The sequence below is a fragment of the Diabrotica virgifera genome, chromosome 6, assembly GCF_917563875.1.
Source record: "Diabrotica virgifera virgifera chromosome 6, PGI_DIABVI_V3a".
In the NCBI taxonomy this organism is placed as follows: Eukaryota; Metazoa; Arthropoda; class Insecta; order Coleoptera; family Chrysomelidae; genus Diabrotica; species Diabrotica virgifera.
In genome coordinates, this window is record NC_065448.1 from 144,138,736 (window position 1) to 144,637,694 (window position 498,959).

The following is a 498,959-nucleotide window of genomic DNA, read 5'->3' on the forward strand; positions in this document are numbered from 1 at the left end:
CAATATGGTCCAATGTCCACCAGTCCATTGTCCGTCCAGTCCATCTTGTATTATTTTAACACCTTTTTGCTATTACATAGTAGAAGGCACTTTGAACTGTGATTTCTGTGTAAAGTCCGGCATTGCAGACCTTGATAATTATGTTGTTCTTATGAAACCGTCGCGATTCTCAGCTCCGCAAACTTTTCCAGCGGCTTCTGTTACGAGTTTTACACATCGTTCTACTGCCTGTGTATGAACAGGAAATGACTTTAATATTACATCCCAGTTAGAGGCTGAATCACTCTGAATAATTGATGTTATTTCGGGTTGTTGTTAATATTTCGTCAACAGGGTTGTTGACCCTGTTATTGAGCGCAATTCTTTTTTCGCCCATCCAGAACATTTGATGTTGGCCATGACACAAGATAACAGAAAACATATAAGAGAGCTTGGACTTCGCAGAATTCTGAAAGCTAGACAGCTAGATAAAACAAGATCTAACATTAGAATACTCAAACTGCCAAAATTACATTTTGAATGTCGAGACTATTCAGAAATAATTCATTGGTTAGACTGTGAGTTATCTCCTCCTCCATTATTAAAAGATATAAATGATGATGAAATAACATTAATTATTCAGAGTGACTCAGCCCCTAACTGGGATGTAATATTAAAGTCATTTCCTGTTCATACACATGCAGTAGAACGATGTGTAAAACTCGTAACAGAAGCCGCTGGAAAAGTTTGCGGAGCTGAGAATCGCGACGGCTTCATAAGAACAACATTGTTATCAAGGTCTGCAATGCCGGACTTTACACAGAAATCACAGTTCAAAGTGCCTTCTCCTATGTAATAGCAAAAAGGTGTTAAAATAATACAAGATGGACTGGACGGACAATGGACTGGTGGACATTGGACCATATTGTTGAATTGAAAACTTGTATCTCGTAAAAAATTTGGTTTTTTCTAAATTCACAAACAATATTTTTAAATAATAGCCTACTAAAGTTTTGAAAATGATGTGTTTAAAGTGTGTGTTTTTTGTTTTTTTTTTGGAGGTCGTCTGACATATGCCTCCGATGGCACTGCAGCCTCATGGGCTTATTGTGCCAACCATCCTACCTTTTATGTCACCCAATCCACAAGCTTGGTTCCACGTACCAAATTGTACATCCCTAGCATGAGTTGGGTGGCATATTCTGCTGGACTTAATTTTGGTTTTCCATGAATAGCCTGCCTTTTGTGATCCAAAGCCTCACACTCGTACAGTACATGATATGCTGTTTCAGTTCCCCTATTGCACAGTCTGCAGTTAAGGTTCCCTTCGTACAGCCCAATTCTATTCAGGTGTCCTTTCAGGGCACAGTGACCCGTGAGAAGACCTGTAATTATGCGGAGCTGACTCCTATGTAATTTTATTAGTTCCTCAGCTCTCCGTTTTGAGGGTTCCCTTATTAAGGGCCTCCCGTGTCGCTGACCAGGTACGTTCCCCCAGTATTCTTTGTGTTTGTTTTTGACCCATTCCCTGACTTGTCCCCTAATTATTGTTTTAGGTACTCCTAGAGTAGGTTCTGGGCCAAAATATAAAGTTGATGAACCGTTCCTTGCCAGCTCATCTGCTTTCTCATTACCGTCTATCCCGGTGTGTCCTGGCACCCAGAATAGAGTTACACTATTTCTTTCGGCCAGTTCTTCCAGTTCTTCCAGTTCTTGCCGGCATTCCCATACCAGCTTTGACGTCACTTTCGGGCTCAGTAGTGCCTTCAGTGATGCTTGGCTGTCTGTGAGCATATTGATCCGTCTATTTTCATAGGCCCTCAAGTTGTTCATTGCGACACACTACAGAATTGCGTACATTTCCGCTTGAAACACAGTTGTGTATGTTCCTAGTGAGAAACTGAGTCCTACATTCTCTGTTTCACTAAAAATACCGGCTCCAGTGCCTTCATCGGTATTTGATCCGTCTGTATACCAGATCGTTCCCCTGATTTTGCTACTGATGCTGTTCCATTCTCTTCGGTCATTGATTTCTATTCCGAAGTTCCTATTAAATGTGTATTTTGGTACCATGTGGTCAGTGTATGTGTCAGATATAGTTACACCACCATGGTTCCAAATCTGATTATGCCCAAGGTTCTCGTAAAGTGTGTTTATTTTAAGTGTTCTCAATACAAGTTCAACAAAATGTATATGTGAGTATTATTTTCATTCAACTAAACTCTTAATTACGAAAAATTAAATTTGTATGAAATACGCAATTTTGTCACATTTTGGCTATTTTTATGCCTTTTGCGCGAAGGGACAATGTTAAGAGATTTTAATAACATGGTTAAATTTAGTTAGTATGGTCATTAAGAATGAGAAAATGAGCTATTACAAACGTATCCACGCTAAATTTAATCTGTTAAAAATTATCGCAAAAATCAGTTTTTTACCAATTTCGGCAAACTTTATGGCTCATGCGCGAACGGAAGATATAAACCGATATCTTCTAAATTCTTACCCCTTTTTAGTCTCATACATTCGCAACTTTTCCGCAGTATTACGACTTAAAAAAAATAATTTTAGTTTTTTCGGCCCACCCTACTATACAGCTTCGCAATTCTCTCCGTAGCGGAGATTTAATACACAGTCATAAAGAATGTTCCACAGCGTGGGCCCAAGGACTGACCCCTGTGGAACGCCGGCCGTGAGTTTACTTCTTCCGTTTTTGTTCACGCCCCACACCTAAACCTTTAGCTCTAGCGCGCTTAAGTTTTGTGATTGCAAAACTATAATTTTTAATTTTAATTAAAAAATTATGCGTTAGAATAAAATCAATTATTTTTGTGGGACAAAAAAGAGGGCGCCATCGTCGAGTCCGATACCCGCAAGATTTCGCTCTAGCGCGATAGAGTTTTTTTATTACAAAACTCTTAATTTTCAATTGAAAGTATTGATAATTAATTACTAATGATTGTCGATCTCTTGTCCGACAAATTTCTACCTCGTTTCTTTAGTTGGACAACGTAAATATTTTTTATCGCAGGTTATGTTTTGCGATTACAAAAGTCAGTTTTTAATTTTTTTTAACGTTCAAATAATGCATGTTTTTTAAAAAAGTAGTTGTCCGACAAAAAAAAAGATGCAAACTTATAAAAAACGAAATGTCTTTTACAGTGGTTGTCTACTTGTACTTTGTCGGTTTCGTCACAAATCATCTACCTATAGTCTAGATCCCTCATGACAACGCTTTGTTTGGATATGAAACGTCTTAATTAGTCTATGTTTACATTCGGTTTCTAGGGGGGCACGGAAGGAGCCTCCAGGAGATCAATAGTGCCACATCAACTATAAAACAGTAAACACTATGGACGGCGTCCCCTGGAAACGTCTACTAGTAGACGGCTAATCTTTCCAACACCGGACCAAACCAAACCAAATCAGATGGCAAACATCAAGCCACAACGGTTCTTCTCAGAGCCAACACTGACGGTAGCGAGCATAAATATCGAGGGCATCACCACAGCAAAACAAGGCATATTATCAGAATTCTGCAAAAACACTAAATGTGAGGTATTGTGCATCCAGGAAACCCACAGAGACCTAACTGCAGCGAGACCGAAAATCTCAGGTATGAAACTGTTTGCGGAGATACCACACAATAAGCATGGAAGCGGGATATTTGTGAGAAGTCAAACCATAGTCTCATCTGTGGGAACAATAAATGTAAACGGTATAGAAGTAATAACCATTGAGATCGGAAAATGCACAATAACCTCGGTATACAAGCCCCCAAACGAGCCTTTTAAATTTTCACCCCCAACTAACTTCAAATCACAACCGGATCAGCTTATACTGGAAAACTTTAACAGTCACAGTTTACTCTGGGGCTATGCAAATTCGGATGCGAATGGTGACGCAGTAGAAGCATGGGCTAAAATGAGTGGCCTCGCGCTAATCCATGATCCTAAACTTCCACCATCTTTTCAGAGCACAGTTTGGAAAAGGGGATATAACCCGGATATCTGTTTTTCAAGTAATAACCTCGAAGACCGATCTACCAAAGTAGTATATGGCCCCATACCCAAAACTCAGCATAGACCAATTGGCATAAACATCTTTCCAATTGCAAGACCTCAAACTATTCCATTCAGAAGGAGATTTAACTTCAAAAAGGCAAACTGGCAAAAGTATGCAGAAATACTAGATTCTGAGCTGCTACGTCTTGAGCCAAAAGTAGAAAACTACGAAAAATTTGTAGAGGTAATAAAATATGTGTCTAGAAAAGCCATCCCCAGAGGATGTAGGCAACAATATATTCCCGAGATGTCCAGTGAGTCCAAAGAACTAATGAGAACATATGAAACCCTCTTTTCCACTGACCTTTTTAGCCAAGAAACGGTTGACTGCGGAGCAGTCCTACTCCAACAGCTGAGTCAAGCCAGAAAGGAAAAGTGGATTGAAACCCTGGAAAAATGGACATGACATATAGTAGCAAAATAGCATGGAACCTTGTAAAAAAACTTAGCGGTAACTCAAAAGAACATAAACCACCTTGCAAAGTTACAGCTAACGAAGTTGCTACTCAACTCCTTATGAATGGAAGAACTAAGAATACATATAAAGACCCATATACTAGAAGATGATTGAATCAGGAGACAAACCACCTAGGAACTCCTTTTACACTAAATGAACTCCACGACGGTATAAACAGGTTAAAAAACGGGAAAGCTGCAGGTGTGGATGATATATGCAGTGAACAAATAAAGCATCTAGGCCAAGGAGCAAAAAACTGGATCTTGCAACTTTACAACACGTGCTGCAAAGACTGCAAAATTCCAAAATCATGGAGAAAATCTAAAGTGATTGCTTTGTTAAAACCAGGAAAGGACCCAGAGGATCCCAGTAGCTACAGACCTATTTCGCTGTTATGTCACTTTTTCAAACTATATGAGAGGCTCATTCTCGCCAGAATAGAAAAAAATATCGACAAGCACCTCATCTAAACAAGGCGGATTCAGACCCGGCAAATCTTGCACCGGTCAAGTCCTTGCACTTATAGAACACATTGAAAAGGGCTTTGAAGAACAACTTATAACAGGGGCTGCTTTCGTAGATTTGACAGCAGCCTATGACACAGTAAGGCACAAAATATTGCTCCGTAAATTATACGACACTCTCAATAACCACCATCTGGGTAAGGTCGTATATACCTTACTGCAAAACAGAGGTTTTTTCGTAGTACTAGAGGGCAAAGTAAGTACGTGGAGAGTCCAAAAGAACGGCTTCCCACAGGGATGTGTTTTAGCACCAATGCTTTTCAATATATATACAAACGACCAACCTACGCCGACTGAAACCAAGCATTTCCTCTATGCTGACACGATCTCGCAATGTGTGCTCAAGGAAATAGCTTTGAAGAAGTGGATGAGAGGCTCAAAGATACCTTAAAAACAATGACAGAATACTGCAGAATTCCCTGAGACCCGTCTGCGACTTCCATCTTCGCGCAAAGGAAGCCAAGCGAAAACTCCAAATTGTGTGGAATGGTAATATAGTAGAGCACACAGACCAACCTATATATCTTGGAGTAACTCTAAACCAGTTCGAGTTTGGCAAGCGAGGCGAGAGGTCGTGTGGCAGGTGTATTGGCGATAAGGTAATTTCGAATTCGAAACCTATCACAATAAAAACACCGGTTTTTTAAAAGACCTATCGTTATCGATAATCGTTAAACTTAAAAAGCGTTCTTGTGCGAAATAAAAATAAACTTCTAAGTGTATAATAATAATATTTATATTAGTGCTGAGGTTAACATTTAATTTAAAATGGCCAGTGGCGGAACAGGAACAATCCGAAAGGAAACCTATAGAAAGAATGAAGAACTATCTGATAGTGGCGACGAAGAATCTAAGAAGAAAAAATATAAAGAAGATAAATTATATTTTGAAAAGAGTAACCTGACGAGACGAACACCGAATAAAAGCAACGACACAAATGAAGAGATGATAAAAATGATGCGGGAAGTTATGTGGAAAAATGATGAAATGATGGCAGAAATAAGAACCATACGGAAAGACCAAAAAGAAACGATGGAATATATTAAGGAGCTGAAAGAAAAAAACGAAAAATTGGAAGAAGGTTTAAAAATGGCAAACAATAGAATAGAACAATTGGAAAAAGATAGACGGAGAAATAATATAGTATTAAAAGGCCTAACACTAGATGCTACCGACGGAAAGCCTGTAAAGGAGTCAGTAGAACACTTCATAGGAAGAAATCTGAAATTAGAGGTCAGACTGAGAGGAGCGGTGAAGATCGGCGACCAAATCTTTGTAGCAGAAATGGAAAACCTAACGGATAAGATGAGTGCACTAAAAAACAAAGGAAAACTGAAAAATCTACAGGGACAAAAGGTGTATATAGAATCAGATTTAACAAGAAAGGAAAGGGAAATACAAGCAAAAATTAGGAAAATGGCAAAAGAAGAAAAAGACAAAGGTAATACTACGAAGATAGGATATATGAAACTGGAGATTAATGGAAAGGAGTGGAAATGGGACCATAATAAAGAGAAACTTATACTAACTCACAGAAATATCGGGGAAGGGACTTCAAAAAACTAAAAGAAAATAATGAGACCGGACCCACAACAATGACAACCAAGGCAATGAATGGGAAAAGCGATAGGGAAAAAGATGATGCAAAGGTAAACAAGGATGAAAATAGGAAAAAGGGGAAAGCTAGATTGCAGAAAAAAGGAGAGATAAAAATGGGAACATGGAATGTGAGAAGCATCAATGGAAAAGAGGAAGAACTGGTAGAAGATATGATAAGACAAAAAATAGAAATACTAGGAATAACAGAAACGAAGATGAAAGGAAAAGGTCTTAAGAAAATACACAAAGGATATTGGTTACTTTGGGTAGGAGCGGATACAAAAGAGAGAGCAAAAGAAGGAGTCGGGATAATAATTGCACCGAATAGACTACAACACGTTATAGAAGAAACATATGTTAACCAGAGAATATTATCGGTGAAAATTAAACTGATGGACGAAGAAATATGGACAATAATAACAGCCTACGGAGTAAATGAAGATGCAAGAAAGGAAGAGAAAGATAAATTTTTCGAGGAGCTCCAAATGCAAATTGATAATGGGGAAGAAAACATAATTGTAATGGGAGATCTAAACGGTAGAGTCGGAAACAACAACAGCGGAATAGAGGAGTGCATGGGAAAAGAAGGAGAAGAAATGCTAAACAGAAATGGTGAAAGAATAATAGAAATATGTATGGAGAATAAACTAGTTATAACAAATACAAAATTTAAACATAAAGAAGTACACAAATACACGAGAGTACAAGACAGCAGAAACGAAAAATCAATCATAGATTACTTTTTGGTAAGCAGCAACAAATGGAAAAGAGTACAGGATACGAAAGTGAAAAGAGGCTCGGAGATTGGCAGTGACCACCATCTAGTAATAATGAGAATGAGAACAACAGAGGAAAAAGAAGAAAAGAGAAGAAAGGTAGTAAATGAAAAAATAAAAAGTTACAAATTAAAAGAGGAAATATATAAGAAGAAATTCCAAGAAAAATTAGATAATACTTTGAAAGGTAGGGCAAAAAATACAAATATAGAAAAAAAATGGGAATATCTAAAAACCAGCATAATCAAAGCAGCTGAGGAAACTTGCGGGAAAGCAAAAATAGCAAACACTAACATGAGGAGAACAGAATGGTGGACGGAAGAAATACGAGAGAAAATAAAGAACAAAAAAGACAAATGGAAAAGATACCTAAGCAAAAAACACCCGGAATATTACGAAGCATATAAAGAAAAAAGGAAAGAGGTTAAAATAGCGGTGAAAGCAGGAAAGGAAAGGTCATGGGAGATATTTGGACAAAAAATGACAAAAAATTATAGGGAAAACCAAAAATTCTTCTACGGCGCATTAAAACAACTCAGACAAAAGAAAGAGCACACGATGCCGAATATAAAAGACAAGAATGGAAACGTACTAACAGAAGAAAAACAAATAATGGAAAGATGGAGAGAACATTTCAAAGAGCTAACTCATGTAGACAAGGACAACATAGGGGAGATACAAGAAAGGAATGAAGAACAACAAGTGGAATCCATAACAAGAGAGGAATTAGAGAAAGCAATAGAAAGATTAAAACTGGGCAAAGCACCAGGCAAGGATCATATCACCCCGGAAATGATAAAATTCATGGGGACAGAGGGAATGGATAGCATGAAAGAACTAATGAATGATATCATAAATAGAGCAGAATTACCAAAGGACTGGAAGAAAGACATTATATTACCAATACACAAAAAGGGAGACAAGAGAAACTGTAATAATTACCGAGGTATCACCATATCAAGTATCCCTGGGAAGGTATTAGCAAGAATACTAGAGACAAGAATAAAAACACAAATAGAAACAACTATGGAAGACACACAGTGTGGATTCAGGAAGGACAGAAGCACGCAAGACCTAATATTCACATTAAGACAAGTAAGTGAGAAGGTAATCAAGAAAAATAGAGAGATACATATGTGCTTCATTGACCTGGAAAAGGCGTTTGACAGAATCCGAAGAAAGGACGTTTGGAAGACACTAACAGAAAGGGGAGTCGACAGACACATAATAGAAGTAATAAAGGATATGTACAAAAATAATACAAATACAGTAAGAACCAATAACGAGGAATCCAGAGAATTTTCTACAAGTCAAGGCGTCAAACAGGGATGCGTGCTGAGTCCACTGCTATTCTCAGTGGTACTGGATGAAGCGATAAAGAAAGCCAAGAGAAGAATGAGAAAACTAACATTAGGATACTGGCAAATGAAACAGACTCAACTATCGGAGCTACTATTTGCAGACGACATGGTATTGATAGCAGAAAACAGAGAAGACTTACAGAACAATCTTGAAATCCTAGAAGAAGAACTATCAAACATAAATATGAAAATTAATACAGAGAAAACAAAAACAATGATAATTTCAAATACGAGGAAGACACACGCAATAGAATTAGACGGGAAACAACTAGAGCAAGTGGAATATTTTAAATACCTAGGAGTAATAATCGAATCAAATGGTAAACAAGACATGGAAATAAACGAGAGAATGGGACGAACAGGAAGCTTATTTAACACTATGAAAACAACATTTTTTGGGAAAAAAGGGATACCGGAAAAAGTAAAAACGGCAGTCGTTAAATCAGTAGTTAGACCAACAATCATGTATAGCAGCGAGACATGGACATTGACGGGGAGACAAAAATCCAGAGTCAATGCTATGGAAATGAGGTTCCTGAGGAAAATAGCAAACAGAAAAAGGACAGACAAAATACGAAACGAAACAATTAGACAAAACCTAAAACTAGAACCAATCAATGAAAAAATAGTAGAAGGACAACTTAGATGGTTCGGGCACGTGTGTAGAATGTCGAACGAGAGGCTAACAAAACGAGTGTTCGAAACGAGAGTGCAGGGGAAAAACAAAAGAGGGAGACCAAGAGTTATGTGGGTAGATGAAATCAGGAAAGAAGTCGAGAAGAAGGGATTGACATTGGAAAGTGCAAGAAACCTAGCGCAAGATCGGAAAGCATGGAGACTACAATGCCAAACTCAACTCCACCAGCCTTACACCTAAAGGTAGAAAGGCTTAGGACTAAGTAAGTAAGTAAAGTAACTCTAAACCAGTGCCTTACCTACAGACAACATTGCATAAAAACGAGAGGGAAAGTAACAACTAAAAACAGCATACTCAGAAAGCTAACGGGAAGTAAATGGGGTGCATGTCCTGGCGTCTTAAGAACAACGGCCACGAATTGTGTTTCTCAACTGCTGAATATGCGTGCCCAGTTTGGGGCAGATCTACTCACGCTTAACAAGTCAATACTGCGCTAAATGAAACATGCAGGATAGTAACGGGGTGCATGAAACCAACACCACTCTCAAACCTATATAAAGCAGCGGGTTTTGCAGAAACCTCAAAACGCAGAGGCGTTGCAGAGCACATAGAGGAGATTAAACAGATTGCGGACGAGCGGCATGCCTTATACAAAGCTCGAACACCACTAAAGCGACTAAAATCCAGGAAAAGGTTCCTTGGAACAGTGCAGGATGAACCGCCTTAGTAGTTTCGTCTTCCTCAGGTTCAATGGACCGGCCAGTCTCTAGACTTTAAAACTTGGAAAACTATGAATAAAATAGGAACGGGGGTCGCTCTAGTGAAATCAAACATGGTAAAATGGAGGAGAATAGACCAAGATGATGTGAACTGTGACTGTGGAGAAACGCAGAATATGGAACATCTTTTACATGCAGAAACTGTCCTTATCGGTGTACCCTCGAAGATTTGTGGCTCGCCAGCGAACATGGAACCGACGTAGCCCGATACTGGGCCGAAATTTTATAAATGACATGTCCGGACACGATAAAGTAAAGTAAATTATTCGGTTTCTATACATTTTCTGACGTTCTAGACGTCATTATATATAAAAGTAAACAGTGCAACAAGTGAAGGGTCCAAGGGTGTATTAGCTCAATATGTATAGAAGTGTGGCATTTATGTTATAAAAAGATTTGAAATTAACTTGTCGAACTGGCTATCTGATCCCCAATTTTGGTCGGACAGTGCTATATTTGAATAAAGGACCCTCCAAGCTATCACTTGTTATTCCTGTCCAAAATTTTGTAATCGCAAAACTTAACCTGCCGTAATTAACATATTTACGTTGTACGACTAAAGAAACGAGGCTATAAATTTGTCGGACAAGAGATAGACAATTTTTAGTAATTAATTATCAATACTTTCAATTGACAATTGTTTTGTAATAAAAACACTGATATCTTGACGATCTCTTTTTTGTCCGACAAAAATAATTTATTTTTTCTTCGACCGTTTAATAATATGCTTATTATTTTTGAATATTGTATAATAACACCCATTACTTTACCAGTGAGTAATAGTTCATTACTGACGAGCTGAAGTTACTCACAGGTCATTACTCACGGGTTGAAGTTAAATTCAAGTAGTGCATGGCACTTTTAATATACTTTTTTTTACTACATATTATTAGCAGGTACTTAAAATTTGTTTAAAAAATAATCATTGTAATTTATATCAACAATTAACGTCGAAAAATGTTTAAAGCATTTTTAACTGTAACAATGGATCAGCATATATTTACGTTTAAATTTCAGCATTTGACATTTTAAGATTGATGTTATTAAAAGCTAAACATAAACAACAAGTACTAATTCCGTAAAAGGGTTTACGAATATGAAATTTATATCAATAAATTCTGTTTTACTTACTGTAGTTTGTACAATAGATTTTTATTGGGAGCAAACGTTATTTTTCATGTAATTGCCTTAAAATATCTTATTTTTAAAAGTCACCGCCATTATACACTATGATACTAATGACATTTCTATGATTCTAACAGTGTTGCCATAGTTATATAAAATATATTTTCTTATGAAAAATAAAATCTATTTTAAATAATGTTAGTAGTTGATAATTATATTTTCCTACTAATTGAAAAAAAAACGGTCGTAAAAAAGTATAGTATTTTACTCGCATGTAATGGCTATTACCCACTCTGATGAATTACGACACCCACCTACGCCTCGTGTCGCAAACTTCATCATCGTGAGTAATAGCTCATCATGCTCGTTGAATAATATACTAATTATTTTTCGAATTTTTCAGAACTAAATCGATTTTTAGAGGTTCAGATGAAGGATTTAAAAGCAAATAATAGCCAAAGAAATTCCTTTGGAAGCTTATAATATATTTATGTAAAAAACTATCTTCAAATATTTTTTTGCACATCTAAGTTGGCAGGAAAAAGTTCCACGTCTTTGAAAATGCGAAAAACCGCGTTTTTTGTAAAAAGAGCACTTTTTAAACGACCGTAGCTTAAAAATATGTGAAGCACGAAAAAAACTTTATAAAAAATTGTAGAGGTTTTTTAGATCTTTCGATTCGTTACTACCTAAATATAGCTGCTTTACTTAAAAGCTGTTTTATAGCTGCTTGAATATGGTCATTTTTGCTAAAAAGTGGGTCTACTTTAATTTTTACCAAAATGGTGCCTTGTCGTTTGACAAGAGTTGAAAACACTCAAGTTAAAAGTAGACATGAGTAGCTAAAATATGTCGTTTTCAAAATCATTTTCTGTGAAGAGGGACCCTAAGAAAAGATTCTTAAAAAAGCGATAAAAATGGCTATTTTTGGTTTTTAAGGCTCACAAAATGGGCGCCTGAACTCAAAAAAATCTGAAAAAATTCAGAGAGCCATTTTTGTTGTAGTACCACAACATACTAAAATTTGGGGAAAATCGGTAGACTTCCCCACACAAGTATAGAAAAAGGAAAAATATTGCTCATTGACTCGGGTGCAAAAAACCGATCCACTGAAAATTTGGTCATTTTTGATATGTCGAATTTCCTAAACCTGTTGTCCGATTTAAGTGATTTTTATACCATATTATATCCTTATTCATTAACAATATCGCTGTGATAATATTGTTGCTAGACAGGTAAACTGTCATTGTATACCGGGTTTATAGGCTATTGATTATGTACTATAGAAAGGAACTACAACGTTAACGGGGTTTTATTATTTCATATGGTCAATAAATCTCTATATATGAAAAAACCGCGGAGTGCTACTATTTAAAGGGGTGCGTTTTTGAGAAATGGGTGAATTAGTCCCTGGGCACAGGTTACATTAGGGTGAGTTCTATGCACTTTTGGTACAAACACGTCTACATAAAAATTGTTCCTGGTTAAATGTCCTATCTAAATATAACTTTTTAAAATAAAAGATACTTTTTTTTACAAAAATATATTCAAAATAAAAAGCACAAAGAAACCCAAAAGAAAGAAATTTTGTTTTTTGTCCCATAACTTTTGTCTACAGGGATATAGGTATAGACATTGCCTCACAGAAAAAAAACTTACATCTTTTCTCTTTAAAATGTTGTTTGGCAGAGGTCATTAGGATTTACAGTTTTTGAAATATGATTTTTCAAAATTCGCCACTCACAGCAATTTTGGGCAATTTTCCTTGTTATTTCCCAAATATTGTTCTGTAACTTTTTTCTACGTAACTTTAGGTGTATGCAATGGTACATGTAAGAGGAATAGAAATCAATTACCTTTAAAATGGTCTACTGTATAATGTTGTACGACGTCTTTTAAAGAGGTTACCTTTTTCAAGACTTTATACTTTTAACGAGTTTTTATATTTTTTACTATTATTTTTTAAATTTCCCATTATAACTTTTTTTCTAGATGGTATATATTATATAATAAAAAAGAAAGCTTAGTCTGTTTACTTTAAAATGGTGTATTATAAAAAATTCTAGGGTTATTTTTGAATAAGATATGCTTTTTCAAATTGTAATAAGTACTTACAACGATTTTTGATTTTTGGATTATTTTTTAAATTCCTCATTACAACTTTTTTATGTAATTGTGTGTTATGATTGAATCTTATTTTTTATAGGTAATACTTTGGATCCAGTTGACTCGGCGGGGCAAACTTCAAAATGTGGATTAATTCCAATATTTACTGTCAAAGCTCCTGCACCACAAGCTTTACTTGAAAAAATTGCATGTAAATATACCAAAGGATGTACAAAGAACTGCGGTTGTAGGAAGATAGGAATAAGTTGTTCAATATTCTGCAAAGGGTGCATGTGCATGGGTACTAATTGTGGGAACTCTAAGATAACTGAGGTGTCAGAGGAAGATATTGAAGCTAATGCTAACGAAGAGATGGATTTTGATTTTGAAAATTTTTTAAAAGTTCAACGTTTAAATAATTTTAACTAAAGTGACGTTTTTTAAGAATAATGTTTATGAAATTTTTGGAAAAGAAATAATTTTAAATAATACAGGTAAAAAAATATCAAAGAATCACTCGGTTTCCATTATGTATTTAAATGTAGATGACACACCATTTTAAAGAACAGAAAGTAAGTCCTCTTTGTTAGATATATAGATATATATAGAAATATATAGATAGTATATTCATGTACAAGAAAAAAAAGTTATAATGAGAAATTTCAAAAATAATCGTAAAAAAATGTAAAAAATAATATTTTTTTATATCAGGTATTATATAGTATATTATATAATAATTTTATTTTATTTTTATATTATATTAAACCGTTAAAATCGTTAAAATTAGTATAAAACCGATTAAATCGTTAAAAGTATAAAACCTTGAAAAACCATAATCTCTTTAAAAAAAGTCGTACAACGTTATACAGTAGACCATTTTAAAGGTAATTGATTTCTATTCCTATTACGTGTACCATTGCATATACCTAAAGTTACGTAGAAAAAAGTTACAGAACAATATTTGCGAAATAACAAGGAAAATTGCCCAAAATTGCTGTGAGTGGCGAATTTTAAAAAATCATATTTCGAAAACTGTAAATCCTAATGACCTCTACCAGACATCATTTTAAAGAAAAAATATGTAAGTTTTTTTTCTATGAAGCAATGTCTATACCTATATCCCCGTGGACAAAAGTTATGGGACAAAAAACAAAATTTCTTTCTTTTGGGTTTCTTTGTGCTTTTTCTTTTGAATGTATTTTTGTAAAAAAAGGTAACTTTGACTTTAAAAAGTTAGATTTTGATAGGAAATTTAACCAGGAACAATTTTTATGTAGATGTATTTGTACCAAAAGTGCATAGAACTCACCCTAATGTAACCTGTGCCCAGGGACCAATTCACCCATTTCTCAAAAACGCACCCCTTTAAATGGTAGCACTCCGCGGTTTTTTCATATATAGATGTCCATTGACCATATCAAATAATAAAACCCCGTTAACGTTGTAGTTCCTTTTAGCTATCTTATTTTGAATATAATCAATAGCCTATTACGAATAAAACTCTGTTTTTTTTTCTCAAAGTTCGCATCACCCTGTGGACTATTCTAGCGTTTATAAAATACTGAAATTAAAAACCAACTATAGCCTCAGGTTTTCTTAACGTTCTGTTTTTAGATTCATTCGCTTATGTTGGATAATAAAAAAGTTGGGTACTTTAACAACTAGCCATGTTCTTCGTCAGTACAGGGTGTTTCTAAATAAGTGCGACAAACTTTAAGTGGTAATTTTACATGAGAGAATAATGACAGTTTGCTTTATAATCAATGTCCGCAAACGCTTCGTTTTCGAGATACGGGATGTTTAATTTTTTTTACAAACTGGCTATTTATTTATTGCTTTAAAACCAATTAAGTGAGTTAAGATATGCAAATCAAATTTGGTGGGTTTTAAGACGTAGTTATTGCACATTTTTTGACATAAGATTAAGAATTTTATATTCACCATTGGCGTGCATACGGGTAATATGATCGGTCATAATATATCGTGTGGGTGTCGTAGCGACATCTTCTAGAGGCAAGTGTAAGTTTTACTTTTAATAAAATTAAAAATAATATCAAAAATGAAATAAAAGTATTGGAACCAATCTTCTGGCAACACCTTCGTGGATGCTAAAATTTGCAACGTAGTTTCTCTGAACTAATCAAAAATAAGACGGCTCTTGTTTTCGTTTTACAACGAAAAAATTTTATTATTTATTTATATTAGTTTTACTCCTATTCTAAGTATGGGGACTAATAGTCTAGTAAAATAAAATTACACTACATGTAAATCAAAATGTAAATTCGTACATATTGAAACAAATTTTATACCAAAGTTTAGGTGGGTACAAAAGATATTTTCAAGAAAGTATCCAAATCATACAAGGGGATCATTGTTTAAATAATTAAAAAGGGGTCATTTTTGTATAAAAATTACTTTTTTAACTGCTGAGGTCATCCAATTACTAATGAAGGTCTATAGGATTGTTTTCTTTAAAGTTAAAGGGTGAATCTTTCATATAAGAATTACTAAATTAAATTTGGCCCCCTATTTATTTAAATAATTATACATAAAACTTTAAAAACAAATTTACAAAAAATTATTTTTAGTGTTTTAAATAAGCACTATAAAATATTTTATTTTACAGGATAAGTTGCGCTATGTTATCAGTATTAACAAAAAAAAATTGGTGAAGAAATATTTAATATTTTTTGAGATATTGAATTTGTTTATTAAATATTACTCTATTTTCAATTGCAAAAACGCGGTTGTTGCCAAAGAAATATTAACCTGTATTAAATCTTCTTATTTTTATTTTTATGTATATATTTGATAAATGTATTGATAAATTCAAATTTCAATTAAACTTCCCCCTAAAATGGCATTTGAAAATTATTCAAATTTGTTTATAATTTGTTTTTTTAATAGCGTCGCGGGGATTAAATATTTTGAAATGCAGTTTCGATAATTGGATTCCTGGGAATTTTTCACTAATTAACAAATTTTTTTGTCTTTTTTTCCTCTTCTTTTTTTTTCGTGGAATTATATAACTACGGGCCCTTTTTGGGTTAAGTTTCATTAAGAATGTTGAATCTCTAAGTTGTAGATTCTAGACCTAAAAATATTAAGATTGGTCTAAAATCACTTAAATAAAATGTGACTACTTACTGAGTTACAGGGTGTTTTATTTAAAAATTTAAAAATTATTTTTACCAAGTACTTTCAAACTATTTGACGTATCCTTATCATACTTGACAGAAAGTGTGAGTACTATACAGTCTACTAAATTGTGATAAATAAAAGTTTCTGGCTACCACCAGAGGCGTACGACAGGGGACAGTTAATGGTTGACCCTTCCCAAATTCTACGCCACTGAAGAAATTACTATTTTAGCGAAATTTTTCGATTCTCCAATACTTTCTATGTAAATAATATACTCCTTACTGGTAACGATTAAGTCATTAGTTTTCGAGATATTGGACGTTAAAAATGAAACGGCATAGTTATATTGATTCATCCATTCATTCATTTTAAACTTCCAATATCTCTCAAACTGATGACTTTATCGATACCAATAAAGTTATTTACATACAAAGTATTGGAGAATCGAAAATTTTTCCTATAATAGCAATTCACTCAGTGGCGTAGAATTTGGAAAGGGTCAATCATTCACTATCCCCTGTCGCACGCCTCTGGCACTAGCTAGAAACGTTTATTAATCACAATTTGGTAGGGTGTATAATAGCGACACTTTTTGCCAAGTATGATAAGGATACGTCAAATAGTTTTAAAGTACTTGGTAACAATAGTTTTTAAATTTTTAAATAAAACACCCTGTAACTCAGTAAGTAGCCACATTTTATTTAAGAGATTTTAGTTAAATCTTAATATTTTTAGGTCTAGAATCTACAACTCAAAAATTCGACATTCCTAATAAAATTTAACCCTACAAGGGCCCGTAGTAATATAACTCCAAGAAAAAAAGAAGAAGAAAAAACGACAAAAAAAATTTGTTAATTAGTAAAAAATTCCCAGGAACCCAATTATCGAAACGGCATTTCAAAATACTTAATCCTTGCGACGTTATTAAAAAAACAAATTATAAACAAATTTGAATAATTTTCAAATGCCATCTTAGGGGGGAGTTTAATTGAAATATGAATTTATCAATACATTTATCAAAAATTTACATAAAAATAAAAATAATGAGATCTTAAGCAGGTGAATGTTTCTTTGGCAACAACCGCGTTTTTGCAATTGAAAATATAGTAACATTTAATAAACAAATTCAATATCTCAAAAAATATTAAATATTTTTTGACCAATTTTTTTTTCCTTAATACTGGTAACATATTGCAATTTAGTCTGTAAAATGAGATATTTTATAGTGCTTACTTAAAACGGTAAAAATAATTTTTTGCAAATTTGTTTTTAAAGTTTTATATACAATTATTTAAATAAATAGGGGGTCAACTTTAATTTAGTAAGTCTTATGTGAAAGATTTATCCTTCAGCTTTGCAGAAAAGATCCCATAAATCTTCATTATTAGGTGAATTACCTCAGCAGTTATAAAAGTATTTTTTTTGCAAAAATGACCCCTTTTTAATTATTTAAACAATGATCCCCTTGTATGATTTGGATACTTTCTTGAAAATATCTTTTGTACCCACCTAAACTTTGATATAAAATTTGTTTTAAGCTGTACGAATTTACATTTTGACTTTTTTTATTTTATTAGGCTATAATCTTTGCTGGAATTTTACTAGCTGGACAGGCGGGAAGTGAGATACAATTATTTAGATCTCTCTCGGCCTTCTTTGCTCCGGGAATTTGTTGGTTTTCAAATTTTAGAAACCACAAAAGTGTTACCAGAAGATTGGTCCCAATAGTTTTATTTTATTTTTGATATTATTCTTAATTTTATTAAAAGTAAAACTTACACTTGTCTTTAGTAGATGTTGCTACGACACCCACACCTCAGGTAATTTCGATGTGAATTGATGCTGGCCGTGTGAAGTTTGGTTGTTCAGAGAGAATCAAATATGCGCTCTCTGAGGAAATCCTAACAAGAATTGAAACCGGTCAGATTTATTTATGTTTTAGGGTTGTGCTGGATTACTCATATTAGTAAAAGTTATGTACAAACTCGACGATATGCTATATACTTTAGTGAGAAACAACAATACACTTCGAATTTGTAATGCGTCATTTGAGGAAAATTGTAAACAACAAGTCAAAAGTGTGAAATTTGTAACTTTTGGAGTCATTATTTTAAGTTTGTTTGCTCATTTGCTATATGCTTTTCCCGCATTCTTTAACGATCATGATATAAATGCTTTTTATTGGTTCACGGAAGAATATTATGTGACACCATATAGGCAAGTTACACAATGGACATTTTGCTTAACTTTGCCTTTAGGTAAGTAGAATTCATATTTTATTTTTGTCTGTTAGTTACAGATGCTTACAGTACTTTAATTTATGAATATAGTAAATTTCTCTTAAGAGACAACACCGGAAAACGCGTTCAAAGATTGTAGCTTTAATTTTGAATATTTTGCCGAGATATTTGGCACACATCTTGTGCTCATATATGCAGCAGTGTACAAGAGAGCAGTGGGAGATATGCAGCAGTGTATAAAATACAGGGCTATAAAACTGCTTAGCCACACCATGAAAATATGAAAGAGAGTAATTGATAGACGGATACGTGAAGAGACCGACATATCCGAGAATCAATTTGGCTTTATGCAGGGCAGATCAACAACAGACGCATTTTCATTATAAGACAGTTGATGGAAAAATACAGGAGTAAAGAAACAAACGCTCTTATGGTATTCATTGATCTTGAGAAAGCATACGATAGAGTTCCTCGAGAGATTCTGTGGTGGGCACTCAATAAGAAAGGAGTCCCTGGTGCATATGTAAAGATTGTGAGGGATATGTATGAGGGAGTAACGACTAGTGTTAGGAGAGGTGTGGGAGAGACTGATAAATTTCATGTGAAAGTAGGATTGCACCAAGGCTCGGTGCTTAGTCCGTATTTATTCTCATTAGTTTTGGACCAGATAACAGCGAAACTACAGGGTAACATTCCATGGTGCTTAATGTATGCTGATGATGTCGTGTTAGTAGGAAATAGTGAAAGAGACTTAGAACAAAAATTGGAACAGTGAACACGAGCTCTGGAGGAAAAAGGTTTAAAACCTAGTAGGACAAAGATAGAGTAGTTGGAATGTTCATTTAAAGATGGAGTTACTACAAATAAAATGGTATCTTTGGATGGTGAACTGATTGTAAAAAGCAATAGTTTTAAGTACCTGGGATAGGTATTACAGAGTAATGGAGAAATAGATGGAGATGCATGCAGTAGAATTAGGGCTGGATGGATGAAGTGGAAAGAAGCGAGTGGTGTGTTGTGTGACAGAAAAGTTCCAATGAAGCTGAAAGGAAAATTGTATAAAACAGCCATAAGACCGGCTATGATGTACGGAACTGAATGTTGGGCAGTGAAAAAGAAAGAGGAACAACGAATCCATGTGGCGGAGATGAGAATGCTTAGATGGATGAGTGGAGTGACAAGAAAGGATAAAATTAAAAATTAGTATATTAGGGGAAGTCTAGGTGTGGCACCAATTGATGCCAAAATGAGAGAGCATAGGTTGAGATGGTTTGGTCATGAACATCTTCGAGACGTTAATCATCCAATACGAAGAGTAGCTGAAGTGCATATTCCTGGAAGGAGTAGGAGAGGAAGACCAAAGAAGACGTGGGGGGAGACGATTAGGCAGGACATGTTGGTAAAGGGGATTAATATTGGTATGACCCAGGATAGAATTGTGTGGAGAAATGCAATTAGGGAAGCCGACCCCGCATAGGGATAAGGCAAGGAGAATGAAATGAAATGAATGTTGTGGTCATATAACCATTGTGTTATGGTTTTTAGGCTTTATAAGACATTAACCCAATGTTTAGTATCCTGATAGGCCAATAATTAATACAACATATCGATACCTAAACTCCAAAACCTCTCAATTGTTTCTGTTCGTTTTTCATATTTTGGTCTCTTTTTATATAGTGTATAAAGACCAAAATTGTGTAACCGAACAAAACCAGTTGAGAGGCTTTGGAGTTAAGGTCCATCGATATGATGCATCTAACCGAAATCAGCAAAATCTTAACGTACAGATTGTCGAAGATGGCTTAAACCCAATTTTTCCATAGAGAGTTGTAATTAATATTTAGCGTTTACTGACTATCAGGTACTTAGTTTTTTTTTGTATTGAGATCAATCCATTTTCTCTACTTGTCTTATATCTAATATGCGGAACCAGTTTCATATCATCTAATGTATTTTTTTGTTTCAACAATTTTTTCTTTGGTTGTGGATCTTGTTATGGGGGGAATTCCTCCATTCCCCCTCTAGATCCGCTATTGTTCAGTAGTTTTCTAAAGATAAGGTGGAACTGCAGCTTTGCTGGTATTACATAACTGTGATGCATTCATGAAAACATGATAATTCTTATCGCTCTAGCAGCACATTTTATATCGCACTTCTTTAGTTTTATGAGGAATTTTTTGAGGTTTTCTGAAGACTATAATACGATGCATCTATTTTTGACCACGAATTCATATACGACACGCAAGTATGCATAAAGAAAATGACTATCTTCTTCCAATAATAAATATTTTCGTTCACTTGACCGTGAATTAATGCACTTAGCGTAAACCGAGCACTCGAATCCAATAATTTCAGAAGGCTGTGACTCGAGAATAGTAGTTATTCAGACCAAGGTCCCATGGACTTTTTTAATCTACACATCGAGAAGTATTATTGACCAAACTTTCGTTAAATTTGACCGGGATCAATTTTCCATAAGGAGTGTTGCGGTCATTTCTTCGAAATTTCTATAAGGCAGCTAAATCCACCTTTTGGATATTTGCTAACCCGGGATTTCCATGGTATAAATTTTCGGTGGGTAAAAACAGCTTTTGAATACAATCTGCCAGGGATTTATTGGGAATTTCATCGGGAAAGTTAATAGGTAGGTTTTATAAAAGTAGAAAATATTTGCTACCAGTGACGTAGCAACACTGGCGTAGCAACGTCTATACATTTCGTACAGAAATTTATCCAATACAGTTTTTTCCAGATTTCCACAAAAATGGTTTTCATGACTTAGAACGTTTTGTATATACCGATTAAATTTTTTCATTTATTTAACACAATCAAAATAATAATTTGTTTTTCAGCATCATTCGCTATTGCTTACCCGATGATATTTGTCGCATTCCTTAAACATAATATTTGTCTCCAATTTCGTTGCATTGCCCATTATATTGAAGATAATTTTAGCATCAGTTCAAACCACGACACTTGTATCCACAATACTGACTACCAAGAAATGATTTACACCAAATTGAAGACAATTGTTAAATATTATTTAAGCATCAAAAGGAAAGTATAAGCAGTATATTATAGACTTTTACATAAATACAAGAAGGAGAAAATATTTCTTTTGGGGTAAAAAATTATTTTGTTTTATTGCTAAAATACTCAAAGGGTACCCCTCATTAAGATAAGCAAAATGCTCTCATTCTCAGAATTCAATTTTTTTCTTTTTTTTTTACTTTCTATGTGATTAAAAAATAGGTCTGGTGTGGTATAACTAGATCCAAACCCAGACATCCAAAGTGAAAGTTATCCTCCAACACCAAATTGTTCTATATGGTCCACCTAATGTTCAGAAAAAAGTCACACCATTTTGAGCGTCGGGTTTAAAAACCCGACGCTCAAAACAAATTTAAAACAAGAAAGGTCCTACCCATATTCCTTCTAAAATGAACGGTTCCAAAGTTACGGAGGTAGTATAGTATAATTGGTCCAAAAAAGGCCTAACCCAGACATTAAAAGTAAAAGTTTTCCTCCAACACCAAATTATTCTATATGGTCCAGATATTGTTCAGTAAAAAGTTAGACCATTTTGAGGTCCGGTTTGGGGGGAGATGGGGGAGAAATCAGTGAATTAGTAGTTTTTTTGTTTTTCGTCAATGTTTCTAAAAATATGCTTTAGCGTAAACGGGTAATGTTCTATACAAAAATATTTTACATCAAATTTACAATAAAAAGGTCCTATACATAATTGTTATAAAATCCACGATTCCAGAGTTACGGAGGGTGAAAAGTGGAGGTTTTCGATACTTCTTATATTTTTTGGGCAATTTATAATATTTTAACGGATTGAAAGAAATTTTCTTTAACAGGATTTGCTATTTCAATGGCCGATGGTATGTTAGTGATAATCCCTTGAAGAAACGTCAACCTGACCAGGGCCGTCTTAACCATACACGGCGCCGGGGTGCAAGACTCATCTTTGCGCCCCTTTTGTCAGAAGATTATATAGAATTAAAACTAATTATGCTTGTTTTCTTTATTTTTATATATTAAAAAACGTGGTTTCAGTATTCAAAAAAGATCAATCTTATAACACTATCACTATACCATACTTTTTAAAGTACATATATCAAAGTCAACTTTTCTAAGTTGACTTGCTAAGTCTAAGCAGTCTAGTTGACTAAGCTTTTAAGTTGCCAAAAGGTTTTATTGCTTCGGTGATATCTATTTTTACTTGCTTTTCTATACTTATTAAAGTCAGGTTTGTTAATCTGTCTTGGTCCATTTTTGAGCTCAGATAATTTTTGATCAATAATTTAAGTTTAGAAAAAGAACTTTCTCCTTCAGCTATTGTTACTGGAAGTTGGAAATGTTAAATATATCCTTAGACTTTAGACATGTAGAAAGATTTGGGAAAACGTAGAGTTAATTATGAGAATATAGGTAACCTAATATAACTTAAAATATTGAGTGGAGTTGTGTCTGTATTTATAAAAGGATATTGGTAACAATTCTAACTCATTAAATAGATCTTCACCATCTATATCAGATCTAATTCCAAGCGCTAGTTTTTTTTTCTAAATTTAAACATTTTGTTTCTTTTTTAAGTTTTCTTCGGAGTTTCTTCAACTCGATGTACTTTCCAAGAACGAAAAATTATAAAATTATGTTCCCTCACTTAATTTTGCCATGGCAATGTCCAATAAATAATAATAGAAGTTAACTTTGAAATTTTGTTTTGGGTCTAAAAGAGGTTAGTCTGCAGCCTCGTAATTGAAATGTCTTTTTCGGGATGTAGTTCTTTAGCAATTGATACCGAGTCAATTAATATCTTCTCAAACGCAGTGTCAGTGCGGTTGTTGGTTCAATCTTTACTCTTTACTAACTTGATCAAGCATCTTAACAGCTTCCGAAATAATAATATCGCTCGTATGCAAAGTTTTGCTGACAACATTAACCTTTACTAAAATATTGTACCATGTCACGATAGAGCAGATAAACTTAAAGTTCTTTAATTTTGTCATCAATGAGCTTGCGATGTTTCTTGTGTCATTGTTGTACTTGTCAAAGATTGAGTATAATGCATTGTAAATGTTCCCCATATCAAAACGAAGTATTTTTAATGAGTCAATTCTACTCTCCCATCGTGGACGGCCGTAGCTCAGCGGTATGATACCTGGCTTCATAAGCCAGAGCGCACGGTTTCGAGCCCCAGCAACAACAATCCATTTTCATTTCTAAAAATGATACGAGCCGTTCACCGTGCCTCGGAGATTACGTTAAGCCGTCGGTCCCCCTGGGCTAGTGTATATCGACACTAGTTACTTGAAACAGGGAAAGATATACATGGTCCGGAACAATCTGAAAGGATCTCCCCGGCAAAAATGCCATACGATATTATTATTATTATTACTCTCCCATCGCATATTTGAAAGCGGTTTTAATGTGTGGGTACAATATCTGCTCATTAATTATGGCATTCCACCGTAATGTTGAAGCGAATAAAAACATAAATTTCTTTAACAATTAAAATTTGTTATTTCCATTGAGCATTTAGCGGCATCATTTAGCACTAAATTAAGGCTGTGAGCCGCACAAGGAACATAAAACGCACGAGGATTTATGTCTAAAAATTCTTTTTTTTTAAGCCAAAATTTTTTTTGCTCTCATATTTGCCCCATTACCATACCCTTTACCTCGTAAATCATCTAAATCAATATTCATTAATTTCAAAAACTCTAACAAATAATTTGCTAATCCTTGTCCGGTAGTATTAGTAACCGGTAGATAAAGACCCTAGAAAATGCTCCCTAAATTCGGCAAGCTTTGTTGACGAATTGAAATAAACGAACCTAACAACAATAGTAAGTTATTCCTTAATAATTGTGCATTTAATTTTTTCACCAATTACACTTATCAATTCATTTTTTGACTGGTTCCTCCTAATGGTAAATTTTGTCGTGCTAAAAACCGTCTTTCACCTTCTTCTTTCGCGTTCAACTGCTGCTTAATTGATAGAGTCTGCGGTATGACTTTCTAGTAAGTCTTTTTTTAGATCTACATAATTATATTTTTTAATAGAAATTAAGTGACTACAACTTTTCTCGTGTCTTTCTAAAAACGTAATGAACGTCTTTCATGTCGCAAAAGTACTTGTAATGAAAAAAGTTAGGTTTTTGAAAATCAGCATTTATATTTTCCTATCATAAAAGATTATACCGCCACCTTTAAAAAATACCGACTATATGCGTCGCAGCGTCGCTTTTATATTATAATACATACCATACATAGCTCCCCAAACGGCAATTATACTTTTGTCAGCAGAATCGGATACATTGATAATTTTAAAAGATAATGATTCATTGTCACTCGACATTCAATATTGGTCAAAATAGTCTTTTCGAAATTATTTTTGTAATAATCTAAATGGGTTTCTTATTTCATTTGCATATCGTAGGTGTAGTAAGCATTATTAACCTTTGTAGAAAAAAACGAAAGTGCACTTATATGTTTTTGTTATTTGTACTTTCTTTAAGGAGCCTAGCAAGTGTTCGGCTTGCGCCCCTTGGACTTGGCGCCCGGGTGCCTCGCACCCCTTGCACCCCCGGGTTAAGACGGCCCTGAACCTGACCACCCAAAAACATCATCAATTGTCCAAAAAATTTAAAAAGTATCGAAAACCTCCACATTTCACCCTCCGTAACTCTGGAACCGTTAATTTTATAACAATTATGGATAGGACCATTTTTGTTTTAAATTTTATGTAGAACATTTTTCTATAGAACATTGTTTACGCTTAAACATAGTTTTAGAAATATTGACGAAAAACGTAAAGAAACTACTACTTTACCGATTTCTCCCCCGTCTCCCCCCCCCCCCCAAACCGGACGCTCAAAATAGTGTAACTTTATACTGAACAATGGCTGGACCATATAGAACAATTTGGTGTTGGAGGGAAACTTTTACTTTGGATGTCTGGGTTAGGCCTTTTTTGGACCAATTATACTATATAGTCCAGAAAGCCACTGCGAATCCTCTAGGAAAAATATTGTAATTCGGATTTTTTGCACAATCTTACTCAAAAAGGACTCCTTTTAACAAATTTGCATGTTGCCAGGACCAAAAGGTGGTCAAAAATTTTTTAAACGTTTTTTTTTTGTTTTTTTCCTAAAATTATTTGTTTTTGCATGGAAAAAGGTTTTTTTAGGTTTTTTGGATCATTCCAAACAGAAAAGGTCTTTAGTGACTTTTCTCTAAAAATTATAGTTTTTGACATATAAGAGATTAAAAATTGAAAAATTGCGAAATCGGCCATTTTTAACCCTCAAATAATATGTGAAAAACTAAAAATTTGAATGTTGCCAAGATATTCTTTAAACATCGATTTATGAAATCCCGAAGAGTTTTTTGCAATACATTATTCAAAACTCCTTTGTTTTTTAATTGCTAATCAAGCGTGCGCGACACTATTTTCCATCGACAGTATGGTGCAAGTGAAAGGAATAAATTCGTTATATCGCAAACCGGCGACTTTAAGGAAAAATCCCGAAACCGGTCGATTTTTATTTTTAAGTTATGATATTGTGGCATATATGGTATACTAGTGACGTCATCCGTCTGGGCGTGATGACGTAATCGATGATTTTTTTAAATGAGAACAGGGATCGTGTGGTAGCTCATTTGAAAGGTCCTTCAATTCTCTATTCAGTAATGTAAACATTTACATAATTATGTATACAGGATGTCCTTCTACTTCTTTTTTTGTCAAATAATTTAATTTAATAAAATTTTTTTGGACACCCCGTATAAATAATTATGGAAATGTTTATATTACTAAATAGAGAATTGAAGAACCTTTCAAATGAGCTAGCACACGACCCCTATTCTCATTTAAAAAAATCATCGATTACGTCATCAAGTCCAGATGGATGACGTCACTAGTATACCATATATGCCACAATATCTTAACTTAAAAAAAATCGACCTGTTTCGGGATTTTTCCTTAAAGTCGCCGGTTTACGAAATAACGAATTTATTTATTTCATTTGCACCATACTGTCGGTGGAAAATAGTGTCGAGCACGCTTGATTAGCAATTAAAAAACAAAGGAGTTTTGAATATTGTATTGCAAAAAACTGTTCGGGATTTCATCAATCGATGTTTAAAGAATATCTACCTACCTTGGTATCATTCAAATTTTCAGTTTTCCACATAGTTTTTGAGGGTCAAAAATGGCCGATTTCGCAATTTTTCAATTTTTAATCGTTTATATGTCAAAAACTATCATTTTTAGAGAAGTGTCACTAAAGACCTGTTCTCTTTGGAATGATCCAAAAAACCTAAAAAAACTTTTTTCCATGCAAAAAAAATAATTTTAGGAAAAAAACAAAAAAAATCGTTTAAAAAATTTTTGACCACCTTTTGGTCCTGGCAACTGGCAAATTTGTTAAAAGGAGTCCTTTTTGAGTAAGATTGTGCAAAAAATCCGAATTAGAATATTTTTCCTAGCGGATGCGCAGTGGCTTTCTGGACTAATACTGCCTCCGTAACTTTGTAACCGTTCATTTTAGAAGGATTATGTATAGGGCCTTTTTTATTTCAAATTTAATGTAGAACATTTTTGTATAGAAGGTTGTTCATGCTAAACCTCATAGTTTTAGAAATATTGACGAAAAATATAAAAAACTACGAATTTACCTTCTCCCCCCTCTGGGGGAGCATTATATGGACCATAAACCATTTCGTGTTGGAGGATAACTTTCACTTTGGATGACTGGATTATGTCATTTTTTGAATCAATTCTATCATACTAATAAGGTTCAGCTGAATTTTAATCCTCCACCCCCTTCTGCCTCCTCCACCACCAAAACCGTACATTTTTAATTTTTATGTTTTTTAGGTGGGTTGTAATTAATTTAAAAATTTCAAAAAATTTAGACATAGTTGAAGCTTCTAGAAAACATATCTATTTTTATAAACCCTAGGTTGAGTGACCTACATATCTTCAAAATGCATTATTATTTTATTTTTTTTAAGTGAAAACTTCTTTAGGGACGTTGTGCACTTCTTGGATGGGGAAAAAACCCAAACAGAACGAACTTAGACAATGGTGCGGGAAGATTAGAAAGTACATTTTGTTTAGCTTTGGAATCGACAATAGGACATTTGTAAATGATTCGTAGAAGGAGAGAAAGTAAACAAATTTATTGAGTTTAGAATTTAAAGGTTTTTGTTTAGCATTTTGAAACAACGAAAGTAATTTGGTATCTCCTAGAATTTAACAAAACGGAAGAAAAGTTGTATACAAAATAAATTGGTTCTTAAGAAATGAAAATATGGATGTAGTGGGTAGAGAGGATGGTTGTGATTGGCGGGGAAAGATGGATTAAAGGGATGAGAGTGTCGAGTCTGAGTTTGACTAGAGAAAAAATGGGCACTGTGTAATGAATATCTGGAGAGTACAGTCCAGTTTTTAAAAAGTGAGAAGTCGGTGTAAAGTGGTGAAATTGGCCTTTACGAGCATAATCGTGGTGAAACGAAATCGTTGACCGAGTTGAGAAGTTAATTTTCCTTGTGTCCGAGGAGATTCCTTTTTTCTGTCTAGAACGAGTAGCCGGTGGGTATCAAATTGCACAAGATATCGAGCAGATAGAAAACTTAATAGAGACTTCTAGCGAGTCCCGTTGTTTGTTTGTTTGTGAAGCAGTTTGGACGAGAAGGACCTTTAGCTACATTCGAGGAGCACGTGTGGGAGAATCGAGGACTACGCAATCCATAATATTAAGAAGAAGTAAAGGAGAAACAAAAAGGTTAGTCAGCTTTTTTGTGAAACGGAGAGAGTTTGTTTTATATCCACACCATATTTGTTTTTTTGTATTGAACAGTTCTATAGCATAATTTAGTCATTCCAAAATTTAAAGAAGAAATAAATAATCAGTTCCAAAGGAGAAAATAAATTTTATTAATTTTTGTAACAATAGTCTAACGAATTATTTAAATAAATTTTTTGTTAAAACAAAGGAGATATCAGAATTAAAGCTTAATTTATTAGATGAGAAGTAGTTGCAACATAATTGAATTATAGTATAATTTTTAAATCTTATATTTATGGTATATTGGATAAATAAAAAATATTTATAACGTTTATATGACATCGAGTGTGTTTAATTTCCCTGTTTTGTCCCTGGATGAAGTAAGAAACTAGAGATACTAGAAGCCACAAACCGAAGGTAATGCATTAAAATTAAAATAGCCCTGAGAATAAAATTTATTAAAAAATTTAATTTAATTTTGGTGTTGTTTTACATAAGAAATAATTGAAATAATTAAGTAATTAATCAAAATAAGAATTTGCTGATCAATCTCATAACAGAGAGAAGCATTTTAACTGAATAAAAATGGTATTGTTCGTCCACTCTAACTTTTCCCATGCGTCACGATTAATTTTCAAACAAATTAAGTCAAAACATAAAGTGAAACGAACGTCGATGTGTATATAGGTACATTTTGTATGCTGTATTCTATACTATACACATTGACGTACGTTTCACTTTATGTATTGATTTAATTTATTTGAAACTACTATATACATTTTTATCTCTTACGATACTTTAAAGTATGATCACTTCGTTATCTGCATGTCTAATATTGTTAATGGTTTCTCCTCCAATTCTAATGATTTATGATTTTCAAATCGTATTAATATTCAATGGGTTTTTGACAAAACATCGTAACTGACAAAACGCACATTTTACAGGAGACGACTTTTTCTTCTACCGACTTTTTGGTTAATAAAATTAAAATTTTGAAATTGTGATAAATTAGTACATAAAAAAATGTTAATTTAGGAAAAAAAACTGTAATATAACATTCTTTTATTAAATTATATAACATACCATACTTTGTCAGAACTTGTCTGTGTAAATTTTAGTTGAAGCTTGTCGCTTAAGATAAACATACGACAGTTTCAAGGTATCAATCTATAAATGAATATTTATAAATAACGTAAGTATCTTATCAGAAAGAATATTATTAATAATAAAAATCGACAAAGAAAAATAAAATTTAATACGCATATTAATTTGTGACACTGTACTAAATGATGTACTATTAAAAAAAATCTCAAAAATTTAATTTAAATGATACGACACGTCCCAAAAAATGTGATTTTTGAGAACTTCGTAGTTTTACAGAATTACTACCACCTTAAGAGGGTATTACTCAAGTTTGAACAGATATTACAATTTTATATGTGTTTTTTAAAGCTTAAGATATAATCTTTAAAATGCACTAAACTATTTTGCTTTAGACATGAAATAAACAATTATCTTTTTTATAAAATTAAGAAAGATGAAAAAAATGTAATGCAGTAACCCAAAAATCTCAGTTAAAAAACTGTACAAAGTCGTCGCAACCTTTTTCTGTACAACTTGCCTAAAATACATTTAATTACAAGCTTTTTTTGAGCTCTTATACAGTATGTCTGCGTAACTTGGAACCTATTGATAACTTTTTATTATCAGTTTAAAAAAAACTATCAGATATTAAATTTTATTATTTCATACGCGGTAGGTAGGTCAAAAAATATGAATCTTGTTCAAAAGTAAAGTAGCTTTATCAATATCAAAAATTGTTAATAAAAAAAGTTGTTTGGGATTAAAAACTATGTTTCAATATTCGTTCTATATTGACTTCCCTACGTTTGTTTCAGGTTTCAGTGAACTTATTGCAAGTTGATATATTTTTGTTGCAAATATAATATTTATGATATTTGCACAAGAACAACTAAAAAACATAGGTTATTTCATTACCAAATTAGTAAAATTGACTTAAAATTCTAATAAAAAGACAACAAACCATAAAAACAAGTATTGAAAACTTACCGCATCTATTGAATAAGAGGATTGATCAAAACTACCACTATTTTCGTTTTAAATTATTCTATCGAAATAAAAAATTTGCACTGACTGAGTTCTAACACATTTAAGATAACACTGAGTAATCCTCCTAAACGGTCATTTTGGTCATTTAATGTTATCGTAAGCGGCAAAACATGCAAACGTAACGAACAAGATTTATGGCGCTTACTATAATCTGTCGGTACTACCTTCCCGTTTACGATACCAAAGGCACAAAATGAGCTTGAAATGCGGTGGTTACGATAAAAATTTAATTTAATTTTAGACAATTAGGATGTTATTATGGAAAAAATAATTTTGAATTAGCTGTAAACTATCGTCCGGAACCATTTAAGATGAAAATCCCATTTTCGGAAAATTGATGCTTACGATGTTTTGTCAAAAACCCCGTCGAATCTTCATATATCTGGCAGGTATATAATATAGGTACCTACTTGCTGATGACTCGATGCTCCAATTTTTAAACTCATTTTTTTAAAGCTTACTAGTACTGGGACTGGGAATCAACATTCGTTTGATCCTTTTTCTTGATAAATTGACGTGTTGTGGGATGCAAATTTTAGATCCCCCATGTATATCCATTTATCACTCTTTTTCCTTGAAAATTGTACAAGGATAGGGTATAGGTGAAAGTGAGAATTTGTTTGCGACCTAAGAAATTTTTGAGATTTTGTTTTTAAATATTAGGTATTTTTTTGTAAATAGAGTCTCTTAGGTTTCGCCTATCTTTTGTTAGGTGACGCTATAGCGTCTTTTTTTGTAAATATTAATTTGCTTACTGTAGAGATTAAGAGGTGGATATGTATGTAGGTACATAAACAGATGGTGGTGGTCTTTGAAACAAATAAAATCTTAACTAGCTTTATTATTTTTTTACCTTCATACTTCATGAGTATGAAGTTACCTTCATACTCGTAATGACCAAAAGTTTAATGTTTTTTTTTTATTTGAATTTATTTCATTTAGTTAAAATCCTCCTTTAAACGTTTGAGTGCTTTTTGTAGGCATGAGCATTATTTTATTTAAAAATTTTTAGGGCTCCTTAATCTCTCGTATGCGTAGTCTTATTGTAAATTTTATTTCTTATACCAATTTCTTTTAAACATTTTCTAACCCTGAATACTATTTGCAGGTCATTTAGTGTTATCTTGTCGATCCAGGATTATGCTATAATATTACTGACAACAACTGGAGCAGTAGCAGCAGTCTCATTATTATTTTTCATTATTGCAGTAAGTATAAAAGCTGGTTTAGACGCTGCGATGTACCGTTTACACAAGACGATAAATTGAAACAACTCGATCGTTACGATAAACTGCTCACATTTTTCGCAACGTCTAAACGTGCTTTAAGTCAACAATACTTAAAGCTACGTCCCGACCAATAGACACTTTGCGCGATTTTGGTCTAAGCAACGTGTCTCAGGATGTCTCAGTAGACATGTTGCGAGACCATACTCCGTTGCGAGGCCGTTGCGAGACCAAAATCGCATGTCTAAAGTCTCCCGATTGAAATGGGAGACTTGATGCAACGACCTGCAACGTTGATTATTTTTGGCAAACATCATCATCATCATCATCATTTGGCTCTACAACTCTATGTGAGTCTTGGCCGCGTTTACTATTTCCCTCCATTGTTGTCGGTCCTGAGCAGCTATTTCCCATTGCTGTAGTCCCATTTTGCGTAGATCGCTGGCTACTGCGTCCTTCCATCTCTTTCTTGGGCGACCAACTGACCTTTTTCCATCGGGCCTTTCTCAGAATGTGGCGTTTAGAAGTCTTTCGTCACTTGATCTTAGTACGTGATCCGCTCATCGTATTCTGTTTGATTTAATGTAGCGTACTATGTTTTCATCTCCGTATATTGTCTGGGGTTCATCATTGTGTCTTCTTCTCCATTCTCCTGTTGTCTCTTCTCTGCAAGACCCATAGATAGTCCGCAGTATCTTTCTTTCAAGTACCAGTAATTTTGTTGTTTCCCGCTGATTCAGAGTCCAGGTTTCGCTTCCATACGTTATTGTGGGACGAATTATTGTCTTATATACTCTTATTTTTGCTGGTCTTGAGAGTATTTTTTATTTAAGTAGGGTCCTTAACGAGTAATATGCCCTGTTTCCTGCAATAATCCTGGCTGCCACGTCTTTTTCATAGTTATTTTCAGATGTTATGATCGCTCCCAAGTACTTAAATTGTTTGACGACTTCAAAATTGTATTCATTAATTGTTACGTTTTGTGTAACCCTTGGTCTTGGGCTCTTCGTAACCACCATGTACTTGGTCTTGTCCTCGTTGACATTAAGACCAACTTCCTTGGCTCCGTTCTCGAATAGGGTGAAAACTTCTTTTGCATCTCTGGTGGATTGTGCAATTGTCTCCACGTCATCCGCAAAGGCTAATAGTATTTTTGATCCTTGGGCGGCAAATCCGTTTGTCAGTTGTGGCTGAGCTTTCCTTACTGCATGTTCCAGTGCGAAGTTAAACAGCTGGGGGGCGAGAGGTTAAGTCCGGTGTCAATGAGGAATTCCTCCGACGTGTTGCTGCCAACTTTGGTTCGTGCGGAAGCGTTCTCCGTGCTCACCTTTGCTAATCGTACCAGTTTTCCAGGTACTCCCATTTCTACCATAGTCTCCCACAATGCTTCTCTGCTAACAGAATCGTAAGCTTGTTTGAAGTCCACGAAGATTTGGTGTACATCGCGGTTGAATTCCCAGTTTTTTTTCCAACACCTGGCGTAGGACGAAGATCTGGTCTATAGTCGACCTTCCCGGTCTGAATCCGCTTTGGTAGTCGCCTATTATTTCCTCTGCGTATGGAGTTAATCTTCTAAACAGTATTATGGATATAACCTTGTATGTTGTATTAATTAACGATATTCCTCTATAGTTCCGACATATTTGTTTGTCTCCCTTCTTGTGAATAGGTATTATATGGCTTTCATGCCAGTGTTTCGGTATTTCTTCTCTTTCCCAGACTTCTCTTATAAGATGATATATCTCAAGATGTAGTTTGTCTCCCCCTTTTTTTTAGTAGTTCCGCCTGTATGCCGTCTGGGCCTGGCTTTATGATTTTTTAGGGACGAAATTGCGGACTTTACTTCAGCTAGTGTGGGCCCTGGTATTTCAGGTTCGGCTAACTGGTACTGTCTTTGTTGCCCTGTCGTTGTGCGGTTTTCTGTATTTAAGAGTTGATCAAAATACTTTCTCCATTGGCGGCTTATCTCTTCGTCGTCCAGGCATTTTTGGCAAACCCAGGAATTAAAATGTTTCTTTTTATAGAAAATATTATTATTAATCTTATTTTCAACGAAAGCTTTTCGTTTATAAATTCGCAAAGTCTGTGTGTTATTGCGTTGCCGCTCCTGCAATACTTAGATCAGGTTTATCGATGGATTCTTATGTAGTTTTTTCTTTTGAATCCAAATATGAAAACGGTATTTCGATATCTCTAACCGTCTTCGAGATAATCGACCTCAAAGTCTAAAATGTGACGTCACAATCCATTTATTTTCTGCCGACACACTAAACGTCAGCTGAAATCGTTGCTAGTAAGAAGGCTAGTTTTTTAATCTCGATTTGTTAAGCAAAGCATAGGTTATTTACATTTGAATTTGACACTTCATGAATGTCAAACTAAATTTTAAATTAAGTATTAATAAAATATCAATGACATGTGAATTTAATTATTATATAAAATACATAAGATGTTCAAAAATAGAATTTGAGTATATTTTAAAAGCAATAATTTATTAACAGCTTTAAAAAGGTTTATACGAGTATACGGTCTCCCCTTTAATGATAAATGGATAAATGGACTGTTCTATTTGTTTTGAAATGAAAATTGTTATTATAGTCGGTTCACTAAACTCGACACAACTGGCTAGTGATTTTAGTAGGTAATTTTGCCAAAATTGGCAAAATTACTAATTATTTTTTTGCCACATTGGCAAAATTATTGACTAAAATCACTAACCAGGTGTGTCTGAGTTTATCGAACCGACTATACGACATAATATTGTTTGGAAGAAAAAAATATGGTCTGATATATGCAATTACATCTTTCTAATGGAAAAAAATATTTGAAGATTTTTCTCAAATTATGAATACCAACAACATTTTCATTTATAGCTCTTTTATTTTTAATTTGACGAAGAAAAGTTATTCTTCATAAAAAGCTCTTCATGTTCTAAGATTTATGATGGAGCGAACAGGATGGAAAACATATTAGGTTGTGAGATAAAAAGAAATGAACCTAGAAGAGGTGTTAAATTTAGCGATAGTAACTTTAAACTGACATTATATTGATTGTTTCTCACCTTTAGACGTATCGGGCGAGTTTGAGAAATGCCACTGTCATAGTGACAGTTTTAGTTGACATACTTCTCTGATACGTCTAAAGTTGGGAAACAATCAATGTAATGTCAACTGATATGTTACTATCACTAAATTTAACACCTCTACTAGTTTTATTTCTTTCTATCTCACAATTTAATATGTTTTCCATCTTTTGCGCTATTTTGCCGGATATTACATAGTATATAAAACTGCACTGTATAAAATTTTATTAATTTTATAGAAGGTATAAAAAATATGAATTTCGATCAAGAGGAAAGTATCTTTATAGTTCATAACATTTAAATTCGAATGATATAAGTTAATTAAACCAGTTATATAAAGTAATTAAAACATACTTATTAATTCTAAACAACTTTTCATAATAGCAGTTTTCCATATTATGAATTAAAATACGTAAATAAACAAAAGTTTTCGTTATGATAATGCTTGAATTTTCAGCTTGTTTATTATTAATCTTATTCACCGCCAATAAATAAAAAACAATAAAACTGGGGCTTATTATCTGAATATTCAAGCTTTCGGAAACGTTTATTTCCTCTTTCAAGGAATTCTACAATGCAATAAGAGAAAAAAAAATTAAAAAATATGTAGAAAAGTCATACCAAAAAATAATGAAAATCACCTTTTTCTTCTTCTTTTGGTACCTAATCTTTTCGAATATTGGCGATCATTCGGGCTATAATAATTATTTTATTAACCGATGCTTTAAATAGATAGTTGTTGGGGAGTTTCCTCAGGTTCGTTAACCATGATATTCTTCTTTTACCAATTCTTCGCTTTCCGAATACTTTTCGATTATTACGAGATGTACAACAGTCTATTACTATTTTAAATTTTATGTATATTATTTAACATTTTTTTTAAATCTAAATTTTGTTAAGTTTTGGTACAGATTATTACCAAATTAATTATTTTGGAACAAACCAATGTCCGCCCAGGTTGTTGGCGAAGATGAGACTCAAAAATGAACATCACAGTGTGGGCGCTAGACGAGACAAAAATCTGTGTCTCTAGACCATGTATATGTCAATATGTGTCAAGTTTAGCCCGTCGCGAGACCGTTGGGAGACGGTCGCGCAACATAGTCTACAAGTGAATACGAGGCTGTTCATGGAATACCGCATTGCAGGAATCTTTTTTAGGTGCCGTTTTCGAATTTAGACTTTGGCCGTCATCATGTTTACAACTTTCTGAAATCATTCTCTATCGGCTGTTGCGCAAAATAATTCGTCTTATGGTGATTGTTGGTGTGGTTAACCCTTACGTGGGGTTGGTTATTAGGAATACACTTAAATACCCATATCTTGTTTATCCATTGAATTAAATACAATAAAATGTGTACTCAGTTGATGTATGACATCTGCCTCGCTTGACAATTAAACAATTATTAATTGATCATCTCGTGTTATTTTGTATAACTTCTAACTTCTAACTCCTTAACTAAAAATTTTGTGGAAAAATTGAGGGCTAGTTTTGTTACATACTCATTTTGCATTATCCTTGAGGTATCCCTTAGATTTTGTTTTTTGAATTATCCGAATATCTCTTTTCTTGTAAAAGTTGTAAATAAAAACATTGATTTGAAGGTTTATTTAATTAAAAATATCAAAGGTACTAAAATAAACAACACAAAACAAAATTAACAACAAAACAATTCAATAGCGGGTACGTCCACTTCTCACAGCAACAACTGCTTGCAATCTGTTTGGCATCGAATAAAGATGTGTTATCTGCCTGGGGAATAGCCCGATATTCCTGTATCAAATTTTCTGGAGGCCCAGGATGACGGCAAATAGCTATTTTTAATTCATCCCATAAATACTCTATAGGGTTGAGATCTGGGCGGCATACGGGCCGTTCTAAGCTTATCAATCCAACCTCTATTTAAGATATTTACCTATGTTTATGAGTCATCAATGTTTTCGTTTATAAACGTACAGCTCTTACAATGAAAAATATATTCCGATAATTCAGAAAACAAAATTTTAGAGATACCTCCAGGATAATACAAAAGGCATATGCTACAAAATTAGCCCTCCAATGTCTCCACATAATTGTTTAAAGTTAGGAGAAAATACAACGTTTCCATTCACCCCCGTATAATGCCATCTATCAAAAATTGTTTGTTACCGAAAAAATAACACACGACATCAATACATGTCTGTACCTACATACTAACGCAAGAATCTTGCAAATCGGAGTACACATAATAAATTTATAATTTGTCAATCTCAAAAATTTTGGGTAGCGGAATTTGGTGCCGGTGAGTGTATATTTGCACCTTCAATAACATACCTAGTTTGTAAATACATTGTGTCAGCTAAAGGGGAAAACTGACGGAGCGTGGACCTACATTCTGAGTGAAATAAAAAAATGTAACAGAAAAAGGTAAATACTGAAGACGGGATTCAACCCAACGTGAAAAAGATTAAACGCAACCAGAGATAGAAAAATTTCTCTCAAAATTTTGTGATTTACGATCCTTGAACGAATACAGATCCCTTATTTATGGTTATTTATGGTAAGAGTGGAGTGACATGGGTTGACGGTACAGTGATACACTTCAAAGATCCTTCAACTGGGCAACCGAGGGAAACCATCAGTGTCGTCGTAATTGTGTGGTCAAACCACGTTGTGTTTTAATTTTTATCATTGTGTGAATTAACCAACCTGCTATTTTTAACGCCAACACTGGCGGGGTGTAATAAATAGTATCGTTCGCGGTAACGATCCTGTACTTGTCCAGGATTACTTCGCATGCGCACTTTAAAGAAGAGCGTTCGCGGTAATCGAGTTCTGGACTCCTAGTCCGGGATTTTGTCAGATTTGTCGTTCGCGGTAACCGAACTGCGAGTTCGGAACCAGTCACCAGTCCAACCGATCCTTGGGATCTGAAGCGAACTCGGAGTCCGAATATGCGCAGTAGGAATTTCAAAATACTTACAAACATTTCTATCATGTTTTGTGCTTTAAACAGCTGATTTGTAGCGGTGTTTGCTTTTCATTATTTGCTTATTTCATTTGTTTTTATTAGCGTGGTTTAACTCAAAAGTTTAGAACTAATTTTCAATAAAATCTTTTTTAATTTCTTTGATGTATAATTTTTACAGTAATCATCATTCTCTTTGCCTTATCCCTATGCGGGGTCGGCTTCCCTAATTGCATTTTTCCACACAACTCTATCTTGGGTCATAGCAATGTTAATCCCCTTTACCAGCATGTCCTGCCTTATCGTCTCCCCCCAGGTCTTCTTTGGTCTTCCTCTCCTACTCCTTCCAGGAATTTGCACTTCAGCTATTCTTCGTATTGGGTGATTAACGTCTCGACGTTGAACATGACCAAACCATCTTTACCTATGCTCTCTCATTTTGGCATCAATTGGTGCCGCAGCTGTACTTCCCCTAATATACTCATTTCTAATTTTATCCTTCTTTGTCACTCCACTCATCCATCTAAGCATTCTCATTTCCGCCACATGCATCCGTTGTCCCTCTTTCTTTTTCGCTGCCCAACATTCAGTTCCGTGCATCATAGCTGCTGTTTTATAGAATTTTCCCTTCAGATTCATTGGAATTTTTCTGTCACACAACACACCACTCGCTTCTTTCCACTTCATCCATCCAGCCCTAATTCTACTGCATGCATCTTCATCTATTTCTCCATTACTCTGTAATACCGATCCTAGGTACTTAAAACTATTGCTTTTCACGATCATTTCACCATCCAAAAATACCATTTTATTTGTAGTAACTCCATTTTTAAATGAACATTCCAAATACTCTGTTTTGTTCTACTAAGTTTTAAACCTCTTTCCTCCAGAGCTTGTCTCCACTGTTCCAGTTTTTGTTCTAAGTATCTTTCACTATTTCCTATTAACACTACATTATCAGCATACATTAGGCAGCATGGAATACTAACTTGTAGTTTCGCTGTTATCTGGTCCAAAACTAATGAGAATAAATAAGGACTAAGCACCTAGCCTTGGTGCAATCGTACTTTCACCTGAAATTTATCAGACTCTCCCACACCTGTCCTAACACTAGTCGTTACTCCCTCAAACATATCTCTCACAATCTTTACATATTCGCCAGGGACTCCTTTCTTATTGAGTGCCCACCAGAGAATCTCTCGAGGAACTCTATCATATGCTTTCTCAAGATCAATGAATACCATATGAGCGTTGGTCTCTTTATTCCTGTATTTTTCCATCAATTGCCTTACAATGAAAATTGCAGCTGTTGTTGATCTGCCCTGCAGAAAGCCAAATTGATTATCAGATATTTCGGTTTCTTTACGTATCCGGTCTATCAATTACTCTCTCCCATATTTTCATGGTGTGGCTAAGTAGTTTTATAGCCCTGTAGTTTGTGCATTGTTATATGTCTCCCTTGTTTTTGTAGACAGGTACTAATATACTGCTTCTCCATTCGTCTGGCATTTGTCCAACTTCCATAATTCTATTAAATAGACCGGCTAGCCAACTTATTCCTGTCTCCCCCAATGCTCTCCATACTTCCCCAGGAATATCATCTGGTCCGACTGCTTTTCCTTTTTTTATTTTTTGAAGCGCTTGAGCCACTTCCTCGTTTATTATTCTGGTAACCATTGCTGTTACTGTCTCCGTAAACACCACAGGCTGTCTGTCAAATTCTTCATTTAATAAACTGTCAAAATACTTTCTTCATCTCTTTTTGACATCCTTTTCGTGAATTAGTATTTTATTATTTTCCTCTCGGACACATCTAATCTGATTAAAATCTCTTGCTTTCTTTGCTCTCTGTTTGGCTATTTTATATATCTTTGCTTCGTCTTCCCTGGTATCAAATTGATCGTATAGATTTGAATACGCTTCTGCTTTAGCTTTTGCTACTGCTACTTTCGCTTCCTTTTTGGCGACCATATAGTTTTGAAGATCTATGTCCGATCTGGTTTCTTTCCACTTTTTATATAATTTTCCCTTCCCTTTTTTTTCCTTGTACTTCATTTGACCACCACCAAGTCTCTTTATCCTCAAACTCCTTTCCTGACGTTTTCACAAGTATTTCAATAGCCGTCTCTCTAATAATATTGGCCATTTTTCTCCAAATTGTGTTCGGGCTTCCTTTCATGTTCCAACATATTTTTTCTACTATTCTTTCCCTGAATAGACCTCCCTTCTCATCTTTTAGCATCCACCACTTGATTTTTTGTGGTCCTCTCCGATATTTTTGTTTAGTTTTGCTTTTTACTTCGATGTCCAGAACATGCAGCTTATGTTGTTGGCTTACTGTCTCACTAATTATTACCTTGCAGTCCTTGCATTCACGTATGTCTTCTTTCCTTATCATGAAGTAGTGTATTTGGGATTGATGTTGTCCACTTTTGTAGGTAATAAGTTGAGTTTCTCTCTTTTTAAAGAATGTGTTAACAATCGCCATATCCAATGCTGTTGCTAATCCTAGCATGTCATCTCCAGCTTCATTTCTAGTTCCAAAGCCTAATCCCCCATATATTGTTTCATATCTTGTCTTGGCTTGGTCCACATGTGCATTGAAATCACCTCAACTTTCTTCTCTGCTGGAATATCACTCAGTACGTCTCCTAATTGGTCATAGAAAGCTCTTCTTTCATTCTCACCCAGACCTGTTTGAGGAGCATACGCACACAACATTCAATACCTCTTTATCAATTACAAATGTCACTGACATCATTCTATCACTCGTTCGTACAACTTCTACTACGTTATCTTTCATTTCACTATCAGCAATTATACCAACTCCCTTTCTAGTGTTACTACTCCCTACATACCCCAATTTATATCCATCACCTAGTTCTTTCGCCCTTTGTCCTTTCCACCTAGTTTCTTGAATACAAGCAATTTGAACTCTCCTTCGTTTGAGCGCATCCACTAACTCCAAACTCTTACCTGTAAGACTACCAAGATTCCAATACCCGATCCTTTTCTAACCTGTAATGGTGTTCCCCCTGAGATAGTCCTCACCCGGAGATCCGAACGGAGGCTCATTTTACTTCCGGAACATTTTACCTCAGGAGATGCCATCATTTCAGTATAAGTTTTTATTGCGTTTGGAGAAGGTCTTTTCATTATTATGGCCTGAAAAGATTTTTGGATATTTGATGCCTGAATGCCTTTTCTATCAGCACCATACCCTGCCCTGCACGTTTAGCCAATACACCACCAATGCAACCAAAGTGCAGTATAACAAAGGCCAGGATCCCTACTGTAAGAACTGCCCTATAAGCCAATGTATTGTTGCCCGTATCCCGCCACTAGGAGGCACGTACTTTATTCGGGATACATCATTTTTACAGTAATATGATCATAAAACAATTAATCATATTTTTAATATGAAGGAACTGGATACTGTGTGTATCTTTAAAGTTAAATATTTATTATATTTGTGATACAAAAATAACCAATATATATAATGTAAAATGTACTACCTAAAATCTTTATTAGCCGAGGATATCCTAATATTTTATTGATAAACAATACATAATATGGACGTTGATATTAAAATATGTATGTATGTATTAGAAATATTAAAAATACTCCATATACCTAATTAATAAAAATTTTCCAATACGAGTAACCAGAATAAGAGAACAAATTTTTTTCTTAGAAAAAATATTTGGAGAATGTTTTAATATGGTACCCTAGCTTATTAAAGTCACTATGGCCCGGTCTTTTCACCTCCGAATAAATATGCTCTTATCTGGCAGTTAGCTATCTGGAGGATAAATATTTATTCTCGAGATAAAATGTACCCGTCTTTTCACGTCAATTTATGTTCCAGTTAGCTATTCGGTAGATAACCTTAAAAGTAAGTTTGGATTTGGAACACACTACACATTTATTTTTATAATTTCAGCTTTAACCTAACCTAACATAATTAGATTCACATAATCAAGATGATTTTATTTCCATTTTGGAAGAAGGAAATGTAAGTACCTAAATCAAAGAATTACAATTTAAAAAAATAAGTATATAAAGTCATAAGGTTTAGAAATACATTTCCATATTCTAATCAGACAACAATATTGTTTTATAAAGAAAACATTGATTATGGTGAAAAAATTTACTGGAGAGCTTGAACAAGAGGTAGGGCAGACCGGGGTTGGTTGTTACAGGGGCCGGTTGTTACTGACGCTTTTATTACTTACGAATAGTCGTTGACTCCATGACAAGTCTGAAGAATTTCGCGCATGTCTGTTGCCTATAATATATCCAAACGACACAGCGCCAGTCCATCGTATAATCCCGTAGAGTGTGGTTATGTGTTTTCATGCCTCCGAATAAAATTGAATGTGCCGAAGTAAGTATTAACATCGCTGGTAATACATAATGATATTAAATAATCTTGTGACGTGGAAATGCATCAGTATATTATGTTTCTTTTTTATTATACAGTTCCTCAATAAATATAGTTTTGTTAAAGTTATTCAGCATTTTTTACAAACCATGCTTTTGGAGTTGGTTGTAACATCCAGCCCCATAACGGGGTTGCTTGTTACGTTTGTCGTCAGCATATATTTTACACTTTTTATCTAACTCAATAGTGTTTAAGTTTTATTTAATTTCTTTAATAAGTAAAAGAAGTGTTAAACTTTTGTTTGATTTATTTGAAATACATTTCTTAAAAATAGTTTTTGTTATATTATTCTTCTAGCCAAATCTGTAACAACCAACCCCAAGACAAAGACAAGTTTACATTTTTACATAAAAACAAGCTAGCTAATGAAACAGATGCAGTGGTAATTTTGTTTACATAATTATATGTACATATACATACAGAGAGGGGCTAAATTATGGAATAAATTAATTTTATCTAAAATGGACCACTTTGGAGAAAAATCGCGAAACAGGTCGATTTTTATTTTTAAATTACAATTTTTTTGCATATATTTCATACTAGTGACGTCATCCATCTGGGCGTGATGACGTAATAAATGATTTTTTTAAATGGGAGTAGGGGTCGTGTGGCACCTCATTTGAAACGGTGTTCAATTCTCTATTCAGTAATATAAATAATAATATCATTATTTATAGAGGGTGACCAAAAAAATAATTTTTGAATTAAATTAATTGACGCAAAAAGAAGAATGTATGTAATTTATTTAACTAAAAATACATTGTATTGCTGTCAGTAAATAGAAAAAAATGCTTATTTCACAAATAAACATTTCTTTTCGCTTAAATTAAATCACAAACAGCCTCCCACCTACCACTTGGCAGTTTGAACATTTAATTTAAGCGAAAAGCAATGTTTATTTGCCAAATAAACATTATTTCCTATTTTCTGACAGTGATAGAATGTATTTTGAGTTAAATAAATTGCATACATTCTTCTTTTTTCGTCAATTAATTTAATTCAAAAATTTATTTTTTGGCCACCCTGTATAAATAATGATATTAATGTTTATATTATTGAATAGAGAATTGAACACCCTTTCAAATGAGGTGCCACACGGCACCTATTCTCATTTAAAAAAATAATCGATTACGTCATCACGCCCAGATGAATGACGTCACTAGTATGAAATATATGCCAAAAAATTTTAATTTAAAAATCAAAATCGACCTGTTTCGGGATTTTTCTCCAAAGTCGTCCATTTTAGAGAAAATTAATTTATTCCATAATTTAGCCCTTCTCTATATATGATTATTAATATCTATTAAGTGTTCAATGATATAAAAATTTGTGAATGTGGGGAAAATTTTTATTTAAATTCAATACTCTATTTTTGTAGTGGTATGGCAAAACTTGATAGTATGTCCGATTTTAGCCAGAATGAGATTATTTGCTTGATATGCTATTTAGTAACATTTCTTCAAGTTGGTAGTTTGGTATGTGTATGATGAAAGTAAAACCCCCTCTGTCCCACATATCTTTTGTATAAAAGATATGTCCCCTTTTAACTTAAAGCAGAACCCCGATTATCCGGGTGCGGATTATCCGTGCTATGATTTTCTATTACTCAAGTTGCATTTTTGAGGTTTTATCAAAATAGCGTCATCGTAAATCACTTGAGGGAAACTCTATATGACGAAAGAGAGACTCATAATGAAATATTTATTTTTTCTGTTATCTTTTTATGGTAGGTACATATATGTGTATACGTATGGGCCATTCCACGAACATACGCCTATTTTGGATTACTTCGACAACGAATATTTTACTGTGCAACATAAGAAGTACGAAAGTAAATGGCGCTAATAATTATTCCAATAAACAACAATGTAATTTTCAATTTACTTTCGTTCTTCTTATTTTGCACAGTAAAATATTCGTTGTCGAAGTAATCCAAAACAGGCGTATGTTCGTGGAATAGGGTATACATATGTATTATACATAAGAAATACATGTTCGGATTATCTGTGCTTTTCAATTATCCGTGCCACCTTCGGTCCCGAGGAGCACGATAATCGGGGTTTTACTGTATTGGGCAGGGCAGAACTTGATATATTACTTGCTTTCTTATCTTGATTACTTTTCGTTTTTGGGTTGGCAAAACATGATTCAAACTTTCAAAATGCTCTCCTAAAAAAATCGGCTAGATGGACATTGTCAAAATGCTACAGATTTATAATCCATCCAACTGGTATATTGAACAGTAAACTAGGGCTAAACCAACTATGTATATCAAAACACAATAGTTTTAAAGATTGGATAATTTACATGGTAAATTGAAGAATCCCAATAACAAGAATAAAACCTAATTTGTTAGTAGATATTTTTCACTTTTCTAAATAAAAAAATTAGTTACAGATAGGACAAACATCTAGAAGATGGAATCCTGCGTTCTTAAAGAAAAAAGCTAGTTCCAGAAGTAAGCTACCAATAATAAACTAGAGAATGTTTTACAAGAAAGAACAATGCTAATACTCAACATAGCTCAATTGCTTCTGATAGAAAAAGAGGAGGAAAGGGTACAACACAAGCATGCCAGAGAAAATTAAAGGGCAGAAGAGAGACACAAAATTCATTGATTTATTAAATTTAAAAATTATATTATACACAGGACAATAAACTAAAGAACTAAAAAATAATACATGTATGTTAATGATCCTTCTATTTACCCATAAAGGTTGTTACTGACCACGAGGTATACTAAAATAGATAATATTATATATCATATCGCTCACTATAGATATGAGATATATTATAGTATAACTCTCCGTGAGTTGGTTGTAGCTTAACACAAAAATTTTTATAAGCTTATCAAACGTCTTAACTTCACTAAATTCAATAATTTAACTTATTCCTGGTCTACAATTAGCAATTCATTTTCAAAATTGTCTTTATTTTCATCTCTCTCTATGCTATAAATATATTTCTTCATTATAAGATAGGACAATTGAATCAATTTAATTGTTTTGTTTCCTGCCGTATACAAAAAGGGATGTATTTGTGGACTCGTTAAAAATAGCTTCAGTGGACAATCAGAATCTCCAAGTAACAACCCATTGCTATGATCTGAATTTAAACAGCAATAATACAAAATTATTTATATTTGGCACAAAAAATATTAGTAAGAAGGTACCTATTTAAAACATATCCAGGGAATATTACGAAATTGTCAGAATATAGAATCAGTCTTCCATCTTCCAATCAGAGAATTTCATGAGACACACAGTATGTTTTGGATATTGAATTCTGCAGCTTTTTTTTTCAAGGTAGGTATCATTGTTTTTGAGAACCATGTGCATAGGTACATAATTCTAGCTACTATATCAATAACTTTCATTTTGGAATCGTAAAATATTTGGCAATTCAAAAAAACCATTATTTTAAAAATGAGAAAACCAAACAATTTTTTACAAAACTAGAGGTAAAACTGTTAGCAGTTTCCTGTTTAACAGATTATTCTGGTGGGTAACTTTAAGATAGGTACTTATGCAAGATGGGATAAAAACCTATTCTATTTTTATTTTTTACAACTTGTTTTCCTTTGTAAATGAATATAGTTGGGTAGGTACACAATAATATAATAAGGGAGCAAAGTATGCTAAATGTGCAGTCACTCGAGCGTTATGGGGACCTATTGGGTTGTGAAGAGTAGGTCCTAAAACCAAAAAAAGTTAAGTAAAGTTTTCCATTTTAGTGTGCGCTTGCCATTTTTTAAATTAATTTTCCATTTCCAACAATCGTTTTTTCCGATTATATCGCCATCTATCCATAACTCGAAAAAATATTTCGAATAAAAGTTACCTATTTTTACGTAAGGAATCCAAATCTGTAATAAAAAATGGGGGCTCCTATTTAAGATTTTAAATTAACCCCCCACCCCACCTCCATGGGGAGTCGCGTTTGGTGCCATTCGATAGATTTTTCAAAAATATTGTATAAATGTATTTTACAGTTATTCGATCTGATGTTCATTTCGCGAAATATGGCGGAATTCGTAATTAAAATATTAAATTTACCCCCCACCCCTTTCCGTGGGAAGTCGTTTTTGGTGTCCTTCGAAAGCTTTTCAAAAATATTTATCAGATATTTTTTATTTTTTCGATCTGTCATTCATTTCGCGAAATATTCGCTTTTTTGTTGTGAAACTTTGGGACTCACCCTTTCCTTACGCCCGGCTAAAATCGTCAGATTTTTGAAATATATACCTACAATTTTGCACGTGCTTAACTTACCTGATATTAATCTGACAATTTCGAGTTTTTTTAACGATAGATTTTTTTTTCGGGCCCCCCTTAACGAACTCCCCTATGTTAAGAGCCAATATATGGTAGAGGTACATCTGCAGGGTATCAGGTTTCTCCCCATATGATAATCTGACGCGCTCGAGTAACTGCAAATATCCCTGCTTGGGCTTCCCTACAATCCAATATTATAATTTTAATCAATATTAAAATCCCATACAATATTATAATTTTTCTCAAATAATAACTAATCTTTAATTTGATATCAAATAACTGCTCAAAAAATTCAGTAGGTATGTATAAAAACAAAACAACATAAAATTTGTGATTGAGAATTTTTAGAAAGAACAAAATTTTACATGAATTTTACTTTTGCAATAAATTCAATCAGACCAGACCTAGAAGATTTTAGGTTATATTTTTTGTTTCGCGGTAATCAGAAGCCATGAAATACACAAAAAGCGAAGTCTATCTTCCAGATAACTTCTTATTCGGTACTTTATTCAGCAGTTAGATATTTGACATTTAACGTCAATTTATCTGCCGGATAACTTTATTCCAGACTGAAAAGACGCTACTTTTTTTATCTGTCAAATAAAATTGCCGTTAACTATTTATTCGGAGGTGAAAAGACCGGGCCTAAAACTTATAACAATAAAAGATTTCATTAAACCCTGCCTATTCATACTATAAACATATATCTGGTTGATATATCTGGCTGATCTAGTAAAATGTTATGCAAATCTGAATTAGGCCCGGTCTTTTCACCTCCGAATAAATAGTTATTTATTCTGAGTTTATCTGACAGATAAAAAAAATGCGTCTTTTCAGTAAGGAATAAAGTTATCCAGCAGATAAATTACGTTAAATGTCAAAGATTTAACTGCCGAATAAAGTACCGAATAAGAAGTTATCTGGAAGATAAACTTTGCTTTTTGTATATTCCATGGTTTCTGGTTACCGCGAAACTAAAAATATAACCTAAAATATTGTATGTCTGCTGATTGAATTTATTGCAAAAGTAAAATTTCGTTCTTTCTAAAAATTCTCAATCACAAATTTTATATTTTGTTTTTATACATATAGGGCAGTCAATGAGGGTATGTGGCTCCGAATTCCATCCTACTATATCGATTTACGTGATATTTTCACAGTAAGTAGGGAATAGCCCAAGAAACAAAGTCTACCCTATGCCGATGTGTGCTTTTGTCTTGGGGGTGGTTCCCACCCCTTCTCGGGGGTGGAAAATTTTTGGCTTAAATAACTACGGAAGTTGCTAGAGAACCTAATACCATAGCACAACCACACATAGCAATGTAACAGGGATATTCAAAGTCAACACACGTTTGCTAGTTCGCTCCCTTGCACAGGATGGCACTACTAGTCTCATTTCTGCAGGTTTCTGCACGTTGTTCGTTCGCTTGTTCTGTCACTTTCGTTGTCAGTTTTCATTTCCTTAAGAAAAATACGACGCCATATTTATTTGTTTTATTTTTTCATAAATAGCGTTTAAATGGTGCATCCAACAACAAAAAGTGTAAAGCGAATTACAGCAGTTGTGTTTTATTCCAAATGTATACAATTTTGTTGTGGTTTAAACTGATGAATAAATAAGATTGTGTAAATATATATTATGTGTAATAAGTAAAGACCGGATTATATGTTCCTGTTTTGACTGAAATATGTGCATATATGTCTGAAATATGAGTAAAATATGTTGAAAATATTCCCTAAAAGCTTAAAATGTATTCCAAATATGTGTAATACGTGAAAAACATTTTAAAGTAACAAGAAAATATGCATTAAAAAATGTATAAAAGTTTTATTAAATAACGGTAAGTAAATATATTGACAAAATTAACCTAAATATACCAATGTATACCTATCTAGTACCTATTACTATTTCCTACGTTTCTACATTTTATTCCTTCTTATAAAACAATTCACAATAAAATGTTTTTCAATAGTAAAATTTAGTCGCCTATCCGTTAGTAGTAATTTGTATGTTGAAAAGCTTTGTTCAACATCAACTGATGTGATTGGTGCAAATTTTAAAACATTGACAATCTCCGCATTTAAATTCGTATTAACATCAAAATCGCCATAAATAATTTGGTTTGCTTCCTGTAATAATAATTTTAAATCACTATTTTTTTGTAAAGTTTCAATACATTTTTTATTTATTGATTGTCCAAATTTTCCAGAAACTTCTTCAGCGTTTTCCTTAAATTTATGAATTTAAGAGACTCTTGTAGTGGAAACGACTCAGTTTCAAGATTGAGGATGGTTTTATAAACAAATTTATAATTCGATTTAATAAAACAAAGCTCATTGTGCAGTGATCTGTTTTCTAAAATTGATTTGCATTTTGAAATCGCACCAATATTTGTTTCTTTAAAACATAAAATTAGTTCTTTTATAGGGAGAAAATGTTCCGCATAAAAACAGGCAGCTTTTAAATATGATCCCTAACTTGTGATTATAGGCTCCGGTGGCAAAGGAGTATTTGGTAATTTCTCTTTATATATCTGAATCTTTAAAGGCGATTTTAAAAATATTTTCTTCACGTTGCTAATTAAACTATTGACTGTAGGAAATGAATTTCGAATTTCTTCCGCCACTCTGTTTAAACAATGTGCCAAACACGTCACATGAAATATATTGGGATATAAAACTTTTAGTTGTTGGCCAGCTTTGACCATGTATGACGCAGCATCGGAAACCATAAGCAAGATTTTGTTAATTGGAACAATGTCGGGAAGGAAAAAGTTCATGAAAGCATCATTTATAAACCTAACCATTGTTACATGGTTAACTGTGTCAAGCTGTTTAGAGCCAAAAATATGTCAAAATATGCCAAAATATGTTAAAAATATGCCAAAATATGTTAAAAATATGCTAAAATATGTCGAACGGTCGAAAATATGTTCAAACCATCAAAATATGTTAAGAAAACGAAAATATTCTAAATATGTAACATTAAATTAGTGTCAAACGCCTTTAATTATCATAATTCGTCCACATCCTGAAGCCTTTGATTGTATCTTTGATGGTTATGGATATGCAAAAAACATATAATCCGGTCTTTAGTAATAAGGTAGTTGTGTTTTAAGTTTTTACATTGATAATTGATAACAAACATATTTTATGAACATACATATAAATATTTTTATAAATAAAGATTGTATTCTATGTTTTATTCTTTAATTTTTTAACCACTTTGGCATTTTAATGTAATGGAAAATAAATATAACCTCAAATAACACAAGAAAATCCAAATAGTATACGAATTAAAAACGTTGATTGATAAATACATACAGGTATATTTTTATCAATCAACGATATAAATATTATCGTATAGGATAAGGATTTTGTTTTCTTTTGTTATTTTAAGGTTATATTGATTATCCTTTACATTAAAATGAGTTTTCAATCCCAGTTAATTTTACAGGTCTTTTGAATACACCGCCATATGGCATATAGTTACGCTCCCGACCACTGGCTGATGCGACAATCGTCGTTTCACTCGTTAACACGGAACTTGCATTGCTAGGTGGGGGTGTGCTGTGACCTAATACTAAGCAAAAACTGTTCTATAATTTTTTTCGAAAACTCAATACTTTTTGAGTTATTCCTGGTTGAAAATTGGCCATTTTCATTGAAACATAACACCTTTTCAAACGGTTTTTTGCGAATAACTTATAAACTATGCATCTAACTAAAAAACCATATAAAACGTTTTTGTAGCTTATAAAATAACAAAGATATTCTTTCCTTTATGAATCTTCTAGTTATAACACAAAAAGAGATATGGTAAGTGAAAAAAACTTGTTTTCTTGGTGCATGCTCAAATCAGTGTATTTAACTTGAAATAACAGAGAAACGGTCAATTTTAGGTGTATAATGCTCCAATAACTTTTGTTGTGCTTGAAAAGACCTTTAAAATAACCAATATTAAATGTCGATTACATTCAAGCTATGCGAGACAAACTGTAAAAAATTTGATGACTAACGTATTTTAAGAAAAAAATGAGAAGTTTATTTAACCCCTCATCCCCAAGAATTTAAATGCATCGTTTTCCTTCTACAATACATTTTACTATAGTGTTCTCTTTATGTCCAAAAAGTTGGGCGGGTTTAAAATGAATGGTTTTTGAAAAAAATAAGATCAAATTATTGAGCGCATTTTTAAATTTTCTTAAAAATCTTCCTATTTCTCCATGTAACTCGAAAATGATAAGAGATGCCAAAAGAGATGCCATGCAAAATTGTAGGTTTCTTTCGGATAAACATTTTGATTTTTTTTTATAACAGTATCTCTTATCATTTTCAAGTTTCATTAAGAAAAAAGAAGATTTTTAAGAAAATTTAAATATGCGCTCTATAATTTGATCTTATTTTTTCAAAAACCATTCATTTTAAACCCGCTCAACTTTTTGAACATAAAAATAACACTATAGTAAAATGTATTGTAGAAGGAAAACGATGCATTTAAATTCTTGTGGATGAGGTGTTAAATATACTTCTCAATTTTTTTCTTAAAATTCGTTAGTCATCAATTTTTTGCAGCATATCTCGCTTAGTTTGAATGTAATCAACATTTAATATTGCTTATTTGAAAGGACTTTTCAAGCACAATAAAACGTATTGGTAGCATTATACACCTAAAATCGACCGTTTTTTTATTATTTCAAGTTGAATACACTGATTTGAGCATGCACCAAAAAAACAAACTATTTTTACCTACCATATCTCTTTTTGTGTTATAACTAGAAGATTGAAGAAGTAACGAATCTCTTTGTTTTTTGTATCAGCTACAAAAATGTTTTATATAATTTTTTTAGTTAGATGTACTGCTTTTAGGGTATTCGCAAAAAACCGTTTGAAAAGGTGTTATATTTCAATGAAAATGGCCAATTTTCAACCACGAATAACTCAAAAGTATTGAGTTTTCCAAAAAAAAATTATTGAACAGTTTTTGTTTAGAATTAGGTTCTCTAGCATCTTCCGTAGTTGTTTAACCAAAAAATTTTCCACCCCCGAGAAGGGGTGGGAACCGCCCCCAAGACAAAAGCACACATCGGCATAGGGTAGACTTTGAATAAGGAGATATTTTCAGGCTATTCCTAAAATTTCATTAAAATCCATGCAGTAGGATAGAATTCGGAGATAATAACCTGTTCTTGCTCTCATTGACTGCCCTAATAACTACTGTAATGTTTTGAGCAGAGTTATTAGATATTAAATTAAAGATGGGTTATAATTTGAAGAAAATTATAATAGGTATTATTGTGCACCTACCCAACTATATTCATTTACAAAGGAAAACAAGTTGTAAAAATAAAAATAGAATAGTTTTTTATCCCATCTTGCATAAGTACCTATCTTAAAGTTACCAACCAGAATAATCTGTGAAACATGAAATTGATAAAAGTTTTACCTCTAGTTTTGTTAAAAAATTGTTTAGTTTGCTCATTTTTAAAATATAATTATTTCCTTGAATTGCCAAATATTTTACGATCTCAAAATGAAAGGTATTGATATAGTAGATAGTAGCTAGATGTATGCACATGGTTTTTAAAAACAGTAGAGTAGATACCTACCTTGAAAAAAAAAAGCTGTAGAATTAAGTATCCAAAACATACTGTGTGTATCATGAAATTCTCAATAAATTTATAGAATATAGGAAGACTCATTTTATATTCTGACAATTTCGTAATATTCCCTGGATATATTTTAAATAGGATAGGTACCTTCCTACTAATATTTTTTGTGCCAAATATAAATAATTCTGTATTATTGCTGTTTAAATTTAGATCATAGCAGCGGGTTGTTACTTGGAGATTGTCCACTGAAGCCATTTTTAATGAGTCCACAAATACATCCCTTTTTGTATCTGGCACAAAACAAAACAATTACCTAAATTGATTCAATTGTCCTATTAGTGGAGCCACTGAAGGTGGATATGAGCTAGTACCTTCGATTTCATTCAACCTCCATCGATTTGCATGAAAATTGGTGAGTTGTGAGAGGATATCTCAAGAAACAAAGGTGACATGGTGCCAACTTGCTCTTTTACCCTGGGGGTGGATGCCACCCCTTCTCGGGGTGAAAATTATTTTATTAAAAACAACCCCATTATTAAATAAGGGACAAATTCTAAGCAAAATTTGTTATATAAAGTTATTAAAATAAGTCAAAACTTTTTGAGTTATTAAAGATCAAAATATTAATTTTTCGTAATGCATGTTTTTAACCGATTTTTCATAGATAACTCAAAAACTATAAGTTTTTACAAAAAAGTTATTATTACCAAAATTTAAGCTAATAAAAAACTAAATAAACTCCTTACTAAAAAAACTCTTTAGTATTAATTAAGAGTCAGTTATAGGTAATTGAATGCATATTTTTTCGGCGAGTACCTAAATCTAAGTATTCAAGCTTAAATTACGGGAAAATGATGCATTTTATAATATAAACTTATTAAACATTTGTGAAAATAGGTACTTAGAAATATCTATCAAATCAGATACCCAACAAGTTAATAGCATTAAAATTTATGGACCAAAAGTTAATAGCATTAAAATTTATGGACCAAAAATTTTTCAAACTTTATCTCTTAAAATTTTTTCCAAAGGATGTTACCGTTTTTTTTTTTATTAACTCCGTTAATTTTTAAGATATCAGGTTCACCTAAAAACGGTTTCAAAGTTAATTCCAAATCTACTGAAACGTGTTGAATTTGATCTTTTAAACCCCTTACTTTTTTAAAAATCAAAAATTAAATGGCCACGGTTGCATGGTTCTCGCAGTAAAATTTAAGATTTAAACGTTCCTATCTCGGGTATTTTTCACCCTACAGAAATGATAAAAAAGGTAAATTATTTTATATGGAAAAAAAATTGGTTATTTACCATTTTTTACGCATATTGAGTGTTTTTATAGTTATTATCAAAAGAAAATGAAAATGACGATATTTTAAAAATTCTGATTTTTTAAATTATATCTTTTTTCAAAAATATGCATTCTAAACCGGTGAAAATTGTTAAAAGCATTACTTATGCTAATACAAAGAAATTTTTGTAAGGATTACTGTAAATTTTAATTTTTGTGGAAATGGCGTATGTTTTGTTTTTCACTATTTCCTAAAAAAAATCGAAAGGGTTCTCTTGTTTCATCATAACTTGCTTAATTTTGATGCTATTAACTTCTTCTGGAGCTCATTTGTAGGTATGTATTCTAAAGTATTTTGTTAAGTGTTTAGCAGATATATTTTATAAAATTCATCGTTTTCCCGTTATTTAAGCTTGAATATATAGATTTGAATACTCATCGAAAAAAATATACATTCAATTACCCATAACTCATTTTGAATTAACATTAGTTTAGTATTATTTTTCTCATGATCATCTTTCAATGCGTCACAGTTTTTCGATTTCTTTCTAACGCATGAAACTGTATGTGACAGAAAAAAGCACTTCGGTAATTACATTTCTTCGGTGACATTTATAACATTTATTCTATTTATTCTAGTTGTCGATAGATGGCGCCATAATAAAAAAAAAATTAATTAGATAATAATATTACAAATATAATCTGTATAATTTATAAGACTATACAAATCAAAGGAAATACCATTTTATAAATGCAAGAAACACATTTGATTTGTTTTTATTCCAAATTGAAAATAAAATGTGACAACTGTCAGATTTAACTAAAATGTCATGTTAGAATAAATGTTATAAATGTGTATTATCACGGACTTACCCTTTTTCCTATCATTTGTTACGCACTGAAGGATGCTCATGAAAAGGACAATACTTTGAGTGAATAGTGTATTCAGTTTTTTATTGTCTTCAATTTTGGTAATAAGAATAACTTTTTTGTAAAAGCTAATAGGTTTTGAGTTAGACGTGAAAAACAGCTTTAAAACATACATTTTTTTTACGAAAAAATAAAATCTTTGATCTTTAATGACTCAAAAAGTAATGATTTATGTTAATAACTTAATATAACAAATTTTGTTTAGAATTTGTCCCTGTATCCATTTGTGGTATTACTTTTAATACAATAATTTTCACCCAAGAAAAAGGGTGGCATCCACCCCCAGGGTAAAAGCGCAAGTTGGCATCATGTCACCTTTGTTTCTTAAGGTATCCTCAAACTGCTTACCAATTTTCATTAAAATCGATGGAGGTTCAACGAAATCGGAGGTGAAAACCTTCAGTGACTGCACTATATCTTTACAGTGAAGCAATATATTTATAACATAGACAGAGATGAAACCGAAGATATTTTTGAAAATGAATTGCTAAGTATGGACCAGAAATAAGCTAAATTATTGAATTTACTGAAGTTAGGATGTTTGATAACCTTATAAAATTTTTTGTGTTAGGCTTGTCAGGCAGGGGGAGCTATACTCTAACAAACACACTATAATATATCTCATATCACTCACTATAGTAATGAGTGAGGCTGCATACACGGAACTATAATGTATATTATGGTTCCATTTATGCAGGCTCACTCAATACGATATGAGAACGATATGAGATATAATATAGTATACCTCCTGGTCAGTAACAAGCTTTATGGGGAAATAAAAGGATGATTAATATACATGCATCATTCTTTTTATTTTTTATTTAATTGTCCTTTGTATAATTTAATTTTTAAATTTAATAATTCAATGGATTTTGTGTCTCTCTTCTGCCCTTTCAGTTTCTCTGGCACGCTTGTGTTGTACCCTTTCCTCCTCTTTTTCTGTCTGAAGCAATAATTGAGCTATGTTGAGTATTAGCGTTGTTCTTTCTTGTAATACATTCTCTAGTTTATTATTGGTAGCTTATTATCTGTAACTAATTTTTTTATTTAGAAAAGTGAAAGGTATCTACTAACAAATATTAAAATTAGGTTTTATTCCTGTTATTGGGATTCTTCAATTTACCATGTAAATTATCCAATCTTTAAAAATGTTGTGTTTTGATATTATACATAGTTGGTTTAGCCCTAGTTTACTATTCAATATACCAGTTGGATGGATTGTAAATCTGTAGTGTTTTGACAATTATTGATATCGCACACCTAGTACAATTGTGCCACAACTGCAAAAAATTCGAATTTTGGGTTAGGGCTGTAAAATATTGCCTATATAATGGCCCATCTAATGCAGTACAGCCTGGACTAAAATATTGTTTTGGATAGGTATAAAGTAAGTTACTTCGGTATTTCACTGTAGGGTTTTTGGAGGTTTGAAAATGCAATATTGCCATAACTGGGAGATGTGGCGATAATATACACTGCCACAATACAACTGATGTAATTCAATACGTTCAATACGGCCACAACTGCAAAAATCAAGAGAGATGTGGCGATAATATACACTGCCACAATACAACCGGAATAATTCAATACGGCCACAACTGCAAAAATCAATTGATTTTTTCATTATATTGCCGCCGTATCTCCTAGGTATCGTTTTATAAATGACTTTCTTCACAATGCAATATCGCCATAACTATCAAAATAATAATAACGTTTTATTTTTAATAAATTTTATTAAGATCCAGCCAATAAGTGTATAATTTACTACCTAAATTGTAATTTTGAAGCCAGTCACTCTCAAAATAAATTATTTACAGGGCATAACGCGTTTACTACAGAACGATTTGCTCATTTCTCGAGAATATTGTGTTTTGCACTTGTGGCACTATTGAACTAGGTGTGCGATATGTGTATCTAGCCTAAATTTCAGGAGAGAATTTGGAAAATTTGAATCATGTTTTGCTAACCCAAAAACGAAAAGTAATCAACATAAGGAATCAAATAATATATCAAGTTCTGCCATACCTAATACAGTAGAACACCGATTATCTGTGCTCCTCGGGACCGGAGGTGACACGGATAATTGGAAAGCAAGGATAATCCGAACATGTATTTCTTATGTATAATACATATGTACATATATACACATACATATGTACCTACCATAAAAAGACAACAGAAAAAATAAATCTTTCATTATGAGTCTCTTTTTCGTCATATAGAGTTTCCGTTAAGTGATTTACGATGACGCTATTTTGATAAAACCTCAAAAATGCAACTTGAGTATGTAATAGAAAATCATAGCACGGATAATCCGCAGCACGGATAATCAGGGTTCTACTGTAAGTTAAAAGGGGTCATATCTTTTATACCAAAGATATGTGGGACAAAGGGGGTTTTACCTTCATCATACACATACCAAACCCTACTACCTTGAAGAAATGTTATTAACAGCATAATATCAAACAAATAATCTCATTCTGGCTACATAATATTCAGTTTTGCCATACCAGTACAGAAATATAATATTGAATTTAAATAAAAGTTTTCCCCACAGTAACAAATGTTTACATCAATTAACAGTTAATAGATATTAATAATCATATAATATGTACATATAATTATGTTAACAAAATTACCACTGCATCTGTTTCATTAGCTAGCTTGTCTTTATTAATTAAACTTGTCTGTCTTCTTTACACACAAATCAACAGTTTTCCCCTAATTTAAAATTGATTTACCTCGTGTTCAAGCTCTCCAGTATTTTTTTTCAGCATAATCAATGTTTTCTTTCTAAAACAATATTGTATTCTAATTAAAATAGACAATAATATTGTTAAGAAACTTCTACCAGGAGGCGAAAAGGAGCAGTGGCCAATGTGCAAGGAAACAGAACTACTACAAGAGCAAGGAAGGGCACCTAATATAAGATAAGCAGGGGAAGCTAAGTAGATGGGAGGAGCATTTTAGAGAGCTACTTAATGAAGAACCTGATGGAAGTGATGAGGAGCAAGTTGAAATAGTAGAGGAAGTCAGAGGCCCGGTGGAAACAGCAGAGACTCCAACCGTGGAAGAAATAAGAGAAATCATACATAGTATGAAAACCAACAAAAGTGCAGGCGGCAATGGTATTACTGCAGAATTAATCAAGCATTGGGGAGAAGCACTTATAACGCGAATATGTAGCCTGTTGACGAAAATCTGGGCAAGAGGAAATGCCGGAAGTATGGAGAGAGGCCATAGTATGTCCCATTCATAAGAAGGGAGATAGAGCAGTGTGTGAAAACTATAGGGGTATCACTCTCCTAGACATAACATATAAGGTACTCGCCAGAATCGTAAGAAGCAGACTGGAAAGGCACTTAAACGAGCAGGTTGGTGAATACCAGGGAGGATTCAAAAAGGGCAGATCCACCATAGATCAAATATTCGTGTTGAAAATGTTTCAGAGCAGTACATACGAGCAACAGTTAAAGTTAAACCTCCTCTTTATAGATTTCAAACAAGCTTACGATTCTGTGATAAGAAGACGTTTGTACCAGGCCCTAAGAGTACTTGGAATTCCGGAAAAGACGATCAGACTCGTAAAAATGGCCTTAGTGAAGGCCAGGAAAATTTGAAGTTAAAAGGGGATTAAAGCAGGGAGATCCGCTGTCCACAGTACTTTTCAATTTCTTGTTGGAGGCAATATTGAGAGAGAGTGGAATACGAACGAAAGGTATGATCTTTGACAACAGAAACCAGGTTCTGGCCTTTGCGGACGATGTAGTGCTAATGGTAAGAACGGAAAGGGAACTGCTGAGGAGTTCCAAACTCTTTGAAGTAAAGGCTAAGCAATATGGACTGGGAATTAATGACCAAAAAACAAAGTAGATGGACATAGGACAGACCTCAGATGAAGACACACAACTGAAAACTACCACAAACAACGAGAATAAAGAGTATTGCTTCAAAAAGGTGACGGAATTTGAGTATCTAGGAGTAACGCTAACAAGTAAAGGGGAAGAAAGCCAGGAAATTGAAAAAAGGATCTCGAGAGGAAGGATCAGAGAGGCAAAATTAAGACTCTATCGAACAGTGATCCAGCCCACAGTTCTTTACGGGAGCGAAACATGGGTCATGAACAAAAACCAAGAAAATATGCTGAACATCTGGGAGCGGAGTGTCCTAAGAAAGATATTTGGGGGAGGAAAAAACGATGAAGACGTTTGGAGGAGACGAACAAATGCAGAGATTAGAGAGCTGTACCGGAAACCAGAAATAAGCCAGATGGTCAGAGCAAAGATACTAAGTTGGTTAGGTCATCTTGCGAGAATGGCTGACGGAAGGTGAGCAAAGGACTCGCTGCTGAGAGGGGAAGGAAAGAGGAGAAGAGGATGACCCAGGAAAAAGTGGCTAGAAGCATGTAAGGAAGACCTGCAAACAATCAGGATATCAAATTAGAGAACTGCGCCCATGGACAGGAGAAAATGTAGAAAAACCGTGGAGAACTTTCAAGCCATGGGCCTTTAAGGCCCGTTGAGCTATAATATATATATATATATATATATATATATATATATATATATATATATATATATATATTCCATATCCTACTCTGTCAGACAGCAGCATCAGAACCAAAATAGAGCGTAAGGGAAATGATCCTGGATCGGTCTATTATTGGATACTGGAGCTGTTAGAATAACCGAACGATTGCCGGTATAAGTAATCACCCACTTGTTGGTCAACAGCTATGGGTGGAAGAACCGATACGTGGTAGGGCACTTCATTGCCCTGGAGTCGAGAAATTAACTCCGAAGGCGGAAGAGCTAAATTAGTCAACGGCATTGAGATGTGGAAAGCCACGGGATGACTACCACATTAAAAATCCGCGTGGATATCCATAGTAAAAATCATCATGGACCCACAAATTGATAATTTACTTAATGATCATGGAGCTCGGAATCCAAGATCCGGCAGGGGAGGACGATCAGATTTAGACGACAGGGCCTCTCAGGTCGTCATCAAGGTAAATCCCTGTCAAAGAAATAAGAATAACTCTATAGCATTGAAAATTGGAACATGGGACGTAAGAAGTTTATACCAATCAAGCAAACTCGATAACGCTGTGTCGGAAATGTGCAGACTGAAGATTAACATACTGGGCCTTAGCGATATACAATGGCCCGGATCAGGAAAATGTAACACCAGAAATGGAACACTGTATTATTCCGGAAACAACGACCCCAATCACAAACAGGGAGTTGGAATTATAGTTGACAACAATTCTCGGAAAGCCGTTTGTAACTTTGTTCCTTACTCTGATCGAGTATTAATGCTGTCTCTAAACTCTCATTTAAATCGTAAAATAAATATAATCCAAGTATATGCACCCACTGCAGACAAGGATGAAGACATCATAGAGGCCTTCTATGAACAAATTGGCAATGTCTTAAAGCTAACTAAAAGACATGACATAAATATTATAATGGGCGATTTGAACGCTAAAGTCGGTCAAGGAGAAGTGGAGAATTGTGTGGGGCGATATGGACTCGGGGAAAAAATGAACGTGGCGATAGGCTTGTTGATTTCTGTATCAATGAGGAACTCATAATTGCAAATACCTTGTTCAAACTTCCTAAACGGAGACTATATACATGGAAGTCACCAGCTGACAATAAAAACAAAATAGTCAGAAATCAAATAGATTATATTATCGTCAACAGAAGATATAGAAATTCTATAATATCATCTAAAACTTATCCAGGAGCGGACATATCCTCCTATCACAACCCGGTTGTTTTGTCTATGAGAGTGAAACTAAAGACGATAAAGAGCCCTAGCTCCAATAAAATCATGGATACAAGGCGGCTCAAACAAGACAAGACCTATGCGGAAACGAAATTTAAAATAAACGAGAACTTAAGAAAAGTCAAAGAAGATAGTGCGGAAACTCTGACTGTTGACCAAAAATAGGGAAAAATTCAACATGCCTTAGTATCAGTTGGAAAAGAAACCCTCAAACCACTTGGAGAAAAAACAAAATCTTGGATGACAGTAGAAATTCTTGAACTTGTGGAAGAACGAAGAAAACATAAAACAAAAGACCCGAATAAATACAAAGAAATTCAGAGAAACATCAGAAAGAAAATTCGAGAGGCAAAAGAGAGGTGGCTCTCCGACAGATGCAAAGAAATAGAAGACCTGGATAAAAAGTATGACAGCTTTAATTTACACAAAAAAATCAAAGAAATGACAGGTTCTAGAAAAAGCACAAGAACGAATACCCTTAAAAATGATAAAGGGGATATTATTACTGACGTGAAGGAGAGATTGTGTCAATGGACCAATTACATCCAACAACTCTTTAATGATGAAAGAGGAGAACTGTCATTAGAAATCACAGAGGATACCGGACCACCAATATTAAGAGACGAAGTCATCTATGCCATCAAAAACACGAAAGACGGTAAAGCTACTGGACCAGATGATGTGCCCATCGAATTATTAAAACTGATTGATGAAGATGGTATTGATGTAGTGGTTGAACTCTTTAATCTAATATATCAGACTGCCACAATCCCCAAACAATGGCTGCAATCGACCTTTGTAGCAATTGCCAAAAAGTCAAGTGCAACAACCTGCTCGGATCACAGAACAATATCTTTAATGAGTCACACACTTAAAACATTTTTGAAAATAATACACAGTAGAATTGTTAAAACTCTCGAATATGAAATCAGTGACACACAATTTGGCTTTAGAAATGGTATGAGCACGCGAGATGCTTTGTTCGACTTGAATGTGCTGGCCCAGAGATGCATGGACATGAATCAGGATATGTACTTATGTTTTGTAGACTTTGAAAAGGCATTTGATAAAGTTCAACATAAAAAGCTTGTAGATATATTAAAAAGCAAAAATATTGACAGTCGTGACATGAAAATTATATCTAATATATACTGGAATCAAACTGCCAAGGTAAGAGTTGACAACCAGGACACCCAAGATATCAAAATACAGAGAGGAGTCCGTCAGGGTTGCGTGCTGTCTCCACTACTTTTCAATGACTACAGTGAAGCGGTATTTCAAGAAGCGCTCTCAAATTCAATAGAAGGTATATCTATCAATGGAGAAGTTTTGAACAACTTACGTTTTGCATACGATACAGCAATAATGACAGATAACAACAATGATTTACAGAACGTTATGCAACGCCTTAATGAACGCTGCGCTGTCATGAGTACGGACTGAAGATGAATTTAAAGAAAACTAAATGCATGATCATAACTAAATCAGCACAAGTAAACATCCAATTAACTATTGAAGATACTGTGATTGAGAGTGTGGATAACTACAAATACTTAGGAACATGGATAACATCAAATGTAGACCAAACCAAAGAAATTAAGACACGTATTGAAATAGCACGTGCATCATTCATTAAACTTAAAAAGTTTCTTTGTTGTCGGGATATAAGGTTAGAACTACGTCTAAGGATGCTTCGATGTTACGTGTTCTCTACTCTTCTTTACGGCTTGGAAGCGTGGACGTTGAAACAAGTCCATTTGAATAAGTTGGCCGCCTTTGAATTTTGGTGTTACAGAAGAATCCTACGAATATCATGGATTCAAAGAATGTCGAACGTGGAAGTAACTAGAAGGATAGGAAATCAACCGGAAATAATACTAACTATCAAAAGATGAAAACTTGAGTACTTAAGACATGTGATGAGAGGGCAAAAATACTCATTATTACAACTTGTTATGAAAGGCAAAATCCGAGGAAAGCGAAATGTGGGAAGACGAAGAACATCCTGGCTTAAGAACTTACGGGAATGGTTCGAATGCAGTAGTGCAGAGCTATTTAGAGCGGCAGTCAACAGGGTCCGCATTGCTATGATGATTTCCAACCTTCGATAGAAGATGAAACTTAAAGAAGAAGAAGATATATATATATATATATAATTAAAATATGGAAATGTATTTCTAAACCAAGCAAGCAAGCATAGTGATTTAACCCAGCCTGAGAGACTTGCTCACCTCTAGAGAATGACATTCGGGTGATAAAATTCATTGGGGCGAGGAGGATTAACTCCCGTAAGCAGGAATCACTCCATCCCGCTTCAATGCTCCAGACCATCCACTTACCCCCCGATAGCACTCTGATGCGCTCTAGGGTCTCTCAATCAGCAAAGTGCTTATCATATGGGAGTCTTGGGTACACGGACTCCCATATGAAATCCTACCCCGGTCAATGCAGGCCAGCGTGAGGCGCTCTATTCCCGCTATCTCTAGTGACTTATCTTCGATCTATTCTACTTGCTCGGGCGCTGAGTCCCCGCTCTGGGCTATGTCCAGTTCGGTGACTCGGCGCTCGAGGATGTGGGCCCCTCATGCCCGTTTTTTGGGTTTTGTTACTAATATTTTTTTGTGGCTTTCGCCTATTGTTAATATTTTATTGGTTTAGTAGCTGAAGTCGTTTTGAAGTTTTTGTATATTTTTTTTTTGAGGGATGTCTGAAACGTATAAAAATCAACATTAATAAATATAATGAGATGCCAAAGGTGAGCAAGTTGTTTTCTTTTGATAGAGCTACGATTATCTAGCCTTTATTATATATTTACTGCTGTTTGGGTCTCCTGTGTTTCCATCTATGGTACACATCATACCTTAATATCTCTTGCAGGATCCGGTTTGGGTGGTCTTCTAGCTCAGCAAATTTTGTTCTGGCTTTTTCCTCCATAATATCCAGTACTCTTATTTGTTTTAGGTCTCTAAATAAGAACCGTTTGGCGACATATCTGAGCACGTGTGCAAGCTTCTCTCAGGCAGTTGTTGTGTGCTGCTTGTATCTTCTTTTTGTTACTTTGACACGTGTGACCCCATGCAAGAGATGCGTATGTAATTATTGGCAGTATAATGCTATTTATAAGTTTTAATTTTGTTTTCATAGCTCATTTGCTTCTTCTTCCTGTGAGTTCTCTTATTGCCGCTCTGGCCGCTGCTGTTTTCTGGACTGTTGCGTTGACATGTGATGTGAATGTTAGACCTTGGTCCATTGTGACTCCTAAATATTTAGCTTTGTTTTGCCATTCGATGGGTCTGTCTTGCAATGTTAGCTGTTCTTCTGGGTTATCTCTTCTCTTTTTGAAGATAACCGCTTGGGTCTTATCTGGATTTATTGCTATTTTCCATTGGATACTCCTTTCTTCTATTGTATCCAATGTCGTCTGTATATTTCTTACAGCTATATCTAGGTTCATGTGTTTTGCAGAAATTGCAGTGTCGTCTGCATAAAGGCTGATCAATGTCCCGGGTGTTCTTGGAACATCTGCTGTATATATGCTATACAGAAGGGGTGATAAAACTGCCCCCTGTGGTTCTCCAGCTTCCGGCATTCCGTGTTCTGACAGAACTGGTCCTATCCGGAACCTGAACTTCCGGTCGCTTAGGTACGAGGAGATGAGTTTCGTCATGGCCCCGCTGTATCCATAATCTCTCATTTTGTATGTCAGTCCTTCATGCCACACTCTAACAAAGGCTTTGCTTACATCCAGAAAGGCTGCTCCCGTATATTGTTGGTCATTGAATCCAGCTACTATATATTCGGTAACTCTTAATATTTGATGCTCGCTGGAATGTCGAGCTCTGAATCCAAATTGTGCTTCTGGGATTATGCCTAGCCTGTCTGTCTCTGATTGGAGCCTGGTTTGGATGACTCGCTCCACTATCTTACTGACTGCTGGAAGTAAGCTAATCGGCCTGTAATTTTTCGGAAATATGTGGTTCTTTCCTGGCTTGGGTATCATAATTACATGGGCTTCCTTCCATCGATTTGGGAAGAACCTGTATCTTAGTATTGCGTTTGTTATATCTGTCAAATACACAACTGTTTTCGAGGGAAGATACTTCAGAGCTCTGTTAGTGATTTCGTCTGAACCAGGTGCTTTGTTTGGTGAACTTTTTCGAATCAGTTCACTTATTTCTCTTGGTGATGTGGGATTTAATATTTCTTCTTGTTCTTAGGGCGTTTCTAGTTCTGTTTCTTCGACTTCTTCGATAAAGTCTATATCTTCGTCTTGGTGATAATTCAGTGTGCACTCTTTTTCAAGTGTCCTTCTCATCACCTCGGCTTTATCTTCTTCTGTGTAGACGATCCCGTTTTCTCCATGTAGTGGGGGAAAGGGTTTTCTATCATTTCTTAAAGTTCTCTGGAGGCTCCATATTTCTTGCATATTTTGGCTCCTTTCCTTCATTTCTTTTTTGTAGTTTTCCCACTTTTGGCTTCTATGGTCTATTAGTGCCTGTTTGACTTGTCGATTCAGTCGATTTGCCCTATTTTTATCTTCCTGGTTTCTTGTTCTTCTGGCCCTCTTTTTGGCTCTGTTCTTTTCCTTTATCATTTCTTTTATTTCCTGATTTATGTCTCTAAATCTTCCTATATGAATTTCACATTCATCTTCAGTAGTGCTATTTCTTAGTGCTTCTTTTATGATGTTTTCGAGCTCTAGGACTTTTTCCTCTATTTCTTGTGGATTGTCAATTGTAGGAATGTTTCCAATTCCTATGCTCACTAGGCGTTTGAAGTTAGACCACTTGGTTTTCTTTCTTTTCTTTGTTGTTTTGTTATCTTCTTCCCATGTACCTATTTCTATGAGTATGGGGTTGTGGTCTGCTGATCATTCGTTTAAGGTTCGGGTGTCTGTTTGTAGTCCTAGGCTTTTGGCCACTACTATATCTAAATGGGTTGGTAGAGCATTTCCAGGAAAGTATGTTGGTTCGATGGGCCCAATCACCATAGTGTCTTCGTTGTTCACTAGATAATTATACAGTATTCTACCGTTTCTGTTTGTAGCTCTATCGTTCCAGTTAGGGGATCGGGCATTAAGTCTCCTATTATTATGGACAGTTCTTCGGCGTTCAGGAACTCATTCAGGTCGTCGTCGTTTAAAGGATCTGTTGGCCTTACATATGCTGAAGTGATCCTTATTTCACTTTGTCTCATCTGGACTTTTATTGTTGTTGCTTCCATAGTGTTTAGTGGTGGCGTATTATATAGGACAGCAGGTCCTTCTGAGTTTGCTCTATGGTCGTTCCTGTAGATGTCGTATCCTGGAAACTTGATATTGATGGTATGAGTTAGTTTAATTTCTTGCAATGCTACGACATCCATTTCATATCTGTTTATTAGTTCGTCCAGCACGTTTGTATTAGTTCTTATGCCGCCTGAATTCCAGGAGCCTATCTTCAGGTATCCCCTAGTTTCGTGCCTTAGTTCAGTGCTATTTTTATATTTTTAATCGCTTCACTTACCGTTTTTATGACTAGCTCTTCTATCATCGTGGCCAGTCCTTTTTGTTGTTCTTTTGAAATTAATATGGTCGAATCTGTTGTTGGGTTTTGTGTTGGTTTGGTGATTTGGGCGTACGATTGACCATTGTCTCTTTTAGGTTGTTGTGTTCTGTTTTCTGTTGTTATTTGTCTGGGTCTTCCCCAGGCAGGTATGTTTGGGCATCCCCTATAACTTGCCGGGTGTTGCCCTTGGCAATTAGCACATTTTGCTTTTTGTTCTGCTGGAATTTGGCAGAATTTACTTTTGTGATTTTCTCCGCACTTTACGCACCTAGCGTCTTTGAAACATGCATTTTGGGCGTGGTGGAAGCCCTGGAAATTAAAACATTGAGTTGGTCCGTTGCTCTTTCTTAGATCTACTATTACTACTCTCATGTACATAAGGTTGGTAATTTTCTTGGCTTTGGGTACGTCTTCTTTTTCCACTGTAATTATAAACATTGGCAGAAATGTTTTGTCTGCCTTTCTAGACTTCATGTTTGTTACGTTAATTGTATTTATTTCATGTTTATTTGTTAGTTCCGTTTGTATGTCTAAGGGCCGGTTGTTCGAAAGCTAATCAACAATGATCATTATCAAATATTTAATTACTGTAACGAACTGTCAAGGTCAACTTTGTTTGGGTTGCTGAAAACATAATATGAAATTACTTAATCAATTATGTTAATAATTGTTATGTTAATTGAATAACTAATCTCATAATTTTAATCAATTATGTTTTCAGCAACTAAATAAAAGTTGACATTGACAGTTTTGGTGGCAGTAATTAAATATTTGATAGTGATCATTGTTGATTAGCGTTCGAACAACCGGCCCTAAAGGTTTTGTATTTGAGGGAAGTCCTCTTATAACCATTTTGGGCTTGATATCTTCGTCTAATAGGAAGGCGATCCACTGAATTTTGATTTCTTTGTTATAATCTTCCAAGATATGGGTAAATTCTCTATAATCTTCAGGGCATTTTGTTTGAATGAGTGTTTCTCTTCCTTTTTTTGGAGATTTTATTGTCTGTGTATATCTTTTGAGTTTCAGCAATTTTCAATATTGTTCCTGTTTCGTTTACTGTTTGTAGTTTTATGACGGGTGGTTTTGGTTTGGATCTTTTTATAGTGCTTTCTTCATTGTTTTGTTCAGTGATTAGGATATTATCAATTTCGCTTTTTTCTATTGTCTCTTCCCTGCCCTTATTCGGTAGGGAAGGAAATAGTTCTTGTACCTTAGATGTTGATGGCACACTGTTTTCTTTTCCGACCTTTTTGGCAGGGAAGGGAAATATTTAAAGTTTTGGGAGGAACTTTTTAAATACGTCTTTATACTTTGACAGTACTTTGACAATGTATTTCTAAACCTTATGACTTTATAATATACTTATTTTTTTAAGTTGTAATTCTTTGATTTACTTACATTTCCTTCTACCAAAATAGAAATAAAATGGATAAAATCATCTTGATTACATATAAAATCTAAAATCTCATTATGGTAGGGGAGGCCAAGCGGGGATTTTTTCAGTTACTCGAGCGCGTCAGATTATCATATGGGGAGAAACCTGGTACCCTGCAAATGTATCTCTACCATATATTGGCTCTTAACACAGGGGAGTTCGTTAAGGGGGGCTCGAAACAAAAATTTATCTTTAAAAAAACTCGAAATTGTCAGATTAAGATAAGGTAAGTTAAGTACATGCAAAAGAGTTTATATTTCAAAAATCTGACGATTTGAGCCGGGCGTAAGGAAATATGTGAGTCCCAAAATTTCACAAGAAAAAAGCGAATATTTCGCGAAATGAATGACAGATCGAAAAACTAAAAAATACGTACTCAATATTTTTCAAAAATCTATCGAATGGCACCAAATACAACCCCCCACGGAGGTGGGCTGCGGGGTTACTTTAAAATCTTAAATGGGAGCCCCCATTTTTTATTGCAGATTTGGATTTCTTACGTAAAATAAGTAACTTTTATTCGAGATATTTTTTTCGAATTATGGATAGATGGCGCTATAATCCAAAAAAGCGATTGTTGGAAATGGAAAATTAAATTAAAAATGGCAAGCGCCCACTAAAATGGAAAACTTTACTTAACTTTTTTTGGTTTTAGGATCTACTCTTCACAACCGAATAGGTCCCCAAAGCGCTCGAGTAACTCCACATTTAGCATAATTTGCTTCCCTACCATTATGTTAGGTTAGGTTAAAGCTAAAATTATAAAAATAAACACAAAAATCAGGTATGTTCGGAATCCAAACTTACTTTTAAGCTTATTTACCGGATAACTAACTGAAACATAAATTGACGTGAAAAGACGGGTACATTTTATCTGGTGAATAAATATTTATCCTCCAGATAGCTAACTGCCAGATAAGAGCATATTTATTCGAAGGTGAAAAGACCGGCCCTTAAAATAACAGATTCATCAACATAAGACCCGTTTGCCATTATACTAATTTCAGTACTGATTTCAGTACTAAAAATATTGGTTAGTTGCGCGAGTCGATTTAGTATGAAAAAGTCAGTTTGTGCCAAGTTTGTGTTTGCAACTATCCGAATTGTAATCAGCATATAGGCATGCGCTCTACCTACTAAATTTACATGAGCTTTACTCAAGGTTCATAGATAGGAGCTTTACTAATTGAGATTGCAAGTTGCAAGCCATTAACTTATTAACAATAAAAGATGGGAAGAAGTATTTTTGCAAAACTGGCAAACTTGGCTTTTATTTCTGCTATTAGAGATATATCCACACCTAGTTTGGCTAATTCTGCCTTTATTTCTTCCAAAACTTTAATTCGTGCGTTCCTATTCTATAGAGAGGGTGCTTTGGCACATACAAACATTGATCATTGATTCGATTTGTAAAACTCTATTAATGTTTCAATCTGCCTTTTTCTCCACATGTTGAAAGTTGAAATCACTATTATTAATATGTACCTATAAAAAAAAACAAAAGTACCTAATATACAATACAACCTCACTTTTTAATATTGTGTCAATTTCAGTAGGTACAAGAAATTAGAACATGTTTTAATTTTTAGTACTAAATCGGCGCGCGCATCTAATTTGTAGATACAATAATTTAGTACTAATTTCAGTACTAAATTTAGCATAGTGGCAAGCGGACCTAAGATGGACACATAAAAACTATTTTATAATAGTGTTATGGACTAGTTCTAAATTCGTTCGCAGTGTAAATCAATCCTGAACTGAACCTGAACCGTGCCTGCGTACAACCCGAGTCCTAAGAATGCTCGTAACTAATCCTGGAAAAGTACAGGATCGTTACCGCGAACGAAGCTAATATTCTTTTGGATAGGATGTCCAACCCATGGGTCTGACCCATCTTATCACAAAGTAAATATCACTAATTTTACAGTTAACTGTATGCCATTGTCTAATATTGCAGAAATTTATTGGTTCAAAGAAGACAAGCATTATAAAAGAGTTATTTTTGTACCATATTGTGAATTAAAATATCTAACATTATTAAATGTTTATTTATTGATTACCAACTTAATTACATAACCCGTCAGGTTCCCCTTTTGCACACTAAAACAAATAAACAACGTGCATTATGGTAGGGGAGCCCAAGCGGTGATTTTTTAAGTCATACTCGAGCGCGTCAGATTATCACATGGGAAAAACCTGGTACCCTGTAAGTGTACGTCTACCATATTATTGGCTCTTAATACAGGGGAGTTCGAAAAAAAATCTATCCTTAGAAAAACTCGAAATCGTCAGATGATAAGTTAGGTACATGCGAAACAGTGTATATTTCAAAAATCTGACGATTTGATCGGGCCGGTCGTAAGGAAATGGGTGAGTTGCAAAGTCTCATAAAAAGCGAATATTTCGCGAAATGAACGTCAGATCCAAAAATTAAAAAATACGTGTTCAATATTTTTCAAAAATCTATCGAATGGCATCAAACACGAACCCCACGGAGGTGGTGTGGGGGGCTAGTTTAAAATCTTAAATATTAGCCCCTTGTAATAAATAGTGTGATGTTAATGTCTTTTTTGGTCCCAATTAATTAAAACTCTATTGTTTGGATAACTTTATATTTACATCGTATAAACGGTGATTCAACCATAATTGTTTACAAATACAAATCATTACCTATACCACACATTTGTACATATCAAGTACCTAATTATAACCACTCTTGAATTTACCTACACTGCATTTTTATACACGACATAATATGTAAACCTCACGTATTAATTCACAGTCAGGAGTCATTGTCTTCGAGCATGGCTAATACACTACATTATATTTTGATAAAGATATTTACAACTTAATTTATATAGGTTGTCCGCACTATATTACATCTCCCTGTTTTAAAATGAGATATATTTCTCTTTCCCTTTTACAAAATGTTTATGGTTACCTAATACTATTTTCAAAAATTAAATTTCCTAACTATGCTAACTAACTGTAACATGGTACATTTCAGATCAATCAATTTTTCCCTAAACATGTATATTCTTTTTCCTATTTTACACAAAAGTTCATATTTTCTCTATTCTAAAACTGGTATTTTATAACCTATTACTAGTTCACGTACTTTCACGTCGTGTCTTTTCGTCCTTTTTTTTTTCGTTCACTAATTCACTTCATCAAAACAGTGTCCACAGTGAATGAAATTGATCCTAACTTTTAAATAGTCTTTTAGTGCCTATAAGCCGTAACTAATCTAATTGTAATAAAATCTCGACTTTAATACTTCCTAAGCTAAGCTAAATATTACCTAAACTTCTATTAAATGGTATATAAAAAAAGAATTTAACGTTACTTTACTATTTCATCTTATTATTTCAGTCTTATTTTGATTTATTTATATACGCCTTACTAACTTTAAAATATTGTACCTATAATAGAAATGTAATCTCTCTAAAACTTTTAATATGTGTCTCTAAAAAAACTTCTAATAACTCTCTTGTACCTATAATAAAGATTTAATCTCTCTAAGAACTTCACTTTTTGTGTCCCTTTGCTTACTATCTACTAACACTATTGTAAGATATTGTCTATCCTTAACTCAAACACTTCCATTTTCCGCGAAAATTTAACCTGAATTCATTATATACATTTAAAAATATGTTATTTATAATTTACGTTACTTTAGAGAAAAAAAAATTACAACTTTAATTCTTAGACATAATTCAATGATTAGCTACTTATTTGATATTATTCTTAATTCTGCTTGTTTATTTTGACATTTCTGACAAGTTTTATGTCTCTTCTTTCATTTTTCCCACATATTTTCCTCTTCTTCTTCTTGTCTGGTACTACAACTCATATAATTCTTCAATTTTCTCCACATACTAACACTTCTACAGTGTACATAATTCATCTTCATATACATATTTCATATATCATTTATCTCATACATCATTTCATATAACATCATAATCATCACTTCATATACTAGCTCCGATACCTTCGTTTTACCTTAATAAAAGAGGTTTCACTCGGATGTCTTAGTTCTCCGCCAATATTAACCCGAATCTTCGCCCTGATCTGTACGCACCATTAAGGTGGTATAGTTAACTCAAAACACGAAATAGGTATTTTATGCGGTTCAAATTCTTCTAAAAATATCACAACCTCAATCCCTTGCTTTGAGGCCGTTGTTTATTCACGAATAATCATGAATAAAATAGGTACTCTCAAAACACAGAGTGGGTCTCTAATAAGCTTTCAAGCTTCTATAAATCATTAGTACCTTCCTAATTTGACAAGAGCAGTGGGTTTCTTATTGTCTCTAGTTGCCTCATAATATTTAGCTTATAATATTGTTAGTTCTTCTTATCTATATAGTCCTTCTCCAAATTCCTTATCTCGACGCATCAGGTCGGTTCGTTAAAAATAAATCTCTTGCTTATAGCAATGTTTATCAACGTATGTCATCACTAATCATTATTCATTAAAAAATCATTTATATATCATTAGTCACACAAAAGTTATTAATTCAAGTTCATATCATACAAAATTTAACACAAAATCGATGAAAATGTACTAAATATACTCAATAAATATCAATATGTAATAAGATAACTGGCTAATAAAAATTCAAGAATAGTATACATATTCGACAAAAATTCGATAAAAATTCAAAAAAGCATATGCAAAAGTTAGATAAAAAAAATAAGTTTATATCTCAAAATTCGATAGAAATTTTTGAAAAAAAATTCGATATTCCATAAAATATTCAAAAATAACCGTACTAAAAATCGAAATCGGATAGAGATTTTTCAAATAAATTCAATAAAGATTCAAAATTCAATAAAAATTCAATAATAGCATATATAATAAACTTTGATAAAAATATTCAATTCAAAAATCACTTCATATTTCAAAATTCATAGATAAAAAAATAGATACTTCATAAATTATTCAAAAATCAGCAAAGATAAATATTCAATGTTCAATAATAATATAAAAACGAGGGAAGCATTTTTAATAAAGATAGACATTCTTACTTACATTTTATCACTTTGTCTTTGTTCACTGGGTTCTCTGCATCTTCGTCCTGGTCCATCTTCGCCGTCTCCGTTTCCAATTTTTGTCGCCCATTGTCAGAAGATTCTCCCAATTCATTTACAGGAGCGCCATGTAATAAATAGTGTGATGTTAATGTCTTTTTTGGTCCCAATTAATTAAAACTCTATTGTTTGGATAACTTTATATTTACATCGTATAAACGGTGATTCAACCATAATTGTTTACAAATACAAATCATTACCTATACCACACATTTGTACATATCAAGTACCTAATTATAACCACTCTTGAATTTACCTACACTGCATTTTTATACACGACATAATATGTAACCCTCACGTATTAATTCACGGTCAGGAGTCATTGTCTTCGAGCATGGCTAATACACTACATTATATTTTGATAAAGATATTTACAACTTAATTTATATAGGTTGTCCGCACTATATTACACCCTATTTTTTATTGCATATTTGGATTCTTTACGTAAAAATAAGTAACCTTTATTCGACTAATTTTTTCAAATTATGGATAGATGGCGCTATAATCAGAAAAAAGGTTGTTGGAAATGGAAAATAAATTTAAAAAAGGGAAAGTCCCCCACTTTATGAAAACCTTTACTTAACCTTTTTTTGGTTTTAAGACGTAATCTTCGCAACCCAATAGGTCCCCATAACGCTCGAGGAACTGCAGATTTAGCATACTTTTCCTCCCCTACTATTAGGTTAAATGGGTCTACCCCAAAATCCCGACAGCCACAATCCCGACGGCCAAAATCCCGACGGCTAAAATCCCGACACGCCAGAATCCCGACAGGTTTGATAAGTTTCTTTTTAACATATAATTACATTTAATTTTAGACGTTCGGAAACAATTAGCATCTCTTTGCAAAGACAATGACGTCGACTTTGCAAAGTAACAAGACACTTACTCAACCACACACTACACATTACTCCCCTGACTTAGTAATAAGTTATACAATTACGTGGCTAAAGGTTCTAGTTCTAAACCAAAGCCAGAATCAGAGAAAAAAAAAACATTTAATTTTGTTTTTTGTTTATGGCCATCTGTTTTTTATTTTTTGTTACTAAACAAAAGTATTTTGTAATAAAATTATTAAACAAAAGTCGGAATTTTTACTTATGCGAGGATTGTTGCATGTCGGGATTTGGGCCTGTCGGGATTTTGGCTATCGGGATTTTGGGCGGCACCGAAGTTAAATAATAATCATCGTTTTTCCTATAGTATTTCATAATTTTAATTTGTTTTAGAACATTCGTCCGGATGCTAATTACAGAATGATTATTACTTTTTTAGAAATTGTCGTAATTTTTTTAGCGCTCAGTATACTTGGTCAAAACATATATGATGAGGTTTGTATTGTACCTATATAGACCAGGGCGCAATTGTAAAAATATTAGTACAATTTGGATGTTGACCGCTGGATATTTTTTGCAAGAATTGCTTAAAAATAAGTCATAAAATAATATTTGAGTTATCCTTTCACACTAATAAGTCCGGAACATTGTTTAAATAATCAAAATGTCAAAAAATGAAGGAAAACTTCGATTTTTTTCTACGTTTTTGGATTACAACTTTAAAAGAATTTATTTTGGAGAAAAGTTGCACTGACATGAAAGTTGCGTAATAAATAAATCCTACAATATAGGATTGGATAAAAATTTTAAAAATTGTCACCCTTGTTGCAAAGTAGCAATAATTGCGAAAAAACAATAAAAAACCAAGTATTATCATTTTACGTTTTTCAACCATTTATGCTACACTTAGGACTATCAAGTTTCAACCAGAAAAACTATGATATAATAAAATAATTCTGTAACTTTCATTAAGATCGATTTAATAGATTTTGCAAAATAAATGTTGCAATCCAGCTTACGCAAAAAAAATTCATTTTTTCAAAAGGTTGCAGGACTGAAAATAAAGCATCCAGCAAGATAAATATTTTTACACATGTAAAAGAATACTGTACCTTTCATTTGCAATTTGCAAAATTAAAATAGGTTAACTACTTAAGAATTTTTTTAAATAAACATTAATTTTTGGTGCTACTTTCAGGACAGCGGATACGTTTGCTCTGATTGGGCATTCCAATGACCTTTGATAATGATTGATAAATTTTAATTTTTACTAAATTTCGATATAAATAAATAAATTTGTTTATTGCAAAATAAAAACACATCCTTTGAAATAACACTTTTTTTAGCAAAAATTTTATTTGTTCATATATTTTAATTTATAGAATAAAAGTTTATTATTTTTTAACATATGCAATTGTTTAAACAATATTTCACAAACAATAATCAAATTAGTTTGATTTTTGTGGAATTAAAATATTAAAATAAAACAAAATAGAGAGTAAGAAAATAATGTATTAGATAAACATTGGAAGAAATTTTGGTGGAAATCAACTTGTGTGAATCGAACACCGCTGTCCTGCGCGTAGCACTAAAAATTAATGTTTACTTAAAAAAATTCCTGACACCGTCTTAGTTAACCGATTTTAATTATGAAAATTTCAAATGAAAGGTACCATATTCCTCTATATGTAAAAAAAAATTCAAATTGCTATCTGCTTTATTTTCAGTCCTGTAATATTTTGAAAAAATAAAGTTTTGTTGCTAAAGCTGGATTGCAAAATCTAATAAATAGATCTTAATGAAATTGACTGTATTATTTTATTATATTATACAGTGAGCACGTAAAGGTTGGAATATATTCATTTTCTCGAGAATGGATGATTTTGGAAAAAAATCCTGAAACAGGTCAATTTTTATTTTTAAATTACGACTTTTTGGCATATATATCATACTAGTGACGTCACCCATTTGGACGTGATGACGTCATCGATGATTTTTTGAAATGAGTATAGGGGTCGTGTGATAGCTCATTTGAAAGGTAATTCAATTCTCTATTCAGTAGTATAAACATTAATTTAATTATTTATACAGAGGGTCGAAAAAAAATTTTTTTGAATTAAATTTATTGACATAAAAAGAAGAATATGTGTAAATTGTTTAAATGAAAATACATTTTCCTGCTCTCAGCGAACAGAAAAAAATGTTTATTTGAAAAAAATATTGCTTTTCGCTTAAATTAAATGTTCAAATTGTCAAGAGGCAGGTGAGTGGCTGCTTTAATATTGAATTTGCAAAAAACAATATTTTTATTTGTCTAATTAACATTTTTTCCTGTTTTCTGATAGCAGTAAAAGATATTTTGAATTAAATAAATTACACAGATTCTTCTTTTTATGTCAATAAATTTAAATCAAAAAAAATTTTTTTGGACACCCTGTATAAATAATTATGATAATGTTTATATTACTGAATAGGCAATTGAATTACCTTTCAAATGAGCCATGACACGACCCCTATTCTCATTTTAAAAAATCATCTATGACGTCATCACGCCCAAAGGGTGACGTCACTAGTATGATATATATGCCAAAAGGTCGTAATTTACAAATAAAAATCGACCCATTTTGGTATTTTTTTCCAAAATTGTCCATTCTCGAGAAAATGAATTTATTCCAACCTTTACGTGCTCACTGTATAGTTTTTCTGGGTAAAATATGAAGGTCCTATGTGTAGCAGAAATGGTTGAAAAACGTAAAATGCGAATACTTGTTTTTTATGTTTTTTTCGCAATTATTGCTATTTTGCAACAAGGGTGACAATTTTTAAAATTTTTAATTAACTCTCTATTTTAGTAAATTCAATTACGCAACTTTAATGTTAGTGCAACTTTTCTCGTAAGTGAATACTTTAAAAGTTATAATCAAAAAACGAAGAAAAAATCGAATTTTTCGTGGGAGGATAACTCAATTATTATTATATGAGTTAATTCCAAGCCATTTTTGAAAAAAAAATATAAGTCACCTCTCAACGTCCATCTCAAAACAGATGCGCCATGGACTAATATAGTATTAAACAACATGTATGTTTAAAACATAACAAAACTTAAATAGACCAGGGCATTGAGCACTAAAAACACCGTAATAAATCGATTTTTAAATACAGCACCTAGAGACTTGTAACTTCTTGTATTGTGTTCAAGATGACGCATGACGTCAGGAAAAAAGTCTACTATAGAAAAATGGGTGGAAATGCATAATTGCACTTTAAAGTGCATAAGATGCATCCAAAAGTGCATAAACATGTCAAAATAAGCAAATTAAGAGCCATATTTTGTTACTAGGGGGGGTTTTGGATCCGCTGAACACCACTAAGTTATCAGAACCGATCTCAGAAGGACCTGGTTCCCAGGGTCACTGCTAAGATACGTCATCTGAAGATTCGACGGTTATCGGCACTAAATTGATACAAACAGATTACTTGGAGATTTTTGGAGTTATTGAACACGACTACGTCATCAGAACTGATTCTCAGAGCAGAGCACCTGATGAACAATATCACTTGGGGGTACGTTATCATCTGGAATTTCGGGGGTTTTCGGCATTAAATTGATGCAAATAAATTACTTGGATGGTTTTTGCGGTTGCTGAACCCCAGGGCACCTGGTGTCTAGAGTCACGTCATCTTCTGGAGTTTCGGGCGATTTCGCCACTAAATTGATGTAAACAGATTACATGAGAAGTTTTAGGGGTTATTGAATACGAATACGCCATCAGAACTGACCCCCGGGGCATCTGCTGCCCACGGTCACTGCTCACACTCATCTTCAGGCGTTTCGAAGATTTTAGGCCTTGAATGCATGCAAATAGATTATTAGGTAGTTTTGGGGTCGCTTAATACGAATACGCCATCAGAGCCGACCCCCCGTACCACCTGGTGCGCAAGGTCACCGCTAAGGTATGTTATCTTCTGATGTTTCCCATGTATCCGAGGGACTTCCCACTAAGACTGAAGATCTACGGCGAATTCTGATGGAATTTAACAATGCCTATGGGATTGGTCCAGATGAGGTGGAAGCTGATTTGATGCTTATAGGTCCTTTCTCACTTCTGAAAGAATTATACACCTGCAAAAATCAAGGGAATGTCACAGAAATTACTATTCCGCTGCCTCTCCAAAATGAAATTTTTAAATATCACGACGTGTTCCGAGGGACTAGAATCTTTAAATTGTTTTAGTGATAAAAACTTTAGCATGGTTCTGATTAATATTCGTTCTATAAGATACAAAACTGATGAATTATTTTTGTTCCTAGAGGAATTAGGATTCCCCCGGTAGTTACGGTTACACAGCACTGGCTTGAAGTTAACGAGCCTTTTTTTGTAGAAAAATACACCACAATTGCTAGGTATGATCGTCCAAGCTCAGCTTATGGAGGCACCCTAATTCTATCTGCGAGCAATGATTTTTCTTTGGTAACAAAATATGACTTTCTGTTAAGTGAAGCCTTCTTTGAATTTTCCTTAGTTTACAATAAGAATCTTAATCTTTATATTATTTGCATTTATAGATCATCTAACTCTTCTGTGGAACTGTTTTTTCAGAACCTGCTAAATTTGTTAGATGACCTGCCCCATAAAAGTAGAAAAATTTTATGCGGGGACTTTAACATTGATTACGCTGCTGCTAGTGCTACACAAATATCCTTGTTCAACATATTTGAATCGTATGTTCTAACAATGCACGTTAATTCTCCTACAAAGATTGCAAACACTTCATCTACCATAATTGATTATACTGTCTCAGATTTCTCATCCCTTGATGTCCACTCTACAATTATTAATGCTGGACTATCTGATCATGAAGCAGTTTATACGAAGTTTAATATCTTAAGCAAACCCTCCTCGAAAACCGGACGTTTAGGCAGGATTTTTTCCACCCGGAACTTTCGTAATTTCCAAGATTTATGCTTAACCTCTGAGTGGCGCTTTCCTGCTATGGACTTGGATAATAAGTTCAGTGCTTTTTTAGATAAGCTTGTCTGTGTCTTCATTAAAGCATTTCCTTTAATTTCAATTAAGCCAAAACATCGCAAACCCTGGACTACTAAAGGTATCCGAATATCTTCCAAGAATATGCGTTCTCTTCTCTATATCAAGAAATTTACTACCAACGTCTCTATCACTGAATATATCACCAAGAAAAGGGCAACCTATCTTCAACTTATAAAATTAGCTAAAAAGACTACTACCATAACCGTCTGGGAAGCTCAAAAAGTGTTGCAAAAGAAAGTTGGTCCATAATAAACAATCTTGTTTCACACTGCTCAAACAATTTCCCTTCCAGATCCTGAAAATCTAAATGAATACTTTGTTAATGTGAATAAAAATATTACGTCAACTATTTTGTCATAATAAGATCCCATTGCCTATCTCCCTAATTCAAGAAAGGTCTCGAATTCATTCTTTATAAAACCAGTCGATAAATCTGAACTGATCCAAACAATCAATAGTATCAAAAGCAAATCTTCCTGTAAAGTAGTACTGATGGTCTATCGATAAAAATTTTTTCTAATCTCCCAGAAAATGTGTTAGAAGTCCTGATCTCACTAATTACTGATTCCTTTAAGAAAGGTAAATTTCCAAAGTGCCTGAAGACAGCCATCATTATTCCTCTTCATAAGGGTGGTGAAACATCTAATACCTGCAATTATAGACCTATTGCACTACTACCGGTACTCTCCAAAATTATTGAGAGACTCATAAAAGCCCGACTTATGTCCTTTCTAGTTGAAAACAACATTTTATCACAAAATCAGTTCGGCATTTTAAATAATAAATGCACCACTGATGCCATGTTTTCTGTACTACATGAGGTTTATCAAGCACTGAACAATAATCTTCACACTGCCACCGTTTTTTGTGACTACGCCAAAGCTTTTGATTGTGTAAATCACAACATTTTGATAAAAAAACTAAATTTCTACGGAATTCGATGTATTTCTTTAGATTGGTTCCAATCTTACTTGGATGATAGGAAACAACTGGTTAGAGCAAATGGTACAGACTCTAGTCTCAGAAACATTGTATGTGGGGTACCTCAAGGTTCAGTATTGGGTCCTCTACTTTTCGTTGTCTTTATTAATGGCATCGCTAGTTTAAAAATCGATGGAAAAATCTTTCTTCTTGCTGATGATATCAGTATGACTGGGAGCAACTCAAATATTGCAACTCTTCGTGCTACTATAACTTCTGATCTACTTACAATAAAAACCTGGTCTGACTCTAATTTACTCCCGTTTAGCGTAGATAAAACAGTAGCATAGTCTTATAAAGGAGCTCTTCAACCCTTACTTCTTAATAACAGCCAGATTAGTATACCGTTGATTCTGTAAAATTTCTTGGTATTTTTTTAGACAGCAACCTTAAATGGTCACACCATATCGATTTGTTAAGGAAGAAACTATCCTCAGCTTGCTATGCCATAAGATCTGTTTCGAATGAACTCAATTAAGCATCTTCCAAAATAACATATTTTTCTTTGTTCGAGTCACATCTTCATTATGGTTTTCTTTTTGGGGTTCTGGTACAGCTGCCCAATTCGATGGTATTTTCAAATTACAAAAAAGAGCAATAAGATATGTGTTTGGCCTCAGAACAACAATACATTTCAGAAGTTACTTCAAAGATCACGGAATTTTAGCCCTTCCATCTTTGTATATCTTAGAAACTGTTTGCTTAATTCGTAAACATCTACATGTCTTTCCTTCAAGACCTAATCATGACTACTTCACGAGAAATTCTACGTTTGACGTCTATTTGCCGACCCCGTCCTCTGAGTTAGTAAAGAAATCTATATTATATTCCGCAAAAAAACTTTACAACCATCTCCCTCTACAACTTAAATCTGCAGCATCTTTCCCCAAATTCCGTAAACTGACAAATAGTCCAGGGTAATAAGGTTTTTTCCATGACACTCGAGCAGCCAGGGTACTGAAGCGTTTTTTTGACAGGTAATATCTATGAGAACAAATTGTAACTATTTCTTGCGTAGGATCTGGCGGCCATTTTTATTTATAAACAATATAATGTCGAAAAACGGCATTTTTTCCGTTTTTTTCAAATCAATGGAAAACAGTGAACCTTGTGGTTAAATTAGTACAAAAATCTTCGAGAGCATAGAAAAACCTTTAAAATGACTTATCACAAAGATTGATACACTTATTTATTGTTAATATAATTGAGAAAAAAGTCTAAATTTCAAAAAAATTAATTTTGCAATAACTATTGTAAAAATTAGTGTACAACTTTGAAATTTTTGTCAAATGAGGGTTCATTAGTGCTTAACACGTGACAAAAATTTCGAAGCGATTCATTCAATTTTTTATACTTTATTCAAATTGTTTATCCCAAAGAGCTTCTTTTGCAATAACATAAGTCAGAAAAACAGAATGTTAGAACCACTCTGCAGGTGTCAAATATAAGAGCATAAGCTAAACTTTCAAACCTGTTTAAAAAATGTTGATAAAGAGTGCATTTATTAGTAATAAATATTTATGCAAAAGTCTCGTCAATTTTTCCTTATAAACAATTTGAATAACTTTCTTGTTATGGCCGGTACAAACATTTTTTTTACACATTCTAAAAGATGGCATTTTTATACAAACTGATAAAAAAATAAGTTAGCCTATGTCAATTACGGCCAAAGTTAGCAACATTTTTTTAAAAATCCACAGCTAATTTGTTTATGATAAATAAGAATCGAAAATAGCGCTTTTCCACTTTCAAAGACACGAAGTATTCAGAAAAAATTTTGGATTAATTTGCCCTTTAAGAGAGTCGTCAATAAAGCTTCAAAAATGAAGTACAAACGCGACCCGCTGGCTACCGAAGAAGTAGAAGCATAAAATCCGTGCGTCCTAAAATTGAAATATCAACTTCAAAATCCTACAATTTTTTGTAACTTTGGAACCAACCAATGGGTTTTAATGTTTTTTTAAATTCGTATGTACTTTTAGCGTACTTTACAAATATGGAGTCTGTTGATTTATAAATTATTTAATAAACAATTTAATTTGTTTAAAAATTTTTTTTTTAAAAAAAAATTTTTTTTACCGTATTTTAGGTGAACAACTACAATATTGTGTATCTAATAATTGATAAAAAATTGTAATAAATATATTATTACTACACTCATCGGCACAAAATTCGGCCACCCAAAATTTTTGATTAAGTTTAATAGTTTATAACTTTATTATTTGTGCTCCGATTTTTAAGATTCTTGCACCAATTTGTAGATACATATATTGATATCGTTTGTTATTTTTGCGGTAACAAAAAAAATTTGCTTGCGTGCCATTATACAGGGGTGAATGGAAGCGTTGTATTTTCTACTAACTTTAAAAAATTCTGTGGAAAAACGGAAGGGCACATTTTGTGTCATCTCTTTTTTTGTAAGAGTTGTATCATTTTTATAAGTAAAACACTGGTTGACTCATAAAATAGAGGTTGAATTGATAAGATTAGAATGGCCCGCATGCAGCCCAGATCTCAATCCTGTTAAGCATTTATGGGATGAATTAAAAAGAGCTATTCGCCGTTATCCCAGGCCTCCAGAAAATTTGATACAGTTATGGCGTTGGTAGAGGAATATCGGACTATTCCCCAGGCAATATTAAAACGTCTTTATTCGATGCCAAATAGATTGCGAGAAGTCGTTGCTGCAAGAGATGGACATACTCACTATTGAATTGTTTCGTTTTGTTGTTAATTTTCTTTTGTTTTTTTTTATTTTACTGCGCTTGATATTTTTAATTAAATAAACCTTCAAAGCAGTGTTTTTATTTACAGCTCTTGCAAGAAAAGAGATATTCGGATACTTCAAAAATTATCTTACAAATAGATGTTTACATGTACTTTTTACAAAAAAGTAAAAAATGTTTCCACTTAATAGTAGCTGTTGTATTGTACATACTTTCCAAATGAGTTCTTCTCACAGGGAATGTTTTTAATAGAAAATTCGTATAAATAGTTACTCTATAGGTACATTTTAAAAAATCTTCTTAAATTTGTAATTGAAAAAAACTTTATATTTTTTATTCATATAAATATAAAATCTAAGACATAAAAATGATTTGATAAACAATGAATCACAAAATTCAAATTACTACAGCTGTAAGCAAACTTATAGAGTAAAAGTCGCACTCTTATAGAAATTTTTCTTTTATTATATAAATACCGGGTGTCCACTTATATTTTCCCCCATTTAACTGCCTATAACTTCTAAACGGCTCAAGATAGAAATATGCGGTTTTCGCTGAAATGTTTTATTTTAGCAAAAGTTTTGTCTGAATGGATTAAATTTTTTATATCGCTTTCAAATACGAAAAAAAAATGGCGGATTTTTGAAAAAAACGTGGTTGCCTTTTTTTAAAGGAACACCCAGTATATTTTTTGTAAATTGAAAGAAAGGTCATTCACCTATCCAGTGATATAAAGTTTTTCAAAATCGGTTGTCAAATCACTGAGTAATTAATTTTTAAAATGAGAGGTGCAACGTGGATGTGACATACCTAAATAACATGACTAAACAAATTGATATTATGTTATGTGATTTCCACATTGCATCTCTCATTTTAAAACTTAATTGCTCAGTCATTTGACAACCGATTTTAAAAATTTTTATATCGCTGGATAGGTAAATGACCATTTTTTCAAGTTACAAACAAGTATACTGGGTGTTCTAATAAAAAAAGTCAACAACGTTTTTTTTTCAAAAATCCGCCATTTTTTATTTAAAAGCGTTATAAAAAATGGTCATTTACCTAAAAACCTGAAAAAACGTTCATCTACCTATTCAGCGATATAAAAATTTTTAAAATCGGTTGTCAAATGACTGAGCGATTAATTTTTAAAATGAGAGATGCAATGTGGAAATCACATAAATTGATATTATGTTATGTGATATCCATGCTGCACCTCTCATTTTAAAAATTAATTACTCAATGATTTGACAACCGATTTTGAAAAACTTTATATCGCTGGATAGGTGAAGGACCTTTCTTTCAATTTACAGAAAAATATGCTGGGTGTTCCATTAAAAAAAAATCAACAAAGTTTTTTTCAAAAATCCGCCATTTTTGTTTTCGTATTTGAAAACTATATAAAAAGTTCAATCCATTCAGACAAAACTTTTACTAAAATAAAACATTTCAGCGAAAACCGAATATTTCTATCTTGAGCCGTTTAGAAGTTATAGGCAGTTAAAATGGGGGAAAATATAGGTGGACACCCGGTATATACAGAGAGGGGCTAAATTATGGAATAAATTCATTTTCTCTAAAATCGACGACTTTGAAGAAAAATGCCGAAACAGGTCGATTTTTATTTTTAAATTACAATTTTTTTGGCATATAGTTTATACTAGTGTCATCGTCCATCTGAGCGTGATGACGTAATCGATGATTTTTTAAATGGGAATAGGGGTCATGTGGCACCTCATTTGAAAGGGTGTTCAATTGTCTATTCAGTAATATAAACAATAATATCCTTATTTATACAGAGTGACCAAAATAATAATTTTTGAATTAAATTAATTGATGCAAAAAGAAGAATGTATGTAATTTATTTAACTGTTTATTGTATGTTTATTGTACTGCTGTCAGTAAATAAAAAAAATTTTTCACAAATAAACATTTCTTTTCGCTTAAATTAAATCACAAACAACCTCTTTGCAGTTTTAACATTTAATTTGAGCGAAAATCAATGTTTATTTGCCAAATAAACATTTTTTTCAATTTTCTGACAGCGATACAAAGTATTTTGAGATAAATAAACTGTATAAATTCTTCTTTTTGCGTCAAGTAATTTAATTCAAAAATTATTTTTTGGCCACCCTGTATAAATAATGATATTAATGTTTATATTACTGAATAGAGAATTGAACACCCTTTCAAATGGGGTATCACACGACCCCTATTCCTATTTAAAAAATCATCAATTACGTCATCACGCTCTGGTGGATGACGTCACTAATATGAAATATATGCCAAAACATTGTTATTTAAAAATAAAAATCGACCTGTTTCGGGATTTCCCCACAATCCTCCATTTTAGAGAAAATTAATTTTTTCCATAATTTAGCCCCTCCCTGTATATATTATATATATTCATAACAATTTTTTATCGATTATATTATACAGGGTGTTTCATTAATAATTGTCCATATAGTAACTGGAGAAACCTTAGCACAAAATACGAAGATTTAACCTAAAACACTTAAATAAAATGTGGTTCCTTACTGAGTTACAGGGTGTTTTATCTAAAAATTTAAAAATTATTTTTGCTCAGCAATTTAAAACTATTCGACGTATCCTTTTCATACTTGGAAGGAAGTATACGTACTATACAAGCTACTAAATTATGTTAAACAAACGTTTTGGCTATTACCAGAGGCGTACGACGGGGGAAATTGAATGGTTGACCCTTTCCAAATTCTACGCCACTGGCAAAATTGCTATTTTAGTTCAATTTTTGGATTCTCCAATACTTTCCAGGAAAATAATGTACTCTTCATTCGTAACGATAAAGTCATTAGTTTTCGAGATATTTGAAGTTAAAAATGAAATGACACGGTTATTTTGATCAGTGTATTGTGTCGCTTTATTTTTAATTTCAAATATCTCGAAAACGAATCATTTTATCGTTACGAATGAAGAGTAAATTATTTACATAAAAACTATTGCAAAATCAAAAAATTACACTAAAATAACAATTTCGTCAGCGGCGTAGAATTTGGTAAGGGTCAACCAGCCACTATCCCCTGTCGTACGCCTCTGGTAGTAGCTATAAACGTTTATTTATCTTAATTTAGTAGGGTGTACAGTATCTACACTTTCTGACAAGTATGAGAAGGATATGCCAAATAGTTTTAAAGTACTGGGTACAAATAATTTTTATATTTTAATCATATGAATCATATCATAAATTAATCAAAATAACTGTGCCGTTTCATATTTAACTTCAAATATCTCGAAAACTAATGACTTTATCGTTACCAATGAAGAGTATATTATTTACGTAGAAAGTATTGTAGAATCTAAAAATGGCAATAAAATAGTAATTTTTCTCCAGTGGTGTAGAATTTGAGAAGGGCCAACCATTCACTATCCCCTATCGTACGCCTCTGGTAGTAGTTAGAAACGTTTGTTTATCATAATTTCGTAGAGTGTCTAGTAGTTGCACTTTCTGCCAAGTATGAAAAGGATACGTCGAATAGTTTTAAAATGCTGAGCAAAAATAGTTTTTAAATTTTTAGATAAAACACCCTGTAACTCAGTAAGGAACCACATTTTATTTAAGTGTTTTCGGTTAAATCTTCGTATTTTGTGATAAGGTTTCTCCAGTTACTATATGGATAATTATTAATGAAACACCCTGTATACATAACATTACTTGGTTGTTGTGTACCTAAAACACGATAAAAAATTAAATAAATTGTTTTCTTTTTTTTTTTTTAAATAAAGTAAATTGGTTATTATAATTTATGAATCAACTGACTTCATACTTGTAAAGTACGCTAAAAGTATATACAAATTAAAAAAAAACATTAAAATTCATTGGTTGGTTCCCAAGATACAAAAACTGTAGGATTTTGAAGTTAATATTTCAATTTTAGGTCGCATGGATTTACATACTTCATTTCTGAAGCTTTATTGACGACTCACTTGAAAAGCAAATAGAGCCAAAAAATTTTTATGAATAGGTACTTCGTGTCTTTAAAAGTGAAAAAGCGCTATTTTCGATCCTTATTTATTACCAAATTAGCTGTAATTTTTTTAATAAATGTTGCTAACTTTGGCCCTAATTGACCTAGGCTAAATTATTTTTTTTAAAGTTCGTGTAAAAATACTATCTTTTCGAATATGTAAAAAAATGTTTGTACCGGCCATAACAAAAAAGCTATTCAAATTGTTTATAAGGAAAAATTGACGAGACTTTTGCATAATTATTTATTACTAATAAATACACTTTTTATTAACTTTTTTTAAACAGGTTTGAAAGTTTAGCTTATGCTCTTTTATTTGACACCTGCAGAATGGTTCTAACATTCTGTTTTTCTGACTTATTTTATGGCAAAAAAAAGCTCTCTGGGAAAAGCAATTTGAATAAAATATAAACAATTGAATAAATCGCCTCGAAATTTTTGTCACATATTACTCACTAAAGAACCCTCATTTGACAAAAATTTCAAAGCTGTACACTAATTTTTACAATCGTTATTGCAAAATTAATTTTTTTTTTAAATTTACACCTATTTTCTCAATTATATTAACAATAAATAAGTATATCAATCTATGTAATACGTCATTTTAAAGCTTTTTTTATGCTCACGAAGATGTTTGTACTAATGTAACCACAAAGTAACTGTTTTCCATTGATTTGAGAAAAAACGGGAAAAATGCCGTTTTTCGACATTAAATTGTTTATAAATAAAAATGGCCGCCAGATCCTACGCAGGAAATAGTTACAATTTGTTCTCATAGGTATTACCTGTCGAAAAAACGCTTCAGTACCTTGGCTGCTCGAGTGTCACAAACAGGGTGTATTTTTGCCTTATTACCCTGGCCTAAAAAGCCTACCTATCTGAAAGACCATATTATTCAGTAGAAGATTTTCTTAATCAATAACTAAGAAATTACAGTACCCCTTGCACAAGAAGTATTTTTATTATTATCTTTTGCCTATATTTGGGTGTCATATGCAGCAGCTTAACTTTTAAACTTATTAATTACTAGGTAGACTATGCAATTTATTTAAATTTTGCAATTGATTATTTCTGTTTAACTTCATTATTATTATTATTATTGTAAATATTTTGACCATTTATGTAATTTTAGTAAATTGGATTGTTATTGTTTTGTTTTCTTGATTTTTTATAAGCTTTGTCGATAAAATTGTACAATTTTTCATGACAATAAAGCATATTTCTATTCTATTCTATTGTTTTTAGGGTGTTTGGACACCAAGTGCACCGGGGTCAGTTCTGATGGCACATTCTTATTCAGCAACGTCAAAAACCTCGAGTAACAAAATCGGGCCCTTAACCCTTAAATGCCCAAGGGTGGGTAAAAAATGTCCACCTAATGCGTATTCCCTTGTAACTTATTTATTACATGTGTAAAAATTTTTCAAAAATTATTTATTGTTGCAAATACAGCCCTTTATCTAATGTTAATTTGGTTTTACCGATATTTTTGAAAATAAAAGTAATATCTTGAGTTAAATATGGGTGGTCATAAAAAGTACACCTTTTGTAAAACTTGTTACTAAAGGTTTTTCTATAATTTCTCGTTAGTAGGAACATAATCCATATAATTATAGACGTATAATTACATTATCGACATAATTATCCGCCAATGAGGAGGCTGAAAGGAAGAATGTGGAGAAAATCGACAAATTTGAATTAATGGCAGTTACTGGTATGTTAATTTTTATTTATATTGTAATTTTGTTTTAAGGTTTGTAAATTGTTTATATTAATATTTTAGAAGATCCTGTGTTTCTTAAGCATCAAATTCTTAAGTTTAATCCATTTCCAACAACTCTCAATAAATATAATCCATTTCCAAAAACTCTCAATAAATATAGTAGCTATTTTCAAGGTGGACATTTTTTACCCACCCTTGGGCGTACATGGGACCTAAAAAAGGTTGGGCGTTTAAGGGTTTATTACACTTATTTTGACATGTTTATAAAATTTTGGATGTATTATATATACTTTGGAATTTGGAATGCAACTTTGCATATTCACCCGTTTTTCTATAGTAAACTGTTTTCCTGACTCCATCCTGAAAACATTGCACAAAGTTGCAGGTCTCTAGGTGCTGCATTTAACAATCGATTTATTTTGTGCTAAATGTCCTGGTCTGTTACACATACTTACATGTATACACAATTTGTTTTAATATTTGTCTTGTAGTCTATCAAATTAAATGATATATTGTATGAGTGCCCCTGGATATACTGGAACACTAAAAATAGGAAGATGCTAATAATAATTCTACTTTGTACAAAGCCACTCGAAGTTTCGTGTTATAATTTAGTAATTATTAATCACCCACTCATAACAAAGGTAAGTTAAAATTAATAAAAGCAGTGGCGACGCGTGACTTTTTCTAAAGTGTTACCAAAACCAGATGCAAAAAATCTTAAAAAAATTAAGATATGGCTAAATGTATACAGGGTGAGACAGATAAAGGGCCTATTAGAAATATCTCGAGAACTAAATGAAAGAAAATCATGAAAATTGGAATACAGGGGTTTTTAGGTGTGAACTATTGAATGAAAATATTTTGGTCTCTTTGCTACTTCCGGTTATACCGGAAGTTGATTGTAACTTCGTTTTTTTAAATGGGACACCCTGTATATTTTTACATTTTTTGATTCACCTCGATTTAGGTTAAAAGATAATTACGTTTTCTTATTAATTTCGTAGCAAAAATCATACCCTGTAGGATTGTAGTAGTTTGACATAATAAACTCTATTTATATTCAAATGATTTTTGGTATAGTTTACTATTGTTAAGAATGATTGGTATAGTTAATTTTTTCATTTTAGTGTACAGGGTTGGTCGAAATTCGGAATGAGTATTTTCTGAGTTTTCTTAAATAGAACACTCTGTATTTTAGTATTGTAATGAAATTTTATTTTATGGTACTTTTTAATTTCTTAAGCATTCTCTATACCTAATTGCTTTAATTTGTGAGTTAGTGGTGATTCAAGCCAAACATTAATTGCAACACAAAATACGTGAAATTTTATTAGGTTGGCCGTAAAAATATTCAATCAAAAATAATTTTTTGGAAATAAATACATATTAATCTAGATTAGTACTTAAAATTGCCAATAATGGTTGATCTATCAAAATACCCTCGAAGTTAAGATTGTTGGTGCGATTAACAATTAAGCACAAATTAAAGCAGTTAGGTATAGAGAATGCTTAAGACGTAAAAAAGTACCATAAAATATCATTTCATTACAATAATAAAATATAGGGTGTTCCATTTAAGAAAACTCAGAAAATACTCATTCCTAGTTTCGACCCACCCTGTATACTAAAATTAAAAATTGAGCTATAATAATAATTGTTAACAATATTAGACTATATTAAAAATCATTTGAACATAAATAGAGTTTATTATGTCAAACTACGACAATCCTACAGGGAGTGAATTTTGCTACGAAATTAATAAGAAAACGTAATTATCTTTTAACCTACCCTGTATAATGTTACAAAACCTCATATTTTAAGAACGAATAAATCGAGGAGAATCCAAAAATGTAAGAATATACAGGGTGTCCTATTTAAAAAAAAACGAAGCTATAGGCAACTTCCAGTATAACCGGAAGTAACAAATAGATGAAAATATTTTCATTAAATAGATTAATCTTTAAAACCCCCTTATTCCAATTTTCGTAATTCAGTTGCCTTTAATAGTTCTCGAGATAATTCTAATAGGCCGTTTATCTGCCTCACCCTATATATAGCTGAATAATATCATTTTGTATATCACTTGAAACTCTCGAAAAAACAGTTAATGTTTCTAGATGTTGACAAAATGTTTGATCTTTTTTGGCAATTAATGTTAACAATTCCCTGTATTTGCCTCGATTGTCAGAGCCGTCGCCCTCAAAATGACCATGAAACGCTAATTCTTGTTTGGCCAAAAAACATACGGTATCTATTATAAATATGCTAAGGATATACCTATCTACTTTTTTAACAAACTCTATTTTTTTAACAAACTCGTTATGATTCGCAATATTTGCTTTAAAAGATTGGTTTAGAAAACTTTCGATTCTTGTTTTGCCAATCTGAATCAAATTGGGTATACATCTTACATGTAGGTAACGGAGAAATGTCATATCTCCTTTTTAAAACTCTAAAACTATTTAAACCGTGAACCTGGTCCACCCATTTTTCTGTAGAAACCAGAAGACATGGCCAAAAATACAGTCTATTTTTCTTGCAACCACATAACCAAAGATTTTCACTGTACCAACTAAATTTAAAATATCGAACTACTTTTTTTATTCCTTTTTTAAATTGTTTAAAATAGGTCTTTCATTGTCAATAATCTCATTTTTTTCTTAAAAATTATACAAGGAGAATTACTTTTCAAGTCGTTGATCGATTACACAGCGACATTCATCCATGGTTACCTGCACGCACACCAGTGGTGTCATGGCAAAATTAGCAGTGCGGGAACGCAGTGCCGGAACGCATTGCTAATTTTTGTTTACAAAACCTAAATTCTCTATTATTTTTTTTTCTTTTCTTAACCAGTGTGGGAACGGCGTTCCCACGCGTTCCCACACCATGACACCACTGACGCACACTTTTTATAGGTACTGTAACCAAATTTAAATCTGGTAACAGGCCTACTGACATACACAGCGCGCTCACACCGTTGCTTCCTTCAAAATTTTGAGACACTAGCAGGTCCTGAGCGACAGCGATAGTGTAACCATTGTAACCACAAATGAGAGTGGTAACAGAGTATAATAAAGTTCAACGGAGTCACATATACTCGCCAATCTTTTCGTGTGTCTACGAGTAGTTGCCTATTTACTGAATTAGGTACTATTAACACATAATATAATAATATATTTCTATTGGTAAAAATATAGGTAAATGGAATTATTCATCGTCATAAAATATTTATTTTCAAGATTTTTAACTGTTACCAATGGTAACAGTGGTTACATGGACGCTTCGCCAGTGAATAATAGTTCTTTAGCTTTCGCCGTTATTACATCATCATCATCATCATCATCAATGGCGTTACAACTCTTCGTGAGTCTTTGCCGCGTTTACTATGACCTTCTATGTTTGTCGGTCCTGTGCCACTAATTCCCATTGTGTCACTCCCGTTTTCTCCAGATCTTCTTTGACTGCATCTTTCCACCTTTTTCTACATCAGACCGCCCAACAGACCTTCCATCTGGCATTTCCCAGAACACATTGTTTATAAGGCGATTGTCGTTACTGCGTATCACATGCTCTGCTCATCAGAGTGTATTGGAATACACTGCATCTCTTAGTAATCATCTTATTAAGTACAAGATAAATTCTTTAATATTTAAATGTCCTTGGTAAAACAAATACGTTTGTTTATAATAAACATGATTGACCCATATTACCACATCAGTGTATCAGTTTTTGATACAAGGTCAGCTTGCAATAGCAAATATTATCCTTTATTTATAATCAAGTCGACACAGCATTTTTAATACAAACACTCTCACTTTATATATACAAAAACAGTAAACAGGGGAATCCACATTCTTAGTTCTAATTTCATTGCGTAAAGATTAGTCATTTGGTATTTGGGATCCCAACGCGTAAACATCACAGCGGATAAATATTATACCACCAGCTCTTTACCGTAGTTACTTCAACGTACAAATAAATGCATTTACAATGAGTAGTGTTACTTCATCAACCCTTATGGTAGGGGGTAACCACCCCTCAATCATCTGAGATGGTTCAGGTAAACAGGAACCATCATATGGCGATCCGAGACCAGGGAAGAACACAGGACTGGTAAACGGGACGAGCATGGAAAAAACGTATATGGCTGAGGATCTTGCACCTCGACCACCCTAGAAAACTGAGTGGTATGTAGAAAAGGACGAAGACATCAGGCATGACATGGAGCTGAATGGAACATGGTATGGAGATGGAACATCGTGTAAAAATGGACAATGGTATGGGACGTGCAGCGAGGACTTTTGGTGATACGAACATTGACGTGTAAAAGTGCTAAGTCGATATTGTTTATTGTTATGGTATTTCCACGATATTAGTCCTGATTCGTATAATCATATAATAAAGTAATATAACTGTAATGTAAAATACACATAATCTAAGGTTTACCTATTTACCTATTCTATTTTTATTACCTCATTGGCATTATAGGGATTTTTTTTTTCTTTTCAAGTATTATGGTTATCTATAGGACGTATTGATACATTTTTTTACGATTTTTATATATTTACTAGCATATATTTTTATAATTTATTTTTAGCGTTTATTATATATGATGATTTTTATTGCAATTTACTATATTTTTACTATTTTTACTACTTTTACGCAAATAAAATGTTTAAATTTACTCCTGCATTTTCCCCGAATATCGCGTGGTGTAGTGAAATTTAAATACAAAGCAAGTGCGAAACGTAAATTATAAAAGTGAAGACGTTCTATTGGGACAAAAAAAGTGGAAATAGACAAACACAACAGAACAGCGTTATTTATAAGGTAACTATTGTGGTTGATAAATAATAAACATTGGAACACTACAAAAAGCTAAGTGGTCAAGCAGATAAGAAAACCAGTATACCAGAGGCGAAGTTCTGCTTGAATTTTAAGCAGTGTTGCCGGATTTAAAATAAAAAGAACAATCTACAGAAAATAAAAATAAGAATAATTTCGAAAAATAAGAATATTTTTGGTGCGTGGATAAGTGGACACACCTCCGCGTGGTTGAAACGGTTGTGGCTCATTTTAAGCTACGTAACAAAATAGTAAAATTCTAATCTCTGAAATTGGATAAAAGCAAAGTCTTACGAACCGTCGAAGTGAGAAAGATTCTAACGCTAGCCTAGAGATTTAGAAAAATAATCCATAGTCGAAACAAGATGGAGGAAATGATGAAAAAGGTGAGTGAAAAATTAGATTGTATGGATAATAGAGGCATACGAATAGAACAAAAACTAAATGAAGTGCAAAATGATTTACAGCTCATGAAACTGGAAATCGCAGAATTAAATGCTGAAAATATATCATTAAAATCAGAAAATAAAGTACACGAAAAAAGAATAGAAGATCTAGAAAAAGAGGTAAGAAAGAAAAATATTATAGTATACGGTATAACAGAGAAAGAAGGTGAACAAGAAAATGATATGATAAAAAGTATACAAAATATGGCAATTAAAATCCAAGTTCCACTAAATAAACACACAGACATAATAGACATAAAACGCGTTGGTTTACAAAGAGATCCCCTAAGATAGTTACCGAGACCTATACTACTGGAATTTAAAAGCGGTTCCAAAATAACTGAAATACTGAACCAATCGAAAAGACTAAAAGGAACAGACATTTACCTAAGTGAAGATTATTCCAAGGAGATAAAAGACCAGAGAAAAATACTGAAACAACACTTAAAGGAAGCAAGAGAAAGGGGTTAGAAGGTATCGCTTAAATTATAATAAGCTAAAAATAAACGACAAAACATATACTGTGGAAAGCTTAGGATACAAGAGGACACAAAGCGAAACGATGAATACTAAAACACCTCAAGGAAAACCCAGAGAACATATACTGAAAGATCACCAGGAGATGACTAAAATGAATCAGAAGATATGGCGAAAATAACCAAGACTGCAAATAATTCCGGCACAAAGCCAAAAAACTGAGATTGTATGTAAAAGTAGCATATAGTAAAGAACAAACGACTAGTATCACTAAAACATACCGGCAAACGAATATGGAAAACGAATTGATGGAATATAAAGAGACTGTAAAGAAAATGGATGAAAACCTGAAGACGAAACTAGCACGGAAAAAAAATAACGAATCAAACATAAGAAAAAGAGATAGAAAAAGAAAAACCAAGAAGAAAAATAGAGTAAAAGTAGGAACCTGGAACGTTCAAACATTATTGAGACCAGGAAAAATGCAAGAGGTAGCAAGAGAAATGCAAAGATACAGAATAGACATACTAGCACTACAAGAAGTACGATGGAAAGGAGAAGGAAATTTCAAAAAGAAAAACTACACAATATACTACTCGGGAGAAAAAAAGCAAGGGAAAAACGGTAGAGCATTCATGGTTAACAGTACGATTAGGGACAAAGTTATAGAATTTAAAGCGATAAATGGACGAATGTCGTATATAAAAGTAGAAAACAAACAAGCCAATATGACAATCATAAACATATATGCACCCACAGAAAATGCACCAGAAAATGATAAAATTGAATTGTATGAACAACTGGAAGAATTATATGAAAGATTACCCAGAAATGATATAGTACTAATGGTTGCTGACTTCAACGCAAAAGTAGGCAAAGAAAACCAGTATAAGGAAGTAGCAGGGAAAGAAACTATTCATGACGAGACAAACGATAACGGAAGAAAATTATGCCAACTAGCAGCAATAACAAACAGTTACATTATAAGTACAAACTTCATGCACAGAAGAGAGCATAAAGTAACATGGTTGATACCTGGCACAACAGATGACAATCAGATAGATCACATACTAATATCCAAAAAATGGAAAGCAATAATGCACGATGTCAGATCATATAGAGGAGCAAACGCGGACACACACCATTTTCTAGTAATAGGAGAAATAAAAAAGAAGATAATTAAAGCAGAGAGAACAAGAAAAAACAAAAAGAAGATGGAATCTGGAGAAGCTTAAAGTACCGGAACTAAGAGAACAATATGAGACAACCCTAAAGGAAAACCTAACACAAGCAAATAACACAGAGGACATATGGAAAAATATAAAAGAATCCATTTTGAATTAAGCTAAAGAGGTGCTAGGACAGAGGAAAATAAAAAGAAGGAAAGAGTGGTTTGATGCAGAATGCGAAAACAAAATCAAATAGAAAAACCAAGCAAGAGATAAATGGATATCAACTAAAGAAGTGCATCATCGAAACGAATATAAAGAAAAAAAGAAAGCAGCCGATAATTGTTGCAAGAACAAAAAAAACTGTGGATCGAAGAGCTGTTAAAGGAACTAGAAATGAATAGTAAAGACAGCGCCAAACTATTTGGATACCTAAAAGCTCAACAAAGGAAAGGCAGACCAGTAGTTAAAATTGACAATAGATCATGGGAAACACACTTCACAGAACTATATAGATGCAAAGAAAGCCCGGAAGAGGAGGTAGGCGCAATGGAAGACATTAGAGATAATGAAATAGGGATGCCAACACATGATGAATATTTAGCCATCATTCAAAAAATGAAACAGAAAAGAACACCAGGCCCAGATGAAATTCCCAATCAGCTCATTAAAAACGGAGGGGAAAAGTTATTAACAAGCATCTATAACCTAATAGTTAGAATATGGGAAGCTGAAGAAATGCCCGAGGATTGGAAAGAAGGCAGAATTATACCAATATTTAAGAAAGGAGAAGTAACAAACTGTAACAATTATAGAGCAATATCTCTACTGAGTACAACATATAAAATTCTAACAGCCCTCATCAAACAAAAACTCAATCAATTCATAGAGAAAAAAATTGGGGACTACCAGCAAGGATTCAGAGAAGGCAGATCCACTACAGATGCGATCCACATAGTTACACAAACAATCTAAAAATGCTACGAACGCAAAATAGAACTCCACATCCTAAAGTTCCGAATGGTAGTGAGTTCGAATCTCACCAGGGTCAGGAATTTTTTCATTTATTATAAATTAATGAATGAAAATAGTTTCTGTCCTTGTGGGATCGGTACTCACCGGAGGAACCGCAGACGTTCGGATACAATTAGCGTCTCTTTGCAAAGAAAATGACGTCGACTTTGCAAAGTAACAAGACACTTACTCAACACACACACTACACATTACACCTGACTTAGTGATAAGTTTATACAATTACGTGGCTAAAGGTTCTAGTTCTAAACCAAGGCCAGAATCAGAGAAAAAAAAACTCCACATCCTCTTCGTAGACTTCAGACAAGCCTTTGACTGTATTGGAAGAAATAAATTATTTATTGAAATGAAAAATCAAGATATACCAGCAAAATTAATCAGATTAACAAAAATGACCATGGATGGAGCTCGAGCCAAAGTAACTACAGAAGAAGGTAGCACAAAATCAATTGCAATAGAAACAGGAGTGCGACAAGGCGACTGCCTGTCAACCACATTATTCAACATAGCACTAGAAGGAACAGTCAAGGCCAGCAAAATTAAAGGAACTATAGCCCACTCCTCAACACAAATAGTTGCATATGCAGATGATTTAGTTCTTATGGGAAGAGACAAGGAAAGATTAAAAGAAGCAGTAACAATCCTGGCAAAAGAAGCACGGAAAATAGGTCTAGAAATTAACGAAGGAAAAACAAAATATCTACTCTGCTCTAGAAGAGAAGATAACAGTATGAGAGAAATCAAAATAGAAAACTACACTTTTCAAAGAGTCCAACAATTTAAATATTTGGGAGTAATAGTGAATGGCCAAAACAAGAGAAGTGAAGAAGTAACGGAACGAATACTAACAGGAAACAAAACATACTGTAGATATCATAGGCTTATGAAGGACAAGAACTTATCCAGAAATACAAAACTGAAAATATACAGAGTTGCAATCAGACCAGTAGTTACGTACGCAGCTGAGACAATGTTCCTCACGGAAAAAGATGAAAAAAAATTGAGAATATTCGAAAGGAAAATCCTCAGACGCATCATGGGCCCGATAAGAATGGACAACGGAGAAATGAGAAGAAGAATGGACCATGAACTAAGAGACATAATGAAGGGAGAAGATATAGTTAGATTTATTAAATCACAGAGGCTGAGATGGCTGGGACACATAGAAAGAAGGAAAATCGACCGACTGATTAAGAAGATCACCAGATGGAAACTGGCAACTGAAAGACCAAGAGGAAGACCCAGAGAGAGATGGGAGGACCAGGTCATGAGAGGTATCAAAATTCTGGAAGTGAGAAACTGGAGGGAACTATGCACATATCGAAATGAGTGGAAAAAAATAGTAACGAAAACCAAGTCATACAACAAACTTTGACAACATACAAGTGGAATGCGGAGTGATTCACCGCAATAAGCGAATCTGAGAGCTCTAAGTAAGAGCGGCAAACACTCCACCTGGAATGAAAAGCCCTGGTGATGATGATGATGATTTTTATTGCAATTTACTATATTTTTACTATTTTTGACATAATATTTTATATACATATTTACTATACCTCGTAAGACTATCAAATTTATGCGTTCGTTACGAGTACAGGAATAAGGATAGGAAAATTATGAATAAATGAGTAGCAACAAAGTTACTTGGGAAGACTTCGTCAAAATAGTTGAGGAGATTACGCAAGAAGTAATAAGACAAAGTAGAAGGGACTTGAAGAAGAAAGTACCTAAATCTAAGGATATACAAGAAGAAGTAACGACACAGTTAATTAAATTGTATAACAAATTCACACACTTAACGAAGAAAAATTGGGAAGCGCTATCGGACAGATAAAGAGAAGCGTGCAACAAATATTTTGGAAGAATCAGAGACAAAGTTATACGCTCATTTCAAGCTGTAAACTTAAGAACCCTAGTTCCAAGTTCAATACACCAGCCAATCGAGAAGGAAATAGAGGAAGAACAAAGCGACGAAGAAGTAGAAGAGGAAAAAAGTGACGAAGAGATAGAGGAAAAAATTAACGGGGAAATAGAAGAGGAAAAAGGCGACATAAAACAAGATATAAAAATATTAAACATGGCTCTGACAATTAACGAATTTTTGAATATTGCAAGCAAGGTATTGCCGAACGAGTTTGATGGAAACGCAGGTAAATTACAACCCTTTTTAGACGCATTAGAACTACTTGGAAAAATAGCGGAAGGACATGAAGACACAGCTGTAACGTTAATAAAGACAAGATTGACCAATAAGGCTAGAAACCTGATAACTACAGAAGATACGATCCCACTTATAACCGCGGCACTGAAGAAAGAATTAAGAGGCGACAATCCGAAAACGATAATAGACAAGTTAGCAAAGAAAAGGCAAGGAAACAAAGATGCAGCAGTGTACGCATCTGAAGTAGAGGAACCAGCGGAACAGTTGAAGGTAGCATACATAGCAGAAGGAATGCCATTGGAATTAGCGGAAAAATACACAACGAAAACAGTTGTAGCAACAATGAAACGAAATGTTAATACGGATAGATCTAAGTTAATACTGGAGGCAGGTAACTTCACAACACCGCAGGAAGTAGTATCTAAACTTTTTTTGATTGATACGATAGAGAAGAACACACAGTGAAGAGTGTTCAATTATAGGACGAATTATGAAAATAGGAGAGGACAGCAACAATACCGAAGAGGATACCATAACAAATACGATAGAGGAAGAAGAAATAACTTCGGATAACGGAACGAAGGAGAAGCAACAGAAAACCAACGGAATTATTCGAACAGAGGATATAGACAATTTAACAACCAAACGTACAGAGGGAACCAGAGAGGAGGACGTAAACGTAAGGCTACTGGAGTTAGAGGACAGCCAAGAGGAACCGGAAAACTCGCAGTTGGAGTTTTGAATGAACGAAACAATGAAAGTACACAGTCAGAAGTGGAATATAATATTTACAACTTCGACTTAAACCTAACGAATTATGTACGAATGAAAACAGGAATCCTAGGAAACACAAATACCTTTATCATAGACACAGGAGCTGATATTTCAATACTAAAATGTTCACAAGATTTTATGAAGGAACATGTGAAACCAAACACAAAGGCGAATAAAAGGAGTAACTAAAGGAGAATTACAAACAAAGGGAGAAGTTAAAACAACACTAGAAGTAAAAGGATCTCGATTTGAGCATATCTTTCAATTAGTTGAACCTAGCTTTCCTATTCCAACTGACGGAATCATTGGGAGAGACTTTATTTCAAACTTTCCATGCATACTAGACTACGCTAACCTTAAAATGCACATTAAAGAGGATAATGATTGTTACATTAGTACGAACATTTTGGATAATATAGATAATGACACGATAATAGTACCGCCTAGATGTGAAATTTACAGAGTCATAAATATTTTTCAAACGCTGAAGAACGACAGGATAGTGGAACAACAGGAAATACAACCAGGAGTATTCATAGCGAGAGCAATTATTTCAAGTAATAATCCATACATCAAAATGTTGAACACAACCTACGAAACAGTAAAAGTAGTTACAAACGCAATAAAACATTAGACATTAAATTATTCAACATATATAGACTGAACAACGACATCAATGACAGGAAAAAGGAATTACGGGAATCATTGAAGTTAGACATTCCAGAATAAATACGCGATAAATTAGTTTCTTTATGCGAAGATTATTCAGATATATTCGCCCTAAGGCATGACATGCTAACATGTAACAACTTCTACGAACAGAAACTGAGAGTTAAAGACCAAACTCCGGTATATATTAAAAATTATAGGACACCTCATGCACAAACAGAGGAATTAAACCGACAAGTACAAAAACTGAGAGACCAAGGAATAATAGAACCGTCCACATCAGAATACAACAGCCCAGTATTGCTGGTACCGAAAAAAGCGATAGATGAAAATAAAGCATGGAGATTATGCATAGATTTTAGACAACTGAACAAGAAAATAGTCACAGACAAGTTTCCTTTACCAAGAATAGACTCGATATTAGATCAACTAGGAAGAGCAAAATGGTTTTCAGTTATAGATTTAATGTCAGATTTTCACCAAATACCATTAGAAAAATCATCTAGGAAATACACATCGTTTAGCACAGAAAATGGAGCATTTCAATTTACCAGATTATCTTTTGGATTAAATGTAAGCCCAAATAGCTTTTCACGAATGGTGTCAATATCATTTTCAGGATTAACACCAGACAAAGCATTTATTTACATGGACGATATAGTAGTAATAGGAATATCTGAAAAACATCACCTAGACAACCTGAAAAAGAAATTCGAGACATGTCGAAAATTCAATTTGAAACTTAACCCAGGAAAATGTCAATTTTTTAGAAGAGAAGTAACATATTTAGGACATGATCTTTCTCAGGAAGGAGTATCACCAGACAAAGCGAAATATGCAACGATTGAACAATACCAACACCTAAGACAGCGGAAGAAACAAAAAGATTCGTGGCATTTTGTAACTATTATAGACGTTTTATTCAAAATTTTGCTGAAATATGCAGACCACTCAACAGATTATCGAGAAAAGGAGTAGAATTTTTTTTGGTCAGAAGACTGTGAAAAGGCATTCAATAAGCTTAAATCATCTCTGATGAAGCCGATCCTAAAATATCCAGATTTCAATAAACAATTCATCCTAACAACAGACGCATCCAAAGAGAGTTGTTCAGCAATTTTAAGTCAAGATTATAACGGAATAGACCTACCAACAGCATATGCATCAAGAAGTTTCAATAAAGGAGAATGTAATAAACCTATAATCGTTAAGGAATTACTAGCGATTCATTGGGGAATTAACCATTTCAAATGTTATTTATGTGGAGCACCAACATTTTTAGTCAAAACGGATCATAAACCACTAACACATTTATTTGCAATGAAAGAACCAACTTCGAAACTTACAAGGATCAGATTAGATTTAGAGGAATACGATTTCGAAATAGAGTATATAACAGTGAAAAATAACTACGCAGACAGTCTTTCAAGAATAACATGACATCAACTAAAGAACTTATAAATAGACAATACCCATATATTAGCTCTAACACGAGCTCAAGCAAGAGAAAAGGAAAAAGAATCAAGGCAAACGAAGGCAGAAAGTGAACTCGCACTACAGCCAGAAGCCACCAAACAGGCAGTAAGGAAGGTACTAAATAATTTAGAGGCGCATAGACTACCAATTTTGTCTTTTGGAGCAGAACTAATCTCACCAAGACTGAGCATTAGGGTCAAAAACAAAATAAAATGCAGCAAGAGCATAGCCACAGGATTCAATAATTTCGATTTAAACCAAATGTTGGCACAGCTTGATAAGCTGGCGGAAGAGAATGAAGTAAAGTAAAAATATACGTAAACGATATTATTTTTAAATTGTGCACAATAGCTGAATTTATTAAACAAGGAAACAAAATATTGAAAAATGTAGAAATATACATATGTGAAGTACCAGAAACAATAGAAGATGACAAAGAAAAACACAGGTTAATAGAAGAATATCATAATCATCCGATGTTTGGAGGACACGTAGGAAATAATAGACTAATAAAGAAGCTAAAAGCAAGATTTAGATGGAAAAATTTGAAAAAAGACGTAAGAAAATACGTTAAACAATGTCATGAATCTCAAATCAACAAACTGAAAAGAACACATGTCAAAGAAGTCGTGATATCGGACACTTCTTCGCAATCAGAGGACACAGAGTACATAGACACGATAGGTCAATTCACTAAAAGCAATAAAAGCAATGAAGACAAAAAAGAGCGGCAAGAAGAAAATAAGTCCAAACCAACATCACAACACTTTAAAATAGGAGACCTAGTCCTGGTACAAAGGGAAGAGAAAGGTAAGTGTAATAGTCTTTATGAAGGCCCCTTCATAATAACAGAGGTAAATAACGTTAATTGTAAGATCAGAATGGAAAACAATAAAATCAAGGAAATACATAAGAATAGATTATATACTTACAATCCGAGAACACAGTGCGTGACAAGTGGAAAATGAACAAGGTTGATAATGAACATTTTTTTTTTGTATTTAATTATTAGTTATAGGAAATAAAAACTTAACTTGTATTGATTAAAACGCAGTAAGCAGTTGGTGGTACTATCAGAAAATTTTCTTCATTTTCCGTAGTCAGAAAATTTTTGGAGGGAAGGGGAAGATGTATTGGGATACACTGCATCTCTTAGTAATCATCTTATTAAGTACAAGACAAATTCTTTTAATATTTAAATGTCCTTGGTAAAACAAATACGTTTGTTTATAATAAACATGATTGACCCATATTACCACATCACTGTATCAGTTTTCGATACAAGGTCAGCTTGCAATAGCAAATATTATCCTTTTTTTATAATCAAGTCGACACAGCATTTTTAATACAAACACCCTCACTTTATATATACAAAAACATTAAACAGGGGAATCCACATTCGTAGTTCTAATTTCATTGCGTAAAGATTAGTCATTTGGTATTTGAGATCCCAACGGGTAAACATCACAGCGGATAAATATTATACCACCAGCTCTTTACCGTAGTTACTTCAACGTACAAATAAATGAATTTACAGTGAGTAGTGTTACTTCATCAACCCTTATGGTAGGGGGTAACCACCCCTCAATCATCTGAGATGGTTCAGGTAAACAGGAACCATCATAAGAGTATATTTGCCTATATCCTTTCCGAATAGAGATTCTAACTCGTTATTGTATCTGCGCCTAAACTCGTTTGTCACGCTTTCTCTGCAAGGGCAATAATATTTATATCATTCGAAGAATTTTTCTTTCCCACACCAGCAATTTATTTACTTCTCTTTTTGTTAGCGTCCATGTTTCGCTTCCATACGCGACCACTGGTCGTATTATGGTCTTATATATCCGGACTTTTGCACCTCGTGAAAGAAGTTTTGACTTCATTAGATGTTGCATTGCAAAAAAATATCTGTCTCCTGGCATTATTTGCGTTTGAATTTCTCATTCTATTTTGTGGTCATTTGTGATTCTTGCTCCTAGATATTTAAATTCTTTAACCACTTCGAAGTTATGATCGTTGATCGTTTATAGACATGTTTTGTCTTATTCACGGTCGTTCTTGTTTTGAGACGACCATGTATTTTGTTTAGTCTTCATTTATTTTTAGTCCGATGCAATGTTTAATGCCGATATTAAAAATGAAATAAACTTTAACATTTTATGCTTTTTCGCGATAACTTGATGAAAAATTTTGCAATTTTGAAAACATTTCGTAAGTACCTCGAGAAAGGGTGTAGTAATGCGTAGGTATTTTTTTTTGTTCTTCTTCTTTTTGTGGAATTTATGGCTTTGGGGAGAGCCAATTAGCTTTAATAACTGTTAGAAATAATATTTCTAACATAACAAGTAAATAAAAATTTGTTGTAAATTGGTATTTAAATTCGTATTGTGAGATGAAATCTAACACGCGACTGTTCACTTTACAGAAGTGAGCGCGACTATTCCCGGGTTAATATACATTTATTTCTGTTTAAATTATATCCAAAATGTAGGATATAATATATTATTTACAGGGTGAGTCACCACTAACGGGACGGAAGATTACAGCGAAATGGTAAAAGATTTGAAAGAAAAAATTTAAATTAATAATGTGTAAGTTGATAAAAGCTACATTTTAAAATTATTTTGAAATATACAGGGTGTCACAATAAATGGCGGCGGGTCAAAGTTATTATTTTTTTATGGAACGCCCTATATTTTATTGCATTTTTTAATTGTACGCCAAAAAATAAGGTTTAGTTTCATAAGACTTCTCTATACCTATGTACAGAGTGTTCTGAGTTATGTTCTAAAAAGAGGCTTAAAGGAGGCTTTCTTAAAATGTAAAGTTTTAAAAGGAGGCCTATACGCTCTGAGCTTCGCTGGTGTCACTCCTAGCGAATTACTAATGCAACTTTAGCCGATAATTTTTAAATTTATTATTTAATTGTTATCGCTTAATATTTACAACGCAAAAAAGTAATTAAATTGTAATCGATTTTTAAAAATTTTGCTACTCATTTTAACGTTCTATTAACCTTTAACTACCCGCGCATCAAGTTAGAACATAACTACACGCGTGGCGTACTTTATACGCCACAAGAAAATAACCTTAAAAACAGCGGATTTGTTTATTTTTTTTTTAAATTCACTTAGTTGTTTGTTATAAACCTTATTCGGCATCAGCGAATACTTGGAGTTCCTTCTCAGTAAGCCAATTGGGATTTATAACTGTAATCATGGAATGACTGGATTCCATAATAAATACAATTAATAATAAAAAATTTTTTGAAATATGATTTTTTCAGGAGAAAAAGTATTGTTTATAAAGAAAAATATATTTTATGCCATAGTGACTAAAAAACAATTGAAATATGCACTTATATTACTACTTATATTAATATAATCGTGGCGTATATTGTCCACCACCCGAACCAACAAATAATAAACTGTAAACTACGATCTTCCCAGAACGCCGATTATAACGAAACTAAAACCAAATTGTAAAGCACATTCCAGTGACAGGTTAGAGAGATAAACAAGGTCAGAAACTTAATTTTTAAATATATTTGCAGTAGAATTCTTATATCTGGCGTACTAAATACGCCAGCGCGTGTAGTTAAAGGTTAATGAAATATTAATTTTTTACTTCGGATACTTCCACAATTATCGTGTAGATGGCGCTCAGATTAATTTATAATTACATATTACGAAATATTAAAAAACTTAAATTCAGTATTTAAAATGTAAGGATATTTTTAAGGTAAAAATATACACCACAGCTTTGACCAACTAATATTATTTCCTATTATTGTTTTTAATTTCAATGTTTTGTCACTGTCACTACTGCAAATGCTTAACCAGGATGATCCTAAGGGGGAGGGGGGTTACAACTTCAAAATGGCTTGATTTGTCAACAACACAATATTGATAAATTATGTGTAAACTAAAAATAATTCGATCAAAATCAGAATTTGATATCATTCCGTAAAGCAAATCTTCAATACTCACGATGTCTTGTTCAATAAAAAATAAATTTGATCTATGAAATTGTAACCTTTCCCGGATCATTGACACACTGGCTCTATGTAAAATATTTTGGAGTCTTCTGCTTGAGTATGCTGGCCGTAACCTCAAGCCTTTTGGTATTAAATTGTTGTATCTACATCGTCTTAAAAATTTTTAAAACGAATTTTTAATGAAATTGTAACCTTTCCCGGATCACTGACACACTGGCTCTATGTAAAATATTTTGGAGTCTTCTGCTTGAGTATGCTGGCCGTAACCTCAAGCCTTTTGGTATTAAATTGTTGTATCTACATCGTCTTAAAAATTTTTAAAACGATGTAGAGACAACAATTTAATACCAAAAGGCTTGAGGTTACGGCCAGCATACTCAAGCAGAAGACTCCAAAATATTTTACATAGAGCCAGTGTGTCAGTGATCCGGGAAAGGTTACAATTTCATAGATCAAATTTATTTTTTATTGAACAAGACATCGTGAGTATTGAAGATTTGCTTTACGGAATGATATCAAATTCTGATTTTGATCGAATTATTTTTAGTTTACACATAATTTATCAAAATTCATATCAGAAACAAAGAAATATACATTTAAACACAATATTGATGTTAAGCGTATAGAGCTCAAAGAAGATGCCAAAGGTGGGGGGTTATAACCCCCAAAACCCCCCCTGGTTACGCCTATGCACTACTGGCGCTCGCGAATTTTTAATTGTCCCCTCTACCTACGAGCTCATAGCGTATACTCATGTTATTTAAGAAATCATAAAAAAATTACTTTTACATCTAAATAGTTGGATATTGGTTGAATGTATTCCATGGTTGATTATTATACATTTATTTACAGAGTGCTCAAAATTTACAGCTTCATTATTGAATCATTTAATGTGCCATATGATACTTATTTAATTGGAACACTAAGTATATTAGTAAATAATTATACTAAGAAAATTTACCTCTTTCGAATGGTATATGGATGTCCTATACCTAGGTCTCATAGTTTTTGCGTAATTTACAATTATTTAAATTCTTAATCTGTAAATCGATTTTAAAAGAAAAGATGTAGTTAATTAATGTTATTGTATGACAATTTAATTTTATGACAGTACGGTCTTGTAATTAGCTTATAATTAATGTACCGGGTGTCCCAATAAGAATGGCTCTTGGCCATATCTCAGGAACCGTTTATAGTACAGCTTTGAGAAAAAAATATTTATAACAAAAGTTGCCTCAGGAAAAGCCTGGAAATTATTTTCATAATTGTAGGTCCACCGCCAGAGGGCGTAATTGAATATCAAAAATTAAAAAATCAAAATTTTCCAAAATTTACCCAATGAAAGGGCACTGGAAATCCAATCATCGTATTCTTCATAAAATTCTGCGCATATTTGATTTCACAAGTTTAAGTCTACCTTTGCGAATAAGAGGTGGGGGTAAGTGGAAACCTTCTTATGAAAAAATGGCTGTAATTCCGGTTCTGCTAAATCGAATTTTGCATACTTAGTCTTTCTAAAAACAGCTCTTTTTCCTCAATGTAAGAGTGTTATTGTTGAAATAGCCTAATAAGTAATATGCCAGCTAGTAGGCGTTATTTATTTATTTTCGGAAATCTAGTTTTCTTTGGAGAACATTAAATACAAGTATGCATTTTTAATCCTTTATTACAAAATTAGACCAAATTAGAAACACAATATCAAAAACCGCTTGTCGATACCTTTTTTCTATCTCGAGATATCTTAGGAAACTTGAAAATTTTAAACAACTGTTAATGTCACTGGTAAACGAAGTTAAAGAAAAGTAGTGTGCTTTTTCAGCCTTATACCTAAAGGTAGAAAGGCTTAGGACTAAGTAAGTAAGTAAGTGTGCTATGGAAAAACAAAGAAACATTTTCCAGATGTAAACAAATATAATTAATTAAAACAACAATAAGACAAACAACACTATAAAATATAATAAAGAAATAAAAGCAACTACTTACTTAGTAACGACCTAAATGTTCAAATTGTTGCTCATCATTTTCGATTTAAGCATTTACTCTTTCAAGAGTAGATTGAACAGCAGTCTCAATTTCTGCTTTCGCAATGCTTGGAATGGCGTTTCGTATTCTCTAGACTCTAGATTCTAGATCATGTTTTCTCGCGTAGTGGGCCTAGCGGCAAAAACAAGGTCTTTAATCCGTCCCCATAAATACAAGTATAAAACAATTAAATCTGTTGCTATCCAATCTACTCTTGCAAGAGTAAATGCTTGCATCGAAAATGATGGGCAACAACTTGAACATTTAGGCAGTCACTAAGACTAAGTAAGTACATAGTTGCATTTATTTCTTTGTTATATTTTATAGAGTTGTTTGTCTTATTGTTGTTTTAATTAATTATACAGTGATGAGCGCGCTAATAACCGCAAAATAGCGCAAAAGATGAAAAACATAATACATTGCCAAACAAAAAGAGATGAAACTAGTGGAGGTGGAAATGATCGTTATAAACGTATAAAATAACATTAAATTACATAGTTTCCCACCTTTAGACGTCTGTGACAGGACAATTTGATAAAATTCTCCTGTCACAGTGTATATGTTCACATCTGGCAAATGTTTATTTGTTTTTTCCATAGCACACTACTTTTGCTTAACCTCGTTTACCGGTGACAATAACAGTTATGTTTAAAATTTACACATTTCTTAAGATATCTCGAAATAGAAAAAAGGTATCGACATGCGGTTTTCGGTGTTATGTTGCTAATTTGGTCTAATTTTTTAATACAGGATTAAAAATGCATACCTGTATTTAATATTTTCCAAAGAAAACTAGAGTTATGAAAATAATGAAATAAGGCCTCTTAGCTTGCGTATTACTTATTAGGCTATTTCGAAAATAAGACAATCACATTGATGAAAAAGAGCTGTTTTCAACAAGACCAAGTATGCAAAATTCGATTTAGCAGAACCAGACTTACAGCCATTTTTTCTTAAGAAGGTTCCCACTCACACCCACCTCTTATTTGCAAAGGTAAACTTAAACTTGTGAAATCAAATATGCGCAGAATTTTATAAAAAATACGATGATGGGATTTCCAGTTCCCTTTCATTAGGCAAATTTTGTAAAATTTAAATTTTTTAATTTTTGATGTTCAATTACGCCCTCTAGCGGTGGACCTACAATTATGAAAATAATTTCCAGGCTTTTCCCGAGGCGACTTTTGTTATAAATATTTTTTTCTCAAAGCTGTACTATAAACGGTTCCTGAGATATGGCCGAGAGCCATTCTTATTGGGACACCCGGTACAGTAAAACCTCCGTTAACCGAAATAATTGGGGGGGGGAGGCCGTTTCGGATAACAAGAATTTCGGTTAAAAATAACATTGTTTTTGTATTCTTCTTGTATCAAATTCCATACTATTCTTGGTCAAAGTTGGTATTAAAAAATACTATGAGGTGATTTCGTAAAGTGTTGTATATTTAATTCCTTTCTTTAGTTGTATAAAAGCAATGTTGACAAATTAACATCGAATTGTTTCCATTTTGCGATAAAAATTTACTTTTTCTGACAAAATTATTGAAACTGCCATCCGTTTCGGTTAAACGATGTTTCGGTTAAAAAGGTTTCGGTTAACGGAGGTTCTACTGTATTTCATGATTGATTTACTCCCATTTCTTTACAGGGTGTTCATCAAAATTTACAGTTTTATTATTGGAATATTCAATGTGTCAGATGACGCTTATTTTAAATAGAACACCATGTATATTAATAAATTATTATACTAAACACAGGTTTCTATTTCGAATGGTATATGGATGTTCTATTACTAGGAGTCATAGTTTTGCGTAATTTACAATTTTCTCAAACGGTAAATCGATTTTAAAAATATTTATTTTAGAGTACTCTCGATTTTTAAACACATCCATCATGGCATATTTGGCATAAACGAGTGTATGTAGTTGTAAATAAATATGTATTAGGCTAGCCGCATTTAGGGCATTTACATTTTACATTTACAAATGTAAAACGTAAATGCCCTAAACGAAAATATCGTAGAAGCTATTTGAGAGGCTCAAGTAAAATGCTGCCCTAAAAGACGCCAATGAAAAAATAACCATTGAAACAAAGCAACTAATAGAAACTAGAAGAAAAAGCAAAGGAAACGAAAGCATTGACGAAGAGGAACTGCGAAAAATCAGCACAGAAGTATTAAAAGCTAAAAAGAAAGATTTAAGGAAATTTAAGAATGAAAAAGTCCAGCGAACTATAGAAGAGAATAAAAGTCTAAAAGTCCTGAGAAGACCGCTAAACAATGGAAAATGCGAAATACACAAACTAAAGAACAAAGAAGGAGTCCCCACATCAAATAGAGAAGAACTACTACACATAGTTGAAGACTTCTATCAAGAACTATTCACGCCAAAAAGAAGAACAAAAGAATTTGAAAGCCGCCACATCACGCCAAATTATCAACCAGGGTTCAGAGCTCATGCCAGAAATCACACTAAGCGAAATCCAGGACTCAATGAAAAAGATGAAAAACAATAAAGCGCCAGGAGAAGATGGAGTCGTAATAGAAGCTATAAAGATGGGTGGACGTGCCCTTCTCAACCAAATAAAAATTGTGTTTAACCTTTGTCTAACAGACTGTGGCATACCGGAAACATGGAACAATGCAGTAACAATTTTACTACACAAGAAAGGAAATAAACCGCACCTAGAAAACTATAGACCAATCAGCTTATTGAACCACATCTATAAAATGTTTACCCGAATAATTACGACAAGACTAGAAAAAAAGTTAGATTTCTACCAGCCCCGAGAACAAGCTGGCTTCCGCTCAAAATTCGGAACAAACGATCACCTACAAACAATAAAATCCTTAATAGAAATGTCGATAGAATATAACAGACCACTGGTACTTATCTTCGTAGACTTTCACAAAGCCTTCGACAATGTGGATTTAGACAGCATTATAACTGCTCTGAACAATAGTAGAATAGATTAAAGATTTGCAAAGTTAGTGCAAACATTATACCAAAATGCCACAGTGCGTGTAAAACTATATGATACCACCAGAGAAATTCATATCAAGCGAGGTGTGAGACAGGGCGACACTCTCTCACCTAAATTATTTACAGCGGTCCTCGAATACGCCTTTAAAATGCTAAAGTGGGAAAATAGAGGAATAAAAATAGATGGAGAAATGCTCAATCATCTGCGTTTTGCCGACGATATAGTACTTATTGCTGAAGAGCTGGGTGAAGTACAACGAATGCTACTAGAATTAGAAAACGTATCTTCAACAAAAGGTCTAAAAATGAACATCAGTAAGACCAAGTTTATGACAAATTTAGTTCCCAGCGAACACCTAACCATCCAAAATCAAGTGGTGGAATTGACAGAAAAGTACATATATCTCGGTCATGAAAACAGAATAGGCAAAAACAATCAGACCTGTGAATTTCAACGACGAATAACACTCGCTTGGGCGGCGTACGGTTCACTAAGAGACATCTTTAAGAGCAACATCCCGACAGCTATGAAACGGAAGACATTTGACCAATGCGTTCTTCCTATTATGACATACGGAGCAGAAACTCTCACGTTCACAAAAACAACAGCACTAAGAAAGCGAGTGGTACAAAGGCGCAAGGAAAGATCGATTCTCGGCGTGACAAAAAAAGACTAAATAAGGAACCAAGACTTAAGGAAAAGAACAGGTATCACTGATGTCGTTGAACGTATAGCCAAGCTGAAATGGAATTGGGCAGGTCACATAGCGAGATTGAAAGGCTCAAGATGGACCAGAAAACTAATTCATTGGCGCCCAAGAGAAGACAAACGCAGCAGAGGACGACCACCAACACGCTGGATGGACGACATTGACCGAATATCCAAGAAATGGCAACAAGAAGCACAGAACCGTGAAGAGTGGTGAAGAATGGGAGAGACCTCTGTCCAGCAGTGGACAGAAGAGGTTGCATGATGATGATGAGGCTAGCGGCAGGCACCTCCAAAGTTACCAGGTACTGACCACGGAGAGGTGAATGGCCAATTTTAAACATACTGTATGTTTTTGATGGTGCTGAAACCGAAAATGAGATTTATTTTGAATTTCATGTGGGGGAACATTGCGAAAATCGCAATTTTACCCTAAAAATAAATATAAATAAAATAATGTTTTTTTGCTTTACCTCGCTACAACTCTGTTCCATTTAAATGTTTTTTTCTAAAATTTTTACAGTATATAGCTCTAACATTTCTGTAGATAACGGTACCTGTTTCAAGCTTTATTTCTTATTCTGGTAAAGGTTAGGAATTTTTAAAAAGGAAAAGGTACGGATTTGTGAAATGCACAATTTAATCGCAAAAGTTGAGTGACGGAATTTAAAATTTAGCCTTTTAATCACGTTTATGTTAAAACAGAGAGTACAAAGAAGTTTTCTGGAAACTACATTACATTACATCTACATTAGAAATCCCCAATATAACGGTTATTTTTCGAGATACTGACCATGGGTGGTGAATGGATAATTTTCATCTGAGATTATGTTTTTGACGGTGCTGAAAACGAAAATGAAATTTATTTTAAATTATAGGTGGAAGAATATTTTCAAAATCGCAATTTTACCATAAAAATAAACAAAAAGTGAAATCACGTTTTTTGCGTTTAACTCGCTACAACTCTGGCCCATTTTAATATTATTTTCTAAGGTTTGTACACTATATATGTTGCTCAATTTTTTGAAGACAACAATATCTGTTTTAAGATTTTAGTCTTATTCTAGTAAAAGTTATGAATTTTTTAAAGTACAAGGTACAGATTCGTGAATTGCAAAGTTTAATTGTAAAAGTTGAGTAGCAAAATTTAAAATTTATCTTATTAATCACATTTATGTTAAAACATTGACTACAAAGAAGTTTTCTGGAAAGCTTTAGTTACAAATGTTTAATAGAAAAAGAAAATGGCGCAACTTTTAATATAGACGTTATACATCCCCAAAATAACGCTTATTTTTCGAGATACTGACCATGGACTGTGAATGGCTAATGTTGGTCTTATTTTATGTTTTCGATGGTGCTGACAATGAAAAAGAGGTTTATTTTTAATTTTATGTGAGGGAACATTGTCAAAATCGCCATTTTAACCTAAAAATTAAAAAAAGTGAAGTCACGAATTTTTAGGTTTAACTCGCTGCAACTCTGTTCTATGTCAATATTTTCTCTAAAATTTCCACAGCATATATTTCTCACCTTTGTGAAGACTATGAAAGCAACTGTAGTCTTTCAGTCTTTTCTTCGTAAAAGTTATAAATTTTTAAAAATCCAAGGTGCAGATTCCTGAATTGCAAAGTTAAAGCGCAAAAATTAAGTAACAAAATCTAAAATTTATCTATTTGATTACGTTTTGTGTTAAACCACAGAGTTCAAAGAAGTTTTATGGGGAGTTTTAGCTCTAGATGTGTTATAAAAAAAATATGGTGCAAGTTTTAATTTTAAGAAAAACGTGGTTTAATTTTTAGGGCACAAAACACATCCATCATGGCATATTTGGCATAAACGAGTGTATGTGGTTGTAAATAAATATGTATTAGGCTAGCCGCATTTAGGGCATTTATATTTTACATTTACAAATGTAAAATGTAAATGCCCTAAACGAAAATATCGTAGAAGCTATTTGAGAGGCTCAAGTAAAATGCTGCCCTAAAAGACGCCAATGAAAAAAATAACCATTGAAACAAAGCAACTAATAGAAACTAGAAGAAAATGCAAAGGAAACGAAAGCATTGACGAAGAGGAACTGCGAAAAATCAGCACAGAAGTATCAAAAGCTAAGGGGTGTAGCGTTGGATCGCCTCCACGTGGTTCACCCTGGGTAACGCCAAATGATCCATCCTCCCAATCCTAAGTAACACCATCGTGCCAACGGGATGCATGGTACAGGGAGTAAAGTGTATCTGAAGCGATGCCCTAGAGAGATGGCGAACTCTAGGGGAATATAGCCTAGGTGCGGTAAGGGCGCACTGCCGTACTCGACATTTATTTCGACCCTACTCGTGGGAACAATCGTGGAACCAAAGAGAAACATTAAACAAGCGGAGAGGGACTCAGAAATGGGCGACCTCTCCGAAGAAACAAGAATGGAAGCTGCGGGAGCAGCAGACCATATAGAACACACGGACAAGGGAGCTGTGGAAACAGCAGACCATGCCGAGGAGAGAGGTATTGAAGCTGACCAGCTAGAGACAAGCCTCGAGAAACTAAGTCTCGGGACAAAAAAGCTATCTGGGGCTCAAAAACGGAGGCTTAAGAAAGCCGAAAAAATAGCTGCTGGGACGTGGGTTAAAGAGAACCCACATAAGACCAAAGGCCAAAAGGGGAAAAGTGACCAGACCACGGGAGTGAAAAGGACCCGGTCTGACAACTCGACCCCAACAAAAAACCCCGAGGCCAAAAGACCGAAGGGAATTACGAAACAAGCAGCTAACAACGCGACCAGGAGCGGTAATACGCAGACTGGCACAGTTGCTAGCGCTAAAGAGGTAAGGGGCAGTAAAACGCAGACTGGCACTTACGGCGAAGTGACAGACAAACTGAGGATGGCGGTGGTAGACAGACGTCATCCTGAGGTAAAACTGAACCAGGAACAAGCAGAACTGGTTCGAACAAAACTGGAAGAGGCAGTGGATAAGGCACCCGGCGGAAGTCAGAATCCACTGCAGTTCCTAAGAACTACATTCAGCGCGGGGATTCTGTGGATCCACTGCGCGAATGAGCCTACCAAATCTTGGCTGGAGGGGACGGTACGAGAGCTTCGGGATCTCTGGGAGTCGGCGGATTTGAAGTTGATCGAATCCAAGGACTTGAGAAGACCGATTGTGCTTATGCACGTGCCTGAGATCGGCATAAGCGAAAAAGTGTTCAGGAGTCGCTTGGGCAAGCAGAATGCAGGGCTCAATACGACAGACTGGACACTGAAAAGCCAGAAGGTCGAGGGGCAAGGAGAAATCCTTGCGTACTCGATCGACAAGGTCTCCTTTAGGGCTTTGAAGCAGACCCAACTCAAGGCCTTTTATAGGATGGGAAGGGTAGCATTCAAGATCGTGCGGGAGACAGATGGAGATGACAAAGGTGAGAGTGATCCAAGCCAACCTTCAACACAGTAAGGCAGCTTCGGCAGAACTTGCTGTGGCGATGGAAAGGTTTGATGTTGCTCTCATCCAAGAACCCTGGGTAAACCAGGGTAAAATAAAAGGTCTCTCAGGAATAAGTGGAGAACTGATTTACAGTAGATCCGCTGAAGTACCAAGAACCTGCATAATAGCTAAAAGCAACATTAAGGTACTGCCGTTAACTAATTTCTGTTCTAGGGATCTAACAGCAGTAATACTAAAAGTTACAGAGGGAGGTAGGATGAAGGAGATAATACTCGGATCAGCCTATCTGCCCTATGATGATCCTAACCCACCACCACCAAGGGAATTGGAGGAGCTGATGAGAGACTGCAGAGGCAAAGGATCACAGATAATCATCGGTTGTGACTCCAACTCACACCACATCAGCTGGGGTAGCACCGGAAACAACGAAAGAGGTGAGCACTTACTACAATTTATTATGGAATATAATTTAGACATACTAAATGTAGGCAACAAACCTACCTTTGTAACTGCTAATAGGAAGGAGGTTATCGATATAACGATGGCGACTGCATTTGCAAGCAGCATCGTTAGGAACTGGCATGTGTCTGATGAGGCGAGTTTCTCAGACCACAGACACATATACTTTGAAATATCGGGCTATGAGCACGAAACAGAGACTTATCGAAACCCCAGGAAAACTGATTGGGAAGCGTATCAAGAAGACCTGACATATAATTTTCGTGGGGCTATAAAGAGGATAAGGAACACAATAGAGCTAGATATGGCTACTGAACAATTTCAGGATATAGTCATAGAAGCATATAAAGATAACTGTCCCGTAACAGTGAGGAGCTCCAACAGGAAAGTGCCCTGGTGGAACAATGAACTTACTAAAAGAAGGAGAGATGCGAGAAAAGAATTCAATTCTGCCAAGAGATCAGGCGAGTGGAGCGAATATCGCAAAGCTCTGACTGAATATAACAAGGCTCTACGGAAAGCCAAAAGAGAATCATGGAGGAAGCACTGCGAGGAGATAGAACAGACTGCAGTAGTGGCTAGACTCCAAAAGGTTCTCTCGAAAGAACCTAAGAGCAATATCGCCACGCTCCAAATGGAGTCAGGCGATTACACACAGACCAGTGAAGAGACGCTGAGGGAACTCTTCAATGTTCACTTCCCTGGGTCGGTCACCAGAATGATGACACCAGAAGTTCTACAGCAAGAAGGACCAGTTACCATGAAATATGGAAATAGGGGAAGCTGGAGAGCTGCAAAAGAGATGGTGACACCAGACAAAATAAAATGGGCAGTAAGTTCATTTAAACCATATAAATCACCGGGAACGGACGGGATTTATCCTGTACTTTTGCAAAAAGGTACAGAAGCAATGTACAAGCAAATGTGTACAATACTTCCTGCAAGTATTGCGCTGGGGTATGTACCGGTTGCTTGGAGGTCGACAAGGGTAGCATTCATACCTAAGCCTGGTAAGGGTGGACGTATGACTGCGAAGTTCCTTAGACCAATAAGTCTGATGTCCTTTGTACTAAAGAAATTGGAAAAACTGGTAGATAGACATATTAGGGATGGAATATTGGTTGAAAGACCAATAGAACAAGACCAATATGCATATAAGCCAGGTGTATCAACAGAAACAGCACTGCACCATCTAGTACGGAGGGTGGAGTATGTTCTGGAAAACAAAGAGGTGATGTTGGGAGCCTTTCTCGACATAGAGGGAGCCTTCAACAACACCTCATTCGATGCAATCACAAAGGCTATCCGGCTGAAAGGAGTGGATGAAATAAGCTGCAGGTGGATAGAATGCATGCTTAAAAGCCGCGTGGTATATTCGACACTGATGGGCGAGACCATGTCAGCACGGGTTGCCAGAGGATGCCCACAGGGAGGTGTATTATCTCCGTTAGTGTGGAATCTGGTTATGGACGGACTGATTGGAACGCTCAACAGGAAAAAATATAATGTCCTGGGCTATGCAGATGATTTTGTCATTCTGGCTCAGGACAAGTTCAATACAACTGTCAGGGATAACATGCAACAGGCCCTGAATGTAGTATCAAAATGGACAAGTGAGGTAGGATTGTCCGTAAGCCCTCACAAATCCAAAATAGTAGCCTTCACCAGAAGGACAAAATTAGAGGGAATAGGACCTGTGAATCTCATGGGGATCTCCCTAAAGGTGGAGAGGGAGGTAAAATATCTCGGAGTCATAATAGACTCAAGGCTTACCTGGAATCAACACCTGGAACGAATAACCAAAAGAGCGATGGCCACTTTAATGGTGACCAGACGCACACATGGCAGAACATGGGGACTTAAACCGGACATGATGTATTGGATATACAACATGATGGTAAAGCCCACAATAACGTATGCAGCATTGGTCTGGTGGCCAAAGGTGCAACAAAGAAATGCTATAGAGAAGTTAGGCAAGATACAAAGGCTTGTCTGTCTCAGCATAACAGGAGCAATGAGAGGCACACCAACTGCAGCAATGGAAGCCTTACTAGACCTTCCTCCCTTACACATCACAGTGAAGGGCGAGGCAAGGATGGGGTTACATAGACTGCAGGGTAATCAAAGCAAAATTGCAGTGGGCAAAGGACACTGCAGCATCAATGATATATGCGGGGATCCAATATGGGAGATGATAACAGACCATTGTATCCCCAAGTATAAAATGGAAATACCTTTTCAGGTGGAAATACACTCCAGAGAGGTATGGGAAGATCCTGGCAGACATCTGAAGTATGAGGGCCACACCTGGTATACAGATGGGTCCAAGACAGAAGATGGTTAGGGATCAGGAGTATATAGTGAGGATAGGAACTATAACGGTTCCATCCCACTAGGAGAATATACCTCTGTATTTCAGGCGGAAGTATATGCAATCCTGCACTGTGCACGGATAAACAGATTGAGGACTTATACTAATAAGAGAATCAATACCTGTTCAGACAGCCAAGCGGCCTTGAGGGCTTTAAAGAACCCAAGGATAACCTCAAGGCTTGTATGGGAATGCCGCGAAGAACTTGACACCCTGGCGGAACATAATGAGGTAAAACTCATTTGGGTGCCTGGACATCAAGGGATCGCTGGTAATGAAAAAGCTGACGAACTTGCTAGACGAGGATCAGCAACAGGATACTTCGGTCCAGAACCGGCACTGGGAGTGCCCAAAAGCACAATCAGAGACCGATTAAGAGGCTGGATACGAAGACAGCACAAAGAATACTGGGAAGAAATTCCCACGCAAAAGCATGCGAAGAGATTCATACCTCAGACATGCGCAAAAAGAGCTGAAGAACTGTTCAAAATGAACAGGAATCAGCTCAAAATTATTACAGGTTTCTTAACTGGACACTTTCCAGTAAAAGGACACCTACACACGATAGGACTATATAACGGAGATCTCAGCTGCAGACTATGCAATAGAGAGACCGAGACAGTCAGACATTTATTGTGCGATTGCGAGGCGCTGGATCGTAAGAGACAAGCAATATATGGAGACTGCAAACCAAGTCCGACAGTGTATGGCACTAACCCAATGGACCTTTACAGGCTAGTAAAGGGCACTGCATTATTGGATTGGGTGTCATGAGAACAAATGGAAGGAAGCACAATAAGCTGAAAAGCTGCAGTGCCACCGGGGTGCATGCACGGACGGCTTCCGGAAGAAAAAAAAAATCAAAAGCTAAAAAGAAAGATTTAAGGAAATTTAAGAATGAAAAAGTCCAGCGAACTATAGAAGAGAATAAAAGTCTAAAAGTCCTGAGAAGACCGCTAAACAATGGAAAATACGAAATACACAAACTAAAGAACAAAGAAGGAGTCCCCACATCAAATAGAGAAGAACTACTACACATAGTTGAAGACTTCTATCAAGAACTATACACGCCAAAAAGAAGAACAAAAGAATTTGAGCTCATGACAGAAACCTGAACCAGGGCTCTGAACCAGGGTTCAGAGCTCATGACAGAAATCACACTAAGCGAAATCCAGGACTCAATGAAAAAGATGAAAAACAATAAAGCGCCAGGAGAAGATGGAGTCGTAATAGAAGCTATAAAGATGGGTGGACGTGCCCTTCTCAACCAAATAAAAATTGTGTTTAACCTTTGTCTAACAGACTGTGGCATACCGGAAACATGGAACAATGCAGTAACAATTTTACTACACAAGAAAGGAAACAAACCGCACCTAGAAAACTATAGACCAATCAGCTTATTGAACCACATCTATAAAATGTTTACCCGAATAATTACGACAAGACTAGAAAAAAAGTTAGATTTCTACCAGCCCCGAGAACAAGCTGGCTTCCGCTCAAAATTCGGAACAAACGATCACCTACAAACAATAAAATCCTTAATAGAAATGTCGATAGAATATAACAGACCACTGGTACTTATCTTCGTAGACTTTCACAAAGCCTTCGACAATGTGGATTTAGACAGCATTATAACTGCTCTGAACAATAGTAGAATAGATTAAAGATTTGCAAAGTTAGTGCAAACATTATACCAAAACGCCACAGTGCGTGTAAAACTATATGATACCACCAGAGAAATTCATATCAAGCGAGGTGTGAGACAGGGCGACACTCTTTCACCTAAATTATTTACAGCGGTCCTCGAATACGCCTTTAAAATGTTAAAGTGGGAAAATAGAGGTATAAAAATAGATGGAGAAATGCTCAATCATCTGCGTTTTGCCGACGATATAGTACTTATTGCTGAAGAGCTGGGTGAAGTACAACGAATGCTACTAGAATTAGAAAACGTATCTTCAACAATAGGTCTAAAAATGAACATCAGTAAGACCAAGTTTATGACAAATTTAGTTCCCAGCGAACACCTAACCATCCAAAATCAAGTGGTGGAATTGACAGAAAAGTACATATATCTCGGTCATGAAAACAGAATAGGCAAAAACAATCAGACCTGTGAATTTCAACGACGAATAACACTCGCTTGGGCGGCGTACGGTTCACTAAGAGACATCTTTAAGAGCAACATCCCGACAGCTATGAAACGGAAGACATTTGACCAATGCGTTCTTCCTATTATGACATACGGAGCAGAAACTCTCACGTTCACAAAAACAACAGCACTAAAAAAGCGAGTGGTACAAAGGCGCAAGGAAAGATCGATTCTCGGCGTGACAAAAAAAGACTAAATAAGGAACCAAGACTTAAGGAAAAGAACAGGTATCACTGATGTCGTTGAACGTATAGCCAAGCTGAAATGGAATTGGGCAGGTCACATAGCGAGATTGAAAGGCTCAAGATGGACCAGAAAACTAATTCATTGGCGCCCAAGAGAAGACAAACGCAGCAGAGGACGACCACCAACACGCTGGATGGACGACATTGACCGAATATCCAAGAAATGGCAACAAGAAGCACAGAACCGTGAAGAGTGGTAAAGAATGGGAGAGACCTCTGTCCAGCAGTGGACAGAAGAGGTTGCATGATGATGATGAGGCTAGCGGCAGGCACCTCCAAAGATACCAGGTACTGACCACGGAGAGGTGAATGGCCAATTTTAAACATACTGTATGTTTTTGATGGTGCTGAAACCGAAAATGAGATTTATTTTGAATTTCATGTGGGGGAACATTGCGAAAATCGCAATTTTACCCTAAAAATAAATATAAATAAAATAATGTTTTTTTGCTTTACCTCGCTACAACTCTGTTCCATTTAAATGTTTTTTTCAAAATTTTTACAGTATATAGCTCTAACATTTCTGTAGATAACGGTACCTGTTTCAAGCTTTATTTCTTATTCTGGTAAAGGTTAGGAATTTTTAAAAAGGAAAAGGTACGGATTTGTGAATTGCACAATTTAATCGCAAAAGTTGAGTGACGGAATTTAAAATTTAGCCTTTTAATCACGTTTATGTTAAAACAGAGAGTACAAAGAAGTTTTCTGGAAACTACATTACATTACATCTACATTAGAAATCCCCAATATAACGGTTATTTTTCGAGATACTGACCATGGGTGGTGAATGGATAATTTTCATCTGAGATTATGTTTTTGACGGTGCTGAAAACGAAAATGAAATTTATTTTAAATTATAGGTGGAAGAATATTTTCAAAATCGCAATTTTACCATAAAAATAAACAAAAAGTGAAATCACGTTTTTTGCGTTTAACTCGCTACAACTCTGGTCCATTTTAATATTATTTTCTAAGGTTTGTACACTATATATGTTGCTCAATTTTTTGAAGACAACAATATCTGTTTTAAGATTTTAGTCTTATTCTAGTAAAAGTTATGAATTTTTTAAAGTACAAGGTACAGATTCGTGAATTGCAAAGTTTAATTGTAAAAGTTGAGTAGCAAAATTTAAAATTTATCTTATTAATCACATTTATGTTAAAACATTGACTACAAAGAAGTTTTCTGGAAAGCTTTAGTTACAAATGTTTAATAGAAAAAAAAAATGGCGCAACTTTTAATATAGACGTTATACATCCCCAAAATAACGCTTATTTTTCGAGATACTGACCATGGACTGTGAATGGCTAATGTTGGTCTTATTTTATGTTTTCGATGGTGCTGACAATGAAAAAGAGGTTTATTTTTAATTTTATGTGAGGGAACATTGTCAAAATCGCCATTTTAACCTAAAAATTAAAAAAAGTGAAGTCACGAATTTTTAGGTTTAACTCGCTGCAACTCTGTTCTATGTCAATATTTTCTCTAAAATTTCCACAGCATATATTTCTCACCTTTGTGAAGACTATGAAAGCAACTGTAGTCTTTCAGTCTTTTCTTCGTAAAAGTTATGAATTTTTAAAAATCCAAGGTGCAGATTCCTGAATTGCAAAGTTAAAGCGCAAAAATTAAGTAACAAAATCTAAAATTTATCTATTTGATTACGTTTTGTGTTAAACCACAGAGTTCAAAGAAGTTTTATGGGGAGTTTTAGCTCTAGATGTGTTATAAAAAAAATATGGTGCAAGTTTTAATTTTAAGAAAAACGTGGTTTAATTTTTAGGGCAAAATTGCAGTTTTGATAATGTTTTCCCACCTAAAGTTCAAAATAAACTTGATTTTCGTTTTCAACACCATCAAAAACATAAAGTAAGACCAAAATTAGCCATTCACCACCAATGATCAGTATCTCGAAAAATTAGCGTTATTTTGGGGATTTACAACGTAGATGTTAAAAGTTGCACCATTTATTTTCTATAAAATATTTTGATCCAAAACTTTTCAAGAAACTTTTTGTACTCACGTTTTATTTTTGAATTAGATTTAAAATCTATATTTCAAATTTTTTCAGCCAAATTTTGCGATTAAACTTTGCCATTCACGAATCTGCACCTTGTACCTTAAAAAATTCATAGCTTTTACTAGAATAAGACTAACAGCTTAAATCAGAAACCATTGTCTTCAAAAAAGTGAGCTATATCTAGTGTAAAACTTTGGAAAAAATATTAAAACGGACCAGAGTTGTAGCGAGCTAAACGCAAAAAACGTGATTTAATTTTTTTTTATTTTTATGACACAATTGCAATTTTGACAATATTCCCCCACCTAAAATTTAAAATAAATTTCATTTTGGTTTTCATCACGGTAAAAAACATAATCTTAGACCAAAATTAGCCATTTACCACCCATGGTCAGTATTTCAAAAAATAAGCGTTATATTCGGGATTTCTAATGTCGACATTAAAAGTGGCACTAAATTTTGGTCTAAAACTTAACAGAAAACTTCTTTGTAGTTTCTATTTTAACATAAACGTGATTAAGAAGCTAAATTTTAAACTTCGTCACACGACTTTTGCGATTAAACTTTGCAATCCATAAATCCGCACCTTTTCCTTTGAAAAATTCATAACCTTTATCAGGATAATAAAAGCTTAGGATAAAAGCTTAAGGATAATAAAAGGTTGAAACAGGTACCGTTGCGTTGCCTTCACAAATGTTAGAGCTATATACACTAGAATTTCAGTAATTCAGTAATAACTATCTAGTAGTTTCAAAAAAAATATATTAAAATGTAAGAGTTGTAGCGAGGTAAACGCAAAGAAACGTGTTTTTATTTTTTTGTTATTTTTGGGGTAAAATTGCGATTTTGACAATGTTCCCCCACATGAAATTCAAAATAAACCTCATTTTCGTTTTCAGCGACACAAAAACATACAGAATGACTAAAATTGGCCATTCACCTCTCCGTGGTCAGTATCTCGAGAAATAAGCGATTTTTTTGGGGGTGTTCCGCTCGTCTATATACTTTTAGTTGCTGATTTGTAAAATAAATTTTTTCGTTATGGAAAATAATTCAATACATAACAAAACATAAAGAATTTTATTAAAACAAATACATAAATAATACAAAATTAACCACAACTTACTATAAGTAAAAAATTATCAGTTATGTAATAGATGTTCAAAATGTTTGGCAACTTGTGCAATACAACAAGCGATTTTATCTTCAAATGATTTGCTTACATTATTTGACATAGGTGGTGTTATAGATGCAAAAGCGTTCGAAATTCTTAATTTCATATCATCTGGAGTAGTAGGAAGTGTAGCATACTCAATATTTTTAATATAACCCCATTTAAAAAAATCCATCTTTGTTTAATCCTGGTGACCTAGGTGACCAAATATATGGACCACCTCCACCTATCCATTTATTTCTAAATTTTGTGTTAAGGTAGTTCTTAACATCACGTCAAAAATTAGCAGAAGTTCTTGCAAACTAAGTGGAAGGTTTTCAAGAAGGATCCAAAAATCTTGTTTTATGAAATTTTAAAAAGTTATTTCATGCAGATTTTCGTCAAAAAAATACGGGTGGATAACGTACACGCCCAGAATACCGCCCCAAACATTAACACTCCATCGGTGTTGGCGATCAACAGTACGAAATAGATGTTTGTTTACTGTATCATAATAAAATTAACTTTATGTCTATTTACTAGTCCATTATTAGGAAAAATAGGTAGATTCGTCTCTATATAATACATTTAAAAAAAATCAGGATTATCTCCAAATTCTAAAGTCCATAAACGAAAAGTTAAACGTTTATCATAATCATGTTCTGTCTAATGCAGTTTTATTTATACGAATAATATTTGGGTTTTGCAGTAACAGAAAGCAAGACATCAAGTTCGTTGACGTCATCACAATGACTGGTTTATTTTTATTAACTTTTCTTATGCAACATTACCAGTAGTACGGAATCTATTGAGAAATTTCTCAAAAACGTCTTTTTTGGATGTCTTTTAGCAGAATACATACTTTTGAGCATAAACTTTAGAAGCTAAGAGACAATTTTCCAATGATAAATTTGCTTTCTTTTATATAAACTTTCTTTTTTAGGGAATTAAATTGGTCTACACCTTATTAGCTGTTGCTGTTAAGTTTAAATAATTTAGTTGTTCTTAATATTTGTTAATAAAAAATTTAAAACCGATTATTTAGTATTGTGAAAACCACAAATGTTTCTTTTTATTTACCTAACAAAACGTGTAGACACTGAAAAACAAAATCTTTATCGTAAACGTACAGCTTGTCACAAAATATTTAGAAATGTTATTTAAGAAACGGAAACTAAATAAAATTAAAAAAGAATGTTGTCGTGAAACTAAAACAAGAGGTGTTTTTATTTCCGAAAATAAGTTTTATTTCCCTCTGGTAGGTCTGGATCCCGCGTATGAAAAAAAGTTGATTAATAGCAAGCTGAAAATTTGTTAATAGCTTAATAGTGTTTAGTCGGACAAAATTTGATACATGGGAACACTGGAACAGAGGAAGTTTTAATTGTGGACCAGGTTAAAAATTTGGAACGGTCAGACCACGAAAACAGCACATGTATTTTGTCCGACAGAACAGACTTAAACTCTCTGAACAGAGATTAAACTCTCATGCAAAAATCAGACTGCTATTTATCACCAAATGGGCGTTTTAATGAGTGGAACATGCAGAATATGTCAAATGACAGGAATAGTGTGACAGTGATAAATAGCAGTCTGATTTTTGCATGAGAGTTTAATCTCTGTTCGGAGAGTATAAGTGTATTCTGTCGGACAAAATAAATGTTCCGTTTTCGTGGTCTGACCGTTCCAAATTTTTAACCTGTTCCACAATTAAAACTGCCCCTGTTCCAGTGTTCCCATATATCAAAGTTTATCCGACTAGACACCCTTAAGCTATTAAGAAATTTTCAGCTCGCTATTAATAAACTTTTATTTCATACGCGGGATCCAGACCTATGGGACAGAGCTAGAAGTACAGATATACGACGGAGATGCAAGGTGGATAACATTAATAACTGGGTAAGAAACAGAAAAATAGAATGAAATGACCACATAAGCCGAATAACAACAAATAGAGTAGTCAGAACAGCGAGAGACGGTTCCCCCCTAGGAAGACGATCAGTGGGAAGACCACGAAAACGATGGAACGACAAATTAATAGAGGCACATTGAAAAAACAGAACTATTCTCGTTAGAACTTTACCGCGCTGAGCAGATGGGATGTGAATTATAAATTGTACAATTCCCTCATCTTCCTTAGTCTCAGCATCCGTTATGGTTTGCAAATTTTAGATCCCATTGTTTTCAGTCTGGTAGGATGTAGGATAACATTTTTGGATGTTGTTTTATGTGCTATTAGATTAAAAACTTAGTGTTTTGATAGCAGTTGCCGCTAGGGCATCCCTGCCATTTCGTTCGTTGCAATCTGTGACTGCACGCCGGATTTGTCCTAGTTGAGTCACAGAGAGCAGCATAATATGTGCCTCCTGATGAGAGACCAATAAGTTTTGAAACCGGTAGAGGTGCTTGTTGCACTCTCTGATTGAACTGGAATAATGATGCGGCTGTAGTTTCGTGTTGCAACGAAATTGAAAATGGTTATTCATTTTTGATTTACATGTTTACTCCGATTGAAGTACGAAGGGAACCATTCTCGTTAGAACTTTACCGCGCTGAGCAGATGGGACGTGAATTATAAATTTTAAAATTCCCTCATCTTCCTTAGTCTCAGCATCCGTTATGGTTTGCAAATTTTAGAAGCCTTGGAGGTGTTACCAGAGAAAGTTCCCATTGTTTTCAGTCCGGTACGATGTAGGATAACATTTTTGGATGTTGTTTTATGTGCTATTAGATTAAAAACTTAGTTTTTTGATAGCAGTTGCCGCTAGGGCATCCCTGCATTTCGGTCGTTCCAATCCGTGACTGCACGCCGGATTTGTCCTAGTTGGGTCAGAGAGAGCAGCATATGTGCCTCCTGATAAGGGACTAATAAGTTTCGAAACCGGTAGAGGTGCTTGCTGCACTCTCTGATTGAACTGGAATAATGATGCGGCTGTAGTTTCGTGTTGCAACGAAATTGAAAATTATTATTCATTTTTGAATTATGTAAATGTTAAATTACTGAATAGATAATTAAATAAACTTTCAAATGAGCTAGCACACGACCCCTATTCTCATTTAAAAAAATCATTGATTACGTCATTACGCCCAGATGGATGACGTCACTATTATGACATATATACCAAAATATCGTAATTTAAAAATAAAAATCGACCTGTTTCAGGATTTTTCCCTAACGTCACGGGTTTACGAAACAACGAATTTATTCCTTTCATTTACACCATACTGTATGTCTGAATTGCCGATATGAATGAGTCAGATTAAATTAAATCCTTAGAAGAATTTTTTTACTAAGAAATAATGTTTTTGTTTATTTTATTAATATTTTGTGTTTTGACAACGACGTCCGAAGTGGAAGTCGAATCGTTTATAATAGTTATTTATATGTGTTAAAAGTACACGTTTAGTGTACCTTAAAAGTGCCTTAAAAATGTACTTTTTAACACGCATATCATACAATATTTTTTCTATAAACGTAATTACAGGACAATATCTAAAAAAACTTTTACTTGAACTTGACTGACATTCCATTTTTATATTTTTTTGATATTACATCAAAATTGCCTATACGGTCAATACGAATTGCAGTGCGACAAAAATTTTAAACCACTAGTGCCATAAAGTAGCACTTTAACGCTCGTATGGAGTGCCAAAATAGTTATTTTATTAACTAGTGTTCTATTCCTATTACACCAGTCAATGCGCGAGATTAAGAACAAGATATTACCTCCGAATTCCATCCTACTGCATAGATTTTAATGAAATTTTGGGAGTACCCCAATCTCCTGATTCAAAGTCTATCCTATATACTATGGCCCTTTTATCACGGGGGCGGTTCCCACCACTTCTTGGGGTGGAACATTTTTATTTTCAAATTATATGGAGAAAAGGAAGATTTTTAAGAAAACCATTCATTTTAACCTTTAACTACACGCGCTGGCGTATTTTTTACGCCAGATATAAGAATTCTACTGCAAATATATTTAAAAATTTAATTTTTGACCTTGTTTATCTCTCTAACCTATCACTGGAATATGCTTTACAATTTGGTTTTAGTTTCGTTATAATCGGCTTTCTGGGAAGATCGTAATTTACAGTTTATTATTTGTTGTTTCCGGTTGTGGACAATATAAGCCACGATTATATTAATATAAGTAGTAATATAAGTACATATTGCAATTGTTTTTTAGTCATTATGGCACAAAATTTATTTTTCTTTATAAACAATACTTTTTCTCATGTAAAAAATCACATTTCAAAAAAAATTTTATCAGTAATTTTATTTATCATGGAATCCAGTTATTCAATGATTCCAGTTATAAATCCCAATTGGCTTACTGAGAAGGAACTCCAAGTATTCATTGATGCCGAATAAGGTTTATAACAAACAACTAAGTGTATTTTTTCAAAAAAAAAGTAAACAAATCCGCTGTTTTTAAGTGTATTTTCTTGTGGCGTATAAAGTACGCCACGCGTGTAGTTATGTTATAACTTGATGCGCGGGTAGTTAAAGGTTATACTCGTTCAACTTTTGAAAGTAGAAATAACACTATATTAAAAGGTATTGCAGAAGAAAAACAATGCATTTAAATTCTGGTGGATGAGGGGTTAAATGTGTGTACTTTTCATTTTTCCTTAAAGTACATTAGTCATATATTTTTTGCACCATATCTCGCTTAGTTTGAACGTAACCGGCATTTAATGGTGCTCATTTAAAAGGCCTTTTCAAACACCACAAAGGCGTTGGTAGCATTATACAACTAAAACATACCGTTCCTCTGTTATTTCAAGTTGAATACACCAATTTGAGCATGCACCAAAAAACAAACTCTTTTCACCTACCATATCTCTTTTTGTATTATAAATAGAACATTTACGAAGGAACGAATCTCTTTGTTATTTAGAATCTAAAAAATGTTTTATATAGTGGCCTTATATAGTTTTATATAGTATAAAATGGCCAATTTTCAACTACGCATAACTCAAAAAGTATTGAGTTCTCAAAAAAAGTATAGACCAGTTTTTGCTTAGAAATAGGTTCTCTAGCCACTCCCTTGCTTATTTTTACCGACAAATTTTCCACCCCCTTGAACGGGTGGGCACCGCCCAAGATAAAAGCGCCATAGTATATAGAGTAGATTTTGCTTCTTGTGCTATTCCCTACTTACTGTGAAAATATCAAGTACATCAATGTAGTAGGATGGAATTCGGAGCCAAATACCCTCATTGACTGCCCTATAATAATGCTCTGCTATGATCGCGTGAGAGAGGATACACACAAGCTTATAGCAAAATTTCTATTTACTGTAACTTTTCGAGTTTTTGAGCTACAACAACGAGCTTTATGTCATTTAAAGGTAATTTTGCATTCTGTCAAAGTATGTAACAATATATAGGGCGTATCTAAAAAAACTAAAAGTATTTTTCATTTTCGGTTCAACCGAAAGTTATATTGTGGGTAAAATTCATTGCGATAATAGATAATAAAATACCATATATGTCTGCAAAATTTCAAATCTTAATTGCTATTACAAAAGAAGGTACGGGCACTCGAATATTTTTTTATAGAAAATTCATAACTCCCCTCCTATGGGGAGTTAAGAAATCGACTAATGTCATTCAATTTACCGATAGAATATCAAAAATAAATCAAAAAATAAACAAATTCCTTGGAGCCATTTTTGAGAAAATCTAGTTCAAAGTTATATCAAATTTTGACCCCTTAAATATAGGCAACCCGTAAGTTTTTCTGAAAAATAATAATGTTCTTCTTATATCACCATCCCTAGGCTTTATAACGACTTTTTCAAATTAAACTTATCTTAAACAAGTTCTTAGATAGGTAGGGAAATATGTCGGGTGGGCGGTCGGCCATGTTGGCCGCCATTTTGAATTTGAAAATGTCAAATTCCGTATTTCTATTTACCTATCGATAAGCTAACTTTGAGTTAAATTTCATTCGTTTCGGTTAAAATTTGAAAAAATGGGCCCTAAATAACCCCCCTATTTCGGCCCCCCTTTGAGAGATTTTTTTAAAAGCTTAGTTTCTCGACAAAATTCTGTTAAACTTGCTCATACCGAATTTCATTGAAATCGGCCCAGTAGTTTTTGCTGGGCGGTGGCGACATACGTACGTACATACGTACGTACATACTTCCGACATGTTTTTTTTATTTGCTTTTTAGACTCAAGGGGACTCAAAACGTCGAAAAAAAGTGAAATTGAAAAAAAATTTTTTGCACGATCCTATAACTTTATTTGTTATACTACTATAGTAAGTATGTAGTACGATAAAGTAAAACAGAATCTATTCAGATTGTTATCAGATGTTAAACACCTGATGTTAGCGTTTAGTGAAGCGTTTTAATGAATTCTTCAACTCACTTTTATTTTTTTTAATAATAACTTGATAATTTTACACTATATTTTTCCGCCAACTTTTGTGAATTTAAACTAGACTTTTCACTTTCTCAGCTATTATATTTTTATTATGTTTCTTAGCGACAAAGGTTTCCTATTTTACGACATAATTATTATAGAGCTTTAAGAACTTTGTGTTCGCCGACACCGACCCTAATTATTATGCAGGATATTTTTAATCTTATTTTAAATAAATACGATAAGTAATAAAATAGTATTGGGTATTTCGCTATATTGGGTATTATCAACAAGTACCTATGCAAAAATATTTTGGCCGATATTAACTGGTAAATTTCTATGAAATGGGTTTTAAAATTAATGGATTTTAATAATAAATGGCCGTTAGTACAGGTTGCTGATTTTGACAGGTGGCCGTTACACAGGTTTTACTGTAGTAACATAAGGTGCTAGTACACTTTAGAAGACCAAAAATAATCATTTTTTTTTAAGAATTTTTTTCTCATAAACTTTATTAAAAATGAACATAAAACTATTTACATATTAATATCTAACTCTTAGAGAGTACAAAAAATATATCTTTTCTCATTTATGCAAGTGCACTAATATTGTAGAGGGCGCAAAAGGCGAGGACTCGAAAAATGATGGCGGACAGTTAATCTCAGGATTGGGATATCTGAAACAAAAAAATCGTACGGCATTTGAAAAAGGAAGGTTTCTTACGTGACAATTTACCACAATTTGACCAAGAAATAAAAAATATATATTTTTTAACCATGAAAAACTGAAAAAAAACGGGCGATTTTTTCACAAATTTTTTTCAAATTTCCGTAAAATCTGTTTTTGCGGAATTTTTCACTAATGGTGGTAAATTGTCACGTAAGAGACCTTCCGTTTTCAAATGGCGTACTATTTTTTTGTTTCATAGATCCCAATCCTGAGATTAACTGTCCGCCATCGGAACTACTTTTTTCGAGGCCTCGACTTTGGCGCCCTCTACAATATTAGTGTACGTGCGTAGATGAAAAAAGATATATTTTTTGTATTTTCCAAGAATTGGATATTAATATGAAAAAAGTTTTATGTTCATTTTTAATAAGATTTCTGAGAAAAAAAATCTTGAAAAAATGCTTATTTTTGGCCTTCTAAAGTGTACTAGTACCTTAACTAAAATAAAAATTTGTTTCATGAGAAGTACCTAGCTAATTTTTTTGGCCTTAAATACCTTTAAATTCATTAAATATTGTATAAGTATAGATTAAACCTATCAGAGGTAAACTGCACTATGTCACTGTAAATTACCATTAATTACAGTAATTAGGGTAAATTTTAACGTTTCATTAGTTGGATTGTACAAACTAGTTATATGTTATGATTTAAATACGATCACATTGTCTTTCAGACCAAAAGATACCTAATTATGGGACATATAAGATTTTTAAAACATTCAGAGGTAAATTGCACTATGTCATTGTAAATTACCATTAATTACAGTAATTAGGGCAAATTTTAAGGTTTTATTAGTTGTATTGTACAAACTAGTTATATGGTATGATTAAAATATGATCACATTGTCTTTCAGAGCGAAAGATACCTAATTATGGTATATATAAGATTTTTAAAACATTCAAACTGCTCTACTGAAAAGTTGCTTAGAATTACATAGTGTAGTTTACCTCCGAGGTCCAGATAGTTACTATTTTATTTGGGAATAAAGCAACAATTTTAGTTTGACATTTAATTTTAAACTAAAATTGTGGCTTTATTACCAAATAAAACAGCAAATTACATAAGATGCCACATGAAAAAAGCTTCAGAACAATGTTAATGACAATACATAATATTAGATATTTTTTATAATCATTTCAACTCTTGAAAATACAATGATTATAAAGCGGAAAAAGCACTCATCCAATTTTAATCGTACCCAACAAATGTATAGAAAACCACAAATATTCACTCAATAGAAAACTCCAGTGCTTTGTTTGGCTAAGTCCAGTGCTTTGTTTGGATTGAAATATCTATATCGTTTATTTTGCAATTAGTTTTCTGAACGCCTGACAAATTACCGTTTGATTATTATCGACTTTTCTAAATTAATCGTATATCTAAAATATGAACTTTCATTATTTATGAAAAGGTCCAAGGTAAACGTGGTCCTGGTAGAAGAAGAACATATTGGCTGAAAAATCTAAGACTATGGTACGGAAAATCGGCTACACCATTATGCAGACCTGCTGTCAGCAAAGTCAAGATAACGAATATATTAGCCAACATGATATCCAACTATCGATAACGGTCATGGAACTAAAAGAAAAGGAAGGTTTTATGGTCTGAAAAAATTTTGCATCAATTAATTTAGCTAATATTATTGAAAATAATATACTGACGTTTTCGTAATAAAACATTTACAATTGTATGTGTCCTTGAAAGCGACATAAAACGTGCTTTCAAATAACGTAATACTTATTATATTATCCCATTTGTAAATCTGTGGCTTGGAGCTAAAAAGCCAATGTCAATTTTTTGCTGTTTTGAGTAAACCAGTGCATTAAACATCGTTTGATACATACTTTTATACGCTAAAACCGCCAATGTCAAAATGAAACAATTCACATCAGTTTCGGTTAAAAGGACCAAACTTGACATTGGCCCTTTTATTGATTAGTGATATTGTTATTTAGCGGAATATTCAGTGGGCCAATATACAGTGAGGACGTTTGAGTTGGAATAAATTCATCTTCTCGAGAATGAGTAGTTTTAGAGAGAAATCCCGAAATAGTTCGATTTTTATTTTTAAATTATGATTTTCTGGCATATATGTCATACTAGTGACGTCATCCATTTGGGCGTGATGACGTAATTGATGATTTTTTTAAATGAGAGTAGGGGTCGTGTGATACCTTATAATTCTATATTCATAAATATAAATATTAACATGATTATTAATACAGGGTATCCAAAAAACAATTTTTTTATTTAAAATATATTTCACTCCTGTCAGAAAACAGAAGAAATGTTTATTCAACAAATAAACATTGATTTTCGCTTAATTTAAATGTTAAAACTGCTAAGAGGCAGGTGGGAGCAGCTTTAACATTGCATTTAAGCGAAAATCAACATTTATTTGTCAAAATACATTTTTTTCTGTTTTGCGACAGCAGGAAAATGCATTTTGAAATAAATAAATTACATACATTTTTCTTTTTGACACCCTGTATTAAAGTTTATATTACTGAATAGAGAATTAAATAACCTTTCAAATGAGCTATCGCACGACCCCTACTCTCTTTAAAAAAATCATCGATTACGTCACCACGCCCAGATGGATGACGTTACTAGTCTAATGTATATGCCATAAAACCATAATTTAATAATAAAAATCGACCTGTTTCGGGTTTTCTCTTTAAAATTGCCAATTCTCGAGAAATAAAATTTATTCCAACTCAAACCTCCTCACTGTATTTGGCCCTTTTATCAATGACTGACATTATTATTTAGTGGCATATTCCGTGGGCCAATGTATACAATACATTGGCGCTTCTAGCTTCAATTGACATAATATCTACACCTGTTGTGACATCAGCAGTATCGGCGCCGTCAGTGACTTTTGGAATTAGTAAAATATATATTAATTTAAGGTCAAGAAAGATTAGGTATTAGGTAGGTTACAGTAATGGTTAAGTCATACAGAATCAGCATTAGTCAGAAATATTGAACTCACAGAAAATACAGATTCTAGCGATCCACAACTGTTTGAAGATAGTGATGATGAATACGTACCAACAGACGACCAGTATGTAGTCGAGCAGTTTGAAGGTATTGGCAATACAACTTTAGTAGATAGTAACAGAGGAAGAAGAAAACAAGACAAAGAAGACATTGCAAAAAAATGAAAGCGCAATACTCCCAATCGGATACGGAACGTGAGAAAATCACTAAAATCAGAAGGTAAAGAGTATAAGTCGGTTTCGGGAAAAACAATACCAGCTAAGCAACTAAAGGCATGTTAAAACAAGTGCTTTGAAAAATCTTAATATCTTAATATTTATATTAGTGAATAGTGAATTGAATAACCTTTCAAATAAGCTATCACACGACCCCTATTCTCATTTAAAAATATCATCAATTGTGTCACAGATGGATATATATGCCAAAAAATTTAAATTTAAAAATAAAAATCGACCTGATTCGTAATTTATCTCCAGAGTTGCCCATTCTCGAGAAAATGAATTTATTCCAACTCAAATGTCTTCACTGTACCTATAATTTCAGAGGCTTATATCTTAAAACCATGATTTTTTGCAGCCATGCGCCCATTGAGTCTTTTGTTCTACACATCAAGGACTACCAGAACCCAAAGTTTCACAGCATTTGACAGAGAGCCAATTCCCATAAGGTTTCTGCGGGGTCCTTTGTAAGTCCAGAAAAAAAAAATAAAAACAGTCTTATTCTGTTTAACCCTCGTAAGGCGGTGCTTAGATTCTTACGTAAACGACGGTGCGGGGTGCATTTGCACCCCATCCGTATATCCATTGTTTTTCATATGTGAACGTCGGGGAAATTGATTTGAAAGATAAATAGGACTTGCTTATTAAACTATGAAACATAATTTTACAAACAAAGTACTCATTTCTTCTTAAAAAAATTATTATCATTTCATCACAAACACATAAAATTTCTGTCTTTTTTTGTGACATAAGTAACACCGATCTTGTTCCGTAGCTCTGTTAGCTCCAGGTGTAACATCAGAAACGTACAATTCAGGATAAATGCTGTAATAGGTGGAGTGCGTTTAGAATTGAATTTAATGCGAATAAAAAAATGGACAAAAATAAAAAACAATTATTAAAAAAGATAGGTGAGAAAAACGAGATCTGGGTTGCAGCTGCACCCCGCACCGCCTTACGAAGGTTAAATATATTATCCTCTGGGCAAAAGGTACAGCCTTTGTAATGTCCTCATTGTAATGTTTCATTGTAATGCCCTAGGCATTACAATGAAGCTATAAATAAAAGTATTTTTGGCAAAAACTTCAGTTGCAGTTTTCTGAAATACTTTGGGCTAATTAGCAAAATTTATGAAAACGTTATTTACCAGCAATTTTATTGCTGGAATCGAATTATAAGATCCTATATATTAATAATATAGGTATGCAAAGTCCGCAGATAGTGTGCTACTTTTTTTATAAACAAAATGGCGCCGACAAATCGTATTTTTTTCAATTATTGCTCTATAACTCCGAAGATTTTAACTTTACAACAAAAACACTCAAATAAAAATTCACCGCAATTAAATTCTGCATAGAGATGTGTTTTTCACGATTTGCTCCGACGAAAATTTTCCTCGGAAAATGCGGGTTTTCCTAACAAAAACTATAATTTTCAAATAAAGTTTTAGGTAAGTAATTATTAATCAATAATTAAATAACTTAGTGACATCAAAGATTTCTTGGTATAGATTGTAATTCCAGAAGCTGGTGAAAATTAAATGAATATTTTAGCAACAATTCAATTGTTAATTAATAATTTACGATCGCAATAATAACCAAAATAATCATGATACATTGATCAAACTTATAAAGATTATAAAGATGAGATGCTTGTTTAATATTTTATCGACAAAATATAAATTTTTCTTTTTTTTTGCATAATCTTTAAATTTTGAAAAAAAAATAGTTATAATACGTTGGTCTAATTAATAAAGTACAAAGAAAGGTTATTTACCAGCAATTTTATTGCTTTAATCGAATTATAAGATCCTATATATTATTAATATAGGTATGCAAAGTCCACAGATAGTGTGCTACATTTTTTATAAACAAAATGGCGCCAACAAATCGTATTTTTTTCAATTATTGCTCTATAACTCCGAAGATTTTAACTTTACACCAAAAATACTGAAATAAAAATTCACCCCAATTTAATTTTACATAGAGGAATGTTTTTCCCGATTTGCTCCGATGAAAATTTTCCTCGGAAAACGTGGGATTTTCCAACAAAATCTCGAATTTTCAAATAAATTTTTTGGGCCAGTAATTATTTATAAATAATTATATAGCTTGGTGAAATAAAAGCTTTCTTGGTATAGATTATAAATTCAGAAGCCGGTTAAAATGAAACGAATATTTTAGCAACAATTCAATTGTTAATTAACAATTTACAGTCGCAATAACAACCAAAATAATCATGAGACATTGATCAAACTTAGAAAGATTATAAAGGTGTAATTCCTATTTAATATTTTGTCGACAAATAATAAATTTTTCATTTTTTTGCATAATCTTTAAATGCTTAAAAAAATTGTTATAAACAAATTAACATTTCTTAGAAATTGTTTATTATATTCTAATTTTAAAAAATACTTAAAATGCGTATTTCATAGGTCTTGAGAATGAATGCTTTAAAAATTTTTTCCAACCATTTGCAATAAAGTTAGGAAACAACAAAATAAATATACGATATCTCCATTGTTTATAATTTGTTTTAATTGTTTCAAAGCTTAAAAGTGAGTCTATGGTACAATCTAATTACTCACAAAGGATGTCAAAAATTAGTTCAATGGTTATATTTTAATCAAAGATTAAAAATACTTTTTTTTGTAATTTTTAGCGCGAAAGTAGGCTTGATACAGAGCCGGAGATAAAATGTTCACTCGAAGCGACTGACACGCTTAAACTCGCGCGAGTTGTGTATGTGGGCGGGTAGCTACGGTACTGTATTATTCTACTTTCGCGCGTGAAAATTACAAAAAAATATATTTATAATCTTTAGTTAAAATATAACCATTAAGCTGATAATCGATATTGTTTTATAAATTATTAGCTTGTACTTTAAACTCACTTCTAAGCTTTGAAAGAATTAAAAAAATATATTAACACCGTAGTAGTCGTATGTTAATTTTGCTGTTTCATAACTTTTTTGCAAATGGTTGCAAAAAAGTTTTAAATCATTCATTTTCAAGATATTTGAAATGCGCATTTTAGCTATTTTTTAAAATTATAATATAATAAAAACTTTCTGAGAAACGTTAATTTGTTTATAACTATTTTTTTTAAACATTTAAAGATTATGCAAAAAAATTAAAAATTTATATTTTGTCGACAAAATGTTAAATAGGCATCTCATCTTTATAAGATTTCAAAGTTTGATCAGTGTATCATAATTATTTTGGTTATTATTGCGACCGTAAATTAATAATTAACAATTTAATTGTTGCTAAAATATTCGTTTAATTTTCACCAGCTTCTGGAACTATAATCTAAACCAAGAAGGCTTTTAAGTCACCAAATTATTTAATTTTTGGTAAATAATTACTTATCTAAAACTTTATTTGAAAATTAAAGATTTTGTTGGGAAAAGCCGCATTTTGCGAGGAAAATTTTCGTCGGAGCAGATCGGGAAAAACACGTCTCTATGCAGAATTTAATCACAGTGAATTTTTATTTGAGTGTTTTTGTTGTAAAGTTAAAATCTTCGGAATTATAGAGCAATAATTGAAAAAAACACGATTTTCGGGCGCCATTTTGTTTATAAAAAAAGTAGCACACTATCTGAGGACTTTGCATACCTATAATATTAATATATATGATTTTATAATTCGATTCCAGCAATAAAATTGCTGGTAAATAACTTTTCCCAAAAATGGCCTATTCTCCGATAATCAGCCCAGACTAAAATGAAGAGTACAGGGGAAAACAAGGAATGTCACATTTTTATGAATTTTGGCTTTTCTCGCCATATGGTAGCAAAAACTGAGTACTATTGACTAGCCTATCAATTCAGGACAAAAACCAGAAAGATCAGTCTATAAAATTTTTCTAAGAATTTGTATCCAGGTGAAGAACCAGGATTGTCCGCGCGCCACTGAACAAAAAAGACATGTTTGCAGTTTTTTGGCGCATAATTAATTAAATTAATAAGTTAATATAGATTAATATTGTATTACGATTATAGAATAATAATGGCTAGAATTCTGCTAAGAACCTCGTAAGTAGTTTTTAGATATCATAAGAATTAAACCTTTATTGGTGCTTATCTCAATATGTATTAAATGTGGCATTCCTTGTTTTTCCCCTGTACTCTTCAATGTAAAGATTTTGACACTGGCCCTTTGAGAACCAAGTCCCAGAAATAATTTTGGAAAGAAAATGATATCCGTCCGCCATTTTTATTGATAACGCCACTGATCAATGGATCGACGAGTTCATTTCATCTCATTTCATTCATTCATCAAATTTAAGCGCATTTTTACTCTTTATTAATTTAAACTTTATTGTTGAATATATTCCAGAAAAGTATAAAAATAATTTAATGTGTTTACGAAATCTCAAAGAATTATGTCATTGTTGGCTAAATGTCAAGCAGATTTTCTTTAAGGTTGATAGCTTTTGGCAATCTTCTACAGAACGATGCAACTATGCCATGAAATAAATTGCTTAAAGTTTAAAAATACGGTAGTTTCTGATAAGTAAGTAGGTACCCTTCCAGAATCTCAAGTTTGATTTTATGTTTTCCAGAGTTTCTTTATAAACTAAAATTTACACAGAAAATGCTAACCTTACACAGAATATACGAGCAATAAAATTGTAAATCTGTTTTAAAGATATAGATATATAAAAATAAAATAAATATATAAAAATATATTTTATAATTTTATGAAATCTGCAAATAACAAGATGCAATCTACAATCATAATAAAAGAAGTTCATAAAAAATAATAATATAACTAAAAGTGTTTGGCTAAACTATTCAACTAGAAACGGAGTTGTGTAAAAGACAGAAGCGTATTAAATACAGGGCATTTGGTAAAGAATGTGCCATAGCTTAACCTTAGGTTCCTGAGCTTAAAATAGGTCGATTTCAGCTAACTTACCTTGGTACGAAATTTGATAATAACCGAAATACAGGGTGTCAAAATTAAACTTTTATTTTATTTATTCTTGAATATTTCCTGGCAAGCATGGGATAATAAAACGAAATTTGTTTGGAGGGGTTTTTTGGAACGAAAAATCTTAATTCGCTAATAAAAGTTATGTATTACCCAGAGGGCGCCATATTCTAGTAAACCGGTGCCGTACCGAAAGGGTTAATAATAATAACTCACTTATTTACGAACACTATAAACACAAAGTAGTGTTTTCAATAGCTTCAAATCTGAACCAAGCTGGTATTCCATTGTAATTTAACCAATATTTATTATTACTTCCAATTTTTCTTTGAAGATTATCCAGTCAGTTTTCCTTTTCACTAGTGCCAACTCTGTTTCTATTAGTTCAGCACTAATCAGAAGGGCAGCGAAATGCCCTTCTGATCAGTGCTGATTAGATCTGAGTTTATTTATATATTTATTTTATTTTCAAATAATTTGAAACAGGTCGAACAGGTTTATACAGTCGAAACCGCTTATTAGAATACCGGTTTTAGGAATATCCCGGGTTATAGAATATAAATTTGAGGTCTCGATACGTTTCCATTTACTCCTTAATAAATTTATCGGCTTATAGGAATTCATTTTACAAATTTAATACCGCTTTATGGAATAATTTTCAGGCTAATAAATAAATTTTTATGTAAAATTTCCTAAAAATTTAAATGGTTTTTGGTCTGGTCTATCAGGTAATAAATATTTTATTACTTTGTTAGGAGTACTATTTCCACCTTTCGCCGAAACATCCACAGCTAAAAAGAAATTTTTCATTTTTTTTTTTAATTTCTATTGTCCGCTCACTTTGTTGTCTGTTAATAAATTTTTAGAAACAGTTAATTTAAAATTCACCCAAACACTACTTTTTGCAACTTGCGAATGAGAACTTTAAAGCGACAAATGATTGGATCTGTCAAAAAATTGTTTTGCAAAATTTTTCAAAGCGGAAGAAACTATATATCCTGTAGAAAATGAAGAAAATCCAGAACTTGAGAAAATGACAAACAATGACTTTGCAAAGTTTGTTTCCTTTGACGATAATTTGTCGGTTTTCAAAGATATTGAAGATCTGCAGACGAACAATAAAACTATAAAAATAAAAAAAATGATATAAAATTCAAAAGTATACTTTCTTTTCATCTTGCTACAGCACATCAAATATTATATCGTTTCGACTATTTCAGTGACTTTACAACGGTAGATACTTCCGATTGCAACTATAAAACCAAAAATCCGAGGTCAAATTTCTCATCTTTAGTACCATCCTTCGGTTATAAACTTTCATTCGATACCTTATTTGTCATTAGTATATCTGTATTAATAACGGAGAAGTTATATTCGCGAACAGACGGACAGACAGACAGACCGTCATGAAATCGAAAGTATATATTTGTTCTCGTCTTGCTATGGCGCGTCCAATAATATATCGCTTGTACTATTCTGGCAACTTTAAAATAGTACTTCCGGTTGCATTTCTAAAACCGAAAGTCCTAGGTCAAATTTGTTACCTCAAGTACCCTCCTTGGGTTATAAGCTTTCATTCGATATCTTATTTTTCATTCTACCTGGTATAATGACGGAGGAGTTGTGTTTACGGTCGGACGGAGGGACGGATGGACAGACCTACAGACAGCTGGACGTGGATAATTCAAAATTTTCACATTTTTTTAAAATCGGGTGAAAACAACATGGTGATTTTTTCTTCTGCCAAAATGTGCTTGTTAAATCCTGAATAAATAGGTCGTGAACTCAGAGGAGTAGCTACCGCCGTATCAATTATACGGGGCTTCCGACATTCAGGCGTCCCAGCGCGGCATGTCGAAACAAAATTCCATTCAAAAAATTGAACAAAATATTCTACAATTATTTCACTATTAAAACGCTTTGAACAGTGTATATTGTTTGGAAATCGACACTGTCGTGAAGTGGATTATTTATCTATATAAACTATATTTATGTACAAGTACCCATCTATTTTCTGCCTCTCGACTTTCTATAACTACAGAGCTTTTTTGTTTTTAAGCTACTTTTTATTGTCTGTTCACCGTTGGCTCTGTGTGAGACATTGTATAATGTATAATGCCAAATTGCGATATTTGTAATCGCTTTGCCTTTGAATATTAACATTGAAACACTGTGTATTGTTTGAGGATATATTTTCGGGTAATCTGTTCTTTATCTATAAATTGTAGTTAGGTATACCTATGTATTTGCCGGTCGCTCGCCGTTAAAGTACAGAGCTTCTTTGTTTACTCTCATTTTCAATGTCAATTTACCCTTGGCTTGAAAAAACTGAATATTTTAAAACAATGAGCCTCAACAATTCAAATCTGTTTTTCGACTTTAATTTATTAGAGTTTATTGGGTTTATTATTATTATTATCATTTATATTGGGGTGTTATACGCAGAACTTATTAGTTCCAAGGTTGTACCTATTATGGAATTTCCAATTTATTTAAATTTTGCAATATACAGGGTGTCTCATTAATAATTGGAAATAACTTAACTGTAGGTTCCTGGGCCCAAAATATTAAGATTTAACCCAAATCACCCAGTCCGAAAATGCTTCCTAAAGAAGCTAGAGCTCTTTGAAGAAGGCGTCTAGTAATTAGTTTTTTAAACATGTACCTCCAGAACGCTTATATTTAAAGAAACGAAAACTGGTACTACGACTATTTATTTTCCAGAGATAAATCGTCTCCATTAATTGCGAACTTCTAGTACCGGTCATAGGCGTCCGTTTTGGGTAGGGCCACGGTTATTTTATCGCATAACTTTTTTGTCTTTAACTTTTAAGCTTTTTGACAGTGGATTATTAAATTATGAGGTACTCTAGTAATAAAAGGTACTCTTGATTTAAGTAGGTAGGATACACCATTTTTTAGAAACGTCGATTTGAAAATTTTGTGTTTTTTTAATTTGAGAAAAATTTTCAAAAAAAAAACTATGAAAGCAAAAAACGAAAACTGGTACGTTTATTCCAGAGATGAATCGATTTCATCAATTGCGAATTTCTAGTACCGGTCATATGCGTCCGTTTTGGGTAGGTAAACGGTTATTTTATCGCATTATTTTTGTGTCATTAATTTTGAAGAAGCAGAAACATTTTTGCAAAAATGCAAAAATGCAAAAAAAATAAACAGTTTTTTTTTTGAAATTTTTTTTAAATTTTGTTCAAATTCAAAAAATTAAACATTTTCAAATCGATTTTTCTAGAAAACGGTGTATCCTACCCACTTAAAATATAAGTAACTTTTAGTACTATAATACCTTACGTTTTAATAATCCAGCGTCAAAAATGCGTAAAGACAAAAAAGTTAAAAAAAATAAAGACAAAAAGTTATGCGATAAAATAACCGTCTCTACCCAAAGATGATGCATATGAGCAGTACTAGAAATTCGCAATTCATGAAATCCATTTATCTCTGGGAGATAAATAGACGTACCAATTTTTGTTTTTCTAAATAGAAGTGTTCTAGAGGTATTAAAAAAATCTAATTAAAAGACACCATCTTCAAAGAACTCCAGCTCCCTTAGGAATCATTTTCGGAGTACATGATTTGGGTTGGGTTAACCCGTGATATTTTGAGCCCAGCAATCTACAGTTAAAATATTTCCAATTATTAATGAAACACCCTGCATTGTTTTGTTTTAATTCATTATCTTTTATTTTGTAATAATATTGACTATTTACCTATGTAAGTAATTTCAGTAAACTGTATTTGTTATTGTTTTTCCTAATCTTTGTAAGCTTTTTCCATAAAATTGTAAAACTTTTGCTGCTTTTGTTGAACATTTTTTAGCACTATGCCATATCAGTGGTGGAAAAGGGCCCCGCGACAAACTTTGAAATGGGACCCCTGTGGAGCTAGCTACGCCACTGCGTGAACTGTATTTATAAGGTCACTTTTCTTCTTATAAAGTTATAGCACCAATAAATATATTTTATGTTCTCCATCAACTTAAAAAATAGTTTTATTATGCTAGATCGTTTATAAAACAAAAGTCCGTATTTTACGTTTAATAAAACACAAAAGCCACCATTTACGGTATTTCGCAACAGGAAAACCACATAATCCACAGTAAGCACCGTAGACAAATTATACGAGGTTTCGTAACGCCACTGTAAATAGCAATTTTATAATTAATGTCCTCTTAATTAAAGTTAATGACTGAGTCTTCATAAAATATTAATTACTTTACCGAGCCACAACAACTTTTCTCCAAAAAATAATTTAACTGCCTTTTTTAATTGATACAAACAAGAAATCATAAAACAAATAATACAAAGAGCGGTTGAGGAGCGACATAAAGCAGTCGTATCCATAAATTCTAAATGAAAACAATGAAAACCCAAAGCCTGAGCCAGAATAAACAGAGAACGAACCCGTTGCCCAACAAAAGCGGAAAATGGGACAATGCCGCATCTAGAAGAGAGTTAAGCAGTCAGTTTTACCCTTCAAAAATTAAATATAGCTTTATACAGAGATTTATCGTTACAAAACTTTATAGTGGTGGTTAATATTTAACTAAAACTAAGTAAAATATTATACTCATGCATATTTAAATTTAAACTGAGAATGAACTCTACTACTATTTAATCATATGTGGAAAATTAGTTATCTTCTTTATAGTGGAGTCAAAGGAGTTGAACCATTACCTAGTAGTAGAAGCTAGAATTAGAATGAATACAATAATAAACAACAGGTTTAGGAGACAGGGAAGCAGTGTCACAACAGAACGAATAAAGAGCTATAAGCTGCGATATCCACAAATCAAGGTAAGATATGTAGAAGAAACGGAAAAGCAGATACAAAACGGTAACAGGGAGGAACAAAGGATTAATTTAGAGGATAAATGGAAAGAATTTAAAGATTCAGTATTAAAAGAGGCAAGACAAACATATGCATAAAATAGAAGTAGTAATACCAAGAAACAAACAAGCCTGTTGAAGCGGAAATATCAAGAAAAATGTTAAAGAAAAGAACAGATTGTTAAAAAATTATTTACAAAGTAGAAGTCAACAAATATATGACATATTTATACAAAATACAAAGAAATAAAGTAAAAGAAATGATCAAAGAGGCAAAAAAGGAAGGTCTCAGATACAGAATACATTATTAAAAATAATATACACTAATTTAAATTTAAAACTTCCTTATCCGAACCATTCTTTGTTAGCATCCTGAATCTCTGCCTTTTACCATTTACAAGCCATAGAGACGACAAAAAATATAGAAAACTGAAAAGTTTCCTCAATATGCAATCAAATTACGTTTTCCTCCATTTCGGAAAAGGTACGAGAACAAAGAATGGTAACAAGGAATTGTTCCCCGATAAGAAAGGTTTTAGATTTAAATTAGTATATACTATTTTTAATAATGTATTCTGTATCTAAGACCTTCCTACTTTCTATTTTCCAAAAGAGTAAAATTTACTCTAAGATTTAATCTGAATCAAATAAAAGATCAACAGGAATCATCATAACAGACGAAGAAAAAGTTATCGAGCGATGGCAAGAATATTTCACAGGGCCACTAAATAGTAAAAATAAAATATTGATAACTGAAAAGAAAAATGGGTTCGACAACATAACCGAATCAAATGAAACTGGAATACAAATGGAAGATCTAGAGGAAGCTTTGAGGCAAATTAAAGTAGGTAAAGCACCAGGATGTGATTAACTAGATGCAGAATTATTAAAATTACTAGGACCAAATGGAAAGAAAGAATTTCTGGAAATACTAAATATGGCATGGAAAATTAAAAAGATTCCATCGGAGTGGAACATCGCAACCATCTTGCACATACATAAGAAAGGAGATGCTAGGGTTTGCGAAACTTATAGAAGAATATCTCTCTTATGGGCAGGACTAAAAGTGTACGAAATAATATTAGAAAGTAAATTAGGTAAGATGATAAAACCAAGACTAGCAGATCCACAGGGTGGATTTAGACCAGCGCACAGTGTACAAGACCACAATTTTACTTTGCCACAAATAATTGAAAAAGCTATACTCAAAAATGAAGAAATCTATTTAGCATTCTTAGATATGAAAAAGGCGTTTGATATGGTGGACAGGGCAGGAATCTGACAGAGCCTAAAGAACAAGAATTTTGAAGAAGAACTGTTGAATGTGGTATCTAGTCTTTATGAAAATATTAAAAACCACGTAACAACAAAAAACAGAACTTCAAAAATCTTTAAAAATAACGATTGAGTCAGACAGAGTGGGTTATTGAGCCCATTATTGTTTAAAAGTGTGATGGAAGAAGTATTAAAATCTTGCTGGCCAAAAAAATATATTGCAGGATACAGAAACATGCAAGTAGTGAAAGTAGAAGCATGCGTATTTGCAGATAAAAAACTCTCAGAAGAGAGTTAAACAGTCAGCTTCACCCTTCAAAAATTAAATATAGCTTTATATACGGATTTATCGTTACAAAACTTTATAGTGGTGGTAAATATTTACCTTAAACGAAGTAAAATACTATATTCATACTTAAACTGAGTATGAGCTCCACTACTATTTAATCATATGTGGAAAATTAGTCATCTTGTTTATAGTAAAGTTAAAGGAATTGAACCATTGCCTATTAGTAGAAGCTAGAATTAGAATAAATACAATAATAAACAACAGGGTGGAAACAGAGAGGCAGTGTCACAACAGAACGAATAAAGATCTATAATCTGCGATATCCACAAATCAGGGTAAAATATGTAGAAGAAACGGAAAAGCTAATACAAAACGGTAACAGGGAGGAACAAAGGGTGAATTTAGAGGATAAATGGAAATAATTCAAAAATTCAGTATTAAAAGTGGCAAGACAAACATGTGGATAAAATAGAGGTAGTAATATCAAGAAACAAACAAGCCTGTTAAAGCGGAAATATCAAGAAAGAAGTTAAAGAAAAGAACAGATTGTGGAAAAATTATTTACAAAGTAGAAACCAACAAGCATATGACATAATGGTTATATATGTTACGGTCAATGATGTAAATTGGACATTGACGTTAATGGCCGGGCATTGTCGTGAATGTCCATTTTCCACGGTTATTAACGACAATGCCCGGCCATTAACGACAATAACCTTAAATATTGGCCAATGTTGTAAAAACTTAACGTAAAATTAGATTTTTCATCAATAACCGGTCAATAACGACAGTGACCAGAAGCAAATGGCCAATGTTGATAAATCGATGCCTCAGAAGCCAATCGGTGTAAGTCAATAAGTGTTTAAAATGAGATACTAAGATGTTTCTGAAAGTAGTTGCAGAAATATAAGAAGTAGTTATATTTTTTATTTAGAAAAAACCGCATTAACCATGAAGGTTATTAGCGGGGTAACGAGAATACAATATTAATAGGTGTACAAAGAAATTGTGAATAGGTGTATGAAATTAGTTACAATATATCTTACTTGCTAAGTTATGTTTGTTAAGGAATTGGTAAAGAGGTTTACAGTCGCTTTGATGGATTATAAATGTCTTTTATATTGTTTGAATAACCAGATATCGATTGTTTGCAAGAGTCAAATTTATCACATTCTATTAGCACATGTGTTATTAATATTATTATATTACATTTTCTCATGAGCAAGTGTAGTAGTGTTCTAACCGAAGATGAGATAGGATCACTTAATGCGATTTGTTGAGTGAATGTGGATTCCATGGAGCAGTATCTTCTTTTATCTCTCTTAATTTGCTTGTAGACGTTTTCCCCTTTTTGTATTGAGTCGAGTGTATTTATTAGGTCTCTTGAGATAGGTTTGAGATGTCAGATTGGGCTTCTATTAATTCTTCTTGAAATTGATCTAATAATTTGTTTTTAGGCTTTGTGACACGAGTTTTTATCTTTTTAGTGTTTGCGTGGGAACATAGTTCTTCTAACATTTCTATTAATTTTGGAATATCTTCTGTGAAGCTTTCAGCAAGACTAAGGACATCCCTTGCTCTGCGTGTATTTTCTAGGAGCTGTTTGAACTGATGGCTGTTGATTATGAGAGGAGGAGAGTGGGAGTCGATACAGTTTATAATGGGTTCAGTGAGTTCTATGTCTTGATCTGATATATTAGATTTGGGATTTTTGTTTTTACGAAGGACTGTTGTGGGAAGAGAGAAGGTAGAAGTATTGGGTGGCGCTTGTTCTTCTGGAGTAGCTGGAGACACATCTTCAGCTGTTAGGTTTTGTTGCGGAGAAGGTTGTTAAATTAGAAGTTCTTTTTCTGCGGTTGGGATATTTGCAGATTTAACAGTGCGATCTGGATATGTTGCCAGAGTTGAATTTGTTGAATTAGAAGTTTTATCGGCGGTTGGGGTATTTGCAGATTGAACAGTGCTATCTGGATTTGTTGCCAGAGTGGGTGTGATTAAAGTAATATTGGCGTCATTTGGACAAGTTTCTACTAATAAGGAATTTACGGGTAGAATATTATTTATTGTAGAGTCATTAGAATATGTTTCGGCAGGTTGAGACTTTGGCGAGATCTGAATATTTTGTGTGGGTTGTGGTGATTGTTGGATATTTGGGTTAATATTGCCGGAAGGGCATTGGGATGCAAAATGTCCCGACAGTTGGCAAGTGAAGCAGCGTTGACTGTCTAGTGATAAAAAGATTCGATATGATAGATTCTCATGCGTTATTTCCAAGGATTCGGGTATGATGGTATCTGGGGAAGAAGCAATATGCACCTGTCTTCTAAAGCTAAGTATGTGTTGATATTCCGGATTTGATGCCCCTATCTAAGAAAGTTTATTGGAGATACTAATTTTAATCCAATATTTTCCAGTAAGGTTACAAGAGATTCATGTGGGATCGTTGGGTCTACATTCGATAGTACTAGTCTGTCCGCTGGTGAAATTAGACGTCTTCCTTTGATAATTTCATTATTTACGACAATTTCACCATGTTTAGTTAAGAACTCATCAACTAGTGATTTATTTGTTAGATAAATACATATTCTGTTGTGTGAGATTCTACTACAGAAAATAATATTATTTGGTTTGACCAGAGGTCCCAATTGGAGAAGATAATCTTGAAGTTTTGCACCCTGGATAGAGCTGAAGATAATTGCTTGATCCTTGCGTGGATACTTGTAGATATTTTGGGAGACAGTGCTTGCATAAGAAGCGTTGGAGGTACTCATATTATTAAAATTGGAATTATCAGTATTCTCTTGTAGGTGGATGTTGGTGAAAGAAGATTGGTTTTTAGATGTTGGCTGTGACATTGTATTTGTAATAGTAAAATTTGTTAAGTTATTTTGTTCTATATAATTAGTGTCCAAAACATATTTCTAAGGCCGACCCTGCCTTTTTGTTGAAGTTCACTAATCACCGATCCAGTTTTTTACGTTAGGTAATTAAACATTTAGCATAGTGGATTTGATTTTTAACCTCAAGCACGGATTAATAATGGTCCCTTAGATGCCCTTAAATGCCGCAATTTTTAAAAATTTTACTGACAGAATAACTCTTGATGTTTTGTATCAGTAAACTTTTAAAACTTAACTATTAAATGGCTTTAATTTAGCGATACTTTGGCTTAAGTCGTTGGTGAATTGTATACGTGTGTTTACAAATACTCCGGTCAACTTACGCATCCGAGGCTACAAAAATTACCATCAAGCTGAAAATTGGCAGGATTGTTCAAAATACCATCATAAATGAAATCTGAAAAGCCTTCATAAATCCGACCCGTGCTAAAAATTTTACGCGGGGTCAAAGGTCACCAAATATGGTTTTTAGCGGTTTTCAGCGAAACGGTAAGTTTTATCGTAAAATTAGTTCTAACAAAAAATGTATATTAGATAATTATCTATAAAAAATACTTTATTACTTTTTTTTCCTGAGAGCCACCGTTTTTGAGATATAACGATTCAAAATTGGTATTCCACGGATCTGTTATGATTCTGTTTAATTTAAAGCTATTTAATAATTGATATTGGCAAGGGTTAAAAATGATAAAAGTTATATAAAGCGGTATAAATTAAAAAAAAAGGGAAATTTATCAAACTGGTTCATAATTTTCTAATACTTCTGCTTCCCTTGTTCTTCTTCTCATTGTTCTTCTTCCTCTTCTTCATCTTCTAGTTCTTCTACTTCTTCATCTGGTTCTTCTTCTTCTTCTTGTTCATCCTGGGTGCAAGTAAATTGTCCCAGTAATGACACATCGCATGGCTCCTCGATAGAATCAAATAAATCCTTAATTGTTGGTGATTCAACATTGGAGCACGACCGGTTTTGACAATTAGTGCATGCTACCGAACAAAACAGTCCAACTTTTTTGCAACCACATTTAGCGCTACATCCCTTTTTACATTTGCAAAAAATTGTGTTCAGGAGTTTTTCCGGTGCAGGGGGGAGTAAAGTTCTTCTTCTTCTTTTAGTTTCATGGCCTCCACCTCTTAGGTAGGGGAGAGTTGGACAAAACCGGGTAGGTTGATGAAAGCGGGTACCCCTTAATTCTTCTAACTGTCTGCTGCTATCTATTAGACAATGTTAAAATTAGTGTCCCTTTACCACCAACAGTCGTGTGTATTCATTTTTACCTCATTTGAGTAATCTGTGCCGGAGCAGTAAGACCTCACCTGTCTTTTGATGCAGGACACTCGATTTTTAAGGTAAGTTGAAAGCTGTTTTCTCCTCTAATGAATAACTAATGGCCATTTCAAAATTAAATACATGTAACCTAGTATATTACCTTTAATTTGACCAAAAATTTTGAACATTATATCATAATCTAAAAATTTAAATAACATTTAATGTTTTGTTTAGGAGTTTGATAAAACCGGGTAGTCCGAAAATCGACAAAACCGGGTACCCGATTTTATCAGACCTCTTGTTACTTCCAGTTTCTGCAGTGGTTTTTTTGCTTCTAGTTAACTACAACGTGTGGCTTCTTCTGTTGAAGAAGCTAGTAAGAAAGCTAGTAGGAATAATTTTAAAAAAATCTCCAGTCGTAAAAAAATTAAAATTAAATGAACTGGACAAAAAAAAAGAATAAACGTGGTAAAAAGGGCTGCACTAAAAACAAAATTTTGGAAAGTTTAGAGGAAGAAAATAATAATGACGATGCGTGTCTATATTACAATTAACTATTTTCAAATTATAATGCGAGGGAAGGCTGGATAAAATGTGTGTCTTGCACCAAATGGGCTTATGACGCCTATAGTGCCTATGATGATGTAAATGAAGTTTTTATTTGTGACTTCTGTTCATATATTTTTGATTTTTGTCCACATACTTACTTTTAATAAATATTTTATTTTCTGCCCATTAGTATTTTTACATGGTAATTAAGTTACTACCCGGTTTTATCATACCGGTTGGACAAAACCGGGTATTTTGCAATATTTTCATAAAAATAAAAGAAATTAAAAATCTAAGAATATTCTTAAAAATTGGCATTGGCATATCAAACTTAAGTCATTTGAGAATATTTCAATCTGCAGCAAACATTTGCTACTGTCACATAGCAAAAGATACAGACGGTTTTTAGAGTGGTACCCGGTTTTGTTCAACTCTCCCCTACTTGGCGGGAGTAAAGTTTGAATTGGGTCTAATGAACTGTCGACTAATTTCCATCCCCAGTCTTTTGGATCTAGCTGAAAACCAAGCCACACTTGAACTTGGTAATATACCCGAAAAAGATGTTGATGAACAGCCGCTGAGGTTGGAGGAAGACAAGATAACTAACTGCACTTATTTTTTATTTCGAGTATTTTTAAAAAAACATGCATATCGAAAGTTATCTAAGCACGTAGTATTTTTGGGCGCTCCATATATAGACAGAAGAAAGCTAATTCCGTTGGAAATAACTTCTTGTGGAGTTGAATTGGTTTTTTTTTTAAACTTCAGCACATTCAAGTAAATCTTGTTTTTCAAACATTTTAAAAACAGTCGTTTTACCCCTCCTGAAAAATGCAGATGTCGTATCACAGCCAGTTATTGCGTGTAAAAATAGTATATGATTTTGACATTTTGCAAAAGTAGATAAACTTTTCGATGAATATATTTCCGACTGGTGTTGAGCTTTTCCAGGTTTTAAAAAAAGATAGTTTTTTCGATTAGTGTTCTACCAGTGAGTAATACGAGCAAGTCTACATCTTCACCTACAACAATAGTTGTATTTGTTAAATTGAATTGCTCTATGGCCGTTTCAATTATCAGTACGTCAGCATCATTATTAGCTTGTTTTACCGATATATTTTCAGCAATAAACTTATCTTACAGCATTGAAATGAACCGAGATATGTTGTGAGTATTTGCAAGAAATTTCTGTTGAGTGGTAGATACTGTCATAGATTGATCAAATAAAATATTAGAATATGTGCCTGAAGTTCTACGACGTTGTTCTGCAGCTTTAATATTTCTCGTAAAATCATTATAGCCATCAAATTGTCTTTCAAATTGTCAAAGCCGTCTTTCATTATTATGTTTAAACCCTTCTGAGAAAAGAATAGGCAAGGTGATTAGATTAGCCGACGAACGTGTTTATTCCGACAAAACCCATCTTTACAAATTGAACTAAGGCGCATAAATAAAAAGAATTATTATTATAAGTTAATACTTTGTCATATCAATTTACTATTTTTTTGGGATTAAGCCGTAAAATTCAAATAATTCTTATTATTTTCGGGTTACATTCACTTTGTAAAGATTTTTTTGTTGGCACTGGAATATAATAGAGCTTATACATTGCATCCCTCGGTAGACTGCAAGCTGAATAGAAGAAACATTATCATAATAATCTTATATTATTATGTGTAATATAAGTTAAGTTGACCGATAGAATATTATGTTTACTTGTATTACAGCTTCAGTGATGTATATACCTGGTGTACTAATACATTATGACGATTAGAAGTCTTTCAACTCTTTGAATCGTTGTATCTCAAAATCAGTGGCGCTTAGGAAAAAAACTATTAAGATATTTTTTATAGATAATTATCTAATATACATTTTTTGTTAGAACTAATTTTACGATAAAACTTACAGTTTCGCTGAAAATCGCTAAAAACCATATTTGGTGACCTTTGACCCCGCGTAAAATTTTTAGAACGGGTCGGATTTATGAAGACTTTTTAGATTTTATTTATGGTGGTATTTTGAACAATCCTGCCAATTTTCAGCTTGATGGTAATTATTGTAGCCTCACTCCTATTTTTGAGTCTAACTAGACCGGTCTAAAACAGGTCTCACCAAGAAGTAGTTATTAAAAACAAATAAAACGTCTTTATTTATCATAATATGGGTAACATATTCATAAATACATAAAAGGAAATAATAATATTTTTATATACTTCTTCTTCTTCATGTAGCATGTCCTTTCAGAAAGTTGGTTACCATCATAGCTATCTTAATTTTATTCACTGCCACCCTAAATAGCACGCTTGTATCAACACCATACCAATCTCGCAAGTTCTTCAACCATGAGGTTCTTCTTCGTCCTGGACTGCGTTTGCCTGCTATTTTTCCTTGCATGATATTTTGTAGCAACCTATTTTTATATACAGTATGGTGCAAATGAAAGGAATAAATTCGTTATTTCGTAAACCGGCGACTTTAAGAAAAAATCCCGAAAGAGGTCGATTTTTATTTTTAAATTATGATATTTTGGCATATATGGCATACTAGTGACGTCATCCATCTGGGTGTGATGACGTAATCGATGATTTTTTTAAATGACAATAGGGGCATGTGCTACCTCATTTGAAAGGTTCTCTATTCAATAACATAAACACTTACATAATTAATTATAAAAGGTGTCCAAAAAATTTTTTTTAATTAAATTGTTTTACAAAAAAGGAAGAATTAATGTAATTTATTTAATACAAAATACATTTTACTGCTGTCATGAATCAGAAAAAAATGTTTATTTCACAAATAAACAATGTTTTTTCGCTTAAATTAATGTTTAAACTTCCAAGAGGCAGGTGGCTGACGGGAGCTGGCTTGATCATTGAATTTCATTCTATAGTGCTTTGTTGTTTTCTTAGCATCCCGTGTTCTCAAAATATTTGTCGCTTCTTTAATTTCACTTATTCGGCTATTGTATTCGTCACAGTTTAAAAATGATTTATTATCATCACGTTTTGACTTGACTATTAAGTTTAGATAATTATTAAAACGAGTGCGCACATCGTTGATAGCGATGATAACACTTATTTACGAGTAATTTCAGCATGAAAACAATACACAATATACACACATGGAGTAAACAATAGTAAACCTACACATAACCTATCTTTTAGTCAAAATTTCAACATTGACCGATGAACAACGGGCATTGTCAACATTGGCCGGACAATGATAGAAATGTTATCAAGAATTTAAAATTATCATCAATGTCCAGTTTCTATGGACAATAACGTTAATATCCGGCCATTGTCGACAATGACCAATTCAACCGGAAATTGTCGATATTGGCCGGCCAATAACGTTATTGGCCGGATTTACGTCATTGTCCTAACATATATACAAAATACAAAAAAATAAAGTTAAAGAAGTGATTAAAGAGGCCAAAAAGAAAAGCTAGGAAGACTTTGGAAGAAAAATTCAGGAAAATAGTGAAGGAAATAAGACGCTATTTTACAGAACACTGAGAAACATCTACATTCAGTATTCTTTCAATATTAGACTGATCAAACACCTTGCTCTATTTTTCTGTTACCGTATCGAGCGTTGACGTCTTCTTCTCTTCTTTAAGTATCTTCTTCTTTCCGAAGTTTGATGATTCTCAGCTACATAAATTTTTGATGCAGCTATCCAAAAGAAGTTTTCGGAAGAACGAAGAAAATACTGATCATCATTAAATCTCGACAGTTACAATTCTTCACCAAATTATGCGAAATGAATCTAGATGTCCTCTCCTACAAGTAGTGGTCGCCAACTTCTTGAAAATTCTAAGATCTTATATTAAGATATTATTGATTTCAAGACAAGATCAAGACAAGAAGTAATTTTAGATTTCAAGACAAAACAAGAAATTTTATGTCAATACCAAAATTTCTTGTCAAGAAAAAAAGAAATCTTGAAATATCTTGACTAGTAATGAAAACTTTAAAACGTATTTATTTTTAAAAAAGATAATATTATTTTGACATAGCATAACATATTTTAATTTATTGAACACTTTTTTTGCTAAATAGATTTACAAAAATGTAAATTAAAAATGATAATTAATGATACTAACCTAATCCTGTTGAAAATAAAATTTTAAACTAGATTTTATTTTAAATAACTTTAGCACCTTTTTGAAATCGGAATTGATAAGCCATGAATTAAGGCAGAAAACACTTCCCATGGAGTCAACGCCCAGCCGATTTCTTGACTTTGTTCTTGTTAAAGGTGCGCTTGAAAATACTCTATCCTCAGGTACAGATGTTGCTGGCATTTCCAGAAAATCCTTGGCATTTTTGATAATGATGGATAGATATTTTCGTGTCTTCTCCACCTACCAATCAAGTATATTCTCAGAATCTTCTGACCAAGTAAGCCCATTTATGTATTTTTTAATTTCATACTTCAAAGATTGTAAGTTATCATTATCAGCTTTCTAAGTAATATCTAAATGAAGTTCGTTATCTTATTTTTCAGACTAAGTGCTGGCTCTGGTATTGGATTCTGTAAATCATCCTGGGATTTATTACAGTAGTTAGCTTTAACTATTTCTTCAAATTTGTGTACTGCCTCTGATTGTAGAAGCTTTCCCAAGATGGAGAGGAAAATGCATCTACTTTGTGCCGAGGATCCAAAATAAGAAGCATACAGTATAATACACAATTAGTTTCATTATAATTTTTCAGTATTTTATCCCTCGCAGTAACGTCTCTCTATCAATTTTATTATCAAATTCATGAGCCCAATATATCCAGTTTATCTAAAAGTAAGTTTACTCCAATTACCACCAATGGGAGTGTGCAATATTTTTCCCCTTCGAGTATTGAAGAAAGTGTTTTAAAGCTTCTCAGATACTGACAAAATTTACTGATCAGAACCCATTCTTTATCTAATATTTTGCAATTATTTAGATTTTTGATGTTGTCGCAAAATATACCTAGTTAAAACATTTTTTACATTTAAACACCATGTTGGCATCTCGAAAGTTGAATGCCACTTTGTAGGCACATCTAATTTTGGCATAATCGATTAGTCATCTTACAATTTAGGGTCTCGCAAGCACTTAAGTTTAAGTTGCATTTGCCCTGAGTTTTTTGATATTTTTTGACAAGATGTTTAATTTGACTTACAGGAAAGTTGAAATCCAAAGCAGTATCATTGATATCATTTTCTACTTCGATCTTATCCTTCAAATAAACAAAATTCTTTTCGATGTCGACACTGTTATGATTTGGTTCAATCATTTTTATGAAATCCTGGACAGCTAAGTTAAGAATATGCGCGAAACATACAAAATGCTTATTTTAAGCATGCAAATACAAGTCAAATGTGGCGTTCGTCAAGGAAACAAATGCAGATGTGGGACTCCCCCAGTGGCAGTGGAGGCCGTGTTAGTAAGCGACGCAATAAAAAGGTCGCCAGGGAATCACCGGACCGGGTAATCAATAAATTTCAAGATCTTGATATTTCTTGAGTCAAGACAAGATAAGATGTCAAGAAAACGTCAAGACAAGATTTTTTAAAATTTCTTGATTTTTTTCTCAAGACAAGACAAGAAGTTGTTGTCAAGACAAGAATTATTCTTGTCTTGTCGACCCCTGCCCACAAGCAATTTTGCAAGGAAAAATATTTGGAAAGCGAGGTACAGATAGAAGAAGAACGTCCTGGTTGAAGAATTTCTGAACATTATGATTCAACACAATATCTTCTTGTTGTGCTTTCTTCTTTAGTTTAGCAACTACACTGGCAAATCTGTCTCTGTCCAATGCGGCTCTAAACAAAGATGATGAATCAAGGTCGGTTCAGTCTCTGATATTTCTAGCCATGAAATTTGGCGCCTACCGGGACCCCGTTTTTTTTAATCATACCCTGGATGATCAGTTTCGCAAGGCTGTACTTTTATTACTAACATTAATACAATACGTGCACTCTACTGGAATCAAGACGCCTCTGTTAGAACCGAAATGGGTGATACGGAAACCATAAGCATCCAAAGAAGAGTTAGACAAGTTTGTAGATTATCAGTAGTAATTGCACAAGAGCTCTGAAATTATTGAATTTTTCCCGAGTGACACTTTGACAGTTTTAATTTCACGAGCCGAAGGCGAGTGAAATTATATCAAAGTGTCACGAGACCAAAAATTCTATATTAATTTCAGAGGTCGAGTGCAATTTTTTGCGATTATTTCATGAATAAAACTGTTCAAAACCAAAATGTTATTGTAATTTATTTATGTAAGTACCATTAAACACACAGTTTTTATAAATATTTGACGATTGAAAGTCATCACTCTTATAATTTTTAAAACATTAATTTTCATTAATGTCCATGAATGTATTTTTTCGTAGCAACGAAGGGCATCTGACGTAATACACTTAACGACGGGAGATTATCAAAAATTATCGATTTAATTCAGATTTCTGTAGCTTTCTATTGGTCAGAATCTCCTATGAATGAAATAATCACCATTATTATTCAACTTGTACTTAGAGGAAATTTTTGCACGAGCTCTAGATGAAGCACAATAAGGAATAAAAGTCAATGGAAAAATCGTGAACAACATCAGGTACGCCTATGATACAGTACTGATTGCTGGCAATGAAGAAGAACTAAAAATTCTGTTAACCAAATTAGTGCAAGAAGGAGAACTATATGGACTTAAGGTAAGTGTAAAAAAAAACTAAAACAATGGTAATTTCAAAAAGGCACACACCAGTTATAAACATCCTAGTCAACAACAATCTCGTTGAATAAGTAAAAAAGTTTAAGTACCTAGGATGTTGAATACATGAAACCTCAGACCAAGAACAAGAGATTAAATGTAGAGTAAAACAGGCAAGAAGCACCCACTTAAAGATGCGACAGTTACTCACTGCCCGCAATCTTGACCTGTCCCTACGATACCGCATGATAAAGTGTTATGTATATACTCGTAGTGTACTATTACACGGCGTGGAAGCTTAGACGTTAACAGTCAGCTCGTTACGACATTTAGAGAGCTTTGAGATGTGGGTATTTCGTCGTATGCTGAAAATTTCATTAAGGCGTATGAATAGAGAACGTGAACTCACAGAAATTGTCAAGAAGCGTAAAACATCTTATCTTGGACATATATTTAGACACGACAGGTATAGCTTCCTTCAACTTATTATAGAAGGGAAAATAGAAGGAAGACGCGGCCCGGGTAGACGACAAATGACCTGGCTGCGCAACATCAAAGAATGGACAGGACTAGAATTTCAAAGTCTAATAAGAAAAGCCCAAAATAGAGAAGCTCTTGCAGAAGTTATTGCCAACCTTCGCTAAGAAGACGGCATCCAAAGAAGAAGAAGAAATTTAAGGGATTGGTATGGGTGCAGTTCAATACAATTGTTCAGAGCTGCAGCGGACAAAGTTAAGATTGCGGTAATGGTAGTCAACCTCCAATAGGAGACGGTATTGCAAGAAAAAACCTTTTACTAAAGTAAGCCTCGATACTGGCATTAATCTATTTTATCTCAATCCCAATAATTCTAAATTTCCCTCTCTGGTAAATTTCATGATGATGAGAGAGAGGTGATTTCTTAATTTGGGAGTTCTGAGTTAAGTTACACCTACATTAACACCTACATTAAAGTACATCTGTAACAACTATGCCATTAAATTTTCTGTGGGTTAAGATGAAAAGTTTATCAGCATAACCTAGAACATATTGTCTGTTGTCGAGTCTACCTCTCAGTACATACATGACCATATTTCACAACTATATAAGTTGTGAAATAAATAAGACTCTCTCTGCGGATAACTTCTAGTTAGCTGTGCTGATACTGTATTCTCTAGTAACGTTGCATATATCAAAGGAATCTCAGCATGCAGTCTTTCTATATACATACAGTGACGTAAAAGTTGGAATAAATTCATTATTTCAAAAATGTGCCATTTTAGAACAAAATCCCGAAACAGGTCGATTTATTATTTTTAAAGTGCAATTTTTTTGGCATATAATATGTTATCCTAGTGACATCATACATCTGGGCGGTATGACGTAATCGATCATTTTTATAAATAAGAATAGGGGTCGCGTGATAGCTCATTTGAAAGGTTACTCAATTCCCTATTTAGTAATAATATATAAACTTTGACATAATTATTTATACATGGTGACCAAAAACTATTTTTTAAATTAAATTAGTTGAAACAAAAAGAAGAATCAATGTCATTTATTTAATTCAAGATACATTTTACTGTTATCAGAAAACAAAAAAAAAACGTTTATTTGACAAATATATATTGTGCTTTGCTTAAATTTAATGTTACAAGATGTCGATGTTAAAGCAATATTTATTTGTCAAATAAAAATGTTTTGCTGTTTTCTGACGACTTACTGTGTCAATGAATTTAATTAAAAAATATATTTTTGGACACCCTGTATAAATCTTACGTTAATGTTTATATTGCTGAATGGATAATTGAATAACCTTTCGAATGAGCCATCACACGACCCCTATTCTCATTAAAAAAACACATCGGTTACGTCATCACGCCCAGATGGATGACATCACCAGTATGATATATATGCCAAAAAATCGTAATTGAAAAATAAAAATCGACCTGTTTCTGGATTTTTTTCCAAAGTTGCCCATTTGTGAAAAAAGAATGTGTCTGTACTTTGTACGCACGTAAGGAGTTATACTTCTATTATATGATTTCTTAAAAATAAATATACTTTAAACAATTTGTTTTAATTTTTTTTAAACACCGAACGAATTTTGTGTTTACCGCTTTCAAAAAAAATTAAAAAAAAGTATAGGATTGCTCCGGATTCGAACTCAAGACCTCTCGATCTCTGGGCGAATGCTATACCAAATATTTTACGAGGACTGTGTCTGGATCGGTTCGGACGTACCTAATGACCATTCATGGTAACAAACAGGCCAGGTGAAGTATAATAAATATACAATAAAATGTTTTAATAATACTCATCTTACTCCTGAGGAAGACAAACCCAAAGACACAAAAATTATAATAAATATATTTACTAAAAACACTAATATATTCTTTTGACACCTTTTCTTGCACTGATATATTTATATATAATTTGAAAGATAGCAACTAAACGCCATACTCTCTGTGTGCGCATGCGCGCAGTATTATGAAATTTTACTCTCAATCGCGCCTAAGGAAGTATAACTTCAAAAATTGATTTATTCCAACTTGTACGTGCTCACTGTGTAGAGGGCTTCATCTATTCCTATTAAGCAGGAAACCCATTATGAACGCCCGGCCCGGCACATCACGGCACAGTCCGGCACGGCACAGGACAGTCCAAATTCATTTGTATAGATTTAAATGCAACGTAACCCATCATGAGCGGTCAGCTCGGTTCGGCACATTTCAGCACGCAAACGGAACTGCCGAAATTCTCCTAGGAGAATAAAATCCGTTGAAAGTCGAACGGCCAGTGCGTCATAATTGTTGGTAGCAGTGTTGCCAATCGGCGGATAATTATCCGATTTGCGTACCTTTTTGAGAGTTGTCGTATCTTCTTCGTATCTTTAAATAAATCGGATATTTGCGGATATTTTCCAGTGTATCTACCATCGACTAAAACTTTCTCATCCATATATTCCCAACACCAATAACACATTAATTTTGTATGGTTCCACCCAAATTTTTATAAATAGCCTATACTGGATGAATGTTAGTGACATCCGAAACTTTTCATCTTTTAACAAAAGGGACATGTGCCGATTCTTTTGTTTAGAATTTAAATGCACAAGTGCATCCACTTAAGGCATACTAATCCAATTCAAATTTCAAAAACCGTCTGCCCTCCGATGTTATTTATGAGTTTTTAGTTTTTAGTCTTTAAACTTATGAAAGCTAATTCACGCACGATTTAGTTTTATTTTCATTTTATGTAGTGCAGTGCTTAAGTAAACGTTTCCAGATTTCTCGGACATGAGATGTAGTTAAATCTAGTTCTTTTTGGTAAAGTTCTATCAAATCTAATATCTTAAACAAAACCATTTCATCAAAACATGTTATACTTACCTAATTATATTTATGATTTTTTTGAGGAATGTAATGGTACTATGCAGAAAAGAACTTTCCGGCACAGAAACGTCACTTTTCTGCACACTACTGTCAGTTATGCTGTGAGAAAATATTAAGTTTGTTAACATAAAATTGTGCAGAAAAATGCATTTGGAATAGTGGTTGTAGAAAAATCTACTTATTTGAAACTAGTAATATCTAGATATCTACTAATTAACTCAAAAATCCTTCAAAGTTTTTTCCTATAAAAATTATTTAGTCAGGCATTAACGTTGAACGCACCACGGGTATTATGGATAATAACTTTGATACCTTAATAACTACAAGACTGTCAAATACATCTCTATTTTTTTAGTTGTAATAAATCTTTAGTTGTTAAAAGAGCGTAGGCGCAAAATTTCGGACCAATAATCTTTAAACGTATTTATTTTTTTCGAATTCTGAGAAAACTATAAAACATTATTACCGATGGCTGAAAGTCCCTTAGAATAAACAAAATGTTTCTTTTGAATGAGATATTTGAAATTAAAAATCACACTTAATATTCTCTTTTCCTTTTACCCCTGTAACATATTAGAATAAACATTATAGAAATTTTCAGGGACTTTTGGCCCTCGGTAATAATGTAATCTTTCATTCTGCGTTTAAATTTTTAAATAATACTTATTAGCTTTCTCACGACTCGAAAAAAATAATGCATTTTAAAAGCATTGACCAGAAATTTTGCGCCTATGCTATTAATGTAGCTGTAGTTTATTTTGTAATGATTTATTTATTATTTATTTTTCCAGTACCTAGTTTTATAGGCTATTGATTATGTACTATAGAAAGGAACTACAACGTTAACGGGGTTTTATTACTTCATATGGTCAATGAATGTATGAGAAAACCGCGGAGTGCTACCATTTAAAGGGGTGCGTTTTTGAGAAATGGGTGAATTAGTCCCTGGGCACAGGTTACATTAGGGTGAGTTCTATGCACTTTTGGTACAAACACGTCTACATAAAAATTGTACCTAGTTAAATTTCCGATCTAAATATAAGTTTTTAAAGTCAAAGATACTTTTTTTTACAAAAATATATTCAAAAGAAAAAGCCCAAAGAAACCCAAAAGAAATAAATTTTGTTTTTTGTCCCATAACTTTTGTCCACGGGGATATAGGTATAGACATTGCTTCACAGAAAAAAAACTTACATATTTTCTCTTTAAAATGATGCTTAGTAGAGGTCGTTAGGATTCACAGTTTTCGCAATATGATTTTTCAAAGTTCGCCACTCACAGCAATTTTGGGCAATTTTCCTTGTTATTTCGCAAATATTTTTCTGTAACTTTTTTCTACGCAACTTTAGGCATATGCAATGGTACATGTAAGAGGAATAGAAATCAATTATCTTTAAAATGTTCTACTGTATAATGTTGTACGACTTCTTTTAAAGAGGTTATCTTTTTCAAGATTTTAACTTTTAACAAGTTTTTATATTTTTTACGATTATTTTTTGAATTTCCCATTATAACTTCTTTTCTTCTACATTTAGGTATATATTATATAATAAAAAAGAAGGCTTATTCTGTTTACTTTAAAATGGTGTATTATAAAAAATTCTAGGATTATTTTTGAATAAGATATGCTTTTTCAAAATGTAATAAGTACTTGCAACGATTTTTGATTTTAGGATTATTTTTTAAATTTCTCCTTATAACTTTTTTATGTGACTGTGTGTTATGATTGAATCTTATTTTTTATAGGTAATAGGTACTTTGGATCCACTTGACTCGGCCGGGCAAACTTCACAATATGGATTAATTCCAATATTTACTGTCAAAGCTCCTGCACCACAAGTTTTGCTTGAAAAAATAGCATGTAAATGTACCAAAAGATGTACAAAAAACTGCGGTTGTAGGAAGATAGGAATTAGTTTTTCAATATTCTGCAAAGGGTGCATGTGCATGGGTACTAATTGTGGGACTCTAAGATAACTGAGTTGTCAGAGGAAGATATTGAAGCTAATGCTAACGAAGAGATGGACTTTGATTTTGATATTTTTTAAATGTCAACGTTTAAATAATTTTAACTAAGGTGATGTTTTCTAAGACTAATGTTTATGTAATTTTTGTAAAAGAAATAATTTTAAATAATACAGGTAAAAAAATATCAAAGAATCACTCGGTTTCCATTATTTAAATATAGATGATACACCATTTTAAAGAACAGAAAGTAAGCCCTCTTTATTCAGCAATATATAGTATATTCATGTACAAGAAAAAAAAAGTTATAATGAGAAATTTAAAAAATAATCCTAAAATCAAAAATAGTTGCAAGTACTTATTACATTTTGAAAAATAATATCATATTCAAAAATAATCCTCGAATGATAAGCTTTTTTTATTATATAATATAATATATACCTAAATGTAGAAGAAAAAAAGTTATAATGAGAAATTTCAAAAATAATCGTAAAAAATGTAAAAAATAATATTTTTTTATATTAGGTATTATATATTATATAATATAATATTATATAATATACAATATATCATATAATGATATAATTTTATTTTTATATTATATTATAAAAAATCGTTAAAAGTATAAAACTTTGAAAAACCATAATCTCTTTAAAAAAAAGTCGTACAACGTTAGACAGTAGACCATTTTAAAGCTAATTGATTTCTATTTCTATTACGTGTATTTCATATACCTAAAGTTACGTGGAAAAAAGTTACAGAACAATATTTGCGAAATTACAAGGAAAATTGCCCAAAATTGCTGTGAGTGGCGAACTTTGAAAAATCATATTTCGAAAACTATAAATCCTAATTACCTCTACTATACAACATTCTAAAGAAGAAATATGTAGATTTTTTTTCTGTAAAGCAATGTCTATACCTATATCCTCGTGGACAAAAGTTATGGGACAAAAAACAAAATTTATTTCTTTTGGGTTTCTTTGTGCTTTTTCTTTTGAATATATTTTTGTAAAAAAAAGTATCATTGACTTTAAAAAGCGATATTTAGATAGGAAATTTAACCAGGAACAATTTTTATGTAGGCATGTTTATACCAAATGTGCATAGAACTCACCCTAATATAACCTGTGCCCAGGGACTAATTCACCCATTTCTCAAAAACGCACCACTTTAAATGGTAGCACTCCGCGGTTTTTTCATATATAGATGTCCACTGACCATATGAAATAATAAAACCCCGTTAACGTTGTAGTTCCTTTTAGCTATCTTATTTTGAATATAATCAATAGCCTATTAGGTAGTTATTACGTTTTAATAAAATAATATTTAAAAGTGTTTTTTTTACTTAAATAATTATAATAAATTAATATAACGATCCAAATAATGAAATATTTAGAATTATTTATTTATTTAGAATTTAACACTTACGATAATACAAAATACGAATAATAGTCCACTTATATTTTCCCCCATTTTAACTGCCTATAACTTCTAAACGGTTCAAGATAGAAATATGCGGTTTTCGCTGAAATGTTTTATTTTAGTAAAAGTTTTGTCTGAATGGATCGAATTTTTTATATCGCTTTCAAATACAAAATAAAAAATGGCGGATTTTTGAAAAAAACTTTGTTGACTTTTTTAATGGAACACCCAGTATATTTTTTTGTAAATTGAAAGAGAGATCATTCACCTATCCAGCGATATAAAGTTTTTTAAAATCGGTTGTCAAATCACTGAGTAATTAATTTTTAAAATTAGGGGTGCAACGTGGATATCACATACCTAAATAACATAACTGAGCAAAATGATATTATGTTATGTGATTTCCACATTGCATCTCTCATTTTAAAAATTAATTGCTCAGTCATTTGGCAACGATTTTAAAAAATTTCATATTGCTGGATAGATAAATGACCGTTTTTTCAAGACACAAAAAAATATACTGGGTGTTTTAATAAAAAAAGTCAGCAACGTTTTTTTTTTTCAACAATTCGCCATTTTTTATTTAAAGGAGATATAAAAAATAGTCATTTACCTAAAAACTTGAAAAAACGGTCATTTATCTATCCAGCGATATAAATTTTTTTAAAATCGGTTTTCAAATGACTGAGCAATTAATTTTTAAAATGGGAGATGCAATGTGGAAATCACATAACGTGATATCCACGTTGCACCTCTCATTTTAAAAATTAATTACTAAGTGATTTGACAACCGATTTTATATCGGTATAATAATAGTACGGTATAATAATAGTAAGTAAATAGTATTTACATACATGAATTAGGTAATAATCTAATAAGTAATAATCTTAGGTAATTAGGTAATTTTGCATTTTCGTCTATTTCAATCTCAGCACAAATTTCACTTATAACCTCTTCTTCCGACGAGGTAAAGGCAAATGATCATTTGTCTTCATTTCACGAGGTAGAGGCAAAAAAATCTATCCATGGCAAATGATCATTTTTCCGATGCCGTGCCTTGCCGGCCGTTACAAATGGCTTTTTGGACGTGCCAGCATGTCCTGTGCCCAGCCGGGCGTTCATAATGGGTTTCCTGCTTTAGACGAATCGCTCGTGTAATCAGGCGTTGCATTTTGAGTGACTTTAAAACCTTCTTCTTTTTAACGTGCCCTATCAAGTCCCCTTGACGTTGGCGATTAACATGGCGAAACTGTCTCTGTCTCGAGCTATTCTAAATAGGTGTTCTGCTTTCTTTATTCCTATCCACTCCCGGATATTCTTCAACCAAGAGGCCTGCTTTCTACCAATTCCTCTGCGTCCTTCGATTTTACCCATAAATTGAAGAATATTATACCGGTCTCCCCTTACTACGTGTCCAAAATAGGCCATCTTTCTATATTTGATGTTATCAAGCAGCTCGCGGGTGCATTTGCTCTCGTAAGGACTGCCACATTTGTCAGCATAGCCCTCCATGGTATTTTCAGTATACGTCTGTGCAGCCACATTTCAAAGGCCTTCAAACGGTTAATGGTGAATATTTTTAATGTCCATGCTTCGACACCATACAAGAGGACTGACCAAATAATGTAGCATTTAATCATGCGCTTTCGAAGTTGAAGTTGCAAGGTATCATTACAGAAGAATGACCTCATTTTTAAAAATGTCGTGCGGGCTATCTCGATTCTACATTTTATCTCTTTATCTGGATCTAGTTGTTCAGTAATATGGCAACCAAGATATTTAAAACTGAATTATATGACCATCTCATTATATTCTCTTTGAATTATATGACCATCAACATATAACCGTGAATCTTGATGGGACAAACGGCTAAATACCATGTATTTTGTTTTTGAACAGTTTATATTTAGGCCAAACTCTTTTCCCACTGTGTCAATGGCATTTAAAAGGTGTTGTAATCCATTCATATTATCACTTAAAATAACTGTATCGTCTGCATATCTGATTGTATTTATCAGAATTTCATTATATTTCACACCCCATTCCAAACTATGCAGCGCTTCCTTAAATATTCTATCTGAATATAAATTGAATAAAAGTGGGGACAGTATACAACCCTGTCTGACACCTCTTTGTATTTTGCATATTTCTGTTCATTTTCCATTTATGCAAGCTGTCGCTGTTTGACGCCAGTATAATTTTTCTATGATTCGTACATCTTGACTATCAACTCCTTTATCCTTTAATATTTTAATTAATTTGTGATGTTGTACTCTATCAAAGGCCTTCTCATAGTCAAAAAATACAGCAAAGACGTCTTTCCTTTGATCTCGGCATTTTTGCAATAACACATTTAGTGCAAAGAGTGCGTCCCGGGTTCTCAGTCCATTTCTGAAGCCAAATTGTGTTTCATCCTGGTCTTCTTCACATTTATCTCTGATTCTACTGTGGATGATACGTAGAAAGATTTTCAAAGTGTGGCTCATAAGGCTGATCGTTTTATAATCGCTACAGTTTTTCGGACGTTGTTTTTTTGGTAGGGTTATGAATTCGGACTTCTTAACCAATCTTCAGGGATATCACCAGTCGAATAAACATCATTGAAAAGTTTGACTAGTATTCCAATGTGTTCCTCATTTATGAGCTTTAACATTTCTGTAGGTATGTTGTCGGGACCAACGGCTTTCTTGTTTTTTGCCAATTTTATAACATGTAGTATTTCGGATTTTAGTATTTCTGGTCCTTCACCTTCATCTAAAGTGATTACCACCAAACTATAAATTTAAATCCATAATTACTTTTATATATAAATGATCAAAACAATAAACTAGTATGGAATGGAACAGAACAACTTAGAACGGGATCCTACAACATTCACAAGAAATAGTACGAGGAAAATATCAATACCATATGTAAAAGGACTATCCGAGAAACTTAAAACAATAGGAAATAAATTCAACATATCAACAACATTCAAAACAACAAACACATTGAGATCTATTCTATCTAAAACTAAACCGAACAGTGAACAAGAAAGAACAAAGAATTGTATTTATAAAATACCTTGTGAATGCGAACAATTTTATATAGGTGAAACGCCAAGACCATTAGACGTTAGAGTAAATGAACATCAGTCTTATATAAAAAATAGAGAATTTGATAGATCTCAAATATGTCAACACGCATGGGATAATGAACATAGAGTTCAGTGGAGAGATTCAAGCATAATCCTAAAAGAAGCAGATAGTAAAAAGAGAAAAATCAAAGAAGCGGCTCTAATTATGCTAAATGAAACCAATTGTGCCGCAAATTCCTCGGTAGAATGCAGTAGGATGTGGTTACCCATATTAAAGGAGGAAGTCAATAGAAAGAAAATACCACAATTAGTAAATCAGTAACATATCGAGTTAGTACATATTTAGTATTTTATTATTATTTAAAATTTAAAATATCAAGTCAGAATTTGGTATTAGTTTTGAGAGTAAACTAAATGTAAACCCAAATACTTACGATGTCGGGATAGTATCACGAGGTTTTTCCTGGTGTTCCCTCGTGATTTACTGTGGAATCTCTAACGCGAGAATTTCAGTGCCACCGTTGCATTTGGTTGTCTTTTTAAAGACAGATCACATGCTATGATTTTTTGTGGCGGATATTCTTGAGTTGGGATTGATTTCATGTAATCGAATGAACTATCTTTTAGTAAAGTCGTCCCAGGAACGCAACTCATCAATATTGGCAATATCATTTTAAAGTCGTCTACTTTAAAATGTATAATACGTGTCTGAATTGCCGATATAAATGAGTCAGATTAAATAAATTATTAGAAGAATTTTTTACTAAGCAACAACATTTTTGTTTATTTAGTATTATTTTGTATTTTGACAACGACACCCGACTTAAGCGTCGAAACGTTAATAAAATCATTTTTAGGTAAAATTGTGGCTTATTTCCCATTTGAATATACTTGATAATAAACTAGTATTGATTAACTGTCTTGTGCACACCCCTATGTATTATACTAGTGGCGTTATCCATCTGGGCCTGATCACGTAATCGATAATGAATAGTATGATATATATGCCAAAAATCGTAACTTAAAAATAAAAATCGACCTATTTTGGAATTTGTCTCCAAAATCGCCCATTTTCTAAAACATGAATTTATTATGTACATAATTTTATCCGTCCCTGTATAGTATTTCATTACATGCTTTAATCTTAATGTATTACTATTGTATAATTTATTCTTATTATATTCTGGGAATACTATATATTTTTTTCAATTGTCAGGGGTAGTTTTCTATATATTTATTCCTGGACTAAAATACTAAATTTAATTTTCAGGATTAAGATTAAACTGATCCCTGTAAATTTATTATTTCAATTTATTAAATTTAGTTGAGTTTTAGCATAAAAATAATTAAGTTCTAATGAAATTCCACTTCTTTCTATGCTCCAGGCTAAACTTTTCATACGTTAGAAACTTTTTACGTTCTCCATTACTGTTAAGTGGTCTTAAAACAATATTTAAATCTTTATTACACATGTAAGAAACTTTGGAAAGTCTATTAAACTATCGTCAGAACTGCTTTAGTCTAAGTTTCGTGGAATAGTTTTCCCGAAATTACAGACTATTTCAGTGAGAATATACTTAAATGTCAACATAAACTTTGCCAGTGTCTTCCTACTCTAACTATTCGTAATAATCTACGATCCAATTCCCACTGTAGTCAGATCGCCTACAGGAAATTGGCTGATCTGTTGAATTTTCAGTTGTGGGCTCCTTTTTCACATTTAATCCTTAAAAAAATGAAGGTTTCATAATATTTCACAAAGTGGTCATCATTTTCTCATTTAAATATTTTCATATAGTTTTGCAGCTCAGTTGCATTGATTTTACTTGTTTTTGAAGTCTTCTTTAGGCGCGATTGAGATTGAGGGTGAATTTATATTGATCTGCGCGCATGCGCACACTGACAGTTTGGTATTAGTCTCTATACGGGCTCTGATTGGGTGTTGAAATGATCTGTCAATAATTGTTCAATATGGAGGTTATCCGTAAACAAAAATGTATAATATATTAGTTTTTATTGTTGTGAGGACAGAAATAAAATCAAATTTATAATTATTATAGTAACTTTTTAAATAGTTTTGAAAAGTCACAGGTACGTAATTCTAAATGTTTCAGTTGTATTCCAATAAAAAAATTATCTTCATACCTATTTGGAAAATGTAAAAAAAAATAATGTACTTACCTAGTACTTGCTATGCTATACCCCTAGTAGGCAATGCTTTAATTTACATAATCTGATAACGAACAAACTTTCTACAAATTTTCATCTAATGTATCGTTTTCTTACTCTATATATTGTTGTATTTTAATTCGACAAAAATCAAACTAATAAAAATTCATATAAACAAAATATCAAAAAGTTGTTCAGTTTGTGTATATTCCCACATGACATATACGCGAAGGTGGTGCAGTTTGAAATCGCTTCGACTCTCGTACGGCGGGATACACGAGAAGTAGGTTCAAGCCCAATGCAAGTTATATCATTTTTTAATTTTTTTACAGATTTTATGATTGTAAGTATATTATTATATAGTTTTTTTCAGAAAATACGTATTTAATTAAAATTTTTGGCAACAATTATTGTTCAGAAATCATTTGTGGCATTTTTCAATGTGTTTGTGTGTGTTTTATTCTTTTTTTTTTTAATTTTTGGTATTGTTTTAATAAAAATTTTTGGAAAGTAGTTGAGAAACTGTTTAAAGTATATTGATTTCGTTGAAATCATATAATAGAAGTATAACTTCTTATGTGCGTACAAAGTACACACATTCTTTTTTTTTCTTGTTTGTGTTTCTGTTTCTGTACTATCGACAAAGATTCATTGAAGGACTGAATTGGTTGCCCTTATAGAATCAGCAATCGAATTTTGAGATTTTCATTAATAGGCTGCGCTGAACATGAATTAATTTTGCTTGCTTTCTTCCTTTTCACTTGTGTTTGTTTTTGTAACAAAGAGGCATTAAAGGTCCGAGTTGCGCTTATAGAATCAAGAATCAAGATTCGAGCATATATTTTGTCATCACTTTGAAAGGGAGATATAGCTTAATAGACCAGGGTGCATCTGTAAAAATATTAGTTCATTTGGAAGTTGAGAGTTGACTCACATTTTTTTGCAGAAATTGCTTGAAAATAACTCAAATAATAGGTCCGAAACATTGTTTAAATAATCAAAATGTCAAAAAATGAAGAAAAAAGTCGATTTTTTTCTTCATTTTTTTTTTATTATATCTTTAAAAGTATTCATTTCCGAGAAAAGTTGCACTGACATAGAAGTGGCGTAATTAACTTTACTACAATATAGGATTAAATACAAATTTTAAAAATAGCAATAATTGCGAAAAACCATAAAAAACAAGTATTCGCATTTTACCTTTTTCAACCATTTATGCTACACTTAGGATCTTGATATTTTTACCAGAAAAACTTTATGATATAATAAAACAATACTGTGAATTTCAATAAGATAGGTTCAATAAGTTTTGCAAAATAAATTTTGCAATCCAGGTTTCGCAAAAAATAATTTTTTCAAAATGTTGCAGGACTGAAAATAAAGCAAAGAGCAAGTTGAGTTTTTTTGCATATAGAAGAATACCTTTCATTTGCAATTTACAAAATTAAAATCAGTTAACTACCCCGGCGTCAGGAATTTTTTTAACTAAACATTAATTTTTGGTGCTACGCGCAGGACTACGGATAGTTTGCTCTGATTGGCCATTCCAATGACCCTTGATAATGACTGATAAATGTTAATTTTTAGTACATTTCGATAAAAATAAATAAATTTGTTAATTGCAAAATTAAAACACATACTCTGTCCTTCGAAATAACACTTTTTTAGCAAACACTTTCTTTGTTCACATATTTTACCTTAGAGAATAAAAGTTTATTATTTTACAACATATGCAATTGTTTAAATAATATTTTACAAACAATAATCAAATTAGTTTGATTTTTGTGGAATTAAAATATTAAAATACAACAAAATATAAAGTAAGAAAATAATATATTAGATAAAAATTTAAAGAAATTTTAGGTGGAAATCAACTTGTGTAAATCAAACACCGCTGTCCTGCGAGTAGTCCCAAAAATTAATGTTTATTTAATAAAATTCCTGACGCCGTGGTAGTTAATCGATTTTAATTTTGCAAATTGCATATGAAAGGTACAGTATTCTTCTCTATCTAAAAAAATTTCAACTTGCTGTCTGCTCTATTTTCAATCCTGCAACCTTTTGAAAAAATTCATTTTTTTTGCGAAAGCTGGATTTCAAAATTTATTTTACAATATCTGTTGAACCGAATTTAATGAAATTTAAAGAATTGTTTTATTACATCATAAAGTTTTTCTGGGTAAAACATGAAGGTCCTAAGTGTAGTATAAGGGGTTAAAAAACGTAAAATGAGAATACTTGTTTTTTATGTTTTTTTTTTCAAATTTATTGCTATCTCATGACAATCTCTAAAATTTTTAACCACTTCTATATTGTATATATAGAAGTGGTATTCTATATTGTATATATTGTATATATACTTCTACATTTAATTACCTGCGCAACTTTTATGTCAGTGCAACTTTTGTCGGAAGTGAACACTTTAAAAATTATAATCAAAAAACGAAGAAAAAAATCGAATTTTTCCTTCATTTTTTGACATTTTGATTACTTAAACAATGTTCCGAACCTTTTTGAGTAGGAGGATAATTCAATTATTATTATACGAGTTAATTCTAAGCAATTTCTTCAAAAAAATACTAGTCACCTCTCAACGTATATCTTAAAACCGATGCGCCCTGAACTATAAAGATAATCAAGTCAAAGGAAGCTGAATCAGTTTAATAAGATTTGACCACAGCAAGATAATAACAAAAATGACACTTCGTAATAGTCATAGGAGATTTGAATGGAAAAAAAAACATATGCACTGCGGTGACAGTACTAAAATAATATTATACTGAAAGTAGCCAGAGATTATTTAGAGCGAATATTAAAATACAGACGAGAGAAGAACCAAACAAACTTATCAAATAAGAACAATACCCAATTAATTAACAAGTCATTATCCAAAAACTGAATACCAAAATAGGTAAGCACGAAACTAAGAGCAACAGAGACAATGAAACAAATAGATGTAAATGGACTACCCAACAAAATAACAGAAGCCATAACAACATCGGTTAAGAAAATATTCTCAAAAATGAAAACATCCAAAATATTGAGATTTTAACCCAATACATTTAAACTACTACAAAAAAGACGAAGCCGAGATTGAACAGTGTAAAATTTTTGGTGGGAACTTTGGTATTCCCACCAAAAATTATGCACCATATCTGTGCTCATTGGTGCACCATATTATTATCTATGTTATAGAAAAGTAGATATATATATTTTAATTACAGGTAATTAAAATCATTGATGTAATTTTGAAAGCTCATTTTTTTTGTTTTGTTGTCTAAAAAAAAACAAGTTTTCAATAAATATATGTAAACTATGTATAATACTTGTCCTGTTTATTTTTATAGTCCAAGTAATGAAGCTTAAAATAAGACAAAACCTCGCAATTTTTACAGAATGGATCGATTTGCTTGAAAATTTGAGAATAAATAGTGGATAGTTCAAGGATCAAAATCTATATCATGCCGAAAGGCTCTTTTACCATGGGGGTGGTTGCCACCCCATCTCGGGGGTAGAAATTTGTTATTATATTTTAATCACAAAAATTGGTAAAAACATTTATTCTAAGCAAAAAACGTTCTATATATTTTTTTGATAAAATTGATAGTTTTCGATTTATTCTCTATCGAAAGTGTTAGTTTTATATCGAAAAAATCAATGTTTTTAATTTAATAAGTTTTCTGCTAATAACTCCAGAAGTTTTCGTTTCTTTGGTATTTTGCTAATGTTTAAGAGGCTTAATAAATTAAAAATAGGTAGGTATCATTTTTGTTTAATTTCACCCCTTCAAGGAGTAAACACAATCCTATCCTTGAAAGTGTGTCAATGGAAAAAAAATTTATGTCGGTCTCTGACACTGATGTTAGCTAATGTTCAGAAAACCTATTAGAATAGTATAGTTGATCCAAAAGGTGGCATAACCCAGACATCAAAAGTGAAAGTTATCCTTTAACACCAAACTGTTCTATATGGTCCACACAATGTCCAGAAAAAAGTCACACCATTTTGAGCGTCGGGTTTGGGGGGAGAGGGGGGAGAAATCGGTAATTCGTAGTTTTTTAAGTTTTTCGCCAATATTTCTAAAACTATGCGGTTTAGCATGAACAACCTTCTATACAAAATTATTCTACATTAAATTTGAAATAAAAAAGGTCCTATGCATAATCTTTCTAAAATGAATGGTTCCAAAGTTACGGAGGTAGTAGTATAGTATAACTGGTCCAAAAAAAGGCCTAACCAAAACATCCAAAGTAAAAGTTTTCCTCCAACACCAAAATGTTCTATATGGTCCACATATTGTTCAGTAAAAAGTTACACCATTTTGAGCGTCCGGTTTGGGAGGGAGATGGGAGAGAAGCCGGTAAATTAGTAGTTTTTTTAAGTGTTTCATCAATATTTCTAAAACTGTTCTTTAGCGTAAACAATGTTATATACAAAAATGTTTTGCATGAAATTTAAAACAAAATATGTTCTATACATAATTGTTACAAAATCAACGGTTCCAGAGTTACAGACATTCCTTACGATAAAGCATAGTTTTAGAAATATTGACGAAAAACTTAAAAAAAAACTACTAATTTACCGACTTCTCCCCCCTCTCCCCCCCCCCCCCCAAACCCGACGCTCAAAATGGTGTGACTTTTTCCGAACGTTATGTGGACCATATAGAACAATTTGGTGTTGGAGGATAACTTTCACTTTGGATGTCTGGTTTTGGGTCTAACTATATGCCATATGGTTAGTTGCGGAAGGTTAAAAAAATGAATTGTTTAATTAAATGGTGTATTGATTTTGTCCATTGCTCTAAAAATTAGAATATTAAAAATACAAAATGAAAATTCATATCAAAATTTAAATGATTTTGTTTGTCAAATTGTAATATTATTGAGTTAGACAATTACATAAAAATTAAAATATGTTTTGTAATAAATTGTTTTAAAAATCAATTTTATTAATCCAGAGTGAATAATTTTAAATCCTCTTAGTTTAATTATAAATTCATTCAAAAAACCAATACAGAAGTAAAAACTTCGAGATGTATTCTGGTATAAAATCGTTTATTTAAAACTATAAAATGTCATCGATTGCAGAACGTTTTCGTTCTAAACAGAACATCTTCAGTGCATCCTGCCGAGTATTTTGAAACTAGCACACTGTAAATAGTGTTAACATCATCATATATGGTTTACATAATGTAATATGTTAAAATGTTATGACTACAAGTCGATGTTAATGGATAAAGTGGAACACATGCTAAAAGGGTGCCATGGTTCCCTGCTCGAAGATGCTAGGTACTTGCCAATTCAATGGGCACAGACCAACCCTATTATAATTAAACTATTGGGATTTTCCCATTGATTTTTTATAAATTCATTGTTTAATTAAACGGTGCATTGATTTTGTCCAGGGCTCTCACCATCAATCAGCCAATCGCGTCCACTTCTGGACATGGGCATCCCTCAGTTCTTTCCAGTGTTCTCAACACTCTTGTTTACTACTACTCTTTTTATGTCGTCGGTCCATCGGCTTCTTTTAGAGTTTCTGGGCGTCCATTCTATGAATCGTCGTATCCACCATCCATTTTGTATTCTAGCTAAGTGCCCTGTCCAGTTCCATTTAAGTGTCGTAGTTCTTTCGATGACGTTTTGAACTCCTGATCTTTGCCTGATTTGTTGGTTTGTTATGTGGTCTCGAAGGCTCATATTCAGCATTGCACGTTCCGTGGCTCTTTGTGTAACTGAGTTTATTAGCGGATTTTTGCGTCAGTGTTAAGGTCTCTGCTCCATAAGTTTGTACAGGCAAAACACATTGGTTTCAATTGAGACACATGGGAATTGAACTTTTAGAATATGGCTTAGTTTGCCAAGTGCTGAGTTGCCAAGAGAAATCAAAGTATATGATTTTAACGTCAAATAAATTATTAAACCATCAAGCCACTATACAAGCAGCAATAGATAAAACAGACTGCACGAAGTTGCTGGGGGTCCTTTTAGACAGTAATTGTAAATGGTCAAACCACATTTCTAATTTGAAATCCAGATTAAGTAGCGCATGTTATGCATTGAGAATTCTTTCACGTCTCTTTAATACATCAATATTACTTTGGAGTTTTGCCCATTTTAACTCAATAGCCAAATATGGCATTCAAGTCTGGGGTTGTACCTCTGAATTAGAGTAGATATTCGTACTTCAGAAAATAGCTATTAGGATTATGTATAAAACGAAATTTAGAGATTCTTGTAGAGGCATCTTTAGACAAAACAATATTCTTACAATTCCTGGTCTGTATATATTTTCGTGTATAATGTATTTACATTGCAAAATTTATGAATTTAATAAATTTCAATTTAACAATGTTTATTCTACAAGATTCAGAGACAATCACTTAATGCTTCCACAACATCGTTCTGTTTTGTTGGAAGGTAGCACACGTTATGCAGCCATAAGTTTCTTTAACAAATTACCAATAGATGTACGAATGAATTTATATTAGCCAAACTTTAGGAGGTGTGTACATCAATACATTTGTGAGCTAGAGCCATATTCTAAAAATAACTTTTAACTTTTGAGTATATTTTATCGTATTTATTAATTTATATACTTTTAAGATGTATGTCTGTAACTTTGACTTGTCTAATACATGTACTTTGTATAATGTCGCATGTAATCAATAAATGACTTGACTTTGACTTGATGTGTTTGATTGTCTCTGCTTGTGCTTATTTTGATCTCGTGTCCCAGATATTTGTAAGTGTCTGTTTGTTGTATTGTCAATAGTTATATTTTCACTCATTAAGAGTTTATCATAAGTATAATTTTCTCAAAGTTAATTTTTAATCCTGCTGTTTCAGACAGAGTTTTAAGCGAGTGTATCATAGAAACTACATCCTCTATGATATCTGCGATTAATACAATCATCCGTAAACCTCAGATGATTTTCTCTCTCCACCTATATTGATGCCCTTATCGTGCAATATAGTGTTCTTAAAAATATTGACTCTAGAGCTACCGTGAACAATTTAGGTGAAATAAGTGCGTTCGCGGGTGCCTGTCGGCGACTAGTCGGCGACAAATTGGCAGCAAAACGCATGCGCACTTTAAAATGTTATAAATAATATCGTTAATAGATAAATATAGAAGGTATGTTTACCTAGTATAATTTAATAGATAGTTATTAATATTAATTAAAAGTAAATATACCTTGTATATTTATCTATTAACGGTATTATTTATATTAAGTAGGGTTAGAAATTGTCGGCGACAATTTGTCCACTGTACCCGCGAGCGCAACTATTGTCTCCTTGTCTTACTCCTCGACTCAATCTGAATTTTTCTGTGTCTTCTTGTAGTCGTATACTTGATGTAGCGTTCTCATAGATGTTTTTGAATAGTGACGTGTACCTGTAATCTATTCGGCTTTGCTTTAGGGCTTCTATAGTTTGTTTTTAAACCAAGAGGAGTTATTCAAATTTACCGCTCTGTAATACTTGTTTGTAATTGGTTAAACCGCAGACTAGTTTACTCCACTGTTATAAAATTTTGACACTAATGACATTTTTAAAATTTTGACACTTTTAGCATATCATAGGTTAAATAAGTTACATCGGCGATTTTTTGTGTTTGCTGTGTTATTCCTTTAATTTTAAGATTTTTAGTCTGCTTTTATATAAAAAGCAATTGTTTTTAGAACTTCTTAGCGACTTATTAATATATTATAATATTGATGGATAGCCGTATATATACAGGGTGATTGATTAGTAGGGTAAAGCTTAATAGCTCCGCTATAGTAATAGATAGCAATAAAAGTTAATAACAAAAATTTTAGCCACCTTTGAGCTTCATATTACAAAATTAGTTAAAATGTTAAACGGTGTTCGATAACACAGTGGCAGACCTAACTTATGTTTTTTAAAAGGAACACCCTTTATTTTATATTCGAAATCCTGTTAACTTCTCCATCACAAAAATATAAATGTTTGTAATGTTATACAGGGTATTTACAAAGTTATAACTAATTTTGTATGAATATCGTAACAAGTTCAACTCCCTGTATAAATAAAAATAAGCACAACAGCAATGGTTTATTAATGCCATAGTTTTTTATTTATTGTCAAAATTTTTAAGAATTATTGATATTGCTAATTTTCTTTATATCAAATACAGGGTGAGTCAAAACGCAAGTACATTATTTTCTCAGTAATGTTAAATGGAACACCCTGTATTTTATATCATTATTGAAAAGTAACATTAACGTATTTTTATTTTTATGTAACATTCTCTATGCCCAAATTTATTAGTTTACGAGATATTTTCATTTTTCAGAGCAAATTATTTTAGGTGTTTAAATTTATCTAAATTTTAAGTAAGCCATGACTGAATTGGCAATTGAAGATTACCGATTATCAATCCGGTAATCAATGTAACACTGTAGCAAATAAAGAAATAAAAATAATTTATTAGAAATACATTTTACAAACAAAAACACAACCACTACATTCAACATTTTTGAAACAATTAAAAACTATCTTTTTATGTAAATGCAACAAACAAACCAAAAAAATTAGTAATAAATTTTACAAAAAAACCCACAAACACAAAATACAATATTTTGTGAAGACAATTAAACACTACTTTTTTATGTAAATGTAACAATGTAACAAATAAAGAACGAAACATAATTTATCAGTAATACATTTTGCAAAAAACATGTTTGAAAAAATTAGAAGCTACTTTTAATAAAATATTTTTAATACTTAATTACATAAGATGTTCAAAATTATCTCCTAACACATTTATGTACGCCTAAAAACGATCATTGAATGAGCTACTTACTCTACGGAGCATTTGTAAATTAACACATCGAAATACACTTTGTATTCTATTTTTCATCTCATCCCTTGTTGTTGGAGGTATTTTATAAACTTCATTATTAACGTAACCCCAAAAAAATCAGTCCAGTTTATTAAATTCTGGTGATTTGGGTGGCCACGCTACTGGTCCATTGAAAAATGAAAATATCTCGAAAACTAATAAATTTAGACATAGGGAATGTTATCTAAAAATTAAAGTACGGTAATGGTACTTTTCAATAGTGATATAAAATACAGGGTGTTCCATTTAAAATTACTGAGAAAATAATCTACTTGCGTTTTGACTCACCCTGTATTTGATATAAAGAAAATTAGCAATATCGACCATTCTTGAAAATTTTGACAATACGTTAAAAAATATGGCATTAAAACTATTGTTGTTTTGCTTATTTTTATTTATACAGGGAGTTGAATTTGTTACGATTTTCATATAAAATTGGTTATAACTTTGTAAATACCCTGTATAACATAACAAACCTTTATATTCTGTGATGGAGAAGTTTACAGGATTTCGAATTTAAAAGAAAATATAGGGTGTTCTATTAAAAATAGACATAAGTTTGGTCTGCCACTGTGTTATTGAACACCCTGTAACATTCTAACTAATTTTGTAATGTGAAGCTCAAACGTGGCTAAAATTTTTGTTATCAACTTTTATTGCTATCTATTACTATGGCGGAGCTATTGAGCTTTACCCTACTAATCAATCACCCTGTAGATTGAGAGCCGACATAATCAACGAAAAAAGAAGATGTATTTTGGTGACTTTTCTAGTGACGTTCTTGGATGTGAATCCGTCTTTTTTGTTTACTCCTCTTGGTTAAAAATTAAACCATAATACAGTTTCAAACTCTACAGAATCAAAAGCGTTCTCGCCTAGAACTCTAATTATAATAATAAATACAAAATGAAAATTCAGATTAAAATTGAAATGAATTTATTTGTCAAACTATAATATTATAACGTTATACAACTACACAAAAATTAAAAGATGCTTTGTAGTAAATGGTCTTAAAAAACAATATTGTAAATCCAGGGTAGATAATCTGCGATATCGAGAATTACTACATTGGTCTTCGCATCACAAACTTCCTTATTTTGCAGCTTTGGTCCTAAGACAACGAGTCCCTTTAATGTTGCCTTATTGTTCTTGAATGCAAGTAAACCACTTCCTGAATCTCCAACACAGTTTTTATCATCTAAAAGAAGAAAATTATCAAAAATAAAAATCATCCAATACGCAAAGAAGTAGTTTACATAATATGTTACACTCAAACTCCGAATTCGGACAATGTCCGAAATTTTTACTCACTTCGCGATGTGGACAACGTGAATTATCCACGTCGCGAAGTGAGCATTTTATTCGGACATTGGCCGAAACTGAATACCCAGAACGCGTTGTGGGTAGTCAAAAGTACTAAATTGCCGAAATAAAAACGCTCACCGGAGATTGAGCAAAACGATAATACCCATAACCCGACGTGGGTAATTTATTTTACCCACGTCGGGTTGTGGGTATCTGTAATTTGCTCAAACGTCAAAAAGCCTCCAAACACTCCCAATAACAAATAAAATAAAATCAATCTTCCTTGAAATTCCAATTATGTATTTGAATTAAATAAACTAAACACTAATAGGGGAGTGCAATTAGAACGAAAACATTCATTGTTTCGGAAAAATTCAAATAAGCTTATATTTTTCTAAAACTTTTTTTGCTAGTTTATATACATATTAACGTAAAAAGTTCTACTCGCAGATTTGGCCGCTCATTGTTTATTAATTGTTTAAACAATAACAATTTTTTTGTATAAATAATTTTAAAAATATAGTTGAATTCATCATGTTATTTTGATCAAATATGTTTCTATTTATTATCAATTTTACGAAAAAATATTATTCTTCATAAAATGCTCTGGATAGTCAAAAATCTAAAACTCCACCATCAGATATCAAAGTTTATCAATATTATACGACTTATGTCAAAAATATGAATTCCGTTAAAGAGAGTACCTTTATATTCCAGAATATCAAAAAATGCTATTAGGAAAAGTTGTGTGAAATTATAAACTATTTTTTAATATACAATTACATCATTCTAATCGACAAAAAAAAATTCAATTTTTCTCAGATTACGGATATCCATTATCATTTTATTAAAATTAGGTATGATAAATATTTTATTATCAATTTTACGAAAACAAGTTATTCTTTATAAAATGCTCTACCTGGCCTAAATTCTAAGATGCAACCATCAGATATCAAACTTTTTTAATTTTATACGAGGTATGTGAAAAATATGAATTTTTCTTAAGATTTAAGTGCATTTATTATTCACAATATTTTAATTAGAAGGATTTAATTGAACACTGAAACATATTTTTTAATTGAAAACAACTTTTTTTAATAACAATTTTCTATATTGTGGAATATAAAAGTACTTTACTCTTGAGTGAAATTCATATTTTTGACATACCTCGTATAAAATTAAAAAAATTTGATATTTGATGGTTGCATCATAGATTATATATGATGCAGAGTATTTTATAAAGATTAATTTTTTTCGTAAAACTGATAATAAAAAATTTTATGTATTTTAGGTAAGTTTTACAGAAAAAAGTTTTGATCACTTTGTTTAAACATTTTTTTTTTAGCTGGTAATTTCGGTTTTTGTATTACATTTTTATTATCTTTCTTAATTTTCTCAAAAAGGTATATTCTATTTTATTGCCAAGGTAAAACAGTTTAGAGCATTTTAAAGATTAACTCCTAAAATTTAAAAAAGCACCTATAAAATTGTAATAGATCTGTTCAAACTTGAGTAATACCGGCTTAAATTGGTGGTAATTCTGTAAAACTACGAAGTTTTCAAAAATTACATTTTTTGAGAAGTCGTATCATTTCAATTAAATTGAGATTTTTTTTGAATGAAACATCGTTTAGTAAGATGTTTGAAGGTAAGTTGTGCAAAATTGAGAGTTTTATAAGAAAAATTGTATTAGTTACACATTTTTAAATCATTTTTAAACAAAATTCATGGAAGTCTTAATTTCCGCCCACACCGTACTTATGCCCATAAATTTTATTTTTTTTATTATAACCATAAGACAGCTGAATTATTCTTCTTTCATGTCCAATTTGTAAAATTTCATTTGATCCATTAGTTAAAGAATTATATGAAAATAACTCAACCGTGCACTTCTCCTAACGCTAGTTTACAGTGCGCCAATGTTTGTGAGAAGGGTGACTTTAGCGTTATAAATAAAAAATTATAGAAGCTACAGATTTAATTTTAGAAAAATCTTTATATAAATAAGTTTTCTTTTTGTAACCTTTTCTTAATTTTTTACTGCTTAAATCAGTTTTTTTCTAAAGTTTATATTTTCGGAATTATTTAAAAAACATATAATACCTATCGCAATTTATTTGTGTAATAAAAAATGAAGCACCCACTTCTCGAGTAGAACTTTTTGATATGTTGTTTATTAAACATTTCTTAATGCAATGACAAAAAGTGCTATCTTGTTTGATTTTTTCCGAAGTGAAAATATATACCTATGCACTCCCCTATAATGTACAACAAGTATGATATTTTTGAAAATAGAACAAAATTATTAAACGTTTGCCTATATAGGTACGTCTTTTATATGAATCTTTTTAGTACTTGTACCACTTTCAATGTTTATTGCAGTTCTTTTCAGAAAATAATCACTTACTTGTTAGTACAAGAAGTGCTACCCTGACCGTGACATTTAGAATTACGAATTAGGTACATTTTATGTTTGATTTAAAACATTTGCAAGATTTGTCCGAACAGTTCTTCTTGCATCCGCATCTGAAGAAACCTTGTTTGGACGAAATCGTTATCGCCGACTGAAACGGGGGTTAATTTTATTTCAATAGGCTTTAACATTTTGGCTACCTGACTTTTTAATGCTGTTACACAGTTTTCTCGTGTTGTGTCTACGGCAGATTTTCTTGAGCTTAGAATGCACATGGGTAAGTCTAAGTCTTCGTTCTTTGAAACTTCATCATGGATGTGCCGACCACATTCAAAACAACTATTTGCTTTGTCACAATCAATGTCACAGAGTGTTAGGTTATCTCTGGACATAGTTTTTTTCTACGTGGTTATTGTTTTCTACAGTCCTTGTTAAAATCTCCAAAGCATCTTCATCAACAGCATTTATTTCTTCGTTATCTTCTTCATTAAAATTTTTTCAAGCTTAGAGAACACTTCTTCTATTTGTCTAGTGTACACACTGAACCGTGAGAAATGGATTTTAGCGTTTGCGTAAACTAGAAATAACCACAACCCGACGTAAATAATATAGATTACCCACGTCGGGTTATGGGTATTATGATTTATGGTTTTGCTCAATCTCTGGTGAACGTGTTTATTTCGGCAATTGAGTATTTTTTTTACCCACAACACGTTCTGGGTATTTCGCTTCGGCCAATGTCCGAATGAAACGCTCACTCCGCATCGTGGGTAATTCACGTTGTCCATATCGCGAAGTGAGTAAAACTTTCTTACATTGTCCGAATTCAGAGTTTGAGCGTAAAATATACATAAAAATTATTGGTACCTGAATTCCGAATACTAGACTTCTCAGGATTCGAAAAAAATAAATGCATTTAAAAAGCATTGGCCCAAAATTTTGGGCCTGCGCTGTTAATAAAGAACTGAGGTATTGTCGTTTTTTGCATTCATATGAAACTAATGAAAATATCGACCCAGGACAACGTTGACACTACATTTGTTATACTTATGCTACGATTTGTTACAATAGTTGAAAATCCTTTTTCCTACGATTGATATTCCTATTTTAATCAACTTCTCAGCGCTCCACTGCACGCACACCTGCCACCTTCTTACTTGTTTTGTGTACGGTAGAAATTGATACAGTGCCTTTTAGCATGTTTTCCTTGGTTTTATTTAAATTGGCGATATAAAGTTCTGAATTTTATATGGTAGAATATTTCATACATGTTGGTAACATCTGGATTATCTGGCGTGTTTGTCAAAAAGTCGTTCTTAGTTTAAATGATAACATTTCGAACAATGGAGTATACCTGGTATTAAAATTATGTTATCAAACAATGAAACATCACGTGACAAGTGGACGCAATTCGTTATTTCATGCAATTCTTGAATAAAGCATTATTTTAATAAGGCAGAATGTTAAATATTTCCCCCTCATATATCTATGCAAGGTTAACATCAATCTTATGTACGGACTTTTTAAGAAGGAACACCTAAATTTCCGTTTCTTATAGAAAGCAAATAGAAAAACTACGAAAACTGTCGAGGAATCAGCATTATATCGTCTATGGGCAAGCTATATGGAAAAACCATATGGGAAAAATTAGAAATACATAGAATAATATAGAGAAGTAAATTGGAGAAGATCATATTTACACGGTCGAACAACTAATGGAAAAAATACTGGCCAAAAATAGATCCGTCCATCTGGCTTTTCTAGATATTAAAAAGGCCTATGACTCAATATCTAGAACCAAGCTATAGGAAGCAATGGAAGACATTGAAGTTCCACGAAAACCAATAAAGGCAATAAAAGCACTATACAAAAATAAAAAAGTAGCTATCAAAACTAGCAGTATAATATGCAATATAGTTAAAACGAAAAAGGGAACACTACAGGGCTGCTCCACATTCTCTACCCTCTTTAAAATATTCCTAAAGAAAACCTTGAAATCATTGAAAAAAAAAGTGCGAAAAAATGTGTATACCAGTAAGAAACGAATACCTATATAGCAGGGCTTCCCAAACTGTGCGTCGCGACGCCCTGGGGCGTCGCCGAGTTATCCCAGGGGCGTCGCGTGACAGAGCGGACTTATAATAGAGAAAATATATGTATTGCCAACCGTCACTAAAGACATTCATTATTGTACTCATTTGCCTCATTTGCGGCAGTAAAGTAACACTTTATTGTACTGAAAAAAGAATTTTACTGTATGTGCCGCGATTAATCAAATTAACCGAGATTGAATGTAAGTGGTCGATGGCAGTAATCGAATGGCGAGAATTTGAGTGAACTTAAAATTTATTTACTTTATTAAAAATATTGTACACAATTTGCGTTGTTATCAATTAAATTTATGTCAAAAGCTTTACCAATTTAGTAATTATTCAATATTGATAACTATCGATTAAAAATCGAAAGCGGCCCTCTTACAAAAGTTATCTGTCATCACTGTCATGAAAATATTATGACGTCTAAAATTTAAAAAGTTCTTAAATTGTAAATTGCAAGTAAGTGTTAAAACCAATATCAAATTATTGCAGAAAGTGAAATTGAGATAAAATATATTTTGGCATTATGCAAGCTGCCAGGCTTTCAGTACTTCATTTTCCAGTTTTTCATTCAGGGATTATTAAAATTAAAGATGATTAATTTTATGAAATAATGAAGATAATCAAATTAAAAAAAATGTGTAGTGTTATAATGAGATTTTAAAGAAGTTAAATAAACGACAGATTTTTATTCAATTTATTTTATAAATTTTATATTATTTTTAAATAAACAAAGCCCAAACTCTTACGTAGACAACTTTAAGGTGCGAATCATCGGAATGCAAATTCCAAGTTGATTTCCAATCAAATTATGTTGGCGATAAAATTTTGTATGCACCACGTCAGTAAAGACTGTTTATCGAACTCGTCTGTTACTCGCCTCGCTCGCTACGCTCGCTCTTCTCGTAATATCAAGACTCGTTCGATAAAGAGTAACTTTACTGACTTGGTACATAAATAACTATTATTACAATAATCATATCCTGCAATTGGCAGATAAAATTACTGGGTTTCAGAATAAGTTGCTCTTATGGAAGAGAAAATTAGAAGATCAAGAAATTGACTGTGTCCCTGCTTTACAAGGTATTCTACAAAAAAACTCGATAGAAAACCTCGATCCCTCTTTAAAAAATATGTTTACACAACACTTGTTATCATTGAGCGAACACTTTGAGAAATATTTTCCAGAAGATCTGGAGTAATATGACTGGGTCAGAAACCCCGTCCAGTTATCCACGTTATCGACACTTTCAACAGAGGAAGAAGAACAACTGACAGACTTGTCCTGTGATTCCAGCCTAAAGCTTCAATACGACAAGGACACACTGTTTGAATTTTGGAGCTCAGTTTCTCATGAATATCATGCCATCAGCACTGCAACATTAAAGGTTTTATTACCATTTGCGACTTCGTACTTGTGCGAAACGGAATTTTCTGCAGTCACAGTAATTAAAAACAAGTACAGGTCAAACATAAACTTAGAAAAAGAAATAAGAGTGGCAATTTCCAAATTGGAACCCCGGTTTCATAAGCTGTGCTCAAAAAAGCAAACACATCCGTCACGTTAACCAGACAGTTACATAAAAAATATCCCATTTTATTTTTGGGCCTATTTTTGATTTCGTTCTTAATTTCTAATAAAAATATAAATGTTCAAATAGTTTTTTTTTTTGTTATAACTATAACCTGTTACTAGGCTAGTACTTACTAAAATTGGTAAATTTATTGGGGGTTGGATTGACGGGCGTCGCAAAAAAATTCCAGAGTCTCAAGGGCGTCACAGTACGAATAAGTTTGGGAAGCCCTGCTATATAGTTTTGCTGACGACCAAATAGTGATCGTACAAGACGAAGATGACCTCAGTTTTATAATGAGAAAACTGGAACAGGAATATACAAAGAGTGGGATGTAAATAAACCTAAAGAAAATTTAATACCTAATAACGGAAAAAACAGAAATAAAACAGCTGGATCAGGATAAACAAATCAAGGGAACAGAAAAGTACAAGTATTTATGTCATAATATCCAACAAAGGAAAAGCTGAAAAAGGTATAAAAAATAGACTACAACAAACAAGGCACTGCATACAAAAATTGAACACGGTATTGTAGGATAAGAACATCAAAATAGAAACAAAAAGAAGAATACATATATATATAACATCATGACAAGGAGTATCCTCACTTATTGTTGTAAAAATTGCACAATAAATTAGAAAACCAAAAAAAACTGCAGAGTAACAAAAAGAGAGAGAATAAATAACATAGAGATTAAGAAAATAATGGAAATAAACTCAGATATGACAACAATGAACACCTAACCTGGTAGGGACATGTCAGAAGAGTAAAATAAAATCTTTAGACAAACAGTATTACAGAGTAGAGCCGATAGGAAGAATGAAGAGAGACAAAACCTGAAGATATTTTAGCGATAAAGTAGACGAGACAACGGAAAGAAGAAGTCTGCAGGAAGGGGACTGGCAAAACAGAAAGAACTGGAGAGAACGGTTGAGTAAAGGAATACAGTAAAGGACAGTGTGTACGAAGACATGAAGAAAAGTAACATTGAGAGATGCTAAGAACTAGCATTGGACAGAGGCTGATCGAGGGAGGTGGTGAAGGAGTGTATAAAAAGACTGAAGTGTAATTAAATAATATTTATAACACTAAACTGAAAAATGTTTTAGACTGAAACGGTTCAAAAGAACTCAATCATTTTGCCTTACCCAGAAACCAAAAAATCGTAAATGTCATTGTCACCCTGTAGACATAAGAATATCGCTTCATATGCCAAGTAAATTCTAGGAATTTATTTTTGTCTTGAAAAAACGTGAATATAATTCAATATGGGATTGTAGTTTATCAGTTTTGTTAAAGAAATACGTTATATTATTTTGCAGTCATGTCTAATTTCGGTTTTCTGTGTTTATATTATCGTTCGAAAATTGAACTTTTAACGTTCAGTTTGTGATGTAAAAGAGAGTTACAATGTAGCTAATGATCGTTTTAGCTCCACGATTTTTGGAGTTTAGATACACAAAACGTGCTGCTTTGAGTATTAGAAAGCACAGGTGTTAATTGTGGACTCATCAATATCTTTCTTGAGAACTGTGGAACTGGGAGAGTTTGCTGACTTTGCGAACTGATTTTTGATGGTTCCCTACTAAGTAGGTTGGGCTTAAAATATATTTTGTTTTTCCCGATTGGTCGATAGTAAATGTAGGAAGCTTGGTTAGACAGAATCTTTTTATTAGTCATTGATGAAAGAAGAAAGGATTAAACTTTTTTCTTATTGGTTGATTGGATGAGTAGGGTAGAATGAGAGAAATGGAGTGGGTTTTTGGAAGGAAGCGTTTTGGTTTGAGGAGACCTATTCAGGTTGTGAGATTAAGGAATTCAAGTTTTAAAAGTTGCAGGCAGAGGTTGAGTGGTAGCCTCGGGAAGATACCTCTTATAGCGGTTTCTGAAGAGTTCAGTTGAAATTTTAGTTTGAGTTTTTTAAGTGGAAGTTTGACTGAGAATTTAAGTGAGAATGTAGCCGATTTCGAAGTTTTCGAAGATGGCGTTGCCGCGTTCAGGCAAAAAGCTGAAAGTAGTTTTTTTTTTGGAAGCAGTCATGGATAAAGTCATGCATTAGGTGTCAATATTAATAATAAATATTTCAAGAAGTTAATTAGAAGTTATTTAAATATTTTAAAAGTCAATATGAGCAGATTTGGAAGTTTATTTTTTTTTGCTGAAACTTTTTATGGAAATAAACAATTTTGTTCTACTCTTTATCTAAATTCAGTGATAACTGCTTGCTTTGGACATACACTACGTGAATAATGAGGAGAGGACTATATGACAAGGTATTGTTTGTAAACCTTTTTTATTGTTTTTGTAGACAGAATCTCTTATACTGTCTACAAGAGATCCATCATTTCATTTTTTTTTATTTTAATTTTAATGAATAGTTGATTCATTTTATAATAATTTTTTTTGATTGATAATATTATTATCTGATCCCTTTTCTCTTGTTCATAAGTAAGAAATCAACATGAGAACACTAAGGTAAGGTCATGTTTTATTTATATTTATGTAAATGTGTTTTTATCTTATGATAACTATATATTTTTATTAACTTTTTACTTTAGATATATTTTTTGAATTTTTATGTAAGCTTCGTCTTTCATTTTCTTTTAATTATGGCGCCCCCCAAGCAAGTGAGTTTCTATTAAACTTAAAATCTATTAAGAATCCACACCCCTAGATCCCTGAAGTCTTAGAGCTACCGAGGTACTCCGTAAAGTTACGTAGCACCAAGTATACTTTTATGTTTGTTTAATTTGTCGAGTTACATATTATCTTTTTTTGCCTTTGTTATCTACGTTGGTGCTACGAGACCTAGGCCTAGAAAGCTTGTTGGGCTTCATAAATAAATAAATAAACTTTATAATAAATTATATAATTTAGAGCATTTCTTTTTTTAACACTTTTGATCTCTATTCAGTGGTGCAACTTCACATATAACTATTTCCTAAAAGGGAATTTCTTTTCAAATAGAGTAGGTAATTACATAGATCCTTTTTCGTTTTTTGGTATAGTCCCTTTTTTAGGAGTTTGTGTACGACTTTGAAAACTATTCTCCATAAAAACAGTCGATTCTTTGAGTACAAGTTAGACACTGACATTATATCAATTTCTTTTCAAATAGAGTAATTAAATAGATCCTTTTTTGTCTAGTCCGTTTTTAGCTTTTTTTGTACGACTTTGAAAACTATTCTCCATAAAAACATTCGAGCTTTTGAGAACAAGTTAGACACTGACATTATACCCTTTAAACCAACTGGGCGGTTTTATTTCATTCCATTGTATTCAGTGCTGCTGGCAGCGCAGCGCTAGACTTACGTTCCGCAAAAAGCGTCGCGTCGGGCCGAAACCCTAATGAATTTTTTAGCGCTTCATATGTTGTACATTAAACATTTTAGTGACCTTTTTGACGTCATTGAAAAAGTTGAGAATGAGGATAAGTGAATAATTAAATTACAAAAATGTGTCGTAAACAAGTCGTTTCATAAAAAGTATGGACTTTGGCATTAGTAATGCGTTAAGTATAATTTTCAATAAAGAAATAAGAGAAAATAAGCTTTCCAAAGAAATATTTTTTTTGTTTTAGTTATTATTCTAATACGGAGGGGTAAGGTCAACAGAACCAGGGTTTGGATGTATAAACTTCAACAAGTACACGTGTCAGAGTTGATATAATAAATGCCGATGACCTAGTAATTGTGACAAAATCCGAAAAAGACTGCAGAAAATATTAATGTAAAGCTAAATAATGAGACCATTACACAAGCAGAGGACTTCAAGTATCTGGGATCAACCACGAATGGCAAAGAAAATATAAAACCAGAACTAAATAGCAGAGTAATGAGTGCAACAAAACTATACCATGTACTAAATAAGAGTTTTATTAGGAAGAGTAAGTGCCTAAGCCTGAAGACAAAAATAAAAGTATTTTAAAACTGTATACGGGCTGGTGCTACTCTAAACGACAAGATTTGTAGTAAAATTCAAGCATGAGAAATGCGATATTTGCGAGCGGTAACCGGGGTGACTAGACGTGATTGTTTAAAAAACGAAACTTGCAGAGAAAATGCTTGCGCAAAAAGAAGTATTGGGTGGAAAGAGGCTAGTTACTGACCGAAAGGCATAAATGTGTCTGATATCTTCACTTACCACGACACTGTAAAGTATAAGAAGGCATCTTAACCCTTAACTACTGACATATACAGTATGTCCCTGTAAGTAATATCCATATGGAAAACTTTTTTATTATTAATTTTACGAAAAAAAGTGATTCTTCATAAAAAGCTCTGCATGGTCCAAAACCTAAGATTCAATCATCAGATATTAAATTTTTTAAATATTATACGAGATATGTCAAAAAGTTCGAATTTCACTCAAGAGAAAAGTAGCTTTATTTTTCACAATATTGAAAACTGCTATTATGAAAAGTTGTTTGGAATTAAAAACTATATTCTAATATGCAATTACATCTTTGTAATTGAATTTTTTTTTTAATTATGGATAACAACATTAATTTCTGTTATTTCAATTCTGATAACTCTTTTATTATTAATTTTACGAAAAAAGTGATTCTCAATAAAATGTTCTGCATGGCCTAAAACCTAAAATACAACCATCTTATATCAAATTTTATCAATTGTATACGAGGTATGTCAAAAAAGATAAATTTAGATAAAAAGTAAAGTACCTTTATAGTTCAGAATATTTCAATAAGAAGAATGTAATTACATACTGAAACAGAGTTTGTAATTCTAAATAACTTTTCATAATAACAATTTTCGATATTGTGAAAAATAAAGGTAGGTATTTTACTCTTGAGCGAAATTCATATTTTTTGACATACCTCGTATAAAATTGATATTATTTGACATAAGATGGTTGTATTTTAGATTTTAGACCATGCAGAACTTTTTATTACTAATCACTTTTTATCGTAAAATTAATAATAAAAGAGATATCAGAATTGAAATAACTGAAAATAATGTTAGTTTTCCATAATTTTTCAAAACAAAAAATTTCAATTAGAATGATATAATTGCATAATAGAATATAGTTTTTAATTCCAAGCAACTTTTCATAATAGCAATTTTTAATATTGTGAAAAATAAAGCTACTTTACTCTTGAGTGAAATTCAAACTTTTTGACATACCTCGTATAATATTTATATAATTTGATATTTGATGGTTGAATCTTAGGTTTTGGATCATGCAGAGCTTTTTATGAAGAATAACTTTTTTTCGTAAAATTAATAATATAAAAGTTTTCCATAATATGGGTACCACTTACAGGGACATACTGTATATGTTTCAACATGGAGATTCTGAAATGCTGTATGTCATAGTCATAACGTTGCCTGTTCTCGTTTGTTTTTAATATGGATTTGTCTCATATCACTGTATCTGATTTTTACATCAACTACGGAATGATTCTTCATACTGTTTTAAAATATTAATGCTCCAAATAAATAGTCCTGTCGCCAGGGGGGGTACAACGGCCTTCTTAATTCAGATGGACTTACCCAAGTTTTTTTTATGTATTTTGGCCCGTAGAACACGAATTTTTTGGGTAACAGTTGATCCGGATGTCGATAAGATTGTTATAAACAAAGAAGTTGAGGAATTACATAACAGCGATTTCTCGCAAAACAAAACAATTTTTTGTATTTTTTGGGTCATTCTAACCAAAAAACGTTCCTACAAGTTTTTTCGTAGGATGCATAGTTTTCGAGATAAACGCGGTTGAACTTTCAAAAAATCGAAAAATTGCAATTTTTGAACCCGAATAACCTTTGAATAAAAAATAAAATAGCAATTCTGCTTACCGCCTTTAAAAGTTTAAGTCAAATTGTATCTGTTTTGAATATTTGCATTGCTTAAAATTTATTTTTGATTGTTAAAAAAAGCTATAAACACATAGTGTTTCCCGTGCCTAATACATGCGTTTTAATGCATGTTACGTAGAAATAGCCATGCTTGCACTTGTAGCTACTCTACCTACTCATTCGATTTTAAATGAGAAATCATTGAAAACATCACTCAAGCACTAGGTGTTTATAGCTTTGTTTTAACAATAAAATAATAAATTTTTAGCAATACAAATAATTAAAACCGATAAAATTTGACTTGAACTTTCAAATGCGGTAAGCAGAATTGCTATTTTATTTTTTAATCAAAAGTTATTCGGGTTCTATAATTGCAATTTTTCGATTTTTTGAAAGTTCAACCGCGTTTATCTCGAAAACTATGCATCCTACGAAAAAAATTGTAGGAACATTTTTTGGTTAGAATGGCCCAAGAAATACAAAAAAATGTTTTCTTTTGCAAGAAATCGCTGTTATGTGACTCCTCAACTTCTTGGTTTATAACAATCTTATCGACATCCGGATCAACTGTTACCCAAAAAATTCGTGTTCTACAGGTCAAAATACATAAAAAAAACTTGGGTAAGTCCATCTGAATACAGGAGGCCGTTGTACCCCCCCCCCTGGCGACAGGACTATAAAGTAAACTTTATTTTTTCTAGAAAATTATGAACGCATGCATAATAATAAAAAAATAATGGAGGTTCTTACAAAATCCTTTATAACCTGAACTACACAAAAAACTTGAATATTGGTAACTCAAAAATAGTAAAATAGTGCTTTCCACTTGAAGGTAGAACAACTGGATGAGTTTACTACCATACAAACCCTCGAAAGAATACACTAAATTGCTCGTAACTATAGAAATGGTAACACTGTGATGCAATACGTGATACCACGACAAAATTTTACGTCAACATAGCTCAAAGACTAAACCATATTAAAACTGCAGCAGTTGGGAGCAGGTACAATTATTACACACTACTTGAAGTTACACAGATGGTATTCTAGAAATCTTTATAAAACACGTTTTACAATAAAAGACATTTTCGACAAGGTATGATATACCGCATGTGAGTGGTTAAGGATAAAGTAAAGAAATAATTAGGTATTATTATAATATAATACTCGTTCCTCATATTTAAATATTTCCAGTCCCAAACCGGCCACGAGTGATGATAAAACCTACAATGTTGACCGAACGTTCTGCTAATGAACTTAAAACTATTACAACTAAAATTGACGACGACGTCATCAATCAAAAACAATTGAGAAATAATCTTTATACAGAAAATATGAAAAAAAAGGAAAATTTCAATTTCTACAGATCCAAATTTCAGGCAATTGTATGCAAATTACTTAAATCCCTATTATACTAAATAATTCATATGATCCCACCTTAGGAATCTCACACAAAAAAGAAAACAAAAACAGACACTTCATAAAAATAGACCAAGATATCAGATTACTCAAAAACTGTTATTCAACCATTAGAAAGTTACCCAAATAATTTCTCCGGGAAAAATCTAGGGAATAGGTGGGTGTTAGAAGGAAAAACTTTGGTGATAACGATCACCTCCACTGCAGAAAGTTGTACAGATTATCGGTACTCCAAACTGACAAAAAACAAATACAATAATGCAACCATGAACTTAGGATTATACAAGGATACAAATCAAAAGAGAAATCAGACAAGAGGATCCGTTCAATGCAAGAGGAATCAATGCACTATGCTTACTGAGGAAGATGTCGTTTGTAAGGAATTTGGTTTGAACATAAATATTGGAAAGACAAAATTCATGACAAATCTGGTACCAAACGAAAATCCACATGTCAACTTCAACGAAGTATCATGAATTCATAAATATAAATACCACTGAACGGCAAAGTAGAATCACTTTAGCATAGGCTACCTATGGAGCTACATTCATCAGACATATTTAAGAGCTACATGCCAAATTATTTGAAAAGGAAGACGTTCAACCAATGTGTGCTTCCTGTGATGGCATGGCTTACAGAGCCGAAATACTCCTTAATGCAGGCTACAGCAACCAAACTCAGAGTGATTAAAAAAAACAGGATACTCTTTACTTGGACTGACTCTCATAAAAAGGGTTAGAAATGAGGAAATCAGAACAAAAACAGACGCATAGCGTAGCTAAAGTGGAATTGAGCAGGTCATGTGACCAGAATGAATGACGAGCGATGACTAGAAAAATTAAAGTGTGGAGACCACGATGATCAGAAAGGAAAAGCGGAGGTATATCACCTACACGATGGGCATATGTATGACGCTGAAAAAATGCGATTTTTATTGCGATGGAACTGGCTGCAGGAAGCTCATAAACAATAGATCTGGAAGAAATTAGGGGAGGCCTATGTTCAACTTTGATCGATGAAAGCATCATAATATATAAATATACTTTTTCTTCTTCTTCTTCTTATATTAGGCCTCTTGACCTGTTCTTAACCGATTTTGAGCTTGTATTCGTAGCTGCGATGTTGACAGCCAGCTATCTCGCCACCTTTTAAAGGGTAAAAATATACTGGTTTTAAAAAGTCCTTATATTAGGCTGGCTGCTTACCATACAATAGTCTACCATTATTATCAAAATAAAATAATTTCATAAATGATCAATAAAGCTGCTCATGATAGGCTGGCATCTTATCAAACAAAACTACTAATATTGTCAAAATTGCCCTAAAACAATTATATTTATGGACCAAAAAATACTTTGAAAATCTAGAAATCCAAGCTTCAGATTTCTTTATTTAGGGCCTATGTTCAACTTTTGATGCAGAAGGATGGATGATGATGACTACTAAAATGTACCTAATTTAAGAAACAGTTGAAATATTATTTATTGGATAAAGACATTTCGTAGAAACATTTTAATCGGAACTAACTGGGAAGTTGAGGTTGTAAGGATGTATTAATCAAGCGTGTATTTGTCCCGTATTTGCGTGTATATACATATGTACATTCCTGTACATCTCAAACAGTTAGGAATTTTTTTTATTATATGTTGTTTTTATAATTACCTGATTTATAAGATACGCAATAATTGTCGTTGTCCAAGACTTCTTTTAAGTAGGGTGTTAGTTTTATACATTCTTTATTGTCAATTCTCAAAACATTGGATTCCAGGAGATTTCCAACAACTCCATCTTTTCCAATCTGGAAACCAGTAATAACCAATTTGTCAATATCTGCGTTTTCATTGTCCAAACAAAGAGGTCTGTAGACTTTATTTACATCGACGTAATCAAGCAGCTTGATAACAGCAATGTCATCGATGATTGAACCAGCTCTATAACCTAGAAAATAATATGAAGCGTTCAATTACATATATAAAATGCAATTTTTCATAAAATATTATTAAGAAATATTAAGAAGATTGATTCTACATATATAGTCGAACCCGCTTATTAGAGTACCGGTTATAGGAATATCCCGGTTTATGGAATATAAATTCGAGGTCCCGAAACGTTTTCATTTACCCTTTAATAAATTTATCCGTTTATTGGGATATTGATAACCGCTTTTTAGAATAATTTTTTCAGGTCAACAAATAAGATTTTACGCACAATTTCCTGAAAATTTTAAATTTGCCTGGTATAATGTTTTGTCGGTAAGAGCTTCGACAGCCTGTTGGTTTGTATATTATATTACGGTTTGTCAGGTACCTAATAAACACTTTATTACTGTGTTATGAGTAAACGCTCCTTTCCCACAGAAAATTCAATCGTTCGCCGACAAGGTCCTAAAATAATAATTTCATTTGTCTACAAATTTCTTTGGTACATTGCCACATACTTGGCTGTTTTAGAAACAGCATTTTTCTATAAGATTATTTATTACCAATAGTTGATCGTTTGTTCGGAAGTCTTTTCTAAAACCCAATTCCAATTTATTGTCCAATCGTTTCGTAATTATTTTTGTAAATAGATTATAAATTTTTATTGACATAAAAAGACCTAAAACCATATGCGTATACATATTAACCTAGTATGTACTATTATAAGGTATATTCGGTACACTTATTTCAGCTAGCAACCAATGTTTGGTTATTAGAATATCCCGCTTATAAGAATAATTTTGCTTGGCATGAAGGCTATTCTAATAAGCGGGTTCGACTGTACATGTATTAAATTGATAACCAACTCTAAAGTTCTCTTTAGTTGTACGTGCCGAACTCCACGAGAAAGTTTTACCAGATGAATTGTTGGATTTTAGTGAACCAGAGTCGAAAAAGAAATAAAGGCAAAAGCCGACTTACAGGGTTTTGTCCCATTTTTTCTGGATCCATAACGTTAGAACCACCCTGTATATTTTTTTAAATTTGGTTCACATATATCTCATTTACAACGTAATCCACCCAACTACTAATTACAACAAAAATACAGGTCCGAAAGAACATAAAATATAAATTCATTGTGAGATTGAAACAACACCCTGTAGTTCAAAATCCGTTTGGATATTAAAAACAACACAAAAAACTAAGTTTAATAGGCTCTAATGTTTTGGCCAGACAATTTAGGGATTTATATTTTGAAACTATATTGAAATTTTTAATAACCTTGAGATCAAAAATCAGATATATAATTAACTTTTAATAATAAATTTTATTAAAGTTAACGACTAATTACTCATTTTAAAAATAATAAATACTTATTTGCTACATTGGACGGACCCACTTAGTAATATCAAGAAAAATACGGGACCAGGTTAACAAAAAAATATAAAGTAATTTTAACCTTGAAACAACACTCTGTATAATGAAATTTTCATTTGAAAAGAACATACAAAATTAAGTTTATAGGTTCGCTTTAAATTTTTGCTCTAAATTTTAAAGAACCGCTTGGATTGACATGAAATTTGTCAAAGAAAAAAAGTGATATCGTGCCGATGTGTGCTTTTGCCCTGGGGGCGACTTTCACCCCCTATTGGGGGTGAAAAAATATATGTCCAAAATAAGTCCGGAAATGGGTAAACTGACTAATTTTAAGTAACTTTTGTTCTATAGAGCTTTTTCGCCAAGTCAACACTTTTCGAGTTATTTGCGAGTGAATATGTTCATTTTTCAACAAAATAATCACATTTTTAGACGGTTTTTCGCAAATAACTCAAAAAGTAAGTATTTTGTCGAAAAAAACGTTCTTAGCAAAAATATAGTATATAAAAAAGTAAAACAAATGGTGTACGTGTCAGGTCTCTGGATCTCGTAGAACCAGAATAGCCAATGCAAAAAAGATTCATATTCACCAAATTTCAAATAGAATAATTCGACGTGAAATATCCAAAAAATTAAGCACTTTTTGGGAAAAACCCATTATAACTTTTTAAAGTATTTAAAAAGTCTTTATTTCTATTTTTTCAAAAAGTTTCGAGCATTAAATTTAAGCAAGTTACGCTCAAAATAATGTTGGTCCCTTTTGTTTTTGCAAAATAAAAAATCGGGAAGACCACCCCCTAATTAGCAACTTAATTGAAATTAATCGTTACCGCTCCACAAATTATTTTACTTATGTTGTGTTTATATGATCTGTAAGTTCCATCGATTTAAAGTGCTTGTTTTTGAAAAAATTTGGTTTCAAAGTAAAATTTTTAAAAATTTAAATTTTGAAAAATATGTTTTTTTTAATAACTTAAAAATTGTTAGAGATACCAAAAATCTCGAAACACAAAAAAAGTCAGATTTGCTTTTCTGAATATCATGTATTTTTTGTTTTTCTCTTAGACAAAAATTGATTGAGATTTGGTGTTTCTAAATTTGCATACATTCGTGATCAGTGACTCGTTCAACCCTTTTTAACTACAGCCCTTTCAATAATAATGACTTTGAACCGATAAAACTTACAGATAATATAAACAATATATACACGAGTTAAGACATTTGTGAAATCGTAACGATTAAGTTCATTTAAGATACTAATTAGGGGGCGATTTTCTCGATTTTTTTACCAAAACCAAAAGGGACTAACTTTATTTTGAGCGTAACTTGTATAATTTTGATGCTAGAATTTTTTTTTATAAAACAAAAATGAAGCTTTTTTCAACACTTTAAATAAGTTGTAATGAGTTTTCCCCGAAATGTGCTTCATTTTTGGTTATTTCACGTTAAAATATTCCATTTGGAATTTGACGAATATGAACCTATTTTTCATTAGCTATAACTCTGCTTCTACTAGGTATAGAGACGTGATATGTACACCATTTTTTTTTAATTTTTTACAGGCTATATTTCTGTTAAGAATATTTCTTCGACAAAATACTTACTATTTGAGTTATTTGAGAAAAACCGTCTAAAAGCGTGGTTATTTTGTTGAAAAAATGAACATATTCACTGCCAAATAACTCGAAAAGTATTGACTTATTGAAAAAACTATATAGAACAAAAGTTACTTAAAATTAGCCAGTTTATCCATTTCCTGACTTTCTTTGGACGAATATTTTTTCACCACCAAGAGGGGGTAAAAACCACCCCCAGGGCATAAGCACATATCGGCACAATATCACTTTTTCTTTGACTTGTTAGCTATGTGTTTGCCAAATTTCATGTCAATCCAAACGGTTCTTTAAAATTAGGAGTTTTGCAATATTTTACCGTTAAAGAACGGACTATACTGAAATTTTTAGGAACTCTGATTTTCAAAACTTTTTTTAATAATACTCGTTTTTTAAACGTTTTTTAACTTTTAAACTTTTAATAATAAATCATCACAGTTAATGAGTCAATACTCATTTTAAAATAATTACACTTTTATAAAATAGGAACTATTTATAATACCACGTTTTATCATTTACAAGACGCATTATAAAATAGTTATTTATGATATAAGTGTTAAAAGTACAATTTTTAGGCACGCATGTGAAGGTTTGCAGAATGAGCGAAGCGAATTCTGCAATTCACATGAGTGCCTTAAAAATGTACTTTTTAACACGTACATCATACAATATTTTTTCTACAAACGTCTTATATATCAACAATGATTACAATTTATTGATTCTCAATTACAGGACAATATCTACAAAAACTTTTACTTGAACTTGACTGACATTCCATTTTTATATTTTTCTTGACATTGCAAATCATAACAACTATAGAATAACATCTTACTTTTATTGTTGTATATTCTAACAAATTTTAATAGTTTTTTTTCTACAAACGTGTTAAAAATGCAATAATACAGTTTAGATTAAATTTTAAAAAACCTTTTATACCACCTTTTTCAAATTGCGCAAGTTGTACTATTAGTATTAATGTTAATAAATATAAATATTTTGACGTTTGACAATTTGACAATTTACTTTAATCTGCAGTTCCTTAAAAATTTTTAAGCACTAGTGCTTTTAAGTAGCATTTTTAACGCTCCTATGGAGTGCTAAAAATTGCATTTATCTACTCATGTCATGTTATGCATAAGCTTTTATTTTGTGAAAACTGTCATTATATATTAGGGTGGTGCGAAAAAAGTCAAGTTGATAATTCCGTGCCGCTATAGTGCGGAAAAGTTGCGATTGGTAATTACAAGAAAAACAAAAAAATAATTATTCAAATCGGACTTTATCTTCCGATCCCGCAATAGGCCTAAAGATTATGAAAAAAATGAAATTTTACCTTTTTTCAAAAAATTTTTATTCATTCTTCGTGTTCGTTTTATTTATCGCTATAGTAATAGCTATTTGTATAACAAGGGAGGAAAGTGCTACTTTTCCTCCCGAGAATGAAGTTTACTGCCCGACGCGTAGCGGAGGGCAGTAATCATTCAAGGGAGGAAAAGACACTTTACTCCCATGTTATACATATGGTTTTTCCACCTTCCTCAAATAACAAGTAATTTTTTCATTTTTACTTAATTTATTTATGTGACTAACCAACAAAATTTATTAGAACTAATAAAAGTAACAAGTAGGTACAATATAACTGTCAACTGTCAAATATAAGTCAAATTATTAATGTGAACATTGTTAAATCAGAATAACAATTTACTGTTTTTTACCATTCTGCAAAATACAGAGTGTTTTTAAATAAACGTTAAAATGTATAGATACTTACGTAATAGAAAATATGTATTGTACAGGGCGTCAATAAGTTATATTTCATGAATGAAATACCATAACGTCACATTTACTTTTCCTCCCTAGGGAGGAAAAATATTTTCCTCCCTAGGGAGGAAAAGTACAACTTTGCTCCCTAGAATCAGGTCCGGAAAAGTATACTTTCGGTAGAGGTAGGTGGAAAATTTTATTTACAGTTCTAATACTTTTGCCCTTCTCTAACACTTTCCTTGGCCCTAGCTCTCTAATGTGTTTCCTTTCTCCCTACTACTTGAAATTTTGAAGCACAGGACTAAACTAAAATAATAGACTGGAATGTTGCAAAACTATCTTCTCCACCACTTCGTCGAAGAGTTTCAAATGAAGATATAACTCCCTGTATTGCATCGGGCGACATGTCAGACTGGAATATACAAAACTATCCCTGCCACAAGCCAGCTGATGAGCGATGTCAAAGTTGGCCACGGAAGAATCGTCTAATGCTAATGTATGTGGTCCTCAATCAACAGATCGATGCATCAGAACAACACTTAAATCAAGGTCCATGCTGCCAGATTTTACCAAGAAATCACAATGCCAATTTGGTGTTTGAGAGCTGGACACAAACAGATGAAAAAGAAATGTACGTATGTAGATAATGTAAAAAACACACACTAATGGGTTGGTTGGAGAGAAAGGTGCGTGTGGAGCTGGAAGAGCAACCACCCCCTCGTTTTGAGATCTGGGTTGTTTAAATATTGTCATACAATATCTAAACAAGCGAATAGCCTCACAATGTAAGAAAAAAATGAGATAACTAAATGTTTTTTAATTTTTCAAAATCATCAAAAATTTCAAATTTTTATAGATGTTGATTGACCTTGCGGGATCGAAAAATATCCGTTAAATGCTAAAACAATTTTTTTAGTACTTATGGTGGCTCCTAGCTTCTGTGCCACCTCAGATAATTAAGGGGTGGTTACCCCCTACCATAAGGGTTGATGAAGTAACAATACTAACTGTGAATACATTTATTTGTACGTTGGAGTAGTAACGGTAAGGAGCTGGTGGTATAATATTTAATATCTGTGATGTTGCCCGCTGAGATCTCAAATACTAATTGACTAATCTTTTCTCCGTGAAAGTATAACTAAAAGTGGATTGCCGTGTTTATTGTTTTTATATAAACAAAAAGTGAGAGTGATACTAAAACTGCTGAATCGACTAGATTATAAATAACGTATACTAATTATTATTTCAAACTGACCTTGTATCCAAACCGCATGCATTGATGTGGTAATGTAGGTCAATCGTATTTATTATAAACAAACGTATTTGTTTTACCAAAGACATTTATTTATTAAAGAATTTGTCTTAATAAGATGATTACTGAGATGCAGTGTATCCCAATACATATTCCTTTCCTTCCGAAAATTTTCTGACTACGGAAAAGGAAGAAAATTTTCTAATAGTACCACCAACTGCTTACTGCGTTTTAATAAATAGGTACAATATATACATTTTTTATTTCCTATAAATAATAATTAAATACAAAAAAAAATAAAAATGTTCGTTATCAACATTGTTCCCGTTCCACTTGTCACTCACTGTGTTCTCGGATTGTAAGCATATAATCTATTCTTATGTATTTCCCTGATTTTATTGTTTTCCAATCTGATCTTACAATTAACATTATTTACCTCTGTTATTGTGAAGGGGCCTACATAAAGACTATCAAACTTACCATTCTCTTCCCTTTTTACCAGGACTAGGTCTCTTATTTTAAAGTGTTGTGGTGTTGCTTTGAGCTTGTTATTTTCTTGTCGCTCTTTTTTGTGTTTTAGTAAGAAGGTTCTAGCTCTCTCATGTGCGCTTTGTAGTTTGTAGCGTAACTCATTGTAGTAAGCATCTATATTGTAACATGGTTGAATCTCCTGTGTAAGGTCTTCTGGTATGTTAACCTTCCTGCCATATAACAGTTCAAACGGTGTGTAACCATGATACGCGTTAGGGGTTGTATTGTAGCAGTATGTGAACATCCTGCAACACACACCCCAATTTTCTCTGTCTTCGTCTATGAATGCTCTTACGTACTCGTTTAATGTTCTGTGCAGTTTCTCGCAACTTCCAATGGACTGTGGATAGTATGCCGTTGAGAAGTTGTGCTCTATTTTTAGTAGCTTTGTTAGTTCCTGCATTACTTCATTTTTATATTCTGTGCCTTGGTCTGTTCTTATTTGCTTCATGAGTCCGTGTGATGGTATAAAATGATCAAAAATTCCTCAGGCTATTGTATCTGCTTCTTTATTGCACACGGGTATACTGACCGCGTATTTAGTAAGTTCACATAACATTGTTATACAGTATCTATTACCTTCGTTACTTTTAGTGAATGGACCTATCGTATCTATGTATACTATGTCCCACGGTTTGGAAGAAGTGTCCGATATCACGAATTCTTCGACATGTGTTATTTTCGGTTTGTTAATTTGACATTTCTGACATTGTTTAACGTATTTTCTTACGTCTTTTTCCAAATTTTTCCATCTAAATCTTGCTTTTAGCTTACTTATTAGTCTGTTATTGTCGGTCTTGACGGTCCAGTTAGCTGGGGCTCAGTCGATCGACAAGTTTAGTGGATTTGCGATTTGCGGTCGCTGGTTCGAGCCTCAGCTAGGTCATGAAATTTATAAAAGGCCAACGCCGTAGTATAAAACTCAATAGAGTCTACGGCTTGGTCTGGAATAAACTGGCGTCTGATCGACCTATGGAGGAGCGGTACGGGAAGGGATAAGGGCTTCCGGCTTGGTGATACTCCTCCATAGATCCCTACCGAAGGGCGTTGACGCCTAAGAACGGTGTATACATACATTAGTCTGTTATTTCCTACGTGTCCTCCAAACATCGGATGATTATGATATTCTTCTATTAACCTGTGTTTTTCTTTGTCATCTTCTATTGTTTCTGGTACTTCACATATGTATATTTCTACATTCTTCAATATTTCGTTTCCTTGTTTAATAAATTCCTCAATTGTACACACTTTAAAAATAATATCGTTTACGTATATTTTTACTTTACGTACGGCATTCTCTACCGCCAGCTTATCAAGCTGTGCCAACATTTGGTTTAAATCAAAATGATTGAATCCTGTGGCTATGCTCTTGCTGCACTTTATTTTGTTTTTGACCCTAATGCTCAGTCTTGGTGAGATTAGTTCTGCTCCAAAAGACAAAATTGGTAGTCTATGCGCCTCTAATTTACTTAGTACCTTCCTTAATGTCTGTTTGGGGGCTTCTGGCTGTAGTGCGAGTTCACTTTCTGCCTTCGTTTGCCTTGCTTCCTTCTTCTTTTCTCTTGCTTGAGCTCGTGTTATAGCTAATATATGGGTATTGTCTATGTATAGGTTCTTTAGTTGATGTAATGTAATTCTTGAAAGACTGTCTGCATAGTTATTTTTCCCTGTTATATACTCTATTTCGAAATCGTATTCCTCTAAATCTAATCTGATTCTTATAAGTTTCGAAGTTGGTTCTTTCATTGCGAATAAATGTGTTAGTGGTTTATGATCCGCTTTGACTAAAAATGTTGGTGCTCCATATAAATAACATTTGAAATGATTAATTCCCCAATGAATCGCTAGTAATTCCTTAACGATTATAGGTTTATTACATTCTCCTTTATTGAAACTTTTTGATGCGTATGCTATTGGTAGGTCTATTCCGTTATAATTTTGACTTAAAATTGCTGAAAAACTCTCGTTGGATGCGTCTGTTGTTAGGATGAATTGTTTATTGAAATCTGGATATTTTAGGATCGGTGGCTTCATCAGAGATGATTTAAGCTTATTGAATGCTTTTTCACATTCTTCTGACCAAAAAAATTCTACTCCTTTTCTTGATAATCTGTTGAGTGGTCTATATTTGTTGTGGTCTATATATCTATACTGTTTCATATTTCAGCAAAATTTTGAATAAAACATCTATAATAGTTACAAAATGCTACGAATCTTTTTGTTTCTTCCGCTGTCTTAGGTGTCGGGTATTGTTCAATCGTTGCATATTTCGCTTTGTCTGGTGATACTCCTTCCTGGGAAAGATCATGACCTAAATATGTTATTTCTCTTCTAAAAAATTGACATTTTCCTGGGTTAAGTATCAGATTCAATTTTCGACATGTCTCGAATGTCTTTTTCAGGTTGTATAGGTGATGTTTTTCAGATATTCCTATTACTACTATATCGTCCATGTAAAGAAATGCTTTGTCTGGTGTTAATCCTGAAAATGCTATTGACATCATCCTTGATATTTGGGCTTACATTTAATCCCAAAGGTAATCTGGTAAATTGAAATGCTCCATTTTCCGTGCTAAACGATGTGTATTTTCTCGATGATTTTTCTAATGGTACCTGGTGAAAACCTGACATTAAGTCTATAACTGAAAACCATTTTGCTCTTCCTAGTTGATCCAATATCGAGTCTATCCTTGGTAAAGGAAATTTGTCTGTGACTATTTTCTTGTTCAGTTGTCTAAAATCTATGCATAATATCCATGCTTTATTTCCATCTATCGCTTCTTCGGTACCAGCACTACTGGGCTGTTGTATTCTGATGTGGACGGTTCTATTATTCCTTGGTCTCTCAGTTTTTGTACTTGTCGGTTTAATTCCTCTGTTTGTGAATGAGGTGTCCTATAGTTTTTAATATATACCGGAGTTTGGTCTTTAACTCTCAGTTTCTGCTCGTAGCAGTTGTTACATGTTAGCATGTCATGCCTTAGGGCGAATATATCTGAATAAACTTCGCATAATGATACTAACTTATCGCGTATGTATTCTGGAATGTCTAACTTCAATAATTCCCGTAATTACTTTTTCCTGTCCTTGCTGTCGTTGATTAGTCTATATATGTTGAATAATTTAATGTCTAATGTTTTGATTGCGTTTGTCTCTACTTTTACTGTTTCGTAGGTTGTGTTCAAAATTTTGATGTACGGATTATTACTTGAAATAATTGCTCTCGCTATGAATATTCCTGGTTGTATTTCCTGTTGTTCCACTATCCTGTCATTCTTCAGCGTTTGAAAAATTTTTACGACTCTGTAAATTTCACATCTGGGCGGTATTATTATCGTGCCATTATCTATATTATCCAAAATGTTCGTACTAATGTAACAATCGTTGTCCTCTTTAATGTGCATTTTAAGGTTAGCGTAGTCTAGTATGCATTGAAAGTTTGAAATAAAGTCTCTCCCAATGATTCGGTCGGTTGGAATAGGAAAGCTAGGTTCAACTAATTGAAAGATATGCTCAAATCGAGATCCTTTTACTTCTAGTGTTGTTTTAACTTCTCCCATTGTTTGTAATTCTCCTTTAGTTACTCCTTTTATTTTCGCCTTTGTGTTTGGTTTCACATGTTCCTTCATAAAATCTTGTGAACATTTCAGTATTGGAATATCAGCTCCTGTGTCTATGATAAAGGTATTTGTGTTTTCTAGGATTCCTGTTTTCATTCGTACAAAATTCGTTAGGTTTAAGTCGAAGTTGTAAATATTATATTCCACTTCTGGCTGTGTACTTTCCTTGTTTCGTTCATTAAAAACCCCAACTGCTGGTTTTCTGGTTCCTCTTGGTTGTCCTCTAACTCAAGTAGCCTTACGTTTCTGTTACGTCCTCCTCTCTGGTTCCCTCTGTACGTTTGTTTGTTAGATTGTCTATATCCTCTGTTCGAATAATTCCGTTGGTTTTTTGTTGCTTCTCCCTCATTCCGTTGTCCAAAGGTATTTCTTCTTCCTCTATCGTATTTGTTATGGTATCCTCTTCGGTATTGCTGTTGTCCTCTCCTATTTTCATAATTCTTCCTATAATTGAACACTCTTCCCTGTGTGTTCTCCTCTGTCGTATCAATCGATAAAAATTTAGATACTACTTCCTGCGGTGTTGTGAATTTACCTGCCTCCAGTATTAACTTAGCTCTATCCGTATTAACGTTTCGTTTCATTGTTGCTACAACTGTTTCCGTTGTGTATTTTTTCGCTAATTCCAATGGCATTCCTTCTGCTATGTATGCTACCTTCAACTGTTCCGCTAGTTCCTCTACTTCAGATGCGTACACTGCTGCATCTTTGTTTCCTTGCCTTTCCTTTGCTAACTTGTATATTATCGTTTTCGGATTGTCGCCTCTTAATTATTTCTTCAGTGCCGCGGCAATAAGTGGGATCGTATCCTCTGTAGTTATCAGGTTTCTAGCCTTATTGGTCAATCTTGTTTTTATTAATGTTATCGCTGTTTCTTCATGTCCTTCTACTATTTTTCCTAGTAGTTCTAATGCGTCTAAAAATGGTTGTAGTTTACCTGCGCTTCCATCAAACTCGTTCGGCAATACCTTTCTTGCAATATTCAAAAACTAGTTAATTGTCAGAGCCATGTTTAATATTTTTATATCTTGTTTTACGTCGCCTTTTCCCTCTTCTATTTCTTCGTCACTTTGTTCTTCCTCTACTTCCTTGTCGATTGGCTGATGTATTGAACTTGGAACTACTGTTCTTAAGTTTACAGCTTGAAATCAGCGTATAACTTTGTCTCTTAAGGTAGACTTCCGCACCAAGCGACCGAGACAGGAGACCGCGACAGGCGACAGATAGGTCGGGAAAGGCGATAGTTGGTCGCTGGTCTCGGTCGCGGGCTGCAGCACTACCCCGATATAATTGCATTGAGAGCAGTAGTGGGGAGACCTCGCCAATCTGTCGCCTGTCGCGGTCTCCTGTCTCGGTCGCGTGGTGCGGAAGTCTACCTTTATTCTTCCGAAATATTTGTTGCACGCTTCTCTTTGTCTGTCCGATAGCGCTTCCCAACTTTTCTTCGTTAAGTGTGTGAATTTGTTATACAATTTAATTAACTGTGTCGTTACTTCTTCTTGTATATCCTTAGATTTAGGTACTTTCTTCTTCAAGACCCTTCTACTTTGTCTTGTTACTTCTTGCGTAATCTCCTCAACTATTTTGACGAAGTCTTCCCAAGTAACTTTGTTGCTACTCATTTATTCATAATTTTCCTATCCTTATTCCTGTACTCGTAACGAACGCATATATTTGACAGTCTTACGAGGTATAGTAAATATATATTATGTCAAAAAATAGTAAAAATATAGTAAATTGCAATAAAAATCATTATATCAGTCAATATAAATCACCATAAAAATCAGTAGACCAATCAAAATGTAATAAAAATCAGTAGGTAAAATCATAATTGGATAAAAAGTCGGTAAAGATAAAAATATATGCTAGTAAATATGTATATAAAAATCATATAAAAATGTATCATTGCGTCCTATAAATAACCATAATATTTGTGGAAAAAAAATTCCCTATAATACCAATAAGGTAATTAAAATAGAATAGGTAGATAAAAATAGGTAAAACTTAAAAGATTATCATCATTCTCTTTGCCTTATCCCTATGCGGGGTCGGCGTCCCTAATTGCATTTCTCCACACAATTCTATCTTGGGCCATATCAATGTTAATCCCCTTTACCAACATGTCCTGCCTTATCGTCTCCCCCCAGGTCTTCTTTGGTCTTCCTCTCCTACTCCATCCAGGAATCTGCACTTCAGCTATTCTTCGTATTGGGTGGTTAACGTCTCGACGTTGAACATGACCAAACCATCTTAACCTATGCTCTCTCATTTTGGCATCAATTGGTGCCACACCTAGACTTCCCCTAATATACTCATTTCTAATTTTATCCTTCTTTGTCACTCCACTCATCCATCTAAGCATTCTCATTTCCGCCACATGCATTCGCTGTTCCTCTTTCTTTTTCACTGCCCAACATTCAGTTCCGTACATCATAGCTGGTCTTATGGCTGTTTTATAAAATTTTCCCTTCAGCTTCATTGGAATTTTTCTGTCACACAACACACCACTCGCTTCTTTCCACTTCATCCATCCAGCCCTAATTCTACTGCATGCATCTCCATCTATTTCTCCATTACTCTGTAATACCGATCCTAGGTACTTGAAACTATTGCTTTTTACAATCATTTCACCATCCAAAGATACCATTTTATTTGTAGTAGCTCCATCTTTAAATGAACATTCCAAATACTCTGTTTTTGTCCTACTAAGTTTTAAACCTTTTTCCTCCAGAGCTTGTCTCCACTGTTCCAGTTTTTGTTCTAAGTCTCTTTCACTATTTCCTACTAACACGACATCATCAGCATACATTAAGCACCATGGAATGTTACCCTGTACTTTCGCTGTTATCTGGTCCAAAACTAATGAGAATAAATACGGACTAAGCACAGAACCTTGATGCAATCCTACTTTCACATGAAATTTATCAGTCTCTCCCACACCTGTCCTAACACTAGTCGTTACTCCCTCATACATATCCCTCACAATCTTTACATATTCACCAGGGACTCCTTTCTTATTGAGTGCCCACCACAGAATCTCTCGAGTAACTCTATCATATGCTTTCTCAAGATCAATGAATACCATATGAGCGTTTGTTTCTTTACTCCTGTATTTTTCCATCAACTGCCTTATAATGAAAATTGCATCTGTTGTTGATCTACCCTGCATAAAGCCAAATTGATTCTCGGATATTTCGGTCTCTTCACGTATCCGTCTAAAACTTAAAAGATTATGTGCATCTTAAATTACGATTATATTACTTTATTATATGATTATACGAATCAGGACTAATATCGTGGAAATAGCATAAGAACAGATAATATGGACTTAACACTTTTACACGTCTGTGTTCGTATCACCAAGAGTCCTCGCTGCACGTCCCATACCATTGTCCATTTTCCATTGTCCACATGAAGTTCCATCTCCATACCATTCCATCCTGAGCTCCGCGTCGGCCTGATGTCTCCATTCTTTTTATAGAGGTACCACACTGTTATCTAGGGTGGTCGAGGTGCCAGAACATTGACGTTTTTCTCCATACTCGTCCCGTTTACCAGTCCTGTGTTCTTCCCTGGTCTTAGATCGCCATATGGTGGCTCCTAGCTTCTGTGCCACCTCAGATAATTAAGGGGTGGTTACCCCCTACCATAAGTGTTGATGAAGTAACAATACTCACTGTGAATACATTTATTTGTACGTTGGAGTAACAACGGTAAGGAGCTGGTGGTATAATATTTAATATCTGTGATGTTGCCCGCTGGGATCTTAAATACTAATTGACTAATATTTTCTCCGTGAAAGTATAACTAAAAGTGGATTGCCGTGTTTATTGTTTTTATATAAACAAAAAGTGAGAGTGATACTAAAACTGCTAAATCGACTAGATTATAAATAACGTATACTAATTATTATTTCAAACTGACCTTGTATCCAAACCGCATGCATTGATGTGGTAATGTAGATCAATCGTATTTATTATAAACAAACGTATTTGTTTTACCACAGACATTTAATTATTAAAGAATTTGTCTTAATAAGATGACTACTGAGATGCAGTGTATCCCAATACATACTCAACCATGCAAATTGTAAATACATTTTACTATAGCGATAAATAAAACGTACTCGAAGGATAAATAAAAATTTTTGAAAAAAAGGTAAAATTTTATTTTTTTTTTCATAATCTTTAGGTCCGTTGAGGGATCGGAAGATAAAGTCCGATTTGAATAATCTTTATTTGTTTTACTTGTAATTACCAATCGCAACTTTTCCGCACTATAGCGATACGGAATTATCAACTTGACTTTTTTCGCACCACCCTATTATAGATAGCAGTGCGTGAAGGACTAAAAGTGTGCTTAAGTAACAATGTATTTTAAATGGGATTTACTTTTTCGCACTGTTTTAACTTTCGCGTTGTCATGGTGACAATCCTTAACTTTCGCGTTGTCATGGTGATGACAATATGAGCAATGAATTACAACAAAAGTTTTGACAGTTTTGTGGTTTGAAAGTAGTTAGAATTTTTAAATGTCAAAGTTCTAAAAATAGAATAGAAATATATTCCAGTGACGAAGAGTTACAGCTTTTCTTAGTTGCTTATCATAGATAAAATATTGTATGAAACTGTGCGTGAAGTACTTTTTGCGAACTTACGCGATGTATAGCACTCGCTCGGTTGTCGCTCGTGTTCTAAAAATCGCGTGCGTTCGCAAAAAGCATACTTCACGAACTGTTTTATAAATAACTATGGTTTAAATAACTATTATGAAACAGGTCGTGAAGTATGATTTTTGCGAACGCACGCGATTTTTAGAGCACGAGCGACAACGGAGCGAGTGCTATACATCGCATAAGTTCGCAAAAAGTACTTCAGGCACAGTTCCATACAATATTTTATCTACGATAAACAAATAAAAAAACTGTAACTCTTCGTCACTGTAATTCATTTCTGTTCTACAATTTTTAGAACTTTTAAAAACCATTTTTTTAACATTTAAAAATCCTAACTACTTCCAAACCACAAAACTGTCAAAAATTTTGTTGTAAGTCATTGCTCATATTGTCATCACCATGAGAACGTGAAAGTTAAGGATATCTGATTACATGAAAGTGTGCCAAAAACCCATTGAAAGTGTGCGAAAAAGAAAATCCCATTTAAAATACATTTTTAATTCACGCACACTTTAAACCCTTCACGCACTGCTATCTATAATGACAGTTTTCACAAACTAAAAACTTATACATAATATGACATAGAGTAGATAAAAGTATTTTAAAAACAATTATTTTTCAAATCAAAATGCCAATTTTAAACAAAAAGGATTCCGACGAAGTTTAGTGAAACAATATTAAAAAATTACACTTTTATAAAAAAGTAATTTTTATAATACCACGGTTTTGTTATACAGCGATGAGTGTGCTAATAACCGGCAAAATAACGCAAAATATGGAAAACATGATGCGTTATGAAACAGATAGATCGAGACGAAACTAGGTGAGGTGTAAAATGATGGATAGGAACATATGAATTTACATTACCTTACATAGTTTCCCACCTTTAGACTTTTGTGACAGTGACAGTTATCATACCCGGCCGATAGGTCTAAAGGTGAGAAACTATGTAATATATAATGTCAATTTATAGGTTCCTATCGATAAATATACACCTCTACTAGTTACATCTATTTTTTCGTAAAGAAATATGTTTTCCACAGTGGTGATGGCGCTAATAACCGGCAAAATAACGCAAAAGATGGAAAACACATTAACATGTGAGATAAAAGAATAGGAACTAGTGGAGGTGGGAGATTAAGCGATAAAAACCTAAAAATTTACATTCTACTTATTGTTTCCCACCCTTGGACGTATCGGAGGAGTTTGGCAACTGCCCCTGTGACAGTGAAAGTTTTAATTGACATACTCCTCTGATACATCTGAAGGTGGGAAACAATAAATAGAATGTAAGTTTATAGGTTTTATCGCTAAATCTCCCACCTGCACTACAATAGTTTCATTTCTTTTTATCAGACAACTTAATATGTTTTCCATCTTTTGCGTTATATTGCCAATTATTAGCGGGCTCATCACTGTATAGGAGACAATATCAAATTATTAACTGTATTGTTGTTTCAATCTCAATGTCATGAAAACATTTTGTAATCGATTTTAAACTCATATAAATCACAGAAAATATTTTAAATTGTAAAAAACTAATGAAACATTTTTTAAAGGATAATATCGTGATATACCTTATTACAGCTAATATCATATTAACTTGATATGAATAAAAATATGAATTTTTAGTATATTATCTCAATGGGCAAAATATGAAAATGTCAACTAAATTAAACTAACAAAAAATAAAAAAATAGGGAACACCCGGTTTTAACCGGGGACCTCTCGACTTGCAGTCGACACTACCAAAGAATTATATTCGCTCTGTTTATAATGGATTACAAGATTTGTCGGACATAGTGACAAAGACCAAGTGAAGTATATAAAAACGTTTTAAAATATAAATGCTTATTTACTACATGGTAACGACCCACTTATAATCACAAAAAATCCAGTTCCGGAGTAACGAAAAAATATATTTAAAGTAATTGTGATCTAAAAAAAAACAGTAAAATCCTGTATAAAGGTATATTTAAAAACCCTCAAAAGTGCCACATCCAATTCACATAACTAGTTTTCGACTGGTTTACCAGTCATCATCAGTGCTTACTTAAAATGAATATAACCTGATAAAAAGGCATAGATGTTGAAATTTTCATCAATGAAAATTTAAACAAATTTTCATCTGCATACAACCCACCACTACATTTCTACATATGACTATTATCACCATACCTACTCCATCTGTCATCACCAACATATAATACTCATCTTTAGCAAAACCAAATCAACAGTTTAATTTTTTTCTTTCTGGGTCTCGTTCTTGTTCCTTTTTCACTAATTTCCTCACAGACATCTCATACCCCCCAGCCCCTACTGTCACCATCCTATTACGGTTTTGGTTTTTGGACCCTTAGGTATCCAGGCAGCCTGCGATGTCTTTAATGCTTGCGAGTCATACTCGCATGCCTGCGAGTTTGTGCTTTCTTAATGATACATCCCCTAGATTATTTAAGACATTTTTACACCTCATACACCCCATTGTGATTTCTTACACACTTACACAAATTCAAACAGCTACTAATAAGTTAAATAAATTCGAAAAGTTTAAATCACCACAAAATTGCTTTTTTAAATCTTAGATCTCTTGAAAATAAGATTTTATTACTGTATTTAGTTGTCGAACACAAAACTTATGTGTAATGTGGTTTGCCTAACTAGTTTTCATTCGACCCAGTTTATTGCATATCTAACCTTGAAACCATGTTTTACAACTGTGACAACTGCCTTGAAAAGTTTGCGGATTCAGATAAATATAATCGATTGCGGTGCGATGGATATTGCCGCAGAAATTTCTGTATGCGATGCACAAAATTAAATAAGTCCACCACTAAAGCCCTATTGGAACAAAAATTTCCCCATCTAAGATTCTTTTGTACGGTATGTGACTCGCCTAGCTTAAGATATTTAAACGAAAAAATAACCAACTTATCAAAAAATCAAATACCACTAGAGAACTTTGAAGCTTTAACTCAAGTTACTAAGAAACTTACTGATAATTTGCCTGTTTTCATTGAGACTTACGATTTGTTGACCAAAAATGACGACAAACTGGACTATCTTACGAAAAAAATTGATGAGATCCATAAACTAAATAACCTGCTGAATCCTGAAAAGGTTTTAAAATCTGTTAGGCAGATGGAACATGATATTTTTAATATATCGTCAGTTTTTTTTCGGGGGTTCAGATGAGACTATTAAGGTTCAAATCCAAGAATCAAATTCAACTGATATTAAGATGGGACTAGATAGGCTCTCTTCAAACATCAATGAAATATCGAATCAAATGAGCAATCTTACCAAAAGTCTATCTACCATACCAACGAAAAAAGAGGTATTGAAGAAAAATACATGTTATGCCACCTCAAGTACCCAGACTGAAGAGCCTCAACATTTCGAAGCAAATGCAGAGCAAAAGTCAAAAATTACAGAAGATAAGTGTCACTTTGTAGTTATTAGTAACTTGAGCCCAATATACACCCCTATACAAGTGGTTCACTATATTAAAGAGAAGCTAGGTATAAAGGAATATATAAGATGTTATGCCCTCCTTAAAGATGCCGACACAACAACTGGTTCTTCATTCAAAATAGGTATAAAATCTAGAACATCTATTAACCTTTTATTTAATAAGGGCATTTGGCCACCTGGTGTAAACATTAAATGGTCTATCGAATCTTCATATTCCGAACCAACGCTTTCATCTGAGTCACATAAGAATCCGAAGAATATCAGAAGTCCTATTAGCCTGGAAAATTCAAATAGCAGTTTATGCAACAACAAAGATGAAGTTCAGAGCACAAACATACAAACAGACAAACAGGCCATCGAAATTTGCAAAACTAAGAATCCGTTCCATACCCATATTAATTTCATTAAGAAAGATACTATAGAACCATCGACTAATCTCGATCCATTGACCCCACCAAGAGTTAGATTAACCAATAACTCTAATAGTCGATATCTTTTAGCCAGATTAAGGGAACCGGATATCTTAAAGGCCATTAAACTTCATCTTGCTTATTTACACGACCAACCTGCATCAGTATTTTATGATGGGTATACCAACACAAGTGTTAAATTGTTTCTGGCTTCCGAAGGACTTCCTACAAAGAGTGAAGATCTACGAAAAATTCTAGATTTTAATGATGCTTATGGAATTGGTGCAGATGAGGTAGACGCTGATCTTGCTGCTTTTAGGTCTTTTCTAAATTCGGAAAGAATTATTCACCTGCAAAAATCAAGGGAATGCCACCGAAACTACTATTCCGCTGCCTCTCCAAGACGAAATTTTTAAACATCACGACGTGTTCTGAGGGACTAGAATCCTCAAATTATTTTAGTGATAACAACTTTAGCATGGTTCTGATTAATATTCGTTCTATAATATATAAAACTGATGAATTATTTCTGTTTCTAGAGGAATTAGGGTTTCCACCGATAGTTGCGGTTACTGAGCACTGGCTTGAAGTCAACGAGCCTTTTTTTGTAGAAAAATATTCCACTATTGCTAGGTATGACCGTCCAAGTTCAGCTCATGGAGGCACCCTAATTCTTTCTACAAATAATGATTTTTCTCTGGTAACAAAATATGACTTTCTTTTAAGTGAAGCATTCTTTGAGTTTTCCTTAGTTTACAGTAAGAACCTTAATCTTTATATTATTTGCATTTATAGATCACCTGACTCTTCCGTGGAACTATTTTTTCAGAACCTGCTTAATTTGTTAGATGACCTGCCCCATAAAAGCAGAAGAATTTTATGCGGGGACTTCAACATTAATTATGCTGCTGCTTGTGCTACACAAATATCCCTGGTCAACATATTTGAATCATATGGTCTATCAATGCACATTGATTCTCCTACAAGGATTACAAAAACTTCATCTACCATAATTGATTATATTGTCTCAGATTTCTCACCCCTTGATGTCTGCGCTACAACTGTTAATGCGGGACTATCTGATCATGAAGCGGTTTATACGAAGTTTAACATCTTTAGCAAGTCCTCCTCGAAAACTCGACGTTTAGGCAGGATTTTTTCCGGTCGGAACTTTCGTAAATTCCAAAATTTATGCTTAACCTCTGAGTGGCATTTTTCCTTCCATGGACGTCGATTATAATTTCAGTGATTTTTTGAATAAGCTGGTCTGTATCTTCAATAAAGCATTTCCTTTAATCACAATTAAGCAAAAACATCGCAAACCCTGGACTACCAAAGGTGTCCGCATATCAGCCAAAAACATGCGTTCACTACTGTATATCAAGAAATTTACTACCAACGTCTCTGTTACTGAATATATCACCAAGTACAGGGCAATCTATTTAAAACTTATAAAATCGGCTAAAAAATTGTATTATCAAAATCGTCTCAGAAGCTCCAAAAGTGTTGCAAAAGAAACTTGGTCCATAATAAACGATCTTCGAAATAAAACTCACACAGCTCAAACATTTTCCCTTCCAGACCCAGAAAATCTAAATGAATATTTTGTTAATGTGAGTAAAAATATAACATCAACTATTGTGTCAAAACAAGATCCCATTTCCTATCTCCCTAATTCAGGAAAGGTTTCGAATTCATTCTTTATAAGACCGGTTGGTAAATCTGAACTGATCCAAATTATCAATAGTATCAAAAGCAAATCTTCCTGTAGTACCGATGGACTATCCATAAAAATTTTCTCAAATCTCCCAGACAATGTGTTGGGAGTCCTCATCTCTCTAATAAATGATTCTTTTGAGAAAGGTAAATTTCCAGAGTGCCTAAAGACGGCCATCATTATTCCTCTTCATAAGGGTGGTGAAAAATCTATTGCCTGCAATTATAGACCTATTGCATTACTACCGGTACTCTCCAAAATTATTGAAAGACTCCTAAAAGCCCGACTTATGTCCTTTCTCGTTGATAACAAGATTTTATCACAAAATCAGTTTGGATTTTTAAATAATAAATGTACCACCGATCCCATGTTTTCTGTACTACATGAGGTTTATCAAGCATTAAACAATAATCTCCACACTGCCACTGTTTTTTGTGATTATGCCAAAGCTTTTGATTGTGTAAATCACGACATTTTGATAAAAAAACTAGATTTCTATGGAATTCTAGGTATTTCTTTGAACTGGTTTCAATCTTACTTGGAAAATAGGAAACAACTGGTTAGAGCAAATGACACCGACTATAGTCTCAAAAATGTTGTTTGTGGGGTACCGCAAGGTTCAGTATTGGGTCCTCTACTTTTCCTTATCTTTATTAATGACATCACTAGTTTAAAAATCGATGGAAAAGTTTTTCTTTTTGCTGACGATACCAGTATCACTTGGAGCAACTCAAATATCGCAACCCTTCATGCTACTATAACTTCTGATCTACTCACAATAAAATCCTGGTCAGATTCTAATTTACTCTCTTTTAACGTAGATAAAACAGTAGCATTACCCTATAAAGGAACTCTTCAACCCTTACCTCTTCATAACAGCCAGATCAGTATCGTTGATTCTGTAAAGTTTCTTGGTATTTTTTTAGAGAGCAACCTTAAATGGTCCCTTCATATCGATGTGTTAAGCAAGAAACTATCCTCAGCTTGCTTTGCAATAAGATCTGTCTCTAAGGAAATGGATTTAGCCTCTTCCAAAATAACATACTTTTCATTGTTCGAGTCCCATCTTCGATATGGTCTGCCTTTTTGGGGTTTTGGTATAGCTGCCCAGTCCGATGTTATTTTTAAATTGCAAAAAAGAGCAATCAGATATCTGTTTGGCCTCAGAAGAACAACACATTGCAGAAGCTACTTCAAAGATCACAGAATTCTAACATTACCTTCTTTATATATTTTAGAAACTGTTTGCTTAATTCGTAAACATCTACATGTTTTTCGTAAAATGACTAAAGCATATTTATCTGAAAGACCATATTATTCAATAGCAGAGTTTCTTAACCAATAACTAAGAAATTACAGTATTGTTATGTATAAGTAGAATCTTAATCTATATTTGAGTGTCATATGCAGCAGCATAACTTATTAAATTACTTATTAAATTTCTTAAGGTAGATTAGGCAATTTGCAATTTTTTTTTAATTCTGCAATATATTGTTACTGATTTTTATTTGACTTTATTATGTTTTATTTATATTGACGATTTGTATAATTTTAGTAAATTGTATTTGTTATTGTTTTTATTTATGATTCTTGTAAGCTTTGTCTATAAAATTGTTAAATTTTTCATGACAATAAAGCATATTTCTATTCTATATTATTCTAGTTCCACTTACAGTTTACGTGAATCATTTTTAAATGATAATTTTCACAATGGCGTATGTTGTTACATCATTTCTAATTTTAACAATCTGCATACCTTACTTTTAAATATGACAGGTTATTTTTAACTACCTGTGGAACTGTCGTTTGTCTTGTCATCGTTCCGAGGTTTCCAACCATTTCATTTTCACTTGCCGTCTCACTTCCAACATGTGAACAAGTCATATCTACATCTCAGATGTTACCTAGGGCAAATTAGATAATATTTTAAACATCCAGGCTTAAGGTAGCATTTTATACCTATGTTTCCTTGACGGACTACTTTTACTGGGCTTTGACCCACATATTTTTGTATAATACTATCTTGGTGGTTAGCATGTATATTGCACGCGAGTGTAAACAACTATTTTTTAACCCTAGTCAAAATTTCAACATCTTTGCCTTTTTATCAGGTTATATTCATTTTAGGTAAGCACTGAAGATGACTGGTAAACCAGTCGAAAACTAGTTATGTGAATTTGATGTGGCCCTTTTAAGGGTTTTTAAATATACCTTTTATACAGGATTTTACTGTTTTTTTGTATCACATGGTATACAGCCAACTACAGGAAAACTTTCTCCTTGTGGATTTTTAATTGTGATCTGTTCTCTAAAAAATTGAAGTGAACCTGTACATAAACTTTAGTTGTGGATGTGGTGAAGAATTTTCAGAATTTCACGTAAATTTTAATACAACAGATCTAAAACAAATTACAATAACTTGAATGTAAGGAGTAAAAATGTTCGTTCATCGAAGCGTTGGTTTTGTGTGTATTCTCGTCGTTATGTACTTTTTTGTCACCCAGTAACCCTGGCAAATGAACTTGGGTCACTTCGTTCGGCAATCTTCGGTAATACGCACTTGTACAATAATTGGCAGAGTCTAATAAATTTCAAAGTCAATGTACTTAACATATACTCCCCCACCTTGAAACCCCAAAGACCGGGTTTCAATAAAAAGTCTTAAAGAAAAAGTCAAAGATCATATTAATTATAGTTTTCAAACAAAAGTTATTGATCTTGGTTAGGCAGAACACATAATTTCACAACCGGTCGTTTAATCTCACCAGAGCTTGTCTTTATCACAACCGACCGCACAATATTGTCACTTCCGGTGTAAGTTTTTAAAATTCTGCCTAACTGCCACTTCAAGGGAGGAAGTCCATCATCCTTTACTAGAACCATGCGTCCAGGCTGGATCAGCTGTTGGCAATTCTCCTTCCACTTGACCCGCTGCTGAAGATGGGATACATATTCTTTGGACCATCTTGTCCAAAAGTGCTGTAATATCTGTTGCACCCTTTGGAATCTTGAAAGACGATTTTCATTAATGTCCATTAAGTTTTGTTGTGGTATACTCGTCAATGAAGATCCAATTAATAAGTGTGCAGGAGTAAGAGGGTTAGGGTCATTTGGGTCATTAGAAAGAGGATAGAGTGGTCTAGAATTGAGACAAGCCTCTATTTGATATAAAACCGTGGTAAATTCTTCAAATGTTAAAATTGCATTACCTACTACACGTTTCATGTGGTGCTTAACTGATTTAATGTTTGACTCCCATAATCCACCGAAGTGGGGAGCACGTGGAGTAATGAAATGCCATTGAATACCGTCGATTGAGAGGTCTGTAATAATGTGATCAGCATTTGTGTTAAAAAATTGTCTGAGTTCATTATTTGCTCCCACGAAAGTGCTGCCGTTATCTGAAAATATTTCGGAGCATTTACCGCGTCGGGCCGTGAATCGGCGTAATGCCGCTAAGAAGCATTCTGTCGTGAGATCACTGACAACTTCTAAATATATAGCCTTACTGGCGAAGCAAATGAAGAGAGCAATATAAGCTTTAGAAGTTTTGTAATTACGACCCTTTCTATCTCGTAATAAAACGGGACCAGCATAATCGACACCAGAAACCGTGAAGGGACGTGAAGGGGTAACTCGTGACTCCGGAAAATTGCCCATAAGATACTGTTCGGGTTTATTGTTAAATCTAAAACATCGGACACAATCACGAACAATTTTTCGAACCAAATTGCGCCCTGATATTGGCCAGTAATTTTCTCTTAAGGAAGCAAGAAGTGCTTGAGGACCAATATGTAAAAGTTTCAAATGCTCATGGCGAGCAATGAGTATCGTGAGGTGATCTTTCTGAGGTAGGACTATGGGGTGTTTCTTGTTAAAATCAAATGACGAATGATGTAAACGACCGCCAACGCGTATTAATTTTGTTGTTGTATCAAAGAATGGAATTAGGCCAAGAAGTTTACTTCTTTTGTCAATTTGGTTGGAATTGGAAAGTGCATCATAATCATATGGAAATGACTGACGTTGTACGAACCTAATTAAGGTTAAAAGGGAATTATTGAGTTCTATTGTGGTCAAGGGACCTGTTATTCGTAAATGTTTATGAATCGACAGATTGTCTTTAAATCTTAAGACATAAGCAAAGACGCGTGTTAGTTTATTTAATGAAGAATATTTGTAGTAAAAGGTAAATTCGTTGTTGATGTGATGAAACACAAGAGTTTTGTTACGCAGTTCAGGTAATTCAGAAGTTATACAAACTTCTTGATGTTTTGTATATTGAGGCCATTCTTCTTGAGGCAAAGTGAGCCAAGAAGGGCCATGAAACCATATGTGGGAATTACTGAGCGAAGAAGGACTTATACCTCGTGACAGTAGATCTGCTGGATTATCATAAGTATTAATATATTTCCAAAATTCAGGGTTGGTCAGTTTATGTATTTGTGAGACTCGATTTGCTATAAAAGTCTTAAGTAAATGGGGAGAGGTGTTTATCCATGAAATAACAATTTTAGAGTCAGTCCAATACGTAATGTTTTTAAAGGAGACATTTACAGATGAAGTGACCTTTTCGACAAGTTCAGAAAGTAGTGATGCCCCACAAAGTTCGAGTCTTGGAATGGTTACAAGTTTCATAGGAGAAACTCGAGTTTTAGCACAATAAAGATTTGAAGTGTAATTTCCAAATGTATCTGTGCAGCATATGTAAATACATGCACCGTAAACCGCCTCCGAGGCGTCAGAAAACCCATGAAGCTGAACAGAAACTGGGTTAGAAGAAAGTACATGTCTAGGTATTTTTAAAGTGTTTAATTTTGTAAGTTCGAAGTAGTATTTCGACCAAAGTGTGTAAATACTTTCAGGAACAGATTCATCCCAACTTATCTTGAGTTTCCAGAGCTCTTTAAGAATAATTTTCGATATAACTGTTACGGGTGAAAGTAACCCCAAAGGATCAAATATTTGTGCTGTACAGGATAAAATCTGTCTTTTGCTAATCTTTAAGTTAATTGTGGAGATATTTATAGAATATTGTAGGGAATCACAAGACGGATTCCAAAGTAATCCTAGTGTTTTGTTATGTTCGTCAGAACCAAAATGCAAAAAATCAGGATCAGAATGATTTTGTAGAGACGAATCATTGGTAGTCCATTTTCTCAGAGGAAAACCGTAGGAAGATAATAAATATGAAATAGTTTCCTTGATTTCTCGGAGTTCTTCCGATGTGTCACAACCAGTTAATAGATCATCTACATAAAAATCGTGCAAAATTATAGAGGAAATTTTTGGGTATTCGGAAATATGTCGATGAGCAATTTCATGAAGAGACCTAATGGCAAGAAACGCTGCTGATGCAGTACCGTAGGTAACAGTATTCAGTGTATAAGCAGAAATTTCATCATTTTTATTAAATCTCCAAAGGATCTTTTGAAGGTAACGTTGTTCAGGAGTAAGGAAAACCTGACGATACATTTTAGTTATATCTGCACCCATTACGAATTTATGTTGACGAAATCTAAGTAAAATGTAAAATAAATTATCTTGTAAATGAGGGCCGACATACATGATGTCATTTAATGAGTAGCCTGTGGTAGTTTTCGCACTACCATCAAATACAACTCTTAACTTTGTAGTGGTTGAAGTTTCTTTTAAAACGCAGTGATGAGGTAAGAAGAATCCAGAATTATCATTAGTGTCATTTATTAGGGACATGTGACCAAGTTTAATGTACTCACGTATGAAGTCATGATATTCTAATTTCAATTGAATGTTATTTTCAAGTTTTCTCTCTAAGTTTAAAAAACGTTTTTTGGCAGTAGTTAGAGAATCCCCTAAAACTGATGGAGATTCCTTTAGTGGAAGAGTAGTGATAAAACGACCATGACAATGGCGAGAAATATGCTGCTTAAAATGATTTTCACAATAGATGTCTTCTTCGGAAACAAACTTAGTTTTAGGACACTCCTCTAGTTCCCAAAACTTTGTGAGCTGTGAATCTAATTCACTGGTAGAAGAAAAGTAACAATTATGTTGGGGGTGGTGTTGAATATTTGTTGGAATTGGGCCAGAAATTATCCAACCAAGAGTGGTTTTTTGAATGATCGGTAACCCAGGACCAAGTTTGATTTGTCCCACGCTTAAAATATCCCAACATGTGTCAGCTCCAATAAGAAGGTCTACTGGACCAGGTTTTTCAAAATTCTGGTCAGCTAGAAGTAATTTTGTTGGAATATTGAGCTGGGAACGATTGATCTGTATGTAAGGTAAATTACTTGTTATGTTGGGCAAAATTAGACAAGATATTTTTTTCGAGAAATTGTTAATATCTGATTTAAATGTTAGTGATGTCCGGAAGTTAATATTGTGAGTTAATTGATTAATTCCCGAGATCGAAGTGTTGATTTTTTCCTTTGAAAGTTGTAAAATATCACAAAATTTCTCAGATATAAAGTTGGATTGACTTCCGTTGTCCAAGAGTACTCTGCATTTATGTGAGTTGCCGAACTTGTCAAAAACGTTAACAACAGCAGTTGAGAGTAGAATATACGGTTTAATAGCAGTGTGAACACTTGAGCTTATATGATGTGTTGAAGAGAAGTTAGAGGTAGAAGTAGATTCATTTGACTGCAGCCCAGTGTTTGGAACATTGGAAGGTAATGAAGATTGAGAAGAATTGTTTTCTGTGGAAACTGAATTTGAGGATTGTGAATTCTCGAAGTGTAACAGAGTGTGATGGATCTTTCCACATTTTCTACAACCAGTAGAACGACAATCCTTAGTACGATGGCATGTGCCAAGACAATTAAGGCATAAACGTAGACGTTTTGCATTGTTTAACCTATTAGTAGGATTTAGTTTTAAGAAGTCAGGACAATAATATATTTTATGTTCCTTGTTACAAAAGTTGCATTTAAACCTATTCTCTGTGTTAGAAACAAAGGCTCTTGTTTCAGACTTATTACCTTTGTATCGTGGTGAATTTTGATCCTGTTTATTATCATTGTAGTTATCTAATGACTCTAAGATACGACATCGTTCTTTTAAAAATTTCAGTAAATCATCTAAAACTGGTAGGTTGTCTTTACAATTTTGTGACTCCCAAGAGCGTCTTGTTGAGTTATCAAATTTAGTTGTTAACAAATAAATAATCAAATCATCCCAGTGTTTAGTGGGGCGTTTTAAAACTTCTAAAGCACGTAAATGTTTTTGTGTATTGTCTAGAAGTTGTCTGAGACCTTCATTTGATTCTTTTGTGACTAGTGGTAGGTTAAAGAGAGCTTTAATGTGATTGTTTACAAGTAACTGTTTATTTTCAAATCTTTCGATCAATAAACTCCAAGCAATGTCGTAGTTTGCATCGCAGACTTGCAAAGATTTAATAGTGTCGGCAGCTATGCCACGTAATGACAGACGTAAGTAATGAAACTTTTGTACATTGGAAAGTGAAGTATCATCATTAATAATAGAATTAAAACTGTCGCGAAAGAAGAGGAATTGATCAAACGATCCATCAAATGTAGCTAGATTCAATGGAGGTAACTTGATGTTGCTTGTATTTGTAGGCCCAGCTGCTATTGAACCATTGACACTACGTGAATCAGACGTGTCAGTAGGTCGTCTAGATAAAATAAGTTTTTTGATGTCAGATATTATTTTAAAATATCTGTCCTCAAAAGTCTGCCTTTCAATGGCATGTATTGTGTCATAATTTTCCTCGCAGTCAGGATCATCAGTTTCAATAAGCATCTGAACCTCATTAAAAACATCTAAAAGCCCTTCGGCTTTGAATAATCGCATTTCTAAATCTACGAGGTCGATAATTTCATTATTTTCTATACTTCGAAAATATGTTGTTAAAACGTGTAAGAGCACCTTTAGTGGCCATTCTCTTTGTTTTGTTTTGGTCTGACATTTTTGACAATTTGACCAAAATTTATGAGGATGCAAAATAATTAAATATTATGTATGTATGTGGCGTATATTATTATACAGATATAAACAATCAAAATGTGTTTGATGTTTAAAGAAATAAATATTTGATCTTCGATGAATGTAATTAAATAAAAAGAAATGATTTATTCAAGTGCAGAAAACGGAAATAAATGTTTTGTAATTCAATTATTATGTACGTAAGAATTATTATTAACGTTTAGTTACGATCTGTCAGAATAAAATAAAAAATCAGCTAGCACATTCACAATGAATACGAGAGTAGGTAAAACGTCAAATAATATGTCACTATTCGAAATAAATATATTAATTTAGATTGAAACTCATGTACTTAAAATATTTATCAAATAGAGACTGAAAAAATGTGAAATTATAAAAAGGATTCAGTATACAGTGTTGTAAATGTAGCTTCCTGGGGTTGATACAGCGGGTCAAGTACGACGTCGGTTCGTAGAATGTAAAGCTGCTATTTTCTTTTGTAGTTCTGCTGGCACTGTAGATTCGTTGTTCGAAGGACCAATAGATGTGGATGTGGTGAAGAATTTTCAGAATTTCACGTAAATTTTAATACAACAGATCTAAAACAAATTACAATAACTTGAATGTAAGGAGTAAAAATGTTCGTTCATCGAAGCGTTGGTTTTGTGTGTATTCTCGTCGTTATGTACTTTTTTGTCACCCAGTAACCCTGGCAAATGAACTTGGGTCACTTCGTTCGGCAATCTTCGGTAATACGCACTTGTACAATAATTGGCAGAGTCTAATAAATTTCAAAGTCAATGTACTTAACAAACTTAGTTTTTTATGATCTTTCTAAATGTGCAAATGGATTTTGAAATTTTCAATATACAGGGTGTTGTTTCAAGGTCACAATTACGTTATATTTTTTGTTAACCTAGACCAGGATTTTCCTTGTTATTACTAAGTGGGTCATTCCGATGTAATAAATAAGTATTGATCTTTTTCAAGCGACTATTTTTTCATTAACTTTAATAATTTCTTATTAAAAGTTAACTATACCTACCTTGTTTTTAATCTCAGAGTTCTTAAAACCTGCAATATAATTTTAAAATTAAAGTCATTAAATTGTCTGGCAAAAAAATTGAAAACAACCATTAAACTTAATTTCTTGTGCTCTCTTCAAATATTCAAACGGATTTTGAAAACTTAAAGATACATGGTGTTGTTTCAAGGATGCAATGAATTTATATTTTTTGTTAATCTGGACTCGAATTTTGTTGTTAGTAGTTGAGTGGTTTCGTTTCTAAGTGAGACATACGTTTACCGAATATAAAAAAATACAAACTGGTTCTAAAGTTCTGTATCTAGAAAGAAATGGGCAAAATCGATTAAACATACTGTAACTTGGTTATAAAAATCGGTGGGGCAATAAATGGTGTATATCTAAAACCGCTTCATTGATCTTTATTCACCATTTAAGTATTTCCGTTTCCCAGTGAAACACTTTCTTCTTCTTCAAATGAAAATCCACTAATGGATGTTGGCGATCACATTTTCCATTAACTCTCTGTTTCTTGCAATGTGTATCAGAGATTGTATGCCGTTAATCCCTGTCAATTGCCTTATGTTTCGGAGCCAGGACATTTTCTTGCGTCCTATTCCTCTCTTGCCTTCTATTTTACCCTGAATTATACATAAGTTAAAGGAACTGTTATTTTCCGCTTCGCATGATGTGACCCAAATACGCCGTTTTTCTTTTCTTGATGTTTTCGAAAATCGGACGTTCTTGGTTAATTCTTTTAAGGACATCAACATTTGTGACTTTCGCCGTCCATGGTATTTTTAGGATACGGCGATAAAGCCACACTTCGAAGGCTTATAATCTGTTTATATCCCTCGTTTTGAGTGTCCAGCCCTCTATGCCATATAGCAGCACAGACCACACGTAGCATTTAGTAAACCTTAGTCTCAGTGTAAAGTCGAACTCTGAGCAGGTCAGTACCTACCTGAATTTTACGAAAGCTTGTCGAGCTTGATCAATGCGACATTTTACTTCCCTGTCCGATGCCCAGTCTTTAAAAAGCCACGTTCCTAGGTATTTAAATTTGCTCACTCTCTCAATGGACTTAGTATTCAGTGTTATGGTGGAGTTTTCAAATGCATCTAAGTTTCTGGAGATGATCATGAATTTGGTCTTTTTGGTATTAATCTCTAATCCCATTCGCTTACTGTATTCTCCGATTATAGTGACAAGTTGTTGAAGATATGCTATGTTGTCGCAAATTAAGACAGCATCATCAGCATATCGTATGTTGTTGATCAATACTCCATTCAATTTGACTCCCATCTCTGCGTCTTCCAAAGACTCTTGAAATATGGCTTCCGAATAAATGTTAAATAAAAGAGGGGAATGCACGCATCCCTGCCGAACACCCCTTCTTATATGTATGGATTTGGATATAGAATTGTCTATTTTTAATTGTGCTGCCTGATACCACTACAAGTTTTCAATGCATCTTATGTCTTTTTGGCCTATATCAAGCTTCTTGAGGATCTGCATTAACTTGTGATGTTGGACACGATCAAACGCTTTCTAGCAGTCTAAAAAGCACAGGAATACGTCCTTCCTCTGATCATAACAATTTTGGACCAATACCTGTGTTGCTACTATTTGCTTCTCTTGTTCCCAAACCTTGCCTAAACCCAAACTGAGAATCACTTATGTCCCATTCACATTTTTTGTATAATCTTTGATGTAGTATTTTTAAGAATATTTTTAAAGTGTGACTCATCAGGCTAATGAGTCTGTGATCCTCACATCTTTTTGCATTGACTTTTTTGGGTAGGGGAATAAATGTAGGGAGCAACCACTGTTGAGAATAGCAACCAGTTTCATAAATAAAATTAAATATTTTATGTAGTGCTGGAATTCTCCTTTCATTTAGTAGTTTGAGTATTTCTAAAGGGATTTTATCAGGTCCAGGTGCCTTATTGTTTTTTGAATATACTATTGCCTTTTCTATTTCCGCTTTAGTGATTGAAGGGCCAGTCAGCTGGTCGTCTGTATAAACTTTACTCATGGGTCTTTCGTCATGAAAGAGCTCCTGGATATAGTTTTCCCATATATGAACTTTCTCTGTTTCACCTAGCACTATCTGGTTATCCTGATTAACTATAATAGTTGGTCTTTGTTTTCTGTAAACTCCAGCAATCTCCTTAAGCTTTTTATGTAAATTTCGGTCGTCGTGCTGTCGTTGTAAATGTTCTAGATCGATACATTGTTGCTTAAGCCATGCATTTTTTGCTATTCTTATCTTTGCTTTTATTTGCCTGTTAATGTTTTTATACATATTGCTGCCATCGGGGTCATTCTTGTGTCGTCGTCGTTCATCCATTAGTATTAGTATTTCTTCTGTCATCAATTTTTGCTTCTTGTTCTTTGGTTTGTACCCTAAGTTGCTTTTCATGATGTCTGTTACAGCACTTGTAATCGTATTCCATGTTGGTGTTAGATCTTCGGTAATGTTTGTCGTCAATATTTGAATTTGTGTGTTTATTTCATTACTTATTTCTGCTTGTATCATTGGATATTTCAGTTTATCCAATGCGATCTGTTGTTGAGTTTCAGGCTTGTTTTTGGATGAAAGAGCGATCTTTACGACGGCCACTAATAGTGCATGGTCAGAAGGCACATCTGCTCCAGGATATGTGCAAGCTCTTTTGACAGTTGTGCTGAATCTACCGTTGATGAGAATGAAGTCTATCTGATTTCTTATTATGTTCTGAACTCTATTGGCTGAAGATTTCCACGTATAAAGGCGACGGGGGTGAAGTTGGAACCATGTGTTGGTAACTCTCATATTTTCTTCCTGACAAAATTGTACAAATCGGTCATCCCTTTCGTTCCTTGTTCCAAGACCATAAGGTCCAACTATGTCTTCAAAGCTGCCTTTCCCTATTTTGAAACACTTTGCATATTTAATAATCTAGAAGTTTAAGAAATTTACGCTAAAATATATCAAATCTACACGATTTTTAAACTAGCAAATCCCTATATTTTTACCCCAGTACCACTAAGTTATTTCCACCAAATCCACCAATAAAATTAATAAAATATTACTAACCTGGGTGAACAAATATTTCCCGGATATAATGTTGATCCTTTGATTCTTTATCACTTCCAAGGTGAACTTTTACAAATGCTCGTGGAATTATCTCAGTATCATTTATAAAAGTAACACAGTGAGCACTTGTTAACAAATACTCAGAGCTTATTAGAAGAGCTTCGCAAGCATATCTTTTCTCTTTAGCAAAATGAAGGTGGATAGATGCTTGCCAAGGGTATTGGTTCGATGGATAAGAAACACCACATTCGAATGGTATGTTTGGCGATTCTGGCTTATGTTGGATACTTGATAAAAAGTAATCTGCGTTAGCGTCTCCAAGGAAAACATCGTGACGGTTACTGAAACAAAGATATAATAATAAATAAAATAATTTATTGGAATAAAACATTATTATAAATTTTATAATCAATTTAAAAGATCTAATTGAAGAGATAAGTGAAAATGTTAGTCAAGAAATATTAAAAGTCACATTTTTATATTTTTGAGTTATAGGTATTTGAAAGTTCTAAATTGTTCCTACATCTGTATACAGGGTGTAACAAAAATGCAGGTCATAAATTAAACTGCATATTTTGGGCCCAAAAATAGTTCGAATGAACCTAACTTACCTTAGTACAAATATGCACATAAAAAAAGTTACAGTCCTTTGAAGTTACAAAATGAAAATCGATTTTCTCGAATATATCGAAAACTATTAGAGATTTTTTATTGAAAATGGACATGTGGCATTCTTATGGCAGGAACATCTTAAAGAAAAATTATAGTGAATTTTGTGCACCCCTTAAAAATGTTATGGAGGTTTGTTCCCTTAAACCCCCCCCCCCAAACTTTTGGGTACGTGCCAATTAAATTATTATTGTGGTACCATTAGTTAAATTCAATATTTTCAAAACTTTTTTGTTCCCTAATATTTTTCGATAATGCAGTTTTTATCGAGATAGGGCTTCTTTTTTAATATGTTTATATAAAAAATTTATGGGGGTTTTCTGCCTTTAAACCCTCGAAATGTTTACGTTCCAATTATACTATTACTACGGTACCATTAGTTAAATACAGTGTTTTTAAAACGTTTTTGTCTCCTTGTGTTTTTTCGATAAGGCACCTTTTATCCAGATGTGGCTTCTTTTTTAATATGGTTCAAAATATACCTAAAAATGTAAATTATAAATAATCCGTTGAAATGTTACATTTAGTGAGCATTTCTTAGAGGAGTCAATTTAATTTTTTTAATGTGTAGAGGGGTTCAGTATAAGCTTAAGTTCAAGTTTTTGGGGTCGGGACCCTTGTCCCCCGGCCGCCATATTGGAAAAAGTGCTGCAAAGGACTTTCGCGCTGTATCTCCTAAACTAGCAACCCTACAGAACATTTAGTTACACATAAAATGTAGCAAATTAAATTTTCTACAATTTTACATCTATTACTTTTTATCGTCAAGTGACCAACAAAAAAGTTATAAACAAAAATAAGAGAAAAGTTTTTAAGAAGTTTCCTTTTGGAGGTTATAACTTTTTTCCGTTCATTTCACAATAAAATAACATAATAGCTATTTTGTAGAGGATTTTTCGATGAACATTTTTCACTATAAAGTTGTTTAATTTTATTTATTATCTAGGTTTTACAGCGCTCCAAACTTGACCAGCTTCTCTAATTCTCATAGGAATACAATAAAAACAATACTTTAATTAAAATTACGTTATGCCGACCACGAAAATCAAATTTAAGGTGAATGACGAATGCTGGTCATTTTTTATGTTTTAGAGGTCGCTGAATCCGAGTATGAAGTTTATTTTTATCTAGAGTTGGTGGAACATGTTCAAAAGTCAAATTTTATACAAAAATGCCAAAAATTAATTTTTATGATTTTTCAAATTTACCTCGCTGTATCATTCGTCGCTGTAAATATTTCCTTTTGAAGCTTTTACTGTGTCATCTTTGAGTTATTTAGATAGCAATGAAATTTGTACAAAATAACTAAACACAATATAAAAGGAGTTGTTAATTTTTAAACATTTTGTCATCATATTTCGTTAGTTTCATGTTTAGTTAAAAAAGTTGAGTGACAAACTTTTTAGTTTATAATTTTACCAACACAGCAATAAAACATGATTCATGAAGAAGTTTTTTGGAAAATTTTAAGTCAAAATATATAATAGGAAAAAAGTTATGTTACTTCATAGACAAGCGGCACACCCCAAAAAACGCTTATATCTCGAGATCCTGGTCACGGTGTGGTGGATGGCTAATTTTGATCATACTTTATAATTTTGATATCGAAAATCATTTTTTTGTTCTTCTTAAGAATTTTGTATTTTGCGGTTGCGTCATTCTTCTTCTGGACCGTCGAATTTGTCCTCAAACAACTTCTTGGGCCTTTTCTATATATGCTTACGGTTATAAGTTTTATAGTGGGGAGAAAGGTCAAAAATACATTAGTAATAGCATAAGAATGTTAAAATCATAATAAATTGTATGAATAAGAAATTTATATAGATAGAAAAGTAAGCCTAACCTTTTTTTTTTATTGTATCCCTGTGAGCATTCGAGCATCTGGTCAAGTTTGGAGTGCTGTAAAACCTATATACATAAATAGAATTAAATAACCTTTTAGTGGAAATTGTTCGCTGAAAAACCCTCTACAAAATTGATATACTGCTATTTTATTTCAAAATGAACTGAAAAAAAGTTATAACCTCCAAAAAGAAACTTGTTAAAAAATTTTTACTTATTTTTGTTTATATCTTTTTTGTTGGTCACTTGAAGATAAAAAGTAATAGAAACCAAATTGTATAAAATTTAATTTGCTACATTTTATGTTTAATTAGATTTTCCGTAGGGTTGGTAGTTTACGAGATATAGCGCGAAACCCCTTTGCACCCCATTTCAAAGATGGCGGCCGGGGGACAAGGGTCCCGACCCCAAAAAGTTAAACTTAAGCTTCTACTGATACCACCTACACATTAAAGAAATAAAATTGACTCCTCTAACAAATGCAAGGTATGGCCTAAAAATGTAACATTTTAATGGCCTAAAATAAATTTTCATATTATTACCAAATTTCCATAATCGTACATTATACAGAGTGGGCCAAATAAAAGGAGCCACCCCGATATTTGGCAGTATTTATTGGATTTTAAGAAAATAAAAAAACAGGTCAATTTTTGATCTAAGGGGGACACATTTTTACGGTACAAACATCTGTCATTTGTCAACTCCCTCCCTTCCACTTCCCCCACCTCTTATTTTTAAATAGGGAATAGGGGGCGTGTGCTAGCTCATTTGAAAGGTTATTCAATTCTCTATTCAGTAATATCAACATTGACATAAAAATTTATACAGGGTGTCCAACAAAAATTATTTTAAATTAAATTAATTGACACAAAAAGAAGAATGTATGTAATTTATTTAACTCAGAATACATTCTACTGCTGATAAAAAACAGAACACAATGTTTATTTGATAAATAAATACTGTTTGTTGCTTAAATTCAATATTCAACCTACCAAGAGGCAGATGGGTGGAAGCTTGAAAATTAAAATTAAGCAAAAAGCAGTGTCTATTTATCAAAAAACATTTTTTTCTGCTTTCTGTCAGCAGTAGAATGTGTTCTGAGTTAAATAAATTACATACATTCTTCTTTTTGTGTCAATTAATTTAATTCAAAATATTTTTTCTTGGACACCCTGTTTACATTTTTAACTCGATGTTGATATTGCTGAATAGAGAATTGAATAACCTTTCAAATGAGCTAGCACACGTCCCCTATTCCCTATTTAAAAATAAGGGGTGGGGGAAGTGGAAGGGAGTTGACAAATGACAGATGTTTGTATTGTAAAAATGTGTCCCCCTTAGATCAAAAATTGACCTGTTTTTTTATTTTCTTAAAATCTAATAAATACTGCCAAATATCGGGGTGGCTCCTTTTATTTGGCCCACTCTGTATACAAATATGTGGTGGATTTGTCAAATATTCCAAATATCTCGATAAAATCTGACTTTCCTAAAAAGTACTAAGAGCCAAAAAATTTTTTAAAACATTATGTTTAACTAATGGTACTACAATAAAAATTAAATTGTAACGTACACAAAAGTTTTGGGGGGGTTAAAGGAACGCAACCCCCTTAAAATTTTTAAGGGGTATCCAAATGTCACTATAATTTTTTCTTAAGATACTACTGATATATGAATGCCACATGTCCATTTTCAATAACAAATCTCTAATAGTTTTCGATATATTGGAAAAAATCAATTTTTATTTTGTAAGTTCAAAGGGTTGTAACTTTTTTATGTGCACATTTGTACTAAGATAAGTTAGGTTCAATCTAACTATTTTTGGTCTCAGAATATATTATTAAATTTATGACCTGTATTTTTGTTATACCCTGTATTTTTTTTAAACCAACACGTGTATTTTTTTTAAAAAGAAAGTACATTTTTATGCAATTGAAATTGAAATGAAAATTACAGTACCCTTTATACAAGTAGTATTTTTTATCTATATTTGGGTGTCATATGCAGCAGCTTAACTTTTGAACTTATTAGTTACTAAGGTAGACTATGCAATTTGCAATTTATTTAAATTTTACAATTGATTGCTTCTGTTTTACTTCATTGACGATTCATGTAATTTTAGTAAATTGTTTTGTTATTGTTGTCTTTTTGGTCTCACAAAAATTCTTTAATATAAAAAATGTCTAGATGGAGGGCGGAGGGGGCTAATAATTTTTTTATTCTATGTACTGATATCTTCGCTTCTTAAGGGACTGATGATGATGTATATTTTAAACATCGAAACCGGTCGCCTAATTTTTAATTTTACAATTTAAGGGCACCCAAAGTCCGAAAATTTAATTGTTTAAGTTTTTTTTGAGTTATGATTGAAAATTATTCTCTGAGATCTTCTCTTTCCAACGGCATATAACACATATTAGTATAAAATATCCATGGTTACAAAATTATTTGTTTTTTGAAGGGCTGCACTCAACTTACCGTGTAACGGTAGCTTTAGAGCGTATTAGAGTGTTTTATGTTTTTGGGATTTCCCGAATACTAGTTTTTTAATTTTTGATGTCAAATATCTCTGGATCCTTAGAAGATAGAAGGTTCACATTTTTACAGTAGTTGTAGAAAGACAATGTAAAGTGTCTCATAAAGTTTTATTATTAAAACAAAAACAAAATAACACAAAAATGAGGTCTATAAGGGGTTTGGTTACAGAGCTATGTTAACATTGTCGTTAAATGGGACTTCGGGTGCCCTTAAATAAATAAAATCGAATAAGATTGTAAGTAGTAGACTTATTATCCTACATACATGAAATATTTTGTTTCTGCTTTGTTTTCATGACTTTTTATAAGCTTTGTTGATAAAATTGTAGAATTTTCCATGACAGTAAAGTATATTTCTATTGTATTCTATTCTATTCTACTCTATTATATTCTATTCAATTCTATTCTATTCTATTCTATTCTATTCTATTCTATTCTATTCTATTCTATTCTATTCTATTCTATTCTATTCTATTCTATTCTATTCTATTCTATTCTATTCTATTCGATTCTATTCTATTCTATTCTATTCTATTCTATTCTATTCTATTCTATTCTATTCTATTCTATTCTATTCTATTCTATTCTATTCTATTCTATTCTATTCTATTCTATTCTATTCTATTCTATTCTATTCTATTCTATTCTATTCTATTCTATTCTATTCTATTCTATTCTATTCTATTCTATTCTATTCTATTCTATTCTATTCTATTCTATTCTATTCTATTCTATTCTATTCTATTCTATTCTATTCTATTCTATTCTATTCTATTCTATTCTATTCTATTCTATTCTATTCTATTCTATTCTATTCTATTCTATTCTATTCTATTCTATTCTATTCTATTCTATATAACATGTTGTCAAGTCCATGAACTTAGACTCTTAAGCTCTGGTTATTTCGAAAGCGGTACCGCCAAATTGCGACCGCAATATTGCGGCGAATGACGTCGTAAAAAACTGTAGCACGCACAATGATAGCAGTGGTTTTGAAAAAAAGGAAGCGCTGGAAACCACTGCAACTCAATATGACGGTGCTGGCATATTGAACGCTGTAGCCAATACGACGAGGCACATTCAGTCAACGGTTTATTGCGTCGGTGAAGTGTGGTGGTGTGTGAAAATGGTACTGACGACGCTTTCTGAGTTTACACATTTGATTGCCGTAATAAATAACCCTGATTTCTCCACCGTAATCTGACGTCGTTCATCGCATTATTACAGTCGCGATTTGTCGGTACCGGTTTCGAGGAAACCAAAGCTTTTGAGAATTTTTACCTACTATGGAGTCTGTTGTTATAAATTTGACTTCACCAACTTACTTCCTAGCTCAGTTGTAGAAAAATATGGACTTTTTTTGGAAAAATTGGCTACTTTCTGCATCGATCAAAAGACCAATCAACACTGTAGAAAATTGTCCAGGACATTAGGTACTTTATTAGCTTGTTTTAATGTGTCTTTCTGAAAATTCTAGTATTTGCATCATATGCGATTTTTTCTAATATTTCTAATATTTTCATGTTTCATTTTTTACCATTTTATAATATTAGGTACTGTTTCAAGTTCTGGTTATTTTTGTATTTGTATGTTCATAATTTTTATTTTCATATCTTGTATATTATAATATCATATCATCTATCATACTTTTTATAACGTTTTCTTCTACCACATTTTTATATTTATTATTTTATTTTATTTCTTTGTTATATGCGCTTTTGTACTTGAATATTGTGTTGTCTATATCTATCCGTTTCATGGTTCCTTCGCCTTTTTTGGATTACCTGATTCCTGATGTTAATACGTTGACGGAAAGAACGTCTATAGACTAGTGATGTTAATTTTAGTTACTTTCGAGTATTCGTTACAAATCGTTACTTTTGTATAAAATAATCATTTACAGTATTCGTTACTTTGATTACTTTTGTTACTTCTGTATTGGAGTAGGCACCGGTAATGTAATCATTAGACTTAGGCAAATATGCAAATTGCATATTTTGCATATTATGCATAAAAAATGCAAAAGTTTCCAATTTTGCATATTTTTATATAAGTGTGCATAAAGTGCATATAATTTTAAATTTTGATTGTAACTATACATATATTTTTATATTACTGTAACAAGTACCTTGGAAATCTCAATATTTTATTTTATTTTATAATCTCTTGGTACATATTCAAATTTTGGGTACCTGAATGTAGTAACTAATAAAAGAGCGGCTTATTATTATGTACACAGTTTTGTCACGTTTTGGTTACAAATGTTCCAAAATCAGCCAGTTTATATCTCTAGGTAAAATTTTTTATTTTGACGGCCCATTTCGCTTTTGTTGTAAAATATCTTCGTAATTGTGAATAATTATTGTGCTTTGAAAATGCCGCAAATAAACAGTTCAGTGTCGTAGTATCATTCATAAAATCAAACTGTAGTTTTGTTCAGAAAACTATTACTCAATTAGAATCCTCCAAATAATCATCATTGTTAGACAGTACATTTTAAATAAATGAATTTGAGTCATTGTTTCAAAACGTTAAAAGTGATACATATTGGATAGGAAATTTTTCAAAAATTTAAAGCAACCATGGAAAAAAACAGTGGTTATTGCCAGATTCTTTCTCAAGTGGTTCAAGTACTAGATGGGACATTTTTCGAAGCACTTAGTATTTACAACCAACTATTATCGTAAATTTGAACAATGCCCCAATTACATCAGTTAATATCGAAAGAAGTTTTTCTATGTAATCAGATAGAAGCCATAAGTATTTGTAAGAAAATTTTGAACAGCATTTTGATAATTATTTATTGTTACCACAATTCGAAATAATATCAATTATTTATTTGTTAAAATACTTAAATACTTAAATATTTAATTAATTAGCTTAGTTAGTAAAACATATACATGTTACTTAATACACCATGTGGAGATATTATAAATATGTTTGTAAATAAAAAATACTGTAAATATATATATTTTTAATTACATGCATATTTTCTAGATAAACGTGCATATTTTTGGGTAAAATACTGCATATTTATGCGCATAGGTCATACCTTTTTATTTGCATATTTGCCTAAGTCTAGTAATCATATCGAGAATCGCATGTCTCAGTATTTCGTAGAAGTATAAGATCCGATATAACAACCACCTTCACCGATCTATTTAATGGATAAAAATTAAATGATATGTAATCTATTATGTTTAAAATTATTAAAAACAAGGGGTGCTTGATATAATTTTGTGCAGGCTAATTATAATTAAAAAAAAAATATTCTGTTTGCATCGATTAAGTGCCAAAAACAAACCCTCAAAACTCTAGACGACGTACCTTAGCAGTAACCCTGTGCACCCAGGTGCTTCGGAGGTCGGTTCTGATTGCATATTCGTATTCAGTGACCCTAATTACCCCGAAATAAGAAAATCTGGCCCTTAATATACTGATTTTAACATGTTTATGCATTTTTCGATACGTTTTATACACTTTAAAATGTAATAATGCATTTCCACCCATTTTTTTATTGTAGACTTTTTTACAGACGTCATCCTAATCCTAAATACAATGCAAAAAGTTGCAGGTCGCTATGTACCTACCACATATTTAAAAATGGATTTATTCCTGTGTTTGTAGTGTTAAATGCACTGGTCTAATAAAAACAATGCCATATTATTGCCATACCTACATGTAAAATTAAAGTTGATGATCATACTCTAAAAATATTATCATTTCTACATTTTTTCCGGTCAATCTAAGCTATTTTTTTTTCTATGCCTGATAAGAATAGTGTGTATTTATTATTAAAATATAATGTGTTGCATTTTTATTTTCAAAGGAACGAACATTAGTGAAATTCTGTGAATTATCTACCTCGACAAACCATATAGACATCTGTTTCTGGGTGCATGGTTTGTTAAATGATATATCTCCCTCTGTTTCAGCTACTTCTTAGCGCCCTGTAATCCTGTAAAACTCTTTAAAGTCTCCATAGCCTCCGCCCTTCATAGATAAAATTTTAGTTAACTGTATCTACTGATACCGAAAACTCGTGGAATACCGGTCCGATTCCGATATCAACCGATTGTAGATAAAATAGGTACCTACTCAAATAGGTACTCGCTCTGATACGATTGGTACGAAGTAATCAGAGTAATCAAAGTAATCAAAGTAACGATTTGCCTCTCTGTATAGTAATCGTTCCTTTCGGTATTCGTAAGTAACGAGTACTTTGTAACGAATAGATACTTTTTCAACATTACTACTATAGACGTATAATTTCCATTGATGTAATGTGACACAACGTCTATAGACGTTGCATTTTTCCCTATTCTACTTTGAAAAATAAATATAGTGTCACAACACTTGCTTATACATTTGACGTACTGTCAGTCAACGTGTTAAGATATAATAACGGCTTATTTCTCTGATAAATTTTCTTTTCCAATTAGTGACGTATATTCCAGAGGGAAATTGATATTGTTTTATTTTTCAATGTGTTATTGGTATATTTCTTATGAGGCATGCATATTTGTCAAGTTGCAAATGTCACCCAGTTCCATATATTTTTATGATCCAATCTCATTTATCAATGTGGTGAGAGTCATTTTTTCATGTCTATTTCTACGTGACCCGTCAAAATAGCCCGGTCAAAACAGCCCCGTCAAAAAAGCCCCGTCAAAATAGCCTCAACACAAAATAGCCTCGACAAAATAGCCCGCACACAAAATAGCCCCGACAAAATAGCCCGCACACAAAATAGCCCCGGTCAAAACAGCCCCGGCTAAAATAGCCCCGGCTAAAACAGCCTCTTATAAACAATTACATAATTATTTATACAAGGTGTCCAAAAACTTTTTTTTAATTTAAATTATTTGACAAAAAGGAAGAATGTATTTAATTTAAAATGCATTTTACTGTTGCCCGAAAACAGAAAAAAATGTCTATATCATAAATTAACATTGATTTTTGCTTAACTTTATTGTTCAAACTTCCAAGAGGCAGGAAAGACAGGACTCGAGTTCTCTGAAAAGACAATTTTTATTTAATGTGGTTAAGATAAACATCTGAATAGAGGATAATTACCATTTCCGAAAAAATGTATTTTTAACGAATTATTTCATGATGAATTCTGAAGGGAGCTTTTTTTTCGGGGCTATTTTGTCGGGGCTATTTTGTCGGGGCTATTTTGTCGGCGGGCTATTATTCCGCGGCGATTTTGTCTACAGGCTATTTTGTCGGAGCTATTTTGTGTGCGGGATATTATGTCGGGGCTATTTTGTCGGAGCTTTTTTGACGGGGCTATTTTGACGGGGTACCCTATTTCTATGTCCAGGTTAGTCTTATTTTGTGTTTTGTAATGAGGTCTTGAAGCCCTTGTATTTTTCTTCAAGTATTTTTTTTAGATATATTCCATTTTTATAGTTTTCCATGTATAATTTTATTTTAGTAGTCATTTTTGTATCTTTTCTTCTTTTCTTCTTTTTTGTCTCTTTAGCGATCTAACGCGACCTTAGTGCTAACTCGATTTTTCGCTGCATTTACGTTGTAGTGTTTTAGTCGAGATGACCCTGAAATTTCTTCGTACATAATAGTTAAAAAATAGTTATTTATGTACCAAGTCAGTAAAGTGGCTCTTTATCGAACGAGTCTGATATTATGAGCGGAGCGAGACTAGCGGGCGAGGCGAATAACAGACGAGTTCGATAAAGAGTCTTTACTGACGTGGTGCATACAAAATTTTATCGCCAATCATAAAAAACATTAAGAGGAAACAGTAGCGATCAACAGGTAGCGAAAACGCGTTCCAAGATTGCGGCTGTAATTTTGAATATTTTTTCGAGATATTTGGCACACGTATTCGTAATATAATAAAGAATGGCGGTACAGAACCCAATTTGAAAAATATATTAATATGTGGAAATTACTCTGTAATTAAATACAATAATAAAAAACGAGCCTGTACGCCATTAAGAAGAACAAAAAAATACACTTTCTTCAAATAAACTTTTTTATCCGATGCCTAGATTTTGTGTCATTTTGGAACTACTAAAATTTTTTATTTCATTAGTAGTTCCAAAATGACACAAAATCTAGGCATCGGATAAAAAGGTTTATTTGAAGAAAGTGTATTTTTTTGTTCTTCTTAATGGCGGTACAGGCTCGTTTTTTTAATATTGTATTTAATTACAGAGTAATTTCCACATATTAATATATTTTTCAAATTGGGCTCTGTACCTCCATTCTTTATTATATTACGAATACGTGTGCCAAATACCTCGAAAAAATATTCAAAATTATAGCCGCAATCTTGGAACGCGTTTTGGCTACCTGTTGATCGCTACTGTATCACCTTAACAATTACTTAAGTACATCCTAATGAAAAAAAGAGTGTGTGTACTTGGTACGCACGTAAGACGTTATACTTCTATTATTATGATTTCAACGAAATAAATATATTTTAAACAGTTAATTTTTATTTAAATATTAAACCAATTTTAACACTTAAAATTAAATACCAAAAATTAAAAATACCGTTAATAGTTACGTTATGTTCATGAAGTGTAGCCTCGTGCAGCGCAGTTGCTTTTCCCTTGATGAATAGTAGAAAATCTAAATAAATATATTTGCTAACAAATTCTCATTAACATCTGTCACCGTCCTATATACATATAATCGAATTAACAAAAACACTATTTCCTAATATAGGTACAATTTTTATTTGCATTAATAGAAAACTTGAAAGATTTAAGAATTTTGTTAATTTTAGACGAAATAAAAATTTCGTGTGACAGTAATGACGATGACAGAAAGCTTCGCATGATGGCCGATTTCGATGTTTAATCGATAGTTGTTATCAATATTGAATAAGTACCTAATTACTAAATCTGTAAAGTTTTGATTTATGTTTAATGAATATAATTGCAAAATACTAGAGAAGTTCACTTTCTGACATAAATTTAATTAATAATAACGTAAATTTTGTACAATATTTTTAATAACTAAAGTAAATAAATTTTAAGTTCACTTAAATAAATAATCGATTACTGCCATCGACCACTTACATTCAATCTCAGTTTATTTTGATTAATCGCGGCAAGTAAAGTAAAATTCTTCCTTCAGTACAATAAAGTGTTACTTTACTGCCACAAGTGGCGTCAAATGAGTACAATAATGAATGACTTTAGTGACGGTTGGCGATAAACACTTTTATCTACGTATTTAATAGAAAGACAACTCGTTTCAGTTAAATTCAAATACTAACCTTCAAACGGATGTGGTGCATATTTGCATAAAATGACGCCCAAAGCCGTCAAGTGTACCTGACAGTAGTAACGTTATGACGTATTTAGGGATTATCAGCATTCAAAGGATTAATACTCTTCTGAATTGTAGTTGTTCTTTTTATCTGTTATATTTTTGATACCTCTTCGTTTACCTTACACGGTTTTACGTTCATTCCTGAATGGTTAATGAAATAAGAAAACTTTCTTGTGATCGCAATATCAATATAAAGCTGCGGATAAGGATCAAACATTAAACACCTGAAGCGTTAGAAATATGTTCTTACCGACATTCGGAAAATACTGTACACGTCCTATCGCAAAACAAACGCAAAAGTTTGTTTCTCAAACAACTGTGAAAACAATGTGAAGTTTTAAACTCAATAAAGAGTTGGAATGCTTGGCACACATTATGAGAGGTGAAAATACGAACTTTTGTGGAATATAAGGAGGACAAAAAAAAGCAGAAGCTGAGTTGGAAAAAGAAAAATTTCGTGACTATACAATATCCGTCATAGTTTGACTGTCGTTTAATTAACTTTGGAGACGCGTAACAAATACTTTATTTAACATGATAATTGATTACTATAGTCTAAGATCCGAATATAGGTCGATCTGTACCCATCTGCTTGCCGGATGAAACATTTTTTTTTATTAAATTTCATACATAGCCAAATATTTCTACAAGCATGGGTTGTCTATCAAAATCGTGTCATAGTTATCCTTAAGGGGGGCCGTAGGGGTTGAAATCCATATTTCAGACACATTTTTTTTTAAGTATGGTAGAATTATTTTATTTTTAAATTAAATGTGCATATTCAGTATAATTCATAGATTATTCAAGAAAAGATTCAAAAAAAATATTGAAAAATAACCCAACGGTGGCAAATTTTTGAAGACACCTCAAATAATGAATTTTGCGGTGAACATCATAAATCATCATTTGATCAGGGTAAACAAAATATTCAAAAATATTTTATCTACTCTATGTCAAATTATGTATAAGTTTTTAGTTTGTGAATGCTGTCATTGTAGATTGTAGATAGCAGTGCGTGAAGGATTTGAAGTGTGCGTGAGGTAACAATGTATTTTAAATGAGATTTACTTTTTCGCACTGTTTTTTTGGCACACTTTCATATAATTAAATATCCTTAACTTTCGCCTTTCAAGGTGATGACATATGAGCAATAAATTACAACATAAGATTTGACAGTTTAGTGGTTTGTTAGAAGTAAGGATTTTTAAATGTCAAAGGTCAAAACATTGTAGAATAAAAAATGAATTTCAGTGACGAATAGTTACAGTTTTTTTTATTGGTTTATCGTAGATAAAATTCTGTATAAAACTGTGCATGAAGTAATTTTTGCGAACTTACGCGATATATAGCCCTTGCCCCGTTCGTGCTCTAAACATCGCGTGCGTTCGCAAAAAGCATACTTCACGAACTGTTTCATAAATAACTATTATTAGCTTATGAATTTTTCGAGGTAGCGTTGTCGAGTTTTTTAAGTTTTATCGATTTCTGACTTTTTCATATCACTCAGAAGTCAAAACAACTAATTTTTTGCAAAAAAGGTGAAAACTAATATATTTATTATTGTTACACAAAAATAAGCATAAAACAAAAAATATCTCGACAGCATTGTCTTAATGAAGGTCTAAAGAAAATATATACAAAAGTCCTGGTGGATTGGTCAAGTAGTTTTTGAGTTACAATGTCTACAGCCTTTGAAAAAAGCAGTTTTGAGGGAAAAGCGTTTAAAGTATTGTGAACTTTTATTTTCAATTTTTTTTTGTCAAATCGTAAAATGATGCACACAAAATATCTTTTTGAATCACCGAGTAATTTACAAAAGAAAATAAGAACAGCTGTTGACCGTTGTTCAACAAGCGAGTCGAAATTAGGGATATTCAATACCATCTCCCTCCCTTCCTACCTTCGACTTGCTTTGCAGCATGGTAAGAAAATTACTCCGCGATTCAAAAACATATTCCGGCGTGCATCACTTTACGATTTGACAGACAAAAACGAAATTGAAAATAAAAGTTGACCCCGTTTAATTTAATTTAAACCCGTTTTTCTTAAAACTGTTTTTTTTTTTCAAAGGCTGTAAACATTGTAACTTAAAAACTACTTGACCAAGACATCTGGAATTTTGTATATATTTTCTTACTTGATAGGCTTCTACGTATAGATATTACTTGAGGTAACGCTGTCGAAATATTTTTTCTTTTATGCTTATTTTTAGTTTAACAATAATAAGAATATTGATTTTCACTCTTGTTGCAAAAAAATTCGTTGTTTTGATTCCTGAGTGGTATCAAAAAGTTAAAACTCGATAAACCTCAACAATCTCAACAGTGTTACCTCGAAAAACTCATAGTCTAATAAAATCTTTTTGAATTTTTTATTTACCATGATCCAATGATGAGTTCTGATGTCCACCGCAAAATTCATTATATTTTGAGGTGTCTTCAAAAATTTCCCATTGGCTTATTTTTCAATATATTTTCTTGAACTTTTTCTCGAATAATCTCTGAATTGTACTTATTATGCCTATTTGATTTAAAAATAAAATAATTCTACCATACTTTCAAAAAGAAATGTGTTTGAAATATTGATTTCAACCCCTACGGCCCCCTTTAAGGATAGTTATGACACGATTTTGATATACAGCCCATGCTAGAAATATTTGTCTATGTATGAAATTTAATAAAAAAATGTTTCATCCGGCAAGCAGATGGGTACAGATCGACCTATATTCGAATCCCGTACTACTATATCATGTTTTGCTACTTCAATTTCAATATTTATATAGGTAGGTATTGACAAAATTCATGTATATTTCATATTTATTATATCTTCCACGTAATGCTTAAATACCCTTCTAATACCCCATTCAAAGCGTAAGATTAAATCGCTAGAATATAGCAAGAAGTTTGTCTAATTGTTTTACGCCGAAACGGTATTGGAATACAAAGTAATCCATTTACATTTATTACTTGGTGTTTTACCATTTAACTCTACCAGAGTGAGGTTGTTAACAATACTTTACATTCAATGTTTTTATTGTATCTATAATTCCAAACATAAATTAAATATTTCAATAATAATTAAATATCTATTGTAATAATAATTACAAGAATAAAAAACCGCTAAACGTCATAAAAATGAGTGAAGCATACAATCCAGCTACAAAAGAGCTGATATGAATATTACGTGGCGTGAAAATGTATTTTCATTTTGTTGGAAAATAAAATTCTAGTTTTATTTTAAAAGATGTTTCCATAATATTTGCTAAATTTGAAGTAAAATGGGCCACAAAAGATTAACTTTGATAGAGTTTGTATTATTAAGCTCTTTTGTGGCGCCTTTTACTTCAAATTTAGCAAATATTATGGAAACATCTTTTTAAATAAAACTATAATATTTTATTTTCCAATAAAATGAAAATACATTTTCGCGCCACGTAATATTCATAATATCAGCTCTTTTGTAGCTGGAATATTGTATGCGCCACTCATTTTTACGGCGTTTAGCGGTTTTTTATTCTTGTATCAGGAGTTCTTCAAAGTTATTTATAAATTAAATGTATGAAGTTGAATGTAATGTTTTTAGATTCCACGTTAAGAGTTATAAATGTTCATCTTTCTAGCAATATCTCTCAAATGAACTAGTGCCCATCGAATGTACACTAGATTTTTTTCTTCTATTCGAAATAGGTTGAAAAAAAATATTGGGATGGCCGGTAAATGAATTCGGATTTTCCTATCAAATTTAGCGTCGTAACTACTAGGTACAACTATATAAACTATTTTCGACGATAATGGTCAAATGGATTATACTTTGGAGCTTTGATAACTTCGAAGCGGCTTAACCGATTTTAATCACTAAACATGAGTTTGAAACGTATTAACAAGTAGTATCTGATGCATTCAAGGTCAAGTATGATAACTGAAGGTATTACAGAAATTATTGAGCTTGAAAAACCGTTGTTCCCATAGCAAATAGATTTGATCACACTTATGAAGCCTATAACTTAAAAATTAAAATTGTCCCAGATATGAGGTATACACCGTTAAACGCGTCTAGAGTCCTCCTACAAACGCTTAGTTATTGGCAAAATTCTTAGGTTGAAATTTTGAGTAATTGTCGAAAAACCAAAATTAGTGTATAGCTTTTTTGTTATAATCATAAATTTAGTCTTTTAGATGTTCAGTTTTAGGCCATACTTGTTGGTATGAGTGTTTATGTTTTCCATCAAATACTCTTTTGCTAGGTTATCTGTTACTCTAAGCGTGTCAACACGTGTCATGTAATATACTATACGAAATTTACATATCGACGGCTTAGTGTGAAAACCTCGTATCTCAATAAAATACAATTTTACAGGAGAGGCAAAAAACTGATTTACTGCATATTATAACATAAAAACAAAAAACTATCTTTACATATTTTTAATTTGGACACATTTCGATAGTTACACATAAATTCTGCACATATATTATTATTATTTAATTTTTTACCTGACCTACGAGGTATTCATTCTTAAGTTCTATATATACGTGGTTTTCATATTAGATATTGAAAATATACGAGTTTTCAATATTAATTATTGATTCATGTATATCTGTCTGACATAATTTTGAATACTAAAAGGGTTATATAAAAAAAATAAAAATAATTTATTTATTTAGTTTATTGACATATTTAAAAAAATTAACATTAAACTACGAAATTATTATATATTGATTATTGAAACAATAGAATCATTGACTTTTAATCTAAATAACAAACTCAATGCTGTAATAAAATGTATTAATTATCCCAGTCTTCTAATTATCTCTTAATTATGTCAGTCTGTACTTTGTTTAGAGTCCACTCTTACCTGAAGAATACAGGAGCACTCATTATTTTTTTTAGTCCTACATAGTTTTCCTCCGGACTTATGAGGTAGTGTGTCATAGAAAAGATGAACATCTCTGGGTATTACCGACTTCATTTCTTGAAGATGCTTGAACTTATTTGCTTCCAAAGGAATTCGGGCTTTGTAGAGAGAGGGAACAACTACTTCATTATCGGGTTTCCGTACTCTTCTCGGAAGATCAGTAAAGTTATCTTTTCTAAAAAAGTCTAATTTCACTTGCAACGACCAGTTTGATTTATATTCGATGCAACGGAGATCTGAAACACCGGGGTCTCCTTTTTTTGTTCCTGGTCTGATCGATTCAATGAATTTGAGGCTGCTGTACTTTTTAAAGATGTCATGGTAGATATATCGTACATTGTATGGCTTAGGATGTAGTCTGGCTGATCTGATAGCTGCTTCGTAGCTAGGAGAGTAAATTTCCCTATTGTTAAGGTTCCGTTCGATAGTTGCGTGCATGGAATCACACTCCATTTGAGTGTGTTCTTTGACCAATAATTTTTGTGTTATAGTTATACCGGTTCTATGAGAAGCGAGCAGGAGGGCATTAGCTAGTATACAGTTCCGGTTTTGGTATGTACAGCCATCACTGTATAAGATTACATGTTCGTAGGTATTTCTGTGGATTTCAGTTGTTATGAAATTGTAGATAATGGTTGCAAACTCATCTGCGTTTAGACCGCCTTCACATTCATCTCACAAATAGCAGTGTCCATCCTGATTGGTGAGATTGAAGATCGTAAAATTGTGGACCTTTAGCTTTGTGCGATAGTACAAAGCAGAAGCGTTTAAGTATGGACTTAGCAAAACTGATTGTAGGTCCATTGTAAACACAGCCGTTTTGCTGTTGGTAGAGTTCACATAATCTTTGTCTTTGTGTATTTCTTGCCTAGCTTTTTTCTTCTGTTCAATGTGAGCGTTATACTTATCTTCGCTTAAATTTCCCGCTGTGAATGTGCAACAAATGTCGCAATAATCTTTTTTTGGTTGAAATAAGCTCAGATTACACTCATCATACATTTCATAAAATAAACATATCGACGATAAAAAGTTAGCTTTATTTTGAGACATACAGTATTCTTGGTACAACCGATAGAAACGTGCCTTTGATTGCCACTTTGGTTCTAAATACATCTTTTTGGTATCTTTTCTGCAGTAATGAGACTCAAGCTTAGGCAAAGTTTCAAAAAAGGATTTTAATAAATCTTTTTTAGCCTTATTTGCTGCACTTTTTCTTGTATCGATCAATTCTTGCTGTTCCTCCTTTAATTGTTGTTCATTATGATTTTCAACTTGGCCTTGGCTTTCTTTAAATTTACCCACCCAATTTGAAACTGACCATTCTCCAACCGATAAAGTGTTGAGAAACATTTTCTTACAAATTCTTACTTTTTGTAAACTGTTATGCGTAATCAGGTGATAAAATAACGATTGATTTCTCCTAGTTGTATCGTTATCCCCCGCTCTTTGAGCCACAAATTTTTTCTTAACTAAACTTTGCACAAATAATTTTTTTTCTCCCCGTGATAAATACCAAAACTGATCAAATACCTGTTTTCTAGATTCTTCAGTAACAGTGGCACATTGAAATACTGTTTTAGAGTTAGCTCTACAGGTACAACGTGGTTTCATTTTTTCATTCCTTTTTTAATATCAAAAACAATTTTTCCCGCTTCAGTTTTTCTCCTGCCAAAGTATTCTTCCCCCTGTAGCCTTTTAATTTTGTTTTTCTGCTGAAACCATGTATCTCTTTTAGCCTTTCCTCATTGACTTCGACTTCTCTTCCTTGACTCATTAGTTTTATTTTCTGTGGGTTCTACGTCAGAATCAGTAGAACTATATTCCACTAAGGGAACATAGTCAGTGTCAGTTTCCAAAGTTTCGTTCGCTAAGCTCTCGTCGATGTTTTCAATTTCAATATTATTTGCGATGTCAGATTCCATTGTAATATTTTCAGACTCACTTCTAGCGTTAGGTTCAATATTATCATTAAACAAGTCATCAACTTCGAAAGTAATGTTATTTGTTTCATTGACATTGCTGAATGTAATATCAGTTTTTGCTATTGCTTGAAGGTCATTCTCGTCACATCCTACAAACTCTATTGATACGCCTTTTTGATTGTGGTATTCAGCTTTAGATCTTTTCTCCTGGAGACAGTTTCTATTTGCAGTTGATGAAGCCTGGATTTGCATGGATTCCAATTCCTTATTATACAGATCCGGCAATTGATTTTCTTCGTCTGAAACAATTAAAAAACTATAGTAATAATAGTAAGGAATATAATTATTCAGTTAAGATGTAGCAAAATAGCCTATGATTTTTTTTTGATAAATTCATACACATTTAGTGCATAAGTAGGCTTATTACTGGGCCTATTAGTTTGCAACTTACCTTGAGTAAACTTTTTGTTAACTGGAATGTATTTAGAACTGCTACGAACACGATTTGCGTTAACTGTTTTCCCTTGGAGGGCAAGGTTTAACATTAAGCTTCCTCTTGACTTTATTACCTATAAGACAGAAATATTAGATTAGAGCATATAGATTTTTCTGGTAACAAGTAACATACCTTCATAATATATTATTACTTCCTCCTGAATCTAGGCTATAAATTAATCCAATTTCTGAACGAACACAAGTCAACTGACACAGCTCCCGTATTCTTAATCAGGTCAGGTACCTACTGTCGACACTGAGATAAAGTTTGCGTTTTAAAAATATTCCAATGACTGTTAAATGGGATTATTGTGAAAAGGATGTTATTATAGGGTCGGAGATTTGGCTTAGGTATTGAATTATATCGAATTGGTGATGGTTTCTATATTACTGTATTATTAGTCTGGTCTGATTATCGGAGAATAGGCCATTTTTGGGAAAAGTTATTTACCAGCAATTTTATTGCTGGAATCGAATTATAAGATCCTATATATTAATAATATAGGTATGCAAAGTCCTCAGATAGTGTGCTACTTTTTTTATAAACAGAATGGCGCTCGAAAATCGTGTTTTTTTCAATTATTGCTCTAGAACTCCGAAGATTTTAACTTTACAACAAAAACACTCAAATAAAAATTCACCGTGATTAAATTCTGCATAGAGACGTGTTTTTCTCGATCTGCTGCGACGAAAATTTTCCTCGGAAAATGCGGGTTTTCCCAACAAAATCTTTAATTTTCAAATAAAGTTTTAGATAAGTAATTATTTAGCAATAATTAAATAATTTGTGTTATAACTAGAAACCTCAAGTCAGAAAATTTTATAACAAAAGATGGTCTAAGACAGGGAGGAGGACTAAGTCCAACATTGTTTACGTTGTTTATGGACGAAATAATTAAAAAATGTAGTCAGAGAACAAAACACCTATTTGTAGGATACAAAAACTTACAACCGATCGAAATATCAGAGTGTGCTTTTGCAGATGACATCGTTATAATGGCAACAAAGGAAAAGGACCTACAAGAAAACTTACAAACGTGGAGTGAAATATTAGAAGAAAGTGGCATGAAACTAAACCTAACAAAAACAAAAGTGATGGTAGTAGCAGAAACTAAAGAAAACGTGAGTATACAGATCAATGGTATACATATACAACAAGTTGAATGCTTTGAATACCTGGGTGTAAAAATTGAAGATTCAGGTCAACAAGGTTTAGAAATCGATAAACGTATAGAGAAAGCAATAAATTCATATTATGCAATGAACACAACTTTTATAGGAAAAAAGGAAATAGCGCAAAGTACAAAAATGAAAGTTTTTAAGGCAATATATAGACCCATACTCACCTTCGGTTGTGAATCGTGGACATTAACAGAGAGGCAGAAGAGCAGAATACAAGCGACGGAAATGAAGTACCTAAGAAGAGCGAGAGGAGTTACAAGACTTGACAGGGTAAGAAATGAGCAGATAAGGGAGGATCTGGAGGTGGAATCAATCTTAGAATTCATAGAAAAAAGACAAATCAGCTGGTGGGGACATTTACAAAGACTAGACGATAGAAGACCGGTAAAAATGATTTGGGAAGCGAAAGTAAATATCAAGAGGAAGAGAGGAAGACCAAGAGAAACATGGGACCAAGCTATTGGAAAAGTTCTACAAAAGAGAGGCAAATCCTGGAAAGAAGCAAAAGTATTGGCACAAAATAGAAGACAGTGGCGTAAATTTGTACACAATATCTAAGTTATTATTGTAATCCCGACACCAATAGGTAGAAGGGAATTTGATTATATATATATATATATATATATATATATATATATATATATATATATATATATATATATAAATAATTTGGTGACTTGAAAGCCTTCTTGGTTTAGATTATAGTTCCAGAAGCTGGTGAAAATTAAACGAATATTTTAGCAACAATTCAATTGTTAATTAAGAATTTACGGTCGCAATAATAACCAAAATAATTATTATACACTGAACAAACTTTGAAATCTTATAAAGATGAGATGTCTATTTAACATTTTGTCGACAAAATATAAATTTTTTATTTTTTAGCTTAATCTTTAAATGTTTAAAAAAATAGTTATAAACAAATTAACGTTTCTCAGAAAGTTTTTATTATATTATAATTTTAAAAAATAGCTAAGATGCGCATTTCAAATATCTTGAAAATAAATGCTTTAAAACTTTTTTGCAACCATTTGCAAAAAAGTTATGAAACAGCAAAATAAACATACGATTACTACGGTGTTAATAATTTTTTTTTTAATTCTTTCAAAGTGTAGAAGTGAGTTTAAAGTACAAGCTAATTATTTATAAAACAATATCGATTATCAGCTTAATGGTTATATTTTAATTAAAGATTATAAATATATTTTTTTGTAATTTACACGCGTGAAAGTAGAATAATACAGTACCGTAGCTACCCGCCCACATACACAACTCGCGCGAGTTTAAGCGTGTCAGTCGCTTCGAGTGAACATTTTATCTCCGGCTCTGTATCAAGCCTACTTTCGCGCTAAAAATTATAAAAAAAAGTAATTTTAATCTTTGATTAAAATATAACCATTGCACTCATTTTTGACATTCTTTGTGAATTACAATTAGAATGAATAGGGAACTTGCACAATTTTTTTTTATTACTTAATAATGTTCAGTTTTGTTTAAAAATGATATTTACAAAATTTTACGCTTCAAAAACTCCTAATAACTTAGAAATACATATTTAAAGTCTTCAGCGGTATAAAATAGTTCATACGACCCGTGACGTCATATAGTTTTACATTAGTTATTATTATGGTTATATTTCGCTGTGTCTAGGTAAACGCTAACGTGTACGCAAATAAAAAGTCAGATATGTACACGCAAATTAAACTTCATCAAGCCAGTGACGTTATTATTTAGCGTGCGCAGTGACTGTATATTTTGGTACATGCTATTTTGACATGTTTAGCGTGTGTTTGATAGAAAAATATTTGTTAAAGGAAGGGAAGCAGAACTATTGAGATGTTTCAAACTTAATTGTAATAAATCAATGTATATATTATTAAAGTATATATTTAGGTTAGCAAAATAAATATATGTATTTAGTTGACATAACACGTACAAAATATTGTTAAAATAATTTTTATACGTAAGTTAATTATTATAATCAACTATTCTAAATGGGAAATAAGCCACAATTTAACTAAAAAAATGATTTTATTAACGTTTCGACGTCCAAATCGGATGTCATTGTCAAAATACAAAAATTAGTCAGATTAAATAAATTATTAGAAAAATTTTTTACTAAGCAACACCATTTTTGTTTAATTTAATAATATTTTGTATTTTGGCAACGACGTCCGATTTAGACATCGAAACGTTAATAAAATCATTTTTTGGTTAAATTGTGGCTTAGTTCCCATTTAGAATAGTTGATTACAAAAATGCCACAAGGATAATAGCTTCAGAACAAGTTAATTATTATTGTGAAAGCTTTAGGTCTTCCTTTTATTTTAATCTTTTACGGTAATACATACTATTTCATTTATAATTAAAAAAAATATATATTAATTTATAGTCTCTTATCTTTTTCGTACCGTTTTAAAATGTTCTTAAACTTATTAAAAGAACTAAATAATTGTCCACAATCCGTAGTTAATTTAAAAACAAACACTAAACAAATAAAAAATAAGAAATCACTGACACTTTTTTATTTGCGTACACGGTAACGTATACCTAGACACAACCTTATATTTAGGTATATTATTCTTCTCCTTCTTTAGTTTATTGGCCTCCACCTACTTGGGTATTTGGCAAGCTCATCGTCGTGTAATAAATCAAAAATATTTATATTCTAATGACATTTATCGTATGGCATTGTAATAATATACACCAGTTTGTTAAAATTGTAGTTTTATACTGTTTTTGAAGGAAAGGAACGAAGGTTTACTATTGAAAATAAAACCGTTTTGTAAAAGTACGAATTTTTCTATGAATAGTTCAAACGATCAAAAACACTTGTAACGTCACATAAATGTATTTTCTACTGACGTTTATAACGTCTAACTTAAAATTCTGTTTACTTTATTGGAAAAATGTAAATGTAAAACCAAGTGACGTCACGAGGCGTTTTGGACCACCTGTTTTAATTTGAATTTTTAATCGTCTTTAGGGGCCAAACGAAAGACAAACAAAACTTTTTTATCTTTGATACATGTTTTAAATTATGTTCTGTTGTGATTTATAACATTTTTTTCGAATTTAAAAATTTATGCAAGTTACCTATTGAGAAACAATTAAAACAAATTATAAACAATGGAGATATCGTATATTTATTTTGCTGTTTCCTAACTTTTTCGCAAATGGTTGGAAAATTTTTTAAAGCATTCATTTTCAAGACCTATGAAATACGCATTTTAAGTATTTTTTAAAATTAGAATATAATAAACAATTTCTAAGAAATGTTAATTTGTTTATAACAATCTTTTTTAAACATTTAAAGATTATGCAAAAAAATGAAAAATTTATATTTTGTCGACAAAATATTAAATAGGCATCACACCTTTATAATCTTTCTAAGTTTGATTACTGTCTCATGATTATTTTGGTTGTTATTGCGACTGTAAATTGTTAATTAACAATTGAATTGTTGCTAAAATATTCGTTTTATTTTAACCGGCTTCTGAATTTATAATCTATACCAAGAAAGCTTTTATTTCACCAAGCTATATAATTATTGATAAATAATTACTAGCCCAAAAAATTTATTTGAAAATTCGAGATTTTGTTGGGAAAACCCGCATTTTCCGAGGAAAATTTTTGTCGGAGCAAATCGGGAAAAACATGCCTCTATGTAGAATTAAATTGGGGTGAATTTTTATTTGAGTATTTTTGGCGTAAAGTTAAAATCTTCGGAGTTATAGAGCAATAATTAAAAAAATACGATTTGTCGGCGCCATTTTGTTTATAAAAAAAGTAGCACACTATCTGCGGACTTTGCATACCTATATTATTAATATATAGGATCTTATAATTCGATTCCAGCAATAAAATTGCTGGTAAATAACTTTTCCATGAATTTTGCTAATTAGCCCAGAGTATATATTGAGTTTCCGGTTGTGCTTGAAGAATATAATTGTTTTGTCAACATCTGAACCATCCAAATTAAATTTTATTTCTTTCTGGTCGGTTAATATTTAGTTACAATAAATGCATTTAAATTTCTAGAGTTTATTAGGTACCGTAAAAGCGGTCTATTACAGAAAAAATATTGTTATATGATCCGTTGTCAATTTCAGCTGCGCTTAGACCTCTAGCGTTTATTAGGTGCTGTAAAAATTGGTCTATTGTAGATAATATTTTGTTATATGGTTCAAATATTGCGTTTAAAATGAAGACACAAATATTAACTACGAAAAACTCGTAATTTTTATCATTGCAGTACATATAGACGTTGTTCAAGTAACTATGATAACCTCGTATATCTTGATATACGTGTTTTTCATAGATAGTTATGCTGTGTTCATGATTATTTACGAGGTTTTCATTTTTAATATCTTAGTGGACACCTCCAAATACTAGGTTAATACAAGATTAATCTTTTGAATTAAGATTAATAAAATGTTTCTATTTGCATGACAACTTATCATTGTTCACAAAAAACACTTCTCCAAGTCAAAACTCTCAAACAAACACTCCAAATTAAGTACCACATTCTTGATTATATAAGTGGTATTCACACTAAATCAAGAAATTACCTGATATACGTGTTTTCTTTTTATGGTTCTAGAAAATAGCATGGTGTATTTGGATTTTTTCTAACAGCTGTAAACCGTGAGAGACAAAATTTTCAAACTAAAACAACAAAAATGTCAGTTTCGAAAAAAATTGAGATACGAGGTTTTCACACTAATCCATCGATATAATATAAATAAACAAACCAAGACACGTTAAATGCTACTAGGAGCACTCCCGAATCATAATTTACAAAGTATACACATTGTAAATACCAAATCATGATTTTCAAAGTTTATATATCGTAAATTATGATTCGGGAATGCTCCTAGCAGCATTTAACGTGTCTTGGTTTGTTTATTTCTACTGCGTCTTGATTGTCAATTTATTATAGGTTTGTTCAATTGAAACGTATCTTTGATCTAGAAAAAAGTTTTCTGTAAACATAACTACAAATAATTGCTATCTACTATATGTAACGCACATAGTCCATTGTTTGACCAACCAATGTATACTCTGGTTAAAGAATTCTTGTGGCTGAAGGTCGAAGAATCCTTTTACGGCATTCTATATTTATAAGAAACCTTTTTTCAAGAATTATATTGTTTTTGTATTACATGGTATACAGCCAACTACAGAAAAACTTTTTCCTTGTGGATTCTGTATTTCTTTTAACGCCTTCTAACACCTTTTAACGTCATTTTCAGCGGCCCAAAGATGTGAAAATCATAGAGCGATCTATCGGAAATATAGCGTAGATACTCTAATATCCTATATTTCTTTCGTTTTTTATTTTTTCACTTCTAAGGCGACATATGGCCCAGCATTATCGTACAGAAGAATGACAAGTTTTACTGGACTTTTTGGTCATATTTCTTGATTAACCTTGTTTAATGTTTCATTATAAAGATTTACGATGCACTCTACATACATAGGTTCCGTAAACTCCATAACCAACGGTCCTTTATGGTTGAAAAAACATGTTAATATGACCTTGCTCGGAGAAGGTTAAAATTGGTATGACCGCACAATGATTTATATTTGGACGGATTGTTAAAAACAAACGCCATTTTGAAGTGACTATACTTAAACAAGCAGTCAAATACAATGGATAGGAACTGATATGTGCAAACATAATTACTATTTCAGAACGTCAGTTGAGTGATTACAATTGTTTCCAAGGCTAACCTGACCAATGATATGTTTCAATTGAACAAGCTTATCAAGCTTTCAGTCGTAACTGAACTATTTGAGTTCACAAGGCATCAAGTGTATGATTCACTACGTACATATAGTTCAGAGAAATAAGGAAAAAAATATCATGTTGGTGACACAACCCCCTCCAGGCGGAAACTAAATTTTTTGAGTAGGGTGAACATCTATAATAATAACCTGTATGTTTCCTGCAGCCGATTTTGATGATATACATAGTTATAAACAAATGAAGATCAAAAAACGCTAAATTTTCGCTTTCTTCGTTTATTGCCAAAAGTTTAAGCATTTTAAACAAATTTTGAAGTAAGAAACTCATAAATCATATAAAAAACTTCAATATGCCGTCCGCTGAATATGTCTATCCTCATTGGTTGCTTAGAAAAGCGCGGAATAATTCATAAATTTTGAGTTTTTATAAATATTCATAACTTATGTAAAATTTAACTTAGAACCTTCTTATTATAAGGAATGTTGGAACTTCTGGTACTTAAATTATACACTAAATTTCATAACAATTGGTCAAACAGTTTAAAAGTTATTTAATTTGTTTTTCCCAAATTAATTTTTTTGCAACACTATAAGTCAGAAAATGATGAAATTACAGTAATACTTTGGATAGTTTATGAAAGAAGAAGATTTATGCTAATAATTTAATTTAAAAAAAAAACAAAAAATAATTCTAAGTATCGCAAAATTATTTTGCAAGAACATGTCGATTTTTTGCTTATAAACAATTAGAATAACTTTTTAACCATTACTCGTAGAAAAATTATTTTTTCATATTTAGAAAGGCTGAATTTTTATACAAATTTAAAAAAGAAAAAATTGTCCTAGGACAATTAGGGACGAAGTTGCCCGCCCCCCCTTTTTTAAGTCGCAGCAGCTTTCTTTATAACAATTACTAAATCAAATCAGTCACATTTGAAAGACCATACTTTAGAGTTTTAATGTACCAAATACAAAAAATATATACTTTCAAACAAATCGTCCACAAGGCTTCAAAATGTGACTCTTAGGGCCGGTACTTTATGTCTCCGTTAACAGCCGGTTAGTTAACCGGGGTTTAATCGGGACAGAAATATATGCATAACATAGACATAAACGCAATTATACTTATTATTATATTCATAAATAATTATAATGATAATTATAATTGCTTTTATTACAACGCAAGAGGCTCTATGAAGTACTTTTCTGTCCCGATTAAACCCCGGTTAGCTAACCGAGGTTTAACCGGGACATAAAGTACCGGCCCTTAATATCGGCCGGCCTTGCAACTTGGGAGATCGATGAGAAGGGGGAAGGAACTGTTAGCTGTATCTCTTGTTCTCGCCTACGGATTTCGACGTTTCTTTTTTTAATTTATATGTACTTTTTGCGTACAGTACGAGTATGCATTATTTAAATAAATTAATTGTTATATACACTATCAAATTTGTTTAAACAATTTTTTTTCAATTTTTTTTAATAATTTTTGAAGTAATTTTAATCACAAAACATGTATATTTATGAATAATATAATAATACATAGTTTTTTTATTAAACTTAGTAATAATTTAAAGTATGAAAAAATAAATGATCCCATTCAATTGTTTCTAAAAATAGTATTGGTCTATGGAAATCAGAAAATCTCAAATGAACTAGGTTTTATTTTTTTGGTAAACATGCTATTAGATTAATGAAAAACTGAAGTTACAGAACCACCAAACAAGGGATAAACGTATTTGATTGGGGTTGGAAATTAAGCTAAGAACCGTTAGTACCGATCCGATCAAAAGATCTTTATACCAGATATTTTATTAAAATAAACTATCTGCTCTTGCAAAACTGGTTGCACCGAGTACTTGTTAGTACAGAGATATAAATAGCTTATGGACTTCGATAACCAAAACCTCTATCTTTCACTGTTATCTATTATGGAGTTTCTTTTTTAATCTGTATGTACTCTTTGCGTACGTTACGGATGTGTTTTTTGTTAATAAAGTGGTTATTTAAATAACTATGTAAATTGTGTAAACAATTTTTGCAAATTCTTTTACGATATTTTGCTTATACACTTGACTTTACAATAACTTATAAAAATGGGTAACTGATAATTGTTACGTTTTTCATAAAAATACAAGTATTCCTAAATAAATCTCCTTTAATTTTATTTTAATAGTCCTGTTATAATACCAAAATGTGTGAAATATCTTAATTTTTGTTTTTTTTGCAATCTTAAAATAATAACTTTCAATCTTGTAAGATACAATTATTACAATATTGTGGAAAATTTCTGAAAATAATTTTGTTCTTATTATCCTCTCTCTAATTTTGTTACATTTCATTTTTCGTTTATATCTAGTATAGATCTGGATCCCGCGTATGAAAAAAAAGTTGATTAATAGCAAGCTGAAAATTTGTTAATAGCTTAAGGGTGTCTAGTCGGACAAACTTTGATATTTGGTAACACTGGAACAGGGGAAGTTTTAATTGTGGAACAGGTTAAAAATTTGGAATGGTCAGACCACGAAAACGGCACATGTATTTTGTCCGACAGAACAGACTTAAACTCTCCGAACAGAGATCAAACTCTCATGCAAAAATCAGACTACTATTTATCACTAAATGGGCGTTTTAATGAGTGGAACATGTAGAATATGTCAAATGACAGGAATTATGACAGGTGACAAAGAGCAGTCTGATTTTTGCATGAGAGTTTAATCTCTGTTCGGAGAGTTTAAGTCTGTTCTGTCGGACAAAATAAATGTGCCGTTTTCGTGGTCTGACCTTTCCAAATTTTTAACCTTTTCCACAATTAGAACTGCCCCTGTTACAGTGTTCCCATATATCAAAGTTTATCCGACTAGACACCCTTAAGCTATTAACAAATTTTCAGCTTGCTATTAATCAACTTTTTTTTTCATACGCGGGATCCAGACCTAGTAGCATGTTTATCAATAAATAAAACCTAGTTTATTTGAGATTTTTTATTTTCAATTCAATATTATAAGCCAATGTTAGATTTAGGAATAATTGAATAAGATTAGTGTATAATAATTACAGGGTGTACAAAAATACAAGTCATAAATTTAATCGCATATTCTGGGACCAAAAATAGTTCGATTGAACCTAACTTACCTTTGTATAAATGTGCACATAAAAAAAGTTACAGCCCTTTGAAGTTACAAAATGAAAATCGATTTTGTGCAATATATCGAAAATTCCGAGAGATTTTTTATTGAAAATAGACATGTTTTTTGTACGTTCCAATTAAATTATTATTGTGGTACCATTAGTTAAACACAATGTTTTTAAAACTTTTTTGCCTCTCGGTACTTTTTCGAAAAGTCAGGTTTTATTGAGATATTTTGAATATTAGTCAAATCCACTACTTATTTCTAAATATGGTTAAGTACGATTATGGAGACTTGGTAATCGTATGAAAATTTATTTATAATTTACATTTTTAGGCATATTTTGAACCATATTAAAAAAGAAGCCAAATCTTGAAGGTGCCTTATCGAAAAAATACTAAGAGACAAAAAAGTTTTAGAAACATTGTGTTTAACTAATGGTACCGCAGTAATGGTTTAGTTGGAACGTACAGAAACATTGGGGGGGGGTGTAAAGGAACAAAACACCTATAAAATTCTTATGTAAACATATTAAAAAAGAAGCCCCAACTCGATAAAAACTGCCTTATCGAAAAATACTAAGAAGCAAAAAAGTTTTAAAACAGTGAGTTTAACTAATGGTACCACAATTATAATTTAATTGGAACGTACACAAAAATGTGGGGGGTTTAAGGGAACAAAACCCCCATAAAATTTTTATGGGATGCACAAATTTCATTATAGTTTTTCTTTAAGATGTTCCTGCCATAAGAATGATAGATGTCCATTTTCAATAAAAAATCTCTAATAGTTTTCGATATATTGGAAAAAATCGATTTCCGTTTTGTAACTTCAAAGGGCTATAACTTTTTTTATGTGCACATTTGTATTAAGGTAAGTTAGGTTCAATCGATCTATTTTTGGTCCCAGAATATGTGATTTAATTTATGACCTGTATTTTTGTTACGCCCTGTAAAACTAATATGTACGTTTTACAATAAAAGTTACATCAAATATTATTTAAAAAATTGAAAAAACATTGTTTAAACAAATTTGATAGTGTATATAACAATTAGTTTATTTAAATAACGCCTATTGGTAATGTACGTAAAAAGTACATAGAAATTAAAAAAAGAAACAACGAAATAAATAATCGAGAACCAGAGATACAGTTAACAGCTCCTTGCCCCCTCTCATCGCTAAGCCAAGTTTCAACGCTGGCCGATTTTAAGGGCCACAATTTTAAGCTTCGTGGACGATTTCCTTGAAAGGAAATCTTTTGTATACTTGGTAAGTTAAAACTTTAATGTATGTTCTTTCAAATGCAGCTAATTTTATTTCTTAATTGTTATAAACAAAGCTGCTGTGAATTAAAAAAAGAAGGGTGCTAACTTCGTTCCTAATTGTCATAGGACAATTTTTTTTCTTTATAAATGTGTATAACAATTCAGTCTTTCTAATTGTGGAAAAATAATTTTTCTACAGGTTACGGTTCAAAAGTTATTCTAATTGTTTATATGCAAAAAATCGACATGTTCTTGAAAAATAATTTTACACTATTTAAAATTATTTTTTGTAATTCTTTTTTAATTAAGTTAATAGCATAAATCTTCTTCTTTCATAAACTGTCCGAAGTATTACTATAACCTCATCGTTTTCTGACTTATAGTGTTGCAAAGAACATTAATTTGGGAAAAACAAATTAAATAACTTTTAAACTATTTGACCAATTGATTTTAAATTTAGAATGTATTTTAAGCACGAGAAGTCTCAGCATTCTGTGTAATAAGAAAGTTCTAACTTAATTTTTACATAAGTTATGAACATTTATATAATCTCAAAATTTATGACTTATTTTCCAATTTTCTAAGCAACAATTAAGCATAGACATATGCAGCGGACACCATATTGAAGTTTTTTATATGAGTTATCAGTTTATTACTCTCAAATTTGTTAAAAATGCTTCACTTTTTAGTAATAGACGAAAAAAGCGAAAATTTAGCGTTTTTTGATTTTCATTTGTTTATAACTATGTATATCATCAAAATCGGCTGCAGGAAACATATAGGTTATTAATATAGATGTCCATACTACTCAAAAAATTTGGTTTCGGTCTGGAGGGGAATGTGTCACGAGAAAAATCTTATTTCTCTGGACTAATAATATGATTTTTGAGAGGACAACAGTACAGTATATAATAATAAAGTTTTGATTCTCTGCATTTTCTTCTTCACGTGCCAAATCAGAATTATCCGACGTTGGCGATTACAATTGTCGATCTCGATCTTATATTTTCTATCTTTATAATCGTGGTTCATAGTGGATAAATTGCAATCGTCATATTTTTTGAACTAATGGCACATCTTATTCATCTTTGGAGGCATAAGTAAAAATTATATTGTCCATGTGGATTTCTGTCCATTGGCGAATATTACGCAGCCATGACATCTGTTTACGTCACAAACCCCTCTTACCGTCTATCTTTCCTATCAGTTGCTGAAAAGTCTATCGTTTTCCTCGTAATATGCAGTCTTCTTAATTTTAACATAATTAAAAAGTTCCCCATCCTGTAAGCCCACTCTTTTTATTATGTACTTCCTCATTTCTGACTCTGTCCTTCCATGATATTCTGAGTATTCGAAAGAGGCACCACATTTCAAAGACTTCAAGTTTGTTAATGGAACTGGCCTTTAACGTCCATGCTTCCATTCCGTACAAAAGCACAGGCAAAACGTAACACTTTAGCGTCTTGTATCGGAGGTTAAAATACGACTTGCGATCAGTCAGCAATTTACGAAGCCTCAAAAAAGCAGCATGTTCTTTAATGCAACTGAAAGTTAGAGTAGTATGATTAAATTTAGTAATTATTTACCAAATTTTTTTTATATATTTCATAAACTATAAAATCTCAAACCCGCCACAAGATCTCAGCAGATCAGCAGACTAAGCAATTACAGCTTCTACGACCTATAGAATATATTCAGTGCCATTCCTATTTTTTGTAAATCCACTTTTTACACTTCAACAGACAGTATCATTTTTGCTGGTTATGCTCTACAAAACTCCTCGCTTTTTGTGTTTATGGTTTACGTATCACAAATTTTTGAATCGCTTAAAAGCCGATAAGCTAAACTGCTGACAACTTGAAATTGACAACCTTCATCATCTTCAACTTATTGGAAACGTGCTTTTTATAGTATTTTCTTGTATCTTTTATGTACAACAGAATAAGTTTTTTTATATCTCTATCGTAAAAGGAAATAACGCTTCATTTTTACAATGTGTTCGAGTCGATTTAATTTTTGGTGCCAAGAAACTTATCTCTTTTTACGAGTAAAAGAGAAATACATTCGTAAAATTTTACTGCGTGTTACGAAAATCGAACAAAACGTAACGAAAATTCAGTTTGTTGATCTGTTTTGCATTTATTGCCTTTAATTTAGATTTTATGGCAAATTACAATGCAATACCCACGTTTTGTTTCACCTTGTTATAGATGGGTGGCTTTTTGTCGAAAAGCGTGAATTTCTTACCCACAAACTAAAACTTGTTTTACTCGATAAATAATTATAATGCCAATATGCTATTAGTAGGAGAGCTAGTGAACCCTTCGAGTAACGGTATTCCTGTAAGACTAGAAATTTTTATAGTGATAAGTAGGGCGCGGATTATATTATGTAAGTTACATATTTTTACATATATTACATTTTTATAGATTTTTTGAAAAAAGTGCATATTTTAGTGGTAAATATATATATATATATATATATATTTACATATTTTGGTCACTTTACTCTGCAATGGAAAACCCGAAAATCATTCATATGTAATTTTGCAGGGTCTGTCCGTTTATTTCTAGGTACTATTTACTTGCTCTCTTCACAAGTAAATGTTCTTTATTCAACAATTCTTTATCTCCGCAAATTGAGTTAACCGACTTGGGGGCCTGGTATTAAACAAAAATAATCATAAAATTAACTAATATTTATGTTTCATTTATGATTTTAATAGACTCACACAGCTCCCGGAACGATTTATTTAAGGAAATGGTTGCTTCTAACATTCCTTTAAAAAAAATTGAATAAAGTTAATCCAAGATCGTTTTTGGAAAATATTGCAAATTTATTATCCCGATGAATCCACGTTGAGGAAATCAAGTGTCGACTCTAAAAATAAATCAACAATGATCTAAATACGGGAAGACATACGTGATAATTACTTTTATGTTATTGTGGACGAAACTACAGATGGCTGTAGAAGATAAATATATTGTTCATTTGCTAATTGGCGCACTAGAGGAACATGGTCTAGGAAACCCATTTCTAATATCTTCAAAACAACTTGAAAAAGCCAACAATTTGACCGGTACACGATGCATTCAAGACACTTTGACAAACTTTTATTTATCAGATGTCATTCCATTAAATAAATTTGTAATTTTTTAATCGGATGCTGCCCCATTGTGGTTGAGGTGGGGCAAAATTTAAAAATATTTTATCAGAATCTTTTTTATATTACTTGTTTAGCTTATAGAGTTAAGAGAGTTGCAAAGATTATCAGAGCCCAATTTCCCCTTGTGAATCAATTAATTGGCAATGTAAAGAAGGTGTTTCTTAAGGCTCCTTTGGGAGTTCAATTATATAAAGAGAGGCTTCATGACGTACCGCTACCTCCCCAACCTGTATTAACTCGATGGTGGACTTGGCTTAGTGCAGCTATTTTTTACGCTGAGAATTATGATAGAATCAAGGAGGTAATAAACGACATGTCAGACTCTTTACAGGCTGTCATATCATCAAAGGCTATATCGAAAGCAGTTTTCGATAATAGGGAGGTGCATAAAAGTCTGATTTTTTATTAAAACGAAGTGTATTAAATAGTGTGATGTTAATGTCTTTTTGGTCTCTAATAATTAAAACTCTATTGTTTGGATAACTTTATATTTACATCGTATAAACGGTGATTCAACCATAATTGTTTACAAATACAAATCATTACCTATACCACACATTTGTACATATCAAGTATCTAATTATAACAACTCTTGAATTTACCTACACTGCATTTTTATACACGACATAATATGTAAACCTCACGTATTAATTCACGGTCAGGAGTCATTGTCTTCGAGCATGGCTAATACACTACATTATATTTTAATAAAGATATTTACAACTTAATTTATATAGGTTGTCCCAACTATATTACATCTCCCTGTTTTAAAATGAGATATATTTCTCTTTCCCTTTTACAAAATGTTTATGGTTACCTAATACTATTTTCAAAAATTAAATTTCCTAACTATCCTAACTAACATGTTACGTTTCAGATCAATCGATTTTTCCCTAAACTAAACTGGTATTTTATAACCTATCACTAGTTCACGTACTTTCACGTCGTGTCTTTTCGTCCTTTTTCCCGTTCACTAATTCACTTCATCAAAACAGTGTCCACAGTGAATGAAATTGATCCTAACTTTTAAATAGTCTTTTAGTGCCTATAAGCCGTAACTAATCTAATTGTAATAAAATCTCGACTTTAATACTTCCTAAGCTAAGCTAAATATTACCTAAACTTCTATTAAATGGTATATAAAAAAAGAATTTAACGTTACTTTACTATTTCATCTTATTATTTCAGTCTTATTTTGATTTATTTATATACGCCTTACTAACTTTAAAATATTGTACCTATAATAAAAATGTAATCTCTCTAAAAATTTCTAATATTTCTCTAAAAACTTCTAATAACTCTTTTGTAGCTATAATAAAGATTTAATCTATGTTGCTGAATGTCTAAAAATTTCACTTTCTGTGTCCCTTTGCTTACTATCTACTAACACTTATTGTAAGATATTGTCTATCCTTAATTCAAATACTTCCATTTTCCGCGAAAATTTAACCTGAATCCATTATATACATTTAAAAATAAGTTATTTATAATTTACATTACTTTAGAGAAAAAAATTTACAGCTTTAATTCTTAGACATATTTCAATGATTAGCTACTTATTTGCTTAGTATCTTCTTAATTTTGCTTCTTTTCTTGCAATTTTTATGTGTCTTCTTTCATTTTTCCCACATATTTTACTAAAAATTCTCTTTTTTTTCTATTCTTCTTCTTGTCTGGTACTACAACTATATATTTCTTCATTTTTCTTCATATAACAGCACTTCTACAGTGTACATAATTCATCTTCATATACATATTTCATATAAAAATCATATATCATTTATCTCATATATCATTTCATATAACATCATAATCATCACTTCATATACTAGCTCCGATACCTTCGTTTTACCTTAATAAAAGAGGTTTCACTCGGATGTCTTAGTTCTCCGCCAATATTAACCCGAATTTTCGCCCTGATCTGTACGCACCATAGAGGTGGTATAGTTAACTCAAAACACGAAATAGGTACTTTTTGCGGTTCAAATTCTTCTAAAAATATAACAACCTCGATCCCTTGCTTTGAGGCCGTTGTTTATTCACGAATAATCATGAATAAAATAGGTACTCTCAAAACACAGAGTGGGTCTCTAATAAGCTTTCAAGCTTCTATAAATCACTTAGTCCCTTCCTAATTTGACAAGAGCAATGGGTTTCTTATTGTCTCTAGTTTCCTCATAATATTCAACTTATAATATTGTTAGTTCTTCTTCTTATCTATATAGTTCTTCTCCAAATTCCTTATCTCGACTCATCAGGTCGGTTCGTTAAAAATATATCTCTTGCTTATAGCAATGTTTGTCTTAAAGCTCTTATATCAACGTATGTCATCACTAATCATTATTCGTTAAAAAAATCATTTATATATCATTAATCACACAAAAATTATTATTTCAGGTTCATATCATACAAAATTTAACACAAAATCGATAAAAATGTATCTAAAAGATCAATAACAAAAACAACTGCTAATAAAATTCAATAAAAATTCAAAAATAGCATATGCAAAAGTTAGATAAAAATATTCAAAATAAGTTTATATCTCATACTTCGATAGAAATTTTTGAAAAAAATTCGATATTCCATAAAATATTCAAAAATAACCGTACTAAAAATCGAAATCGGATAGATTTTTCAAATAAATTCAATAAAGATTCAAAATTCAATAAAAATTCAAGAATAGCATATATAATAAACTTCTATAAAAATATTCAATTCAAAAATCACTTCATATTTCAAAATTTATAGATATTCTTAAAAAAAATCGATACTTCATAAATTATTCAAAAATCAGCAAAAATAAATATTCAATTTTCAATAATAATATAAAAACGAGGGAAGCATTTTTAATAAAGATAGACATTCTTACTTACATTTTATCACTTTGTCTTTTTACTGGGTTTCCTGTCCATCTTCGTCCTGGTCCATCTTCGCCGTCTCCGTTTCCAAGCTGGTGCCGCCATCCCTGCTCCTTTCAGAAGACCTCCTCTAGTCTGCAGGATCAGCCATGTATTAAATAGTGTGATGTTAATGTCTTTTTGGTCTCTAATAATTAAAACTCTAGTGTTTGGATAACTTTATATTTACATCGTATAAACGGTGATTCAACCATAATTGTTTACAAATACAAATCATTACCTATACCACACATTTGTACATATCAAGTATCTAATTATAACAACTCTTGAATTTACCTACACTGCATTTTTATACACGACATAATATGTAAACCTCACGTATTAATTCACGGTCAGGAGTCATTGTCTTCGAGCATGGCTAATACACTACATTATATTTTAATAAAGATATTTACAACTTAATTTATATAGGTTGTCCCAACTATATTACAGAAGTATAGTTTTATCCCGGAGCCAATTACGTTACTAGAAAAGAAGTCGCAACTTCTAGTTGACTCTGTGAAACTAATTGAACATTTTCAGAAGGAAGGCCAAAAAGTAAAAGGCGACATTGGTACAAAAGAGTTGGGGAAGCTTAGCAGGTTCTAGAAAATAATGAGGGCTTCAAAATTATTCAGAATGTGTCCATACATTTTTAGAGGCCATTTTGATATATAAACGTGTATTGATGGAAACATGTTGCCAAAATTAAAATATGCCCCTATTACCTCAGTAGATGTGGAGCGAAGCTTCTCTTTATATGAACACAACATGGTTTCTGATAAAAGACAAACCTTTAACCTAGAGAATATGTAAAAATAAAGTTGCTGAGTATTAATGTTTTTTGTTTTTAACTCATTTTATTTTATTATTTCTTTAATATATTTAATACATATTTTCGACGAATGCTTACATATATTTTAAAATTTTTTTAAATATATATGTACATATTTTCATACATTTTTATACATACAGGGTGTCCCGGAAAATAGTGCGTTCCTTAATGGTATAGGTAGAAGGCACCATGTAGAACAAAAAACTCTTATAACATTTTTTTCTAAATTCAACCGTTTGACCAAAAAATTAAAATGTATTTTGGTAGGCAAATTTAAATCTGACAACTATGTGCGGTACACAAATTTAAGCATAGACAGTCCCATGTAAATAAATAGATAGAAGATGGATAGTAAACAGATAGTTTTAAAGAATCCTGTTTAGTGTCAATGCCGAAAATGTTTTCGAATAGTGAGTGTATTACCTATTATGTTATTACCTATGAATGGTGTTTGTGAAAGGTTACTTGAAACATCTATTCGGTATAATAATTATTTTCAAGTAAGTACAACTTAGTTATTTCAGTTCACAAGTAAACAAATTACTGAGACATTATCTGGTGTATTTAAGTTCCACTGTAAACTATTGAAACTATGTAATTCAGTTAAAGCCCTCAGCAATACTCAGCATTCAACCCATTTAAACCTTACTAAATAGGTACATTATACTAGTTCAGTTAAAAGATGTGTTTTTATGTTAAAATATGTGTAACTCGTTTAAAATTATGCAATAGGTATTTCAATACATTTCAAAAGAAAATAATTTTAGTAAACAAATAGTAAATACATAAGTATTACCTACTAGATATTAGGTTGGATTATTTTAAATACTGTTAATCACAATCACAAACGAGTTCTTATAGGGCTTTTCATTCACAGTCATTTGTTTCGAGCTTCTGTCAAATGTCGTATAATCCGTGTATATTAACATTATACACAGATTATACAACATATGACAGAAGCTCGAAACAAATGACAATCGATGAAAAGCCCTATTATGTTATTATTCCGTAGTGCGTACGATGTTGCCAGTTTATTAAAATTTCCAAACATTAAAATACAGGTATATGGAAAACAATGTTAACTTTTTTTTGGAAATGGGTAACTTTAGAAAAAAATGGTATAGAACTTTCTTGTTCCAAATTGTGTATTCTCTCCATACCTTAAAGGAACGCACTATTTTCCGGGACACCCTGTATAATCCGCCCTTTAGTGATAAGTCATAGCACACCAAGGCTAAAAACCATGATCTGACAGGCATCAGCCCTGCACGTGTATCTACCAAGTGAATCAAAAGGTGCATAGAACTTGGTGTGCTATGACTTATCACTTATCACTATACAAATTTCTAGCCTTACAGGAAGACCGTTACTCGGAGGGTTCACTAGCTCTTAGACTATATGTTTATATGCTATGTTTTTATCTGACAGACACATTCGAGTTAAAAATGAGGAAGCATATTTAGAATTAAGACAAGTCAAAGGAATTGTTCTGGGGCTAGTGCTATACCTGCTCTATACCAACGATATCCCATTATTTGAACCTAACACAATAATGACATTTGCAAGTACATGCAAGTTAGCAATCGGAAGAAGTCACGAGGAAGCAGCAACCATGCTACAAAATGCCGTTGAACAAATTAACATCTGGACCAGGCGATGGCGTATCAAATTGAATGAAACAAAATATGTTACTAACAAAAGAGATGATATGGATATGGTATGGATGATATGATACGGATGATACCCAATTTGGGTCCCGCAAAGGACTTGGAACAAGAGAGGCATTGTTTGCGTTTAATGTCCTCTCTCAAAGATGCTTAGATATGAACCTGGATATTTATTCCTGTTTCATCGACTTCGAAAAAGCATTCGACAGAGTCCGATATAAAAAACTAATAGAATTATTAAAAAACAGAGATATAGACAGACGAGACTTACGAATTATCATCAATCTGTTTTGGAATCAAAACGCCAATATAAAGATAGAAGAACAAGAGTCCGAGAATATTGATATAAAGTGAGGAATACGACAAGGTTGTGTTCTGTCGCCGCTGTTTACTGTTTAACGTGTACAGTGAAGCCATATTTCGGGAAGCGATAGCGGAACGAAGTGATGGAATCTATAAACGGAAGGATAGTAAATAATATTTCGCTGATTCGCAAAATTCGCTGATGACACCCTTATAATGGCAGACACCCTGGAATCGCTACAAGAATTGTTAAATAGAATTAACGATTATTCCATTCGATATGGACTCAAAATAAACAAGAAAAAAACTAAATTTATTATTGTCTCAAAAACACAACATGGAAATGAAAGGCAAACCCAATAGAGCAAACCCAAATAGAAAAAGTAAAGACATACAAATATCTGTGAACCTGGGTTGATGACCAAAATGACCCAAAAAAGACCCAAAATTAAAGTCCGAATTGAAACTGCAAGGCAAGCATTTATAAAAATTAAGACAATGCTTACAAACAAGACCTTCAGTTGCCTCTCAGGTTGAGGGCTCTAAGATGCTACATATTTTCTATATTACTGTACGGAATGGAAGCCTGGACATTGAAGAGACAACACATAAGAAAAATAGAAGCGTTCGAAATGTGGCGTTATAGAAAAATATTGAAAATTCAGTGCGTTTAAATGATTACCAATGTTGAAGTACTACGACGACGTTTAAATAAGGAGTTAGAAATTATGAACAGTATAAAAACAAGAAAACTGGAATATTTCGGTCACATTACCAGAGGAGAAAAATATGAGTTGCTGAGAGTTATTATGCAAGGAAGAATCCAAGGAAGAAGAAGCATAGGAAGAAGACGCATCTCCTGGCTGAGGAACCTTGGAGAATGGTTTAACTGTAGTTCATTACAACTGTTCAGAGCAGCAACCAACAAAGTGACCATAGCCATTATGATATCCAACCTCCTATAGGAGATGGAACTTTAAAAAGAAGAACAAAAGAGGACAAAATATTCCAGTCAGTATAAATAGAAATTAAATAGACCAATCAAAAATTAATAAACATTTTCAATTTCTTGCAACCCGAAACTGCAGTCGTAGTATATTCTTATTCAATCTGTTGGAAATTCCGATAAATTGATTTGTTGTGTGAATAGTTCGAAATCATGTCCCTTTTTTTTACCCTTGTCGACGCCCGTGGTTCCTCGCTCGCCTGTTTTTCGGAATCCACCTGTGTCGAAGATGTGGACGTTTCAACGATTTGAGGTCCAAAAGAATTCTCCCCCGAAGAGATGCATTTAGCCCGCTGAAATGTCAACACGCAAAAAATAGTGACTTGGTCGACGCGTCCTGATTAACAATTGTAAGTAACCTAGTAGACTTTTTACCATATTTTATTATTACCTATATCCTGTTATCGTTTGAGCTATTTGACCACCAACAATTGATTTAAATGTGTGTATTAATAAGTGTATGGCACCTATGAGAATTTCCATTTAATCTCTACCAATAGTAGCTATCGAAGAAAAATAGTAATTGGCAGGTAATTTGTATTGTTTATTGCTTGTGTTGATTTTATTAAATTGTTTTCGTTCAATACCTGCTAATAACCTACACAATCAGAGAGTACAGCAAGCATCTCTACCGGTTTCATCATCCCGAAGGTTCCCACTGTTTCTCATCAGGAGATACATATGCTCTTCTCTCTGACTGAACCAGGATAAGACTCCGTGTAGAGTCACGGATTCCAACGAACGAAATGGCAAGGATGTCCTAGCGACATTTGCTAGAAAAAAGTTTAAGATTTTAATCTAATAGCACATAAAATGATAAAATGGTATTTGAAATATCATTTTATGTGCTATTAGATTAAAAACTTAAACTTTTTTTTAAATAGACTAGACTAAGTTTTCATTCTAATAATACATAAAACGACATTAAAATATCGTTCAACATCCCATTAGATTGAAAACAGTGGGAACCTTCTCTGGCAACAACCTCAGAGGCTTTTAAAAATTATAAGTCATACAGATGCCAAGATTATAGGAAGACAAGGGGATTTTACAATTTTTTATTCACGTCCCATCTGCTCAGCGTGGTAAAAGCTCCAACGAGAAGGTTTCTTACGTACTCCAAATATAGTAAATAAATTAAACATTAAAAGAAAAATTAATTTTTTTTAAGCTTCGGAGATTGTTACCAGAGAAGGTTCTCACTGTTTTCAATCTGATAGGATGTAGAATGATATTTATTTTAAAGTCATTTTATGTATTATTATATTGAAAACTTAGTCTGTTTCTTAGCATATGTCGCTATGACATCCCAGCCATTTCGTTCGTTGCAATCTGAGACTGCACGCGTCGGAGTGTTCTGGTTCAGTCAGAGAGAAGAGCATATGTGTCTACTGACGAGGGACAAAAAAGTCCCGAAACCAGCATAGACGTTTGCTGCACTCTCTTAGCCCAATCAAAGAACGCAAAACTTTACGAAAACCTCCAAAAAAATAAAGGAAGGATGAAAATTTGGGAATAGGTAATTCAAATTGTCTATTATTATATAAGAAAAAGCTTAAAATTCTACATCCCCTCCATTTTACAAAAATGAAGGGGAATGCCCCCTTCTCGAGAGTAAAAATATACATTCAAAATAAGTCCGCAATAGGATAAAATGACTAATTCTAAGCAACTCTTGTTCTATAGAGTTTTTTCAATAAGTCAATATTTTCGAGTTATTTGCGAGTGAATATGTTCATTTTTAACAAAAAAAAACATGCTTTTAGACGGTTTTTCGCAAATAACACAAAAAAGTAAATAAAATATAGCTTATAAAAAAGTAAAACCAATGGTCTACGCGTGAAGTCTGTTGGCCCAGTAAAAGCAAAGTTGTAGCTAATGAGAAGTAGGCTCTTCTTCGTCAAATTTAAAATCGAATATTTCAACGTGAAATAACCGAAAAACACAGCAATTTACGTGGAAAACGCAGTAAAAATTTTTAAAAGTGTTTAAAAAAGGTTAATTTTTGTTTTTTTAAAAAACTTATAGCATTAAAAGTAAGTCAGGTACGCTCAAAATATTGTTGGTCGCTTTCATTAATCCAAAATAAAATTGTTGATTCAAATAAAATTAATCGTTACCGCCTCACAAGTTACCTTGTCTATGTATTCTTTCAGAGCTGGATTTAAGGCAGTGGGGGCCCCTGGGCAGAATTGGTGTGGGGGCCCGACCTCCTACCATTAAAAAAATTGTTGTTGAAATTTCGGATAATGCTCCTTTAATCTGATTACAACCTTTAACTAGTGCTTTTGCGGCGTTACTTCTTGAAGACCATCTAGTAGTATTTACTCTTTTAGCGTTGCTTTCGCTTAAAGATGCAGCTTTTAAACATTTGATTAACAAGTTGTATCTATATGTAGAGGAATTGAAAAATACATATAGTTCATATTATAGTTGTCTTCCAAGAAATCAAAGAATGCTATGGCAGCATCACAACACCACGATATTATGTTATCTAATTTTAGTCTAAACACCATTGTATTTTCCATTCATAACTGACGTGTTGCCTAGGACTGTTCCTTGCAGTTTTTCATATCAACCCAAATCTTCTTGCAATAATGTTATGAGAGAATTAAATATATCTTCTCCTTTATGACAGTGATTTTACAAAAATAAGAGAAACCTTTAAACATGAGTGAAACCTTCCATATAATAAAATATCACAGTTAATTGATTGAAAAAAATTATTCTATGTGAATAATGTGCTAATTTTTTTTTAAGTTTGTGGCTTTGTGGGGGCCCCCAGAATGCGGGGGCCCCGGGCAGCTGCCCAGCAGGCCCCCTTAAATCCGGCTCTGTATTCTTTATTATATGATCTGCAAGTTTCATTGATTCAAAGTGCTTCTTTTTGAAACGGCCGTAGTTAAAATGGCTTGAACGAGTCACTAATCACGAGTGTATGCCAATTTTGAACAGTCATAGAATAACCAATTTTGGTCTACCAGGAAAACAAAAAAATCCAAAATGTTCAGAAAAGCAAAACGTACATTTTATTACTAACAATTTTTAAAGTATTTTGAAAAACAGCAGTTTTTTCAAATTTAGAAAAAAATGTTTATTTTAAAAGAAATTTTTTTCAAAAATTAACAGTTTGAACCAATGAAACTTATAATAGATAATTATAAAGAATACATAAGCCAAGTAACTTGTGAGGCGGTAACGATTAATTTTAGAATGAAAATTATGAGGTGATTTTCGCGATTTTTTTACCGAAAAATAAAAGCGACCAACAATATTTTGAGCGTAACTCACTTTTATTGTTTAAGTTTTTTTAAAAAACAAAAATAAACCTTTTTTGAAACACTTTAAAATAGTTTCAATGAGTTTTACCCAAAAAACAGAGGTTTTTTGGTTATTTCACGTTGAAATAAATATTCGATTTTAAATCTGACATAGAAGAGCCTACTTCTCATTAGCTACAACTCTGCTTCTACTCGGTCAACAGACTTAATGCGTACACCATTTGTTTCACTTTTTTATAAGCAATATTTGTACTAAGAATATTTTTTTCGATAAGATACGTACTTTTGAGTTATTTGCGAAAAACCGTCCAAAAACATGTTTTTGTTAATAGAAATGAACATATTCACTCGCAAATAACTCGAAAAGTATTGACTCGGTGAGAAAACTTTATAGAACAAAAGTTGCTTAGAATTAGTCATGTTATGCAATTCCGGACTTATTTTAAATATATATTTTTTCAATTCCGAGAAGGAGTATTCCCTCCATTTTTGTAAAATTAAGTTTTTGCCAAGGTTAACTGCCACAATTGATGAAAACACAAAGAAACTTGCCAAAAAAATGAACGGCCTAGAAGAAAAATTAAATAGTGCCATTACCAAACTCTCAGCAGTTGAAACCATGATACAATCTAATAATAAGGAAGTTGATATAATTAAAAGTAAAATGGAAAAAATTGAACAAAATTACAAAAGGAACTCGTTAACTATGATTGGAATTCAAGAAGAGGAAAACGAAAATCTGTTAGCCAAGGCACTTACTATATTTAATGAAGGTATGAATATCAAATGCGCCCATTGGGAAATTAACAATATTTTCAGGATTGGAAAATTTATTAAAGATCAGCCTAAACCTAGAGCAGGGATAATTGATTTTGTGACAGTATTAAAAAGGAATGAATTATTCAATTCAAGAAAAGTGCTCCAAAATTCCGGTATGTATTTAAACGAAAATTTGACTAGACAATCTTATCAACTGCTACGTTCTGCCAAAAGTAAATATGGTAACCAATCTGCCTGGTCTAGGAATGGAAAAATTTTTGTTAAAAGTGACAACAACGTAATGGTGATTAACGATATACATGATCTGAACTAAAGCGATTAAGTTAAAAAACTGGCAAACTGGAATGAGGTATTATATATATTTATTTATTTTTAATTTCTAGTCGTCTATTATTGGATAAGAAATTTATAGGTTCGAAAATGAATGATTTTTTGTTGGATATAAAATTATCGTAATTATCAATTTGTGAGAAATTAAGAAATCTTTTTTATTTATTTATTCTTAATTTTTATGCAGCAGTATTATTATTTTATTTGGGTTTATAGTATAGAAAATTGTATCTATTTTTGGGTGAAGCCGCATGTTAGTTATGGGTTAGTATTTCGATTCGGGTTGTTGGGTTGGTTTTGTTTGTGAATATATTTTTATGTTTAGGTTATAACCGTGTAATTTTCTACCTTTGTAAAATTCATACTTCTTTTTCTTACTCTCGTCGTTAGTACTCTAAATATAATTCATATTTATTACATTAGTTAAACTTTATGATTAAGAGCTCGTGATGTAAAACACTTACGATATCCACCCTTAATATATATTATCAAAACTGCCGAGGACTGAACACTAAATTAAGCGATTTTTTTTTTTTTTTTTTTTTTTTATTAAGCGATTTTTTCAATAGCTGCTTGAATGACAACTATGATGTTATTATTGCTGCAGAAACATGGCTACAAGATAGAGTAATGGATAGTGAAGTAGTAGACACTTCAATTTTTAATTTAATGAGATCAGACCGGAACCTTCAGTTGATCGGAAAATCCACAGGTGGTGGAGTTTTTATTGCACTTAGAAAAAATTATAAAATTTTAAATGTAATAAAATATAACACTTCATTTGAAGCTGTTATAGTTAACTTTAAGGTCAATAGTTGCAAGTACACCTTTTGTTCTATATATAAATATACATTCGGGAAGCGGGGGTAATGTGTATGAGACCGCATTTGAATGTTTACAATCTCATATAATGGATGAAGAAAATATATACCTTTTTGGGGATTTTAATATACCCAGTGTAACTGGTATAAATATTGACAATAACATCTCTAATGATATTTTTGAAAAATTACAAGACTTTCTTGATTACTGTTGTTCTGAAGCTATTTCCTTGTGGCATTTTTATAATTACGTATTTTTTATGGGAAATAAGCCACAATTTTACTAAAAAATGAATTTATTAACGTTTCGAAGCCCAAATCGGGTTTCGTTGTCAAAATACAAAATACTATTAAAATAAAATAAACATGTTGTTGCTAAGTAAAAAAAAAATTCTTCTAATAATTTATTTAATCTGACTCATTTATATTGGCAATTCAGACGTATATTATACATTTTAAAGTAGAAGACTTTAAAATGATATCGCCAATATTTATGAGTTGCGTTCCTGGGACGACTTTACTAAAAGATAGTTCATTCGATTACATGAAATCAATCCCAACTCAAGAATATCCGTCGCAAAAAAATCATAGCATGTGATCTGTCTTTAAAAAGACAACCAAATGCAACGATGACAGTAAAATTCTCGCGTTAGAGATTCCATAGTAAATCACGAGGGAAAACCAGGAAAAAACCTCGTGATACTATCCCGACATCGTAAGTATTTGGTTTTACATTTAATCTACCTTCAAAAAACTAATACCAAATTCTGACTTTAATATGTTTAAATTATTAATAATATTAATATTACATAGATATACAATAAGTAATACTAAAATATAAAATTTGTACTAACTCGATATGTTATTGACTTACTAATCGTGGTATTTTCTTTCTATTGACTTCCTCTTTCAGTATGGGTAACCACATCCTACTGCATTCTACCGAGGAATTTGCGACACAATTGGTTTCATTTAGCATAATTAGAGCCGCTTCTTTGATTTTTCTGTTTTTGAGAAAATTTATAAAACTTTATTCAAATTTAAAAATGATCTAACGTACTATCAAAGAAAATTAATGACACCTCATTACAGTAAGACACCACATTTTTATGGAGTACCGAAAATTCATAAAGCGAATATTCCACTTCGACCCATTTGTAGTACCATCAATTCTCCTTGTAGTGAGCTCTCAAAATTTTTATTAAATATTATAAAACCATTTGCAAATAATAATGACACATTTATAAAAAATACACAACATTTTTTAAACAAATTAACAAATATTGAATTTAATCCAAATAATATTTTAGTAAGTTTTGACATAAACAGTTTATTTACAAATGTGCCATTAGATAAAACTTTAAACATAATTAAAACGAAGTTAGAAAAGGATAATACATTGACAACTAGGACAAAACTAAATGTATCAGCTATAATGGACTTATTGACATTATGTACTAATAATACCTATTTTCAACTAAATAATGAATTCTATAAACAAAATTTTGGTCTAGCAATGGGCTCTTCTTTATCTCCATTATTGGCTAATATATTTATGGAGGATTTCGAAACTAATATCATTTCTAAACAAAATTTAAAACCCACAGTATGGTGGAGATATGTAGATGATGTGTTTTCAATATGGCCTCATAGATCAGAATTGTTGGATACATTCCTGAATATTATAAACGATCAAGAAGAGACAATAAAATTTACAATGGAAAAGGAATACAATAACACTTTGCCTTTCCTCGATGTTTTAGTCTCAAAGAAGGATACTGGATATGAGACTCAAGTGTATAAAAAACCAACACACACCAACAGATATCTCAATTACAAATCAAATCACAACATCAACGTTAAAAAGGGAATCATTAAATCCTTATATGATAGAGCCAAAATTACTTGTTCTAACGAAAATTCATTTTTAGAAGAAAAACAATTGTTAACATCTGTTTTATTAAAAAATGATTATCCTTTATCGTTTATAAATAAGGAATTGACAAGATTAGATCGAATGGAACAGAACAACTTAGAACGGGATCCTACAACATTCACAAGAAATAATACGAGGAAAATAACAATACCATATATAAAAGGACTATCCGAGAAACTTAAAACGATAGGAAATAAATTCAACATTTCAACAACATTCAAAACAACAAACACATTGAGATCTATTCTATCTAAAACTAAACCTAACAATGAACAAGAAAGAACAAAGAATTGCATTTATAGAATACCTTGTGAATGCGAACAATTTTATTTAGGTGAAACATCAAGCCCATTAAACGTTAGAATAAGTGAACATCAGTCTTATATTAAAAACAGAGAATTTGATAGATCTCAGATATGTCAACACGCATGGGATAATGAACATAGAGTTCAGTGGAGAGATTCAAATATAGTCCTGAAAGAATCAGATAGCAAAAAGAGAAAAATCAAAGAAGCGGCTCTAATTATGCTAAATGAAACCAATTGTGTCGCAAATTCCTCGGTAGAATGCAGTAGGATGTGGTTACCCATACTGAAAGAGGAAGTCAATAGAAAGAAAATACCACGATTAGTAAGTCAATAACATATCGAGTTAGTACAAATTTTATATTTTAGTATTACTTATTGTATATCTATGTAATATTAATATTATTAATAATTTAAACATATTAAAGTCAGAATTTGGTATTAGTTTTTTGAAGGTAGATTAAATGTAAGACCAAATACTTACGATGTCGGGATAGTATCACGAGGTTTTTTCCTGGTTTTCCCTCGTGATTTACTATGGAATCTCTAACGCGAGAATTTTACTGTCATCGTTGCATTTGGTTGTCTTTTTAAAGACAGATCACATGCTATGATTTTTTTGCGACGGATATTCTTGAGTTGGGATTGATTTCATGTAATCGAATGAACTATCTTTTAGTAAAGTCGTCCCAGGAACGCAACTCATAAATATTGGCGATATCATTTTAAAGTCTTCTACTTTAAAATGTATAATATACGTCTGAATTGCCAATATAAATGAGTCAGATTAAATAAATTATTAGAAGAATTTTTTTTTACTTAGCAACAACATGTTTATTTTATTTTAATAGTATTTTGTATTTTGACAACGAAACCCGATTTGGGCTTCGAAACGTTAATAAATTCATTTTTTAGTAAAATTGTGGCTTATTTCTTGATTACAATGGATTTAAACTCTACAGGGTGATTCATTAAGAATGTCCAATCTCTGAGTTGTAGATTCTAGACCTCAAAATATTACAATTTAACCCAAATCACTTAAATAAAATGTGCCTCGTTACTGAGTTACAGTACTATAAAACTATTTGACATCCATGTCATACTTATCATAAAGTGAAAGTGCCGTACACCCAACTAAATTATGGTAAACAAATGTTTCTGGCTACTATCAGAGGCGTACGACAGGGGATAGTGAATGGTTTACCCTTCCCAAATTCTACGCCACTGGCGGAATTGCTATTTTAGCACAATATTTCGATTCTCCAATACTTTCTATGTAAATAATATACTCTTTATTCGTAACGATAAAGTCATTAGTTTTCGAGATCTTTAAAGTTGAAAATGAAACGACACAGCTATTTTGATTAATGTATTGTGCCCTTTTTGATTTTTAACTTCGAATATCTCGAAAACTAATTATTTTATTATTATGAATGAGTATATTAGAGTATATTATTTACGTAGAAAGTACTGGAGAATCTAAATATTGCGCTAAAATAGCAATTCCGCCAGTGGCGTAGAATTTGGGAAAGATAAACCATTCACTGTTCCCTGTCGTACGCCTCTGGTAGTAGCCAGAAACGTTTATTTAACATAATTTAGTAGGTTATACAGTACCTACACTTTTGACAAGCATGATAGGATATTATTTGAAATACTTTTAAAGTACTGGGTACAAATAATTTTTAAATTATGCTGTAAATCAGTAAGGAGCCACATTTATTTAAATGATTTGGGTTAAATATAAAATATTTGTATCCAGTACTTTAAAAGTATTTGACATATCCTTATTATACTTGGCAAAAAGTGTAGGTAGTGTACACCCTACTAAATTCTGTTAAATAAACATTTCTGGTTACTACCTATAGAAAGGTAGCAAACCTGGTTACTACCTACTACTTTATAGAAAGTATTGGAGAATCGAAGTATTGTGCTAAAATAGCAATTCCGCCAGTGACGTAGAATTTGGGAAGGGTAAACCATTCACTGTCCCCTACCGTACGTCTCTGGTAGTAGCCAGAAACATTTGTTTACCACAATTTATTAGGGTGTATGGTACCTACACTTTCTGCCAAGTATAACAGGGATATGTCAAGTAGTTTTAAAGTACTGGGTAAAAATGGTTATTAAATTTTTTATTAAAACACCCTGTAACTCAGTAACGAGCCACATTTTATTTAAGCGATTTGGGTCAAATCTTAATATTTTGAGGTCTAGAATCTACAACTCAGAGATTGGACATTCTTAATGAATCACCCTGTATAATAATATTAAGAGTCTGCAAGGTAGGACATTAGATTTGGTAATTAGCTCGGATAGTAACTGGAATAATTGTACAGTCAGTAGAGATTGTCTCCCATTTGTGAAAGAAGATTTATACCATCCTGCCCTGGATATTGTAATTAAAATTAAATCGAAGCCAAAACTAAGTAATTAGCATTTAACAGAAATTTAGTACAATTATAAAAAATGTGACTTTCTTAGGTTAAGTGTAAATATGCAAACTGGGATAATGTGATTAAGGAACAGTCAGATGTGTATGTATGTAGTGTTAGATGCATTTTATAATATATGGAACAAGTTAGTAGATGATTGTGTACCGAAATTTTGTAAATATGTAAATTTTAAAAAATATCCGGTCTAGTTTACTAAATAAATTAGAGATTAATTAAAAGAAAAAGATAGATATAAAAAATTAAAGCTTGTTTCCAATTACTATGTATGTAACGTTACAAACGTCACATCTTTGATATTTTATTTTTAAATATTTATTTTACCTTATTTCCTTTAATATTTCATTAATAATTATCTTCTTCTCTTTGGTTTACCCATTTTCCCCTTTAATAAAAATCGGTTGGCGCCCTCTTTTATTATCCTCTTTTATTATCCTCTTTGATTATCATTTTATTATCCTTTTTTATTATCTTCTATTTACTATATCTCTTTTCATTTAAATCAACATACTGAACGTACCTTGTATACATTCTTACTCCGTAAGTATCTGTCTCAATTCGGAACATGCCCGCTACCTATGACGCACTGTCATGAACGTGTCACTTCATACTTCATCCCTACCAGAAGACACAAACTGAAAGGGACAAATTAATCATTAAAAAGGCATGTAATTCCAAAATTAAATCATTTTGATCCATCAAATCATTCCTCTTGGGGTAAGAATAATATTATATTGTAATTATATTTCTCCATCTAACAGTTTTTATATTGTTTTTTTATCTAACCTAACTTCCAATGTCAGACCATGTGTTCTGATATTTTAGTTTCAAATATAATTATCTTTTAATTTACATGTATGCACGTTTAGTAATCAGAATTTTAACTATTCTCATCTAAATTTCATTTGATTTATTCTTGTCATCTGCTACTCTTTCTGACGATTAGAACGGTAGATGGCACACGTTGGTTTTTCTTCTCGATGATTGATATGTGTCTTTATCTTATAGTTTTTGGGAATAAAATCTACTTTCTCCTTTCGGGAGTATGAAGCCCATCGCCGGCGATGCACCAGATGGCTGACAATGTGAGACCATGACACGTAGACTGCACAACCACCATCTCTAGCTGCAGGGGCCTAGGGCCGAAGATCCGTCCAGGCCTACGAGAAGTCTACAACAGCAGTACCATTCAACATCAAGAAGATACCATCAGCTACCAAAAGCCATAAGTATAATCCAGAATTGTTAGTTTTTGGCAAGAATTTGAATACATTTGTTAATGCAATTTACTAAGTCATTTTATTTATTATATCTTTATGAACAATAAACATGATTAGTTAAAATATATTGTTTTGTTTGCTACCATTCTAAATTTTCAGAGTTCATATCTGAGGTTAGGACAAGACGAACACACACCTGAGTGACTGAGCTAAGCTAAGGGTGTGACGATGGCTATCTTAGTTGATTGGGGTAATATTTTCGAATATTATTTCAATTAGCTGGGTAGTCCATCGCCTTTTTCGTTTCATGTAGATAAATATAAGGAATTAAGGAGTAAGGTCAATAAATTGATTAAGTTAGAGGAACTTAAGTATATAAGTAATATTGAAAATAATTTATCTACAGATACAGTCGAACCCGCTTATTGGAATAGCCTTCGTGCCAATCAAAAGTATTCCTATAACCGGGATATTCTAATAACCGATCATTGGTCGCTAGTGGAAATGTTTCGGGACCTCAAATTTTTATTCCTTAAACCGGGATATTCCTTTAAGAGGTATTCTAATAAGCGGGTTTGACTGTATTTATTATTTTTGGAATCATGTGAATAGTAAAAAAAAGATATCTCAAGTTTCAGCAATTACACATTTAAAGGGGAACAAATAGCAGAGGAAAAGACTGCAAGTGTATTTGCAGACTCCTTTTCATCTGTGTATTCATCAATTAAAGCCTCATATAATCTTAATTTTCCTGAAAATACTGTACATAGTGACAGCTTTGTAATAAAATTCATAACCGAAGCTGAGTACAACAATGGAGTAAAAAAGATAAAACCTAAGAAAGCAGCTGGGACTGATGGGATTCCGCCGTATATTCTTAAAGCTTGTGGTGAATGGTTAGAAAAACCATTGCTTCATATATTTAATTTAATAGTTTCCTCTAATAGCTATCCTGTAGTATGGAAAACTGGTATTGTAACTCCTATCTTCAAAGCAGGTAGTAAAATGAATATAGAAAATTATAGACCGATATCGATAATGTGTGCATCAGCTAAACTATTCGAACAAATTATTTATTCTAGTCTATATCATTATGTTGAAAAGTTTTTAGTATCTCAGCAACATGGTTTTGTAGCCAGTAAATCTACTAGTTCAAACTTATTTATTTACATGAATCGAGCATATGAAACTTTAGAATCAAAGTCCCAATTAGATACTGTATATACAGACTTTCGTAAAGCATTTGATACGGTTGATCATGACGTGTTATTATCAAAATTAAATAAGTTTGGTTTATCAAAGAATTTTATCGGATTAATAAAAAATTATTTGCAAAAGAGATCTTTTATAGTTAAACACAATGGGAATACGTCAGGTAAATTTGAAGCTAATTCGGGAGTGCCACGAGGTTCTAATCTGGGGTCTCTTTTATTTGTACTTTTTATTAATGACTTACCATCAGTATTGAAACATTCAGAATGTCTTCTATTTGCTGATGATTTAAAACTGATGATTTGCTGATGATTTTAAACGTATACAAACTGTTAGAGACTGTATTATTACAAAAAGATCTAAATAAGTTACTGGAATGCAGGTATTGCAACAAGTTATACTTGAATGTGAAAAAATGCTGTATATTTACCGTAACACGTTTAAAAGATCCTATTATATTTGAATATAAAATTAATGAATAAACTTTACTGCGTTGTACAGAGGTAAAAGATTTAGGCATCACCTATAATAATGTATTATCTTTCGCTGGTCACATAAATAATGTAACGAAGTCTGCAAACCGATTACTAGGGTTTATAATTAGACAAACCTTTAATTTTAGAAATATAGCAACTCTTAAAATTTTATATTATACTTTAGTAAGGGCAAAATTAGAATTTGGAGCTCATATTTGGTTTGGTGAGTATCAAACTGCATTAGATACACTGGAAAAAATTCAAAATAAATTTTTAAGATATATTTATTTTAAAAATATTACATACGACCAGATCATACTGAAGTCAGAACCACTCGCCTTAGAAATGAGTTTAAAATATTATCATTAGAAGACAGACGGAAACTTACAGCTTTAATATTTTTACATAAAATAATTAACAATAAAATTAATTCACTTGAAATTCTAGATTTGATTAGGTTCAATGTACCATTAAGATTAACTCGCAATATGGTAATGTTTAATATTCCACTATTATCTACTACCACCAGGGCTCCTCTGGTGACCATGTCTCGACTAGATAATGACATCAATACTCTAACTGATTTAGATTGGTCAGTCTCACAAAATGTATTTCGGGGAATAGTGTTACGACAAATTATTAATTTATCGGCATAGGATTAGTAAGTGTAGTCTTATGGATAATACCTGCATAAGAATGGTTTGTATTATCTGATATGTTAGACCTACTATTTATTTTGTTTTTTTTTTGTTATCTTTATTTTTAATGTTATTGTATATTTATTTTAGAAAAAATTATTGTATTTTATCCTTGTAATTAGACCTTACAGGTCTGTTAGGATAATAAATAAATAAATAAATAAATAAAAAAGAAAGCCGATCAACTATTTAGAATAGCTCGAGGCAGAGACAGTTTCTCCATGTTAATCGCCAACGTCAAGGGGGTGTACAAGAATTCATCTGTACTCAGTAGATATATCTTAAAAACACCCTGTAATTATCTACGATAATTACTTTCAGTTATTTATGTCATCATAACAATATTACAACCTTCATTCGATTATATAAATATTTTTATCCTAGATCACGATTCACTAATAATTGCAGAGTCAATTATAAACACTTTTCATGGTCGATGCTGAATAGGCATTTCTAAATATATAAACAGCAAAACTATAACAAGGAAATTCTTATTATTATATTAGACATTCGTCATTCTATTTTGGTGATCAGACGTAATATTTCCACATTAAAGATAGTGTCTCTTTCTACACGAGACGTTCTTTGGGTGCGGTGCTACCAGCTTATGCTCATGCGAGTGTAAATAAAACAACTCAACAAGTAAAAGCGTATCAATTATTCCACCCCTCGGATAAGGGATAACCACCCTCACCGGGAGAAGATAGCCTTAATGCCAGGGCTGTCATATGGCGATCCAAGACCAGGCGAGAACTCAGAACTAGCAGTCTAGAACGAGAAATGAGAAAACACGTCAATGTTCAGGCACCTAGACCACCTTAGACAACAGTGTGGTATGTAAAATGGATGGAGACATCAGGCCGACGCGGAGCTGAAAATGGAATAGTATGGAGATGGAACATCGTGGGACAATGGAAAATGGACAATGCTATGGAACGTGCAGCGAGGACTTGTGATACGAACAAAGACGTGTAAAAGTGGTAAGTCCATATTAGCTATTTTTATGGTATTTCCTGATTAATATAAAGTATAAAGTATAAACATTATGTGCTACCTTAATTACATTAATATATGTTTCAAGTTTACCTATTTTTACTTAATTATTCTATTCTATTACCAATATTTATCAATATACAAAGATTTTTTTTTACCCTCATATATAATAGGATGCAATGATACAATTTTATATGATTTTTTACATATTTATCAACGTATACTTTATCCTTGCTGACTTTTATTCATTTATTATTTGACTACTGATTTTTAGTATATTTTTGCAATTTTTTATGATTTTAATATTTGCTATCGTAAATATACCTATCAAAATAAATATACGATATATAACAAATATACGCTATATGCATAATACATTTAAATTATTATTCTAACTACTTATTTACAAGGGTTAATATAACGTTATTTATTTTTGAATTTTTTATTACCACTGCAATTTTTACATATTTTTACCATATATTGACGTATTATTTTATCTCCATATTTTTTTACTATATATCTATATACTACATATCTATATACACCGTAAGACTATCGAATTTATATTTTCGCTAAGAAGTGCAGAAGCTGGAAAAAAGAAAAAAAATTATGTATAAATGAGTAGCAACAAAGTTACTTGGGAAGATTTTGTCAAAATAGTTGAGGAAATTGCACAAGAAATAGACAGGCAAAGCAGAAGAGTCTTAAAGAAAAAAGTTCCGAAATCTAAGGACATAAAGGAAGAAGTGACGACACAGCTAATTAAAGCTTATAACAAGTTCACGCAATTGACTAGGAAAAACTGGGAAGCACTTTCGGACAAACAAAGGGAATCGTGCAACAAATATTTTGGAAAAATCAGAGACAAAGTTATACGATCATTTCAAGCAGTAAATGTGAGAACAGTGGTTCCAAGTTCAATACATCAACCAATCGACAAGGAAGTTGAAGAGGAACAAAGCGATGAGGAAATAGAAGAAGGAAAAAGCGACGAGCAAGGAGAAGAAGAAATAATTAACGACGGAATAAAAGAGGAAAAAGGTGACATAAAACAAGATATAACAATATTAAACATGGCTTTGTCAATCAATGAATTTTTGAATATCGCAAGCAAGATATTGCCCAACGAGTTCGATGGAAGCGCAGGGAAATTACAACCATTTTTAGACGCATTAGAACTACTTGGAAAATTGGCAGGTCATGAATACACAGCTGTAACGCTAATAAAAACGCGACTCACCAATAAGGCTAGGAACCTAATAACCACAGAAGATACGATTCCACGGATAGCTGAAGCACTAAAGAAAGAATTAAAAGGTGATAATCCGAAGAATTTAATAGCCAAATTAGCCAAAAAAAGGCAAGGGCATAGAGATGCAGCAGTGTACGCATCTGAAGTGGAAGAGTTAGCAGAACAATTAAAAGTAGCATACATAGCGGAAGGAATGCCACTTGACTTAGCAAAGAAATATACGACGGAAGCAGTAGTAACAACAATGAAACGAAACGCTAATGCAGAGAAAGCTAAGCTAATACTTGAAGCAGGTAACTTTACATCACCGCAGGAAGTAGTATCTAAATTTTTGTCGATCGATACGACTGAAGAAAATGCACAAGGAAGAGTCTTAAATTATAGGACAAACTACGAGAATAGGAGAGGACAGCAGCAATACAGAAGAGGATACCATAACAAATATGACAGAGGAAGAAGAAATAACTTCGGACAACGGAACGAAGGAGAAGCAACGGACAATCAACGAAATTATTCGAACAGAGGATACAGAAAATTTAACAATCAAACATACAGAGGAAACCAGAGAGGCGGACGTAACAGGAACGTAAGGTTACTAGAAATAGAGGACAGTCAAGAAGAGCAAGAAAACCAGCAGTTGGGGTTTTAAATGAACAAGAAGTTGGAAGCACACAGGCAGAAATAAAATATAACATTTACAACTTCGACCTAAACCTAACGAACTTGGTACGAATGAAAACAGGAATTCTTGAAAACACAAGCACTTTTATCATAGACACAGGAGCTGACATTTCAATACTAAAATGTTAACAAGATTTTATGAAGGAACAGGTGAAACCAAACACAAAGGCGAAAATAAAAGGAGTCACTAAAGGAGAGTTGCAAACAATGGGAGAAGTTGAGACAACACTCGAAGTAAAAGGAACTCGATTCGAACACATCTTTCAATTGGTAGAACCTAACTTTCCAATTCCAACAGACGGAATCATTGGGAGAGACTTTATTTCTAACTTTCAATGTATACTAGATTACGCAAACCTTAAAATGCACATTAAAGAGGACAACGATTGTTACATTAGTACGAAAATTCTGGATAATATAGACAATGACACCATAATAATACCGCCTAGATGTAAAATTTACAGAATCGTAAAAATTTTTCAAACGTTAAAGAAAGACAGGATAGTGGAACAGCAAGAAATACAACCAGGAATATTCATAGCAAGAGCAATTATTTCAAGTAATAATCCATACATCAAAATTTTGAACACAACGTACGAAAGAGTAAATGTAGACGCAAGCACAATCAGGACGTTGGATATTAAACTATTCAATATATATAGGCTAGTCAACGACAGCAAGGACAGAAAAAAAGAATTACGAGAATCACTGAAATTAGACATACCAGAATACATACGAGACAACTTAGTATCGTTATGCGAGGAATATTCAGACATATTCGCCCTAAGGCATGATATGTTAACCTGTAACAATTTCTACGAACAAAAACTAAGAGTTAAAGACCAAACTCCGGTATATATCAAGAATTATAGGACACTCATGCGCAAACAGAGGAATTAAATCGACAAGTACAAAACCTAAGAGACCAAGGAATCATAGAACCATCTACATCCGAGTACAACAGCCCAGTAGTACTGGTACCGAAAAAAGCTATAGATGGAGGAAAAGCATGGAGATTATGCATAGATTTTAGACAACTGAACAAGAAGATAGTTACAGACAAATTTCCATTACCAAGAATAGATTCGATATTAGATCAACTAGGAAGAGCAAAATGGTTTTCAGTTATAGACTTAATGTCAGGCTTTCACCAGATACCATTAGAAAAATCATCGAGAAAATACACATCGTTCAGCACAGAAAATGGAGCATTTCAATTTACCAGATTACCTTTTGGATTAAATGTAAGCCCAAATAGCTTTTCAAGAATGATGTCAATAGCATTTTCAGGATTAACACCAGACAAAGCATTTCTTTACATGGACGATATCGTAGTAATTGGAATATCCGAAAAACATCACTTAGACAACCTGAAAAAGACATTCGAGACATGTCGAAAATTCAATTTGAAACTTAACCCAGGAAAATGTCAATTCTTTAGAAGGAAAGTAACATATTTAGGACATGATCTTTCTCAAGAGGGAGTATCACCAGACAAAGCGAAGTATGCAGCAATTGAACAATATCCGACACCTAAGACAGCGGAAGAAACAAAGAGATTTGTAGCATTTTGCAACTATAACAGACGTTTTATTAAAAATTTTGCGGAAATATGCAGACCACTCAACAAATTATCGAGGAAAGGAGTAGAATTTTCGTGGACCGAGGAGTGTGAAAAAGCATTCAAAAAGCTTAAAGCATCTCTGACGAAACCACCAATTTTAAAATATCCTGATTTCAACAAACAGTTTATCTTAACAACAGACGCATCCAATGAGAGTTGTTCAGCAATCCTAAGTCAAGATTACAAGGGAATTGACCTACCTATAGCATATGCATCAAGAAGTTTTAGTAAAGGAGAATGTAATAAACCTATAATCGTTAAGGAATTACTAGCGATTCATTGGGGAATTAATTATTTTAAATGTTATCTATATGGAGCACCAACATTCAAAGTAAAAACAGACCATAAACCTTTGACACACCTATTCGCAATGAAAGAACCAACCTCAAAACTCACGAGGATCAGATTAGACCTAGAAGAATATGACTTCGAAATAGAGTATATAACAGGGAAAAGTAACTACGCAGACAGCCTTTCAAGAATAACATTGCATCAACTAAAAAACCTATACATAGACAACGCCCATATACTAGCTATAACAAGAGCTCAAGCAAAAGAAAGGAGAAAGAAGCAAGACAAACAAAGGCTGAAAGTGAACTCGCACTACAGCCAGAAGCCACCAAACAGACAGTAAGGAAGGTACTAAATAATTTAGAGGCGCATAGACTACCAATTTTGTCCTTTGGAGCAGAACTAATCTCACCAAGACTGAGCATTAGGGCCAAAAACAAAATAAAATGCAGCTAAAGCATAGCCACAGGATTGAATCGTTTCGATTTAAACCAAGCGTTGGTACAGCTTGATAAGCTGGCGGTAGAGAATGCAGTACGTAAAGTAAAAATATACGTAAATGATATTATTTTTAAAATGTGCACAATTGATGAATTTATTAAAGAAGGAAATAAAAAATTGAAGAATATAGAAATATACAAATGTGAAGTACCAGAAACAATAAAAGATGACAAAGAAAAACACAGATTAATAGGAGAATACCATAATCACCCGATGTTCGGAGGACACGTAGGGAATAACAGACTAATTAAGAAGCTAAAGGCAAGATTCCGATGGAAAAATTTGGAAAAAGACGTAAGAAAATACGTAAAACAATGCCACAAATGTCAAATTAACAAACCGAAAAGAACACATGTCGAAGAGTTCGTGATATCGGACACATCTTCCAAACCATGGGACATAGTATACATAGATACAATAGGTCCATTCACGAGAAGTAATGAAGGTAATAAATACTGTATCACAATGTTGTGTGAACTGACAAAATACGCGGTCAGCATACCAGTGTGCAATAAAGAAGCAGAGACAATAGCAAGAGGAATCTTTGATCATTTCATACCAACATACGGACTCATGAAGCAAATAAGAACAGACCAAGGCACAGAGTATAAGAACGAAGTAATGCAGGAATTAACAAAGCTATTAAAAATAGAACACAACTTTTCAACGGCATACCACCCACAGTCCATTGGAAGTTGCGAAAAACTACACAGAACGTTGAACTAGTACGTAAGAGCATTCATAGACGAAGACAGAGAAAATTGGGATGTGTGTTGCACAGGGGCGTGCGGTGAAATTTGAAACAGGGGAAGCAATTTATAAAAAAATTGTAAAAACATCTATTTATAATGTAATTCAATTCTCCTACCATTTTTCGAAAACTTGTCTATAACTTCCTTGTACAGACGTGGATATTGTGACATTTCTTTAATCAGATTATATTTAATTGGAAAAGAAAACAAGAAAAATCCTTTATAAAAGGTATACATACTACTAGGTATACTGTATTCTCCCTAGGGAGTAAAAGTACTTTGTCTCCCTAGGGACGAAAAGTAGGTAAGACTTTCCTCCCTACAATCAGTTCAGGAAATGTATACTTTCGGTAGAGGTAGGTGGAAAAAAATATTAGTAACTCACTGGCAATATTTTTTGTGTCAATACTCAATATCCTCAGTCTCATATAAAGCTGTTAGTTCTAAAGGTAATGAAATCAAGTCAAAATATTGTCCATAAAGACGCATCAAAGATTTTGTTTGTTTTTCAGAGAATATGTTTTTCTTAATGTATTAAAATTGCACAGCTAAAGAAAGTCTCGGTCATCAAAATCCTTAAAACCTATTTTCCATTCGTTGACATATTTGATCTAAAATCTGGTAAATAGTATAGTCGGCGGTAGCACGATTCGACATCTCAAACATTATCAGTGCGTACCTAGTCGTTTCCTTTTAGGCTCAAAACTTCTTGCCATCATATTATTTGAGCATTTTTCAAAGTCATCTCTTTTTGTTAATAATATCTTTAAATACGCTAATTTTTTTACACAGAAACCAATCTCGTTTATCTTGCATTGCAATACATTAAATTAAATTATCTGAGAATAGAAATATTTCTGAAAAAAGCTAAGTTATAAAATAAAATTCAAATAATCTAAACTATCCAAAAATCCTCTCGAGCTATTTATGGTTTCTGTATCCCACTTTTCACATTTTCACCATTTTCCAAAACACTAATACATATTTTATAATTTATTTATATAAATAATATTTATATTTGGTATTTATAATATAAATAATTCTATGTATTTATTTATATAAATAATTCAATAAAATCCATCTTCATACTTTCAAAAAATCAGTCAACGAAGCCCGTCATTGTCAAATGCTGGTAAATCCCATTTAAATTCACCAAAAACATCTTCGTATGCAACTGACAAAACTGCTTATAAGCTAAAGATATACCCCAAATTTGAACTCACCGCTCACCGTGTAACCCCGATGATTTTTACATAGGCTGGAGTCGCTGGAGAGAAGCAACTTAAAAATCAGATTATTATGCCGATATAACTCCGAATACCACCGTAGAAATACGATCATGGTCCGAGTACGGAAGGATGCTGCATGCAGCGCTGCTTATACGGTATGAGTACCTATTTCATTGCTTTGTTATTTACTGTATGACAAAAATAGAGTAAAATACGTTTCTTTTCTTATTAGGTAGGCACTTGCTGCTTGTACTACATAATTAAATATTCTCGTATGCAACTTAAAATCCTGCTTATTATGTGTTTGTTCAATTTTTTTTAAATTATCTCAGTTACTCAGTTGGTACGGCATTACTACGGAAACCAAGGGAAGCAATGCTTCCCTTGCTTCCATGGACTGCACGCCCCTGGTGTTGCAGAATGTTCACATACTGCTACAATACAACCCCTAACGCGTATCATGGATACACACCGTTCGAACTGTTATATGGCAGGAAGGTTAACCTACCGGAAGACCTTACACATGAGATTCAACCATGTTACAATATAGATGCCTACTACAATGAGTTACGATACAAACTACAAAGCGCACACGAGAGAGCCAGAACCTTCTTATTAAAACACAAAAAAGAGCGGCAAGAAAAGAATAAGCTCAAAGCAACACCACAACACTTTAAAATAGGAGACCTAGTCCTTGTAAAAAGGGAAGAGAATGGTAAGTTTGATAGTCTTTATGTAGGTCCTTTCACGATAACAGAAGTAAATAACGTTAATTGTAAAATCAGAATAGAAAACAATAAAATCAAGGAAATACATAAGAATAGATTATATGCTTACAATCCGAAAACACAGTGAGTGACAAGTGTTACGAAACAATGTTGTTAAACGAACATTTTATATTATTTATGTATTTGCGTAGGCTTAGGAAGTTTGTATATAAAATAAATTTTTTGTATTGATTACAACACAGTATGGGTTGGTAGCACGACTTGCAAATTTCCCTCCCCGTAGTCGGAAAATTCCTAAAAAGGGAAGGTGTACAAGAATTCATCTGTACTCAGTAGATATATCTTAAAAACACCCTGTAATTATCTACGATAATTACTTTCAGTTATTTATGTCATCATAACAATATTACAACCTTCATTCGATTATATAAATATTGTTATCCTAGATCACGATTCACTAATAATTGCAGAGTCAATTATAAACACTTTTCATGGTCGATGCTGAATAGGCATTTCTAAATATATAAACAGCAAAACTATAACAAGGGAATTCTTATTATTATATTAGACATTCGTCATTCTATTTTGGTGATCAGACGTAATATTTCCACATTAAAGATAGTGTCTCTTTCTACACGAGACGTTCTTTGGGTGCGGTGCTACCAGCTTATGCTCATGCGAGTGTAAATAAAACAACTCAACAAGTAAAAGCGTATCAATTATTCCACCCCTCGGATAAGGGATAACCACCCTCACCGGGAGAAGATAGCCTTAATGCCAGGGCTGTCATAGGGGCTTGGTAGGGCACGTTAAGAAGAAGAAGGACATATGGGGCTGTACAACAGAAAGTAACATCCAAATTATACAACGATTTCAGAATAAAGAGAAAAAAAAGGAAGAATTAGAAAGTTCAGAAAGATGTACTGGTTGATGAGAAAAAAACCGCTTTGTCTACTTACAATAAATTATTGTTGTATAAGCAAGTCGTCTAACCGATATGGACATATGGGATATGGGGCATATGGGATATGTCAGGGAGTGGACCGGTATAAAAAAGCAGAGCAACTATTTAGAATAGCTCGAGACAGAGACAGTTTCTCCATGTTAATCGCCAACGTCAAGGGGACTTGGTAGGGCACGTTAAGAAGAAGAAGGACATAATATGGGATACAGCTGTGGGGCTGTACAACAGAAAGTAACGTTCAAACTATACAACTATTTCAGAATAAAGTGTTAAGGAACATCGTCAACGCTCCATGGTACTTCAGAAAGTGAGATATTTATCGAGACATCCAGATGGATACGGTTAGCCAGACAATGTAAAATTAGCCCTGCAAAATAAGTTTGCAGAGAGTCATAACTTTCTAACCATGTAAATGTCGAGGCCATCAAACTCCTAGACAACGCTAGTCAGATAATAAGACTTAAGACAACGAAGCCGTTCGAGCTAGTGCGATCAGTTAAATAAGTGGGATAAGTGAAAAAGCAGATCAAAGTACGGCTAAAGTATACACGTTAGTTAGTAGTGTTATTATAGTCTAAGAGCCAGTGAACCCTCCGACTAACGGTCTTCCTGTAAGGCTAGAAATTTGTCTAGTGATAATTCATAGCACACCAAGGCTAAAAACCATAACCTGGCACGCTTCAGCCCTGCACGTGTATCTACCAAGTGAATCGAAAAGTGCATAGTTTAGGAGTAAAATAAACTTTCTCCTGTAAGGTTTAAATTTAAGTACGTGTTTGAGTTAGTCGTTTAGAAGAAATGTGTGCAATGACAGTCGATTTAGAACAGCATAAGACCTTGCCATGCGAGGGGAAAGATTAGGATTTTTTCCTAAAATTATTTTTTTTTATCGAAAAAAGTTTTTAGGGTTTTTTGAGTCATTCCAAACAGAAAAGGTCTTTAGTGACTTTTCTCTAAAGTTGATAGATTGATCACAAAGGGTTTTTTGCAATACAGTATCGAAAACTCCTTTGTTTTAAGTGAGGACGTTTGAGTTGGAATAAATTCATTATCTCGAGAATATGCGAATTCGAAGAGAAATCCTCAGACAGCTCGATTTTATTTATAAGTTAGGACTTTTTGGCATATATATAATACTAGTGACGTCATCCAACTGGGCGTGATGATGTAATCGATGGTTTTTTAAATGAGAGTAGGGGTTGTGTGATAGCTTATTTGAAAGGTTATTTAATTCCCTATTTATTAATATAAACATTAACATAATTATTTTTACAGTGTGTACATAAAAAATTTTTATTAAATTAATTTACACAAAAGAAAAAGAAAAATTTTCTGCACACCCTGTATAAATAATCATATTTACGTTTATATTACTGAATAGAGAATTAAATAACCTTTCAAATAAGCTATCACAAGACCCCTACTCCCATCAAAAAAATCATCGATTACGTCATCACGCCCAGATGGATGATGTCACTAGTATTATATATATGCCAGAAAGTCCTAATATAAAAATAGAAATCGACCTGTCTGAGGATGTCTCTTCAAATTTGCCCATTCTCGAGATAATGAATTTATGCAAACTCAAACGTCCCCACTTATACTACAGTGTCGCGCCCGCGTGATTAGCATTTAAAAAACAAAGGGGGTTTTCAATATTGTATTGCAAAAAGCTCTTCGGGATTTCATCAATCGATGTTTAAAGAATATCTACCTACCTTGGCAACATTAAAATTTTCAGTTAAATGTCCGATTCAGGGTTAAAGATGGCCGATTTCGTAATTTTTAAACTTTTTAATCGCTTATATATTAAAAATTATGAACCTAAGAGAACAGTCACTATAGACAAGGCGAAAACGGCGGGTTCGTTGGAAAAAATATTCCCATGAGATTTTTTTGCATAGTTACATTGGTGAGACATTCCAGAATAAGGTTCAAGAAGTCGCCTACGTGAAAACTGAGCCAAATTTTTTTTATAATTACGTATTTTTTATGGGAAATAAGCCACAATTTTACTAAAAAATGAATTTATTAACGTTTCGAAGCCCAAATCGGGTTTCGTTGTCAAAATACAAAATGTATTTTGTATTTTGTATTTTGACAACGAAACCCGATTTGGGCTTCGAAACGTTAATAAATTCATTTTTTAGTAAAATTGTGCCTTATTTCCCATAAAAAATACGTAATTATAAAAATGCCACAAGGAAATAGCTTCAGAACAAAATTTTTTTTAATAATTTTTTTTAGTCAAATTGCTAAAATCAATATTTTTGGCCCGGACAATTTTTTGTACGTTTTCTGAACCATCCTGGATAAAAAAGGTCTTTTATAATTTTTCTCCCAAGTTGATCGTTTTCGAGTTATAAACAATTTAAAATTGAAAAAACGAAAAATGGCGATTTTCAAGGCTTAATAACTCGATTAAAAGTTATTATTATGAAAGTCAGAAAGTGACTAAATCAAAGTTTAATGCCCCCCTATAAGATTATGAAAAAATTTTTGTCATTATTTTATTACTAAGCTGTTATTTTTAAGTAATAATATTGAGCGCCATGCACGTGGTAGCCGGCCGTAAATGTGAGTGCAAGTAAGATGCACAATTGGACTGCCGGAGTGGCATCTCTCTCGCACTCAGCATTTACGGCCGGCTACCCCGTGCATGGCGCTCAATATTATTACTTAAAAATAACAGCTTAGTAATAAAATAATAACAAAAATTTCTTCAGGATCTTGTAGGGGGGCATTAAGCTTTGAATAAGTCACTTTCTGACTATCATAATAATAACTTTTAACCGAATTATTAAGCCTTGAAAATCGCCATTTTTCGTTTTTTTAAATTATATTGCTTATAACTCGAAAACAATCAACTTTAGAGAAAAATTATAAGAGACCTTTTTTATCCAGAATGGTCCAAAAAACCTACAAAAAAATTATCCGGGCCAAAAATATTAATTTTTGCAATTTGATTAAAAAAAATTGAACCACATTTCACATGGGCGACTTCTTAAACCTTATTCTGGGATGTCTCACGAATGTAATTATGCAAAAAAAATGCATGGGAATATTTTTCCCAACAAACCCGCCGTTTTCGCCTTGTCTACTACAGACCTTTTCTGTTTAGAATGATTCAAAAGACCTAAAAAAATTTTGTTTGATGCAAAAAAAATAATTTTAGGAAAAAACCCTAATCTTTCCCCTCGCCTGGCAAAGTCTTATGCTGTTCAGAATCGCCTGTCATTGTACAGATTTAAATTACACATACTTAACACATACTTAAATTTAAACCTTACAGGAGAAAGTTTATTTTACCCCGTAAATTTACACATTTCGATTCACCTGGTAGATACACGTGCAGGGCTGATGCCTGCCAGGTCATGGTTTTTAGCCTTGGTGTGCTATGAATTATCACTATACAAATTTCTAGCCTTACAGGAAGACTGTTAGTCGAAGGGTTCACTAGCTCTTAGACTATTATGTATTAGACCCTAAGGATTATTGGAGAATATGACCTTAGCTAAGTTTTTGTAGTAATAAATTAAGATAGAACTAACTTGCTTATTGATCGTAGTAAATGATCGGATAGCAATAAGCTATGTCTTATCTTCGATTATTTCTTTGTTGCACCCATTCCCAATTCCAAAAGCTAGTTTCGAACCCACGACTGCACAGTGTATCCATTGGTTACCTTCCTAGCACCATACGAAAAATGTTACACATGGTATAGTCTTTATTGTGAAACAGTAAAATTAGTTTTCCGTTGAATGTTCAATCTTCATTCATTAGATGTTATAATTTTATCAGTTTAGTGTTACAATATTCGAAATTATCATATGTTATTATTACTTTATCACCATTTTCTCAGCTGTTTAATATTATCTAGAGAATTTTTAATTTCTGCTATTTGTGAAAAGTGTTGCTTATGTTTATAATAGTTTAGAATAACAATTTTTCGAGACATAAACTGAAACAAAAGGTTTAACAAAAGTTTGAACACGTTTAATCGTGGAAATTGTTATCTATTCTCAGATAGTTTTTTCCATTTCCTCTTAAAAGACCACGGACATTCCTCGACTAATAGAATATCGATCCCATGTCACTACGATATGGCCTAGGGACAACGTATGAGTATAAGTTGACACCTCGGGCAAGATGTCAGCTTCAGAAGGAGCGACGGTCGGCTTAATAGGGAAGTTATATGTCACTTCTCACCTTTAGAAATTTATAATAGTTCAGAGTTCAATTCATCTTTATTTTTATCTATAGCCTGATATATGTGTAGTCATATAAGAGTATGTCATTTATACATGTCTGTTTTACTATTAAGAGCAAATTCTTGTTGTTGATTATACCCAGGAAATTTTAACTACAGATCCATTTATTTTTAACAATATATAACCAAGAAATTAAAACAAAACAAGTAACTAAAATATATTATATTGAAAATGCCTTACCCATGTCAAGAAAGTATGAATTTTAAACAATAAAAAACAAATGAACGTACCTGACAGAACTGAAATAAAAATTGGTAAAACGTTAAAAATTTAACAGTATCTTCTTTTTTGTGACCACAAATCTACGAATAAGATCCGCAAGAGAGACCCCTTGAGCCAGGCGCGGATCCAAGGGGGGTCAATGGGGTCAATGGGGTCAATTGCCCCCTCCTTGAGAGTTCGCCTGGTGTCGCCTTTTTTAAGAAAGAGATAATTACGATTGAAAATAAATAGTGACTTTTGTGTCCTGTTGACAACTGAGTAACGTAATGAAACATAAAACAGAATTCCTTCTCCAAAGTACTGTACTTCTCCAAAGTACTTCGGTCTTACTGCATGGTGTCGAGTCTTGGACTGTGAATAAAATCGATCTACTTACCTAAATCGCCTTGAGGCTTTCGAAATGTGGTGCTATAGAAGAATTTTAAAAGTATCTTGGGTGAAGAAGATTCGAAACTCCACAATACTAGTACATCTCAGCAAGACTACTGAGATTATAGAAGGCATGAAGAAGAGAAAAGTGGAGTATTTTGGACATGTAATGAAAAGTTTCAAATATAGGTTGCTACAAAATATTATGCAAGTGAAAATAGAAGTCAAACGCAGTCCAGGACGAAAAAGCACTTCGTGGTTGATTTAGGGTGGCAGTGTTCTGAACGGACATGGTACATAAAGAAAAATAAAGTAACAGCCCATTCGGAAAAAGAATCCTGCGTACGCGAGTGACGAGAAAATTTTTATTTCATTGCCCCCTCCTTGCAAGGTTGCTGGATCCGCCGTTGCCTTGAGCATTGCTATATTCTATATTCTATATCATCATGGACGAAGTAATAAGAAATATGCGTAAAATAGAAAGATACAAAAAATGTAAGAAAAGATTAATATTTTATGCTATGTAAACGATACAGTGTTAGCAATGGACAACTAAAAACGATCTGTATCAATTTAATATACCTAATATATAAGTAAGTCTTTTAACATGATGATATCCAACACTTAAACAAAAATGCACGTCAACTTCACAGGTATATCTAATAGCACAGGTATATATCACATATTATATATCTATTTAGATAGCTTCAATTGGATTAACTAATTTAACTAATTATTTCGCAACTAAAGAAATACAAATGTATAGTGATAGCACTATCAGGTTTTGGTAATGTCGAGGCAGAAGTAAAAGAAAAACAATAAGGAGAACAAAAATTGCAGAATTGCTAAAAAGTACAGCATGGTCAAAACAAGGTTAAAAAAATAATCTAGAAGATGGTATAAGTAGCTTTTATATGAACCAAATAGTACGGGACCCCAACCAAGGATTTTTGCAGTTACTCTAGCGCGTCAGATTAGGATATGGGGAGAAACCTTGTACATTGTAAATGTATCTATACCATATTGTATAAAAAGAAAATCTATCCTTAGAAAAACTCGAAAGCGTCAGATTAAGGTAAGGTAAGTACGTGCAAAAGAGTGTATATATCAAGAATCTGACGATTTGAGCCGGATGTAAGGAAATGGGTGAGTCACAAAGTTTCACAAAAAAGCGAATATTTCGCGAAATGAACGTCAGATCGAAAAACTAAAAAATACGTGTTCAATATTTTTCAAAAATCTCTCGAATGATACCAAACACGACCCTCACGGAGAGGGGTGGGGGTTAATTTAAAATTTTAATTACGAACCCCGCGATATTTCGCGAAATGAACATCAGATCGAAAAACTGCAAAATACACGTAATCAATATTTTTGAAAAATCAATCGAATGGCACTAAACACGACCCCCACGGAGATACGGTGAGGGGTTACTTTTAAATCTTAAATAGGACCCCGTAAATTTTTATTGCAGATTTGGTTCCTTTACGTAAAAATAAGCAACTTGTATTCGACACATTTTTCGAAATATTGATAATGGCCCTATAATCGGAAAAAACGATTGTTAGGAATGGAAAATTAAATTAAAAAATGGAAAATCCCCCACTTTTTTGGTTTTAGGACCTACTCTTCACAACCCTATAGATCCCCATATTGCTCTAGTATTAACTGAAAATTTAGCATACTTTCCTCCCCTACTAAAATAAAAGTTAGACATTACAGACAAGGTAATAAATAGTGCTTATGCCTATGAAATAATTTTACATAAAAATCTTCGATTGTGTTTTCTTAGGAAAATAGCGCAATATTAATTCATAAAAGCGGTAGAAATAAGAATACAATCTGATTTTAGAGCATTGTTATACCTTCAATGTTGTTTAGCAGTTATTTTTCTGTCGACTGTGCAAGACAGGTGAGAGATCTAGGGATCACGTTAAACGACAAGCTCACTTGATGTGTATGTACCATCTGTCATGTATGGATGAATCTGACTAAAGGAACAAACGGTTTACAAAAATATGCTTCTTTCGCAATTTCTTTTGCAATTCGCAAAAATCTATATGTTAAGCTAACAGCTACAAATTAAAAGCGTGGTATAAAACTTTTGTATGGTCAACCCAGTTATATTTTTTAAACGTAATCAACTGCTTTTCGCTTGGTATAGTCAAGCTGATAAGTGATAATGGTCACCAAAGGTTCTATCTCTAGAAAAACTGCTCGATTGGTATAATAGAAATAATGTGTTGGTTAAAGGTCCAATTCATCAGAGGCAGTATGCTTATCGAGCATATCTCTCTCCGTAAACTGCACTGCACCATCTGGTATAGAGGCTGCAGTATGCTCTGGAACACCAAGAGGTGATGTTAAATACAGAGGAATCATTAAACAACACCTTCTACGAAGCAGTCACATGGATAGACCTAATCCTAAGGAGACCGGTGATATACTCAACGTTACCGAATGATGCAGTGTCAGTTCAAGTAGCCGGAGGTGGGAGTAGGAAGGGAAGAATACCATAGGGGGAGTTTATTTCCTTTCTTGTGGAATCTGCTCGTGGATGTACTGATAACTACACTCAGCAACGACAGGCATCAACGGCGTCCGGGATTAAACAGATATATTGGATTTATAACATTTGCATTAACAATTACATGATGCATCGTTGGTACGGTGGTCAATATTGTAGCAAAAAAACGCAGTCGTCAAACCAAGCAAGGTGAAAAACTTGCTGGCCTCGAAATCACAAGGGCTATAAGAGTCTTATCAATGGAAATTATGGAGGCTCTACCAGACTTTGCTCCTTTACGCTTCATTATATGGGATAGACGACAATAGGATAATATAGACTGCGAGAAAACCTGAGCACTGCAACATCAGGACATGTGAACCATTATAAATGAAATTAAGGATACCGAATGGATGATGATTTCTGATCATGTGATACTCAGATATTATAGGCCTAAATTACCTTTTCAAATAGACTTTTGCCCACGAGAAAAATGGGGCAGAGCAAACATTTTACCTAGTTTTCAGAGATATACTTTTTACACTTCGTATTCTAAAGGTGCCAATTTTCTGATAATGTTGGCGACCACATTATAGACGGAGAGGCAGCGCTGAAAAATCTATTTGAATTTACTAAAGCTAGATTTTTCACAGTTGATTACTGTGAGTGTGTAGAGAAACATACGGCGGTCGGTCAAGCGAAACGTAGAACAGGGGTTACTGAGAGGGTATCAAAGTTGCTTTTCTACGAAGGTAATTATTTCCATTTACTAAGGCTGAAAATCAGTACCCACATTCTAAATTACGTATAAATAAAAGTTATTATAGTCGGTCAGCTGTATGACGGGACAGAGCCGGTCGGTCGGCCCCAATAATCGATTGAGGAAATGAAGCATTTTGGTTCGCAATTTTTTCGTCCAGTATGGATCTACTTGAAATTTACACAGAAGGTAGGGAATAGTCCAAGGATCATTTTTTATATCATGCCGCTATGATACGCTAAAACCTTGGGGTGGTTGCCACCCCATCTTGGGTGGTGGGAATTTTTTATTACATTTTAATCATGTAATTCGATGGAAAAAGTGATTCTAAGAAAAAAATGTTTTTTACATTTTCTTTTTCATTTAATATTTTTCGAGTTATTCGCGCCAGAAAATAACAGTTTTTCGACGAAAAAATTGACTTTTTTAGAGGGTTTTTTGAGAATACCTAGAAAAATATGCATTTAATCAAAAAAACTGTAGATATCAAAATTGTATTTTTTAGCAACACAAACCCAATTATTTTCCAATAATATCTTTAAGACCAATACAAACAGAGATACGGCATGTTAAAAGTTAGCTTTTTTCATCAAATGCATAATTTGAAATATTCAAAGCAAAATAATGGGAAAAATTTGCATTTTTCGAGCAAAACTTGAATAATCTGTTTTCAATCATACAACTAGACCTTTCAAAAACAATAATAAAAAGTTTCTAGCATGAAAATTAAGCGACTTATAATCAAAAAAATGTCGGTACCTGCTTTTCTCTACGAAAAAATCAGTGAAAACAACCCCCTAACTACCTTCCTAATTCAAAATTGGTCTTCACCTTTCTGTAGTTCCTTTTATATTTATATTATCAATACACTCAAGGAGTTTGACCTATTTAAAATGCCTAATTTTGGAAAAATATTATATCTCACTGTGTACTGATTTTCAGCCTTAGTAAATGGATTTAATTACCTTCGTAGGAAAGCAACTTTGATACCCTCTCAGTAATGAGACCCCTCAAAAATCATTTGGTAGGATTTTTAAAGAGCTATAAGACTGTGTAAATTACATTCCGTATGATGCCTCAGTTTTTAATTGGGGCAGGTTTAAAGGACTCGAATAAGGGGGTGTTTGCTGGTAAATGTAGGTTTTATACAGCTATAACTGGCTAACTATTTACTGCAATGAAAACCTATGCACAAGGTAATTTTAGTCATTAAAAAATCTACAATTTAGAAGTTTGTAATTTTTTTCATATCTTCAATATTTTCGGAGATATTTTGAAGTAAAAGGTGAAAAATACCAAATTGCAAAAAATCAATTTTCCTTTAAACTCCAATTTTTCCAAAATTAGGTATTCTAAATAGGTCAAACTCCTTAAGTGTATTGATAATATAAATAGAAAAGGAACTACAGAAAAATGAAGACCAATTTTGAATTAGGAAGGTAGTTAGGGGGTTGTTTTCAATGATTTTTTCGTACAGAAAAGCAGGTACCGACATTTTTTGTAAGTCGCTTAATTTTCATGCTAGAAACTTTTTATTATTTTTTTTTTGAAAGGTCTAATTTTATACTTGAAAAAAAATATTTTAAGTTTTCCTCGAAAAATGCAAATATTTCCCATTATTTGGCTTTGAATATTTCAAATTGTGCATTTGACGAAAAACGCTATTTTTTAACATGCCGTATCTCGGTTTGTATTGGTCTTAAAGATATTATAGGAAAAGAATTTGGTTTGTGTTACTAAAAGATACAATTTCGATATTTACAGTTTTTTTGATTAAATGCATATTTTTCGAGGTATTCTCAAAAAACCATCTAAAAAAGTCGATTTTTTCGTCGAAAAAACTGTTATTTTCAGGCGCAAATAACTCAAAAAATATTAGTTTTACGAAGAAATGTGAAAAATATTTTTTTCTTAGAATCACTTTTTCCATCGAATTTCATGGTTAAAACGTAATAAAAAATTCCCACCCCCGAGATGGGGTGGCAACCACCCCCAAGGTTTTAGCGTATGATAGCGGCATGATATAGAAAATAATCCTTGGACTATTCCCTACCTTCTTTGAAAATTTCAAGTAAATCCAATGCTGGACGAAAAAATTGCGAGCCAAAATGCTTCATTTCCTCAATCGACTATTGGGGCCGACCGACCGGCTCTGTCCCGTCATACAGCTGACCGACTATAATAACTTTTATTTATATTTAATTTAGAATGTGTGTACTGATTTTCAGCCTTAGTAAATGGAAATAATTACCTTCGTAGGAAAGCAACTTTGATACCCTCTCAGTAACCCCTGTTCTACGTTTCGCTTGACCGACCGCAGTATGTTTCTCTACACACTCACAGTAATCAACTGTGAAAAATATAGCTTTAGTAAATTCAAATAGATTTTTCAGCGCTGCCTCTTGTTCTATTACTTTATTCATTGTTGCAGCTAGAAATATATCATTTAACGTTAGGCCGGTCTTGTCTTGAAGAATTAATTGTATATATCATATGTATTTATTATAACGCATAATTTGAACGAAGTAAACTAACTTTCTGTTCAATATATTCCTTTTAATTCCTTAGTCTCTCAAGAATAGTTAAGTGAGTTGTAGTTGTATGGTGTATACATGGGACCCTTAATAGATGTAGGTAGCACCACATTTCTAATATTTCTAAACGTTTTATGGCATCTTTTGTAAGACTCTACTTAGGTGATTTAAGAAGATACTTAAAGATACGTTACACGAATTTTCCTATGACCGTTGAAAGAGCTTCTGGATTTTTCATGAGTTTTTATTTCGTAGCTATGATACCAGGTATCCTTAAGTAATATTGCAGATGACATGGCATAATATGCTATGTCGTCTATAATTATTATTTTCTTCAGTGTTCATAACGGTGTATCGTTTATTGTTATTCGGGCATTTGTTTTGTTGTTCTTACTAATGATCATTATTTTTGTTTTCTAAAATTTAGTTTTAGGCCGTATTTTTAAACTGTTTCGACAACACTAAAAGTCGTTCGTTGGAGAATCTATGCACTATTTACCAGCAATACAGTGTCGTCTGCATATCTAATGTTATTTATGAGTTGGCCATTTACCCTAATGCCACCTTTTGATTTCACCAGGGCTCCTCTAAAGATGTTTTTAGAGTATATGTTTAACAATTCTGGTAAGAGTACCTATGCATTTCTGTCAACCTTTTTTTCGATTGTGGAGATCTCGGAAAGTTAATTTTCGAATTTACTCTTGATTTTTATTGGAGATATAAGGTTTAAGATTAGTCTTATATGATTACTATCGATTCCGGATATTTTTGGAATATAGATAATTTTCCATGTGGTACTTTGTAGAAGGCCTTCTCTAAATCGATAAAGCATGCAACTACATCGCAGCTGATATTCCTAGCTGTATTAGAATTTGCAGACTGAAAAGTGCTTTATTAGTTCAGAGTTCTACTGTGAACCCATATGCAACTTCACTTAGGTTTCTAATTTGATACATAGAGGTTCTAAATTATGGAATAAATTTATTTTTTAATTATTAGAATATATTATATATTAATAATTAATCAGTAAAATATATTTTGAGTTAAATAAATTATATACCTACATTCTTCTTTTTGCTTCAGATAATTTAATTCAAAAATTATTTTTTGACCACACTGTATAATTCGTAATGTTAATGTTTATATTAATGAACAGATAATTGAATGACCTTTCAAATGGCCGCTATTCCTATTTAAAAAAATCATCGATTACGCCATCACGCTCAAATGAATAACGTCACTATTATAACACATTATGTCAAATAAAAATCGACCTGCCTCGGGATTTTTCTCCAAAGTGGCCTATTCTCAAGAAAAATGAATTTATTCCACAATTATTTTGAACCTCTCTATACAATATGCGAGTGTATTGCACGATAGCGAGTGAATGATATTTAATTATTATTTAAGAGGATGGATCATTGAACTAATTATTCTGTGTTGTTCAGCGACCTGGTACACTTCTTCTTCTTCTTCTTGTGGCAATCCTATCGGAGATTGGAAATCATCAAGGCTACCCTGGCCTTGTTTACAGCTGACCTAAAAAGTTCATTAGTGGTGCAGCCAAACCACTCTCTCAAATTCCGCAACCATGACATTCTTCTACGGCCTGGATTCCGTTTTCCTTCTATTTTGAAGTAATGCATATTTATGACCTCTCATCAGGTGACCCAAATACTCGAGTTTTCTTCGTTTTATCGTTAACAAAATTTCTGGGTCTCTTCCTATCCTTCGTATTACTTCAAGGTTTGTGATTCTTTCAACCCAACTTATCTTCAGCATTCGACGGTTTCTAGCACATCTAGAAACTTTCAATATTTTTTATGTTGTTCTGTTTAAGAGTCCAAGCCTCTACACCGTATAGTAGCGTGTTAAATACGTAGCCTGTTAGCATTCTTAATCGTAGAGGGATGCTTATATCTCTGTTGCAGAAGAATTTTCTCACCTTTATGAAGGTAGCCCTAGCAATTTCGATACGTCTTTTTATTTCATTGTTTTGGTCTCCAGTTTCGTTTATTAAAGTTCCCAAGTATTTGTAACTTAATACTTTTTCAATTTGAATGCTGTTTATACTAATATGTGCTGGTTGTGTCATGATTTTACTGAAGACCATATACTTGGTTGTTTTTAATATTAATGTTTATGCCATAATTGTTGCAACAACAATTTTTGCAACCTGGTACACAGACGGATTAAAAACTGCAAAAAGATTGGGTGCAAGAATATTAAGTTTTAGTAGAAATTTAAATATTTCTATTACACTAGAAGAATATACCTCTATCTTTAAGGCAGAGATTTTTTTAGTCTTGCAGTGTGCAATTTGTAATACGAGTAGGTTAACATAAATCTAAAGAGATACTATAAGATGAGGAGTACGACAAAAGATATGTACTGTTTTAATTACTCTTTAATATGTGATCAGAAGAGTTATTTAAAGAGACACTTGAAGAAGTAAATGAAGACATATCAGTTGACAGAATCCTAGTGAATAATATCAGATATGCAGACGCTATGATACTTCTTGCAGACAGCAGAGGAGGAGTGCAGATTTTGGTTGATTACACTACAGGCGCGTTTTCACTAGGGCTTACAATATCGGGATTCCGGGATCCCGAATACCGGAATCCCGGACGATTTTTGTCCGGTATTAAAAACCGGTATTTATGTAAAAATACCGGTATTTTGGTATTACGTTAGTTGATAAAAATTGAGTTTATGCAGAATATAAATCTAATAGAATAATATTCATTAATTACAAGAATTTTTTTTTGAAGGTAAACAAACAATTTCGTTGTATTAAAATCTATATCAGGAATATTTATTACACATACCAAGTCGAGTATGGCACCATCGAGAAGCGACGGTGTCGGCAATATAAAGCGATTGTTTCTGTTTTACGTCTACTACCTAATGCCACATTTTCTTGCGAAATGCCACATTTCGCAAGAAAAAATAACCCCATGGAATTTTGGAAAAAATACAAATCCACTTTTCCTGAGCTTTATTATTTGACTATAAAATATTTGTCAATACCTGCCACATCAGTACCTTCCGAAAGAGTATTTTCAAAGTGTGAGCAGTTAACAAACCTAAGAAAAAATCGTTTATCACCCAAAAACTTGGTTCAAATAAATAAATTTTTAATCTTAAATATAACCAGTAAATTTTTTATTAATAATACCGGTTTTAATACCGGTATCCCGATATTTCAAATTTCAAATATCAAATACCGGTATTCAGATTTTAGTTCGGTATTGTAAGCCCTAGTTTTCACGGGTCGATCTGGGTTTAACGATTTGGATCGTTCGACCATAATTCGATCTGTGCCGAAAGCAAAAAGGTTTACACGACAGTCGATGAATGTTGAATTAATTTTAGTACAAAATGGCGTCCCGTGAAATTCTCAATATAGATGTGCAATTAATTTGTTATGCAATTCGAGGAGAAATCGCCGAATCAAACAAAAAAAAAATAAACGAAGGTGGTGGAACCGACCGTGGATTTTAAGACGAAATACTCATGGTGCATCACAAAGCCTGCTCCAAGAAATGGTTGTGGAAGATCCAGAGGCTTATAGAAATTATTTTTTCCCAAAATTACAGCTTGTCGCCCTAAAAACAACAACTTCATCAACACCAACTACTCAGCTTTCGGCACGTTGTGTTTCTGTTCGACGAGGTGTTTACACATTACACATTCGATTCCAGTCGTTCGACATCGATTCGGCGACAATCGCCTATCAAAATTAGACAGTCTTTCTATTTCCGTCGAATCGACTCACTCCGCCGAACGGCCAAGTCGATTTATGGTTTACATATTAAATTTGCTTTCGATTTCATAATCGATATAAATCGATATAAAAACAAAATTGAAGACGAAATAATCTACGTTATAGAAAAAGTTCTAACGAAAGTACAAAGATACATTTATTATCTAAGAGGTGAGCTAACTCTACGATGGGACCGTTGCCTTGAAATAAAACGACGCATTGAGATGGTCAGAAAAGAGCTTTCAATAAAATGAAAGCAGTACTATACAATGGAAAACTGGAAAACCAGGACAATTACGGATGCTACTTAAAAACTAGCTAGCTTTGAGATATATGGTGTTATCGAAAAATGAGGAAAATATCATGGACACAACATGTCATTTTTTTAACAAACACCTCGAGAAAAATGAAATAAAAAAAAATATTCAACGATATGAAAAAAAAAAGAAAAATGAGCTACTTTGGTCACACACTAAGGCCGCTTACAGACGAACCACTTATTGAACTCAAAGTCGAGCGTTTCGTGTTGTCTGTCGCTACTTGAAGTCGTCATTTAACAACAATGCAAAACGCATTTCCTTTTCATATGGGTGTTTTCTTGAATGCACTGCAACTTCTGTCGTCAATTGTCGCCGATATCCGGCATCTGACTTCTCGATATACGCCGGTAGCAGCAGCAAAACGTAAAAGGACCAACAAAAGCAATGTTCCTTCATCCGAATTCATAATAGTTGCGTTCGCGAGTACCCTGGATAATTTGTCGCCAACAATTCCTAACCTCACCTAATAATAGGGGAGCGAAGTATGCTAAATGTACAGTCACTCGAGCGCTTTGGGGACCTATTGGGTTGTGAAGAGTAGGTCATAAAACCAAAAAAAAAAGAATGTGTGTGTACTTTCTTCGCACGTAAGAAGTTATACTTCTATTATAATATAATCTAACTTCATATTATGATTTCAACGAAATCATTATACCTATCTACTTTAAACAGTTTTTTTGTATTGTGTTTAAATATTAAACTAATTTTAGAAAAAGGATATGACTTTGTCCGGATTTGAACAGGGGACCTTTCGAGCCCTAGGCGAATGCTCTACCGATCAGCTACCACCGTTTTTGTATTCAGTAGATCATTTCTCGGACATAATTACAATCACGGTGACAGATACATTATTTGAAAATAAACATTTTAATAATACTTATTAGGAGAAAGACAAATCCACAGACATAAAAATTATAATAAATATATTTACTAAAAACACTAATAATATATTCTTTTCACGCACACCTTATTTGCGCTACATAACTCAAAAGATGTAGCGACTAATACCATACAGTCGGTGTGCGCATACGCCAGGGAATGTAAAAATTTACCCTCATGCCTAAAGAAGTATAATTTCAGAAAGTTAAGTAAAGTTTTCCATTTTAGTGGGCGCTTGCCATTTTTTAATTTAATTTTCCATTTCCAACAATGGTTTTTTCCTATTATAGCGCCATCTATCCACAATTGGAAAAAATGTTTCGAATAAAAGTTGCTTATTTTTACGTAAAGGATCCAAATCTGGAATAAAAATTTGGGGCTCCTATTTAAGATTTTAAAGTAACCCCCCCACCCCACCTCCGTGGGAGTCGTGTTTGGTACCATTCGATGCATTTTTCAAAAATATTGAACACGTAATTTTTAGTTTTTCGATCTAACGTTCGTTTTGCGAATTATTCGCTTTTTTTGTGTAACTTTTTAACTCTGTGAAACTCTCAAATCGTCAGATTTTTGAAATATACACTGTTTTGCATGTCCTTAACTTACCTTATCTTAATCTGACAATTTCGAGTATTTTTAAGGACAGATGTTTTTTTTAGAGCCCCCCATAATGAACTCCCCTGTGTTAAGATTCAATATAATATGGTAGAGGTACATCTGCAGGGCACCAGGTTTCTCCCCATATGATAATCTGACGCGCTCGAGTAACTGCAAAAATCCCCGCTTGGTCTCCCCTACCATAATATAAATAATACCGTTAATAGATAAATATAAAAGGTACATTTACTGTTAATTAATATTAATAACTAATTATTAAATTATACTGTATATTATCTAATAATGGTTATATTTATATTATTTTACAGTGCGCATGCGATTTGCTGACAATTTGTCGCAGACAGTTACCCGCGAACGCACTTACTTAATCTGCTTGTACAAACTATATTTTGTCGCCAATGTTAACTACAAAAAGAAGTCGATCAGAACCACAGAAAACGTTGATACTAGCGACAAGCCAGCGACTTTTTGCGGTTGGCTTCAACTTCAAAAAGTGGTTCTGTCTGTAAGCGGCCTTAGAAATGAAAATGAATTGTACCCCAGGCTGTGGGTGGAAAATAGGTCGATTTCAGGATATAATTCAGGAATTGTTGAAACCTATCAGGTGTTGTAAAGCACGATGCCAGGAATAACTTCTACTAAAATGTAACCAAAAATATTGTGCGCTTTTTTTATATTGCGATTTTCATTTGTTAAATTTGCAATTTTTAAAGATTTTTAATTTTGCAGCTAAGGATATTGATTTTAGAAAAAAACTTTTTAATAGAAAGTTTGTACTAAATTAAAAAACCTACAATTTGAGCTATGGTAAGTTTAATTTCGTTTATTGGTTATTGCAAAACAGCCTGCGAAAAGTTCAAAATGGCCGTTTTTTACAATTGCCTTATTTATGGTACAAATCATTTTTTATATTTTTTAATGCTTTAAAATTAAGATCTTTCAATTACAAACATAAAAAAAGTTGTAAAGCCAGATTAATGAATTTGTTGCTTAGATATTATAAATTGTTTATCCCAAGAGGTCAAATGTCGAAGGCTATAACTTTTTGAAAAAAAATCGTAGAGAGTTGGTGAAACATCCAATCTCCTTCTAAAGAGTTATATTTTCATATTCTGATGTAAATAAATGCGTAAAATATTTTTAAACCTCTAATTTTTGGGTTTGAAAATAAGGGGGCAAATTTCGTAAAAACGTTTAGAGCTGAAGCGGCCCTGTACATCCTATGAGTTTTTAACTTTTAGATTATTGTTGCTGAAGACGAAACGAAGATTTATAAAAAAATAAAAAATTTCTACAACCAACTGAAGCCGAGATAATTTTTGGGTTTGAAAATAAGGGGGCAAATTTCGTTATAAACATTTAGAGCTGAAGCGGCCCTGTACATCCTATGAGTTTCTAACTTACAGATTAAAGTTGCTGAAGACGAAACAAAGATTTATAAAAAAATAAAAATTTTCTACAAACACCTGAAGCCGAGATAATTGTTATTTTTTTCTTAAATCGTAGTGCCTTTATTTATAACAATTAAGAAATTATTTTACAGTCATTGACTAAAGAATGACTTATATTATCTTAAAATAAAAATTATTATAAAATATAATTACATTTAATTATTAAAAATTATTTTTAAAATCGGTGCTTTTGCGAGCGGCCAAATTTTGCAAATCGCCCGGCTCGCTTCAAATCCGCGCGCTAGGAAAATTTTTACGCAACTTGTATTAAATTTTGACAGAAATCAATTTAATAATATTACCATTATAATATACAGTCTGTTTACCACTGTATTTGTTTGTCTTGATAAACTTTTATATGTCAAATCTCATTTCTGAAGAAATAATATAACAAAAATGATACATATAATAATCTATGAAATATATAATTATATTTTTAATTTTTTCATTGTTGTATAAATATAATAATAATAATATTAGTTCTTATTATACAATATAAAACTTTTTCTTCTTGTAGTGACTATCCGTTTAAATGTTTATCAAGAAAATCAAATACAGTGGCAAACAGACTGTATATTATAATGCTAATATTATTAAATTGTTTTCTGTCAAAATTTAATACAAGTTACGTAAAAATTTTCCGAGCGTGCGGATTTGAAGCGAGCCGGGCGATTTGCAAAATTCGGCCGCTCGCAAAAGCACCGATTTTAAAAATAATTTTTAATAATTAAATGTAATTATATTTTATAATAATTTTTATTTTAAGATAATATAAGTCTTTCTTTAGTCAATGACTGTAAAATAATTTCTTAATTGATTTAAATAAAAGCACTACGATTTAAGAAAAAAAAACAATTATCTCGGCTTCAGTTGGTTGTAGAACATTTTTTTATTTTTTTATAAATCTTCGTTTCGTCTTCAGCAACTTTAATCTGTAAGTTAGAAATTCATAGGATGTACAGGGCCGCTTCAGCTCTAAATGTTTTTAACGAAATTTGCCCCCTTATATTCAAACCAAACAATTAGAGGTTTAAAAATATTTTACGCATTTATTTACATCAGAATATGAAATTATAACTCTTTAGAAGGAGATTGGATGTTTCCACCAACTCTCTACGATTTTTTTCAAAAAGTTATAGCCTTCGACATTTGACCTCTTGGGATAAACAATTTATAATATCTAAGCAACAAATTCGTTAATCTGGCTTTACAATTTTTTTTATGTGTGGAATTGAAAGATCTTCATTTTAGAGCTTTAAAAAATATAAAAAATGAATAAATAATGCAATTGTAAAAAACGGTCATTTTGGACTTTTCGCAGGCTGTTTTGCAATAACTAATAAACGAAATTAAACTTACCATAGCTGAAATTGTAGGTTTTTTAATTTATTACAACTTTCTATTAAAAAGTTTTTCTCTAAAATCAATATCCTAAGCTGCAAAATTAAAAATCTTTAAAATTTGCAAATTTAACAAATGAAAATCGCAATATAAAAAAAAGCGCACAATATTTTTGGTTACATTTTAGTAGAAGTTATTCCTGGCATTGTCCTTTACAACACCTGATAGGTTTCAAAAATTCCTGAATTATATCACGTTTTTTCACCCACAGCCTGGGGTATTGATGCGATTGATTAAACAAGGGAAGGTGAAACGGAAAAAATACCCGGTGAGACAACGCACGCTCTGATTGAAAATTTTAAAGTAGTGGTGATTTTTTCAAGTTCATATTATTATACTCCATAGAGATTGCTTGCTCCATTTGTTCTAAGTTCTATTTTCAAAGTTTATGGTTCTTAAAAAAATATACATTCTAACATATCACTCAAAAGCCTGCAGTTGGACAAACCTGAAATCTATGAATGTTTCAAAATTCGCATAATACATATCAACTAGCATGGGATAAGAACATACATAATTTAAACGATTTAGCAGCAATTGCATCCATTCTACCGGTAAAAAGTCAACCTAAGGTGAAAAACTATAAAAGGGACCGCAAACAACACCATTGTAATATATTCTTATAGTCCATTTACTCACGGCTTTTGCTGTAAATTTTAAAGAACCGCTTGCTTAGACTGACATGAAAGGCATAGATATAGCTAACATATCAAAGAAAAAAAGTGATATTGTGTCCATGTGTGTTTTTCCCTGGGGGTGAGTTTCACACCTTCTCGGGTTAAAAAAAACGTTTAAAATAAATCTGGAATTAGATAAACTGACGAATAATTTTAAGCGACTCCTGTTTTATAGAATTTTTACACTAAGTGAATACTTTCTGAGTTATTTGCGAGTGAATATGTTCATTTTTCAACTAAAAGAACACTTTTTTAGAACATTTTTCGCAAATAACTCAGAAAGTATTTTATCGAAAAAATATTCTTAGCAATAGTATAACCTATAAAAAAGTGAAAAATTGGTGTATATAAAAAGTCTGTAGACCCAGTCGAAGCAGAGTTGTAGCTCTGTCAAAAAGTAGGTTCGGATTCGTCAAATTCTAAATCGAATATTTCAACGTGAAATAACCAAAAATGCAGCACTTTTTGGGGAAAACCTATTACAACTTTTTAGAAGTGTTTAAAAAGCTTTACTCTTGTTTTTTTAAAAAGTTTCTAGCATCAAAAATAACTATGTTACTCTGAAAATAATGCTGATCCCTTCTGTTTTGGTAAAAAAAATTGTAAAAATAACCCTCTAATTTTTAGCATCCCAAATGAAATTAATCGTTATCCCTTCACAAGTTACTTTACTTATGTATTGTTTATACAGGGTAGCGAGAAAGTATGGAAACACGATAATTTCTCGGGAACTGCTTGAACGATTTTTTATAAATTTTGGTGGGTAAGAGTGTTCTAATGCGGCCGATATTACAGTGGTAATTACATTGTTGTCAAATCTTCCGCTTTTCGGGAAATCTAATGAACTTTCTTATTTTAAATGGAACACCCTGTATATTTTTTGCGTTTTAAAGTCCCTAAGAAATAGTGATTATTTTTCATAATATATTTATTCCCTATACCTAAATGCCATAATTTCGGAGTTATTGCTATACTTATTAAAAAAAAAATTATTAGAATCAATTTTTTCGGCCCGAGTAGACATTATTTTAGGTCCTTTGGAGCATTGGGAACAAAAAAGGTCTTGTGTAATTTTCCTCAAAAGTTAATCGTTTCCGAGTTATAAACAATTTAAAACCGAAAAAATCGAAAAATGACGATTTACTAGGTTCAAAAACATTAGTAAAAAATATTATTTTTGAAACTACGAAGTGCATTAATTCAAGTTCAAACCTTATTGTATCAGATACCGATAAGTGATTTCGTCTTGTTTTATTTTAAAGTATTATTTTTTAGTTGCTAATGCAGCCTAAAATATTTTAAAATATAAACCCGATCGCTCGTCCTCTCATATGACCTTTATTAACAATTAAAAAAAAAAGGTTTTAGAATAAAATATAACAAAAATTATTACTGGGATCTGATAGAAAAAGGTTTTAGTTTGAATTTAGGTACTTCCTAATTTTAAAATGATTTTTTTTTACTTGTGGTTTCGAACCTAGAAAATCGTTATTTTTCGATTTCTTTCAGTTTTAAATTGTTTATAAGTCGGAAACGATTAACTTTTGAGGAAAATTACAAAAAACCTTTTTTGTTCCCAATGATCCAACGAACCTAAAATAATGTCTACCAGGGCCGAAAAAATTGATTTTTATAATTTGATAATTTTTTTTTTTTTAATGTAGCAATAACTTCGAAATCATGGCATTTAGGTATAGGGAATATAACATAAAAAATAATCAGTATTTCTTAGGACTTAAAAACGCAAAAAATATATAGGGTGTTCTATTTAAAATAAGAAAGTTGATTAGATTTCCAGAAAAAGGGAAGATTTGACAACAATGTAGTTACCACTATATTAATATCGGCCGCATTAGAATTAGTGATGTTGAAAAAGTAACTATTCGTTACTAAGTACTCGTTACTTACGAATACCGAAAGTAACGATTACTATACAGAGAGGCAAATCGTTACTTTGATTACTCTGATTACTTCGTTACTTCGTACCAATGGTATCAGAGCGAGTACCTATTTGAGTATTGTATCTACAATCGGTTGATATCGGAATCGGACCCGTAGGTACTCCACGAGTGTTCGGTATCAGTACAGTTAACTAAAATTTTATCTATGAAGGGCGAAGGCTATGGAGAGCTTTACAGGATAACAGGGCGCGGAGAAGTAGCTGAAACAGAGGGAGGTAAATCATTTAACAAAGTATGAACCCAGAAACTGATGTCTATACGATAAAATACGATTTGTCAAGGTAGATAATAATTCACAGATGTTTATTCTTTTGAAAATAAAAATGCAACACATTAGATTTTAATAACAAATACACACTATTCTTATCAGGCCTAGAAAAAAAAAGAATGTGTGTGTACTTTGTACGCACGTAAGAAGTCATACTTCTATTATAATATAATTTCAACGAAATAATTATACCTACTTAACAGTTACAATACAAAAAATTAACAATAATTACCAAAAATGAACCAAAACTTAACAATGCCAAATATTAAAAAAAGAAAAAAAAAAGAAAAAAGTATGAATTGTCCGGGATTTGAACCCGCAACCTCGCGATTTTTTGATCTCTGGTCCAATGCTATACCAACAAGGCCATCAAGCCGCATGCTACTTACCTTTCAGATATACATAATTATACATCACGGTGACAAGTGAAATATAAAAATAGATGTTTTATTATTTTACGCCCAAGGAAGACAAATCCAAAGACACAAAATTATAATAAAAATCCTTTTAAACCACCTTTTTCAAATTGCGCAAGTTGTATTATTAATATTAATGTTAATAAATGAAATATAAATATTTTGAAGTTTCACAATTTGACAATTCACTTTTAACTGCAGTACCTTAAAATTTTTAAAGCACTAGTGCCTTAAAGTAGCATTTTTAACGCTCCTATGGAGTCCTAAAAATTGCATTTTAACACGTTTGTAGAAAAATATATTTAAAAACACTAATATATTCTTTCCACGCCTTTTCTGGACTGATACATACATAAATTAAAACATTTTGAAGTACAACTTCAAAAATTTAATATGAAAACTATTTAAAAAGACAGTATAACTATTAACTAACCTTTGTTTGTTGTTTCTCTTCCCACAAATTTTAAAACGCAACAACCATACATAACCAAACCGTCAACCGTCCAAACCACAGCTGCGCTACAGCTGCCATATTGGATAATTTTTGACATGTCATTTGAACATCCAATCAGAACAAAGTTATAATGCGCATGCGCCCGGATCGTAGGTTTTAACATATAAAAATTCACCCTCATATCGCGCGTAAAGAAGTATAACTTCAAAAATACCTAGGTTAGATTGACCGGCAAAAATGTAGAAATGATAATATTTCTAGACTTTCGATCATCAACTTTAATTTTACATGTAGGTATTTAACACTAAAAACGCAGGAATAAATCTATTTTTAAATATAGTAGGTACCTAGAGACTTCCAACTTTATGCGTTGTATTTAGGATTAGGATGACGTCTGGAAAAAAAATTTACAATAGAAAAATGGGTGGAAATGCATTATTACATTTTAAAGTGTATAAAACGCATCGAAAAATGCATAAATATGTTAAAATCAGTATATTAAGGGCCAGATTTTCTTATTTCGGGGTATTTGGGGTCACTGAACACGAATATGCAATCAGAACCGACCTCCGAAACATCTGGGTGCCCAGGGTTAATGCTAAGGTACGTTATCTAGAGTTTCGAGGGTTTATTTTTGGCACTTAATTGATGCAAACAGATTACTCAAGATTACTGATATTGTGGAGCAGCAATGACAGAACAATTAACAGAATTAATTAACAAAATCATAAAACACAACAAAATACCGGAAGAATTGAGAACAAGCGAACTAATTCTACTATTCAAAAAGGAGATAAAAATCAGCCAGAAAACTACAGAGGTATCAACTTGTTAAATACTACCTTAAAACTTACAACTAAATTTTTACAAGACCGAATGAATCAGAGGATAAGTTTAGCAGATGATCAACAGGATTTTCGTACTGGAAGATCGTGTAACGATGCAATATTCGTCATAAAGCAAATTACTTAGAAATCATTAGAGTATAATAGACCAGCATTTCTATGTCTGATTGACTTGAAGAAAGCATTTGACAGAGTAGAGTTAAGACTCATAGATGTAATCCATCTTCTATATAATAGAGAATTTCCCTTAGATATCATAAAAACTATTAAAAAAATCTACCATAAAAACAAAATGGAAGTCAGAATAGATGGACAGCTTACAGAATCTGTAGATATAGGCAGCGGAATAAGACAGGGAGGCTCATTGAGTCCTATGCTCTTCAATTTAATCATGGATGAATGTTTATGTACTTTTGGATGCATTTTATACTGCAATTATGCATTTCCACTCATTTTTGTATCGAAAACATTTTCCTGTTTCACTATTTCTCTAAAAATCATTTATTTTTTCCTAAATGCCTTGGTCTATGTGTATTTTATTGTTATTATCCAAAAAGCTAAAATTATATCTGACCGGGCCAAAAAATTAGTAGAATTTATAAAAAAAAAGCTTCATTTTTAATTATTAATTAATCTGGACAAAATTATGTCGGGCACCCCTTGTTTTTAATAATTTTTAACATAATACATAGATTACATATCATTTAATTTCTATCCATTAAATAGCTCGGTGAAGGTCGTTGTTATATCGGATATTATACGAAATACTTAGAAATACTTGTTATATCGGAATACCTATACAACATACCTACCTACTGAGAAATACGATTCTCGATATGATTACCGGTACTCAAATACAAAAGTAACAAAAGTAATCATAGTAATCAAATAGTTTTTATCCCTTAAACAGATCGGTGAAGGTCGTTGTTATATCGGAATACCTATGCAAAATGCCTACCTACTGAGAAATACGATTCTCGATATGATTACCGGTACTCAAATACAAAAGTAATCATAATAATCAAAATATCCTACTAATACAAAATATGTACTGAGAAATGCGATTCTCCATATGATTACCGGTACTCAAACAAAAAAGTAACAAAAGTAATCAAAGTAACGAATACTGTAAATGATTACTTTATACAAAAGTAACGATTTGTAACGATTACTCGAAAGTAACTATAATCAACATCACTAATTAGAATACCCTTACTCACCAAAATTTACAAAAATCGTTCAAGCAGTTTCCGAGAAATTACCGTGTTTCCATACTTTCTCGCTACCCTGTATGATGTGTAAGATTCAAGTTTGAAAAAGTGATTATTTTTGAAAAAAATTGATTTGAAAGTAAAAACATTTTGTATTATTTAAAGAAAATTCATAAATTATTAGTGATACCAAAAATATCAAGTAATAAAACAACGTAGGTTTTGCTTTCTTGAATATGTTGGATTTTTTGTCTTCCTGTAAGACAAAAATTGAAAAAATGGATATATTCACTCGGAAATAACTGGAAAAGTATTGACATGGTGAAAAACTCTATTTATAGAATAAAAGTTGCTTATACTAAATTTACAATCAAGATGCAGTAGAAATAAACAAACCAAGACACATTAAATGCTACTAGGAGCACTTCCAAATTATAATTTACAATGTATATACATTGTAAATCCCAAATTATGATTTCCATAGTTTATGCATTGTAAATTATGATTCGGAAGTACTCCTAATAGCATCTAACGTGTCTTGGTTTGTTTATTTCTACTGCATATTGATTGTAAATTTAGTATAAAATTAGTCAGTTTATCCAATTCCGGACTTATTTTGAGCGTATGTTTTTTCATCCCAAGAAGGGGTGAAACTCACCGCCGCCGTGTGCAAAATTACACATCGGCACAGTACCACTTTTTTTCTTTGACATACAACCTGTTTTGTTAAAATTTTGAGGTTTTCCAATATTTTACCGTGAGTGAATGGACTATTATAAAAGCAGTAAAAAACTATTTCGAAAGTAGTGAAACAAAAATTATTTTGATCGAATTTTATTTGTTTGTGATTTACTATATATTACATAATATATAGTAAACCCATGAATTTCATAGCTAGAGTTTACTTTAGTTTGACCTAGATTTGTCACATTCTGTTTATTATCCTTTATTGACAGTTTTCCAATAAGCTTTCTCTCTTCTGACATACAAAAAACTTTTTTAGAAGTAATCTGGATATATTACATAGTCTGTCATACTTACTGATTTTTCTGGGGGCATATTGTTCTCGCATTCAATCGATATTCTTGTAGACTAGGGACGGCAGATCCTTTGTAGTTTACAGTGACTTCCAAAAGTTTTGGATTATCGGCTTTCAATAACATATCGGGGCTTTGAAGTTTGACCATTTTACTGTCCTCCGAGAGTTTGATTATGAATTCTTCGCTCTAAAATATAAATCGCATTTAGAACCAAAACTGTAGAAAAACAAATTTATGATAAATTGATGTAATATTTTTTAACCAATCTGAAACTTGCCATAATATAAGTATTATCATTTCCTATATGGTTTTGACTACTTTTTACTATAATAGAGAGTTTGTTCGAAATCTGAATATATTTGTCATTTAGGTATACATACAGATAGCTTAAAAATTTATGCATAACTCAAAATTTTCAGTAGTAATTGCACAAGAGCTCTAAAATTATATATTAATTTTAGTGATCGAATGAAATTTGTTGCGATTATTTCATAAATAAAACTGTTCAAAACCAAAATTGTATTGTAATTTATTTATGTAAGTACAAATTAGTACAATTAAACACACAGTTGTTATAAATATTTGACCGTTGAAAGTCATCACTTTTATAATTTTTAAAACATTAATTGTCATTAATGTCACTGAATGTATTTTTTCATAGCAACCAAGGGCATCTGACATAATATACTTGACGAGGAGAAATTATCAGTAGTAATTGCACAAGAGCTCTGAAATTATTGAATTTTTCCCGAGTGACACTTTGACAGTTTTAATTTCACGAGCCGAAGGCGAGTGAAATTATGTCAAAATGTCACGAGAGCAAAAATTCTATATTAATTTGAGAGATCGTGTGCAATTTGTTGTGATTATTTCATGAATAAAACTGTTCAAAACCAAAATTTAATTGTAATTTATTTATGTAAGTACAAAGTACCATTAAACACACAGTTTTTATAAATATAATATGACGATTGAAATTCATCACTTTTATAATTTTTAAAACATTAACTGTCATTAATGTCACTGAATGTATTTTTTCGTAGCAACGAAGGGCATCTGACGTAATATGCTTAACGACGGGATATTATCAAAAATTATCACCTTAATTTGCATTTCTGTAGCTTTCTATTGGTCAGAATCTCCTATGAATGAAATAATCAGTAGTAATTGCACAAGAGCTCTAAAATTCTATATTAATTTTAGAGATCGAGTGCAATTTGTTGCGATTATTTCATGAATACAACTGTTCAAAACCAAAATTTTATTGTAATTTATTTATGTAAGTACAAATTAGTACAATTAAACACACAGTTGTTATAAATATGTATTTGACGGTTGAAAGTCATCACTTTTATAATTTTTAAAACATTTGTTATTAATGTCACTGAATGTATTTTTTCATCGCAACGAAGGGCATCTGACGTAATATGCTTGACGACGGGCAATTATCAAAAAAGTTATCAGTTTAATTTAGATTTCTGTAGCTTTCTATTGGTCATAATCTCCTATGAATGAAATAATCAAAAATTATCGGGTATAATATGACAAGAGAGTGAGAATAAATTGAAAATAATGCGACAGTTTTTCGAAAATTTGTTGTCTGGCAATAGACACGAGAGCCCGCAGGTCTCGAGTGACTATTGCCCAATGTCAACAAATTTGAGTAAAAATGAAGCATTATTTTCTTATTTATTCTTACTGTCGTGTGATATTCGTAAGATTCTTTTTTAATACGTATATTATGGATATTTTCTTAAATGTGACAGTTGTCAAAACTAGGAAACTGGTTGCCATTAAACAGAAACAATCTACTTAAAAAATTCTATCTGTAATTTTCTACAGTAGATATCTGTATATACATATAACATTCTCAGTATAATTTTAATCTGATTGGACAGAATTAAACACGGGATCAAATATCTAACTATACGATTGGAAGTTAAAATCATCAAAAAATAATCAGTTTAATTTTTATTTCTGTAGCTTTCTATTGATCAGAATCTCCTATGAATGAAATAATCGCTATTATTAACTATTTTCAGAAACTACTGTTATATGTCATTTACAAAAAATATCATGAGGTTAAGGCCACCGGTACATAATTCGCAAATATTTTACGGCTATCCCTACCTTTTCTGTCTTTACACGGCAAATTGCGTGTAGTAAAATTGACACTGGTATGGATAATGTTTACATATTATGTAAACATTACTAGAACGTCATTCTACTTGACAATGGCATGATTAACTTTAAAGAGATGGCTTTTGAATGTTCTTGGATAACTGTTATTTGTATAATTGCAAATTAATATATAATAATTAATAATTCAGTTAATAAATGTGATAATTTTTTCACTAACTACGTATTCAGTGATGGTAATAATTTATATGTACAACAAAAACTAATACTCAATCGAGAAAAGAGGAAAAGTGTTAAAGTGATTTTTTAAAAATATATTGTTACTATGGAACGCTTACAATTTTAAATATCTTTAACAACAAAATACGTGGATCACAAAATATATTATCCTAATCTATTTTCTGCTTGGATCTTCCACAAATAATACACAATAAATAACTTTTTGTTAAGTTCACGTCTTAAATAAATTATTTATCAAATACACTATATATCAACATTATTTAATCAACAACTCAAAATACTCCCGATGCAATGTCAAATATTTAAAATTGTCACGGATTGTCACTCTCTGACTGACAATATTCTATTCGACTGAGTGCGTTGTAAGACAAATGTACAGGGTGTAACGAAAATACAGGTCATAAATTTAATGCCATATTCTGGGACCAAAAATAGTTTGATTGAACCTAACTTACCTTAGTACAAATGTGCATATAAAAAAAGTTTCATCCCTTTGAAGTTACAAAATGAAAATCGATTTTTTCCAATATATCGAAAACTATTAAAGATTTTTTATTGAAAATGGACATGTGGCATTCTTATGACAGTAGCATCTTAAGAAAAAATTATAGTGAAATTTGGACACCCTATAAAAATTTTATGGGGGTTTAGTTCCTTTAAACCCCCCCAAACTTTTGTGTACGTTCCAATTAAATTATTATTGTAGTACCATTACTTAAACACAATATTTTTAAAACTTTTTTGGCTCTTAGTACTTTTTCGAAAAGTCAGTTTTTATCGAGATATTTTGAATATTTGTCAAATCCACCACATATTTTTATATGGTAAGTACGATTATGGAGACTTGGTAATAATATGAAAATTTATGTATGATTTACATTTTTAGGTATATTTTGAACCGTATTAAAAGAGAAGCTATATCTCGATAAAAGGTGCCTTGTCGAAAAAATACAAAGAGGCAAAAAAGTTTTAAAAACATTGTGTTTAACTAATGGTATCGCAGTAATAGTTTAATTGGAGCGTACACAAACATTTGGGGGGTTTAAAGGAACAAAACCCCCATAAAATTTTTATTTAAACATATTAAAAAAGAAGCCGCAACTCGATAAAGACTGCCTTATCGAAAAAATATTAAGAGCCAAAAAAGTTTTAAAAATATTGAATTTAGCTAATGGTACCACAATAATGATTTAATTGGAACGTACAGAAAAGTTTGGAGGGGTTTAAGGGAACAAAACCCCCATAAAATTTTTATGGGGAGCACAAATTTCATTGTAATTTTTCTTTAAGATGCTCCTGCCATAAGAATGCCACATATCTATTTTCATTAAAAAATCTCTAATAGTTTTCGATATATTCGAAAATATCGATTTTCATTTTGTAATTTCAAAGGGCTATAACTTTTTTTATGTGCATATTTGTACTAAGGTAAGTAAGTTCATTCGAACTATTTTTGGTCCCAGAATATGCGATTTAATTTATGACCTGTATTTTTGTTACACCCTGTATATTTGGAAAATATTACCACGGACCTTGTGTTCATTTTTTTTGAATCCTGAAAAAACCAATAAATATTTTTGAAAAATTTAAACACAGAATGAAAGACTAAATTATTACCGAGGGCCGAAAGTCTCTTGGAATAAATAAAAAGTTTATTTTGAATGAGATATTTGAAATTAAAAATCACATTAAATTTTCTCTTAGTTTTTCACCCCTGTATCTTATTAAAATAAACATTATAGAAGTTCTCAGGGACTTTAAACCCTCGCTAATAACGTAATATTTCATTCTGCGTTTAAATTTTTTTAAAATACTTCATAGTTTTCTCAGGGTTCTAAAAAAATGAATCCAATTTGAATAGCATTGCAGCTGAAAATACGTACCCATCCCCTTAACAGATATTTTTTTTCAAAAAGGTATATGGTTCTTTATTAATAAATAAATATTTAAAAAAACTAAAAACTTTATTTCGAATTAAAATGTATTTAATAATTTTTTAATATCGTTTATTTCGACCACGGGTATCGATGCGAGCTTGTATTCAAGGTATAAGGCGGGTGTAGAGACTCATGTACTTTGGAAATACATAATTATTTGCCTACTTGGCAAGTACACGAGCCTTTCAATAGGGATGACAAGCAGAGCACTCACGCGTCGGGTAATAATTTACAAGTACGAGAGCGCAGATATTTGCCTTTAGTCTGGGCTGATTATCGGAGAATAGGCCATTTTTGGGAAAAGTTATTTACCAGCAATTTTATTGCTGGAATCGAATTATAAGATCCTATATATTAATAATATAGGTATGCAAAGTCCCCAGATAGTGTGCTACTTTTTTTATAAACAAAATGGCGCCCGAAAATCGTGTTTTTTTCAATTATTGCTCTAGAACTCCGAAGATTTTAAATTTACAACAAAAACATTCAAATAAAAATTCACCGTAATTAAATTCTGCATAGAGAAGTGTTTTTCCCGATCTCCTCCGACGAAAATTTTCCTCGAAAAATGCGGGTTTTTCCATCAAAATCTTTAATTTTCAAATAAAGTTTTAGATAAGTAATTATTTACCAATAATTAAATAATTTGGTGACTTAAAAGCCTTCTTGGTTTAGATTATAGTTCCAGAAGCTGGTGAAAATTAAACGAATATTTTAGCAACAATTCAATTGTTAATTAATAATTTACGGTCGCAATAATAACCAAAATAATTATGATACACTGATCAAACTTTGAAATCTTATAAAGATGAGATGCCTATTTAACATTTTGTCGACAAAATATAAATTTTTCATTTTTTTGCATAATCTTTAAATGTTAAAAAAAAATAGTTAAAAACAAATTAACGTTTCTCAGAAAGTTTTTATTATATTATAATTTTAAAAAATAACTAAAATGCGCATTTCAAATATCTTGAAAATGAATGCTTTAAAACTTTTTTACAACCATTTGCAAAAAGTGAAACAGCAAAGTAAACATACGATTACTACGGTGTTAATAATTTTTTTTTAATTCTTTCAAAGCGTAGAAGTGAGTTTAAAGTACAAGCTAATTATTTATAAAACAATATCGATTATCAGCTTAATGGTTATATTTTAATTAAAGATTATAAATATATTTTTTTGTAATTTACACGCGCGAAAGTAGAAAAATACAGTACCGTGGCTACCCGCCCACATACACAACTCGCGCGAGTTTAAGCGTGTCAGTCGCTTCGAGTGAACATTTTATCTCCGGCTCTGTATCAAGCCTACTTTCACGCTAAAAATTACAAAAAAAGTATTTTTAATCTTTTATTAAAATATAACCATTGCATTAATTTTTGACATTCTTTGTGAGTAATTAGACTGTACCATAGACTCACTTTTAAGCTTTGAAACAATTAAAACAAATTATAAACAATGGAGATATCGTATATTTATTTTGCTGTTTCCTAACTCTTTTGCAAATGGTTGGAAAATTCTTTTTAAGCATTCATTTTCAAGACATATGAAATACGCATTATAAGTATTTTTTAAAATTAGAATATAATAAACAATTTCTAAGAAATGTTAATTTGTTTATAACAATTTTTTTTAAACATTTAAAGATTATGCAAAAAAATGAAAAATTTATATTTTGTCGACAAAATATTAAATAGGCATCACACCTTTATAACCTTTCTAAGTTTGATCAATGTCTCATGATTATTTTGGTTGTTATTGCGACTGTAAATTGTTAATTAACAACTGAATTGTTGCTAAAATATTCATTTCATTTTAACCGACTTCTGAATTTATAATCTATACCAAGAAAGCTTTTATTTCACCAAGCTATATAATTATTGATAAATAATTACTGGCCCAAAAAATTTATTTGAAAATTCGAGATTTTGTTGGGAAAACCCACATTTTCCGAGGAAAATTTTCGTCGGAGCAAATCGGAAAAAACATGCCTCTATGTAGAATTAAATTGGGGTGAATTTTTATTTGAGTATTTTTGTTTTAAAGTTAAAATCTTCGGAGTTATAGAGCAATAATTGAAAAAAATACGATTTGTCGGCGCCATTTTGTTTATAAAAAAAGTAGCACACTATCTGTGGACTTTGCATACCTATATTAATAATATATAGGATCTTATAATTCGATTAAAGCAATAAAATTGCTGGTAAATAACCTTTCTTTGTACTTTACTAATTAGACCAACGTATTATAACTATTTATTTTTCAAAATTTAAAGATTATGCAAAAAAAAGAAAAATTTATATTTTGTCGATAAAATATTAAACAAGCATCTCATCTTTATAATCTTTATAAGTTTGATCAATGTATCATGATTATTTTGGTTATTATTGCGATCGTAAATTGTTAATTAACAATTGAATTGTTGCTAAAATATTCGTTTAATTTTCACCGGCTTCTGGAATTACAATCTATACCAAGAAATCTTTGATATCACTAAGTTATTTAATTATTGATTAATAATTACTTACCTAAAACTTTATTTGAAAATTATAGTTTTTGTTAGGAAAACCCGCATTTTCCGAGGAAAATTTTCGTCGGAGCAAATCGTGAAAAACATATCTCTATGCAGAATTTAATTTCGGTGAATTTTATTTCGGTGTTTTTGTTTTAAAGTTAAAATCTTCGGAGTTATAGAGCAATAATTGAAAAAAATACCATTTGTCGGCGCCATTTTGTTTATAAAAAAAGTAGCACACTATCTGCGGACTTTGCATACCTATATTATTAATATATAGGATTTTATAATTCGATTCCAGCAATGCTGGTAAATAACTTTTCCATGAATTGTGCTAATTAGCCCAGAGTACTTTAGAACCTTGAGAAATCAATGAGTGGTGTGATTACTAAATTATACCAGAAAATTTAGGAAAAAATAACTTAGGTAAAAAAACTAAAATATTTTTAGCTATAAAATACAGATATTTGTGTTTAGCGACCCTAAAAACTGCCTAGTAACCTATTTTGATGCATTCAGTGCGGAAAACCTTTAAATCTCCAGAAGATGACGTGCCTTAGCAGTTATCCTGGGTACCAGGCGCTTCAGTAACTTGTTCTGATTGCGTATTCGTGTTCAACAACACTAAAAATCCACCGTGTGCTGTGTTTGTATTAAATTAGTGCCGAAATCCCTCGAATATTCAGAAGATGATGTGATCTTAGACACCAAGTGCTCCGGGTGTCGGTACTGATGGATTATTAGTTTTCAGTAACCCCAAAACCCTCCTAGTAGTCTGTTTGCATCAATTTAAGCCGAAAAACGTTCGAAACTCCAGACGATGAGGTGTTTTCGTGTCCAGCAGTGACACTGGGCACCAGGTACTACGGATCGGTTCTGATGGCGTAGTCGTCTTCAGCGCCAAAAACCTTTGAGTAACAAAAGATAGCCCTTAATATGCTTATTTTGATACGTTTATGCACCTTTGGTGCTGTATTTGAAAATCGATTTATTCCGGTGTTTTTAGTGCTAAATTCCCTGGTCTAAATGAATAGTTGCAGTAAATGCCAATTATTTCTGCATATCGTTTGAGAGCCTCTGCAAGTATAAAAAAGTATGTACTTGGCAAGTGTACGAATAATCGTGATACCTTTGAGTCGGGTCATTTTTAGCGACAACAAATGGAAAACCAACGATTGGCAATGAATGAAATACAATTATACTAGTAACCCACTCACACGACATGGCAAGTACAGTCGAACCCGCTTATTGCCCGTCTTCGTGCCAAGCAAAAATATTCTTATAACCAGGATATTCTAATAACCGATCATTGGTGGCTAGCCGTAATAAGTGTACTGAATATACGTAATAATAGTACATACTATGTTAATATGTAAAATATTTATATGGTTTTAAGTCTTTTTATGCCAATAGTAAAATAGCGTAACCTATGTATTAAAAAACCAAATTACATTACAATATATTATGTGGATGCATACAGTAATTAATATGAAATGTATGCAATATATAGATTATGTAAATATTCGTGTATTAAAATACATAATATAACTTAATAAGAAAATTACTTATTAAGCCTTGAAAAATAATCGGTAATTGTAGCTTGGTTTTTGGTTACATAAAATACTAGTCACTTTTGTTGCTTTGAATTATTATAAAAATTTAAAAAATTTACAATGGTTTAGCCGTCCCGAAAACGTTTTAAAACTTTACAAGCGATTAGGATGGGTGAACTGTTTTCTTAAAAATTTTATAACAGGCAAGAGGGTGGCAATATGTATAGTTTGTAGACAAATGAAATTATTTTACGACTGAATTTGTCGGTAAACGATTGAATTGGTACTCATAACAACGCAATAAAATATTTATTTCCACCTACCTCTACCGAAAGTATACTTTTCCGAACCTGATTGTAGGGAGCCTGCCTAGGGAGGAAAATTATTTTTCCTCCTTGGGGAGGAAAAGTGAAAGTGACGTCATGGTATTTCATTCATGTAATATAACTTATTGACGGCCTGTACAATATCTATTTTCTATTACGTAAGTATCTATACATTTTTATCTATACAAAACACCCTGTATTTTGCAGAATGGTAAAAAACAGTAAATTTTTATTTTGATTTAACAATGTTTACATTTTGACTTATATTTGACAGCTGACAGTTATATTGAACCTATTGTTAGTTTTAGTTCTAATAAACTTTGTTGGTTGGTTACATAAATTAATTAAGTAAAAATGAAAAAATGACTTATTTGAGGAAGGTGGAAAAACCATATGTATAACATGGGAGTAAAGTGCCTTTTCCTCCCTTGAATGAAACTTCATTCTCGGGAGGAAAAGTAGCACTTTCCTCCCTTGTTACACAAATAGCTATTACCTATCTGACAAACCCAAATAATATAAACAAATCAGCACTACAAGCCTTCGAAACCCTTGGCGAGAAACCATAATACAAGACATAATTTAAATTTTTAGGAAATTCGAAATTGTAGTTAAAAGTTTATTCGTTGACCTGAATAATATTCTAATAAGCGGTCTTGTTTTATTAATACGTATTTCAATAAAAGGATAAATTTATTAAGGAGTAAATGGAAACGTTGCGTGACCTGGATTTTATATTCTATAAACCGGGATATTCCTATAACCGGTCCTCTAATAAACGGGTTTGACTGTATACACAAATAACGATTATTCGCCAAGTACACGAGTCGTTTGAGTCCGGCTTAATACTGCTAACAAGTCGATCAACAATTTCCTGTAGCAGCTTCTCCCATTAATCTTTACGGGCGATTATAAGTCCGTGATGGAGAGCATTTTATGCATGTTCAATGGGGCTCATGTCTAGAAACATCGCAGGTGACCCCAAACGCGAATAACTTCTATCTCAAGATAATTATTAACCGTTTAAGTCCTGTGTGGGCATGCGTATTCATTATTAAATACAAAATTTTCACCCACATCTTCTCGCTATTTTCTCACGTTAGTTCTAAAATTCGTGTAATGTACTTTTGCTCTATTAGTCCCGTTAATACCTACCAATAACGTGTGTACACCTGCCATAATACTTAACTTAGTTACTCCGTGGCGGTACAACCCTTCGTGGGTTTCTTCCAGTTTGGACTTCCTCCGACACCAGGCTTACTCTTATTTGGTCAGAATGTCTTCTGAGGTGTCCTGCACATTGGAGTCTTCTAGACTTTATTACTTTTACGATGGCGTCTGGGTAAGTTCTTCAAGCTCCCTGTTAGTTCTTATCCTATAGTGTCCTAATGCTTCATCCAGAACAGGCCCAAAAAACTTCTTTAGGAGTTTTCTTTCCAAACACGTAGTCTCTCTTCGGTTGCCTTTGTTATCGTCAACGTTTAGCTTCCATACATCACAACGGGTCGTATGATTGTTTTATACACTTGTTGTATCTTCGTACGTATTGTTAGTTGTTTCGATTTTATAAGGTTTTGCAGGGCAAAAAGACATCTGGTACCGGCCTATATCCTACTGTTTATTTCTTGTGATCCGTTCATCCGAATGTGCGATCCGAATAATACCTGCTCAAAAACATAACACTGCCACAGCGAAAGGAATTATGGGAAGTATTGTTACTTTTATAGTTGAAATGGAGAATACTTTTGCTAGGCAAATATGAATAGTAAAGTAATGGTTTCTGGATGTTTTCTGGATCTCTTTAGATTTTGACCTCCATTTTTCCATGGTAATACTTCTAATAATACAAAAAAGATCTTTAAAGTTGACATTGTTGCATGCAATGTAAACTCCCAGAGTTAACGTACCTACTATTTTCTTTGTGAATTTTATATGATATAATAGTTAAAAATGAATAATCGTCTTCAATTTCATTGCAACACGAAACAACAGCCGCATCATTATTCTAGTCCAATCAGAGAGTGCAGCAAGCACCTCTACCGGTTTCGAAACTTATTAGTCTCTCATCAGGAGGCACATATGCTGCTCTCTCTGATCCAACCAAAACAAACCCCGGCGTGCAGTCACAGATTGCAACGAACGAAATGGCAGCCATGCCCTAGCGGCAACTGCTAGCAAAAAAAAATAAGTTTTCAATCTAATAGCACATAAAACAACATCAAAAAATATTACTCTACATACTACCAGATTGAAAACAATGGAAACCTTCTCTGGTAACACCTCCGAGACTTCTACAATTTGCAAGCCATAACGGATGCTGAGACTAAGGAAGATGAGGGAATTTTACAATTTATAATTCACGTCCCATCTGCTCAGCGCGGTAAAGTTCCAACGAGAATGGTTCCCTTCGTACTCCAATCAGTATAATGTAAATCACAAATGAATAACCATTTTCAATTGGTGGGACGTGAATTTTAAATTGTAAAATTCCCTCATCTACCTTAGGCTCAGCATCCGTTATGGCTTGCAAATTGTAGAAACCTCGGAGGTGTTACCAGAGAAGGTTCCCATTGATTTCAATCTAGTAGTATGTAGAGTAACATTTTTTGATGTTTTTTATGTGCTATTAGATTGAAAACTTATTTTTTTTAATATCAAATATAATGGATTTTCGAAATGATCTAAGGATAAGGGATGGCCACAATAGCCTGCAATACTGCCCTAGAGAATTTATTTAAATATCGAAACTTATAAAACAACATGCTACGTTTATCAAAAAGGACTCCAAATAAACAAGGCGATCTTCAATAGATGCATATTAGAGTAGGTATGCAGAGTATATAAATAAACACGCATAGAATAAGATTTTATATTAGCAGAAAATTAAACATTATTCTATACAGAAATAATTAAATATCTATAATATTTTTAATCAACAGAACAATCGCTCAATAAACAAATCCTTAGGTCTGTTTGCCACTATGCTAAATGCAGTGGGTACTGAATTTCGTACTTTAAATAATTGTATGTACAAATTTGATGCGCGTGTCGATTCAGTACTAAAAATTGGGGCATAGTTGCAAATACAAACCCACATTTTTCATACTAAATCGACTCGCGCAACTAACCAATGATAGCTTTGTTCGCAGACAGTCCATGACTGGTTTCTGACTGATTTCTGACAGTTACGTTTTCATGCGCTTGAAAACGGAACTGCGCATGCGAAACACTTAGAAACCAGTCATGCACTATCTCCACTTAAAACGCTATTGTTAGTACTGAAATCAGAAATCAGTACTGAAATTAGCATAATGGCACACGGATCTTACACAATTATTACCTGAAACGGCTAAACAACTAAACAAGTCTAATTATTATATCGAATTTTAATGGTTTTATTTATTAAGACACTATGTAGATATGTGAAAGAAGTAAATAATATACTTCGATATTATAATAAAGGCACGTTTTCTAAGGGGTGTTATTACTTGAAACCTTTTATAAAACAATATTCCTACGTGAATATTTTAATTTACACCACACCGGAGATGCTAAAAGAGACCAAGATTTATTTTTGTGAATCGTAACTGTCTCATTTACTTAAATAACTGAAGGAAAATTATTTTAAATTAAGTTTGAAATCACCCCATCTTCTCGAGGGTGCCAAGCAGCTAGTGATTACAAACTTGGATCTTCTAACAGTTTCTCTTCGCTTCTTTGTAATTAGGTAGAACGTTAATAATGAGTTAAATCTGAATTTGATTAAATTTTAAATGAAGTTAGAAAAGTGCTTAAATTTTATTTAATGAAAAACATAAAATAGCAGATTAAAAAAATATATTAAGGAAAGAATATACAAGGAGTGCCCACGAAATATGTTAGAAAAATGGTCGATTTTTTTTATTAAGTAAACCGCGTTAACCATGAAAGGTTATTGGCGTGGAAGAGTTTTACATAAAATCAGATGTTTGCTTATAACAACTAATTACAATTGAGAACTTAAGCTTATTTTTATATTAGATTGTAAAATTTAGTTAGTTTTAGAAACTTAGTCACTTTATCACATTTACTATAGTTCAGAGCACTTTTCAGATCACTTGGTAAATCACTTTGAAGTCATTCCAGGTGATAGAGTGGGCAACTAACAATAATGTGTTCGATTGTCAGAGGAATATCACAAACATAGCACAGTTTTTGTTGTTCTTTCTTCATTAGGTACTGGTGGGTTAACCTGGTATGTAATATTCTCAAGCGGTGTTGTACAACTTGATCTCGTTGTTTTTGTGGCATTATCCCTTTTGGTGACGGGTTGATGCATTGTAGTTTGTTGTCGTCAAGTTTTTTCCATCTTTCGAGCCATATTCTCATTGAAAATTCTTTGATGGTGTTTTGAATGTCGGAATGGGGAATTTCTAGGAGCTCTTTATCTGGTCTATTCGCATAGCAGGCTTCTTTAGCTTCCCGATCAGCTTTTTCATTACCTATTATGTCTACATGAGATGGAATCCAAACAAATTCTACCCGTTTATTCTTACTGTAAAGTTCTTCTAGATCAATTTTAATTTGGCATAGTATCGGGTGGTTTGGGTAAACCCTTAATATTCCTTGTACTGCGCTTAAAGAATCTGTGAAAATGACTGCTTCCAATTTGGGCTGGTTTGATATATGTTGTAGAGCTTTAGATATGGCATACAATTCGGTGGAATATATGGAGTACTCCTTAGGTAGCTGGAACTGATGTTTAATTGTTTCGTCAACGAAAGCTGCGCCTACCGTTTCCATTTCAGAAGTTTTTGACGCATCTGTATATATTTGGTAATATCTTTTGTACTTGTCTTTAATCTCTTGAAACCGTTGTAGTTTTATATGTGATGAAGTATCAGATTTAGGATACAGTAGAAGATTTGTATTACGTTTGGGGAGTTTTATGGTCCAAGGAGGAGGAGGGAAAATAGTTTATTTCATTGGAAAAAACTTTCGGAAAATTGAAACCTGTGATTCTTTTACTAAATGATGCAAAAAGAAAGGGTTTTTGTTCAAAAATTAAATGAAAATTGTCAGAAATTTTTTTTTTATTTATCGTTGGAAGGAGTATTTTCCTGTGATGCGTCAGTATCTTCAGTCCTGAATACTAAAATCTTGGTTTATTTTACTAAGTAGTTTTTTCTTGATTCTTGTAATTCTAGATTTAATTGCTCTTTCGTTCAACATGGGATATATTTCAGTTAGCATATTTCCCAACCCGTGTATATCCTGTGTTTATTCTAGGGCCAGTTCTACTGGGGTGGAAGAACCGTGAACGTCTTCTAGGAATGCTAGTAATTGGGTGTAATTTAGTACATATGGTGGTGATGCATTTGACTGGTTGTAATAATGACTCAATATTAGTAGTTCCTGAAGTGGATTTGTCTAATTTGATAATTTTTTTCTTCTTTTTAATTTGCACTGGTTTTGGTTTCGTGAATTCTGTAGGTATAGTTTCTGCAGGAGTGGAGCAAGTTGGGGATGACACTTCCAAGTGAGATCGTTTATTTTTATTATCGATATCAGTACTGACTTGAGCATCCATTTCTTCTCGAGATTCGTCATTTACATGTGTAATTTGATTTTGTTCGGGGCTAGTAGACGGTATTTGTGGAAGAAAATTTTTCTCCGTTTGGGGCTTTTGAGTATTTTGTGGATAAAAGGGATTTGAGGTGCAGTCCGAGGAAACGTGACCAGTTTGGTGGCATTTGTAACAAGTTAGTTTATCGGAGAGAAAAATTCGGTACGAAATATTTTCAAAATCAATTAGGACGGAGTCAGGTACAGTAAAATTGTCTGTAGGTCCAAAGTAAACTTGTCTTCGAAAACTAAGTACATGGCTGTATTGCGGGTCTTGTATTCCAGCTCTAAGGAGCGAAATCGGAGACACTAATTTAAAACCAAGATTAATTAAAGACTTCTCGAGTATGTTATGAGGTACAGATGGACATACTTGGGATATAACTAATCTATTAGCGGGTGTAATTAGTTTACGTGCTTTGATTGTATGTTCTCCAATTTCACCATGTTGACTTAGAAAATCATCTACGACTTGTATGCTTAAAAGCTAGATGCATATTCTTCCGTTTGACATTTTGGATGAGAACAGTACATTTTTTGGATGGACTATATTTCCTACTGCAATGGTGTACCCTTCTGTTCTTATTCCGTCTACTGCTGGTAAAATTATGGACTGGTTTTTTGTTGGGAATTTTGTTAATGGTTGTTGCTTAGTGATGGTAGAATAAGTAATGTTTTGCTGATCGGGATTAATTGATGGACCCCTGTAGTCAGAAGTACCACCTGCCATTTTGTCAAATTTAATTTTCTATCTTTTTTTTAAATTTAAATTGAACTTTCATTTCAATAATTTTAATTTGGGTAGGTCCGACTCTGTTTATTTAAAAGTAAATAGTCGATCTAGCAATTAACGATATAATGCCTGAAATTATTTTTTTAATAATTAATAAATACGAAATATAAATAATGTTCTTCGTATGTATATAAAAACAATGCTTGTAATCAAACTACTGCAAATTTGGAAACTGTACTTACAGCTATTAACAGATCACTGTACACTGCTTCTATATATTTCGGTTTATTATTTAAATTTACAATGTTTCTTCTCAAAACTATAAAAGTTTTGGAGTTCAAAGTATTTCGACTTTTCTACCTGAAATTTCAGGATCAGATCCCAAATGGTCGATTTATATAGTTAAAAATAAATATTTGTTAAATTTGACCAAGTTAGAAAAATACTAAAAGAAACGCCGCACAAACCTTATGGAAATTAGGCTCCAGTAGATTTAGTTTATACTTTGGGAAAATATTTTTGAAGCATCCTGATGAAAAGTTCTCATGGGCAGATCTTGAGTTGATGGACGATTTTCAAGATATAGAGGCACAAACTCGGAAAATTATAAGATTTACCGGGTATTTCAATTCCCGGAGTTACTGGTTATCAAGCAACATAGAGATTGGGATCAAAGAAAAGTACTACTAGTCTAGTACTTTTTCCTGGCTATCCAATGGCGACCTTTACTTTGACCTTGACCTTCAAGGTCATGCGAAGGTCACGCGTTCTTATTCCAGAGGGAACCCATGTTTCCATGGGAACTGCAACAATGAATATAATGGATATATCTACGTTTGACTATAATCTTGAAAATCATGGTCAAGCAGGTTATTGGAATATTGTGTTAAGCGGTTATAGATTCCAAAGTAATGTAATAGAAGTTTGAGATTTTTTCACGGCTTAACGATGCCGACCTTGAATTTGATATTCTTGATCGCATCAAGATCATGAATTTTTATTCAAAAGGGGCCATATTTTTAACTCTGAAAAAGAAGATATAAATATTCCTGGGTCGAATAGGACCTTAAAAATAAAGGTAAATATTCCTTCAAATGTAGCGATTATCAATTATGTCAGTTTCGTAAATCAACGTTGATTTCTTCTTCTTCTTCTTCAGCCTGTTTGCATCCACTCCTGGACAAAGGCCTCCCCATGAGCTCTCCACTCTTCTCTCTTTTGATCTATTTGGTGCCAGTTTCTCCCCCTTTGGCTTTGATGTCATCTAGCCATCGTTTGTGTAGTCTTCCTCTACTACGACTGTGTTCGCGTGGTCTCTAATGTACAATGTTTCTCGTCCACCTGTCGTTGTTTTGCTGTGCCACGTGTCCTACTTAGTTCCATTTCACTACATCTACTACATCTTCCACATTCATCCTGCTCCTTACGTCTTCGTTTCGTATATGTTCTCTCAGAGATACTCCTAATATAGCAGGCTCGATGGCCGTCGAACGTTAATTTACCCAATATCAAACCTTAATATTCTTTTTCTTTTAGATAACGTAATGTTTCCTATCTGTGGTTTATTTGAGTTTAATTTTTAGATTGGAATCAATCAGATGATTCATCCCAATGACATTGACCATGATTTTCAAGGTATTTTTCAAACGTGGATATATCAGTTCTATTCATTGTTGTAGTTAGAAACATGGGTTCCAGCTCGAATAACAACGCATGACCTTGGCATGATCTTGAAGGTCAATGTAAAGGTCAAAATATATGTTGTCATTGGATAGCCAGTAAAAAGTCCTAGACTATTAGTACTTTTCTTTGGTCCAAACTTCTACATGTTGCCAGATAACCAGTAACTCCGGGAATTGGAATACCCAGTAAATCTTATAATTTTTCGAGTTTGTGCCTCTATATCTTGAAAATCGTCCATGAACTTGAGATCTGCCCATGAGAACTTTTCATCAGGATGCTTCAAAGGGTATTTTCCCAAAGTATGAACTAAATCCACTGGGCCCTAATTACCATAAGGTTTGTGCGGGGTACCTACTTATATTTAATGAAAAGTATAAAAGAAATATGAAAAAGCAGATTAAAAAATATAATGAAACAATATACGAGAAGCACCCACGAAATATGTTAAAAGAGTTGTCGTTTTATATAGTAAAAAATGAATATATTATGATACATTTGACCATAGATACTGTTGAATCTGTAAATCAATAAATCGAAGGAAAACGAAAAATTTTCAATTGGTAAAATTAGGTTTGTATCATGTTATATATTTTTGGACTTTTGCCTTTCTGGTCTATTTTTTAGGCTGTTTGTTTATTGCTACAATCTCAATCTAGTCAAAGACCAATCAGTAACATTTTTATAGATCCTAACTTACTACCTAATTTAAGTGGTGTATTATAGAATAGCCCTTTCAGGCCTGAATTTTTTTGAGTGAAAATGAAGTTTCCCTTTGAATAAATACGATATACGGTGTCTAAAAAAGGTGTAAAAAATTCAGAAAAAAAATTCATTGTTTGAATCTGTCACAAATGACATGTCACGTTCGTGCGCTCTGGGCTTATATTCTATGAATGCAGGATCGTAAGTGTATGAAAAAATTCATTTTTATTAAACGTAAAACACCATTAGGGCCAAATAAAAATTATTTTTATAATTGTTTAATATGCTACTACATACTAACTAAAATAGAACAATATTTTTGCTGAAATGTCATGTCTTTCCATAGCCTCTTTGCTGAAGAAGAGCTCGTTGAAGGAACAGGTTCTCCATCCAATACAGGTTCTTCATCTAATACAGTTTCTTCAATGTCCTTGTCATCGGTGTTATTTTTAAACATTTGAACGTCAAAATTAACATCATTTTCGCCATCTAAATCTTCTATTTCGGACTAGTTACCATCATTTAACACCTCTAGAGCCAAATCGTGGGTGAGAGGCACACCTGTAATAATTAGAAAAACTACTTTTGTCATTAAAATATAGAAAAATTAATAAAAAGTCAAACCAATAAATATTTAGTATTTTAATTTCCTGCTATTGAAAATTGAATGTGTGACGGCAACTCACTATCGTGATATTCAAACATTAAGGGACAAGATCTCAACAAACAAACCAATAATTTCTTAAATCTTGTTTATTATGTTGAAGTTGAAACTTTATCTATACCACAACCCCGTTACATAAACACTTATAAAAAACAAGATATCTTTTACTTACCTTTACCGGTTTTGTCGTCAAAATACACAGCCATCTTGTAGGGTATTCTATTGCAAACTAAACGCGAATTCTTTAAATAATTTCAGTTACTCTGATAATACACGATAGACACAACATATTGATATCATCTTTCCTAGTAAAAATATGTTTATTTTGATATTGATACCCACATAAACATGAGCTCACGATCGTGTCAGCCGGTCACGAAAGGGATAGAATAGAAATATGCTTTATTCATAGAAAGTCATTTTCATAGTCAGAGTTTCATAGTCACTGAAAATTATACAATTTTATGGACAAAGCTTAACATAGAGTCAGAAAGAAAAATAATAACAATAACAATAACAAATACAATTTTCTGAAATTTGATAAATCGTCAATATAAAAAAAAATTACAAGTTAATAAAGTAAAGAAAAAACAAAACCGATATATTGCAAAATTAATATAAATTGCAAATTGAACATACAACAAATAAAATACAGACATAGGAACTAATACGTTTAAGCTGCTGCATGTGACACCCAAATATAGATAAATGTACTTTAGATACTTGTATGTAATTTCTAAATTGGTCATTAAGAAACTCTTCTACTGAATAATATGGTCTTTTAAATAGATGAGCTTTTGTCATTTTACGGAACTGGGGGAAAGATGTTGCAGATTTAAGTTGTAATGGGAGATGGTTGTATAGTTTTTTTTGCGGAATATAATATAGATTTCTTTACTAACTTAGAGGACGCGAAGTTGAATTTCTGGTGGAGTAGTCATTACGAGGCCTTGCTGGAAAGACATATGCATGTGTTTACGAATTAAGCAAAAAGTTTCTAAAATATATAAAAACTTCTGCAATGTGTTGTTCTTCTAAGGCCTTATTGCCCTTTTTGTAATTTAAAAATAACATCTAATTGGGCAGCTTAACTAGGACCCCAGAAAGGAAGACCATATCGAAGATGAGACTCGAACAAGGAAAAATATGTTATTTTAGAAGATGCTAAATTGAGTTTTATTTCGAGAGTTTTTTCCAAAATCGTCCATTTACTAAAAAATGAATTTATTCGCACCTGTACGTGCTCACTGTATACATACATGGTGTCCAGAAACTCTCCCGACAAACGAAGAACGGAAATTCCTCAGATAATTTTAAGATAATTTAATCCAATTCATCTAGTCTGAAACTGCTTCCTATGGTAGCTAGAGCTCTGTAAAGATGGCGTATTGTAATTAGTTTTTTTTAAAGAGCACCAGAAATTTTCTATTTAGAAAAACAAAAAGTGGTACGCCTGTTTATCTTCCAGAGATAAAGAGATTCCATCATTTGGGAATCTCTCGTACCGGTCATAGGCGTCCGTTTTGGGTTAGGCAACGTTTATTTTATCTCATAACTTTTTTGTCTTTGTCTTTAACTTGTCTTTAACTTTATTTTTGTCACCTGATTAGTAAATACTGGGGTATCTTAGTACTAAAAGGTACTCTAGCTCTAAGTCGGTAGGATGCAACGTTTTCTAAAAAAAAATAGATTTAAAAATTTTCCGTTTTTGAATTTAAAAAAATAAATGAAAAATAAATTTCAAAATAAAACGGTGTATTTTATCGGCTTAAAGCTGGAGTAACTTTTAGAACTAAAATACCTCATAATTTAATAATCTAGTGTCAGAAAACGGACGGCTATGACCGGTACTAGAAATTCGCAATTGATGGAATCGATTTATCTCTGAAAGATAAATAGGCGTATCAGTTTTCGTTTTTCGAAATAGAAGCATTTTGCAGCTATTTTAAAAAACTAATTACAAGGCGCCATATTAAAAGAGCTCTAGTTGCCTTAGGAAGTATTTTCGGAATAGATACATTGGATCAAATTAGCATCAAATTATCTGAGGAATCTCCGGTCTTCGTTTGTCGGGAGAGTTTCTGGAAACGCTGCATATACATACATATACAGCGGTGTAACAAAAATACAGGTAATAAATTTAAGCACATATTTTAGGACCAAAAATAGTTCGATTGAACCTAACTTACCTTAGTACAAATGTACACATAAAAAAAAGTTACAGCACTTTGAAGTTACAAAATGAAAATCAATTTTTTCCAATATATCGAAAATTATTAGAGATTTTTTATTGAAAATGGACATGTGGCATTTTTACGGCAGTAGCATCTTAAAAAATATATATAGTGAAATTTGGACACCCTATAAAAATTTTACGGAGGTTTTGTTCCTTTAAACCCCCCAAAGACAATATTTTTAAAACTTTTTCCCCTTAGTATTTTTTCTAAAAGTCAGTTTTTATCGAGATATTTTGAATATTTGTCAAATCTATTTACCACATATTTGTACAGTAAGGTCTCGTTTTATGCGGTGGATATGTTCTACAGGAAAGCTCATACTAAGAAATCAAAATGTGCTGTTTATTATACTGCAACTTGAAATCATCAACATTTACGCCATGGTTCATAATCAACTTAAAGTGAACATTAACTAAAATTCACTTTAACGTTGACATTTACCCATATGAATTGCATTGTTAAAGGTACCAACTTAAAATTTAAAGTCCGCTTTAACTGATTATGAAACTGAGCGTTAAGCTCTAAATACTTAAACATTTAAATTTAATTTCAAAAGAATTACAGGTTATACCTTTCAATGCGAGACTCACATTGATGTAATAGCTATCTGCTGCATCATGGAACAAGGGGAATACCCGAATTGCAAACCCTCAGATTAATGACATCTGGATGGGAATAGTTAATATTAATTATACATACTAGTTATTAATAATAGAAATTTTTGGATGAAATACAAACCGCATAACTTCAAAATCGCATAAAAAAAATCCGCATAAAAAGAGACCTTACTGTATATGGTTAAGTACGATTATGGAGACTATACTAAATTTACAATCAAGATGCAGTAGAAATAAACAAACCAAGGCACGTTAATGTTAAATGCTACTAGGAGCACTCCCGAATCATAATTTACAATGTATATACATTGTAAATCCCAAATAATGATTTCCAAAGTTTATACATTGTAAATTATGATTCGGAAATGCTCCTAGTAGCATTTAACGTGTCTTGATTTGTTTATTTCTACTGCATGTTGATTTTAAATTTAATATAGGTAATAATATGAAAATTTGTTTATGATTTACATTTTTAGGTATATTTTGAACCATGTTGTTCTGAAGCTTTTTTCTTGTGGCATTTTTATAATCAAGTATATTCAAATGGGAAATAAGCCACAATTTTACCTAAAAATGATTTTATTAACGTTTCGACTATTAACGTTTCGTTTTAATAATTATTTTGTATTTTGACAACGACACCCGACTTGGGCGTCGAAACGTTAATAAAATCATTTTTAGGTAAAATTGTGGCTTATTTCCCATTTGAATATACTTGATTATTTTGAACCATATTAAAAAAAGCCACATCCCGATAAAAGGTGCCTTATCGAAAAGATACAAAGAGGCAAAATTTTTTAAAACACTGTGTTTAACTAATGGTACCGCAGAAATAGTTTAATTGGAACGTAAACAAACATTTGGAGGGTTTACAGAAACAAAACCCCCACAAAATTTTTATGTAAACATATTAAAATAGAAACCGCAACTCGATAAAAACTGCCTTATCGAAAGAATACTAAAACGCAAAAAAGTTTTAAAAATATTGAGTTTACCTAATGGTACCACAATAATAATTTAATTGTAACGTACACAAAAGTTTGGGGGGTTAAAGGGAATAAAACCCCCATAAATTTTTTATGGGGTGCACAAATTTCACTATAATTTTTCTATAAGATGTTCCTGTCTTAATAATGCCACATGTCCATTTTCAATAAAAAATCTCTAATAGTTTTCGATATACATATTCCAAAATATCGATTTTCATTTTGTAAGTTCAAAGGGCTGTAACTTTTTTATGTGCATATAATTTGTACTAAGGTAAGTTAGGTTCATTCGAACTATTTTTGGTCCCAGAATATGAGATTTAATTTATGACCTGTATTTTTGTTGCACCCTGTGTATAGTATAATCAAATTGAACATATTTGAACACGTAAATATAGGTACATGTTTAGCTTTTCAACGTAATTATTCATCACTAATTAAAATTTGTTTTCATCGTATATAAGAATCGAATCATTTATAATTTATGACTTAGTACTATTGTATTTTTAATTAGTAATTTTATTTAATAACTTGTGGGTTTTTAATCTGTATTTGTATAACATTCTCTCTTGACTCAAAATATATAAAATATATTTTCAGAATTGGTTTGGTAACAAAATAACAAAGGAGTAGATATAACTGCATTAAAAATGAAAATTGTATGTTTTATGATTGTTGCAGCTTTAATCCTTATTATAACGATTAACCAAGCTGGTAAGTGCGTATACTATTTTTGCCAACTTTGTAAAAATATTTCATATCATGTTTATTATTAAAAAAATACAAGATCCTTTGTAAAATGTATATTTAAAAGACCCCAGTAAGGGTTACATCACAAAACAAAACGTTTTCGGATTAATAGGTAATCCATCATCAGTGTTAAGCCAATAGCATGAGTGTCAACTCAAGTTGACACTCAATTTTTAATATGTGAGGTTCATTCCATGCATATCACATCCACGTGGGTTAGAGTTCTGTGTGGCCCTGAGTTATATCCAGGAATATTTGCAACATCCATCTGATTTATAATACTATGTAGTATCATTTAAGATCTTGAAACTTTTAAAAGGTTTTCACCCATAACTTTTTGGTGGCTCACGCATGCATGCTATTGGCTTAACACTGATGATGGATTACCTATTAATACGAAAACGTTTTGTTTTGTGATGTAACCCTTATTGGGGTCTTTTAAATATACCTTTTACAAAGGATCTTGTATTTTTGTGATTTAAGGTATACAGTCAGCTACAGGAATTTTATGTTCCTCGTGGATTTTTATGTTTATTATTCTAAGTTTGATTCTAAAACTGCGAATAATTAGTTATTTGAGACATCACTGCCACTACATGTCGATGTATAACGTTCTCCACCGTTTTCTTCCAATCGCCACTTCGTCAGGTTGTTCCATACGTTCCCTTCTACGTCTCTTTCTTTCAGCTAGTCTATTCTTTCGCTTCAACTTTTTCTCGGTCTACCTCGTTTTTACCATCTGGTTGTCATTTTAGTATTTCCTTTGGTATTCGTTGTTCATACATTCTTTGTATATGTCTGAACAAGATAAGTTGTTTTTTTGATAAGTCACCCGTGATTGTGTGTTTAAATCCCATTATTTCTCTAATGCGTTGTTTGGTAAGCCTTTCTCTTCTAGATATTTCTGCAACTCTGCTCCAAAAATCCATTTCCGTTACTCTCAGCGTTGCCAGTGTTGTGTTTTTTCTTTCAGTGACAATATCACAGCTTTATAATAGAGTGATACTTTTGAATATAATCTCATATATCCCCCTTTTATTTTCTTTGCCGATGAATTGGTCCCATAAAATAATGCTGCTTAACATTGTGATGGCTTTCCTACATAACGTATTTCTTTCTCTTATGGCTTTGTCTAATGTTCCATCGAGCGAAATATTTATACCTAGTTATTTGTAGTCATGGTGGTGATGTCGTATAGTGTGAGATCTTTTTGTTCTCCCCCAATGCACAAGTATTAGGTTTTATTTTTATTTACTTCTAGACCCTCTTCAATTAATTTTCGTGCCATAATCGTCATAATCTTGAACCATTATTACTTGATCGTCTGCAAAAATGAGCGTATATTCCATAGTGTTGGTGAGTGGTATCCCCATTGTTTTACATTTTTAGATGATGTCTTCCATTCCATAGAGATTTCGCTTGTGTTCAAGTATTCTTGAAATATTTGCCGAAGATGTTCGTACAATTTGTTCGTTCCGTACTTAAACAATTCTCCGCGTATATCGCCTCGTTCAGGTGCTTTGTTTCTTTTCAGCTCTTTACATACATTTTTAATTTCTTCTGTAGTTAATCTTATTGGCGAGCCTATTATTGCAACTCTATTTTGGTTTTGATTTTTGTGTCCACTCCTCCTCCTCCCAGTCTTCAGGTTTTATGATCTGTATTATGTATGTCTTCATTCTTTTCTTTTTTCTTTTTTATTCTTCTTCTTCTTCTTCTTCTTTTATATAGGCAGTACTGCCTGCTTTTCTTCAACGGTGCCTTTCATTCTGCCCCTAAGTTGTCATTCCATCTTTTCCTTGGGCGTTCTATACTTCTCCTGCCTAACGGTGACTTGTCTCTGGCTATTCTTACTATCCTTGATTCAGACATCCTGCTTATGTGCTCATTCCACTCTTCTTTTCTGTTCTTTACCCAGGTATTTATATTGTCTACTCCACATATGCGTCTGATTTCCTCACTTCTTACCCTATCATGTAGTCCTTTTCCAGCAATCCTTCTTAAGATCTTCATTTCGTTGATTTCCAGATGTTTTCGTGTTTTGCTTGTATCTGGTCTTGTTTAGGCCGTGTAAGTCATAACTGGCCTAATAACTGACTTATATATTCGGGCCTTTGTTTCCAATCTTAGGTGTTTGTTTTTCCAAATTGTGTCGTTTAGGCATTCGGCCGTTCTACTGGCTTTAATTATTTGGTCTTTTACCTCTTCTTCGATATTGTTGTCGGCTGATAGATTAATTCCCAGATATTTGAAAGTCATTACTTGTTGTATAATTTGATTGTCTAACTCCAATTTGCATCTTATTGGTTCTTTGGCAATTACTAAGCTTTTTGTTTTTTGGGCTGATATTTTCATATTCATTTCTTTTGCGTTAATGTTGAACTCGTGCAATAATCTTTGTAGGTTGTCTTCGCACTCTGCTACTAACACGGTGTCATCAGCGTAACAGAGTATTTTTATCTCTCTATTGCCCATTTTGTACCCTCTTTTTTTCTTCACTTGTTTTATTATTGCATCCAATATTATGTTAAACAGTAGAGGGCTTAGTGAATCTCCTTGCCTTATTCCTGTGTTTGTTTCTATGGGTTCTGTTAATATTCCATTGACATTCATTTCTATCTTATTTCTTACATATATGTTTTCTATCAGTTTAATGATATGCAGTGGTAAATTTTTCTTATATAGAAGGTGTATCACATCTTTTAATTGGATTCTATCAAACGCTTTCTCTAGGTCTATGAAACAGAAAAAGGCTGGTTTGTTATATTCTAATGATTTTTCCGCTATTTGCCTTATCACAAAAACTGCATCGTTACATGATCTTCCACTTCTAAATCCTTGTTGTTTATCCGATATATTTATGCACGTCATTATTTTCTCCATAAGTATTTTTGTTGTGAGTTTCAGTATAGTGCTCAATAAATTTATCCCTCTATAGTTACTGGGGTCTGCCCTATCACCTTTCTTAAATAACGCTATCATTTGAGTGGTTCTCCATTCTTCGGGAATTCTTCCTGTATTTATTATTTTACTTATAAGGATACTCAGTTCTTTGTGAAGTCTATCTCCTCCGTATTTTAAAATTTCTGTTTTTAATTTCTGTTTTCTCATCCGATTCTAATCGTGAAGTTTCCAGCTCTTTGTGATTAGCTCTTTGATAAAGGTTTTTTAGGTAAGTTGTCCATATATTTGTATCAATATGTTTTACTTCTATCAATTCCTTCATCTCTGGTCTTTGACCTCTTATCATTTTCTACATTTCCTTTTGCGTCCCATAAAAGTCGTGCTCCATCTCTTTTGAAAATGCTTCCCAATGTTCTGTTTTCTTCCTTCTTACTATTGAGTTTAATTCATTTCGTACTCTTTTATATTCTTCATATGTTTGTCTCGTTCTTTTGGACTTGTATTCTAGGTAGAGTTTCTTTTTTTCTTGGCATTTTATTTTTATTTCTTCACAGAACCATGGAGTTCTCCTTTTCTTTCGTATATGTTTACTTATCTTACGTTCTTCAAGTGCTTCCGTTGCTGCCATTTTGATATTATCTCTGATCTTCCTCCAACTTTCTTCTAATTCTTCTAATTTCTTCTTTTTTATTAATTTTCAAATTTCTGTGCTTCTGGTTCCTCCTATAAAAGTATTTATTCGTTAGCAGTTTCTTTCCCAAGACTTGTTCTTATTTTTAGAAAATTTTCTTCGTACTTCTGCTTGTTTTTCTTTATATTTTAGTTTTTCTTGTAATTATTTGGAGCTTAAATATTGTTGGTATACTTGTCGTTTACGTTTTGTTTCTTCATCTACAGGTTATCATACCAGTATTGTTTGTTTAACTTGATTTTTATGTAGTATCCCATTCATTCAAATGCTGCTTCGTGTAAACAGTCCTCTATGTTCGTATAACTGATCGATATTTTTAGGAGCGGGAATTTGTAGGTCCTCATCCAATGTATTTTTGAATAAATCTTGAGTATTTTCTTCATATAGGCTTCGGTAATTGTATCTTCGTTCCTTTAGCTTTTCGTTCTTGTGTATGTCTATATGTGTTTCTCTGTTGTCTGGTCGAGACCACATCATATCAATAACGCAGTAGACATAATTGAAAGTAGGTACTCAATAAATTATTTAATAAACAAACTTTTAAATAAAGGTTCTTTATCGCCCCAAACTGATTCAAATATTCTAGGCGAGCGGCATGCACCCATATGTAGATTCAATGTTTTCAAGCTCTACTTACTACAAACAGTTTCTATTTTGAACTTTTTTGAGTTTTACAAATTAATCACAAATCTCCGACAGCGTAAATTCAAGTATTAGGGGAGTGCAATTAGAGCGAAAACGTGTATTGTTTCGGAAAAATACAAACAAGCTTATATTTTTCTAAAACTTTTTTTATTAGTTTATATACATGTTAGAGTAAAAAGTTCTACCCGCAGATTTGGCCGCTAATTGTTTATTAATTGCTTACACAATAACAATTTTTTTGTATAAATAATTTTTAAAAATATAATTAAATTCATCATTTTACTTTGATCAAATATGTTTCTATTTTGTTTTTGATTATGCTGAATCCGAATATGGCATTGAAATTTGAAAATTCTTATACAGAAGCTCTTATACAGTATGTCTGCGTAGCTAGGAACCACATGGAAAACTTTTTTATTATCAATTTTACGAAAAAAAGTTATTCTTCATAAAATGCTCTGGGTAGTCAAAAATCTAAAACTCAACCATCAGATATCAAATTTTATCAATTTTATATGAGTTATGCAAAAAATATGAATTTCGTTAAAGAGTAAAGTACCTTTATATTCCAGAATATTAAAAAATGCTATTATGAAAAGTTGTTTGAAATTAAAAACTATGTCTAAATATATAATTACATCATTCTAATCCATGATACAATAACCCAAGATACGACACGCAGCGTTCCTAATTTCGTTCAGGTCGCGCATGACGTCACGTTGTGAGTAGATCCTTTACATTTCGAATGCATTGCCATTCTGATTTGGGAATTTTAGCGTTTAATATCAGTTGTGAAATTTTCGAGAAGTGATGTTGTGTTTAGTATGATTAAATATAATTATTGAGAACATAATCTAATAATAGAAATCAATTACAAACATGATTTTTTATTATTAGGCAAGATACGTCCCATTAGGTATATATAATATACTGTATAATACACAGCGTTGCTCTCTACTGTTGTTCTGAAGCTATTTTCTTGTGGAATTTTTGTAATTAACTATTTTTAATGGGAAATAAGCCACAATTTTACCAAAAAAATTATTTTATTAACGTTTCGACGTCCAAATCGGATGCCGTTCTCAAAATACAAAAAATATTAATGAATTAAACAAAAATGTTGTTGCTTAGTAAAAAATTCTTCTAATAATTTATTTAATCTGACTCATTTATATCGGCAATTCAGACATAATATATTATAATAGTCTTCTACTTTAAAATGATATTGGCAATTGTTCATTCGATTACATGAAATCAACCCCAACTCAAGAATATCCGTCACAAAAAAAAATCATAACCTGTGACCTGTTTTTAAAAATACAACCACATGACCACATGCAACGGTGACAGTAAAATTCTCGCATTAGAGGTTCCATAGTTAATCACGAGTGAAAACCAGGAAAAAACCTCGTAATACTATCATGACATCGTAAGTATTAGGTCTTACTATTATTATCGTAAGTATTATATTAGAATCTGGTATTAGTTTTGAGAGTAAACTAAAGTAAGACCTAATACTGACGATGTCGGGATGGTATCACGAGGTTCTTTTCTGGTTTTCCCTCGTGATTTACTATGGAATCTCTTACGCGAGAATTTAACTGTTACAGTTGCATATGATTTTATTTTTAAAGACAGATCACATGCTACGATTTTTTTGTGACGAATATTCTTGAGTTGGGGTTGATTTCATGTAATCGAATGAACAATTGGCAATATCATTTTAATGTCTTCTACTTTAAATTGTATAATATATGTCTGAATTGCCGATATAAATGAGTCAGATTAAATAAATTATTAGAAGAATTTTTACTAAGCAACAACATTTTTGTTTAATTCATTAATATTTTTTGTATTTTGACAACGGCATCCGATTTGGACGTCGAAACGTTAATAAAATTATTTTTTAGTAAAATTGTGGTTTATTTTTCATTAAAAATAGTTAGTTGCTCTCTACCAAAATCCACCATGCTTTTTCCCGCTTTGGCTAAATTTTGGGATGGAATAATTTTTAAGGCATTAAAAATTTTTAAAAGAATATCCAAGCAGCTCGTGTTTCAGATTGCGTTCATAATCGTCGCTGTTACAATGTGTTGAACAGATACGATCGTTGTTAACGTTAAAATTGTCTGCACGTTTACGTTTACATAATTGTTTTCACACACATCGCACTTTTCTGTCTTTTGGGAAACTAAAAACTTGATATTCGTATCAAAACCTTGTGATTGATTGTCCACATTACAACCAAACACGGCACACCTCATGTTTAATAAAAGTTTAACAAAATATAAGTAAAATTCACCTTAAACAAAAAAATAAACACCGTTTACTATACGACCACACTGAATTTATTGCTGTTCTACTCACAGAGTGACGTAGCTACGTAAGCCCCGCCCACCAACTACATGTCATATCTTCAGTTATTGTAATCATGATTATAATCGAAAAAAAAATTTCAATTTTTTCTCAAATTACGGATACTCATCATCATTTTATTAAAATTATGATAACTATTTTATTATCACTTTTGCGAAAAAAAGTTATTCTACATAAAATGCTCTCCCTGGTCTAAAATCTAAGAAACAACCATCAGATATCAAACTTTTTTAACTTTATACGAGGTATGTAAAAAATATGAATTTTTTTTAAGAGTTAAGTGCCTTTATTATTCACAATATTGAAGAGAATGTAATTGTGTGAACTAAGTGCCTTAGAAGAATGTAATTGAACACTAAAACAATTTTTTTAATTCCAAACAACTTTTCTTAATGACAATTTTCGATATTGTGAAATGTAAAGGTACTTTACTCTTGAGTGAAATTCATATTTTTTGACATACCTCGTATAAAATAATTAAATTTGATATTTGATGATTCGCGACTTAGCCCCATATCGGGGTGTACAGTCACTATATATATATATATATATATATATATATATATATATATATATATATATTTATGCACAGATATCAAAGTGAGGTCCTGACATTACGCGCACTTAGTGAGGACCGGTAGAAAACGTAGACATAATCGTTTCAACTCTTCATAGTGACCTTGACAAGTAAATAGCAATTAAAAAATGACGAGTATACACAAAAAAAATTACGTATATGTGCCCCGTATTGTTCAAGTATATTGCCACCCAAGTGAGGCCATTATACGCAGCTATTAAAGTGAGACTGTATATACTTTTTCGTTATGCGCACAAAGTGAGGACAACTTTACGTGTATATTTCCTTACAGCTCATCAAGTGAGGACCATACAGTGTTGTCGATAAATATGAGATTAATCGTTTCTACTGCCTTTTTCTGTATAACACAGTAATAATTATTATTGTTTCGATGTTTCAGTCACTTGTAGTTATAAGAAGGATGTGGACTCTTTGTTCTTGCTCGTACTATTTGTTAATTTTATAACATTTTAGTACCTCAGCATTAAATCACGGTAGCCTTATCGGAGACTAGCGTTAATAAAGAAATAGTTTTATATTTTTTAATAATTTACGTTAAAGATGGATAGGAAAGCAAGAATTTTGAAAATAGCGCTAGTTGAGAACAATAATAATCAAAATGGAGGATACAGTGATAGTTCAGTTATGTGAAATTTATATTGAACTTAACATATAAATATAAAAGCCCGACTTTTGATCTAAGGGGAACACAGTTTTTACGGTACATACATATCTGTCATTTGTCAACCCCCTCCCTTCCATTTCCCCCACCCCTTATTTTTAAATAGGGAATAGGGGCGTGTGCTAGCTCATTTGAAAGGATATTCAATTCTCTATCCAGTATTATTAACATTGACATAATTATCTATACAGAGTGTATTTTAGTATAGGTACTGTTGCCCCTGTCGATTTTCATTTTGAAACGACAATTTTCCAACCTTAATTTTAGTATACAAGATGATTTACTTAATTTAATTAAACTTAATGTACCTTTTTTACTGACTTAATTTTACAGTTACTCCACTAGATGGCAAAAACAGTGAATATGTGCATATGTTTTATTTCGAATAATCATTTTAAAATAGTTTTAGTTTTCTATTTTCTCTGAAAATTGTCTTATACTTAAAATCATGTCACTCCACATTTATACGAGACTACATATTAAGAGTATAGAAAGTATTATAATATATGACATACATGCTTTTTTCCATTTATTGAAGATATTTCACCTTATCCTGAAACAATGCAATGTGACCAAGTGTCCTAAACTAAAAAAATATATCCCACTATTTTGATACTAAATGTATAGTTTGTACTATAAACCGTATTGAAATAGATTGCAACATGTGTGTGTGGTTGGGATATTGACTGCGAAACCTAAGGCTTCATTCGCCTAATCATATTTACCTTTGATTCTTATAACAATAAATAAAATTGATTAACATTTTATATCAATATTATTAGTGTTTTTAAACAATATCAGTATGATATATCAGTATGATAAAGTCAAGATAAACAATACTATAACAGAAAGCTTTGAGGTCAAACAATGACTGCGGCAGGGTGATCCATTATCGTCTATAATGTTTAGCATATTACTAGAAAAGGTTATACAGGAAGCAAACATTAATAGAACAGGTCTGATCTACCACAAAAAACATCAGTGCTTGGCATTCGTAGACGATTTGGTAATCTTGGCTAGGAGCAAAATAGAACTTATAGAAACAGTCATGAAACTTGAGGAGAGGGTAGCAACCAAAGGATTGTATATAAATGAAGCAAAAACAAAGTATATGGAATGGACAAATAAGCAATTCGTTCGGGGGCAATACATAACAATGACAACAGCGAAGGGAACACAGTATAAATTCGAAGAAGTTGAGAGATTTGAGTACTTAGGAACTGTCTTCACAAGAGACCCTAACTGTGAAGAAGAAATACAAAAGAGAATTATGTCGGGCAACCGCGCTATATTTGCTTTTAATGGGTTGTTAAGAAGTAAATATATATCACGAAGAGCAAAACTAAGAACTTAAAAGACCGTAATAAGGCCGATAGTAACGTATGCTTCTGAAACATGGGTCATAACAAAAAAACATCAAGAGTTGTTATTAGTTTGGGAGAGGAAAATACTGCGCAAAATCTTCGGTGGGAAAAACTTAAATGGACAATGGGTAAGAAGAACAAATAAGGAACTAACTGAGCTCTATCAAGATCCTAACATACTAGCAGTAATTAAGGCGCAAAGACTTAAATGGTTGGACCATGTGCAGAGGATGATTCCATCTAGAATTCCCAGAATGGTACTATCTAGTGCATTGGCAGGGAAAAGACGAAGAGGAAGACCGAGGTCACGATGGAGTAATGGAGTTAGAGAAGATATGAGAAGAATTAACTTAAGGAACTGGGAAACAAAAGCGACTGACAAAAGGGAGTGGAAAAGAATAGTACATCAAGCCATGGGCCTACTAGGCTCGTACTGCTTACATATTATAATATCAGTTTTCTAATATTATCCAGTTCCATATCCAGTTCCGAATCCAGTGGTTATATTTCTTCCGTATTGTTTAGTTTCGCTTCCAGTGATTGTATTTTTTTTCTTGTTTTTTTTTGAAATATTTATTTATTATTTTATTACTATATTTTTTTATTGTGCTCATAATAGATTGCAACATTGTCTACAGACATGAACGCAGTAACAATAAATAAAAAAATCGGAGATCCACACCCCGGATTTGAAATCGAAACCTCTGCTTTACGAATCCGAGATCCGAGGTCTACCCACTAGGTCACTAGGCTATCGCTCTTAAGACAATATTTTTTCCTGAAACGGGGAACTTCTAAAGCCGGGTCTAGACTATGTAACAAAACATGCTAATAACAAAGTTGTACAACAAATTTGTTGTACAACTTTGTTATGTAACTTGTTATAATATAGCATGAGTATCCAGACTATATAACAAAAAACAAAACAACAACATGCGCATAAATTTTGCAGCATTTTAGATGGATAGCTGGTAGGTTAGGTAGTATATAAAATTGCGTCATATAAGTATGGAGCATCTCTTCATAGCAACAGCAGCTTGTGTAATATTGTGGAGGCGACACCGGCGTGTTAACTTAATATTTTGGATGTGTCCTTCATTAGCAGCTCGAGCAAAATATAGGTAGTGGTAGCTCTTTTAGCTGATCTGGAAAGAGATAACATAGACCCATCGACAGGAGACATTAAATGTAATGGCAGTTTTAAAAACTTCTTAAGAATAGAAAGTTCTGATTTTGAATTTCTTATAAATGAAATCGGCCATAAAATAGGCAGGAAACACATTTCGAGATGCAATTCCAATAAGAGAAGGATTAACAGTTATATTAATAGCAAAGTATATTTTTTAAACTTTTTACTCATTGTTTCAGAGAGGAAGTATAACATTTGTGTAAAATTTAATTCCTCAGTATTATCGCCTTCACCTGTTCATGATTGAGTGTCACTGTCTGTTTGAATTGGTGTAGCTGGAGAAGTAGCGGATGTAGGTGTAGTGGACGGAATAGAAAGGATCAGATATATTGTATGATTGAGTGTCTGTTTGAGTAGCTGATGAAGCAGTCTGCATCTGTGTAGCGAATGAAGTGAATGTTACAGGTTTTATGTCTGAACACTCTGCTCTGTAGAGAATAGTATTTATGTCAAATTTAGAGTTGATTTGCACCGATTTGCTGTTAAGGTTCCGCGTACTGCTTTTCTTTTGTTGGCTTGAGTTATAGGCGTACGTGCATTAGTTTTAGCTACAGTTTCTGTATCTATTTTCACTTCTACTTCAGTCTATTCATCGTGTTTTTTATTTGTTTTTTAAATCAATAAATGTAGCTCATCCCATAGCAATCCCATAATACTCGTTACTTACGAAATAGCTCAATTAAATAAGTAGTCAGTTCTTTCGACAATTTCATCGCGTAAATAACCCTACGTGAACAGAGCAAAGAAAAATCTAGCACAATCACTCCAGAATGAACAAGGCGATATGACTCCAACGGTTGCTGCTCGCGTAGGTACTATGCCAGAGAAATGTTTCAATAACATGTTTTTAGGTGTAGATCAGTCGCGGTGCGGTTTTATAACTTTCTTTGATGTTTACCGACATCTGTTGGATAACATAAAACATGCTATATAACCAGAAAAATGTTATACAACACTGTGTTTTAAAACTTGTTTATTTAAAATTTTGTAACAAGTTACAAAACTTTGTTATTTAACATGTTTTGTTACATAGTCTGGACCCGGCTTAACGGTAACTTCTTATAGGTAATACACTACAATTTCTGAATATTTTTTCTGAAATCTATCGAATGGTACCAAACACGACCCCCACGGAGGTGGGGGGGGGGGCTTACTTTGAAATCTTAAATAGGAACTCCTTTTTTTTATTTCAGATTTTAATTCTTTGCGTAAAAATAAGCAACTTTTATTCGAAACGTTTTTTCTAATTACGGATAGGTGGCGCTATAATCGGAGAAAAACGGGTGTTGGAAATGGAAAATTAAATTAAAATATGGAAAGTCCCCACTAAAATGGAAAATGTTACTTAACTTTTTTGGTTTTAGAACCTAATAGTCACAACCCAATAGGTCCCCAAAGCGCTCGAGTGACTGCACATTTAGCATACTTTGCTCCCCTACTATATGTATTATAAATAATATGCGAAGTAATTATTAACCCAAACAACCATAATTCAACTTTTATTTACTAATAAAGAACTGGACGAAAGTGTCACATCAGCTTTTATGAAACACATGAATATTTACATAAAAAGGTAAGTGATCTGCTTGAAATCGATATTCCCAAAATCATCTAAAAATTGTTTATACTTGAGTACTTTGAGACTCTTGTATGAAATGTGAATACCGAAATACGATTAGGAATCTCCATTATGTAATTTTTAAATAATACATAATTCTTAGGAAATGAAAGGTATTATACAAACGTGTTAAAAAATACTACCTACTGAAATTTTTTGATGGCAATAAATGATGAATTGGTTTATCGAATTTATTTTTAAGGTGATACAGTAGCGATCAACAGGTAGCCAAAACGCGTTCCAAGATTGAGGCTGTAATTTTGAATATTTTTTCGAGATATTTGGCACACGTATTTATAATATAATAAAGAATGGCGGTACAGAGCCCAATTTGAAAAATATATTAATATGTGGAAATTACTCTGTAAATAAATACAATATTAAAAAAACGAGTCTGTACCGCCATAAAGAAGAACAAAAAAATACACTTTCTTCAAATAAACGTTTTTATCAGATGCCTAGATTTTGTGTCATTTTGGAACTACTAATAAAATAAAAAATTTTAGTAGTTCCAAAATGACACAAAATCTAGGCATCGGATAAAAAAGTTTATTTGAAGAAAGTGTATTTTTTTGTTCTTCTTAGTGGCGGTACAGGCTCGTTTTTTTAATATCTATTGTATTTAATTACAGAGTAATTTCCACATATTAATATATTTTTTAAATTGGGCTCTGTACCGCCATTCTTTATTATATTACGAATACGTGTGCCACATATCTCGAAAAAATATTCAAAATTACAGCCGCAATCTTGGAACGCGTTTTCGCTACCTGTTGATCGCTACTGTTTCCTCTTAAGTAAATATGTCATTTGGATATTTTTTTAATCTCGATAGATCCTAGGGACATGTCGGTAGATCGGTAGGATCATCACTTTTGGGAGTTTTGGGAATATTTCAATTGACGCGAGCCAAACGAGCGACGAATCAGAGATGCCAGATTGGGGTACTTTCGTCCATTTTTAGGGTAATTTGAAAGCACATGGGAAAATTTTTATAGGTTGAATTGGTTGGGGAATTTTTCGGGAGGAAAATTGAGCAAACTGAATTGCAATATAAATGTATGTAACATATAACATTATATTAACATTATAACCTATCGAGTATATAAGAAGGAAGAGAGACAGACCCCGAAAATCTTTTAGAGATAAAATGGACGAAGCAATATTAGAAAAGAAACCTGCAGGACTGGAAAAACAGAAAGAACTGAAAATAACGGTCAAGTGAAATAATACAGGAAAAACTATGGAAATCCAGGGTGGTCAAGAAAAAACAGGATGTTTCTAAATAAATGCGACAAACTTTAAAGGGTAATTCTATATGAAAAAATAATGGCAGTTCGCTCTATAAGCGTATGTCAGCAAATACTTCGTTTCCGAGATATGGGGTGTTGACATTTTTCTTACAAACTGACGATTTCTTTATTGTTCTAAAACCGGTTCAGATATGCAAATGAAATTTGATGTGTTTTAAGAGGTAATTATTGCGCATTTTTTGACATAAAATTAATAATTTTATATCTACTGTTGAAATGGTGTGAATTTTTTTAAAGAAAAACATAGTACGCCACTAAGATATTTCAAATAACAAATCATTTTGGAATTACTCGTTCAATTTATGATATATACAAAAATCTATTATTCCTTTTTTTCATACGTCGTTCGTGCCGTTTTTATGCAAAAAGTGAAACATCTTAACGCGTACAAAGTATTCGAAATAAATTTCTATATATTCATATTATGAAAAAGAACTTGTCAATTCTAATTCATATAGATATACCTGGTTTGTTTTTTTTTTATTTCAAATTACACGCCCACGGACACACGACAATGTTGATAAAGCAAAGTTTACAGAACAGGAAGACAAAACTATTTAACCATTGAGGCTATAATGACAAGCAGCAGTATAATAATATCACTGACTATTCATAAATTTGTTGATACTTCCTAAATCTGATCTTCGTGTATTTTAAGTATGTATGTATAACATTGTAATACCATAAAAGTGATAGGTATTACCTGACAAATGACCTTTAAAAGCCATAACAATTTTTAGGTTGCATTATTTTTATTAGAGAATTTTTGTGAGCTAGAAATAGTTTTCTTATTGTTACAATTATTTAATATTAATTGTCTTAGGAGTAATCTTAGCCCAAAGATAATCTATAAAGTCCAAAAAAATAATGAATGTAAAAAATATTATATTTTTTTTTTGTTTAGCTAATGCCTCGACAACTAATGGCCATTGGCATGGTAGGTACGGTAATTTTGAACAGTTAGGTACATAGTGTCATGTGTAAGTAGTGTGTGTTGAGTAAGTGCCTTGTTACTTTGCAATGTCGACGTCATTGTCTTTGCAAAGAGACGCTAATTGTATCCGAACGTCTGCGGTCCCTCCGGTGAGAACCGATCCCACGAGGACAGAAACTATATTCATTTATTAATTTATAATAAATGAAAAATTTCCGACACTGGTGAGATTCGAACCCACAACCTTTCGGATTTTTTCGATCCAAAGGCAGGCGCTCTTACCACTGAGCCACGGAGGGGGGTAAATATTATATTTATATATCAGCGTCTCTCAAAATTTGGCGCCCCCAAATTCTGCCGCCCCGGGCGGTCGCCCGGCTCGCCCGCCCCTTTATCCGGCGCTGCTTTAAGGCACTAGTGCTTTAACATTTTTATGGCACTGCAATTCGTATTGATCATATAGGCAATTTTGATGTAATGTCAAAAAAATATAAAAATGGAATGTCAGTCAAGTTCAAGTAAAAGTTTTTGTAGATACTGTCCTGTAATTACGTTTGTAGAAAAAATATTGCATGATATGCCTGTTAAAAAGTGCATTTTTAAGGCACTCATGTGAATTGCAGAACTCGCTGTCGCTCATTCTGCAAACTTTCACATGCGTGCCCTAAACGTGCACTTTTAACACTTATATCATAAATAACTATTGAAATACTGATTACAAAAATGTATAGTATTTTAAGCCTTTCTGAGAGCATATGCGCAAAAATTTCGCTCGAATTATTTTTAAATGCGTTCATTTTTTTCGAATACTGAGAAAACCTTAAGTATTTTTAAAAAATTTAAACGCAGAAAGAAATATTACTGTATTATCCATGGTCGAAAGTCCTTGAGAACTTCTATAAATATTTATTTTAATAAGTCACAGGGGTGAAAAAAAATAGTCTGAATTTTAATTTTAAATATTTCATTCAAAAGAAACTTTTTGTTCATTATAAGGGACTTTCTGCCCTCGGGAATAATGTAGTCTTCTATTTTGCGTTTAAATTTTTTTTTAAATACCTATTAGTTATCTCAGGATTCGAAAAAAATAAATGCGTTTAAAAAGAACTCGACCGAAATTTTGAGCCTAGGCTCTCAAAAAGTATTAAAGTATTAAACATTTTTGTACTGTTTGAATTTATGCGACGATTGACGATCCACTGTTTTAAAGATTGGTTGAACAGATGTTGCCAGTTGTATGGTCCTCACTATGTGTATCGTAAGTTATTCAACAGGGCATAGAATATACATGGTTAGAAAATATACGCCAAAGTCAGCGCCTCTATGCGGAAAATCTCTGAACTAAAAATTGATGTGGACCATACAAAGTGAGGTCCCACTTTTTTTTGTAAAAAAACAGTGTTTGCTATCAGTACATGTCTACGAAAAAGTCTTACATTGATTGACTAAGTGAGGTCCGTATACTGGACCTCACTTTGTACAGGACCTCACTTCAACCGCAGTTTCTTTTGATATGTGGCTCACTTCATACGCTGGGAGTAAATATATATATATATATATATATATATATATATATATATATATATATATATATATATATATATATATTTGATGATTTCATCTTAGAGTATATACGATGCAGAGTATTTTATAAAGAATAACTTTTTTTCGTTAAACTGATAATAAAAAAGTTATCAATAGGTTCCAAGTTACGCAGACATACTTTATAAGAGCTACAAAAAAATTTTTTTGCTGAACATTTATTATTGTTGAAGCTTATTGTTAAATGGATTTTAGGTAAGTTTTACAGAAAATAGTTTTGATCACTTTGTATAAACATTTTTTTAGCTGGTAATTTTCGGTTTTTGTATTACATTTTTGTTATCTTTCTTAATTTTCTGAAAAAGAAATAGTTTATTTCATCTTTAAAGTAAAATAATTCAGTGGATTTTAAAGATTGCATCCTAAGCTTTAACAAAGCACTTATAGATCTGTTTAAACTTGAGTAATACCGTCTTAAATTGGTGGTAATTCTATAAAACTACGAAGATTTCAAAAATTACATTTTTTGAGACGTATCATTTGAATTAAATTTTTGAGATTTTTTTTAAATGAAACATCATTTAGTAAGATTCTTTATAGGTAAGTTGTGCAAAATTGAGAGTTTTATAAGAAAAATTGTGTTAGTTGCACATTTTTAAATCATTTTTAAACAAAATTCATGTAAGGCTCACTTTCCGCCCACACCGTACTTATGTACATTCATTTTATTTCTTTTATTATATTTATTATAACCATTAGATAGCTTAATTACTCTTCTTTCATGTTCAATTTGTAAAATTTCATTTGATCCATTAGTTAAAGAATTACATTAAAATAACTCAACCGTGCACTTCGCCGTACGCTAGTTTACAGTGCGCCAATGTTTGTGAGAAAGGTGACTTTAGCGTTATAAACAAAAAATTATAGAAGATACAGATTTAATTTTAGGAAATTCTTTATATAAGGTTTTTTTTGTAAAATTTTATGAATTTTTCAATGGTCAAGTCAGCATTTTTCTAAAATTTATATTTTCGGAGTTATTTAAAAAAAACATCTAATTTCGTAGATCATTTGTTTAATAAAAACTGAAGCACCCACTTCTCGAGTGGAACTTTTTGATATGTTGTTTATTAAACATTTCTTAATGAAATTACAAAAAGTTCTATCTTGTTTGATTTTTTCCGAAGTGAAAATCTATATGCACTCCCCTATATTATATTATTTGTATTTATTTGTATGACAAAGATTTTTTTTTATATAACCCCTAATGGATTCTGCAATCTGTCGGAAGGGCAATAAGCGTTTGCTTTGACAAATGTGAGATTGACATGTAGAGTATCACTCCAGTGAGTGATCTCCTTTAAAGAACTAGCTAAATTTAAATTTAGTGTTTTTTTGACAATGAGAGTACTTATTGGTGTCTATATGTCCTTAAAAGTTAAAACTTATCTGAGTCCTGTAGACAGGTCGGCAGGCAGCAGGCGTCCAAGTCTACGCACTTCGTTGACATCGGGCACGTTTAGGCGGTTGGCCAACACGTTAGGATGCATTTACACTCTTTCACTGTAACGAACACTGAACTGGTAGATCACTTCCTTGATGGATTCCAACTTTACGTCGTGTTGAATGACCCTGTTGGGGATGTAGAAAGGTGCATCAACGATGGTTCGCAACACTTTGTTTTGGAATCTTTGAAGGATCTCAATGTTGGAATTACTGGCGGTTCCCTAAAGTTGTATACCATATGTCCATACAGGTTTGAGAATGGCCTTATACAACAGTATTTTGTTGTCCAATGATAATTTAGATTTGCGTCCAATCAGCCAATACATTTTGCTAAATTTAAGGCCTAGCTGTTTTCTTTTGGTGAATATATGTTTCTTCCAAGTCATTCGTCGGTCCAAATGCATGCCAAGATATTTAGCATCGTCAGCTTGTGGGAGGTAGCAGTCGTTGATTTTTACTGGTGGACATGTTTCTCTGCGTAAAGTGAATGTCACTTGTGTAGATTTCGTTTCATTAACTCTGATACGCCATCTTTTTAGCCCCGTTTGGATTTTATCAAGGTTTGTTTGAAGGTTCTTTGAGGCTGAGGCCGGATTGGTGTGGGATGCCAAGACCGCTGTGTCATCAGCGAATGTTGCTGCAGTGGTGGTTCTTGTTCTTGGCAGATCAGCTGTATAAAGGAGAAACAATATAGGTCCCAAGACGTTGCCTTGAGGAACGCCAGAATATATTGGATGTAATGCAGTAAGTTCACTCCCTTGTTTCACGAAGAAATGTCTGTCTGAAAGGTAGGATTTTAGTAGTAGATAGTGGGGATAGGATAAGATTTCTTTCAATTTAAATTGTAAGCCGCTATGCCACACTTTGTCAAATGCCTGTGATATATCCAAGAAGGCTGCTGAGCAATATCTTTTACCGTTCAGATCCCTGTAGATTTGGTTAGCTAATCTGTGCACCTGCTCAATTGTTCCGTGCTTTTTTCGAAATCCAAACTGATGATCTGGAATCAATTTTTTTGAATTTATTATTATTTCGAGCCTACTGGCATAGAGCTTTTCAAAAACTTTGGATAACATTGGGAGCAGGCTTATTGGCCTATATGAGGAGACGACTACTGGTTTTTTTCCGGGCTTAGGGATCATGATGATTTGTGCAACCTTCCAGGTGCAGGGGAAGTAACTCGTCCGTAGCATTGCGTTGAATATGAAGGTTATAAGTTTGTAACATTTTTCAGGTAACTCTTGTAGGATTTTTCCAGAAATTAGATCGAATCCAGGTGCCTTTTTATGTTGATTTCATGCTTTACAATGTGTTTGACTTCTTTTACAGTAAATTTATGTAGAGGCAAGTCCATTTGAAATGGGGCATCTAGGTAGTCCATTATTTCTTTTTCTTCTGCGGTGGATACCTCGGAAGGAAATGGTTTAAATACATTTTTTAGGTGTTCCGCGAAGACTTCAGCTTTTTCTTTATTGCTTCTGGCCCATGTATTTTTGAAGTTTTTGATTGGTGGATTTGGAAGTTGTTGCATTTTGAGTTTTCTTGTTGCTTTCCATAATGAATATTCCGTTGCTTCTGTAGGTGTAAGACTTTCTAGATAGTCTTGAATGCCTTGGTTTAGCTCTTCTTGAATTAGTTGTTTCAATTCTTTGGTTACATTATTAAGTTTCTTCTTGTTTTCACCAGTCCTTGCCTGTTGCCATTGTTTCCGTAATTGCCTTTTGACAGCAATTTTTTCTTTAATTTTAGGGGATGTTCCACTTTTGCCTAGAGGTGTTTCGTAGTTTGTAGTGGCTAACCAAGATGATTCTTGTATATTCTTTGTTAGCTTTTCGACTGCTGTTTCGATGTCTAGTACAGTTTTTAACGATAAGTCTAGAAAAATTAAATTATCTAGTTTGTCCCGGAATATGTTCCAGTTCGTCCTACTGTTGTACAGAGAAGGTTGTGTTTCTTTATTTGTAATCTGAGAATTGATCTTTATTATTACTAAAGAGTGATCGGATGATAAATCAAAACAAGATTCTGCTTTACATTTCTTAGTATCAATACCTTTCGTAATACAAAAGTCTATGGCGTCTGGAATTTTATTACTATCTGACGGCCAATATGTTGGATCGCCTGTAGGTATTTGTTGTAGATTGTTAGCCTTCATTGTTTTGACTAATTCTCTTCCTTTTTTAGTTGTCATTCGTGAGCCCCAAGTGACATGTTTAGCGTTATAGTCACCTCCTGCAAAGAACCTGGTTCCAAGTGTATTGAAAGAACCTTCAAACTGTATCTGTTTTTTATTATGTTTGGGTGGGCAGTATATGGCAGACATTGTTACATGACCGTGCTCATCCTCGATTGTAACACTAGTAGCTTGTAGGTAATTTTTGTCGAATTTCTCTCTTTCGTAATGTTTGATGTTTTCCTTTATGATTATAGCAGTACCTCCATAAGATTTGTTATCTGGATGTTTTGTGAAGTATAATTTGTATCTCGAAATACAAAGATAATTTTTATCTGTAAAATGTGATTCAGAAATCATCATTATGTCGATATCTTGCTCAATGGGGAAGGTTTTTATTTCTAACGCGTGTTGTTGTAGGCCATTGGCATTCCAGATAGCTATTTTATATTTAGGTTGTACTGTCATTAAGCTAATTTACTAACGACTGCGGTAAGTAAATTTAACATTGTCCCCATTTGCTCCATTAGTTTGGTTAACATCTCCTCTAGTTTAGCTATGCTGTTGACAGACTGGATATTTTCTGGTATTGTTTGACTGGTTTGTACTTGGTTATTTGTTACTTGGGCATATGTCATTCCAGGTTGTATATATCTGTTAACTGTTTGTTGATTTTGTGGTAAGGCTGGTTTTCTCTCGTAATGCTGGATACAATTGTTGCTGTAATTGTTTATGTACGTTGCAACCTCTGTAATTCGCAGGGTGATTCCCTCCGCAGTTGGCGCATTTTACATGTTCATCTCTTGTTTTGCGAGAACAATCTTTTGTTTCATGTAGTCCTGCACATTTGACACATTTGAAAATCTTCCTGCAGTAAGCTTTGGTGTGACCAAAAGCTTGGCATCTAGTACATTGAGGTATTATTCTCTTGGTGTATGGAGGTTCGCATTTAACGATATTATTTCCGAGGTTCGTAATATTATATACTTCCTTGTTAATTTCATTGGGCTTAATATCAATGTAGAATATAGGCAAGGCTATTTTTGAAATTCTATGTTTTATATTGTTAATATTTGTTGCCTCATGGCCAAGTTTTTGCAATGACTGTTTTATAGTTTCAGTATTTGTTTCGTGATGAAGTCCTCTCATCACAAATCTGAAGGTTTTCTCATTCTTTGGTCTGAAGGAGTAATATTGGGTGTTTTTTTTTATCCAGTTCGCTGATTAGTGTATTGAAATGTTCTGCCTCAAAAACCTGAACATTGGTGGTTTCGTGGCCAATGGTTTTAACTGTGTAGTTTTTAGTTACAGTTTGAATCAACTCATGTAACCGATCTATAGCTTCTACATTGTAAATTGTTATAGGTGGAGGTTTCGGTTTGTCATTTGGCTTATTAGCTTCGTTGTTTTCAACGGACGCTTCTCCCTCTTCTGACAGCTCGCTGAATCGGTTGTTGGTTTCGATTGGTTTCTGCAGCCAGTAGTCGTTGATTTTTGTTTGTTTTTTGGCATTTATTAGTTCTGGACTTCTGAGATTTCGTTTTTTACTATTTTGTACGGTATGCCATTCAGGAGTGTTGTGTACTGGCTGTTGTGTGGATGTTGAAGGTAGGACTGTTGAGGTATTACAATGAAGTTGTGGAGTAATATTTGGATAGGTAGGTGCGATATTCGTTAACTGTTGAACTTATACTGGGTGTTGTTCGTTAATAATCTGAGGTTGCTGATACTGTAATATTTGAGGCGTATAAATAACTGATTGTAGCATTCCATGCTGACTAGCGAGTGTGGTCTGTGAAGGTTGCATAAATGGTGTGGTAAAAGAGTCCATTTTTAACTTTGTTTGATGTTCACTTAATTTTAAATTTAATTTTTAATATTTTAAAATTTTTACACATTTTTACTAAATTTTTACTAAATCTACCGGACTATTTTGTTTATTAATGTATTTCAGCTGTTAGCTGATAAAAAGCAATAGTAATATTTACTTTTAATGATACTATGAAAAACTTGTAAAACTTTTTAATTTGTTGTTTCTTATTTATTATCCTTGACATATAAGACGAGGGCATTTAGCACAAAATAAATAAATTTTTAAATACAGCACGTAGAGACTTGCAGTTTTTTTAATTATGTTCAGGATGACGTCAGGAAAAAAGTCTACTATTCAAAAATGGGTGGAAATGCATAATTGCACTGTAAACTGCATAACATGCATCCAAAATTGCGTAAATATAAAAATAAAGTCAAAATTAGTACACTAAGGAACAAAATTTATTATTTGGGGGTTTTTGGGGTCACTAAATACGATTGCGCCATCAGATCTGATCCCCGGATCACCTGGTGCCCAAAGTAAGTGCAAGAGACGTCATCTCCTGGAGTTTCGATGGTTTTCGGCATTAAATCAATGCAAACGGATTACTCACAGGTTTTAGGGGTCACTAAGTACTAATATGCCATCAGAATTGACCTACGGAGTACCTGGTGCCCAGGGTTGCTATTAAGGCACGTCATCTTCTGGAATTTCGAGGGATTTCGGCACTAAATTGATGTAACTGGACTATTCAGGGGGTTATTGAGGTGGTTAAAAACGAATATGCCATCAAAACAGACCTCTGGGTCACCTGGTGCTCAAGGTCACTGCAAGGGACATAATCTTCATTACTATTGAGGGCTTTCGGTGTTAAATTGTTGCAAATGGATTACTGGGGCTTTTTTAGGTCGCCAAACACGATTATGCCATCAGAATAGACCGCCGGATTACTTGGTGCCCAAGGTCACTGCAAGGGACGCCATCTTCTGGAGTTTCGAGTGCTTGCAATATTAAATTGATGCAAAGGGATTACTTATGGGTTTTTGGGGTCGCTAAACACGAATATGCCATCAGAATTACATTCCGAAGTACCTGGTGCCCAGAATAGCTACTAAGGCAAGTAATCTTCTGGAGTTTCGAGTGTTTTCGACATTAAATTGATGTAAACGGATTACTCACGGGTTTTTTTGGGTCGGTAAACACGAATATGCAATCAGAACTGAACTCCGGGTACCTGGTGCTCAGGGTCGCTACTAGGGCACGTCATTTTCTGGGGTTTTTGTTCTTGTGTATATATTTTTTTATGCAAATGGATTACTGGAGGGTTTCTGAGGTCGCCAAACACGAATATGCCAGCAATACCGACACCCTCTGCACCTGGTGCCCAAGGTCACTGCAAGAGACGTCATCTTCTGAAGTTTTAAGGAGTTTCGGCATAAATTAATGAAAATGGATTACTCGGGGGTTTTTAAAGTCGTTAAACACGAACATGCGATCAAAACAGACCATCGCAGATCCTGGCGCCCGCGGTCACTGCAAGGGGCGTCATCCCCTGGGCCAGGTTTTCCGGTACTATATTGACGCAAACCGATTACTTATAGGTCTTTGGGGTTGCTGAACACGAATATGCCATCAGAACAGACACCGAACGAGCTGGTGCCTAGCGCACGCTATCTTCTGGAGTTTCGAAAGTTTTGGGTACTAAATTGATCCAAACGAATTACTCATGGCTTTTTGGGGTTGCTGAATACGAATACACCATTAAAAAACACACTGGAGCACCTGGTGCCCAAGACACGTTATCTTCTGAAGTTGCGTGAGTTTTCGGTACCAAATTCATGCAAACAAATTACTTTTGGGTTTTTGGGATTGTTGAACACGAGTATAACTTAGACGAAGGATTCTGAAGTATCTAGTGATTATGTGATGGCGTTTGCTTCGTGTTTAACGACTCAAAAACCCCCGAGTAATCCATTTTTATCAATTGAATGCCGAAATCTCTCAAACTCCAGAAGAGAACGCCCCTTGCAGTGAGCTTGGGCTCCAGGTGAACAGGTTTGTTTAAATGGCATATTCGTGTTTAGTGACCTCAAAAACCCCTAAGTAATCCATTTGCATCAACTTGATACGGAACGCCCTCGAAACTCCAGAAGATTACGTTTCTTACAGTGGCCTTGAACACCAGGTGATCCTAGGGTATGTTCTGAGGGCATCTTCTTGTTTAACCACCTCAAAAACCCCCGAGTAATCCAGTTACATCAATTTAGTGCCGAAATCGCTCGAAACTCCAGACGATGACGTGCCTTTGTAGCGACCCTGGGCACCAGGTACTCCGGAATTGAATTCCAATGGCATATTCGTGTTTTGAGACCCCAAAAACTCCTGAGTAATCCATTTGCATCAATTAAATGCAGAAACCCCTCAAAACCCCAGAAGATGCCGTGCCTTAGTAGCGAACCTGGGCACCAGGTACCCCGGAGGCCAATTCTGATGGCATATTCGTGTTTAGCGACCTCAAAAACCCGTAAGTAATCCGTTTGCATCAATTTGATACCGAAAGCTCTCGAAACTCCCGAAGATGACGTCCATTGCAGTGACCTTGGGCACAGGTGATTCAGTGGTCTGTTCTGATGGCATATTCGTGTTTAACCACCTCAAAAACCCCCCGAATAGTCCAGTTGCATCAATTAAGTGCCGAAATACCTCGAAACTCCAGAAGATGACGTGCCTTAGTAGCGACCCTGGGCACCAGGTACTCCGGATGTCAATTCTGATGGCATATTCGTATTTAGCGACCCCCAAAACCCGTGAGAAATCGGTTTGCATCGATTTAATGCCGAAACCCATCGAAACTCCAGAAGATGACGCCTCTTGCCGTGACCTTGGGCACCAGGTGCTCCGGGGGTTAGGTTTGATGGCGTAATCGTATTCAGTGACCCCAAAAACCCCCAAATAATAAATTTTGTTCCTTAGTATACTGATTTTGACTTTTTTATATTTATGCAATTTTGGATGTATTTTATGCACTTTACAGTGCAATTATGCACTTCCACCCATTTTTGAATAGTAGACTTTTTTCCTGACGTCATCCTGAACATAATGCAAAAAACTGCAAGTCTCTAGGTGCTGTATTTAAAAATTTATTTATTCGGGTGTTTTTAGTGCTAAATGCCCTGGTCTATATAATATTTTGGATACGAAATCGACTGCTATCGACCGAGGTTGAACATGACAAAGATAAACATTAAAATGTGTTTCTTAATTACAGATTCTAACATAGTTTGCGGTGAAAATGAGGTTCGAACATGTGAACCCTGCTGTCCGGAAAAATTGCCAACTTGTGAGAATAAAGAAGGCCAAGAAAAGTGTAACGTCGAGCAACCTTGTCTTCTAGCTTGTTTTCCTTATTGCGCATGTAAGAAAGGATACTATAGAGACACAAAGAGTGGAAAATGTGTGAATGATTGTTAATTTGTCAAAGTAAATGTTCCATAGAAAAAATTACACGAGAGCTCTCAAATTATCGATTTGTATCCCGAGTGACACTTTGACAGTTTTAATTTCACGACCCGAAGGGGAGTGACATTATGTCAACGTGTCACGAGTGCAAAACATATCGATAATTTTTAAGAGCCCGAGAGTAATTCGGTAAGATTATTTCATGAATAAACTGTTTTTAAATCATTTTAACTAATATTTTATTGATATCTTCACCTGAATATTTGCTAAACCTATTTCTTGATGTTCTCTGTGACAAGTTGTAAAACATTAATTGTCATTAATGTCACCGAATGTATCTTTGCGTAGCAAAGAAGGGCATCTGACGTAATCCTTGACGACGGGAAATTATCGAAAAAAATTACCGCTGTAATTTTTATTTCTGTAGCTTTTTATTGGCTAGAATCTCTATGAATGAAATATCTATAAAGAATATTGAGAAGGTAAACAAAATAATCAAACTGCATAGCAAGAAAAAAAAAAGAAATGGGGAAAAAATTACTGATACGAAATAACCTTTGAAGAAACCAGAAAATGGAAAAAAAATTATAGAAAAATTCTACATGGGAATATGTAAGATACTTCTACAAATCAAAAGATGAGATCAGTTATCAGGTAAAGAGCGAAGGTTTCTTTTAATTAAACTCGTAAATCCTAGGTTTTCCCCCAACGCACTGTGGTTGCAAATGCCGGAAAGTTGTTCATGGTCCTTTGAAAGCAGGCGCAGGTCCAAGGGGGGGTCAATGGGGTCAATTGCCCTCTTCTTGAGATTTCGCCTGGTGTGGCCTTTTTTAAGCAAGAGATAATTACGATTGAAAATAAATAGTGAGTTTTGTGTCCTGTTGACAACTGAATAACGGAATGAGACATAAAACAGAATTCCTTCTCCAAAGTATGTGCTCTCGGTCTTACTGTATGGTGTCGAGTCTTGCACTGTGAATGAAATCGATCTACTTACCTAAATCGCCTTGAGTCTTTCGAAATGTGGTTCTATAGAAGAATTTTAAAAGTATCTTGGGAGAAGAAGATTCGAAACTCCACAATACTAGAACGTCTCAGCAAGACTACTGAGATTATAGAAGGCATCAAGAAGATAAAAGTGGAGTATTTTGGACATGTAATGAGAAGTTTCAAATATAGGTTGCTACAAAATATTATGCAAATATTATTTATTAAAGTGAAAATAGAAGGCAAACGCAGTCCAGGACGAAAAAGCACTTCGTGGTCGATTTAGGGTGGCAGTGAAGAAAATTAAGATAGCTATGATAGTAACTAACGTTCTGAAAGGACATGGTACATAAAGTAACAGCCCATAACGAAAAAGAATCATGCGTACGCGAGTGACGAGAAAATTTTTATTTCATGGCCCCCTCCTTGCAAGGTTGCTGGATCCGCCGTTGTTTAAAAGCCTATATTGTTCATACACTTCGGAATTACTCTCATACATAAGGGTTTTTGACATCGCCGATTACGAATCTGACATTATTTCTTTTCAGTCACCAGGCAGTGATTTTGGCTGGCAGTGACTTTCACTGCCAGCCAAAATAAGGACCTACATGGCTCACTTGTCCCAGAGATATGAATAGGAATAGATCCGGTGTGATCCTTATTTCTGCGTATTACGACTCTACGATAGTCTGAGAGCACAACTGTAAACGTGAAAATCTCTAAATAGGGACTTTTTTTACCTCATGTCTAATCGGCGGGATGAAAAGTTCGTAGGCTGACACATGGATGGCGCTACTGGCATTAAATCTATATGATTTTTAGTGAGCCCTAACCTTCAAAAGATACGTTTATAAATTTGACAGCTGTCATTAGTTTATGAGATATAGCATTTATAGTGAAGCAACTTTTGTTATTTTAAAAAAATTGATAAATAGTTATTTTTCTACAACCACTATTCAAAGTGCACTTTTCTGCACGGTTTTATGTTAGCAAACTTGATATTTTCTCACAGTATAAGATATTTGACATTAGTGTGCAGAAAAGTGACGTTTCTGTGCCGCAAAGTGACGTTTCTGTGCCGCAAAGTTCTTTTCTGCACAGTTGACTACCTCATTCTGAGTAACGTTATATTCTGTTTAAATCCGTGGACTACCGCATTCTGAGTAACGTTATAATCTGTTTACATCCGTGGTTAAACTTTAGACAAATATATAACCTATAAGACAATTATTATATTTAACTATAGCATAGAAACTAAATTATGGATGTTACAACTGTTTTATTTTACAATTTTATTCTTATTAAACATTTTATAATTATCAAATAACCAATAAGGATTTAGCAACCTGTGCAAGAGACGTCGAATGAAGTAGGTTTTGTGTAAATCCGTGACTGCATAAATATAATGTCAATAATGTGTAATAATTGTTTAAATTTAAACAAATTAAGGCAGTGCATTAATTTTTTAACTGATTTCTGTGCAATTTATTTAGGTATAAGGAATTTAAATTGATTAGTAGGTATTAATTAAATACAGTTTAAAATTTATCACACAGGTACCTATTATAATTAATCGTCGTTTGGAAATTGTGATTTTTATTTTTAGGAAAAACTGTGCTTGTAGAAAAAGTATAGTGTGAAACACGTGCAGAAAGGTAATTTCTCACTCGTTTGAATTGCGGCACTCGCTTGCGCTCGTACCGCAACTTTTCAAACTCGTGAGAAATTAGTACCTTTCTGCACTTGTTGCACAATATACTATTTCCTAACAAGTGCAGAAAGTCATTCTTTTCTGCACGCGACTGCACTTTGCCGAACGACGCGAAGCGGGAGTTCGGCAAGCAGTCGAGTGCGAAAAAGATACTTTCTGCAAGAGTTAGGAACAATATTTTTTCTAAGAGTCTTTAAAAAATTACCAAATCTTAATCAATTAATTTAATTAATATGAAAATATATACACAAATTAATTCTTTGACAAGGTTGTCAAAACCAAACTTTCAATATAATTAGTTAGCGTGACGACGATCTTGGTTTCCATGACGAAGATCCAAAACGACTCTTATTGTCTACCGATTTGACTTTTGAATAGTATGTCAAAATAATTTTATTTCATCGAATTGTCGCGTTAATTTCATTAAAACAGGTAAATAAGATATATTTGAAATACATTAGTAAATAATATCTAAATATTAGTTTATTGCATGTATTATAGTTACTTTAAGGCCATATTAACATATCTAAATTAACACTTTCTAAACTAAAATGCGTGCGCGAAAGTAGGATATTTTTGCACGCTCGTAGAAAAAAGGTATTTCGTACCTTAATAATTGATTGCTTTTTGAAAAAAAAAAATACTGCTAAAGCCAAAGCTTGGCTTGATAAACAATATTCAGACTCTGCGCCAGGAAAATCAACCGTTAAGAAATGGTTTGCTAAGTTTAAACGAGGCGTAGTGAGCACCGAGGGCGATGCATGCAGTGGACGCCCCAAAGAGGCTGTTACGGATGAAAATATCAAAAAAGTCCACAAAATAATTTTGGATGACCATAAAGTGAAGTGGTTTGAGAAAGCTGAGACTGTAAAGATATGAAAGTAATGTGTTGGATATATTGTGCATGAATATTTGGGTATGCGGAAGCTCTGTGCAAAGTGGTTGCCGCGAGAGCTCACAGTCGATAAAAAACAACAACGAATTGGTGTTTCTGGGAAGTATTTGAAGTTATTCAATCGTAATAAAACCGAATTTTTGTGTCGATATATTATAATGCATGAAATATGACTCCCAACATTTCACACCTGAGTTCAATCGACAGTCTGCCGGGTCGACTGCACGTGATGGACCGACTCCAAAGCGTGGACAGACGCAATAGTGGGCTCGCAAGGTTATGTCATCAGTATTTTGGGATGCGCATGGTATAATATTTATTGACTATCTTGAAAAGGGAAAAACTATTAACAGCTACTACATTGCGATATTGGGGCGTTTGAAGGATGAAATCGCGTAAAAATGGCACCATTTGAAGAAAAATAAAGTGCTGTTTCATCAAGACAACGCACTGTAACAAATTAATGAAAATGATAACAAAATTTCATGAATTGGGCTTCGAATTGCCTCCGCAGTCACCGCATTCACCAGATATGGCTCCCGGCGACTACTACCTCTTACCTGACCTCAATATAATGCTCGCTGGAAAGAAATTTAGCACCAATGAAGAGTAAAGGCAAGCGTCCACAGACCCGCATCGTACGCATCGAACGCATCGTACGCAACGGATTTTAGTTTGCCTTGTACAGAAACTTATGTAACCGCATCCACTGATCCGCATCGTACGGATCGCATTATCGGCAATCATTGTAAGGCAAACTAAAATCCGTTGCGTAAGATGCGTACGATGCGGGTCTGTGGACGCTTGGCTTTAGTCGCCGTAACTGAGGCATATTTTGAGGCTAAAGACAAATTGTATTATAAAAATGGTACTGAAAACTTGTATGACCGCCATAATCATTGTATCACCCTCAAAGGTAACTATATTGAATAATAAAATAAAATTTTATCAAAAAAAAATTCTTTCTATGTTAGCCTACGAACTTTTCAGCCCGCCTGTTACGTTTTCAGCATTTGGAACCACTGTGCAAAGTGACGAGGGTAGAACTGGAAGTCGATATTTAATTTCTTCGTGTAACTTTGCGTCTATTGAAATACGATTTTAATAATTTTGAGTAATTTTGCCAATCTTCCGGTCGTAACTTTTTAACCGGAAATGACATTCAAACCGGAAATAAATACGGAAATAAATATATCGAGCTCCACTTTTCGATACGCGATAATTGATATATCACATATACTTACTATTTCTGCGACTATGTTGAAACTCTGGAACCGGAAGCCCGAGGTTCTATTTCTCACCTTTAGTACCGTCCTTGAGTTATAAACTCTCACTAAAGACTCATTTGTCATTCTATCAGTTTGAATAACGGAGGAGATAATTATATTCGCGAACAGGCGGACGGACGGATATGCAGGCATGAACCCGGAATTATACAGGGGGTCCAGAAACTCTTCCGACAAACGAAGACCGGAATTTTTCAGATAATTTTAAGATAATTGAACCCAATTTACCTAATCCGAAAAAGCTTCCTAAGGGATCTAGAGTTCTTTGCAGATGGCGTCTTGGAATTAGTTTTTCTTAAATATCTCCAGAACGCTTCTATTTAGAAAACCGAAAACTGGTACGATTATGTATCTTCTAAAAATAAATCGATTCCATCAATTTTCATACAAATCGATTCATACAAATTTCTAGTACTGGTCATAGGCGCCCGTTTTGGGTAGGGGAACGGGTATTTTATCGTATAACTTTTATGTCTTTAAGTTCTAAGCATTTTTGATACAGAATTATTAAATTGTGACGTATTATAGTGCTAAAAGGTACTCGTACTTTAAGTCGGTCGGATGCACCGTTTTCTAGAAAAATCGATTTGAAAATTTTTCGTTTATTGAATTTGAAAAAAAATTTTAAAAAGTTTTTCAAAAAAAGACGGTGTCTTTTACCGACTAAAAGCAAGAGTAACTTTTAATACTAGAATACCCCATAATTTAATCATAAAATGTCAAAAATGCGTAAAAATTAAAGACAGAAAAGCTATGTGATAAAATAACTGTTGACCTACCCAAAACGGACGCATATGATCGGTTGTAGAATTTCTCAACTAAGGAAATCAATTTACCTCCGACAGCTAAATAAATGTAACAGTTTTCGTTTTTCTAAATAGTTTTTTTTGTAAATTTTTTTTATTTCAACAAACGAAAAATTTTCAAATAAATTTTTCTAGAAAACAGTGCATTATACCGACTTAAAGCAAGAGTACCTTTTGGTACTAGAATACCTCACAATTTAATAATTAAGTGTCAAAAATGCTTAGAGGTAAGAGATAAAAAAGTTATGCGATAAAATAACCGTTTCTCTACCCAAAACGAGTGCCTATGACCGGCACTAGAAATTTGTACTTAATGTAATCGACTTATCTCTGGAAGATAAATAAGCGTATTTGTTTTCGTTTTTCTAAATAGAAACTTTCTGGAGATATTTAAGAAAAACTAATTCCAAGGCGCCATCTTTAAAGAGCTCTAGCTCCCTTAGGAACCATTTTCGGACTAGGTGAATTGGGTTAAATTGTCTTAAAATTATCTGAGGAATCTCCGGTCTTCGTTTGTTGGGAGAGTTTTGGACACCCTGTATATTTGATCTCGTATTTCTAAGGCACCTCGAATAGTCGCTTGGACTATTTCGCCGATTTTAAAACAAAAATTTAACTAAAATCCTTTACAAAAGGTATATAATTTATTGAAATTCCCTAAAAAGGGCTACATATTCAGGACGTTTCCGATCTGACTACAAATCATCATCAGTTGTGAACAGGATGCTCACATGCTAAACCAACAAAATTGAAAATATTTGGGTAAAAACCCTTTAAAATTATATAGTCATGAAAACATTGACTATAATAATGTTGTTGTAAGTAACATGAATATTGTAAATATTTCATGATTACGCCCCGGGCACCATTTGACCCTCACTTGAATTGAAAACGTTCAGAGGTTCAGCTACCTCATCTTTGAACGGTCATCGGCAACTGAGACAGCTCAAGAGATGAGGTAGTTGAACTTCTGAACGTTTTCAACTCAAGTGAGGGTCAAACCATGCCCGGGGCCAAATCACGTAATATTTACTACATCCATGTTACTTATAACAATTCTAGTCAATGTTTCCATGACTGTATAATTTTAAAGGGTTTTTACCCAAATATTTTCAATTTTGGTGGCTTAGCATGTGAGCATCCTATTCAGCACTGATGATGACCTGTAATCAGATTGAAAACTAGTTCTGCATATTATCTAATGTAGCCCTTCCACTCTCGAAGGCGAATACCGTCACTACTGTTAGATTTATTATGCTGTGGTACTGGTAGGGCTAATTCCAATGTGCTCATTCCATCTTATCCCTACCTTTCTTTTCAATATGTGGTACCATGTGATTCCGTTCACGTACCAAGATGTCGTCTGGGGTAAATTGGTTAAGACAAAGTAGCTGGGACCGGGGGCCGCTATTCTGGTTGCACATCAGTTTTTATTTCACCAAAATAACTAATTTCCTCAGTAACAATTTACATCTTTACGAAAGATTTCGGGTGCCCCAGCTTAGCCCGGGCCCCTCTTCCAATGGCATTTTAGGTTTTATTACGCCGAAATAACCAACTAACTAATAATTTAAAATTTTATGTTAAGGTCTCGGGAGCCCCAGCTCAGCGTAGGCCTCATGGGCCCCTTCTAAGAGTTCTCTTCCAATTGCATTTTAGTCGAAAATACTAATTTCTCCAGTGAAAAATTAAAACTTTATGTGAAGTTCTAGGGTGCTCCTGTAAGGTCTTTTTAAAATTGTGTCATTTGAACATATTTCGTTGGGATCAGCTTTTAAAATACGTATTTTTCTATGCACGGTCAAAAAAGGGGCACCTGCGCGGCCCCCCTTGGTCGGGGGCTCCGGGGCGCTGCCCCGGTTGCCCCACTTGTAGTTACGGCCCTGACTATTAGTATTGTGATGATCAAAACCGATTGGACGAAATAGAAATAAAACGCAAAATTCCATGAAACGCCCCAAGTCGTCGAAAATCTCGATTAGTTATGATTGGATAAATTAGCACAATACCCCAGGCTGTGGGTGAAAAAACGTGATATAATTCAGAAATTTTTGAAACCTATCAGGTGTTGTAAAGGACGATGCCAGGAATAACTTCTACTAAAATGTAACCTAAAATATTGTGCGCTTTTTTTTATTGCGATTTTCATTTTTTAAATTTGCAATTTTTAATGATTTTTAATTTTGTAGCTTAGGATATTGATTTTAGAGAAAAACTTTTTAATAGAAAGTTGTAGTAAATTAAAAAAACCTACAATTTGAGCTATGGTAAGTTTAATTTCGTTAATTGGTTATTGCAAAACAGCGTGCGAAAAGTCCAAAACGGCCGTTTTTTACAATTACAATATTTATTGTACAAATCATTTTTTTATTTTTTAAAGTTTTAAAATGAAGATCTTTCAATTCCAAACATAAAAAAAAATTGTAAAGCCAGATTAACGAATTTGTTGCTTAAATATTATAAATTGTTTATCCCAAGAGGTCAAATGTCGAAGGCTATAACTTTTTGAAAAAAAAAATCGTAGAGAGTTGGTGAAACATCCAATCTCCTTCTAAAGAGTTATATTTTCATATTCTGATGCAAATAAATCCGTAAAATATTTTTAAATCTCTAATTTTTGGGTTTGAAAATAAGGGGCAAATCTCGTTATAAACATTTAGAGCTGAAGCGGCCCTGTACATCCTATGAGTTTTTAACTTACAGATTATTGTTGCTGAAGATGAAACGAAGATTTATAAAAAATAAAAAATTTCTACGACCAACTGAAGCCGAGATAATTTTTGGGATTGAAAATAATGGGGCAAATTTCGTTATAAACATTTAGAGCTGAAGCGGCCCTGTATATCCTATGAGTTTCTAACTTACAGATTATTGTTGCTGAACACGAAACGAAGATTTATAAGAAAATTGGAATTTTCTACAACCAACTGAAGCCGAGATAATTGTTTTTTTTTCTTAAATCGTAGTGCCTTTATTTATAACAATTAAGAAATTATTTTACAGTCATTGACTAAAGAAAGACTTATATTATCTTAAAATAAAAATTATTATAAAATATAATTACATTTAATTATTAAAAATTATTTTTTAAATCGGTGCTTTTGCAAGCGGCCGAATTTTGCAAATCGCCCGGCTCGCTTCAAATCCGCGCGCTCGGAAAATTTTTACGTAACTTGTATTAAATTTTGACAGAAAACAATTTAATAATATTACCATTATAATATACTGTCTATTTACCAATGTATTTCTTTTTCTTGATAAACTTTTATATGTGAAATCCAAAAAGAATAGTCACTACAAGAAGAAAAAGTTACAGTACAAAAATACAGTGGTAAATAGACTGTATATTATAATGATAATATTATTAATTTGTTTTCTGTCAAAATTTAATACAAGTTACGTAAAAATTTTCCGAGCGCGCGGATTTGAATCGGGCCGGGCGATTTGCAAAATTCGGCCGCCCGCAAAAGCACCGATTTTAAAAATAATTTTTAATAATTAAGTGTAATTATATTTTATAATAGTTTTTATTTTAAGATAATATAAGTCTTTCTTTAGTCAACGACTGTAAAATAATTTCTTAATTGTTATAAATAAAGGCACTACGACTACGAAAAAATACAATTATCTCGGCTTCAGTTGGTTGTAGAAAATTTTTATTTTTTTATAAATCTTCGTTTTGTCTTGAGAAACAATAATCTGTAAGTTAGAAACTCATAGGATGTACAGGGCCGCTTCAGCTCTAAATGTTTATAACGAATTTTGCCCCCTTATTTTCAAACCCAAAAGTTATCTCGGCTTCAGTTGGTCGTAGAAATTTTTTTATTTTTTTATAAATTTTCGTTTCATCTTCAGAAACAATAATCTGTACGTTAAAACTCATAGGATGTACAGGGCCGCTTCAGCTCTAAATGTTTATAACGAAATTTGCCCCTTATTTTCAAACCCAAAAATTAGAGGTTTAAAAATATTTTACGCATTTATTTACATCAGAATATGAAAATATAACTATTTAGAACGAGATTAGATGCTTCACCAACTCTCTACGATTTTTTTTCAAAAAGTTATAGCCTTCGACATTCACAAACAAATAACATAACTTCGACATAACAAATTCGTTAATCTAGCTTTACAATTTTTTTTATGTTTGGAATTGAAAGGTCTTCATTTTAAAGCTTTAAAAAATAAAAAAAATTATTTGTACAATAAATATTGCAATTGTAAAAAACGGCCATTTGGAACTTTCGCAGGCTGTTTTGCAATAACCAATTAACCAAATTAAACTTACCGTACCTCAAATTGTAGGTTTTTTAATTTACTACAACTTTTTATTAAAAAGTTTTTCTCTAAAATCAATAGCCGAAGCTGCAAAATTAAAAATCCTTAAAAATTGCAAATTTAACAAATGAAAATCGCAATAAAAAAAAGCGCACAATATTTTTGGTTACATTTTAGTAGAAGTTATTCCTGGCATTGTCCTTTATAGCACCTGATAGGTTTCAAAAATTCCTGAATTATATCCTGAAATCGACCTATTTTTCACCCACAGCATGGGGTACAAGGAATCGTAGGGAGAGCAATAGACGAGCGGCATACCCCCAAAATACGCTTATTTATCGAGATACTGACCACGATGCCCCGTTAAAGATCGCAAAAGAAAGGTTTGGATCAAAGTAGTAACCAAAGTAAAAGAAGTTAAAGAACAGGTGGCAAAACTCAAATGGAAATTTGCAGGTCAAACCATCCGACAATCATATGAAAGATGGAACAAGCAAATAATCTACTGGCGACCATGGAAACATAAGAGAGGAAGAGGAGGGCCTCAGATGAGATGTAGAGACGACCTCAAAAAGCATGCCGGATACAGATAGATGACCACGGCGCTGGATAGAAACCAGTGGAAAAGAGTAGGGGAGGCCTATGTCCAAAGATGGATAGATTAAGGCTCGAAGACAGATAGATAGACTAAGCAAGGTGAGGTGAGTGGCTAACTTTGGTCATTCTTTATGTTTTTGATGGTGCTGAAAACGAAATTGAGGTTTATTTTGAATTTTATGTGAGGGAACAGTATCAAAGTCGCAATTTACCCTAAAAATAAAAAAAATTATGTTTTTTTTGCGTTTAACTCGCTACAACTCTGTTCGGTTGTAATATTTTTTTCTTAAATTCTTACAGCATATATTTTTAGGTTTCTGAAGACTATAGGATCTGCTGCTAGTCTTATTAAAATAAAAGTTTTGAATTTTCTAAAGTAAAAGGTGCAAATTTGTGAATTGCACAGTTTAATCGCAAAATTGAGTAACGAAATTTAAAATTTAGCTTTTTAGTCACATTTATGTTCAAACTCAAGTAGGTACAAAGAAGATTTCTGGAAAGTTTTAAAGCAACATGTTTGGAAAAAAATTGTACAACTTTTAATATCGACGTTATAGATCCCCAAAATAACGCTTATTTTTAGAGATATTTTTTTTGTTTAATGTGTATTTTGCATTCTGTTACATCATATAATAACAATAGGCATACATGTTGATTGGTACAATGTCGTGAGAGAGAGTTTGTCCAATGATCCACTCTCTGGAAGTCTGTCTCTCTTTTAGAGATATGGGTGGTTAAAGGCTAATTTTGTCTTATTTTATGTTTTTTATGTTGCTGAAAACGAAAATAAAGTTTATTTTGAATTTTAAGTGGGGTACAATTATAATTGTAAAAAATTCAGATCAAAAATATTACAACCGAACAAAGTTGTAGTGTGTTAAACGCAGAAAAACGTTATTTCCTTTTTTTATTTTTAGGGTAAATTGCGATTTTGACAATGTTCCTCTACTTAAAAGTTAAAACAATATTTAGTTTCGTTATTAGCACCATCAAAAACATTACGTAAGACCAAAATTAGCTATTCACCACTCATGGTCAGTATCTCGAAAAATAAGAGTTCTTTTGGGGATGTATAACGTCGATATTAAAAGTTACACATTTTTTTTTATAAAATATTTTGCTCCAAAACTGTCCAGAGAACTTCCTTGTACTCTATATTTTAACATAAATTTCGTCACTTAACTTTTGAGATTAAACTTTGCAATTCAGGAATTTGCACCTTCTACTAAAAAAATTCTTATATTTGACTATGAGATTAAAGACTAAAAGCTTAAAATAAGTCCCATTGTTTTTTAAAATATCGATTAATTATTCGCTCCGTGCATGACTCTGGTGCAGCAAGCACCTCTACCGGTTTCGAAACTTATTAGTCTCTCATCAGGAGGCAAATATGCTGCTCTCTCTGATTCAACCAAAACAAACCCCAGTATGCAGCCTCTGATTGGACTAGAATATGGTGCGGCTGTATTTTCGTTTTGCAATGAAATTTAAAATGTTAATTTACTTTTGATTTACATGTTTACTCTGATTGGAGTACGAATGGAACCATTCTCGTTGGAACTTTACCGCGCTGAGCAGATGGAACTTGAATTATAAATTGTAAAATTCCACTCATCCTCCTTAGTCTCAGCATCCGTATGGCTTGCAAATTGTAGAAGCCTCGGAGGTGTAACCAGAGAAGGTTCCCATTGTATTCATTCTGGTGGGATGTAGAGTAACATTATGTTGTTTTATATGCCATTAGAGTGAAAACTTAGTCTTTTGCTAGCAGATGCCGCTAGGGCATCTATGCCATTTCGTTCGTTGCAATCCGGGACTGCACTCTGGGGTTTGTTTTGGTTGAATCAGAGAGAGCAGCATATGTGCCTCCTGATGAGAGACTAATGTTTCGAAACCGGTAGAGGTGCTTGCTGCACTCTCTGATTGAACTAGAATATGGCGCCGCTGTATTTTCGTTTTGCAACGAAATTGAAAATGGTTATTCATTTTTGATTTACATGTTTACTCTGATTGAAGTACGAAGGGAACCATCCTCGTTGGAACTTTACCGCGCTGAGCGGATGGGACGTGAATTATAAATTGTAAAATTCCCTCATCATCCTTAGTCTTCCTTAGTTGATAGATAAATTTACAAGGTATATTTACTCTTAATTAATATCATTAATTAATTATTAATTATTTATATTCTGGTATATTTATCAATAAACGATAATATATTAAATAAATATAATATGGAATTAAAGTGCGCATGCGTTGTCGTGGACTAAAAGTCAGCGACAGGGCCCGCTAAAGAAGATAATGACAGTGACATTAAAAAAATTCGCCAAAATTGTCATATTTTTTCGCTACGGACGCTGGCATAGTTTCGTGTATCCCCACCATGGACACGCACGGAGCGAACAAAAAATTGTTTACACGAAGCAGCATTTGTATCAATAGGATACTACATAAAAATCAAGTTAAACAAACCACACTGGTGTGATATCGAAGTATAGGAAGAAATTAAACATAAAAGACAATTATACCAACAATACATAAGCTCCAAATTATTACAAGACAAAATAAAATATAAATAAAAACAAACAGAAGTACGAAGAAAAATTTCTAAGAATAAGAGCGAGTCTTGCGAAAGAAACTGCTAAGGAAAAAATACTTTTCTAGGAGAAACCAGAAGCACAGAAAGCTGGAAATTGATTTGGATGGAAATTTAAGAAAAGAAAAGAATAAAGACAGAGCATAAAACCTATGCAGATAAAACCTGAAGACTGGGGAAGAGTATTTCAAAAAACTTTTGGTAGAAAATATAGTCGAATTTCAAGAACGTGAAAATAAAAACCAAAACCAAGATAGAATGGCGATAGTAGGCTCTCCAATAATATTAACGACAGAAGAAATTAAAAGTGTATGAAAAAAGCTGAAAAGAAACAAAGCAACTAAACCAGGCGATATACGCGGAGAATTGTTTAAGTACGGAACGAACAAATTGTACGAACATCTTCGGCAACTAGTTCAAGAATGCATAAACAGAAGCGAAATCCCTATGGAATGGAAGAAAACATACCTCAGTACTATACATAAAAAGGGTGATAAAAATAATTGTGAAAATTACCGCGAAATAGCGAATTTATGAATCGAATATATTGAAAGGTTTTAAAAAATCGCCTCGAGAGGGAAAAAGCAGGATTTCATACGGGTCGATCCACTATTGGCCAAATTTTCTCCTTAACCCAGATAATACAAAAAAAGATGGCACGGAATCAAGAATTTCATATTTTGCTTGTCGACCTACAGAAAACCCACGATAGCGTTCCAGTGAAGAAGCTGTGACAATACTAACAGAAACAGAAAGCACGAATAGTAATATAGAATTATTAATAAAAGCCGTAAAAGTACTATACAGTCAACTCACAACAAAAAAAAAACAGGGACACAACAGGATTTGTAACATTGTAACCTCGAAAACCTTTTTTGGGAATGTGCTAGAAAGGTCACCAATGGAGACAATGCGACGGCAGCCAGATGGTAGGTGGAAAGGGAGTCGTGGTTTCGAAACTAGCTTTTGGAACGTGGAAGGGAGCCAATAGAAGAAATAGGTAAAGATAAGACAAGAGAAGGTAGATTAGAGAAGAGAGAGAAACAGATAAAAAGATAGATACAGTATTTCTCATGATCATCTTTCAGTGCGTCACAGTTTTTCGATTTCTTTCTAACGCATTAAATTGTATGTGACAAAAAAAGGCACGTCGGTGATTACATTTCGTCGGTGACATTTTTATAACATTTATTCTAGTTATTCTACTTGTCGATAGATGGCGCCATAATAAAAAAATATATTTTTTTAATTAGATAATAATATTACAAATATAATCTGTATAATTTATAAGACTATACATATCAAAGAAAATACATTTAATAAATTTTATAAATGCAAAAAACACATTTAATTTGTTTTTATTCCAAATTGAAAATAAAATGTGACAGCTGTCAGATTTAACTAAAATGTCATGTTAGAATAAATGTCATAAATGTGTATTATCACGGACTTACCCTTTTTCCTATCATTTGTTACGCACTGAAAAATGATCATGAAAAGGACAATAGGTAAAATTACCTAAGATAAGAGAAGAGATTCAGGGCGCCACTTAACTTTTTGGGGTTGCAAGGGGAAAATTAGGAAACCTTAGAAACGAAAACAGGTAGGTAAGGAAAGATAATGAGGTTCTGAGACCAAATACAAGAAAAGATAGAGATAGTTAATTAGTAAATATTTAGAGGTAATCTCTTATCAGGGAACTTATTAAGAGTAGATAAATAAAACTCGTGACATAAACAAAAAACAATATATTGTATAAATGGTTTACCAGAAGGGTGAATTCCAAAAAACACAAGAAATAAAGAGAAAACAATATACACTAATCAAAACTGCACCAACAATTAATGTGTGGTTGTGTACAGTTAGAAATAAACAGTAATTATGATAGAATAAATACAAGTATCATATTATAACAAAAACATGCACAATTAAAAACACAGTAAAGAGAGCCTGGTTATGAATTAAAACAAATCCAATCAAGCATCTATCATAAAAAATCTCTCTTTACTGTTTTAGGGCTTATCTCGAGATAACTGATATGGTAAATTTAATGATTGATAGCAAATATAAAGTACAAAGGTATAATATAATTAAATGCAAAGCATACAAAGTTAACAAACGTTTACTGTTCAAAGATCAAAAACCACCACGCACTTGGTTTTATAAACAAAAAGCCAATCGCACAGCTATTAATGAATTAGTGAATGTTTGTACTTAAGGTTTGGCAATGAAAAGTCCTTATGTAATGAATAAAAAATTCTATTAATGAAATCGCTGATGAGATTACATCGGAGGTTAGCCTTAACCACAGATGAAGATATTTTTGAGGTAGATACCCCATAGATTGCTCTATTTTTGGAAATAGTTGTAGGTAGTATAATTAAGACACTTACAGTTACTCTGCCTCTTAAATTGCACTGACTCTATATTTACTTTAACTAATAAGCAAGCACTGAAGTTATATGGTAATTTGAATCTAATCGGGTATTAGATGAAAATACGGATACGATAAGCGAGTGAATACCACTCAGATAAGATCATAAGATAATAGAGTGACTTCTCACTCCCAAGATATATTGCAGATAAGGTATATGGTAGATAAGATATGAGGTACTCTCGACACACGTCTGCACTTCAAGCTCTTCAGCCGCCAAGTCCTCCTCTTCGCAATCATTGCGATCTTTCCCTCTAAAAAAGTGGGGATATATCCCTACTCAAAAAATGGAACTTCAGAAAAGAACCGACCTACTTGCGTTTTTAAGTAAATTAACGGTACATCATACAGATACCGCAAAATGAAGTCAAAAGAGACCTAACGGTGGTTTCAGAAAGGAAAGTTATTCCTTTGAAGTATTACTGAAACGGAAAGTGGCAATAAAACATTGCAATACCATTGCCCCTTTGAATAGGATGGAATATCTAACGGAATCTTAGTAGTGAACTCCTTGGGAGGTTTATATACGAAACAGATAACAATAGCAAAAACTATATGAGGCGCTCCGAGGAAAAAGGGCGAATACGCCAGTTACAGTTTTTTTTTTTAATGCAATGGATAGCCTGATCATTATTCGAACAATGTACCACCATAACATGGTTTATTCGTCCTTTCTATTCAGAACTATAATAGGTTGACTTAACGGAAGCAAACTGTATGAATCTTAAAAAGTATGGTAAATGTTCCGTGGAACAACGGCGAATACGCCACCGCTACGTCGGTACACAGCTAACCCTCCCACTTCTGTCTTGCCAAATTTCTGAATAAAATTTCCGTGATTTCCGTCTTATTTTTACCGTTTTAAGCTACAGTGTCGTTTTGCTTGTCAAAGCAAGTAGTTTTTATTTTGATTAGTTTGAATAGTTTGAGTTACTTTACTAATAAAGTTAAAATTTTACTGCTACAATGTCAGAAAGCGAGTTTACAGAAGACCAAAACAAAGGCTACACTAGAAAAAGGTCGAAAACTGAAGACACGTGGCAAAAGAATGTGAATAAAGTTAAAAGAAACTCAGGTGAAGAATACAGCACCATTAAAAACAGAAAACTTGTGCCTAAGCGGACTGTGGGAAGTCCCTGTTCCTGTGGATGTTTTGAGAAAGTAGGTTTGGAGAAAATTAGTATAATTTTTAAAAACTTTTGGGAATTATCTGAGTATAACCTACAAAACGCTTACTTATCTAAAAGAGTGAAATCTGTTTCTGTCAACCGTTGTCGCATTAAAAATCGACCTAGTCGAAAGTTACGTAGTATTGAGTACAGTGTACTTTTTGAAAGCAATGAATTTAAAGTCTGCAGAAAAGCGTTCTATGCGATTCATGGTGTCACTGAAAAGAGGGTTCGAACTGTTTTGAATAAAGTATCCACAAGTGGCACTGTAGAATTGGACAGAAGAGGAAATAAAAATCCAGTTAACAAAGTAAGTGTAGAAATGAAAGAAACTGTAATGTTACATGTAAATAGTTTACCCAAATGTTCAAGCCATTACAGCAGAGCAAAAAGCCCTTACCGAAAGTACCTTTCCACAGACTTAAACATAAACAAGTTGTATGACCTGTACTGTGAGTGGATGACAGAAAATCACCCTTTAATTATTGACCCTGTCAGCTCACGGTTCTATCGTGACACATTTAATAAAAAATTCAATATTGGTTTCAACCCTCCTAAGTCGGATACTTGTAATTTTTGTGACAAAACAGATATGGAACTTTCAAATTGTGATGATTTACAACGTAACCAATTGCAAGTTGCCAAGGAACTTCATTTAAGACGAGCCAAAGCAGTTCAAAAAATACTTAAAAGTTATAAAAGTAATAATGAAGACTCAGTTTCAGCAATTTGTATAGATCTGCAGCAAACTCTCCCTACCCCTAAACTGACGACATCTGTACAGTATTACAAAAGGAAGCTTTGGACCTACAATTTTGCAGTCCATGATGTTAAATCTGGAAAATGTGTTATGTACATGTGGAATGAAAGTACTGGAGGTCGTGGTTCATGTGAAATAGCAAGCTGCTTGTCCCATTACTTTGATTCTATGGATCATCAAGTCAAAAAAGTTGTGCTATTTAGTGACAATTGTGGGGGCCAGAACAAAAATATGAACATTGTTTTAGCTTGTTTGAAAAAAATTCATGAATTAAAATTTGATTTCATAGAACATTACTTTATGATTCCTGGACATTCATATTTACCTTGTGACAGGGATTTTGGTCACATTGAGTTAAGGCTTCGAAATATTGATGTTTATTCTGAAGACCACTATATTGACTTAATTCGTTCATCAAGGAAGGTCAGACCATTCAAAGTAGTAAAAATGACATCATCAATGTTTTTTGATTTCACTGCTCTTCAGAAGTTAATTACAAAAAGAAAATCAACTGCTAGTTTTAAAGATGGTAAAGTATTTCTTTACTCCAAGTTGTTCAAACAAGGGTTTTCCATACAACCAACGTACCAAAATGTTTTGTCCGAACAAGTTGTTTTGCAGAAAGGAAAAGTAGGAGAATATCAACGCCATTTGTTTGATTTATCTGCCGCAGTTTTGTCTCCTAAATACCAACAGCCTATAAAACTTTCAGAGGAAAAAATAAAAGACATCAAGTCACTTCTTCCATACATACCGCTTCATCATAGGAGTTTCTTTGATGAGCTGATCTCTCTCCAAGAATCACAAACCAATTTGGCAACGCTAACTGGAGAAAGTCAGGATGATGTTATGGATTTTTGCTTGAATTAATGATTTATTGTTTGGTGTTTTTTTAGTTTTTGATTTATCTTAAACAGAACAATTTTTAATTAAAAAATGTTTTTCATATCATATCCTTTGAATAAAACTTTTTTCAATATCCCGAATTATAATTTTGGTTTAGATGGGGTGATCTTATTTGCTTAACAAGCAAAACTTTTTATAAAAAAATAGTTTTTATCTAACCGCATTACAAAATTTTGATGACGTGTATATTCGCCCTTATTGAATTAAAAACACTTTTTCAACTTTAATCGCGTTTTTCTCAAAGTGCCCATTTGGCGTATTCGCCGTTTGTCCACGGAGCGCCTCATATAAAATAAGGGACTTTGGGTTTATTTCCAAAACATTGTGTTTCGGCAAAGCTGCAATAAAAAAATGGTCCTGTTTATAATAATAAACTCAGTTATTTGCGTTTGTCATACCGACAACGAAATGTGCCAGTACCGTTATGATAGTAAATTTAGCCAAGGGTAGTTATTTACTGAAACGGCCATAGGCGTACCTGTAATGGGTACTAGTGGGTTTAAAATTTAATCCAACAGGTATATTAATTATTTACTTATCCTATTATATAAAAAAAATGTTACAACATCAAAAGGATTAAAGCAAGGATGTTGCATATCCACCACTTTATTTAAAATATACCTCGAAAGTGCTTTAAAAAGATGGAAAAAAAATGTAAAACAATGGGGATACCACTCACCAACACTATGGAATATACGCTCATTTTTGCAGACGATCAAGTAATAATGCCTCAAGATTATTATGAATTAAACTATATGGCAAGAAAATTAATTGAAGAGGGTCTAGAAGTAAATAAAAAGAAAACAGAATACTTTTGTGCATTGAAGGAAACCAAAAAATCTCACACTACGATGAAGCACTGTCATGACTACAAATAACTAGGTATCAGTATTTCGCACGATGGAACGTTAGACAAAGCCATAAGAAAAAAAAAATACGTCAGGTAGAAATGCCATCACAATGCTAAACAGCATCGGACCAATTCATCAGCAAAGAAAATTAAGGAGGATATATGAGACGATAGTCAAAAGTATTACTCCATACAGCTGTGATATGACCACTGAAAGAAAGAACACTGACAACGCTGAGAGCAACAGAAATGGATTTTTGGAGAGGAGTGGCAAGAAGATCTAGAAGGAAAGGATTATCAACGAACGCATTAGAGAAACAATGGGATTCAAGCGAACAATCACGGATGACTTATCAACAAAACAACTTATCTTGTTCAGACATTTACAAAGAATGGATGAACAAAGAATACCTAAGGAAATACTAAAATGAAAACCAGAAGGAAAAAACAAGTTAGACCGAGAAAAAGTTGGAGCGAAAGCATAGACATAGAGCTGAGAGAAAGAGATATAGGAGGGAACCTATGGAACATCCAGACGAAGTGGCGATTGGGAATCGGAAAAGCGGCAACGGCGGAGAACGTTATAAACCGATATGTAGTAAGTAGTAGTACTGAAGTCTCAAATAACTAATTATATTGGCAGTTTTAAAATCAAACTCATAAATAAACATGATGTGAAATATGTTTACAAAGTTGACAAAAAGAGTATTACATGAGTTAAGTTTTTCAATATCTACTTAGTACAAAAAGTTTCTGTTTAAACATTTTTGAGTTTTACAAATTAACCACAAATCTCCGACAGCGTAAATTTAAATACGTATTTATTTGTATGACAAAGATAAAAAGAAAAATTTAATTTGTTTCTTAATTAAAGATTCTCAGCCAGTTTGCGGTGAAAATGAGTATCAAACATGTAAACCCTGCTGTCCTGAAATATTTCCAACTTGTGAAAATAAAAAAGGCCACGAAGAAATGTGTAAAACCAAAAGAATTTGTAAAAATATTTGTATTGTTATTTGCGCATGTAAGGAAGGATACTTTAGAGACACAAAAAGTGGAAAATGTGTGAATGATTGTTAATCTATCAAAGTAAATGTAGTATGGTATAGTTAGACCCAAACCCAGACATCCAAAGTAAAAGTTATCCTCCAACACCAAATTGTTCTATATGGTCCACATAATGTTCAGAAAAAAATCACACCATTTTAAGCGTCGGGTTTGGGGGAGAGAGGGGGGAGAAATCTGTAAATTCGTAGTTTTTTAGGTTTTTCGTCAATATTTCTAAAACTATGCGGTTTAGCACGAACAACCTTCTATACAAAATTGTTCTACATTAAATTTTAAATAAAAAAGGTCCTATGCATAACCCTTCCAAAATGAACGGTTCCAAAGTTAGTAGTATAGTATAAATGGTCCAAAAAAAGGCCTAACCCAGACATCCAAAGTAAAAGTTTTGCTTCAACACCAAATTGTTGTGTATGGTCCACATATTTTTCAGAAAAGCGTTACACCATTTTGAGCGTCCGGTTTAGGGGGGAGATGGGGGAGAAGTCGGTAAATTAGTAGTTTTTGTATGTTTTTCGTCAATATTTCTAAAACTATGCTTTAGCATAAACAATGTTCTATACAAAAATGTTCTACATAAAATTTAAAACAAAAAATCTTCTACACATAATTGTTATAAAAGCAACGGTTCCAGAGTTACGGAGGATGAAAAGTGGAGGTTTTCGATACTTTTTGTATTTTTTGGGCAATTAATGATGATATTGGGTGGTGTGGTTGACGGTTCTTCAAGGGCTTATCACTAACATACCATCGGCCACTGAAATAGCAAATTTTATTTACAAAACACAATCCTGTTAAAGAAAATTTCTATAAATTGCACAAAGAATATAAAAAGTATCGAAAACCTCCACTTTTCACCCTCCGTAACTCTAGAACCGTTGATTTTATAACAATTATGTACGCTAAAGCATAGTTAACGCTAAAGCATAGTTTTAGAAATATTGACAAAAAACGTAAAAAAAAACTACTAATTTACCAACTTCTCCCCCATCACCCCCCAAATCGGAAGCTCAAAATGGTGTAACTTTTGACTTACACAATATGTGGATCATACAGAACAATTTGGTGTTAAAGGAAAACTTTTACTTTGGATGTTTGAGTTAGTCCTTTTTTGGACTAGTTATACTATACTACCGTAACTTTGGAACCATTCATTTTAGAAGGGTTATGCATTGGGCCTTTTTTATTTCAAGTTTAATGTAGAGAACAATTTTGTATAAAAGCTTGTTCATGCTAAACCGCATAGTTTTAGAAATATTGACGAAAAACGTAAAAAATTACGAATTTACCGATTTCTCCCCCCCTCTCCCCCCCCCAAACCCGACGCTCAAAATGGTGTGACTTTTTTCTGGACATTGTATGGATCATATAGAGCAATTTGGTGTTGAAGGATAACTTTCACTTTGGATGTCTGGGTTATGCCATCTTTTGGATCAATTATATTATACTAATGTTCCATTTAAAAAATATTGAGGTTAATCAAACAAAAGACACACACAAAAGAAATAAACTGCACAGCAACAGAAAAAGAAATCAGTAAATGGATGGAAGAAAATTACAGAAAAATTTTAAAAAGTTGCATATCTTTTGTGATCGTCCTACATTTAGTTAATATCCATTATTTTTTTACATCAATCCCATGTTCTCTTAATGTTATAATAATTACTTACTGTATTGCCAAATAGTTTTGAGACCAATTGTCAGCACGACTAAAATAATTACACTTGTCACTATGTCTGGTACCACCTTGTATTTTCAAAATGTTACCCTAAGGACTACGTTTAAAATTGTCTGGGTTTCTAATAATCCTTATTAAAATGTATTTTATACAACAATAGGGAACTTGCATAAAATTTTAAATTCGAAAAATGCTATAAATCACAACAAAACATAATTTAAAACATATATGTCAAAGAAAAATAAAGTATTTTTTGTCTTTCGTTTGGCCCCTAAAGACGATTAAAAATTCAAATTATACCAGCCAGTCCAAAACGCGCCCTCATTAGTCGTGACGTCATATAATTGTAGTATTGGATGTCCTCGCCATTAATTCAATAGGTTTGGCATTCTTTACACACTGACACTCAGTTTTATAAATATTTCTGACACAAATCTGGAAGTCTTGGAGGCCGAGAAATTGGAGAACCACGTCCAATTCATCGGTTCGGGAAGATTTCATTCAGGCGTTTATGAACAACGAGAGTGAAATGGAATGAGGCGCCATCTTGTTGAGAAGAAATGGTGTCAGCAGTGCCCTGAGCTGTCGATTTCAATAATAACCTTTCTTTGATTATCTGCAGATAAATAACTGTGATAAGTTATGGAGCCTTCAAAAAATATGACCCAAACAGATAAGTTGAAATAATTCCAGCCCATGCCATAACATGAGCGGGTTTTTTTTCACTTCCTCAATGAAGTGGAGGTTGTCATTTGCCTAGAAATAAACATTTTGATTTCGAGAAATCACAAACTTATCGGTGAACAGAACATTTTTTTTTGTCATATGCTCTCGGAAAGTGTTGAAGCAGTAATTGACACGCTTCAATTGTAGACTCACTTGTGGCCGCCATCATGTTTCCATCGCATCTATTGTTGTCTGTCTGCGTGACCAGACAGGTGCCCTTGAAGATGCACATGCGCCGAAACGCAAATAAATATGGGCTAGCTGATGAAACATTATTATTATTAGTGTAAAGGGACTTTCCTGCCACCCTATACATCATTTAGCTTGAAGAGATTCAAAATAGTGGACCTAGCAAGAAGATTCGAATACTGTAATAACTAAGCTTGTTTTAACTTGTTTTAATTCAATTTATGTAAAGAGTCAGTGGGTCTCCCATAGCTAAAATCTTTAATTTTCTGTCAAATAATTCACCTGTTGTTCTTAGTTAAGGACAGGATTGTAAATAGGTATTACAAAACTTTAAAAAATCAATATAAAAATTATCGGAATTGTTGAAACACATAATATTATATGCATAATTTTTTAAATGTTGTTCTGAAGCTATTTCCTTGTGGCATTTTTATGATTAACTATTTTTATGGGAAATAAGCCACAATTAAATCGAAAAAATAATTGTGGCTTATTTCCCATAAAAATAATTAATTTTTTAAAGTCCGGACCTGATCTTTACACAAATATTAGCACATCCCTTTACTTACTAAATACCCGCAGTTAACGTTTAGCACCGTAATTAGCAACTTACGTTTAGTGTCACTTTCTCCACTTCCTTATCAAATATCAGCCTGACCCAGACTCCGCTAATGTCATGATCTGGTCTTAAGATGAGGTTTCCTGTCCAATAACCTGGTTTATCAATCGTTCCATAAGTAAACGTTTCCGGGCAAGGAGACGCTAAAGGGCTTTCGGGAATGTCGGAGGGCACCGCCTGCGACATCGATACCAGTGCTGCCGCCGCGTGGAAGGCAATTAAAACTTTCAAGAACATCTGAAACAGAATACTCCTTAATAGAAATGTGTTGGATTAGGGATTAGTATCGATTACAGAAAGGAAGATATTTTTGTAATATAGGTTCATATTATTAGTATTATAAATTATTGATCTTAAAAAAGTTGCCATTTCTTTCAGAAAGTGGTTGTCAAATGTTTTTACTGAAATTTTTAGTAAGTAATTTTTACACTACGAGTAAAAAAAATTGGGACACTCTCAGTTTGTATGTTTGTTTTTAATTTTGTAGGTGATAAATGGTAATTTCAGAGAGATTATATTTTTTATATTCTAAGAATAAGAGGAAAATCTCAAAAGATTTCGCATGAGAACATACTCGCACCATCAGAGGAAAAGAGTGCAGAAATAAAAGAAGAATTTTACGGTGATTTGGACTGCATATGGAAAGACACCTAAATACGACCTGAAAGTGGTACAAGGGGATGCAAACGCAAAAATTGGAAGAGAAGAAATCTATATACCTACGATAGAAAAATACAGTTTGCATCGGAAAACAAATAATAATGGCCACTTGCTAATAGACTTCGCCAAAGAAAATAATTTGAATCAAAAATGAATAACCATTTTCAATTTCGTTGCAACACGAAACTACAGCCGCATTGTATTCTAGTTCAATCAGAGAGTACAGCAAGCACCTCTGCCGGTTTCGAAACTTATTAGTCTCTCATCTGGAGGCACATAATATATGCTGCTCTCTCTGACCCAACCAGGACAAACCCCGGCGTGCAGTTACGGATTGCAACGAACGAAATGGCAGGGATGCCCTAGCGGCAACTGCTAGCAAAAGACTAAGTTTTCAAACTAATAGCACAAAAATATTACTCTAGATCCCACCAGACTGAAAACAACGGGAACCTTCTCTGGTTACACCTCCGACGCTTTTAAAATTTGCAAGCCATAACGGATGCTGAGACTAAAGAAGATGAGGGAATTTTACAATTTATAATTTACGTCCCAAATAATTTGATTTTTAAGAGCACCTACTTCTAATGCAAACATAAATCAAGGGCGGATCCAGAGAGGGGGCCATGGCCCCGTCCGAGAATTTAAAAAAATAAATATTTAAATATTTGCAGTTCAAATGTTTTTAGTTTCAAACACATACATACATATATGTACAAAACAAGGGATAAATATGTCTTCTGGACTAGAATTAAACAACAGCAGTAACGGACGCTTCAAGAATGACATAGGATGTTTTTTAAATCAAAATGTTGATAATTTTACAAAGTGTTAATTGTTAGAACGAATTTGGCAGCCATCAAAATGATATCAATTTCCACATTCTGTACACACAAAGAATAAAAAGAAGAAGAATAAGAAAGAAGAATGAAAAATGTGGTCACAATAAAGGGATGACAGCCCAAAGCCTTGCCACGAAACCTTAAACATCTTTCCCCAAACTCATGGGAACATAAGGAGCCATACAAACCCATGAAAAAACATCGTAGCACAAGGAGTGCGTTCAGGTTGGGCTGGATTTTCGGGCAGACTGCAATTGCGCGCAGCGGTCAGGGTTCTCAACAGGGTGTCTAAGCCAATGGTGCAATTGCGCGCACGGCTTTAAAAAGGTATGCGATGATTGCGCGCAATGTCGTAAATTATAGTAAACGGAAGTTTTATTTACTTCTTATTCGTTTTGAACGGAAATTTTGCTAATTTTAAAAAATTAAGATAATACCAAGTGAATACTACATTGAAATAGTTGTGATAAAAAAAAAACTAAATAGTGTTTCTTTTATAATTAATATTTATTGTATTAAATAATGTACCGGGTGTCCCAATAAGAATGGCTTTCGGCCATATCTCAGGAACCGTTTATAGTAGAGCTTTGAAATAAAAAATTTTATAACAAAAGTTGCCTCAGGAAAAGCCTGGAAATTATTTTCATAATTGTGGGACCACCGCTAGAGGGCGTAATTGTATATCAAAAATTAAAAAATCTAAATTTTACAAAATTTTCCTAATGAAGGGGCACTGGAAATCCGATCGTCGTATTCTTCATAAAATTCTACGCATATTTGATTTGACAAGTTTAGGTCTACCTTTGGAAATAAGAGGTGGGGGTGAGTGGGAACCTTGTTATGAAAAACTGGCTGTGAGTCCGGTTCTGCTTAATCAAATTTTGCAAACTTGGTCTTGTTGAAGACAGATATTTTTCGTCAATGTAAAAGTTATGATTTTGAACCAACTTACTGAGTAATATTCCAGCTAGAAGGCGTTATTTAATTTTTTTCAAATATCTAGTGTTCCTTGGAAAATATTAAATACAAACATGCATTTTTAATACCATATTACAAAATTAGATAAAATTAGCAACAGAATAGCGAAAACCGCATGTTAATACCTTTTTTCTATCTCGAGATATCTTACAAAATGTGTAAATTTAAAAACATAACTGTTACTGTCACCGGTAAACGAAATAATTCATTAAAAGTAGTGTGCTATGGAAACAACAAAGAAATATTTTCCAGCTGTCAACGTATATTAGGTCTTTTCAACGCTTCTCATTTGTTTCGAGCCTCGTTCATATCTCGTATATTAATATTATACACGGATTATACGGCATATGACAGAGGCTCGAAACAAATGAGAAGCGTTGAAAAGCCCTATTACAAAGAAATAAAAACAACTATTTAGTGATGACATAAACGTTCAAATTTTTGCCCATCATTTTCGTTGCAAACATTTACTTGAATGGCGTTTAGTATTCTCTGGATAATGTATTCTAGAGTAGTGTATGATGGGCAACAATTTGAATATTTAGGTCGTCACTAAGTAGTTCTTTTTGTTCTGTGTTATATTTAATTTTAATAGTATTGTTTCTCTTTATATTGTTGTTTTAATTAATTATATTTTTATACGTTGACATCTGGAAAATGTTATTTTGTTTTTTTCCACAGCACACTACTTTTCATTAACTTAGTTTACCGGTGATAGTAACAGTTATGTATAAAATTTACACGTTTCTCGAGATATCTTGAGATAGAAAAAAGGTATCAACATGCGGTTTTCGCTATTCTATTGCTAATTTAATCTAATTTTATAAAGTATGACTAAAAATGCATACTTGTATTTAATATTTTCCAAATAAAACTAGATTTCTGAAAAAAAATAAATAACGCCTCCCAGCTGACTTATTACTTATTAGGATGGTTCAAAATTATCACGCTTACATTGAAGAAAAAGATCTGTCTTCAACAAGACCCAGTTTTCAAAATTTGATTTAGCAGAACCGGACTTACAGCCATTTTTTCATAACAAGGTTCCTACTCACCCCACCTCTTATTTGCAAAGGTAGACTTGTTAAATCAAATATACGCAGAATTTGATGAATAATACAATAATCGAATTTCCAGTGCCCCTTCATTAGGAAAATTTTGTAAAATTTAGAATTATTTATTTTTGATATTCAATTACGCCCTCTAGCGGTGGACCCACAATTATGAAAATAATTTCCAGGCTTTTCCTGAGGTAACTTTTTTTATAAATTTTTTTATTTCAAAGCTCTACTATAAACGGTTCCTGAGATATGGCCGAGAGCCATTCTTATTGGGACACCCGGTACCTACATATGTAGACATTTAATTTGAACGTGCCTTATAACATATAGATAGTTTTAACAAATTCTATTGTGAATATTTCTTTATTTTTAAATTTCTCTATCAAATTTGTTACATATTTTAATGTTCTTTCATAATTAATATTTTTAATTTTTTTTTTTTTTTGTAAATGTAAGGTAATTAAATGTAATGTGCAATCTATTTAATTGCACATAATTAATTAAAAATTAATATATTATATATATTATATATTACTAGATGACCCGGTGAACTTCGTTGCACCTTAGATAGTGGGTCATAATTAGATAATGTGTTATAATTTTGATTCTAGGTCAATAAGGAACTTGCATAAATTTGAAATTCGAAAAGAATGTTATAAATCGCAACATAAAATAATTTAAAACATGTATCAAAGATAAAAAGTTGTTTTTGTGTTCCGTTTGGCCCCTAAAAACAATTCTAAATTTAAATTATTGCAGCTAGCCTAAAACGTGTCGTGACGTCATAGGGTTGTGTGTCTAAATTCTGCACCAGCAAAGTAAACAAAATTGTATATAATTTTAATTTTATTTTAATTACTGACCCGACGAACTTCGTACCGGTGTTATTGTGAATTAAATAATGATATCTCAAAGTTCACTAAGTAAATTAACAGAAAATCTAAAAAATAATGTATGACAAAAATTTGCATCAATGTAATGCTTTTTTATAAACAATACTCTATTCTTGGTGCAAAATAAATACAGTGGAACCCCGATAAGTCGGCCTCCAATAACCCGGAAGTCCGGCTAACCCGGACCGATTTTCATCAAACAAACATTTCAACAATAAAAATGTTACTGTATGAGTTTTTTTACCAAGAAATGAACAATACTGTATACCACTGTACGTAATTTAGATGTACCTACTGTGCTATGTATGTATTTCATGTTTTTGCAATTATAATGGAAGTTTATCTGTATGTAAGTATCAGTATTTTATTAATTTTTACCATATTCTCCGGCTTACTCGGATTTTCGATAAACCGGATCGGCCGCGGTCCTGATTAATCCGACTTATCGAGGTTCCACTGTAAAGATGACGGTTTCCCTACGCGCAAAAATTTTCCGTGTGCCAAACCTGAAAACTCGTTACTTTTTAAACGAAGTTATTCTTGCAATTTTCAAACGGTAAGTCCGTTGGAATCATTAGTATAAGCGGAATCAAGACATCATTTTCTTTGTATATTTCCAAACCATCTCTCTTATCAATTAAAACACATATTCTTCTACTTTTAAGTCGGCAAAACAGTAATTTGCATTGAGACATATTAAAAATATAACATTTTATTGATATGACCAAACCATCTCTCAAATGAAATCAAATACGTCATACTCTTTCACTCATGAATTGAAACCCACATTTTTCAACTTTTAGGTAGGCAAAATAGTAAGTAGTATTGAGAAATATTAAACATATATACTTAACTTTCTTTTGATATGACCAAACCACCTCCCTCATAAATTACAAACACATATTCTTCCACTTTTAAGTCGGTAAAACAGTAATTTGCATTGAGAAATATTAAACATAATTTTATAACTTTCTTTTGATCTGTCCAAACCATCTCACCCACGAATTCAAACACATATTCTTCCCCTTTAAGCCGGCAAAATACTGATTTGCATTGAGAAATATTAAACCTAATATCTTATATATTCGAAAACAATGTTATATAGTATATAACATTCTTTTCATATGACCAAACCATCTCGCTCATGAATAAACAAATCCATATTCTTCCGTTTTTTCAGCAAAACAGTAACTTGTATTGAGAAATATTAAACAAATTTGTATTAAATTATTTTGATATGTCAAAACCATCTCTCTTATAAATTAAAACACATATTCTTCCATTTTGAAAAGGCAACACAGTGAGTAGCATTGAGAGATATGAAACATATATAACATTCCTTTGATATGACCACACCTTCTCTCTCAGGAATTCAAAAACATACTGTTGCACCCATAGAGCACTGCATGACTCAGTGCACTTTTAACTCGCCCCCATCAAATATTAAATGTAAAATAAATTTTTTTTTAATTCATACCTTAAAATTCTAAATATTAATTAATTATGACAATAACAAAAAATATTATCGATCATTTAAGACACGCAATAGTGTTCACGATATTTTTCGTTTGTTCATCTAGTTAACATGAATAAACTGGATGGTTTGCCCAGCGAAAGCAAGTTTTTTTGAAAATTTCGTAAAATTAAAAAATTCATATTTTATCCAATTTGAGTCCAAAAGTTAATCTGCTGCACTTTGCTATTATAAAATTTCCCGTTGTTTCTTCTTCTGTGCTCAGAATTTTTCTACGACTTACGGTTCGCGCTAACGCACGGCATAACGCAGTTCGGAAACGGACTGCGCTAGAGCAGTAAAAATAGCACCGTTTTGTTCGCAACTCAGCAGGGAGTATACCTGCCAAATTTCATGAAAATCGGTCAAGTGGTTTCGGAGGAGTTTGGCAACAAAGCCTGCGAAAGAGAATTTTATATATATAGATGTTAAACTACGAAATTTTTTTAAAAAAATAACGGTTAAAGATAGAAAAGTGAAAATTTAGGATTATATGTATCTTTTGCTTGTGAATCATATACAATTAAGAAAAATCGGTTTGTCGAAAAATAAAAAAAAATTTTAGGGGGTCAAAGCCCCCTTATAACGTACGGCTATGAAATATAGATAACAACCTACTCCCTGTCCGGTCGAGTCCACCTGCCAAATTTCATGAAAATCGGTCAAGCGGTTTCGGAGGAGTACGGTAACAAAGCCTGCGAATTAGAATTTTATATATATAGATGTTAAACCACGAAATTTTTTTAAAAAAATAACGGTTAAAGATAGAAAAGTGAAAATTTAGGATTATATGTATCTTTTGCTTGTGAATCATATACAATTAAGAAAAATCGGTTTGTCGAAAAATAAAAAAAAATATTAGGGGGGCAAAGCCCCCTTATAACGTACGGCTATGAAATATAGATAACAACCTACTCCCTGTCCGGTCGAGTCCACCTGCCAAATTTCATGAAAATCGGTCAAGCGGTTTCGGAGGAGTACGGTAACAAAGCCTGCGAATTAGAATTTTATATATATAGATGTTAAACCACGAAATTTTTTTTAAAAAATAACGGTTAAAGATAGAAAAGTGAAAATTTAGGATTATATGTATCTTTTGCTTGTGAATCATATACAATTAAGAAAAATCGGTTTGTCGAAAAATAAAAAAAAATTTTAGGGGGGGCAAAGCCCCCTTATAACGTACGGCTATGAAATATAGATAACAACCTACTCCCTGTCCGGTCGAGTCCACCTGCCAAATTTCATGAAAATCGGTCAAGCGGTTTCGGAGGAGTACGGTAACAAAACCTGCGAATTAGAATTTTATATATATAGATGTTAAACCACGAAATTTTTTTAAAAAAATAACGGTTAAAGATAGAAAAGTGAAAATATAGGATTTTATGTATCTTTTGCTTGTGAATCATATACAATTAAGAAAAATCGGTTTGTCGAAAAATAAAAAAAAATTTTAGGGGGTCCAAAGCCCCCTTATAACGTACGGCTATGAAATATAGATAACAACCTACTCCCTGTCCGGTCGAGTCCACCTGCCAAATTTCATGAAAATCGGTCAAGCGGTTTCGGAGGAGTACGGTAACAAAGCCTGCGAATTAGAATTTTATATATATAGATGTTAAACCACGAAATTTTTTTTAAAAAATAACGGTTAAAGATAGAAAAGTGAAAATTTAGGATTATATGTATCTTTTGCTTGTGAATCATATACAATTAAGAAAAATCGGTTTGTCGAAAAATAAAAAAAAATTTTAGGGGGGGCAAAGCCCCCTTATAACGTACGGCTATGAAATATAGATAACAACCTACTCCCTGTCCGGTCGAGTCCACCTGCCAAATTTCATGAAAATCGGTCAAGTGGTTTCGGAGGAGTTTGGCAACAAAGCCTGCGAAAGAGAATTTTATATATATATAGATGTTAAACTACGAAATTTTTTTAAAAAAATAACGGTTAAAGATAGAAAAGTGAAAATTTAGGATTATATGTATCTTTTGCTTGTGAATCATATACAATTAAGAAAAATCGGTTTGTCGAAAAATAAAAAAAAATTTTAGGGGGTCAAAGCCCCCTTATAACGTACGGCTATGAAATATAGATAACAACCTACTCCCTGTCCGGTCGAGTCCACCTGCCAAATTTCATGAAAATCGGTCAAGCGGTTTCGGAGGAGTACGGTAACAAAGCCTGCGAATTAGAATTTTATATATATAGATGTTAAACCACGAAATTTTTTTAAAAAAATAACGGTTAAAGATAGAAAAGTGAAAATTTAGGATTATATGTATCTTTTGCTTGTGAATCATATACAATTAAGAAAAATCGGTTTGTCGAAAAATAAAAAAAAATATTAGGGGGGCAAAGCCCCCTTATAACGTACGGCTATGAAATATAGATAACAACCTACTCCCTGTCCGGTCGAGTCCACCTGCCAAATTTCATGAAAATCGGTCAAGCGGTTTCGGAGGAGTACGGTAACAAAGCCTGCGAATTAGAATTTTATATATATAGATGTTAAACCACGAAATTTTTTTTAAAAAATAACGGTTAAAGATAGAAAAGTGAAAATTTAGGATTATATGTATCTTTTGCTTGTGAATCATATACAATTAAGAAAAATCGGTTTGTCGAAAAATAAAAAAAAATTTTAGGGGGGGCAAAGCCCCCTTATAACGTACGGCTATGAAATATAGATAACAACCTACTCCCTGTCCGGTCGAGTCCACCTGCCAAATTTCATGAAAATCGGTCAAGCGGTTTCGGAGGAGTACGGTAACAAAGCCTGCGAATTAGAATTTTATATATATAGATGTTAAACCACGAAATTTTTTTAAAAAAATAACGGTTAAAGATAGAAAAGTGAAAATTTAGGATTATATGTATCTTTTGCTTGTGAATCATATACAATTAAGAAAAATCGGTTTGTCGAAAAATAAAAAAAAATTTTAGGGGGGGCAAAGCCCCCTTATAACGTACGGCTATGAAATATAGATAACAACCTACTCCCTGTCCGGTCGAGTCCACCTGCCAAATTTCATGAAAATCGGTCAAGTGGTTTCGGAGGAGTTTGGCAACAAAGCCTGCGAAAGAGAATTTTATATATATATAGATGTTAAACTACGAAATTTTTTTAAAAAAATAACGGTTAAAGATAGAAAAGTGAAAATTTAGGATTATATGTATCTTTTGCTTGTGAATCATATACAATTAAGAAAAATCGGTTTGTCGAAAAATAAAAAAAAATTTTAGGGGGTCAAAGCCCCCTTATAACGTACGGCTATGAAATATAGATAACAACCTACTCCCTGTCCGGTCGAGTCCACCTGCCAAATTTCATGAAAATCGGTCAAGCGGTTTCGGAGGAGTACGGTAACAAAGCCTGCGAATTAGAATTTTATATATATAGATGTTAAACCACGAAATTTTTTTAAAAAAATAACGGTTAAAGATAGAAAAGTGAAAATTTAGGATTATATGTATCTTTTGCTTGTGAATCATATACAATTAAGAAAAATCGGTTTGTCGAAAAATAAAAAAAAATATTAGGGGGGCAAAGCCCCCTTATAACGTACGGCTATGAAATATAGATAACAACCTACTCCCTGTCCGGTCGAGTCCACCTGCCAAATTTCATGAAAATCGGTCAAGCGGTTTCGGAGGAGTACGGTAACAAAGCCTGCGAATTAGAATTTTATATATATAGATACAGTACAATTTTCAAAGGAGGAAGACCTAACCCTTCGGTCCAAACCTAACTTTCGGGTATTAGAGCTGCTGATATATACCGCTGCGCGCAATCACAATATACCGTTTTGTTTACCTGCCTTAATCCTTCCGTTGCGCGCAATCACAGCAACCCTCTTAAAGGTAAATTTCAGTACCCCAGGAGGTATTTGACCGCTGCGCGCAATCACAACCCACCCGGATTTTCTACAAAGTTATCGCAACCCGTAAAATTAAGTCATTAACCAGATATACTCTCAGAGGTCTAAACAGATACAAGAAAATAGAGAAATACTACGACCAATATTAGAGTCTCTAGTGTTCTTAGGCCGACAAAATGTTCCTCGAAGGAGCCATCGTGATGATGGCCTTCTGCTTCTGGACCTATTAATGAGGGAAATTTCACGGAATTTTTAAGGATTAAAATCGCATCAGGAGATGAGACTCTTAACCAACATCCATACACAGCATCTTCCCGAGCAACATACATATATTATGGTGAAGAAATAATTGAACAAATAATGAACCAGGTTCAAAGTTCAAATTATTACTCTGTCATATTTGACGAAACGACCGACGAATCCCAGGTAGTCCTGTCGCCAGGGGGGTACAACGGCCTCCTTAATTCAGATGGACTTACCCAAGTTTTTTTTATATATTTTGACCCGCAGAATACGAATTTTTTGGGTAACAGTTGATCCGGATGTCGATAAGATTGTTATAGACAAAGAACTTGAGGAATTATATAACAGTGATTTCTCGCAAAACAAAACATCTTTTTGTATTTTTTGGGTCATTCTAGTCAAAAAATGCTCTGACAAGTTTTTTCGTAGGATGAATAGTTTTCGAGATAACCGCGGTTGAACTTTCAAAAAATCGAAAAATTGCAAGTTTTGAACCCGAATAACTTTTGATTAAAAAATAAAGTAGCAATTCTACTTACCGCATTTGAGAGTTTAAGTCAAATTATATCGGTTTTGATTATTTGCATTGCTACAAATTTATTATCTTATTGTTAAACAAAGCTATAAAAACCTAGTGCGCGAGTGATGTTTTCAATGATTTCTCATTTAAAATCGAACGAGTAGGTAGAGTAGCTACAAGTGCAAGCGAGGCAATTTCTACGTAGCATGCGTTAAAACGCATGTATTAGGCACGGGAAACACTATGTGTTTATAGCTTTGTTTCCCAATAAAAAAATTAATTTTTAGCAACGCAAATAATCAAAACCGATATAATTTGACTTAAACTTTCAAATGCGGTAAGCAGAATTGCTACTTTATTTTTTAATCAAAAGTTATTCGGGTTCAAAAATTGCAATTTTTAGATTTTTTGAAAGTTCAACCGCTGTTATCTCGAAAACTATGCATTCTACGAAAAAACTTGTAGGAATATTTTTTGCTTAAAATGACCCAAGAAATACAAAAAGATGTTTTGTTTTGTGAGAAATCGCTGTTATGTAATTCCTCAAGTTCTTTGTCTATAACAATCTTATCGACATCCGGATCAACTGTTACCCAAAAAATTCGTATTCTACGGGTCAAAATATATAAAAAAAACTTGGGTAAGTCCATCTGAATTAAGGAGGCCGTTGTACCCCCCCTGGCGACAGGACTAAGGTGAAACAGCTTTATCTAAATTTGAGATGCATACACAATAACAACATTCATGAAGATTTAATCAAGTGCATTGACGCGTATGAGAACATAAAAATACTTAGTGAAAGTCAAGAAAACGGGCAAGAACGAAGAACAACGCCTGACAGGAGAAGCCTTGGGAAAAATAGTATTAAACTTGTTGAAAGAACTGCACTTGTATCCGAAGAAATGTGTAGGAATCGGTACTGACTTTAATAGTACTTTAATAACGATAAGTTTTGAGTATATTTATGCCACTCAAAAGTGTGTAAAAAATACCTTAAAATTCACCACTTTAGCCATAATTTTTCCCCCAGTTTCCCGTTACCCCCCCAAAAAAAGCCCATGGCTCCCACCGAAAATCGGCCCTGGATCCGCCCAAAATAATATAAATATATGAAAAAAATTGTATTACTAACATCAGGACATATAGAGGGCCGGACGCAGACTCTGACCACACAACAGTGAACGAGTATACACAACAACGAAAACGAACTAAAAAAATGTTAAGAGAATAAAATCGAAGATATAATGCAAAACTTTTGGAAGAAATTGAGGAAAATTGCAAAAATATAGATATAAGAAATATGCATCGTGGGGCAAAAAATGAAAAGAAATGATTATTTGAAATGATATTTAGAAGACAACAAAATGGAATAACTCCATTAAACAGAAAAGACATTTTAAACAGATGGAAATTATATTTCGAACATTTGATGACTGGACAAGAAAATCTGGAAGTAAACTTAGATAACGAGGAAGAATGTCCAAGTACACAGGCAAATCCAAATCATATCGACGAAGAAGTTAAAATATAGAAAAACCTAAAAAATAACAGAAGTCCAGGAAACGACCAAATAAGAGTTGAGATGTTCAAATATGGAGAAAATTGCATGCATGAAAAAATGTAGATCTTAATAAAAAAAAATGTAATGAAGAACAATTACCAAAAGAATGGTCGAAGCAATAATATGTCCCATTTAAAAAAAAGTAGATACGAGCTAACGCAATATATCAGGGGCATAGTATTGCTAAACGTCGCATACAAAATATTGGCAATGCATATAAATATATTAAAAAATAAGATTGAAAGGTATAATTGTCGAATACCAGGCAGGCTTTAGTCAAGGAAGAAGCACAACAAAACAGATTTTCTTGATGAAAGAGATAAATACTAGAGGAAAGCTATCAATAGTACGTTCTCTGACGGTAAAATAATGCAAAACCTATAAATATTGAAGTAAACATGTTTGACATGTAAATCCTGACAGTAAACCCTGTAACATATCAAAAAAGAAAAGTGATATTGTTCCGATTAGGCGAGCGACAGCAAACCCTAAAATTACGTTATACAGACCACGAAAATCAACTTTAAGGTGAATGACCAATTTTAGTCATTCTTTATGTTTTCGGGGTGGCTGAATCCGAATATGTTTATTTTTTTCTAGAATTGGTGGAACATGTTCAAAAATCAAATTTTATGCAAAAATGGGAAAAATAAATTTTGATGATTTTTTAATTTTACCTATAGTCGGAAAAATGAAAGAATACCCATGAACGAACATATAAAACACGCTGTATTTTCCTGTCACCGTGTCACAAAGAAAATTGTCCAGTGCAAGTACATGTAACAATAATTATTACATGTACTTGCGCTGGCCAATTTTTTGTGTGACACGGTGACAGGAAAATACAGCGTGTTTTATATGTTCGTTCATGGGTATTCTTTCATTTTTCCTACTGTAGCTGTATCTTTGGCCGATGTAAATATTTCCTTTTGAAAATTTAACTGTGTCATCTTTGAAGTATTTAGATGACAATGTGATTTGTCCAGAATTTCTAAACAAATTAAAAGAGGAGTTGTCAATTTTTGAAAACTTTGTCGTCAGATTTCGTTAGTTTCATGTTTACTTAAAAAAGTTGAGTGACAAACTTTTTACTTCATAATAAATAAATTATAATTCATGAAGAAGTTTTCTAGAAAGTTTTAAGTCAAAATATACAATGGAAAAAAAAGTTATGTGACTATATAGAAGAGAGCGGCACATCCCAAAAACGCTTATTTCTGGAGATACTGACCACGGTGTGTGAATGGCTAATTTTGGTCATATTTTATATTTTTAATGGTGCTGGAAACGAAAATTAGGTTTATTTTGAATTTTACGTGGAGAAATATTGTCAAAATCGCAATTTTATCCTAAAAATAAAAAAAAATGAAATCAGGTTCTGTTGCGTTTAACTCGCTACAACTCTGTTCCATTTTATTACTTTTTTCTGACATTTTTATAATATATATTCCTCGTCTTTCTGAAGATAATGGGACATGTTTCAATCTTTCTGTCTTATTATAATAAAAGTTATGAATTGTTTAAAGTTAAAGGTGAAGAGTCCTTAATTTCAAAATTTATTCGCAAAATTTAGAGACAACATTTGAAATTTAGCCTTTTAGTCAAGTTTATATTAAAATATAGAGTACAAAGAACAACATGTTTTATAGAAAAAAACATGGTGCAACTTTTCATTTTAAGAAAAACGTGATTTCATTTTTTTTATTTTTAGGGTAAAATTGCGATTTTGACGATGTTCCCCCATCTTAAATTCAAAATATACCTCATTTTCGTTTTCAGTACCATCAAAAACATAAAGTAAGACAAAAATTAGCCATTTACCTTTACCACACCGTGGTTAGTATCTCGAGAAATAAGCGTTTTTTTTTGGAAGAATGTCACTCGTCTATAATGTCACATTACTTTTTTCTTATTGCATAATGACTTAAAATTTTCCAGAAAACTTCTTCATGACTTATGTTTGAATACTGTGTTGATTAAAATTATAAACTAAAAAGTTTGTCACACAACTTTTAAATAAACAAGAAACTAACGAAATCTGACGACAAAATGTTTAAAAATTCTTCTCTTTTGATATGTATAACCATCTCGGACAAATCTCTTTGTTATCTAAATTTTTCAACGATGACACAGTAAAATTTTCAAAAGGAAATATTTACAGCGACGAAAGATACAGCGAGGTAAATATTATGAAAAATCATCAAAATTGATTTTTCGCAATTTTGCATAAAATTTGATTTCTGAACATGTTCTACCAATTCTAGATAAAAACAAACTTCATATTCGGATTCAGCGACCTCAAAAATATAAAGAATGACCAAAATTTGTCATTCGCCTATCATGGTCGCTTTTCATCGGTACAAAGTGCTAATTTTTAAATGGCTGCATTTGGAAATGCTTGAACGAATCACTATGTACGAGTTTATACAAATTTTGGACAGCCATATATTAACCAATTTTTATCTGACATTAAAACAAAAAATCCAAAATATTCAACCTACATTTTTTACTGTTTGAGATTTTGGTATCACTAATAAATTTTAAGTTGTTTTAAAAAAAGCATTTTTTTTTCAAAATGCTTCAAAATGTTCAAAAAGGCAACCGCATTGTTAAATAGCTAGAGGAAGGCAGCAAGCCCTCTTGGGGCCTGGTGGTCTTTTCGGCTGGTCAACTACAGCAATCGTGGAAATTGTCAAATGTCGCTCTCACACGCAAATCGTGAAAAGGTTGAAAGAAGGGTCACAATTTAGATTTGTAAAAATTTGAATATAAAGATAATACTAAGGAACCTTGGGAAGTCAGCATCAGAAAAGTACTTGGGCGGCGTTATCTAACTGCCCCACGAACTACCTGGGCCCATTAGTCCCAAGTACCTGCTGCCCCATCGCCGAGAAAGTTGGGTATTAAATCTTAATGACCGGAAATTCCAAATTTCATTATAGTTGAAAGTAAGAATATAAATATTTTCAGTTATTCACTTCAGTTGCAAGTATTACGGTATACTGCCCGGTTTTGTCCGTTAGTGTTTAACTTTTAAATGGCGAATCCAACGACTATGTTTAGTCAAAGGGAGAACTTTTATTAATAATTACTGAATATAAATATTCAAAGGCCCATATCTCCAAAGATGGAAAAGTTAGATGGCGATGCATAAAAAAAAGGTGTCAACAAAAAGTGTACACAAAGGAAGGTGATGAAAATTACGTTATTCTTGAAAAAGCATCGGTGGAGCAAAATCCTGCTCCAGATATCCACGTTGACCGGCAAATTTTTAGTAATTCTACAAAGAGGATACGTGTAGAAGATATATGTGAAAGACCTTTAAAGATTGTCTACAAGGAATTGAGGAAGGAAAATTTCAGCAATTTACCGCTGACGACGAAATACATTGCTTGCGTTCGAAAAAATATCTATGCTGCAAGACGAAAATCCACACCATCATTGCCCAAGTCACAGGAAGAAGTTCTACAAGTTAGTGAACTTAAATTTAAAAACAAATACAGGTGAACACTTTTAATTATCTACGAAAAGTAATTCCGCAATTTTTAGTTGTTTCACAAATCTTTACCTTTTGTGTAATATAGATTCTTTGTTTGTAGATGTAACTTTTCAATACCGTTCTAAATATTTTTGTCAGATGTTTACTATACATGGCTACAAAAATGGTTTTTATGTTCCTCTAGTATTTTGTTTGTTACAAAATAAATCACAGCAATCGTACAAAAGTACTTTTGATACATTAATAACAATATGTACAGATTTGAATTTAAATTTCAAACCGAAGCGAATAATTTCTGATTATGAAATAGCAATTCAAAATGCAGAAAAGTTAGGGTGGCCCGACATTAATATTTTTTGTTGCAAATTTCATTTAACACAAAATCGGTACCGAAAAATTAAACATTTAGGTTTGTCCAAGGAATATAAAAATCAAACTGTTATTGGAAAATATTTAAAATTGTTTTTCAGCATTCCTTATTTAGATCCAAATGATGTTGGTGACTTTTTTTGATGAACTTTTTAATATTATGTCAGAAGATGACAGAGGTTTGCCATTTTGTGATTACCTAGTTGATAATTATTTAACGGAAAATTCAACATTTATACCTTACATGTGGGCTTCAAATTCATCATCTCTTATATTTACTACAAACGCATGTAAATCATTTCACTCGAAATTTAACAACTTTTTTTATAAATCACGTCCTGACATATTTAAATTTACAGACATTTTGTTAAATTTTCAAGCAGAAGTGTTTGTGAAAATTAGAACTGCACATAGTTTCGAAAAAAAACTTGATAAAACGGCAAAAAGAAAAGTTCATTTTATTGAAAATAGGCTAAATGAATATTACGTTAATTAAAACATTTCTAAATTAGACTTCATTGAGTCAGTTTGCAATTGAAGACACAAGTGCGTGAAGGGTCTATGTGATATTTGCAAGTTATTGAGAAAAATGAAAAAGTTTTTATAATAGAACTTTTTTACTATACGATCTAAATAGACTAAATTTATAGGATAGGTAGTACTCAAACTTATATATTTATTAACAATATTAAAAAAAACTTAAAAAAAAATATTTATTATATATTTTTTATATGTATATAAAAAGTGTATATAGATTCTTTATGCACTTAAATTTTAAAATTTACTGTGTACATAGATCTTTTACAGTCTAGTAACTTTGAAAATATTAATTTTAAAACGTGTTTGGCTTGTTTGAAAGATTTTTAGGTAAAACCATAACTTTTTGCTATTAACATAAAAAACATGTTTTGAAAAATTTGTCACATAGACATTTTATATGATTTATAAATAAATTTTATTCGATTATATTGTTATAGTTCCATTATTTAATCATTTAAAATTTTCGCTCATGCTTTTAGGCTATTGATTATGTATTTTAGAAAGGAACTACAACGTTAACGGGGTTTTATTGTTTCATAGAGTCATTGGAACTCCATATATGAAAAAACCGCGGAGTGCTACCATTTAAAGGGGTGCGTTTTTGAGAAAAGGGTGAATTAGTCCCTAGGCACAGGGCAAATTAGAGTGAGTTCTATTCACCTTTGGTACAAACACGTCTACAGAAAAATTGTTTCAGGTTAAGTTTACTATCGAAATATCACATTTTAAAGTCAAAAATATTTTTTTTTACAAAAATATATTCAAAAGAAAAGCAAGAAAAAAACACAAAAGGTAGCATTTTTGTTTCTTGCCCTACAACTTCTTTTCACGGGGATATAGGTATAGGCATTACTTCATATAAAAAAACTTCCACCCTTCCTCTTTAAAATGGCGTTTGGTGTAAGTCTGTATGATTTACAGTTTCAAAAATATGATTTTTCAAATTTCGCCACTCACAACAATTTTGGGCGATTTTCCTTGTTACTTCGCAAACATTGTTCTTTAACTTTTTTTTACGCAGCTTTAGGTATATGCAATGTTACATTTAGTAGGAAGCAAAGTCAATTATCTTTAAAATGGTCTATCGTATAAGGCTGTATGACTATTTTTAAGTAAGATATGGTTTTTCAAAATTTTATACTTTTAATGATTTTTGATATATTTTACGATTATTTTTAAATTTCTCATTATAACTTTTTATTGTATACTTAGGTATACACATTGTGCAATAAAAAGGAAAGCTTATTTTCTTTACTTTAAAATGGTGTATCGTAAAAAATTTTAGGTCTATTTTTAAACAAGATATGCTTTTTCATAGTTTGACATATACACATGCAATAGGTCCCACTAAGTTGGAACCATATGGAAAACTTTTTATTATTAACTTTATGAAAAAAATTATTCTTTATAAAATGCTCTGCATAGTCTAAAACCTAAGATGTAATCATCAGATATAAAATTTTATCAATAGTGTACGAGGTATGTTAAAAAATATGAATTTAGCTCAAGAGTAATGTACCTTTATATTCCACAATATCGAAAAGTGTTATCAAGAAAAGTTATTTAGAATTAAAAATTATGTTACAATATGCAATTATATTCTTCTAATTGAAAAAATAAAACAAATTTAAATTTTTTCTCAAATTACGGATCCCCTTGGATATTCCACGGATATCTTGTTTAAAAATAGTGCTAGAGGTGATTGCAATACAACATTTTAAAGTAAAGAAAATAAGCTTTTTTTATTCTAAAATGTATATACTTAAATGTACAAGAAAAAAGTCATAATGAGAAATTTAAAAAAATAATCATAAAATATATCAAAAATCATTAAAAGTATAAAAGCTTGAAAAAGCATAACTTCTTTAAAAATAGTCGTACGACCTTACACAGTGGACCATTTCAAAGGCAATTGACTTCTCTTTTTACTACATGTACCATTGCATATACCTAGAAATGCGTAGAAAAAAGTTACAGAACAATGTTTGCGAAATAATGGGGAAAATTTCTCAAAAATTCTGTGAGCGGCAAATTTTGAAAAATTCTATTTTGGAAACTATAAATCCTGGAGTCCTCTACCAAACGTCATTTTAAAAAGGAAGGATGGAAGTTATTTTTTGCTGAAGCAATGCATATACCTATATCCATGTGGAAAGAAATTATGGGGCTAAAAACGAAATTACTTTCTTTTGTGTTTTTTTCTTGCTTTTCTTTTGAATGTATTTTTGTAAAAAAAAATACTTTTGACTTAAAAATATGATATTTCGATAGTAAATTTATCCTGGAACAATTTTCCTTTAGAAGTGTTTGTACCAAAAGTAAATGGAACTCACCCTAATTCACCCTGTGCCTAGGGACTAATTCACCCCTTTCTTAAAAACGCACCCATTTAAATGGTAGCACTCCGCGGTTTTTTCAAACATAGATGTCCGTTGACCATATGAGACAATAAAATCCCGTTAACGTTGTAGTTCCTTTTAGCTCTCTTATTTTGAACATAATCAATAGCCTATTTGGGAATTGGGTTCCTTTTTGAATACAATAAAGTAAAATAAAAACTATAGTATGTTCACACAAATATTATCTAAGTACCTAGGTAGCGTGGGGGAGTTCGTAGTCGCTCTACTTGGGAATGACCAGGAAAAACTTACACTTGATAATTGGTTTTTAATTGGCCATTGTCAACTATGCAAACACCTTTACACACTGGTGCTAGTAGACCCACCTCTATGTAAGAAGTGTGAATGAAAAGACTAAACTGTCGACAATATTTTATGTAAATGTGAGGAATTATGGTTAATTTGAGAGTATGCGTTCGGCGAGGCCTAACACCTGCCGACATAAGAGAGATGTCACCTGGTGATTTGTATACCTTGCTGAAAATGGCATGAGCTAAGGACGACAGCTCTCTGGGAGGATACAAAATGGGTAAATTGTGGCTTAAGTGCTGTGGGACCTAACTCACCCTCCCTACTCTACAGTTACAGATTGATAGTCTGCTATTGTCGTCCCAATTTTACTTTGCAATTGCGCAAGAACTAGGGGCAAAATGGGTTCACCCTATATATTAAATGGATTAAGGAAGGTAGTATAAACCTTCCCAACACAGACATTAAATACAAAGTTGTTTAAATCTTACATTCTTACTCGTGTAGGTTCTGTTCAGTATTCAATTATTATTTTGCACATAAAATCCCTTGATGATTTTTCCTATAATGCAGATATATTTTGGATCTCTACTAGATTACTAAAAATATATTGGAATTTTTTAATCGGTAACTAGACCAGGCTGTATCGTCGCCTCCGTTAGGTAAATTATTCCGATTCGTTTTTTTTGCACAAACTTAATCAAAATGGGGTCATTATAAGAAATTCACAGGGTGCCGGGATGTGCCGCGGTCGGAAAATTGTTTAAACTATTTTTTTTAACAAGTTAAAAAAATCAATATTTTTACTTCGGACAATTTTTTTAATATTCTTTGGGTCATTTTGAACAAAAAAGATCTCTTGTGATCTTTCTCTAAAATTGATAGTTGTGAAGTTATATGCAATTTAAAATTTGAAACCCGCGAAAATGGCCATATTTAAGACTTAATAACTCGGTTAAAAATTATTAATATGAAAGTCAGAAAGTAACTAAATCAAAGTTTAAAGCCCCCCTAATTGGTCCTGAAGAAATTTGTGTCATTAATTTATTACTAAGCTGTTATTTTTAATTATTAACAATTAGCGTTAAGATCGTATTGAGGCGGCCGTCAATGTGATTGCGAGTAAGATTCACCATTGGACTGCCGGAATGGTGCATCTTTTTCGCACTCACCATTGACGGCCGCCTAATACGTGCATAGCACTCATTGTTAGTAATTAAAATAACAGCTTAATAATAAAATAATAACCAAAATTTCTTCCTAATCTTGTAGGGGGGCTTTAAACTTTGATTTAGTCACTTCCTGGCTTTCCTAATATTAATTTTTAACCGAGTTATTAAGTCTTGAAAATGGCCATTTTCGCGTTTCTCAAATTTTAAATTGCAATATACCTCGACAACTATCAATTTTAGAGAAAAATCACAAGAGACCTTTTTTGCTCAGAACAATCAATTCTGAATGACGCATTATTTAAACAATGTACCACTTTTGAGCAAGTTTGTGCAAAAAAATAAAGTGGAATAATTGACCTAACGGGGGCGACGACAGAGTCTGGTCTAAACGATAAAGTTGTGAATAACACTAATTACTGTTCATGATAACAAAATATAATTAAAAAACAAAACACAGAGAATCGAAATGAAAATTATCACGATAGATATCATCCTCCACGCTGGGTTACAAAAGAAAAGCGTTGAACGTGAAAGCGAGCCCAAAAAAAGTGATATTTTTATCTGCATCGCTTAAACTAATTAGAACTGTCACGCACAATTTAAGTTATCAGCATCACTTTCGAAACAAAAACATTTTTAAGCTTTCTTGTGCTTTATAATTTATGCTGGTTTTTACTAAAAAAAGTTTCACCGCAATAAGAAAGAAAGGTTAATTTTTGCAGGTTAGTTAGAAAGTAAAGTTATAAATATTGGGGAAATCTGCAAACCAAAACTCAATGTCGATCACTTATACGTCCTAACGTTTTCGTGAATGTTTATTCACTTCTTCGTGGCTGAAATAAAGAAAATGTCAATTAGCCAACAAATTAGGCCGGGATCCCGCGTACCAAAAAAAAGTTGATTAATAGCAAGCTGAAAATTTGTTAATAGCTTAACGGTGTCAGGTCGGACAAACTTTGATATCCGGGAACACTGGAACAGGGGAAGTTTTAATTGCGGAACAGTTTAAAAATTTGGATCGTCAGATTACGAAAACGTACCATGTATTTGTGTATCTAATTGATTTGTTACCCTTTCATTAAACTCTCATGCAAAAATCAGACTGCTATTACTAACCAACACGATTCCTGTCATTTGACATGTTCTTTGTGTTTCACTCATTAAAATGACCAGTTGGTGATAAACACCAGTCTGATTTTTGCAGGATAGTTTAATGAAATGGTAACAAATCAATTGGAAGTTCTGTCTGACAAAATACATGGAACGTTTTCGTAGTCTGACGTTCCAAATTTTTAACCTGTTCCACAATTAAAACTTCCCCTGTTCAAGTGTTCCCATACATTAAAGTTTGTCCGACTAGACACCGTTAACCTATTAACAAATTTTCACCTTGCTATTAATCAACTTTTTTTTGGTACGCGGGATCCAGGTCTATATATCCCATGCCCATGTAAAATGATCGTTTTTATTACCAATATGCTGAATTTTAGAGCGACGTTCTTCAATATTTAAAAAGAGGATATACAAAAAAGCATATCTCTTTTTGTTTGAAAGAACAAAACCAAACCCAACACTGTACTTGGGAAAATTGTGACTTGGTCACAATCTAATGAAATCTTAACTGAAGGAACCAATTTTACTAGTATATAAAACTACATTTTATATTGGATGTTAACTTTTCATATAGATCAGAACCAGTGGCGTAGCTGACAGGCCCGCAAGGCCCGCAAGGCGGGGGGCCCCGACGTTAGGAGGGGCCCCTTAAAACCTTCAAGCTTAACACATTAACCGCCACATTAAAAATTTTTGTTTGTGCCTTCAGGCTCCACGTTCACAATCCCAATGTTAATGTGAATAATATTTAACTCACTGAGCGCCTGGGCCAAACAAGGCGTGAGCTAAATACAACTCACGTATCGTTCAATATGTTAATACTTCTACTTTCTTTAAATTGGGGAATAAAATATATTTTCCTAATAAGCATCAAAATAGGGAATTTGGAAGGAAATAATGAAGCGGGTAATTGACGTTACTCTTACTCTTTTAGGCAAGGCGCCCACTGAGGTGGAATGGCCGTGGCCCGTGCCGTGGTATTGAGTAGAGGTGGCCGACTCGCTATTTTGATACAGCAGTTGCTTTTTCAGCATTATTCAACGTATTCATGTTGATATAAGAAAAGCAAAATAATATTTGTTTGTTTTGTTTCAAAAAGCAGTTTTGTTGGCATTTAATGAGAACATATAAATAATATAAATAATTATAATTATTGTTAAAATAATACATCTAAGTACAGATATTTTTTGAACTGACAAAAACAATATAACAAAATACATGGTGGTTGTAACATTTATATGGTCGTACTGTTTATTTAAATTTACTTTTGTTTTCACCCAATTTTAAAAAAATGTGAAAACTTTGAATTACCCACGTCCGTCTGTCTGTCTGTCCGTCTGTAATCACAACTACTCCGTCAGTATACCAGCTAGAATTATAGGCGTAACCAGGATGATCCTAAGGGGGGTTACAACTACCTGAAAGGGGGGGGTTACAACTACTGGAAGGTCTCTGAGGGCTATGGTGTTAAGCATATAGAGCTCAAAGTACATCCCAATGGGGGGTTAAACCCCCAAAACCCCCCCTGGTTACGCCTATGGCCAGAATGACAAATTAGGTGTCAAATGAAAGCTTATAATCCAAGGATGGTACTAAAGGTGAGATATTTGACGTATCCTGTCTCTCCGTCGGTCCGTCCGACCGCGAATATAACTCCTCCGTCATTATACCAGGTAGAATTACAAATGAGGTATCAAATGAAAGCTTATAATCCAAGGATGGTACTAAAGGTGAGGTATTTGACGTAGGCTGTCTGTCCGTCGGTCCGTCCGACCGCGAATATAACTCCTCCGTCATTATACCAGGTAGAATTACAAATGAGGTCTCAAATGAAAGCTTATAATCCAAGGATGGTACTAAAGGTGAGATATTTGACCGAGGCGGTCTGTCCGTCGGTCCGTCCGACCGCAAATATAACTCCTCCGCCATTATACCAGGTAGAATGACAAATGAGATGTCACATGAAAGTTTATAACACAAGGATGGTACTAAAGGTGAGAAATTTGACCTAGGCTGTCTATCCGTCTTTCCGTCCGACTGCGAATATAACTCATCCATCACTATACCAGATAGAATAACAATTGAGGTGTCGAATGAAAGCTTATAATCCAAGGATGGTAATAAATGTGCGAAATTTTACCTAGGACTCCCGGTTTTAGAAATGCGACCAGAAGTACTGTTTTAAAGTCACCGGAATAATACACGTGATATTTTATTCGACGTTACTTTGCAAGAAGAGAATAAATATATACTTTCGGTTCCATCACTGTCTGGTTATCTGTCTTTCCGTCCACGAATACAACTCCTCCATTATTAACACAGATAGAATGACAAATGAAGTGCCGAATGAAGGCTTATAACCCAAGGATGGTATTAAAGATGAGACATTTGACATCGGACTTCCGGTTTTAGAGTTGCAACCGTATGAACTGTTCTAAAGTCACCGAAACAGTATAAGCGATATATCATTCGACGTGCCTTAGCAAAATGAGAAAAAATTTTGGTTTTGGTTTTTATATCATTTCGTATTGCACGAAGCGTATTGAAAAGTTGACTTTTAATCTTTAGTTCCTGTTTTGAAGTCATTTCTGTTTAAATAATGATGACGCAAAGTTTAGTCAAAATGACTCAAAATTAGTAAAATCGTATATCAATCGACGCAAAGTTACACGAAGCGTTCAAATATCGACTTTCAGTTCTACCTTCGATTAGTTTGGGTGAAAACCTAGGACTTACGAAGTCCAATTACTTGTTTTAACTGAGAATAAGCCACAATATTATTAGAAATTGAATTGGAAAGATTTGAATTTGGAGGTAAAATTAAACTTCGACTTCGGAAATTGCTCCAAATGAAATATATAGCAATGCCCTGCACATTCCTAATTAATAACATCAAGTAAAATAGTATTGAAAAGTACGTGAGTAGTGTAGAACATACAGTTTTCCAAAGTTTGTTTTCTCTTCAGGTGACAGCCACATCTTTGATTTTTTTTAAATAGGAAAGTACATAATGTGACACCTCATTTAAAAGCCTTTGAAATACTGATTACAAAAATATATAATACTTTAATCCTTTTTGAGAGCGTAGCCGCAAAATTTCGTTTGAATTATTTTTAAATGCATTCATTTTTTTCGAATCCTGAGAAAACTAATAAGTGTTTTTGAAAAATTTAAACGCAGAATACAAAACTACAGTATTACCGAGGATCCAAAAGTCTCTGAGGAATTCTATAATGTTTATTTTAATAAAAAGTTACAGGGGCGAAAAAAAAAAGAGAAAATTGAGTGTGATATTTAATTTTAAATTGATCACTCTAAAGAAACTTTTTGTTTATTCTAAGGGACTTTTGTCCCTCGATAATAATATAATATTTCAGTCTGTGTTTAAACTTTACAAAAGTACTTGTTAGTTTTCTCAGGATTCGAAAATATGATTGCATTTAAAAATAATTCTACCAAAATTTTCTGCCTACGCTCTCAAAAAGGATTAAAGTATTATACATTATTGTAATCAGTGTTTTAAAGGCTTCTAAATGAGGTGTCACATAATGTACTCTCCCATTTAAAAAAATCAAAGTTATGGCTGTCACCTGAAGAGGGATCGCGCAATAATTCTTAAAGTCATTTTAAATCAAGTATATCACATAATTTTTGCGGAAGTGGATTATACAACAAAACAAATTCATATTCAATGTAAATAAATAAAAACTTTAGAAATAGAAAACAAGAATTAAGTTATAATCTTAAGTTAAAGTAAATAATATAAACAGTAAATATAATAAAACAAATATACTTATAATAAAGAATAAAAACAAATATGAAGTATCATCACCGCAACTGTCAAATAAATGTTACCAATTTATGCTAAAATGTCACATTCGTTCGATTACAGTTATAGTGTGTTCCGAACAAATGTGCTTCATAAAAACGCTTTATAGTTCATTTAGGTATACAAATGAAATGAAACATATTATTGTGTATTTCTTTAAGTTAACATTAATAGAAATCTTCAAATATTATTTCTACGCGTATATAATAAAATAATATATCTAGTGGCTGTAATTCCCGTGTACTCGGAAAAATGATTCTAAAAAAGAACACACCTACCGCCAAAATATTTCGTGTTGGTATCATGTGACGTCACGGGCTATGACGCGGATCACGTGCAACGGTAAGTAGATTAGACGAAGTATAAGTAGGTGGGCACTTTATAGAAATTTGTAGAAAAATAAAATAATTTTACCACCAGTAAATTTGTCGGCGAGTTTGTATTCATAACAGTTTTTATAAAGTATTTATTACCTGAGAAACCCTAATAATATAAAACAGCTATACAGGCCTTTGAGGCATTTGCAATAAAGCATAATACCCGATATAATTTAAATTTTTAGGATATTGTAGGTAAAAATTTTTTCGTTTAGTTAAAAAGTATTATAAACAAGGGTATTATTTTATTAAAAGATATTTCAACAAACGGATAAATTTATTAAGGGGGTAGGCGCAAAATCTTGGTCCAATGCTTTTAAATGCATTTTTTTTCGAATTCTGAGAAAACTAATAAGTATTTTGAAAAATTTAAACTCATAACGAAAGATTACATTATTACCGAGGGCCGAAAGTCCCTGAAAACTTTTATAATGTTTATAATTATAATATACAGGCGTGAAAAAAAGAGAAAATTTATTGTGATTTTTAATTTCAAGTATTTAATTCAAACTAAACTTTTTGTATATTTTAAGACACTTTCGGAACTCGGTAATAATGTAGTCTTTCATTCTGCGTTTAAATTTTTCAAAAATATTTATTGGTTTTTTCAGGATTCGAAAAAATGAAAAAAAATGAACTTAAATAGCATTGGACCAAGATTTTGCGCCTACGCCCTTAAAAAGTAAATGGAAACGTTTCGGGACCTCTAATTTATATTCCATAAACAGGGATATTCCTATAACTGGTACTTACATTTTTACTTGTTGGAATTTTGAGATGCTAGATTCAATTCTTGATTTGACTCTCTGCCATAATGTGTCAATAGTCAAATAACAAAGCTAGCAATATATAATAATTATTAATTAAAGTGCTTATTAAAAATGGCAAATAGCTGAAAAGAGTTTTACCGAAAAATCCAGGAATTAAAAAGTTTCTATATAAATAAATATTTAATATATTTATGTTAAATTGTTGATCGTCTTGTATGATTTTAAAATTTTTAAATACGTCCTCGTATATTGCAACACAAACTCAACGTGGTCACCATTCGAGTACCACTCGAAAATTAAACCTGCTCTCGATTAGTGGCAAGAGGACTGGCGCTACGGCGCGGCACTTCCAAAATACCACCCCTTCAAGTTCAAATCCTTTTTATAAACGTTAGAAATTGCAAATTTTTATTTTTCTTGCCAGATAGGGTGCACCCAATAATGATGTTTTCTCTTCTTTGGATTTTTAGCATTGAGATTGGCAAACTAAAGAAATAAAAGTTAATCGGTGCTACTATATAGTACTTAGTCTACCGCGCTGTATTATAATATTACAATGCTGACAAAAAAAATCTTTACAAAGTGAATAAAACGCATAAATCATAAGAATTATTATTCTAATTTCACAAATTATGTATTAATTAATTACAAATAATTGAACTTTCTAAGTCCTAGGTTTTCACCCATGGGGATCGAAAGTAGAACCGGAAGTCGATATTTGAACTCTTCGTGGAACTTTGCGTTGATGGATAAAATATTTCGCTAATTTTTAGTCATTTTTACTAAACTTTCGGTCATAATTGTTTAAACGGAAATAATTTCAAAACCGGAACCAAAGATTTATACTCGACTTTTCAATACACTTCAATTAATGTCACATGTACCATTTCTGCGAATCTGATATGGTACTTCGGTTAAGAACTTTTTAACGGGAAATGATATGAACCCAAAAAGCATCCGGTTCTTCTTCTTCTTGAAGTACCGTCTCCTATCGGAGGTTGGCTACCATCACAGCAATCTTAACTTTGTTGGCTGCAGCTCTGAACTATTGTATTTGTATAAATCCTCCTACGTCCCACATTTCTCTTTCCCGAGATATTTCCTTGGATTTTGAGCCTTAGCGGGGAGTACTAGGTCAAATTTCTCACCTTTAGTACCCATAGTAACCATATAAATAATAAATATATAAATATTACAACCAAATATTTTTTCTCATCTTACTAACGCACTTCGAATAATATATCTTATACTATTTCAGTGACTTTCCAACGGTACTTCCTATTGCAACTCTACAACCGCAACTCCGAGGTCAAATTTCAAATATATCACATGTACTATTTTTGTATCCATAATATGGCACTTCCGGTTAAAAATTTTTAACCGAAAATGATATAAAAACCAAAAGTATACATTTGTTCCCATCTTGCTAAAGCACGTCGAACAATATATCGCTTATACTACCCCGGCTACTTTAAAAAAGCACTTCCGGTTTCATTTCTAAAACCGGAAATTCTAGGTCAGATTTTTCACCTTTAGTACCATCCTTGGATTATAAGCTTTCATTTGACACCTCATTTGTCATTCTACCTGGTATAATGACGGAGGAGTTATATTCTCGGTCGGACGGACCGACGTACAGCAGCCTAGGTCAAATATCTCACCTTTAGTACCATCCTTGGATTATAAGCTTTCATTTGACACCTTATTTGTCATTCTACCTGGTATAATGACGGAGAAGTCATATTCGCGGACGGACAGACCGACGGACAGACAGCCTAGATCAAATTTATCACCTTAAGTACCATCCTTGGATTAAAATCTTTCATTTGTCACATTATTTGTCATTCTACCTGGTATAATGACGGTAGAGTTATATTCGCGGTCGGACGGACCGACGTACAGCAGCCTAGGTCAAATATCTCACCTTTAGTACCATCCTTGGATAATAAGCTTTCATTTGACACCTCATTTGTCATTCTACTCATTTGTCATTCTACCTGGTATAATGACAGAGAAGTTATATTCGCGGTCGGACAGACCGACGGACAAACAGTCTACATCAAATTGATCACCTTTAGTACTGTCCTTGGATTATAAGCTTTCATTTGACACCTCATTTGTCATTCTACCTGGTATAATGACGGAGAAGTTATATTCGCGGTCGGACAGACCGACGGACAAACAGCCTAGATCAAATTTATCCCCTTTAGTACTATCCTTGGATTAGAAGCTTTCATTTGACAACTCATTTGTCATTCTACCTGGTATAATGACGGGGGAGTTATATTCGCGGTCGGACGGACCGATAACCAGCCAGCCTAGGTCAAATATCCTACTTTTAGTACCATCCTTGGATTATAAGCTTTCATTTGACACCTCATTTGACATTCTACCTGGTATAATGACAGATAAGTTATATTCGCGGTCGGACAGACCGACGGACAAACAGCCTAGATCAAATTTATCACCTTTAGTACTATCCTTGGATCATAAGCTTTCATTTGACACCTCATTTGTCATTCTGCCTGGTATAATGACGGAGAAGTTATATTCGCGGTCGGACAGACCGACGAACAAACAGCCTAGATCAAATTTATCACCTTTAGTACTATCCTTGGATTATAAGCTTTCATTTGACACCACGCTTGTCATTCTAGCTGGTATATTGACGGAGGAGTTGTGATTACAGAGAGACAGACAAACAGACAGACAGACAGACGGACAGACGGACATGGATAATTCAAAGTTTTCACATTTTTTCAAAATTGGGTGAAAACAACAGTAAATTTAAATAAATACTACGACCATATAAATATTACAACCACCATGTATTTTGTTAAATTTTTTTGTCATTTCAAAAAATGTTCGTACTTAGATGTATTATTTTAGTAAAAATTATTATTTATATGTTCACATTAAATATCAACAACAATGCTTTTTCAAACAAAACAAACAAATATGATTTTGCTTTTCTCATATCATCTTGAAAATGTTGAATAATGAAAAATAAAAAAGCAACTGCTATATCAAAATAGCTGGCCGAACCATCTCTAATAGCCAATACCACGCCACGGGCCACGGCCATTCCACCTCAATGGGCGCCTCGCCTTAGGGTGCAATTTAGCCTTTCGTACTTTCGTGGACATATTGGTAGTTTAGATGAAAGTGAATCCCAAAAATAATTTTTTGTCGGTGGTTCTTTTACTAGATAAAAATGATCCTGTTTTAGCTAAATTAATCGATAAAAACAATCACTTAAAAAATCAAATTACTTGAGCCCCCAAATACAAAACGAAGTTATAAATTTGCTGGCTCAAGAAACTGAAAAAAATTGATTAATTTAATTTAAAAAATTGTTTTCATTCAATAATTCTTGATACCACTCAAGATATTTCGAAACACCATCAGCTTAATTTTATTTTCCGGTATTATTTAACTTGCGATGAAAATAATTTATCTTCTAAAGCAGAAGTTGTTGAAAGTTTTTTGGGATTTATTCGCATGTTAGACCAAAGTGCAGAAGGTCTTGTAAAGGAAATTTTAAAATTTATACAATCAAAGCACCTTTCCGTACAAAACTACAGGGGAAAGGGGTATGATGGGGCAAGGGTTATGAGTTGTGTATATTCAGGCGTACAAAGGCGTATAACTGACATTGAAAAAACAGCTTTCTATGTTCATTGTGCATCCCATAATCTGAATCTGAACCTAGTGTTGAATGATGCCGTTGTTCCGTTGTTGGTGTACACTGCCGTGCTAGGCCCAAAGGCGGTAACTAACATTTCACAAAACGGTGGCAAAATCGAGTTCAAAATTGAGTGCTAAAATTTTGGCCCGTAAGGGATTTATGGACTAGCTAATAATTTTTATGCATGGATATATGCCCCAGTTTATTAAGGGAACCATTAATTATATTTTAAAACAAAGTTTTATATAAAAAGAGGTAGATACCGCTAAAACGTTTTATCAAAACTTACTATAAAACTAAGCCTATTAGCGGTATGTGGTTTACAGTTGTGATTGATATGAAATAAAAAGCTTTTCTGCGTATTACAGTTTATTAAATTGAAAGAATTAAAGTACTATTAAATGTTATTATTATGTTGAGTTACAATATGACAACAACAAATTGACAATATTTAGGTGTAGTTATATCTGTTTCTTTCAAGAGTCAATAAATACATATTGGTTCATTAATATTAATGTTCTATTTGTGATTCAATATAGACAATTTAATAGACCACCAAACAACATAATTTGTGTCTGGTACATATACAAAACCTATTTAGTATTACAATACAATGATATTACCTCATAATTAACATTTTTTATAAAATCTTTCATAGTGCGTCTAATAATTTGGGCAGAACTCTACTTATACTAAATAGAATTCGTTCAGATTGTTATAGATGTTTAAACATCTGCTGAAGCGTTTTAAAGAATTCTTCAACTGTGAATGTGATTGTAAACCATTCTTTTGACTTTCTCAGCTATTTTTATTTTGTTTCTTAGCGACAAAGGTTTGCTATTTTACGACATGCCTGAGTTATTATAGAGCTTCAAGGTTTTTATGATCGCCGACACCTGCCCTAATATTATTATGTATTGTTATATTATTGGGTATTTCACAATATTATATTTGGGAGAATACCATAATTTACAGTAATTAGGGCAAATTTTAATATTTTATTAGTTGTATTGTACAAACTAGTTATATGTTATGATTAAAATATGATGACCATTGTCTTTTAGACCGAAAAATACCTAATTATGGGATATATAAGATTTCTAAAATATGCAAACAAATTTTTGGATTATTATCCAGGTACCTGACGCATTCTTAGAAAATTTATAAAGGAGTAAAACCAGTATTTTTGTATAAAACTTACGTAAAGAATTCTCAAAAGATTAAATAAAGATATCCCAAATCTACAATCCCGTATCTATAATAGCATTGTATAACTAGACTACTAGACATTATCTAGTTAAACAATGATATTAGCTTGTATTTAAACAAAAAAAAATGCAATCAATGGGACTGCTAATTCTAATCCCATGTACGACCAACAAAGGGTTTAAACATACAGAAAACTGAAACAAACCTTGAAACAAAGTATGAAACAAACCTTGCGCCTGTATAGGCTGAACATAGTTTTTTTTTCACCTCTTGTAATTGCTTTAAAATAATTTTTTCTCTTTCTACAATATTGTCTTCAGTGGTATCACCTCGTGGTTCACAACTCTTACTCGACTCTACTTGATTTTCTAAAAAAACATAATACCTATTTTAAGTCTTTTTTTCTAAAAATGTTTGTGGACAGCGTGTGGATATATTATTAAGTTTTTAAAACCTAATTAAAAAAAAAGACATATTTTTTAAATATGAAAATCTCTTACTGCCTAATTCAAGATATAAAAAATCATCCACTTGGGGCAGATTCATATTCTTTAGGACAACATAATTTGGTTAATTCTTGAAATATTATAAACAAAAATGAAAATACATTTCAATAGATATAATAAACTCGAAAATTTCTTACCATCCTCGCTAATTATTTCTTTTACTAACTATCTAATGCCATCCCCTCTTTGTGAACACACACACACACACACACACACACACACACACACACACACACACACACACACACACACACACACACACACACACACACACACACACACACACACACACACACACACACACACACACACACACACACACACACACACACACACACACACACACACACACACACACACACACACACACACACACACACACACACAACTCTTTTAACTAACACAATAATTTATTGTAAAGTTAGGCCGAATTTACTTTGTAATACTAAGGCGATTTGGCGGTTTCTAAATGTAGGCGTAGCATTCTTGAAAGTAGATTAGCGGTAAGTGCAATATGCTAAGGTATATGGACGGCAACTGTAGCAGATACCGTCAAAACGCCATAGTATTTAACATTTGCCGTCAAATGGCTTAGTATTTTAACTGAAAAGTGTAGATACCGCTAATAAAATTGCAATTTTATTTAAAATATAATGCTTCTACGACTCCAAAAACTTTATAAATATATACTAAATACCCTATTTTACCTAAAAATACAAAAATCTCATTTTCGATAAAAAATCAGTTCCCGCCTTTGGGCTTAGCACGGCAGTACAGGAGATGGTTTTTCGGATATAATTAAAAAGATTATGTTTTTTAGTGCAAGTATTAAAAGATAGGATGTACTATGTACTATTATGACTTTGGATCCATCGCGTTTGCCAACACTCAAAAGGTTATGTGAAACCCGGTGGTCATCCAAACATAATGCTGTTATGGCTTTATGTCGAGCTTTCAGACAAACAATGAAATTTTTAACGAAATTTTCATTGCTAGCTAAAAAACGATGAAAAATTATAAGTTAACACATTATTAGAGCATATGAATAATTTTCAATTTGTTGTTAACAATACTATTCAATATAAAATACTTAACTTTAATAATCTAACGTCAACACTTTTGCAATCTGAAATGGCAAAGTTAAGAGTCGCCCTTCAACTTTTTGAAAAAACTCGTGATAATCTTCTAGAAATGAGAAATTCCTTTTCCGAAACTTTAGCAAAAGCAGCTGGAATAGCAGAATAGTCTGGTATTACACCGGAATTTAAAAATAAACGGATAAAACGTATAAAAAAATTTTACGATGATGAGCTCAGCTGCGACGAAAAAATAACTTTTAGCAAAAAAGTTTTGTAGTTAATGTTTTCAATGTAAATTTAGATATACATACATAATTGCAACAACTTACTAATAGGTTTGTCGGATTAAGATAAGTACATGTATAATAGGTTTTCATGTCTATTCATAAACTAATGAAGACTTATTAAAGAAAGGCCAAATATTGTCATTTACACATATTTTAGTAATTATACTGTTATTAGTTGTGTTATGTTTATAATACGGGGGCCCACAAAAATTGTCGCGGGGGGGCCCGCAATCTTTAGCTACGCCACTGATCAGAACAAATTAATGTTTAAAAATGTCCTTTTTAAATTATCGTTTGGCTAAGTTATATTGAGCGCATACTTTCGAATAGAGGCATGCTTTCCTTCAGTAGAAGATGAAGTAAATGATCCAATTGAATCTATCAATGGAATAAGAGAGGGGATTCCTTGAGTCCTTTATTATTTAACCTGATAATGGATTAAATAATAAAAAATTAAGAACTAAAAAAGGATACCAAATGAGAGAAAAACAACCATTAAAACAATCTACTATGTCGACGGGGCAATACTAATATCTGAGAGTGAAGATGATTTACGACGTATGCTGAACCAATTTAATATAACCCCAGAAAATTATACTTTTCCTAAAAACGACAAAACGCATGGTTATATGTAACAACAAATCCAATAAGATGGAAATTTGATCTGGGGGTCAGATAATAGAACAAGTGATGGAGTTTAAATATCTAGACATCACACTATCTAGCTACGAAAAGCTCGAGACAGAAGAGGAAGATCAAGTGAATATAACAAACAGAGCCGCAGGTTGCCTGAATATGGAGAAATAAAAATATCGGAAAAGAAAATAAAGGCAGAATTTAAAAAAACAGTCATCAGACCAATAATGGTATACGCGGCAAAAACACGACCTGACACAGAGAGGACAAAACCGGCGGGTGTAATTTCCTCACCAAAATAATCTTTTACCTGCGTTTAGAAGGGTATGTCATAATCCCACAGGTATTTTCCTCACCAAGACCGAAATGGTTATGTCAGGTAGATTTTACTTAAAAGGCATTCAATTGAATTATTTATCTACTATTAAATTACAGTAGGTACACTTCGCGTCAAAAAAAACTGGTACACTTTTTTTTCCCAATGTAAACCTGTGTTCAGACTGGACACAATGGCTCGTGAATCACGGCATTGTTTGTTGCCAGCACAGATAATGGAATTGCACTAAATCTAAATAAAAAAAATGACGTTCAAAAATCATGGTGGTGAATCGTAAAACGGGCCATAGGTAACTCAATGTAAAATTCTAAACTGTTAAATTCCTGCTTCCCTAATCATTTTACAACAAAATCATGAGAAGCTATTTGTATGGGATTAAAATCTGTATTAAAAACAAAAGCTAAAATTGTTCTAGGATTTAAACACATTCCAACATTTTGAAAAATACCTACATTTGCCACAGTAGGCATGTGTGTAAAAGTTAGGCCCACGTTATTATTTACCTTATTGTTCGCACACTATTGACTGAATAAAACATCTTTATTATTATTACTTTCTCCTCAACTGAGGCTATCTTATCAATTTTATTATTTTTTTAAACAAGAAATGATAAAATAAAAATTTTGACAGTTCAAATGGTCAATATTTATAATAACTTCACTGTGACGGAACGCAACCGATACACATTATGGTAATGTGTGTGGCCTAACTTTGGCGTATTTCTGTGAAAAATTCTTATTGTATTTCTCATTATTCGAAAAAAAAAAAATTGAATACATTTAATAAAACACATTGAACATTTTGACAGGCGACATTTTCCACCTATGTGCTTAATATTTCAGCAGTTTCGAATTTTATTGTAATACATAATATTTAAGTTTCACAATTGTTCACTGTAAAAATTATTCATTTTGTATTAATTTCAAATTTTAATTTTTCCAGTGTGTTTTATTTATTAGTATCCCACAACTTTACGAGAAACCCTTCACATTTCTCGATTTTAAATTAAACATAATAATTTAATGTCATGTCTAGAGTTATTATCTGTCATTCATGTCATATCTGTCATAAATTATAATAGAACACGAATTAATTTATGGGTACTTAATTAGGGATTCCAATGAACTGTCAGTGGTGGCCGGTGGATGGCTAAACTGACATGGCCATAGACATAGTTAAGGGGGGTGGTCATTTCGTATCTAATGTTTACATTGAATATTGACAAATTTGTAAAGAATATCCTGTTTGGTTTTGTTTTTTTGTTAATTGTGTAGCGAAATTTGTGAAATTGTGATAGCAAATTAAATATGAAGTGGTTTAAACATTGGATACGCCTATGGATGACAGTTTCGCCATCCAGCAGCCATATTATATCACGTGATTTGGAATGCCTAATTGAGATGATGGAACATTACAAAATTAATAAGAGAATTTTTTAGGATGCATGTTTAAATAAATGTGACTGACTAATCGAGAATGCTCGATGTTGTTTTAATTTTTAGTAAACCTACTAAAAACTTGCGGTCTGCCGCACAGCCCTGCTTTTACCTGGTTTGATATAATATTTTAGTTGAACTGGCAACGTTGCCTAGAAATAAGAATGACATATGTGACAAGACCAATTTACACAACTAGAAAAACACGATTTTCGGTTATAAGACTTGTACCAGTTTTTTTTGACGCGAAGTGTACCTATAATAATTAATTAATTATAGTATTTTATTTTTAGTCGCAATTGGAATTTTGACAAAAATGGCATGTTTAAGAAAGTGATCGTGGTAAACCTTTACTGGTATTTGAAAATTTTATTTTTTATAAAGTGAAAGTTTTAAAAAGTAAAGAAGTGTTCTGGAGGATAAGACAACTTGTAGTGCGAAATTTTTTACTATTGGTGCAAATTTTACAATATCTAGAAGTAGGTAGCCTACAACATAATCATGAACCAGATTGTTAGAAGTTAAATCGAAAAATTGTTTCTAGCTATTGTAAACATAAAGCGGAAGAGAATATTACTGAAAAACCAGCAAAAAATACGCCAAGCGCTTGCAGTAAATTTTTCTGAAACAATTACTACGATTGTTGTCAGTTACATAAGAAAAAATATGTATGTAATTATCGACGAAAAATTATGCCTGGTCGACTTCCTTCCAATATTGATGAGGTTCAAGAATTTGTGAAGATGTGTGTTCAAAAAAACAACCAAGAGAAAAAATTTTCTCTTTATACACTGTGTCAAAAGTAGGATAATTTATTTAGTTGTGAAACAAATATAAGACTTTTAGCCACATTGAATTTTATTATATGGATGGCACATTTTCTTACTGTACCACATATTATTTACAATTATTCACTATTCATGGGCTAATTAATGGGCATTATATTTCTTTATTATACTGTTAAACAAAATATGTTTACTGTCAGTGGCGTGCTGGAACTTTTCAAGCGGCTCGGTGATTTTATAGAAAAGCGGCCTCCAATCCTTATTTTATCTTCTATTATTAGAATTTTAATTTCTTATTTATAATACAAAAATACTTATTCTTCTTCTATTTGTATAAACATGACTCTGTCTGTTTTTTCAATGTGCCTCTAGTAAGTTGTCGTTCCATCGTTTTCGTGGTCTTCCCACTGATCGTCTTCCTATTAGGGAACCGTCTCTCGCTGTCCTTCCTTACTACTCTATTTGTTGTCATTCGGCGTATGTGGTCATTCCATTCTATCCTTCTGTTTCTTATCCAGTTATTAATATTGTCCACCTTGAATTTCCGCTGTATATTTGTACTTCTAGCTCTGTGTCTCATAGAGTCTTACCATCGATTTTTCGAACGATTTTTTGTCCTCTCTGTGTCGGGTCGTGTTTCTGCCGCGTATGTCATTATTGGTCTTATGACTGTTTTGTAAATTCTGCCTTTCATTTCTTTTCCGATATTTTTATTTCTCCATATTGTTTCATTCAGACAACCTGCTGCTTTCTTTGTTCTATTCACTTCTGTTTAGACTCTTTCGTAGCTAGATAGTGTGATATCTAGTTATTAAAACTCCATCACTTGTTCTATTAGCCCTCCAGCTCCAATTTACATGTTATTGAATTTGCTGTTATAACCATGCATTTTGTCTTTTTTGGGGAAATTAACATGTTAAATTTTCTGGCGGTTACGTTAAATTGGTGCACCATACGTTGTAAGAAATGTTTGATCTCCTGCGAAGAATTGAGTACGAAAGCAGTAAAGTTGGTCTGAAAATCAATAAAGCTAAGACAAAAATAATGGTGGTCGACAGATTCGACACTATTCAACTGACTAACATGTTACAGGAATACCAAATAGTAAACACCTTTGTCTCTCTCGGGTCTAGTACCTACAACTAACGATGGTAACTGTGAAGCAAAAGTTAGGAGACGTATTGGTATTGCAAAAAATGCGATGAGTCGCCTAACTAAAGTTTTTAAAAAAAGATCTATCTCTCAAAATATCAAGATGAGACTGGTGAATGCTCTTGTATTCTCAATATTTCTATACGGGGCAGAGACTTGGACTCTTCGAGTCCAAGTGTGGTGCTTTTGAGAGCGGATGCCTTTGAGATGTGGTGCTGGAGAAGAATGCTGCGCACAACTTGGACAGCTCATAGGACAAACGTTTCCATTCTAAACCAACTCGAAATAAAAAAAAAGTCTGTCCAAAATATGTCTGTAACGAATTCTGCAATTCTTCGGTCACGTTGTTCACAGAAGTGACGATAGTTTAGAGATATTAATTGTTTCTGGAAACGTTCCGGGCAGAAGATCAAGAGGACGATCACCAACTAGATGGTCCGACCAAATTAAGAATTTAGCTAGAGAAGCTGAAGATAGAGACCAATGGAATAAAATTGATAGGAATATTGGAAGAAATCACGATCCTCAGTAATGGGGAAACGACAAGAGAGAGATACGTTGTAAATCAACTTCACTTTGAGACATTAGTATTGCATCGCCTGCATAGCAGATTGTTTTAAGTTGTTTTTCCATTTATAGAAAATATTATAAAATCTATGTTAAACATATATTCCTAATGGATCTATCCTCGCTAATTTCAAGATAACCGCGATACATCGGCTGATTCTGTCCACTCAGCAAAACCGAAATCATCCACTTAAATACTTAACGAACTTTTCCCAGAAACACATATCTAAAAAAATATATACAATTGCTGAGTTGTATTTTGTGTAAAAGTCTGTGTTTATATTATCATCCGAATAATACCTATTCATGGCTCAATTGAACGTGTAACGGTCCACCCGTTATAATATAATTTTAGCTCTTTAATTATTTTTTATAATTATTTTCTCTTGACCTCCCAATTAATTTCTGTAACTTTCTCGTAAAGGACCACTTATGTGACGTCACACGTCGACGTCTGCGGAACAATTGTAGAATCGTTCCGTGACATTTAATTCATGTTCTGTGGTCGTTGGAGATGCTCCTCTTGGAAGGTGAGGGAGAAGTTCCGTGGCACGTGGCACTTGTGGTTGGAGATTCAACGAGCATGGATGGGTGGTGTGTGCAAATAGTAGGTCAAATTTAGAGGTTAGACCTCCAATATGTGAATTTTGGAGTTTGGATCACCAAAAACTTATTTGTGGAAGGAATAAGTAATTAATCCAATGGGATTTCTGCACAACATCATCGTATCACACGGTAAATAGCAATATCTGTTTTTTATAAATAGTTTTTATAACCACCTGTTGTCACTCTTGTTCCAGGTGACAAAATATATATTCTTTCTGATGTGTGCGATGTGTAAATTTAATCAGTGAATTGTTCTTTTAATTATTCTATTATCTATAAGTAATATCTTTTAATTAGTCCCATATCTATAGATAATATTCATCCAGAGAAAATTCTAATAGTTTTAATTTTTTTTGGTTATACTAAAGTAACTTCTAATATCATTTATAAGTACCCTATAATAATTACTTTAAAGAAATCATATTTATTCCAAATCCACATGTCTGTAATGAGAACTCACATAAACTTTGTCAAGGTCAAGTACTTCAGTAATTAAGAGGTCTCTTTTTGTGTGTTTTTTATTACTATCTATTCAAAAAAAAAACACTTTCCTAGTTTTTCTTCCTTTTCTTTGATTTATTGTATACTTGGGAAATTGAAATAAACGGGAGTTATGTTTTTTGTAGCCACCCATGTGAGAACTTAAAACACCTCGAAACACCGTGAGGCCAATCTCCAACCATAAGTCGCCAGGGAATACGTCTTTTTGGGAACGAGCTATGGGAGCGTTCCAGCTCAATTTTCGTCTTGGCACCTGGGCCTACAGGAGTCATGGGGTCGCACCATCCTGGTGCATCATTTTCTAGGATGCAACCGCAACCTCGTTTGGGAACATTTAGTGAGGTGCTGTAGTAACTATTGGTTTTTTTTTTATATTTCAGACTATCTGTTAAATACACTGTTTTTTTTCCAGATTTAGGTTAACTCTGGTTTTTTTTGACATATTTGTATATTAGATTATTTGGTTCCCAAACTTTGTATCTACGGTAACTTCTTGTGCACAGGAATAAGCCTAGAGAAAATTAGGTTTTTAATACTTTATTATTGCTTTGATATTGGTTTATGTAATTCGGGTAAATTTATTTTGTAATATTACTTGCTTGTTTCCCAAATATTTTACTGTTATTCGCTTTATTCCATTTGTTCGGTTAATTTAGGTCATCGTCGGTATTTATCTCAACTTCATTTCTACTTTAGTCAATTGTATATTTAACTTTATTTATTCATTATTGTATTTTCCCTTAGTGAGGCTTGGGCCTATTTATTTGTAGTATTTTCATCTTTGTCAGTTTCCTTTAGTTGTACGTAGCAGGCGTACTATAACCATTTGGTAGAAGACTCATGTGAGTGTACCCTATATGTAAGCAAGAGGTATCTAATTTTGTAAAAGATAACATTAGTGTTGTTGTATTGTATAATATCATCTTTAAAATATAATATATGTCATGTTAGAGTCACAGCATAATATGAACTTGCTTAACTCAGAGATTGTTAAAAATCTGGTAGTTAATTTTAATAAATGTTTATTTATTTTGTATATCAATTATTTTATTACTCCTTTATGTTCACTATTACAGGTTTGATATATTTAATATTTGACAGCAGTATAAGATACCTGGGAAAATGATCGAAGATCATTTTCATGGCGCCCATGATTTGTTAGATTTATTTATTTTGTTCGTCTTTAGCAATTATCCATCTTCATTCAGTTTCAGTACATTATTCTTATTTTATTATTTCATCTTTTAGTCATCATTACTATCTATATAGAGCTACTGTTCTTCGACAGGCATGCAAACGAGCCGTATCCATCCTTGAGTGTCAAGTGGTTTTCTTGCATCTCTTGCTAGCCAACTCTATTCAGTTTGCCTCTGTCTCTTCCCACGTCTACTTCTATCCCTTCTAATCCCCCTTTCTTCAGTACTACTGCAAAGTAGTATTTTTCCTATTGCGGCTTCTCAACGTAGAAGCCACTTCACCCTTTTCTTTACACACCCCACTCTCTTCTTTTCAGCCACAACTACCTAGTCTAGTCTTTTCTTCTTTTTCCTTACTTCTGTTGGAGTATATCTTTCTTTTTACTTTCACTCCAACAGAAGTTTTCTTATTTTTGTTACAAACGTCTTAATTTTAACCGTTTTGAAATACAGGGTGTGTATAAAACAGACAACTGGAATTAATGCAATATTATTCAAATGGCTCGAACACTAGGTATGGAAATAAAATATTTTTGAAATATTTTGTTAATATCATTCGATTAGAAATTAAAAAAAAATGTTACATCCAAAATTTTTTGTGAAAAAAACTTATTTGACCGGCCTCAATAGGCCGCGGCCTCTCGGTGATTGAACCGATTCATTTATATGGCCAGCACGCCACTGTTTACTGTCAAACAAAAAACAGAAATTTACAACATTATTTTTTATTTGTTAAAATCAGAAATTTTTAAAGCTCTCAAAATTAAGTTTAATGCTAGTAAATATTTTGTAGATTTTGAAAAGGCTATACATAACGCAATCATTCAAATATGTCCGAACACTGAAATACTTCTTCTTCTTCTTTCTCATAATCCTTAGTGCCCTTCAGGGCGTCGGATGTCGGACACTGAAATACATGGTTGTAAATTTCACCTACACCAAGCTCGGTATAGAAAAATTCAGACTCTTGATTTAATATCAAAATATAAAAATGATTCTGAATGAGGTAAGTGGTTCAAACATATTTTTGGCCTTACATATAAAACCAGAGGACGTATCAGATTTGTTTTGTGTTTGATTTAATGTCATGCAAACCAGAAAATGAAATTTAAGATAGATATGTTGATTATTTACTTGAAAGTTATATAGACGAAAATGCCATATTCTCCCCATATTTGTGGACAGAATCAAATTCTTCTGTTATTCGTATTACGAATGCTTGCGAATTTTTTCATTCGCATTTTAATTTATAGTTTTTTAATACGCATCCATCCATATATATTTTCTTAGAAAACATTAAAGAATTTCAGGTAGATACATATGTTAAAATTTAAAGTTTGCAATATTGCAAAACCTGTCAAAAATAAACAAGTTAAACTGAAATTGAAAAATGTAGAAAATTTATTAATAATATATCAGTCTAATCAAATGACTAGAATAGATTTTGTAAAGTATCTGTCTTATTATAGTAAATATTAAATAATAATTTATATGTCTTGCATATTATCTATATTATAAACTATTATTATAATGTAAGGAAATTAATATCTTGTATTCGGATTTCGGATGCTTTCATAATAGACATCATTAAATTAAATCTATATTCTTATTTTATTACCTGAGTCAGTTGGTGAGGAAAATACCTACCGGATTAATAGGAACCCTTAAATTTGGTGAGGAAAATACCTGTCGGATTATATGGTTTTACTGGTTGGTGAGGAATTTACCTCCGCCCGACAAAACGTTGCTCGAAACAGCGAAGATGAAAACCTTTCGAAAAATAGATGGTAAGAAACTATGGGACAGAGATAGAAGTACAGATATACGACGGAAATGCAAGGTGGAAAACATTAATAACTGGGTAAGAAACAGAAGAGTACAATGGAATGACTACATAAGCCGAATGACAACAAATAAAGTAGTAAGGACGACGAGAGACGGCTCCCCAATAGGAAGACGATTAATCAGGGAGAAGACCACGAAAAGGATGGAACGACAACTTACTGGAGGCACATTGATAACACAGACTGGGTCATGTTTATACAAAAGAAAAAGAAGAAGATGATAAAAACGATCACCGAACGTATGCAGCAATTACAAAGCGATTATCCGTATGCTTTATGTATGCAAAATCCTGATAATTAATGAACGGCTAAAGAAGTTTCTACGTCCAGAGATAGCTCATTCAAGTACACGAACAACAAGCTACCAATATTTAGAAGTCAACATGTCCTGACAAGGGCTTAAAGAATGAGGATGTTATCTCGCAAAGTTCCTTCGATCCTCGATTTATTTTTTCTGTTTCTTTTATAATTTGCTCTGGCCATTCTTCCAATGGATATCTGTTTCTGTATCCTTCTCCTCCTAAGTGCCTTCTCTATTGAGGTTGGCGATCAATATGGCAAATTTCTCTCTGTTCTGAACTTGATGGATTAAGTTATTCCCTGTCGTGTGGGTCCAATCTTTGATGTTTCGGAGCCAGGATATTTTTTTTCTTCCTATACCCCTTTTATCTTCGATTTTGCCTTCTAATATTATCTGGAGCTGCTCAAATTCCTTATGGCGCATTATGGGTCCTAGGTATGACGTCTTTCTAATTTTTATTGTATTGACCAGATGCGGACGTGTGTTCATTACTTCCAGTACTTCTTCATTTGTAATTCTGCTGGTCCAGCTTATTCTTAGCATTCGGCGGTATATCCACATTTCGAATGAATTCAGTTTGTTGACGTCACACTGTTTTAATGTCCAGGGCTCACTGCCATATAGTAATAGAGACCACACATAACAATTTAGTGTTCTCGATCTTATCGTGACTGATAGCTTGGGACTTACAGAGCATTTTACGCATGTTCATAAAGCCAGATCTTGCTATTTCAATGCGTCTTCTAATTTCTTTTGAGTGGTCTAGCTGACTGTTTAGCTCTTTGCCAAGTATATGAAGCTTTGGGAATTCTGAAGGGTGATACCATTGATTTGTATGTTGGGTGTAATTTGTTCATGGGGGTTCTTGTGGAATAATGTTTCCGTATTATAGATCTGCATAAAATAATTCTTGTATTACTACTTGGAATAAAATAATTCATCCCATATAACCTCGATCTGGACCGATCTGCTTAATGGATATGTAATTTTTAATGGATAATTTATTGGATATGTAATTAAGTATGTTGACAATTATAAAAACAAGAGATGCTCGATCTAATTTTATTCTGGCTGTAATTAATTAATAATAAATAATGACTTTTCTATAAATTAAAAAAAAATTCGACCCGGGCAGATATTGTTGCAGATTTTTTGGATTATACTAAACAAAAAAGGTCTTTTGTAATTATTTTTCTCTTAAGTTGGTAGTTTTCAAGTGATAAACAATTTAAAACAAAAAAAAACGAAAGATGACTATTTTCAAGGCTCAAAAATACAAGTAAAAAGTATTATTTTTGTAATTATATCAAGTACCTAAATTCAATTTCAAACCTTCTATTAGGTCCTGATAAGAGTTTTTGTCATGTTTTATTTTAAAATATTTTTTTTTAATTGTTAATGAGGAAGCGTTTTTATGGGAAGACGGGCATTAACAATTAAATAACAATGTTTTAAAATAAAAAATGAGCCCAAAATCCTTATCAAGAACTGACAGTATAAGGTTTGAGCTTGAATTTAGATATCTCTTAATTTTAAAAATGATATTTTTTACATATTTTTGAGCTTTGAAAATTGTCATCGTTCGTTCTTTTTTCAGTTTTATATAGTTTATAACTCGAAAACCATCAACCTTAGAGAAACATTACAAAAGACCTCTACAAATGATCCAAAAATTCTGATAGTAATACCTGCACGGGTCGAATTTTTTTTATTCATAAAAAAAGTCATTTATTTTTTCATTAATCATAGTCAGAACAAAATTAGATCGGGTACTCCTTGTTGTTTATAATTATTAACATACTAAATTGCATATCCAATAATGTTTATCAATTAAACAGGTCTATCTAAGAGAATTGACAAATTACAGCACAAGCGATTATTCCCTCGGAGAGTCACTAAGAAATTAAAACGACCGATAATGCAAAAGCCTCCACTAAGGAATACAGATACACGGAAGCTGGGCAAAAAGGAATTTAGAGAAGGCTAATAAATTTTCTGCGCTCGAACGAGCTATGTTAGAAGTATCTCTGAGGGAACATATACGAAATAAAGAAGTGCGAAAAAGGAGGAAGTTGGACGTAATTGGAAGAATTGCGCAAATGAAATGGAACTGGGTAGGACACGTGACACGGCAAAACAACGAAAGGTGGACGAGAACATTGTACATTGGAGACCACGCGAACATAGTTGTAGTAGATGAAGACCACAAAAACGATGGCTAGACGATATGAAAGCCAAAGTAGGGAGAAACTGGCACCAAATAGCACAAAACAGAGAAAGAGTGGAGAGCTCATGGGGAGGCCTTTGTCCAGGAGTGGATGCAAACAGGCTGAAGAAGAAGAAGAATAAATTGTCTGAATATCTCGAGGAAACATGCCAGCCAAACTAAAGTGATAACACACTTCAATGGACAAATGTCACACAGGAAGAAGGTGAAATTGAACTAGTCACTCCAAAAGAAGCGGCGTTATCGAAATTCCTCCCACTTTTTCAGGTAAATATTTTCATACATGAAATGCCTCCCAGGTACAATCGAAATGCCTCCGTTTCGTTAATCATTTAGGCTGATATTTTGTCTATTTAATCTCTGTATAATGACAGAATGTTGCCAAATCATAATTTAAATAGGTAGTATCTATTTATTTTGATTTTTCTAGTTCTTATTGCAGTGTACCTACATAAAATTTGTTTCACATAAATATTTCACAGTACGACATACACATTTCTTTTTAGAAAAGAAAGTTGTTACCCGACAATCTAATATCCAGCTTTTCTGGGTAATTCCAATTCCGATTCTAATCTGTTCCATATTTATAATTCCATTTTATAATTCCATAAATAGGTACTTTTACCTTAATCTTTTTGTTTGTTTATATTCTCTGGGTATTTTCTGGGTAATTCCAATTGCGATTCTAATCTCTTCTTAACGATTCCATGAATAGGTACTTTTACCTTAATCTTTTTAAATGTTGGCCAAATATACAGTAAAACGGTAGACATATACTAAAAAAACCTGCAAAGCATTTTTGTGAAAACACAAGGATGTGAAAATACGATAATTGAATCAATATTAGATCATAACCACGAGAAGTTGTCTGCCGAAGTTTACAATAGAAAAGCCGTAAGCAATTCAATAAAAAGAGCAGCCGTGGAAGATCTCAGCGAAAAACCAATGAAGCTCATCTGTAAAGAACTTAAGAAGACAAATATAGAGACATTTACTATCAATGATATCAATAGGGTGAGACAAAATTTATATTATGCTAGAACAACAAATTCTTTAATTAAACTTTCCAAAAATATATCTGAATTTCATAAAGCTCTCGATTCATCTTCTATTATTACAAATAGAAATGAAAATTTTATAATTAAAAATGACAAAGATTATTTCATTCATAGGAGATTCTGACCAATGGAAAGCTACAGAAATCTGAATTAAATCGATAATTTTTGATAATTGCCTGTCGTTAAGTATATTACGTCATATGCCCTTCGTTGCTACGAAAAAATACATTCAGTGACATTAATGACAATGTTTTAAAAATGATAAAAGTGATGACTTTCAATCGTCAAATATTTATAAAAACTTGGTGTTTAATTGTATTAATTTGTACTTACATAAATAAATTACAATAAAATTTTGGTTTTGAACAGTTTTATTCATGAAATAACCGCAACAAATTGCACTCGAACTCTAAAATTAATATAGAATTTTAGAGCTCTTGTGCAATTACTACTGATAATCATATTGTTATATTAACATGTTTTTCAAATCTTCGTTTTCTTTCGACTGTTTTCAATTGATATGTTGACGGAACATTTGAATACTGTCCTCGTTTTTTCACTCAATTGTTTAGTATGCATGGCTTGAAAAATGGACATTATATTCCTCTTGTCTTTTGTTTACTTCAAGATAAAAAGTCATCTTCATATTATCTCGCTTTTAAATATATCATAGAAGAATGTTTTAAAATTAATTGTCCTGTATCCCCTAAAGTAATAACTTCAGACTTTGAAATTTCCATTCATAATGGTATTCGTATGGGATTTCCTGAAGCAGATCTTCATGGATGTCGTTTTCATTTAGGCCAGGCATGGTATAGAAAGGTTCAAGCACTGGGATTAGCTCCAGAATACCAGAAAGAAGGTGTTGACTCAACCGAAATTACGCATTTTCTTATTTATATTTTTGGTCTTTCATTCTTACATCCCAAAGATGGTAGCGATTTTTTTGATACAGATTTGGCAGAAATTAAACCAGTCGATGAAAGAGTCACCCAGTTTTGTGATTATCTTGTTGATAATTACTTATCTGAAAATTGGACATTTCCTCCACATCTTTGGGCTGAGCACTCTTCATCCTTACAAAGAACCACAAACCCATGCGAAATTTTTCATTCCAAGTATAATTCTTCTTTCTACTGCCCTCATCCTAACATTAATAATTTTATTGATGTAATTTTACAATTTCAAATAAATACCTGCATTAAAATGAATTCTGTTTCGACACCAAAAAAAATTGTTGCGGAAAGTACAGCAAAAATAAATTATCGAAATGAAAAAATTTTAGAATTAAGAGAATGTAAAATAAATAGATTAGAATTTTACAAAGTAGTATCATATTTTAGGAAAAATATTTTGTAATTTTATATTTCTATACACATTTTGTATTATTTTCCAAATAAGTTTTTTTTGCTATGTTATTTTTAATTAATCTATAAAATACTTAATATGTTTTTGTATTTTTTGTTAAATTATTAATTATAAAAAGTAATGGTTATAATAAATTATATATTATAATGGTTATAAAACTAGTTATATATGTATAAGTTAGTTAAAATTTATAAATACCGCCTAGTGTCAATAATGTTTAATACATAAAGGTTGAAAATAAAATAAATTAAATAACAAAATACCAATTTTGACAAAAATTTACAAAGGGACGAAGATGCGGCAACGTCTCACCTTCACATAAAGATTAGAACCATGTAATTTATTTAAACCTTGGGAGGCAATTCGTATGTGACCATTTTAGCGACAGGTAAGAAATCCTATTTCGGGAGGCATTTCATATGCGGCCAAAAGAAGTGGCCGACGAAATTAAATCAATCGCCGGAAAGCATCTGGATTTGACTTAATTAATGAGGAAATTTTAAAGCAACTTCCTAGAAAAGCCATAATAAAACTGACATATCTTATAAATGCCTCGTTCAGATTAAGTGATATTCCCAAGATATGGAAAGTGTCTGGAAAAGAAAGTTTCCTCCGCTGCCTTCCTTGACGTGGCGCAAGCTTTTGATAAAGTATGGCCCGAAGGACTTAAATACAAATTAAGCAGGATTGTGTCAAGACAATACACATAATTATTGGAATCTTGTATATCAGAGAGAGTTTTTAGGGTTAAGCAAGAAGAAGCCTACTCGGAACTAAAAAAAATCAATGCAGGTGTACCACAAGGTAGTGTGACAGGACTGGTCCTATACCTATTATATATTAGTAATATCGCTGGAGTAGATCATAACACAATAGATACCTTTGCTGATGATACTGCCGTCTTAGCCGTAGGTGAGGACCATGAAGAAGCAGCAATAAAACTACAAATATCTGTTAAAAAACTTAACAACTGGACTAAATGCTAGCGAATTACATGAAATAAAATGAAATCAGTGTATGTTAATTTTACAAACAGGAAAAACAATAAATTTCTGTTAAGGTAAATAATCTGCCGATACCGCAAAATATTTAGGTATTCCATTAGACGCTAGGCTACGCTGTGGGGCCCGGGTTAAAAAGAAACGAGAACAGCTTAAATGAAGTATAAAAAAAGGTAATGTCTATTGGGAAGATAATCCATTCTTTTAATTTAAACAAAATACTTTTGTATAAACAGATTCTAAAATAAAATTCAAAGGAGCATTGTCAACGCTCCATGGTACTATAGGAACAGTGACCTCTATAGGGACCTAGATGTGAATACTGGTAGCGAGACCATTGAAAAATTTGCCAAGAGTCACAAACACCGACTTCTTCAACACGTCAATGTTGAGACCATCCAGCTCCTCGACAACACGGATCTAGCTAGAAGATCCAAGAGAAAGAAACGCTTCTTGTTATTTAAGTAAAAAGTAGTGCACGGTGCAAGTGATGGTATGTACAGGTTAATATTTGTGCACTAAATTAACAGAAGGAAGGTACTGAGAGCTATTTTTGGGGAAAAAATACAGAAGACGGTTGGCAAAGAAGAACCAATCAAGTTCTAAAGATGATCTACAATGAACCAATTATAACAAGATACACAAAAGCACAATAATCAGGTGGGCAGGTCATGTTCAGAGAATGTATAGAGCAAGAATGCCAAAGATGGTATTGCTATGAAGAGTAGTTGGAACAAGGAGGCGAGGGAGACCAAAAAAAGATGGCAAGAAAAGATTCAGGAAGATATAGGATCGATGGAAATTACAGACTGGAAAGAGAAGGCGAAAAATAGGACACCGTGAAACAGCATAGTGCAGCAATATTCACATAGACATTAAATAAAATTATACAAATAATTAAGACATTAGTATGTATATACTATAATGTCTATTATGTAAAATTGTAAAGTTGTAATAATTGTAAAATTGTAAAACCCTTGGCCTACAAGGATTCCAGAGCATATTAAATTATATAAAAAAATTAACAGAATTAATAGTCATTAAAATGTTACATTTTTTAGGCCGTACCTTGCGTTTGTTAGAGGAGTCAATTTTATTTTTTATTGTGTACAGGAGATCAGTAGGAGCTTAAGTTCAAGTTTTTGGGGTCGCCACCCTTGTCCCCCGGCCGCAGCCTTGGAAAAGGGATGCAAAGGGGGTTCGCGCTATATCTCGTAAATTACCAACCCTACTGAAAATCTAATTAAACATAAAATGTAGAAAATTAAATTTTCTACAATTTTGTTTCTATTACTTTTTATCGTCAAGTGACCAACAAAAAGGATATAAACAAAAATAAATAAAAAATTTTTAACAAGTTTTTTTGGAGGTTATAACATTTTTTCAGTATACTTTACAATAGAATAATATTATACCAATTTTGTAGAGGGTTTTTTTATCAAACAATTTCCACTATGAAGTTGTTTAATTCTATTTATTTATCTAGGTTTTACAGCGCTCCAAACTTGACCAGATTCTCGCATTCTCATAGGGATACAATAAAAACAAAAGGCATACTTTTCTATATTTACAGTTCAAGTTGATTATCCAGTTGGAGTTGACTCCAACTAGTTGGAGTCGACTCTAACGGCTGGTTTCAGTAAAAGTTGATTATAAATATAAAATGAAGATTTATATTCAACATTTACTAGTAAAAGTAGACTCCAACTAGGAAAAGTATACTCTTCCCAATGCCATTTAGTAAAAGTTGATTCTGATTCACACAAACAGCCGATGCTAGAAATTAAATTAATGTTACTGAATATGTTCAAATTAGTCTAGGCTGTATCGTCGTCCCCGTTAGTGAAATTACTCCGATTCGAATTTTTTGCACAAACTTACTCAAAAAGAGGTCCTTATAACAAATCTACTGGGTGCCAGGCAGTACCTTGATCGATAAATTGTTTAAACAATTTTTTTAGACAAATTCACAAAAATAATTTTTTCACTTCGAACAATTTTTTTTAGATCATTTGAGTTATTCTGAGCAAAAAAAGGTATTCTGTGATTTTTCTCTAAAATTGATTGTTGTCGAGTTATACGCGATTTAAAATTTGAAAAATGCAAAAATAGCCATTTTCAAGGCTTAATCTCGGTTAAAATCCATTATTATGAAAGTCAGAAAGTGACCAAATAAAAGTTTATAGCCCCCTGTACAAGATCCAGCAGAAATTTTTGTCACTATTTTATTACTAAGCTTTATCTTTAATTATTAACAATGAGCGCTAAGTGCGTATTAGGCGGCCGTCAATGGTGAGTGCTAAAGAGATGCACCATTTGGGCCGTCCAATGGTGAATCTCACTCGCACTCACATTGACGGCCGCCTCAATACGCGCTTAGCGCTCATTGTTGATAATTAGAAATAATATCTTATTAATGAAATAATGACAAAAATTTCTTCAGGATCTTATAGAGGTAGCTTTAATCTTTAGCTTTTTTAGTTTCTGACTTTCATAATATACAGTGAGCACGTAAAGGTTGGAATAAATTCATTTTCTCGAGAATGGACGATTTTAGAAAGAAATCCCGAAACAAGTCAATTTTTATTTTTAAATTACGACTTTTTGGCATATATACCATACTAGTGACGTCACCCATCTGGGCGTGATGACGTCATCGATGATTTTTTTAAATGGGAATAGGGGTCTTGTGATAGCTCATTTGAAAGGTAATTCAATTCTCTATCCAATAATATAACTAATAACATAATTTTTTATACAGGGTGCCCAAATTTTTTTATTTTTTTGATTCAATTTACTGACATAAAAAGAAGAATGCAAGTAATTTATTTAATTCAAAATACATTTTACTGCTCTCATAAAACAGAATAAAATGTTTATTTGAAAAATAATCATTGCTTTTCGCTTAAATTAAATGTTCAAACTGTCAAGAGGAAGGTGAGTGGCTGCTTTAATACTGAATTTAAGTAAAAAACAATATTTTTATTTGTCAAATACACATTATTTCCTGTTTTCTGATAGGAGTAAAATGTATTATGAGTTAAATAAATTACACACATTCTTCTTTTTGTCAAAAAATTTAATTAAAAAAAATATTTTTTGGACATCCTGTATAAATAATAATGTTAATGTTTATATTACTGAATAGAAAATTGAATTACCTTTCAAATGAGCTATCACATGACCCCTATTCTCATTTAAAAAACGTAGATGACGTCATCACGCCCAGACGGGTGACGTCACTAGTATGATATATATTCCAAAAAGGCGCAATATAAAAATAAAAACTGACCTGTTTCGGGATTTTTTTTCCAAAATCGTCAATTCTCGAGAAAATGAATTTATTCCAACCTTTACGTGCTCACTATCTAATATCGTATGGCATTTTTGCCTTTCGGACAGTTCCGGCGCCAATTACATCTTTAACCCTGTTTCAAGTAACTAATGTCGATGTACACTAGCCCAGGGGGCCCGACGGCTTAACGTGCTCTCCGAGGCACGGTGAGTGGGCTCGTGTCATTATTGGAAATGAAAATGGTTTGTCTTTGGCAGGGCTCGAACCCACGTGGACTGGCGTATGAGGCCAGCGATTATGCCGTTACTCCACGGCCGCTCGCTCGACTTTCACAATAATTATCTTTAACCGAGTTATTAAACCTTGAAAATGGTTATTTTGGCGTTTTTTAAATTATAAGTCGCTAATAACTCGACAACAGTCAATTTTAGAAAAAAAAAGGCCCAAAGGATCTAAAAAAATTTGTACAAAGTGAAAAAATTATTTTTGCGAATTTGTTTAAAATCATTGTTTATCGCCAAACGTCACTAAAAGCATTCATTATTGTACTCATTTGCCCTCATTTTCGGCAGTAAAGTAACACTTTGTTGTATTGAAAGAAGAATGTTACTTTACCTGCCGCGATTATTAATCAAATTAACCGAGATTGAATGTAAGTGGTCAATGGCAGCAATCGATTATTTATTCGAGTGAAATTAAAATTTATTTACTTTAATTATTAAAAATATTGTACAAAATTTATCTTATTATTAATAAAATTTATGTCAAAAAGTAAAATTTTGTAGTGTTTCGCAATTAGGTATATTCATACAAAATAAATCAAAACTTTACAGATTTAGTAATTAGGTAGGTATGCAATATTGATAACTATCGATTAAACATCAAAACCGGCCATCATGCAAAAGTCATCTGTCATTACTGTCATACGAATTTTTTATTTCGTCTAAAATTAAAAAAATGTCCTCAAAGTTGTAAGTAAGTGTTAATGTTTTTTATGATTGACGATACAATTTTGTACGCACCACCTCAATACTCTTTATCGAACGCGTCTGTTGCTCGCTTCGCTTCCTCTGCTCGTAATATCAGACTCGTTCGATAAAGAGTCACTTTGGTGACTTGGTACATAAATGCCCGTAGTCATACAACTCCAAAGAAAAAAAAAACTATTAAACAATTTTTCGACCGCGGTACCGTGTGACACCCTGTGTATTTGTTATAAGGATTGTTATACGGATGTATTTCTTTGAGTATGTTTGTGCAAAAAATCGAATCAGAATAATTAACCTAACGGGGACGACGTTACAGACTCTACTAATAAGTAGTTAAAACGGTCAAGACAAAGAAACGCACACTCATCAAAAATGCACTTGAGATTCTCGTATAATCAACATTTACTGAATCGATCCAGGAAGAGTCAACTCCAACTAGTACAAGTTGATTTAAATTTATAAAATCAACTTTTACTGCTCGTTTCAGTTGGAGTTGACTCCAACTAGTTGGAGTCGACTCTAACTGAGAATCAACTTGAACTGTAACATATATATTTTTTTATTCATACAATTGATTATGATTTTAACATTCCTATGCTATTATTAATATATTTTAGACCTTCCTCTCCACTATAAAACTTTAAACTCTAAGCATATATAGAAAAGGCACAAGAAGTTGTTTTAGGACAAATTCGACGGTCCAGAAGATGAATGACTCAACCGAAAAATGAAAAATTCTTCAGAAGATCAAAAAACAATTTCTGAATATTTACAATAGGGATTAAATTAAGAGTAATCGTCCAGGAGGATCGATATGGCGTTGTTTTTTGACAACGATGGCTTTTATTTTCATCGATATTGGTTCGAATTTCATTATCTTAATTTAATCGCCCCATTTTCAACCCTATCTACAGTTGCGTCATTATGCATCTCAAACAAGGTCTAACGTAGTGCGTATTTTAGTAACGACGCAACTACCCTATAGTGGCTCAGGTCCTCGATTTTTGACCCTTCGCATGATTATCGAACGTATACTCTTCGTCTCTGTTTAGTATACGAAGCGAATACGTTCGATAACGAAGCGAACGGAATGGGACGTTTCGATGCCGCCGGTTCATCGCCGGCCGTTTCGATGCCGCCGGTTTATCGCCAGTCCATTACATCGCCGTCATATCTCGCATTTCCTAGAATTTTTAATTAATACTAAAAATAACTAATAATTCTAACTGTCGAAAATTCGGAAATATATCAGATAGCCACTAATTGACTGGCGATGAATCGGCCGACATCGGCATCGAACTGGCGGCATCGAAACGGCGGCGATGAAACGTCCTAGACCCCGAAGCGAAGGGTCAAAAATCGAGGCCCAAGTACATTTTTACAGTTCGGTAGTTTTTGTATCGTCTGTACATAATATTTTAGAAGTTAATTCGCAATAAACAGGAATTGCCAAAATTTGCAGTTACGTCCTTTTTCTTCCGTACCGGACTGAATAACTGCCTGCTATTACTTTTATTATTCTAATTTATCCTAGGTGGCACAGCAGTCGGTTTCTCTCTACTTAACTTATTCTTACAGCTGTGCTACCTATTTGGCCACGTGTAGTCGTACTAAAAATTGTGAAAAGTATTTTGAGTTTTATAGATAATACTATTGAGAGGTGGTTATTTTATTTGTAAGAAACCTCTGGGGAAAATTATTTGTCAGTGGGAAAGTCGAGCTATCTTTACTTACTGTTGTGGGCGAACGTTTTTCGTCTCTTTATATGGGGGAAATAAAGACGATTCTCTGGAAACCCTGAGATACAAACGATTCGCTAAAACAGTGACAAAAAATACATTTAATCTCTTCTCACTTCCTCCAACACAACATGCCACCCCATTCCACAGACTCCGAATGTATCACCAGATTCAGTCATGGCTCGGTAAACATTGTGATCCAGAAGATTGGGGCTGGAAAAAGCAAGGAAAATGTTGGATACCAATCCAAACTTCCAAGCCTCCAGTACCCCTGAGCTTATAAAATTCATCTTTTACAGATTCAATGGAAATTGGAAGTGCATGTGGTTGCCAAAAAGCAGACCTCAAATGTTTAGCAGTGTGCCTCTATTGTGGTGGTGAAAGTTGCAGCAACATCGTGGACATATCAACATTGATTATTATTGAAGAAAATGAATTGGAAGATGAATTACCGACAATGAGCCAACTCTAACTCTCATTATACCAAACAAATTCACCTCGGATACTGATTCAGATCTTGACTCGCAGCCTGGACCATCGAAAAAAAAAATGAAAAAATAATAACTATGATAGATCTTTTTCAAGATGTAATAATAAAAATATCATTTTGTCTAGAAATTGTCCGTTGATTAGGCTTATTGAGGATACCACACCACAAAAAACGCGCCTCCAGACTCTACCTCATAAGCGGCGGGGAAAAGGGTCAAAAATAGCTTAATAATAGCATAGGAGTGTTAAAATTATAATAAATAAACATAGAGATAGAAAAGTACCTAAGAATAAGGTTTTGTTTTTATCGCATTCCCATGAGAATTCGCGAACATGGTCAAGTTTGGAGCGCTGTAAAACCTAGATAAATAAATAAAATTAAACAAATTTATAGTGAAAATTTTTCATCAAAATATTCTCTACAAAATCGCTATGTTATTTTATTGTGTAATGAACGGAAAAGAAGTTATAACCTCCAAGTTATAACCAAGTTCTTACAAAATTTTCTCGTATTTTTGTTTATAACTTTTTTGTTGATCACTTGACGACAAAAAGTGATAGACATTAAATTGTAAAAAATTTAGTGTGCTACATTTTACGTGTTATTAAATTTTCTGTAGGGTTGCTAGTTTAGGAGATAGAGAGCAAAAGCCCTTTGCACCTCTTTTTCAAGATGGCGGCCGGGAGACAAGAGTGGCGACCCCAAAAACTTGAACTTAAGTTTCTACTGAACCCCCTACAGATTAGAAAAATAAAATTGACTCCTCTAAGAAATGCAAACCTAAATGTAACATTTCAGTGGCCTATAAGGGGTACTAATGAGTTTTTCATTAGTCGTAAGTTTTTAGTTTAATTGAGGTTAGAAATAAGTCGCTCATTAATCATATTATTTGATCATATTTTAATATTCTTAAGCATCTTATTGGTGTTTAATAAATAAAAAAAAATCAACAGGTTGGTCCCGACCGCGACCGACCTTATATCGTATCTTAGACTATTACGAAAACATTGATAAATTTAATTGAAAAATTCAGATTCAAAGAACACATAAAATCTAATTTTATTTAATTGATGTCGTGTAAAATAATTATTCAGACTAATAATATCCAGTTTTCAATTTCTAAGAAGTATTACCAAAATTTAATGTCTATATTTTTTCACCTGTCTATTTAAAGTGGAATGTTTTGTTTGGAAAGGAATAATTTAAAAATAAAGGAATAAGTAATGAGTAAATAAAACCCAGTTCATCAAAACACTCTGATATAAATACCACTAAATACTTCAATCTAATCTTCGGTATGTCGGAATTTCCAACTCATATTTAACATTTAATTGGGCAATTTTTGGTATTTGTTTTGTATTTATATTACTACTTTAAGGCAGCACACTTAATATTAATAATTCATTATTGAACCAGTTTAAAAACAAGTTTAAAAGCAGTGCCAATATTTTTCAGTTCAATTATTGAAATTAATTTATAATGTATTTTGAGATATAATGCGGCAAATCGATTACTAAAATGAATTAAATGAAATAAAGATAAATATTTCTATATTACGTACCTATACGTATTTCTAGAGAAGAGCATTTAGCAGTAACAATACAGGAATAGATCGATTTTTAAATAAAGCACCTAGAGACTTTTACAGAGACTTTTTACATTGTGTTCAGGATGATGTCTGGAAAAAAGGCTATATGGTTGCAAAATGGGTGGAAATGCATTTGAAAGTGCATAAAGTGCATCCAAAAGTGCCATGTCAAATCATGTGCCATCATGTCAAAATAGGTATATTAAGGGCCATATTTTGTTACTCGGGGGGTTTTTGGAGTGGCTGAACACGAATACGCCGTCAGAACCGACCTCCGGAGTTCCTGGTACCCAGTGTGACTGCTAAGGTAGTCTGAAGCTTCTGGAGTTTTGAGAGTTTTCGGCATTAAGTTGATGCAAACAGATTTGTTAGGGGGCTTTTGGGGGTACTGAAAACGAATACAGCATCAAAAGTGACACACAAAGCACCTGTTACCTAGCGTCGCGTCATGCGTCATCTTCCGAATTTTCGAGGATTTTTGGCACTAAATGGATGCAAAAAGATTACAAGGAGGGTTTTTGGGGTCGCTAGATACGAATACGTCATCAGAGTCAACCCCAGGAGTACCTGCTGCCCGCGGTCACTGATAAAGCACGTCACTGTCTGGAGTTTTAGAGGGTTTGAGGCACTGAATACAAGCAAATAAATAACTAGGCGGTTTAGTCCAAGTAATGAAGCTTAAAATAGGACAAAACCTCGCAATTTTTACAGAATGGATCGATTTGCTTGAAAATTTGAGAGTAAGTAGTAGATAGTCCAAGGATCAAAATCTATATGATGCCGAAAGGCGCTTTTACCATGGGGGTGGTTGCCACCCCATGTCGTGGGTGAAATTTTTTTATTATATTTTGACCACAAAAGTTGGTAAAAACATTAATTCTGAGCAAAAAATGTTCTAAACATTTTTTTGATAAAATTAAGAGTTTTCGATTTATTCGCTATCGAAAGTGTTAGTTTTATATTAAAAGAATTAATGTTTTTATTCAGTTTTCTGCAAATAACTTAAAAAGTCTTCGTTTTATCAAAACAACTTTGCTTAATAAAAATGTACCTTTTGAAAAAATCAACAAAACCGTTTTTTTTTTTTTTATTTTCTTTAAGACCAATAGTAATCGAGCTATACTTTATTGTATGTTAGCTCTTCTTCGTCAAATGCTAAATATTGTAGTTTCAAAGTCAAAAGACGGGAAAACTATGCATTTTTCGAGGATAACTTGTTTAAACTAATTTAAAGTATTTAAAAATATCTATCTCTAGATATAAAAAAAGTCTAGCTAAAAAATTAAGTAGCTTATAATGAAAAGAATGTCAGACCCTATATTTTTCAGTGAAAAAGTAATCGAAAGCAAACCCCTAATCACCACCCTGATTAAAATTAGTCATTGACCTTATTTCGTCTCCTCTATTTATGTATTATTAATCGGTTCTGAAAGTTTAACTGGTTTAGAATGATTAGTGTTAAAAAAATGGAGTCAAAACAAATATCGAATTTTTGAAGTTTGGTAAAAAATTCCCTTTTCTTCAGAATAGAAAGATTATCATCAGAGATACGAAAAAATATTTAAATATGAAATTGTAGCTTATTTAATTCTCAAGAACTTGGTTTACACAAATTTTTTCTACGGTAAAAATTGAGTGAGTTATTGACAATTAAATCTTGTAATAACATGCAAAAATCACCTTTACCAACCCTTTCAAAGTCACCACTTTTTGCGACTGAGGATTTTAAAAGGATTTAATATCAATAGTCTTATAGATCTTGTAAAAACATACAAAATTATTTTTTACCAAAACCTTCTAAGAAAAAAATTAAAAGGTTACGGTTAAAAAATCAATATATTTTTTTGAAAAAAAAAAAAAAGAAATCCAATTGGAAGCATAATAATGTAAATTAGCTTTGCTTTTATTCATTCTTATTCATTCATGTATTATTAATAGATTCTAGAAGTTTGACTGGCTAAGAATGATTAGTTTTCAAAAAACTGGGGTTAAAAGCGAATAACGACTTTTTGTAGTTTGGTAAAAAATGCAATTTTCTGCAGAATAGAAAGATTAGCATCAGATATACGAAACAATGTTTTTATGTGAAATTGTAGGTTATTTAACTCCCAAGAACTTGGTTTGAAAAAATTTTTTCTACGGCAAAAATTGAGTGAATGGTAAATGAGTATATATCGAAAAACATTGATTTTTTCTGTATAAAACTAACATTTTCGATAGCGAATAAATCGAAAAGTATTAATTTTATCAAAAAAATGTATAGAACATTTTTTGCTTAGAATGAATGTTTTTATCAACATTTGCAGTCAAAATATAATAAAAAATTTTCACCCCTTAGATGGGGTGGCAACCGCCCCCATGGTAAAAGCGCCTTTCGGCATCTTATAGATTTTGATCCTTGAACTATCCACTACTTATTCTCAAATTTTCAAGCAAATCGATCCATTCTGTAAAAATTGCGAGGTGAAATGCTTCGGTTCCTGGACTAGTTTTTGAGGACGATGGTGCCAAGGTCACTGCTTAGGCATGTCATTTTCTGGTTTTGGAGGGTTTTGGCACCAGTTACACTGGGGGTCTGTTATGATGGCTTATTTTTGTTCACCGACCCCAAAAAACGACGAGAAATCTGTTTGCATCAATTTAGTGCCAAATATCTTTGAAACCCCATAAGACGTGCCTTAGGAGTGAACCTGGGCACCAGCCGCTCCGGTGGTCATTTCTGATGACGTATTCGTGTTCAGCGACCCCAAAAGCCCCCAAGTAACAAAATCTGGCCCTTAACGCACTTATTTTGACATTTTTAGGCACTTTTTGGTGCATGTTATGCACTCTAAATGCAATTGTGCATTTCCACTCATTTGTAGCCTTTTGTAGCCCCTATTGTAGCCTTTTTCCTGACATCATCCTAAACGGAATGAAAAAGGTTGCAAATCCCTAGGTCTTGCTCTAGGTGTCCATTACTCCTATCTATTAAGTTGTTTTCCCATCTATTAATCACTTTAAGCACGATTATCATATTTTTTTAAATCAGATGTATGTACATACAGGGTGATCAACTTCTGTGACAAAGTCCAATATATCTGTTATTATACAATATATGAAAAAAAGTTGTTAATAAAAGTTATAGACACCTTTAATGTACACATTTTAAAATTAGTCAGAAATATACAGGGTCATCCATAACACGGTGCCGAACCAAAGTTATGTTTTTTTAAATAGAACACCCTATATTTTATTCAAAATCTGGTTTTTCTACATTTTTCTGATTAAAAGGATATACCACTTGTCTAGGGTTATACCGAGCGTTTGAAAGTTATGAGCACTTTTATTAAAAAATCATACTGATTTGATCGCCCTGTATGTTTCTAACGGTGATATATATACTAGTCTTGTGACTACTTTTGACTGTCAATATTAAAGTAGTTTTGCAACAATGTTCATTTTTTTTAATTACACAAATTGTATACAGGGTAAGTCAAAATGTAAATTAAAGATTTTCTTCATTTTTTTAAATGGAACACCCTGTATTTTATATTATCACGGAAAAGCGCTATCAATATACTTATCTTTTAAATATTTCCTATACCTAAAGTTATTAGTTTTCGAGATATTGTTGATCTTTAGTTTTATTGTTGATAACAACATGTATTACTTAGACATTAATAACAATACTTTAATTTATCAAGAAAACTGAATTAAATAAAAAAATGTTCAACGTACTTCTTATATTTCTTATAAAAGTTGTTCAAAGTGACCTCCCATAACATCTACACAGCCTGGAGACGAGTTTCGGAAGACCTACTGACGTTTGTAAGCATTTGTTATGTGACACTATAAAAGGCGTTTTTAATCCTTATTTTCACATCGTCAGCTGTTGTTGGAGATGTCCTATACACTACGTCTTTAATATAACACCAGAAAAAGAAGTCAGCTTTGTTCAATTCTGGTGATCTAGGTGGCCAATGAACTGGCCCATCTCTTCCTATCCATCTTTCAGGAAATAATTCATCGAGTTCATCGTTGACAAGTGCGTTGTAGTGAGCAGGGGCTGCAGGGTATTAAAGACGTAGTGTATAGGACACCTCCAACAACAGTTGACGATATAAAAATAAGGATTAAAAACGCCTTTCAAAGTGTCACATAACAAAAATGCTTACAAATGCGAGTAGGTCTTTCGAAACTCGTCTCCAGGCTGTGTAGACGTTATGGGAGGTCACTTTGAACAGCTTTTATAAGAAATGTAAGAAGTACGTTGAACATATTTCTATTTAATTTAGTTTTCTTGATAAATTAAAGTATTTTTATTAATGACTAAATAATACATGTTTTTATCAACAATTAAACTAAAATATCTCGAAAACTAATAACTTTAGATATAGGGAATATTTAAAAGATATGAAAGTATACTGATATAACTTTTCGATGGTAATATAAAATACAGGGTGTTCCATTTAAAAATATGAAGAAAATCTTGTATTTACATTTTGACTTACCCTGTATACGATTTGTGTAGTTATAAAAAAACTGTATATTTTTGCAAAACTACTTTAATATTGACAGTCAAAAGCAGTAAAAACATTAGGTTATATTACACCGTTAGAAACATACAGGGCGATCAAATCAGTATGGTTTTTTAATAAAAGTGCTCATAACTTTCAAACGCTCGGTATAACCTTAGACAAGTGTTATATATTTTTAATCAGAAAAATGTAGAGAAACCAAATTTTGAATAAAATATACGGTGTTCTATTTAAAAAAATATAACTTTGGGTTGGCACCGTGTTATGGAGGACCCTGTATATTTCTCACTAATTTTAAAATGTGTACATTGAAGGTGTCTATAACTTTTAGTAACAACTTTTTTTCATATATTGTATAATAACAGATATATTGGACTTTGTCACATAAATTGATCACCCTGTATATTTGATCATTCACCCTTAAGAGGAAACAGTAGCGATCAACAGGTAGCGAAAACGCGTTTCAAGATTGCCGCTGTAATTTTGAATATTTTTTCGAGATATTTGGCACACGTATTCGTAATATAATAAAGAATGGCGGTACAGAGCCCAATTTGAAAAATATATTAATATGTGGAAATTACTCTGTAATTAAATACAATATTAAAAAAACGAGCCTGTACCGCCATTAAGAAGAACAAAAAAATACACTTTCTTCAAATAAACTTTTTTATCCGATGCCTAGATTTTGTGTCATTTTGGAACTACTAATGAAATAAAAAATTTTAGTAGTTCCAAAATGACACAAAATCTAGGCATTGGATAAAAAAGTTTATTTGAAGAAAGTGTATTTTTTTGTTCTTCTTAATGGCGGTACATGCTCGTTTTTTTAATATTGTATTTAATTACAGAGTAATTTCCACATATTAATATATTTTTCAAATTGGGCTCTGTACCGCCATTATTTATTATATTACGAACACGTGTGCCAAATATCTCGAAAAAATATTCAAAATTACAGCCGCAATCTTGGAACGCGTTTTTGCTACCTCTTGATCGCTACTGTTTCCTCTTAACGACATCACTGATAAAAATAAGAAAATTATAAACCGAATTGTTTTAGTAATAAAACAAATTGGAAATGATTTAAAAAACACTCAGATGCACAAATGACTTAGAAAATTCTACTTATAAAGACAATTTTGAGAGTGCTGAAAGATGAAATAAATAATCAAAAGAAGAGTATCTAAAATGTGTTGCAAAAACTAAGAACCCTTAATCTAGCGGGGCAACATGAGCGGAATCCAATTTAACATTCGTCATATTTTTTCACGCACAAAGAAAAGAAACTATGAACAACAAAAATATGAAGCTATGGAGAAAGACCGACCCAAACCAGGCTCCAGAGAATTCTATAAAGCAATCTCCACTGAGAAAAGAGCACCTAGAACCATTTCTATCCATACACTGAGAGACAATGAAGGCCATATGATAATCGACGATAAAGAACTAACAGAAGAATGGAAAGGGTATTTCAGGGACCTTCTAAACATCATACAGGAAGAACAGCACAAAGAGATCTATATAACAGTAGACATGCCCGTCGAAAATCCCTCTTTTGAAGAAACCCGAAAGGCTTTAAATAAGCTGAAAAATCACAAAACGCCGGGTACGGACGAGATGCCAGCAGAATTTCTGACATATGGTGGAGAGACACTACATCGCCAAATCCACCAATTAATAACACTGATATGGTTAGAAGGAAGGATACCAGCAAGATGGAAGGAAAACATCATAGTGCCCATCCACAAAAAAGGGGACAGAACAAAATGCGCGAATTACAGAGGAATTTCACTCTAAAACACGGCATATAAAATCCTCTGAAACATCATTCTTAGTAGACTAACCCCTTATGCTGAAAATGTCCTAGGAGAATATCAACCCCCGGTTTTAGAACAAACAGATCCACAATAGATCAACTATTCACGCTGAGACAGCTTCTAGAAAAGGGATGGGAGTATAACAGACCCATACACAATCTCTTCATAGACTTTCGACAGGCATATGACAGCGTAGAAAAAAGCCAAGTATGGAATGCCATGGCTGAGTTCTCAATACCAAAGAAACTTATTCGGATGACTAAAGTCTGTATGGAGGGTGGAATATCAAAAGTACGTGTAAATAATAAACTGTCTGGCAGCTTCGAAATCAACAGTGAACTCAAACAGGGTGATGCGTTATCTCCACTACTTTTTAACCTCGTATTAGAGAAAGCCGTGAGGTCGGCCGAAATGAAAACAGAACTGCTATCGGTTCAAGGTCCCAAGTTATTACTAGCATACGCAGATGACATTGATCTCGTTGGAGACTAAATCCTATCCACAAAAGCCATTTTCAACAAGGTGAAAGGAGCAACAAGCGAAGTAGGGCTGAAGATTAATGAAGAGAAGACGAAATATATGTGTATAAATAGAACAACACGAAGAGACAGGATAGGACAAAATGTGACGGTCAACACCTTCAATTTCGAAAGAGTGCAACGTTTTAAGTATCTGGGGGACATAATCGCATCTGACAACAATGTTACTGAAGAAGTAAAAGACAGAATCCAATCATCGAATCGCTCTCTATTCGCACTGGATAAGCTTATAAAATCAAAACATCTTACAAGAAGTTCCAAGATCAAAATCTATAAATCCATCGTCCGACCTGTACTAACATATGGTTGCGAAACGTGGACCATGACCAAATCAAACGAAGAAAAGCTCAGACGTTTTGAACAAAAAATACTTAGAAACATTCTCGGACCTCACCACGACATTAACACAAACCAGTATAGGATCAGAACCAACTTCGAATTAAAAGAACTCTACAATGACACCGATATTGTCCAAGAAATTAAATCACAGGGACTAAGATGGGCAGGTCACGTGCACAGACTTCATAACGAGAAACTTGTAAGACTGGTATGGGAGAAGATTACTGCAGGCAAAAGTCCACTCGGACGTCCCAGAATGCGATGGAGAGATAACATCCAAGCAGATCTCCGAAAAATGAACATTCCATTTGACCCTAGGTTGATGGAAGACCGAAAAAATTGGAAGAAAGTTGTACAGTCAGCCAGGACCCACCCAGAGTTGTAGCGCTACGTGATGATGATGTTAGTTTTTCACCAATGTTTCGGTAATTTATTTATTTATTAAGGGTGTTAATTATGACCTCTAAATATGTAATGTTAATAGGTCAGTGTCCGTGATTTTCTCCTTCAGATCATTTAACAGTACGATAGTTTTCACGATAAGGAACTTGCAAAAAAACTTAATGGCAGGTCGTGAAAACAAAAAATTTTACCTTGGAAAAGTTACAGAAAATAAGAAAAATTCGATTTTTAGAAAAACTCACTCTAAAAAAACTCTAAATTTCTTCGTTTTTGCTTCGCTCATATGAGTTTTTCAGTACACAAAAAAGCATTAAGGATAAAATTGTGGTCGAACTTCGTCAGAAATCCGACAGTCTAATAGTATCTGTCTAATAGACATGTCAGAAAAGCAGTCAAAAACGTTGGATAAACAGAATAACAGAGTCAAGTCCGACTGGAAGAAGGAGAGGCAAGAGAGGCAGGCTACGAAGATCTTTCAGAGAAAAGCGGATGAAGCGGATGAAGCGGATGAAGCGGATGGAGCGAATTTCAGAGATGAAGTGGATAAAGGAATGGAAAGAAAAAATTGGCAGAAAGGCGACTGGAAAAACAGAAAGAACTGGAGAGAAGGATTGAGTGAGGGAATACAGTGAAAACTGTAAAAAATCCTTGGTATATAAAACGTGTATAAAACGTGTGGCGTCTACAAACAGTTACGTAAAATTTAGGTCCGTGTAATGTATATCCTAAGATGCCCAGAGTTTTATCTCAAACTGCTTATTAACCGATATAAAATTTTAATATTCTTTCTTATAATTATTTAGTCAAGGAGATTTGGCCATAAAAGTAGGTCTACTTAACATAAAATTTTTTATTACGAATTTTTATTAAATATACGTAATAAAAAAGTATTAATTTATTCATAATTTTAGCAGCAAGTGACACCTAAAGCTCATTAACTTTACGAAAAATTTTTGACATTACGAAATATTAAAGTTATTTCTCACGGAATGTGCTTTTTACTCTAACCGACATAAAAAAGCAATTTTCGTCATTGGAAGTCAAGCTAAATTAAATTCATTGGCATTCCATAAAGGCCTTTCGACGCAAAAAAATATTCTAAGGTACTGAAGTAATAATATTAGAAATTCCCTTCATTTTGTCATTTTTTTAATAAACTGATGTAAAAATATACATTTTATATCGAATTGGATCTGGTAGGTACGTGTTTCACAATTCTGTTCTGTACATATAATTGACAATGGGAAATTAGGTTGCCAAATAATCATCAAAAAGATAATAATAGTCTACGGAAGTATGAAGAAAACAAATTGAGATAGGTATAATTGAAAAGTATATGCCAACAATAGTGCAGTCAATGAAGGTATTTGGCTCCGAATTCATTAATGTTCTGAGATTTTCACAGTAAGTTAGCAATAGCTCAAGAAACAAAATCTATAATTATAATTTTGCTATTTTCAACCACGTGGTTAAAATATCCGAAAATGGTCGATTTTAGGGATAAAATGCTACAAATACTTTTGTAGTGCTTGAAAAGACCTTTAAAATGAGTGGGTACTGTTAAAATCTAAGCGAGAGATAGTGCAAAAAAATTTTAAGAAAATTTTAAGAAATTTTTTTCTCAATGGAAGGAAAGTACTTTAAAAATATGAGGAGTTTATTTTACTCCCTCATCCACAAGAATTAAAATACATCGTGTTTCTTCTACAATACATATTAGGTATCAATCTTCTACATATTATGATGTTATTTTTATGTTTAAAAAGTTGGACTGGTTTAAAATGTATGCTTTTTGAAAAAAGTAAGATCAAATTATAGATCGAATTTTCTTAAAACTTTGCTTTTTCCTCCAAGTAACTAGAAAATGATAAGAGGTACGAAAAACCTGAATAAGTGCAAAAATTTAGGTTTTTTTAACAAAAATGTTCTTCCTTTTTCATTATTATAGCATAAAAATTGTCAGATATCACTACTTAAAATTAGCCTGGTAGCGCTAGTATCACTTTTATTGTGTCCTAAAGGCCTTAAGCCCTGAACTTTTTAAAAGCTAAGGGCCGGTTGTTCGAAAGCTAATCAACAATGATCATTATCAAATATTTAATTACTGTCACCAACTGTCAATGTCAACTTTGTTTGGATTGCTGAAAACATAATATGAAAATACTTAAGGTGAAACAGTAGCGATCAACAGGTAGCGAAAACGCGTTCCAAGATTGCGGCTGTAATTTTGAATATTTTTTCGAGATATTTGGCACACGTATTCTTAATATAATAAAGAATGGCGATACAGAGCCCAATTTAAAAAATATATTAATATGTGGAAATTACTCTGTAGTTAAATACAATATTAAAAAAACGAGCCTGTACCGCCATTAAGAAGAACAAAAAAATACACTTTCTTCAAATAAACTTTTTTATCCGATGCCTAGATTTTGTGTCATTTTGGAACTACTAATGAAATAAAAAATTTTAGTAGTTCCAAAATGACACAAAATCTAGGCATCGGATAAAAAAGTTTATTTGAAGAAAGTGTATTTTTTTGTTCTTAATGGCCTTATTCCCAATGGCCCTCTTATTCGCCTTAATGGCGGTACAGGCTCGTTTTTTTAATATTGTATTTAATTACAGAGTAATTTCCACATATTAATATATTTTTCAAATTGGGCTCTGTACCGCCATTCTTTATAATATTACGAATACGTGTGCCAAATATCTCGAAAAAATATTCAAAATTACAGCCGCAATCTTGGAACGCGTTTTTGCTACCTGTTGATCGCTACTGTTTCCTCTTAATCAATTATGTTAATAATTGTTACGTTAATTGATTAACTAATCTCATAATTTTACTCATTTATGTTTTCAGCAACCCAATAAAAGTTGACATTGACAGTTTTGGTGACAGTAATTAAATATTTGATAGTGATCATTGTTGATTAGCGTTCGAACAACCGGCCCTAAGTATAATAAATATATGACAATATGATGAATGTAGTTTGATAGTCATTGAAATTTTATATAAAATGGTTTTTGAATGGATACGGTATCTTTAACATGAACGGAGTTATTGTATAAAAATCAAACCACTCTTTTTTCAATTTTGGAGAATATACGAATTTTGGAGCAGATGTGAATGGGATCTTGGTATACCGAATACTCACTTTTCACAGCTGCTAGTGAAATAGCTGTAAAATTTACATCGCTCATACCTAAATTAGATGCTTTGGTCGAGCACATTAAGAAAGTTTATTACCAAATTCAAATTTGGTTAGGCGAAAATAATCTCAATCCAATTAATTTGGGATTGGATAATGCTAATGTATATTTACAGTCTACAAAAAGCATAATTAGTCGAGGAAATGAAGCTGAAAAAATGGCAACACCTCGCCATTTTTTCGTCCAGCATCGATTTGTACAAAAATTTGGGATTAGGCTCATTTCACCCTCTAGTTCATTTTCTACATTGAGCCGTTGTACGTTTTTTGTTTTTTAAGGGTGAAAACTAACCCTAATTGTAAAAAATTATAAAATAACATTTTAAACTTTAATATTGTCAACATTTTGTTCTTATTAGTTACATAATGATTGTTTTATGCTTTAAGATATAATATCATAATATTTCAACCCTTAAAACCACCATTGTTGGAGATATATATAAAAAAATTAGTTATCCTAAAAGAATAATTTCGACTTGCATCGATTTACATAAAAATTTGGGATTGGGATCATCTTACCCTGTACTTTATATTCTATATCATGCTTAAGGGCGTTGATTATTTTTAGGGGTGTAAATTACCCCTTATTGTTAAAAATTATATAAAAACATTGTAAACTTTAATATGGGTAAAATTTGGTTTTGATTGGTTAAATAATGATTGTTTTATACTTTAGGATATAATAAAATATTTCAACCCTGAAAAACCACCCTTAATAACATTACAGTTCTTATAAGTAGATATTTTAATAGATATATACAGAAAAAAAGTAGAATTAAAGAATTACAAAAACATTTATTTACACAAAAATACGAATTTACAAATATGAACAAATACAAATACAAATAGTTTTTAGTCATCTTCCAGTATAAGAACCGGTTCTGTGGTATTATACATACATTGGAAATTATCCATAAGCGGACTATCCGAATTTTTCGAAAAAAAAATTATAGCTCCTTCATTTTTGGAGATAAAAAGTTTATTCAAAAATGACTTTGTAGAATTTTTGAAAAGTTATAAGACTGTGTAAACTAAATTCCGTAAGATCCCTTAGTTTTTAATTAGGATGGGTTTAAAGGGCTCGAATAAGGGGATGTTTGCTCGTAAATAGGGGTTTTAAACAGTTTTATCTCGCTAACTATTCACTGTAATGAAAATTTATGCACAAGGAAATTTTAGTTATTAAAAAAGCTACAATTTAGTAGTCCATCGTTTTTTTCGTATCTCCAGTATTTTCGGAGATATTTTGAAGTAAAAGGTGAAAAATGGGAAATTCCAAAAAAAATATTTTTCTTTTAACTCTAATTTTTCTAAAATTAGGACTTTTAAATAGGTCAAACATCTTGGGTGTATTGACAATACAAACATATAAGGAATTACAGAAAGGCAAAGACCAATTTTTAATTAGGAGGGTCTATAGGCACCTACCTACTGTTTTATATAAATTTTATTATATTTTTTTTTCTGCAAAGATAATTTTTTGATCTACTAAGACTTACTTATTAGGAAGACTTCGAAGTATTGAATAAGTTTCCAGTAGGTAGTGACCATCGATCAATGTGAAGAAAAATAGAAATAAATGTACCTAAATAGGTATAGAACCAGTGGCCCAAAAGATACAGTAACATCAGATACAAAAAAAAATAATCCAAATACGTAACAAATATTCCAATACAAGTACCTAGTTCGCAATCACGGCTCAGAAGATAAGACTAAATAGTCTAAAAAAACTAGTTCTCTAAAACACACGAAAGAGTACTTTTGCAATATTGTCGTTTCTCCTAGTTGTGTATTGGTGCAGAATAGATACAACTAATTATCACGAAAACATGAAAATTTCGAACCTAGAACTTTTGATTTCATAGAATAAAATATTGGTGTAGAGTGTAGAGTGTAGAGGTTACAATAAAGATCTTTCAGGAAGCACTGTGCAAAAGTCTAGAATATCAAAAAACTGCGCCTATATCTACAATAAGAAACACTACATACCATACCTACTTAGCGAAATCAATACAAAGACTCAAGAAATGCAGCAAGAAAGGGTCGATATTGATAAATATACTACTCGCGGTGTGCAAGTACTTGGAGGCGATACGAGAAACGATCGTGCGAGAATAGCGGAGAAATATTGTAACTTTCTTAAATAATTCATTGTCAATTGAAATTGTCAAATTGACGTATATTTCATATATACTGTCAATGAAGAAGAAAAATTATATATTGCTCCACAATATTGATATGATATGCAATTATTATATAAAGGTAAATAAACCGGGAGATATTAACAGAAGTTCAACCACGATTTTCTAAGTCCTGCCCTTTGCAATACTGGAAGGTTAGAGAAGGTACTTACAATTTGTGAAAAAATCCACGGGTTTCCTGTGACATTTTTCTGTGAAAATTAGATTTTCCATGAATAAAAAAATTGGGAGTTGCGATGAATTTTTAAGTCCTGCCATATCCATAGAATAACAGGATACTATCTATTTTATGAAGAAAATTTTTTGGGCAGGACGGTCGCAAAAGTACTTAGGGAGTATACATATATACAAATATGTAATGAAAATAATGAAATTTTCATGATTTTCTAAGTCCTGCCAACTTAATAAATTAATTATATTTATTTCAAAATGACCAAAAAAAATATTGGCATGACGTCACCTAATGTTTAACTGCACTTGTTTCTTGGAAAATTTTGTATAAAATTTTCACTCTGTTTCCGTGATTTTCTAAGTCATAAAACAAATTTTGTTACAAAATAAATAATTTCAGTATACATTATGCAAAATGGCAGGATGTTTAGTTACACCTTTTTTACTATATATAGTTAAAAAATTTGTAAGAAAATTCGTGGAAAATTACACGATTTTCTAAGTCATGCCATTTCGCACATATCTCAAGAAGGTTAATATAAATCTATTTTCAAAGAGGCAGGATGGTTGTATAGTTATTTCGTATAAAAAAATTAAATTATCTGTCTGTAAAATTATTTCAGGGTGTTATACAAACATATTCATATCACCACATTTTTCTTGAGTCATACCATGTCGAGTATGCTTAAAAAACACTAATCTAAAACGGTTTACAACTTTACAAATGTCATCAGACCATCTGGTTGGCGGACGACCTCTACTTCGATATGCTTCGTCTAGAAGAAGCATATCGAAGTATTGTAATTAGTTTCTTTAAAATAGCTGCAGAACGCTTTTATTTGGAAAAACGAAAACTGGTACACTTATTTATCTTCCAGAGGTCAATTGTCAAATGTCAATTATCAATTGTCAATTTTTAGTACCGGTCATAGGGGTCCGTTAGGGTACGGAAACGGATATATTATCGAATAACTTTTGTGTCTAACTTTTAAGCATCTCTGACACTGGATTATTGAATTCTGGAATAGTTTTTTTCTAAAAGGTACTTTTGCTTTAACTCAGAAGAATACGCAGTGCAGTGTTCTAGAAAAATCGATGTGAAAAATTTTTCGTTTTTTGGTTTTTTGAGTTTAAAAGGATTTAGAAAAATTCTATTTAGAAAAACGAAAACTGCTACGTTTATTTCTCTTCCAGAGATGAATCGATTTTATCAATTGTGAATTTCTAGTACTGGTCATAGGCCTCCGTCTATTTAAAAGTACGCCCACCAATAAAACGAGTGTGATTCATGTGCCTTAAACTTTTTTATCTTCGAGAGGCCCCACACCAAAGAAACATAAAACATGAAACGTAAAACACGTTTCATGAAAATAAAACACAGCTAAACAAATTGAAGTTCGTACACACAAGAAGCGAGTGTGATTCATGCACATAAAAAATTTTTATCTTGGTGAAATCTGTTTCAGGAAAGAGATCGTGTTGTATTTTTCGGTTTCAGTTTCATTGTTTTGGACAGTTAATTACGTGCATAATATGAATTCCAACCAAGAATTTAATATTGCATTGGTTTCTGTTGTAAAGTAGAACGAAGAGTTGTACAATTATTATAACCTGGAGAGGTACTCGAATAGGTAATGATAAGAAAATATAAGAAAATATCAGTTTTCTTTAAACCAGGACCCAAAATAAAACAATGTAGATGTTTGAATACTCAGTCTATAAAATTATTTAAATTTGGGAAGATGATTACTTAGTTCGTTTTCAACCAAATACGTACTATGGTTATGATGTTGGGCAGTAATAAAAAGTTGCCGCAAGAGTAACAACCTCGTCATCATTACTTTCCATTGTTGGCTATACAAATTTTCATTTTGTTTCTTTGATTAGTATATAATATGAAACGGTTTCGTCCTTCACAATTCATTTTGTTTCATGTTTTACGTTTTAAGTTTTACTTCACGTTTCTTTGATCTGCGGCCTCCCTTAGAAAGCAATAAAGGTTTGCTATGACAGCAACGACCTCGCCATAACTTTCCATTGTCGACTATAAAAATTTTATTTTTGTTTCTTCGATTAGTATATCACATGAAATCAAATGTTTTTTCTCAATTTATTTGTTTCTTATTTCAAGTTTCATGTTTCACGTCTCATCTTTCACGTTTTATGTTATTTTAATCTGCCTTAGGAAGCATTTTCAGATTAGTTGAATTGTGTTAAATTGCCTTAAAATTATTAAATTTATTAATTGCCTTTATTGCAATTATTAATTGCCTTAAAATCAATTTGTTGTTATTAATTTATTTTGTTGCATAGCAATTTTATCCCGCCTTCTTACTTGTTCGAACACAAAATACACACGCATGTAACAGGCGCTGAGTTGCCGCACTCAACTCGTTTTCCTGATATTGTAGGATTGTAGATATTATCCTGATATTGTTTCCTATATTTGATAGCAAAATTTACTAACACTAACAACACCAGAATAAATCGATTTTTAAATACAGCATCTATCTACTTGCAACTTTTTGCATTGTGTTCAGGATAACATCAGGAAAAGGTGTATAATATAAAAATGGGTGGAAATTGCATTTTAGTGCATAACATGCATCCAAAAGTGCATAAACCTGTCAAAATCGGTGTATGAAGGGCAAAATTTTGTTATTTGGGAGGTTTATGGAGTTACGAATACGCAAGCAGAACCGACCTCTGAATGACCTAGTGCCCAGAGTTGCTGCTAAGGCACGCCATCTGGAGTTTCGTGGGATATCGGCAATAAATTTAAAAAAAAAACAGAATATTCGATGGTTTTTGGGATGGCCGAACACGAATATGACATTACAACCGACCCTCGGAGCACCTGGTGCCCAGGGTGACTGATCTCGAATTTAAGAGAGTTTTTGGAGGTCGATTCTGATGGCGTATTCATGTTCAGCAACCACAAAACTCTTCGAGAAATCTACTTGCATCACTTTAGTGTCTGAAAGCCTCGAAATTTAAGAATACGGCGTGTATATCAGTCACCCCGAGCACTAGGTAAAGATCTGTTCTAATGTGACATTCTTGTTCAGAAACCCCAAAAACCACCTGAGTAATCTGTCTGTATCAATTTACTGCCGAAATTAATATATAAATATGGTATAGAAAATGCTTAGCAAATAAAAAGGTACCATAAAATATCATTTTATTATAATACTAAAATACAGGGTGTCCCATTTAAGAAAACTCAAAAAATACTCATTCCGAGTTTCAAGTTTCAACCAACCCCGTATACTAAAATTAAACATTTTGGTATACTATTAATAACTGACAATAGTAGACTATATTAAAAATCGTTTAAACATAAATTAATAGAAGTTTGGATATCAAATCACTAACAATATGTATAGGGTGTGAATGTTCCTACAAAATTAAAAAAAAACGTAATTATATTTTAAACTACCTCGTATAATATTTCAAAACACTATATTTTATTAAAGAGAACATCGAGTAGAATCCAAAAATGTAAAAATATACAGGGTATTCCATTTAAAAAAACATAAATTTTTGTCACCCTGTGAAAACGGGTAGCCCTGTATATTAGAAAATACTGTTAAATTATAGTCCTATCTGTGGCACATGTTTTACCTAAATAACTTTTTTCGTATATCTTACGACAAACGAGTAATTGGACTAGCCCACACTAATGCCCCACCCTGTATACAAAATAACCATAAAACCATCCTGCCTCTTTGTATATAGACTTATATTAAGATTCTTGAAACATGTGCAAAATGGCATGACTTAGAAAATCGTTGACTTTTTCACGAATTTTCTTACAAATCTAGAACTCCTGCCGTCTTACAAGAACCGTTTAACCTTCCTGCCGAGTACCGAAAAGGTATTGATTGCATTTGAGTATTATAACTTTTTAAAGGCAGGACTTAGAAAATCACGGAATCAGGGTGAGAATTTTCCGCAGAATTTTCCAAGGGACAAGTATACTTAAACATTAGGAGACGTCATGCCAATATTTTTTTGATAATTTTGAAATAAATATGTTTAGTTTATTAAGTTGGCAGGACTTAGAAAATCATGAAAATTTCATTATTTTCATTACATATTTGTATATATGTATACTCCCTAAGTACTTTTGCGACCGTCCTGCCCAAAAAATTTTCTTCATAAAATCGATAGTATCCTGTCTATCTACGGATATGGCAGGACTTAGAAATTCATCGCAAAACCCTATTTTTATTTTTTGGGAAAATCTAATTTTTACAGGAAAATGTCACAGGAAATTTGTGGATGTTTCCACAGATTGTAATTACATCGTCTACCCTTCCAGTATTGCAAAAGGCAGGACTTAGAAAATCGTGGCTGAACTTCTGTATAATATCTCCCAGTCTAAAATGTAATTAATTGTATTTTGCTTGCATTACTGCATTTTAATAACTAATTTTATTTACTACATACAATTGTTTGCGTTTTAATAACATAACCTGAATCTTACTTTTTCTTCTTATTATTTTTTTGACTATGGCCTTGACAATTATCCAGCAACCAGGACCATTGGCCAATATAATTAAAAGTGCGAATAAAAGTGCAGAGCGAAGAAACCAGGTGTCGCTTTTCCGAACTTGCACGGTCCCAATAGCAATTTAAGCATATTATTGCAAAACATAATATGTATACCCAATAAGGGAAAAAAGTCGAATAGAATGAATAAATTATAAAAATAGAGAAATGCAAGTTTGGACTTGTTTAAATTAGATATATACTGAAAAACAACAAAGAATTAAAATACAAGTTCATTTTAAATGCTTAATATGCTGATATTTTACGCATTAAAAAACGTTATTTTTATTTATTACTTAGTAGAAAAAGGCTCCAAGTACTTTTAGATTAATATCTTTATGAAGGCAAAATTTGTTTTGAAAGAAAAAAAATTTTGAGGTTTTTATATAAAGTTTTTTACCACAAACAAATAGTTTCTAATCTACACATTATGTAAATTTGATATTTGAAAGTATATAATCGAATAAATAAAAAAAAAATTAAAAATCTAGGTTCATTTATCTCAAAAAACTTTTAAATTTAATGTACTTATTTTTGTAATTTAGAACATATTTTTCTGATAAGTTTAGATTAGAAGAATAAATATTCGGAATTTTTAAATAACTTACGTTTTAATGTTGCTCAGACGACCACAAAATTTACACTAACTAGGTGATAATACTGTCTCGGAATATTTATTTAAATCGCCTAAAGTATCAAGAAACTGGTAATGATTCGATTATCAATATTGTTTTTTCAAGGATGGTCACTTGTTTTGTTTGTTAAAACCAGCCCCGTACAAGCATACAAGGACTTTTAAGAGTATAGACTAAGAGCCGGGATAGGTGAAATTTGCCAATCATTTTAGGCACCATAAGAGTCTATAACTAAAATCGTCATCATCATCACCATCATTCCTCAACCTCTTGCATCCTCTGTTGGATATATGTTTCCTCTATATTCTTCCATTGTTCTCTATCTTGTTTCTTCTGTATCCAATTTTCCACTGTTTTTCACAAGTCATCCATACTCCTTTTTGGTGGTCTACCTCGGTGTTTTTTATCTTCTCTAGATCTCCATTCTTTAAGTATTTTGGTCCACCTACTATCATTTACACGAGCTACATGTCCATTTAGCTTGTGCAATTTTTTCTATGACATCTGTCACTTTGGTCCTCTCTCTCACTATCCAATTTGGTACCATATCTTCTTATTTCTTATTCTTCTTCTTCTTCTTTCTAGCATGATCTATTTTTTCCATTCTTCTTTGAGTTATTCTCAATTTATTTGCAGAATGTTTAGTCAAAGTTATGGTCTCGGAACAATGTCATTACCGACAGTAGCGACAGTATGCATTAGTTGTAATAACTATTTGTATAAAAAGGGAGGAAAGTGCTACTTTTCCTCCCGAGAATGAAGTTTACTGCCCGACGCGTAGCGGAGGGCACTAATCATTTAAGGGAGGAAAAGGCACTTTACTCCCATGTTATACATATGGTTTTTCCACCTTCCTCAAATAACAAGTAATTTTTTTCATTTTTACTTAATTTATTTATGTAACTAACCAACAAAATTCATTAGAACTGAAACTAACAAGTAGGTACAATATAACTGTCAACTGTCAAATATAAGTCAAATTATTAATGTAAACATTGTTAAATCAAAATAACAATTTACTGTTTTTTACCATTCTGCAAAATACAGGGTGTTTTATAAATAAACGTTCAAATGTTTAGATACTTACGTAATAGAAAATAGATATTGTGCAGGGCGCGTCAATAAATTATATTTCATGAATGGAATACCATGAAGTCACTTCTACTTTTCCTCCCTAGGGAGGAAAAGTACAACTTTGCTCCCTACAATCGGGTCAGGAAAAGTATACTTTTCCTGAGTAGAGGTAGGTGTAAAACTTTTTTTCCACCTACCTCTACCGAAAGTATACTTTTCCTGACCTGATTGTAGGGAGCAAAGTCGTACTTTTCCTCGCTAGGGAGTGAAGTACTTTTTCTCCCTAGGGAGGAAAAATAAAAGGGACGTCATGGTATGTCATTGATGAAATAACTTATTGACGCCCTATACAATATTCTATTAACTATTACGTAAGTATCTATACATTTTAACGTTTATTTATAGAGCACCCTGTATTTTGCAGAATGGTAAAAACAGTAAATTGTTATTTTGATTTAACAATGTTTACATAAATAATTTGACTTATATTTGACAGTTGACAGTTATACTGTAACTACTTGTTAGTTTTAGTGCTCTAATAAATTTTGTCATTTAGTTACATAAATAAATTATTTAAGAATGAAAAAATTACTTGATATTTGAGGAAGGTGGAAAAATCATATGTATAATATGGGAGTAAAGTGTCTTTTACTTCCCTTTTTATACAAATAGCTATTTCCACCTACCTCTACCGAAAGTATCCTGTTGCGGATCTGATTGTAGGGAGGAAAAATAAAAGTGACGTCATGGTATTTCATTCATGAAATATAACTTATTGACGCCCTGTACAATATCTATTTTCTATTACGTAAGTATCTATACATTTTAACGTTTATTTATAAAACATCCTGTATTTTGCAGAATGGTAAGAAAAAGTAAATTGTTTTTTTGATTTAACAATGTTTACATTAATAATTTGACTTCTATTTGACAGTTGACAGTTACATTGTACATACTTGTAAGTTTTAGTTCTAATAATTTTTGTTGGTTAGTTACATAAATAAATTAAGTAAAAATGACTTGTTATTTGAGGAAGGTCAAAAAACCATATGTATAACATGGGAGTAACGTGCCTTTTCCTCCCTTCAATGATTACTGCCCTCCGCTACCCGTCGGGCAATAAACCAGTAAACTTCGTTCTCGGGAGAATAAAGTTGGATTTATAGTTTGACGTGGCGTAGACGCAGATGCAACGGAGCCACAACTGGGTTTCCTCGAAAGCGGCACCGACAAGCTGCGACCGCAACACTGCGATGAATTACGTCAGATTACGGTGAAAAATTCAAGGTTCTTCACTGCGGCAATGGAATGTGCAAACTCAGCAAGCGATGGCTTCCAACGCATCCTTGGAAACCACCGCTATTATTTTGCGTGGTACAGTTTTTTATGACGTCATTCATCGCAGTGTTACGCTCGCAGTTTTTCGGTGCCGCTTTCGAGGAAACCGAGGATTAAGAAACGGACTGGAGACGTAAGAAAATAGTATGTCAATTTATAATTCGACGTAGCGGAATTTTTGCGCATGAGTAGAAACAATGACTTAATTCAACAACATAGCCTATAAATTATACGAACCGTAAACAAACTTTTGTGTTTATTTATTTATACTATTATTTATTATAATATTTATCCGTTTTGTGTGTTACAATGGCTTAGGAAATAAACGAAGGTATGCTCCTTGGTGCCGTGGAATTTCCAACTATGTTGTTTCATTTCCTGATCTTTAAAATGTTCATTGGATTTAATTATCGTATGTGTGTGGATAACCCCGAATTAACAGGCTAATAAACAACTTATATTTATCTGAAATATTGAAACTACACTATGATATATTTTTATTAAATTAATAACTTAACATCCATTGTATTTAACAAATAATTAACAAAATTCGAATATGTTGACAAACAACTTCTTACAAAAGGGATGAGGGGACGGGTCCACTTTGAGTGACAGAACAAAATTCTTCTTTATGATTGGCCAGACGTAAGAAACGCACTGTAAAAGATGAAAGTTGGTCATCTCTTCCGTTCCGTTACGTTTCTCTTACGTCCCGACGGCGTCGTGCTCTTACGTTCATTTATAAACAAGAGTACACAAAATTCGGTGTTGAACTTTTCCAGTACGTCTACGTCTACGCTACGTCAAACTATAAATCCAACTTAGTAGCAAGTCCCTTCTTATACAAATAGCTATTCTTCAAGCAAATCGGTAGCGCTTCTTTTAGAATATGTCGCATCTTTCCAAATGCTGCCCATCCCAAGCCTATACAATGCTGGATCTCACAAGTTTGATTGTCTTTTCCTATTCAAATTGCATGCCCTAAATAGCTTTTTAAATTTAAATCTTTTTAGCTATATCTATTAAGGGCATATAACTTAAATAGTATAACCTAAAGAAAACGTATGAGCACTATGCCGTCACGTTTTAGTGGCACGTGCGTCGACAGTGGAGCATCAAACTTTCGGACATCTTGGATATTAAAGCACCCTAATATGTCTGTGTAGATATTGGCAATGAATCCGACCCGGTCCGACCGTCACATGTAACACCGTTGCCGTATCCTCTATTTTTTCATACTGTCACGTTAAAATTTTTTGTGATATTATATTTGTGTGTGAAATGTATCATTTTTGTGTATTTTAGGTATGTTCTAATATGTTATGCATATATTGGTTTTTACTTGATTATTTTAAATCATTGTGACGTTTAACTTGCTAGAAACCTTGTAATATTGTGTATTACCTAATGTGTTAAAAGTAAGTAGTTTTGAAACACCAATTAAGTAAAGTTTATTATGTTGTTGTTTTCACCAATTTGTGAAAACATTGAATTGTCCACGTCCGTCCGTCTTGTCTGTCTGTTTGCAAACTCAACTCCTCCGTCATTATACCAGGTAGAATGACAAATGAGGTGTCAAATGAAAGCTTATTCAAGGACGGTACTAAAGGTGAGAAATTTAACCTAGGCTGTCTGTCTGTCCGACCGCGTATATGATTCCTTCGTCACTGCACCAGATAGAATGACAAATGAGGTGTCAAATAAAAGCTTATAATCCAAGGATGGTACTAAACATGAGAAGTTTGACATAGGCTGTCTGTCCGGCTGTCCGTCCGACCTGGTATAGTGACGGAGGAGTTATATTCCCGGACAGACAGACAGACGGACAGACAACCTAGGTCGAATTTCTCACCTTTACTACTATCCTTGGATTATAAACTTTTAGTTGACACCTCATTTGTCATTCTACCTGGTATAGTGACGGATGAGTTATACTCGCGGTCGGACGGACAGACGGACAGACAGCCTATGTCAAATTTCTCACATTTAGTACGATCCTTGTATTATAAGCTTTCATTTGACACCTCATTTGTCATTCTACCTGCTATAGTAACGGAGGAGTTATATTCGCGGTCAGACAGACAGACGGACAGACAACCTAGGTCTAATTTCTTACCTTTAGTACTATCCTTGGATTATAAGCTTTAATTTGACACCTCATTTGTCATTATACCTAGTATAATGACGAAGAAGTAAATGTTATTATTCTATTATTCTTGTAGGTACATTTAACACTGATTGAAATTATGAAAGAAATATATAGAAAACAGCATGGCAACACTGTGATGCACAAACATAAAAATTCAACCACATTCAGCTCTGCCGGCTGTGCGTTACATATGGTGCTTTAAATCCAAGATGTCCAAACTTTCTAGGTATGAACGGGATAAATAAACTAACCCTTGCAGGAAACCTTTTATTAGTATCAGTAAGGACCAAAGGGGGCTCATTAAATGTCCACATATAAATTAGTCATAAGCTAATCAATTTTTTAAACTAATTTAAAAATAACACTTTTAAAAATAAAACAAGTAATTGGACTTCGTAACTCCTATGTTTTCACCCAAAGTAATCGAAAGTAGAAGTAACTTTGCGTCGATTGATATACGAGTTTACTAATTTTGTTTAAACATTGTTTAAACAGAAATGACTTCAAAACCGGAACTAAAGATTCAGCTTAACTTTTCAATACGCTTCGATTGATGTGTTACATGTACTATTTCTGCGACTATAATGGCACTTCTGATTAAAACTTTTTAATCTGAAACGATATAAAAACCAAAATTTTACATTTGTTCTCATCTTGCTAACGAACGTCGAATAATATATCGCTTATACTATTTCGGTGACTTTAAAATAGTATTTACGGTTGCAACTCTAAAACCGGAAGTCCGAGGTTAAATTTCTCCCTTGGGTTATAAGCTTTCATTCGACACCTCATTTGTCATTCTACCTTTATTAATTACCTATTAATTTCTCACCTTTAGTACCATTCTTGGATTATAAGCTTTCATTTGACACCTCATTTGTCATTCTACGTGGTATAATAACGGAGGAGTTATATTCGCGGTCGGACGGACAGACGGACAGACATCTAGGTCAAATTTCTCACCTTTAGTACCATCCTTGGATTATAAGCTTTCATTTGACACCTCATTTGTCATTCTACGTGGTATAATAACGCAGGAGTTATATTCGCGGTCGGACGGACAGACGGACAGACAGCCTAAGTCAAATTTCTCACCTTTAGTACCATCCTTGGATTATAAGTTTTCATTTCGTCGCCTTAATACTACAACTCGAAATTCGTAATTTTGAGATAAACGGGTTTAAAGATTTTAAAGATATTTGTGCTGCTACCATGATGTTGGTAAATACGGAATTCACTCTGCAGCTCTAAAATAGTATTCATTAACTTTTTGGTTACTTATCTATTTAGGAATACGGTGCAAATTTGTTTTCCAATATGGGAAATAACATGAACAATTAAAGTTATCAACTTTTAGCACTACCATAATATTAACATTTGGTAATGTCGCATGTCATGCCAAGTTGCATCTAAGTGAACTTTTTAACAAAACTATTATTTTAAGCATTATTTTGGTGAAAATCAGCCGTCTACCATGGTGATTGTCAGATCTGCTAACAATTCTCGAATTTTTGCATTAACATAAACCGAATAAACAGATAGCCATTACGTGGTAAGCTCAATGGTTTCAGAAAAACGCGTGCTACAACTCGATAACTAGAGTTAGCTAGTTGTAGCATTCAGTGTATATCGTATTCACGATTATTTCGATTAAAAAATAACTTGATAACGTATCTTGTCAAGTTTTAGCACTGACTATTAGGGGCATTTGAGTTTTATCAAATTTCGTCAATCATAAATAAATACCTAACCCGTTTGGAGCAAGTTATCAAGTTTTTACACAATATGGAGGCAAAAAAAAAACATCTTGTGAACTAGTTATCTCAAAAACGTCAATTTTGGAGTTATCAAGTTATAGTACTAAGGCGACGATTTGACACCTCATTTGTCATTCTAGCTGGTATAATGACGGAGGAGTTATGTTCACAGACAGACGGACAGACGGACGTGCATAATTCAAAGATTTCACATTTTTTCAAAATGGGTAAAAATTATCTGTTCCTACACGTTGATGTAACAGTTAAAAATAAGAATTTGTAATTTATCCAGAGTCTTCGGCTTTAGTGGAACTGGTACCATCATAGAATACAGAAACATTTGACTTCTTCCTGTGCTTACCGCATACATACTTCTGGCATTTTGACCAAACTATGGTTGTTTTTGCCAATTTATTGGCTTTTTTCTTTTAGATTTTGCTAATTTGCAATATGAATGGTATCGATCCTTTTCATTTTGGGATGGTGTTGAAGGTATTCACCGGGGATATATAGTCCAATGTTAGATTTTTATAAAAGTATGAGAAAATGAATTAAATTATAGAAATTCTAATAATTATGGTCTCTAATAAGACAGTAGTATGCCGACAACTAATAATTATTTGAGATTATTATAGTTCAGAGAAATAAGGAAAAAAAATATCCTGTTGGTGATACAACCCCCTCCAGGCCGAAACCAAATTTTTTGAGTAGCATGGATATCTATAATAATAACCTAGCTATAAACAAATGAAGATCAAGAAACGGTAAATTTTCGCTTTTTTCGTCTATTACCAAAAAGTTAAGCATTTTAAATAAATTTGAGAATAAGAAACTCATAAATCTTATAAAAATCTTCAATATGGCGTTCGCTGAATAGGTCTATCCTTATTTTTTGCTTATAAAATTGCAAAATAAATCATAAATTTTGAGTTTCTATAAATATTTATAACTTATATAAAAATGAACTTAGAACCTTCTTATTACAAAAAATGCTGAAACTTCTGGTGCTTAAACCACACACTAAATTTCAAAGCAATTGGTCAAATAGTTTAAAAGATATTTAATTTGTTTATCCCAAATTATTAAATGATGAAGTTGCAGTAATACTTTGGATAGTTTATGAAAGAAAAATATTTACACTATTAATTTAATTAAAAAAAAGGACAAGAAATAATTCAAAATATTGGTAAATTATTTTGCAAGAACATGTAAATTAAAAAAAGGGGGGGCTAACTTCGTCCCCAATTATTTTTATTTCTAAATGTCTATAAAAATTCAGTCTTTTAAAATATGATAAAATAATTTTTCTACGGATAACAGTTAAAAAGTTATTCTAATTGTTATTAAGTAAGCAAAAAGTCGACATGTTTGTGCAAAATAATTTTACACTGTTTAAAATTACTTTTTTAATTCAGTCAATTTGTACTCTACGAGCTGCCTAGTGGGAAAGTTTTGGGGTAGTTCAGATTTCTTTCATTATATATGTATTTTGGGCTGTTGAATCCGAATATGCGGTTTGCGGACAAAATTTCGTGACGGAACATTGAGTAAAACGCGAAAAAAGCGAAAAATATCGGCTTTGCCCGCTTTTTTACTTAAATCTCGAAAACTATTAACTCTCAGTAAATGGTCTGTTAACATAAATTAAAGTATTTAAAATTCTCTACAAATATCACTATTTACTTTTTTTCTCAGACGTACCTACCGTTTGGTCTAACGTGCAAGTTAAAAATTGCCAATTTTTAACGGTCTCTGCAAAACCCACTTTTTACATTTCAAAACTTTATTTTTTATTAGAATGCTGTCATTTGATAAATTTCTCCTAGTTTCCGGCACAAATAGTTAAAAAGAAAAAAAAGGTCAACATTGTATAAGCAGTATCACTAAAGGTAGTAGGTCTGGATCCCGCGTATGAAAAAGAAGTTGATTAATAGCAAGCTGAAAATTTGTTAATAGCTTAATGGTGTCTAGTCAAATAAACTTTGATATATGGGAACACTGGAACAGGGGCAGTTTTAATTTTGGAACAAGTTAAAAATTTGGAACGGTCAGACCACGAAAACGGCACATTTATTTTGTCCGACAGAATAGACTTAAACTCTCTGAATAGAGATTAAACTCTCATGCAAAAATCAGACTGCTATTTATCACCTGCCATAATTCCTGTCATTTGACATATTCTACATGTTCCACTCATTAAAACGCCCATTTGGTGATAAATAGCAGTCTGATTTTTGCATGAGAGTTTAATCTCAGTTCCGAGAGTTTAAGTCTGTTCTGTCGGACAAAATACATGTGCCGTTTTCGTGGTCTGGCCGTTCCAAATTTTTAACCTGTTCCATAATTAAAACTTCCCCTGTTTTAGTGTTCCCATATATCAAAGTTTGTCCGACTAGACACCCTTAAGCTATTAACAAATTTTCAGCTTGCTATTAATCAACTTTTTTTTCATACGCGGGATCCAGACCTATAGGACTCTTCTTCTTTTTTAAGTACCGTCCCCAAATTTTAGGCGTAGGTAGATAGCTTCCATGACAATTTGCCGATATTCTTCTCGATCTTGCGCGGCATAAAATAGTCCACTTTTTCCGGCAATCTTTCCGTTGAGTATTAAATGCAGCATCCTTTATCTGCTACCTCTCATTATATGCGCGAGATATTCAAGTTTTCTCTTTTTTATCATCTTGATTAAGTCACCTTCGCCTTGACCTACTCTGTTTAAAACTTCTGTGTTTGAAATGCGTTGAAACGCAAGATATTCTGAGCAATCTACGATACGACCACATCTCGAAGGCTTCTAATTTGTTCATCATGTAAACCTTCATGGTTTAGGTTTCACATCCATAATATGTGTATCCTGTTTTTCTATATTATAGTAAAACAGGATACACATAACATTTTAGGAACTTGATTTCTTAGTTGTAAATTCAGCTGAGAGTTTCTCAGAATAGATCTAAGTTTCATAAATGCTCCTCTTGAATCTATACGAGTTTTAATTTCTTCATCCGGATTTAGTGTCTCGTTTATCCAACATCCTAGGTATTTAAATTAACTTTTGTTATCGGGACTCTAACAAAATAAATCTTAAAATATCGTGGTTATTAATATTACAAATTAAAATACAAAACAAATTAAAATACAAAATGGTGTATAATATAAAATTATATGAGCCGTAGTCTTTTAGAAGGACATGGCTGCGGTTCTCCGGTGGCGATGGGTCTGGAGAATATTCTGCTTGTTCTGGAAAATAAAAGAGATGGTGTCAGTTCTAAAGGAGAGATGATTGCAAAATAGATTGTGAGATTAAACAGACCTTCCGCATTGTGCTGAGGTTCTTCGATGGCATCATTTCCTGGCTCAGGGTCTGATTTCTCCATCGTCAGCGTCAGGGTTCGTTCTCCTGGATAATAAAAGAGGTAGTGATACTGACTTATGATTATATATCCAGGAGAGATGAATGATTACGAAATAACTAGTGAGATTCTACATACCTCTGTCTCTTTATTCAGTCTCTTCTACGTCTATATCAGAGCTATCTTTCGGGGGCTTAACGTTGTTATACAGTCGTTCGCATGATGTGCAAATTGGGCAGCAATGGAGGCTCGTTTTCCTGCATCCACAATTGCGTTGGCAGCCTTTTTTACATTTACAAAAAATATACCGTAGTAGTGAGTTTGGTGCAGGGTCCAAAGTGGTTGGCACTGGCACGAGACCACTAGTAGTTTTTTTTCAACCCCACTCACTTGAATCTTTTCGTTGCTCGTCAGGTGTGGCTTGATATAAAGATAACCATTGCTGCACCTGATAATAAACTATAAGTGAATGTTCTTGTGCAGCAAATTCGGTAGAGACAATGTTCAGACTGGCTTCTTTGTATCTTCCATATAGAGCCACGAGAAACACGTTTTCTGCTGTGGCAAACTCATCCTGATATGCATTAGGGTCTGTAAAAGCCTCAATGGTTGGTTACAACTCTGTGTTCTTCTGCAAGACATAAGGAAATTTCAGTTTTCCCTGATTAAACAACGCAGAAATAGTATCACAACCACTCATCACATGTAGGAATAAGATATGGTCCATTAGGATTTTTTCAGCAGCCAGATGAGGGTTGTAGAAGCTTTACGAAATCTTTCCTTTTCCTGATTTCAGAAAAAACAGATTTTTTGTGTTAGGACTACAAAGGCCACTCAAAATGACCAGAAGGTCGGTATCTTCCCCCACCACTGCCACTGTTCATTTGACGGTGCCATCTCAAGAGCTGTTGTGATAATTAGAATATTAGCATCCTCCACTAGATTCAGGATGTAAATTTAACAAATAAGCATTCTAATAAAAAATAAATTTTTGGAATGTAAAAAGTGGATTTTGCAGAGATCATTACAAATTGGCAATTTTCAACTTGCACTTTAGACTGAACGGTTCGTCTGAAAAAAAAGTAATTAGTGATATTTGTAGAGAATTTTAAGTACATTATATGTATTAAATTAAGTAACTTTTGTTAACAGACCATTTACTAAAAGTTAATAGTTTTCGAGATTTAAGCAAGAAAGCGGGAAAAAGCAGAAAATTTTCCCTTTTTTCGCAATTTACTCAACGTTCCGTCACGAAGTTTTGTCCGCAAACCTCATATTCGGATTTAGCAGTCCAAAATACATAGATAATGAAAGAAATCAGAACTACCCCAAAACTTTACTAGTCAAAACACAATTTGATTGAATCATTTGTCATTTTTCTTTAATTAAGTTAACAGTATAAATGTTCTTTTTTCATAAACTCTCCGAAGTATTACTGTAACCTCATAATTTTCTGACTTATAGTGCTGCAAAAAAATTAATTTGGGCTAAACAAATTAAATAACTTTTAAACTATTGGACCAATTGCTTTGAAATTTAAAATATAATTTAAGCACAAGAAGTCTCAGCATTCCATGTAATAAGAAGGTTCTAGCTTAACTTTTACATAAGTTATGAACATTTATAAAATCTCAAAATTTATGACTTATTTTGCAATTTTATAAGCAACAAATAAGGATAGACGAAGGTTTTTATATGGTTTATGAGTTTCTTATTCTCAAATTTGTTTAGAATGCTTCACTTTTTTGTAATAGACGAAAGAAGCGAAAATTTACCGTTTTTTTTATCTTCATTTGCTTATAACTATGTATATTATCAAAATCGGCTGCAGGAAACATATAGGTTATTAATATAGATGTCCATACTACTCAAAAATTTGGTTTCGGCCTGGAGGGGGATGTGTCACGAGAAAAATTGTATTTCTCTTATTAATCTTATTAATCTTATTAGGAACAAAGATATTTAGAAAATCGGATGTAATCAACGAACTGTCAATACGGATGGAATGGCCCCGTCCCATTCAAACAGTGAAGCGAGATTGCGGCCAACATGCAAGTGAGAGGTCACAGAGAGAAACAGAGCATGCCAGGATAAATTTGCTACAACTACCACCAGACTTGCCAGATGTGATTTTATAAATCCCCACTTAGAAACTGAAATTCCCTCAAATTGAAGCTCAAATTCCTTAAATTTAAATTTTTGCCGCATTTTATAAATTAGTAGTCAAATGTAGAGAACGTAAACCAAAATTATACTACTTATCAACAGAAGGCCCTGGAAATAATTCATAGGTCCTATTGTCTTCGATTATATGAGAGTGTAATATACAGTTCTATGTATATACGCAAATTTAATTTACCATGACCCCTTAAAATCTCTCATAATTCCCCCCCCCCCTCTTCAACCATTTCTGCTTAGAAGAATTCCTCTAGACACTTTTAAATTACTCCAAAATTATGGAAAAATACCCCAAGCTGGCAACCCTGACTGCCACTATCAACTTTTTTGTTTACTAAAGATGGCGATTATCTTCTATCCTTCCCTGCCTATACTCTCTCATCCTGGCCTCATTAAATTCACTTCTTGCCCATTCCGTCCGTATTGACAGTTCGTTGGATGTAATGCAATGTTGTGTACATTTTTTAACCCCCCTTGGCCCTTCTAGGGTTAAGGGGTACCCTCCTCGCTCCCATAATTCAATTTTATTAAGTTCTATATAATTAAAAAATAACACTCAGTGCAATAAATTTTAACTTACCACCCTTTCTCTTTCCCACCACCAACAAATTCGTCATTTTTCGTTTTTATTTTTTTTAGGTGGGATGCAATAAATTTTAAAATTTAAAAAAAATCACACGGATAGTTGAGGATTTTACAAAAATTGTCTAATTTTTGTAGACTCGTAGGTTGAGTGCCATAGTCTCAAAAAAAAATAATTTTTTTTAAAAACCTTTTTTTGGAGATGCCTTTTGTGGAGATGGCTGTAGGTCTAATTTTTGTTTTATTTTGTGATTTTATTTTTTGATTTTTCCGTAAGGTTAGCCACCTTCAAAAATCCGGAAAACTGTTTTTATGTGGTTTTTGGGGATTTCCCCTATTTTATAAACTTCAAAATAAATAAGATTAAGATTTTTGTATAGGTTATATGTCAATTAAAATAACCGAGTCCTCTAGAGTCTAGAGTATTCAAAAATGGGAGAAACGCGTTGAAAGTCCCAAAAACCCGATAAAAAGTAGGTTTTCGGATTTTTTAAGGTGCTTACGGAAAAATATGAAAAAATTGTAAATATCGCATTTAATAAAATTCCCAAAATAAAAAATAGACCTGCCGCCATCTCAAAAAAAGTTAAAAGTACGCTGTTTTCCAAAAAAAAAATATTTTTTTGAGGTTATGTACAGTTAACCTACGGTTCTATAAAAATTAGATATGTTTTGTGAAAGCCTTAACATTTATTGCGTCCTAACTGAAAAAAAAAAAAAATAAAAACGAAAAATGATGTTTTTTATGATGCGTTGAGGGAGAAAGGGTGGTGGTAAAATTGCGCCGAGTCTTATTTTTTAACCACACAGAACTTAAAAAACTGAAAAAATTGAATTTGGGGTGTGAGGAAAAGTACCCCGATTATCCCGTCTATAAGTAGAATGTTTGATGCGCCACTGTCGACACATGTACCACCAAAAAGTAACGGCATAGCGCTCCACTAAGTTCTACTATTTAATTTATAGACTCTTATGGTGCCTAAAATGATTAGCAAATTTCACCCATCCCGGCTCTTAGTCTATTACCAACAGATAATGAACTTCGTCATTAGAAAACAAATAATACCAATCCTGTAGGCGAATAAAACCTTCGAATGAACGGATTAATGAATTTTACATATAAATATTGGTGGAGTATTTCCAAAAACTGAGTTCGTTTTATTTAAAAGGTTGTAATCTGCCATTTGGTTTATTTGCTTGCGCGGTTTTTAAAGTAAAAAGTCCATATTTATATACAAAGTGGCCGAAATAAAATAATTTGAATTATTTAATAAATTTCTTTTATCATTAATTATGCATGGACTCGCTATGCTGGAATTAAATATTTAGGTAGTAGTCCTGTCGCCAGGGGGGGTACAACGGCCTCCTTAATTCAGATGGACTTACCCAAGTTTTTTTTATATATTTTGACCCGTAGAATACGATTTTTTTGGGTAACAGTTGATCCGGATGTCGATAAGATTGTTATAGACAAAGAACTTGAGGAATTACATAACAGCGATTTCTCGCAAAACAAAACATCTTTTTGTATTTTTTGAGTCATTTTAAGCAAAAAATACTCCTACAAGTTTTTTCGTAGAATGCATAGTTTTCGAGATAACCGCGGTTGAACTTTCAAAAAATCGGAAAATTGCAATTTTTGAACCCGAATAACTTTTGATTAAAAAATAAAGTAGCAATTCTGCTTACCGCATTTGAAAGTTTAAGTCAAATTATATCGGTTTTGATAATTTGCATTGCTAAAAATTAATTTTTTTATTGTAAAACAACGCTATAAACACATAGTGTTTCCCGTGCCTAATACATGCGTTTTAACGCATGCTACGTAGAAATTGCTTCGCTTGCACTTGTAGCTACTCTACCTACTCGTTCGATTTTAAATGAGAAATCATTGAAAAATCACTTACGCACTAGGTGTTTAAAGCTTTTTTGACCAATAAAATAATAAATTTTTAGCAATGCAAATAATCAAAACCGATATAATTTGACTTAAACTTTCAAATGCGGTAAGCAGAATTGCTACTTTATTTTTTAATCAAAAGTTATTCGGGTTCAAAAATTGCAATTTTTCTATTTTTTGAAAGTTCAACTGCAGTTATCTGGAAAACTATGTATCCTACGAAAAAACTTGTCAGAGCATTTTTTGCCTAGAATGACCCAAAAAATACAAAAAGATATTTTGTTTTTCGAGAAATCACTGTTATGTAATTCCTCAAGTTCTTTGTCTATAACAATCTTATCGACATCCGGATCAACTGTTACCCAAAAAATTCGTATTCTGCGGGTCAAAATATATAAAAAAAACTTGGGTAAGTCCATCTGAATTAAGGAGGCCGTTGTACCCCCCCTGGCGACAGGACTATAGGTAGTACCTACATATTCATACAATCTTGACTGCTAGGCGGGTCATCTAATGTAGACCAGGGCATTTAGCACAAAATAAATCGATTTTTAAATAGAGCACCTAGAAACTTGCAACTTTTTGCATTGTGTTCAGGTTCAGGCCCGGCCCCAGAGGTGGGCGAACTGGGCGCCTGTCCAGGGCGGCAAATTCAGGGGCGGCAAATTTTAGAGAACAGCCAATTTTTGAAATTGAAGAAATAATGAATTATGTTTTTAATATTATAAAAAATCAATATTATGAACAAGAGCGGCAAAAATGCAACTGTAAAAACGAGAATTAAGTAAGTGAAACAATAACAATTGCAAGGTTCGGAATTGAAATTCGACGGAAAATCGACAACACAGCCTTCTTCTTCATCGCATAAGAATAGTAGGATCAGAACTAAACTAAATTTACTGAAATTCACTTAAAATTAACTTTACTGAAAATGGATATAATAATTAGAAACATATGGCTGAAGCTTTGTCCAGCCACGCTAAGTCTCCAGCTCATCTACAGTCACAGCGACAGTGGGTAGAACTAGTAATTAGACTAGAAACGGACAAAATCATAGATGAAGAAACACAAAAAGTTCTAAATTCAGAAACTGGTCATTGGAAAAATGTAATACAACGACATCAATAATACAGTTCTCAGCACATCAGTATCATCCAATGAGGGGCGATTCTGATAAACATTTTCATCAAAACAATGGTAATTTTTTTAAGCTTTTTGAGCTCTTTAAAAATTTTGATTCTGTGTTACAAGAGCACATTAGGAGAATAAATAATGGGAGTAACAAGCAGCATCACTACTTGGGAAAGCATATTCAAAACGAAATTATTCAGCTCCTCCATGACCAAATCAAAAATAAAATTTTAAACTTTTTGAAATCAGCAAAGTATTATAGCATAATTTTAGATTGTATATCTGATATTGCTGGGGTGGAACAGATGACTATTGTTGTACATTTTGTCGATTTAGGTTCTTGTTCACAAAGTGTTAAAATTGAAGAACATTTTCTTGGATTTGTGCCTGTAGTGGAAACAACTGGTTGGGAGTTACAGAGTCCCAGAATGAACTGGGAATACCTTTGGAAGATATGAGAGGACAAGGGTATGATAATGGGGCAAGCATGGATGAGAAGAACTTGGGAGTTTAAAACAGAATTTTAAAAATGAATCCTAGAGCATTTTTTGTCCCATGGTCTAGCCATTCACTTAACTTAGTCGTGAACGATGCTGCTAAAGCCTCACAGTCTGCAGTTTCTTTCTTTTTCTTAGTGACAAAATTTACAACTTTTTCTCAGCATCTTTTTATTGTTGGACTATGCTGAAAAATCATATTTCTAGCCTAACATTGAAACCTTTATCCGAAACTATATGGGAAAGTAGAATAAGTGATGCAATTACTCCCATTAGAGACCAAATTGAAGAAATTTACGAGGCTCTTGTAGAAATCACTGTGAATAAAAACAACGATAAATTGGTTGCTCATGAGACAAGCTGTTTGGCAAATCAAATCGGTGATTTTACTTTTCTTTGCTCTGTGGTAATATGGCATGACATTTTACTTCACATCAACGTAGTCGCATATGCAGAGTATTGATATGGGAGCGTATCAAGCTATCAGTTTATTAGAAAAATCGGAAATCCATTTTAAGTCTCCCGGAAGTGATTTAAAATTCCAGGGCTATTTGACAGACGCAAAAAGGCTCATCAAAGTTAGATATTGAGAATCCGAAAAGGAGGCTGAAGATGAAAGTATGGACCTAGATCCAGAGACACGATATAAAGTTGACTTCTATTTAAAAAATTATAGACACAACCGTTAATGCATTAAGTGATAGATTTCAGCAAATTAAGAGCCATGGTGAAATTTCTGAGGAGTATACTAAGGGGGAGCGGCGGCGGTCGCCGATCTTGCCCAGGGCGGCAAAATCCCTAGGGCCGGGCCTGTTCAGGATGTCAATAAAAAATTCTACTATTATACAAAACTGGGAGGAAACACATAAAGTGCATAAAATGCATCCAAAAAAGCTTATAGACATGTCAAAATAAGGATATTAAGGGCCAGATTTTGTTAATCGAAGATTTTTAGGGTCGTTTAAGACGAATACGCCATCAAAACGAACCACCGGAGCACCTGGTGTCCAGGTTCACAGATAAGGCACGTCATCTTAAGTTTCGAAAGTTTTAGGCACTAAATTGAAGCAAACAGACTACTCGGGGAGTTTTTGGGGTCACTGAACAAGAATATGCCATCAAGACCGACCCCACGGTGTACCTGTTGCCAAAAAATCATCCACACCCTAGAAGATAACATGCCTTACGTTGGCTTAATTCGCAAACTGCTTAACTCCTATCGGTAAAACTTTTCAGGAAACGCTAAAAACTGTTTTCTGTTAATTACACGACAAATATTAAAGAATAAATGAACCAAGTATAAAGTTTTTACCAAAAATAATGTAGAGCGGAAGAATTCACATTGAATTTTAATTATATTATGTCATTAAAAACAAAATAAAGGAGTTAGGTATTTTTCTTAGTAAAATTTGTCTATAATTTGGAGATACGTCTTTACTTAAAGCAATAAAACTAATAATAACTCTTACAAAAACAGGTTTATTTTAATATAGTAGTCAGTAGAAAATTCAGCAAAAGTAGTAAATTAACATTTTTTTCTATGTTTCGTGGGGTAGCTTATCATAAAAATCGTGGTAATCACGTTCCATCGATAATTTTAATTGCTGGAGGTGCTGAAACTTTTCTTTTTTAATTCTAAGTCTATTTTTATGTAGTTGGGGAAGGGAGATAGAACTAATAGGCAGAACATTACTTATATTAAGCCGTACTGGTAAGGTTTGCCAATCTTCGGTGTGACGAAGCTTAAAAAAATACCATCCTTTGAGTATTTTAAAGCTTTGATATCGTTTACAGTGGGTGCACCGACAACAGCTTTGCATGGTCTTATTGATTTAACGAACTTCAGGTGATCATATTGTTTGAAGAAATCGTGCGTTAGATATTCGACGTCATAAGGACTTTTATGGCAAGCAGTTTTACAGATGGATACATAATCTGCTGGAATATTTTTTTTATTTCGAATTTGACTCTCAATGACGGAGTGGACACTGTCTACCTCCATCTGGGTGTGACCTTTTTGCAAATAATTTTGAGTTACCGTTAACCCAGTATTCAATGCAAACTTTAATAAACCATTTGATAACATTGAGTTACGGTTTTGGTACCCGCAACCATCACTCCATAATATGATTTCCGTGTCCTCAGTGCTTTTGTCTTTCAAGTTATACAACTGTACCTGCTGGTTTAGGAAATGAACAATAATACTAGTAAACTCATTACTTGTGAACCCACCTTCCGATTCGTTCCACAGGTAGCTTTTTGGCGTTTAATATCATAAATTGTAAAGTTATGCACAATTAGTTTGGTTTTGTAATAGAGGCTGGATACATTTGATTTAGGACAAAGCAAAACTGATTGAAGATCCATAGTAAACACTTCATTATGGGACCCTTTATTATTATCTTTTTCAACCCTTGCTTCTTTTTTATATTTGTCATACTCATTGTAGATATCTTCTGAAATATTCCCTGTTTGAAAGGACACACAGGTATCGCACAGATCTTTTTTTGGCCTATACAAAGAAAGTTTATTTTTTTTTCAAATACTTTGTGAAAAGTAGCTACTGATACCGCTTTCTCATTTTGTTTTATGCAGAAATCAGATTTGTAGTACTTGTACAGTTGGCTTTTGCTAGTCCAAATAGGTTCCAGGTAAAGTTTTGACGAGGTAGCTCTACAGTAGTGCGATTCAAGTTTTGGTAGGGAATCAAAGAATATTTGAAGCTGTTTCACACCATGATTATTATCACCAGAATTTTGATGAGTTTGCACAGTCACATTTTCCTCTAGTCCGATCTTGGCCCATTTCTTAATGACCCAATCCTTCACACCAAGCAAGGGTGTTTAAAAACATTGTTTTACAAATTCTTAGCCTAGAGGAACCTAAGAAAAATTGGTTTGATGTTCTTCTTGAAACTTCATTCAGGCCTCGTTTTCTAGAGGTATTTTTACACATACATGGTTTCTTATGAACATCTTCTTTTCGGCTCAAGTGTATTGCCAGAACTCTTTGAAAATTCTTCTTCTCTCAGGTTCACTTATTTTAGTGCACATTAGGACGGAATTGTTATTTTTACTTAACTTACAATTGCAACTTTCTCTTATGGATTTTGGTTCTTTTAATAAGTCATACCTCCATTTTCCATTTTCTTTTTTTTTCCTTGGTAAGACTTTCCGTTTTCTCTATTTAAACTGTTTTGGTTCCTTTTACAACTATTTTTGTTTATTTCATACTTTGTAGACCGTTTCCTTCTCGGGCTTTCGTCTCGAGGATCATTTTCATTTATTTCACCATGCTGCAAATCTGAAATACTTTCCGACGATTCAGAACTGTTAGACTCTTCTGAATTCGCTACAAAATCAGGATCGTTGTTCTCATCGCCATCGCTAACTTCCACATTTTCTGCAGGGCTACCGGCCAGTATTTGGTTGATATCTTCGATTGTCTCCATATTTTCATTGGGTATTTCTGCATTGTTGTCATGAAAAATGTCATTCTGGCCATGACCTATCTCTACGGCTTCATTATTTTTTTCTGCATAGCTGTCAAGAAGTTCCGAAGGATGTTCATTAGTATCATTAATTATAGTAAAAGTAGGATTCACTAAGGTTTGAGATATTGGTCCTATCAGGTCATCATCTATTCGCCCTTGAAAAGAAAAAAGTATGATAGGTTACACAAAATTTTCAATTTCATATCATAACAACTTATAGTCAACTGCACTATTGACGAGCTTGTCTAAAAAATAGTCCCAAGTTACTTTTTCTATGAATTAAATCAAAATACACTGATACCTCATGGTTATTTACTTTTAGACTTTATTTACAAGTAAAAAACCATTTGAAATATTTTCGTTTTTCTTCTTGATTCGCTGACTATCTTTTAGGCCCACACATTAAGTAAGGTTTACTGTAATATTATAAAACCTACCATTATTGTCTACAAATATTATTTCTGCGTCTTGTATAATCGTAGCATCTACATCATCAATAATATTGCTTAATTGCTGGAATATACATAGTAACGGTCGATGTTGGATCATTAGCCACATTTTTTGCATTATGGCACTCTCATTGGCGTTGTTTAGTGCAGGGGTTCTCAATCTGTGGTACATGTACCACTGGTGGTACATTCCATTAGGTGCGGTGGTACATAAAACGCGAAACCACAGCCAAAATCCAGCATATTTGTAGTTAATTAAATTACCTACCTCCATAGATACTTCAGTTAGGTGGTACCAAAAATAATTATAAGCATTTTGGTGGTACATGGCTCAAAAACATTGAAAACCACTGGTTTAGTGCATTAAATATTTTGTCAATTCGACGGGACATCTGCAAACAAAAATCAGTTTTTAAATAAAAGATTTTACCACTTATACTTTCAAATTTAAGTAATTCAAACTAACGCCCCGCTAAAAATTCGGGGAAAAATGCGTATCTCCTCTATTCTGAATGTTTATCACTAAACTATATTTAACGAAAACTCCCTATCTCCAATTACTCTAAATACAAGAAATTTACACAATATTTGGCAATAAATATAACATTGAAATTAATTTATATTATAACTTACAATGTTACTTACCTAGTAAGAGTGTTTTCACGAATGTAATCACTTAAATTACTGCACGATTTACTTAAATTTTAGGAGCACATGTGTAGTATTTACAACAACATGGGAACTACTGGAGTTCCGTATTCTGCTATCGCGAAATTGGCAGGGACGGACTTACGGTGTTTTCTGTTGTGCAGATAATAAACAAAGCAATTTAATTTTGGACTTACTGGCTATTTTATCGGATGCGCTCCATTTATGTGAATAAATAACACCAATATAAAATTTTCACCAATATGTGGAGTTACGCATTTTGCGAATTAAGCCGACGCTTAGCAGTGAGTTTGAACACCAGGTGGTCCGGGGGTCAATTCTGATCGAGTATTCGTTTTCAGCGACTCCAAAAACCGCCTAGTAATCTATTTGCATGCATTCAAATCCGAATACCTTCGAAACTTCTGAAGATGGCGTGTCTTAGCAGTGAGTGCGGCACCAGGTTCTCCGGGGATCAATTCTGATGGCGTATTCGTGTTCAGTAACCCCTAAAACGCGCCGTGTAATCTGTTTCCATCAATTCGGTGCCGATCTCGCTCGAAGAAGATGGCTTGACCCTAGACACCAGATGCTCCAGGTATCAGTTCTGATGGCGTGTTCGTATTTAGCAACACCAAAAACCACCGAGTAACTTATTTTCATCAATTTAATGCCGAAAACCCTCGAAACTTCATAAAATGACGTGCCTTGGCGGTGACACTTGGCACTAGGTGCTCCAGAGATCGCTTCTGATGGCGTAGTCGTGTTCAGCGGCCACAAAAATGTTGGTGGTAATCAATTTTCTGGAATTCTACCGCTCTCGTGGCCTATCATTAAAAAGAGTGGGTAACGTTTCTAGGAATGAAGTATCCGTTTCACGTAAAAGTTTTAGCACTTCGCCATGAATATAGTTAGGTCCAAGAGATTTGTTATTTTTTAGGGACCTTATTGCTTTTCCTACCTCAGAAATAAGAATGAAGGACTGTTTTCGGTGATTGAAATTGAGTAATCTTAATTGAGTAATTTCAATTTAGTAATAATACAAACATTAGGGCGGTCTGAAGCAAAGAGGTTTTTGACATATTGCTTCCATGGTTCTAGAATCATTGTTGCTTCTGAGATCAAAATTCCGTTGGCGTCAAGTATATAATGTAAGTTGCTGAGCTGCTGTATTTTCTTTTATTTTTCAGTTTTTTTACCTTCTTTTTCATGTTTTGTTAATCGTATTTCTTTTCATATTGTTCAAATTCTTTGAATTTTTCCGACAACCAGCTCTTTTCAGCTTCTCTGGTTTTGGTTTTTATTTTTTTGTGTATTTATGGATATTTTGGTTCGTTTTTGTTTTTAAACGTTAAAACCTCGGGCATCCAAAATCATAATATTTGAAAGGAATTTAGAGAGATTAGATCTTCTAACAAGCCTATGTGGTAATCTAAATCCAAAACCCTAAATCTTAATCTGTCGCATAAAGTAAAAAACCTTGCGTTAATATTAGATTTAAGCTAACTTGGAGTCAGTCCACAGACCAAATAAACAAGAGAGTGGTAAAAATATTACTATTAGCCAGACGCTTTTATGCAAAAATGTGAGATTTAAAATGGGACATGTTTATATTGGATTTATAACACGGTGACAAAACCAACAATTACATTTGCATCAGTCGTATGACGGTTGTAACGAAGGTCGTTGCGTTGTTGCTCCAGGTAACTAAATCAGTCGAAGAAAAGATTTCGTTTTTTAATACATTTTTATTCTGAATCAAAACATACAAAAGATAAGATAATTAGCCTTAAATACTCGTTAATTTCGTTGATAAAATATATTTATAATCTACGCATCGAGCTTTCTGTTCGGGCCGATATGACTATATTTTGTACATGAATGAATGATTTTGACGATCGCGCGAAATAGGAAATGCTTTTATTAATACGATACGAATGTATAAGGAAAGGGAGAAAAGGGAATCTCGTCAGATGAAAAGACATATTAGGGATATACGATTACCTCTCGTATAAGGATAGGTAAAAGGATAGGTAGAACGATAGGTAAGAAGAAAACTGTCGGATTCGCTCAGCTCGCCAAAACGACAGCGGAAAATTGTCGGGAAATACTACCTACATAAACTCACCTCTTATACCTCACTGTTGTTTATTATTCTTCGATCAACGCTCCAAGAATAATAATCAACTAGGCTTTTCGATCCGACTTTTATATCGTCCAAGACGGTACAAAAACAGGTTTTACTTAATTCATTGGCGTACTTAGACAATAAAATTATATTATCGTCACACGATGAAAGGTGCAGAAAAAAGTACCAAATTATGCAAGGTGTAAAAATTTATAAATGACAGGTTCTCTGAAGAGTATCCCAATAGCAGCTAAGACGTCCCTACTAGAGCCTTTGCACCTCGTTATAGGAAGGAGGCAGAAACTAGATAACAAAAGCGAGTAAGGGATATTATGTGAACGCTCCAAGTTAGGAACTTTTTTTGAAATAAATTAATTGACAAAATAATAAATAACGAACTAAACCAAAGTAATTTAATATTACACTTATTAACATTTACTCTCCTACTGAATAATACGAGTTAGAAGAAAAGGAAATGTTTTATCAACCTCTATACACCGCATACAATCAGCAGGCAAAAAATGATATAAAGGTAATAATCGGGGACTTAAATACTAAGATTGGAAAAGAAACCGAATACATGGAAACAGTAGGTAGGCATAGCCTCTGTGAGAGAACTAATGAAAATGAAAGCCTACATACGGTATGCGCCAAAACAAACGACACTGAAAAACTAAAGCTTTATTAAACATAAAAATTAAATAATAACATTTCAAATAATGCGAATTTTAAGTTTTGCTTCTATACAAAATGTGTTCAAAGTGCTCGCCATTGCGTTCCAAGCAGTACTCATAACGCTTAACAAGATTGCTTAGCATGTTATTAAAAATAGGCTGCTGCATTCTTCTGAAAAAGGTCAAAATTTCTTCACGGAGTTTATCAATAGTTGTCGGTGGGTTTTCTGTAAAAATGGCTTGTTTCAGCATGCCCCATACGTAAGCATCAAGAGTTGTTAGATCAGGTGAATGAGAAGTGTAAGGAAAATTCGTGTTACGGGAAATTACGTTGTCTTCAAAATTTTCTCTTATCAGATCTAAGGATGCTCTCGTGGTATGACAAGTAGCTCCATCCTGTTGGAACCATTGGGTATTCAACTGTATGTTTCTGGAACGACAGAATTGTCTGAGATCAATAAAAAATGGTGTCAAAATTTGTTCTCTATATCGCACTTGATTTAGTGTAACGGGTCTTCTACGCTCGTCTTCCACGAAGCAAGGGCCCAATAATTTATTACCTGACACTGCGCACCAAATCGTTACACGGTCACTATGAAGAGGTTTCTCCACGATGATGTCTGGTCGTTCAAAACCAAGAAAACGGTTTGTCTGTCGATTGAGAAATCCATTCAGATGGATGTGGCATTCGTCTGTAAACCATACATTAGAAAAAAATAGGGGTTGTTTATAAACCATTGCCAAGACTGAAGCACAATAAACAACTCTTGATTTCTTGTCTTGTTTTGTCAAGTTTTGCCTAATCTGTATTTTATAGGGAAAACCACCAATATTCTTAAACATTCTTCGGGTAGACGTTTCACTTAAATTCATTTTTAGATATGTTCTGCGGAGAATTCTTTTTGGTAATTCTAACACCTGTTGAAATAACCTTCCTTGATTCGCATTTTTGTTGTCACGGTAACTGGACGACCAGTACAGCTTTTGCGTTTAGTTAGAACGCTTCCTGTTCGTCGAAATTTTGCAACGACTCTTAACAAGTCCTTATTAGTCGGTGCAGGCTTCTGAAACTCTTCCCGAAATTGATTGGAAACCATTAACAAACTAGGTCCATTTGATCGGTTATTCCCGTATGAGCGGAAATAATACTCAATAATAAATATTTTTTCTTGCGTTGTAAGCACCATTTCGAATATTTTTTACAGTTTGTTAGAATTAACAATTATATTTCACAGGCTTCCTGATTTCAGTGTCCTTTGTTTTGGCGCATACCGTACTAATGCCTGGTTGTACCAACAGATCTTAAGTTCCAGATTAGCTAAGTTCTACTTATAAATAGGGCCTCTTTGAGTATCACTTACGTTGAACCATAATTTTAGATTCTTACCTGATTATTAATTATATCTATTATTATATTATGGTATTCTTATTGTAATATATTATAATTATATTATATTAGTCCTTATGATATTCTCGACTTAAGCTTAAGATCTGTTGGTGCAACCGGGCATAAGAGACTTCGCTTGTAGCAAGGGAATGATCATAAGCTCAACTATTTTCTCTAAACGAAACATCCACAAGGCCACATGGCTCTCACTGAATGATCAAACCCCCCAGCAGATAGACTGTATTTTAACAGAGAAGTGGCAACAAACGTAATAGACACGAGAGACAAATAGAAAAGATATTTCGGGGACTGAATAAAGAACTCCTAGAACAGAAAAAGGGAACAATGCAGGAATAAAAGAATAAGATTAAAATAATAACATACGGCTTAAAGGGTGATAGGAATTAAAAATAACATCAAAGAAAAGAGCTTTAGTTTGTTGAAGAATGTAAACAAGCAATAGACAAAAGAAATGAACTATACGTGTAGAACATTCAAAGAAGAACACGAAAAAAGCGTGAAAATTTTGAAGAACAGCGAAAAATGCAGACAAAATATGCAGAATAAAGAAGAGGAATATACGAAACCGACCAAATATAAAGCACGGAGGAAGATTTCAATCAAGATGATACTAGAGGATCATTTAAATTCTTGAAACAACTAAGAGATGGATATAAACCACGCACTAATCTTTTAAGGAATAGTAAAGGACTATCAGTGACAACGTAGCAATAAAAGTAGATTGGAAAAACTATATCGAGGGTATGCTAAAAGAGCAAGTTCAAACAAACACAGTCAATGTAAAACCTGATATCGAGATAACAGAAGATGAGAACCAGAATAATGAATTAGCAAGCCCACCCACAAGACAGGAGGTTATGGATGCCATTAAAGCACAAAGAATAATGAAGCCCCAAGGACTGACAACATACCAGCTGAAATTCTCAAAATTGGAGGACACACACTGATAGATTCCATAAACTAATGACAGGCGTGTTCAACACAGAAGAAATTCGATGGGACTGGAAAAAAACAATTATATGCCCATGCCCAATTCACAAGAACGGAGACAAACTCAGCTACAAAAATTATAGAGGCATATCCTTACTCTGTGTGAGTTATAAGGTGTTTACGTGGATGAGTGCAGCCGAAATGTGAAACAATTATGCATTTAATGATAGGAGAATATAATTTGGACCACATATACTACTCATGTAAAGGTTCAAATTTAGATATGAGGCCATTTCAGATTTTGCCTTTTACAAAAATGGCGGGCATTCAAAATGGCGACTATACATATGACTAATAGCACGATATCTTTTGAAGGAAACGTCCGATTCCAATAAAATTTAGTATATAGCTTCCTTTTTTGATGTGTAAGATGGAGCTCTTGAACCGTAAGAATTGGTTTAGCAGAAGTTGTGTTTTCCTGGTTTTTATGTAAAAATATGTTGTTTTCCTTCAATTCTTTCAACCTGTATACATATTAATTTTTCAAAAAGATATTAACACTATTAATAAGGGCGTAAAAATATTTTTTAGGAAATATTTTGAACTTTTTAGTTATGTTAATTACCATTTAATAAATGCATAACCTATTATCACATGCACCTATGTGCGGCAAATTCGCGCAAATAATATAAGAATTATTGTGCATTTAATAGTAGAAGCATATAATTTGGACAAGATATACTACACATAAAAAGGTTTAAATTTAAATATGAGGCCATCTCAGATTTTGCCTTTTACAAAAATGGCGGGCATTCAAATTGACGACAATACATATGTGACTAATAGCACAATAACTTTTGAACGAGAAGTCCGATTTCAACCAAATTTGGTATCTAGGTTCTTTTTTGATGAATAAGATCGAGGTCTTGAACCGGAAGAATTGGCTTACCAGAAGTTGTGTTTTTCCTGGGTTTTTATGTAAAAATATGTTGTTTTCTCTTTTAATTTTTTCACCCTGTATATATTAATTTTTCAAAAAGGTAATACCGCCATGGAAAAGAGCGTAATAATATTATTTAGTAAATATTTTGAACATTTTAGTTATGTTACTTACCATTTAACAAATTCATATCTTATCGTCACATGTAATAACAATGTCGGAGAAACCTGCGTCTTGAAGCTTAAAACTAAAATATGCAACTCATACTTTGAACATTTAACGTCTAGGAAAGTTGCCCGATCCTCTACCTAGTAATTATTATGGGCCCTCCCATCGACCCATAAGAATTTATAATTTCCAATGCACATTTGCCCAACTTAGACTTTAAAATGTGTAGTTTTACAGAAAAATATGCTCATCAGAATATATTATGTAAAGATACGTTAGGCATTTATTAAATGGTAATTAAGAAAACTAAAAAGTTCAAATATGTATTTTCTAAAAAAAATGTTTACGCTCTTTTCAATGGCGGTTATATTATTTATGTTACTCTTTTTTAGTCGATCGGACAGCTCAGTGGGATTAGCGGCTGACCGCCACTTCACTTCGCCGTGAGGTGTGTGAGTTCGAGCCCAGCCAGGTCATCAGAAAACAAAAAAGGCTAACGCGTCAGTATAAAATTCTAAATATAAATCTGGCGCTTAGACTGGAATATACGGGCGTCTGATCGGCCTATGAGGGAGCAGTACGGCAAGGGATAAGGATTTGGGCTCGGTGATACTCCCCCATAGATCCCTACCGGAAGGGCGTTAACGCCTAAAATACCGGTGTATATACGAGTATATATACTCTTTTTTACCTTTTTGAAAAATTATTATATACAATACAGGGTGAAAGAATTGAAAAAAAAAAAATTAGAAAAGAAAGCAGCAAAAACACAACTTCTGGTGCACCGATTCTTCCGGTTCACGATCCCGATCTTATACATAAAAAAAAAGAACCTATATACCCAATTTGGTTGAAAGCGGACTTTTCGTTCAAAAGTTATCGTGCTATTAGGCACATGTGTGTAGTCACCAATTTGAATGTCCGCCATTTTTGTAAAAGGCAAAATCTGACATGGCCTCATATCTAGATTTGAACCTTTATATGTGTAGTATCAGTGTTTCAAATTATTTCCATTAAATGCACAATAATTCTTATAATTTTTGCACGAATCTGCCGCACATAGGTACATGTGAAGATATGTTAATTGGTAATTAACATAACTAAAAAGTTCAAAATATTTCCTAAAAAATATTTTTACGCTCTTTTCAATGCCGGTATTATCTTTTTGAAAAATTAGTATGTACAGGGTGAAAGAATTGAAAAAAAAAAACAATATATTTTTACGTCAAAAATCAGGCAAAACACAACTTCTGGTAAACTGATTCTTCCGGTTCACGGACCCGATCTTATACATAAAAAAAATAACCTATATACCAAATTTGGTTGAAACAGGACTTTTGGTTCAAAAGTTATAGTGCTATTAATCACATACGTATAGGCGCCAATTTGAATGCCCGCCATTTTTGTAAAAGGCAAAATCTGAGATGGCCTCATATCCAAATTTGAACCTTTGTATGTGTAGTATATGTGGTGTAAATTACATGCATGTATCAGTAAATGCACAATTCTTATAATATTTGCACGAATCTGCCGTACTAGATCATAAACCGGAGATTAAGTCAATTCACAGAACTAGTAATTAGAGATTACCAGGCCGGATTTAGACAAGGACGGTCTACTGTTGACCAGCTATTTAACGTAAAGCAAATATTAGCTAAAGCCAGGAAGCACGACTTAGATATCTGCCAAACATTTGTAGATTTTCGACAAGCCTATGATAACAGATATAGGTAGGTATAGTCCGTGCGCTATAACTTTTCCCATGCGAAACGTACGCCGATGTGTGTAGTATGTAGTATACAGTATAGAGTATACAAAATGTATATACACATCGACGTTCGGTTCAATTTATGTTTTGACTTTATTTGATTAAAAATGAATCGTACCGCATGGGAAAAGTTATAGCGGACGGACTATACATAAATATATGTACATAATTAGGCAAGTATTTGATGTGCCGATAAAATGGTAAAAGTTAATTCAAGCCACTATGACTTACACATAAGCGCAAGTATGAGTTAAAAATCAATTGACAGATCCTTTCCAGATAACTAAAGGGCTAAAACTGGGAGATGGACTGGCACTAACTCTGTTTATTATATGTATGTATGTGTGTGTCTTCACAAAGAGGGGATGGCATTAGATAAACTTTTTGCCACAGATATTTGAAAGTTGAAGATTGAAGATGTCATAATAAATTTTTATTTTAGAATTTTTAAGAAATTGTATGGTAATATCATTAATAGTTTTGGTGTTGAAGCTTAGTAGGTGTGAAATATTCAGCGGTAAACTTACATTCTGCTCCTGAAGTCTAGCAATTAGTGCTTTCGTATGATATTTATTAAGTTCACAATTAAATATTGTATGATTTAATTCTGCAGTAGAGTAGTTATCACATGAACAGAGAGAGTTGATACGCATTCCTATTTTAGCTAAATGTGCAGGAAAATTGCCATGGTTTAATCTTAAGCGACTTAGGGATGTGGAATAAAATGGAGTAAGGTGATAATCAAATATATGTGGGATATTTTGCGGAAGTTGTGGGTATATGTAAGTGTATGGATTCTTCGAAGTTTGTACGTCCATCAAGTTAGCAGAACAAAATCAGCAGAACACAGTTATTCTTATACCATAATTAAGTGTAAACAAAATGCTAATTTAAAGTTCCAAGAAAAAATTTATTGCACTTCTTTTTTAAAAGTTATCGCATGTTCTGCTAACTTGATAATCAAGCTAGCAGAACACTAGTTCAAAAATTTGATAAATCATTTACATATAATTGAATGCCAAAGTATTCTCTGAATTAAATGCTAATTTAATGTTCCAAGAAAAAATGTATTGCTCTTCTTCTTTAAAAGTTATCGCATGTTCTGCTAACTTGATAATCAAGCTAGCAGAATACTAGTTCAAAAATTTGATAAATCATTTATAATTGAATGCTAAAGTCATCATCATCATTCTCTTTGCCTTATCCCTATGCGGGGTCGGCTTCCCTAATTGCATTTCTCCACACAATTCTGTCTTGGGTCATATCAATGTTAATCCCCTTTACCAACATGTCCTGCCTTATCGCCTCCCCCCAGGTCTTCTTTGGTCTTCCTCTCCTACTCCTTCCAGGAATCTGCACTTCAGCTATTCTTCGTATTGGGTGATTAACGTCTCGACGTTGAACATGATCGAACCATCTTAACCTATGCTCTCTCATTTTGGCATCAATTGGTGCCACACCTAGACTTCCCCTAATATACTCATTTCTAATTTTATCCTTCTTTGTCACCCCACTCATCCATCTAAGCATTCTCATTTCCGCCACATGCATTCGTTGTTCCTCTTTCTTTTTCACTGCCCAACATTCAGTTCCGTACATCATAGCCGGTCTTATGGCTGTTTTATAGAATTTTCCCTTCAGCTTCATTGGAATTTTTCTGTCACACAACACACCACTCGCTTCTTTCCATTTCATCCATCCAGCCCTAATTCTACTGCATGCATCTCCATCTATTTCTCCATTACTCTGTAATACCGATCCTAGGTACTTAAAACTATTGCTTTTCACAATCATTTCACCATCCAAAGATACCATTTTATTTGTAGTAACTCCATCTTTAAATGAACATTCCAAATACTCTGTTTTTGTCCTACTAAGTTTTAAACCTTTTTCCTCCAGAGCTTGTCTCCACTGTTCCAGTGTTTGTTCTAAGTCTCTTTCACTATTTCCTACTAACACGACATCATCAGCATACATTAAGCACCATGGAATGTCACCCTGTAGTTTCGCTGTTATCTGGTCCAAAACTAATGAGAATAAATACGGACTAAGCACAGAGCCTTGGTGCAATCCTACTTTCACATGAAATTGATCAGTCTCTCCCACACCTGTCCTAACACTAGTCGTTACTCCCTCATACATATCCCTCACAATCTTTACATATTCACCAGGGACTCCTTTCTTATTGAGTGCCCACCACAGAATCTCTCGAGGAACTCTATCATATGCTTTCTCAAGATCAATGAATACCATATGAGCGTTTGTTTCTTTACTCCTGTATTTTTCCATCAACTGCCTTATAATGAAAATTGCATCTGTTGTTGATCTACCCTGCATAAAGCCAAATTGATTCTCGGATATTTCGGTCTCTTCACGTATCCGTCTGTCAATTACTCTTTCCCATATTTTCATGGTGTGGCTAAGCAGTTTTATAGCCCTGTAGTTTGTACATTGTTGTATATCTCCCTTGTTTTTGTAAACAGGTACCAGTATACTGCTTCTCCATTCGTCTGGCATTTGTCCGACTTCCATAATTCTATTAAATAGACCTGCTAGCCACCTTGTTCCTGTCTCTCCCAATGCTCTCCATACTTCCCCAGGAATATCATCTGGTCCTACCGCTTTTCCTTTCTTTATTTTTTGAAGCGCTTGAGCCACTTCCTCGTTGGTTATTTTGGTGACCATTGCTGCTACTGTCTCCGTTGACTCCACAGGCTGTCTGTCAAATTCTTCATTTAATAAGCTGTCAAAGTACTTTCTCCATCTCTTTTTGACTTCCCTTTCGTGAACTAGTATTTTATTATTTTCATCTCGGATACATCTAATCTGATTAAAATCTTTTGCTTTCCTTGCTCTCTGTTTGGCTATTTTATATATCTTCGTTTCGCCTTCCCTGGTATCAAGTTGATCATATAGGTTTGAATACGCTTCTGCTTTGGCTTTTGCTACTGCTACTTTCGCTTCCTTTTTCGCCACCATATAGTTTTGAAGATCTGTGTCGGATCTGGTTTCTTGCCACTTTTTATATAATTTTCTCTTCTCTTTTATTTTTCCTTGTACTTCGTTTGACCACCACCAAGTCTCTTTATCCTCAAACTTTTTTCCTGACGTTTTCCCAAGTATTTCAATAGCAGTCTCTCTAATACTACTGGCCATTTTTCTCCAAATTGTATTAGGGCTTCCTTTCATGTTCCAACATATTTTTTCTACTATTCTTCTCCTGAATAGACCTTCTTTCTCATCTTTCAGCAGCCACCATTTGATTTTTTGTGGTCCTCTCCGATATTTTTGTTTAGTTTCGCTTTTTACTTCGATGTCCAGAACAAGCAGCTTATGTTGTTGGCTTACTGTCTCACTCACTATTACCTTGCAGTCCTTGCATTCACGTATGTCTTCTTTCCTTATCATGAAGTAGTCTATTTGGGATTGATGTTGTCCACTTTTGTAGGTAATAAGTTGAGTTTCTCTCTTTTTAAAGAATGTGTTAACAATCGCCATATCCAATGCTGTTGCTAATTCAAGCATGTCATCTCCATCTTCATTTCTAGTTCCAAAGCCTAATCCCCCATGTATTGTTTCATATCCTGTCTTGGTTTGGCCCACATGTGCATTGAAATCACCTCCTATTATAACTTTCTCCTCTGCTGGAATATCACTCAGTACGTCTCCTAATTGATCATAGAAAGCTCTTCTTTCATTCTCACCCAGACCTGTTTGGGGAGCATACACACAAACAACATTCAATACCTCTTTATCAATTACAAATTTCACTGACATCATTCTATCACTCGTTCTTACAACTTCTACTACGTTACCTTTCATTTCACTATCAGCAATTATACCAACTCCATTTCTAGTGTTACTACTCCCTACATACCACAATTTGTATCCTTCACCTAGTTCTTTCGCCCTTTGTCCTTTCCACCTAGTTTCTTGAATACAAGCAATTTGAACTCTTCTTCGTTTGAGCGCATCCACTAACTCCAGACTTTTACCTGTAAGACTACCAAGATTCCAAGACCCTATCCTGATTTTTCTAACCTGAAATGGTGTTCCCCCTGAGATAGTCCTCACCCGGAGATCCGAACGGAGGCTCATTTTACTTCCGGAACATTTTACCTCAGGAGATGCCATCATTTCAGTATAAGTTTTTACTGCGTTTGGAGAAGGTCTTTTCATTATTATGGCCTGAAAAGATTTTTGGATATTTGATGCCTGAATGCCTTTTCTATCAGCACCATACCCTGCTCTGCACGTTTAGCCAATACACCACCAATGCAACCAAAGTGCAGTATTACCCCACACCCGCCTGCATTTTTCTGTATAGGCCAGGATTCCTACTGTAAGGACTGCCCTATAAGCCAATGTATTGTTGCCCGTATCCCGCCGCTAGGAGGCACGTACTTTGGTTATTTCGGGATATAATTGAATGCTAAAGTATTCTATGAATTAAATGCAAAATTAATATTCCAAGAAAAAATTCATTGCTCTTCTTCTTTAAAAGTTATCGCATGTTCTGCTAACTTGATAACCAAGATAGCAGAACAGTAGTTCAAAAATTGATAAATCATTTATAATTGAATGCCAAAGTATTCTCTGAATTAAATGCAAATTTAATGTTCCAAGAAAAAATTTATTTCTCTTCTGCTTTAAAAGTTATCGCATGTTCTGCTAGTTTGATTATCAATCTAGCAGAGCAGTAGTTCAAAAATTTGATAAATCAGTTATAATTAAATGCCAAAATATTCTCTGAATTAAATGCAAATTTAATGTTCAAAGAAAAAATTTATTCCTCTTCTTCTTTAAAAGTTATCTGATGTTCTGCTAGCTTGATTATCAAGTTAGTAGAACATGCGATAAGTTTTAAAGAAGAAGAGCAATAAATTTTTTCTTGGAAGATTAAATTTGCATTTAATTTACACTTAATTATGATATAAGAATAACTGTGTTCTTCTGCCTTTGTTCTGCTAACTTGATGAACGTGAAGTTTGTACAAACTTTAGCCAAATAGTTTCCCATTTCTTTCTTAATTTTTATATGCAATTCTGGAATGTAATCGCTAGAGATTGTTAAATCTATTATTCCATTTAAAGTTGCTGAATTCTTTGCCTTTTCATCCACTATCTCATTTTCTTTGATTCCAGCATGCCCTTTTACCCAGATAAAGACCAAGTCACTGCTATTATTTTTAAATCGAGCGATTGTCATGTATGTATGGAATATGTCATAATAAAAATGCCCGTAAATACAAATAGTTATTGTTTAATAAGTCTAAGCAGATTGTAATGTAAGCTAAATGGGAAGAATCGCAAGAGACATTACATAATTTTATGTAAAGCTTGAAAAAATGCTAAAGAAATATGGCTAACCGTCAACGTAGATAAAACTTAAGCCCTAATACAAGCAAGGAACCAAGGAAACTTGCAGAATTTGACCAAAGACGATGACGATGCTAATATCGTCGTAAATTAAGTAGTAAAACAGCTCATATACCTGGGTGTACAGATAACTGAGGATGACAGCGAGGAGGAGGAAATACTAAAACGAATATTGCTTGCTAATAAAGTATACTTCACCAGGTGTTCGGATCCAAAGACATCCAGACAAAAGTAAAGTTTAAAATATATAAAACAATCATACGACCAATCGCAACATATGGCGTAGAAACATGGATTATGGCTGAACAGACAATATACCTTATTAATATTTTCGAAAGAAAAATATTAAAGAGGATATTGGGATCCATTTACGACAATGGTATCTATGTTATAGTCAAAGCCCGAATTTCAGGCACTCTTAGATTTGACTAGACAATCCTCAGGTCTGACTGACGGTCTTAGTCAAAGCCCGAAATAAATTACAGTTTCGGCCTTTTATTAGTCAAACCTAGGAGAGACTAAGTTGGTCAGGCAAAGGTCGAAATTAAATTTTATGAAATCGGGGTTTAACTAGTCAAACCCCGATCAGCCATTAAAATGTCATAATCTGTTAGATAGGTATTTTTAAAATTTGTTAGGTGTAATAAAACGTCATTTTTTTAATTTTAATGTTTATTATTTTTATATTGTCGTAATTAAAATAAAAAAAATAGTGTTTATTCTCACATGTTGAGGCATTATGGCATTTAGAGTTGCACAACACGTTAGACCTTTTATACTTACAAACCTAATTTAGAAGAGCATTTCTTATTGCAGTAGCATTTTATAAAGCCTTTTCCTCCAAATTTATAATCTTTTATACTAATGTCTCTCAAGAGACAGCTCAACGCTTGGAACATCTTCGAAATTAAAAAAATTCTCTTTGCTTTCTCTTATTTGATTTCTTGAGAAAAGTGTGTTTATTATTGTTCCGTATTTCGTACCAACTCTATACATATAGTATTTCGAGCATTCCCTTTGGCTCTATCAAAACTGGGGAGAGGCATTGTTACAGTTTTTCCGATCGAAATCGGAAGAAATTTTTTTTCACTTAATTTTTTCATAGCATTAGCCTGGGCATGAAGACCTTCAATCGCCTTTCCTGTATTTATTTTAATCTTTTCTGTCTGTGCACAACGCATGCATTTTATTATTCCAATTGGGAAATAAGCCACAATTTAACTTTAAAATGATTTTATTAACGTTTCGACTTCCACTTCGGACGTTGTTGTCAAAATACAAAATATTAATAAATTAAACAAAAATGTTGTTTCTTGGTAAAAAAAAATTTTTAATAATTTTATTTAATCTAACTCATTTATATTAGCAACTCAGACATATATTATACATTTTAAAGTAGAAGACTTTAAATTGATATTGCCCATATTTATGAGTTGCGTTCCTGAGACAACTTTATTGAAAGATAGTTCATTCGATTATATGTAATCAACTTTAACTCAAGAATATCCGTCACAAAAAAAATCATAGCATCTGATCTGTCTTTAAAAAGACAACCAGATGGAATTGTGACAGTAAAATTCTCGTGTTAGTGATTCCATAGTAAATCACGAGGAAAAAACCCCATGATACTATCCTGACATTGTAAGTATCTGGTCTTAGATTTAGTTATTAGCTATTCTAAGTGGGAAATAAGCCACAATTTAACTTGAAAAATAATTTTAATATTTAATAATTTGACAACGACATCAGAAATGGGAGTCGAAACATTAATATAATTATTTTTTCAAGTTAAATTGTGGCTTTATCTCCTAACTAGAATAGTTAATTACAAAAATGCCACAAATAAATAGCTTCCGAATAATATTACATTTAGTTTAATCTCGAAACTAACACTAAATTCCCATTTTATATGTATGGTATTTTAAATTAAAAATAATATTAATAATACATAGATATACAGTGTGGTGGAATAAGTGTTGCCCCCCCCCTGTTAACTTGTTTATTTTAAGAATATAAGCAAAACGCTCGGACAGGTCGATTTTTAAACTAACCATAGTATATTATAGCATCAACGTTTCGAACTTTACGCAATCCCTCTTCAGGTGACGGGCATTACTTTGATTTTTTTAAATGATAAAGTACATCATGTGACACCTCATTTAAGAGCTTTTAAAATACTGATTTCAAAAATGTATAATACTTTAATCTTTTTTGAGATCGCAGGCCCAAAACTTTGGTCGAACTCTTTTTAAACGTATTTATTTTTTTTCGAATTCTGAGAAAACTAATAAGTATTTTTGAAAAGTTTAAACGCAGAATGAAAGACTAGATTATTACCGATGGCTGACAGTCCCTTAGAATAAACAAAAAGTTTCTTTTGAATGATATATTTGAAATTAAAAATCATACTAAATTTTCTCTTTTTTCCACCACTGTGACTTATTAAAATAAAGATTATAGGAGTTCTCATGGACTTTGGACAATCGAAAATACTGTAATATTTCATTCTGCGTTGAAATTTTTCAAAAATATTTATTGGTTTTTTCACGATTCGAAAAAAATGATTGCATTTAGGAAGAATTCGACCAACATTTTTCGCCTACGCTCTCAAACTGGATTAAAGTATTACACATTTTTGAACTCAGTATTTTAAGAGCTTTTAAATGAGGTGTCACATGATGTACTTTCCCATTTAAAAAAATCAAAGTTATAGCTGTCACCTGAAGAGGGATCGCGTAAAGTTCGAAACGTTGATGCTATAATATACTATGGTTAGTTTAAAAATCGACCTGTCAGAGCGTTTTGCTTATATTCTTAAAATAAACAAGTTAACAGGGGGGGGCAACACTTATTCCACCGCACTGTATAAATAATACCTACTTAAATATAAATTATGTATTATCCTAGATATGTTATTGACTTATTAATCGTGGTATTTTCTTTCTATTGACTTCCTCTTTTAGTATGGTTAACCACATTCTACTGCATTTTACCGAGGAATTTGCGACACAATTTTAGCGTAATTAGAGAAGCTTCTTTGATTTTTCTCTGTTTACTATCTGTTTCTTTCAGGACTGTACTTGAATCTTTTCACTAAACTCTATGTTCTGAAAGAAACAGATAGTAAAAAGAGCAAAATCAAAGAAGCGGCTCTAATTCAATTACGACAATATAAAAATAATAATCATTAAATTTGGCGTTTTATTAAACCTAGTCTAACAAATTACGACATTTTATTATAGTGCGGCCGATATGTGAGACAATTGCACATTTAATAGGATTTAACAAGCATATAATTTGGACCACATATACTACACATATAAATATTCAAATTAAGATATGAGGCCATCTCAGATTTTTCCTTTTACAAAAATGGCGGGCATTCAAAATTACGGCTATACATGTGTGCTTAATAGTACCATAACTTTTGAATGAAAAGTCCGATTTCAACCAAAGGACCCCGCACAAACCTTATGGAAAATAGGTCCCAGTGGATTTCGTTCATACTTTGGAAAAATACTCTTTGAAGCATCCTGATAAAAAGTTCTCATGGGCACAACTCAATCGTATGAAGGATTTTCAAGATATAGAGGCCCAAACTCGGAAAATTATAAGATTTACGGGGTATTCCAATTCCGTGAGTTACTGGTTATTTGGCAACATGTAGAAGTTTGGATCAAGGAAAAGTACTAGTAGTCTATGATTTTTTCCTGGCTATCCAATGGCGACCTTTACTTTGACCTTGGCCTTAAACGGACGTCATCTTCTAGAGTTTCGATGGGTTTCGGCATTTAATTGATGCAAATGAATTACTGGAGGGTTTTTTGAGGTCGCTATACACGAATATGCCACCAGAACCGACTCCCGGAGCACCTGATTTCCAAGGTCAATGAAAGGGGCTCCTGGTGGAGTTTCGAGGGTCTTTGGCACTACATTAATGCAAACGGATTAGTTATAGGTTTTTGGGGTTGCTGAACACGAATACGCGATCAGCACAGACACAGGAGCACCTGGTGCCTAAGACAGGTTATCTTCTGGAGTTTCGGAGGAATCAAATGGATTACTCTTAGGTTTTTGGGGTTGCTGAACATGCATACACTATCAGATCCGACCCACGAATCACATTGTGCCTACGGCACAATGTGAAGATATGTTATGCATTTATTAAATGGTAATTAACATAACTAAAAAGTTCAAAATATTTCCTAAAACATATGCTTACGCTTTTTTCAATGCTGGTATTACCATTTTGAAAAATTAAAATATACGGGGTGAAAAAATTGAAAATAAATTATTTACATAATATAAAATAGTTTTACAAAAAAACCAGGAAAAACACAACTTCTGGTAAACCGATTCTTCCAATTCACGACATCGATCTAGTAAATCACAAAAAGAACCTATGCATCAAATTTGGTTGAAATCGGACTTTTCATTCAAAAGATATCGTGCAATTAGTCACATATGTATAGTCGCCCATTTTGAATGACCGCCATTTTTGTAAAAAGCAAAATCTGAGATGGCCTCATATCTACATTTGAA

General features: G+C 32.9%; 1 protein-coding gene across 1 annotated transcript; it reads right to left on the reverse strand.

Moving 5' to 3' along the window:
* Positions 1-177,218: 177,218 nt before the first annotated feature.
* Positions 177,219-460,629, reverse strand: LOC114336204 (vitamin K-dependent protein C). Its single transcript, XM_028286535.2, has 6 exons — positions 460,448-460,629; positions 385,721-385,963; positions 314,704-314,888; positions 225,316-225,656; positions 192,588-192,863; positions 177,219-177,497 (listed from the first exon to the last, which is right to left on the reverse strand). Exons 2-6 carry the CDS (start codon positions 385,961-385,963, stop codon positions 177,310-177,312), a joined length of 1,233 nt encoding a protein of 410 aa, XP_028142336.2. The 5' UTR covers positions 460,448-460,629; the 3' UTR covers positions 177,219-177,309.
* Positions 460,630-498,959: the final 38,330 nt, after the last annotated feature.

Bases quoted from the DNA above. Each gene is read 5' to 3' on its own strand.
- LOC114336204 (XM_028286535.2), bottom strand. From the start codon at position 385,963: ATGTTCTTGAAAGTTTTAATTGCCTTCCACGCGGCGGCAGCACTGGTA. The intron at 192,864-225,315 runs GTTAGTAATATT...ATTATTTTCTAG, and splicing joins GGAAATATTTGTTCACCCAG to GTTATAGAGCTGGTTCAATC. The intron at 177,498-192,587 runs GTAATTATAAAA...TTCTTCTTTTAG, and splicing joins TTGCGTATCTTATAAATCAG to ATGATAAAAACTGTGTTGGA.